The 576,716-nt window shown below is 37.5% G+C and overlaps 36 protein-coding genes and 4 long non-coding RNA genes across 108 annotated transcripts; 22 read left to right on the top strand and 18 right to left on the bottom strand.

Moving 5' to 3' along the window:
• Positions 1-2,869: 2,869 nt before the first annotated feature.
• Positions 2,870-57,205, bottom strand: LOC122572355 (formin-J-like). Its single transcript, XM_043737232.1, has 2 exons — positions 56,054-57,205; positions 2,870-2,970 (listed from the first exon to the last, which is right to left on the bottom strand). The coding sequence occupies exons 1-2, from the start codon at positions 56,244-56,246 to the stop codon at positions 2,870-2,872; spliced, it is 294 nt and encodes a 97-aa protein (XP_043593167.1). The 5' UTR covers positions 56,247-57,205.
• Positions 57,206-101,057: 43,852 nt separating this feature from the next.
• LOC122572377 (KH domain-containing protein akap-1) lies at positions 101,058-113,606 on the top strand. Of its 8 annotated transcripts, none has more exons than XM_043737269.1 (8): positions 101,058-101,244; positions 106,997-107,167; positions 107,595-107,661; positions 108,928-109,767; positions 109,844-110,356; positions 110,448-110,663; positions 110,732-110,862; positions 111,002-113,606. In XM_043737269.1, the coding sequence occupies exons 4-8, from the start codon at positions 108,972-108,974 to the stop codon at positions 111,095-111,097; spliced, it is 1,752 nt and encodes a 583-aa protein (XP_043593204.1). In that variant the 5' UTR covers positions 101,058-101,244; positions 106,997-107,167; positions 107,595-107,661; positions 108,928-108,971; the 3' UTR covers positions 111,098-113,606. The 8 variants fall into 8 exon arrangements, with proteins under 8 accessions (XP_043593204.1, XP_043593205.1, XP_043593206.1 ...); XM_043737265.1 differs by lacking the exon at positions 101,058-101,244 and adding an exon at positions 104,038-104,221; XM_043737270.1 differs by lacking the exon at positions 106,997-107,167.
• On the bottom strand, positions 102,767-104,851 carry LOC122572389. The gene is made up of 2 exons (XR_006318442.1): positions 104,191-104,851; positions 102,767-103,674 (listed from the first exon to the last, which is right to left on the bottom strand). It is a non-coding gene; the product is annotated as an uncharacterized LOC122572389 (long non-coding RNA).
• LOC122572388 lies at positions 111,973-114,473 on the bottom strand. Its single transcript, XR_006318441.1, has 2 exons — positions 113,777-114,473; positions 111,973-113,682 (listed from the first exon to the last, which is right to left on the bottom strand). It is a non-coding gene; the product is annotated as an uncharacterized LOC122572388 (long non-coding RNA).
• A 47-nt stretch (positions 114,474-114,520) lies between these two features.
• On the top strand, positions 114,521-117,805 carry LOC122572385 (transmembrane protein 19). 2 transcript variants are annotated; one of them, XM_043737306.1, is made up of 8 exons: positions 114,521-114,743; positions 115,281-115,861; positions 115,952-116,062; positions 116,348-116,537; positions 116,607-116,635; positions 116,742-116,846; positions 117,035-117,250; positions 117,332-117,805. In XM_043737306.1, the coding sequence occupies exons 2-8, from the start codon at positions 115,711-115,713 to the stop codon at positions 117,487-117,489; spliced, it is 960 nt and encodes a 319-aa protein (XP_043593241.1). In that variant the 5' UTR covers positions 114,521-114,743; positions 115,281-115,710; the 3' UTR covers positions 117,490-117,805. The 2 variants fall into 2 exon arrangements, with proteins under 2 accessions (XP_043593241.1, XP_043593240.1); XM_043737305.1 differs by having other exon boundaries at positions 114,527-114,743; positions 116,348-116,635.
• A 153-nt stretch (positions 117,806-117,958) lies between these two features.
• Positions 117,959-278,671, bottom strand: LOC122572382 (calcitonin gene-related peptide type 1 receptor-like). 22 transcript variants are annotated; one of them, XM_043737293.1, is made up of 15 exons: positions 277,011-278,666; positions 276,066-276,551; positions 248,053-248,124; positions 227,696-227,764; positions 225,060-225,177; positions 169,449-169,559; positions 135,694-135,800; positions 127,981-128,072; positions 126,291-126,417; positions 125,218-125,444; positions 123,529-123,699; positions 123,104-123,227; positions 120,856-120,897; positions 120,678-120,761; positions 117,959-119,090 (listed from the first exon to the last, which is right to left on the bottom strand). In XM_043737293.1, exons 5-15 carry the CDS (start codon positions 225,175-225,177, stop codon positions 118,893-118,895), a joined length of 1,401 nt encoding a protein of 466 aa, XP_043593228.1. In that variant the 5' UTR covers positions 227,696-227,764; positions 248,053-248,124; positions 276,066-276,551; positions 277,011-278,666; the 3' UTR covers positions 117,959-118,892. The 22 variants fall into 22 exon arrangements, with proteins under 22 accessions (XP_043593228.1, XP_043593220.1, XP_043593221.1 ...); XM_043737285.1 differs by lacking the exon at positions 227,696-227,764 and having other exon boundaries at positions 277,011-278,670; XM_043737286.1 differs by lacking the exon at positions 227,696-227,764 and having other exon boundaries at positions 278,386-278,670.
• LOC122572379 (juvenile hormone esterase-like) lies at positions 147,575-159,953 on the top strand. Its single transcript, XM_043737276.1, has 8 exons — positions 147,575-147,731; positions 150,578-150,866; positions 152,352-152,537; positions 153,483-153,685; positions 154,810-154,966; positions 156,703-157,029; positions 158,406-158,550; positions 159,633-159,953. Exons 1-8 carry the CDS (start codon positions 147,591-147,593, stop codon positions 159,793-159,795), a joined length of 1,611 nt encoding a protein of 536 aa, XP_043593211.1. The 5' UTR covers positions 147,575-147,590; the 3' UTR covers positions 159,796-159,953.
• LOC122572376 lies at positions 160,539-167,497 on the top strand. Its single transcript, XM_043737264.1, has 2 exons — positions 160,539-160,983; positions 163,208-167,497. Exon 2 carries the CDS (start codon positions 163,233-163,235, stop codon positions 166,824-166,826), a length of 3,594 nt encoding a protein of 1,197 aa, XP_043593199.1. The 5' UTR covers positions 160,539-160,983; positions 163,208-163,232; the 3' UTR covers positions 166,827-167,497.
• Positions 182,176-190,804, top strand: LOC122572378 (UDP-glucosyltransferase 2-like). 2 transcript variants are annotated; one of them, XM_043737275.1, is made up of 7 exons: positions 182,176-182,471; positions 182,679-182,958; positions 183,857-184,291; positions 184,765-185,187; positions 186,229-186,460; positions 187,375-187,600; positions 188,151-190,804. In XM_043737275.1, exons 3-7 carry the CDS (start codon positions 183,881-183,883, stop codon positions 188,425-188,427), a joined length of 1,569 nt encoding a protein of 522 aa, XP_043593210.1. In that variant the 5' UTR covers positions 182,176-182,471; positions 182,679-182,958; positions 183,857-183,880; the 3' UTR covers positions 188,428-190,804. The 2 variants fall into 2 exon arrangements, with proteins under 2 accessions (XP_043593210.1, XP_043593209.1); XM_043737274.1 differs by lacking the exon at positions 182,176-182,471 and having other exon boundaries at positions 182,822-182,958; positions 186,229-186,486; positions 187,344-187,600.
• On the top strand, positions 192,241-197,818 carry LOC122572386 (UDP-glycosyltransferase UGT5-like). Of its 2 annotated transcripts, none has more exons than XM_043737309.1 (2): positions 192,241-193,487; positions 195,798-197,816. In XM_043737309.1, exons 1-2 carry the CDS (start codon positions 193,317-193,319, stop codon positions 196,014-196,016), a joined length of 390 nt encoding a protein of 129 aa, XP_043593244.1. In that variant the 5' UTR covers positions 192,241-193,316; the 3' UTR covers positions 196,017-197,816. The 2 variants fall into 2 exon arrangements, with proteins under 2 accessions (XP_043593244.1, XP_043593243.1); XM_043737308.1 differs by lacking the exon at positions 192,241-193,487 and adding an exon at positions 193,553-194,375 and having other exon boundaries at positions 195,798-197,818.
• LOC122572381 (UDP-glucosyltransferase 2-like) lies at positions 199,838-209,572 on the top strand. The gene is made up of 5 exons (XM_043737281.1): positions 199,838-201,053; positions 204,291-204,710; positions 205,582-205,813; positions 206,737-206,962; positions 207,318-209,572. The coding sequence occupies exons 1-5, from the start codon at positions 200,652-200,654 to the stop codon at positions 207,598-207,600; spliced, it is 1,563 nt and encodes a 520-aa protein (XP_043593216.1). The 5' UTR covers positions 199,838-200,651; the 3' UTR covers positions 207,601-209,572.
• On the top strand, positions 211,200-224,359 carry LOC122572380 (UDP-glucosyltransferase 2-like). 3 transcript variants are annotated; one of them, XM_043737278.1, is made up of 6 exons: positions 216,060-216,214; positions 216,915-217,896; positions 219,653-220,069; positions 221,227-221,458; positions 222,019-222,247; positions 223,888-224,359. In XM_043737278.1, exons 2-6 carry the CDS (start codon positions 217,501-217,503, stop codon positions 224,177-224,179), a joined length of 1,566 nt encoding a protein of 521 aa, XP_043593213.1. In that variant the 5' UTR covers positions 216,060-216,214; positions 216,915-217,500; the 3' UTR covers positions 224,180-224,359. The 3 variants fall into 3 exon arrangements, with proteins under 3 accessions (XP_043593214.1, XP_043593213.1, XP_043593215.1); XM_043737279.1 differs by lacking the exons at positions 216,060-216,214; positions 216,915-217,896 and adding an exon at positions 211,200-212,559; XM_043737280.1 differs by lacking the exon at positions 216,060-216,214 and having other exon boundaries at positions 216,248-217,896.
• On the top strand, positions 233,472-234,144 carry LOC122572387. Its single transcript, XR_006318440.1, has 2 exons — positions 233,472-233,613; positions 233,735-234,144. It is a non-coding gene; the product is annotated as an uncharacterized LOC122572387 (long non-coding RNA).
• On the top strand, positions 244,751-254,057 carry LOC122572390. The gene is made up of 3 exons (XR_006318443.1): positions 244,751-245,125; positions 251,021-252,778; positions 252,876-254,057. It is a non-coding gene; the product is annotated as an uncharacterized LOC122572390 (long non-coding RNA).
• Positions 278,672-280,138: 1,467 nt separating the features above from the next.
• Positions 280,139-286,870, bottom strand: LOC122572372. The gene has a single exon (XM_043737256.1). The coding sequence runs from the start codon at positions 286,855-286,857 to the stop codon at positions 285,598-285,600; it is 1,260 nt and encodes a 419-aa protein (XP_043593191.1). The 5' UTR covers positions 286,858-286,870; the 3' UTR covers positions 280,139-285,597.
• Positions 286,871-287,058: 188 nt separating this feature from the next.
• On the bottom strand, positions 287,059-291,570 carry LOC122572373 (interferon-inducible double-stranded RNA-dependent protein kinase activator A homolog). Of its 5 annotated transcripts, none has more exons than XM_043737259.1 (7): positions 291,352-291,570; positions 290,253-290,577; positions 289,833-289,968; positions 289,453-289,747; positions 288,845-288,994; positions 288,609-288,720; positions 287,059-287,195 (listed from the first exon to the last, which is right to left on the bottom strand). In XM_043737259.1, exons 2-7 carry the CDS (start codon positions 290,566-290,568, stop codon positions 287,059-287,061), a joined length of 1,146 nt encoding a protein of 381 aa, XP_043593194.1. In that variant the 5' UTR covers positions 290,569-290,577; positions 291,352-291,570. The 5 variants fall into 5 exon arrangements, with proteins under 5 accessions (XP_043593194.1, XP_043593192.1, XP_043593193.1 ...); XM_043737257.1 differs by lacking the exon at positions 291,352-291,570 and adding an exon at positions 291,035-291,343; XM_043737258.1 differs by lacking the exon at positions 291,352-291,570 and adding an exon at positions 291,035-291,343 and having other exon boundaries at positions 289,833-289,953.
• Positions 287,233-288,549, top strand: LOC122572374 (5-formyltetrahydrofolate cyclo-ligase). 2 transcript variants are annotated; one of them, XM_043737263.1, is made up of 5 exons: positions 287,239-287,396; positions 287,534-287,682; positions 287,788-288,043; positions 288,172-288,219; positions 288,295-288,549. In XM_043737263.1, exons 1-5 carry the CDS (start codon positions 287,384-287,386, stop codon positions 288,465-288,467), a joined length of 639 nt encoding a protein of 212 aa, XP_043593198.1. In that variant the 5' UTR covers positions 287,239-287,383; the 3' UTR covers positions 288,468-288,549. The 2 variants fall into 2 exon arrangements, with proteins under 2 accessions (XP_043593197.1, XP_043593198.1); XM_043737262.1 differs by having other exon boundaries at positions 287,233-287,396; positions 288,172-288,549.
• A 668-nt stretch (positions 291,571-292,238) lies between the features above and the next one.
• On the top strand, positions 292,239-296,167 carry LOC122572297 (transformer-2 protein homolog beta). 2 transcript variants are annotated; one of them, XM_043737104.1, is made up of 5 exons: positions 292,239-292,382; positions 292,862-293,368; positions 293,685-293,899; positions 293,985-294,079; positions 295,582-296,167. In XM_043737104.1, the coding sequence occupies exons 1-5, from the start codon at positions 292,368-292,370 to the stop codon at positions 295,605-295,607; spliced, it is 858 nt and encodes a 285-aa protein (XP_043593039.1). In that variant the 5' UTR covers positions 292,239-292,367; the 3' UTR covers positions 295,608-296,167. The 2 variants fall into 2 exon arrangements, with proteins under 2 accessions (XP_043593039.1, XP_043593040.1); XM_043737105.1 differs by having other exon boundaries at positions 294,948-296,167.
• Positions 296,168-296,678: 511 nt separating this feature from the next.
• Positions 296,679-299,515, top strand: LOC122572296 (sulfhydryl oxidase 1). Of its 2 annotated transcripts, none has more exons than XM_043737102.1 (3): positions 296,679-297,019; positions 297,361-297,613; positions 297,698-299,515. In XM_043737102.1, exons 1-3 carry the CDS (start codon positions 296,740-296,742, stop codon positions 299,106-299,108), a joined length of 1,944 nt encoding a protein of 647 aa, XP_043593037.1. In that variant the 5' UTR covers positions 296,679-296,739; the 3' UTR covers positions 299,109-299,515. The 2 variants fall into 2 exon arrangements, with proteins under 2 accessions (XP_043593037.1, XP_043593038.1); XM_043737103.1 differs by having other exon boundaries at positions 296,876-297,032.
• Positions 299,516-299,568: 53 nt separating this feature from the next.
• LOC122572295 (probable palmitoyltransferase ZDHHC24) lies at positions 299,569-301,214 on the bottom strand. Of its 2 annotated transcripts, none has more exons than XM_043737100.1 (2): positions 301,077-301,214; positions 299,569-301,010 (listed from the first exon to the last, which is right to left on the bottom strand). In XM_043737100.1, exon 2 carries the CDS (start codon positions 300,885-300,887, stop codon positions 300,030-300,032), a length of 858 nt encoding a protein of 285 aa, XP_043593035.1. In that variant the 5' UTR covers positions 300,888-301,010; positions 301,077-301,214; the 3' UTR covers positions 299,569-300,029. The 2 variants fall into 2 exon arrangements, with proteins under 2 accessions (XP_043593035.1, XP_043593036.1); XM_043737101.1 differs by having other exon boundaries at positions 299,569-301,025; positions 301,077-301,202.
• A 246-nt stretch (positions 301,215-301,460) lies between these two features.
• LOC122572293 (ATP-dependent DNA helicase DDX11) lies at positions 301,461-304,847 on the top strand. 2 transcript variants are annotated; one of them, XM_043737096.1, is made up of 8 exons: positions 301,461-302,149; positions 302,226-302,467; positions 302,654-302,702; positions 302,833-303,374; positions 303,504-303,727; positions 303,832-304,011; positions 304,088-304,303; positions 304,400-304,847. In XM_043737096.1, exons 1-8 carry the CDS (start codon positions 301,467-301,469, stop codon positions 304,649-304,651), a joined length of 2,388 nt encoding a protein of 795 aa, XP_043593031.1. In that variant the 5' UTR covers positions 301,461-301,466; the 3' UTR covers positions 304,652-304,847. The 2 variants fall into 2 exon arrangements, with proteins under 2 accessions (XP_043593031.1, XP_043593030.1); XM_043737095.1 differs by having other exon boundaries at positions 302,226-302,702.
• A 323-nt stretch (positions 304,848-305,170) lies between these two features.
• On the bottom strand, positions 305,171-306,796 carry LOC122572294 (galactose mutarotase-like). 2 transcript variants are annotated; one of them, XM_043737099.1, is made up of 7 exons: positions 306,647-306,796; positions 306,362-306,519; positions 306,099-306,247; positions 305,796-306,023; positions 305,578-305,742; positions 305,420-305,520; positions 305,171-305,351 (listed from the first exon to the last, which is right to left on the bottom strand). In XM_043737099.1, exons 2-7 carry the CDS (start codon positions 306,483-306,485, stop codon positions 305,171-305,173), a joined length of 948 nt encoding a protein of 315 aa, XP_043593034.1. In that variant the 5' UTR covers positions 306,486-306,519; positions 306,647-306,796. The 2 variants fall into 2 exon arrangements, with proteins under 2 accessions (XP_043593034.1, XP_043593033.1); XM_043737098.1 differs by having other exon boundaries at positions 306,362-306,796.
• Positions 306,797-306,932: 136 nt separating this feature from the next.
• LOC122572839 (mitogen-activated protein kinase kinase kinase 11-like) lies at positions 306,933-320,674 on the bottom strand. Of its 5 annotated transcripts, none has more exons than XM_043738371.1 (16): positions 320,087-320,674; positions 319,714-320,010; positions 319,378-319,612; positions 319,080-319,297; positions 318,651-318,991; positions 318,334-318,514; positions 318,086-318,234; positions 317,829-318,001; positions 317,668-317,688; positions 317,252-317,498; positions 317,031-317,150; positions 316,292-316,489; positions 314,826-314,855; positions 312,116-312,527; positions 311,669-312,004; positions 306,933-311,606 (listed from the first exon to the last, which is right to left on the bottom strand). In XM_043738371.1, exons 2-16 carry the CDS (start codon positions 319,902-319,904, stop codon positions 310,880-310,882), a joined length of 3,579 nt encoding a protein of 1,192 aa, XP_043594306.1. In that variant the 5' UTR covers positions 319,905-320,010; positions 320,087-320,674; the 3' UTR covers positions 306,933-310,879. The 5 variants fall into 5 exon arrangements, with proteins under 5 accessions (XP_043594306.1, XP_043594307.1, XP_043594309.1 ...); XM_043738372.1 differs by having other exon boundaries at positions 319,714-319,965; XM_043738374.1 differs by lacking the exon at positions 314,826-314,855 and having other exon boundaries at positions 319,714-320,674.
• A 358-nt stretch (positions 320,675-321,032) lies between these two features.
• LOC122572838 (pecanex-like protein 1) lies at positions 321,033-330,278 on the top strand. Of its 2 annotated transcripts, none has more exons than XM_043738369.1 (15): positions 321,033-321,347; positions 321,630-321,876; positions 322,032-322,310; positions 322,412-322,764; positions 322,842-322,985; positions 323,066-323,310; positions 323,384-323,643; positions 323,741-327,051; positions 327,136-327,597; positions 327,668-327,812; positions 327,892-328,150; positions 328,223-328,576; positions 328,659-328,783; positions 328,853-329,130; positions 329,212-330,278. In XM_043738369.1, exons 1-15 carry the CDS (start codon positions 321,195-321,197, stop codon positions 329,491-329,493), a joined length of 6,897 nt encoding a protein of 2,298 aa, XP_043594304.1. In that variant the 5' UTR covers positions 321,033-321,194; the 3' UTR covers positions 329,494-330,278. The 2 variants fall into 2 exon arrangements, with proteins under 2 accessions (XP_043594304.1, XP_043594305.1); XM_043738370.1 differs by having other exon boundaries at positions 321,034-321,347; positions 328,671-328,783.
• A 1,039-nt stretch (positions 330,279-331,317) lies between these two features.
• Positions 331,318-332,586, bottom strand: LOC122572836 (thioredoxin, mitochondrial). Its single transcript, XM_043738366.1, has one exon. It carries the CDS (start codon positions 332,456-332,458, stop codon positions 332,033-332,035), a length of 426 nt encoding a protein of 141 aa, XP_043594301.1. The 5' UTR covers positions 332,459-332,586; the 3' UTR covers positions 331,318-332,032.
• LOC122572837 (transmembrane protein 218-like) lies at positions 332,516-333,559 on the bottom strand. Of its 2 annotated transcripts, none has more exons than XM_043738367.1 (3): positions 332,906-333,559; positions 332,692-332,859; positions 332,516-332,590 (listed from the first exon to the last, which is right to left on the bottom strand). In XM_043738367.1, the coding sequence occupies exons 1-2, from the start codon at positions 333,104-333,106 to the stop codon at positions 332,701-332,703; spliced, it is 360 nt and encodes a 119-aa protein (XP_043594302.1). In that variant the 5' UTR covers positions 333,107-333,559; the 3' UTR covers positions 332,516-332,590; positions 332,692-332,700. The 2 variants fall into 2 exon arrangements, with proteins under 2 accessions (XP_043594302.1, XP_043594303.1); XM_043738368.1 differs by having other exon boundaries at positions 332,692-332,841; positions 332,906-333,552.
• Positions 333,560-334,291: 732 nt separating this feature from the next.
• Positions 334,292-341,122, top strand: LOC122572829 (interaptin-like). Its single transcript, XM_043738353.1, has 11 exons — positions 334,292-334,517; positions 334,840-334,928; positions 335,070-335,131; positions 335,217-339,358; positions 339,427-339,725; positions 339,846-340,021; positions 340,100-340,254; positions 340,393-340,482; positions 340,597-340,659; positions 340,756-340,872; positions 340,999-341,122. Exons 1-11 carry the CDS (start codon positions 334,485-334,487, stop codon positions 341,071-341,073), a joined length of 5,301 nt encoding a protein of 1,766 aa, XP_043594288.1. The 5' UTR covers positions 334,292-334,484; the 3' UTR covers positions 341,074-341,122.
• A 115-nt stretch (positions 341,123-341,237) lies between these two features.
• LOC122572830 (cohesin subunit SA-1) lies at positions 341,238-349,556 on the bottom strand. Of its 4 annotated transcripts, XM_043738355.1 has the most exons (19): positions 349,397-349,556; positions 349,138-349,301; positions 348,901-349,079; positions 348,568-348,741; positions 348,295-348,499; positions 347,843-348,172; positions 347,155-347,760; positions 346,743-347,085; positions 346,439-346,672; positions 346,169-346,361; positions 345,911-346,097; positions 345,525-345,829; positions 345,223-345,434; positions 344,908-345,074; positions 344,730-344,781; positions 342,883-342,918; positions 342,504-342,677; positions 342,339-342,423; positions 341,238-341,663 (listed from the first exon to the last, which is right to left on the bottom strand). In XM_043738355.1, the coding sequence occupies exons 1-19, from the start codon at positions 349,417-349,419 to the stop codon at positions 341,646-341,648; spliced, it is 3,687 nt and encodes a 1,228-aa protein (XP_043594290.1). In that variant the 5' UTR covers positions 349,420-349,556; the 3' UTR covers positions 341,238-341,645. The 4 variants fall into 4 exon arrangements, with proteins under 4 accessions (XP_043594290.1, XP_043594289.1, XP_043594291.1 ...); XM_043738354.1 differs by lacking the exon at positions 341,238-341,663 and having other exon boundaries at positions 342,264-342,423; XM_043738356.1 differs by lacking the exons at positions 341,238-341,663; positions 342,339-342,423; positions 342,504-342,677; positions 342,883-342,918 and adding an exon at positions 343,415-343,907.
• A 799-nt stretch (positions 349,557-350,355) lies between these two features.
• LOC122572835 (NECAP-like protein CG9132) lies at positions 350,356-353,554 on the top strand. Of its 3 annotated transcripts, none has more exons than XM_043738364.1 (3): positions 350,356-350,505; positions 351,134-351,530; positions 351,622-353,554. In XM_043738364.1, the coding sequence occupies exons 2-3, from the start codon at positions 351,177-351,179 to the stop codon at positions 351,871-351,873; spliced, it is 606 nt and encodes a 201-aa protein (XP_043594299.1). In that variant the 5' UTR covers positions 350,356-350,505; positions 351,134-351,176; the 3' UTR covers positions 351,874-353,554. The 3 variants fall into 3 exon arrangements, with proteins under 3 accessions (XP_043594299.1, XP_043594298.1, XP_043594300.1); XM_043738363.1 differs by having other exon boundaries at positions 350,401-350,626; XM_043738365.1 differs by lacking the exon at positions 350,356-350,505 and adding an exon at positions 350,852-351,028.
• LOC122572833 lies at positions 353,500-356,207 on the bottom strand. Its single transcript, XM_043738359.1, has 5 exons — positions 355,790-356,207; positions 354,658-354,961; positions 354,257-354,517; positions 353,942-354,094; positions 353,500-353,822 (listed from the first exon to the last, which is right to left on the bottom strand). The coding sequence occupies exons 1-5, from the start codon at positions 356,080-356,082 to the stop codon at positions 353,664-353,666; spliced, it is 1,170 nt and encodes a 389-aa protein (XP_043594294.1). The 5' UTR covers positions 356,083-356,207; the 3' UTR covers positions 353,500-353,663.
• Positions 356,208-356,383: 176 nt separating this feature from the next.
• Positions 356,384-358,145, top strand: LOC122572834 (tRNA methyltransferase 10 homolog A). 2 transcript variants are annotated; one of them, XM_043738360.1, is made up of 5 exons: positions 356,384-356,854; positions 357,006-357,315; positions 357,482-357,628; positions 357,698-357,803; positions 357,878-358,145. In XM_043738360.1, exons 1-5 carry the CDS (start codon positions 356,673-356,675, stop codon positions 358,099-358,101), a joined length of 969 nt encoding a protein of 322 aa, XP_043594295.1. In that variant the 5' UTR covers positions 356,384-356,672; the 3' UTR covers positions 358,102-358,145. The 2 variants fall into 2 exon arrangements, with proteins under 2 accessions (XP_043594295.1, XP_043594296.1); XM_043738361.1 differs by having other exon boundaries at positions 356,385-356,854; positions 357,897-358,145.
• A 534-nt stretch (positions 358,146-358,679) lies between these two features.
• LOC122572828 lies at positions 358,680-363,195 on the bottom strand. Its single transcript, XM_043738352.1, has 7 exons — positions 363,039-363,195; positions 362,283-362,592; positions 361,195-361,320; positions 361,004-361,100; positions 360,715-360,865; positions 360,464-360,592; positions 358,680-360,342 (listed from the first exon to the last, which is right to left on the bottom strand). The coding sequence occupies exons 2-7, from the start codon at positions 362,513-362,515 to the stop codon at positions 360,065-360,067; spliced, it is 1,014 nt and encodes a 337-aa protein (XP_043594287.1). The 5' UTR covers positions 362,516-362,592; positions 363,039-363,195; the 3' UTR covers positions 358,680-360,064.
• Positions 363,196-365,998: 2,803 nt separating this feature from the next.
• On the bottom strand, positions 365,999-371,382 carry LOC122573199 (integrin beta-PS). Of its 2 annotated transcripts, XM_043739270.1 has the most exons (11): positions 371,179-371,382; positions 371,038-371,118; positions 370,068-370,233; positions 369,674-369,980; positions 369,360-369,588; positions 369,172-369,256; positions 368,454-369,101; positions 368,062-368,373; positions 367,784-367,984; positions 367,200-367,703; positions 365,999-367,122 (listed from the first exon to the last, which is right to left on the bottom strand). In XM_043739270.1, the coding sequence occupies exons 3-11, from the start codon at positions 370,230-370,232 to the stop codon at positions 367,057-367,059; spliced, it is 2,517 nt and encodes an 838-aa protein (XP_043595205.1). In that variant the 5' UTR covers position 370,233; positions 371,038-371,118; positions 371,179-371,382; the 3' UTR covers positions 365,999-367,056. The 2 variants fall into 2 exon arrangements, with proteins under 2 accessions (XP_043595205.1, XP_043595204.1); XM_043739269.1 differs by lacking the exon at positions 371,038-371,118.
• A 1,119-nt stretch (positions 371,383-372,501) lies between these two features.
• LOC122573200 (ATP-dependent RNA helicase p62-like) lies at positions 372,502-378,123 on the top strand. 3 transcript variants are annotated; one of them, XR_006318675.1, is made up of 7 exons: positions 372,502-372,600; positions 372,906-372,947; positions 373,237-374,226; positions 374,441-374,619; positions 374,704-374,763; positions 375,594-376,010; positions 376,786-376,825. XR_006318675.1 is itself a non-coding variant. In XM_043739272.1 (7 exons), coding segments are annotated over exons 1-7 (1,602 nt in total). In that variant the 5' UTR covers positions 372,502-372,598; the 3' UTR covers positions 377,204-378,123. The 3 variants fall into 3 exon arrangements, 2 of the variants coding, with proteins under 2 accessions (XP_043595207.1, XP_043595208.1); XM_043739272.1 differs by lacking the exon at positions 375,594-376,010 and adding an exon at positions 377,112-378,123 and having other exon boundaries at positions 376,786-377,022; XM_043739273.1 differs by lacking the exons at positions 372,906-372,947; positions 375,594-376,010 and adding an exon at positions 377,112-378,123 and having other exon boundaries at positions 376,786-377,022.
• A 623-nt stretch (positions 378,124-378,746) lies between these two features.
• Positions 378,747-379,730, top strand: LOC122573205. The gene is made up of 2 exons (XM_043739281.1): positions 378,747-379,413; positions 379,513-379,730. Exons 1-2 carry the CDS (start codon positions 378,979-378,981, stop codon positions 379,726-379,728), a joined length of 651 nt encoding a protein of 216 aa, XP_043595216.1. The 5' UTR covers positions 378,747-378,978; the 3' UTR covers positions 379,729-379,730.
• Positions 379,565-381,599, top strand: LOC122573203 (mitochondrial thiamine pyrophosphate carrier-like). 4 transcript variants are annotated; one of them, XM_043739279.1, is made up of 5 exons: positions 379,565-379,629; positions 380,110-380,256; positions 380,343-380,495; positions 380,855-381,057; positions 381,125-381,599. In XM_043739279.1, the coding sequence occupies exons 2-5, from the start codon at positions 380,137-380,139 to the stop codon at positions 381,588-381,590; spliced, it is 942 nt and encodes a 313-aa protein (XP_043595214.1). In that variant the 5' UTR covers positions 379,565-379,629; positions 380,110-380,136; the 3' UTR covers positions 381,591-381,599. The 4 variants fall into 4 exon arrangements, with proteins under 4 accessions (XP_043595214.1, XP_043595215.1, XP_043595213.1 ...); XM_043739280.1 differs by lacking the exon at positions 379,565-379,629 and adding an exon at positions 379,723-379,739; XM_043739278.1 differs by lacking the exon at positions 379,565-379,629 and adding an exon at positions 379,815-379,956.
• Positions 381,600-381,636: 37 nt separating this feature from the next.
• LOC122573201 (glyoxylate reductase/hydroxypyruvate reductase) lies at positions 381,637-383,570 on the bottom strand. 2 transcript variants are annotated; one of them, XM_043739274.1, is made up of 4 exons: positions 383,104-383,570; positions 382,533-382,853; positions 381,996-382,453; positions 381,637-381,929 (listed from the first exon to the last, which is right to left on the bottom strand). In XM_043739274.1, exons 1-4 carry the CDS (start codon positions 383,289-383,291, stop codon positions 381,802-381,804), a joined length of 1,095 nt encoding a protein of 364 aa, XP_043595209.1. In that variant the 5' UTR covers positions 383,292-383,570; the 3' UTR covers positions 381,637-381,801. The 2 variants fall into 2 exon arrangements, with proteins under 2 accessions (XP_043595209.1, XP_043595210.1); XM_043739275.1 differs by having other exon boundaries at positions 381,637-381,907.
• Positions 383,571-383,719: 149 nt separating this feature from the next.
• LOC122573202 (bifunctional methylenetetrahydrofolate dehydrogenase/cyclohydrolase, mitochondrial) lies at positions 383,720-385,776 on the bottom strand. The gene is made up of 4 exons (XM_043739276.1): positions 385,055-385,776; positions 384,764-384,948; positions 384,305-384,673; positions 383,720-384,186 (listed from the first exon to the last, which is right to left on the bottom strand). The coding sequence occupies exons 1-4, from the start codon at positions 385,126-385,128 to the stop codon at positions 383,810-383,812; spliced, it is 1,005 nt and encodes a 334-aa protein (XP_043595211.1). The 5' UTR covers positions 385,129-385,776; the 3' UTR covers positions 383,720-383,809.
• A 2,090-nt stretch (positions 385,777-387,866) lies between these two features.
• On the bottom strand, positions 387,867-570,076 carry LOC122572290. Of its 7 annotated transcripts, none has more exons than XM_043737086.1 (17): positions 569,541-570,075; positions 560,722-561,074; positions 554,993-555,194; positions 515,292-515,462; positions 447,014-447,178; positions 421,419-421,555; positions 419,049-419,337; positions 417,926-418,197; positions 414,814-414,966; positions 413,706-413,900; positions 412,646-413,034; positions 410,379-410,615; positions 404,699-404,878; positions 401,277-401,424; positions 399,409-399,678; positions 398,538-398,872; positions 387,867-396,330 (listed from the first exon to the last, which is right to left on the bottom strand). In XM_043737086.1, the coding sequence occupies exons 4-17, from the start codon at positions 515,296-515,298 to the stop codon at positions 395,991-395,993; spliced, it is 3,117 nt and encodes a 1,038-aa protein (XP_043593021.1). In that variant the 5' UTR covers positions 515,299-515,462; positions 554,993-555,194; positions 560,722-561,074; positions 569,541-570,075; the 3' UTR covers positions 387,867-395,990. The 7 variants fall into 7 exon arrangements, with proteins under 7 accessions (XP_043593021.1, XP_043593023.1, XP_043593022.1 ...); XM_043737088.1 differs by having other exon boundaries at positions 554,993-555,190; XM_043737087.1 differs by having other exon boundaries at positions 569,545-570,075.
• Positions 433,083-436,302, top strand: LOC122572292. Its single transcript, XM_043737094.1, is given in 9 exon segments — positions 433,083-433,332; positions 433,728-433,854; positions 433,928-434,072; positions 434,168-434,443; positions 434,542-434,707; positions 434,953-435,474; positions 435,671-435,856; positions 435,943-436,133; positions 436,135-436,302. Coding segments are annotated over 9 exon segments (1,752 nt in total). The 5' UTR covers positions 433,083-433,235; the 3' UTR covers positions 436,177-436,302.
• Positions 570,077-576,716: the final 6,640 nt, after the last annotated feature.

Raw genomic sequence — 576,716 nt, 5'->3', positions numbered from 1 at the left:
TATACGAAAATGCTGAAATCTTGATGAGCTATGACGATCCTTTCATATTTCGAAAGGTGCACGAGGCAATGACTCAGATTTCCGAGATTTGAAATATAATTTTGTAGAATTGACGATTAAAATTGGTGACTTAAATCGCATAAATCGTTGATCGAAGTCGCTTGGAATAAACTGACGATGATCGGGGATCTACGTATTTCTGTATCTTTAGAGGATCTTAGAATTCAAGTAGAGATATTTCTACGCGGTTGGGAAATATCAGATCCTTGCTAGAATTTTCCTCGTCCTTCAAGTACCATCTTTATGCTATCCATGCTGAAATCTTCTTCTAAATTAATATTTTATCCAAAAGTATTGTACTACGATATAACGTATCGACGTATCGAAACACTTAACGCACATTCTATGAAATTCCTCGTAATCGAGGATAATCGCGTATCCTCCGACTAAATTAATTGCGGCATACTTGTACTTCGACTGTAATGTTCGATTTCGAAGAAACAATCGACCAGATGATACACATATACCACGCGTTCAAACATCGCTATCGAACAAGACTTGCTCCTTACTACATACAATAACAGACAAAAAGAAATTTATAAAATGAGAAGTACATAAAGACAGAGTAATTTTTGTTGAGAATCGTGGATCTTAATAGCCGAAATATTGGTATAGGAACATTAAATTTACACTTGGAATTAATATTAGAATAATTATATATTTATTTGCTGAGCGATTTCTAAGATATTCACCGATACACATTTGCACGCGTAATGCAACTGGTAACCGACCGAACAGTTTACATTCATCTGTTTTCGACACGCATACTTCCACACACCGATATTCACATACAAGTATTTCTACTACGCGTCTAACCTAGTACACAAAGCAAACAAAATTCTACGTATCTCAATAATTTTATAAGATGGATATATATTTAACAAGAGCAACGAATACATGCGATATATGTCACAGAACAGACGATCGTTACCAATACGAAAAAGAACGTTAATCGAATAATACAAAAGGGAATAAAATTCACAGTGTATCAGTTATAAACTTTCTTTTATTCGTCATCGTATATCTCGGTAAATCGACTGTAATAAATAACTAGTTACCTAACGAAATCCATTTGATGCCTAACGTAAACCCTTCTCGAACATAATCGTACACCTAAGTATACGTGTAATACTTTCCCTTTCATGAGCAGCATCTTCCATCGAAACGGACAACAGGATGCGTCAAAGAGGGGCGTTCCAAGCGAAACATACTTATACACGTAACAGAGAGCGGCTATTATGTAATTCGCGAACTTAGTAATTGGGATCGATTAATCGAGGAGAATTCGAGCAGGGAGAGGAGAGTAATCAGAGAGAAAGAGAGAAGCATAGAGAGGAAAACGGAGAGAGGGCTCTCGTATGGTTGTTGTGTGTGCACGGCTCTGTGCGTGATCCGTGCCAGTAACGCCGAAAGTGTCCCACTAATGCGAGGGAACAACGACCTGGCGTGTCTCTCCCTTCTCTCCTCTCTCTGTCGCGCGCGCCGCGCTGGCCTCACTCTCTTTGCGTCATCAAACGCCTCTAATAACGCACTGTCGTCGTTGTCACTCGGCTCGATACGAGCCCGACCTGTTTCAACCGAGAACCGACAACAAGTTTCGCTATGTGATCGCATTCGTAGCAGGCATTCCACCAGACGCGAGCATTCCTGCCACCCCCGGCGGTTGGCCCCAACCGATTCTTTCAACCTACGAATTAGAAAACCGTTCTCCATCCTGTCGCGTTATAGACCTGAATTGCTCTCGTTCGCTTCTTAGCGCAATTCGTTTCACGTTGCAATTGAAAAACGAACCGCGGATTTTTGTAATCTTCTGACGGTAAACTGCAATAATTTCGGCGACCAGTCGTTGGAAATTCGAAGTGAATCATCCTTAAAATTGTACAATTGATTCTGCGATTGATTCAACTATCGATGACTAATGTTCATTGATGAGTGTAGCGTTTGTATCGAAGAAATCGAAACGTCATGTTTGCGGGAAAGAACAAACACTGCCAGGATAAAGAGGTATCTATTTCGTAAAAACAGAACAAAATCATTGAAACCGTTTGAAGGTGTATCTTTGTATATTTATAAAACCTCCTTGGAAGGTTATAGTAACTTTGACTACGCCGTTTCTAATTCTAATTTAGAAACCTATGGATTCTAAAAATTCCATTGAATCTGGAATCCGTAGGTATCTCTTACATAAAGTACGGGTTCGTTTCAAAGAGAAACGATAATACACTGAAAAACTAATAAAACGCGCGATCGCAGTAGTAAAAACAGTATCCGTAGAGTGAGAACGTATTTGCAAAATGGCATGTAGTCAACGAAGCAGCGAGAGTGGCAATTAGGTTGGCATTGCCTATCCTGGACAAGCCGTACCATGGAAATCAATGACGCCGCGTGGCTTGCACGCGCGTTAAAGAACCTTTAATCATCGCTAGAAAATCCGCGTTCGAGTGAAAAACTGCGCTTATCCTCGGGAATCGTTGCGTCGCGAATGCAATGCGCGCGCCTGCTATCGTTGCACGCGCCTCTATTCATATTTACATTCTCTTTCCCTCTGAAAATTGCAACCTTCTGCCATCTGCGAGACATTAGCAAATCGTTCTGATTATCGATCATTATATCTTGCCTCCATGTGGCTGCTTGGCTAAGTAGACACTCTCATTCTCACTCTCAAGGTTCTTGATTTCGTACTCGATCTGCGGTTTTCATTCTTCTGCGTCCTTCTCGATCTCTGCGGGATTCGACGTTAATCTGCCTTCGTAACATGTGGAAAGTTATTATTTAGGAGCATACGTCGTAATGCGTGATTACTTAGAATTTAGTGCGGAAATGGAAAACTCAAGTTACGAGCGAGGATGTAAAAGGTATCACGCATTGGAGCCATTATTTTCCCATCAGCGTCAGATATTCCTAGATTACCTGGAATATTGATTATTTAAATCAACACGCAAAGTAATATGAAGTTTGCAATTTATCTTTCATAAACGAGATTCAGGAAAGAAGATTCCTCTTCAAACCCAAGATATCCACAGATTCCCTAAATTACCCGTTCCATCCACACCTTTTATCCTAACTGCATCCTGCCAGGTAACCCCAGAAAGCTGTCCAAAACGCATAATAAGAAGTTCCTACCAAAATAGGAAGCAGTTACATATCGACAAAAATCGCTACATTTTCTTAAGCTTTTTCTTTGATCCTACAACGCAATTGTTGCGGTACATGCTCGTCTAAATCCGGTTAAAAACATTCTTTCGCCCACACTTTCCACGCCATCTCCATTCTATATCACGCGTCGTCCTTAGGAATCTTACCAAAATGTGTAACAACTTTCTGTCATATGGGAAGTACGTGTTAACGATAGTCTTTTTATATCCAATTAAATGCAAAATGTATATATAAAGCAACCATTCCTTAAATTTTGTAACCACCATCGTTTTAATGCACAACGAAAGGATTAAAAATATCCTTTTTACCTACATCATCCACCCTAGTTCCGCGCGTTGTTATATTCCACTTTTGAAAATCTTCCCAAAACGCATAACAAGAAGTTTCGCTTTCCATACGTTACGGGCCACATATACTCGAACTACATAACGTGTATTAACATGTGTGTGTGTGTGTGTGTGTGTGCCGGGTAGCGCGCGCGCGCCTTTCGTACACGCGGTGTGTCAGTGCGCCGGCCTAGATTCCCGCGGGTTCAACACTCGCTATCGAGGTGACTGCTGCTCGCTCTCGGCTTGCTCAACGCAACCCAACGACCGACTAAGCTCCCACCGAGGAGCGCAGCCACCGTTCGTGGAACGACGTGTCCCTAGGACCTCTTCCACCGCGCGAACTCGGCCGGGCAAACGCTTGCTTGGCACGTACTTACACGCGAGGGAGCATTTCAGACCTTCGATCCCGGCAAGGGACGGGATGCTGGCTAGACAAGCCGCGAGTCTCGATCGTTTTTCAAGCGACGAAAGGTACCTCGACGATGGCAGGACTGGGAGAGGAATGTTGGATCGCGCTCGATGATCTAGGGAATTTCGTCGGTCGGATGCTTTCGTCCCGATCGGTCGTCAGACAGATTTGTCGGGTTCAAAGTACTAAAGACAGTTGCTGATGTTTGGTACAGATTTAATGCTTCTCGCCGTTTCTATTTCTTCGTCTTTATATTAACATCGTGCAACATCGATGTCGATTATCCGACGTGACGTGGACGTGGTTAATCGGCTACTCGGATAATACGGAAATTATTAGTCTATTAGTGTTCGTATAATAAGATCATACAGCACATTTTGATAACGTAACGTTGTATCTTTAATACGTAGGTTTAATTTAGTGTTTGATCGGTTAAAAGTTTGATTAGCTGCTTTCGGAACGACCAGCTGTGTACAATCTTGTACTGTTGGTGTTAAAAATTCGAAAAAAGATGGTAAGGTTCGAAGCATCTCGGATTATACGGAACATCGGTTAAACAGGATTCGGATAATCGAGACTCGGCTGTATTTTTATCGAATCCTGCAATGCCGTTTAACGTGCTGTTTCTTTCATTATTCACGTATTTCGTTATGTCTCGCGTTACGCAAGATACCGAAACAAACAAAATTTCATGGAATAAAATTTCTAATAAATGTCACGGTTAAATATTTCTGACACACGTGGCTGATAGCGTTGATATAAGAAGGATTCTATTGCACGAGACAAATAAAAAAATAACAAAAAAGTTCTGCGAGTCCATAAATCAAGGAACGTTTATATTTTGAGCAGCGTATATGTACATAGAGAGATGGATGAATAGGATTTGCAGGATTAATCGATATTAAAATAGGATTAGAGACGAAGTTGATAAAAGAGCTGAAACACGTGGATGATCGAAGAAAGCAACGCTCGCGGATCCTTGATCTACGAAAGTGTCACGCAACCGGAGAAAGTGGTTGTACCACTCTTTGTCCTTTCGTTCTCGCGCGAGAACACGCTCTCAGAGACTTGCTTAACTCGACCAAACTCTATTCCCACGCAGATCCTTACGATCCTCGGCGATCGTCATCTTTCTGCTGACTTCATCCTTACCAGGTCCTCGATCCTGTCCAGCTCGACTTTAACGCCAAAAGTCAACGAAACCTTCCACGCTACAGATCATCGATCGCGTCTGCTGCTCTTCTTATCTAAAATATCGTATCCGGCATCTCTTCAAAAATATCTCAAGTTCATCGTGCTTTTTACCTTTCGTGTAAACTTGTACTGTATTATACAAGCTGTTACAAAATAACGGCCAGATATTCTAACTGTATGGCTCGGCATTACCTGCTACTATCACACTGATATTCCTCAGGTTCCACATAACAAATTTTCGCACGTTTCGAATATATACAACATTCTGAAAGCTTTCAAACACACAGTCTGGGACTATAATACCCGAATATCTGAAAAAAGAGAAAACTTAAATAATCTTCCTGGTTGTAATTATACCGTAACATGCAAAATTACTTACAAGATCGCGGATAACGCATCGTTGCAGAATTAAATTAAGCGAAAAACGTCACAAGGAAAATGATAGAACCGCCAAACGTTCTCGTGACGTTGCGGAGTAAAACGTTTCAACTAAAGAGGGCGGTATGGTCCATCAACCTCTGTAGCGATTATCCCGCGAAAGAGCGTGCGTAGAAAGCGAAATGATGGAAGATCCGGGGCAGCAGGTACCCGAGTGTGTAGCTCATCAATCGAGCGAGGCTAGAGGAGAGGGCCGATTCAGTGACAAAGCGGGATCGGCGTCGTGTGCACGAGAAACTTCTGGAAGGCAGCGAAACTGAACTACAGTTACCGGACCGGTTGCACAACACACGGAGGCCGGCTAACTCCTCGCGGTGCAGCGACCGTTCGAGGACGCGTTTCGACCAGTTCAGCGCGTACTGTCCGCCTACTTTTACTTTCGTGCGCGTGCAACGTGTTCTGCCACCGATATACGCAGATTACGGGACAACGCAGGGATGACGATTCGATCCCGGTCCAAACGCTGATTCTGGTTTCTAGTCGCGTAACGATCACGGGACGATCTTGTATAGCACGGGCCGTTTGCTTTGGATTTCCGTTACTTTGGTCATCCATCAGGGTCTAGGGTAGGAGGTATAACCACGTTTCGTGACGTTGAATTACAACGGGGCAGAGACGCGTGGGATCCGGCGAGCTTTCAGGCAACAATCGCGTCACGGAATCCTCTGACTTTGACGTCAACCGTGCCTCTATTCAGATGGACCATCGAGCGTTACGTCGTTGAATTTTCGTATTGTTTAGCGAGACAATGGCCTTTGAAACGCCTCGACCGATGCTCTTTTACACGGGGCTAATCCTCGCTGAAATTCATTAGCCTGATGGACATACGTATGTGGTCCAAGACGAGGATCTTTTCGACTGGTTAAAGTTTAGACGCGGTAACAAATGGGAACGATCGACAAGTTAGACGATTAGAACATTAGCAATTGTACGACTATTTTTATGAAAACAATTTTTGAGGGAAAGTTTCTATTACTTGTGTAACTATAATCCTCGTATGTTTATAAATATAGAAATATTTCTGTGAAAATATTCCTGATGTAGGCAAACGAGGAAATTATGAATGAATGATTGCGACTGTCGACCTCGGAATGGCTGAATTATGAACATAAAATTATACAGTAAAGATGGAAAATAGGAGTTTGTAATAAATATAATGCGATAACTATTTGCTTGGATGTAATCCAATGGATTACAGTTAAAAATCTCTGAACAGAATATCATTATTATAATAACGTAATCGCTTATATTATAGTAAATATAGTATAGTATATATAATATCTGTTACAGGAAGCGTTGACCGATTAAATGCAAATAATTTAGAACACAAACTAAAACAAGTCGTTTCACTTTTATTTTTTTTAAAAGGAAACGCGTCATCGATTAGAAGCTACTGAAATGTCTAAAAAGTAAAAAAGAAAAACGGGATCGGTTTCTGAAACATCGACGTCGTCCGAGTCGGATGGAAAGCCGCAAGTGGAGGGACACGGCTTGAAGAAACGAGAACGAAAGTAAAAATCCGTCTCCGTTGAGAGTCACTGGCTAGTGTGTAATAGTTTCGATCGAAAGGAGGTTACGGAGTGACTGAACTTTGGCTTCGTTTGTGTGCGGGACAACGTACGAGCACACACGCGCACGGCCACGCGTTTAGCAGTCACCAACACACGGATCGTAAGCTAACGCTAACGTATATACTTACACACGGGCGACATCATCTCAAAGAGCACTGCTTGTGCACGTTGGTGCATTGAAATCACTATAGTTTCACGGGGATCCGCGTCGAGTCGCCACTCGACACGATCAACCCACGCGGCTCTTGCCAATCTCCTGTATACTTTGCTATGCGTTTATTTGAAATTTTAGAATTAAACGTATCAACGACTAGCGTATGAAAACTGTACTACAGATGCGAAGATAATTTTTATCTGTACGTTTTGTAAAAATTCTGAAAGAATCGCTTCGAAAGGAACCGTTTTATCTATTTGTCTATAAAGTTACTGCGATAATTCTAGTTATTTTGGTATTTGTTAAACGAATGCTTTCTTTCTTTCTTATAATCGATTAATCATTCTGAATCAGAGTTACGTTTATCGTATTCTTATATCGAAACGTACGGTTGACAAAGTACAATTTTATTGCATCGCTTTGATTTTTATTATATTTTTGCGTTGCGGACCCGTTGATTAGTTTGTATAAACGATACAACAAAATTTCAAGTTTCCTATATTTCGACACCGAAGTTTAATATTCCTCGAAGTCTACTCATTTAAAAAAATACCATTTTTGAAACACTAGAATTTCTAGAGGATGAATCAACAACGCGTTCCAAATTCTAGAACGCCCCTCTCCTTAGCCATCGCTCCTCCAGAATTAACGAAGCCACAAAGTAGATTTAGCCACTCGTCTACGGTCGAATGGTTCGGAAATCGAAACTGATCCAGCTATCGCTTTTACATATTTCTGAATTTTTATACCACTTTCTAGTACTTTCAGTGCACGTGGTCAGTGGCTGACGCTTAAAACGTCCAACGACTTGTCATCGTCAGATCGATCCTCTTCCTACGTTCCTTTCAATTATATTTTACCATGTTCGTTCTGCACGAAATTCTAAAAGCCACTGACTATTTCTTTCTATTTAATCGTCGTTTGGAAAACGATATCCGTAAAAATCGATCGTCTTCTCAGCTTCACGCGGCGATATCTCATTCCGTTGGATGTAACGTCTCACGCTGTGACTGTCAAAATACATTAATCAGTAACATCATTAGGATGGAGCCGATCAGGTTGGCTTCTGCCTGGCTCGTCCCACTCTCGATTTCCTTCTCATCGAATCAACGTACGGAGATATCGGGTGGACAGAAAATGCGCGCGTCGACCGACGCAACATTGGACAGCTGTTCGCGAAGAAGTGAAAACTGCATTCGCCGACGACTTTCACGTCGTCGAGCCGGCGATATCGCGCGAGCCGAGTAGACAAGAATGTTAGCGTCGGACATTGAAGAAAGCGAAACCGCCCGTTCGCCGGCTGCTCGACTGTATAAAGCTGCTGCTGCTGCTGCAGTTGCCACACGATTCGTAGCAATGCAGTTGCGCAACCCACTTTTGCGGTAAGGATACTTAATCCGAACGCCTACCCTCTCACTTCGAGCAACAATACGGAAAGCTGGTGCTGCAAGAACATGCGTCGACCGCACGCGAGAGATTACTATATCGAACAACTACCCTCTTTGATTTTTATTCGCGTTTTGTTTTATCGAATTTCGATCGGACCTTTCTTTTATATCTTATCGTTCGTGTCATCGAAACCTTAAGGGATGTTTCAATGTTGAAATATTACTAGACCATCTAAATTGTATTTATGAGGAGATGCATTTAAAAAGCTTTTATAAATATACGTATTGCGTTATACGTAAAACATTTTGAGATTTCGTTGATATTTCAACGAGATTCGCATGATCGCGATTATATTGTAAAGTTTGTAAAGTTCGGAACGAAATTGATCGTATATTTACGAAATATTCGAACTTTCTATCGCATTCTATTCTTTATTCTAAAAACTAATTCAAAATTTGAAAGCCATCGAACTTTTTCCCATCTCTAGAAAGTGATATGAATGAAAATTTGTCCGTAAAAAATTTCATTCATAAATTTCCAAGGCAAAAACATTGTATTCTCCAACTGGAAAATTTATAAACAAACTCGTAAATAGTTACGTGTTGATCGTTAAAAACCGACGGGGTTGAGGAAGGTAACTTTCGTATCGAGTAAGCGAGGCTCGCGAGTCGTTCGCAAGTAGTAGGTGGCAGTACAAGTCAGACCGCGTTCGAACGAGCGGCCAAATGGAAGTTAACGACTTTGCCGACAGAAAGAGCTAGCATCGCGTCGCTGTCTGACATCTGCTGACCGCGGGACGAATCGCGAGACGCGGTTCACCTTTGCAACAGGTCGCACATGCGCCAATTTCGAGACACGTGCTCGACCTTTCTGCCCCGTGTCAGCGCAACATTAGCCATAAATTTGATTTCACGTTCATTGATTTATACGAAGCAGGGCGGAACTTGGGGCTTCGTTTAAGCAAAAACTTAACTTCCACCGCGTGATAATATCTTTACGTAGGTTCTATGATAAAGCTTAACGGTTTTGTAACGCTTTAATAGGAAAGAGAGCTGTTACTCACCAAGAGCAAAGATTTCGTAGAACGTTAAAATTCATGAATTTCGACTTACCTGAAACAAAAAGATAAAATTGATATATTGGCAACGAGATAAGATAAGTTCGACTTATTTTGGAGAAGAATTCAGCGTATTCTTACGATCTTTGTCTAACGTTCTAAGGGCTTTTCTTTTTCTTTTTTGAGGACATTTCTTTTTCCATTATTTGTGAACAATAGGAACGCAGTTTCCGAGTGATTTTCTAACAAAGCTTTCATTCGCAAAGAAATCCTTCGAAAGAGAAAACGAAGATCGAAAATTAATAAACGGTCATTAAATCGATAATCCCATTATCATATCGCTCGATTACGTTCGAAGAGGTTCCCCGAAAAAGAGATGAACGAATTCGAAGTCTAGATAGTCCGCAAACGAATAATTTTATACACATTCGGACCGGAATTCGCGGAAAGAGAGGAACAAAGTGACCACGAAGCCAATAATAATTTCACCGTCGTGTCGCTCGATTGCAAAGAAACCGTGCGAAAAGAAAAGCAAAATTACTCCGAAGCTTCGAATCCCGAACTTTCCAACATCGTCATCGATAATAAATTCTATCCGCCCTCGTTCGCATCTAACCCAAACGAAAAAACCAACCGCACAAAGAAAAAAGGCACTCGAATGAATCGTTAAGAAACGAAGAAAGAGAGACACTCGAACGAGTCGATTTTCCCGAAAACGACCGCGGCGACGAATTGATGTTCGCGAACGATCGCGCCAGGGGTGATTGACCGGGCGTCCACCCCGTACGTTTATATAGTTGCAAGCCGTGTGTCCGCACAGAAAGCGCACGAGCAACTTGACCAATGCGAGTCGAACGAACGAGTGCAGGCTACGTCTAGTCGGAGAAAGACGAAACGATGGAGCGATCACGCGCGACGCTATCATCTTGTGACGAGCGTTGGGTGCCGACGAAGTCAGCAACACCGTGACGCATCAAGGGAGAGGAACGAGAGGGAGAAGCGAACTTATCCATACATAGTAGAGCAGTGTGCACGATGCGTGCAGACGTCACTGTTGCGTCGCTTGGTCTAGGTTAGGGACGAGGACATAAATATGACAAACGTGGTCCACGCGTGGCAATCGTCGAAATTGAGAGAATGGATCCAAGGTCGAGCGAAAGATTCGCTCGGAGCGTCTTGGGGCATTCGACGGAGCGTAATGGAACGTAGTTCGCTTTAGAAGCTTCTTTAGATCGTTTGGTTTCTTTGCGCTCTGCACGAGACAATTCCGTGATTTGTAGCAGCGAGAGTAATTCGTTTGTGTAAACGATAAGCTTCGGAAGCTTCGGTCTAATTCGTTCGCCAGGGTTTGTTTGAATTACTTGGAAGATCGAGTCGGATGAGATTCCCTCGAGATCGATACAGAACAAGTGTAAGAGTTAACATTTTAACGTTAACATTTCATCGAATGTTCAGTGGCATCAAGCTATAATTGGCTATGTGATATATAGAGATGAAATATAACTTTGTCTGAATGTCTATTATTGGAGAGGCGGAGAGCTTAAGAAACACAGAATAAGTCCGACAGACATTAAACCGAGTTGATCTGATCAAATAACCTGGCCATCTCGAGCAAGAACCCTCTTGAATCGTTAATCAATGCCTTTCAAGGACTCGTGCAAGACGATTATAAGCCAATAATCCGGCAAAATCCGGACCCTATAAATGTGTACGTAAAAGGAAGTTTCCCTTAAACGTTCGTCGTCCGTTAAATTATATCTTATCGGAACTGTTTCCCTAAAATGAACTTCCTGATTGCTATTACATGGATCAAACAGAACTTAGTCAATTAGTTGGTTCGTAATAGTCGAATAACAAAATTCCAGACACGATTCTTCTTTAACGATCGTATTATACAAGTTAATTATAATCGCTGCCTCGATAAAAATTCTAATTAAACTCAATATACGAATTTAATGGAACATGATTAGCTCCACATCCGCTCGTGTCGGTGTTTCGCAAATTTCATTTGCACTTCTACCTTCGCATTTTCCTCCTCCACTGCGCTCCGTGTTTCAACGTTATTTCCCAAGCCCTAAAGTTGTTCGCCGCAAATAGTTCGTCGCCTACTTGTCATCCGTGCGTATACCGTTCACGTTTCTACCGAAATACTCCAATGTGAAATACTTTTGTAAATTTCGAGAATTGTTCCTGAGTTTGTCAGAAGCTGCGTTTGCAGCAGAACATCGCCTACAATGTTCACCACATGATCGCGAATATTTTGCGAGCACATTTTCTAATAAACGTGCGAACGCCTATATTTTGACCCAAAATCCACTTGCAACAGGATATCTCACAAAATCGTTGAAACGGTCGACATGACCTAACGTTACTAGGAGAAGAAGAAAAACGAAAATCGGAAGATCGGAAGTTTGGAAATAAAAGGCGGAATTAAACGCACGGTACTTTCGAGGTCAAGCTTCGAGCATAGCAAGTTCGATTCTCCCCTCTCTCTCTCTCTCTTTCTCTAAGCACCCCTAGAGACCCGCCAGGACTTCCAACCCCGGAGACCTTCACCCCATTTAGCCTTCACCGAGCTCGCTCGGTTCCGGGCTTTCCAGCGACTATATATCAGCGACCACGGGGTTCTTCGCCCATGAACTCGTACCTGAAACGTGCGTGCCGCGGCTGAAGCTCGGTCACCCAGCAAACCGGAAACGAGGGTTGCGATACGTTCCTGAGAAAATTGTTTTCGCTCAGAGATGATGGAATATCGAATGAGGTTGTGATTTCACTTCGCTTCGATTGAAATAGAATTTCCTTCTTTTATCGTGGAAGTAGAAAATATTTTAGTTTATCGATTAAATGAATCTATTACAGTCTTTTCGTATGTATAATCATACTAGTATAAAGAATAGTTGATATTAAACTAATTAGCTGTAAAAAATCGTCTTTTATAGATTTATTTTAGAATATTATATCGACTATATATTGTATAATTATATTGACTGATCTTATGGTTTGCATTGGTGGCATGTGGAATGATATAACGTTTAGTAATAACGCGTGTGCTAACATCGATAATAAAACGGCTAATTAACGACACGATATGACATTTGACTTTCTCAGAAATCGTGATACCTTAACAATCCATAAACGAGTCGCTGTGTTCTCAATTAGCGTCGCAAGTATAGCACGCATTTGTGACACGTGTAATCGAATCTCCACGTGGCAATACTCCCGCGTCAAGATTCAATTTTCGCCGTTTGATACGTTATTCATGCTAATTCCGTCGATGTTAAAACACAAACGAATTTTTAATATATGTATACGATTGGCGTATCCCTGAACGTTCAACGTACAAGCAATTACAATTAACCGAATATCAGATAATTTTAACAAAAATCTTCGTTGACTTTCCATTAAAATATCCTGCGAGCTGTTCGGTAATTGCATAAGAAGCTGAAACTCGTGATTTTGGCACAATTACTAGTTCCAATAGATAATACTAAACGACCTCGATAGACGTTGAGAACTACTCACCTAGCTGACCAAACTTGATTATCCAATTATTATCCAGGGGACATAAAGCAATCCCCGTGAAGGGAAATAAGGCAAAGTCAGCGGAGAGCAACGCGGAAACAATAAAGCTCTGTGATAAAAGCTCGCGATAAAAGGGCGAAACGAGCCAGTTTTCGGATGAGACGGGCGCGAGAACTCGCATTATCACCATATGGCCTTTCGAGATTGGCAAAGATACCGGAAGAGAGGGTACTCGGCATTCCGGGGTTGATTGCGCGGGACAAGGTCATCGTTGCCCTGACAACGGAAAGCGGCACGTGCTGCCTACGTTCCTCCTCATCCACTGACCCCAAACCTAACCCAAACCGATCGTCACTTTGCTGATCCTCCGGGAATTTGGGTTATCGTCGTCCTGTGCCCCAATCGAGACAATCGTATCGCGTGTACAGATTTCTATTAGTACGGTCATCTGACGGTTCTATGACGGTCGTTGCTCAGAAGGGGAGAAGAGATGCGAAGGTAGGAGAAAGAAATATTGACGTTCCGTTGCGAAGCTGGGGCAAATTTTTAGGAGGATTCTTCGACGTTGGCTGATCTTTGACAGGCCGCGTTATAATCAATTTTGTGAATTCATAAAGAAAGTTAGACAGATCTACACAAAATAGACAGTCGATTGATCGGTCGATAGGACACCTGAGAAGGACTCGCGCGAGCAAAAATGAGCAGAACAAAAACGAAGCTACGCTGGATTTCTAACAAGATCTTTATTTTCGTAGTATTTGACGAAGCATAGGCGAGTTTAGAGCGAAACGTGTTCCTTTGAGAAAGAATACTTTAAGGATCGCGGAATCTTCATTTTCTGCTGAATTCGCAATTTACATTAAGAGTTTCTAAAAATCTTTGACACAATTGATGAATATTAACTTTGCGTCTTATCCTTGACCAATGAGACATATGTTCTCTGAACATAGAACGAAATGAATTAACGTTGGAACAGCGAAGTAAAAGAATGAAAAATGCGTCGGAAAATCCAGTAGAAGGACCAATCGAGCGGTTGGATCACGATCGAATGGGAGCGATACCTCATTGTCACCGGCTGGCGTACGATTACTCACAATACCGGAAGCCAAGTTTTCCACGAGAGACCGGATTCCGGGAATGATTGCGCGGGACAAGGACGACGTTACCCTGACAACGGTCACGGCACGTGGAGTAAAATCCTGTCTTTCTCCTTACACGTACAAATGATGCACGAAACGATACGAATTCCAAGAAACGACGCTCTTCGTGTTCGATGTTCCACGACTTGGTAATCGATAAATCGTAGGTGAAATTTTATATTTCTCAAACGTAGAATTTAATCCTTAATTCGTATCGCGGCCAACCACTTACTCAAGTGAAATTTTAATGAAATAGCACGTTTCAAAGTTCAGATTTATCTTTCTGATATTTTATTAAATGAACTGAATCCTGTAATTCACGCGTTTCGAAGAAAGACGTAGCACCCGTTTCATTCCCTATCTTACAATTACAAGAATCATTGTAATTGTAATAATGTCGCATAATGTCGCTGAAGCAATGTTAAGGAACAGATAGTTAGAGAAATATCGTTCGAAGGTGTAGGAGGAAAAAGAGAGTGAAAGAGCGATGCAATTACTTGACCGTGACTGAGCTTCTCCACACGGAATTCTTCCAAACGAGATGGAAATTAGATTAGTTCAAGTATACAAATCTGGAGGCTCAACTTACAAATTGAATCTTCAAAGTTCGAACCAATATTCTACGTTTCTTTGCTTCGTATCAACGATGCTTACACTTCCAACGCGCTTTCGTACATTTCGTTATTTTACCTTGCCTTGTAGTTTCCTCAAAGCTCCGTATACTCCATTTACAATTGGAAAGTTTACATCTTCCAGTCACATCCTCGAAATCAAAGCGCAATATTCTCCTAAACATCGAAGTAAACGGCGGATTCCAGCAGGCACGGTCAGGGCACGTCGTTTTCCGACTTGGTCGCGCCCCAATTTCCAAACTTTTTGCACCCTCGGCGTTCCAAATCACCAGGAGGGTGGCGGTAAGAGGAGGACGGAGAGAGGAAGAGCGAGAGACACTACGCGAGATATATTCAACCGCCTGTTTCGTCCCGCCGCCCCTCCAGACGGACCAGCACAGACCCTCCAGTACAGATCGCAGTCCCTCGACCCTGAGCAAACCAAGGGTCGCTACATTCTCCCTCTCCGTCTCACTTTCTATCCCTTTTCCGCGACACCCTCAACGCCTTGCGTCTCCGTGAACAAAGACGCTTCCTAATTCGATCGCGACGCTTTGTTCACTCGGCCTAGAGACACGTGCGCCGTTATTCGTCTTTAATTTTCAGCACCCCTCGGCTGTGGTCCGCACTGACAGACTTTTGGGGTGCCTTGCAGTCCCCCTTTTCTTCGCTCGAGTTCCTTCCAGGTTTCTGCTTTGATAATATACGTCGCGTGTTACGTGTTTGTTTCCCCTCTTTTCGTTTTCGTTTAATGTTTGTTTTTGGCTGTATTTAGCAGGGGTTCTTTCGCGAAATCTGCTCTTTTTTCTGTTTAAGAGATCGGTGATTTTTATACGTGCAATTCGCTTGGAATTAAAAATCTTATTAGACAATTTGATAAGAACAATACTCGAGTGCAACAAGATCGCTATATACAGATGGTTAAAGCACTTTGGAATTATTTTCTCCCACTTACAAACGTTCTCGAGCAATTAAAGTAACCATACATTAAACAGGAAAATTCTTCTAAATTTAACAACAAATTATCAAACATCTCGATAAGATCCGATAGTAAGTTCCTACGAAAAACGTTAAATAGACGTCATCGATCAGATAATGTAGAACATTGCTGCCTATTTGGAAGGTGGTGAAACCAGCAAACATTCGCCAGCCGAACCTCCCTGAATCCTAATAATTACCAAACTTTTCGACAAGACTCGTTAACAATCCTGCACAAAGAACCTTAAATAAAAGCCATTAGACGCTTGAGAAACAGTTTCTCTCCTATCTGAAACAGCCTGAAGCAGCCCAAGTAACCATGCACGAGAGATTAACCGGGCGAATCCCTGCGTAGCTTGGAGATGGCCGAAATTTACAGTAACGATTCGGCAATCGTCGCGACGCGCTGGAAACGCGAGAACGCCCCCGGGAGGTAGTTTCGCGAAGCAACTTCGATTTCTCTTTCCACGCTTGCACACGTACATGTACACGCGTAGATGAAACGAGGGTAAAAGATGGCGGAAGAAGCCTCGAAAAGGCTCTCGTCTCCGCTCCTTCTTCCCCCCTTCTCTCCTGCTTCCTCCTTCGGCGAGAAGCTGCGCTTCCTGAAAATTACCCCTTCGAATTTATTACGATGATCGCAGTTTAATCGCGTTGCAGGGCGAAGGAGTGAAGGACGCGTCTATGGACCGAGGGCTGCACCCACTTTGGTTTTATGTCGCGCTTTGTGCGTGCATCGCGATTCGCAGGCAGAGGCAAACCTTTGCTGAGGATCGGGATCCTTCTGGACGAACGACAGCGTAGCCTTGAAGGGCTGATTGGGGGATGCATCGTAAACCACCCCATAAAAGCTGCATGCCCGTGAAAGGGCGAGCACGAGCCTAGAGGGCCGAAGGTGGATTTAGGGGTGTATAGGTGTAACCATAGCAACGCACCGTCTACCACGCAATCGATAAAGTGCAACATTCAAACTGCTCTCTATGACATCGTCTGTCTCTTCGACCGGCTTCCTGTATTGTTTCCAGCGAAGCAAGAGGAGCGCCGCGGATCGACCGGCAGGCCAAGAACACCGCGCTAAGGCTAAGGTCAGGATTCACGATCCAGACCACGACGCTAGGGGTTGGGACGTTGCAGTTGGTTTCATCCTTTTGGGACAAACTTCTTTTTTTTTTTTTTTTTTTTTAAGTAATACTGATTGGTAGGTAGACTGCGAATTTTTGCGTATTTATGGGAAATTTGAAAGTGGAAAACTGGACAGCATACAGTACGAAGAAGTATAAAATGCCCAAAGTGCTAGTGCCTTCTATTAATCTTTGGCGGGTAAAACGATTTTCCTCTGGATTTATATCTTTTTTGATTACGTTCGTAAGTACACGGATTTGAATAAGAAATCCGCAGTTTAATAATTCGTCGAATAAGAATGTAGTTATTTTACTATTGTCGTTGGTCATTCTGTAAATGGGATTGCAAATGAGCGAGTTTGTAACTTCAAATATATTAGAACCGAGTAGGCAAAGTTGTCCTGGAATTATACATATCGCCCTGCCAGTTTAGAAGCAGTTGAGACGATGGGCTTTGATCCGGAAGAAAAGCAGCTCGCAAGCTGTTTCATCGATAATGGTCGAGCTTTCGCCACGGTCAAACGGATTGTTCTGTCTATCGATTTACGAGAACATCGACTTTCTTAAATATTTCATTTGACCCAAAAGCTGCGAGGTTAAATCAATTCGCCTAAAACCCAACACACCTGCAAACCGGTGTAAAACGATGCAAAGGAAGATACGTAAAACTGAAAAGAAAATAGGAACGAAGATTAAAAAAACGAATCGAAGAATTAATGTGGAAATAATAAAATTCGATAGAATCCTAGCGGAGTCAGATTAGGATAACAAAGTCAATAAGCTTCTCCGAACGAATAGACGGAACGTCGATTTTATTGGAATCGAAGAAAATCGGAAATGCTATCGCAACCAACATCAAAATCGTCGGGAAAGATGACACGAGGAAGTTCAGCGCACCCTCATCCGCGACTTGCCCTTCGATTCTCATTCAAGGTCTGTAACGGGGGTGCAGTATACGGCGAGGCTTCGCCGTTTCCATGACGACCGCCACTAAACTACCCTTGCAACGCCCACCGAGGGTTGCGTTTCAACTTTCCACCCTCCGTGTCTCGACCGATCGACAACCGTTCCGGCTGCAACGCCACTGAAAAGAAATCGCACGAATAGCCTCCACCAGCCCTTAGATTGCTCCTAGGCCTGCCGCAATTTCTCGTCCGAAGGTCGCCCACGATCGAATTTGTCAGATACCCGCATCTTCGGCTTTTCTCCAGGGACGCACCTCCGGAAAATTTGACAGCCATCGAAACTTAAAATTTCCTGCCGTCTTTTCTGATGCGGAACTTTTCACGTTCTAATAAATAATAGCTCGTACTGCGACGATACGAATTTCGTTTTATTTCTGATCCTCGTAGGTAATTTTATTATTGGGTGGGAAATTTGAATCGATCTGATGCATTTGGTCGTTTTGAAAAGGAATTTTAAAAAGGAAAGGATTATCATAGAAATTCCTCGTAGTTTCTTTGGAAACGAATCTGTGGTAGATTCCGTTTTCGCTTTTATCTGGCTGAGAATTATTTTACAATTTTTTTTTTTCCTCGGTGGACATTGTATTTAGTGGTTGTTTTGCAACGCAAGGTGGAAAGTATTTAACGTGATGTTTGACGTGGTGAAAGATATTTAGTAGTTGTTTTATAGTTTTGGCTGAAATCGTTAACGATTTCTTTCGAGATTAACGAATGTAATTCTTGCTTTTATATAGAGATCTTTTGTAAGAGAAACGTTGAAGTAAACGAAGTGTTAAACTTTTTTACCGCTTTATGCAATTTTCCAGGCTTCTAGTATAAAGTGTAAACTTCCTTTTTTTGTATCGAAATAAAAGAGTTATAAGTAATAAAAAGAGAAACGAAACGTTTGGTGGTTTTGGATAGAAAATATGCATTTTTGAGATCGAAATGAAACTGAGAAATAAAAAAGTACATTGGAAAATATAGGAATAAAGAGAGGAAGAAGCTTTTTTCCACTTATATCGGCCGTGAAATAATCGTCAAAACGAGGAACTTTGTAACCATAAAAAATCTCGTTGCACAATCGTTACGACACCGATGAAACGATTATTTAGACCGTAGTCGAAACGCATCCTGTCTAAAATTCTGCCGAACTTCCAGAATCCTTCATAATAGCCCTGTTGGGAAATTACTTGCAGAGAGCCGGTCTCATTTCGACCAAATGGTACGGTTGCCCAAGTTTTTGACGCTACGTTACTTTTATCGATCTCCCCTCTTAATGCGCGCTCTTCTTCCTCAACATCCAGAGTACAAATCCGATGCCTACGATAACCTAACCCTAGCCAATTTCCTTTCAAATATCCATTTTAATTATCCAAATACGTGTGCATCTACGTGCAAGTGTACGTACGAATTTACACCTGAAAATAATAAGAAATTGGACACAAAACTTTGGAAAACTTTTATCGTGTCACTTAACGTGGCTTTGATTTCATTCGCTCGCGTGTTACTACATTTCTCCATAATTTAAAGTATGACCATAAGAGCCAACTATCGTAGTCTTTAAAAGAGAAGAAAATGTATCGCATTTAATTGCGGCGAGTATTACGACGCGTGATATTTAAAACCAAGTTCTTTCTCAATCACAGAATTTTCATGTTTAATATAAATATATATGTTTACATATTATATATATAGTTTAATACATAATAATAATAACGCGTTACAACATGCACATTCAGGCGTCGTTCGAGTATTCTTATTCCTTTTCTTACGTTTCTTTTCTCAAAGTTCCACGCGAAAGACACATTCTACCAGTTTCACCGTACAATGCATTCAGTTGAAACCTGAAAAAAAAAAGAAAACGTTCGAGAGATGCGATTGGTCTCTCCCCTGTTTTTACATTGTATCGTGCGAATACCCTGGTCCACTATTTCGCAATTCCGAGGATTTCACGGAGGTCCTTCGCCTTCTTCGAGGGATCGACGTCCCGGTCAGCGACGTAAGCGAGTGCACTAACCAAGGAGTAGGTTATCCGCGGACCTTCACCGCTCGCCACGAGGTCGAAGACCCTACGATACCTTCGACTGTCTCCTATCGATTCGAGTTGACATGCAAGGACATCATAAACCAATAACCCGCTATCAAATGGAAAGATTCTACGTTATCAGAATAATTTTGAAGTTTGGAATTTATCTCATCGGATTGGGTTTGGGGCCGAGGGTCCAATATTACATTCGAGCGAGCGATAGCAATTGGGAACTGCGTTTGTTGCAACGAAATTTTACCTAATGTCCAATTAACGGAACTTTTGCTGGCAAAATTCGCTTATCTGAACGTGAATTATTACGTGAACGAAAAATGACAGATTGTGAGGAAAATTGGTGAACTCTCATTACGTGAACTCCAATTATAAACTGTTATGAATTGTTTGTCCCCTCGAGAAGCTCAGATAAATGGAATTCTACCGTGCGTACATTGGCTTACAAATGTGCTGGAACATTTATCATAGAAACCGTTTATGTCCATATTGTATGTGTTACACGAAACGCTTTGAATGAGCAGCATTAGTACCGTAACGAGACACGATTGCCGTGATTGTATCGATCAAACTCGAAACGAATCAGATAGCAGCTACGAGATATTAAAAAATATCAGTAAATTGGTATACAGCGTAAGTAACCGTATCTTACGCATATGATAAGTGTTGACTGGTCTGTCACTCTATACGTATGATACTTCGATTATATGACAGCTGAAGCTGCTTTTATCACGAACGATAAATACCCTAAATAGTCTGAATCGAACGATCTAAATGTTCGAGAACCTTAAACATATGTTTCATTTTCAAACATACGTTTCATTAACAAACATTTATATATAAATAGATCTCGCATATAAATCTCTACTACCCTAAATTCTTAAATATATACTTCGCTAATAAAATTGCAAGACGTTTCGAAACTTGCTGCTTTCAAAACCGAATCGAGCCAAGAATAGAAGACCAATTTGATTCTATTAAATATTATTGAGACGCAGAAAAGGCATCGTTCTAATCAGCACTTATCCTTCCTCCTTGAATGACTCTTATATTCATGACCTACGTCACAGAACGAAGATTCTGACGCGAAAGGCGACCGAGCCGATGGAAAGTACACGCAAAAGCGTACGCTGAGGAAGAAGGCGAGGCAAAAGGGCGGCCTGTGCACCCTAGATGGGGTCCCTGCCCTTAACGTCGAAGGTCGAGGACCTTACAACGACTGAGCTGTCTCCTTCCTTTCTTCCTTTCCCTCCCTTCACTGACTGTCCGCGACGCCAGTCCCTTTTTGCGAGCACCTGCCCGATAGACCGGACCAGATGCCTAAGGATCGACCAGTTCAAGCTCGATCTCTCGCCGATAATTCGATAATATCGGACATATCCTCCGTACAAAGTGCGCGCCGTTTGCCCTGAGTCGCGCGAATGACCGCCATCCCTTTTATATAAAGCTGAGGAAATTTTTAGATAAAGGAATCGAGAACAATGAATTGGAAGATCGGAGCAACGTGGGATTTTTGTAGGCTTTGGTTTAGATTTTGTATAATTACGATAATAAATTGTATCGATTGGTTATACTTAGCGACGATTTAGACGAGTGAATTTTTAAGCAACGTTCTACGAAATGGGAAGAGTAACATGGATGATCGAAGGAATAAATAATTCGTGAATGATTGCTACCTTCTTCTTCTTTACACGAAACTTTGGAAGATTGTATGATGGTAAAGAAATCGGAAAATCTGGATTGAGAAATTCGTGAAATGAATCCTAATTGTAACTAACGTTAGATGCTTTCGATAAGCGGATTTTTGATTAAATTTTTTAACGTTTTAGAAAATGGAAGAAAGTACGCAAATAATTTTTAAAATAAATTCTTTTTATACAGTAAAAGTATTAGAACCTCTATCAAACGTATCTCAGACCGTATCGATACTGTCGTTCATCGTCGTGTGTCCTAGTAAGAAAATCAGGAATTTCGTGTTAATTTTCGCACAAAAAAGAAACATGCTCCATAAACAAATAATCAGTTACATTCTGTTGAGGTTGACTGATAGAAGAACGAATGGATGAATTTGTAATAGAAAAATATATCGAAATAAGTATAGGTATAAATATAGTGTATGCTGATCCAGATCCTCACTCTCACAACGTTACAATACAATACAATAGAAGAAGCTATGATAGCACGTCTATATATTTGTAGCAAAGGACATTACCAAAAGGTTAACCTTGTAGCTCTAGCTGAAGGCTACAAGAAACAGCAATAGAAATCTACTTATAGCTCTTCTGTTTCTAGACCTCGTAACCCAAAACATAATTTCTATTCAAGGGCACAATAATACGAACCTCTGCTTATTTCGAATTTTTTGTTTCGCTAAATTCTATTCTCTTCGTAACAGCGGTGCCCAGGTCACAGATATACAAAAGTAAAGATGTAGAGTTTTTCTTAAAGTAATTACTTCAACACACTGAGAACATGGTACCATGCAAACCAACGAAACAATCCACGCTTCTCAGACAGCAGATTTCGTCTTAGGATCATGACAATCGTCTTAGGAGAAGAAATCGAAGGTTTCCATTCGATTCGCGAGTTGCAACATCGATCGCGTCTGCCGCGGAAAGAATGAGAAAAAGCAACCAAGGAATAGCTGTTCCTTTTACCGTTAGAGTTCGATGGACTAGAGGGTGGTATACTGCACGGGTTGCATCAGGGGAAGAGAATAAAGTGAGAAAGATAGAGGCGTGTCTAGGTGGAAAAAGGAGGCTGTCGGCCACTTTGGTAGCGATCAAGCGTTACCGAAACCGCGACTGTATTATACTTGCATAAGGAGGCTTAGCAATTCAAATGCTGGCTATCGGCCGATGCAAATTGCGGCGTGCAGCCGAGCTTTATATGTATTAATGGGTCAGTGGCATCGCGCGGCGAGTGTACAGTGAACCTTGCCGGAGCGTTGCACTTTTGCCACGGCCGCGTCCCACCACTCTGCCAGAGAATCGCCTTAAGCCCGGTTCACATGCCGCCGCGAAATTGCCTTTGTAAGAAAACATTGATGTATTCCGTGGAGCTAATTCGACGGCACTCTGCTGCAAAGATTCTTTGCCTTCCTTAAGAAAAGAATAGGAGTAGTAAAGAAGAAATGTTACGTTGTTAACGCGTTGTCACGCGAATTTTCCTCTATGCTTTAGCCAGAGCGTCGCGAAAAATCAAAATATATCTATACACTACGTGGAAACATTTCATTTTTGCGAAACGTTATATCGTATTCGCGCGCGTTTCTCCGACAATGTACGATAGTTCGAGTAGTTCATATTGCTAAGCATTTCTCAATCGATTAATCTTATCGTAATCATTCCGGAAGATTTAGTAACGTGGATCATCGATGACCACCGGACAGTCAACGCGTCGTCGATTTTTTTTTTTGCAAGGAGATGTGGTTTGGAAGCTAAAAGTGTTTAAAAGTGTACTTCTTGCACTTTGAATCGAAGCATTCTAAACGTAGAACAGCTTCTAATTTTATTTGTTTGCCGTTAGACCGGGTATGCGTGCGTTTATTGTTTAATTTGAATTTCTTAATCAGATCGTTTACTTTCTCACAAAACAAATGAGAAGAAATAAAGAACTGGAGGTAACGCGAACTCTTGATTCATAAAGGAATTAAATCGTCGAACCACGTAGCCAGCGAGAAATATTTATTATACAACGGTCGTAAGATATTACAGAACGATTAAATCGGTTAAAAATTCCCAAGAAACCGTGTTGAATGGCGATTGCGAGAAGGGTTAGCGCTTGGAAGCTGGGACAAGGCCGAGGGTGCATCGTCCTGTGCACCGGAGGTCTTTGCACTGGAACCTCGGTCGTGCGGTGCGATGCGATGCGCCGCGCCGGTACAGCGCGAGAAATCGTGCTGTAAACACCCGGCTATGTGGGCCAGACGATCTTTGAATGAGCGAACCAGCTACGAACGATCTTAAACATTCTAGAAATAACGCGATCGTAATGTCGCGTTAACGTCGCTTGCGTAACGTGTGACTCTCCGGAATTCTATGAATTTAATCGCAATTTAATAAACTACAGAGAAATTAAAATTACTTGGTGATAGAACAGCATACTATGTGTTTACATCTTTCTTCGCTATTACGTTCTTATTCCTAATTATGTTTTCCTACTAGGCAATTCCTATATTATACATACAGAATCTAATAACATTAGTTTAATAGTATCACCTAAGCCTAATAGCAAGTTCTATCAATTTTATGAAATAATCATTTGATTAAAGACATGATACACAATAAACGAACGAATACCAAGTACGAGTAATGGAATTTATTTCCGTATTAAAGTTTAATAACGTTGTTTTAATGCTATCGCCTGATTCTAATAGCAAGTTCTACTAATCTTGTAAAATAATCGTCCCATTAAAATTAGATAATCTCAATTTGATGGTATGGTCTAATGGCGATTTCTACCAAGCTTGTCAAATAATCATTTGATCAAAGATTAAGCAGGCGATAAAAAAGGGCAATAAATACAAGTCATAGAGTAATTTTACGAGACGTCGATGGGATTGCGAATGCATCCAGCCGGGACAAACTTTTATTGCATAAGCCATAGAACGTTGACTCGCTTTCGTCGGGATCCTCTTTTTGGCTGCATCTGCAGTCACTATGTCAAGCACGCAGAGAATGAAGATACAAACAGCTGCACATGCGAACCAGAGATCCTCGAATGACCGAGCAAACTACACAGTTTTCTTCTACCAGACGTTTTCTTTTTCGACGTTCAACGTTCTATACGCGCGAACTATCTCGTGAAACGTATATGTAGTAAGGTGGGATTATTCGAGTTACTTAAGCTTCAACATCGTAAAATTCAATCTGCAACCCTGCACAGAATAATCAAACCTGCATATTACGAGGCACCAGTTTCTAATATAATAGAAAGAGAAAATATCGCTGCAAGGGAAAATATGAAAAACGAGGGAATTATTTGAATAACCATACGCCAGGCTACGTGAGTCAGCGAGCAAGTAATATAATATACGAACTAACACAATAGATAAGGGAATAACTTAAAAAAAAATTATGCTAATTACTATTTGGAATACTAACATTAACCGTAGAAGTTATAGAAAAATCGTAAAAAAGATATGGCCATGGGCTGTCGCGATGTAAAGTAAATAAACAGTTTTTAAATTCATCGCTTAAAAAGTCGCTTACAAATTAGAAAAATGTAGCAAATTACAACGCAGAAAATTACTTACTTAGCTTCGCTCGAATATCCCTCTGTCCCGAACAATCCAATTCTGCTTCCATAATTAATTATCGCAGTCAGTTCACGAGTCCGATATTGCGTTTCGAGTAAGTATAATGAGAAATTTAAAAAACAGAGGAAGAAAGAAAGAAAACAAAGCGTAGTAAATAAGAAACATCGAAAGTCAAATGACCGCCGATGAAACGAACTTACTTTCACGAGAACATTTTCTTTTAATTCTATAAATTTCACCGCGGCCTTTACGAGATTCGTATCGAGCAAAAGAGGCACCTATTACCATGCAAATTTAATTAGGCTATTTTTGAAGGAATATCCCGGGGACAAAGTAACTGGCCCTACTTAGAATGTAAATTCTGCCGGTGTTTCGCTATATATTCCTCTCAGCCCTCAGAATGACTTTGTCGGAATTTTTTTCGCGATTTATCAGCGAAATATTATTCAGTTGATTAACCTGAGTCCTATTTCCAAGAGGATTTCTTTCGGGAAGAATTATTGGAAAAATATTCATCCTCCATGATATGAAATATTCGAGAATTAAATTATATTTGAAAATACAAACACATTACTATTGTGATTTTCAACAGAAAGTCCACATGTAACTGTTCGATACACTGTTAAACTCTGTCAATCGCAACGACTAAAGTATAGAAATTGGATCACAGAGGAGACGGCATGAAAAGCACACTAGAAAGTACATAGAGCGAAAACAACTTTTAATAGAATTTTTTTTTCTTTTTTATTTGACAGACTATTTACAATCAGTTCTCATTGAAAATTATAAGCAAAATTTTAATAGAAATTTTACAGATTTCCAAAGATTAGAAATTGCTCGTTTTAACCACCGTAACAATCTTAATAGAAATTTCAAATGATCAAGCACATTATCATACGATGATCAAAAGTCCATTACGTTTGAGAAGTTACACAAAGGGAAGCGAAAGAACAACAAGCAAAAAGATAGGCAAGGAGAGACCTGGCACAAGAAGAATTCTCGAACGAGCTCCTTTGAACGACAAAACAGCAGTCGACTCACGAAACGTCTCGTCACTGTTCTCCCAATTACGAAACGATTCGGTTACGGCTAATTTGCCCCGGAACAGGTCTTTGCACCGTGAACAGAAGCTTTTTATTTCCTGGGTCCTGAAGCCGGGAACCCACCAGAAAGCTAAACTAAGTTATTATACCAAGTTTAAAAATATTTGTTTCGATATATACAGTCCGGAACAAATCCAGGTGAGCAGGTAGGAAAGTGGATATCACCAAAGTTTCGTTAAACAGGTTTCGTATAATATTTACCAAATAATCTACGAACCTTATCTCGACCACTATAGGATATATAATGAGTCAAACTTAAATATAAAACGTTAATTAGTTTCAGTCAGTTAATTAGCTAGAGTGGCGTGCAAAAGTATCCATACGGATTTCTCATCTTATATTTCAAAAACGTTATTTCAGGAAATATCGAGTAATATCATGAAACTACGTTTTGAGTACTATAATAGCGTTTGTGTATTACACAATCTTCTTTTATTTATCACACTCTGGTACCTGATATTATTTACAATTCTTTCGGATATCATCGTTCGAAGATGAAGAGAAAAATTTATGTAGCCGGGAATGTTTGCACGCCATCGTATTTTCCATCAATTGTCGGACTGTATATACGGAAGACCGTTTTCACCAAAAACTATACTGTTAGATCAGCTTGATCGTGAACACGGTGCAAGATAAAACGCTTAAGATTGCGCGAAGTATAAATAACCACGAGAAAACTTGTACATTTTCGCGCAACTATCCAGGCAATAAATAAGTGGCGGCCCATAAATCTAAGTGTAAGAAGATCGCATCATTCGAGGCATAAATAGTATTATTGGTTTACGATGCGAACTTGAAAGGCAGTACTGACCTCGCTTAGCAAGGAAACGTCGCAGGAAATTTACGGGCCACCGTGAAAGAATTCGTCCTTGCTGACCCAGATCTTCACGCTCCACGAGCATGAATCTTACGTAACGCGTCTGCTAACGACCGGAAGTGACTGATAGGAACAAGCCGTTACAGTAATACTGGGGTAAGCGTGGTTTTTCGGTGAAATTTAAAGTCTTCCTAACCGATTGACCATTTTTTTTTTTTTCTCTAATCTGCTAATGTGAAGATTTTTTGCAATTTCTCGAAAGGAAATGTTGATTTATAGTTCGTAGTTACATGTAAAGGTACGCGATGATTAGATGTAGAATTTTAGGGTAGTTATGCAGGTTAGTGACCTTTGCCAATTTTCACTTTTCGACTGTCTCTTCTCAGGAAATAAGTTTTCCTTTAAATAAAAATACGCGTCTTCGATAAATTTATCGAAACCCAATTCAAATCTAAGCTGACGTTTTTAAAGAATTTTAAACATCGAAGGAACTCTGAGCTGAATAATATTATGTTTGTATTGATTTCTTGCCGAATAAGGAGAAATTAACAAATTGGGAAACTTTCTTAATAAAATCATCAAAAGTATCGGTTCCCCGAACTCTTCTGATTTCTTATACTTTAGTGATAAAATAGAGCTTTAAAAAGTCGACTAGAATCGGATAATAAAAATTGGCGAAACTACTCAGAAACTCTCTTCCTCGGGAAAAGATCCATGTATAACTAGAATTACATTGTTCAAGAAGCAACTATAATTTCTAACGTTAACGTAACTTGATTCACGTACGTATATAATATACAACGAGCACGATTATGCACAATGGCCATCAACCTCTTTCGCTTCGCGATACTCGCTTGCTACCTATCTTATTTTCTTTTCTTTTTTTCTCCATATGGATGCCAATAATAATAATAGCCGAATATAGAGCATCCTGATCCCTAGCAAGGATGAAAAGCATTTTCTGTTCTCTAAGAAAGATTCTCGAATCGAAAATAAGCGAACGAAGGGAAACGAGTTTATCCGTGTCGATCGGCGCCACCGTGAAAAGGGTTTCCGAATTTTCAGAATCTCGCCAGGTATCGAGATTCATACCTGGAAGCCCACCAGCTGAATTCTGATATATCTCAACAAGCTTCTTCCACGCGTTTGTGCGTCTGCTTCGCTCGATCTCGACGGGATGAAATAACATATTCGTATTGTAAAGAAGTGCGCGAGATTTGTGCTTCCTCTTCCTTTTTTTTTTTTTTTTTTTTTTTTTTTTTTGGTGGAAAGGGGAAAATTCGAAAGGGGTGGGAAAAGGAACATAATGGCAGCCGATTCTGTCCCACGGACGGTTTTTCTGCCGATTAGCCGATCGAACATCATGGGAAATTCTGTGTGGCCTCGTTTCGTAGAATCCTCCGAATTGTGCCAGTCATTTGCCGAGAATACTGTGCTATTTGGTGTGAAGGTAGTTAGACCGAACCTTCCGGTTTTATTTTTAGCAGCGATGTATGATGGATCTATTTCTGTTGATTTTCCAATTGTCATGCTACTTGACGGCTAGAAGGGATTTAAAGGGATAGATTTAATACGCTTAGATAACGAAAGGAGCGAAGCTTGTTGAAAAGGAATCTTGTTAAACCCAAACATATAAACGTTTCGGAGGTAGCTGATAAATCTGACAAGTTGAATAGTGAATTATGAGAAACAATATTTTTGAAATACACAAACGTGAGAGAAATATACGTGTAACGTTAAAATTATATAAAAAGACGGACATTCGTAACGTGAAATTGATCGACGATATATTCAATTTCGAAATCGTACTTGCGTAAAACAAAAGATGCGACTTCTACGATCTTTCATCTCCATTTTCATTTTCTCGTATTACCTGAGAATTATGTAACTTTATTTATGTCGAGGTTGAGGTTGAAGAACGAGTGGATGAATTTGTGATAGAAAAGAATATTGAAATGATTAAAGCTATAAGCATAAGCATAATGTATGCTGATCCAGGCCCTCACTTTTACAATGTTACAATACAATACAATAGAATAAGCTATGATAGCACGTCCATATATTTATAGCAAAAGGATATCAACAAAAAAGTTAACCTTATAGCTTTGGCTAGAATATTTCTCCTAATTTAGAATATTTCTGCGTAATAGCAGTCTCCAGGTCACGGATATACATAAATAAAAATGTAAAGTTTTTTTTGAAGTAGTTACTTCAACGATTAAACTATAAGTTTACCGTAGTACCGCTCAGTATTGCAATTATTATTCGCACTACGATTATTAAATTACTAATTTACTACGATTACTAATTTAAACGATAGAAAGTTATTTATTCACCAGAGACAAATCTAATAATGAACGATATGTAGCATAAATGTAATACACCGGAAGAAACTGGTAATAGTATTTCGTTTAACCCAACTCAACCTAACTTAACTTAACAATTGCGAATATCTGCCGACTATCCTCTGTACCCTCGAAGCTAACCTACTGCGCATCGAATTTTTCCTCCATGCGGATATAATTTACAATGCTCCTCTTTTCCCTAAATCTGCTCTGGCCGTTTTAAATATTGAACTGGTTCGACGAAACCCTTTCGTAAGAGCCGTAAATTTGCCGACTATTTCGCAAGCAGCTTGCGACTTTCCACGAGTTGCGTGATTTACTGCGTCCGTGTGTTACTCCATATTATGTTCGTCTAACTAGAACAAATGCTGACGAATTGAGAAAATGACCACTGGCATCGAACGGTTCAACCCTTCTTTGTCAACTTAACTGTAAATTAGACAGTTGGACAATCTGTTTATTGCAGCCAGAATTGCATAAAAGGACAACCTTGCGACAAGTAAACGTAAATTTAGCATAGAAAAATTGCACCAGCATCCATTACACAGCAGTTTCTTTAACTCTTTCGTGACGTTTACAAGGAAGTTCGGCAGATCAGGTCTTGTTTGTACTGGTAAATGGGCAAAGTTCGGTGGGAAACAATCACCTGAAACGGGACAAGATGGGTAGTTGACTTTCTTGGTGGTTGGTTGGAGTGGTCAAGGTCGGTATTGTCAAACAGAATCGTTTCCTTTTTAATTCCCAGAAGGGCAAAGAACCTTTAAACATCGAAACTTTAAAACGTCCACCGTGACCAAACATTTTTACGAAAAGAAACAAATTTTGTCCGCGCTGAAGTACTCTAAGTTGATTTTCCACTCTCGAATTATAGGGTGACGAGATAAAAATAAATTACGGATCTGTATCTTATCCTCTACGTATTATCGAATTTTGGCGACAGTTGAGAGAAAAAAAGAAGAACGATACAATATCGGATAACTTCAACCTGCTTCTGTTTCTTTAATTATCTGTGAACTTGATTTTCCATGTTTTAATACTAAAATTACCTATGACTGAATTATGTAACTTACCAAAGGAAAAGAAAAATATGTAATTATAAAACTGAAACATAAAACCTACGAAAGGAAAGGAAGAAGCATACGATGTAAAAAAAATAAACGAACAATTGTCCATATTGAAAAACCATAGAAGTGCAACGTAGAATTTAAAGGATTCTAAAATCAGCGGGATTATTTCATATCAACTATTATCCAAAATTGTTCTTCGGATCTTTCTTCGTATGTCGAATAAACTGACATTGAGCAGAATACTGGTACAATTACCGACGTAACAGGTTTGTCGAAGTTAGAGTGAGTGAAACTCGTTCGCGGACTAAGTTATTTCGTAGCAAATACCACGTTGGATTGGCAGAAACGTGACTCGATGCTACAAATGTCATTTCAACCACTTTCTCTGAGCTTTCCATCTCGTCTCGATTGCATCTGATGGTTGGTTCGACCTCATTAAGCAGCGCAACTAGACTTTTTGCTGCTGTTTGATACATGATAACGCATAAATTAGCTTCGATCTATAACCGTGGAACTTTGTTAAATATCAGGTTCCTTAATCGACATGCAGCATTTCCTTAATTACACAAGTACAACTGATAATCAGTTGCGAAGTAGTTGCTAGTTTAGATTTCAAAAAAATTCTCAGGTTTTTACAGTGTATAATTTCCTCGTTTAATATCACGGCAACCGACGACTGTGATCACTTTTACTGTGAAAACTTTTACTACAGAAATTAGAACGTAAGCAAAATATAAAAGAAACAAGTGATATAGGAAAATTCTGTCGAATTCTACTCTACATAAATACATGTCATAAAATATAAATATATAAATTTGGGAATCTAGAAGATCTAGATCTAGAAAGTAACATATAGTATTAAATTAAATATTATAAGATATTTATCAAATGTTCAATCGAAATGTTTAAGCAAAATAAAAGCCAAAATAGAAAAATTGACTTTTATTACACGTAAATATATGAATATGATAAAATATAAATATAAACATTGTAAATATAAACAAATACAAACACAAAATATAAATATGAACATTGAAAAATCTACAGACGAAGCCTATCCATCGAATATTGTCGATCTGTACGTCGAAAAAGAAGAAATAGCCAACAGGATAAAATACAAGGTAAAAGGACGCTATATAAAATGTAAAAGAAAAAGAAGAAAGAACAAAGTCCAAACGTGATCGAAGATCGGGAGGAAAATTGATTTGCAAGTGTGCGCCTCTGGACCGAGCATTCCGCGAAGAAAGTGAAACGGAAATGCGGCACAGCCGACATTGGCGTGCGCAAACACGAGGGAGCAAAAGAGCGTAAGCTCGTGGCCGGAGTAAGAAGAGCGAAGCAATAGAAGAAGAAGAGTTCGTTTACCCGCGGTTATCGCAACAGGACTCTTTGCAGCCGTAATCGCTACTCTTGTCTCGCGGGCGATACTTTTTGCCCACCTCCAAGCCAACCGACGTACTCGCGAGCTTCGATAACGGGCGAACCATGACGTTCCAGCCGTGAACCGAAGACAATTCCAACTACCTAAAATGAATCATCCGATGGAATCCTTCGATTTACAGTCAGAACTTCGAATCGCTTCCAAAAACGCATCCCCCACGTTGGATCGTAAAGTCTCGAATCCTGGCGAGGATTCCTGGCGCTCTATGAGAGCTTGGCTAGGGTGGAAAAAGAGTAACGGCCGGTCTGCTAGCGGAGGATATAGTGGAATGGAGTAAAACGACCGAGAGAACAAAAGGATCGACGAAACAGGCGGGCAGAAAGAGATTCATAGAAAAAACGTGGAAGAAAGAGGGTGGCAGAAGAAAGAGTGGAGTAGGGAAGAAAGAGAGGAGGAAGGAAAAAGGAGGCCACGGGGGAAGGTGGGACGTCCGAGACCCAATAGAAGACCAAAGAGAAGAAAACGCGACGCGGGGAAGAGAGCGGCGATGGAGAAAAAGAAAGCGAAACGGCGCACGGAGCGAGAGGAGAAGGTTAGGAGGAGAGAAGTGCCGAGGAAAGAGAGGGTGGAACACGAAGAAATCGACGGAGAAGAGGCCAAGTAACGGAGAGGATACCAGCGGACGACAGAGAGAAGACTAGAGGGTCCGTGACCGAGCAGGATCAATGCACGCCATGGACCTTGAGAGTTCCTCCGCCTCTCAGCCTCCTCCTCCATGTTATCCATCGGGATATCCCCCTCCGTGGATCTTGCGCAGCCCTTGCAGCAAAAGTAAGTAAGTACGATGGAACGTCGTCGTCGTCTTCGTCGTCGTTGTCGTCGTTGTCGTCGTCGTCGTCGTCGTCGTCGTCGTTGTCGTTGTCGTTGTCGTCGTCGGTGGAACGCGAGGAAGAGAAGGAAGAGGAGGAAGAGGAGGAGGACCGTGACGAACGAGAAACATAGGGATGGCGATGGCGGGGGGAACGGGAGAAAGGTGCAGATTGCATCGCGCACCAGTATTGCCGGGAACACGGACGACACATAACCTCACTAACACACTTGTGGCCGACTGATATGCAGGCCGATGCACCGTGGTGGCCCCACTCGGGCCAATGCTCCTCTCTCTCGACGGATCGGTTAAACCCCCTCTTTCAGCTCGACCATCGGATACTCTTCATCCCTGAAACAACGGCTAACCCGAATCTGGAACGATCCTTAAGTGATCTTGATCGATCGATTTTCGCTCTAACGAATCATCGTTCAGATTCAGATCAATTTGTCGGATTTATTTATGGACTGGTGTTTTTAACAGAATTTAATGGAATTTGGCGAGAGAAGTTCGAACGAACGAAAGTAATAGAATTCTTCCGAGCTTCGAATAAAATTCCTCGAATCGTTGTTATCCACCGTGATACCGAAATAGAAACCGAAAATAGAGAAACTGAAACGTCGAACGAGGTTGTTTGCGAATCGATGATGCAAACTTCCGTCCACGGGAGCGTCGAAAGTTATGGGGCAGCTGCGATCGCAACAGGTCAACCCTTCCGAGCAGCTTTAGTCGAGTGCACCACCCCAGCCTTCTACAGCTGGTATTTACGTAAAATTCACCAAGAATGACCGAATACGCCTGATGATCGACAGCTGCGTTCAAGATCGGCCGAAATAATATGCACGTTTATGGCCAAAGAAATATTTGCATCTGGTTGACGCAGGAAACGTCGCATCAAGTTGACGATATACCCTTTAAATCCATTCCTTTCATAGCTCTAACCAACTCTATTCACGTATTTTCCAAAAACTTTCCAAAAACATCGATTGATCTATAGACGAAAACGATAATTGTGAACGTTGGTTCAGAATTTCTGCCATTTTACGCAACACGAGTGGACAGATGCGGATTACCGATCGCCCTTTGTCGAACTGCAAAGCTTTCAGAAAAACCCTTTTATGTAACTTTCGGCCCTGGAAAGGGGAAGCCTGCAAACGTTGCGCGATGCATCACCGTACGAATGAAAGGGCTTCGATTTTCAATCTTTTGGGGAAAAATGGTCAATGGCGATGTGTTACCGAATGGTTGTGCTTTTCATTAAAGATCTTTTGATTAATTCCAACCAACTAATCAATCGACTGGAATTGATTTTTATATTACGTGAAATCGACTTTGAGGCGTCAGCTCATTCCGGAATATTTATTATAAATGAAATACATACTAGAAGATATATTTTCAACGGTCATGATCTCGATCCTTGAAACGATTATGTGAAATCTTCGAAACAGCTGCTGTAAGAAACCAAAACTTTTGTTACAATCCCAACATCAATTCCTGCGTCACTTTTACTCTATTCCTTTGCTTCTACATCAGTTTCCAAATGATTCTAAAATCCATCCCTACAACAATCATTGCCCTCTTTTACGATAATAGGAAATCTTCAGACTCGCTAAAAGCAATCCATCGTCAATCTATCTTCTATCATTCCTTTTTATGCCAAAGCTACTAAATAATAATCATAAGCTCTGGATTCGAAACCTTAATTATACAAGAAAAAAAGAAATAAAAAGATTGCAGAAGAACATCTTATTTTACAAACTTTTACAGGATTCTACAAGAAAATCCGTACATACTTTTATTCATCGCTACGACCAATCATTCCACGATCCGTAACCATCTCGAATCTCGAAGAATTCGACGCACGCACGTGCGTGCCTGGTGGCAGGTGCAACTACGAGCCAGCACCAGTACCAGCACGCGTGTCGATCGAAAAAGACCGCGAGGAGGAGAGGGCGTGTTCGAATCAAAATTCGATCCTTCGCGTAACCTTCTGGCCGGTTGTTGCGCGGCTCGTTTTCCCTTTCCAACCGGTGGATCCCCCTTTCCGCTTCTTTTCCGGCCGCGCGTCACAATGAGAAGCGCGCGTGACGAGATGCGGCGAACAGCTGCGTTCAGACACGCGTACCACTTCGGTATTATGCAACTTGCAGAGAACACCCCTTATTATGCCACGAGCAAGGCTCACGGAAGCTACCAAGGTCTCGTGTTTCGCGGGGGTGCGACGCGTGCAACGTGTAACGCGATGCAGCAGGATTACGACTTCCGCGTGTCGATCATGATTTCGATAGATGCTCGTTTCAGCGTAGGGCAGAATATTGTCGAAATTGGTAACACTTATGGTTATGGGATTTTACGTAGAACCTAAAGACGAACGAACGCGCGGAACGGTTAGATCGCGATGATTTCTGTGTAAAACTTAAAGACGCAAAAATTAAGGTATTTTATTGGAGTATTACACTTTAGGTACTCTGTGCAGTTTTTATATAAAACTTTGCACAATATACAAACGTCTGCACGCAAGTCCTGTTCTTTTAATGGTGTTTGTAAAAATATAAATTTACTTAGGAATCGGCAAGCTACTTATGGTATTGTATGTCAAACGTAAAAACTTTTAAATGATTTCAAGAAGAAAGTCTTTGAACAATAGCAGGCCATAGTTCGAGGTTATTCAGAGAAGGTGGTCGGAAGAGATTAGTAAGGAAAAAGACAGGAAATTGTAGGATTGTTTCGTCTTAATATGCGGACGGAAGAAAAATTGTTTTCGAAGAAATCCAACATTGAAATTTGGTAAAACATTGTTAAGTAATGAAAACACGGGACTTGGCAAAATATCAGTGAACGAATATAAATTAGTAATTCTACTGTCTATATTTACACTATTTACAATATATATATATATATTGTACTGAGATATTTAGCGTGCTGTAATTTTGAATAGAATAATTATTCGATGTATTAATCTCTTGTTTAATTCTTGTTCAACAACGAAGTCAATTGTCCCACTCTATACAAAACCGGACACAGGTGATGCAGTTTCGTGAGATTCTCCATACATCATGGAAAAGGGGCAACTAAAGGTATAAATTTATATTTGTCTGTCCATTTCCCAAAATGCATCTGCATACCTCAATGCAAACAATCCTTTCGGGCCAGTTCTCACGGTGTTCGTTTCAAAAATCTTTCTATCCTTCAGAGGTTTAAGAGGGATCCTTTTCAAACGTGAATAGTCCTATTTCGCAAATTTCTACAACGTGTGACTATCTTGTGTACAAGTAACATTAAACTGTTCCATTTTCTTCCTTTGTTTTTTTAAATCAGAAGAAAAATTTAATCGAGTGAATGAAAAATAAAGAAAGGAAGACTATTGATGTAAGATGAAGAACAAAAATTAATTCGCGTGGCAAACATTCGCGAAAATAAATGAACAAGAAATAGCACACTCGTTGAATCCGCCGATAGATCTGGGAGATCAAAGGAAACGTAAAACGTGACACACGCCGTAATACGAAACCCCTTTACACAAGAGATGGTTTTGCGTAACGGATGTAACATCTCGACACGTGGCTGTTTTACTGTCCGGACAATGGCTACCGGAAGTTGGAAGAAATTCGTCAATATCAGGAAGATATTAAGACCTTTTAAACAACTTGCTATCTGTGAGGTCATTCCTGATATAAAACGAACTTTAATATCGTGATGAAAATTAAAAAAACAAAGAAGTTGAATAATAGGGAAGGTTACTGATGTAGAAGTTAGAAGAAAATGATGTAGAAGTTATTAACAGATTATTTGGAAATTGAATAGAGACGTAATATTCTAATGACACTAAACGATAGATCTACTTTTATAGAAAATCTAAAGGAAGATTTAAGGGGCGGATTTCTCTTTTCCAAAACTTCTGTCGACACCTAGCGGCGACGAAGGGCCACGAAGATTCAGGGCCTAGTTTGGGCCCGTCATGAAAGAGCCATCTGTGTTGTATCCTCGGAATCTCGAAAATTCAGAAAAATCGGCCGGCAAAATTTTGAAAATTTTCGACGTATCGATCGAGCAATGCTTTTTACTTATCGTATATAAGATATATCTATCGTAAGATGTTACAGAAAAAACTCGTAGAATATAAATTACTGAAAAGTAGAAAGGAGTTCTCGGACTTCTTGGACTGAAACTCTAAAAAATTTTTTTTAATTCCAGAAAAGGACAACTCGTATTATAATTACACGTGGAAAGAAAAATGTCGTTACGTGCCGTAGAATGAAGAGGTAATGGCGCGCTAATGGGAAGACTCTATTAGAATCGAACTGAATGACTCACCGTAAATTACAGGCATCCGTTTCTCATTCACGAGCTCGTACGCTATTCATGCAACCTTAGTCATCGGCATTTATCTCGAGGAGAGTATCAAACACCCACGATGTTCGCGCGCGTATCGTTGCTTAATGAGCCTCGGTTAAATTATCACCTCGTCCTGATTAATCTTTCTCGCTCGACTCGGCCATGAAACACGTCTAACAGGTGCCAATGTTCTACCCACGTTAATTCATCATATGGAATTATTTCATCAGGTTATAATTATATTTGCTCGCGTTTTAATAAACTATTTCATATAATTATCTTTTTCGAATTATTATTAATTACCATAATATATTATATTAATTACCATATTATGCTATATGAGAATATTAACGATTTATAACACTTCCAATGTACTGGAGTAGATTCTATTTTTTGAAGAGATTTCTATAATTCGCTTTCCGCGCTGGCATAAATGCAGATGATAATAGTGACTCATTATGTGTAGAAATTTTAATACTCGACGAGATATATTGGTTTCACATAGCGTTAAATCGATGTTTAGTTACCTGCTACTCTAGTTCCAGTTAAAGACATTCTGAGACACCTGTAGTTGATATTCATCGCAGACAGAACTAGTTACAGTTACGCGATTCTTCTAACAGCTTGGAGGTAAAAATTAAAAGAAATGTTATCACCTGCGATATGCAAGGTATCAACATCATGTCAATAATAGAAATACTCCGTATTCCAGATATTCTGTTTCGACAATTGTTAAAAATATGTACGCGCTTTCAACGAATTTAATAATTTAATTTCACGTTCAATCGCTATCATTATAAACCACAAACTCGTATCCCATCGAAGCCTTTCCCGACCCAAAGAAAAGTAAAATTTGCGCCTGAACTCACCTAGTCACCCAATCACCCCATAATCGCGTCGGATCGACCCTCGTTGTCGATCACACTAAATGACCCGGATCTCGTTCGCTTCACCCGGTACCGCTATCCTCTTTTATTAACACCCTCGCACCGCCCTTAAATAATTTCGTCCAATTTTCCCCCTTACTTGCTTTGATTGTGGAAACAACCACCTAAATCAATATCTAAAGAACCATTAAAACGTCCACGGAAACGAACACTTGACTCATTCGACCTACTAAATCTTTCCTCACGGGAACCTTATTTTACCGTTGAGGGTAAAAAAGATCTCTATTTAGACCCAATACTTCTTTGTTTACCTCCACGAGAATACACATTTATTATAAAAATCTACAATATACCGATAACATAAATCTCGGCAGATGAGCCAGACGCCTCTTCCACTATAGCAACCTATATCGCGTGACTCAATGTCTGGGTCACCGGACTGCAACATACTATCTGTCCCTTAACATCTTCGATAGTCGATAGTCGTGAAACGCATCCCGTTACCGAGCCTCGACTAAATGCAACATCGTCAAAAACATACAGCATGCACTTTGTCATAGGTCGTCATTGGGCACCTCTTGTCCAATTTCTCGGTTGAACTGATTATCATTGGATTGCGATCGGTTAAAATAAATCCATACCGAATCCATACCTTTTCCCTCTGTACGATCATCGTGGATGATCCATCCAAGGTAGAGATTGGCTCCACTTTGAACGAAACGCGGATGAAAACAATATTCTTCGATGGATCATGCGCGACGGTCATCCAAAGTGAAAGGGTGTAAATTCGGTTCAAGTATTCGCGGTTGCCCGCAAATGACGCTACGCGGCGGACGAGCGCTGCGCCGAAGAGGTTAAAAAATCTCAAGTTCACCGAACGAAAACAGAGTCAGTGGCTGAAAATCTCTCAACAAAGCAATGCCACGTTAACAGCCCCAAAAAAGTAACAGTATCTTGTGCCCTCTGTCGGTGCATGCACACAGCGCACAAGTATAATAAAAGTAGAGAATCGTACGGTGCATTGCACCCCGTGTCAGACACGGCAGACTGGTGGGGGTGGCAAGGGGAGTGCGGCAGAGGGTGTTGGATCGATTCCGGGCGTTGGCGCCGAGGTCACCGGCTCGCCTTGCTCGGAGTAATGACCCTCACCCAGTGCAGTGCAATGGCATCGTCGTCACCCCTTTCCCTCCCCCTCCTCCGCCCTCTTCCACCCCCCTTTCTCTTCGCTACTCTGACGGTCGTTTTCCCGCCGACGTCGAAGAAGGGGTGGAAAAGACTTTGTGTTCGAGGGGTCGCGGCTCAAGGGGTTAGAGGGTGTCTCGGCGTAGCATATCGGTCTCTCAGGAAGGCATAAACCACCTCGCTAGAGGGTGCAACGGGGGGAAGAAGAGAAACCGGGAAAGAGGGCTATCGTAAAATCCTTCTTTCTCCTCTTCCTCTGGTTTTCTTCCGATTCGCGCGATGAAAAGGGAGCCACACTCTCTCTCTCTCTCTCTCTCTCTCTCTCTCTCTCTCTCTCTCTCTCATCACCCCCTCCAATGATCGCGCGGCGACGTCGGTGCTGATGAACCCTGGCATCCATCCACTTGTCGGGACCTTAAACTTCGGGGCAGGTCAATGATCGATGTCGCGGCGACGACGTTCGACAACCGCTCCCACCTTGACTCCCGTCGGCCGATTGGCGGTGAATTATTCACAGCCGCGATATATACCGGCCCGTCGCACCTGCCGCGAGTGCTAATTCCGTGACGATCGCGTGATGGGGACAGTATTGTTTATCAGAGGGACCGCACGGTATATGAGGAAATCATAGCGCTGTGACTCAAGCTTCTGATAGTTCGAATGTAGTCAGCTGTTTCATTTATTAAACGTTGATCATTCGTTAAATTTGGTAATTAAGTTTTGACTGGATTGCAAATGTTTATGCATCCAGAGAAAATCTTTTGGATTGCACAGAAAATGCAAAAACATATAAAATATCGAAAATACAGTACTCCCTATGATATTTAGTAAATGAAACAGATGTCTACCTGCGTCTTAGTTTTTAAATTATATGCATAAATACAATATATAAATTTGCATAGATATCCGCAGTTTAGATAGAACGACCAGGTTGTAAATATAATTTGTTTGGTAAGCCCGCAACGCTGTTTTATGTAAACTGGAAGTGAGTTGACTTATACCATTACGATTTCCTACTCCCTCCTCCTACTCGCTATTCACAATTTTTCAACGCTTTTAAGGGCGCGCTGTTTGTGACGTGAAGCAGATTGCTTTAAATTATGCAACCGTAATGAGAAGTAGGGGCAAGGGGAATTTAGTGAAGATGTATTTATGGTGGGATTTTGCGGTGTGTAAAGTAATTAGGTTAAGGAAAGAAGGATAGGCGAAGAATGGACCAAGAATGGATCGAAGATAATGATAATATATGGGATATTTAAGCGAAAAATATATGTATGTATATAGTCGGTATAAGAAGAATAGAACAATTATCCTTAATATAAGGCGGAAGTAGGTTATATCGTGGACTAAAATTGTCAAATAAAAAAATTCTTATTCTTATTATACATGATCGATTATTGCTAATTATTCGAACGACTAGATAAGCATTTCCTGAGTAACTGATAAGGACTACGATAATTTCTAATCAATATAGCAACCAAAACAGTGTTCCTTGACCCAATAAAGAATCGTATATACTACCAATAGCAAGGGACCATTATTTAGCTTGTTAAAAAAATAATAGGCTGAAAATAACATAAAATTAGAAGAAAATAAAAAAAGAAAGGAACGAAGAATAATTATAAGCGGTCGCGTATGTACTAAGCCACGTTCAACCAGAACGATTCAATTTTTATATCATATTAACTCAACAAACCTCAATCTCATAAACTTCCACCTAACCGATGCCCGCTTCAACGACCACTAGCACGGCAATTCCATACCCTCTTTACCACCTTCCCAATCAAATCATTCTAAAACATCACACGTACCCCTAAACGTCTGTCGTTTATTTAATCCGTATAATTTATCAAGAGAACGAAAAGTGCACGGCCAGATGATCAATCGAAGGCAAGAGGCAAGGCCGATGGAAGGAGGAAGTTAAGAGGGTGGTGGCATGTAAGTTCCGAGAAAAGAGGAATCGTGCCTCCCTCTGGGGATGACGAACCGCAATGTCGACGTGACGCGAAGGTGAAGCGGGTTGCGGCGCGACAGGAGCGTACCAGCAGCGGTAGCAAGCGAGCAAGGGGACTAGGTCATTCCCCCTTGCCTTGCACTGCCGAGCGAACAGGGGTCATTGCGAGACACTGAACTCTTCGTATGGTCACCCTTTCCACTGGCGTCGGTTTGCAAGCGCGCGCGCCTCTATTCGAGCGGGTGGAGCTGGCGGAATCGCGGTACGCCGACCCGACGCGTTTTCCGTCAGCAACGCTCCGTTTCTGCGCTTGCACAACCCAGAATAATGTCTTTTACGTTTGGCGACGTTACAGCGTCCAAATTGATAGGTTCTTCCGCTGTAGAGTCTTGTCCATCTTCTTTTCTTAGTTTTTCTATTTTGTTATTATTTTTTTTTGTTATATAGGTTTTAACGTCGCATCAACTGCGCCTGTGTGATTCTTAGCGACAACAATGTGAGCAGAGAGAGATTTACTGGGTAGATTTTACTGAATAACGATATGTCTTTCAGAAAGGAGAAAACGCTTGGAACGCTTAGGTAATACTTTGCGGACCGCGGTACTTTCGAACTCTCGTTCCTGTCGGTCCACGCTGATTTTCTCAGTCATTGTCATCGAGTCGGTGTAGTTTTCCATTGGTTCGATATTTTACCAGCAAACTAATACAATAACACATTTGCATATATGCTATATTATCGTATACGAAATACGACATCGAGTGAGATTAGTGAGGTCTCTCTGCAATAGAGAGTAGAGCGAGGAAAGTTGCAGATAAATGGCAAGAAGTAGATATCGATACGTTCGAGGTCTCTTCAAGAGATTCTTTCTTCTAGTTTCCTCCTGATGGGATGATACGCTTCGATAAAAATAACTACAAGCAATTTGGTAATAGATAGATTCTGATTGATAATCTTGATCTAAGATCTAAGATTGAGAATTTTTGCAGTAGAGTATGGGGTGAAATATTGGCGTTGAGTGAGAATTGAGGATTTTTGTAACACAGTATGCAATAATTTACCCAATTTTCTTCGTGAAATTTCGTTTGTTTATTTCCTTCGATGCGATTTCACTTGAACAAGTACAAGGTATATGGTAGTAGATTAATTCTCGTTGAATAATTAAATGAAACATGGCATGGTAATTTTTGTAGGAGGCCATTGGTAAAATTGATAAGAAATCGATAGTTGCATCCATTCAATTTCTTTCAAGAAGCTCCCTTATTAATTAAATATCTACAGGCCGACCCATTAATTAGATATCATTGAAGTTTACACGAGTAGTGTTAAATATTTCGATGAGAAGCAAAATATTAAATTTCATGTTAATGATAGATCTGAAATTAAAAACTTAAATGACACAACGAACACACAAGTAGAAAAAAATGTCATACAAAATGTACATCCGTGTCACACTACTCGAAAAATTGGCAAGTATTGCGACTTTTCAAAATAAATCCGCAATATTGTAGGATACGTAAATTACGTCTACACCTATATTTGTATCTGCTCTTGAATAAAAGAAAAGAAAAAGGTACCCAGGAAAATGCACTTTCGGTTTCTTTTCGGAGAATTTCAAATTTGTCCAAATTTACGGCCGTCTATCCTCCGCCCGAGGACAGATTAAAATCAGCCTGTCTATTTCTATAATTCTTCGAATTCGAAATCGAAATAAAGTATTTTTAAATGTCACAAAATTTGAAAAAATTTCTTCGTGGAAAATACGAAGAGAGAAAAATTAAAACGATCGAGTCGTTCGATGAAATGAAACTAAATAAAAGCGAGGCTTCCTATCACTTGACCTTGACTGATAACAACTACTATACGCCTCGAATTCTTCTGTCTCGACCGTTGATTATCGTTCCTCAGATGCCTGTTCCCCTAAACTTTTTCTCGCTTCGTTATTTCATACACTAATCTTTTCTCTGTTTTAATGCAGCCACATTCGAAGCGAAGAAATAAGAGAAGAAACTGTCTGGAATTCTAAAATAAATGAAAAGAATTAGAAGCAATCTGCAGTTTATCTGTTCATCTTCGTTCTGCATAATTTTTTCATACGTTAATACAATCATACTATATATTTATTAAATTATATATTATATTACGTTATAATTAGTAAAGATCTGCGATCAGATACTTGTTGTTCGTTGTTTATGCATAATACGCGAGCGATAAACGGTTGATAAATTATAAATGATAACACGATTGCAAAATTTATTTTTGATAGAATATCTGGTATGAGAGCTTAATGATACTACGATTACGTCTTTTCGAGATCGTGCAGCATTACACAACCTGCTTTTTATGGTAAACAAGAATTTATTTTATTTAATTTTTTAAGAATTCTACAGAGATTATATCCATGAATTTCGTATAAAAAATTTAATTCCATGTGCTGTCAATTTTTTACACAAATTCACGGAAAGGAAAACATAGGGGGGGGGGGGAAAAAAGCTTAAAAAGTTTTTACAGCGCCTGCTGCAGTTCAAGCACCACGTGACTCAAGCACTAAAAACTTCACGTTTTTTAAAACCTTGTTTTCAACATGATCCCGCTTTGGAAAAGACATCGCCCCTTACCTTGAACTTTCGCCTATAAAACTTCAAAGAAATAGTTCCACTTAAAAAAATGTCATAAAAAAGAGGAATAAAATTTATAAGATACGCTCTGTGTCATATTTCGATACTACGAATCTTCGATTTTATATATTACCGTATAACAACTGTATCTTTAACCGTATATATATATATATATATATATATATATATATCCGTCTCAGTATATTTACAATTTTATACCACAAACAAACAGAAACGAAAGAAAGCTATACAGTCATCGTGACATAAAAGAATGTAAATTTGAACTTTTGTACAAAAGTATATAAGAAAAGTTTGGCGCATGTTAGGATGACAAAGGAAATAACGACTTTCTTAAATAAATAAATGTTTTACGATACAACGCTGTTTTATAGTATTGAAACTGTAATTCATTATATCTGGGAATGTTATTTATAATTATTATGATATACTGATTCCTCGTAAACGCTTACGAGAAAATTTATTTCGTTTAAAAGAGTAGCTCAAAGTTTTGAACGGGGATGTACATCTAAATAAAATCTTCTATAAACAAGGGTCGTTTTCTTCTTTCTCTTCTGATTAAGAGGGATAGATTAGAAGAACGAAAGAACGAGATGAGGTTGTTTTGAAAATGTAGTCTCGGATCCGCTTTAAATTGGGCCATGGAATCAAGAGCGGTGCAACAGAGGCAGGGTCAAGGCGGTGCACTTCGCCGATGCACTCTCTCGAGGAGCATTGCTCTCGCCACCATTCTATCGCTTTCATTGAACGAACAATGCCGTCACGATTGACGCATTCAGACGTTCCGACGAGACGGGCCGAAGTGGTCGGCCCGTTTCAAGAAACAATAATTATACGATGGATTTACGTCGCACTTGAAATATCCGGTGCTGACAAGCCCGGAATCAAGAGATCTCTGTCGCTACACAACCGTCACCTACCAAAGAAAGACTCGATGAAACTCGTTTATCAACTAATTGTACAGTATAATGCTTGATCTTTGATCTATCGTTCGCAATTAAATCAATTCTATATTTAGGGAATGTTACGAATTTAATTTTCCAACTCGTATTATCGTTTAACATGAAATTTGTTAACGAAATTTTTCTGCTGATTAAATTGCAGCGTATTCCGCATAGTATTTTTTTTTTTGTGATAGGAAGATGTGATTATTTTATTTCGAAAGACGAATTATATTTTTGTAAAAAAAAAGGAACATTATTTATTGGAGGAATTATGAATTTCAAATGTTTCTTTCTTCGCACGTATGACACGTGAATTTTTAAATATTCGTAATAAAACTTGTTAAATTTCACGATATTTTCGCATGTCTGTTACGGCGAATTGCAACGATGCCTGTTTCGAACGAATTACAATATAGGTAGGAGAATGTCAGATTCCGGCAGTTTGTTAAAAACGTGAAAAACAAGATTCAATAAATAAAAATACATAAAACAACGCATTTAAATTTACATTAAAATAGGCGTTATACTGACGTTTCGATTAAAAAGTCACAAATTTGTTTCGATTTTTCCTTCGAAACGAAATAATACCTGTATTATATATATATATATATATATAGCATTATTAAATTTTTTAAGATCGATACCCTACATAATTGCAGTAACGAAGTTTAATTTTGCCAGTACTTTCACCTTCAAGAATTTTCATCTAAATATTACTCGTATAATCGCAAATAAAAGCGCAATTAACCCTACGAAAAAATATTCAGAAAAATTCCTTGAAATTCCTGAATAACGTTAACCACAGACTGCGTCGTTTGTTCGATGCGAAGACGGACTTTTACTTCGTAAATTGTACGAAACCCTATTAAAAATACTAAAAGACACTCGATTCCTTGAAACTGCTCAATGACATTAACCACAGTCTGCATCGTCTGGTGAACGAGAAAAAAGCTTTTTTCTCGATTTCCGAAGTCCCGCAATCCCATTCACCGAGCGGCAATTAAGATCGAGTTAAGACTCAAAGAGACGGCCAAGCTGGCTGAAGGGGTGAAAAATCTTTCATTCCGACGAATGCGTTTCCACCACCGTACCGTGGAGGAGCGCCCTGTCGCTTCCCTTTCCCTTTCTCGTCGCTAAAAGAAGAGAAGAGAAGAGAGCCAGACAGACACGCGTCGGCACGAGAAAAGAAGAGATGTCGAGGGCGACGTATAAAGAATGGAAGAGGACAGAGAAAAAGGGCAGACAATAATGGTGGAGGATGAAAGGGAGGCCAAACGCTCGTACGTGAAGTCGCGTTCGCTTAAGCGTGTTCGTGCGTACAGGGTGTCTCGGCGCGGCGTGTCGCTTGAAACGGAGCAGAACTAGTCAGACAATGGGCTCGGGGGAAATGAAAGAAGGACATTTAAAGTCACTAATTACTTCGAGAAATACCGATTCACTGACGCACAATCGGAGGCCAGGAATTTCGAACGAGTTCTCTCGAATCGTGTAAAAATTTGGTTGGTTAGAAAATGATAAATTTTCAATTAAAATTAATTGACGAATTTAGCAATTTGAGGTTTTTTAATTTTTTGACTAGAAAATGGAAACTTATTATTTGTCTATTATACAACGAATGGATTGATCTCTGCGCGTTTATGCGAAATTTAAGAATACTGAAATATCCGGAATGCATGATTACAGATATTTACACAAATCCATACTTTTAAAAGGATAAATAAATAAATGCAACTTAAACAAGGATTTGTGTCATCTACTAAATATTATAACGAGCACTCTTTGGCTTGATACGTATTCTGAAGATATTGTCGCATTCATAAAAATATAGGAAATATCCAAATGCAAGCACTCATTGCGATACCTAGTAAATGAAACAAATCTCGTATTTAGATTCTTCATAGAGTTATGAATATACATAATTATCTGCGTTCTATTAACGACTCTGATAGGATTTATATGTGTGTGTAATGTGATACGTGCGTTCAAGCTATGAGAATATAAGTGCAAATAGATAATAAAATATTGAACTTTTCTTTGAAAAATGAATCAACATTTACGTACCTATCTATTTATAAACCATTTGCGGTAAAAAAGATAAAGATATTAGAAGAAGATTACAACCAAAGTTATGATTGAATAATTAATACTAATTAGAGCAGCAAAATATATGAGATATATTCATCTGCGTTCTGACATGGGACGAAGAAGGAAACAACGTATAAATTACAAGAGACGAATAACGATCCGACAAACTAGCTGTCTGGTCGAGAAAGATCGCCGAGATACACGCCACGCAACAAGTAATTAGCCCGATGCATTCTACCCTTGAACCTGAAGCCTTCAACATCGACGTGCTCCCATATTATCGCCTATCCGCCGCGACTTTGCTATATTTTTTTCTAGCTCGGATCATTCTGTAAATTACCGTGTGTGGGACAGCTATTCGACCAGTGAAAAAAAATGACCTAGAGGGGGTAGAAGGAAGGGAAAGGGAGGGGGGTGTCTGGACGGTTGGCACGCTTCTCCGTGACCCTGTCGATCCATGTTACACGATGCATTAATTAGTCGCGACCATCCCCCCTGCTCGTAATAAAAATTCGCGGTTTCTCTTTTTTTGAATCGGACTATCGGAGAAAAATTATCAACGTGTACAAAATTACCAACCTTTTTTTAATATCCTTTCGTGACAATAAAAAGCTCGCGATTTGCCTTTCTTCAAATGTGGCCACTGGTGAAAAACGATTAACATGTATGAAATTATCAAACATTCTGCGATATTTGTTAATGGGGTTTATCAAATAATTTCGATTTCCTGAAATGGTATAGATAGAGAGAAAAAAAAGAGATTAGAAAAATCTTCCAGAGGGAAGAACCGAAAATGGATCGGCTGAAACTTTTTTCGAGAACGAACAGGTTCCAACGATTCCGAGGGCAGAGATAAAGACACGGGGGTCCTAAAAATATTTGCTCTGCTTATCAGTTAACACGACGATGTAGCCACTTTTCGAGCCGTGACCCTTCTTCCGATCTACCAACTTTTTAGGGACTGACGTTTTCTTCCTAGAAAGATACGCCAGAAAATTTATGCGAGACTTTCCATTCCTTATTTTATTGCTTCTCGCGTTTACTCTCAAACGAATAACAACATCAAATATACAAGAACGTAAAAGTCAAGTGAAAAAATCCAAATGATAAAATATTATATAAATATATGAGTAGGAAAATATTCAGAAATCGAACGAGGATCACAATTCAATGCGTAAAGCGACTAGAGATTTCCACGTAATACGCTCAATGCAAATTGCAGATTTATAGGGGTGGAATTTCGAAACGGAAAGTTTGGAAACCACTGGCGTGCATGATGCATACGAGCGACAATGCTGCACGCACTTGACGCGCACGTGCTGCGTGCATGTAGTAGCAAATGCACGCACACGGACGCATCTTGAAACGAGGACTGAAGGGTGTCTGCGCCCATGGTACACGTTGCGAAGCGCAGCGGTTCGCACCCTCTGCGTGTCAGCCTGAATAGGCTGACATTGAACTCTACGGAACCGAGGAGCTTTAAACTATTTTTAAATCGACCCAGACAAATTCTTTCCGCCGAATTTTTTGTATGTTTGCAAGCAAAACGTTAGGAAGAAAGATGATAATTGTTCCACGAAACGTTTTTCCCAACTTTAATGCAATGTAATAACTGCGATATATTGGAACTCGCTTTGAGCAAGTGACAGATTTTTGGAAAATACCTGTCAATCAATTCTACACGTGGATTAGTCGAAGAAGTTGAAATATTTTGACGAAATTAATTGTACTATTGGTGTTTATACAACACGTCCCTAATTTGTATAATAGATTCTTCTTCTCACTTCAGCGACTAACAGAAAAATTACAAAATCAAGAAAAAGGGGCTTCAGCTTCCCCCGTAGTCCCGCGTAAAAGCAGAAAACTGTGCCTCATCGATCATCTTATAGAATCTTCGTACGAAATTAAAGTCGAAAAGTTGAATTTTGTTCACGAGATGTCGCTCTCCAGGTCACTGTACAACGGAACCTAGAATCGTCGCAAGATTCTCTCTCTCTCTCTCTCTCTCTCTCTCTTTCTCTCTCTCTTTCTCTGTTAGGTTAGTCGAATCGGGGAATACACGTCAGCAGGCCTTGGCCTCCAGTCAGCCGATAATACGGAGCCACGATAACACCGGAGACTATTTTAAAATACCGATTTAGCCCAGTCAAGATCAACATCGCGACTGCCGCCTCCGCCGCCCCCATCGTGTCTACCTGCATTCTTTGCAATACAAATAAAGCTGCCTGTGCTCCGACTACCGCGAAACGAAATCCACTGCGTTGTTTTCCCGTCTGCGGTTCGCGCAAACAAACCCACTAGTGCTCGTCCTCGCTTCGACTCGACTGATGACGATACGCGTATATAATTTGGTTTGCATAAAGCGCGCGTGCATAATTTATAGCCAAACGGTGTGCATATTGGCTGTTTCGTAAAGTGATCAGAAAAAAAAAATTGGCATTTGGAAAATGTGTGGTTTTAAACACAAGGAGCTTGGAATATAAGTATACAGTCTACATGTATGGGGATATTAATGATAAATGAATAGTTTTTCGAGTTATCGAAATAGAGATAGAAAGGGGACATATGTTTTAAGTAGTCATTGAAAATAATTTTGGTTATTTGTTTGTGAGATACGAATATCGAATTTGCGGATCCAACGTTTATATAGAAGATAATTAAAGCGAAAAATAACTCGAAGAACTTCCAACGCTTAATAATAAAGATAATGGCAAATTAAGAAAAAGTGGAAATATTTTTGGCCAAGATATAAAGAATTATATTAAAGTAATAGACTTTACAGAAATCATAGACACAAAATATTTCTATGATGTATTATGATGCTATAAATAGTTTTGTTTCTTCAAACTTGATAAATGTCTAGAATCTAGATGGATGAAAAGACAGAAATGAAGAAAATTCTAGAAATTCTTTTCCCCTACTATTTGAAGAAAGAAACAGAATCTTAAAGGAACAAACATTTGATAATATAAATAGACAGAAAAAAATTGCAATATCCCTGATAAAAACTTCCATTGTAATACCTTATCTTCCCATTTACTAACAATCCCATCAATCCAAAATTTTATATTTCTGATTTAAAATAAAATGACGTTTTATTTTGCTGATTGGAAAAGAGGAACTTGCTTGAAGAATTCGAGTAAAAAGGGTCATTGAATAGGTTGAAGCGTGGAAAGAAAAATAGTATTTTAAATGAGACGGAACATTCACTATTAATACAATATGCGGGCACCTCCGCGATGAAACGTATCAGCGGGTTTTCGGCGTGCTTTCCGGAATTTCTCATGGCCAAGGTCACGGCACTCGCGTCATCTCGTCGAATCTATATTTAAAGCAAGCACCGAGATTGACTCTTTTATCCTTCGTCTAGCGATTAACATAGATCGTGAAAAGCCGCTGACTATTATCATAAACAATTCTCATGAAGCCAAGGAAAACTGACACGCATGTTAAGTGAAATAAATGCCTCCAATTTTCCTTTTATCAGACAATACGTCGTTCGATCAAAACAACGATGACCTCTGAGACACAATACAATACAAATAATATTTTTGTAGACGATGATTAACCTGACAACGAATATGGGAAAGCTTGGAGATGAAAAGTTACTGTTCCATATAATTCCATAATTCCCTCTATTTGTCGATATACACTGTCAAAGTTCGAAAAATAACGCTTAACACACATAGTGATCTAAAAATTGAATGTATCTCGTCGTCTAATGCAAACATCATTAACACACATTTTTCAAAGGCGAGAGCGGATAACGAGGCCGCGGCACGTTTTGTATTCTTTATCTTTCGACACTGATAACGTTAAATCAAGCACCGAACGAATCGAAAGAATCGTAATTCGAATGACTCAAGTACGTTAATTAAGCGTTAATTAAACATGTAAACCATTCTGAACAGTCTTTTACGGAAATATAAAGTTTGCAAACTGGGAAATAAGAAAATAAGAAATAGCAAGGATCGTTTTAGTGAATACGTCACGGACCAATTAACATCGTTTTAAAATTTTACGAATTTTACAATTCTCAAAATCGTTCCTCGAGCAAGTAGATTTATAGAAAACGATTTTTGATTCGTAGAAAACGGTTTTTCACGTTCTCACCACTTTCTCAACAGTAGCAATTGGATTCGTTCGAACCCTAAACCCTCGTCGCTCGTGGAATCCACTACCTTTATCAGCTACGTCATCGTAGCTGTGATAACGTGCCACCCGTTCAATGTCATGGAAACGAATGCCGTATTTTCTCAACTGCCACAGACCGCCGTTTATCAGAACAAAAATCAAACCCGACAACCTGTCGTGCACATGGAGTATGGTGAAGTAGTGCGAACAGGAACTTTCAACCCCTGGCTTTCCCAAATGAATTTGTAAAATTCGAAATTAGCTCGGAATTTCTATAGAAACACGCAGAAATGTTGTTTTTGATCGAATAAAATTGCCTTACAATTTTTAACTAGCATTATGCTATACCGTATTTAATTACTTTTAAACTGTTTCTATATTTTTTATGTATTTCCCATGGTGTTTGCAAGCATTAGTTTCTTTAGGAATTAAAAATAAACAGATATTTAATTTATATATTTGTATAATTTGTATCATTACCATTGTAATTTTTAGAAATATTATAAAATGTATCTATGACCTATAAAACTTTATTGTCTTCAGGCACTTAAAATGAACAAAACTGAATTTATATTGCATTATATTTAACATTATCGACATCAGCATGAAAATGAATGACGTCTTAGCGAATTTCAGTTTCTTTGGTATTTCAAAATGGAAAAATTATATGCATATTAAACGAACTGTATCGGTATGTATCGTTGATTTTATTGGTCGATATATAACGAAAGAAACGAATTGATGTACATATGTAGATTAGAACGTGCAAATCGTGATTGATTTTTTGTCAATCCTACGATCAATAGATCAACGACCCTGACATTAAGCGCGACATGTCGATGGCTTAAATTGTATTTGCATATCGAGGTCGTCATCTTAACAAACCGGTTGATCTTCCATGCCGAAACTGTTTGTTATTTAAATTTCCAACGGGACCGAGATACTTGTGAGATTAATATTATACACAAGTTCAAACAGGTATCCAGCATACTCAAATAGTTTCACTCACTTTCGATTAACGATAAATCGATATGAATTCGAAACGAAACTTTATGGACTCGATGTACCAAAAATCGTAATTTCCACTGCTCTACATTTGTCACAGTTCATTTTCTATTTCTCATATTTTAAGGATTATATTGTTCAATATTATTCAATAACGATAAACCACTTGATCTTCTTCAATAAAAAAAAAAGATACAAAATTTGACTAAAACATATTATAGAAAATAATGAATTTCTCTTTAAAAATACCTTGAATGTTGAATGAAATAAATACAATTTCTAAAATCACAAATACTAAATAAAATCCTTAAAATACTAGACAGAACTTCAAAATAACCTACGATTAACTTTCCATATTAAGCAGTCAAAAATGTTTTACAAGGGAATTATTTCAAATTACTGATTCCATGGCAGTAAATTGTTATGATCACAAAATGATAATGCTTCATAATTACGTAGAAACGCGAATGGCGTATAATTAACGGATAGAATGCAATATCTGTGACTTTTTGTTGTTCGTAGGTAGTGCTGTCTGAATCAATAAAGCAGCCGCGAATCGAGCAGTTCGCCTTATGCAGATTGTTTCGTCAGCAAGGAGGCCTCTGTTCATCGACCACGGATCGATTATCGATTATCAAGCAGGTCAGATATTAGCTTTCAGGGGACGAAGCCCCCGTAACGCGGTTCGTCTCAAGTCCTCGCTCCAACAACGTGTCTATTGAACCACTCCATCGATTTACTTTCATTTTCCAATTCACCTTCGGTCGCAGTTTCTCCGGCGGTGCGTTTGCCTTTACCAGCTTGTTGCCAATTTATTTTGAATTAATAACGAACATAAGAGAGGTTGTAAAACGCGTTGCTGTCTCGCGAGGCTCGACTTTCGAGAATAACAGGATTTTATGTCGCTCAAGTGCACGTGCATTCGAGCGATTCGACTCTGTTTAACAAAGTTCGTTTGTATACAACGCGTAAAAACGAGTATCAATCATGCTGCTCGCCGAGAACACCGAGTACCTACCTCTTTTGCAAGAGAAAAATGCTCAAGCGATGGAGGAATTACAAATTTGTGATTTATGTCGGTCTTTATAATTTGTTTAGCAAAACGATGCTTCTCTGAATGGACGCAGGTGATGAATTGAATTATTAAAAAAACCAAAGTTACACACTATCATTTTATCAAACTATGATGCTACACACACTCTGTAATTATTACACGTATTTTATTACAATTATTATAATCAAATTTATTCCCTCTCCTTAGGCAAACCGGATTGTTCGTGCCCTAATTTTTCTGCTTTTATAAACCATCGAAAAATATAGGAAAATTCTGAGATACTTCCTAAATATAATGCCTATTATATTATACAATCTCTCATCGAGCCAAAGCTCTGCAACGTTCTCGAATAAAAACTAAAGATTCGCTTCAAAGAAATCCTAAAGTGAAATATCGTCTAACCCTTTCCACGAAGGGTTAATCATACGAAGTCATTTGTTCCAAAGAAACAACCATATTTCACCGACACCACACCCCTATCAATTACAAACCTAACCTAAACTCCAACGTCGTACCTCATCGTTCTCCCTATGAAATCTACCAAATCCCTACAGACAAACCTTCATCTGTTCTCCCTATACGCAGACATCACATTACACGTGAAAATCACGACGCTCGACAAAGAGGTTACATCGCCCTCCCCTCCCCCGTTGTGATTTAACCAAAACATAAAAAAAGAGAACAGAGAAAAAATACAAGAAGAAAAGAAGGAAATAGAAAAGCTCGTGCATCCGCAGGGTGAAACCACGAGTATCAGTGTTTGCTTACACGCCACGACCGCCGATATATTCGGAGTAAAAGCGTATACACACCGGATAGCGGTAAGAGGGAGGCTTTTACTCCGTCCAAGAGATGAAAAACTTATTTTTAGGCACGAAATGGCTCGATCGAGCTTTGCAGCGTCGCGCTGCTGTCAACTTTCTCTCCCCGGATCTCCTACGAGTTCGGCCTTCGCGTTACACAAACGTCCGGTCGTCACGAACAGTGCAGACGATAGCGCTTAGCGGTGCTTATCGTTAATGAAACGTACAGACGTAAACACTAAACATAGTACACTGGTCGGTACGCGAACAGTTTCTGCGAATACCAGGCGGGAGGGGGAAACATCCCTGTGTAGGATTATAATAAAATACGGAAATTAATTACGGGAAGAACTGATATAACAAATTAACTTTACGTAAGCAAATTGAATCGTTTCAATTTCACCCTACAATTATTTCCATAAGAGCTTTCATTTTTTATTGAAAGAGGTATTACAGACATAATTTATGTTTATATAATTATATTGCGTAATTATATAATTTAGTAGGAAGTTTGAGAAGTGTAAAACAGTAAAAAGGATTAGATTTGGCTATAAACGATCCAGATTGCCTGTGAAAAAATATTTTCGCCTATGGAAGATTAATAATGTGATTACTGATAATTAGCAAAATTCTCAATTAATTTGGAATACAGTAAATTCCGTACTCCATCGACAATGAAACTTCATGTAACATCTTTCTTATTCTCGCTTGTAAATTATGTTCCTGTAACTTGATCAAACGAGGGAAATCTTGTGTTTCTCATTCAAGCAGGCAATAGTGGTTTACTTCGAATTTGTCACAAGGTGAATGGACAGTGACTTGCTTCTTTTTGAAGGATGAAAAGACAAGTTTTTCCTAAGACGAATATTTGAAGGTCGGAGAGGTATATGTAACGAAAATAGAAAGAGATAATGTATATTTATTTTGATGTAATGTATATTTATTTTATGTGTTTGAAGCAGTGACTCGAGCTGGGAAGGGCAATGGAAATTTTTAGCTTTTCAAAACCTCATTGGGAAACACTCGTTTTAGTGAATGATTCTTTGTCATTATACACTGCGTGCTTATGGTATCTAGATGTACTATTCCATTCGAGTACACGATACTTCGATTGTTATCTTTCGATCGCTGGTTTTAATTTCCTTGTAAATTCGTTTAACATATCGAAATGAATTTGAGCAATTCAAAGATAGAGCAGATTAAATTAATCGTATCGTTACTTGGCTCATATCGTAATATTTATAAGAAATTAAATTAAAATATTTACTGTTCAAGAACTTCCAATCACTCCCATAATTTGTCATTTTTTGTTTATCAAGTCTTATAGTTTTGAAATAAAACGTTGAAAAGAAAGGAATTTCTGCTATTAACTGATACACGGATAGTCCACGTAAATTCAAGTTAAAGTTCAAGGTCCGATGCCGAGATTTAAGCATTATAATGAATCTAAAATCTGCACGCTCAGGGACCAATCGACTCGATCGTTAAGAGTAGATAATCGTGATAAAATTACCCCATTTTTTACGCACACGATATGATGTATTACGAATATTCGATAGCATAATAAGAAAACGATCGTAATCGTGACGATCTACCGTCTGAACCCTAAATATTATCGATATTTTTGCAATCGTCACTGTAAAAGACGCCATGATATCGTTAAAAAAGGCAGATTAATTATATCAAACGAAATTTCTGCAGATTTCGATAAATGGGAAAGGCTCAAAATCCAAACTTAATCACCATTTTTTATGCATTTTTATTAAGAGCGAAATAAACTCTCGAAAATGAAAAATCCGTGTTTAACATGGATTGCTGCAATGTTGTAACAAGTTGCAAGAAATACTCGCCATTAGCCTATTCAAAGATGAAATATGCAACATACTTTTTATATCTGTCGTTTAAAAAGTATCTCTAACCGAGAAACTATTTCACTTTCCCTATAGTAACAAAATAAAGAGACCATCCATGTTCGAAATTTCAATACTTTGCTCCATAGTCCAGAGACTTACATAATAACTTTCCTTAATCATCCAACAGAAAATATAGCCTTAAAATAGAAGGAAAAGAATGTATAGCTCACCGAGATCAGGAATGGAGCTGGTCGGTTCTTCGTGGTGGCCTTTGCCCTCGTTGGAGGCTCTAGCTCTGGGGGGCGGTGGCGGTGGCGGTGGTCTCATACTGGACGTTGAACTGACTACGACAGTGGCTGGCGGTGGTTGCTGAGTTGGTCCTCCGTTTCTATGATTTCCTCGCATTTGAGTCTGTGGTGACATCAGGACCGTGTCACCGCGGTGCCCCTGGGGAGGCCTAGGGCACCAGCCATGAAGAACCCTGATCGCGCTCCTTACTTCCGCCTGGAGTTCGGCGGCCCTGTCCCTCGCCGTGTGAGCCACGTTTAATATATTTCACCCGCAGCCGCGGGTCACGGGATTGCACTTAAAAATCTTTCGCGAACAACCGTTACGATCGGCTTCATTCACGAAACACGCAAGCACATGGATGACGATCAAAATCAAACTCGTGAACGAGTTAGCAAAATCGAGGTTTGGTATTTTCGTCGGTCACACAGTATATCGTAAAAGGAATAAAAGAAAAAACGCGTGCACTAGAATAATAATTCAGTCACTAACTGATTCACCTCGTTTGTGGCTACGTTTCACCGTATCTCCGCGCGGATGTCTCTCGAATGTCACGGTCAATGTCTTGCGACGGCGTGACACCTGCAGCGGAAGCCCTCGCGGCGACACTCCGAACTAATCACTCACTTTACGCGCGCCGCGCGTTCTATCTCCACGCTAATGACTAGCGATCACGTTTCACCGAAAAGACCGCGATCATCCAGGAAAATCGATCCATGGAAATACAAACGCGACGTATCCTAGTGCCACAGAAAAATTTCAGTCACTGTCCACTTTCAAATATCTCGGAGATCTGTCACGATTTCTGGTCCCTCGTAGCACGTGTCCTTCGAGCGAGTGCCCTTTGGAATATCCTTCAAGATACACAGTCCGTGTAAAATCACTGATGTAATATTTCAACACAATACGCCGTCTCTTGGATGCATGTATGTAAACATATTTACAATCCAGTTCTATTAGTCACTAAAAAAACAGTAGTGAATCACTTGTTCGAAAATTTGGTTAAAATATCTCCATTCATAACCTCCAACGTGTCGACAGATGTCATACGTTTAACGTTTCACAATATCGAATAACACGTGCGAGACACAATTCCGATCGCGTTCGACTTAACATTGAAGTATCACTGATAGATCTTGGTCTCACAACTAGTCGTTATCGTACGATGCGAGACTGCGTAAAGGGAGAATACACGTAAGACCGGTCCGCGTGGACGAGAGTGTTTCTTAGCAGTTCGTCGAAAACAACAGTCCTCGGAATACGAGTAGTCAGTCCCTCGCGAGCCACCGCCGACCTTTCCCTCTCTCCCACCACCCACGCAGCGTCCTCCTCCCTTCTGCTTTCTCGCTCCCGCTTTCGTGCCAGAGAGTTACTCTCCCCCTCTTTTCGAGCACTCTCGGTTTTCCTCTGTCACCCTTAATATATACGGCCGAGACGAAGACAGCGATCGAGATCCACCTCCACGGTTGACCGCGGTTTATCGTCGCGAAGGTCTCCAAGAGCGTCAACCCCTACTCGAGTTTCATCACGAGGTAAATCAAAAAGCAACGTGATTCCGTTCAGTCTCGCGACAAGTCGACCAGCTTCGATTACGAACTGTGTACGCGACTCGCGGCCGTGTCGTTTCTCTCACTTCGATCGATAATCGATACGATCGATCACGTGGACGAGACAAACGCGGGAGATCATTACGAGAGCGCGCCCTCTATGCTCCACACTTTATCTCTCTCTTTCTTTATCGAGACACTCTTCGTTGAAAAGCGCGTGGATTAGTGCGTTACGTGTCACACTCACGGTCAAACGAAAAAAAAAGTCGGTGGTTGGAGCACAGACGGCAGTGAGCCGACGACGACGAGAACCGTCATCGACGCCGGCGAAAGTGAGAGTGCGGCAGGCCGCGGTGGATTCAGCGGTGCATAAGCGCTCTTGTTTCTCTCTCTTCCTTCATCTAGATATCTCCCTCACACCCGATATCTCTCTCTCGGTATTATCTCCGTTTCATTCTCGCCCTCTGTCTATCTCCCTCCGTCTCCTTCTGTGCGTATGTTCGTCTTCGTTCTACATAGATTCCGTCTCCCTTAGTTTCTCGCCCCTTCTCGCTCTCTATTTCGCTCTTTATCGCGCCCCTATGGATAGCCTATAGCCTGTGGCAAGCGAGCATGGTTCGACCTATAGCGTTCGACGTTCCAGCGCGCTATCCGCGTGCACTGACAGCGCACGTATATAAAGCGGCTGCTTCGCGATACGACCCCACACTACGCCACGTAACACGATCTCCCGGTGCGCACACACTGCCGCGCCGCTCTCTGTCTTTATTTCACGCGCGCCAGCTCCCTATTCTTTCTCCTCTTCGGTTTCGTCTATTGCCCTTCCTTGTTCTGGTCGCTACTACTCTCCCTCTCTCGTGATAACGCTGTCTCGCTCGCTGCCTCTCTCTTTCACGATATCTTTATTTTCATTTGTTTCTGCCTTTTCTCTTGTGTTAACTTTTTCGGTCATTATTCCCTATCTTTGTCCATCCCTTCAGCTCTCTTTCGTTTCCTTGATCGGATTAGACAGAGACAAAGAGCACACGTATATGCACACTCTCTCAGCCGGAAGCAAATAGAGACCAGACCTTCCATCACACCTACCCTCTTGAATTTCTTTCGCGCGCGCGTGTACGCTAGGACGAGTCCCGCGGCGCGTGCGCGTTTATAGCGCGCGAACTACACGAAGGACTACAGAGCATTCGTACGAAAGACAGATAGCCGGCGGAACGCGACAAGTGCGTCGCAGCGAACAACACGTGAACGTATTGTTAAATATGCGATAGAGATGCCCGCAATTACGATAGGAGAGCAAATATGAAGACAATATTCGTATATATGCTACAAGAGAGTATTCGAACGTTTAGACCGCGCGTGTTGTCCACAAGTGCAAACGAACTTGCGCTAATGGGATAGTAGGGGTTGCAGAGAAGCAGACAGAGCTAATCGTGCCACCCACGGTTGACCTAGGCGCGTGTGCGTGGCTGATGCGTACTACACAACCGAGGGAGACGATTGCTCGTGCTGTTGAGACACGTTTTCTACTATACAACTGCGTATTTATTTATACCTCAAAATTGCATTTTGCATTAAAACACGTTACTCTATATAAATTTTTACAAGAAATTTCTAGAATAATTAAAACATTATGTTATAATAAAAGAAAAGCGATATTCTTGATTTTAAGAATTAATTTTACAATCATCTTTCATCTTTCCTTTATATTACAAGTATAATCACAGACGTACCGGTACAATTGAGAAACGAAAACGATTCGACGATTTCATATTTCCAAGTTACGTTCGCAAAAATATTTGCATAGCTAATAATAAATGCTAATTTGCAAAAATTTGTACAGCTACTCGCAATGTAAGAGTAGATCCTCTATTTACGAAATATACGTCGATTAATAACAGCAGCAAATGGGTGCTTATCCGTCCTATCTTAGAGGGAGATTTTACATAATCCGCAGCTAATTTCTCAAACGGAATATGAGCAGGGTTTTGCATAGTATAGCGACAAGCCTGACGTAAACGACCAGCCGATAGGCAGGGGTGGCTGACTGCGCGGCCGCGGTTGCGCGGCTGCTATCACATGGCCTTGTCCTTGAATGAGGCTCGTGAACCCGACTGCCGCTTTTATCGATCAGCCCCCGCATCCCGCTTCGACGCACTCGCTATAACCATCCATCTATCTCGGTGCAATGGCGTACCTAGCCATCAGTACTCCTGGATCAACGCGGTGCTTTCACAGTTGCTTTGAAACGAGCCCTCGTACAAGACACATGTCAAGATGCAACTCTTTTGATTCAAAGCCTCTCCGTTTATAGTTCCGTTAAACCGAGATGATTCTGCTTTGAAAATGCACTGTGAGCCTGTTTTCATAGTAAGCCTAATGTAAGGTCAGTCACAGGAGGATTGGTTTTAAAAAGTTCTTGGAAATTCGAGTTGCCTGGCGTGTTTTAATATTTCGTCCGATCCTATGCTATGTTAAAATTATTTTTATAGAACTATAAAAATATTTTTATTATGAAAGCATTTAACTATAAAATTATGAAAGTATTTTTGTTGGATTATTAAAAGATTAAATCGAGTTAATTTAAAATTATATAATACAACTCAGAAAAATATTTAATCGGGAGATTTAAAGCTGATACATTTAACATAGAAGTTGATATATTATACCATACAATATCTATGCTCTGTAAAGAACTCTATTCGAGGCTATTGCGAAGCACATTCATCTGGTTCGTCGAGAAGACCGATTGCTGAAACGAATCCCCCTTTCCTTGTCGAGACACGGAAGAATGGATTATAATAAGTATAATGGCGTAGACATTAAACCCTTCTGAATTTCGTCCAAGGATCCCCTTAAACGACAGAACGAAGCGGGCGTTGTAGGTCGTCTAGTGAAGGTCAAGGTCTCCCTTGTCGAGGATTTCAAGCTAACACTCTTTCCCGCACCATTGTTCCTGAATGTCTTGGAACACTGAATTTTCAGGCTTAATAACATAACATACGACGGAGGGATACGAGTTATAACCTTTGTTCTGGATATTGATATTGCTTATACGCTTGACGTTGAATTTTTCTCGTGGCCAAAAACGTCGGAAAGAATAGCTTCAACGACTAATTGTATTCGTTTGTCCGCTTTGTAGTCTCGATTCTTTTGTCTGTCACGGTGTACTTAAAGAGGAAAGGAATTTATACATTAGATTCTTTATTTTTTTGATGAATGGAATATCATGGCAAAAATCGTTGCTGTTTTAAGTTCGTTACATCTGTCAGTAGAATTTTAAATTATTCTTAAGGTTTCTAATAAAAATATATCTAATGTATGAATGAAATTAATTATTTCTCACATTCCTGCGATTTTGCTTTTCATTCTACATACCTTCAAAAAATGTGTCAGTAATTTATTTACCGATAACAGATTTATTATCGTGTTTAAACGTTCTCATTCGTTGATTTTGCAATAAACGCCAATGCTCTGTCACTGACTCGATAAGAAGAAGTTGGCAGTTCAAGATAAGTTTCTGAATATCGATCAATCCGATTACCGGTGAATGTTATCGATCTGCGATATATTAAAATATCAAATCATGCTACCTAAAATAAAATCGTGCTACCTAAATCTATTTATCTACGATATCGTGCAGCGTGTTGTATTTCTACGAGTCGATATTCCTCCAAAGAATCCTGTATCTACTTGCAGAGTGCGCATAATGCGCCCCGTTCGTTGCCCATTCTCACAGGGGGTAATCTACGTGTGGTGGCTGGCCGCGAGTCTCGCGACCAACGTATTACGTGGCCGAGGTCGTAGTTGTTTAGATCTAGATGAACCTGAATCATCAAACCGGTCTGAATGTAGTGCGCGGCTGCCTGTAGTCCGTGGTATGGCTCAGCACGACTCTCGTTGGATTAGGTTAGGGACGAGACGCGTTATAGCACGCATGAGTTAGAATAGAGAAGGAGCGACGAGTGGGGCGAGCTAGCAGCGAGAGGGAAAGAGCTCAACTTGATGAGATAGAGACGACGACGTGGAGATATTTCGAGAGATGGAGAACGTCTGGTTGAGGAGAGCAGCAGAGGAAATGATAGAGAATGATAAAGAAAAGAGGGGGAAGCTGATTTGACGAAAGTGAAATAAATGGAAAGGGAGAGTTGCCGAGAAAATTCAGAGATAAATACGTAGGGGAGTATACGATCTAGATGCGGAGTAGTGGAGTGTAAATAAGAAAAAGGGATGTCTTCTTTTCTACGGTGAATCATAGTGTTTTTAACGATAATCGATTAACCCATTACGGACCAAGCAGTGAAACGATACATTAGTAGACTCTTTTATGCAAATCTCTACTTTTATGAACACAATTAGAGAGAGAAAGAAAGAAAACCTAAGCGTAGATTTGTTTTACATACTAGATATCGTATCGAGTATTCTATCTTCAATATTTTGTATTTATGGATTCTATGGTACTTTCGTACCTTTAGATATTTTCTAAATGCGTAAGAATTAAAACCTAAACAAAGTAACTTACATACTGTTGGCAAGAAAAAATATTAAACGATTCTTTTTCACAATCGCAATAACAAAAACTGGCTCCGATAATATAAATTGATAAAAAAAGGTTACAAATAGAATGTAGCTCTAACGTGTGTCCTTAAAGGGTTAAGAACCGCGAAAAAGAGCGAACAGGAACGAAAATAGTCCTATAATTAAAACGGGATAAAATGTCTGGGACAAAGAGGAACAGTTGGGTGAGACAGCAAGGTCTTCGAAGGAGGTCCTCATGTTCGGTCTATTTAGAGAATACCTCTGCGTGCCTGTTCACTTTCAACCGATACACTTCGTCTCTTCGACGTCTAGCTATTTTAATAACCCTGTGTCGTCCGTAGCCTTCTGTAATTCAAAAAAAGATACACTAATCCCCTTCAAGAATGCTCCACAACATACTCAACGGAACTCTCAAAACTATACGTATCATAAAATTCAAATGTACGTCATAAATATTAGAACAGTTACTGATGTTTAATACTATTAATTATTATTTAATGTCGCTTTTAATTTCTATTTATTGTACTATTGTACTGTTCGAGTAAGTGTAATGAGTGATAGTAATGACCGGTAGTATAGACATTTAAAAAACGAATTAATTCACGCACCATCCGCTCTAACACGCTTTAAACATCAGAATTTCATTGAAGTCGTTCGTAACCGTAATCTAAACATCTTCCAATGAACGAGATCAGCTTGTGTAACTTGTTTGTCTGAAGTTAGACTTTCACCGCGCTTAAGCTACTTTCTATGTTATGCTGCGCCAATCGGTCGACGAGTCTACTGCCAGCTACTAACAAAATCACGTTTACGAAGCTTCTGTAAAAAGTCGACCTTGGCCGATGAATTCACACGAGCATAAATCCTGCCCATCCCAGGAAGACCGGGTCCAACATCCCTGAAATCGAGGTCGGATTACACAATCAACAGCCTCGATCGATCCCTCGTTGAAAAAGAGCGCGTTAATGTGCCCGGTTTTGTAATTGTCCCGAAAACATCGACTTTAAGAAAAGGAATTAACGATGGCCATCAGTGGACGTAAGGAAAGAACACGGGACTGGTTCAAGTTCATGTAGCTGCGGGGCTTTAGCTGGGTTCCAAGGTCAACGGAGAAAGCCTTCCTTGTTCGTGGTCTTGTTGCCGATATAGTGTTCGGCTACCCGATACCGCGCATACTAGATTCACTCGGTCAGAATGCCTTGAAGAGCTAACCCAGACTTCGACTATATAGGTCATCTTCTAGCTGAGTTCCCTTCTAGGAACCTAAATACACGTACGTCATTAGCTTCGCGTCTCAAATTTTTAGATTTGTTATACATGTATGTGTCATATATCTGTTACATACTTTCCATATAGTAGAATGGGGATTTTTGTGCATTTATGGGAAATTTAAAAGATGCAAAAATTCATAGAATGCATAGAGTACGTACAAATATATGAAATATTCAAAATATAGTCGTTATGATATTCAATAGATGAACAAATATCTGCCCAGGTTCTACTATTTTAGCTGTAATTACATGTATCAGCTTAATTTCTGAGTTTTTCAGTTTAATTCCTTTAGACTTCGATATAGTTAAATACGTCGCTACCTCCGCTTTTTCATTCTTTTCATTTGCTACATGTGCTAGCTTGATTTCTGAGCTTCCTAGTTTAATTACATACCAATGGCACTGTTGGTTGGAATGGATCAGATAATCTGATTAATCAAACTAACGAGCTGTATTTATTTATTACTTTCTTTCTTACGAGTCTAGCTTCACGGATCGCTGGCTTGGTAATTAAGGATCAGAATTGTTTTTGATTTTCCAGAGTAACCATCTTCTTAGAAACAGAATAACCGTTCTCCAGAGTAGCATACAAGAAGTTTGTATTTTTAGAAGGATTTTTAAGACAAAATCTTCCATAATGGATACGCGTCACCTGTACTCACAATTCAACATACCTTTACTACAAAACTATCTTTCTGAAATCTGCAATCTCATCTAAGAAATCCATATTCTTGTATCTCCGATAACAAGAAGACTCTCAGGAAAAATCTCTAACGAATACAAGTCTTCTCTATTTACATTTCGAAACCACATTTGCCACACAACGAACTACCTTCCTAAAAACCTTTTAGAATCACATTTAAGAAATTTAGATGCTTCTTTCTTCAAGTCCAAAAAATTGGAGATTCAGAACAATCCAAATATGTATTGTGTACCATTAAGAGCGCCGAGCACCTTTTCATGTTTATAGAAACACGATCGCTTGTGGTTGATCGTAAACACGCTGGATGCTTTCACCGGATCGACAAAGAAAGAGAAATTGAGTTCGAATTCAGCGCGCGATGGCGTCACGCGAGGGAATTCCGCTGGTTCGACGACCTGGTGCTGGCCTGACCTGGACCGTTCTCCACTTTCGTTCTCCGTGGGGAGACCCGCGGTATGGCGATCGCCCAACGAAAGCGAGACACCGTGGCGAGAGTTTTAGAAACCGGATCGCGATCAACGGGGGTCCTGAAAACTGGGCACGAGGCCGGGTACACCGTCGAGAGCGAGCGTGAGAGTCGTTTAAGAAAGCGAAACTGTTTCGCCGGGCCGCAACTTTCCTCCGCTATCACCTTCTGGCGCCGCCAAACCCGAGGTGAAATCGCGAAACTTCAACAACCGCGGGATCCTTGATACGACCGGTCTTCGTCCAACTTGCTCTTGCCTGCGAAAGCGTCGCGTACTTCTTTTTATATTAGAAATTGTTTTAATTTTAAATCCAAGATCAATCGGTAGTTGTTGGATTGACAAGTAGACTCCTCAAATTTATACTTCTATGAACAGAATATAGAATATATCTGGAATGTATATATGTAGAATATATCTCGCACACAAAAGCTAGACAATATCTAGTCACTTTTAAACTCTTTGTTCCGACCAATTAACCAACTATCAACTAACTAAATTAAAACTTCCACACAAATTCCCACCGTTATTGCAGAAACTAGCGATTTTCCTCTGTATAAAATCCAAAAATCCATTGTGACTCGAGTCAACCATCGAGGAACCAAATCCAAATTCTCACAGACGACTCTATTTCGCATACGCAAGCTTACTGTACACAATCAATCGTGAACTATTTGCTCTACTTAATCAACCGTCGAACAAGCAAATCGAAATTTACACAAATCAGCTTACCTCACAGACGATACTCAATCAATCTCAAACTGTTCGAACGAATTAATCCACGAACCACTATAGTCCATGATATCATAATGAAGCTTACGTTTCCTCGATATACATGTTGTCTCGAAACGACGAGCGAATTCTCAACGAGGCCGCCGTGGCTCTGGGCAAGTTGGCCTTGAACCTGGTGGTCGAAAGTGCAAGTGGATCGGCCGAGCGGCGGAGCGAATCGAGGCAACGCGACGCGTCGGAGAAAAGAGAAAGAGAAAGGGGCCAGCCGGTGTGCACGCGGCCCAAAGAAGAAACGGTTTTTGGTCGCGTTCGACGAAAGTGAAACGGCCTTCGAGAGAACGAACGCCCCGACGTGTATATGGGCGCCATTGAACCAGTGACCTTCATACGAGAACCGGTCTTTGTTCACGGTCTCTTCGCGAGCCACCGACCTGATCTACCCTCGCCTCGCTAGCCTCCTTTCTAGACGACGCCCCATTTGCATATATCGCAACTTCGATCGGGATTTTGCACGCTTCCTGGACCAATTTCGTTTTGGATCGATGTCGTTTTATTGTACGGGTGACAGAATTGATTAACACGTTCAATACGCAGTGGATACGCGTATCGAAGAGAAGGCAACTGTTCAGTGACGAGGACGATACGTGTATCGATATTTCTTTTTATATTTCTCAACAATTTAACTCGTGCTTTAATCATTTTAATCATTTAAGTAAAACCGTTTAAAGTAAAGAATCGTTTATAATCTTTTTCGTCAATGAAGGTAGGAATCGTAGAAATCCTTGCGTATCGAATGTGTTAATCGATCAACACGCCAGTTACTTTTTGGTTCTTAATTCTTGATCAGTTGCGGTAGTTTCTTCTCCATATCGTACATGTATTTCAAAAGTATTAAGACAGGTATCAGAAGAATATTAGAACTGTCAAAGAGAGATATCAAGCACTGAGAGTGGAAAATTAAACACAGTTCCAGGTTAGATTGTACGAGTAACGTTGTGAGTAATATCACGAGTAAGATAAGATTCTTTGAAGCAACATGCACGTTTTAGGATGAATGTTTTTATTCTTATTAAGCTTCATAATCCACCTCTCTTACGTGTTGCTGTTTGTTTCCTTTTATCGTTGCTCAAATAGATAAAGCTACTCGCTACAACTTCACGGTTAAACGCGTCAAATGTACTGAGAGAAATACGTATTAAGAAAATAATTTTGCGACTCGAATTATGTTAAATCCAATTGGATTTTTAAAGATTAAAATTTCTTAAAAATAAGATTTCTTCAAAATTAAATCAAATATTCTTGTTTGGTTATTTTAACGACTTTCGTGTACGAATATTTAATTTGATTCATTTATGATGTTAAAATAACGCGATCTTGTAATTGTCGTTTTAACAAAAGGATTTAAAAATACGGTTAGAACAAACGTTACCAGCTAAATTAGAAATACCTCTGATCGAAAAAGCTATGCAGTTTCAATAACCATATTTTAGCGGCGTTAAATAATCCTTCGGTAAATACCGAAACTTCGGTCCAATAATTAGAAACTGCTTTAAGATAAAAAATTTAAAAAAACGATGGAAAGCCAGACGCAGCACAAAAAGTTATCAGGTTAACGAAGAGTTCACATTTTTAAAGTTCAAATTCTTTTTTCCCTCCATATGTGTCAATATGCGAATCTTATCAACCGTAGAGTTTTTGTTAAAAGCCAGTATCGTTAAAAAAATGTGAAAAGAGGAAATAAAAAACAGAGAGGGGAGGAAAAAAGCAGAGAAATTGAAAGAAACCGCGTGCTTCTTATCGATAAGGCGGGAGAAATTCAAAGGCAGGGGAAGTTTAAGTGGCATGGCTAGCGGAAAAGCCATGACCTGTCTCAAAGTAAGCGTGATTTCTGCGTTTCGTGACTGTGCCAGGCGACTCGCGTGCCTCGGAAAGAATTAATCCGGCCGCTTTCACTCTTCGAGGCAAGAAAGTCGTGCGATCCATTCGTCTACTCGTAGAAAGAGCTTTAGCCTGCCGTGAAAATTAGTCATTTACATAACTTGTGAAACACTTTCGCGTGAATTTCGCGATCATCGACCACGATATGTAATCGCCTGCAAAACGTTTTTCACTTATTTCTTATCTTTACTTTTTTAACCGAGAAGCACTGCCGACCGTTGTTTTCATTTCTGCACGGTACACTTTCTAGTCTCCAGTGTCGGCAAACTTTGCGTTGTTGACTATAGAATGATTCAAACTACAAAGTCTATTAGAACGTGGAACTTTGAGTGTAACGAGTGTAGTTTTAGAACTCTTTCGTTCCTTTCTGTAGACTTTCCTACGGTTTGAAATATTTTTAATTCAGCTTTTTAAAATCTACTTTACATTCAAAGATCGTGGAATTTTAATTCTAATGGCAGATTATTGTATTTAATGCGAAACTTGGGAATTGCACTTTCAGTTCAATTGTTAATTTTCATCTGAATGATATTCAATTCGAAAATCGTGAATTTGAATTTCAATGACAAAAGATCGTGATATTTGTAATATTTTCAGTCTTGAAAATGCTTGTACTTACAACCAACTAATAACAAACTGATATCATTCCCTCTCTCTATACTTGTAGTAAACATTGAAACTGTTATTCCCCATACGTATTTCTTTTCTTCTTGTACGCGCAGATATATCTGCCAGTACCGGTTCACCGCATTCATGGCTCGGAATACGATTTAATCGGAAGATTAATTTATTCATACACGATCGTTGTTGTTAAATCTCTCGAAAACAGTTGCAAAAACTTTTTCAAGTAAACGTAAAAAAAGTATACCTAACCTTGCATAGCTGTTTCAAGGTTAAAAACCCATCCCTGTTACAACAAATTATAATTATTTAACATTCTAGAGAAGTGAAACACGTTAATCCTTTCCACAAATATTCGTTTAGATATACGATACAATTTAATGTCAGCTTATAATGTGTTCTGCAAATTTTAATCAAACGACAATAACATCCTCAACCGACGTTAATTTTTGACGAAATAAAATATTATATCAAATAAGATTTGATACTAGACCCATTAAACGACAAAATTTTGTATTAATAGAAATAAAATACAGCTACAATTCTCAGAATCTTGATGAAAATAAGATTAGGATAAAGTTAAGGTAAATAATATAGTGACGAGAAGATTTAGGGATATTTCCCGAGTTACAGGATAATTTGTACAAACTGTACGAGTAAAGGAGAGCAAATAATACCGTACACGGCAGTTACGAAATTATCACGACTTACAGACGACACTGTAAGCCGGTCCGTATCATCAGTGATAATTTGTGTTAGCATTGAGACAGAGCACGGTCGATTAGAGGACGATCCCCCTGATTCAGATATCATATCTACAGACGCGAATGCACCTCATGTATCAACGTTTTTGTTTCCTTAACCTCATAGCCTTCATCGAGAGTGATGAGAGAATATCTTTGTACAGAGTGTTTCAAAATTATGCATACGAACGTATTGCATATGATTGCATATGATAAATATGATTCAGAATGGAAATAATCTCAGATTAGAATAATCCGTGATTCGGTAGTTTTTTTCACACTTTCCTTTTATAGATAATCATAGAAGTTATAGAACATCTATCATTTGGTATTTACATTAGTATTTGTTAATATTTTGCATGAAGAGTTTTAGTACTTTTATGAACATGTTTATAAGAAAAATTATGACACTTATCAGAGTTACTTTACCTTTACTATTGTATTATATACATATATATAACGTGTAATATTATACGTATTATATCTTTTTGGAATTTCAGTATCTCGTATCGTATTCAGTATATTTTATTTCCATTTGTCTTTTATTATAATTAAATGAATTGCTGGCTGTAGAGAAAGAAGTAAATGATCAATCGAAGTATGTAATTACCAAGCGTATAGTTATACTTCCTTTAACCGAAATGTATATTTTTGGAACGAAGTATCGCGATCGATGATCGATAACGACCTACGGCAAAATCGAACATCAGTTGAAGTTCGTACCAGCGGATCATCGCATTACACGCCGATATCTCGATCAGCCTCGTTTGACATTGAACTTCTTATCGACCTGTCTGGCGTTGGAATTTAGTACTTGTTCAAATATATTTAATTTGTCACGTTCCCACTGACACGTTCTGCAATTTCCTTTAAATCTCTAAGCCCAATCAAAATATTACCTACATTTTTTTCACACATTCTACTTCCTACCATCTTAACTTCGCCGTTGCCAATATTCTATCATAGTTGTGAAATAAAATTATCGTCAATCAGTATGAAAAATTGCAATATCACATTTATTTAGATCTGATAACATGTTTATCGTAATTATATCATTGCTGGACCATTAGTGATAAAAATGGATTTTATTTTTATTTTTTCCCACAAAACTCGCATATTAGATTTCGAACAGTGACGAAGGAAGGTAATAGTAAAAAAATAATAAACAAAAGATTGAAGATCAGAATAATTCGATACGCTTTTAAAATATTACGCATCAATTTCCTCAATTGTTTTGGACTGACGTCATTTCTCCGATGACTGTTCAATCGTCACGTGCAATCGCTTGCCGGTGACATTGAATTTTGGCAGAATCCATTGTTACTGGGACGCAATCGATAGCGAAACATATTTGTATTCACGCGTCCAGTTACAATGAAAATATTGTAACAAATTTTCATGATAACATTCCATACAATTTCCATATAATCTTCTCCTCTTTTCTTTTCTTCTATATTACTAGATCATTATAGAACGTTTTTGGGTGAATCACTGATGTAATTCGATCAATAACAGAATCGACCGAGGTCAGTTATTTTCACGATTTCCGTCGTCTGTTTGCTCGTTTAAAAAAAGTATTTCATAAAAATCTTAGACAACGATTAGATATCGTTTCCGTTCTTGTTACTTGCATTTCTTTTTTATAGGAAATTATTGCAATTAGAGTATTATGAGTTTGATGCGAGTCAGTGATAAAAGTGGAAATTACGATGGATATTATCTCTGATTTGGAGTTTCTCCTATTCGAAAGTTAATTTTCGGTGAAATTCATGAAATACGCCTAGAAATTAATTACTCATCTTATCATATTCTGCAGCTTTAAAACACAGTCTAAATTATGCTCATGTAAATTAAAACATTTGACATTACATGTACAAATCCCTATAATAACGAAGGAGAAGTAAGATCATGGAACATATATACAAAATATTTCTAATTCTGAAGGTAAGCAAGGATAGCTATGAAGTTAACTCGATTTATCAATTTTTTCCAATAAACATCAACATAAAAAGTTAAGCTGACTTTGCACAGTTGATAAGAATGTCATTAAACGGAATCACCGGTTCATCGTTCTTGAAATGTCAGTATGTTGTAACGAGCGCGTACACTCGCGGCTAGAAACTACCTTTGAGGAAGACCGATTCGATAAGCGGTGGTCGATGAATCTAATTACAGAATTATCTCTGTTTATTTCTTAGAGAAGGTAAAAATAAAAAAATATCGAAACACGTGTGGTAGGTCAGGAATCCAAAAATAATATCCCATCTGGATAAATAGGCGGATGTAGCGTCATCCAACGAGACGACGACGCGACGTGACGCGACGTGACCTTGCATTTTGATTTCTATCGAAAACAAAATCGTTGCCCAAAATAAGCCTCGCGGCGCGCATGATTAATAATTTTATACCGCGTTCCACGGTTGCGTCGTTTGCAAGAATATATTTTACCATTGATATGTATTTCTGTCTAATGTAAGTACATATGCACATATAACGCTTCAACTTTTGTTATATTCCTTAGAAAGCATTAGAAATCGTTTTGTATACTGTTCCGTAAACCGTAACTGCGCTAACGAAGGTATTAACAAATCGTCTCCTCTATTACAAACCATCCCCTCTTAATGAAAATATCATACTGAGAAATAATTATTTAAAATAAGGGGAAATAATTATTCCCTACGCCGCAACGCTGGCGCATATAACCGCCATGAAATAACGCTCATGAAATTGCCGCCCTTGGTGGACGTGCACTTGAAACGCGCTATGATAAATTTACACATGCGTTCTTCGGAGGGTAGCGATGGACAGACGAGGGAGTAAAGATTCAACAATGGAAAAGATTTCACCCAGAAGCACACGTCGCAACAACGGTACAGTAGAAGTCAGGATACCCCTCGCAATTCATTCCCGGCCGCGTTCGACCGTAATACCATCCCTCCGCTTCCGTTCTGCCGGCTGCATTTTTAAAAGCTATCACGCTCGCAATGTATCGCACCATGCAATTTGTCGGGTATTATACACTTATCCGGCCGCGACCACGCTAAGCGTTACTTTGAATAAGTGGCTCGCCGAAAATCACGCGAGAACAAAGCACTTATCGTATGCATCAACGACGTTGAGTAAGAACGAATCGCGTGCTTAACCGTACCTAATCAATAACTTGCGATATTTTCCGATACGAAGTCTGTTTATTCGTGGTGTTTTATTTGTTTTCTAGGTAGAGATCAAATTGATTCAGCCAGGTTGTTGTTCAATTCAATGTGATAGGTAGAGTTCGGATGTTTATGCAAATGCATATCTTTACAGGCATTGATAAAGAAACATCTGCTTCCTTTGTTTTCTTGCCGAATAATATGCACTAATATGTGGAAGCTCAAGCTCGAAATACCTCTATCGACGTTGAAGGGTAGAATTCTATGAGAAATCCTAATGAAAGAAACAAAGACCGGTATCTTCTAACTTATTCATAAGCAGTAAGAATCAGTTTTCTCCCCAATCGAAGTCACACGTACGTGAAAATATTTTCTTATTTCCGACCCTGATTCTTAGTACTGTCATTTACGAAAAATAAAATTCGATTAATCGTTAATTTAAGACCGTACGACAAATACCATTAGCGAAATACGGTACACAAAAAGATAAATTAATCTTATCAAATACATGTGGTATCAAATTTTCTTTTACAAGAAAATTGTATTATATCCACGGAAGGGATTAACGCAGGTTGCTACCAATATCCGCGTCGATTTTCACCGTTCAAACATGCGTGAAAATCGCCACCCACTACGACTTCACGGAATCGGTACTTTTCCTCCCACCCTATACTCGGCTCCTGATCCCCTGTCTTCAACCCCCTCTCGGCATTCTATGCCCACGTCAGACGATAGTACGCATTGTACTGCGCCGCCACTGAAAACCTACAGTCTAGCCTTGACTGCGCGCAGGGGTTGCTATGGCGATCACTACCCCCACACATACGCCCACTCTGCCCCGCCGACAACCCCTGCGTCCCGACGGCGGCGGCGGTCTACGACCAAGAGTGTGACCCCGACCTTTCAGGTGGATGACCTCCACTGCATCGTAGATGCGCGCGCACGCGACGGCCCTCACCTAGACAGTGAGCTCACCCCTCTGCCATTTCCTCTGGCCGACGTCGACCGACCGACAGCCACCCCCGTACGCTCGCGGGGATGCAGCCGGCGGCGGCGGCGGCGACGACGCGACGTGGAGAGGGTCGAGAACGGACCCGACCGTGGCTTGTCATTACTTGAGACTGAAGATTGTCTGGCTGGTTACAGTGAACTTCTGGGGGGGGGGGGCGTTCGAGGGGTTGTATTTTGATTGCATTGTCGCGGTGTTTCTCCTTTCTTCCGCGTTCTCTTTTTTTCTGAGTTTGCTTCCTCTGGGTGAGGGATGAGGCAAATGCATCTTGTATTTCGAGTCGAAGAGCACGAAATTATGGATGAATTGATCGCGTTTTGTTGTAAACTTTAGGGGATAGATTGGAGCTATTCGGTTAGTCGAGTCGAATTAGGTTTTACATATCGTTGTAGGAGAGTTTTGTTTAGTACTTTACTTTTTATCTAGATTCCTTATTTAGTATTAATAATGTTTTTATACGATCTGATATGTCTATTCTGGCATAATAGTCTTCTTCCCTAATTATCCTTTCAGTCAAATAACGAATAATATGAATAATTAATATAACAAAATTTAATCCACTTTAGCAGTGGAAAATTTTAAATACATGGCGGACTGATAATCTTAGTGGAGCAAGTCAAGGTTTTAGGAATTCAGATTTAGTATAAGCATAAGTCTTTAAAATTGCCCTGAGTTTCACAATTGATTAAGTTGTATCGATATACGTTAAGTCGTTTCTCACGATTTGGAAAGATGTAACGAATCTTTCATAAATATTTCATCATGCGAAGTTCCATATACTTCAAAACTTGTCTTATTTTTATTCATTGCCAATCGTTTTTTTAATTTTTATAAAAAAAAAGCAGTGGATCGACTTGCGCTATAATAATTGACACAACGCGCCAAACATTGCTGGAAATTCGATCGATCGACGATAGCGGGGCTCGAGGTCCAAGTCCCGATTCGTTAGTATTCCATGGAGGAAGCAAGGAGAAACTCGGGGAATTTCCGGGCGCACCTGCAACGCACCAGCAGGGATCGACAGGTGTGGAAAAAGTTTATTCTCTCGTTGGGTTTCGCTGACCCGGTCACAGGCAGCACGAGCGCTGCATCTACGCCTATGCGCCAGACGCCGACAAGAGGGTTGCTCACCCCTTCCTGTCTGCACCATCACATGGAAATGCGGCTGAGGCTTTTGCACGAACGTGTTCACCGACTACTCGACCCTGCCTCTGTGTCTCTCCCTCTCGTTTCACTCTCTCTTTCTCTTTCCCCCCTTCTCTGTCACTGTTTCACCCCTTCTCTTACCCCCTCTACCCTTGCTCCCCTGTTCTCCTTCTGCGTCCGTCAGCCTGCTCGATTTCGCGCAGCCAAAGAATACCTAAAACGCTGCAGTCGGGCATCTTTTGAGCCTCCTAGTCCCCCTCCCCCAACCGCACACCCTCATCTCGGAGACATTATTCACTGCACTGCGAGTACCGTGCATTTAAGCGAGCCTGCTTTCCAATTTGCATCTCTGATATTTTTTGCCCCGTGCAACCATAACACGCGAAAGGTTGCTCGGATGTGTACGGCTTTGTATGGATCTTAAATGCCCGGGAACAATTATAGCTAGGTGATTCAGAAGTTGATGATATTGTAAGTAAGGGGTGAGCTGGAGTGAAACTGAAATACTTCTCTTGTTTCGAATTTCGAAGGCGAACGAATTTTGATTCCACGTAGAACGATTACGATTGAATATATTTGTTATGAAAATAGTAACAAATAGCAAAGATTTCCCACAATGGTGATACAGTAAAGTAATATTATTTCTATACTATTTTGTAACACACTTTGATTATAATTCACCATGTTCGTAATAAAAATAAAAAGAGATATAATTTCTATAGTAGATATTGTTTTACTTCTACGATAACATATTTCTATTGTAATTTCTGTGTCTATTGTAAAAGAATAATCATAAGATCATTATCCAATGCTTAAATTAATACAGATAGGAATTTAATTTAATCCGTCATAAATTTCCTATGAAAATAATGCAGCAGTGTCCGTGTCTGTAGTATTTTATCGATCAGTCGGTATTTGCGCTTTCATGGTACACCATGATAGCATGGTTTAACGCAATCCATCTCGTGATAATTACATAAATTTATTAATTCCTTGGTGCGCCAGTACGAGATCGGATTTCCAATATCGTTGGCCACGTCGCGTAACACGTTGAATATTTTATCTGGCTGGAAATAACGAAAAGCACGTATCATTAACGAGATCCTAATCGACTACCCTGTAGATCGTCGCTTATCAACGTCGTCGATCGACAATGACTGCGAATGTGGAAGTATCTCAATATTAAATCGCTCTAGCTCTGCCTGCATGCCATATTTCGACCCTTCCTTCGATGCACCACTCCTCTTCTAAAGTAGAACGTGATATTAATGCACTTTGATAACAATTTTCTATCCCTCCCTTTTCATTCGACTTGTTTTAGAAAAAGACGCATTAACGAAGTACATATACGGAGGTGAAATAACTGGTTTATGATATGAAATATGAAACTCTCATGTAAAATATTAATACATTTATTCGTTATTTTCGTTATCTCATTTTTTAAATATATCCGTTACTCGTTATTTAATTAATATTTTAATTATGAATTATGCATGCAAACAAATTCGTAAAACAAGAAGAACTTTTTTTATTTCCTACATTAACTTTCACGTTGCGATATTCGACATACTGGAGCGTTGTAAAATTTAATTTGGTTCACGAGTTAGTAAATTTATTATCCTCGATATATGAGAAACCAAAGTTCCCGTATCAATTCCACGGTGAATAATTTTCTGATTTTTGAAATGTTCGTACTCGTGACAATTCTCAGAAATAGAACTGATAAAATTTTACTTTCTTCCTAGATTATCTGCTACTTTAAAAAAATTGTTTCAAAACTTAATTACGCAACACAAATGGTAAAAATCCTTACGCTTCGAAATCCAGAAATTCTTTCCAAAGCGCACCAACATACAACTAACGTCTTCCAATCAAAACCCCTCAAATTTCAATATCAAACAAGTAAAAAATTACCGTAAAAGTATCCCCCCGAGCAACCACTCTACGAAACCTGCCCTACGAATCTAAGTATACGTCAAGAAAATGCTCGGGTCCGCACACTTGGAAAACCTTAATCGACCTCCAAGCAGGGGCTCTTGATGGGGGTGAGATTTGACAAAGAAACCCACCCTAAATATCATGAAATGGAGAAAGAAAAAACAGATCCGGAGTAGAATCGTTCCCTTGCGAAGCGAGTTTTGGACCCGTCCCGCGCCGCTTACCGGGTAACGAATCCAATTACTTGCTAATTAGAGAATCGAGGCAGCAGTACTTTTCGAGAGTTGCGTGGCAACCCGTGCGCGCGTACAGAAAAAAAGAGCGAAAGAGAGGCTTTCAGAGGGTGGCAAAGGACGCCATGGGGTTTTTCTCGGCGAGGATGAAGTGCGCAATTAATCCGTCTCGCGTAGCCACTTCTACTACTGAAACTGCATTGATATCCCCGCCATCCCTTACCCCAAACCGCCATCCGCCATTTTCTCCGCGGCTTCGTCGCTGTTTCTTTCTGTCACGGTGCTTCGTTCAACCTACGCAACCAGACGTCTCTCTAACGACGTCGTGTAATGCATGGTCGTCACGATCTTCGGGGAGAAAGCCTCGATTTTACCCTCTTGTTTCAAACGTGTCGCGACCGTCTGCTCGGGAGCTTGTCTGCTTTCGTAGGTGGTTCCTGGAAGAACTGCCAATAATTGATTTCTTGGGAACAATTGATTGAATGCTTCGGGTATACCGTATTTTGTACATAGTATGATGTAACTGGTGGTACATATTGAAAAGAGCAGAAAAGAGTATGAAGTACATGAAAAGATATAGGGGCAAATTTTTTTCGTACGAAGGTTTGCTCGACAGAATTTACTTTGAACGTTTGCATGGTATGTGTACATTTATCTCTTATCTAAGTACTATGATCTCAACGTAATGGATGTCCCTGTTGAGGTATCTGCTAGTTTACAGTGAAGTCCGTAAAATCGAGATAATTGGAAATCAGTTCTCTGTGAGACTGGGCCTCTTGTGAAAAAATTGTATTCTGTGTCTTTGAGTTTTTCGTATATTTTACGTAACGTAATATTTTATTATCATATTAGACAGAGAACAAGAATATAGAAAAATCGTAGAGAAAATAATGGAACATCGGAGATTTGACGTTCTATCCGAACGTAATAATTTCGCAGTTTTTCGTTATCGTGCCATCCTAGTCAACGCTACTGCAGTGTCATCCAACGTTTTCGCAATTCAATTTGCACTTCTTCTATCTGTCTGGCTGATCTAAATGGATCCGTGAAACGCACCCCAACGCAGAGTTCATTCGTGCCGCGATTAAATCGATCATTCCCCATCGCCAGGCTAATTTTTTTCGACAATATTGATACAGCGCTCGCGTCAAAGGAGATATAAATGCAGCAAAGGCACGGAATATACCGTGGCAGCGGATCGACAGTATTTATCTTGACAACGCGAGGGATCCGAGCGCAATTAGACACGTTCGGAAACATTTCAGTGTGGCCAATGCCCCTGAAGCTTAATGACCCCGTGACTGTGCACAAGCAGCTGGCCAAAGGCCCCGCGTATCGCGTGCACATACACTTTGCATGGTTATCGCTCGAATAATTATACTCTGCCTACCCCGCGAATTCGAATCGGTCTGATCGAACGTACGCGACACGAATGAAAAATTTCGATCAATTCGCCATTTTCGACATCGAGTTTCGGTGAATAAGTTGATTAATCCTCCTTCGTGGATGTCATAGTGAAAAAGAAATAATCTGTTGAAAGATTCAGAAAATAAAAAAATTATTTAGTCGATCGTTTTCAAACAGAAGAAAAATAAAAGCAAATAAGACATTTTGAAGAACAAAGGAACGTTCTTATCCGAGAAATAATTATTTTTCAATATGAACCTTGAATCTATGTTTATATGTAGTTATCGACCTTATCGGGTTGTTCAAAAAGTTTATACAATTCAAAGAAACTTGTAGCCTTATATTTATTTATACAAATATAAATTATAATTTTATAATAATATATCTTCGATATAATGTCTCCAAGCTGATAAAATATTTAATTTGTTTGATAAGATATAAGATATAAGATACAGTTTCCTTTTACTTGACATTTCCTTACACCAAATATTGGACAACGTTTTTCAGATATTGCTTTTACGATATAAAGCGAAATTTGTTACATGTCACTGTCAATACATTATCGAACAACTCGTATTCGATACAGATCAATCAAATATGTCATAAAAATAGCATCATCCAGGCGTAAAAGTTACCAGCCACATTTATCCAGAGGCAAATCGGCAGGGACCAGGAATCAGCGAGCGATCGAAGATTAAATTCGACTGCTTATACTCTCTCTCTCTCTCTCTCTCTCTCTCTAGGGGTGGGGTGGAACACAGCGTCCCGTTAATCTCGAGATCCCCGCATAATTGCGATTAATTAAAAATGGCTTTGGTATGCCGCGGCGTGGAGCCCTCGTAAAAGCGTGCATCGATCGCGCAATGGAGGGTCGTCGCCCGCTGTGTTGCAACGTATCCTATGCAGACAGGATGCACTCCTTTCATGTCCGCTCATGCAAAGGACACTCTCATCGCGTATGCAGCCTCGAAGGCTCCACTCGAATTGTCGGATCTCTCTCGTCGTGCCTTTGTTCCAGAACGAAACGAACCAGAGCTGTTTCCTCGCCCCGCGAACACCCGGTAGAAAATAGATTTTTATCGGCTGGACCACTTCCTGTTTCTACACTACGTTTGCATTTTAAATTTTCGGTTTAATTTCTTTTGCATCCGTGTCTTGCACGAGCAGCAATTAATACACGTTGTTACCAGTGACTTACTTGTACTAGATCTCGAGATCATGCGAAGTATACCTATATGATATCTATATGATATACCTATATAATATTTTCAGATCGTGAATTTAGATTCTTTACGCTTCTTACGATGTCAGCCTAAATGTAGAATAATTTTTCAATTATTATTTGTTACGTTAGAAGTGAAGGTAGACTAAACCACGTGTTTCTGAATTCGAGTTTATAATATTAATTCATTGCAATAAGTTGCGAAAGCGGAGAAATCGATTTCTTCCAAATCCGAATTAATTATTGGGCTGATTCCCCTTTTCAAGTATTTTGCGTCGAAATACCTCTTTTTAGCTACAAATTGACACGAAAGTAAAAAAATTAACAGAAATGGACTTTTCATGTTTTTTCCTCTTCGCGTCATATGCATCCTGTGTATTTTTGCAGCTTTTCTCCTATAAATGCATATTATATAAACATTTTTATCCGGCGGTCATATTTTATCGCGTGAAATATACGACGACACGATTAGAATCGGTGCACGTAGTATCGGCGAGGAACGATATCGCCGGTTTGTAGCGATTGATGCGCGAGTTATTCGAGACGTTGCAGGTAGTAGTAGTTTGTGAATACGTTGAAGTAGGCGCGCTACACTAGAGGATAAAAAGGAGGAGAAAGAAAAAGGTGGAAGGTTCGTCCATGAAGGGCTGTCTGTCTAGACGGATCGTTGTTCGGTGTGAAACTGTGACCGTGAATCGACGACGAACGTAGTCGTGGTGGAAAAGGGACGAAGCAATAACGAATAGTGCCTGGCAGACTGCGTGGGCGATGCATTGTTTTCAGATGCGCCCGAAAAGTGCAGCGAAGAATGCAACCTCCGCAAGAAACCAGCTCCTTCTCTTAGGTTCATTCTTGAACTCCCACCCCTTCGCGTCTTCTAGGTCTCGACGTTTCCTTGCCTTTCAACTTCTCAATTTTCGTTCATCATTCACTTCTCATTTCCCTTTCCCTTATAGTTAAGAAAGTTTCTAGCCTTCCCAACAGTAAAAGGAATATTTGTTGGTGCATTTAAGAAGATTGAAAGAAGAGATTGTTTACTGTTGTGTAAAACTCTGAATTCGAACAAATATTGCTCTCAGTTAGACGTTAACACTGTGTATATGCAACGTTATCCTTCAAATAATTCATTTATTTTGGTTAAAACTAATTCTAGTGTTAGTGTATCGCGCCTTCTTTACAAAAACATCAAAAAAGATTTGTTTGTGTTATTGTTGATAGACGAAGGGGAAATTTATTCCACAGCCCCAAAATAGTTTATTCCTGTAAGAGTGAAATGCAGCAAATAAAGATAAAAATTTTCTGTATTGGCAAATAGAGAAGAGATTTTTTGATGACGCAACACCTTGTGCATGGATAAAATATAGGTCAAAAAGTTTTGGATCAGAAAACAACATATTATTATGTCCGAGGAAACAATTTCGTTTAGGAAAGAAAAATCTACCATTTAATGATGTTTGGGTAATGAAAAATGTGTCAAAAGTACATCATTCGCCATTTGTTGTACGTAGTTGTTCTGATATCACTTTTGTCTGTTTATATATTAAATTGGGGCGAACTTTCGCTCTCTCGTGCCTGCAGTACCACTATGCCATTGCCACGCCCCGAGACGCGACTGCAACCAGGTGGAAGTTTGCGTCACACCGACATGACAACACGCTGTTCTCTTTTTAAATGGCTGACCACTTAATAATTGGGCATTTAATTCTACAAGGTCGCAACTGCCTGACTTTAATCCTTTCATCGGAATGATGGATTTTTGAATCTTGCACGAGAGTTAATCGAAAATAGAATTCTATTTATTATGGAATCTACCGCGCGTTATATCGAGCGAAAACGAATGATTCCTGTTAGCTAGTTCGGTCCCTGTGATGTTGCGAACAGCACCTAAGTGCAACAGGAGGTTAATTAACGGAACAATTTGAATACGGCGGATGAAATTCCGAGGTACGACGCCACTGGGACGAACTTCTGTGTCCCCGCCACCCTTGACGCCCTGTTACAGCCGCGTCTTGTAATAATTGAAATTTCATCGTTTAAACATTTTAAAGTTAACGAACTATCGATTCATTAACCTTCGAAGACTATGTTATCAATTACCAGTAAAAAAAATAACCAATCCCCTAACCATTGAGGAAAGTACATTTAACTTCGAAAAGCGGATCGATATCAACCTTGACAATCATCGTCGCTTCAAACCATGAAATCATTAACCTTCGAGAACTGTCCCATTAACGTTCACCAAAATCCTATCGATTCCTCAACCACCGAAGAAAGCAAATTTGGGATAAATTCAGCCCGAAAGACAGATCAATATCAACCTTGACGATCATCGACTCTCTAACCGAAGAAATCTCAAAATTTCTCCAGCAACAAGTTTCTACCCCAGATACGGTCGAAGGACGATGATGGAAAAGAAAGAAAATCTCAGGAACAAGACGGCACTTCCGTTAACCGTTTCTTCGTCCCCTTCGCCGATACTGTTGGCGCTAATAAGTAGGAGCCATCTTCCTCGAACTGGCTCCAGGTCCGTAGGATTTTTTAATAGGTCTTTCAGCTTGGCAACCGCCCTGTCTGCGAGCTCGTTCCTCTTTTTGCTCGTGCGAAAAGCAGAACGGACGAGCGTCAAACGCGAGCAAAAGAGGGAAAGAGATATCGGAGGCACGGGACCACGAGTGAGATGAAAGTTTGCCCCAGTACGTTGCACCCTCTCTTTTCCCCTGTGCAGCGCAGTCCCATACACGTAAACGCGTCTCTGTCCCACCAAGTATCCAGCCAGCCAGCCAGCCAGCCAGCCAGCCAGCCAACCCCCTACCCATAGGGGTGTCGTCCCTCCAGGCGTCACAGGCCACCAACCCTCTCCGACATCCCGGTACTCCCGTATTCCTGTTTCGCCGCCCCCGAGTCCGCTGCACCGCCGCCGAATCAATACCGGCAGACATCCTAACTCACTGGAGGTCAATGCCTCGTTCCCGCGAGCGGCGGCGACCTCAACCTCCTACCTTCCCTAGCCTACAACCTCCTTCCAGAGAACCCCGAAGCCAGACGATGTTTCTGTCTCGTTTTCTCTATTTCCCTCGTTCCCTTTCTTCCGGTGTACCCTTCTCTCTGTGTCTCTCCTTTTTTCTTTCTTTCTTTCACGTTTTCATCTTCATCGGTTGGATTATTCTTTTTTTTCTCTCTTTCGTTCCTTCTGTCCGCATTTCGCCACCCCTTTCACCCTTATTCTTCACCGAGACCCCTTCCCTGCTTCACCTTGTTTCTCCTAGATCTAGTTTTACCTTTATTTATTTCGAGGCTATTATCGTGAGCAGGACGAGGCTATTTTTGTTTCTGTATACGCAAGCATCTGAGCTTCCTTGGATCGGGTTTTCCTGGATTTTCAAGAGAGAAGGGTCAGCGTTTAATCTTCGGCCAGAGAGGTCGCATGCAGAATCAAGCTTCATGCATTTGTGGATGCGGATTCTTGTTTCGGGGTGGGTTCGGGAGACGAAGAGATCCGCTAGATTTTGTTCGACGTTGACACCCCCGAGATTCGACCGCGGGCTTCTGCGAACTTTCCGAAGAAGATGGCTCGATGCCGAGTCGTCCCTGTTGATCGTTTTGACGTTCAACTTCTTCTTCGTTTATGTTATTCAACGCTAATTTCAGAAATATATTATGGAAATGAAAGTGGCGTATTATCGTAACTTGAGATTCTGCAAATCCGTTTAAAACTGTATTCTGTCTTAGCGTTTCGCGCGATAAAGGGCGGCGACTTACCATTAAAGTTTAAATGTTCGTGTAAATTAATTTTTTTATGAACACAGCTAAAAAGACGGAATCCAGAAAGAGAGATTTGTTCCATCCATAAATATTATAATGAGCACACCACATTGAATATTTTATATATTTTTGCATATTATATGAATATTTTATATAGTTTGCATATTCCATACATGTTAGCACGTTTAAGAAAACGTGGAATTGAAATATAAATTTAAATTTCTATTTCGCTAACCTACACTACGCAATGTATAGAACGCCCCTAGTACAACGATAAAAATTCAAAATGTGACCCTGTTTGAGATTTCAGATCCTTACATATCCTCGCTTTTGTACCTCAAAGCGTAATGTAAAACACGAATACCTTGTTTAACGACCAATTTTATTATTAATTAATTTTCCTAACATACCCTCGCGAATTTTTCAATTACCTTTGATGACATTTCATTCAGTTACATTTATGCCACAAAGTCGTGACAATACAATTTGACAGTAAACAGCATGGCACCTCACAGTCTGCACGGTAATCTACTTGTCGAAACAGGAACAGTACGTGTTTGTTTCCTCGAGGCTTCAGAATTTCTCCTCTCTCCCTCTCTGCAATTGAATTTTGTGACTTCTGTTGCTGTTTCACTTCTATTCCCTTCCACTACCCCCTAGTTCGTAGTTTCGTGGCATCGCCTTCTCCTCTGCCAACCCCTCCCATCCAGGGGTTGAGAAGTTTGCTTGGCTTCTTGGCTCGGAGACCGATTTTCATGTGGCCAGAAATACGATTATGGGGTGGAACGAAGCGGAACGATACTTTCGCCCAGCTTTAATCGGCTGGTCTCCATTACCAGCCAGCCTTGCCTTTTTGCTAACGGTAAAAGGGTTATGGGAATTCTGTGTCGAATCATCTCACGAGCAACGATCGTAAGATGCAGCGTGCCAGGCCATTTTCATTGGAACATAGAGGGTGCCGTCCATATTCAACCACGATACCGGTTATTTAGGGATGGAAAATCAATGGCCATGGAATTGTTTCGCGATTTCATGTCAGCATATGGATATTGAATCTCTTTGGTCGTTGTTATCGTTGTACTGTTGTAAATTATTTAGTTGATAGTAATTATTGTAGATCGAAGAATATAAAAATGATTATGCGAGGATCCATATGTAATTATCTTTGACACTACATAGAATTATGTATAAAAATAGATAAAATAAATGGAAAAATAAAAAGATGAGAGAGTTCGTAGTTCCAAATCTCTAATTCTAGGTAGAGATTCTATATTTTCAGTTCTAGAGAATTGCTTTAAAAATAAAACATACGTGAGTAAATATAATTGTAAAGCAAACGAAAAAGTTTCTCAAGGGAATGAAGATTCGTAAGTGAATTTGTGGAAGGAATTCTGTCAGAAATATCAATCTGAAATTCTGTCGACGTACGTAACGAGATAGTTTTTTTTCTTTTTTTAATTCCATAAGAAATATATTCTTCGTACTCGGAAACTGGTCGGGAAATGTGGAAGGGAAACGAACCCTCTAGGTTACGTCAGTGGGAACCGTTTCGCGAGATGCAATAGCGTGGTTGAGAGACAAAGACATTGACATTCAAAAGAGAGAGCCTCCTTTCCCGTGTCTCTTCACATCAGACGAACACTAATCCCTCCTCCCTCGTCCCTGACCGATGCTTGTGTGTTACGTAGTCGTGGTACGAACCCGTGCAAGAACGAGTTCCGGTACGCGCGTGCGCCCTGTTCACCCTCTTCGACTTCACCCCTTTTGGCCTGGTCATTTGCATGTTTTTGCAATTCCTCGAAACGCGCGCTGACAATTCTCGATGAAGCTGCACTCGTAACTGGACGACGATTCCGTTTCTTCGTGATTTCAACACATGAATACGCTCTATTTCGGTAGACTGTTTGAAAGTAATTGAAGATAAAATACCTAAGAAAATATCTACAGTATTTTATGAAACGATCTAACCTTCTTGTAGAAATAAATTTAGGTAGTAGCTAATTTTAGCCACTAACTCCGCGTACACATACTGTCGAAATATTGAACATCTCAATAACCAAATGACCTATTCCCACAAATATATTTCTTATAAGAAAAGACGCCATAAATAATTCCAAAATGCAAAATAAATTTAAAAGGACTAGTATTTATAATCATCGAGTTTCCCTTTTCATTTCGATCTATGCACTCGGTCAGCATCGACTTCTCCATTCTCTCTGGTTCCATTCGAAACAAAGAATATACGTACTTACACGTATCCCTTTGGCAAGTTGCTAGCAATCGATACGCTCGTCGAGACAATATACATAAGCATGCTGATTGCGTGCTCTATTCTGCCCAGTTATTCGCGAACAGGCAGACTCGAATAAGAGAAGTTTCGAGACGCGCAAAAAAGTGTGCCGACACAGATCATCGTCGATGGGGTTGGCGAAAAGGACGAGGTATTTGCACTAGACCTAGAGAAAAACAGTGCTCACGAGGGTGTGCATAAAATTAGACGGTACGTTCAACTCTGTTGAGAGCGTGCCAAGAGCTCGGCCGGACGATCAACGGTATCTTCTTGTTCTTGCGAACGCTATGCGGCACGACGTTGCAGCAGCCAGGATGGCACCAATGCCCCCGTTCCAAACTTCGCTGAAACGCTCTCCACGTTGCCATGACAAATTGCCTTCTGACTTCGTGGAACGTGATACGCTTACCCCCTGCGAGTAATCGGACGGAAAAGACGCGATCGACCCTCTCACGAATTTCATTTTGTCTTAGCTCTGGTTAATCATGAATATTTCGATGCGCTCTGAACGAGATAAGACAATCGTAGAAGTACAATATTTTGCAGATTATGAACGTGTCGTTCGATTCTTTATATTTTAGTTTCTTAGAATAACGATATATTTTGTTTGTTGATGTTATATATGTACGAATGCAGCGAATATTTATACGAATTCATACTTTCGTCGATATATTATGTTGTTTCAAAAGTCTCTTTCGTCTTATAAAGAAATAATAGATGCAGAAATAATAGATTTTTTGTTTCATATTACTTTATTGAATTATCTATGATCCATTTTGTTCTATTAAGATAAAGATTACAACGTTTGACAGATTAGGTTTCATGTTTGCATAAGAATGCATTGGTGTAAAGGACACGTTTGTAAAAGAAAGACACATTTGAGGCAACCTAATAATTAAAAGAATGGAATTTGCTTCATACGTTAATTACTGTGTTGAGTACTATATATTTTAGATATTTTGCATATGCTGGACACATTGTATACATTTTCTGTATTTTCTCACTTTCAAATTTCCCACAAAGCGGCATGTACATTCTATTTGTTACGTAACGAATGGCTGTTTTAGTGGATCATTTACCGAGCAAGGATGGAAGGACAGAAAGGAAGAAAAGCAGGAAATGGAGAGGGAGGAAGAAAGGGCGAAAAAGACGAATGGAAAGGAAAGCACGGAAGAAAGGGAACGAGATGAAAGTGGAGAAGGAAAAGGAAGAAGAGAAGTAACAGAAGGAAAGAAACATTGAACGGAACAAAAGGAACGGAGCGAAAGGAAGGAGTTAAAAAGCTAAGGGAATCCATTAGGAATTTTATTCGCGTTTGACGATATAAAGCAAGAACGGCAAAATCATCTATACAACTCGATTTTGAAAAGAACCAGCTTGGCTTACGATTATCCTGTTTCTCAAGTGTAGAATTAACCTCTCTAATCATTAGTTACACGAATATTCGCGTGATTTAAGTTGCAACGATTTGAATGAACAGCCATTACATAATCTAAACTTCTAACTATTTGAACGATCCAATTATTCCGTGACTTGAAACTGCTAAACTATCATTTACCACGAACAATAAGCAGATAGTAACCCAAGTAAGTCAGAGTATACGTTTTCCGTAGAAGAAAGAAAGTAGAAACTTAAAAAAAGAAACAGAAGCTGTCATCGGTGCTCGTTTGGTCCCAAATTATTTTTAACCACGTCTAACGTTATACGAACATCCGGTGAACGCGTGGCCTGGATCGGAAGGATAAAACGGAAGTTGGAAAACGTTTAGCGGGTAGGTCCTTGTTAAATCGGTCGGTGGAAAGCGAATCCTAGCCGACGAGAGACGTAGACAAAGAGAGGGAGGGAGGACAAGAAAGTCAGCCTCTCCTTCCCTTCTTTTTCCAACTCAACCCTCGTTTCTGACACGCTCGAATACGCTAACGAGTGTTCTATTTTTCAAGAGCACTATGTTTACCACTGTCGGCGTCTGCTCTCGCTCATCCTCTCCATATACGTGTATATAGTCTGTCCCCCGACAGACAAGACTAGATGTGTGGCGACGACGTCCAAGGGAATGGGGCAGACAGACATTGCACTTTCCCTCACCCTGGCCTGGCTACCCTCGCTACTTTGCCCTCCGACTTTCATATGCTCTGTCGCGACCCTTCCGACGACTACGATAACGTCGGGGTCGATCGTCGACGCAGTGGTGGACAACCTCTGTCGCATTAAGAAAGTCAGGTTCGTCCTCCGTGCGGTCGATTTAGCGTATTTTGGAAAAACAATCGGGCTAAGGAGGAAAGATGGAAATCGACGATTTTGATGGAAATTGGTAATACTATTGTATAATGTAATATCGGTTGACTTTTATGCGTTTATGACAAACCGAAAGATGCAGAATACGTATGATGCACGAAAATCTGTAAGAGTTCTATCTCTCTAGTTGCGCTTATAACAATATAAATTTGCATAAAAATCCGCAATCTGACGATTACAAATATATAAGATTCTTTAGGAGAAATAGACCCGGTGGAAATTTATCGTTGATGCGATTGATTTGTCACTTTGCGAGAAGGTAATCAGGATGAGAAGGAAACACGTCGATTCGTGGATTTCTTCGGCAATGTGAAAAGACCCTGTTCGGTTGTTATAAGCGTACAAGCGAAGTTTCTTTTCATGAAATGTTTTGATAAGGAATTGATTTACTGGAAGTTCGCTCTCGTCGCCATTGGGAATTTAAATTGTAAGAAAGTGAGCAATTTTTGGACATATCTAAATTGAAACATTTCACTGGAGATTTATAGAAAGTTAGGATTAAAAGGAAACTTAATAGAATATAGGAGATAAGAAAAGTAATTTTCATGGTTCTTGTGATCGTTAAATGAAAGGGGGAGAAAGTATCCAATTGCCAGTAATATTCCTCAAGCTCCAGGCCTGTTAGGGTAATACATCGACTTTAAAATCAACACAAGCATCTCATATTTCCTTCAGCCGTCGCTCTTCTTGACGAAGTTCGAAGGGGTGATATTATCGCGGCAAGAAGACTAGGATTATGGATGGGGAAATGGAAATGTTTGGAAAGCATGCGTAAATTCAACGTTGAATTCGGTTTAGGTTTGAATTTCTTGATACCTTTCGCAAGAGAAGTCGTCGTGTTCGAGGCCGATATTACAGCCCCGATACATCTCGAACCAACCCTCATCTTTCTTTTTCATGCTTCAATAAAAAAATCTATCAACCACTCCGCGAACTCTCAAACTACAAACACAGTGACACTTTCACCCTCTTATTCTAACGTCCTTGTAATATAAAAAGTAAGAGTAACAGGGTGAAAATAAGATCATTAAGAATTCTATAGAAACCTTTTTCATATTTAAATGAAAAACACTATAAAACACTTTTGTCCTCTGTTCCTTCTGATATGCATACAATTAACAGCAACAAAATAAAATCAACTGGTCAAAATGTATTTCCTAATAAAAACGATAAAACGATTGAAGACTCTATAAAATGTCATTGCCAAGCTTCAAACAGCTCAGTAAATTTACCATCAACTATTATATATATATACAAAATACCTAAAATTTTGAAATTCCATAAAATGTCTGAGAACTCGGAAGAGATTTCATAAGATGTTAAAAATCTCGGAAGATTCCATAATATGCCAAAGATCACAGAGGATTGCATAAAATTCATTATCAAACCCGAAACAACTCGATAAACACCCCGTCAACCGTTACACATATTACGTAAAATATCAAAAATCTCAGACGTTTCCATAAAACGTCCAAAATCTCAGAGTTCCATATCATGGTTCCATAAAGTGTCAAAAATCACGAAAGCATCCTCATTGCGAAACCTCAAACACCTCGATAAACGTCATCATCCATTCTCTCAAGGGTCACGCAGTTTCATAACCCGAAAGTTACAGCGAGGAACGCGAGTTCCAGTGCTCTTAACTGCCTGGTGACTAGATCTAGGCGAAAGTAACGCGAGTTTGCCGCGTATCGGCGTGTCGTCCTCCAGGGTGACTGTCCAGGAATAGCTCAGGACATGGCAGTCGGGTGGTGGCTGCGTACGTTCATCAGTTCAAGGTTAGAGGAGCGCGGGCCGTCGCCACCGCGTGGTAGCGTCAGCGTCCGCGAGACCGAAATACATCCCTCCGCTGATGTATAAATACTTGGCCGTAGCTGTTGGCCGGGGACGACAGATCGTCGATGCATCCCGGTAACCTTGCCGTGCGAGCATCAGAGTCGACGCACCGATTTAAATAATTGCGCTCGAGCTCGACTCGCTTACGAAGAGAAAGTCCCTCTCAGTCATTCAGGGACACTTTGCTCTTCTAGGTGCTTCCAATCTTATTGCTCGGGATATAAACGTCCGGTTGATAGATCCAGGGAAAGCGAATATGTACGATGGTGGCTTGAAAAATAATTTGCATACCGTTGCAGTTATTGCGGTGTTTAGATATTAATTAATCGAGGTCAATTGCATTAAATTTCGTATTCAATAGTAATGTAATAGGACCATAAAAATTTGATACTCGGAAGGTGACATATAGAATTTGATAAAAAAAAAAAAAAAAGAAAAAGCGCTTCGTTAGAAGATACGTAAGATCGTATGGATACTTTTTGTAGCCACTGTTTCAAATTGGATGGAAAATTAGGGAAATGGGAAAGCTGAAGCGATTTTCGTGGAAATTGGTCGTTTATCCGGGAATTCGGTGATTTGGCGGCACGATTGAATCGTTTGACATTCGCTGATTAGTTTGACACTGGAAGAATCGCTTAGAAATAGTAGATTTTGAGATCGATTTTCGCGTAAAATGTATAAACCGTTTTCTTGGGATTCAGTGATTTATTCGAATCTATTTATACAACCGTTAGATTGCCTGCAATTCATCGATTAGTAGTTTTGATTGTAAAACAAAGAATTTGAGGAAAGGATACAGTTATCAAGTAAGAAATTTCAATATTTCAAACTTAGTCTGAGACGGTAGAGGACGTTCCCCTGCCGTTCCTTGATTTTATTCCAATCGCTGGAGATTAAACCGTCTACCGGTTGGAAAAGAGAGGCAGCGGGTCATTCGACTGTCACAATAACGCTCTGTTTAGTTGTTTCTTGATTTACTGGTGTCGAGATAGAGCAGCTGATAGACACCGTCCTTAGGAAAGTCAACGACGAGGAGCGATTGAATTTTTCCTTTTAATATGCAAACGAAAACATGGAACGCATCGTCAATCGTAAAGTACCAATGGTCGAGTGATGTTTCTTCAAGGCGAAAGCTTCGAGACTTTCATTCGATCGTGCATTTTCGCGCAATGCAATTAGATCGTTCCTCGTTCAAACGATATAGGATGGCTGCATGCCTCGCGATAAGTTTATGCACAATAGATTCGTTGACCTTTACAATGGATGCACCCTGTCGCATGTCGATGACACCGTGTTCTATAAAGATACCCCGAGGAGGTAGGGCCTTTTAGCCTTTGTCTCATTCTCGTCCGGCAGACGTTGAACCCGATACTCGAGGACACACATTGAACTATGCACATGGGTAAATTAATTGCATCGCTTAGGAAGATCCTTAAAAAGAGAACACTTTCCTTTTGGTTTCTCGGAACTCGACGTTCTTTCGTTTTCTTTTCTTTTCCTTTTTTTTTTCTTTCTTTCTTTTTTCTTCACTGACACAAGTTTGCCACTGTGTGATGCAATAATCGTCATTTCTAGGGAAACACCGGCTCGAAGGTTAACAAGGGGAATTATGTTACGAACAACCTTGGAAGAAATTCCTTCGAAGAAAGTGATAAACGCGTTATTGGAAAAATTAGCCGAAGTTGATTAAGAGTTGATCGAATGCTTTGAGAATGATAAAACATATCTGGTAGAAAATTATTAAACGAATATCTATGATAAAATATATCTATAAAATGTACGAAAAAATGTCCAATCTTCCAATGCTATCAATTTTATTTATTTCTATACTCTTTATGCCTTTCGATGTTCCCCGTTGTACTATCTTGTTTCGATAGTTCTTTCGGTTTATACTTCGTGGTCGTGGACGATCTTTAATCACTGCAGAGGGATAGAAAATGAGATTAAAAGTGAAAATGTAATTTTGATCTCGCGTGAAATCTACAAGAATAACAATCTTGTAAAATAGACTACTTTCACTCTGTTTAAACCACTAAACAATTAGAAATCGCTGGTATCGTTTTTACGTATTTCGAAAGTGGGACTGCTTTTCACAAGAAAACGTAGCGAACCACTTACAGATGAAATTAAAATAAACTATCCGAAGGCTTTGATTTAATTGCATCCATGACGATTATAGAGCAACAATGCATTCGTTTAAACTTTTCGCCATACATTTCTCGCCGGTCAATCGCCACGATATTTGCCATTGTTTTCGCGTTATCCGAGCCAGTGTGTGCGTCTATTTTCGATGTATCAGTTTCTTTCGTGATAGCGCGTACGAAAAAAATGATATCTCCGTGCAATGGCATTGGTTACAATGAACTCGAGACTGGAACAATAACCTCGAAGGAAACGGCAGACAGGCCTTGAGAATATAAAAAAGTAGTGCAACAAATAATGAGATTAGCAGGAACAACAAGATAATAACACCGCGAGAATCAACGCGCGAGACTCGAATACTTAATTTCGATACGTACCTTAACGAGTACGTGAAAGAGGAACGTTACGATCGCTACTTGAATATTCAATTCTAATTTCACTCGTAGCCAGCTGGAAGTTCTAATAATGTAGGAAAATATCTGAAGAATATTCGCGACAGCATTGCGATGGTTGTTCAGTTAAACGAATATGATCGACGATTATTAGAAAAATCCTAGCTGCAATTCTTATTACAGATACTGTCATGAATTCACGAATTTCTTCGCATTTAAATGCCTAATTATTGTTAAAAAACAAAATTTCCAGTATTGTGCTAAATTCGACAATTGCCAGCTACTCAAATACAATTACGGACGTATCTATCGCGTTGCTCAGAAAATTTTAACTCCGATCTTTCCTAACGCTAGAAAATTCTGGAACGCTGAAACACCATTTCAGACCCAACAAATCCAAATATCTCCAAAGGAGAATTGATCAGAGTCGCACAAATAAACTGCTGACGCAACTAAATCGAGTGAAAAGTCTGATTCCAGTCGTTAGTAAAAAAGTTGGCTAACCTGTGAACATAGAAATCCCATTCGACCAACAAATTCAAGGAAAAATGACAACAGAATCGATCGGATAAGAACGCTGATTCTTTCTCTATTCTAACTAAGAATTCGACCAACGTGAACATTGAAACACCACTTCGAATCTAAGAGATGCGAACATTCTGAACAAAAGGATGGAGCGGACCCAGCCTGGCGTTTCGAAAGCTCGTTACACAATGCTATCGCGCCATAACGTTTTACGACTTCCCCTCTTTGCCGAGTAATCATTCGAAGATCACAAAAAATAAAACCGGACAACATACGAAGGGGGGGGGGGCGAAATTTCGATTTCGCGACCTCGATTCCCCACTGGCGACTATTTTACGGCCAACGTTTCGGCCACGCGAGGCCCGCCAAGGTGCGATACACCTACGTGCAGCCAGGTCAAGGTCGTATCCGTGGTGCGCCCGCTTGGCTGAGTCATTCGTGCAGAATCGTGCATGCAGAAGCGCGCGCGCCAGTGCATCGAACCCGATGACCGTTGCAGCTGCGAGGCGCGCGCGGACAACTCCACGGCTCCACGAAGCGGCGCAGCCTCGTGCATCCTCGGCCGTATTCGGCTTGCATTCCGCGTGCATCAACCCGGGAGACCGCCCTCGAGAGAAGCGCCGAGTGCAATGCCCAATGCCGCGCGAACACGCGCCGCCACGACGCGAACAGCTGCGGCCAGGACCCTCTCCATCGACGTGATTATGCGAATTTTCGTCGGTTCTACTATTCCCTTTCGCTCTTAGATATTCTCTTTCCTCTTGGCTTTTTAAATTCTTCGAGCGCATTTAAAAAGATACGTTTTATTTAAATGGTACATTTAGTTTCTCTTGAACTCGAGCGTGATTTTAGAAGAAGATCGTTCGAGATCGTCGACGAACGAAGATCGCTCTGATAGACGTATGTTTTTCAAGCATATGGAAATTGTTATAGGATAAATAAATATGAACTTTTTTCGAATGATTTCAGAAGATGTAAGAGACGTTTCAGCTAAATCTCTTTGAAGATCCACGGGTGTAGCGTAACTGTGGAGTAAGAGTAAGCGACATGTCAATGACTGTGCTCAAAATACACCACGTGGTCCGAAGTTACGTGGTACTGTCCCGATGTTTCACACATCACTGTCTGTCCCCGACCCTTCGTTATTAAGCGAGCAAATTAATAGCCACGGGCTAATTGATTTTACAACTGACAAGCAATTATTAATGTATTTGCTAAGAGATATGTAAAATATTCATTTAAAAAATTAACAACAAGTTTTTAATAATTCATCTTAATCTTCATCTTAACGATTTTAATATAATTAATATCAATATCCATATGATTACAGTGTTATCTAAAAATGTTTCATATAACTACCTTAATAGGTTCGTAATCTGGAAATCAGAATTGATGCGGCTATCCGACGAATATATCGACGTAAAATCGATACTTTGCACATCAATTTCTTCCATATAGTTCTCCAGCTTGGAATATGAGACCAAGAATGCACGTTTTCTCATATGACGCGAGCATCAATACGTTCGAAAAGGATGCTCGCGCACGTTTTTGTTCCCGCTGATGTCCTTCGGCTTTCGAATTCTTGCGACTTCGATGAAATGGCAAAAAGACAACGACAAGACCACGCCAGGCCTCCGAGGGTGGCGTACGTGCACGATTCACCGTAAGCGTTTCGCCAAAATCATCGCTTGATCCAACGATTATTCATAATAACTTCAGAATCATACGCAATAACTATAATCGATCCGTTATTAAACGTTGAATTACGCCTATGATTTACGTGCAGTAGAATTCCACACATCCTGAAACCAACGGTTAGAAAATGTTTCGAAAGTAATCGTTAATAAAAATTAGTTAATAAAAAAAATGAATAGATTTGGAACAACAGGTGAAGGTGTTAATATATTAGCAGATTTAGAGGATAAAACGTGGTTGTTTCCAAACGTGATTTCATCGGATTCTTTTATCTGTATTTATGAAAAGATAAATTTGCATAAACATCCACGGTCTAGTTATGGAAAATTGAAACGATGCCATAACTGTCACGGTTGAAAGAAATTCTAGCGAATATCGACGCCAGTTACGGTCTCACAGCCTACTATCGTCTCGATTCTGAAAGAATTCTGAAATGGTTCTGTATCGGTTCTAAAACATTTTCACATCGATTTTATCTGACTCATCCTCATATTGCGTAGCAATTGACTGAAAATTTACAATTCTCGGTCTATTATTTTCAACACGATAATGCTTCCACTTTCGACATGTACGTCGTGGCATACGTCAGTACTCTCCATCGAAATCAACCCCAACTTCTGCTGCTTCCTGACACCCTTCGAGCGTTCTCCCTAAGGGCCAAGCTCATAAATGCAGGATATCGCTTAGGTTTGAGAAACGCTGTACGAAGGGCCGACGCACCGGCCAGGGTGAACGCTCTCCGCACGCCTAACACGCTAACTCGTCCTCTCGCTTCGTTTCTGCGTTGTCTCGCTCGTTCCCGCTAACGATGGGCGCCCAGCACGCTTCACTGCGCGAGCTTTCGACACGTTTCCAACGTACCAACAATACGAACGAAATTTTTTTGATAATCGTCCTAACAGTTTTCCTTTTCGAATGGTCCAAGATAAAATTGACCGGAACATTGAACTTAATAAACATAACGAAATTCAGGAAAAATTTGTCATTATCGAGTCTTCGCGGAACTAGCATATTATAGCTTCGAGATCGACTTTTTCATAAATTCCTCGTAGAAATATAAAGTTTCTCTTTTCGATCAGAATACCACCTTATCCTATCAACCAATCTGAAATTATTCCTTCTACCTGTTATATTTAATGTGCAATTAGAAGCGTCATTTTTGCAACAAAGTTCTCCCACATCTTATTAAACACATGCAAAATATAACGCAAAATAAAATATGATAAATCGATTGTCAAAAACACTACGAATTTTTTGAACGATCCGTTAATCGAAATCATAATCGATCACCGCTCTTATTCCAAATCCGTTCTCCGTCATTGACCAGTCGAATTTCCTCGGTTGTTTCCGTTTCCATCGATTCTTCTTCCTCCTTTCCAATCTGGAGTTCGGCCGAGACCCGGCGCCGCGTCCGATCTGCTACACGACGACGCGCACGCGCGCGCGCTAATGCACACGCAGCCAGGCGCGTCGCGCAGGCATCGTGCGTGGCCGGCTGCCGGCCTCGCGGGGCCTAGTTCCGAGTGAAACGACCGGCACTGGACGTTGCATATGTGCGAAACGGGTGCAGCGCGGTTCGAAGCGCATATAGGGGAGGAGAAATCGAGTGGCGCGAGGGTTGGAGGAGAAAGAGGAGCGAGAGAGAGGCGAGAGAAGTGCATGGGGCACCGCGTGCGTCGCGTTTCGCATGGTTACGGAGTTCAGTGTCCCGAGCCAAGGCCGCAGGGGCACCGCCCCACTGAACCAATTGTGCCACTTTTATGCTCCTCGGCTCATTTTCGCCGTGTTTTACCACTCGTCAGTCATCGATCTTTTTTCCTCGCCTTCGTTCGCTTCGTTTGCGAGACATTTCGCTTCGAATATCAACGTGGAAACAATGATTTTCGAATGGTCGTTCTTTGATGAGCTTTATGATCCTCTCCGAAGCGAAATTGATCAACTCCACCTTTCGTCGGTCTTTTGTTGCATCAATCAATTTTGTTACATAAATACACGATTAATGTTTAATTCTAAAAAGAAAAAAAGTACAGATTCTTCCATGACTGCAATTGTTATAAAACAGCGTTTGTACTTTACACCTTTCTGCACTTCTCTATCAATCAAGTCGACCCATGTCGTTTTAGACGGGTTCATATGTAGATATACATTTGCATCTATAAGTTATTCACTTCTAGTGGCGATCGTGTAATAGGGAAATGCTTATTTACAAATTCAATTGTATATTTAGCTGTATCTAACTTTGTTTATTTCACTTAACTTTATATAGTTATAATCTCTATTGTATGATAAATATATTTTGTAGAAATATTCGATAGGGTGTAGGTATACGTAACTAGGTTTACGTAACAGTCGCAAATCTTGAATTTCTAAAAATCTATAAAGTTATCGCTATATCTAAAATTCAGTTGCAAACTGAGTTTCGGCGAAGACTCATTGTTTCTATAAGTAAACGAATAGAAACAATTTTAAGAAAATTGAGGAACAATTTCAAAAGCTTTTGAAAAGTAATGTGCCAAATCGGGTATCTCGTCGCAACTGGTTACTAAATTATTCAATTTGGAGATCAGATTTTTCACATCTACAAATTTGAAACTGTCGGACAAAACGAGTGGGAAAAATAAACGAAAATTTTGAGAAATAACAACCGCTTTAATAAAGTCGAATCGAACGTGTAAGCCGCGTTGGAGTCATCCAGTTTAGGAAACGAACGGAGCTGGGTTGAAGGGCACTGAGCCACGGTGACTCACCGATAGCTATACGACGAATTCGCTGGATCAATGTCAACGAATTCCACGTATCGACCGCTATGCGCTCACCGGAACATCCGGACTTCTCTTGAACCTGGAATCCAGCCATCTCCTACGTCTACATATTCGCCACTTAAATAAATTGCATCATTGAACTTAACATTCATAAAGAATTCCTAATAAACGAAGTAATATTTATAATTTTTTTTTTTTATAAAATAAAAAATCTTATACATCAACGATCGCTAACGTATTTATCGAAAGAATCGTCCACTTTCAACTTTCGTTTAAATCTATTAGAAATCGACACGAACGAAGGTGTAACCATGTTCCTTTCTTTATCTGTATGCATCCTTCTCTCTGTATCAGCTTTTACTCGATAATTTTCGGAATCGTTAAAACGTATCCTCTAAATACAAAAATAATATAGAAAGCTGATGCAGAGATATCGCCACGTGATTATTAAATCTGTTGGGGCAATATTAAACGTCGTGAAACTTTATCATCATAGAGTGGCTATAAAAAGTCATAGTATCTTTAGTTTCCAACGAAGCGCTTTTTTCATCAGCTTTTTTATAATATCAACTTTTAACAGACATATGAAAGTATTACTAAATGATACGGGATTACAATATATTCAGACGTAATTAATTAATACGTAAATAAATGTACAGTAGATACTTTTTGTAGCCACTGTATATTTAAATAAATTTGTCGTCTTTTTTTCGTCGAAGGTGAGATGGAATATTTCGGAAATTCACCAGGGCTCGGTACGAGTCGAAGAGCAAGAGGAAGTTTTAGGCGAAACTGTGCCATGGTGGCGAAGTTTCAGCCAGGTTCGCGAGCAACCGAGAGATTTGCGAACCCCGGGAAATGCGTTTGGGTTTGGGAACCCCCAGACTGGAGGGGATTGCCCCAGACACCCCCTCCAGCGGACAGATCTCCCTCCACCATGGCTATAGCTGCTTCTGGAACCCTAGCCAACGTCAATGGTACGGGGTGCAAAACCCTGTCTGCTTGATAAACCGTTGCACCGCCTACGCACGATATGCATTCATCTATAATGAAAAAAGAGGGGTAAAAAATAAAAAGACCTTATAACAGAATTATATAAAAAAGGAAAAAAAGAGAAAACAGAAAAAAATGTAGAACTATCGTCTCTTTTGTTTTATTTTTAAACGGATTAACAATAAAAGGAATGAAGTGGCAAATATCGAAGAATCGTGCGAGCAAACAGAAGATCACCGATCCCATCGGTTGACACGCTTCAAGACAGCTCTCCCGCATAATGTTTCGCAATTAGGCCTTAAACTTTCTCCGTTAATTAAGATTAATGGGCGTTCGTGTTATTAGAGAGCAGGCGGGATGATTGTTTCAATTGCTTCGAAAGTGATAAGTTTTCTCCAAGGTTTTCCCTTTCGTTCGAAACCGTCACGGTGAAGCGGCGATCAACGTCGAAGAATCGTTCACGGTACCGTGATCGACGAACCCGCTCAATTTTCTCGTCTTATCGCAGCCAGAAAATAGCTCCATAGTTTAATCTTCCAACGCACAAGTCTTTCGTTGATTCATCGACGAAGATAATTCAATTTTTGTATAATAAAAGCATACTGGATGGACTCCATGGACAATCAGCTCGTATAATAAGAGTTTTCCAATTTCCTCTACTACTTATTACTTTTCGTTCGTACGATCGGAGTTCACGCTCAGATAACTGAATTCAATCGCTAGCAGTCCATTTAATCGGCCATTAATTACGATTTCGTTCCAATAAACGAAGTTCTAATGTACATTTTAATATAAAATATCGAAGCTTGTATCGCTGTTCGTGTATGTCACAGACACACGTATTAAACGATCGATACTTTTACGAGAATCATATTTTATTCGTCGTTCGTTATTTCTTCGCGCGAACTTACGTTTAAACTCGCTTCCTTTGCAGCATAATACGATGATAATTAACATCGATGCATAGGAAACGGTACAATAGCAATCAGAGCTTTGCGAAGGGTGCGGTACGAATCAATCCTTTGCCATGTTCGTAATTAGTCCGGTTCATTACAGTTGTTTAATCAATAGGCCGATTGATGCACGTGGACTAGATGTAAACAATCGATGTATTTCGGTGTCATAGGCTGTATAACGCCGGTACGAAAGCTGGGGTTGCGAACCCTAGCAAGGTATCCGGCCAGCCAACCAGCCAGACAGACTAACATGAAAGGGGGTGACCCAGACACCCCCTCCACTGCGTTGTTTGCAAGCAGCTCGACTACCGCATTGGATAACAATCGCAGGGTTAAATGCACTAGCGAGCCAACAATAATCAGATTGGATGCCTCTGATGGAAAATTAGAACGACACTCAAGGTCGAATGTAAATATCGTATCGTCTAAATGCATCTTCATAAATGAAGAAATATATAAAAGATAGGATTTTCTTTCCACCGTTTATTGGGAAATAATTTCAATGTTCAGATTTTGAATCTAAGCGAATACGTAAGTTCTGTAACGTTTGTTAATAAAAATCACTGGATGGATACACTGGAAGGGAGGTTCCTATCTATAGTTAATAATTGACAGTAATAATCGGCATGACAGGAAAATCTTTATTCGTGCTTGATATGATTATCGATAAGAATGTCGATAAATTGGCAAAAAGAAAAATACTTACTTCTGTAGGTAATAATTATTAATAAGAAGCGCGACGGATACAACGAAGATGGCGCAACATGACACGGACAACGCGAGGATAAATAAAGGAGAAAGACCGAGAGGAAGGGCTGGCTTGCTATATAGCTGGTTGCGAGGGGAGAGACGATAGGAAGGAAGGAAGGGCAGGAGAACGTAGGGAGGGAAGGATGATAAGGTGAGGAAGGGAACGGGGAGAAAGAGAGAGAGAGTGAGAGGAGGGCGACCGTGGTGTTGCTGACCCGACGACCGCTGTAACCTTGCGTTCCGACGCCACACATCCAGATCAAACCATCTCATAGATTATCCGAGGACCTTTAGATTCTGAGCAATCGCGTATACACGCTCAGAAACTATCGGTCGATTTTCGAATTTATCCCCCTGTTTTGTCACATCTTTTTCTTCGCCTATCTGTTCTTGAGTAGGCATTGATTAATGAACTGGACCCTCTTGCATAATAATTTAGTAACTGATGATGTCAGTGAATCGATTATGCAGTGAGAAATTACAGGCTCTGACTTCTATTGCATAACCAGATCTGATAATTTGATGAGTGTACATGGAATATGACAATCAGTCTTGTTAAACGTTGTTTGTAAATTTTCATTCGAAGGAGATTTGGCTTTTATTCCACAAATTTGTATGTCTTTTTACATTCAGTTGCTTTCTTTGATGTTCGTAGTTGTATAGAACTTTACCGAGAATTTCAAATATCGCCGACGTTCAATGTTGATTATTAAATTTGAACATTGAATAATAAATGTTCCGTATAACAATGTACGGATTTTCATACTGAAAATCATTCAATTCTACTAAAGCCACGAGCTGCGTCGTCTCATCGAAATAACCACTACATTTGCATTACACGTCATAGAATACCGTCGTCGATATTATGCAGAATAGAGAACACGCCGTTCTATTATCATTTACATTTTTATGAGTCGACCCACCCTTTGCCAGGATTTACGCTTGGTCTATGCATGTAAGTGTCACGAGGTACACTTCTTTCACACGAAGTCACATAATTCTTATGGTAAAATTGGTAATAAAATGTCTATGAAGTCTGCATACATTAGAAACATTGTAGAGTCATAGAGCGAGGCTCGTTAAAGATATGTTACCAATGCGTATACATTTTAACGTCGAGGTCATCCTATGTCTAGGTCAAACCCATGATCTACATGAAGTTTATAGAAAATCACTCCTAAAAATAAGGTATTTCTTTGAATAGATGTAGATACATAACAGTGTCTGAATTTATTTTTGCGCGCTTCTAATATTCATATAAAACAATATTAAAGATTATTCCTTTGTCGCAGAAACACATCATTATTATGTTCTTTCTACGTATTTGTTCCTTTTTTAATAAAATGCTGTCGTTAAAAATAAATATTTCTACGAATAATCTATCATACATTTACTTCTGTTTTGTAGATATTTTATTATGCGATGTTTGAACGTTCCCACATTTTCAAACCAGACAGTCTGCCATCTTAAAGAAAATAATTGTACTTTTACATAAATGTATCCTTTTATCTTATGAAGTACACTACATAAGCTGTAGAAAATTAAATTACCAACGACTACCTATACAGAAACTACGTGTACGTCTTTGTCGATTGATACATGACGCCACATGATTGCAATAATATCAATGTCCTGTCACAAGATGGCAGTGCGTGACAATATAACTGTTATCCATCTTTTTCTACAAACTAAATATTAACTATTTATCATCAAATTACTCTTTTATATAGTAAAGAATGTCTGTATCAACTTTTTAAACTGTTTGAATCTAGAATTTCTGAATTATTCGTCATCGCGAAAATTTGAAATTGTTAGTAATTTGGCGCCAATATCGAATCGTTTCCACTGTACGGCGCTGCGATCGTATCGTGCCGGACATGCTGCACCCGAATTTGTAGCGCCATATTGTCTCTCACAAGCGAGGAAAAACATAGTGGTTCTGTGATGTGATTTTATTCGAAATTCAAGAGAAGTTGATCATTCAGTGTTCTTGGCACTTGGTTATAATCGCTGGGTAGATACGTACAGAAACTCGAGAAGAAATTAGACGCCTATCGACAAGTAATTATACAGGTATGTCGGTCATTTTTGCAAACCTCGTGCTGCTGTGACTCGCCTAGCGGCTTTCCTTTGTTATCTTTTAGTTACCGTGATATAAAACTTATAAAGTTCCTAAATTGTTTCTAATCCATGTTTAACATAGGTGTTCATTTAAGACAATACGATTATCTGTCGGGCAATTAAATTCCGATACACGATTCGAACGTGGTGACTGAGGTTATTATTTTCACCGAATGTGACCTTACAGTGCGTAGCGAGAGTTCCGATGACCACAATATGGGCATAATATATCAATTCAATTGACTAATTTAAATGTATAACACGCGGTTTGTCTCATACCCGGCATGCTCTTCGTTTTCTCTATGGTACGAATCGCGTGTCTACTCTTTCACTCTTTACAGTGAAATATCGACACACGTTGTATGGCGATTGAGTTTTCTAGTCGTACACAACATTTGGAAATAACGTATTCCTGGAAGGTTATATATACGTAAATCCCTTAAACTTAAATCTTTCTGCGTACTAATTCCCATGTTATATATATATATGTTTGGTTGTCTCGTGTACCGTTGTATTTTATCTTAGCTTGTACAAATGTATTGTATGAGCTAAAGTACACAGATTTAATTATAATATCTGCGTACTTGATAGATTATATAGGACTGTCTGTAGTTACCGCCGAGAAACTATATGTTTGATACTTGTAGCAACATTTTTGTATCTTCATTATCTTGTTTAGTTATTAACAACAATCGATAAAGTATTTCGAAAACAGGCCATTTGGTAGGATACTGTACACTGTCTGCACTACCTATAGCGTGTTGTGTTCCTCCATGTGTGTACGGACATTTAAAGGGTCAACAGACTGTGGAGTCACATTTAGTTACGTGCTATTTCTAAGATACGTTTGTACACTTTCCGATCATGTTGCTTCCTAAGGCAGTTGTCCCTGAATATGGCATTGGTTGTTTCCGTATAACATTAGAATCATCAGGCGTAGTCATGTGACCACCTGGATGAAATAGAATTGAAATTTCATTTATTTTTACGACGCTATTCGAGCTTATCTCGATAATAAATTATTGAAACACGTACTCTGTGGCACAGATATAAATTCGAATATGTCGGTAAATAAAATATGTTAATCAAAATGTAATTTGCCATTTGTACGATATATCATTGATCGATAAACAAAAATAGTACGAAAGTGTATTTTATCTGTCAACTAGTTCTATCGTTAGAATGTAGTATTTTCTATATAATTTGTAATTAGTATCTAAAATTGAAAAATACTTTTTAATTTATTTTAATCAAAATTCTAAGTGAACATTTCTGCAAGGTCACTTTTATGTTGGACAACGTAGATTTGTACGTTTCCTTGAATTCACTGATAGATGAGTTTATTATCAGTACTATAGGATACAATGTAAACACAAAGTGTCTAATCTATAGCGATACGAAATGTTGTTAACAAGTCTTCGATTAAATCGGAGGTTAAGGGTAGCCACAAATTAATCAACACATATGCAACGAATTTAATTTTATGTATGACATTTTATCCGTATCTTGACATTTTATACATTTATAATATAAAATGATAAATAACGGAACGTAAATATTCCACAACATTTTAAATATCACATCTCGATGTAGCAGTTAACACTTACTTAATAGTACTTCAATTTTGGTCCGTTATCGACTACAATTCCTTTTACGTAAAATCGTAATGATACAATAATTTTTCAACAGAGTGCATGTACTGCTCAATCGATTCTCGATCTGTAACGTGGAGCTACCCAAAAGTGAAATTTTATCCGAAATATCTGAACGTTACTCTGTAACTGTTCAAGCGATTGATTCCGACATTTCCCACAGAGGGTGCTGGAAGGAGTTTCGTACGAAAACGTGTTTCACGCGAGCAGCAGGATCTCTTTTGTATCCCTTTTTGTTGCACGTTTCATCGTTCTTCTCGCGAGTTCCTCTTCCTCTTTTCGTTCTCCTTCCTCGCAATACTCGTTACTCGTTACCCATGCTCGGTTACTTCATCGTTCTCTCTGCGTGTGCAGGTTGGACATTCCAAGAGCACGTTGAACCGTCGCGGTCACCTCCGTCTCTCGCATTTCTATACTGTCCCCAGTGTGTAACGATCTTGCCGGATAAAATCTGTCCACTCGTAGACGGGTGTCTCCCTCTCTGTCCACTGATAAAACTAATGCGCGAAATTTTAAGTGGCGCTTACAAACAGCGCGTCCATCTCGATTCGTAATTACGACGCGCGCTCCTCTTTGGTCATCGATGTGATAGTCACGATTGCATGCATTATTTTGAGATGAAAGCACCTTACAAACACGGCTCGGTTGTATCGTGGAGAAATGGCAAAGGAGACCTAGATACAACATCCGCGATCCAGATATCTTCGCATCCGGGTGTTCGAGATAATATCTGTCTTCGAAATTAATGACTCGAATCAACCAGAACTGATTTTAAAGGCATTAAGCAAGCATGTCGAATAGATTAGAAACGTCTAGTGTGTATCATAAGCCGGATCTTCACCGAACCAACAAAGAGCAACTTTTTGTCGCTGTTCCATGTTTCTTGAAGAAGTCGCCGGTATGAAGAAAATGTTTCTAACTGTTTCTGCTTGAAATGTTTGGAATGTTTCGAAGCATGCAATTAGCAAAATGCACAGAAGGTTGCCTATTGTTGATACGTTGGAGACCTGGCTAATCCTGGGTTCAATGGTTTTGACCATCGGAGAGCCTCTAGAGAGAGAGAAGGGGGGGGGGACAAACGTTTATTAGTATAGGTCTGAAGGTTCGTTCGGCAGTTGTGTATTTGGTGAATTGTCGAAACGATCGATGCACGCCTTAGTGTGACTTGTGAGATTCTCTAAGAATTTTGTCTCGGAAGTTAAATCGTGGCGCGTAACTCGGTTCCTGACAGAGAGCGACTACTCACCGATCCGATCTCCGTCCGACAGCAGTTACCGGTTTGATTTTAATTTAACTGTTCTTTTTTTCCCCTTTCGGTTTGTCCAGCACGTATCTCTCCTCTCTCTATCGGGCAGCACGAATAACAGCTCGAGCCGTTTTCTTGCTTCACCTTGGCCATTCTCTCTTACTTCTTGCACGCTCTGTGTGTCGAAAGAGATTAAACAGCCTTTGAAGTTGTCTTCCTGATGAAAATACTCGATGATAATTCGCGGACCGTTTCTTTCGTTCGTTCGTGTTATTCGGCGTCCGTTATCGTTAAAGACCATGCAGTTGTACTCGCGACGGATAGATCGCAGGGAAACATTCTAAAACTTGTGGATATACGTGGATGAATCATAGTAACTAGTAACGTATCGCAGGGATTTTGACAGTGTTTAACGTTCGGTGAAAACTTGTGTATTTTTAATGGACGTTTAAAAATGCCAGTAGATAGGCAGACCTTTTGGTTTTCGCGGCCAATAATAAATTTGGAAATTTATTAAGAGATACTGCTAAATTTTCTTGGCGGCTACATACATATTTCTAGTAATATATCAGTCAGACGTTGCCAGGAAATTAGTAATAAATTCTATAATGAAGTGAATATATGTATATGTCGGTCTTGTTTTGCCCATTTTCTAGTTTGATGCTCAAAAAGGTTACTATCGATTATATTCTTCTAAAACAACTTTCGATTTCAAGATGAAAGATCGGTATCGTAAAAAAGTTCAAGATATCGCACGACCGATTTAGATGGTATCAGCTATGCCATTAAAAAATTGTGCCAAGGAGAAAATATATGTATATATATAACGGGTGAATAACAATAATAGAGTTTGACAGTTTGCTATACGTAATAGAAAAATTAAAAAATTGTGTTATTAATTTATTATGAACTATACTATACCATAGTTATAACGTAATTGTGAATTACAATATTTATACTCGTACTAACTCGATGTTGCGCTAGTGTTATGCCAGAGTTCAACGATACTACTATAATACATATAGTGATGGTATAGTGATAACACAATAAGATATTAAAATCTATTATCACGTTTTCTTAACTGGCTACCATATAATTACCATACTGTAACTATGCCACTATGATGATAACGTGCTATTATAAGCGCCTGGTGTATGCAAAAATAAAATTGCCATTACTGTGATATAAATACTACTATAGTTATACAATAATTACTATATGAATTATAGTTACGCACCGTGCTATTTATTACTATAGCTCATACCATAAATAATCATTTACGAAACGTTATAAAAACTAAACTATAGTTATATAGTAATGTTATATCATAGTTACAATTTATGGTTAATATCGCCATATGAATCATAGTGGCGAGCCGCGTTATTAATCACGCTATAATTACATTCATTTTCGACATTTTATAAATACTATAGTCTATAGTTACCATTAATAGGATTGTGGTATAGCTGTCAGTTTCCAAAAATGTCTTCGAACAATGGTGCAATATTCGAGCTTAGTCGAGGTCAAAAATCTAATACGCCGTCGAATATGCTACACTTGTAAATGCATTATGTTCAATTTTCTTTCGCGCCTTACGCTGGAATTTGAAACGCATGAATGAGCGTAGATCGTATTCGTTCAGCAGTATACATTTTCGATCGTTACACGAATCAATGCTGTCGGAATGTCTGTGTGACGTAAGAAGCGCATTATCTATCGTATATGTCGCGTAATCGTTTCTCCACATTTCTAATGTTCACTATTCCAAATTTCCTCGTTTCGAAAAATCTTAATTAAAAAAGTGAAAACGTTTAGTCATGTGTATTTTTATTAAGTAAAAGGAACACGAGTTTCTTTCATTTCACAAGTTTCAGTTTCGTTTATCGTATTTTTAAATCGAGAAACATTTTTCAATTGGGAAATAAGTCTCTTTTTTTTACGATCGGTAGTCTGAATATCTTAAAAGCCACCGGTTTGCAGTTGTGGGAACTACACTCGCCTGATACTGTATCTTATGCTAGCTCTTACGATAGAAACTTGTGATTTTACGCGACGTTGCGCAATTCCTTCGTTCCATCGTCAATTTTAATCCTTTTACTTTCGGTGAAGATTCCGCGGTAAACAGGATAGGATAACTCTCCGAATCATATTGTACAAAAGGGTGAACGCGCCGCTCTATAACTGCAACGCGCGCATTACGCTATTTCTACGGTGCAAAATTCGGGAAATTATAATTTTTCGTCGTGCCAAATTATTAGACGAGTCGTTACCATCGGAAGACACAAATTGTCCATAATAGCAGATAATATATTTCGAAAACTTTGACACGTGCTGTTCGATAAAGAGTTTAATAACAAGCAACTTTTCCATCTGCGAATAAATAGTATAAATTAGCGGTGCTATTCTTCGAAATAAGTTACTCCTGTAATTGAAACCGCTTCCGTAACTATTCACTCATGAACAAACCATTTTCCAAAATTAAATTCTGCTCCTCTATATTCGGTACTTCTAAGCCAACCTAAATACTAAAATCACGATTTCACTGCTACAATTTCACTCGATTTGACGTTATAAAAAATTAAAGAAAGGAAAAATAGAAAGGAAAAGAATTCGCAAACATTATCAGTACCATCATCGTGTGAACGCCCCTTAACGTAATCGCGTCTGCGCATTTGCTAGCGGTTCCAGTTGAACTGGCCTCTCCAGAGGTAACCACGTGCTGAAAGCCGTGATCGTTCCACGAACCGCAGTACGCGTTAGACGTGTTAACAATAGTGTCTTCGAACCGCTTGTTAATTAATTTCAGGTCACCTATCGGAACTCTTGATTTTCACTGGTTCGTTCGTTTTGCCGTTCTGTATACCTGTGCGTCCGTTTTGCCGGTCTATATACCTGTGCGTCCATTTTCCAAACGAGTAAACGGCTTTGTGAAAGTGTCGAACAATTACAGATGGAAATAAGAATGGACGTAACATCGGTGAGTCGTAAATCTGACCTTCGTCGTTAGAGGACTGCTCGCCTGGTGCCTTGGAGTTCCATGGAACTATACCGAATTCATGTTTCATGCATCGTGAAAAGTTGAACAAATTTGTTGAAATCAAATTCAACGCAAAATATTCACTTGTTAGATTATATCTGAAGTTATTTTATATCGTATGATTTTTTAAAAATATGAAGAAGCAACGTAGATTGTACCTTCTAATCGTTTCATATAAGAAAATTTCGTAAAAGTGGGAGAAACAAATTACCATCACATATGTCTACAATTTACGTTCCATCTAATCCATTCATCGTGTTGTTGTCTTTGATAAATTAAAAATTCTTTGTGTTAGACTCCCTATTTTAATTGCACTTGTATTTTATTAAATTGTGAAAATGACACTGATGCTTTCTCTGAACTTCAGGTATCACAGATGGGAACTACAAGCCTGCATCAAGCGAGGGTGAATGCACTATACAGAGTGTCTCAAAGTACGTGATACAGTTAGAGCAAAATTGAAGCTTCTTAAAGAAAAATATTAGGAATATAATATGTAATGAGAATATGTTACGGCATTCAACGTACATTTTCAATATGTACGGTGTTTTTCCTTTTTCTTTTTTTTTGAAACATTCTGTATAATTTTTATTTGTGTTATATATTTTGAAGTGTGCGGTACATAGCGAGTTTATAGTATGAAATTAGGATGTTCTATACATTCCATATATAAACGTGTCATATTTTGGAACATACTATACATTTTAAAGCCTGAGTCAACGCGACTTTTTATTTCATGAAAATTACACAAGGCTACGATGAAAATTTTGATTGATAAAATATTCAATGAATGAACTCACGTATCGGTTTTTTATTTACTAGCAGTCTCGGAATTTATCGTTCAAATTCACTTTACACTTACAATTCTATTCGAAACTTTCCTTTGAATAAAAAAGAATTAAACTTTTATTTGTATTTCATATCCTCATTGTAGTTACAATTCTGATTAAAAACTTGTCTTATTGTATATTACTTTTACAAGTATTTTGATTTTCAAAGAGATGTTAATAGATAAGCATGTAGCATATTTGTGCGTATATATGTTAGTTAATTTATTGAATGAAGTTTTTACATGTTTTTGCGTGTATTTAAATTGTAATTGATGTTGTACCTTACGTACAATTAAATGGTGATTTAACATTCGATATTAATCCTCGTATTATCTTGAAAGTGTACAGGAGCGAGTAGATTTTGAGAGTATCTAATCTTGGTCTTATTGGATATGACAATGAATTGTTTAACTATTTCTATATCTGTTTGTTGCTATTTTTCACATTTTTTATATTTGAAGAACAAGCTGTTTGTTTGTATACAGTGTCTGTACTTTTAATTAAGCTATTCGAACGAATACAGTTGTGACCGGAAGTTACGCTTGTGAAACGGTAATTAACAAAGGAAACCGAGTAAGACGAGAGTCTGAATAAGAATTAAATTTCATCGACTTTGCGCGCTCGCTGTAATATGGCGGTTTTATCGTAATTTAAAAATATAACGCGCTAAAATACGTGATTCTAACAACGTACTACCTACCACGTGTTAAAATAAAATTTATCAAACTGGTCACAATATTTTAGATGATTGTATAATTTGTTTCATAGTAATAACTCTAATCTATCGTTCATAATTATATTATGTTTAATTCACAATTTTTAGATTTTTTATTAGTACACGTTTTAATTATGCATTATATTTATTTTCAGTGTAAAAAGGTTCTTAACATCAACAGCTACGGTGGATTGGAAAAATGTTTGCTGCTCATACCCAAATGGTAAAGTGGACTTTCCCTGCTTTTGCCCTTGTAATTGGTCTATTGTGGTACAAACGGCGCCAAGCAGACAGAGCTGATCCAGGTGGAATAAATAAAAACTGTCATAGCGAGGAGAATATTACTGATCAGAAAAAGGAAATTGCTTCATCAGATTCTAATTCAAGCCTTTATGATTCTGGCGTACAAACTAATGAATCTTGCTCATTGACCCCTTCTAATCAACGGGTAGAAGAGATTGTTTCTATCCCTAGGAGAACAAGCGAAAATTTAGATATTCCGCAAAGGATGTCCGGCTCGCCGTGTATTTCTGCGCAGTCTAGAACTCCTCCTAATGACGACAGTGAAGCATGGTACAGTTTCGTAGATACCTCGTCGAAAATGGAAATACAATTAGGTAGTAACCCAATAATAAGCAATTTCGATATGGTTGCAAAGAGTAGAGGTGCTTCCACCTTGGAAGAAGCTGTTGATTCTGATGATAAAGTATTAAAGATATTTGAAAATATCGTTGAAGAAGAAGAACAAAAGTTAGCGCTTGAGAATAAATCAATAGAAGTTGTCAATCAGAATGAAGAGAATGATACAAACAATGAATGTAATTATCTACCAAGCGAAGAACCATCTGCTTCCACGCCGCTGAAAGATAATGTAAAAACACCGGCTCGAACATTATCTGAAAGAGATTCTGCTAACCATAGTCCAGTTTCTGGTGTCTTAGAAGGCAGTGTCACAGATGAAGCAAGAAGTGAGGGGAGTACAGATAGTGGAAAAGGTAAACATTGGATGAATATTAAATGATCTATATTTAAGGATGTTATATCGTTAATACAAAGTCATACTTATTGTAGGTGGAAGTATCAAGGGTCATACAAAGGACACTGTAATGCCAATGATATATGAATTTAGCATACCACAATCTTTAGTTGGACGATTAATTGGTCGGCATGGAAGTTTCTTGCAAAATATTCGACATAAAGCGGAAGTAAACATAATCCTTAAACGTCATCCTATATCGAGAGATCAAAAACTTTGTGCCATAGAAGGTTCTACAGAAGGAATAAACATCGCTCTAGAAATGATACGACAAAAGTTTCCAGAAAAGAAGTTTCCACAGTTGACACTTCATCAGATTTCACCATTAATAGTACCTGAAGATGTCCCTTGGGTTGCTGAATTAAGACAGTTATCATTAGTGGAGGGAGTGAATAATGATGTTGTTATATGCCACATAGTGAAACCAAACAGATTATTTGTACAGCTTCCTACTCATCCTACCTATCCATCCCTACGGATTTTAGACGAAAGGATGACACAATTATACAACACGACAGAGTCGCCATCAGCTCCAGATGAACTTACTAGTACGTTTATATCGTATTTCTATGATTGTTTTTTCTTTCCATTTAGCTATAATAAAAGTTCTCAAATATTCTTTCTTTATTCAATTTATAGGTGGTATGATCTTAGTTGCAAAATGGTATAATACATGGGTCAGAGTATACGTCGAACAGCCAGATCCTCATGGCGAACAGCATTTAGTACGACTCGTTGATCACGGGGGTTATTGGGTGTTTAGTAGTTCAGAGATGAGGAAAATTAGGTCAGATTATCTTACGTTACCGTTTCAAGCAATTGAAATATTCCTGGCCAATGTACAACCAAAAAATGGTACGCACATTGCTGCATTTCCATGTGCAATTTTTTATATACATATATAAATTGTTAATTATGTGCAGGAGAATGGATTCAAGAAGCTTACAATACAGTTGCTCACATGTGTACTGGAATTGTCGGTCAAGCTCAAATAGAAGGTTACATCAATGCAAACACATATATTAGTCTTTATCTTAATATTCAGAAACATGGGGTAAGCAAACGCTAGTTGTGTAAAAAAATTTTTTTAATTTTTTATTGATTAAAAATATAAATATTTATATCAGTTTGTTATAACATATCTAATTATTTTTTCGAATTAATGAGTTTGTTGAATTTGTTATATGTTGCAGGTGATATCCCTCGCCGATGAATTAATAGCTCGTGGATTCGCAGAATCCGTACCATTAGAAAATATAATTCCAGAAGAAGGTATATTAATCTCTTAAGGTATGAATTAGAAATTTAGCCTTTAACAACTATACTTGTAAAGAAACCGTGATAATATGTGATCACGTAATTTTTTTAGTCATTATATGCGTATATGATTCATTTTCATTCTCATATTTCATACATTAAGGAAAAATACCAAGGAAATAATACTTCCTAACATTAATTTGAATGTTTTTATTAACACTAGAAGTTTTCTATATCCTGTTTGATATGCCATCTATTAAATCTATTGAATCATATTTATTGAACCTAGATTGGATTACATGACATATAGCATACACATTCTCTTGTTAATACATTACGTATCAATGAACATATGTAAGGATAAACAATATTTAACGAGCATTTATAAATACTCCTCATGTATGATTTATAACAAGTACAAATGTAAATTATTGTGTTTAGAGTGTGGCATTTTTACGTGCATGGTTAATAGGATTTTTTAATAGTATTTATCATGTTACTGGACGGAAAAAAGGATTTAGATCAACTTTAACAGACAATAGATAATTAAGCAAAAGAAAACACTCCTCCCCGTACTTATATGCTGTCAAGAGGTACAATAGATTTATTAAATGCCAAATGTACGATATATAATACGTATTTAGAAAACGCCACATTCTAGCGGCTGAATTTGAGTAATAAGAAATTAGAAAGAAAGGAGACATTTATTGTACATTTAATACGATATTCAAATGATTTATAACATAGGAACAACTATTTTACGGTATGATAGTGTAATATACGTTTCTGTAAAGTACAGTGAATGAGAGTTACAGATTTTCATGAACTACAAAAGCCACATGGTATGGTCCATGATACTTTTACTTCTAAAAACTTGTGGAACTAAGTTGTCCTTATACTGGTTTTGTTTTTTTTTTTTTTTTTTTTTAATGAAAGTAATAATGCAAACCCAAATTGTTACATTAAATTCGGATTTCAAATAAACACAAAATGCAAGGGAAAATATTTCAGATTATTAAGTTCTCAATCTCTAAGCAGACTTCAATCATATGTTTGTAAATAATGTAACATTACTACTACGTTTATAAAATATTTATATAATACATCATATAATGGTTATATAATAGAAAATTAAAAAACAACGGTTACATGCTAGCTCTACGTGATGATAAATATGACAAGATATACAGAGGTAGCAGAAATTTATATATTTTATACTTATCAAACACTAATAGAGAAAAGTGATTGCATTATAACTACACTGGACGAATCGGGAAATTCGCGTCTCCGTGTGACTTGTATTACTACAGGTCAAATTTGTTTTTTCTAACGTAATTTTTAAATGTAAATTAAACTATATAGGAAACCTATTTTGTCTAAATCGTGTGAGATCGTTGTATGAATATTCTATTTCTTCTCTTTTTTTTTTCTTTTTCTCGTACTGTATTTAATAGAAAAGAAACGATTACGGTGATATCGTTAAATAATTTGGATTACTCTCATTAAATGAAAACTTCATTATCGATATTTTCTACATATTTAACGTTGTAACTTATCGTATAATCTATATTACGTTGAACAGATATTAACTAACGCTTAAACAAATATTTTTTTCACATAGGAAACATTTTCTACGAAGTTCTTTTCATAATACTAATTTCTTCCTATGTAATTTTTGCTTTCGGTTATCGCGGCAGGTGTATAAACTGTTATCTTCTTCTTAAAAATCCCGCCTAACATTTATTTACTTAAACGTTTATATCATTTTAATTATGTACTGCTATCGAGCAGATTACGAAGAGACTGGTAGTCTTTTCTGTAGATTGTACGGTGTATTGTTTATATTTAATCATAGAACATGGTCTGCGGTTTACTTTTGAGTGTTTTCGCCAACCGCAGCCATATTTGTTATGCATAGAAATAAAATACCATTAAGCGTGATAAAAATCGAGGAAAAGTAGCAAAAAAATATGATGTTTGCTGCAGAGAAACAGTTTTATACTGTTACATGTTAATATTTACAGTTTATTGATACGTAAACGCTATAGAGATATTTGTATAGGGATATACATAGGATACAGTTATTAAGCCGCTTATTAAACTCTATGTGCTTCAATGTATCACCATCGTGAAAGCAGAGAATTTTTTTAATTCGTTGAAATCTTCTTACGTCAGGGTTACAATTCTAATCGTATGTATGCAACGAAACAATTATACAAATATATTATTTTATTATTTGGTACGTCTTCCAACCAGAAGAAGTACAGATAATAAGATTTTGTTACATTAGCCTCTTAAATTCTAAGTAGGATATTTTTTATGTTGCGTACATGTATATAGCATACACGATCAACAATAGCACCCAATTATTCATGTTTCTTACGATTTCATTTATCATTATCGATTAAATTAAACTCATTTTGTATATATCGCAATGTAATCTTCGGCGTTCTCATTAAATTTGCATCATTTTAATTGTACTATCTTTATTCTTCCTGCGAAATTGCTATATTTTTTACAATAAATATTTACGCCAACAAATATGTTCAATTTTATAAGTGTTTAAGTTTCTATCCCCCTTGGAAAGTGAATGTCTGTTGATGTTATCCTGTCTATCCTATATAAAAATTCTACCTGCTTATGTGATCTCGATACTTTGATATCAAACTTCTTAAAAGATTTATGATTTATATTTGAGTCGGCAAGGTTACCATTAAGATTTCTTTGTTACAAACTCCTGTGTTATTAATTACCGATAGTTGGTCATCGGGTCTCCGAGTAATTAGTAACTATTCACGTGCGTTTATAGCAACTCAGGCCTCACAGTTAATGGTTTTTCCCATTATATACGTATATCTGGCCGTAACAGTCCTCGGTGACCATAAACTAACGCAATCGTGGAAATCTCCAAGGTTACCAAAACAATGTCCATTAAATACGACATTGCTTGCGCTCGGTTTTCACTCCTCCTTGAAATTGGCTGTGAAAGGGAGAAGTCGAAGCAATCAGAACGACTCGAACGGTTGAACTTTGTTAATTTAGAATCATCCATACATCGAATAGTTAGAACACTCGCGCAAGATAGTTTATACAGAATAGTTACGCGCAATATTAGATACGATTACTGAGCAGCTCTCAGTATTGCGTAAATAGTTCTATTAAATAGTTAACCACATACACTGTTTTCTTTTCCCTGAACGAAGGTGGTCCTTCGAACTAATTAGTTCTTCGTCGGCACACACATGCAAGCGCCAACAAAGCTGCAGCGATTTAGATCGCAAGCAGCAATCATAACAATGTTTTTATTTATATTCTTATTTATAATCTTATTTACATATATTATATCGTCACTCTGTTTTTTGTTAAACCTTTCATTCCCTATACAAAGTATGCATTTATTTTACTAAAATTCATTTATTTCCTTTTTTATAGAATCCTTTATAGAAGTAACTTATTCTACATCGAAACTGAAATTTTTGGCTTCTTGGAAAATTTATCGGCCGATTTTGCAATTTTGTATCAAGAAAACATGATAACATAGAAGATGGAACAATTTTGATAATTCTTGCAACTCGACGTCATACTTCAGGAATTTTTTTAAGTTGAAACTCGGATTTTCGAAGAAATTTTTCGTCAAAATCTTCGATTTTGTACTAGAAGAACATAATCTTGCAGAAGGTAGTATTATCTCAATAATTATTGGAATTTGATATCATTTCTGGAGATTTCCGAAAGCTATTTTGTATTCCCTTTTATACGATTCCTTTTTAAAATTCGCGAATTCTATTTCATTTCCCGATTTCATTTTTTTAATTTTTGTGAGTAATGCAAGATGCTGATAAACTATTCTGATTTACTGAAACTCTTTTTAAATGCATTTTGTATAATTATTTTACAATTCCATAATTTCCAAAAACGTTGTTGCTGATTGCTCTTTGTTGCTGTTGGTTAGCTGTTTGTGGTATCCTGATTATTGCTTCTGTCCCCAAAGTAGCTTTTCCGTAATCGATGTAAAAAAAGCAATTTATTTCTAATACTTAAATAAACCATTAAGCAATTTTTGTTCTTTCGTTAAGAATATTGTCAATACTAATGAGATTAAAAATTTAAAGGAATATGGTAACTAAAAAGTCTTATTTAGGAAAAACTTTCTCATTAATTGTTATGTTATTTTTATATCGTAATAATAGTATTATTTATTATATTTGGTTCTAGCTGAAGAGAATGATTTAAATAACGGATCATTTATTCAGTTGGCTGAATATGAAACGAAAAAATAGCTGATTGAAATATAGAAGAAAATAAAGATACGTAAGAAGCTTTACTTAAGATCAGCGTTGAATTGTACTCTTACTTCTCATCTTATCTTAAGAAGGTATTCTAATACATGAATCTTTTCCAAGAATATGCGCAAATGTTTCTCTAACTGTACCGATGGCTAGTGATAGCGGGGAGTATGCACAGTCCTACAGTTGGTACCAGCGCGATGGAGGAAATTGAGAAATTACGATTTTGCATATATTACGGTTGAGTTTCAGCTTTTGCATTGATCAGTAATTTGATATATCAACCCTAATTATTAAGTCAGTTGAAGAAAATCTAGTATTACTTGGTATTGCGTACTATTTATGCTGTGATCTCAATTATGGTTTCATTAACAACTGAGAAGAATCAACGATCACACGTATTAGTACCGGTACTTCTTAGTGCATGTGTAATTCCAATTTCTATGGTGTTTTGGGTTATAAATGTAGCATATTCGACTTTTTATTCGGATTCTGGAAATTACTTTAAACGTATGTTAAATAATTAGTCGCAGTATGACGACTTTTTGTTTTACATTGTACCGTTCCGATTGTTTTGGAAAATATAACCTTCTTTTTTAGAGAATCTAGTCATATCACCATGGAGATGGCTAACCGTAGTTGTGTTTCCAATTTTTATGGCCTTTTGGGGGTTGAGAAGAAAGAGTGTGGATATTAGTGGCGCTATTCTTGGTAATAAACTTTATCTCGAATTTTACAATTTGTAAGAAATGTACTTTATAGACAGAATAAAGTATTCTCTATTTAGGTTATTTGATATTGTTACTGTTTATATAATATGACTGGTTGAATATATTGTTCATTATTAAAATACAACAAAAATATTGAAAATATATAATGTAAAATGCAAACAATTGAAATAACTATGAATAAAGTATATGGTGGTTATATTATGTAACTTATATTTAATAAGTTTCTATTTGCATTGTAAACTATTTATGGAATATTGTATTGCAGGATTATTTATGGGTTTTGTTCTGACACTTACCAGTTTTTCTCATGTGGCTTGTCTCTTTGCATTCCTTTTTTCTTCAACTAAAGCAACTAAGTTTTGTGCTAAGGAAAAGAAAAAGTTTGAATTTGACTTTAAGGAAGGAGGTCAAAGAAATTGGATTCAAGTGCTATGTAATGGCGGTATGGCAACGCAGTTAGGTCTCTTATACTTATTGGATGTAGGAAGTGCAGAGCACCCAATTGATTTTGACAAATATTACAGAAGTTCCTGGTTGTCAGTAGGAATCTTAGGTACATTCATCAATAATGTATGTTATGTCCAAAGTAAATAATTTTAGAATTTAGAAACTTAATTTCAAAAATGTACTTGTTGCTGTTAATTATTATAATTTGTTAGGGGCTTTCGCTTGCTGTAACGGAGATACTTGGGCTTCAGAAATTGGGACAGTTGTGGGTACTAAAGATCCTTTTCTTATTACCACACTAAAAAGAGTTCCACGAGGTAAGAATATTGAAACCTAAATGTTCTGTATTTGTATAAGAAGAAAATATAACGGACAATTAGCCAAAGATAAGCAACTAAATATGGAAATACTAGTCTTTATTAATGATATCATTATCTAAAAATGTTTTTAAACGATTGTTATATCAAGTTTAAGATCTTACATTTCATTGGTAATCTATTTGTAGGGACAAATGGTGGTATTTCCTGGGTAGGTTTGCTCGTTTCTATACTAGGTGGTATAACTGTGGGTTTATCTTATTATTTAACAGTATTGATAACTGTAGACACAGTTATACTGCAATTAGCAGCGCCACAGTGGCCAATTATTATTATTGGAGGAATTGGAGGTCTCTTTGGTAGTGTAATAGACTCATTTTTAGGAGCTATGTTGCAATATTCTGGTAAGATATCTATTTTATATTATCATTTGGAATATAAATGTAACTTACAATCAAATTGATAATTTGTATTTTTAACCATAGGAATAAATGAGAAAGGGAAAATAGTAGAACGTCCTGGAAAGCATGTGAAACACATATGTGGTAGACAAATTTTGGATAATCACAGTGTAAATCTTTTATCTAGTGTTATCACTGCACTTACACTACCAGAAATTGCAAAATTAATTTTAAGTATTTAAGGAAATACATGTATAATTATAATGTCATTAAGTGTATATATATAGTTTTTTGCATGTTCAACCAATTATATATACATGAAAGAAATATATTTATGGCGAATATTTTCTACATCTCTATTTTGTATAAAAATTGCGTGATGAAATTTGATATGACTTATAATTTATATCTATAAAAAGCAAATATGTAAAAGTTGTATTCTTTGGAAGTAGGCTTGAAATCAAAAATGTATTTAAAAAATATTAAATTACATTATATAAAGTTATATTTTGATTGTAATTTGAATCTCAATAAAAACTTACTAAGCACAACTTAATAGCACAATTTTTTGTTAATAAAATATTTAATGTAAAAATTAAGAACTGTTTTGTTCGTTAACATGAAATGAAAACGTTCGCCTTTCAAATTTGAAAGTGATAAGCAATCTAATTGAAAAGAGTTTGAGAACTTGAATTATATCAATGTGTCTCAAATTCAATATACATTAATCTTTTACAAACTCATCTATCTCAAAATTTTGAATGTTTAATTAATTACGAAGTTTTAGTTAATACAATCATCGATTCTTGTACCAGATTATTTTACCAATCCTTTCAAGAAAATAAAAAGCTTCTTCAGTAAATCCTAATTCTACAATAAAATATATATATATATATATGTATATATATGTGCAAGTACAAGCATAATATTTTTTCCTTCTTTTTCTTTTTAACGCTTTCTCAAGGCGTGAATACGAAAAAATACTCCAAAGTATATCTCCTTGTAAATAAATGTCACGCTTACAATCTCTATGAATTAATAAAACAAAATATCCAAACAAGCGATATATTATATTCTCCTATCTTAAATTAATTCGAGATCAAAAAATAATGTATTCTCTTTTTAATAATATCACTCATTCATTAGAACTTATACAGAACTGGCCTTCACAACTCTAATTATCAAATTGCAGTGGCTACAAAAACTATTTTCATACCGTTGTATTTATTATAACATTTATATACTAATTAATTAGGTCCAAGTATATTAAATTTCGTACAATTTAATTTTTATACAACTAAAAAATTTGATACTGTGAAAGTGAAACGTATAGAATCTGACAAAAAGTTTCATTGGAAGATACAATACTTTTTGTAGCCATTGTATATATACCTTTTTCACTAATTCTCAACATTCTCATTTCAGAATAAAACGACGTTCATCACTTCCAACAGCTTTCATAAAAAAAAAAATGATCATTTAGTACATGCACTCTTAAAAGGACTCCTTCTTCATGTTCCCTATATTATTGACGCGATCTTTAAGCTCCTTAATCTTCTCGCCATAGAATAAAACTCTCTTTGATGTTCGCTCTATGACGTTCTTTCGCCAGCTTCAGTCTCTCATTGATCAGCCGTCAAAATTATCAACACTGCGTCTGATCGTAGTCGGACAACTCGTTGGACTTAATGAGCATCCTGGCGTGATTGTTGTGACTATTGGGGACGGGAGTAGCGGCGACCAGTTGAACGATCTGCTGACGGTCGTCCACGGCTCGTTTTTCGTCCGGAACTTCCAGCACAGACGACCGATAGTCACACCTTCTCCTCTCCCGGCATCGGACCTGCGGTCGAGCGGATAAACTGAAACAGTCAACGTCCCACAATGGTCTTGACACGGGCACGTCGTCACTGGCACGACACGGACAACTCTCTCCCTCGCTCTCCCTTTCGTTCACGCCACTCTCTGTTTTGTTAGTTAGCTGTTGCTCGTGCCATTCTAGGGCCTATGTACAGCGGCAGGCTGGACGATGTTAGTTTTAGGATTTCACCGTTTATTGCGGACTTGATCGCGGTCCGCATCGCACCATTGACTAGTCGTGCAATCCAATATTTTTCTGCTTTTTACTTTTGAGTTTCTTTTTGGTTTTTGACTTTTTTGCTTTGGCTATCGTGCTCGTTGAAGCGTGACCGTGACTCTTGGTGGGACAGCGGGGCGTATTTTAATAGATTGACAACGATTGCTCTAGTTCGTACGTGCTGAGAAAGTGATAAATGCAGAGCGATGAAGTTTAGATTTGAGATGAAATTAGTGGATCTACTGGTTTGTTATATGTGGTACATGTTATTTGATTTTGACGTTGACGAGGAATTAGGAGTTGGTTCTCGGTATGAAGGGGATGGGAGATGAAGCGTGAGTCTGACCTTATTAAATTATATGACAACAGCGAATTTCGGTTATTGCATTGCTGCAGAGATCAATACTTTCCTGCAGAGTCATGCGATCATTCTTAATAAATATCTTGCTTGCATCTTGACCTCCATTTCTCTCGAGCAAGAATGAATCTCGAAAATTTATGAAGGACATCCGCAACCTTACGACATTAGGAAGAACGTAGTTCAAACGATTGGCTATGTACAAAGCGGTTCTTACGATTTATTAAGCGATCAATTGTGGTTTCTTCATAGACTGTAACAGTTTCAGCAATATGGAAGATTCCCTACAGATTCCTTCGGAAGCCTTTCGTAGGTGCTGTAAGCTTTTGAAGGTCCAGGAAAACTTCTAAAGTTTTAAACAATTTTCACTGTCTTTCGTTAAAAAGTAAGCTTTCCGTTTTCTCTAGAAAGATTACTTTTTTCTTTCTGTATGCTACAGAATTTTCATGAATGTTGTACATAAGTACTATTTGGTTCTTCAAAGAATTTTTAAAAACCTTGGAAGAACTTTTCCAAATCTTTACAAGTGTTAAAAAGCTTAACAACTTTAACAAGATTCTAATAAAGTCTGGAAACATTTCAACGGCTCTTCAACTTTTAATAAACATTGTAGATATAATTGTTTATAATACCTCCAAGGATAAGAAGGAACAATTACAAAACTACACATACTTTCCTCTAGAACTAGGCATTATTTTCTTAACAAATATTACACAATCCGGATCCAGTCGAAACCTTAAATGAATTTCTCAATGATGAAAGAAAATCAATCAATAATTTGATTAAGAAAAGGGAAAAAGAAGAGAGAAGAAAATGGATAATCTTAGCAGTTTACATAGCGTGAACAATTGTGAATGAAAAGTATGATATAAACAAGAAAAGAATACAGACGTAAAATACAAGAGATATGGAAATACGAATGATGGTGTTCCATTTAAGGCGCTTTCATTTCTATGGCTGTTATGATTGTTCTACGTCTTGTGAATTTGCCGTACCGAGACGGTGGTAGCTGTGCAAGAATTGGCCCGATTCCGCAGAAGAGCTGTGCCCTCCCATCTTCTCTTAAATTGCGCTATTACCTACGCAAGAGCAACATTTATTAGCGAACAGGTTTTCTCCTTTCTTTGCATACTAGCTAACTAGAACTGGCGTAGGTAGAATTCTTCTACTTACCTCACCGTTGCAGAAACAGAATAAAACGGCCACGCAGAGACCCTGCGAAAGAATGGTCGGTAATTGAACAAATTTGATATTTATGTTCAATATATATGTCGGAGATGAAAGGACATCGGGACCTTTCTTTTGGAGTGATTGGGAAAACCCCGAATACCCTAGCCCGGACTTTTATTGTAGCTACCCTTGAGCAATAAAAAATGGGAAATAGTTGTAAGACGCTAATCCGATTATGTGTACTCAGGGTTTATGACGATGGGCTTCGGCTCGAGGTAACATAATGAGTCGCCGAACGTAGCCGCAGTCACGGGACGGACATTTAACAACAGAGGTATGGAATAATTATGCAGCTCTCCTTAAAAGCAAAGATTGACCCGAGAAGTGAGGAGGGGACTATGTAAGGGCAGTTCCATTTGTACTGGAAATTAGTTAGGTATCGAAAAAGTTATGGAGTTAGTTATTGAGAGAGTCATTACGACTCGTACGTTGAGTCACACCAGGATCGTGTATCATATCGGATTCGTCTTCCACATCGTGGCTGTGGATTCGTATCAAACCTAAATTCATTGTCAGCGACTTCTCGTTTGTCCGATTGCCGTTATTACCTGTAACCTCTTGTAATCATCACCTCGGTACACATAACGATCGGTTAGAATACCTAACCACGATGGTCAATTCGAGTGAAGGTTCATCAGACGCCCATACTTCCAATCCTTCTCCGACATATATTTATCTAAATCTAATATTCATAATATTTGCCTGTATAAGAAATTTTATATTCTACATTTTCGAACTCGGTGACTTGATAATTTTTATTTGTTCGATTTTTTTAATTAATTTGAAGATATTGAAAGTATAACGAAAGTTGAAGATCGAATGTATTTAATACTTGTCGGGTTAGCGTTAGGATTAGAGCTGGGGTAAGGGCGTGAAAGAAACCTTCGTTGTGATTAAACATTGTCGTTATGCAATAGAGAAGATATTGACTAGAGCAAGTATGATTGTTACAGATATCGACAAGTAACCGTGGTAATTAGATACTCGAGACGCTAATGACAATGATCCTAGGTTCGATAACGAATTCGCGGTCAACGGGATAGTAGACGTATGCTCTCACAAAATCTAAGTCCGACTCTTGGTTAACAGATCGCGAAGACGTTATTCCTTTCCGTTAATAAAGTCGCAAGCAGGAGTGAATTTTCGTCGCGATGATGCCACCGAGGAAAACTATGACTATAACTATAAAGTTTTTTTTTTTTTTTTATATTGTTTATTTTTAATTTTACAATTTGTCCAGTGGGACATTAGGTAAAATGTTATAACATATGATTGAATAGCATGTGGATGGTTACCCCCAGCGGGGTGCCATCTTCGCGTTTTTTAGTTTATATCCTTTATGAGATCAGCTGGGTGTTTCCTTTTTAGTCTTGTAACTATAAAGTGAGGGAAATTGACGTTGCTGTTAATTGGTCAATTTCCATGTCGGTGATTAGAAAAGGACGCTAGCCTTAGGTAGGTTTCCCCTATCCTCCCGTAGTTGGGACAAAGACTGTTTGTCCATTTGAAGGACTTTAGTTAACTAAATCTTAAGATTTATAACGGGTCCTCAGGCTAGCTGAACATTCACTGCAGAGACGCATCGACATCTGGAAACCATCTTACCCGGAGAACAGGGTCTGCGTGTGGCGAGCCATGGGACAGAGACCGTTGAAATGTCTATTGTCAAGTATCGCTGCAACTATTTCTTTTAAGGAGAGCTATATTGTTACTCTATACCTTTGTTAAACAAACGTTCATCCCTTGACCGCGGTTACGTTGGCGACTGGTTGTCGCCTCGAGCCCAAGCTCACTGTCACGAATCTCAAATAAGTACAATTGGGTTGAATGACAATTGTTTAATTACGGCTATGATAGAATCTAGATTACAATATTACGGGATTTTCCCAAAGTTCCAAAGGAAGGCTCCGGTGTTCTTTCATCTCCGACATACTTTTACCTATACGTATAAGAAATATCATACTATGTATCATTGAATTTATTGACGTGGTAGGTTTTATTCACTCAGTTCCTTTGATCAATTTAAAGTTATTGGAAATGTAAGAAGTTGACGAATATACCAGTGTTCAGCGTCTCGAGAAAATTAAATAATTACATTATGAACTGTAATGAAGTTCGAGTGTAAAGTAAAAGAAGATAGTATTGGTCGAATTTGATTTGTGTTGAAAAAGAAATATGAAGTCGTTCGCACCTGAAAAGAGGCCGTTATGGCGGAGAGAACTTCGTAAAATTGCTCCCAGGGGTGATTTTTCGGCGGTCTGAAGGGGATGACAAGATAATGTAGGCCCAAAAGAGGTACGAGGAGCAGTGTCGCTCTGACAAGAAGAAAAATATTAAGTTATAAATATTAAATTCTAATATTAGTATTTGTATTAATTTATAATTTAATTATATAAATATTAAATATTATTTTCTCCAATTTTTGTTATTTCATTTGTGTGATAATTTGTCGATTAAAAAGAACGAAGAAAGGGATTATACGTCGATCGACGTATTTCGAAGACATTCCAAAATTGATGAACAGGAAATTGAATAAATTTCTTTAGTTCTAATTATGAATAAAAGAATAATTCTCTTGACTAAACTAATACACGGAAAGAAATTATAATTAATTACCGAAATGCTTGACGCATAGACCTGGAAGGTTGCGTGCCAATCGTAGGACCAGCTCTCAGTTTCATCAATAGAACTCGAACGATGTTGAAGAGGAAAAGCACGTTCAACAGAGTGGAAACGCAGACTGGGTAGACCAGCACGTTCATATAGTTACCCTCGTTGATCCAACATCTAACATATCAAAGCAGTCTAATATAATTTATAGCGTTGTAAAGAAATTTTCGTTCAAACTACCCCTCACAAGATTAAACGCATCGATCAAGAAGAAATATTCATATAACAAGCAATCCGAATTTTACGACCGAATATTCGATGAAAAGAAAGCTTATGAAATCCTAATTGCTTCTTGAAAGCTACCTTCCAAAAGATTTCCAAATTTTCTGAAATTCAGCTAATTTCAAGCCCCCGTTCCCAATTTATTTCTCAAAAAATCTCACTCTATTGAGTTTCTTGGTTCTATTTGGTTCGACCCTTTCATCGTTGATTTTATAGTCCAGTGACAAGACGCTCGGTGCTGAAGACATTTTGCGATCGATTGATTTTACGCTATGCGGAATCCGCGGAATTTGTGGCCTCAGCGTGGCGAACACGAGTTTCATAGAACGTACTATTACGGTTTCATTGGTCAAAGGGTTAAAAGTTTGTCGTTGACAAGGATCGCGAGATGCGAAATTTGTCTGACACTTTCCTGACGATTAATAAATATTCTTCCACGTGGTGAAGCAATGTGAACATTATTCAACATATATATCGTGCTGATCATTAACTCCTATAACAGAATCCCTTTGTTCATTACGGAGTTCGTGGTCTCTGGTAAACGACGCTAATTCAATTGCCATGGTTTTGATCCTTCGATATACGTCTTTCATGGTGTGTCACGATGCCGCAGGTACGTTCCTACTTGCAGCTATCGTATATGTAGCCTATTTGAAATCAGATCTGAGCTTGTTTCTCCCTTTACAAACACAGTTGTTACGAGCCAGCTGTCTCTATTAAATTTTAGCATATTTATGTAGCTTGATAAATTTGATAAATTTGAATCCCATTGATAGCGTCTTTAATTGCTAAAGTTATTTCGAACGCGAACCAAGACTTACTCCTTTCTAAAGGAAAGTGTATTTTCGAAAGGTAATATGTTCCATAGATTTTGCTATTGGAAATTACTAGAGCAAAACGCACGCGTATATCGAGATAACAAAATTTGAAATTTTCGTAATAGGATTTATGTGACAAAATCAACCGTCGTTTATATTTTTCAATATCTCTATTACAAAATTTTCCACAAAATGTTCACGAAAAATTCTGTCGGCGATTCACTCTCTAACTTTTCTGTTTATATTTCTTATTTTCCTTTTTATACCTTCTACTGTTTAACGTGTATTACAAGAAATTTACTGCTTTTTTTTTTTTAATCTTTTTTGATATTTCCTTCGTCGCATTTTCGAAAAAGATATCCCGAAAAGATTCTACCAACAATTCGCTGTTCTTTTTACTCTATAAGTTGTATTTTTCTTGCATTATTATCCCATCTCACACTCTTCTTATCAACATCCATTTCCAAGAAACGGAAAACACCATTATCCGATAGTAAATATTTCTGTGCCAAGACGTTAATACGACTATAATTAAGATATTCGCGAGGTACATATGTCAAATAGTCATTGATTTGATAATTACTGTCGCACTTACTGTCCGGTGTCCGCAGGGTCATCACTGGTCGCCCTCAAAGAGGCATAAATCGTGACGATGACCGCAGGTACAGGCCAACCGAGACCCATCAGCCACTTTACTAATTTATGCTCGCTGGTGAAAGCGCTAACGAGCAGAGTGTGCAGATAAAAACCCTCGCACAGCATCCAGGCGTAATTAGTAAGTAGAAAGTAATGCAGGATAATGTGTAGCAGCCGACACGTTATCTGAAAATTGTACAATCTATTCATTTCTATATACATATCTCTCTCTCTCTCTCTCTCTATGTATGTATTGTACAATCGATTCATTTCTTTATTTCATTTTTTTAATTCCTTTGAAATTCCTTATTTTGTACACATCCAAATACTTTGTACGCTTCCAAGTATTAGCTAACTGTAGATAATAATAATACTGTACGAATGTAATAAATTAACGCCGATGTGCAAGAATTTCTTTTTCTCTCGTCGTTCTCGAAAATAATCTGATTTTCCATTCTATTTGAAATTTAAATTAAACGTATTGTTTTATTTTTATTATTATTTTATTATTGCTGTCCAACGTTAATTTAATATTCCAATTGCGCAAGGAAGAGAATAACACGAAGGACGAGTAACGCAGTAAAAAATTGTCAAAATATATGTGAGAATCGTTTCGCAATTATCATATCTTCTTTATAAATTCAATTTATAAATTCATCTTATGTAACGCATTATGTCCCAATTGTTACCGATAGTCGGTACATCAGTTTGACGGTCGCACATCGGCGTTTTTATCGTATACTTCGCTTTACTTTTCCACGTTCATCGTTCCGAAAGAGTAATTGGCACATCTAGGTTATGTAATAGCCTATATGTAATCCTATCTGAAATAGCCGACAGCCCAAGAAAAAATAAAAATAGAGGCGAAGATATCCATTTTCGTGGCCGATTAGCAAATTCAGAATTTATCGAAACGATAATTACGCTAATTACTGAAACGATACGCCGTGAGACGAAATTCTCGCGTGAGTTACTGGGTCGAGTGCTAAGCAAAGAAAGAACCAAGAGAGAACGAGGACGCCACATACGTACCTCATTGTTCAATAGTAAATCCGTGTTCGCGACGATGCATCTATACCACACCAGCCATAGTGCGTTATTTACAGCGAACGAGGCGAACAAGTTCATATGAAGGGTGGTCCTTGCACACCTCAGGGAGCTGTATTCAAAGGAAGGATAATAAAGAAGAAGAAACTTTGTCCCTTGGTAAGAAACATTTCTTTTAATTCTTCGCTTTCGTTTCTTTGTTTCCTTTTTCGCTCTCTTTATAATTGGAAATTGCTCTCACGTAAAGCGCTTTGGAAATAAAGAAACGAGTTCACATTCGTACAAGAATTTTCCAATTCATTTTTGTACCGCGAGCATAAATAGGGAATAATTAAAAAGAAAAAGATCAGGCTACTGACAAGCACATCTACTAATATTTCCACGAAATTATTAAACATTCTGTATGCGAAGCAGCGATGTCGTTGCAGGTTAGAAGAGGAAGACAGAAAATGTGTTTTATATAGTTTAGAGTTAAGCGTTTTGAAACACTTGTTACAAGACTGATGTACCTGTGAGATTATCTATTGGTTTTGTTAAAAAACATTATTTATGCAATTTTAGTTTCTATTATATATGTATCTGTCGTATTTTGCGAGAAATTGAGACGACCTTGAGTTTTTTTAAGTGGCACCGTATATTTTCTTTAACATTAGTCGACCTAGCTGGACATCCTATACAAGAAAATACACTGCGTTCGTAGACGTTGTCGAAGTTAACGTACAAAAGACAACGTAGATAGAAAATTAACGTTTCGCGCGCCTCTTTTTCCCTCGTTTTTCATACATTACATTTGACACAGATTGGAATTAAAATATCTTCTAAACTAATAGTTTTTCGATATAAATAGGTTAATATCTTTTTGTAGAGAATGTCCAGCTGGATCAGCTAACGGTATAAAAAATATTCAAATTAAAAAGATTCAAAGTTACCGTCGTACACCTCAGAGAAGTATAAGATATTTGAGAATAAAATTGCATCCATACGACATAACTGGTTTAAAACGTTCCTCGATAAAATCAATAGGTAACGAGTTACTTTAGACAACACTTCTCACTGACTCTGTACGCAGTATGTTTAATTTGCAATATTTGATGTAAGAGGCAATATATGTATTTGCAATGGGATGGATGCGTGTTGCGTTGGATGCTCGAAGAGTTGCATGGGAATGAGTGGCAATTAGAAATACATATGTAAGCCAGGTGTTTTTCCGGGCTGTGAAGCCGAAAGATGAATAGATATATTTTAAAAATTGTGTGGAATGGATCGTTGTATATCGTCATAATAAAACATGGTTAACCGAGTAATTAAATTGCATTAAGAAATAACGCAAATATTAATGTTCAATGTTTCCATCATAGCAATCTGAAGCATTTTCGTTTATATTTTACATGCAAACAAGTTGGCGTATAAATTCCAGAAAACAGAATTTCCCGTGTTTGTTTTACGCGCAAACAGCCGTGGGTGTAAAGCGTGTCACTTTTGCAAAATGTCTCTCGGAACAGGCGGACCATCGATTTCCATAATTTCCGCTCAAACACGTTTATTTTAATGTTTATTTTACTAAGAAGAAAAAAGAAAATATAATAGAAGGGAATAAGAGCTGGGTAGTAATAGACGTATAATAATAAGAGGAAGAGGAAAAGTAGAGAAAGAAGCAGGACTTTCGTCGACTCACCGGAAGTATGTGAGAATACCTAACGACAGTAGCAATGCTACCAACGATATTGCGTATCCAGCTTCGTAAAGTCCACTAATTCCTTGCTGCCACTGAAATCGAAATTTATATCTTTATTAGCGAAATCATTCTCGATAAATTGACTAATAAAACGGGGTAAAACATGCAGATTGATACGAGAAGACTGATTTCACTTTTTGTAGACTTTTCAATTTTCTGCAGACTCGTAATAAAAAATTGCTCGAATTGCTCGAGAAATAAATGAACTACTTTTAAGGATTTTATGTATTGTAAGGAGACAGCATAAATAATGAAAATAATAAAAACTCCAAGGTGAATTTTAATTTACGGAATTGATGAATGCTATTATTTATTATTATTTCTGAGTAATTCCTACTTGTTTGCCTAAAAAAATTGGTACAATTTAGAAAATTTATATTCCCGGTTTCCCATTAGGATTTTCAGAATCTTTCGAGCTGGCGTATGAAAATAGAAAAAGCGATATGGATACAAGTTTTGTTAACGTTCTTATCCGTAAACGTTACGGATAAAAAACGAGAACAAGTTTTAAATGTTTGTTTTTCGCATGGAAGATTATGATCAAGAGTCGAATCTTATAAAAGAGAATTGCAACGAGATCGTGGAATAAATATGAACTATAGCAGCAGGAACGCATGAAGCTGAAGAACAGTCGATGCTTGGTTGCAGAAATATAAATAATGCTAAGTTTCCTACGAGAACGTAAGCAAGATATGGATATAATACCTCGAAGAAAATTCCAAGATACCTACACATTCTGACATAAGGAAACCTTCTACAAAATTTAGTATCGCGAAATTTTATATTCAGCAGGTGAAATGCAATTTTTTTCTTCGCTTTCAGTTTCTCCCTCTATTTCACGCCGATTATTTTTCCACACCATCTATTTTCTTTTTCCGACAAAGAAATGATCAATTTTTAAGAACCAGAGAATAGCAATATCGTTCATATTCTATACACTGATACTATAATAACGAGAAGTTTAATCTAAAAATGTTTATCATACATGTTAAAAACCTAACGTTGTCATAGAACGCTCAGTTAGAAAGATAAATCGTGTCATGGATCATAATAAGATTAACATTGATCGTGTAAGCGTATTTAGATATAATCGTCTGATTATTTTCACGTGCACGTTTCGCTACTCCAATTCAAAAAACCAACAAATATTTCATCGTCCACTTCATCAAATGCAAACCATAGAAATTACCGAGTCATTTTTTTTTTTAATTCCCGAAATATTTTCAATAAAGGATTAAAATAGAAAGATGGGCAATTGTAGACGCATACTCCTCATCCGAGATACGTTGAACATGATGCAACGTATCGCGTAATTTGCGGCAAGGAATGATCTTGACGATTCAATGAACGCTATACGTATGGTATAGAGCAGAGAATGATCCGATTGCACGATCAATTACTTTTGAATGCGACATGTTCACTCTTTTTGTCTCTCTATTTCTATGTGGACAACGTGATCAATGTGGACCATAAGTTACACCGCAGTTGCTGCAGTTGAACAGTTGGTTGTGCGTTGAACGACAACTTTCGCGTCGTCTAATTACATTTATTAGCCTTTAGTCCCGCTGAAATTGAATTGATCTTGCTATTAAGTGCGACCGGTCATACTACTCTTCGTTCGGGCAGTTCGTCGCAAGTTTCGAAATTTCCCCATAGGCTTTTCCGCCTACCGTTTCTGTTGACTTTCCAATTTGCTTGTGGCATTTTTCAAACTTACAGCGAGTGTCAATGGAATCGTTCAAGGAAACAAAATCAATAAAACGGCGTTCTAATTATTTATTCTTAATGATTCTTTATAAATTAACGTAAACGTCCGTAATCCTTTCAGCGCTATAGCATAACATGACATCTTACGCGGTCAATTCTCAACTTTCTTATTACAATTCATTTCAAAGAACAATAGGATATTCTTATGTACATTTTCCAAAGGTAAAATGTGTTTCTATGTATTGTAAATTGACTGTGTAACAACAATCTTTCAAGATGTAGAATATTCTGATCATCGAGGTTGAAAGTTTAATAAAAATGTTACATGTTCGTCACACCTTCCAGTCTGGTCTTCCCGTATTCATCCATCCGATAAATAATAAATAGCGATTTTTTGAAAGCTTCAAAAGCCTCTCTAGAAAGCATCATCTTCACGCGTGTTTCGCGACAACAAAAATTAATGACAAGATCCACGAGCGGAAGACTCGATGTTTCCACGAATCTCACGAGAATCCCCGGATCGAATGAAAACCATTGAAACAGGATGAAACAGGATAACCGGTTAAAACGATCCTCGTGGACATTCGTTTATAAGGACGTCTCGTTTTATTGCTTCGGCACACGTTTCATTCGTCGTCGAGGGAACCACGAGACTCGTCTTTCGTGTTTCTCGCATAAAACGAGGATCATATCGTTGCTCTAACCAAGAAACAGAAGAAGATTCTCATTTACTCATATCTTAATTCGTCTTATCCGCTTCTTGGGCAGTTTCTTGCGCGGGGAAACGAGATTTTCCTCGTTATATCGCGTTTCCCTTCGCTTTCTTTGGTATCGAGATTCCTGTCTCTGGCAACAACGATAATCTTTATAAAGACACTTCACCTCGATCGTTTCATGCGGGTGTACTTGGCGGTATTACGGATTCCTCGGATATTTTGCTATTAAAATTGTGATTTTCAAAGGAATACTTCCTTCTTCTTCCTCTTCTTTCTTTTTGTTTTTGTTCATCCAGTTACCGACTGTCTTATACATTGCGTTTCTCTGCTTTGAGGTTTTAAAGTAGCCTTTGATGTTACTTAAGATGTTTCAAAGACTATTAGCTAGTACATCGTCTTGAAATTTGAAGATTCGAACATTTAGTTTGATCAAATTGATTCCTCGTTGAATCATCTTATCATTTAGTTATTAAAGAACCTTCTATTTTGTTTGGCATTTTGTATTTGAATAAATGCTTCCTGAAACGATTTCTCAAGCAGTTTCCCATTCTATTGTTTCGGCACTGTCAATTGCGTCTATTTTCGAAATAAAATACGAAGATAATTTATTATCTCGAATTGTTATTTCCCATCTTTTTCTTTTTTTTTTTTCAAATAAAAGTTATCCTAGCCTGTCTCAAAGGAGTTCTCGGAATGGTTTCAGTTTCTTTTTAATTCGTTCCTTTTAATATTGTAGACGAAGGTTTCTTTGCAAAGCGCGTAGTACGAGCTATGTACTCGGGATTTTCGAGCTTTATTGGTCGACGAATACAATGCTATAAGATCGAGATCTGTATGGTTTTTATCTTCCGTAAAGAAGAGAATATCGTCTGTCCACGATAAAATCTGTTGGTCTACGATATACGTGCACACTTTCTTGGAAATTTTGCAAATCTTATGAACTAAACAATGCTGTTGCGCGCCACAATATATAATAAAGCCTATAGGTAAAGTGTCGTCGTTAACTTTTAATGTCCTACGATGCTCGGTTATTAGCAACGATTATTTACCGTGTAGTTTGTAGAGAGAGAGAGGATTACGTAGCAATAAATTGTCAAGAAGAAAACAAGTAACAGTATCCAGATTTCAAGTTGCCATAAAAAAGAGTGCCTATTCGCATTAAAATATTTAAAGACCCAACATTTCTTCCCATCGAATGCCTGTCCATAGTCACACTGGATCACTCGCTACTATAGTGCATCATAACACAGTTGAGTTTTATTTGTTCGTATTTTATTTGTTACTGAAAATCGTCGTATCCTTTATAAATTCAACGATGAAGAGTAATAAAATTTGACGCGATTCTATTTTACATTGTTTGTATTGCTAAAATGTTGCTAAAATAATGGATTAAAGATCGAAGGATTTACAATCGGTGGAAAGACAGTACGAATGTACTCTTTCTTCCAAAAATGGAATATACATCTAGAACTTATCTCGAAGAATTTTCTTCTGAATTTTCCAGTCGTTACGAGTAACCACGGTGTTTCGATGATTGAAAACAGATTCCTCTATGGAAATTTTAACTTACTCGATCTTCTCAAAGTAAACGCTCCTCTTATGAGGTTCATTTCGACGAGCTTCTCGTTCAATTCGTTAATCACGGTCGTTCGTTGACCAGAAATTTCTACAATGACGAAATTCGCAATCGATCTGTAGAGGTTTATGTGTAGAGGATGGTTGGTCGGTGAGGTTTAATGGACGAGATCGCTCGTTGCTGAAACCGTCGAATATATTTAAAAGAATTAAATAAATTAATAAATATAAATATAAATATAAATACTGTCGAGAGACGCTCGTGCAAAAGTATTCGCTAAGACGGTGTATAAGTCGTAAAATAGGATCGCTAATTTTTTTTATTTATTATTTGTTTATATTTTACAATTTGTCCATTAGGACATTTGGTAAAATATTATAATTTAATATTTGATAAAATATAGCATGTGGATGGTTACCCCCAGCGGCACTCCATCTTCCAGGTTGTTTATTGTTCTATTATGAGGTCTACAGGATTCTTCTTCAGTCTTCTTTCTATTATTGTTTTATTCAAGGATCGCTAATGACTCGATAATTAGGTTGCTGATAATTCGTTGATAACTGATCGACAACTGACTGTAACTCATTTCCTTGCGACCTTTATTTGTTCTTACATTATGTGTATTCTAACGATCTTGATACTACGAGGTAAAACAACAACATGATTTGAATTGTCCTCTAACTCATGTGCCGCTACGGATCGATGCAAACCAACCTCCGATAGATCGATTTCAATTCTTCCAAATATATTAGATTGTCCGAAAAGTATCTTTCTTTGGCAAACGTGTCCTTCACAACAGCGCAGCTTCGTACAAACGTGAAAGCAAGTCTGTGAAATGTCGCGGTGTTTATCTCGACAGAACAAAATGGATCGTACGTAATTCGACAAAATAATATAAAAGAAAAAACGTTGTGCGTCTATTATTTTCTCATAAAACGAAAGGAACTTTTCGGACAATCTAATGGATATTGCTGCGAGCGTGTGACACTGACAGCGTGGAATTCGAACATTTGAGTGAAATATCAGAGCCAACGCGAACCACGGCGGCATAGGAAGAAGACGATAGGTCCTCGCCAATATCGATCAAATATTCGAGGACAGGAAGTCGCTTGCGAGATCCGATAGCAAACGACCGCGTTCTCCTCTTGCACTATAGAATAGTTGTACGAACGATAGTTGGTTGCATGGACGAGTTTATTAAGCGTTAAACGACTGTAAATAAACGGGATCATGCGAACACCGAGCAAAAATACGATAGGGCAAAAATGAACTTAAAAATTTCTTGAGCAAAAATGAAACAACGCGTTAAAAGGTAAAAAGGGATCCACAAACAGACAGATTATTATTAACATTCGAGGCACCGTACATTTCCTAACTGACATAGTAATATTTATGAAAAATACTATTACATTTTATTCTTTCGTGGCCTGGCAGGAGGAACATTTAAAGAAATACGTCTACCCATAAATACGTAGATATCCCAATATACGAACAAAGGATAGTTGATCATAAATATGGAAAATATGAGAACGTAAATTCGACGTTCGATGGAAGAAACAGTAACCCGGGGCAAAGTCAAAAGTTGTATTGCTCCATGAAAGAATCGAGAAGGTTGCAAATAACCGAGCAACAAAAGCAATGGGTTATTCAGCAGGTTCCTATTCAACGTAATATCTCGAACAAAACGCTACCGTTTGTTTTATTTTCGCTGCGGTCATAATTTCCACCGTCCGATACTACATCGTCACGTTCGATCGTAAATTCCGCGATTTGTATCGGATATTAAAATTCCTGCTGAAAGGAGTAGCTGAATGGAGAAAGATAAAAGCGTAGCGAAAGAAGGAAGAAGCAAGAGCGAGTCTTTTTTTTCAATCCACACCTGTTAAGTTCTTTATTGCCAACCTCGAGTGGGTTCAGGTTAAAGGTAGAAGAAAGTCCAGAACATGTTCGATTGAGACCAAGATCGTTTCTTGTATATGGTCACTTAATGGTCTTCGCGTATTTTACAAGGAAGACATTTTCATTGAAATAAAACGTTACACAATTTCATTGGAATAGCGTATTCTGTTCCATGAAATTAACAGTTGTTTTGTTATTGGTTTATACGTCGAAGGAATACGTTGTTGTTTACGATTAACAATTTCACGATTGACCAAACAAGCAATCCGCCGTTGCATCTTCGAATCTCAGCGTTTTGGAATTTTTCCATCGCAGCTGCCTTATGTCAATGTCTAAAATCCAAACTATGTTAATGTCGGATCAGTGTCTCGATGATTTTCTCCCAACACAAGACCAATTTGCGAAAGAATTTCTTTCTTTCTTCCCTTTCATTTCAACGAAAAATTAAAGTAGGAGAAAAAATGGTATCTTCTCTGGTCCACCGTGTTCTGTTAGTATCATTTTGCTATCTTCGTACACTTATTTCCCACTTTCGTCTTATAGTGGCAGCTTCTATTCGATATGAGTACCACGGTCGCTCGTCCTGTGATGCGTTTTTCCTTTATTACTGCGACTGTCAAGCTAGCACGTTTCCCTTTTCGCCGTTATCCCCTTTGATCCCCGATCTTATTCCCTCGTTTAAATCACACCGCTATCAGGAGAATAATCCTCTACCCTCGAGGCTGTCGTTCAACACGTGTCGCTTGAGAAACGACGAGCATTCCCATTCATGATTGCACCTTGATATTATTTATGACGGTATCGTCGTGTCATCTTATCAACACGTTCCGATATTTAATTTCCCTTTGCATGGGAAATTATTTATAAAATTGTTAAGGTCCCATTATATACTCTGATATTTCCTGATTTATGACTTTTCTTTTCCTACTTTTCTTTCTTTAACGTTAAAAGACTATATTTATTCTTTCAGTTGTTACTAGTATTAAGAAAATTATATTAATAAATCAACGAACAAATCTAATTTTAATAAATTTCAATTTTATATATGTTTCTTAGTATTATATATATTTAATTACTATAACTGCTTTTCCTACTTTTCTTTCTTTAACGTTAAAAGACTATATTTATTCTTTCGGCTCTTTTACTAGTATTAAGAAAATTATATTAATAAATCAACGAACAAATCTAATTTTAATAAATTTCAATTTTATATATGTTTCTTAGTATTATATATATTTAATTACTATAACTGCTTTTCCTACTTTTCTTTCTTTAACGTTAAAAGACTATATTTATTGTTTCGGCTCTTTTACTAATATTAAGAAAATTATATTAATAAATCAACGGACAGATCTAATTTTAATAAATTTCAATTTTATATATGTTTCTTAGTATTATATATATTTAATTACTATGACTGCTTTTCCTACTTTTCTTTCTTTAACGTTAAAAGACTATATTTATTGTTTCGGCTCTTTTACTAGTATTAAGAAAATTATATTAATAAATCAACGGACAAATCTAATTTTAATAAATTTCAATTTGATATATGTTTCTTAGTATTATATATATTTAATTAGCAATTTTGCGTATTTCTATCAATGTCCTTTAATCTTTCTCTTTAGTTCTCCCTTTCGTGCCATTCTCCATTGTTATTCTCTCTATACATTTTTATAATGATACATTCATAGCATTGTCAAATAACATTACGTAGAATGTAACGTGTAAGATAAACATTTTTGCCGCTTCACTTACACTCAGATCTTGCAGGTTGACGCACGTCGTGTAGTTGCTCCACACTTGATCAGATTCTGGATGTCGAAACCAGGTACCATTCGACTCACAATATTTATGCGCCTGCACTGAAACAAAAATATTCGTACGCCAGGTTTTAACATTTCTTCTTGAGTCGAATAATTCTTGAAATTCTTCGAATTCTTCAATTAAATAATCTATTCCGATTCCTTTGTCGATATTTCGACAGCTACGTCAAATTTTATTACATTTTCAATAAACGTCATGTACGTGGAAATGTATATTAGAAATATCGTAAGACATACAGATATGAAATATATTTCGCGAGAATCCAAGGAAAATAGAGAACGTTGAGAACTCGAATTTTCATCACGTTGAAATGACAATTTTTTCCTGAAAATATTGAAACATAATACCGAAATACTGCGAATATTAAAACGTTCTATTGTAGGAACATGGAAACATTAAAATATCAAAATACGAGAAAACAGAAATATATAATATTATAATTTCTTCTCTGATTCCTGCAAAACGAATTTCATTTGGATGAAAATATCGCTAATATTCGATGCTTCATATTCTACGCCTCAAAGAAACTCGTATGAAAAATTCTCGCGAAGAAAGCGACGACGACACATGGAGATTCTCTCGAAACGTTCTAGTCCGTTCCATTTTACGCGTCGGAAAGGCAAATCGAAAGCAGAAGGTAAAAATGGCTATAAATGGTATCGCGTATCACGTTTGCATTTGCGATAAATATTACACGCATATGCAAACGACAAACGAAAATTAAAAATCGAACACGCCGTTGAAAAGGAACACCGATGGTTAGTTCTTTCGATATTCACGAGACAATTTCGTTGGATCGATTTAATTAAGTCTGGCACGAATTTTATTTCCCTCGTGGAGCATTAAAACGAAAAGAAGAAAGTCGTTATAATATACAAAGGGAACTTTCTTATCCTCTCTAACTCTTTAGAAAATGAACGAAAAAATTTGCCTGCGGTGGATAAAGCGCAGGGGAAAATATATCTTTTTTAATATTTGCGCTTCTAAAGCCTCGCATTTGGATTTTTAACTCGACGATCGTTTCCGCAATCTAATCGGATAATCTGTTATATCGTAGATATTTCACAACGTGTATCAGCAGTTCTAATTAAATCTTATCAAAATTATATATACGATAAGAGGAAAGAATGAGAAAAAATACGATGGATTAATTAATATACTCGAATTATCAATGAAAAGTTACGCAACTTGTAGGAAAGGAATTAAATTGAAAGGCAAAAACGTGTGTAACTCGCAAAAGTATATAATTTGTATAAATATGCATATTTTATACGGACGTATGTATTTCATAAAACGTCATTAAAATCTCCAAAAAATGCACCGTTGTAACTCTATGTAACTCTTTTATAAAAGATAATGAATCGAGCTTTTTGCACAGAAGGTTTCATTCCGTCTAAAAAGATCCGTTTTTAGAAAGCTTCTCCATCGCGCGGCATGATAACTCTGGTAGCTGTAACGTCAAAAAATCTGCAAACGTTAAATCGTGAAAATAAATAGAATGTAAAGAACGTAAATAAATAGAATAGAATAGAATAAATAGAATATAAATTGGTGCGAAACTTGCACCGGTTGCGTTATAAAAACGTGTCTATATGCATTCTGTTTATTTCTTCGCGTTTCATCTCGAAATTCCCTCGAAAAAAATAACTTCAAAAGCGCTCCTCTACATGTACGATATATATTGTATAAAAGTCACGTTTTTAACCGCAAGGAACACGCCGACGTGCATCAGGTGCACAAAAGGCAGCAAAGGATGTGCGAAGAGAAAATCTTTGCAGGGAGCAAGGAACTCGCAAAGCTTTCGAAAAACTACTTTTGACATGAAAACGTATTACTGTCGGATGTATCAAGAATTCGCGTTTGCTTTAAAGTCTCTTCCTCAAACATTTAAATTAACATTTTTCATTAAAGCACGTCCGAAACGATGATATTTGCTTTACTTTGAGCTCTTCGCTCTGCAACCATGTAATTTCTGCTTCAGATATTTCGTGATATGCGGTTGAACGAAGAAGTAGAGAATAAAACTTCGTATTCTTAGTGACGTGAATTTGCGTAAAATTCGTCACGTATCCTTTCCATTTGTCGCTCATCTTAATACTTTACATTAATTATACGATGCTTTGTTAAGACGAAATTAAGAGTTTTGCGGAAAGAAGTTTGCAATATATCAAACACAGATATTACAGTTGCTATTTAATTGTCTATATTAATTAGAATAATTGCATAAGAATTGCTATTTAATTACGATATAACTTCTGTATTTGATTATCTTAATAATTTTATCTTCTACTTAGAAACGTTTCACAGAAGAAAAATTCATATCTTGAATATGTAAATCCGAGGTGATTTGAAATGCCTGGATATTAATAACGCACTCAAAATTTATTATTCATTCAACGTTGTTGATTGACTAAGTATTCCACTTACGGCGGTACATTTGTATACCTTATGGTATACATATGAATCTTTCAATTTAATGGCGTGTTCCATTAATGATACAGAGAGTAAATTAGTAAAATAGCGAAGAACATTATTTATGAACGTAAGGTAATTTACATATTCATTTGACCGGAATGAAATATGTAAATTACGGAATGTCAGAGAAGCTTTAAAAAATAAGGAATATCAAGCTTGAAAAAAAAACTTGTAAATATCGTGAGAGAAGATTGTCACAGCCACGAGAGAGATATTAATTAAAATTTTTTTCATTCATTTCCACAGAAACGTTACAAGTTTAATGAAACTCCAATTATATTTCTGAATATGCATTTCTATCTGAATTCTAATTATATTTTAATTATTTGTTATTAGTTTCACGGGAAAGATAAATCCCTTTAGCGAAAAGACACAATGTAGCGTTAGTGATAGTGCAGAGTTAGTGGTAGATTAATAGAAATAAAAAAATAATAAGTAACAATTAAGAAGAAGCAGCTGAGCTATGATATTAAGAAATAAAACAGAAAAGTTTGAAAATCTGTCTAAGATAGATCGACCAATTATGTATCAATCTTGTGATGGAGTTAATGAAATTCATCGTCCTATTAACTATGATAGCCATAAGCGGTGCGTCGTTGCTCAAGTGTTTAATTTAACAGCAAGGAATTTCGCATTCTTGTTGAGAGTACGTTTAATTATATGAAGTTAATTAAATGTAAAATTACAAATTAAACTCTACATTCCATAGAAGACATAAAAATTCTCATAATAGCAAAATTCATTATTATTATTCATGTACTGTTCATACTGTTAGATAAACAAGCTTTGCACCTACAACTTGTTTTCATCGACTTGCAAACTGCACACTTCAAACTACCTATCTATAATTGAAATCAAATCAATGCACAATGCTCGAAGGACGATTATTATAGGAGACAAAATAAGACTACGTTGCCGATGATTTTTGGTGACTGGCACTTAAATTAACAACAAAGTATTCGAGATCGACCGTCTATCGCGAAAACGGTTCTTTCTTTTTCTATAACGATTCTTCTCTTCTCGATTCCCATTGTTACATCGTAAAAACGTAATTTCTCGAAGAGAATGTATCGCGCAGCAGTTCGAAGAACATGCTTTTACTACGGTTGAGTTCGGTCGTTGCAACTGCGGAAGAGGTGATGGTATCGAGATATAAAAAAAGAAAATAGCGTACCGTAAAATAAATTCGAACGTTAGCTGTTGTTTAAAGGAATTAAGTGGCCGCGAAGTTTGAAAGGTTAATTTTGCCATTTTGTAACTTGATGCATTTTCGTGTAAATCGATTCGATAAAATTACACAAACCAATTTATACGAGATAACTATTCAGCGGTATTTTTACCGTAGCGTGAATGTAACAGAACATCCGTGAAAGCAGGTATACAATAGCACTGAATCTTTTAATTAACATAGAAATCTGATATAATAATACTTGAATTTAATCGCGTGACTAATTTATTCACCAGCAATTTCGTTATGTTATACCTGACAATTTTCGATTATTTTTTTTTCTTTTTCTTTTTTTTTTTTTTTGCCAATTACGAGAACGACGTAATTTGGAGGAAAATGAAGTGCAAGCAGATAACGGACGTATTATATCGGATAAGAGGACGGACGTGTAAAACTAAGCAGTGCAACGGATTTTTTATACGTGTGTATTTCACGGTAAAAACTTTCCACGGTAAAAAATGCATCGCGCAATGGATAGAATGCTAAAACAGTTAGATAACAATAAATCTGGCGCATACAGTTTGCTTTATTACGTATATTACACGTATATTTATGTGCAGTAGACGTGCGAAAGCGTAAATTGTGCGATAGCCTTAAACGTGGCGGACGGTTCACAGATAGCGACAGAATTTATATCTTGCGGAACCATCGTCAACGATTCCCAAGCATTCCCAGGATTAAAATCGTAGATAAATGTAAATAAAATTTTTCTTCGTTCTTTCTTTTTTCCTCGTTATCTCCTTCTCTTTCTTTGTTTATCTTATAAAATTTTCATCAACGACTTTCACACAGAATGGTAAACACGTTAATTTTCCGTGTTTTTCTATTCGTCAAGAAAAAATAAAAATGCAAAAGAGGAGGAAAGTTGAAAGAGGAAATTATCAGGAAGCTGTTGTATGCATATGTACAGGTAGATACAGGTGCGGCCATTCCTGTGTTTCTTGGCTAATTTGACGATCAATTACATTAACATAGTTACAAAACCATTTCCTGTCCTATTTTATACCGAAATCGAATAATTTTTTTGTAAAATGGCAAACAATGCAATTATCAAAATCAATTGAGATTAAACAATATGATGATTTTAAATAATTCTGAATCTATCAAATTATTTTATTATACTTCCTTTCTTTCAGTAAAAATAGAAAAATAGAAGTATTCTTTTCAGTATCGAAACTAATTAATTATATAAATGACACGAGGATAAAGAAATCATCTTCGCATCATGAATTTGCATGGTTACATAATTTCTATTTATCATTTTAAGTCACGAGTTGTTTCAAAGATTAATTTTCATCGATCATACATAATCAGCATCAGCGTGTGAATTGTCGCAATGTTTCCTCATATGTGAATTTTCAAAGTGGCCCCTCCGCGATAAAAATTTTTCATTCTGAAGCGAACGTGACGTAAACGCCGATCTATCGACCAGCTGGTGAAATAGCAATTGTTCAAGAAATTGAGAAATCAAATTAAATATCCGTGTCGCAACGCGGAACGTTTAATTGGTTTCTAATGAATTTCCAGGCGATCTTAAGACGTCAGATCGTGGATAGAGGAAAAGAGTAATTTCCGCTTCACTTCCGCCATTAATCAAAGAGGTAAACGGAAAACCTGCAAGTACCTCGATCACCGGTTTCTTGATCGTGTTGATTAATTATTGAGGGAATAATTCTTAGTCCGTAAGGGCGTCAAAGAATTTGGAAGAAAAGATCGCGGTTCATTGAAGATTTGTTAAACTTGGGAAGAACGAATTCGATATTGATTGGATTGCTAACAGCCGGCTCTTTTGAGATTCTTCCAATGAATTCTTATGGATTTTTTAAAAGGTACACACTACTACAAAGGTACACAAAGGTACTCTACAGAAGCCACGAGACGTCTCATTGGATTGTAATTCCGAAGAATCGTAATTCTAAAATTATCAGATGATCTGGTGGAACATGATTTTTTATGAGGAATTTAAATAAGTCAATGGAACTCTTGATTAGTATGATAGATATAAAAATCCATAAAAAATGAATTTAACGTCGAACGTTTCAAGCGAATGGAAAATTTCTTTCGTTTGCAAAACGAAGACAGGGAAAACGTCAAATATTCTCCTGCTTTGATTGTTTCTTGTGTAATAATTAGCAATGATATTTCAATTGTTTGAAATTTCCATTGTACTGTTTTAAAACACACTGAAACGAAAGATTTGATTGAAAAAGGATTCTTCCTATGCTCGAACGTATCAAAAGTAATGGAAATGCGTGATAGCCTTTTATTTCAAGCTTCTTCCCCTCCGGTGCATCGAAATTGAACCGAACTCGGTTCAAGAGAGGAGGCTCGTTGAAATTTAGCTCGTCGAATGCGATTTTCTACCCGGCGTTAGTCATTTACTTCAATCGCTTATTTCCTTAACGTGTTCAGACGTAATCCGTACGTCTGTGAAATGGAATCTTCATGGAGTGAAAATGCAAACGAAGGAACGCGATCGATAAAATTAGTATACATACCAGATAACCTCCGAGAACAAAAAGAAGAAACTTTCTCTTCTCCTCGGGAAAATTCCACTCCTTTTGAAAAATAAAGAGGCTCTCAGGCGAACAATATACAGGAATGAGTCAGTAAGAATGACCATCGGAAATAACTCGTTACTTACCGACTTTATAAAAAGAATCTTTGAAATGAAATTGATTGCACTAGAGCAACCTGACCAGATGAAGATATATTTTGATTTTTATAAAACAAAACACGTTTTTCTTCGTCTTTCATACGTTAAACTTGACAAATCTGAATTAAAATATCTCCTAAACTAATCATTTTTCCGTATAAATAGGTTAATACCTTTTTGTAGAGACTGTCCAATTGGATCGACTAATGTTATAAAGAGCGTATAAAAAGTTCAAGGTTACCTCAATATCTCAAAAAATCAAACTTCAGCTGATCAAGTATCTCGAGTACAACAAATGTTATTTCAAACATTTTTTGACAAAATCAATAGATAACGATTTGTTTCAGCTGGTCATTATTACTGATATTCCTACCCTGTATATTGCACAACAATATCACTGTGTTAGACTTGATATTTCAGAGTTCTCAATATCATTGCACACGCAAAGGGACTCTCAGACGATCAATATATATTGTCAACATAATATCGACAATATTCATTTGCAAACTGCATTTTCCTCATATATTCGATATTTATTGACAAGTATTTTTATATAGTATTTTGCAATATACAATTGATTCGTCTAGGAGCTCCCCAAATTTCTTGAAATCTTGGACTTTGTTGCCATTCTTTATCTCTTATTCTCGCTCTAAGAGTATTGTACGTACTATTTCTTTATATCACAGTGTTCCTCGAGTTCTTCAAATTTACCATCATTTTGATTAAACGGGCAACAAACACCGCTGTTTCGCTCTGTCTTCGACTTGGACACTTAGAGCTGCTCTTTTACCGATATTTATCGAATCCGTTGCGATCGTTCTCGCATGCAAATGCAATGCAAATGGGGACATACATATACGGACATAAATCAGGAAACGGTAATGGTCACGATTATGGTTAAAGTTCTCGTCCGTGATTTAACCAACTTTATAGATTTGGTATTCTACGGAAGTTTTGTCATTGTTTAAGAATACGCGCGAGTTTTATTGCCTCCGTTTAGTTAAGCAGAACCGAGACGGATCAAGAGTGGCGATTTGTCATGCACGACGCATCGTTATCGAGCGAAATTATGCATGGATAGCCTAGCAGATTGCTTGGTTTTGTTATTTAAAAGACAGCACCACCGAGGACGTGTAATTTGTGAGGAACGTTGATGATTTATAGATGGTGTTGGTGGTAGTTTTCTTAGAGCTAGTTGAGGGGTGAATCCAAAATGGTTCTTGGTATACGGTGGCGAGCATTTAAATAGGAACTTCCATAGCTTCCATAACTCGCGTGAAATATGACCATTCATTTCGAAATTAATATTATTACACTGTGTGAGATGAATTGTTTCTAGAACTGCTACTGTGTATTCGTTCAAAGAGCGCATTGTGTTCTACGTTGAACTTAGATTAAAATAGTTTCTTCTGTAATCCTCTTGCATATCCCGTTGAAAATTCCTCTGTCCCTTAAACGCGTTCTCCGCCGATGGTGTTACAGCGACATTGATAATACGAATAACATGTGATAACATTTACAGGACATGTCGAGATCGTTACTTTCCTATTATATTTCGTACGCTTAAATCAATCAACATCCTTTGCGAGGTACAGTACGATGTTGTTGATAAAAGATAGTGTTTTATGCACTGCATAAATCACGTTTAACGCAAAGTACAGCCATTAATATGAAAGAACATGTTTCATTGAAATGCAAAGCTTACCGGTTTATCAAGCTATTGACTGTAATTGGATGAAGACTCAATGCCATGATCACCGCCGGACGCATGTTGATTTCATTGAGAAAATTCAACTCAAGCTTTTACGTTCTCTTTCCTACAAAATTCATAACGATCACATGCCATAACTATGATCAGTTTTTAACGACCCTCGGACTTTCTACATAGACTCACAGCTGACGTTACATTTGACTATAAAATTTCGAACAGCTACATAGATTGACCAGAAATTCCTCAGATTTTTAAGCATAATATTCCATTCAGGAAGTTTCCATTATTTCGCTTATCTTTGTAGCGTAGAGCACTAATTATCGCTATACTCGCTATTATTATATTATACACTATACATCGCTATACTACTACTCCAAAGGTTATCTAAGTAGCTGTATCAATCGTATCTGCATACATGGCAATTCACTCGTTCATCTACTCTTTTTGCGATTCGCTCCTCGTGTTTAGGAAACATGTGAAACATATGAAACATATGCGATTTACTATTAATTGTTAACCATCTGACAATGAATTTTCTCCTATTCTTTATAATTGACTACATTTCCCTATTAAGTTTTTTATTTCAATTATTTAAAAGTTCGATGGTAAAAACTCCTACTGTTTTAAACTGAACTCTTAGGGAAACCATACTACTCATGGGATGATCCAATATAATTCATATTTAAGGTGCAAGTGTTTAAGGTACATATATACAGTACGTTAAACAGACGAATGTTACCAAAGTGATAAAAAACCTTTGGTATAAAACTTACTAATACTCTCACAGTATACACGCAGATAACGTGAAGTTTCAAGCTTTCCTTAATCCTGCGCTTTCTATTTACAATTTTCCACCTCTGTGGAAACTTGATTTTCTCCTTGTACTTTACGTTATCTACTAATATGAAGAACTCGTTTTCGAAATAACTTGGTTTTATCAGCTTTTCTAGCAATCAGGCTTACTTCGAGGACAGATTTTCCTCGTCACATGTTTCAAATAGAATAGCTGTTCTGCAGACTTCGTCGTCGTCGTAAAAGCTGGTCGACGATGAAACGTCACCTCGTAAAAAGTTAGCTGCATCTGCTTGTTGACCGTTTGCTATTTGCGAGGGGCAAAATTGAACGAGAGGAAAGAAACGATCGTACGATCGGCAAATATTTAGCCTTTGCAAGCTTCCTTGCAAATTGCTTGCCACAATTCATCGGTTGGAACACTGGCATCATACAGTCTCCCTTCTCATGATGCTATGGATCATCGTCGTTTATTGAGACGAAGATAGAACAGAGGAGATACCAGCCGTCTCGAGAACTGTTTTATTATTAAAAATCCTAATTTCGATGAAAAGATCGACTCACAATGGAGGTTTTATCTGGGCAAGAAATTTTGCTGATCTATAATTTCCTTCCTCCGACTATATCATAGAAAAATAGACTTTCCTTCGCTGGAAACAACTGCTTCAAGATATTGCCGTGATCTTCAATTAGGGAAATGAGGGCAAAAGTTCATTTCATTCATCTCCGGTTTTAGCCACGACGAGAAATCTTAATGACTGATTTGTTCGACGGTTGCCCGGCATAATAAACACGTTTGTTCGTTATCTAAGTAACGATAAGAGTATGATAAATAATGAGAAAAATAAAATAATAAATATGATAAAGGAACGTGAGAAAAATTGTACGTAACATAAAGTGCGTATGTTTTGATCAGAACGTTAGACGCGTTGTTAATGAATAATCAATTGATTAAGTAAAGTGTCGAAGTACCATTTATTACGAACCGACGATTGAAATTTGTTATCTTTTTTATTATTTTCTCTTGCCCGACTCTTCGTAACTTTCGGTTTCTCTTCCTTTCACTTGCTACTTCTGTTCTCTTGCTTCCTCTCTTCCAGGAAATGTAATAAACTTTCTCTTCACGTAGTCAATAGTATTTAATTATTGTACCTTTTTTATGTAACTGTTTAAGTAAAGTAATAACACTATGGCATGTATGTATAAATTAATTTATTTGTCACCTTAAACTTATCGCCTTTATTTATTGAATCGATCTAGCCTTTTTTAACAATAAATGTCCCGACAGACTATTTTGCATTTAATAATTTAATTTGATATAATGACAGTGCAGTCTCATTGTTGGTGGAATCTAATCACCAGCGTGTTAAAGAATTTACGTAAATTATTGTGTAAAAAACAAGCTCCATTATTTTCCAAATGCTACGCAATATCTATCAAATCAAGATTGATTGACTGATATTCATTATGATACACATGATAACATTAGTATATCAGTATAAAATTACAAAAACGCAAATCATTAACATAAACTGGTGTAAAAGATAAGCAGGAACGAATAATGTGCATATTTAATGTCACTAAAACATTTCCTATAAAGATAGAATTTAAATGGCTCTGCTCCGGTTTAAATGCCAAGTAATTTCCGGAACAACATTTTCCTACCATATTTTCTTGACGAATGTTTCTTCTTTCTCCTCTCGTGAAACGTAATCTGACCGGTCCATCACAAGTCGAGATGAATAAAGAAGACATTTGGGCGTAATTGAATTGTAATTGACCCAGAAAATTGTTCACATTACACCGTAGTTTTATTCTTTCGCAGGGCTACAAAATAAACAAGAAAACTCGTAACGAGTCTGATTTAAACAAAAGCCATTCCTTGCCGGAGATGAACAATTTTAACAAATCTAAAGAGGAAGGGAATATAACTTTTGCGTTACTATCTGCTATAACGTTACTTCCACTGTTTTCCTATCGTTAAAAACACTTTTTAATTTGAGATAAATGCGAAAAAACGGTTATTCCACGACAAGATGGTGGACGATAGATAAGATTATGCGATACAATTATAATCTCCAGAATAGATATATAATTTTTGTGAAAATTAAAAAACATAATTTCTACATATGAGAAAATTTGTATAAGTCACACGTTTGAAGTGAAGTATATGTACATTATATATGCAGTTCCCATGTTGTGATTCTTCAAACGTGTAATTTATACAAATTTTCTCATACGTAGAAATTATTTTTCTAAAATTTTCACAAAAATTACATATCTACGCACAATCTTATCTATCGTTCACCATTTTATCATGGAATAAGCGTCCCTTCGCATTTATCTCAAATTAAAAAGTGCTTTTAACGATAGGAAAACAATGGAAGTAACGTTATAGCAGATAGTATCGCAAAAGTTATATTCCCTTTTTCTTTAGATTTGTTAAAACTGTTCATCTTCAGTAAGGAACGGGTTTTGTTTAACTCAAACGCGTTACGAATTTTTTTTTTTTTATTTTGCAGTCTACGAAGGAATAATTAAGTCAGTAAATAATTAGGATCTTTCTATGGACATTCAAATTGCCTCCATAAAAACACAAAAGAATATCAGTCTCTTTGCATTTCAAATAACAGTTTCAAAAAATAACATATTGCAATTCTAATTGCAACTCGTTCGAAGCTGTACAACGTGCAATATACTGAAAAATAATCTCCTCATAGTGTTTCAAACTGTCTCGGTAGAAAAACAAAAAGAAATATTATTTTTTGCCGTATTTCTATTTTAAACCATCGGGCAATGTATATTGAGTAACGGCAGAGAGTCAGCGTACTGTAACCTTGGACAAGGTTTAAACAGATCGTCAGATTCCGTCCCCACCAATAGCACCGTGGTTAACCAACTGAGAAGACAGGTCCCTTATTTAATACAATGCTTCCAGCGTGCTACCAGCTTATTCGTTTCGCGGTATGGCGCACGACAACACCGTGGTACGCGTGAAGCAAGGCCAGTTACGTGGCGTTATCGAGGAAAGCCATTATGGTGACCGGTATCTCTCGTTTCGTGGTATCCCATACGCGAAGCCGCCGGTCGGGCCGCTTCGATTTAAGGTGAATTTCCAGTGAAACGATCGTTCCACACGACGGAACTCCGTTGCGTGTTTAAACTAGATATGATAGTGGAAAAATGATTCCTCGTTTTCTCTTATCTTTCCTCCGCTTGATCATGGGAAAAGGCAATAACAGGAAAAATCGTGTCGTTATTTGATCTAAAAATCTAGAGAACCGTGATATGCTGGAATAAAAAGTAATATTAAAAAACGAGTGGTACTTGGATGATGTGTCTTAATGCATGTAAATAATTCAAAGTTCATATAATAAGCACATAACGCGATATGCAGTGGGGAATTGTTTGATTTAGATCCAATTATCTATGTTTCGAAACGTTTTGTTTCTATCATTTTTGGATTAATGCGAGAATCAGCAGCAGATATAACAGGGATATAAGTATTAGTAATAGACAGGATTAATAAATTTCTTATACTTGGGAGCATTATAAATATAGAAAAGCTTTCAAATTTGTACATTTTATATTTCATTTTATCACTCGCGAAACAATTGCAAATTAAATTAAACTGATTTTCCTATAAGAGTTTCCTCGGTTTATACACGCGTATGTTTATCTTCTCGTTACTGTACTTATCGATTTTTAAACAAATTGCAAAAAATATTGATAAACTGCAATAACACCGTATCATCGTGTTTATGCCAATTTGCTATAACGAGATCCTATCTTTCTTCAATAATAATTGGACAGTGTCATACGTAAAATAAAATAGACTTTGATTAGAGACTACAACAACGAAGTTACATATGTATAGTTAAAGATATTATTGGAAATTTGATAGCGAGGGAATATTCAGAAGGAATTGTTAAGGTAAAAGGTAATTATGTAAATAATTAGGAGATATGTTAGCACATTGGTAGAGTGACAAAAGTTAAAGCTTTGTTTCCCGATCGCAATGACACTGTCATTTAAAGTTATCAAATATGATTACCGTATTGTGCAAGTAGATATAAATATAAGTTTCATATTAAAATGTTTTGTGCTTAATATCTGAAAATACGCTTTCGACTTTCCATTTGTGGATTCATAATTGTGGGATGAACAGAGGGATGGAGAAGAGAAACCATTTATTTATAATTTTTCGGACGGAGTGATAGATTGCAATATTTGCGCACGAACTATGCACATACTTTGAAACGTTCAATTTTATTCAAAAATTATTCATACATATGATTTTTAATATCTGAATAAAATACAACCGCTTCAAAGTATCATTTAAATATTCGTAGTGTGTAACTGGATGAATTTCAAATTATTATATAATAATACTTTGTTATTGCATATAAATGCTTATTTATGGCCTTATTAATAATGGAATATTTTTACTTGCCATTAAAACATTTGCAGCAACCTTGATACATCGTGTTAATATAATTTCCAATTTATATAATTTCCAGGGTAGAAAATTTACTTCGTTCGTCGTATGCGATCTTTAAGTCAATACATTCGCGGTTTCATTTATTATGCGGCATATATTCGCTATAATAGTGACACAACTGGAAAAGAGGTTTTTTAGGATTCTGTAGCTTTATAAATTGAAAATGGTCGTTATTAAAAATTATAAACACTATCCTCTTTTGCCGATGAATCTGATTAATAAAATAGTCTTCGACGACAGTTCTTTGTCTATGACAATATATCAGAAAATTGATGTTTCCAGATTGTGTGATATTGCAGATAAAAGTGCGATATTTCGTAACTATATTAAGTATAATAATTTCACTCCATTTGTTACTACCTGTACAATTTTAACATTAGTCTAACTTATGATAATTATCTCGTGTAAAGTACTTTCGATAATTACTGTATTATTATACTTCAGTTAATTTATTTTAACTTCTGATAATAATCTTTATATGTACTAATTTGTAATGTTTAACGATACAGAAACCAATCTCTTAAGAACGTGAAGTTAAACGTGAAATTAAACGTCGAATTAAAAACCGCGGAAACGAAAATTGTTTCCTCTACTCTACTCGCAATGCAGCGGTTACATCAGACAGATTAGTCTACCATTATCGGTAATTTTCACGACAATAAAACGTGCTCACGCAACTCGTCGAATAGACCGCTTCGAAGTGAAAAGCAAGATGAAGAATAAGGAGAAAAGTTCAAAAGTTTCGTGATATATACCTACTTACGCACGCGCACGCATACAGATACGTAATACCAAATGCAAGAGTTCTATATTCCAAGAGCCTTCGCAAAACTGTCACGTTTGTCGTTACAGGAAGGAATACCTAAGATTGAGATCGATGCAGGTTTTCTAGGCTAGCGTAGTTGTTTCAGTGAAGAGCCAATATCGAAGAATATTTTCTCAAGAGATTCCACATACTTTCAATAAAATATATAAAAATGTTCTCTGTCACTTGGGTACTTGCCTGCAAACGTTCCTCTTACGTTTAAATATACTACGCAAAAGAAAAAATTTCTACCGATATTCATCAAAGTATGTGATAATCCTTCTTAACGAGCGTGTTCTTCGTCTCTGTGGACGTTACGTTTAAAATATACTTTTCTTCTTCGCAAAGGAATAGCACGAATTTTATTTAGAAATATCCACAAATTTGGATATTCTACGAAATACGTAATAATTTATCCTAGCGCTTCGTTTCCCCGAATATTACGCTTAAAATGCATCTTCTTGGTAAAAAAATACTTGGTGAAAAAAGGGAAATTTATTTCCCCATAAATGTTTGTCGATATTCAGCAAAATAAATTCGTCTTTGGTTTGAATAAACGTGGCTGTCAACATTCATTTTATCGTTGTGTTACGATTAAAGGAACTTCCTCGTATCACTACGGGATCTTTCTTTCTGTCTTTGCTCAGGATCCAGAACCCATAGAGCCATGGACAGGTGTAAGGGACGCTTTAGAGTTCGGCAACTGTTGCAGTCAGAAGGACATGTTGTCGCACGATTTCGTGGGAGACGACGATTGCCTCTACTTGAACGTGTACAGACCGATGAAACCGACATCGACGAAAATGTCGGTGATGGTATGGATCCACGGTGGTGCGTTCATGATGGGGTCAGGCAACGACGAGTATTATGGGCCTGTGTACTTCATGCGGAAGGATGTTATTCTGGTCACGATTAATTACAGACTCGGTGTTTTGGGTGAGTACGCCTGTCATTGACGTGACCTGTGCTATAGTTGATTGTTATTAATATTTATATAATTATTAATAATATATATTGGTTTGATATATTGTATTGTAATATATATTATATATCTATTATTATTATTCTTTATTATTATGTATATAAAATTATTGATAATATAACTAGTAAAATAATATATAATATATTTACATTAATGTATATTAACGTAGCTTATAAATCATTTTATCTCGAAATGCGCTAAACGTTTTCTTAGAATAGTTTATCAGACTTCCTGTTTTTATTCAATTATCTTAGTTCTTATATAATGTTAATTGTCTCATATTGCTTTCTATCGATGTTTTTCACGCGATGTATCGTTGTTTTTCACGTAGAGATAGAAGAGTGGTGGATAAAATAATAGTGGAGCGAATGCAGCTGATATTATCTCGTTCATGGCAATGATTCAGGACATTTTTTTTTCACCAAGATATCGAATTAGTTTACATATAATAAATATAACAAATTAAGCGAACAGGAGAACCTTATTTCCTTTCAGAGAAGGAGGGCTAATCCTATTTTTGTGACAATTGATCTTTATAATCGTTTCAAAATGGAATTGGTAATAATTGACTTAAGAAATTGACTAATATTTATTGATAAAATATTGATACTTTCTCTACTGTTTTCCTCTCTTATTTGGATTAACATTTCTATTCTTTGAATCACCATGTATCTCGGTACATGAAAATGCAAAACGCAAGAAACACATTGACCAGAACAAGAGAGAATTTCTACTTTCAACGAAATGCAACGCCGTTCCCAATACAGCAAAGTGCCTTTATCGTTCGAGCAAATGACAAAAGCAATTCTCAAGAAAAATTCGATGCCCCTGCTGCACTCGGTTTTATCAGAAAGTCATTTGTCATTCGTATTTTCCACACTGGTATCCCACATGAAACGAAATCGTTGAAAAATGTAGGACGTTCAGAGCCAAAAACTTATCAGCCCGTAAAATGAATCCTCTTGGAGGATCATATAAATCATATTTCTCTACCTGACATTTTCACGACGTTGCATACAACCTAACTATACAAGACAGCTCAGACGATAAATCAATCAAATTTATTTCTACACTTTTAAATTAATCCGGTCTATATTTACATTTTAATAATATATAGTCTAATTGAAAGAATAATTTTAAAATCCATTACGCAATATGAACATTCTTCAACCAGATAACTTACAATTAAACTCGTAGAATTTCACACGAAACTTATTCGAACTTTTGATACCAGCGATTGAAACAAATATTTCTCGAAGCTTAAAAAAGATTCAAATCTAGAAGGATTAAGAATTTTAGCGAGAAAGCTGAGAGTATCATCGATCTTTCAAGAGCGATAATATCTAACAAAATGTTTACGATATTAAAAATAAATATCGCGGAAGCATGTACAGATTACAGAAATTTGATTTGCAATCCTCGTCTTCCTCTTGTTGCAGGTTTTCTGAATTTGGAACACGAAGTCGCGCCGGGTAATCAAGGTTTAAAGGACCAAGTGATGGCCCTGAAATGGGTACAGGAAAATATCTGCAACTTTGGTGGAGATCCCAACAACGTCACTATATTCGGAGAAAGCGCTGGTGCCTCGTCGGTCCATTACCTAACTTTATCTCCATTGGCTCACGGTAGCATTTCAAATATTTATTTTGACGCAGCTAAAAGGACGATTCAACGTTTCTATCTAGGCATTATTTACAGGCTTAAATACACGTTTACAGAGAGTAGCTCGAAAGCACATACTTACTATCAAATAAATTGAGAATTTCAAAGACAGACAGGAACGTGGTAATCCGATGTGCGTAGGTTACAAGTTTTGAAAAACGAAATTATATCCGATTTCCATGTTCTTGTTTCTCTCGTTAATAACGGCACTTAGAAGGGCAAAGTTTAAAGCGAATTTCTGGCTGCGAAAGTGACACGTCGAGAAAGAAATATTTTCAGTTTTTGTTTAACACTGTCCTTTTTTTAAATACTACTGTATACGAATGCGATTGGGAAATGATGAAACGAGCGGAGGAGACGACATTCAGAATTATATTCTAATTTTAAATCATAGAGATGTCATATAATCTATCATTTTCAAAATTATCATAATCAGAAGAATTCCAGCGAATAACATTTTTATTCCATCGAAATGAAAGTAACATGCAAGTAAATTCCTTTTTCTCTTCGTATATAATTCTTTTTTTTTTTTTTTAAGGGAACACCCACTATATATGAAACATTTTCGCTTCTGCACTTCCGCTCGTTTTTCCAGAGAACGTATCATCACACGTTACTTCTATCCCATTACCCTAAAATCGAAATAGAAAACTATGTTCTGCGCACAAATGAAGATAAGTAAAAAGAAAAAGATAGGAAAGAGTATAATCTTTGAAGAAAATCGAATATGAAAGTGTATCGAGCATAAAAGATCTATATTCCATCTTCTTGGATATATTTTTGTAACAACAAACTGCTGTACAAATATTCTGTATATCGTATTGTATCTTCGCTCACCAGAAAATTCATTGATTCGCTGAAAATCGAAAACATTGGAAAGATTGAGAGTTTTAATTTGGTTTGCACAGGATTGTTCCACAAAGCGATTATACAGAGCGGAGCGGCGCTTAATCCCTGGGCCATTATAAGCGAGAAACCGAGCAAGTACGGATTCGATTTGGCCGCAAAACTTGGCGAAACCTCGAAGGATCCTGAGACTGTGGTCGAGTTCCTGAGGACGATAGACGCAAAAAAGCTCGTGGATATCGAAACTAAGCTTCTCACGCCAAAGGTAAGTCTCGCAAAAGGCAGTCATCAAATACAAAATTCTCTGGCTTTATGAAATGAAACAACAATTATTTACATGTTTCGAGATGTAAAATCTCAATGAAAGATTAATAACAATTGTGAAAACAATGTACTAGAAATTTCCTTGCTGGTTATATTACGTTCGCAGAACGAAATTCACGGAATTCACGGGAAACATTTAAACGATAGATTGAGTAAATTCCAGAACTCGGAAAACACGAAACGAACATTATTTTAGTAAAGAAACAACGTTATAGAAGCGGTTGAGAGATACATGAAACAACCGCAGAAAGTTCCGACCGGTCCAGCGATACGCTTCCAATTCCTCCGGTGTTTCTAATTTCACAAACAAATTCACATGATTCCGTTTCCCAGTTGCGAGAAGTTTGATTAAAAAGTATCAATTGTAACAAAGATACAACTTTGAACAAGTATTGTGAAATCGGTTTTCCCACTGAAAACAAGCGATGTTACGAAGCCAATTCGTTCCACCACCTTGTCTGCACTAAACGACTTTCGTCTTTGTTCAAAATCGTTTCAGTTTCAGTCGTGTGACTTTTATCCTCTTAATTTTAAATATATTTCACTCAAATATATATACAATTACGACTTCTATATATTTCCCCTTGTCATATTCTAAACCAACCAACAAATATCGTTTTAAATTGTCTCGTTCTTTAAGATTATTTCTTTAGTATATTAACCGTGATGGTTTTTCGTAAAAATGCTTTAGTTAGAGTTCAATTGATTCTTCTTGCGATAATCATAATAAAATTATTTCATCGTTATTCGATATCGTCAGGTACCTTTTATTGCGCTACTAAAATATTCAATTAATTCTACAATTAATATAACGCCCTCCGATGGAAATAATTGATGATCGTCGACATTACATACGAGAGAAAAATGTATTTCACTGTAAATTTCATCGATGTTCGATTGATATTTTAATCGACGCGTTGTTTTACCTTCGGTAGAATGCTTCCATCAGAGAACTCATTTAAATTCGTCAGCTTCCGTTTCTTTTGTTACATCCGTTCCTCTACATTTTCCTTTCAGAAATTGAAATGCTACGCTTCTTTAGTTTCTCGCGATGAATTTTTACAGAAACGTTACACTACATTCGGAATGTTTGTACCAGGCGTCGATGACAAATCTGCAAATCCATTTATGCCTCAACATCCGGCGGTAAGGGCTAAAGCGGGTATTCAAGTACCTCTTCTTATAGGTTTCAATTCAAACGAGGGAAGCATGCTCTTGAATAGTAAGTTCATTTTCTTTCTCGCACAATTTTTTACATTCTTAATGTAACTTCTCGTTGTAATAATCCCTGTTATTCAAAGATTTCATTGGAAGATTGCAATTTAGATTGACGCCGAATGCGATTTTTTATTCATTTAATTCTTTTGTCATTCAAACGATGTTGTCCGGTATAATCTTTTCCCTCAAAAGAATTTACATTAGAATTTATATAAGGAATTATAGTAACTGTATCTTCGTTATTTATATATATTATTGTTTACTTTTTATATTTATCAGTATTATCCTTGTGTTAGGCTTTCGTCCATTGCAAGCTTAGGTAATATGCGGCTAATAATATTATAAAAATGTATGATATTAATCTGAGACGAGTGAGAAGTCGCTTTTTGTTCGAACTATTTGAAAATTAATTTTATTTCCGTAACAAATGGCGCTATTTTTAAGCCTGTTTCTTATTTTCGCGTTTTTTTACTGCTGTAAACGAAACGTATACAAAATATTCCAAAGTTAAATGGCCAGACTGCGAGGGCTTACTGTACAGGGGGAAAAAGCCGAAAAAATGTTACATAAAGTTAATCAATAAACGCTTTGTTGCAAAATTGTATAGAAATATCGTACGCGTGAAACAGATAACAACGCGGCTATTGAAACTCAAGAAAATTCTCTTTATAGAACTAACGTAACGTAAATAATTGCATTGTTCATTGATGCAAAACTTGTATCGCGGGGGAAACATTTTGCAACGAGGAATTAAAAGAATTATTTTTACTATATTATTATATTTTACAACAACTAACGACAGGGGATTGTTACCAGATGATAAAAGAAACACGTAACTACGCTGACACGATAATCCAGTCAATTACCGTGTGTTGTGATGGAAAATGCGTCGTTATCTACTTCACGCATAGAACATTTGTTTATAACTCTGTAACAAAGCGTTTATTAACCTTTTGCACCCCTATGTCGAATGTGTCTCGACATCAGTTTTTATCTCAGGAGCTCCTTTGGCGAGTCCCACTCGACATTCTTTCAGTTTCCGCCTTTGTTTGTGAAACTTGCGAAAGAAAAGCAGCATTTCATCCTGGAAATTGCTTCAAGATATATCATACACTTAAAAATTACAAAATACAACAATAGTGTGAATAAAACTGGTATTTAAGTAAATTTCTTTCTTCCTTTATTTATTTAAATTGCCTTGTTTTTTAGTTAAAGTAAGTTTCAAGCAAAACACTTAAAAGCGTTGGCAGCTACTGGCAACGAAATTGAAATAAAATTCGGAGTGCAAAGTGTTAACAAACTTTACGTAACATTCCTTTCTTCTGTTTCCCTGTAGAATCAGGTTCCCTCACAGTTTGACCGTTCAACTCTGGGACAACCTGTATTTCTCTAAGTCCAAAAATCCACAGAGAAGTTTCTTCAGGGATTAATTCGATCTAAAAGAAGCGATAGTCACAGTACAAATCGAAAGAGAATTCCCACACAAACGTTTCTATAAATCCGTAAACCTCGAAGAAGTAAGTTTTACTTCCACAAAACTTCCACAAATCTTCAGAAATTAAAGGGAAACGATAACAGCCGCTATCTTAACGGTTATTAACTTTCAGTAGAAATTTTCACAAAATTACCGTAATATTCGTCGGTTTAATATTCTCGAAATCTACTAAAACCGAGAGAAGATGGAAGATCTTTGGTTGAAAGTAAATTTATTGTTAAAGCTCGGTGTAAAAATATTTTCAGTATTTCGGGGAACTGATTCCGCGGAATCTATCCGAGAGGTGAACGAGAACTTTGAGCTGGTAATCCCCGAGGAGACGAAGATTTACTTAAGCAAGGAAGGAATCAGTTCGAACGAAGTGAAACACTTGTATCTGGGCGATGATGTACTTAGCGAGAAAACGGCGCATAAATATGCAAATTATTTGAGCGACGTGATGTTCCTTCAGGGTATTCACGAGGTCGTCAATGTCCAGATGGAAACGAACAACCACTCTACGTATTTTTACAAATTCACTTACGATCCAGAACAGTCGATAATGAAAGCGACCTTTAATATTACTCTGCCAGGTATTTCATATTTTAATTACGATTTCTAATGTGCTTTTAAATCCTCGAACTATTATCGATCGTGTAACCAAGAAGGTTGTGTCGTGTATTTTATAAGGAAGAAGAAAAGAAGAGTGAAGAAATGGGAGAAAGAAACATAATTTTCTTTACCCAAATAGCTTACTCTTATTTTGATGAATGATCGTTCTATGTTTTTTAAATGTTTCCTTCTGTTATAAAAATACGATGGAGCTTTGGTTTTTTTCTTCCAAAATCTCTTCTATTTAATGGAAAAAATTTGTATTTGTAACGAGTATCGAGTAATTTTACATTTTTCATGACGATATTATAGCGATGTTATAGATTGTGATAATGTGTGACGTATCACTGTAAGAAGCATAGATAAAGTGTTTCGATTCTGGTTGTTTATGATTTCTTACAGTGTCAAATATCTTGGTCGACATAAGGAGTAACGTTTCCTCAACGCGTTACTAACAAAGATTTTAGATAAAATATAAAAATAACACATATTTACCAACTTTCGAAATACACTTCGCTGTATTTCTCTACGTATTCACGAGCAAGAGATAACTCTAATACGAATATAAGATGAAAATAAGGTATTCCAAAGTTAAAGAATACAAGAAATGCAATCACACAAAATTTACGTAAAAATTTTCATAATCTACGCTTTCTTATCAAAAATTAGGCAATCCATTCCATAAGAATTTGAACAAATGGCAACTTAGAATTCTGTTACGTCGAAAAAGTCTCGAATCAAAAATTTACCAAAGTGACGAAAATTACTAATGAAATATTAATATTTAAGTTAACTAATAGTATTTGATAATTACTAAAAAATGAATAAAAAAATAGATTAAGATAAATAGAAATTTAATAATTTAATAGTTAATTAATAGTATAGTTAAATTACTATTAATATTTCATTAGTAATTTTCGTGTACTAATGAAATGTTAACAGTATCAATTTCGAACAGATAACGGAATTAGCAAGAGATTCGGTAAATGTAATTAGATACAACTGGGAAAGTCATTCGAAACTTTCGACCATTAACATACCCAAGTTCCTATGGTTGAGGTCGAGGTCTTCCAAGTGTAAGCTTGGAATCTTTGATCAAAGATTCGAGTATCCACCAAAGCTGAAGCGAATGAACGTCTGTTTACGTTGTTACACGCTTAACCGTGCGCTTCAGTCTTTAACGATGTTCAGCAGTTCAGACTAACAACGTTAACCGTAAAGAGTCGTCGAAATCAGACTTGGCCGTACCGACCAAGAGATCAATTTGAACTTTTTGCTTGTAGAAGTTTCAGAACATGATTCTGACTGTCGCTCAGAGCAATTGGAGAAATGTAACTTTCTTTTTGGTCATTTATAGGAGCGACACACGCGGAAGAGTTGCAGTACTTGTTCTATGCGAATTTAGGGAAAAAGATGGGCATAGAACCATTCAAAGTTGGAAGCGAGATGTACCGAATGATGGAGTGCTTCACTCAGATGTGGACAGACTTCGCAAAAACTGGGTACGTGTTTTCCTATCTTGCAAATTTATTGTCCAATATTTCTTTCGCATGGAGAAGCATATAGATGCCGAATACTCATGTATACTACAACGATAGGAGCATTGGCGATTCTTCCGAAATGTACAATTACCGCGATGACAATTTTGCGAACGAATAATTCGCGCGGAAACTACATGATGATAATAAACGTATAACATACTGTAATTTAAATTTTTCCATTGTCATACGGTAGGTAGAGATATAAAAGTACGAAATAAAAAAATTGAAAAATATAAATAAGAATATCGGAATTTTCTTCTTCCCTCTTGGGTTATTAATGAGACGAAGCCAATGTTTCCTTTTCGTTTTTTAGTAATACGTGAATGTAAAAATAAAAAAAGAAACGTCGAACTTGAATATCGTTGAGAAACGTGTGTTTCAAACAAAAGGATATCTTAATTAAAAAGGGAAATAATAGATGCACGGCTACGCAATTGAATGAATATTTCTCGCATGGATATGTTTCTACGTTTTAGTTCCGGACGGTTATCTCGTACTTGTATCGTGCTACACATATCGTCATTTTAGTGCAACTTAACTGCAAAGAAGTGATTTGTCAGGGGAAAAATAAAACCTAAAATTCATTAAAATTTATAATTAAATAATGAAGGAAACGTTTCGTAATGTCGCGATAAGCAACATTGTTTGCGTCTTTTAGTTACTTTTAAGGGTGTCTGCGACGCAACTAACGTTTACGTCGTTATTGCTGTGAGATACCTTAGCGAACACAAATATTTCAATAACGAGGTTACTGCCATCTAGTGGACAGAAATGTTCGGAAGATTATGAAACTTTTAACTGCTTTTACAGTGAGAAGATTTTAGATATATCTAGTAACGAATTTATTTCAAAATTTGCAAACTTGCGGTTACGTTGTCATTGCACTGGAACGGCGATATGTATGTCCGTGTATGTGAAATAGCTCTAAAGTTTGTTAAAAATGTGCTACATCGTGGAAGTAACGTTACCTCACGTACTTGTTACGACATTATCGAAAATCGATACAGAAGAGTAGAGAAAGGAAATTTTTGTTTTCATTGAAGGAATCCAACACCAAAGACCACAGAGTTGATTCCAACGACTTGGCAGCCAGTCATTCAAGGGGATAAGTATATTTATATGAATATTAACAAGACGCTCAAAATGGAAAGCTGCAGTAAAGAGGGACAGAGATTCGATTGGAAGAAAATAAAAAACAAATTGTAATATTCGATCGCATGATTTAACATTTATGATCAAACTAAGATAGCAGGCCTATCTCGTCGATAAACCAACATTTGAGATATTTTATATTCATTATTGTATTCATAAATATTCGCACGTGTATTATTTTTGAAGCAAAAATAAAATACTTTTTTTACGAACTATGCTAATACTTTCTTCCTTACTATCCGAATTATTATTCCTCAAATAACTTTAATTACTTAACGAAACGAAAATGCTTTAATCAATAAATAGTACTAACTACTGTATGAATTACTATATCTACTATCCTTTATTAGAACAATATTCGAATACTTTAAACCACGAAGAGAATTAGAATAGTTATACAGAGTGTCGCAAAATATATGGGGCATATTTACGGGATTGAAAACGGAATATCATTTTTGTAGTCCAACTTCTTTCATCGCTTTTTTAATGTCTAGAATTCATCCTACGAATATCCGCCACATATTATGTGATAACCTGTACAAAACTTATCTACTTTCCAAAATACTAATTCTATTCAACATCTATTTAATAATAAATCGTAATGTTTTCTCGTCGACAGCACAAAGTCGACTGTTGCTTCAACGCTCATCGCCGGCTTGCTGCCAAAAGTACTCGTAGCTTATAAGTCTATGGAAGCACGGCGCACGTTTGTATACATAGCTGCGCATGCGCAGAATCATCCATGCCGCAAAATTCTTCCAACTATGCCAATTGCGCGATTCTTCTAAATTTTATCGTAAAAATTGCACGAAAACTTAAACGAGACCTAACTGAATCACCAAATAAATACGTTCGAATAAAAATATGCACTTGAAGATCAGCCCTAATGCGACAAATCGGCGCTCTGTGCGAATTCGCTCGTTCTCGCAGTCCTAACCTAACCTAAGTTTGCCGGATAAACACGCGAGTGACGTTTGAGATTAGTCAACGCTGACCTGGCTTCGTTTCGTAGCGAGATTCCTTGTTTTGTTGCGAACTTCTCGTCGCGCCTTTACTACCGGAATTATGGACATTTAAAAATCCCTGTGTGAATAACCGAAATCGCATCTTTACTGGTAAATTCTCAGTGTTCCGCAGATCGTTGTACGGGAAAATTGCTCGACAAAATTTAAGCCGATTTCGATCTACGATTACCGCACTCTAGGCTTCCTTCATCGATCGTCATCACCGAGATAGATAAAGGTATACACAGACATCTTGTTGTTTAGTTATCAGCCATATAAACGACGATACGTAATGTCCTCGTGTATTGTTCAATTATTACCTCATCCACGGCTTTCAGGAGCGTTAAGAACAATTTCGCGAAATATTTCCTATATAGGGTGGAACGTAAACAGCGCAGTTGCGACTGTTTTTTTCCAGAATTAGTAACCGAAGGAAGAGAGAGAGAAAGAAAAGCATGTAGAAACCGTTTTTCTTGGAAATGCTTGATTACGAGAGATAAAATTATTTTCCTTCTTTTGGAGAACTCAAGGTTGTTCGGGATTTTTTACATGGTAAACATGTTAGTGTTAATATATTGTATAGTCCTTTCTTATAGCTGGATACGGGATTTCCGTAAATACTTGTCTTCTATAGAAATATGTGTGAAAAACATTTTAACGTTTGAAGGGCAGCATTAAATGTAAATATTTTATCTGATATGCGATAAATGGTTTCTTTTTCTTGTATTTTGTTTTTCCGCTTTTGTCAGTTTTCTTCTTTTGCTCCAGTACATTTTTAAATTTCTTGTTCAAGGATGGTATTGCGTCACCTTTTGTTCCTCACAGAATTTAAATCGCTTTACTAATAAATAGATGACAATACCGTTAAATCGTTACACACATAAATAAGAACGGATCAACTTATTTCAAGGTATTTCCGTTTAAGCAAAATATTTTTTCTTAGACGACACGAACATTTTCAATTTTCATCTTTTAATCTTTTAGAAGGAATAACAATATATAGTCGTATCGTATTTACCATTTAAAAAATTCTAAAAAGCTTTATTATCGTTTAAAGGACAAAAGATTTGTTCCTATCTACAATTTCATGCATCGAAAACAGCTCGAAAGTTTTACATTGCTCTCATTTATTCATACCCTGTCTCAATCGTAATACAAAGCTTCCTAAAACCTAACAATATAAATTAAAAAAGAAAATAAATTCTTCACTATCCAAAATCATTATTACATTATCGAAAACTTATCGCATATTAATCCACAACATTCGTACGCTAATCAACATCGATTACCTGGCGTAAAAGTAACAGATGAAACAATATGTAATAACTTTTTAAAGGTTAATAACTTTTATTAATAGAACAAACAAATCACAACACCTTGCATGAGTCATTTAACGTACATGTATTAGCGTGACGGAATTATTCTTATAGAGGAAGTATCTACTCTATGTATGTAGTAAACGAGATCTTAATCAGTTCTGAATAAAACACGTTATTCTTTATTGAACGTGAACGCACATCGAATAAACTTAAATCAATTTCCATTTAACTGTCGACTAAAAGCAGCAAAAGAAGAGACTTTTTCTATGCTAAAAATGAATATTCACATTTACCCTGAAATACAATTAAATCTTCTAGGAGCAGATGGAATGTTTTATAGATTTCTTTATAATCCTCCTTCTATCATATAGCTGTTACAGAAAGGAAGAAGAATAAGGACTATAAGGAGATGAAGAGTAGTGATTCTTTTATTTCCTTATCCTTGATCAGTTGCAAGAGAGTCCATTTACCTTATTAATGAGTAAAAATACAGAACGTTTGTTGTTTAATAATAGGAAAGGAAATAGGATAATTGTCGTAATACATTTGCAAAACATTGCTCTTAGCTATTTAAAAATCATAAATGTCGCTAATTGTTAACGAGAAAATATGTGATATCCAAAGTTAACAGGTTTATGTACGTAAAAATTTAGTTATTAATATTCTATTAATTTATGATAGAGATCTAAGTATTCACTTTTCACGAAAGAAGGCAAAACATGCGAAAGAGCACGTGAGATCTTCAATAGAAACAAAAAGTTTATAATCTGATTCTAAAGGAAGGCTATGTTTGAGTAAAAATTTCAGGAATAACACATCAATTTACCAATTTATAAAATTCTTTCACTTTTGGTTTAATTAATACAATAAAATACTGTATAGTAGCGATACCCTACCTTGATCAGATAATTTATATTGAATAGTCCTCACTTTAAAGTGTAAAGAATTGAAGTTGAAATTACAATTTAAATTTATCGTTATGGCGTTAGTTGTAATAGAATTTTTCGTGAACAAGCAGTCAATTTCCACAAGAAAATCCATTGGTTTCTCAAACGAAAAAGAAGGAATGTCTTGTTACCCATTATACCCATTTTTCATATAACTACTCGTTTTTATGATAATAATAAAAACTATTCTCAATAGCATCTAGGACTCAGCCCGGACCAAGATGGCTACGCCGACCCCTTATTTGCATGCTATTCAAGCAGTTCCCGGCGACACCCCTGGTGAGAAATTCAGATGGATAGCGAAATTCATACAGCAACGGCTATCCGTGTCCAACGATCTGGAAGATCTGGAGTCTGAGGAGATCCCAAAACCTCTTGTACCTCTGGTACAAGTTCAGGCAGCCATAATGTTAAACAAGGCAGATCCCAAGAATCAGAGCACTTACGAGGCTATAGCAGAAGCTCTAAAATCGGAAGACGAATTGGTCGTGAACGAAGCTTTGAAGGCCAAGAACTTCTTCAATGGCACCAACGAGGCTATCACTAATAATAAATATTTTTTCGAAAATTTATTTCCGTACGTTTCTTTGAACACTAGAGTGCGGATCATCAAAACTTTGGCCTTGCGCTTAGCACCCAGGAACTCTGAACTCGCTGAAGAATTCTTCTTATCAATAGACTCGTTTTACGGTCTAGAGCAAGCCTTACCGTTGCTATTAGCATGCAGTGAATCTTTTGTATATAACACTATCATAGAGAAGAGGATAGGACTAAGTCGAAGAATGGTTAAACTGTTCTTCCGCAAGAATCCAAACTTCGTCGTACGCTATCTTCGACTGAGCAAGCCGACAACCAGCTCCTGTGCGAGAAAACTTCCTTCAGTGAATATCCATGAATTTACTGACATTCTGGCGGCATTGGTCAAGATACAACTAAACTCGTTTGCAGAACTATACGAGATGCACGAGGAAAATCCACCAATATTGTTTCTGAGCAATAAGGGCGTCGAAGCGTTCCTGAAAAACGGCAGAGAATACCTGGAGCGAAAAACCAAGTTGTACATTGACATTCTTCCTCTGAAGAGTATCAGCAACTGCTACATGGAGGCTATATTTCCAAAACTATTCCCGGATAATATCAGAGACGTCGACACTGATGAAATGTTGAAGTATTTGAGGTACTATCGACAGGATAAAAAGGTGGATCTTTTCTTGAGATCTTATCAGAAAGTATATAATAAAAATATTTTGAATGATCCGGGGAAGATAACTGCTAATTTATTGGAAATTTTGCACCCCGAGGAACGAATCAAACAGGCGAAGATCAAATTGAATTCTAAAACTGCAGCGCTCACGAAAAGCGAAAATATAGTTACCTGGGAGTGTTTTTTAGGTATTAAAGAATCGTTACCACTGTTCGAAGAAGAAATGTGCAAAGCCACAGAAATGGAACATAGAGCGCGTATAGCTTGTAAAATGATCCATTCTTGCAAGATAAACAATGATATTTCGGCACTGTTAAAAGTCTTGATGTTTCTCAATAGCAAGCACTATAATGAGCGGTCTTGGTTCCTATACGAGGTGTTCAATACTTTGTTGAAACTCTATGATCTTGCTCAACTGGGCACGGATTATTGGAAGATATTAACAGACATGATGAAACGTGCTCATGTGACAAAGGACTTGTTTGCCTTGAATAACGTCAGCGTGAGGATGGTAGAAGCTGCCATTAACTATAAAATAAATCAGAATGAACCGTTTCCTGAGTTAATTGATATGCTGATAGACATAAAGACTACGAAATGCAAAGGCTACTGGAATATTCTTCAGAACAATTACAACTTCGAGAGAATGTGTCTGGAGAATTGCCTAAACATCGTTTCGCAAAAATATAATTCAGACCAGGCTCCCTGGAAGGAAGACAAAGTTGGAATCCTCTTCGATATCTGTTCTTCGATTTATTATTTTAACCAGGTCCACGTGAGCAAAAATTCTCATGTAGAACGCATGACGGTCAAAAACTATCCATGGTTGTTGCAAGCGATAGAGGAAATTTTATCTACGACCACACAGAATGACATTTATATAGTTTTAAGTCTTCAGAATATATTCATGAGATACGAAATGGAACTGTACGAGCGTTTTTGGCCAAGAACCGAAAAGATGGTTGAAATAAAAATAAGTAAGGCTGTAAGACTTCTAAAGAGAAACCCACAAGACATCCTGGATCATTGGAAGGAATATCTAAAGGTTTGCAAGGATAATTGGAAGAAAGGACACGGGAAACTCTTCATCAAGGCTATACGTTGGTACAAGGAGATTCCAATTAAATTCGCTGAACAGTGTCTTCAAGATCTGACTGAAAAAGAGGAAGAGATCTGTTTATGTATCTTAAGCACTCTTGTTTACGGTAAAACGTTCTCAAAGATCATAGAACCGTTGATCCCAACGAACAGGACGCTAGATATTCATCAAAGAGATGCGAAAACTAGTTACAATTTGATTCAACATCTTATATCTGGCATCAAGGTCGCAAATCCACCGGTGCCTCTGACAGTGTTGAACAAATTTTGCCAGGGAGACTACTTACCAGTGGTCTTAACTGCTTTGATAAACGTTTGTAGAAGAACGAATATAATGGATGTGATGTCTTTTGCTAAAATGTTATCCAGCCAGAGAGTAGCCGTTCGGAAACACGGGATAAGATTGATGCGTATCGTGGCGTCCCGTGATCAATTACTCAACTTCTTCCGTGAGCAATGGAAGACCGAAGAGAATCAGTCTATCCGTGAAGTCATGTTAATCATAATCATAAAATTGTTTCAGGAAGAACCAGAAGTCTCTACGCGGCTATTGTTATCTCATATGATCTCCACGCTTACACTGCAAAATGAAAGATGCTGCCACTTGGTACTTTCAGTGATCAATTCGGTTCCCGACCAATACGTGGTCGATTTTATTAAACAAACCTTAAACATGATCGACATGTTTGAGAGGCTTGGTCTTCATAAGGATAAGGTTGCGGTGTATACGAGTATCCTGTTGAGATACATAGACGAACCTATTTGCAATCTTCTACCCGAAAGTTTCATCAAAAGCCTCATTCAAAGATATCTCTTCCATCGACATCCGGATGTCGCCAAAAGTTTAAACGAGTTTGTGGTTACAGTTCTGTTGCTCCCAGCGGAGAGCGAATTCGACAATCGATTGAAGATCTTCTCCAGTTTGTTTAGGGAGACCGTCGTGCGTGGTTGGGACATCCCTACTTCCAAAAATCCCAGTTTTGTACCCACGAACAATGCTCTTCGTAAGTTCATAGATGTCATCACGCACACGGTCTCGTATTCGAGCAAGAAATTACGGTTAATCGATGAAATATTGTCGATGTTTATAACCAGTCTTCATCCTCTGCTGGACCCCACATCGTACTTGCTATTAACATTTTCGAAGATGCAAGTTATTTCGAGGACGCCAGCGGAATTCGGATTCAATGTGAGCCAAAGGTTGAATGATTTGATCAAAATATTCTCGCCGTATTTTATATTTTTCATGACTGATATTTTACGGAATATGCCGCTATCGAATACGTTCAAGCATTACGATAAAATCGACATCGATTTAGGGATAATCGAAGGATTGTTGGAGATCTACACCACCACATCTGCGCTAATGGCAGTGCAACTGCTGCACTCCATTACGTCAAACGAGCAGCAGGAGAGACGCAACCGGGTGTTAGTAACGTTAATGAAATGTAAATTTCCGGCGATCAAGGCCATGGCTTGTGAAATCATTAATGAAAAGTATTCCACAGTTTAGTCGAGCTTTAAGATGGATTTATCAAATTCGGTCTGAATAGGATGGTCAATGGTTGATCGTCGGTTGTCAGTTACTAATCGCGTATGTAATTGCTGTTAGTATTTTACATTTTATTCGATGGAATAGAACGAAGGACACACGATGGACGAACGATTCTGATTTTCGCGATAAATAGTTATTGGACAATTGATCGAACGATGGATTTTTATACTTGTCGATACGAGTTAGAGAACGATGCCGCGCAATTTCATTGATTCGATAGATCGTTAGACTGTGAAAGCTCGTGTGAAGCTTGCGAGATTTATTTATTTATCAGATGTATTTTTTATATTGTACATATAGAAATTTTAAATATGCGAAGACGCTCAAAGATACTATTTAAGAAAATACCATTGTGATACGACTCTCGCAGCGTTACGTGCTTTTAATTATGCACTCGATGTCTTAGCACGCATACGAGGCACATAATAAAGTATTACACAATTACGTGGCGTAGTCTTTCTTCTTTATTGGAATTCTACCGTATCGTAGGAATTTTATCGTGTTATATAGCCTGAAATTTACAGATTTACAAAATGTTATAAACAAAAAGAATTCGAGACTGTAATAAATTTATGTAATTAACGTAATAACAAATTTAAATACAGAATTTCCTCCAGTTAATGTGATAACGATTTAAGTTTTTCATTCCCCATTTCCGTTTTCCACCATTTCCACGTAGACCGTAAACAATTCTTCCAAAAAAAGGTATTACCCATATTACTCGCTGTGAGGCGACCGATGACGTTACTGCGAATACGTTAAGGTATTGAATAGCGAGACAGATACAATTCATATTAAGCTTTATGTTATAATAATATCGCCGTTCGAAATTGAAAACACTCGCGTCATAATATCAAAGAAAGCTTTTATTCGATTATTAAAATCATACGTGTCGTCGAATCAGAAACTTTCTCGAACACCGAAGCCGAGCGACGATAACATACATAGAGAAAAGTTGTTCGGTATGTTGTACCTGACAATATGTCTCAAAGGCATTGGAATCGGTGAGGTCGTCCGCTTTGTAAATAATTACGATATTTCATCGGCTGTTCAACCTCGCATGCGAATAAGAAATAAACCAGCCGTAAGCTGCTACAAATATTATGCTTTGAATAGTGATGGTTAGCATTTATATATAACTGATTTAGTATTTATATAAAAAGAATTTTGCAAAGCACCAAATCTACGTCGCACTTGGTCGTGTGAAAAGTTTAGACGACCTATCCGTATCTGATTTTACATCGAACAAAATTCTCGATAAACCGCAATTCTCAATCAACCGAGGCTCAAAGGAGCGCTTATAGAAATGCAGATTACGAGGACTTTGAGCGATAAACTGCCAACGAGGGGGCATAGCCTATACACTGAGAAAGGAATTATCTCGATATCGGTCCAACAGTTGCAGAACAATCACCGAACAGCCGTAAACGAAATTGCTGGACGACAAATTCCTTGCGATAACAATAGAACAAATGGAACAAATTTTGCAACTGGGACCAATCGGTGTATTACTCCTACAAGATGCGAAAGATTTCATCCCGATAAGACAATCCACTCGAGAGTAAGAGAAAATGGGGGAAATACGAAAGCTTGAAATACAATTTAAATGAAAACCAAACTACAGAAAGTAATCACGTGTTATTGTTTAGACATTTCCCTTTAGATTTTCTATTAAAAAAAAAAAAAAAAAATAACAAATAAAATAACGAATTATATAAATGATCATGGAAATATAAAAATTTCCTATGACTTTAACGAAGTACCACTTACCGTCCATAACTACCTGAAGCTTTTTAGATATGGAGCAATTATCGCAAAACGAGGTCCACTTAGTGTTAAAAATAGCACAGATAACATTGTTCAACACGAATTACAACTATCTAACTTTGTAATCTTCTGGATTTTAGTGGACTAAGCACAAATGCGCAAATAGTCTTTTTCTTTCTAGAGCCCAGTTTTCGAGAAAAATGAATTTCGAAAAGATCGCATATTTTCAATTTTGGAGATGTTTTCTGCCTTTACAGTGGCAGCTATCGACTTGCTATTGAGACGAAAACACTTATATGTTTAAATAATGATCGAACCGAGTAGGCTACCTGAAACACACCGCATCTTTTTCCCGAGATTTTTCAATTTACTTCAAAAACTAAAAATCTAAGAGAAAACCTAACCGTAGCACACGACGGAGGAAACATTTCTGTTGAGGAAAACATCGAGAGCGAAGAAGTTGGGCGAAACATGCGACCACGGCAATGATGATAACATTGCCGATTGATCCCGCGTTTCCAAGAGGAATATCATCTCGATTGATCGAGCAATTTTGGAAAGATCGACCAACATACATAAAAATATATATATAGATACGCATTTACTCATCAAACCGAGATTCCTTTCTTTTTTCTTCTTTTTCCCAAGTTGGCATAAAAATTGGGTATACGTGTTTTTGGAACATTTCGTCTTTTTTTTTTTTTTTTGTTTGTAAGTCTTTTTCGCGTCTCTAACTAAATTCCTTTGTACGCGGTATTTCGTGGAAAAAATGCGATTGTATAGTGAAACTGGTGATGTAAAAAAAGAACTTACGCGAGGCGTCGAAACCAGTGATGAAATTTGGACACGGGGCGTACACAGTCGTTCCTGCTGGAGTATTTGGCCAGCAGGACCATCCGTCAAATGTCATCCGGCAGTATGGCTCTGAAAGATATAGAAAGCATTTCTCTATGAAGTACACTATTTATCCTGTTTCGGTTAAATGAAACGATTTTTTCGCATTTTTATCTCCGCTATCCGTAGGTAGAGAATGTGTCAAACTCATCTTAATATTTAAACGGGGAAAGCATTTTGTTCTTTCGATCGTTTCGATTTATATCGATAACAATTTCAGACAACGTTTGATATAAAATACAACGATAAATGAGACTTAAAAGTAAATAAATAAAAAACGAATAAAAAATAAACAGATCAATGGCTTTTATTTAAATCTATATCAATATGCAATTATTTAATTACAACGTGTTCGTAACTTTGATGTATTGCTCCTCGTAATACTCTCTGTATTATTTAAAATCTAAAATAAACTGAGAGAATGGGAAAGCAACCCAATAGGTTTCTCGTAGCAACGCGTTATATCGCATCGAATCTCGTAACAACTCTGTTAAAATCATAAGCTTTGTTATTTGGCCAAAACAATTTAAACAGCATCCATCGTTAAATCGTAGCCGGCTACTTTTGTTTCAAGCTCTCTTCGTACAATGGCATACCGTAAACAGAGATGAAAAAAGAAGGAAAAACAAGAAGGGAAACGAAGTGAATCTCTATATTTAGAACTCTTCTTCTGGCATGTACAGTCTTCTTTCTCAATTTCGTTTCGAGCGAATGCAAATGTTGTGGATAACAGCTATTACGTATAGTATCTTCTCCTTTTTCATTGCCCGACGGAATACTATCCGCAGTTAATTGAAACAGTGATATCCAGACGCTTTGGAAATCACCTCAGATACTCTCGGATCACGTAACAGAAGTGAACCTAATTCTTGTCGTAATAAACGCCGTTTCATGAAATAAATTGAACGAATCTTTTTACGGGATTCCGGACGCGATGAAAAGTGGCTCGAATGGTACGTATTCAGCACGTGAAGAGACGTAGGTGAATTTCAAGAATCTCTGCTAGTTGTTGGAACATGTGCATTTCACGTTTGATAGCTTCTGCGTCATATCAGGAGATATCAGACGAAATTGATACGCGTATAATACGCGCATGTAGAATACGTGATGTGAAAATGGAATGGTATGTAGCGGCGAACAGAGTGCGAGATTCAGTTTACGTATATTTCGTTGCGAATTTTCCAACGATTTAAATTAATTTAAAGTAGCCTTAAAAAATTGTTGTCGAGTTTAATTTGTTATATGTTTGTGATCGATAATAATTTGTAGGATAATGTGTCCCTTTTAAAACGTTCCTTGTCTCTACTTTCTTCTACTTCCCCTGCCTTTTCTCTCTTACCCATCTTCTATTCTCTTCCCTTCTTTCTTTCGTTCGACGAAAATTTCCATATTCTAACGAGGAAATTCGGAAGACAAAACGTCGACCAGTAAAATACAATATTCAAACAAATCTAGATCTGTAATTGAGTTTCGAATTTTTACTTGTATCCCCCTGTTCCTGTTCTATTTGCGGTTTAAGTTAAGTCAAGTTCGAAACGCATTTTGTTAAAAGGACTATACTTAGAAATGTGACGAGTAAATAATCACGTGATTCGTGACAATTTCATTAATAATCATTAATAAATAAAATTCATTAATAAAACATTTATATATACTTACGTAGCTTTATTTGCAATTTTTCGGAGAATCGTGGAAACATAACCAACGTTTGAAATCCTATCGACTATCCATATCGGCCTCGATCACAGCAAATGTACAAAGAAATAGGAAATTTAATGAATTCAATAAAACGGCTAAACGTTCATTCTAGATAACGTATCGCGAAGAGAATTAAAAGCGCAATGGCTGTTTACATCTGCAAATGGAATTGGAAATTTATTCAATCACGATTTATATTTATTTCGCCCGCGATCATGGATAGTGCCATTTTATTTCAGAGGATTTCAATATTCCAGTAACAACAAATATCGCGCGCAAAATTTCAAATCTGACACCCTGCAAATCGATATTTCTTCAAATTGGTTTTAGCTTCAACGTCGATTCGCTCGTTCGTTTTGTATCTAAGTCGTCAACTAAAAACAATAGATAGTTTACAAACTTTTGATACAAATCGAACGTGAATAGAAATGACGCGAGATCGATCAAGTTTTCCTCTCAACTTATCAGGTTGTTCGTATTGTTCATATTGGACAATGACTCCAAAGTGCACCATTACGCCGGAAAACTTTGCTCTCGATTCCTGCTAAAATATCTCGTTGTTTAATTAAATCCAATATCGTAACGTACGGTCGAACGTGATATTAACGATCGAAGAACGTTAAACGATTAACGAGCTTGAACGTCGATCGACGTTAGCGCGTACGTAACTTACGATCGTCGGTGATCGTTTGTCTGACAAAATGTCTGGCCATTTGCGAGGATAATCATGATGACGGCGAAACGTAACAAAATGAATAATATGCGCTTTGGAGATTTCCGCTGTATAATACCGTGAAATTTAAACAAAATATTTGGATCGAAAACGATAAACGTTAATGTTTGACACTTTGACTGCCACGTTGCTCATTTGTGATCTGCCACGGTTTCTCCTGTGACGCCACGGTGGTCATTGATGATCGGGGCGCTTGAACTTCTTACGATCGTAAGAATTGAACGAAAATTGACAGTTAGGGCATTTTGAGTATAACCGATAAATAGAAGATACTTTGAAATAAAAAGTGCCGCATTGAACGATTAAACATTTTTATTAGAACATCGATAACAAAAAATAAGAACAAATCTTGCATCTAACGGTGCACTGTGTTTGCATTCATATCTTTCAGGGGTAATCAACGAATATTATTATAAACACAGCTTCGAAAATAATCGTAAATGCTGTTTTATAATCATATAATTCAAGTTGGAAGCGTGAACATAGCTTACTATTATATATAGAACGAGCAAATACCGTTTACCAATATCTTCTACACGTTTCAACAATATATTTTGGACGTTTTGCTTACAATGAAATAACGAATGCGAATGATTTGTTGAAATAAACGAAACCTTGTTATAATATGTCGCTATCAACTGTTAGCAAGGCGCCATGGTGGTCACCCGTGACCACCAATGAGATAAACGGTCCATTTGGGAAGAATGTCGTCTTACATCGTTAATTTATTATTATTTTGCCATTATATGATTTGAATAATAAAAAATACTCCCGTGGAGTCCTGAGCGAAACATGTGACTTCGGCGTGGCAGTCAAAGTGTTAAATTATATCCGGGCGAATGGAACGCTGAATATATATTGTTTACACGACGTATAGAATCTGGCGTGCAAACGAATGTTATCGGATAACTATGAAAAGGAAAGTGTCCATTACGATTTATCGATCAATTAAACATTTGAACGAATAGTTAGGATTTTCTGAAGGGAAGAATGGCACGAAAGGAACGCGAGTTGATCGCAAGAATCCGTTGAACGCACTGTTTAAATATTATTTGAACTTGCGTTGGAACGAAAAAAAAAAAAAAATGGAAAATTGGTTTCTACATTTTCCTACATATTCGGCATATGATAAAAGGTTGTAAAAGTAACTGTAAAACGCTATTTATCGACTATCCTACTTTAGCTTACATGTAACGAAATGGAAAACAGCCTAATCTATGAATAATGCAAATTTGTCGTAGGATAAGATTTTATTTTCTTCCTTCGTCATATCGTATCTCGAAAGTAACCTCGAACTACTTATACTTATAATAAGACAATTAAATTCGAAAGAAGAAAGGAAGCTTTTAATGGAAAGCTAGTGAAAACCTTGAAAAACGATTACATGTATATAATCAGAATCGATTGGAAATTAACGAGCCATCGCGTTTAATAGATCGAACAAGCTGAACGTGAGCTGAGATCTAACTTCGAAATAAACGGAAATAATAATTTCTTGTCTCTTTTTTTTTTTTTGTTGCTACACTCAATCAGATCCTCTGAACGATAGCTTCTTTCCTGTGTTCGGTGTATGAAAGAGAAACAGAGAAGAGCTGTTTTTCTTCGAGCTTGAACAACTTTAATCTCTTTCAGAGGGCATAATACTCTGTCATGAAACGACGATAGAAATAAATAAATCGAGAAATGGGTAATTCGTTAATCTCTTATAACGTATTTACCGTTTTCGTATCATATAGCCCAATTTAAAATAAGAAATAAATCAATATTGATTATTTTATGTATTATTATTAAATATAGTCTCTACAAAGGAACTACATGTACTATATATTCCGTCAAAACGAGTAGCAATCTTACGAAGTAGAATAGCATAAAATTAACTCATTATTATCTCCTCGAGGGAAAATGTCTATTATCGTTCGAGTCATAGAACGCTAAACAAAACGCATTATCTTGCACAACAATGAATATTTTCCTCTAGACGATAATTTAACGTAAAACTTGTTTACATAGGATAGAATAGTCTATCTCTTTATATAGAATGGACGAAGGTAAAAATGGATAATTAAGAATAGATAAAGATCGAGAACAAAAGTTATATTTTAGCTGCAAGAAATTGGCAAAGAAGGCAGAAAGTGTAAGAATTGATTTATTTGAAATATCCCATGTTATACAATATTTTGTAATCCTACGTGAATTTGGCAACAAACATTCTACAGTCATTCTACGTACTCTACACACAAGTAATTCAATTACTTAATACTAAAAAGTAAATTCAGTACGAAATACACCATACAGCACAGACTAAAGTATCAGGTTGTCGGAAAAGTTTCTTTCGTTTTATAAGGAAATAATAGACGCCCGATGTGTTTTGTTTTATACTATTTTATCGAATTATGCACAAACATAATAATAGAAATATAAATGAAATGGATCATACGTAATTCAATAAAATAATATAAAACAGAAATCGTTGTTTATCACCTTATGAAACGAAAGAAACTTTTCCGACAATCTAATACTTCTGAAAGTTAAGGATGGAAGATATATATTTTTTTTAAATATTCTGACAACTTGAGAATATATTACAAATGAGAAATTTATTTCAAATATTCCAGATCATATACGATAATCTATGATGTCGTCCAACTTTTTGACCATGAATAGCGAGAGAAAGAAAAGTATTGCCTCCCTCTCTAACCGTTCGAACCGTATCAAAGTAGAGCAATTATTGGTTTCCAACAAATATAGGAACTGCATTTACTCGAAATTCAAACAGTCGCAGCACGCAAGTATATTGTAGGTTGATAAGCTGCGTGAAATTCAAAGGAAAAGCAAAATGGCCTATTCATCTTTCGACTATGTAACAAGTCGTTAACTCCGAACGCTGGACATGCTTTCGAGCGAAGAACAACGTGACACGCTGGCCAGAACAATATAATGTACAGCGGCACGTATTCTTGATTAATGTGAACGTCACCTATTCCACTTGCAACTTACATCGTGCACATGGTTGCATTTTCCTCGAGAAATTGCCGGTCGAAACTCGTAATTAACGTGACTAGGAAGCCGATTACCTCTCGCCATGTGACGTAGTTTCCACGTTAAAGAAAATAAAAATAGAGAGCCAGTCTTTGGGGACCGTGTTTCCTTATGGCACGTGGATTTAAAGTGCCACGATTTTTCATCGACATGGGGTTGAAAAGGAAAGAATGGAAAGAGTGTCAAACGAATTTTTAACATGTTCGCGGATGCAAAAGAGGACTAAAGTGTTTGGAATTTAATGCAAGTGTAATTTTTCATGTTTTAATTAAATATTCCGATATTCCGATTTCTCGCAGAATTCGTAATTTTGTCGGTACATTTTTCATTTTCTGTTCGGACGCGCAGTGTGTTATAAAAATATATTTTCAAATGAATTTTAAGCCACGCTGATCGATGGAACTCGATTGATTTATAGTGCCGACCTTTCTCGTCGGTTCTTTCTCGTATAAAAAAAAAATTGTACAATAAATTCCGTCACTGACACGTACCGTGACGAATACTTGCTTCACCTTGAACAGAAATACGTACAACTCTTTGAATTATTAACAACATATAGTTGAAATCAAGTCCAATTCTCGTGCTTTCGTTAACTGTTCGTTATTAATGAATTAATAAAATATTGAAATTAATAAAAGTTATTGAAACGATTTGTCGCTGAAAAATTGTCATTTTAAGATAACATATCGTTTCGTTACAGATTCGAGTCGAAACGTTATACAAGTAAGTTTAAAGCGTTCGTTAAAGAGAGGGAAGCATGAAACGTCGTAACGCAGGTTTGTTAAGAAAATCAATATTTATCTAGTTCGTTTTACTTAATATTTTAGTACGCCGGTAACGAAACCGAGATTCGTTAAATTTAACCATATTATTCATCAAGATTATCTAATTAGGCGTCAGAACAAAGAAACGGCGAACGTTCTATATTTGTTCTCTTTATCTTTCATTTAAGGGCTCTCGATTCTGATTACAAAAGGTTCGCGAGTTTTTGTGCATTCTCAGGGACTTTAAATGTATACAAAAACGAATAAAACGCGCATAATATGGAAAAATATTCGAAGAGAGATAGTCGGTTACTAGATTTGGAGGAGGACATTTTTATCTACTCGTTTCTTTAATTATATTCGTAGAAATGTACAGCTAAGTAAGTATCCGGACTTTTATCATTTTCATTGAAACATAATTTCGTGATGTGGATGAGAAAGAAGGAAGTGTCAACGCGTTAACGATATTTCAATAGAGCGAGAAGACGGAAATCTCGGTGAATCTCGAACGATGGTCCCTCGTGTAAGTGGAAAGGTCCCATCGTTGCAACGATAAATCTCTTCGACGACATTGACTCTCAGGAGTCTGAAGAATTATTGCCCGAACAGAAGTTCGTAATTCGTCAATAGTTCCTTTTATTGCATTTTTTGTCTCGACGTTCAACGTGATCCGTAACAGAAGGGATTAGTTCGGAAGTAATTTCACGTACGATCAAATCACGCGATGATTTATTCGTTGGTTAAGAAGATTTAAGGCTTAAAACGACACGAAGTTTCAAGCTAACAAGAGTATCTTTCTATATCATATATCTATATAGATCGTATTCTATATGATCACGCCAGTCTTCGATTATTTCTATTTTAACGATCTTAAGTACTTTGTACTTTAAACTATGTTTAAATTAAATGAAAGATGTTATTAATATCGCATATTATTATTAATATATAATTGATTATTGAGCAGGTGTAACGATAGTATCGACATAATAAACGACAGATATCTAGTTTAATTAGCCAATTATTTTAGAAACAGTGATTAAATTTATTTTAAATGTTAACTAAATATACGCCAATTATATTTAATCACCGATCACTGATCGAGTTTATTATACAGAAGTAATTAAATTGCTCCGGTGAATTTGCGATTGAACCGAATCCTCTATTTGTTACATTTATACGAATAACAGGCAAGTAAATTTATGTTCGTCCTTGAAACAGTCATTCTGTGTTATAGAACGACGAAACACATGGTATTGTAATCAGAACAGTATATATGGAAACGAACAATAGTCCGACAGAGGAAAGAAGGGGGAAAAAGTGGAATTTTTATAATTGATATAAGACGACAATAAAAAATTGCAAAATACATATAAATAATGGGGAGCTAGAGATAGCAATGGAAATAGCGAAGGTTAGGAAAATATCTTGTAACAACGTAGAAAGTTAACAATATCATTAATTTTCGACCTACGAGATAACATTGTATTTCGATTGGTATTCGCGAAGCAATGTTCGATAAGCTTTAATTGATTCATGAAACAGCAGGAAACTGTATGTTGATAATTTTGAGTTATAGCGCATTATTATCGTCGACCTGTAAAATCTAGAATAGCCGACTATACAGGGTGATATCGAAAGTTATCTACAAGCGAAAAATGTAAAAAATGGATATAGAATAAAATTTGTTTGTACGAAGCTTAGTTTTCGGAGAATTCAAGTTTGAAAATTTATTAGTATACTTAAACTGGACTAATTATCCATTTGCAAACGTATTTATAAACAACTTCATTCTAGATAACAAAACGAAAATAAGTAAAAAACGTAGAATACAATATTTCCGCTTGAGGCTTTGTTTTCAAGAAAATAGTAATATAGTAACTAATAGTATTAATAGTACTAATCCTTTCAAACTAAATATATAACTATATTAATTAATCCTTAAAAAAAAAAAAATGTTATTCTATATCTTTTTCTCATCTTTCGTAAAGATCACCTCGTGCTCGCTTGCGCATAACTTTTGGTCGCACCCTGTACAATATTTACATGTAGCAATTTCAATCTTTCATTTCATCCGTAATTTATATTCATTGAATATAGTAGATTTATTATTTTTTATCATTTATCGTTCATATCTATGTTAGTGTTTATGTTCATGTTCGTGTTGTGTCGTGTCGTGTCCTATGTTGTTGTTGTTGTTTCGCTTCAAGATTAATTAATGATAATCAACAACAGCCAATGTACGTATGTATTATGTAATTATTACATGATTATGCAGTTATGCTTATCTTTAAGCAATACAGTAACGTATTGTATAATATACATACAAATAATATAGGCAATTTTATTCTTCTTACGATAATATTCGTATTGATAACAAAATTGTAAACTCAGCTTCCTATTTTTCGCTACTTATTCTGTTTCCATTGTTCTTTCCACATTATTCTTTCCGTTTTTATCGTGCTCCGTGTTTATTCTATAAAAACACACAACATCCCGTATCTCCCTGTGTATTAATGGCCACGTACTGGCATACTTTATTTCCTCTAAATTTTTGTATTGTTACAGCGTGAAATATATTCATCAATGCCTCTGGGCTTTTATTCAGTGCAACAAAATTTCGCCAGACATCAGTGAAGTTTAACATAAGTTTAACATAATTTACTATGTACACCATGTGTTTATTACGATGTAGCGGCTCAATATGTATCGTGGTTGCGATAAACTTTTTAAACGACAACACTTTATAGCAATTACACTAAACTATACATCCATCGTTTTAATATCATCCGTTCTACAAATTGATTAACAACGCGATACGTCAAATCTCGTCATCTCATATGGCACACAGTTTTCAATAACAGGTTAATAAAGGTTCCTTTTTCGTTTATTAACTAAAACATACCTTCATCACTGCCTGATAATTATCATAAAGGCCACCTGCGATATTCAGAAATATTTTTCTTTCAGCTCATAAAACACGCTGCGTTATTGCAGTTACGTAATTGTATCTATATATCACCCAGTTTGTATATTAACACTAATATACACATCGGGTGCTTCGTTTTCAAGGAAATCGACTTTCCACATTTGACGAGTATACTTTAGCTTGGTAAATCGAGACCGAGGAAGAGTAAATAATCGATCGGGCTTTAAACTACATTTGAATAGAAGTGAAGCACGTGGAATACAATTTTCCCATAAGATGCTTCATTCTTGAGAAAAGTACATTTTTAAATATATTGTGCCTAAAACGTGTTTATCGTTTATAAATCGTATATAATAAAATTATACAACGCATTTTGACGACGTAACGCGGTACATGTTTTTAAGTTTAATTAATTACTTGATCGGTTGAAAGGCGGATTAATTGTTTTCATGATAACCATCTTTTACACTTTCGTACTTGCCGCGTTAAAAATTCGAAAAAGAGAATCAAAGTTACGATACAGTTCACAGTATCTCGAATAATATTTCGCAACTTCGGTTAAACGGGACACGGATAACCGACACTTCACTGTACTCGCGAATCTCCAAACTCGATTTTCTCAGAAACGAAACGTCATACGACAAAATATTCCACGTCTTCGACATATTTTTTCACGTAGAATCAAATCCTGTTCGGTTCTACTACGATTACCGCCCCACTCCATTGCTATTGGCGTATTATAATTTGTACAGTTACCACGATACTATTGGACTGGCAACTAAATGATTGCGAATTTTGTCATTAGGTGGTATTGATAGAATCCGCAATTGCTTAGTTGCCAAGCCAATATTTTAAAACTTTCGCATTATTCAAAATAATAAATATTTCTTTGAGTTTACGCGATAGCTTGCCAGATAAAAACGACAATATATTTACATAGTATAATTCATAATACATATAGTTGACAGTAATTACAGTACAAGGTTACTGACTACGATATTTCATATTATGATTCAAAGTTTATTCTTACTTGCTAATACGAGCCCGCAAAAATTGGATAAATTATCCGATAATTATGACAAAACGCCTATATAATTTTCTGTAGTAAAGAAATAGTTGAAAACATTCTAGAAATTCTATCTGCGTATCCGGCAAAATTGTGTTGCGAGATATTCAAGGTTGAAACTAGTTTTTTTTCTTTTTTTTTATATAGAATCGAGAGATTTATGAAAAAAACCAGTAAATTCGATATTGCGCAAATTTCAGAAAATGACATTGAAAAAGAACGACTATTTTACCTTCAGTAAAAAGTGACAAAGCTTTGGAAAAGTGATTTTGGATGCCTTTCGATTCGACAGTCGCCTGAAGTTTAAACAAATTCAACAGCCAGCTTGTACGAGACATTACGATAGACAGTAAGTAGTCCATATAATTCTGTTTCGGTGAAAAATGAACGAGATAAAATTATTTCGCTGAAAGATACAGCGAATATTGCCCAGATAGAAACCAGAAGAGCATCGAAAAGAAAGGAACATTCGGACGTGTTAAATGGGTCGCCCATCAAACGAAAATTAAAAAGAGAGAAAGAAGAACGAGCGTTAAAGCAGGCTAAAAACAGAGAAAATCGACCAATAGAGACGAACCAAAGGCTAAGAGAAGAAGGAAAGTTGTGAAAGAGTTGAAAAATTTAGAGGAAAACGACGAAAAGAAGAAAAAGAGAAGAATATTTCTGCATACTTTGCAGTGAAAAATATGTTCCTTCTCCGAGGGAGCATTCGATGAATGTGTATCACATGTTTAAAGTGGGCACATGAAAGAACGCTCTGGTAGCAGCAGTTTTGCTGTTGTTTACTCTGTTCAACAAATTTTAATTTCTCTTCTTTTTTTTTTTCAATTTTACGATCTTTAATACATGACTCTTGTAAACTTTTGTAAACTGAACACGAAGCTGCAAACGTTTGTTCTCAGTTTGTTTCTATAGACCGTAGTTTTCGAGCAAATCAATCTTGAAAAAAATTGCAAATTTTCAACTTTGGAGATGTTTTGTGCTTTTATTGTACTATACTCGGCAACAATGGTATTCAATGTTGGCGAGTAACAGCCGCGCGGGTTTAGCGGTTTTGTTACACCGAGCGGCAGGCAACCTCCGACATTGAGTACCATTACCATCGCTGTTTGTGTTTGCCAAATTTGTTCCCTTTTATGTTTGATAGGAAACGTGATTTTCTAATTTTTCCCGATGCTTCTCGCAGTAGAAATATTTGTCCTGCCGCTTGCTATGGTCAGATTCTCTTCTAGACTGTTAGCATTCCAAGTAAATTGAAAAACGTAGGCAAAAATAGCGTGTCCTTGGATACTTGTTTTACTTTGAACATTATTTAAACATACTTAAATATTCGCCTCGAGAGCAGCTGCTACTGTAAGAGCACAAAACGTCTGCAAAGTTGAGAATCTGCAATTGTTTTCAAAACTTATTTTTTCGAAAACTCGGTTCTAGAAAGAACGGTTTATAGATTCGTACTTGGCCAAAAAAAGTCTAGAATTTTATTCCCCTGTTGAAATGTACCATTTACGATATTTTTACGAATTAACGAACCTCATTTGCAGTAAACATTTGTAATTACCTGAAATACTTTGGAGTCACTGACTCCAGCAAAGCTTCTTTTATTAAGATCATGTAAAATTTTTGTGTTTTTCTGACCGTCCTTGTAATTCGTTGTTTTATTCTGTTTATGGGAGAGAAATGCTTAACAAGTAAACATCGTTTGACGAGCATACACGTCAAACAAGAACTTTATTACGGTGCGTTTGACGTGTATACTCGTCGTCGCTTGTATTTATTTACGCACTCCACGACCTAACTACATGGGAGATTTCTTTGAACGTTGTTGCAGTTGTTGTTGATATAAAAATTCACTCTTTCTCGTTTCTTCTTTTCTTTAAACCCTCCGTCGGCAATATAGATTTTTACTAACGCGGTCGGTATTATGAGTTTTCCCGTCCTTGACCTGATTTCTTATTGTTTCGGGCTTTAAAAAAATCTAAAAGAATTCCAAGCTACTCGCTATAACTTGCTATATAGGTGATACCTTAGCCAAATGTCTAAATATTTTTCCAACAAAATGGGAATTTGCTCGAAGGTACGCAGTTTTGTATCAAACAAACATTACAAAAAGTTGTCGTAGGATTTCGCCCATAGCATTATGATCTTTCGAAGAAATACGAAGAAATTTTTGTCGGCGCTTAAGAAAGTGTAATTATTCTTTGACCTATATTTGTGAGATCTTCGAGTGGATTATTTATTATTGAAAATGATACGAAACTCCGAGAAAGAAAATCTCCATATTTCTTCCACTTACTAACCTATGTATATACTATGCTATTATTATTAAGTTATCATTATTATTATGTATATTAGGATTAAGAATATTATATTAAGAGATTGCCAGGTATACAAAAATAAAAATAATTAAGCATGTAAAAAATACTTAGCAGAAGAACAACGTGAATGGAAATATGGGTCGCTGAAGAACGCTGCTTATCTTACTCGTGGTATTCAGAACTGAATCGAGCGAAGTAAAGATTTTTAGGCGCGGGAGCCACGGGATCTGGCACCTTCCTTTCGGAGAAATTGAACGATGAAAATTTCGCCCGGACCTCGACACTCGACACCTCCATAATGCCGATGGAGGATTAATATCTAGACGACAACGAACTGAATAATAACTATTAATAACTGAAAATGTTTTTTCTCTACTGTTATTTATATCGTGTAGCGTAAGGTAACGTAATATATTTATGTTCATGCTCGTATATTTACTGAAATTATAGAGCTTAAAAATTTCCCCTATTATAGAGCTTAAAAAAAATCCCTATTTTCTCTTACTTATTTACCTTGTAAATATATATGATTATCCTATGTTAATTGACAGTAAAGACGTGCACGATATAAATACTTATCTGTAATACACTGATACATGTCAATTTAGTTGGAACACGTATAATACGAACATACGATATATACGTACAATACAGAGAAATGTGTTAACACATGCGACGATAAGGCAAACGATAGATGTAGCAAAGTACTTAACGTTAACAGTCGCAGATCAACGTCGACGAAAGACACAAGCTTTCGAAACCTTTGGTTTCTTGGTTACGTTGTAAATTTTAGCTCAAACACAAGCACTGATATATATGGTATTCGAGTGAAACATTACTATAAGAGCTATCTTTTAGTTGAAATTGGAAACTTTTTAATGAACTTTGGTGAGTTTCTGTGAATTTCTAACTTTTTTCTTTTTTTTTTTTTCTTTTATGATGTGAAACGATGTGACGAAGATATAACAAATTTGAAGTCTATTTTTAGTCATACATATGAATTTTAATGTGGCTGAAAGCGTTTAATTTCTATTAGCTCACTAGATAGATAGATATATATAATATTTTCATCGTTTCGCTTACGGATTACAAAGGATCTCGTTTCTATGATTTATTCTGCCACTATATCTACTTTATATCTGATAGTTACTATATTACGTATTCGCTTTCTAATGACCGACTGAAGTACAAATTCGATATCTTTTATGAACCGTGATACGAAGTTATACTAATCAACGAATACATATTTATACTGCTTCAAGCTAAACTTTTATTAACTTAATTTATTAAACTGACGATTATATAACTGCGATAAACTTTAATTTTACGATATTACTTTCTGGCAAATAAATTTCTTTTTAAACCTTCTACTAAACTTCTGTTAGTTCATTAATGATGCAAATACGAATACGACTGTAACCTTTCACTTACAATTTTAATAATTTGAAAATATTTCGAACGATAAACAGAGATAACACGAACTTCTGAATAATTGTAAGCGGCAAAATTATTACGAAATCTTCATGTATAAATAAAATAATATATCGCTGTTTTATGTAATTTCATCCGTTCGATTAGTGTCACTTCTATGAAAAAAAAAGGAATGTTATTTGTTCAACACTCAAATTTACGAAATTCCAAATCTCTCGAATTTTCAAGTTTCTGGGCTTTCGAATTGCCGAATTTTTGAACTTCCAAAAGTTCGTATTATCGATGTATAAAATATTTCGAAATTACAATGTCGCAAAGGTATAATTTCATTATTTCAAGGAGGATAATTTTACAGGTATCAAAAGAAAACGGCACGAACATGAAACACCAGAAGGCATTGTTCTGCGTGCTACTGGCTCTGTTCATACACGCGAACGATGCCTCCAGAATTTTGGGCATCTTCCCGTACAATGGCAAGAGCCATTTCAAGATGTTCGATGTTCTGTGCAAGGAATTAGCAAAAAGAGGACATCAAGTCGACGTAATTAGCCATTTTCCATTGAAAACTCCATTGGCTAATTACACGGACGTCGTTGATTTAAATGGAACCCTAAAAACCGTGGTGAACGGTATAACTACGGAATATGGAAAATATATACAGCGATCACTTACTTATTTCGTAGCTACAACATTTGGTAATGATCTGTGTGATCTAATGAAACAGGAAAAAATGCAGAAATTCATCAAAAATCCACCCAATGATCCACCTTATGATCTGATTATCGTAGAGGTGAATATATTTAAAGTGAAGAGTAATGATTCCGAATTTCGATCTATCCTGTCCCTCTCGGCGAAACAAAGTGTTTAAAACATAAATAGGGCAAACTTTCGTAGATTAAAAAACGTTTTATAAGACATAGACGATAAAAGGCTTGACGATAACAAAATGAAGATAATACACGTTGTAGCGAATATGAGTATTTTTCTATTAATTCGTCAAATATCTTTTCTTTCGATGAAACTAAATCTAACGCTTTCGTTGATGAACTTTACGGATTCGACACGGTAAAACGCGTATCTAACAGAACGTCGTATTAAATTCTCAGCAGCGAAAGCGTTAATGACACTTTACTTCAACCGTCTAATTAAATACTGCACGATATATCTCAATTCGGAAAAATTGTAAAACGAACAAATACATAAAGTCTGACAGATCAGGCGAGATAGAGTTTGCAACTCTAAGAAGATTAATGTTTCTTCCAGTATTTTGGCTCGCCGTGCTACATAGGATTCGGCCAACTTCTGAAAGCGCCAGTGGCCATCGTCATATCGTCCATGCAAATGTCATTCATCGACGATATTATGGGAAATCCTACGAGCTACGCCTTCCTCTCCGGTTTCTACAACGATAATGCCGTGGTGGACACGTTCTTCGATCGCCTGTGGAATTTCTTGATCAACTATAAGAATGCATTGATATTTCAACACTACACAGCCGAACAAACCGACATGATGAAGAAATACCTGGGTTTACCTGATGTACCCGACGTCAGAGAATTGGAGAAAATTGTGTCGTTGGCTATAGTGAACTCGCACTATAGCTATTACGGGATCAGACCAGTCACACCGGCGGTCATCGAAGTTGGTGGATTACACGTCGAAGCGGACAAGTCGAAATTAAGCCCGGTAATGTCTCGAAAAGTTTCCTGCAATTTTCATCCAGCATTCCTCGAAGGTTCCTTTAACGATATTTGAAACTTTCTGAGGATTTTTTTCAACTTTTCCTCGTAATATTCCGTGTAAACTTACTTTCGAGATCCTTCTGTGACCTTAGTTTTCTTCGAATTCTTTTTTGATAATCCCTTGAAATAATTCCTTAAAATCTTCCGCTGCAACTTTATGAAATTTCTTTTCTAAAAGGCTTATTAGCTTCCCGTCGATCTCTCTCGCTTCTGCGCTGCAATTCTTGGAAATTTGAATTTTCTCCATCCTGTACGTATTGCTATTCCGTATTCATTCCGAACCTTTGAAGCAAATTACTCGCGTTATTCTTGCGTTATGCCTCTCGCAAAATATTTTCCGATTTTGAACGCGAGCGGATCGATCTTTGCAAACGTGGAATCTTCTAATCGTGATTTATAGTTGAAGACATTGAAACCTTATTGAATCAATAATGAAATGGCCTTTATCGTCTTTCTATAATTCTGTGATTTATTTAAATGATTTATGTGATTGATTTAAGCGATTTATTTAAATCGTGTCAATATTTATGACAATTAGGCATCGATAATAAGAAATTTTGTACGTGATATATTGTATATATTGTAAATTTATATTGTAGATAACTTTCCCATTAACAAAATACTATAAATCATTCTGACAACTACATAGCGCATGAAGAACGTTTATCTTTCGTACAAAGTAACATGATATTCAGGATTCTTCCAATTTAATCGATAAAGTTGCAGAATATATTTTTAAGAAGCCACGCGTATTATCGTTTTGCATGTTATTGAGTTGGCAACTAAGTGATTGCGGATATTGTCATTACCACCTAATGACAAAATCCGCAATCACTTTGTTGCCACCCCAATAATATCTGCAGGAAAAAAAGTAGAAGCAACGTTCGACAGCCAACGTGTTAAACGTTTGCCAAATCAAATTTAATGAAACGATACGATAACAGAAAGGTCGAAATAATATTGAATTGGTGTCTTCTTGATCTAGAAACTCGAGAAATGGCTAGACATGGCAAGCCCCGGTGTGGTATATTTCTCATTGGGCTCGCTAATGAACATCGAAACGTTGCCAACGGAGACGATATTGCAAATTTACGCGTCGTTGGCGAAAATTTCACCGGTAAAGGTTTTGTTGAAGAGCGCCAACGCAACGAAGTTACCACCTGGTTTACCCAATAACGTGCTGACGTTGCCATGGATTCCTCAGGTTGCGGTGTTGAGTAAGCGAAACATATCCTTCCAAAAAGTATTCTCAAACTGCTATCTACGAGTTTGTACAGGCAGTCTCGTCTAAATCTATTCACGCAAATACCTTTTAAACTGTCCGTTGAAATTCTTCGTTCATCGATTGTTTTGTTTCAAAGGAAACGTCTTACGAGGATCGACAAATTTTTCTAAATGGAGGTGCTTTCGAGATTTCAACGTGTGATTTTAACGGAACTACGATTTGTTTTTTGTATGTCACTCGATGTAGTTTTCAATTCTTTATAAAAAAAAGCATCAAGGTACTTGTATCTGAAAGATAATTCAGTGTTCATTAAATTGAACGTATGGAGGACCAGGAAAACATGAACGTAAAAGCGCAGCGTTATCAATCTTCTTACCTTGATGCCTTTTTATGGAGAATTAAAAGGTGCATCGAACGACGCACAAAAGGGATTTATAGTTCCGTTAAAAAAGGAAAAAACAAAGGATACCTTGAAACCTCGAAGGCACGTCCGTCTAAGTAAAATTCGTGACCATCGCAAAACGTACCCCTCGAAACAAGGTAAGTTTTACTTCTTTTTTTTTATTATTATTTAATTTGTACTTTACAATTTGTCCAGCTGGACATTTGGTAAATTAGTTTTACTTGAAACATTTTTTCCTGTAATATATTTAGAATATATTTCGCGTAACATGTACAGCGTGAGAGATATTTGCGTGGATCGATTGTACGAAACCTGTTCGATTTTTCGTTAATGTCTATTGTTAATATATTGAAAATTGATTAAGAAATGCACGAATTTCAAGGGAACTTTGTTAAAGTTAGAGTCGTAAAACGAGGTTCTGAGATCATAACGATTCTCAGATGTGCTTGGTTCTCCAATCAAATCAGATCAGATTAAAGGATTATCGAACGTATTTCTCACAGAGCATCCAAATACGCGAGTATTCGTAACTCACGGCGGCCTTATGGGAACCCAAGAAGCTACGTATTATGGAGTTCCTATGATAGGAATGCCGGTGTTCGGTGACCAAATTAAAAACATCAACATTTTGGTTGACAAGAATGTGGCGGTTCTCGTAGACATCGATGACATTACCGAGCATTCCATGGACGTTGCGTTGAACGCAGTTTTGCACGATCCCCGATACAGGTAAAGTTTCTTATACGATCGTTCTAACAATTCTTCGAGTAATCTTCTCTACAATCAACGTGACAAATATTTCGAGAAGTCTAACGACATTGACAAAATATTTCCTAACTTCTAATCTGATCGTATCAAATCGCACTTCTGACATTGTTATTAACACGATATAAACAAGAATATTTGTGTCGAATCCTTCGTTTAATTTTTCAAGTCCCGTTTCGATCCGCAAGATTAGCCGTATTATCTCGATGATTTCAACACGATAAAAAAAGCGAAGTACTTTGAAATGAAAAATTTGCACAGTGTAATGAATAATAATCCATCGAGAAATTTCCATATTCGAATAATAATCTTATCTATCTAAGTAAATTTAATATAATTTTTTATGTTACTGTTATTTTAGTATATCTCGTTATTTGATATATTTTATATGTAAAATCAAATATACAGTCCTTTAAATTTGAAACATACAATATAAATTCTAAAAAAAAAAGAAAAAGAAAAAATGGTAAAGCTGGAAGCAATCACCGTCTGATACTGTCCATTATCGTTTCAGAGAATCTGCAAAGACAATGTCGAAGATGTTCAGAGATCGTCCGATGCGCCCGTTAGACACAGCTGTATATTGGATCGAATATGTGCTGAGAAATGGGCCAGATAGCCTAAGATCAGCTGCTGTGAAATTACCTTGGTGGAAGTTGCATCTACTCGATGTTTTCGTCTTCTTATTTGCGTGTTTCACATTCGCAATTTATTTATTAATAGTTTTATTAAATATTGTGTTAACAAGCTTCCATAAAAAGTCCGCTCGAACAGAGAAGAAGTTGAACTGAGAAACGGGACGAAGAATATCGGCAAAAGCCTTAACAGGGTAGAAGATTACGCGTTTTTTGCGAGATGTACTTTCAAAGAAATGTGTCGTTAGATCATTTTCTTAACAAATTCCCTTTGAGAGATGCAACGAGCTTTTTTTGCCTTTTCGATGTAATCGGCTATTATTTTTTATTTAGCAGAGGAAACGATAAAACTGAGAAGCACTAAAAATGAAATAGCGAAACGACGAAGAGCTTCTCGTGAAAAGAACGCGCGCTCCACTAGTCGATACGAAATCTTCGCGAAAAGACCGCGAATTCACGTAAATCGTACTCTGGTGTTACATCTAATTGCAACGGAATATTCTGGATTTAAATCGAGATCAAATAATTTATATTTTATTTATAAACGTCCACTAGAAATATACCTAGAAGTATACTTGAACATCGTTGATATAAATTCCTAGACAATTTTATTCAACTTGGTTCTGTTACACTGTGCCAATATCTCGCGTGGTATCTATTAGATTGTCCGAAAAGTTCCTTTCGTTTTATAAGGAAGTTGTATTGTAGATGAACAACGTTTTTTGTTTTATGTTATTTTATTGAATTATGTTTGATCCATTTTATTCTATTACTACAAAATGGAAAGAAGAAGAACTGAGACATGTAATAAAATAAACGATAGAAAATAACGGGAGGACCAAAGGACACGGAGAAAATACTAGACGAGACTGGAGAAGGACCAACAGAACTAAAAACAATAATGGAGAAGAGAAGGGCAATACAAGACGGGGAGGAACGACAATAAGGAAGCACAGCAAGGAGACAAAAGCCCAAAAGTTTCCATAGTATTAGAGATAGAACAATTGAGGGAGGTAGATATATAAGAAGCGAAATAGGTAAACGAGATATAAAACCGAAAGGCACGGACTAAGCAATAATAAATAAATAAATAAATAATACTACAAAATGGATCATACATAACTTCATAAAATAATATAAAATAAAAAACGTTGCGCATCTATTATGTCACTTATGAAACGAATGGAACTTCTCGAACCTAATATATAAATACCTTTGATGCAAATTTCATCGCGAGTTGACGATAAATGTAAATCGATACACTGTAAAATCAAGAATACAACATTTCTGACAAGTAAAGAAACATCGGAAAGGTATCTACGACGATAAAGAACGCGTTACGCGTGCAATTGAGAACAGCAACGAAGAGCCGAGCTAGAGGAACGTAACGATGAAGCCACTTATAACTCGATTAAACGAGCCGTTGGAAGTTTGATCAAGTATAATTAAACATGGACAGGGCCACGTATAATCGTATTAAAATTACGTAAACATTTGACAAGTTCTCAAGCAGTTTACCGAGTTCCCATGCCAGACACTAAATCTTATTCATCCGGTATCATTGTACGCTTTAGCCTGCGTAAAATGGAACTGCAACTTCCGACATTTTCCTAACCGACCAGCTAAAACTGCCGGTGGCACGGGGTAGTTCCTTTGAAAGTTACACGACATTAAGAAAATTACTTTCATCCGCAAACAATTTCACTCCTGTAAATAGTCGAAAAAGAAACAAAAATACCATGAAATTTCGGTAGTTCTGTGGAGTCACGATATTTTTCATCATTCGGCTCAACGAACCATTAATAACGACCGTCCACGGAGCACGCGATGTGGAAAATTAACACAGCAAACTTGCCGATAAATAATTCGGACGCAACGTTCCTTTGAGAAATATATTCGAGACAGAAAGCAGGGAAATGTCTATTCAAATGGCCAGTGTTTCTGTAATTAACGAATTTGTTTGCGAGAGACAACAGAGTTTTATAGCAAGATTAATGGGAATACTTATGATGGATTGCATCTTCGTTATGAATAATGGAACTGAGATAATGGAATTTTCTTTTTTTTTTTTTTTAAATGTCCGATGATCACGGAGTTTGAGAATTTGGAGGTTCAGAGGATACGAGAGTCAAAAATTTGCAGATTTTAGTATTGGAGAATTTGCACAGGCAGACGTTCGCGAATTTGAGAAATTAGATGGTCAGAAATTTGAAAATTTTGATATTGGAAAATTTGACAGATCGAACGAAAATTGAAGAGCTTGGAGTATTTAAAAACCTTGCTTTCGCTATGACTATGTTTATCAATGATAAATATAGAAACAGAGTAAACATAACGAAATGAAATGCCAGATAAGTTTTCTAAATATACTCCTATTATCCAAATTTTCATCGTTTCTATACGATTTATCCTCTATAGAATTTTCCTCCTTGTACTTTCTTCGTTTCCATCAGCAAAGTATGAAATTGTAAGCATGCCAGGCAAACTATGTAATTATAGATAAACATTAACAGAAACGTAAGAACGAACTCTACACGTTGTTTTCTTCAAGATAATATTTTAATTGCATGATCATGTGACTGCCTCTTCCTCTAGACTCTACAATAATTATAACGAGAGAGCTGCGCAAAAAGACACAATCAGCCTTTTACGAATTCTCTTAACAGACGTTTCATGGGACGATATTGGTTTATCCTGAAATTTTAATAGACGTAATATCGCGGACAAAAGGCCTAGCAGTTAGCGGGTGAACCACATGCAATGTCGCGAGAGCCGAAGCGTTCTTCAATCGTATAGTTTTGTAAAAAGGGCCTACGTAGCTTTGGCCACAAACGGTCGCGGAACACGTGCGTGGTGGGTCTACAGAAAGACGGAAGGTATGCGAGAGCAGTCAGTTTTAGTTTGGAAGTCGGAGAGAATCAATCGGAGAAAAGTCAGAGAGTGCGAGTTACGTTGTCGAGAGAGTGTGGTCCGCGTGAGAGAGAACGTTGGATCCGTTGTGGCGAGAATTGTCTAGATTGTAGATTCATATTAAACTACCATCGTTTTTCTGTCTATATCTGTACAATCCATTTATTATAAATAAGTCATAAATATCAGGATATAATCACAATATATTCCATAGACGATATTACATAGATGTGTCGTTCATTTAGAAGATAAATTGAAGATAAATCTGTATTGTAATGTGGAAACCTTGGAGTTCTTCGGTTCTATGAACCTTGTCGAGATTTATCTTCAGTGCTGGATGATTTTTTTATTCGAGACGTAGCGGAGTAGATTAGTTGGAAAGTTGACCTTTTGTGAGATACTTGAACAGCGAGTTGGTGCTGGGTTAAGATACCGTAGAAAATATTTCGAATGTTTCAAATTTCCAAACTTTCCAAGCTTCTGATTTGTAAATTTCTAATTTTCTACACTGCCAAGTTATCAGGTTTTCAAATTTCCAAACTTTCCGATTCCGAGTTTTCATATGTTCATTTTAAATAAATTGTTACATTTCCACAATATCTGTCGATATTTGATTAAAATTTAATACAGATAAATTTAATTTTATTAAAAGATTGGAAAACGCTTAAAAGGCAATTGAATATCCTTTACAAATATCTGGAAAAGAGAAAGAGAATGAAATGAAATGTCAGAAAATACTGTTCCTACTGTTGGTGGCTCTTTTTATTCGCGTAAACGACGCTTACGACGAATTCTCTGTCTCTTCCCGTTCAATGGAAAAAGTCACTTCAGAATATTCCATGCCCTGTGCAAAGGACTTGCAGAGAAAGGGCACAAGGTCGATACGATCAGCCACTTCCCAACGAAAGTCCCGATCGCTAATTACGCGGATATTATCGATTTAAATGGAACGAGGGAAGATGTAGCGAACAGCTTCAACGTACAACACGCTAGAACAAACAGCGATAACGTATTACACAGCAGCAAAATATGGTGGAGATTTCTGTGAATTATTATGCCACAAAGAGATGGAAAATTTCGTTAAAAATCCACCCAAAGACCCACCATATGATAATCTCATAATCAGTGAGGTAATTAAACGTAAACAAGATAAATGTTTAACGTTATGACTGAAGCATAAAACTCCTATTCGTATTATCCATATATTTTATCAAAAATTATTCAAATCCTCGATAAACGCATTGTTTTAAGTCTATAAAGTTTCTATGAAAAATTGTGATACGGTCATTCTGCTAGTTCCAGTGTTAAATACATAATTGTTGGATAGCATTCAAATATATTTTTATAATATCAGTATCTATATTATATTAATATAATGATAAAGTTAATTGTGAAATATGTATTATTTTTTTTGATATCACATTAATTAGAATTTTTTTTTTATTTATTTAACACTTATAATCGCGTCGACCATCAAAGTCATAAGCGACCTGACACAGTTACATTTATCTATGTCGCAGCATAAATAAAGACTGGACAATTTTTCTATCCGTATGCTTATCTATAGTTTTACATGATACATATAATTAGAAAACATATATCGTTATAAACTTATATACATGTATACATTTAGTATCTCCACTTCCATAGTTGGGCATACGTTTCAATCTTTTCGACGAATGCAATTACGTTGTTAATGTTTTCGCTCGAGTTCACGATTTCACGAGTATCGTTTTCGATTTTCAATATTTTTCTAATGTCCGTTGTGTAACCGCGATCGAACAGCATGCGTTAATTAGATCTGTTAATACACTTCGAGATCCACAGCTCGATCTCCGATTTGACAATCAAGAAGTTGAAATTTCATCGCTAAGAGTATCCATTCGTCCGCAGTACCTTGGGTCGCCGTGCTACTTAGGTCTCGGCCAACTTCTGGAAACACAGGTGGCCATCGTTATAAGCTTCCTGGAGGCGCCTTACGTGGACCATTTTACGAGCAGCCCATTCAATTTCGCCTTTTTTCTCGGAGCCGTAGTGGAGAACGCGGTTCTCGACACATTTTTCGTTCGAGTTCGCAACCTATTCGTAAACTTCAAAGAAACGCTGATATTTCGCCAGTATACGTCCGATCAACAATGCGAAAATATTTGGCTGCGGATTTGCAAGATGTCGGACAATTGGAAAGGAACGTGTCCCTGGCTTTGGTGAACTCGCACTATTCTTTTCACGGGATTAGGTCTCTTGATCCGGCGGTGATCGAAGTTGCAGGATTACATATTCAAGGCGACGAATGCACGTCGTCCCTGGTAGGTTCATACAGAGACTGATAACTCCTATTGTTGTATTTTTATCTCTTTCTGTTATTTCTTTCATTTTCTAGTTTGTCATTTAAACGTCCCATATATTGCGATTCGTCCTATGAAAATTCCAATTTCACCAGCTCGTATATCGTCGCCGTCGGAAGATTTCGTTAATTTTGTTCGCGAAAGGATATTTGAAATTAAAAAGTAATTGCCATAGACAAGAACGCATGGGCGAATATAAATTATTTATAAACAACTGGAATTTATTTCTCGAATTTATGACTTGGCCAGCTTGACGTACGATCGTGACAATAATATTCAGAATCTTACCCCCTTTCGTATCGTTGAAGGAACTTTTTCATTTCGCTCGTGTTACGTCGACTATCGTAGGAAAAATCTATGAACCGATATAAATCGGAAGTAAGCTTCGCGGGCTTACGTAACGTACAACAAATCGTATCTCCTTTAGTTCTTCGTGTTCCAATTTAGGAAATGAACGATTGGCTGGAAACGGCCAGCCACGGATTAATGTACTTCACGCTAGGTTCGTTGTTGAACATCGAAACCTTGCCATCGGACACGTTGCTGGGCTTGCACGCGTCGTTCGCGAAAATTTCACAGTTAAGAGTCTCAATGAGGGTTGAGCAAATCTCAACGGATTTAATGTCTGCTCTTTCATACGAAATATGACAAAGTATTATCGAATTTCTCGAAGTACTATCGAATCCACTATGGAGTTCCAATGATAGGAATACCGGTGTTCTCGGATCAGATGAGAAACATCAATATCACGGTTCATAAGAATATGGGAGTGTTATTACTTTTAGAGGATCTCGATGAACGTTCCATGGATATCGCGCTAAATGCACTTTTACACGACCCTAAATATAGGTAAATTAATAATATTTTCTACTATCTTTTTAATATCGTTACACATATTTGTTAACGATAATGTTATTAGAGGATTTTATTTACTCAGAAATATTTGAAATTAGGGTTTCCAATGATTTCTAGCCTATACGATAAGTTTATTGATATATGGATCTATTTATAATGAAAACGATGATTGTTTAACGTGAATTATTGGGTTGGCAACTAAGTGATTGCCGGTTTTGTCATTAGGTGGTAATTATAAAATCCGCACTTAGTTGCCAACCCAATAAATACAGTAATGTGCTACAGCTAAGACGACTAAATGGATAATTCACAACTCATAATTAATAGCTTACAACTCATAACAACTCGGCAATTCAACTCTCGACTGCTCGCATCTCGACTCACAACTCGACTCCCTCATCTGGACTCTCAACTTACGACTCCTCACAACTCGACTCTCAGTTCTCGACTGCCTGTTAATTCGTCAACACCCCTTCGCCCTTAAGCATCCCTTTGTCTTTTCTCATAGCCCCACCACGTACGTGTCCTGCAATCGAATTCGACTGAAGGACCGACGACACATTGATGGGCCGCTCGGCCCATTGAAATTTCTAGACCCTTTCGGCCCGACGGTACTTACGCGTTTTCGCAATATCGTTTATGGTTCATCCGATAATTCTTAAGCAATCTGTCCACGATAACACATTATTAACATTGTTATCAATGTCCTCTCATGGTTTACATAATCAAATTTCAACCCATTCATTTTTATAAGTTTTCTAAGTTTTCGTGATTGAACAAAGTTAGAAAAAGATCATCTTGTTATCTTTTAATCGTCAATTTCGAAACTAGACGGATCTTTCTAATTGTAGATAATGTTTCGTGTAATTTTTTCTGAAATTTTAGTATTAGAAATATATGAATCTTTGGTAAGTGATATTCTGGTAAGTGTTGAATTTCTGTCGGTATTTTCGTCCGTTTCGATTCATTTTCTAAAGATCCAGAGGAGCAAGTTCCATCAAAATTGTATTCCCATTCGTACGAGGTTGCTGAATATTCCGAATATAAAACTTTAGGAAACAATATCTGCATTACAAGATAGAAAGACGTATCTTTCTTCCTAAGATGAGATACGTTCGATTTAATGATTTCTTTGGTCACCTTAGAGTCTAAAATTTGATCAACGCTAAGCTTACCAGGGCCGGTCGAATGACCGGTTTCAAAATTTAATTTAAAATTGTACTTTCATTGTCGTTTCCTTTCCCCATCTAACTTTATGTAAATTCTTATATCAACAAAAGTTGAGAAATTGATTAATCAGCTCACGTAAGAATTTACATAAAGTTGTAATGGATACTTGTCAGAAACATTTATCAGATAACGAAGGCAAAAGTTCTCCAAAATTTTAACTATTCCTTCTCTTATTCCACGTTTCAGAGATTCTGCGAGAAGAATGTCGCGAAAGTTCAGAGATCGACCATTGAGCCCTTTGGATACCGCAATTTATTGGATCGAGTACGTGATCAGAAATGGGCCAAATTCTTTGAAATCTCCCCCAGTGGACATTCCCTGGTGGAAATTAAACTTAATCGACGTCATCGTTGTTCTAATCGCGTGCTTCATTCTCGCCCTCTATCTGTTATTCATTCTCGTTAAAATCGCAATTACAAATTTCTATAAATTAAAAACTGAAAGTACCGCCGAACGGGAAAACAAGTTAAATTGAGTCCTTTTCGGAAAATTAAATAGGCCAACGTGAATTACGATACGTGTCTCGTTTCTTTCTTCAATAATTTTAAATAGACTGTACCCTTTTAAAAAAATTATGTTATTCTTTTTCACCTTTTTTCGTATGAACGTGTCGGTATTAATGCAAACCAAATTGATAACAATAATTTGCTTCTGGTAAAACAACGATATATTTATTTGAACATTGTCTTACGTGTCCTTGTGTGTCTATCAACAGCAAATTACATCCTATTTTAGCATATAAATTGTAAAGGTGTAATTAACAAAAAAAAGAAAAATAAAGAACTTGTTAATGTATCGCTGCTTGGAGTTGACAGTGGCACAGATAAAAATAAATGTTGTTTATTTAACAGACGGTTCACGTTACGTTTTTAATTTTAGAACGATATAATCTATCCGATCTAAGGATTTCTATAAGGATCTATAAGAATTGCATAGTAATTACGATCTTTGGGTTAAAATGTTTTTGGTTTTGAAAATTCGCGTGAAACTGTGGTTATACGGAAGAATAACGGATAAGCGGCAAGCGATAGGCGGTTATGCGAGAATCGATGGAATTTACATTTAATTCTGTAGATTTATATTGTTTAACTATTTTAACTGACTAGTTTTTATAAACTGGTCTGTCAAAATATGAATTCTGTGAGGTGTCTTGTTGCAGAGATACAACTGAGAAGTTTTACTCCGCTTGTCGTTTATTCTTACGGCCGATGTATTCACAGCAGAACGATCCAAAATCGGACAGTAGCGATCAATTTGTAGAAAGTGATCGTTAACGAATTTTAAAGTGCCACGTAGAAGAAAATGTCTGATACGTTAGAAATGAAAATTACCGGACGAAAACAGAAAAAGGGGCTCGATGTTCGTAAGGATATGAACAATTTTATCGTAATTCGTTAATAATAATACGTTACACTTTATTTAAGCATGGTGCAATAAATATCATCCATTAAAAAAAATGTACGAGTTACACTTTTATCAATCAACAACAGTCAACGTTAACAAATTCGTCGCGCCTTATTTCCGTGAAGAACGAGTTTTCCGCTTCAACAACCTGAAAAATTCCTGAAACGTGTGTCGCTGTAGCCGAATACTTTGCAATTCGAATACTATGCCAGAGTCAAAATCGAATAAAGAAATAACGGAAGCGTTAACGCATGAGTGAAGCTTCATCCGATAAAATCGTTATTATTAAATTTAAGTATTAAAATAGAAATTATCGTGTATCATAGGTCAATGTGGCGTAACAAGTTATATCTGAAAATATGAAATATCTGTGAAACAGTTAAAACACGTAATTTCTGAGATGGCGTTATGTTGTCAAGTGTGAGTGAACGTTAGGCGTAGCTGCATGGGAAAAAGAAAGGGAAAATGTAAAAGACTTTTGTAGATAAAAAAGAAACGACAATAGCAGGATAATTCATTATTCTTATATATAATAGATTAAATCATAAAGCGAGAGGATCACGAGCTTCGATCAAAAGGAAAAATTGTTTAGTATTTAAAAGACGTTAGTCTTTCCTCTCGTTGTTTGTCTTTCGAGACTTATCGTTGTTTCATTTCCGAAACTGATTATCGTTCAAGACCATTTTCCGTCATTTAGTAAATACCATCTACTTAAAAATTTCTGAGCCTCCCTTTCTACCATTCTGTACAGTCTTTGCGTTTCTCATTGGCCGTAAAGTGAGACTTATAGCTGACATAATTGTAGTATCTTCAATAGAATATAATGTTATTATATCCTAATATTTGTAGTCTATTTACATATTTGTAGTATCTATAGACAGAAAAACGATGATAGTTTAATATGAACTAATCGCAATAACAGGCTACAATCTAGACAACTTTCGACTCAACGGATCCAACGTTCTCTCTCACGCGGGCCACACTCTCTCGACAACGCTAACAGCACTATATCCACAACGCAACTCGCACTCTCCGACTTCTCAACTAAAAACTGCCCTGCTCTCGCATGTCTTCTGTCTTCCCGTAGACCCACCACACACGTGTTCTGCGACCGCTCGTGGCCAAAGCCACATAGACCTTTTCTATGAAACTATTCATTTGAAGGACCGACGATACATTTACCGGCCCATCGACACCTCGGTTCTCGGGACATTGTTTATGGTTTAAAAACGCCTCGTGCTCTCGCGACATTGTATGTGGTTCACCCGCTAATTCCCAAGCCTTATGTCCGCGATACTACATAATTATTGGCAGTTGTGTGAGTATACAAAAGTAATAATAACACATATATATGTCGGAGATGTAGGGACATCGGGCCTTTCTTTTGGAATTTTGGGAAGAACCCCAATACTTGGGCTCGAGGTGACACATCCTGTCGCCGAACGTAGCCACGGTCACGGGATGAACGTTTTTACCTAACAGACGAAGTATCGATATCGAGGGACACGCTGTATTAACAGACAAGCTCCGGCCAGAAGCAATGTCGGCTCTACGCGGGTCTGCCTAGTAACGACGCCAGGAATTTTGTTGATGTCCCTGATCAATATGCAATTTACAAATGTGACCGTATCGGTCTTTTATTACGATCACCTTGCAGAGTTTACTGATATCGTCGGGTCAGTCAGTCGGAAAGTACCGAGCGTCACAGCTAACGTCATTTTGTGTTTCAAAATATAATCTATTGTACAAAGAGTTTTCCCTGTTGTCCGTGGATTCGTTTGAAGCCAAGAATATTGTTAATAGCGTTCGTTAAACTTATTATTCGTTAAATTTTATAAAAGTTATATTTATACGTGTAAATATAATTTCTGTTGTGCAGAACGAGGGCTAATTCAAATGAAAAATTGTTACGCGCCCAAAATTCTAATGTTAACCCGACATATATATGTAAATTTTATAAATTTCCTTTGGCCTAGGCAATTTTTCAAATTAATTATTAGCGTTAATTATCGATAATCATCGAGAAACTTATAATAACACTTGTACGTAGTTTCCTTGATTCAAAAGGAAAACTTAGAAAAAATCAAAATTTTCAGAAAGTAAAGTACATATCATACCTCTGCGTCTCTCAACGTGACGATCCTTCTATTTTCTAGCGCAAACTTTCCCAAACTCTAATTATATTCTTGCAAAGTTCCCAATCAAGATGCTAATCAGATTATTACGAATTTTCAAGAAACTGTAAATTTCTCCGCGAACAAAATGCAATTCTCCTACTCAGCAGAACCAAAAGATCGAAATAAATTTTATTCGTTTCATTTAAAAGTATCAAGGGAAACGAATAGCCATCGAGTTACGCGGATATCTATTAGCCTCCTGTTCTATAATAGCTCATTTAATATACAATGACAAACTCCAATGACAAACTTATCAACAGATTGTTGTAATTCTATCTCTCTATCTATGAGCAACACGATATATATATATATATATATATATAATTTTGATTCACGACGATTCAATACTTTAACCTAATAATCTATACAATTTTCTAAATTGATGCATCGAACTTCATCATGTGCAATATGCAATCAGTATCGTCACGAGTGACATAACTTATTGGCGACCGAGCAATAACTACTCTTTACAATGGCTCCGTTTCAAGTTTTGCCTACCTATACATACGCGTTTCCTTGACCCTGGAAGATTACAATACAAACGCAATAAGCCAGTATCGAAGCGGCGTTTATAAAGCTGCGTTTAATACTCGTCAGATGATTTGAAGAGGCCGAAAACACGAACGTTACTCGAGAAAATTTTGTAAGTGATCAGGTCGAAGCGACTGGGACAGTTTATCGTGATCATCCAACTCGAATACACGGTTAGCCGACGGTCCGCACAGAACGTGATCAACAGCGCGGAAGGAAGATGCGTGTTCACGGATAAGCGTAATCGATGAAATTCCACTCGGCAACTGTTTTTAACAAGAAATGATAGTATAAACAACGATTGGAAAATTTCTCTACTTGTTGACCGCGTATTGCATTTTAGATTGTGAGAGAAATCGACCATTGGAGGATCGAATTTATCTCTGATGCTTCAAATCATATAGATAATTGATTATACAATAATAAAGCTCAGTGATCGATAGTTCATCATCTATTAACGTTTTATATCGATCGACGTCGTTCACTGGACGTCGAGGAACTTCGCTAGAATCGAAGATAAAAAGTTGCTCTCTTTGGGAACCAGTGATTGCAGGATTGCAATCTTTCCCCGGTCAGCGAAATATTTTTCAAAACAGTGGCTATTTGTAGTGAAGTGTACGACGATGATGTCGATTCTGAATTAAACCGTGTGAACCACAAGATCAAGTCGACGCGCTATTGCGATACGTGAAAACTTGACTCGTCTCTCATCGTTTTCGTATTTCGAGGACTTGTAAAGGATAACTCGTAGAAGCTTCGTAAATTACCGTAGTTCCGATAAAATCTGTTAAAAATTCATACGTCCCTTATTATTTTCCGTATTTTGAAGCTTCGTAAAAATTCAATTGCGCGACTGATGGTAAACTTCTGTTATTAACTAATTGAACAATTTTCAAGTGAAACGAATCTCTTAGAAAGTGTTTGGAAAATGAAGCTGTTGCCAGTGGTGTTAATTTGCACGATATTATCGATATGTCACGGCTATCGAATATTAGGCGTGTTTCCCTTCAATGGAAAGAGTCACTTCATGATGTTCGAACAATTAATGAAGATTCTGGCTAAGAGAGGACATCAAGTCGATGTGATCAGTACGTTCCCTTTGACGAAGCCGTATCCGAATTACAACGATTTAATCGTGCTACCGACAACGAGACAATTTATGAACAATATGACTTACGACGAAATAAAGACGTTGTTTGCGAACTCGCCTACTGATGTCGTGGCTACTTTGGCAGGAAACAATATTTGTGAATTTTTCAGCCACCCACAGATGCAGCAACTTATACGAAACCCGCCTAACGATCCACCCTACGACGCGGTCATAATGGAGGTATGAATTATAATAAAATATCGCGTGAGAAAAGTCCTTGTTCAATGATATCATTTTATTTACGAGAATAATGAAATTCCTATCTTAGAAAGTGGATCGCTTTATCGGTAGGTATTTCAAAATTGTAGCAGATTAGCCGTGTAGTTAGTTCTAAGAGCGAAGAAGAATATTATGTTCGTAATAGTTCGGATCGATCGACAGCTTAGGAGATTTAAAAATTGTTCCGCTATGAGATACAAAAGATCTATAACTCAGCGTTTCTGTTCTCCTGTGATCTTCAATTTCATCCGATCACTGAATACAGTTAAATATATAAAATAAAATAGAATTTAATGGAATAATTTATTGAAATATCGAAATATCGTGAAATGTAATAAAAGATAAAAGGTAAAGCGTAATTCTGTTACTAGCATTATTAACAATACTAAAGGATACGCTTTTGCTATATTATGTACTTTTTTTTTGAAGAGATATACTTTTGAAATATGCACGTTTGAAATTGCAAATTTTCCTAATTTTCTCAGTGCTCGGTAATTTATTACGAATAGATAATTTAATAGTAAACTTGCGAAATAAAGGCGAAGGTTCTTTGACAAGAAACTTCGACTACAAGAAGAAAGTGAAAAAGATCGCTAGAGAGGAGCTTTAGAGGAGGAGAGATGAAATGAAATAAACCATCTAGGTTATTCTAGATTATAGCGTTTAGAAATATATTGAAATCAACTGTACGCCAAACACATATATAACGAACGTGGATAGAATATAAATGTTATTCTTAGTTCGCGCGTATTATGCAGCGCATAAAGTTTTACATTATTTGCCAGGGACTTTTCTTCGTTCGAAATTATAACTTTCAAAAGATATAGCTTTGATAAAAGAAAGGTCTCGAGATTACGATACGGAGAACATATCGCATTTATAATTAAAATATTATGTAGGATTAGAATCGGACATCAAATAAGTATGAAGATTTGTTGTTAGATAATTGTCATTTACGTCATATGTCGCATACATTTATACAGTAGATTTCGACAGTTCGAAACGTAACGATTTCAGTTGCAATATATATCGCAATTAATATTTACGAATCATTAAGCAATTATGGTTGTTTCTAAAATTTTTTAGAATATATACGGACGAGAAGAAGGTGTTAGATTATCTACGTATTAGAATTTCAATGGAAATTAAATTGATCATGAAATGCACATTTGACTGTCTGTGGCAGATAAATAAATTACTTGTTTATATTAAAACAAACATTTGTCAAACATGTGTAGGATTGTTACATTGTAACAGTAGATTGCTAAATCCGACGATAATTATAAAATGAAATAACGCGTAGAAAGAGGGGAAAAAGTAAGTAAGAAGATAAAGATAAAATCGCATAAATATTCTACTAATTACTAATTTCTATAAATAAAAATAGAGGATTCGTTACACATAGTTATAGGGCGAGTAAGAGATCTCGTGGTTATTTCGTATTCCAGTCTAAAGTGTCGTTCGTAAATTGGAAGCAGAATTAGTCGATGAAGACCTATTGCTCAAAGTAGACCTACAATTTAGCTCGTTATCTCGTTATAAGGAAACGCTATCAAAATCACCACTAACCGGTCTGTTCGTTCTTCGTTCAACTTACAATTATTCCCTGAAAGCAATATCCTTCGTCCGCACCTCTTTCCATCAGTTTATTGCTCGCCAATATACTTCAGACATTAAATCTTCCAGGCAACGGACTATTAATTAGGCCATCCTTGCGATATCTTGATAATTCGATATTTCAAAATACATTGTCGTCTTTGACGATATAATTACAAGATATTTTAGTACCTTAATTAAACCGTATCTTAGTTAAAGTACCTTAATTATATTGAATTAAAAACCGATAAATCATTTTATGACACGTATAAATATATTCTCAAGATATTTTAATTTATACGTCAGAATAGCATAATTACATCTGTTTAAAAAATTCTTTTTAAATTACCATTTCCTGTTAATAATTTCGATCAGACATAATCTATATTTATGTTCTTTAAATCACGAAACTTTATTCATTTGTACAGAAAATTTCGTTACAACTTAATTCTATGCTATAACAGCCACGCATACTCTTGTTTGACGAGTATACTCGCCATAGCTCACATTTTTCGACACGTTTTAGACACGTTTTTTAAAGTTTTCAAAGAAATTGTAATATTTCTAGCAAACGAACGATAACAGATAAATACGATTACATAACTTCTATTGCACGAAGACTTCAGTCCAGTGACTTTATGTAAAGTCATTTCCACTCATCTGCGTTTATCTAAAGCTGTCATCATTTAGTAGCAATAAATGCCACTTATCACAAATGCCGCTTGATGCTGAATCATTTCTTGATAAAATATCGTCAATGAAGTTCTCCGTTTTCTTCCGTTTTTCTATTGTCACGCAATCTGATTGTAATTTTTCAGACGTAAACTATATTTTGCTCTCCAGTTAAGGAGCAATTCTTTTCCCTTCCCGATAGTTGAGTAATCGTAAAGAATGTTGGAAAGATTAGAAGATGCAAAGTCACGGCCACGCTAAATTCATAATGTCATAGAAATGTTGTAAATAGTTATATAAGAAACGTTGCAATAAGATATCTATTGTTTTTAATAACTGTACGAATTATTCCATGCTTCGAATTCTCGTTACTTTTCAGATAGAAAAGCGAAATTATTGAAAAATGTAGAATAAAATAGTTGAATAGAATAAAATAGAATAAAACAGTTGAATAGAATAAAATAGAATAAAATAGTTGAATAGAATAAAATAGACAAAAACATTTGAATATAATAAAATAGAATAAAATAGTTGAATAGAATAAAATAGAATAAAATAGTTGAATAGAATAAAATAGAATGAAATATTGCTTCCAGAAGTGATATTACTTTTACGAGTAATATCCGATTTCTTTTTAAATTCTCCTTAAATTGAAAACTTAGATACGATATTAAACACCTTTATACGAAGCTAATAATCCCGCGATGATTTACTTAAACCCTTGTTTCAACGCTTTTATCAGAATAAAGATTCAATTGGATGAAGATTCGTTTAGAACATCTAAACTAGCACCCTGTGTAATTGCATCTTTCTTCGGTACTTTCTAACCATCAAACCCTTTCGAAAAGATCGAAAGAAAGGAAAATTGTAAATTTCAATTGTAAGAATTCCATGGAAATAAATCTCACCCGTTTGTTCAACCTGTTTCAGGTATTCGGCGCACAGTGTTTCGCGATATTTGGTGATATCTTAAAGGTGCCAGTGATAGGAGTGAGCTCCTCTGTCCTTTATCCATGGATCTACGATTGCATAGCGAATCCGGAAAATTTGGCGTTCGCGCCAAGCAATCTAATCGCCTACCCGCAGAATATGAACTTCTGGCAGAGAATGTACAATTTTGTGAACACCGTTTACACGAAATGGTATTTCAAAGCAAAAACCACAAAACAGACGGATATTCTAAGAAAATACGTTAGCCCTGACGCGCCCGATATCAGAGAAGTGGAGAAGAAGATATCTATAATCCTCGGTAACTCGCATATTTCGATAAATGGAATCAAGCACACTACTCCTGCGTACATCGAGGTCGGAGGATTGCACATACAAGACGAAGGAGTCGAATTACCACTAGTAATTTTATTTCTTTACTTTTGTCTTTCTCTTTACGTCCGGCTAATACGTATGATATCTAGATATATAGATAGATTCGATGTACGAATCTTCTTCTATTTACCTGTTGCATTACGAATTCTTTCACGGCTGATAGGAGAACTCGCTAGATCATAGAGAAAAATATTTAACAAATAGTATCTGCCCTTCTATCGGCATTCGTTCGTGTCGAAGGGATAAAGATAGTGATCGAAAGATCGTAACTATATTTCGTAGAATATCTTGAGAATCGGAAGATGTAGAAACAAATTTTCTTAAATTTAGTCACATAAAGAATTTTGAAAGAGACTCGCTTATCCGAATCAATTCAATTCAAGTACTATATAAATTAAAATTTATTGCATTTGAATTTTTATTGAATATTGGAAATTTAAGTGTAGTATATCTAATATGTAATCAATTCGTATACTGTATAATTTTATACTATTTGAATTAATGCATCATAAATTAAAATTTTTTGGTGTCTTTCTTTTTTCTTCTTTTTTATTTTTCTACTGGCTAGAATATTAGAATCAACTGTCACAGAGAATTTTTGGTGATTTGACTTCACAAATTCGTTTACCTTTTGCAGCGCGACTATATATTTAAAAACAATCGCAACAGTAAGCTAAAATGTTAGAATAGCAATGATAATAGTTATACGCTCTGTAAAATAAAACACTGAAACGTAGTTTTTAGCTATGTTTGCAAAGTTTGATAGCAATCAACGTAGATGTCGTGTGGCGGTAATTATCGATCGTGTTTCAGACGAATTAACATTTTCGTTTGAAACATCACGAGATATAACAACATTCGACATAACGAGATATTGTAATGGGAAAATAATTTTCAGAGTCTGGAGAAATGGATGAACGAGAGCACACATGGATTCGTTTATTTCTCGTTTGGCTCGATGGTAAAGATCGAATCCTTCCCAATAAAACTCCTTAACATCTTCTACAACTCTTTGAGTAAAATATCACCTGTCCGTGTTTTGATGAAAATCGCAAAATCGGACGAACTTCCGCCTGGTCTGCCGAAGAACGTTCATGTCTTACCATGGGTACCACAAGTCAAAGTTCTCAGTAAGTAATCATCGCTGAACGTGTTAGAAACCGAGAGAAGAAAAGTACTTAGACAGATAAGATTTGTAAGGTCCATTAAGGGTAAGACCCGTTAAGGATAAAAGTCTATTAAGGTAAAGTCCATTAAAGTTCTACAGGAATTTTAATTCGTTCATTTTTGATTTCGTCAAAAGATATTTGTAGGATTAAAAGATTACTTTACGTAGGAACAGAATTACGGATAAATATATTCGATATTAAAATTGATTGTCAAATGTCCAGCTCGATGCAACGTTGCGACTAGACAAAATATGGTTTCTATTTTCAATTCTATTCGTCGATTAATTCACGCACGCATCTTTCATGCAACACATTTATATTCTAGCGTTATTAGAATTTTATAGAATTAAAAGATTATTTTGTAGCGTATTTGATACGATGTAAATAAGATACACGCGTCAAAGATTTCTTCTTTTCCCTCTCGTTTCCTTCTGTTGAGGATATAACATCCTACCAGCTTATTCATTGATGATCATCAGAGAACTAGATTTTTTGATAAAAGTTTTAATCGATTAGAAAGCTAATAGCGTCCTTTAAAATTTAAAGATCAAGTGTCCATACAACGTTCCATCATCTGCAATTTGAATGCAGAAAATTCAATCTTCAATGACAGAAATATATCGACTCAAACGACGCTATCTTATTTTTAATAATTAAATAATATTCAATCTTCGATACTCCGTTTTTCCATGTATTTCTGCTACCGAACATTAAATAACGTAGTTAACCGACTATGTATTTTCGTTTATTTCACTTAAATTTCAATTATAATAATTCCGTAAGTAATAAACTTTCGAGAGATAAAGCAAAGATTACGAAGCTTCCCTTTAACCATCCTTTTAATCTTCGTTCTAACGAGACATTTGTTTTCTTCTTTTTTACAGAACACAAGAACGTGAAGGCATTCATCACCCATGGTGGTCTTATGGGTACCCAGGAGGCAATTCAATACGGTGTCCCTCTGATCGGTATACCGTTGTTTGCTGATCAATTTATCAATATCAACACCTACGTCCGGCTCAATATTGCAGTAGAATTAGAAACTGACACTCTGACCGAGGAGAAAATGGATCACGCCCTGAATAGCATTTTGAACGATCCAAAATATCGGTATTTTTCCTCTTTCTAATTTTTCCTCAAACGCGTATATAAGTCACCTAATCGCGTTCATTCGTTGCTCCTATTTTAATTCTTCTATATTCTAAGTTCGGCAAACAACTCGAGACAGACTTTATAATAGCACTTTTTCTAGAAAAAGTATTTTCTCTTTTTATCCTACTATTTTATCTTTCAACTATTTTATACCTATACCAAAGAAAATCTTTCGTCATTTAGTATCATATTTTTGGCACTAGTTTATCGTGTGTCACGAGCTAAGAGAATGTTGAGTAACTGCGAGCCATGATATCGTGACGAGTCTAATTGCACGTCTACAAGGTTCGTCAAGTGTCTGTACGCATTTCAGGGACACTGCGAAGAAGCTCTCGAGAAAATTCGTGGATCGTCCGTTAAGTGCGGCGGACACCGCGATTTATTGGGTCGAATACATCATCAGACACGGTGCAAACGCGCTCAGATCACCGGCCATGGACTTGACATGGTGGCAAGTGGAACTATTGGATGTTATAGCGTTTATTCTGATTGCGATTATCGTCGCTCTCTATACTATAATGATCGTGATTCAGTTCCTGTTTAATTTAACTGGTAACTCGGATTCCAAGGCGTTACGTAGGAAGAAAATTTCTTAAATACTTCTTTCCTTTCATTTTTTTTCTTTTGTTTTTATTACTTTGATGACGTGAAATCTTGTTTCGTTCAACGAAATCGTTGCTCCTTTTTCCATTGAAAGAGAAAAGGAAACGCGATAAAAATATTTTTCGTAATATATATATTATTTTTGACAAAAAAAAAAAGAAACGAAAGGAAAACTCGAATAGATATAGTACATAGAAGATTGGTTCGATGAAAAGATAACATCTCGTAGTGAACTGTTTACGCAACACGTCCTGTAATCGTGTTTTTTATAATTAGCCGTTGGCGGTTCGACGATTAGCTAAACTCGACGTTTTATCTCGTCTCGCTATTAAAAGACAAACCCTTTTTATCAAAACGGAAATTTAATTAATCGAATTGAATTTAACGATAATATACCAACGTACTCGTATCATCGCTTGCTTCCAGTTTTAATCATACTAGATATAGAATTCTTTTTAATTTTATAGAAGTGTATCAATGCAGGTATATTATTACTTAGGAAAATTTGTAAGTGCAATTAAATTGTGAATTAATCCATTCTATATTAACCAGCCAAGACAAAATATCGAATCGCAAACAGTCGACTCATATATATGTTTATATATATATATATATGAATATTGAAAAAAGACAGAAAATATGTATATTTACTGCTAGTTAAGTGAATAGATCTAAAGATGATTAGAACATTGGCGTGAAAAATAAGCAAGGTCTCTGTATCCGACGAATTAAGGTCGCAATAAGCGAAAGCCTATTATTAGTATTGATATTGTTATACTCTTACAGTAACGTAAATTAAGTAGAAGAAAGACCTGTGAGAAAAATTATAAAGAAGAGGAAGTACGTGCATGTTTGCGTATTGCAGTTTTTATCTTTCAAGACAATCAGATACTTTTAATAGTAAGAATAATAATTAAGAAGTAAATAGGGTTATGAAATTAATCATTTTAAAATTATGTTATTATGTTTCTTCTGTTGCTCAGCATCGGGCACTTAAAATTGTCGAGCATAAAACAAAGAACGAACGAACACATGTAAAACGATGTTTTCTTCTGCTCCAAAGTCATATAGGACGTGGTGTAACATTTTGGAAATCGAAAAATACTTCGTAACTCGCGGAGCGAAAGAATTTCGTGAAATATCGTTCATACTGATTTACTGAAACAAAATGTTCAATGACCGTTTCGTGTTTAATCGTTGCAAATGCGCTTGCCTCTAGATGCTGACAGTTCGTGTCAAATGCATTTTTACCTCTCAGAATTTTCAACGTTATGAAAGTGTACGCTCGGAAAAGCAACGTCAGCGTGAAAATTTCGAAAATGGATATTTTTATCGATGATACGTGTCCCTAGTCACTACGCTTTTATCCGCTGGAATTTTCCTGTTTACACACTGTCAACTAAATACCGAGACACGCTATATACAATTAAGCGTCAGTGAGGCATTTTATTTGCTACTAATCCTCGAGTTTTTCAGAAAAAATGCAAATGAAAAGAAGCAAATTGTCGTTCCTCGTTCTTTCGTAATTTTAATTAAGTGGCAAACATTTCAAATTTTTATTTCGACTCGATTGTTACAACGTTTATTTGACTGTCGATATAAATTATTGCGTGATATCGAAGAAACCGTAATAACGCCAACACACGTGAAGAAGTTTTTGATAACGAACTTTTCTTATCGATATTCTCGTTTATGGGAGTATGATTATACTGTCAGATATCACGAAATGTATACGACGAGATGTCATAATTCCTATAAAATATCAATCAACGATACCTTCGGAAAATGACAAAGTAAATTAACGCGTAACTGTTACTAACGAATTGTACGACGAAGATATGGAAGATCATAAGAATAGTATTACATCTTATCGATCATCTTCTCGTTTATTGGTATTATAAGATGATAACTTATTTGACTAAGATGAAAACTATTTTATAAAACAAATACATAGTATTAAACGAAGCTAAGCTCGTATTAACAAGTATTTCCCATTAGAACTATACCCAGTTCTTAACTGATATCGTTTGATCCTGGTTGATTTAAAAGGGATTACATCAGGTTATTTAATTCTAAGATTAAAAGTTATCAATGCAATTTGTTACGATGAAACTAAATACCTAATTGAAAAAACGAAAGACCGATACTGGTCGCTTCGATCGTTTTATTCTCTGGTATTATCAGATCCTCAGTTTCTCCATAATTGAGCATTATACGGCTGACTGAAAACCTTATAAATGCACCAGAATCAAGCGAAGCTCTCTCGTACAAAACAAAACGCGATTGAGATTGGAAGGTGAGCCGGGTAACTCGAAAACCGTCGAGTGACTATCCGCGGCAGTTAGTTATTGCCGTAAATCCCAGCGCGTGAAGCCACAAATCACATTTGAATTGAGGTTCTACCGCACGATGAAGTCGACGTGGAAGCTGTGAATCGCCTTCTCCAATGTGAATCCATCGATCGACAAACAGATGGTTCGGAAATGACGTTGGTCTTGGGAAACGTCGTTGCTCGCGTATCAACCGGAAAAAAGTCTCGAGAAGGCTGATCCGTGAAACGGGGTACGTTCGAACGACAGTGTGCTATTTTCAAGGGAAAGTCTTGGTCGATCGGGCAGGAATATCGAGGCTATATACATGAGACTGGAACACAATGGCGAATATGCCGAACAAAAAACTGAAAATGAAGAGAAAGGATGAATAAATTTTCGGTCCATGAATGGCTAAATGGATGAACGATTCTTGTGTACGGGTTTCGAAGATCGCTTTGTTCCTTTTGTTGATTAACAGTGGCACTATAGTGTACGCGAAAGTGGCAGGTCTCAGATTTGTTGGTTTTGTCGGAATCATTAGGAACATGCGATGTGAAACGCGAAACTGAGACATGAAAATTGTAAAGGGGAAACTTAGTGTTACGTCGAGCGACACTCTACCTAGACCAGACCACACACCGCGGGCGGGATGGCAATCAGATGTCCGCACGTCCTTATCTCGTCCCTCAATAGTCTTAAGAACCGACTATAAATCTTAGGACATTCTAGAAGGTCCGTCAGACTGAACAAATATCTCTAAAATAAATCGGTATCTAAAGGCTATTATTTACGGCAAGAAGATACTGAAAGTTCGTTTTGCTCACGTACGATACTTTACACTAGCAACTATCTATCGAGGGCAGCTAAGACCCTTCCTAGTCCATCAACCTTCTTGTATCCAATCAGAAACAAGTCTACTGCCCTCACTTTTCCTAACCAAAATCGTCATGAACAAATCAGCTTTCTCGCGTCTTTAGACACACCCATCACTAGCTTTCCTCCGACACAACATCGCTACTTTAACTTACTTATTTTTCATCGGTAGAATAGTCAACGTGTCATTACCGAGTTTCATACCTTAAATCAATCACTTATTTAACTTATACATACGCATCAGTGTAAGCATTTTTCTACATAAAGTTGTTGGAATAAACATTAATTTATACCTGTTAATTCAGTATAAATTCAGTTGAACCACCCCTATTGTCGTAACAGAAATCAAGGGATCGATCGTTTCGTGGCGTCGATTATCTAATCGTAACGGGAATTTACGACTCCCGTTGACGTGCGTTCTCGCGATCGCGTCTCCCCGCGAATGGTCGAAGGAACACTTAGACATGAAAATTGTAAACGCGTAACAGCTGATTTCAACATAATCGACCATCTGTTTGTCTATAGACGAGATAGAATCATAATAATTTTAGCTGTGTTAACGTATATTCACACGTAACGTACGTTCGATATTATATTTGGATATTGAAGTTCCATGTCGTTATCTAAACGATAATTTCAGCTTTTCACGTACAATAACACTTATCACTCGAAAACGTTTGATATAACACAAGGTAAGCACCAACCATTCGCATGCTTTTTAATAACTTCGCTAGAACAACGTGTGCTGTAATTACGCTTACACAAAATAATTAACCCGTGCTCGGTTCTGAACAGCACACGCGATAACTCGCAACACATATTTATGAAAATACATACACGAACGTGAGTAAGCAATTCGTGCAAGAATAATCAAATCCGCGAGTCATCCTCGATCTTTCGTCGCTTATCTCGTCCGAAGTGAAACTCGAAAACCTGTTAACACTCTGGTACAATTACATATTATCTTACTAACACTGAAAGTGTCATCGCTCCATTGTATGTACATGTATGAGATTAGAGGGCAACGTGCGAGCGATATACTATATGAGTGATACCAGTATACCAGCATAGAAATCGTACAATATCATTCATCATTGAGTCAGTCGCAGAGCAAGAAATGCTTCTGCCGCTCTCTCGAAAAAGTACTTCGTCGTCAAAGTTCGATATATATATATATATATACGTCTCAAATGAAAAACTTATAATAAAGTAAATAAATCTTCGATGTTAAATCAAACGTGCTCTGGAATTCCGGTATCATAATTTCGAAATAATTTCAAAATAATCCAAAGAAGATATCAGTGGTGGTGAACGAAGAAGAAAAATTAAAAATCTGAAAGGAAGAAACGTGTAAACTTTTTTGTCGTCACGATGAGGCTCTTGCTACCGATATTTTTGACGATATTAACGTGTGGTTGGTGCAACGGGCTACGAATTCTCGGCTTGTTTCCGCTCAATGGAAAAAGTCATTGGGTGATGGCGGAACGACTGATGACGAGCCTTGCGGAACGAGGCCATCAAGTGGATGTCGTTACTCATTCCCCTATGAAGAATCCACCGCCGAATTATAAGCAAATTTCTGTGCAAGGAACAATACCGTCACCGGTAAATAACCTGCACGCGGTCAACGTAACGCGCATAAGAAACATCGATCTGAAATTCCTTACGGACGTAGCAGGAAAAGATCTTTGCAAGTTATTTGAACATGAACAGCTGCAAAACGTTATAAAAAAACCTAAGGACCACTACGATGTTGTCATAACAGAGGTATGTTCTAACGATTATAACATTTTATATTGAGACACGACCTTTTGTCTTTCGGTATGTTTGTTGAATTGTATCGAATATCGAAAAGAATTGACAAGACAACGAATTTGATTCGAAATTGCAGGAATTGCAGATTTTATTTCTATTATTCTTTTCTATTTATTTATTCCCTTCGATTTATTTCATTTGCCTGTCCTTTTCTTTTTTTATGTTATTTTTATCGAACTGCTTTTCGTAAGAAAGTAGAGACTTTTTATTTTGTCTTTTTCAATACCCGAGATAGAAATAGCAGCATGAAAATTGGCAGTAAATTGGCGCCGAGTCGCAAAAAAGTGGTTCTCGATTATTATCTTATTCTGTGCAATTTAGTCTCATTCTAGTCCGTTCTAGCGCTCATGAATGGTCGGTCGTTTCATGATTAGCACAATAAACAACAGTGTCGAATGTAATATAACACGACTTAATTTCAACACTTTGAAAAATACATCTTGCAACTTCAATTATCTTCTAAAATAGTATACACTTATTTACAAAATAGTATTATCTTCTACAACAATATTCATTTATTGATAAAATTGATAAAACTAAACAGATCATGACACTATTAAAAATGTTGCTTATCATACGCTAATCTTATACTTCTTTATCTATAAACATTCAACGGCATGCTTTACGTCCCTTTTAATTAACAGGTTACGAAAAGATTCTCGTGAAATTATGAAATTCTTAATACACTTTAATTCGTTACATTATTCAAAGGAAGCAACTTCAAGGACGATCTAATTTATAATCACTCGAGAGTACAACAAGGAAGCTTTGCGTAAAGCAAATTACGATACACGTAATTACAAATCGTTTCAATTAGTTAATTCGATTCGTATTTCGCAGGAGAATTAAATAAATTAATAGTCGTAACTTTTTTCGAAATTTTTGTTCTCCCTTGTCTCTGCAATAAAATTCTTTCCCTATGCTCTTATCGGAACTTTATACACGAGCGTCAATATTATCGTACCGACCAGATTTCCGAACTGTCGTTATTTTTCCGAGAAACAAATATCCAGCCACTGAAATGAGAAATACGTAATAAATTATTAAAATAACGATTTATGGATATTTTTATATATCTTTGCAAATTCACCTTTCACGTATTGGTGTCATGTCCAATATATCAAAATTGAATTAATTTGCAACGTATAATGTTTAGTTAACATAATTGTCACGCGAACGTTTGAAAACGTGTTAATGCCGATGAAGTTTGATGATTGCAGGTACATACTCAATTCGATTATAATTCGGTCGTGAAATTGATTAGCTACGTTTTAGATCGCAAAACCAGCTGATCGTTATTCAGCATGCATTATCATTATCGGAACCACTATAATCGACAACACGAATATTTCATTCGTCGTTTCACGTTTACGTCGATACGATACGTCAAAGTCGATTTTACATCGAAACAATTGTTCTTAAGATCTATATCTATTACACCTTTTCTTTTTTTCTACTCTCCTTGGTCAATACGATAGGTACCTTGTTAACCATTAATTACCTTGTTTTTTAAAAGCAATGTATATTCTTCTAAATGAAACATTTTCTATAGAAATCGACCATCATTCGTGAGTGCACATTAAAATTGATCTATAATTATGATACTATGACGACTGGCAGCTGATTAATTATTGTAAATTTATGTAGTATCAAAATATGGTCTAGAGCAAGGACAAGAAAGGATGGTTTATTTGAAGTTAAGTTTAGTTTTATCCGTACAAGCAATACCCAATACAGAAACTGACTACAATATCTTCGTACGTCTTACTCTAACACTGGGCTTCCAACTTCTGTCTTCTCAGATCAAAAATTGCTGACCCTTAATCCTCGCGTCCTTCTCCCACTCCTTTACCCATTTAGCTTTGGCGTCACCAAGCATACACTCTTACTTACACACACACACACTCTCTCTCTCTCTCTTTCTCTCTTCCCCAGCACTCTTACGCTTCTTAGTTTATACCTTAAACTTACAACTTGTACTATCCCGAGAAACTCGAACTTAAATATACAATAGACCAAGCGTATACCCCCCTTCTCCGATACTACATTTATATCTTGAATCAATAATCGATCAGGTAAGCAGCACTGATAAGAAATTAACGAAGGTTCGATTACGACAAAGCGATAAAAAAGAATTATTTATCTTATAAGTACTTAAAAAAAAATCTGCAATTGACAGATCGCATCTTGGCAGATACTTCTTACAGAGATAACAATCTGTCGATAGTACAGTAGGATCTATCAATTACATCGATAACTCAGTAGCATTTGTATTACGCCGATGTTAAACAACATACACTGATAACGCGATACGAAGAACGTTAGAAGCGACAGGAAGATTTGACGAAGAGGAAAGATTCATCGCGATGAAACGTGAAAGTGGAACGATTTCACAACCAAATGAAACATGACAATTTAAACGAGAGACGACTGGAATCGTGTACGTAGCAATTATGTGAAAATAGATATATAGAGTCCATCGGATCAACGTGGTAGCATTGAAACGGCACACGATCTATGAAATATCTTATCAAACATGCCACGTTATCTGTGCAAAAAACTCTTTCAAGTATCTTTCGATATCGAGAACTACGAACCGTACTAAATAATAGAATGCCTAATATGCCTAATCTTGCCTAATATGAAAAGAATGTTCTTTCTATTGATTGATACTTCAAACTGTTCCAATTAGAGTACGCCTGTAAATTGTTATTTATCTGTGAAACTGTCTTTCAGAAAAATAATTGCAAAGCAATGATCAAGGAAATACTTTATTTATAATTCTACAAAGCTACTTCGTCCGATCGTTTCACAACTTTTTCGTTTGAAGTCTCTATCGTATATGTCGAACATCCTGTAGAGAATACTCGTAGAGAGCTAGTGTAGAGACCTAGAAACCGATTTCTCATAGATTATTGTTTCTACCGAATTCCGTATGTTCTAAAACGATCGTTCGATGATTACATAAATACGTATTTTCAACCGAATTCAAATATTATCTGCGCGGTACTGTACAATACCTTGCATTCCATTTTAAATTATCTTACACATGACACGGCAAAAAGTACAAGCTAAGCGTATTATTAAAATACTAATACAAATATTAGTGTGGGCAAAGATATTTTTAACGATTTTGGAAAATTCTTTTATTTTCTTTAAATTCTTTTTATTTTCAATCTAAAACAACTAACTATCGTAGCCATCTGGTTTGATCACCTCTGCCTCTTCTTCATAAATAGATTTCACGATCTCGCGTCGTTTGCGAAGCAAACTCTTACATCAGTTGGCCGCTGTCTTTCACGGATATAGCAGCGAGAGTGTTTCCTTCGCGACATTTTGTAATCTTTTACTTGAGCAACGATAAACGCGATCGAACAACGTTAAAAATCTCGTGTTTGTCAATGAGTAAATTCGCTTGATAAATGATTCTGAACCGCAGAAGGTTAGCCTGGTTATTTTATCAATTTATTTATTATTTTATCACGTATCATTTATTTGTAAGCGATTGTAAGATCGAAAACGAAAAGTGATTTTATTGTGATCATACGACTTCAAGTTTCAGTGACAATTCGAGTCGTTAATTTTACCTGGAAGAAACTCATTAAAGGTTGGAGAAGACACGTAATTATGTTTTGTTACTGTCAGAAGAATAATTTATATACATGCGGCTATTAAATTCCGAAAATCAACTCTATTCGCGTTAATAACGCAGCGATGCTCTTAGCGAATAATAAATCTTCTTGATGAATATTCTTGATAAATATTAATATACATCTACTCAGAATAATTCTTATCAAAACGTGCTGGTTGATCTAAACGCATACATATTCATCGTAGCTTTTCAAATCTTGTTTACGTTGAGGACAATTACACGTAGCATTGTACACATGCACGTATACGTGTCATTGTGTCTTTTAAAAACATTGATCATCAACGTGCGCCGATAGTTTAAGTAAATTGATTACTTTACAATTTCAATAGTCCTATTAATCCAACAGCAAATTCAATAAGGTGTTCAAACATCGCCAACGTTTTTATTCATAAATCGCAATTCGACGTACGTTCTACGACAAACACCTTCTAACTAAGTAATTTCTAAGTAAATCAATATCTGAGGGCAACATTTTTTTTTTTATTATTTAAAAATTTTTTTATTATGTTCATACAATAATATTTATCATTCGCAAACGTTCGATACTAATTGGCTACAGATACCAACTATTCCTATTCTTGATCATCGCGTGTAACCATCTTACGTGTACAGGTATAGTAAAATGATTAATTAACTTGTTCTCTGTTCTGACTAGCTGCACTCTTCTGACCGGAAACTTAAAATACATACATATAGAAGTAGATAAATACACGAACGTGAGTAAGCACATTATAACGAGTAACCAAATTCTCGGACCATTTCATCATCCGTCTGTTAAGACGCTATCTAATCGCAAAGCAACCTAAAGAAAATCTTCCTCTTGATAGTCATTATTCTGGTAAGGTCATGTGTTATCTCGTCGGCATTGAACAACCTTAATTCCACTATTCGTATACGAAATCTTTCACGATAGTATACGCGATTATTGCACTGCGTATTAGTGCGTAGCGACACTCGAGTTCTGTCATTCAACATCGAGTGAATCACGGAGCAAGAAATGCTTCTGCCGCTCTCTCGAAAAGGTGCTTCGTCGTTAAAGTTCGATATATATACGTCTCAAATGAAAACTTATAATAAAATAAATAAATCTTCGATGTTAAGTCAAACGTGCTCTGGAATTCCGGTATCATAATTTCGAAATAATATCAAAATAATCCAAAGAAGATATCAGTGGTAGTGAACGAAGAGGAAGAATTAAAAATCTGAAAGGAAGAAACGTGTAAACTTTTTTTGTCGTCACGATGAAGCTCTTACTACCGATATTTTTGATGATATTCGCGTGTGGTTGGTGCAACGGGCTACGAATTCTCGGCTTGTTTCCGCTCAATGGAAAAAGTCATTGGGTGATGGCGGAACGACTGATGACGAGCCTTGCGGAACGTGGTCATCAAGTGGATATTGTTACTCATTTCCCTATGAAGAATCCACCGCCGAATTATAAGCAAATTTCTTTAGATGGAACCTTACCGGCGGTGGTAAATAGCATACACATGAAAAATGTAACACGCTTTGGAAGCATGAATATAGAGCACCTAGTACAAGTGACAGGAACTTCGGTTTGCGAATTATTGGCGCAGAAGGAATTGCAAGACGTTATAAAGAGGTCTAAGGATCGGTACGACCTTGTTATAACAGAGGTGTGTTTTAGATAATAACGATGATATTTTATTTCTGAAGCACGATAGTTCATCTGATCGATAGTTTTATTTCTTAAATTATAACGGAAAGTTTGAGTGAAAACTGCGAGGGATTGAAATGTTATTTTTGTTAATTACTCTTGTATCTGCGTTTTTTTTCTTTTTTAATTATATTTTTCTCTTATTTCTATTCGCTTAACGCGTACGTGAGCCGGAAATATTATTACGCGACAAAGTAGTTCTCACTTATCATCTTGTTTAACGTAGGCAGTATTCCCATTTATAACAACATAGTATATAATCCAGATCAATTAAAATGTTTTGTAACAGAATATCAGAAATAAAAACGGTTGAAAGAACAAACACGCGACACCGACGTCTCATTCTAGTCTCGTAGTGTTTATAAATCGTCGTTTCGCCAACAACATGGTAATTAATATCACGCGTGATATAACGTCATTTAAGTTTAGCATCTTCAAACGTAAGCGTTACTTGCATCTCTAAACGTCTAACATATATAGCGTACCATTTACTCACAGAATCATATTATCTCTTACAGTGATATTCGTTTATCTATAAAATGACATATGCAATATTGGTGAAACAACGCTAAGAGAATTATCACACTGCTGTTTTTCTATCATAATCTTGCACTTCTTTTTAATAAAAGATTAACGATCGCTTCATCCTCGTTATGATAACAAATCTTCGTTACTGTTTACAGGTATACGACTGAATAAAATTGTTCCTTTTCGCCTAATATTCAGTAACCTTCTTACAGTAGCATCATCGTTTTTCTGAATTTTTCGCGTCAATTATCATCCTTTCAACCATAGTTATCGTTAAAGTTAGACGATAATTTGAAAATAAAATACACGAAGACAGGCTGACTTGTAAAAGACAGACAGACTATCGAGTGAAATAACTGGAAGATAATCTCGCGAAGCTTTCGCGAAATCTATTCGAATCATCGATTCCTTTCCGAACTATTCAATATGGCTAAGCAAATTTCCACAAAGTAACTTCGAACGACTTTCCACGCCATCAAGTTCGAAAAACAATCCAGCCGTTTTTCCATTAGCGGCTCATCTTCGGTCCTCGACGAAAACGCAGTAGCCGACCGATCGTTCGATCTCCGATGTAAATCGTTCGTGAGTCAGACGTTCATCGCACGGAATAATACATTTTGTCAAAGCCGAGCTACTGTCCAAACAGTTTTAAAACAACAGTGTATATGGTTTCTCGAAACGCTAAATGTTTAGAAAACGAACGACCTCGTCGATTTCAATGACGTTGAGATATATTGTCAAGGTCAACATTCAGAACAACTCTTTTTCACACATACAGAGCGTGGCCGAATAACACGTACAAGCGTGCACAAGGTGATTTCCTCATGAAAAGATGAAAACAAAATATGAGATAAAATTTTGTCATTTAAGGTTTAGTTTTCGAGTAAAATCGAGTTTGAAAATTTATCAAATATACTTGAACGTATGTTAGGATTGGGTAATACTGATTAATCGACAGCACGTTATTCTACGTACAAAGATAAGTCAAAATTGTAGAATAAAAAACCGATGATCAGACCGATGTTGATCAACGTATTTTAAAGAATTTCATTTCAACTATATCTTTATGTTTAAGTGTCGAAATACTTATGCGACTAATTATCCAAGAATCGGGAAACTGAAACGATTCTATATACTCGTTCATCCCAGAACTACAAGACTGAAACGATTCTGTATATTTTTTCCAGCTGTTCACCGCACCATGTTACTTGGCGTTCGGCCGTCACCTAAACACACCCGTGATTGGTATAATCACCTCGGCTTTTCACGAATGGCTCAGCACCTTGACAGGAAATCCGAGTAATCCCTCTTTCGTGCCTGGAGTATTCTCGTCGTTCGGCCAGCGAATGACTTTTTGGGAGAGGCTACAAAATACCTTCGTAACGAATCTAATATCATGGCAGATAAACTACTATCTGGACCAGCAGGCTGTTTATGTGAAAAAGTTCTTTAATATAGACGCTAGCATCCCGGAACTTTATCAAGATGTAGCGGCTATCTTGGTCAATTCGCATCATAGCATAAACGGAGTCAGGCCGATGACTACCGGGGTCATCGAGGTCGGTGGATTGCACATTAATGAAAATTCGGATCCGTTGTCACCGGTGAGTGAAACATGGCTTCTTCTTCTTCTCTTTATGTTTTCATTTTACTCTAACAATACATAGAAAAGATAGAAATCCCTTTAAAGAATATTTTAGAAAAATCGGATCATTGATGATGCAAACGAAATCCCATCCTGAAATTCCCACCTCACGAACATTTATTTCTCTTGAAAATATTTCGAATAGTTGATTTAACAGATATTCGTATAATGGGGTAAAGGTATTGAAAATATTGTAGAAAAAAATAGATTCTTGAGGATGCACAAAGTATTTTTACATTTACATTTACATACTGAATTTACTTTCCCCGATTTTTATCTTTTATATTGAAAAAAGGTGTACACCTAGATATGTCTGCCAGAGACATGGAATTTGGGAAAATAGAAAATCGTGTCAACTGCTCTCGATATTAAAATATTATTATCGAGCGAGTAGCGAAGATTACAATCCAAGAGATTAAAGATACGCCAAATTTAAAAACTTTGTAGCCGTAATCTCTCGTAAAATGTATTCGACCGAAGCTTTTCACCAGACACGGAAGAGAAAAACAGAGAAATTAAAGTACAACGACAAAGTACCTTGTCCAAAGTGTAATAATCTCGGGGTACTATTAAGATGATTGGCCAAGATTATGATGCAACGTGTAATTACCATAATGCATTCGAAGTTCTAAAAAAGACTTCGTGTCCGGTAGGCACGCAACTAGTAATCAATTCACTACACAAGAATTGTTATTTCTTCGTTCACGATGCTTAATTACTTTTTAATTCATCGCCAATTTCCTACTAATTTTTCTTTTGTTAATGAGATCAAATTATTTCGATATGACGACTCGTGTGTACACTGACGAACGATTACCATGGAAAAGTTTTATGTGCATATTCTACGATATGAAAGATGTCTTGAAATTTCATTGGCACTGTAACGAAACACGAGTGTCACGATTATATCGATCAAATTTGAGACCAATACGAAAATGTATATAGAAAGTGCAAGACATTTATTGCAAACATGTAATTAATAAAAAATTTGTATATTCATAAAAGACGTCTACGGATGTTCGAAGGTACTTTTATGAGCCAGTGAAAAAGTGAAAAATTCCTCGCAATCCGCGCCAAAAGAAGGTACATCTTTATACATTTATCTTGAACCAACAGGAGCTGAAGAAATGGCTAGACGAAAGTACACACGGTTGCATATTCTTCACGTTTGGATCGATGGTGAGGATCGAGACGTTCCCTAAACCTCTTCTTGAAATTTTCTACAAAGTTTTCGAGAGAATCGCACCTGTTCGAGTGCTCATGAAGGTGGCGCAAAAGAAGGACCTGTTACCTGGATTGCCAAAGAACGTGATGATACAATCCTGGTTCCCTCAAACGACTTTATTCAGTGAGTAATTTAATAAATTTAATTTTTTGTTCTTTTAGTATATTTTTAATTCGTTTAGTATAAACATCGCATATACGTATACGCTCACAAATATCGAATAATCATTTGTTAACGCACACACTTGCGCGTGAAATAGTAGGATATACGTATATATGTATGTCGTCTATAACGAAAACGCTCGATTATTATATCGTATGGAAATAAAAATTTTGATCAAATTCAGTGATATCCTAAATTTAATTAAAATACTTTGAGCGTAAAATTTCCTGCTACAGTTACGCGACTAATTTTATTTTGTCATATAAAAATAGATATTTGGATCGAACCTAATCACCTATCGATGGTATCATCGCGAAGGAGTCGATAATCGTCGATCTCGTGGACGATGTTTTCGAAAAAGCATCGAAAAGAAATCGCTATATTTTATTACTATCGAAACCATTACTTGCAGTCATTTTAAAGATCGCGCGTATATTTCTTGATTTTGGAAATTGGCGTAAGAACGCGATATACGATAATCAGACGAGAAGAGAAAAGCATCTTGTTTTCTTCAATTTCAGAGCACAAAAATGTAAAGGCGTTCATAACGCACGGAGGTCTAATGGGTACGCTAGAAGCGATCTACTTTGGCATCCCCATGATTGGAATTCCTCTGTTCGGTGATCAGATCACGAATTTGAGAAACGCAGCTAGTAAAAATATTGCCGTGAACATTGGCTCTGTGGAGAATATCACGGAGGAAAACCTTTACAATGCGATTGATACGATCTTGCACGATGAAACGTATAGGTAAGTACGCGTGTTTTCATTAGCAATTTCGAATGTTTACTATACTTGTAATGCAACTTATTACTTGCAACGTGATCAGAGAGCGACGTTAACAAGTTTAAACACAAAATGACCGTATACCGAAGAAAAGTTGTGAATTTATTTCCATATTCTTCTGCATATTTCTAATAACGTTTGATTATTTTTTACCGATTTTTTAAATAAGGATTTCTTTAATTTCAATCGTATAAAGAGCTAAGTATCTTAATAAATCTAACGTTGGACATTGTGGTGTAAAAAATGGGATCTATAGATCTGAAGGTAAAACGTGTACAAAAGAAAGGATTGAAACCTTCTTATTAATTTTCTGACGCTGTTTTTGAATTTATCCTACACCTCTAATAACATTCGATCGATCTTAATCGATTTTAACACGAGTTTCTTAAATCTCAATTAATCGAACAATTTTACTGTAATTTCGTTATATCGTCCTTTGGCATCTCAGCATTTTTGTATACGCATCTAATGCCTTTGTTCTTAGTTACTTGCACGACTGCAGAATTTATTTTTGAAGATTCCAGCAGTTACCGAACTTCACGCTGAACTTTCTCAATTTCGAAACTTTATATACGCAAACACCGATTTCAGAGACTTTGCCAAGTTAGAAGACGCAAGATTCACAAATTCACAGCCGCTCAAACTTTAAATTTACATAACCACACGCACATATCTTAATTTCTCAGCTTCTTATTTATTTCCATCCAACTTCCTATACGTTTCTCACTTTTTCCTTCCATCCTTTCCATTTCCATATTTTTCACTACGCGACACCACCTCTTTCTTCCATATTTTCCTACTTTGCGTACACAATTTTCGTCTACTTCCTCGTCGTTTGTAGCCTTTTATTATTATCTTCTCCTAACTCTTAAGAATTTTTCCCCCGTAACTGGGCCTCGCTATTGCAGTTCTATGTACCAGCTCGTCATTTGCTTCTACTTTTCTTCCTCTTGCCGTAACTATCCCCCTTTTACTGTCTATTTTGTAGTTCCTTCCTTTGCAATAATTACCTCTCATCGTTGCCAATTTATGGCTCGCCGTGCCATTTCGTTTTACCCATTGTTCCTCATCTTATTATCTTCAACTATAACAATTTTACAGTTTCTTTCCTTATCACAATTATCCCTTGTTAGCGTAATTTTATCGTTCGAGCCACTCGGAAATGAAATTGGAAAATATAGAGAAATATTAATTTTCATAGCACTACTTTGTAGATTTCGTCTGGAAGTTGACAGTTCCTACGATTAATCAGTTTACCGAGATATTGTCGCTTCGAGTAATGAAATTCTCAAAAATTATATCGACGCTAAACAATTAAATCTTCGAAATTGATGTGATAAAAACGAAGCCTCCAAAGTAATCTCCACGTTCCTCATCTTTGTCTTACTTCCAGCCATATACAGCGTAGAATCTTCTCACTTCTATTCGTACCACGAATTTAGAAATTTAGCGTCACAGGGTATATCTCCCTTCAATTTTTCCCAGCGAACTTCTCCAGCAACATCCACCTTGCGATTCTCTCTCTTTCGCTGCTGTTCTCCGCCAAGAATATCACGTTTCTCTACGTTATTTTCTCCTAATGCCTTCGATTCACGAATTTTCAGATCGAGCATCCAAACGATATCGAAGATATTCAAAGACAGACCCATGAGCGCCATAGACACCGCTATCTATTGGGTGGAGTACGTCGCTAGAAACGGATTCGTTCTGCAATCACCGGCTATCCACCTTAACTGGTGGCAACAGAATCTGATAGACATTTACGGTTTCATAATCGTCTGCCTGGCGGTTGTTCTCTATATCGCCGTTCTCCTGGTTCAAAAACTGAAGAACTGTATATTTGGATGTAAACCTTCTATAAAAAAGCAAACTTCTGAGTCGAAAAAGAAGAAATAGTGTAGGTGTGAATGTGAATCTTTATACGCGTCGTTTATATTGTAACTATTTTGTACATTCAACTTGGTTTGCCAATCTTAAAGAATATTCTATAACAGGTATCTCCGTTAGACATCTGTTTAACTTTTGTAAAATATTAAAATACTGTTCAAACATATATAAATATGTACATATATATATTTTACCGTAATAATTATATTATTTCTACTTCCACTATATTATTAATTGTTAATTACACGTGTTTACTTGGATTGTCTCTGATTTATATTTTGCCCCGCAAAATGATACGGATTTTTTTCATTGTAATTCTTTTTAAACAACGAGGAGAAAGAAAGGAAGGAAAATTCTTGGTTTCATAAAGTTTCACCGTAAAGTGTACTGGATTCGTTGATCAACTGTATCGTGAAAATTGGCCGAGTACGAGCGATTAAGAAAATATCCACAAATGTACTCCTTTACATTACTCGGGAGAATCTCGCGATCGTCTAAAAATATGCAATGTTTCAGAATTTTCACTTTCCTTTTACGTCGCATAGGCTCGCGGATGTCGCGGACTCGCAAACACGTCGGATAAAGTTAAAAATATATTCCGCGCTTAAACAAAGAAAACACGAAAATAACATTTCGAGTGTTGACCTGGGTTTATTACGTTGCCGCACGCGACTAATTTCAATAAACCTTGTCAACTTGAAATTCGCGTTCTCAGTGGGCGGCGCATGCGAGAATTTGCGTTTTTATATTGGAATTATTCTCGTGATTTTGAATTTATCGTCAGAAAATCCGATAGCACCGCAATTTGACTTAATGAGTTCTCCAAAGGCGAATGTTTCAAGGATGAAATGTCTATATCGCCAAGTAACCAAACACGAATGAATCCTACCTGGTGGTGGCGTGGAATTCATGGCCTGCAACTGCAAACATTCCAGCTCCCTTTCCTGCAAAATACGCCGAAGCTCCTCGTCCAAAAGGGTAGTGCCTACGGTCGTATTCACTGGCATCTACAACGAAGCAATTTCTTAATGATTCGTAGTGTACTTCTTCGTTGAATTTCATTCTTTCACGGTGCAACGAAGTCGCGAACAATTCGCAAGCTTCTTGTATTTCTGACGTCGGATACACGTACGTAAAAACACGTACATACTACACGTTTTTCGTGGGCAATAAATTTCAATAATTACGTAATATGCGTATAATATGTAAGATTTATAACATTATACTTTTCTTCTATGCTACACCGTGCAAGGGTTAAAGCGAATGAGATAAAAAATAAGCACGTGAAAGAACTACAACGCAATCGAGTTTTACGTGACTTCAAATTGGTAAATATAATTTGATCGAGATGCTTTAGGAATGATGCTTCAAATAAAGTAGCGTGTTATTCGATTTGTAATTATCTTGGAAGTTGTTTCGACAAACAAATACACTTTCCCGTAAATTATTTTATTGCCCGTCTATCAAACGAATATCTCCTTTGATTTCGTTTGTTCAAATAAACATTTGGCGAGATAATTTCTCAGATAATTTCTAACTCCGTTGTGTGAACTGCGTCAGAAGTACAAATTTCCTCACTCGCACAAGCGTAACATACACAGCTATCATTCGAGGATGATCGAAGTGAGAACAGTTCTGAGAATAAATCTTATTGCGTTGTAAAATAATCTACGTTTATCCTTGAAAGTATAACGTTGAAAGTTAGTTGAAAGTGTTAATTGAAGAGAAAAGACGCTATTTGAGAACGATTTTGATACGGAAGGCCCTTCGCATAAATTATTTTTTATTCACGATTAAAAGTGACACGTTGTTTCAACCTGTTACGTCTTATTTCTATCTCGAATAAAATTCATCTAGTTATTATTTATACCGGTTTAATAATTTCAACGCATTGGCGAATTGTTAAGACGTAACTTCTACACGAAACTAACAAAACCAAATTTATATAAACTTCCGTTCCATCAACTATCGTAACGAGCACTTTACTTCGCACCTTTTACACACACGTATTTCTACATCACGCACATTCTGTTGTGCATTGTTGCGCCTTGACATTTTTCACAAATGCATAAAAATTCATCGTTCGCGCGCTATAAATCAAAAAGAAAATTGTTACCGGAAGCCTGGAGAATCTCTTAATCAAGATGGAACAAGCAGATCGTGTCTTCTGCCCAAGATTAACGATGCACGTTTCCCGAGCAGTTCGATCAATGTCGACAATAAAAAAGGCGATGAAAATTCTCGGTGATAAAAAAGAAATTGCAAATTTCTTGGGAAATTGTCATATCCCAACCTGACGTAATTAAAATAATACGTATTTTGTGCGACTAATCACGACCTACTTGTCGTTCGATGATATTCAACAATGGCATCCCACGATTAAATATGCCGATAAACGTCTGGGCATATTTTACAATGTCGATGCGGCGGTGATAATTAAATTTCGTATAATTCAAACGTGAAATTGGAATAGAATATCAATCAACGTAGAAGCTTTCACGATTTCTGAATAGAGATCGTTTCAACCGATATACCGTGGCTGTAACAAGTTCATTGGCGAAGCGAGTTATTGCGTCCATTCTGACGACAAGACAGGAAACAATAAGTTACGTTTTGCAACGCAACCAGACTCGATTCCGCAGAGAAATCGCGTCTGCTTATCGTTTCTCTGATAGATCTGTCGCGAGCCAACCTACGTAGATGCGTATCCTGCTCGTTATTATTTAATTAACTATAGCCTAATATTATTTTAACAGAGACGGATATTTAATGTTTTAACATCGAAATTTCTGAAAGGCGTATTCGTTCGTTGATTAAAATGGCTTGCAATTATCGGAGAATAATATTTCTGAAGGAGAGAAAACGAAATCAATTGTCGAACGATGTAACGTTTATCGAATACAATTTTTGGTCGACATTGATCCTCTTATTAAAACGAGAAGTGAAGTAAAATCAATAATTTTATAGCCGAGCGCAGTGATTACGCATTCCTCGAGTCTATTGAAGAACTTTGAATATGAAACTCGTAATGAGCGATGATGTGTGGTAAAGAAAAGCAAAGAACGAATAAAGTGTTTATCGACGTTGATCGATCATGTTTAACGCGACTAAACATCAGAATTCTACGTTAAACATACAACTTCGTAATTCGTTATTTCCCACGTCGATTCACTCTATTACACGTTTCTTTTCCATTTTAATGATTCGGATATTTGCGAATAAGACTCTCTCAGTCTCGTCTCTATTCATCGTAACATAGACAGAAATAAATGTAACACGATTAGTAAAAGAAGGTTAATTTCTGCGTGAAACGTTAGAAAGCGTAATTAATAATAAATTAAAATTAGCCACGGTAAATTAGTAACAGTTAATCCGCATTGGTCGATAAAGGGAAGAAAATTAATCATAGTGTTAGTAATGAAAATAGAAGTTGCTTCTCATACTGTTTAGTGAAAAAGTACAGAGGAGAGTATTAACGAAGTTTACAGAAAGCGAAAGAAAACTAATATCGAAGAAATAAATTACCGTTTAATTCGTAACAGCGGCTCACTTAAATATCCCGTGAACGTAAGACACGCGTGCAAAGAATTGAAACTAGAAAAAGAAACAAAGCGAAGAAATTAAAAAAAGAACGCTGTCGAACTGAACAGCAGACACGAACCGGGTCTCTAGATCCACGTTCATAATCGATCTTTTCTTCGGCCTGATTCCTAAATCACAGTTTAAGAATTTCTGACGAGAATTCGATTTCCTTCCAAAGCAAACAGAAACGTTAGTACTTGATGTGCGCTTTGAACGAAATTCGATGGCTGTTACCATCTTTCATCGTTTCCACGCTTCGCTCTTTCTTTATAATCGCTCAACTAACTCGAAATATTAGTTTTAAGAATAAACCATCAATAACGGCGAATCGCTGGTTTCTGGATAGATTTAATGAATTTTTCTGACAACTATACAGAGCGATTCGCGTAAGCGTTCTAGTTGAAGTCAGACAAAAAATGACAAGGAAAAGAGATAAATGACTGAGAGAAATTCATTTTTCTACGCTTTGACATTTTTCGTAAATACAACGATGCACCAAAAAAAAAAAAAAAAAGAAAAGGAAAAACGCATGTACATCTTCTTTTTAAAGTTCTAATTTAAGTTACTATGGTACATCGTTTATTATAGGAATTTTCTGTTTCTCTATTTTTTCATCGGACAATGTCGTACGATTTCGCGTTTCTAACGCAGACGTGGATTCTGCCCATAACAGCGGTTTCATGTGAAACACATCGGGGAATGCCATCCTGTTAAAGCAGTTCCAAAGGACTTGCGGACTATGCATCGCTCTTCATTTACATGGCAAAATGGAGGGCGAAGCGCTCCGCGAAACTTGCTCGGCCACGAAAATTGAATAGCAAGTTCCGCAAGTTCTCGCCTCCTGTTTCGCCTCCATCCCAATCTCGATACACTCGATCGGGGACCACTTTTCCCCACGAAAGTTTCCGTACAGAGGAAAAAGAACGACGACTCGCGGGACCACTTTGTAAAAGGATAACGTTCCTCCTCGAATATTTCGCCTGCTGCGACAAACAGGCGGAATTTAACTGGTGAACATTTGGAATTTGTTGCTCCTCAAAAGTAGGTAGCTTAAGGTGTTTGTATGCTCGGCAAAGAGATGAATTTAGAATTTCGTATTCGATAGGAATCGATGAAATTGGCAATTTCGTTTGCAGATAAAGGAATTTCCCCATTTTACAACTTTGCCAATTTTAACGTTTAATTTTGGAAGTTCATTTAAATGACGAATACGTAGGTTCCATTTCTTCGTGTTAGAAAAATATTAATTTGCATAAATATTTACAGTCTACTAATTATTTATCGTAATGATTAACACGAGATAAGCGAGTACTTATAACAAAAAAATGAAAGAATATTCCTCAGTCGTTCCGTTTTAAAGAAATATATTTACATGTTCATCTAACTTCCACCGTAATTAATTTCATTGATTCCGACATAATCGTATAACCAGCCGCGAGTGGTAATTTAATGCAGCTTTATGCTCTAATGCAGCTTTCAATTCGAATAGAGAAATGCTATTTGCTTGACGAAACAAAAGGGACAAGGAGGAAGAAACCTTTAGTGTGTTTAACAAACAAAAGAACATTTCACTCGAAATGGAAGAAGATTCTTAACCAACGAAACTCGCTTTCCTCTGAAACTGCGTCTGAAAGGGAATTTCGAATCCCTTAAGTTCCCAGTTGAACACCTTGGTAATTAAAACGCAAAAGCATCGTTGAAACTCGCTTAACGCCTTTCCTATTTATCATTGTCACTTTCAAATAGTATTTATTTCATTCGATCTATGATAGAAACGATTGATGCAAAAGATCGATTGGATTTAACGAGATTGACAAATTTTCATTGCGCTTTGCCTCGGGACAACATTTTTATTAAATCGCGTGTAACAAAAACGGAGATGCATCGAGAACGACGATAACGTACGATACCAATTTCGAAGAAACGATCTTTAAGGATAGAACTATTTGCATCGCGAAAAAAGTAACAAGATAAATTGTTACAGCATACGAGTTACACAAAAGAGTTCCTGAATGTTCGCCTTGAACGTGCTATAGTTTTCGTTTTTGCACTTGCACGCCACATGCGTCCCAATTTTGTCATTATATCCACGGCAATACGCTAGTAAATAAGTCGCCGTAGGGCATATTGTAATTAACTACCTCGTCAACATTTTGCATAATGGAATTGAAAGTTGTTGAAATTTTCCCGAGAGATTAAAGATAAATGTTAATAAATGGTAATCACAGATTCGTCATTAATCAACTATTTCGAATCGTATTTTTCTTTACGAAAGAAACTCGTATCATCGAAGAAAATATATTTTAGCTGGAAAGAAATTTCGATGTTGTTCGTAAAACTATCCGTAAGAAAAAATGTAGATTGGACGTACGTGTTTGTAGATTCGTTGATTTTAAAAAGTAATTAATTTCGATCCACGTATGGCTGAGAATCGAATCACTATTCAATCGAAACGAAAGCGCATCCCGTACTACTTGTCAGACCAGTAACGGATTATTTTACTAAAATTCAGTATCGCTCTTGCAGCGTATAAATTTCTCAGCGGAAACTCGCGAATCATTAACTTGCAACGAATACACGTATACGCTATACACCGTATCAACCGTGAAAAACATACTACTACATCCGTTCAGCGGAACGACGACGACGAATAGTAAACATTTCTACGTTTCAGTTTCATCCGACAACCACGTCAGATAGACGCGCACCGTACTTAGTATAGCACGCTCGATAGATTCAAATCGTCGGGACGTACAAATTGACCGTACGATTGGATGTTGGCAAATCGTCGGATAAGTGATATCGTGGAATTTCCAACACCTAGAAACCGACTATCACGATACGCGTGTATTTCCGCAGTGAGAACTTCAAATTTCATCTACTCGATAGAATCGTGCTTGACAAATCGAATGAATCTCGTGAATTTTTCTGGTGGATAACCGAAACAGTTTTACCTTCTCTTCCCTTAAATGTTTACCTGTGTTAACGCTAGAAATAGAAAAACTTCCATATTCATAGACGCGCCGGAAGTAAATCCCGATTATAATCGATACGAGATCGCGAACTATTTTAAAATCTCTCTATTTTAATAAAAGACGACGTTGAACTTGTCACGAGCATCGGCATAATTCTAGCAACTACAAGAATATCGAAACTCTTTGTTTTAATTAGTTCGAGACAAGCCAGTCGATTATTCCATTCGCAAAGTTATAACAAACGAGTTAACAAACTCGTCAGTTTACTAATATCGTCAGCGTAACATCGTAGAATTACAAATTTATAAAAAAAGACGTCTTATAAATTTCGGCTTATTATTATGCAAAAAGATCCAAATATAGGAATATTTACGGACAATAACGTACGTGGGAAGATCGAATTTAGAAGGAGTGCGAGACGCGCGTAGCATAATCGCGGCGTCGAGGCTCGATACCGGTAGAAAATGAAATTACACGGAGTGTGATTTAACAAAACCTGCTTCGTAGTTTTGCGCGCGATCCACGTGATCGATTTTGCTCTCACGTCCAGCGGAATTACGTTATCGATTCCCGGCATTCGCGTGTCACGCAAACGTCATACACACGACCACCGTATGCATTTACGTCGAAGCCGATGCAGCCGTATCAGGAGTCCGGTTTCATCTGATTTCCCACTGTGACTACAAAAGCAGACGAACCACCCTGTTGACTGCATCCTGTTTTCCCCGGCGTCGATCGAATCGCCACGCTATCCCTTCCGCGCCATGCCCTATAATCACTGTAGCTCGCGCACGCATTTTCAGATCCAACGATAAAACAATTCGTACAGGATATTTCGCGATATTTTCGTACAATACGTACGAAGGAAGATTCGATAGGGACGTCACGAAGCTTGGCTATCGAGCTGCAAATCCAGACATTTCCATATCGTTTAGAGTTTTCTTGAAATGTCCCGGTGAATTTTAACGCTGCAACTAGCAAAATGACTCGGAATCTCGGATTTTCTTTCCTTACAATTACTAAAAATACTAGGTTGTCCGAAAGGTGTCTTTCTTTCGCAAACGTGTCTCTTACAACAGTGCGCATTTATACAAACGTGAAAGCAAGTCTGTGAAATGTCGCGGTGTTTATCTCGACAGAACAAAATGGATCGTACGTAATTCGACAAAATAATATAAAACGAAGAACGTTGTACGTTAATCATAAAACGAAAGAAATTTTTCGGACAACCCAATATATACAGGTATTTTCGCCAGAATTAATGTTGATTTTTATTTAGATAGAGACATAATTATATAGATCTGTCTACTTTAACTTTAATAATATCAGCAGAATTAATAATAATAATGTATGAACGCGCGTAGCATAATATATAAACTTACGGCTATCGCGCTGTGTTTTAGTCAACACAGGTGTAATATTCCGTTTACGAGAAACTTATTACCATATGCCCTATTTCTAAGCTTATGTTCTATTCATGTAGGCAAAACGCCCTTGTTTTTAATGCGATTCGAACGCGGCAGTAAATCGATTTGGCTTGCTGTTCGTCTAAATTTTGTAAAAATCATGGGTACGGTCCTCTGATATGGCGTCTGGAAGTTCGTTGCCGAGCGCAGCTGAACAGAAAACGTTACGCAGTTTCCAACTCCTGATCACGAGCATTGATCGGTTTTGTTGATCCTAAAAAACATGTTCTTTTTGTTGCTCGGAAACAGCACCTGGCAATCTGCTTTGCCAATCTGAGTCGAACTATCGTATTCTGATAACGTGTATTGATAACGTTCACTGTATATGTATAGTTCTGGCGTACAAAAGTTTCTAGGTTTTCGATGTTTTTGTAGAATATCGTTCGAATTATATCGATTTGTATAGGAAACATTTAAATACGTATTGCAGGCCGATAATCGCAGTATTAAAGGCAAAGTTTATTAAATATACTAAAATGTAACAACGTAATAATAAAAAAAGTATCGACGCGCCGTTTTATTTATTGTAACGTGTTGAAAAATCTTGATTAATTAGATCGAAAGATATTAAAAGTGAACGTTAAGGGATCGTAAATCGTCAAAGTACGCGACAGATAAAAACACGTCGATTATCTAAGTCGTACGTTATCTCTCGTAGCATTTTGTTTATCTTTCATGAGCTCTTAATCGTCTAGTTTTATCCTCGGTGGAACAACGTGAAGCTTCAACAAACTGTCGTTGTTGATGCACGCTAAGTACATCAATTACATCGTAAGACGTGAAATCCCTAACGCTATGTGTTTTTGCAATGTCTACATCGACTCCGGCGTTATCTCGGTAACCCAAAACGGACAGACCATTAATCTTCTCGTTTGTGAAGTTTTGTCGACGAGCTCTATCGATTTGCGTTCCATTTCCTTCATATTTCTACATTCTATTTACTAAATTGCATAAACTGTATCGAATAAAATACGACAGAATTTCGTTGGAAAATTAGCGCGTTACACGCCAACACGACTAAGATGTTCTCCGTTAATTCTATACGTTAAAAAATAAATACGTTGTTACATATGTCCTACATAATTCTATATTTTATTGCTAAATTGTATAAACTGTATCGAATAAAATACGACAGAATTTCGTTGGAAAATTAGCGCGTTACACGCCAACACGACTAAGATGTTCTCCGTTAATTTTATACGTTAAAAAATAAATATGTTGTTACATATATCACTTCATTTATATATAATCGTTTATACGAAAACATTTAATGCTTTAAAAGTGACCGTATATTTTGGAATAAAATACAGCAAAGATTATGGAGCATCTTGAGAATTTAATGTACAAGATTTAATGTTCATAATTTGCGTCACTAAATTTCACCGATGAAGTTGAAAATAATTATCAACGAAATGAAAATGTAAAAATTAAAATATAAATACTGTCCGATATTTTTATGCCGCTTTGGAAATCCTAGAAACTTGTTCTCCCTCTCGGAATTTACGTATCTATCAATAACGATGGTCGTTCCAATTTTTCAGAAGCGGCGGTAATCGAATCGAGAAGCAACAGATGCCACGTATAACCTGTTGCCATTTGCATGCTTGTCCAAACATTCGGTTTACCAATGATGCACTCTGACCCGAATGAAATTGATGTTGGTGTCCTCTAAAACCACGGGTTCTCCGTTGCTGCTTCCGCTTTGCAACGCCTATACATCGGCGTCTTGCGTGCAAATTTATCACTGCAACCGCAGCTTAACAAGATGAAAAATTAATTTCAATCGATACACGATGAAGCGACTCGATATATTATTTTGTATATTCTCAGGTATCTTAGGAAAAAGGTAACGCGTGCGGCGAAATCCAAAATCCAAAATTCCAATTTGTTTAAATGTATTTTAACGCTAAATGATAAATAAACAGTATCAGAATAACGATAAGTTACGTAATTTTATATTTCTATTATTACGTAATTGCTTTCTCTCGCGCATATACAGCCATTGTTCTGTTTTAACAAACTAATTAAAACAATTTTAATGCGCTGCCTCTAACTCGTAGCATCTTAATTTCATAGTTTCTGTAACAGCGCCGCAAACACTTTAATTAAAATTTTTCGAATTCCATGCATACTAAAATACGTAGGAAAATGTACGTAGCACGTGAAACAAATTTTGGCGGTAATCCAAATGTTTGACGGATTTTAACATAATACATGGATGCCAACAGATGCTCCTCTCACTACGACGAATACCAAAATTAATTCCCTCTAAGCTCTTTGAACTAGTCTGTCTGTTGTATTAAAGCTTTTATCCTCTAACTGATATTCCATTTAGAACCCCTTCTACTTATGCAATCTAAAGCTTCGCAACACTCATTGCCTCTTTAGGAAAATAATCACAGTTGATGAACCGTATTTCCTTTATAATACAGTTCCCGTTAACATCATTTCGTATCTAATACTTAATATCCAAAATAATCTCTAAACTAGTATATGTAGAGGTCTGAAATATTATATTTTAATGTAACAATCGTTTCGAAACAAGAGTTCATAACTCTTCATAGAAATTTTATAGATTCACAAGGGTGCGTTCTTGTCAATTTAAACGATTTCTATTTAATTATAAAAGACTGATTTTCTTTATTACCTATTTTCCATTTTCTTATAATTCTTCTACTTTCCTATAATTTTCATACATCGGTCTCAAGTTTGTTGTACAGAGTATTTTAATATTTAACGCATCTTCCAGAATATTCAGAGTATCTTTGTCGTACAAGCGATTAATCCGTCGAACCGATGATCAGATATACTTCACTCGAACGTAGTTCTAACGTTGCAACGAATTCCAGAACTAAAATTAGATCGGCAATGGAAAGTAGACAGGAGGTGTAGGTTTACTCACCAGTAACATAATACAACGTCAACATCGGATTACAAACAAAAGTATCTGGTTAGCAGAGAGACCATAAAGCACGGAGCTTTTTGACGAGAATGATCATTAGCGAAACACGACACCGCATTCAGAGCGAAGCTCATTTCCACCAGCGAAATTTCGCCATTGAATTGGTACGGTGAAAAACGAGCAAAGGGAAAACCTATGAAACATCCACGATTCTCCGGATGTCTATATCGATGACACGAAGTTAGAACGTCACTTCGTTGTTGCCTCATGACGAATTATCGCGGAAAGAGCCAAACATCTGTCAGGCGTCTCCCTTCGATACGAGTTTCCGTGATATTCGTTGGATCGGAAAATAACGAGGGGAAAAAATCGAGTGTCGAGAAAATGTGAGAAACCTTCGCTCTTGCTCGTAATCGTAATAAAAAATTACGCAAATATTCCTCGATCTGGCTCAGGGACGAACGAAAACGACTATCCATTAGAGAGATCCTCTTCAAACTCAATTATAATCGTGTTTTTATCCCGGCTCAATGTCTCTCGATCGCCCGCGATTTTCGAACAAGAACGTCATCCATAACCCACAATGAAATTCCATTACGCCGAGCAAAGTAAGCTTCGTCGTTTCACCCTTCCTTTTGTCCGCAGGATCTCGGACATCCAACACCCATATTCCTATAACCTTCGAGTTTCCTTATACCTAAATTCTCTCGATAGCTGTCATTCTTCAACGCGGTTGTTGATTCGACGCGTTGATTGCCATCGACGACCTACGTTACCAAACATTTTAGAACGGTTGCAATGAGATAGATTTCATGGACTAGAAAATTTTCGGCGTTTCGTGGATTAGAAAAAGTGCAATAACATATTTTGCAAAATTTAAATGTTCCGTAATGTAAATGTAACGAGATCGCAATGAGAAATTAACGTGTATGAAATTGTATTGGATGCGAATGGAAATCAGTGGACGTGCGAAGATGTGGTTGCCAATGAGCTGCAGGTTTATCGTACGATTCTAACACGTAATACATAGAATAGTGCATAGTACGTGGATTTCTATGCATTTATATGTCTACGATTTGCATATGTAAAACTGTATAAAATCTTCAAGATTCTTTTACCGTCTTAGTTACGTGATACGATCGTACAAGCATTTTAACGACACTCGTTACACGATAGCAACGTCGCTGTTGTTGTTTCAGTCGGGATTTTTATCGATTAATTATCACGAATTCGGTTGAGTTACACTGCCTTCGTTGTGGATTATGGACATCAAAGCAGAGGGTGCTATGATGGATTAATACTTCGATACTCGTGTCACCCATATTTGGTGACACGCGATATGCGAGTTTTTATGGATGTTCCATCATTTACGGTCGAAGGACGAATTTAATATACATCTCTTGCCTTTAATGGAAGGCGCATTTAATGGAAGGATTAATACGATCAGATGAGAATTAATCAATCGTTATACAATGTGTACTTACGAATGAATGGCAAACGTCGTAATGGCCGATAGAGAATAATTATTTTTAATCTTGGAATTGTAAAATGCAACGATCTTTCTCTTAAGAACAAGGAATAAGATTTCAACGTTTGTATTAAATTCGAAGAATAACATCTAGACTCTGTTAAACTTGATAAACAAAAAGAGAACTCGTCTCTTATTCGAGACGTACGCGATTTCCAGCAAAGGGACAGGAAAGTATAATTCGTCCGCGACAGTAGCGAAGAGACAGGAGAGACACGCGCACACACTTACAACTCATCACTCCGCTGACAGAATCAATTTTCTCCTTGCAAGATGTTTTTCCACAAAGAGAAACGCGAATCCTTTGCGCGCGCTTCTGCTCATTCACTTTGCCAGAGCGTTTAAAGAACGCGATACCGGTTAAGCTCGCATGTTTCCAAGGAATACTTGCGCGATATTATGGAAATAGTTATAATTCGAAGTATAAAAATACTTGTTCAGGGAAGCGAGTCACCTTGCTGATGAAAATATCAAGAAGAGAGAGAATCGATCCTGTCATAACTTCGTTAACTGATCATTTTTATTTCTTTGATCGAAGCATATGGTTTCATTCGAGAAAGGCGAAAATGTGTTCTACATTCTTATACGAGGATAAAACATTAATTAAATGACAAACAGCCCTTGATATTAATTAATATTTGCACTCCGAATTTTATTCCATTTTCGTTACCAGCAGCGTTTAAGTGCTTCACTTGAAATTTACTTTAACTAAAAAATAAGACGATTTAAATAAATAAAGGAAGAAAGAAATTCACTTAAATACCAGTTTTACTCACACTATTGTTGTAGTTTGTTCTTTTAAGTGTACGATGGATCTTGAAACAATTTCCAGGATGCAATCCTGCTTTTCCTTCGCACGTTTCACAAAAAAAGGTGGCACTGAAAGAATGTCGAGTGGAACTCGACAAAGGAGTTCCCGAGGTAAAAACTGATGTCGAGTCACACTCGACGTAGGAGTGCAAAGGGTTAAAGACGTAATTATCGAGACCTTCGCGCTAAACTCACGTGACAAAAGCTATCACATCGATTCAATAGGTTCATAAATTCGTACTATGTTATGCCCCCAAGTTCGGTCGTTTCACATTTATTTGCTTTATTGAAAATCGCGATGGAAATCGCGATACGGAACGGGCAGGATGACCGCTAATATTACAATATCTGTGAAACAAAGCTGAATCGACATTAAAGCTATCTTCGGGTCTCGATAAATCTTAAATTTCATCGCGCGTTTAATCGAAATTCAGGATGGAAGAATTTGCGCCATACAAAACGTTGGTGGTAAATAATAAATACTTGCATGATCCCACTTAATTATTCATTGATGCGTGAAATGATCTGGAATTAATGTCGATTGAACGAGTATCGAATTGATTGGCGGGCGAAAGAATGTGGAAAAATGACGTACGATTGCGTGGAACGAATAGAAAATCAAGCGAGTGTCAATGAAAGCAAATCTGCGTGAAATATTTCGCGGGAAGAAGCTTCGATTCCGTATTGCACGTGGCACGTTAGAAATCCTGGGATCAGATTACCTGGGAATATCGCGTCTGCGCGTCTAAAAGTGGCGATAATCGAACGAAAAGCGAAGAATTTCACTTGCCAATGTATTGCGAAATTGTTTTAAAAAGTGACAGAAAATTGTAGAATTATTATAGGAATATTCTTCGTACATTTATTTACTTTATTACAATTACGAAATACGCTAATAACGCAATGTTCGAGATAATTATTCTATCAAAACGGCTCTTCCATATTTTCCAGTTGTCGTATTAATCTTGTCATATAATGTTTGATAAGTCGATCAAGAATATTAGGAAAGTAAAAGAACTGATTAACAAGGCACAATTTCCATCTCTCTTTCAAATAATTTCTAGTTTATCGAACTCTGGTTTCTAACATCGTGGCTACGAGAAGCAATTCCTGGCGTCTGTCTAAATTCTACAATTTGAAAACTGAAGAAATTGAAATGTTTACGCAAATAACGACAAGAATAATGTTTCCCCCGTTGCAAAATCATCGACAGAGGCAACGAGATCGAACTAATATGATTCCAGGCTACATCGGTATCCAAGGTAACGAGGAGGTCGCCAACCAGGTCGCTAAACAGGCCGCCACGTCCTCAAATTCGAATGAATATTCTATGACCTCCTTCGTGGAATACTTCGTTATAGATCCTAAAAACTGATTAATCCAGCGGTGACAAAGAGATTCGAGACTACAACAGCACTCGCCCGCGTTAAAAACATCAGCGACTCGCTCTTCCAAAAATACGATTTAATCCTCTTGTTGCTCAGAGAAGACCAGGTCGCTGTTACTCGCATGCGAATAGGCCACGCAAAAATCTCCTACTTTTATTTATCAACAAAGGATCTATGCGAAGATTGCTACGTACCAGTCACAGGGGAACATCTTATTTTGTCCTACCAGAAGTATAACACGCGTCGCACGAAGCAGAAACTGAATCCGTGTACCAAAAACAATGTCAAGAAGAACAACATCCACAAAACTGCTAAAATTGATTAAGGAAATGAAAACAATCGACACGATACTTTAAGCACATCCGCCTGCATCGTCAACAACCTCACAGTTGACGTTAAATCTACTGATATAAAAAGAATTCTTTTATTTTTGCCTCGAATATTTTTCATAGCTTTGTAAAGTAATATGTACATACTGAATTGTTTTATTTATGTTCCTTAAAAATGTCGCGTTCACGCAATTTCTACTCATTAGCAGATAATTTTACTTGGCTTCGTGACACTTCTCAACCTTTAATCGTCGAACAAAATTTTAAAAAGATCCCTAAATGTTTGAAAACTCTGATTCTCCGTCTGTGTGATTCTGTTTCTCGTGAAACAGCGAAAATCGTTTTACGTAAAAATAATAGGGGAAGATACAGGCGTTAGAATGAGGTGGTAGAAAGGTGTGCAGTGGAAATTCAGTCGGTTAACAGGGTGCAAGGACGCTCTCCCGTCAGATTTCCCGTGGTAACGTGCTGGAACCAGGAAATGAAGAGGATTCGAAGAAGAGAGAATGGTTTACGAGGTGGCACGTAGTTACAAGTTCCGCGCTCGCTTAAACCGGGTGAGTTTCCTTTTACGAGACTTCACCGTGGAAATATCACTCCTTGTGTCCCAACGAAAGCTCAGCTCCACGATTTCGCCAACATCTTGCCGTTAGAAAAATATTTCTCTACTTTGAGAGAAGAACATTCAACGACGCTTTCTTTTGTAATATTCCAAACTAATTTTAATATCACAGAATTTTATCGTTGCCACTTTGGACGATACGTTCGACTGGATAATTACTCGCACTGGTTTCTTAATGTAATAGTTAAACTTTAAAAATAAGGAACAACGTTCTCGTAATTTCCTTGAAATGTTTCTTCCGATAAAATCGAATTTTCTCTCCGAGTTCACCAAGTCAGGGCCAATTTATTTCTTTTATTGGGCCGACATTATCAAGAGACTGTATCTTATTCCTTCAGCTGTTCAATTCGATTCGATTTGATAAATTGTACCTTTCGACGCGAGCTATCGTCAGGTATCGTGCGAAAGAGAAACGAAGAAAAATAAACCGGCGATGATGAAACTAATAAATAGAGAACGGATATTTATGCGAATACATATTTTTATCGACATAGCTAAACAGATTGAACCTAAGAAAAAATTTTTCGTTTATCAAATGTTATAATTAGACTGCGGACACTTATTCAAATTAATTTTCTTTTTTATTTTACTCATTTCCCTTTTTTCTCTTTTTATTTTTTTTTTTGAATATAATTAAAAAAAAGGAGGAATCTTGAAATTTGTTTCGTTCGCTAAATATTACGGAGAGTATTACATTTTGGATATTTTGTATATTTTTGCGCATCGAGTGCACTGTCCGTATTTTCAATTTCTCTGAACTTTACTGGTAAACGTATCCGCAACCTATTTATAGAGTAAAGTACATAAAACATGAAACGTACAAAGCGAGCATCGTCCAACGAAACTACGTAAAACCAATTTTTGAAGAAACTTTATTAAAATAGCGAAACGAGTGAAACAGCTGCTTGCAAGTGTGTATTCTCTCGAAATCGATTTTTATAGGCAAGAAGAAACGCAATTACCGGACAAATTCGTGTCGCAGATGCGTGTAACTCGTCGATCCAAGAAATTATTTCACGGAAATCGAATAACGATATTGAGCAGGATTCGTGCGTAAAAATTCTCAGACTGATGAAATATTCAGGATATAAAATAATAAAAGAAATAGTTAAAAAGATCGATGCGTACTTCGAATATAAAATATATCTATAAAATTAAATATATCTATAGATGATGGCTAAAACAATTCTCTTTAATATCAAATATTCTTATTATTTTTTTTTTTTTTAGAAAAATACCTAAACCGCAACTATCTTTTTGCAAACGAATCTCTTTGTACAATTTCCATGAAATAAGAGCTATGTACTACACGGTAATATCTAAATGTTCAAATTACGATTACGTTCTCGGAATCTTTACCGAGCTCGTTGCACTTCTGCTTTTCTTCAAGACAAAAACTAAAACATTACTTCCGGATACAACGTCCGATATGATGCACTTTATTAATAGATCGGCAAACTGTTTCCGTACGCCTAAAGTTCTCGACGTCAATACGATTTCCAAGCAAGAGGACAAATCACTGGAACAAATTTATACAATTCCTACTTTAATTACGAATCTTCATTTTGTAATAAAATAAGCAGCACTTATCTTGCGATCTAATATTTTAATTCGGTATCATCGCGATTAGCGTGATAATATAGAATTATCCACCAAAAGTTTCTTTCGTTTCATAAGGTGATAATAGATGAACAACAATTTTTGTTTTATATTATTTTATTGACAAGACGAGGAGAAAGGACAAGAAGGTAGCACAGCAAGGAAGCAAAAGATCAAAGTGACAATAATGTGTAGTCATAAGTTGCAATAGTTTATAGTCATAGTTTTTAGCGGCTAGAGATAAGAATATGCTAAGGAGTGCAATACAATAAATATAAGAAATGTAAATCGAAATCCAAAGCCAAGAGGCACTGACTAAAATAAATAATAATAATATTATTTTATTGAATTACGTATGATCCATTTCGTTCTATTTTTCTATTATTACGTTCGCGCATAATTCGATAAAATAATATAAAACAAAAAACATCGGGCATCTATTATTTCCTTATAAAACGAAAGAAACTTTTCGGACGACCTAATACTTTAATCTGTGTTGCATGACGTATTTCGTACTCAATTTACTTTTTAGTATTAAATAATTGAATTACTTGTGTGTAGAGTACGTAGAATGACTGTAGAATGTTTGTTGCCAAATTCACGTAGGATTACAAAATATTGTATAACATGGGATATTTCAAATAAATCAATTCTTACACTTTCTGCCTTCTTTGCCAATTTCTTGCAGCTAAAATATAACTTTTGTTCTCGATCTTTATCTATTCTTAATTATCCATTTTTACCTTCGTCCATTCTATATAAAGAGATAGACTATTCTATCCTATGTAAACAAGTTTTACATTAAATTATCGTTTAGAGGAAAATATTCATTGTTCTACAAGATAATGCGTTTTGCCTAGTGTTCCTAATGTATAATTTCGTAGCTGTTTTAATTTCATTTAATTCTCTTTGTTGCAAAAGTTTCTTCCTAGAAACTTCGTTGGATCTGAAATTGTTCGGTTACACTTGTTTCATTTGTATTCGTTCCGTAATCGAAGAGCATTCTACGATACGTACACATATCCCTTTTCAAATGCTGTTGTCGCGTAGCAAATGAATAATTTATAGAGCAACTCATCACGACCATAAATTCATCGGTGCTGTTACGTAATGCTGTCACAGGCTGCCTTGTTTGGGATCAAGTCATGGAACATATTGTGCATATAATTGCAATGACTACCACGCGAATCTTCCGACCTGGTACCTCATCTAACATATTATGTGCTTCGACACATTTGTAACAATTTATTGGAAAATTCGTAGTTGCTTTCGTTCGCAATGATTTCGCGCTAATTGTATCGGTTTACGCGTTTATTTATTACAATTCTTGTTCGCTGGACGAGCGACGCGCAACATCGTAGTCCAAAAATCATGGATTACGAAAATTGCACGGTTCCATTGAGCACGCGATGCAGAAACCGAAGGATACGAAAGATTCGAAATTGTGAAAGAACGAGAGAAGAAAGAGAAAAATAAGAATATATAAATTTTATGATTCCGCCGTCTCATTCGATGAATTTTATAATCCAAAAGTTATAAAGTAGGAGATTCCACAGTTCCAATCGAGTCTCTGCTTGTAGAAGAACTTATTATTGAAAAATCATGGCGCGTAGATTTCCGCGGCTCCATTGTCCTCTCTGTTCCTAATTTCGTACGTACTTTAGAATTCACTGAATGTACAATTCTATTATATTACTTTTCAGACATTGTAAAATCCGATATCGCTTCCTCGTGCGCAACGAATTGAACGTACGATCCAAGACGAATTCCAAGCCAATAATAACAACTAATAAACTCTGAAATAGCTGGAACTGTGTTTTACAAATTCCAAAACCATCATCCAGATCGTTCGTTGATAATATGACACGTGTCTCGTTTTATCCTTTCGATGCGACGCGAGACAGCCTTTACGTTTCCAGTTCATGAAATACAACCTTTCACAGGATTTCGTTATTTCGAAGAGCGTTTTATGGTTCTACGATGGTCGTAAACAGATTCTACGACTCGAAAATAACTTCCACTGAATTCCACAACCACGATGCTCCTGCGTCTTCTTTCGACTTCGATCTCCTCAAAGCTTCTACTTATTTCATCCGCAATATTTTTTATTAAACGTCAATATAAGCGAAGAATTGCCAAAGATCTAATTTTAATTCCATCTGTTGCGTGCTTCCTCCTGTTGTTTCCCTTCCATCTTTTCTTGCATTCGTCCTCGGTATAGCGATTCCGTGTGAAAATTCGCCAACCTTATCCGAGCGATTCCTCGTCGTCGGAGCTTCGACTATCGAAGGAGAAGACTTTAAGGACCGTATCTTGGCAACCATGAACGAGAATCAATTAAAGCTAAAACGCGAAGCACCGTTGCCAGAAATAGCGTGATAGCAGTTAATCATTGAGAGTCATCACAAGGCCATGTGCGGAATAAATGCTTATGAACACACCGGTAAAACTCTATCGGTATATTTTTATCGACGAGTCTATTTCTTTGGCCACTTTATAGCGGCCGAAATAAAATCTTTTATACGCTTCTCGCGATAATAAACGTATCTGGAAATCGATCAAGTCGTATGAAGTATACGTTACAGAGGAGAATTCTGGATAATTCGCGTCATTCGTCGTCCGGTAAATTATCGCATTCGTGATAAGGTAATTTCAGCTTGCAATCGTGCGAACGAGGGCCAGCAATGCGAGCTTTAATTAATAAGCTAGAGAAATGCTTTCGGTGCGACAGTAGGTGCAAATTGTAGCGCAGGTGAAGTGGCGTTAAACTGTAATGGAGATTTTTAGGGTGGTTCCATGTGCATGAAAATGAGAATTATATTTCAACAGATATCAAGCCATGGACGGTGGCTGAATATTTTCTTTAGACCTTTAGCTTTCTATTACGAAGTAATGGGAAGAGTGAATTTTTGAGATAAGATGTGAAACGTTAAAAATGCAATATCTACACAACCGGTACTATTTTCTCGTTTATTAAAGTAATATTAAACTAATACGAGACAACATTCGGAACTGCATTTTGGATTTTGTAACTGCAAAAACAGGTTGTATTTCGATGCAATCTTTTATGTACGAAATAATAGGAGTAGATTTTTGAAACATTTTCATGAATTTTTCAAGAGCACGACGATCACGTTTGCCTCGTAACACGGTGCGGTTGTGCACGTATCACTATCCATCAGAGTGTTCCTGGTTTAATGAGGAGTCACGTTCGAATATTCTCTCTGATAGCGACATTTCTGACAACGTTCGCAGACTGCTAAGTGAGCTGACCATACTTCGTCGATGTCGTAATTAATGGAACACACAGAGGATCGGTAAATCTCGTTAAATGCATCGACGTTCAGCAGTATCGTTCGTCGTTCGACTGAGACGGCATCGGATTTCTCGAACGAGAGAGATTCCACTTTTAGGGAAATTGTTTGCTAGAGAAGATCCGCGTTGCTAATTGAATCCGTCATTTCGTTGATTAAGCACGAATTCTGAATAACCGTGGCGACATTGCTTACAGCCTGTTAACGAGTTAAACGAAGAATTAAAGGATTAAACGAAGCAATTTATTTTTCAACTTTCATGCACGATATGTCCTCGATGAGATATTTAATTTTGTAAGAAAACACGGTAGTTAAACGTTCGTAAGATTATGTTAACGTGACCAAAGTGGACGTAACATCCTCAAGTGCCTTTTTATGGAACGTAAACGAAAAAAAAATAAAAAAAACGCATGAAAGATGCAAGTACGCCGGAACTGATAGTAAGCCAGAACTGGTATTCGTATTTACTTAAACTCGAGGCTAAGAATCGTGAACAAGGACGTGGTTATTCGTTAACGTTTTATTTCGCGATACTTCGTCATGTTGTTGACTCGAACACGAAAAGTTTCACTTTTTTCGATGCATTTAGATATATAGATATATCAAATTATAAAACTTGTATTTATTTTGATATTGGGAAGACTCATTGCCATTTGGAAAATTCTAATATCTTTTATTACTATAATGCATAGTTTATTATCAGATAATATAACAACTTTTCTAATTTATTTACTCAATGATAAGTTGTCGCAATGATTTTTCACCAAATAAAATAAATGTGCAAAGTTTTTAGAATTCCAGTGAAATATTTATTTGTGTCATTATTCTCAAACTTTTATAGTTTTGAGCGACTGAATTTCACACACGTTCAGTGACATCATAAATCAAAAAATATCACGACGTTCACGATCGCCAAACAGATTTATAGTAACCTATTTGAATTTCATGCGAATGCACACCGAATACAGTGTTCTTCTGAATACAGTATTTAATATATTTTGAAATTCAACTTTTTGAAAATTCTATTTATTATTTAATTATTTATTATATTATATTTTTATCATATTATGTCGCTCGGTGATCCTGTTAACCAAGAATATTATTATTTACAAATCGATTTCGCATTGTTTTATCGATTTCCGTCAGTATCTGAAAAGCGCCATTTTTCTTTTTTCCATTGCGAGCAAGTACATTTTCATTAAATCTCTCCGGTGATACGTTTTCACCGAAGAATCGCATCGAATTATGATGTTCAGGAGCATTTTGAAAATAAATGAAAAATGTTTATATCCGTCGGAACGTTCGTAATAAATCACTGTTGTACGAACGAATAGAAGGATTCTGAAGAAATGTGAAATATGTATAAATCGATCACCTAATATTAGAACGCGTTTTGTTAAATTTTCGTTTCTATTTCGAAAAAATATTATTCACTTTGAAATCTCAGTTTACCTTGAAATTTATAAGCGGAGAGAGACTGGAGTATATTAAAAGAATGACAAGTCTTAACAAAAGGCACCTCTGTTTTCTATTTCGAACAGATTCATTTTTCACACCGATTTTCTTCCACTTGTACACCTTACGTATTCCAAAAATAACCACGAAACGTTTCTGTGCTTCGCATAAAGAGAATTACGTCTTTTTACACTTACGTAAATCAATATTTCAACTTTCAAAAAGATTAACAAGGCTAGAATAATACAAACTCGAATAGTCAAAGTCACGTTACCATTAACAATGCAATTTCTACAATTTATTTTTCTAGTCAATCCTTCGTTCAGTTTCCGTTTCTTTATTTTCCTGTCGTTCTTCTTTATATGTTGATCGCTAATCTTGCAACAAACATTTCTCTCAAAAGAGACTTCTACTTCTACTCCAAATTCTGATACGATTGCATCCAAAGTTTACGTAAAATTATTCTTATAAACTCGATATTATTTCGACGGAAGAATTAAAAGTATACGTTACAGTGATATCAAAAATGTACATGGGTGTAATATTAAAAATGTACATAAAAAATGAAAAATATGTACGAAAATCAAAATTACTATCCTCCAACTCTTTTATCGCGCTGCATTAATGATTCACCTTAAATATCATCTACGCAATGACGCGATTATTCCTCTTTCAAATTGAAAAACAACCACGCTCAAATTCTTATAACGTGATTGATAGATTTTGTATTGATTTAACAGCCACTGGCATTTCACGGTCTAATTAGTTAATAATCTGCTCCTACGTTGTCTCTATACTATTATTATAATTAGTATTTTGAACTTCTTATAATACTTAACGATGCTTAACACTTTGACTGTCACGGTGGTCATTGATGACCGGAGCGCTTGAACTTCTTACGATCGCAAAAATTGTATGAAAATTGATAGTTAGGGCATTTTGAATATAACCGATAAATAGAAGATACTTTGGAATAGAAAGTGCCGCACTGAACAATTAAACATTTTTATTAGAACATCGATAACAAAAAATAAGAACAAATCTTGCATCTAACGGTGCACTGTGTTTGCATTCATATCTTTGAGGGGTAATCAACGAATATTATTATAAACACAGCTTCGAAAATAATCGTAAATGCTGTTTTATAATCATATAATTCAAGTTAGAAACGTGAACATACCGTACTATTATATATAGAACGAGCAAATACCGTTTACCAATATCTTCTACACGTTTCAACAATATATTTTGGACGTTTTGCTTACAATGAAATGACAAATGCAAATGGTTTGTTGAAATAAACGGAACCTTGTTATGATATGTCGCTATCAACTGTTAGCAAGGCGCCACGGTGGTCACCCGTGACCACCAATAAGATAAACGGTCCATTGGGGAAGAATATTGTCTTACATCGTTAATTTATTATTATTCTGCCATTATATGCTATGAATAATAAAAATACTCCCGTGGAGTCCTGAGCGAAACATGTGATTTCGGCGTGGCAGTCAAAGTGCTAACAACAATCGAGTAACTCAAATTTGATCGAATAGCAAATTATTGCGTTCTAATATATAATATAATAACATAGATTCGTCCTGTATCTATATTTACTATATAAATTGAAAAAACGAAACAAATATCATGTTACAACTTAATATTTTCTCATATACCATTCACTTTAATTTCTTTTAATAGACGCACGAATTTCGTACTATTCGGTCGTAAGGTAAATTTATCTTGTTCTCATATTTATTTTTGCTAATATATATGTGTGTATGTGTGTGTGTGTGTATGTATGTATTCATATGGCTATGTAATGCACGTATACAGAACGACTCTATGTTACAACGTAGTAACTTTCTGGGAGCAAGATAATAATAGATGTAAAGATTTCATCAAAAAGTCTACTCACCTCAGTTTGCATATCCATATTAACCATTTTTAATGAAGCAGAACACGTAACGTCTTCGAATTGTGGCGGTCTCTGTAACAAACAGAGATGAATAAATAAATATCGAAAGGAAAAATCGGAAATTATTTGTACGTTATATCGTCGAGAAGGTTCACAAACGAATTTCGGAAATATTTAAAGCTAACACGTGCATCATTTTTCTCAGGAATTTTTATTGCTTGTTACGTAGCTTCATGACCGCTTTTCCGAAAAACTTGTTCTTCTTCGGTATTTAATACGTTGAAAGAATTTCTGCAAGCTTTCGAAGTACTCACTTTCTCGTTATAAAAAGATTTCGTAAAAGCCAAGACAAATAATAGTCGGGCTATTCTGTAGCCGAACATTCTTTAACCGCTTTTCACCAAAATATAAGATATAACGTTCTTGTTGGAAACTGGCACCAATGCCAGTTCGTGCGTTTAACGTTCAACGATACTCAGCAGCTGCCAAAGAAAAAGGAGGTATTTTGCAAAAGTTTATGAAAGTTTACGAATCCTCTTCCAGTCTCATCAAACACGAGACACGACAAAGATGTTACGTATTTTTCGAACAATCCAATGTATTCAAAATTATTTCGTTCTATAGCAAGCAGCTGTGTTTACTATCATTGAAGAAACATATATAAATATATATCATAAATAAACGAATAAATAACACGTTATTAAAAAAAGGTGATTACTATACCGACCGTAAAAGCCAAAATGTCTATAGGTCGAAAGTAAAATTAAATAAATCAACCACCTTTTTTATTTTTACTATAGTTGCAAATTCCATACATATTTGTAGAACGCAGCTATATATTCAGTTATGCATAATCTGAATGAACCAAAAATTGCCACGAATACAAGCAACGATGAATCTACTGAAAGAGATTAAAAAAGGGGCAATCCCCAACGTCTCTCCCTCGACTTCCTCCATAAATTTAATGAATATGAAACGTCTACACGATCCTGTTTAACTTTAAACTGTTTACACTTCAATTATCAATATCGTCGTTACGTTCTATCAACGTGATTAAACTCGGATATCTCGCGCAAACGGATAGTAAATTACAGGGAATTTCCTCGATAAATCTGCTGATGCTTTTTACACTCCCGAGAGTTTGCTCGATAACAAATTGTTTACACTTCGGTTATTAATATCGTCATTACGTTCTATTAACATCGATAAGCTCGAAAATCTTACGCAAACGGAAGAGAAGTCAAATCCAAACTTTCGCTCGATATCGGCTGCGAAGGATCCAGAAGAGGTGGTGGTGGCGAGGGGTGGGGGGAAGGAATGAAAAAATCTCCTATTTAAAAAATTGCGAATAAAGCTAAACTTTAATAGAAATACAGATAATGGACAAATAGACGATCATTAAAGAAATTGCGCGTACGATATCATACGTACTTAAGCAAGGGGTTGGGAATTTTGCTTGGGAATTTAAAGAAACGTGGAAAATGACTTTGATGCGAGGCGTTACAAGAGACATTCCGATAAATCAACCCCTTAGCCTATAACGACGAGGGAGACTCGTAGCAAGGGATTGTGCGATAAACGAAAATCACGCGTCACATTCGTGGCAAAGAATCTGCGCCATAAACGGAATCTACGTGTCTGAATCGTGATAAAGAATTTGTGCCATAAACGGAACACACGTGTCTGACTCGTGGCAATTTACAAATTGCTAGTGATTCATTATCCACTTTGAAATAATAAATTGTTTTTGTTAACTGATCAATTGATCATGATTACGCCCTAGACGTCTTAAAAACACTATTTGTCCTCGAACGTTGTTTATTATTTCACAATTCCCTTTGGAGCCCCTGAATATACATGTCATAAGAAGTATACATTTTGCGCCAGTTCGGGCACACGGCTGAACAGATGAATGGCACGGCGCGCGACCCAACTTCTTGCCTACGCGCGATCGGCAGATCTCGTGTAGCTTAAGGGGTTAAGATGCGAATCCATGAAATACTCGAGGGGGGAAAATGTTCGCTAAGAAGATTTGTCGAAGGAATTTTTACAAAATGAATTACGTTACGCTACCTTCATCTGGCGATTTATCTTCAGATATTCGATATTTCTTTAAATCCCATCTCGAGCTATAAAAAGAAATCCAATCTCTGGCGCTCTTTGTATTATATTTTTCAGCTTTATTCTTTGTCACTATTTCCGCGAGTCCGAATTCCATCGATACATATCGAAGATTGAGTAGAAAAATTCGATAATCCAAAATCCAGTTTCTCTGCGATGTGTTTTGAACGATACAAGAAAGTAAACAGTAATAAGAGAAAGAAAAAAAGAAAAGAATCGACAGTCGATAGAACAGATAGGAATTACTATCGGGATAAGCTTTCGTTCTCTTTCACACTGTGAAAAGTGCTCGTACGCTGTTAACGCAATAGCTTACGACATCGGGGCAATTCGTTTGACGAACAGATAAAAATGCAAATCCATCGATTCGAAGGTTTATTTAAAATGAAGAAATGTGCCGTATTCTGTTTAATTAACTTATCAAAGATGAAACGGTGGAAAAATATACGACAACTGCGTAAACTGAAAATTATTAAGCAACATAAACAGAGTCATTAGGATAAAAAGTATGTTAGGGTAATAGAGAGTTTACAGAAACCAACTATACAAACGACGAAATATTTCTACGCTTTAAAAAAGAATAGTTTTCATCATAGTACTATAAATAAAATAGAAAATCGACGCGCTAGAAAAAATTGTGAGAAAAAAGATACCGAGAGAATCTCCGGAATCTCTTTACGATCGCCACCATCAAAGACAAAGTTCAACGACGTAAATTCATTGAAAAATATTCCAAATAAAATGTTAACGAGTGTCAACTACCTTGAGAATTGTCAGAAGCAATCGAAAGAATCGTACATATTTTTCTTTGCCCCTCGTAGTAATTCATTTTGTTTTCAACTTTTAGGAAATTACATGCTATATCGAAGTCAAATCGTCGCAGATTATTTTATGTGAAAAACAAACAAGTGTCTAGATCTCAGCTGTGTTATTCCTGGAAGGACCAGGGTAAGCAATTCTTTCCCAGCTTAACCGCTTCTTTCAAGGCAGCAGATCTATCGAAGACTATCACGAACACGGTTTAATCCCAAATATTCTCCACAAAGACTAGTAGTCACGTTTCAAGCAACATCGTTTCCACGAACACTGCGCGATCTTCGATTTAACCTAGGAACAGCATCAGTAGAAGCGGCTGGCTGTCTGCCAGCTTCCGACGAGTTAACCACCGACCGCAACTTTCTAGTGCCAGACCACGTCATTCGTCACTACGACACAACTAACACATTACCAACGATTAAATACTTTTTTTAACGTACATTCAAAACGACCATACGTTACGTAATTTTACCACGTTAAACTTTTCAACGATACGGGTACAGCGAAGTACGCTAAAACGATCTTGGTGAACTTCAAATGTCCTTATTTGTTACAACAGCAGCCTGCTCTATCATACACCTAGATACATAGATACACTTTCAGCCATAAGTACCGCAAGACAAGAGCCGAATTAAGAGACGAATTAAACGCATTTCACTGCTTGCATTTTCTAGTTATTTTTCACAAATTTGTTATTTCGTTCGCATCGCGTACGTCCTTTGTGATATAAAATATTAAATAAAGAAAAGCGTTCGAGCTTTGTCTAATAAATGTAACGAGTTGGAGAGTAGAAAACTTCGATGAAAAATAAAAGAACACAAGCGTACAAATGATATAAAATTACTTTATGTAATTTTCACACATTGTGGTCTCACATTTGTACTCTTTTACTCATCCAAGATCTCAGTCAATTAGCTTTTCTATTATATTTTACCGAATCGTGGCTAATGCTGTAAAGCAAAGTAATTGAAAAGAACACGTTTAACTGAGATTTCCGAGATTATTAAAAAATGAATAAGTACATGATTAGACTGAACGATCAACATTATGAAGGATAAAAAATGATAATCTAACGATAAAGTTCTGGCTACAAATGTTTTATCATCCGTTTTTCTCGTCTTTTCTGACTTTAGTCGTAAGAATTATTCGGCACAGCATTCGTTTGTTGTACACGCTAAATTCACGTTTCACGAATCTAATCCTTGACATCGTTTCTAGCAGACGAACTATCGACAAATTGGACAGAATGTAACACGATGTTTTCTCATCGCGTTTAAAAGCTGCGGACGTTCTTTTCGTTTAATTCGACGTGTATTTTCTCGAGTTAAGTTCGATGGGCGAAAGAACGTATCAGCAACATGTTGAATGATAAAGCAAGATTACAAGCGTTGTAAACAATATTGCGATAACGAGAAGCGATGAAGGGAGGTTCCGTGGAAAAAAAGCTCGCGGGTGTAGTTCATCAATAAACGTCCGGAGTATGTATGTTAAAATAGATTTATAGCAACAGCTGCGCCAAGAAGTTGAACCGATACGAAAACCTTCGAGTTTACGGAGTTTCTGGTCAGCGATTTATGGTTCTTTGCCGAAAATTAATTTACTTCGCCTGGATTTGATGGTCTAATTATACCCATGGATTTATTTATCGAGCGAATTATATTTTACAAGTATACTTTCACAGATACAATATTCGCATAGAATTTCGAAAATGAGGAGAATGATATTGATATACGCATGAGAATATACGTGTTTGTTCAATTGAAAAATAGTTATACGCATTTCCTTCGAAGTAAGTGTAAAAGTTAATTCTCTCAAAGTTTAAGAAAATTTAGTCGTAATAGGTTTCATTTAAATTTAATGATAATTTTATTCGTTCACCGATATAGGTCATTCTTGATTTAAAGATATATTATTATCTCCAAGTTTAAGGCAATTTAGTCATAATGACTTTCACAGAATCAGTTACATTGAAATAAAAGGCTGAAAGTGGGAAAATTATGATAACGATTTAATGTTTCATGGAACGATATTTCGAGCTTCCATTAATCTAAAAATCTAGGCGAAACACAGTTTGCAGCAGTCAAGGAAGTTTACGATAAATTATGCCATGTCTAGAAACTTGTGCGTAAATTCGCGATAAATCAGTCAATGGGGTTACTAAATGGGGTTAAATTTTCCCACTTTACTTGAAACCATGGAAAAGATTTGGATAACTGAATAACTAAGAAAAAAAGAGGTGGGAACAGTGAGAAATATGCGGTTGTCGAAGGTTTATAAGGCAAGAGCAAAACTGAATCTTTAGAACGGGCTATCTACCTAGCAAATGTACGGAGAAAAGATTATAAATTTGTTTGGAACGAAAGCATATGAAAGTTAAAAGTCCCATAAAAATAAATAAAGAAAAACGAAAGGAGACAAATTTGCAAACTGAATTAATCTACGTCCTACAAATTTTTCATCTCACGATAATATTTCAATTTATAGGATCGTAATTACAGCGAAAGCTGTTCCCTGCAGCTGCGTCTAAATGATTTTCGTCTGCGTGCAAATTCTATGAACGAAAATCGTTTGACACCGAACGAAGCTATCGTTTCGTTAAAAAGCAGTGAGATTTAGCAGACTTCGTGCTGGCGACTTTAATGTAGTTCTTTTTTTTCGACTCTAAATAAATCTCGTCAAGTCCAGAAACACCGAGAGAAATTGCGGTTCCAGAAGTAATTGCAAGGCCGTTTAAACGCGTCATTGTTTTTCTATACGATTTCTTTGGACTAAGACGACCTTACCTCGAGTCACAAATAAAAAACGTAAAAGAAGAATTTCCTCCGATACAACTAAACTTATACCGCGTGTCTTGCACTGCAATAAAATAAACGTTTCAATGTCACCATTGATTTTATTACAAACTCGATAATCGAAGCACGCGTCGGATACGTAAAACCAATTATAGAAAACTGTAATTTCTCATGTAATTCGAAAACGCTATAATTTCCTTGAGTAATATATCCCATAATTAATATCGCCAATTAAATATTCATCAATTCCATTTTATATGTATGATACTTGTATCGTAATCCTATCGATTAATATCCCTACAAAATTGCTAATTTCAAACAACCCTATTTAAATACCAATTAACCGGTCTGCTCATTAACGAGACAGAGTCACTCGAATCTATCGTTCATTCTAATTACGCGGCTACTCTACCAGCGACATTTTACCTTAAATGCAGACGAGCGGCACTTTTCTGCGCGATATCGCTGCCATCGTGTACCTGTCTTTTCTTTCTTCTTATTAGGAAAACAAAGAAACACTTATAGTCGCAGCGGGATCTGCTGATATGCATACAACCTTACACCTTTCAAGCTTATTTTTCTCGAAAACGAAGCTACGAACGAAGAAAGTTATTCTCTTTTTCCACTTATCTTTCCACGTGCAATTAACGCTCGACCGCTTGTATTGTTGTGTTTGGAGACACCCTATATATACAACAGCAGTATACCATCCTTGAACAAGTAGCGCAACTTTGCCACTCGTTTCGACTAATAAACTAAATGTTCGGTTCATGAGTAGTATTTAACACTAGTATTTACGTTCTAGTAACAGTTCCAATACGCGGCTAACGTGCCATGTTGACACTAACACGGCTTTGATTCGTTAACATCATCGACGATTAAGAATGACCGGAAGGTGAAACGTGAAATTGCGACAATTGCAATCAGCTTTTTTCATTGGACGTTGACCAAATGGTCTATTATTGAAAGTAAAATACTGAATAAAATGGAATCGAGTTAGAACGCAGGTAATCTTTTTTGGAAACAAATTGGTTTCGGCGAAGAGATTTTTTTTCTTTTTTTTTTTACTGCCGAAATCAGCTAGATTGACACTCTTCTTCTTTAAAATTTGATAGAGAATAAATTGGGATTTTTTTAGGTGTCAGTCGGGCCGACTGGAAACTCTTTTTCAGAAATCAGATTAACGTAAAACAGGGATCTTTTTAAAATTAGGTTTCAACTAAATTAAGGATGCTTTTTAGGAACTCTTTTTGATGAAAACGGGGATCTTTCGTTTAAACAGTTTAACTGACTTTTTTCCTCTTTTAGAAATCGGATTGGGCTGGCTAGAGAATATTTTTCTGAATCAAATTGCTATGAAACAGGATCTTTTTCAGGAATTGGATTAAACTAGATTAAACTAAACTGAAATTCTTTTCTCGAAACAGCTTAGGAACAAAAATGTTTTGTAATGATCCACTCTTTTTCAGAAAAACATGTTTCTTTTACCAGAAAAGGTGGCCATCTCTTTCGTATATTACGATTCATTACAAAACATTGTAATATTCACATGTCATACGACGGGTGTCTTTAATTACTTTAGTTCGCTTAATTGGATCCATATACGTCTCTTGAAATTACAGGATTTAGAAGTTACATCTAATCTCGCTACTTGACACGCTGCAGAGCAAATCTCCAGCTACACGCTAACGTTTAACGTGTTTACTTCAATGAAGTGACAAACAGGTGCTACAACCGTTTACAACTACGCGTTATATGCCATGTCTTGATGATTATCGAGGATGTCTGAAGCTTGTTCTGTCAAGCAACTAACTGTTTTTCCAGCCAACTAACGTCCGACTGAGAAGTTGATTGCTCCGTGAAATAAACCATTGAAACCTTGATTACTTCGATTGCCAGCGATTTCCGATTGTCAAGGCGATCGATACCTAACTGGTCATTAAGACGAAAAGTATTCTGCCCTCCCTTCGACTCGTTCAATGACGAACGAAACATTTTCTAAGAAATTGTGCAACTGGTTCGAAGAAATTGAGTATCCGTTCGATTAAAAAGTTAATCGTTCTGCAGCTCTTGTTAAAGACAAAGTGGATTATGAGATTTCATTTCGTATCAACTGTATTAAGACACGTACCGATCTCGTACAAAAGGCGATAATTGAATCAGGTTACTGATAAGACGATTAATCGGATAGAAATTTACACGTATGCAACAGTTACAGAAAATATAGTAAATTAAGAATTACATGCTGGTTCTTACAATCTTCCAGTGGATAACTTAGATACGAGAGAATATTGAAATTCGATTTAAGGAATTATTTAAAGAAAGAACGTTTTAGGATTTTGTTCGTAGGCAAGTTTAAGCTATTTAGCTAGTCACTGGCTGCATTGTGTCAGTTGCAAAGTACCAAAACATTATGCATAATTTATATTTAACGTTGCTCTGTCGGGAGAATTGAAACTAAGATCGAAGTTTGAATTAAACTTTGTTGCACGAGAACCATAAATCACGCAACGAGTCAGACTCTATATAAAAGATTTAAATAATCGATAATAATACAAAGGAAAGTAAATTCGTTCTATGAATTGATATCGTAAGAAATTATAATAAGAATGAATTTCCTAAAGATTCTTCAGGATTAGACTATCGTAAGCGTGCCAATACTTACGAACAATAGCCTCAACGATTCCTGATATCAATCATTTCTCTGTTGAAACTATTACAGTCGATGTCTTTCGAAGAATTTCAATGAAAGCCTTAATGGAAGTTTTAAGTATTTTGTTTAAGTTTGTATTTTCGTACGTTCGCGGGGAGACGCGATCAGAAAGAAGCGCGCCAACGGGAGTCGTAAATTCCCGTTACAATAGACTAATCGACGCCACGAATCGTACGATCCCTTATTTCTTGTGGGATAATAAGGGTGATTAATAGAAATAACGCTGCAGTTAACAGGTTATTATATCTTTAATTGATCCAGCAACTTCGGTGATACAATGGTGTATGTTTTACCGTACAACGACGAGTTAGTGCGACGTGAGACCCCTTGCGTGTCGCTTCGTATGATGATATCGGCCGAACACTGGATGATGACTTGACCGAGAGAGATGTGGTGATGTTGACTGATTGACCACTGGCTCGACAAGTGCTGAACTGTGACTCGGAATTGGAGTTGGAATAGGAAAGATTTGGAGAGAGTGAGAAACTGAACTCGACTGTATAACTGTTGATGACTGCTTGAGCGCCTGCTCGAGAGTAGAACAGTTGATGACTGCTTGAGCGCCTGCTCGAGAGTATAACGGTTGATGACTGCTTGAGCGCCTGCTCGAGAGTATAACGGTTGATGACTGCTTGAGCGCCTGCTCGAGAGTGTTGGACTGCCCTTAAGGTGTCTCGGAGGAAAGCTTGGTGTGGGTGTGCCCTTTGACTGATGAACGCGGATTCGTTGTTCACACTTTTCGTCCAGGAAGTGAGGGTAACGATCCGCGATGCTGATTGGTGATGGCCCACTCTAATGAACAGAATATGCAGAAGATTCCCACCAACGTAGAACGGCGGTGGACTTTGCTCCAGATGGGAAAAATAGCCTTTTATGATGGACATGTGTTGGGTTTTTCCCATCTGATGACTGTCCGCTTTCTCCGTGATTCTTAAGAGCGCCTAATAAACTCAAGGACCTTTCCAAGACCCAGCCATAAACTGCAAATACTTCTCGAATTAGAGAATTCTCCAGATATGCAATTAGACTGGCAAACATGTGTGGAGACAATGCAGCTAAAGCCTAATGTCTTTATGGTGGGTCATTGGGTCTATTGAGAATCGGGATGGCTGTAGGTTGACCGTTGGCGGCCAGGTAGCGAGGGCTGGCGTGCAGATGTCCTGCGCGACGTAACAAAGTTTATTTAAGTATTTAAGGAATTTTGAAGTATTTCGAAGAACTTCAACTTCACAAATAACACTCAAAACGTGGAAAACAGTATCCAGCTTACAGAATGAGTCGTTATCTCGTGGTACGGTAAATTCAAGAGAGAAGATCAGTTAGGATATTGTCTTGCGTAATCAAAACCGAACATGCATCTAGTTAGAACGAATAATGACGCAATGTGCTCAAAATACGTGAACAATTGTATCAGTTCCGATGCAGCTGCCCACACATTACATCCTTTATCCGCGTAAACCATGGACGTTCGCAATTGTTCGTTTATACAACGGGAATACTATGGCTTCCTTGAAAAAGCACCGAGCATGCACCAACTCCTCGACCCGATAAAACGCTCGGTTTTAATTCCTCCGTTTGCATCGTTATCGCGTAAATGATAAATGCGACGCGATGTTTCGTACATTTCAAGAAGGTGGAATTTCTAACGTCTGCCTTGCGATTTTCATAAAACTTTATATCAAATTGCCTTTCATGTACTTCGATGTAAGTTGCGTTTCGTATTGTTCGTGGAAACTGTCGTGAATTATCGAAATACGGAGGAAGCAGTTCCGAGAAGAATTTACAACGAAGAGTCAATTTCTAATGTTTAAATTATAGTCTTCTTAATAATAATTTTTCTTGAATCGATATTTTGATATCTCGTCGAATTTCCTAAGTTCAGCATCCTGTCTTAAAAGTAACTCCGTTAAATGCTGGAGTTCGCGGAGTTAAAAGTCTACGAAATTTCTCAAGTTTTGAATTATGAAGCTCGAAGTTGAGAGATCGACCCAGTCTCAGTGTTTGAAGTTCGAGGGAAGCGTTGGCTATATCGAGGCGGTCTGTCCTATCGTTAGCTTCATCATTCTCTTCGTTTATCTTTACATCTGTAATGAAACGCAATTTCATTCGAAAAGACACTTGAATCTTGATAAGCGTGAAAAATAGAATCTTGAGCAATAACATGGTAAAAATTTGCGTAAGAATGAACCAAGCACAGAACAAGAAACCAGAAACAAAATAGGGACTCGATATTCAAGATTCGATATATATATACAAATAATAATTATAGGTAATAATAATTAGATTTGTATGCCAGATAAATATTAACAGTTCTCGATAATATTCTCATCCAGTTTAATGGCAACGTTATTGTAATAAAAATGCGATGTTGCGAAATAATAAAAAATACTACGAGATCGTTGGGAACCTCATCTTGATAAAGAACATCGATCACCCAACTTTGTATTACTAAAGTTTAATAGAATTCGAATTTAAATATTCATTTTTTTTCCTTGCAGCCCTCAAGAGAAAGTTCGAAGTTCAATTAAGCATACGAGACACGTTTTACATTTCATGTTCCTAAATAATATATCAATTTATATTATACGATGACTGTATGAAAAGTTCGTTAGCAGATAATAGGGTCAGATATCAATCTACGTTAGGTCAGCAACTTTGTAAAACGCTATTGTAATAAACGATATTGCAACGTCACTAATGATCCGTCGCAAAATTAAGTTCAAAGCGAGTAAATTTCTTGCGCCATAAAAAAATCTAATTACAAAGTATTCGTATACGAGCAAATCGTTATAATTACAGAGACGTATCGGTGGAAGTGAATTGGCGAGAGAGCTCGATCGAAGGACAGGAATTAATTGATATCGTGGTTGGACAAAAATGATATTTAAGGGGCTGGACACGAAAGATTCCTAACGTAAATTGATTTGCGTCCACGGAACAATTTATGGTAGCGGATATCATCGATAACAAATATTTAATGACCCTCGCTGTTCGTACGACGCGTACATCATCCACACGATGAAATCCGAATAATCAACGGTATACAGAATTTTTTATCCATCGAGGGCTCGTTCGAACAATTTCCATAAATTTTATAATATCGAATTTTCTTCGTCTATTTTTTTTTTAATCCTTTACTCTGCATATATTACATTACAAATTTCGACCGAACGATTAACCGATCAAACGATCTTGAAATTGCGTTGAATATCCTTAGGGCAACGTTCACATGGTCTTCCAGTAACTTTGAATGCTCCTCGGTGACCTCAAATAACCTTGAGTGACCTCGCTTTCAAAGTAATAGTGCGCAACTTTCGAATGGCTTTGTATAACTTTATGCGACTTTAGAATAACTTTCGCATAATAATAATAATTATAACTTTATTATAATTTCTAATTTCTAATTTTTAATTAGAATAGCTTGAAACGTTTATCTTGATTAGCTATAAATAGCCTTCGAATTATATCGATGATCTATATTCCATGGTGCTTTTGTTATACGTATTAACAAAGGTGAATAGATTAGGTATAATAGCTTCCTAATTTAATTGATTTAAAATATTACATTTCGACGTAATTATAACGTTGAAAACGAACAGACAGAAATGTGGAAATTGTAACAATTAATGGGAAATCTATCAGCGAATTTTATGTGGGTCACAATAAATTGAAACTCGTCACTCATTTACTAATCCATAACGGGAAATTGATTACTCTATTATTCACCGAAAAACATCTCATTTTAGGCGCAAACAAATGGACATTAATCTTGCGAAAGGAGCGGATAGTATAATTTCATAATTATTGTGGAAATGGTGGTCGTTGCCTGACACGATAATGAGTAAATTAATTAACGAGTCCAGTAATTAGCCCTACTAAATTATGAAACTCCTATCAAATATCACACTCGCAGCTTAATTCATTCACCATATTCATCGCTTTAAACGACCGTACATCTTGAATATGCATTGTTCTAATTTCCATGGTTAGCCTCTTTATGGAAATATACATGCTGCTACAGTAACTTACTTTCAATGTGAACTATCGAAATTAATAATTTCCAAACTCCTTTAATTATTCAACCACGTTAAATTCAATGCTATCGATTCACCGAGAGAACTGAAATAATTCTTCCAATTCAGTTTTACGATTCTTACGATATAAATAGGAAGCTTACCATAGAAAATGTCACGCAAATGTATTTTTCACGAAAATTGAGCAATTTCAAAAGTCGATAAATAAGACTCGTACTTTTAGCAAGAAGATATCGTTATAAAATTCCAAGCTTCAAAATATATACGTATAGAAATGTATTTCAATGCTGCGAAGCGTACGGATTTTAGGATATCCTCGACGTATCGTCAATGTTTCGAAGCTTATTGATCCTTTTGAAGTTGATCCTTTCGAGAACCATGAAATATCGACGAACGGAGAAATAATTGACATTTTCGAGAAAATCTTCCTCGGACCAAACAAAACTCCTATATCGTAAAGAGACAAAAGGGAGGAATGGCGGATCGCGATAGAGCGAAACAAAGGAATTTAAATCGGCGGTCTCGAGAAATTGTACGCCGCGGAATTCTAAAAATTACAAATTGAAATCGAAGTTCCCTTGCAACGACGACAGACGAAATGAAATACGAAGGAAATATGAGAGGGGGAATTGCAGGTGTAAAATAAACATCACGCGCGATGAAATGTTCACCTCGAAATCCCAGCGAATCTAGTCGACCGGGCGAATAAAACGAAACGAAACGGCTGATGAAACAAAATTACCGAATCATATTGAACACGTCGAATCGAAAGGAGCATCGTCGACTCGTGGATCGCTGTTTTTCTATCAGCTGGATAAAACATACAGAGCCAGCGTGTATTATTATTTCAGCCGCGGTCGAACGACGTCAACGATGTAATTCACGGATTTATCGCATCGTGAACAACCTCGAGATGCAGTTTGGCTCGAGACCACTGAATTCAACCGATCGGCTCTCGATGTTCGTTCAATCTCTTTGATAGTGAAACGTTTCACCTGTAATTTAATAACTGCGTGTTTCCATAGTCGATTTAGTAAACTGTATAAAATGCGTACGAAACGAATGACTTCGACAGGCAACTATTCACGCAATATTTCATTGTTTAAATATTTCTTCGTGCTATAGGCATTTTAATCGTTAGCCAACGGTATAATGATTTTTACACGTGAACACAGATACGAATAAATATGCGATTTAATGGAACAACACAGTTCTTATTTTTACTTGCAACCTACTGTTACGCTACGAAGACTGCAATACGATAAGTCACGTTTATCTATGTTTTACCGGGAAGAAGGTTTAAGATTCGGTATGTTTCCATCAAAATTCTTGCTCGAAATTAAAGTGTATGTAATATCTTGAGAAATATGGGATTCATATTCGGGGAAATTCGCTGTAAGAGAAGCTCGTTTACACATGGTAAAACCGACAAGGAAATATTTTATTTCCAGCCATCTTACACGGTAGAACTCTCCTCGGGGATCGTTTAATACGACAAGTATTTTGAAATACTATAATACGATTCTACATTTTACTTTTATTTTCTCTACCTTTAAAAGGTAGTAGTTCTTTCTTATTTATATTCCACATTGCAATTATAATTAATCTAAACATAAGATGCAATTACATCAAATAGTATGTATAATATTAGATAAACAATATAGAAATAATTATCGTCTTTAGTGTATCCTGAAACTTTCACGTCGGTATCTTGATTAATTTAAAAGATATTCAAACGAACATATTTTCAGAACATACCTCGACAAAATTATTATTAATCGCGTTAAAAGCGTCGCAATTAACCGCCAGTGAAATTGCGTTATTGGACCATCTGAACCTTCTATTCTAATTATTTTCATTTCGTTTGAAATATTCCGTACTATAGTGCAGTGTCAACGAGATTCTGCATAGGGCGTAACATCGCAGGCTTAAAAAGAATAATATGTATCATTGTGTCAACGTGACAGCGTGCTACGCAGGCAAAGAGTATAGGAAAAGACTCATCGTGGCCATTGTCTGATACAAACTACGTTCTCGTCGAGCTTAAAATCTCCGAGACATATTTCATCGTCGCCCTCTGGTTGCGCGCAAGTACGTGCATTCATTTTCCAGACATTTTCAATCTCGGTATATATATATATTGCCGGCAAAACGAGACCCGCTGCCGTAAATCGAATCGAGGGAAAAGTAAGCAGCGTACAACCAATGAAAACATCAACGAAACAGCGTGCGTGCTTCCCACCGTTCGAATCAATTTATCGCGCGCTATTTTCTACGGTAAAAGTCGTGCCGGCCGATCGAGCCGCGTCCAATGAAATTTATGCTCTATTCGATAAAAGATACGGATCGATTTTCCCGTCGATAATACCGTCGACAAATCGATCACTTTCGCCGGATACGCGGTTTATGGAAAATAATTGTTATTTCTTTATTAAACTTTTATATAACGACAAACAAATAGCCATATTTGTACGTTAGTTCGTTAACATCAGGACACTTATAACAGGAAAACGAATAAATCTCGCATATGATTTTTATTTATATTCTGACAATTATTCAAATCTTTGACAATTATTATTTGATTTGAATGTTCGGTCAGGAGATCGTAGCCAACACGTGTGATCCTTAATTCGTCGTGGTTTCTCTTGTAACTCGTACAAATAGTTTTTCTAAATTTGTCCATCGTTTTTCCGTTTCGCGTAAATGCAGAATCATGATCGATCCGTAAGATATCATAGCTCGAAGGTATAAAATTCAATGACTGAAACGATCGGCTAAACTCATCCTGAGAGTTTGAGAAATAACGAATAGAATCCTAATCCAGGAGAAATTTTTCTTTAATTGATTTTAAAACTGTACGCTATGATATAACGCCTTTTGATGTTCAATTATAGCAACACCTCTATCGATTCGCTGCGTGACAAAATCGAATCGTCGACTTTTGCTCGAATAATTTTACGCGCCGCGTTTTGCATTTCATTTAATTCCCATCAATCAAACGCATTTGCATTTCGCTCGATTTCGAAATTAAATTTCACTTATCGTTAGTCGATGATTCCTCAGCTAACCGATATCTTCACAGTCGAATAAATTCTCAAAATAAATACAAAATATAAAATACACAAAAGCGTGGAAACGTTTCTAGCTGGAAACATTCGTGCTTGGAAACGCGTAAATACTCCAATTAAACGTCCGCCAAGGTAACTTCGTTTAATTAAACTTTCTACTTTTGAAATTACAGCGCTTCGCCACGGCACGCCGTTTCATTCGATTCAAAATCGCGCCTTATATCACGCAGACTATACCAAAGGGACTATTCGTCTCTTGCCTTTTGAAACGAAGTTTATCGAGAAACAACGATATTACAAAACGAATATCTTTTCATCCTCCTGTAATGTTTTCGTTCGATTAGATAGAAACTTTATGATTAACCTTTCGCAAAAAATTTACTAAAATATGAACGGAAATATTCTATAAAATCATCCAATATATCGCTCTTCCCGAGAAAGCAAATAAAAAATGTATGTTCTATCGTTTTTGGTTCGATCGTTTCAGGATCGGTGTTTTAATAAAATTTTTATTCCACTCGTTGTCATGCACAATGCACAGTAGCCCGGCAGAAAAAAGAGAGCCCATTTTGGAATAAAAGTTTATTAAGTTCGTCAACCCATCAGTGACTACCGTTCACCATTTTCCACTGGGAAAGATTAGTTTAGCGAAAGAATTGATATTAAGAGTTAATTAATATGATTCATATTTAAATCTACGCTGATGATTACGATCATTTCGTCCCTTTCGTTATAGAATTATAACACCCTTGACCAATTTCGGACAAATTTACTAAAAACCCATCCTGTTAATTGCTGCAAAACAGTTTCATATCCAAGTTAACCCGTGCAAAAAAATCAACGTCTGTGTACGGTATAGTATTTCGAAATAAACGATAGACTGTTTAGTTATTGGCGTTGATCGTCACCTCAAATTCTCTTCAAAGAGAGGAGAAATATTGATGTGTGTCAGTTTCGACACAATGATTTTGCATTTTACGAGACTTTGCCTTCTTATCGATCACCGGTGAATACGATATCGTGATACCCGAATAATACTTTACGAAGCGTTTCGTGTCAGCTAAAATAGCAGCTCGAAGAGCGTAACATATCCTGCCACAAGTATAATTGCTGGTCGTGTTCCCCGTCAAGACAAGTACAAGATTTTAAAGCGTAAACTTCACGCGAACTTTAACGAGTTTTAATGCAGCGATATGCCTATCTAAGTACATAGCGTCTAGATATGAATATGGCGATGAAGATTAGAAAATGGTAATGAAGATTAGGTATAATCATAGCCCCAGAAAGTTTCTAATTTCTCATTCGCCGCGATTTTAATTTAGGGCATTGGATTTCTTTATGTTTTAGATTCGAAGACTTTTATTTTAAATTTAAAAAGTCGAAAATTTCCTAATTATTTATACCTTAAACGCGAAGTTTTTGTTCTTACTTATGTTTGAGATTAAAAATATCTTACTTTTCTTTATTTTAAATTCTAAATCTTCCAAGCTTCCATATTTAAAATTTGGAAGCTTCATTTTCTCGCAGTCTTCAAATTTTCAAATTCGGAAGTTCTCAATTCGTGGAAAATTCGAAAATCTCCCTCGATGGAAAATTTGTAGATTCGTTACGACTGAAATTTAGAACGTTTCAATTTTCTGTACCTGAAATTTGTAATCTTTCAATCTGCCCTATTTGACATTCAAAATCTCTCCATCTTCTGCGTTTTTCCAATAGAAAATCTTTCCACTCGTTGCGATCGAAATTCAAACTTCTTCGAGTTTCTACAATTTAATATCGAAATCCTTCGGTCCGTTATCTTTTGAATGGAATTTCTGTTTAACATGGCGACGTTCGACATCCAGAAATGAAACGAATCGTAAAAGAACGTAACGACGTATCTTTCTTTAACGTCGAACTCACGGAAACGCGCCGCGATCCTAATTGTAAACGACTGCTTTGACGGGAATATGACATAATTTTATCAGGCGACAAGGAAACAAGCCAAGCGTCACAAATGAATTTCATAATTCGATACAGCGACGATCGATCGACGACTTTCAATTTAGATGCACCGATAGAACAACGTTCCATTAACCTTGATCATAAAATAAAGAGAATTTAATTAATAAAAAGACTCATTCTACAATTTCACGTAATCCTGCAAATCGTTTCAAATTTTCAACCACTTAATTTATTCATGTAAAAAGAATACTAAATTGCCAATACTTTTGCCAGAGAATAATATTAATATCGATAATACATGTTCGAAATTTCATAATATTTCATTACTAAATTTTTGAAATTCATTAAAGTTAGGATAAAACTGCTATTATACTTATCGTTCATAGCTTGAGATCTTTCAGTTGATTTCAAGTTCGAAGATTTCCTATTTCCATATATTAAATCCAAAATCTTTCGATGGATTACACAATAAAATCTCGATTATTCGAATTTTTCATACTAATCGAACGATACGCATCCAATTACATTCTACGTTATAAATTACAATTTTTTTTTACATATTGCAAGCATCAAATACACACGTTTTAATCGTCTTTCTTCTTCCAATCGTCCTGACATGCTAAATTGCACATCTCTTCTAAAGTTGACGCTTTCTCGGGGAATACTTTCTTGCCGTGTTTCACACCACCTGATGATTATCTCTGATGCTGCAAATGTTTGTAATTGCAAAAGTTACAGATTCAGCACTACTTGCGTCTACATCAAAATTTCACACTTTCGCCTTTCAATGTCGCAAACTGATTCGCAAACTGTCGCAAATCGATTCGCCAATGCCGCAAGATGCTGCTATTTAATATTAGTTACGGTTCGATCACTGCCTTAATCGAGTCAGTATTTCACGTTCCTCCTGAATTGATAAAACGGTACACTTACGTTTTGGCATATTGTTGCGCAACATAAAGATCAACTGACAACGACGTGTTGACAACACAGACGATATGTGTCTCACTTAGCCAAACGTATATCCACAGTGCATATTTACCGGGATAATCGAAGTTCTATTTGTGTATTTGAAATTCCAAAGTGTCCAATGTTTTACACTTTGTAATGGAAAGTCTTTCGATTGGTCGTGATCAAAACTCGAAACATTTTCATCCTCTATATTTGTTTGGATAGAGCGTACCGCAATTTATTAAGAACTAAATTTTAAATCGAAAGTCTCTGGTCTCGTTATTTTTCGAATTCTAAATGTTTGATAGTCCGCTGTATCTTAAATTCGTGTCGTACACCGTCAACGTAATTTCAAACCGCCTCTCATAAATTTCTGCCATAAAATTAGGACATGATACGTGGTATGCGCAAATTTGCATCGTATGTCCTGAAATACGTTATTACGAGCGTCTGGTTAATTTCACTGTCGATCCAGGTCTATTTAAATTTAAATACGACGTCTCGCCGAAAGCTCATTCATATAAACGTCAGCTATAGTTTTATAAATAATAGCAACGTTCTTTTATTTTGTATCACGTATATGCAACTACGCCAATAAATATACAATACAGATAGTCGTGTTAATAGAAACTTGTTGATAGAAGGATCGTAATTTTTATTCAGTTTCGCGACGTAAAACAGCTTCTTCTTTCGCGTCAAAGAAAATCCTCAAGCTCGACAAGGAGAATGAAGCGAGACGTAATTTAAGAGCTTCGAATAGAATTCCTGAAACGTTTTACGTTCTTCTATGCGGTATATTCCACCTCTCTCATGCATGCAAACATTCCAAATTTTGTTCCACTTAAAACGCGTTCTACGTGGCTGGCAAATGCGGAATTAACCTTCGCGTAGTCAAAGAACAAAAGCGCGATTCGTCATTACCAAATGTAATCGTTCGTTGATGGCTAAGTCAATGGATCTATTCTTCGTGAAGAAGCTCCGTTCGTGTGAATTTATTTGCTTCCCAATTTGCTTCCCTGTTTGCTTTTTCTTGTCCGTCTTAAAACATAGGCATTCGCAGTTATATATGTATTAACCATTACATCACATTTTCCATTACCACAGATATCTAACCAAATTATTTGATCGTTCAATTTGTTCGATCGATGTTATGGAACGTAAATTTGTTCAAGTAATGTTATAAAAATTAATCTAACAGAATTATTTGATTTAATGGTATATATACATACACCGTTGAAAATAATTGAAGAATTTTTTCCGCAACACTTTGATCGTTATATCCGCCTCTTATTTCCATTGCAGGGTTTTTCTCGCCTTTATTTGTTTGAATGGTGCGATAAAATCATCCTTAGCGATCCTTTAATCCTAGTAACTGGGTAATTGCTTCGTAACATTTTTTTACAATCGAAGGTACTCAAATGTAAAAGCTGCTGAAACTCCCCGTTAGTTTGTGATAACGAAATAAAAATTCAGACCCAAGCTATTAATATTTTCCTTCCGAAGTTAAAAGGAAAACGAAATAGGTTAATAGTTCTTTAATTACATACTATTCTATTTTTATTACATCGCTGCATCGATTGCAGTAAACGAGTTCCATTGTGGATCGGTCGAACTGTATGCACGAACTTTAATTGCGAACTTTCAAACGGTAGAATAATATAATATAAAATTGATTACGTGGAATTCTACCGATAGCAAAGCGAAACGAGATGCAAACATTGGCTCGGCTGAGCAGGTCTTACGTACATCGCTTTTGTACCAACCGATTAATTCGTAATCTACCTGTCGTCAAATATCAAAGAATGGCTTGATACGGTTGCGGTTCAAAGCAACGAGGCAAGAGCTGTTTCTGAACGTCAGAAGGAAAATTATGCTTCGAGTTACCCCTCTAAACATCCGACGTTATTCATGGAAGTCGATTCGAGTAACATTTAAATTCCATCGCCATCTATTTACTATCTATTTGTTATTTATCCTACATCTACTTATGCTTCGAAGTATAAGTCATAAGATATTTAATGAATTTCTTTCATTTCTTTTGCCTCTACGGAATGGTATGCGAGTGAGAGTTTCATAGAAAGTGGTAAAAAGGTAACTCAATATGTCTGTATACATGTGCTTTTTCTCAAGCTTTCTATGAATTTCCACGTCATTCCCTAAAATGGTTCATACTTTGCTTTTAAGCTACGTTACATTCATCGCGTCGAGATTATTCTACGAACAAAATGCGAGAATTAAACAAATGTGTTTTGCTTTACCGAAACCTGAACTTTGTACATTCGTTGCTATTATATATAAAGAATTAAAATAAATAATCTTCTAATAGTCGCTCCGTTTCTCTCAGCTTCCAAGTATTATTATAAATACGCTAACTGCCCTAAAACTTTCGAATCGTATTATACGTATCACACAGCCCACGAAATATTTATCCAACCGCTACTACGACTTTCGCCAAAGATGAAGAACCGCACGGTAATAAAGCTTTTCCGTATTTAATCCAATAAAAAGCTACGATGTAGAAAATCATCGGAATTATTTGTGTTCCTTTGCCCAGCTAGCTATCGATACAATACTCGACAGTAACCGATTTACTTTGGAAAACAAACAAAACCGCACAGTATAACGCGAATTAAGCGATTTCTCGCCTCGTTTTCGCCCTACTTTTTTCATTACATACGAGCCAGACATTCGAGGTTGCTATCATTTCCCGCTGGGCTTGCAGTTCAGCTCCCAAAACCGTCCGAAAAGTCAAATAAACAATTCCAAACGGAATTGGGAAAAATATTGGCAAACAGAGAAGTCCATACGAGCCTGTCTCGAAACTCGGTTTATTTCCATTTCTCGCCCCTCAAAGACGCTCGGATCACCCAGCAAAATTTCTCAAAGGCAAATAAAGGAAGCTTTTACGATCTCTTGACGTGTTATCGCAGTTTCCCGCTCTTTCTTTCCCTGTTTCTTCTCCTCGTCTGTCGGACATTCTTTCCACGTATACACGGGACAAACGCTCCTTTTTTTGCACGGACGAGGGTCTCTCGAAGGAGAAAGCGGCTGAAAGTAAAGGATTTTCAGTCGGCTTCGTTCTGACTCGATAGCACGCGACCGCATGTGCAACAATCGTATCGAAACCAGGCTATCGATTAACCGTGTATCGTAGCGCGGGCAAAATCACGAGCTTTCGGTAACCAAATTCGGCTGGCATCGAGTTTTATACGAGATTCGTGTATCTAGCGAATACGTGCAACGAAATGTTCTCCGATTTCGTTTCGGTGAAATCAGTACTAGTACGATGCAGCAGTAAATCAATGTTCAAACATCGCAACTCCGCAAACCTTATCTATACGTCGAATCTATAATGCGCTGACTTATCTCGTAACAATTATATCTCGTGCTCGATATAGATTCGACACGGAGATAAGGTTCGTGAGTTTGAGACGTTTGAACTAGCGAATTGACAGTAATTTGAGACACTGTTATTCGAAGCATAACCTAACCCGTGATTCGATATTCCCAGCGTAATGCTTCCGTGCTATTTACCTTTTGGTCATTGCAATTCCTCTTTGGTATCGCAAACTACGTAGATAGGTAAAATCATCTCTCTCGTTGTCCTTGCTTTGTGCTTCTTTTTATTAGTCAGTGTACTAGCGTCGTGTTCTTTCTTTTCGAAAATTCTTTTTGATATATTTCAGTAATTTTTTATTACTGAAATTCCTTTCGCGCTACCCCCGGTTCTTTTCGCTGCTGCAACTTATTTTTAAATATCCTTGTAAACTACCCTTCTTTTATTACTAGGAATAAAATTTCCGATGAATTTGAATCATTCTCTATATTACTGAAATTCCTTTTTTAGGTATTCGTTTTCTTTCTCCTTTTTCTTTTTTTTTTTTACCGCAACCTGCTTTTGAACATTCTTTAACTGCTTTCTCGTTATTGGATTTCAATGCATCTGCATCGTCATTCTTTAATCTATGAAATTCTTTCGCCGGTGTTGCCCTTGAAACGTTCAATTCTTTTTCATCGCTGTAATTCCTCATTAATTCCTTCTCGTGGCAGTCCTCAGCGTGTGGAAGTTTTCCTAAACCCTAATTGCATCGCGGTAGGAATCCATCGTCGAAAGGAAGCTCGTGGGGCGATAGATAATTATATCATTTCTCGCTATTGATTCGCTATGGGTATCGTCCGTGACAGTAGTTGAAGACGAATGAAATTATTCCTAGCAAGATCCACAGAAACTAGAAAATAGACATTTATGGAATATCAGACAACGTATGGTTACATCCGACATGTGAAATTCACAATACTATATCTGACGGCTTGTTCTAGTCTCTCTCGTGATATTCCGTGAAAACGGCCGAATACTCGTTATAAATTGATTACCTTAATTTATGATGGAGAGATAACAAAATTGCGCTAGCATTTTCTGATGCAAAGTGCGCCACATATCGTTGATCCTACTTGTTCGAGAAATTCAACATATTCCCTCTACGTATGTGTATTTTTAATAATTTGCTTCGGTAATTTTATCGCGCCAAAGAACATTAACACAGTATAGATACTATTATCGATTCACCTATAATGGTAGTTCCTAATTCGTGAGATTCAAGGATTGGGAAATTGAATGGAAAATAAGTCTGATTAAATGTAACACGGGTATTGAGGATAAGAGAATAATTTAGCGTTCTACATCACCCTGAATCCGATTTATCCAGATATATTTCAGAATTTAAATTGCAGACTCTATCCACGTATTTTCACGCAGAATGTATTATTCAAATCCGGTTGTTTCTAGAGTTTGACCTTCCTTAAATTACTTTAACTTCTTCTCTACCTACAAATTACTAATATTTCCACCTACAACTCATTGGATTAATCTATCAACTAGGTGGTCCAGGAACTTCTGCAACTCTAAAGTTACAATAAATGAAATAAATTAAATTATGCGTAAGAAATTAACATTCCGAGTGACCAATTAACTCATCTTTCACGGCTAACGACATGCAAATATCTTTATTCGTTTCTAATTCAATATTTGCTGTAGCTTTATTATCGGTCACACGCTAATTAACACGCTAATTACGAAAAGAAACAAATTTCTACTGCTCCGATAAACCTAGTATTCCCTAGCCTAACTGATTTTTTCAACAAATATATTCATCGACGTTGGCTATTTATTATTTATCGGCTCGACGTTATGCCCGAGGAGAAACACTGAAATATTGCACGCGAATTATTATCGATATAGATATAATCTTTTGCATAACACACAATACGGAACTAAAGTTACAGTTAAGGTTGGAATTTAATGCAAATGCAGCTCGCCTCTGTTGCTCTTGATTCGTAATCTACGCCGCGAGTATCGCGAGATATTATAAAGCGAAGGCTTAAGCAAGAAAGAGCTACGAAAGCTTAGAAGTAGCTAAAAGAAAAATAAGTGAAAAATGCAATATCCTGCTATAATATTCCCGAGAATGAAAGACATACTACTATAATATTCCAGTCACAAATTCTTCGCAAATGGTCTTCTCATCTTTTCCAGACCCGCTGGACGATCTTAAATCTTGCTACGCCTTTAATCACCGATAGCTTCGGAATAATTTATTCAATCGCTACATATCGATACTTGACTAGCCTAATTTGATATTCGAAATTATCGATGATTAATCGAAGATATATTAGCTAGCCGTGTTAAACTTTAAATTGTAGACGGACTTCCTTCCTAATTTCCTTCGTAAATTATTCGTATCGGAACACTCTGGGGCTCGAAACTTTCCGATCGATCGACGCGTTTATTTCGATCACAGAAATACACGTCGCACGAACGAAGACGATGCTGCTACAGGTCAAGGAAAGCTACCGAATAATACTCTTAACGTGATCATTAACCATGAAGGAGTAACTCTCTCGGTATCATAACATACGACGTACATAGGTGGTTGCAACTATGGTACATGTGTGTCACCAGAATATCTCTATGGCACGCTAAAACCACGAAACTATAAGGCACAGCGCCGCGCCCACGCCGGTGCACTTTTTATCAGACAAATGTATTTGCTTTCGTGGTTATCCCGAGATAAAATGCGACGCAGCACTGAACATAGCAATTTTCACAAGTTGCTCGTCTTTTGAAAGTACGGAACTTTAATTAAGATTATCGTTTACCGTTATCGAAACGAAGTTATTTCCGAAGCAATGGGAATATTTTCATCGTATTGCGTCGGCAACTAAGTGATACCACCTAAGTCAATACCACCTAATGACAAAATCCGCCATCATTTAGTTGCCCATCCAAAAGATCGAAAAGTATTAATCGCCTACGCTACATATAAAATATTTAGGCTTGCGATTTGTAGGAATTTCTTTTTTTGTTTCTTTTTTATGGTCCTCGAATAGGAACCATGGTGAAGGAAAATAATTGTTAAAATTTTATTTTCAATAGTATACCAAACAAGCTTCGACGAATAGTAGGAAATTCGGGGAAATGTTATCTGGTTGTGAGTTCTACGAATTTTGGAAATTCCGATTAAAACAATGTAGCTAATCCGGGTTTTAGGATGCAACGATGTAACTTCGTATAGGGGCCGAGATTCAACTGGTATCTAATTAGGACCTAACGAAGACTGAGCCAGAGGTTAACCATGATTCGACCAAACGCTATAGTTGAGAGGCAATCGAAATTTAATTGAAGCCTAACCGAGAGGCAATCAACGACGAACAAACTGCTTCAGTCCTCCGATTAAAAATTAAGTCTTACGCAGTTCTGCTAATGTTGGCAAGTTAAAAAGTTTTTTGACAAAGCAAAGGCCAACCTACGAGGTATATTTTGCAACTGAAGACGTTGCATTTATATAATATTAATTATACCGTTTAAATGATAGTAAAAAGTAATTATAATAAGACAAGAGGAAGAATTGAGAAAACCGTTTAATAAAAGGATTTGTCGAAATTCCACGCGAATTCGTTCGTCTTATTACCAGACAGATTCTTTCAAGAAATTTGCTGAATGGCTTTCTTGAGTATTTTACGTATAACCGTCTCGTCAAGTTACTCTCAAGGTAATATTAACTACCTACTGTATTATGTAATATTCTATTCTGAGAGATGCTAAAATAGAAGAAAAGAAGGCAAAAGCGAAAGCCGAAGCTTAATGATAAGAAGCCACATGCGACAGACTTTCGATCTGGGAATTAACTCTTGTCTATGATCCGAATAACCCATTTTCGATTCAATGAACTGCCACGAGCAGGAAATAGAGAAATCTAAACCCTCCGTACCTCGCACCTGAATAATACAAATTAAATAAATCGTTTCATTAAAAATAAACACTACGGTCTATCGCGTCCGACGACCGAACAAAATGAAATTCTACTTTCCATCGACGATTCTCTACTGAAAATAAAATAAAAATCTATTACATATTTTGCGACAAATAAAACGAATAAATAGAAATTAACCGGTACTTTTTGTTTCAGAAATATCTCTTCTAAAATAAAGAGATCTCGAAAAACAGCTGTATATTCTCGTTTCACCTGTGGAAATAAATTTTATTTTCGATTTCGATATTCATACCTCCGGGCTTGAAGCCTGTTCTTCGGGCACTTCGATACTTTGAACAACATCTTCGTGCCTTTACGCGTAAATAACCGTGATGGATCGCCATGAAAACGGAGCATCCACCATAAAATCCAGCATAATATTACATGGTCGATTTACAAACAACAACGAGAATTTCAATTTCGATGATGCGGTTGCTATAACGTCGACATATTTACAAGCTTCGTTTGCTCCTTGCAAGCCTTACTACGCAATCCTCGAAATTTTATTTTCCAATCTCGAGCTTCTTCCAACAGATAAAAAGGCTTCTAATATTTGAAGCATCGATCAGATAGAAATTCGTTACCCAAAGAAACGTTCGTTTAGAGTTGTCCTAATCGGAGAAGTTCTGATAATTAAGATTCAATCTCGATCGAAGAAACCTTAACAAGGAACAACAAGTTAACAAGTATAAATTCGCACGAAAATTTATCAAATAAGAAACATCAATTTCACTCTATAAATTAGCAACGAGATAAGAAAATGCTCGACGAAACGTATTATTCATGGCAGAAGGAAAGATCATGCGAGTAATCGTTTTCGTCCAGAGAGAAAAGAGAAATAGAAAAATATCCCAAGGACATTTCAATAAGAGTTTTCAATAAGTATTTAATAGCAAATATTCTTTGGATTTTACATGTGAGACTGAATACAGAACCAAGAGAATATGAAACAAGCGAGTAGCGACCTCATGAAACTTTCCTGGTTTTCTTTCGTTGCTCGCGTTTCAATGTCCACTGTCCACGAGAGATTCAAAGGCAGTACATACATATATTTCACGCAACGATAGCGTTCTCATTTCTGTGTGTAACAAGTATCGTTCTTCTCTTTTTTTTTCCTCTTCTGTTTGAACGTTGAACGTTCAAACGCACACCGGAAATGGGTTTTCGAAACGCCGATTTCTCATACTAATGAAACGCGGCTCCTGTGACCGAACACCAGCGGAATCTTCCTAAAATTTCTTTAGTCGCTTTACAACATTTCGTTTTCTACGCAACGACGAATTTTCTATTCTCAATGCAGGAATTTATGATAACTGCGTAACGCGGGATTAAAATTAGCAACAAGCAAGTTGAATATAAACGCTGTAAGGATTAAACCCTGAAACATTTGATCGCTGGCTTTGTGAAAACCGCAAAATTATTGAAATTTTCCAGATTTTTTCATATTGTATGAGATTGCTCGCTCAGATTAAAACGACCTTTCCCATTGAATATTTTATAGGATTCGTCACTGGCAAACGCGCAAAAGGCTTTATGAAAATCCACCGCTGCGGATTTTCCTGCATCGATGTTCTTCCAATCGAATAACATACGAACGGAATACGATTTCCTCTTTTCACTGTTGCCTTTATAAAAGAAGATCGGCGAATCTTCTCTTTTAAAATGATCTACGGCGCCCGATAAACGGAACTTGGTAGTTTACGATTTACAAATGACGATTCATAACTTGAACTAATTTCTTAGTCGATACATTCATTCCAAAGTGAATTAGAGTAATGAAAGAAGAAAACGAATTTCAGTAATTCAATCGATGTGTCATGAAATCGAACGTTTCAAGGTTTCTCTTCGCGATATTTTCTTCTTCGCGATACTTTCGCCGTTAAATACTCCCAATTAATTATTCCTTTTTCTATCTCTAGACCGAAATAACGAACTTTCTACTCTTTACTTTATTTTTAACAAGCAGAAATTCTGTTGCTAAACTCGAATCGCTAAATTTCGATTCCGGTTCAACGTGCGACCCTCTCAAATTTCACTTACACTTCGAATTAAAAAGACCTCCTCGGTCGCGGATATTTTCTAAATTGGAAATTATCGTTTCACCGTGAAAAGCTAACGTAAATCAGTCGGCGCGGATCAACACAATGAGAGGTGCAGACGGGAAATAATTGACCGAACCTGCGGGAATAATTGCTGTCGGAGTGTCAGGGCTGCACGGTTCGCAGAGATTCAATATCATTGGAATAATAAAACAAGGTACTTACCAAGGACACGATGATCAACTGGTGCACAGATAACAGAAATGTGCGCGGAAGCTGCGATTCATAATCATTCACTGCATTTTAATCGCGACTAGATTTAATTGATCTGCAGCCGCGATCAACCGATTCTCGTTTAGATCAAAGCATTTTCAGTTCGACGAAAGAAACGAGCATCTTACATTCACGCAGTATCCACGTGGTTTCATTAAGAGTAGTCCGTTCATTTAATTTCATTGGTAATTGTAATAATTGTAGTTAATTGAATTCATATTATCAGTCATATTCGATTGTCTGGCAAACCATCGAATTTCTTTCTATTTTATTTTTCCGATTGCCTTTCTTAGTTATTCATTTCTCCAGCGATTTTATCTCGACAAAATGCGCAATGACTATCGAATTTACTATGATATTATATCGAGAAAGTGGAGAATCTTGTTGCCCGTCGCAAAGTAGATACACATCAATTATTGAAACACGTTTCTCTCTATTCTGAAGAACGAGGCAAGTGAATTTATAGTTGCGCGCATCACGATTCAATATATTCATGATATTTTATCTTTTTACAGAAGAAACTTTTATAAATAATTGTCGAGTAATTTATGTATGATAGAATCGCGAGTATAATCTACGAATGATAAAATCCTACAAATAATTTACATGTAATACAATCTCAGGAATAATCCATGGATATGTTTGAAATGTACGATATGTTCCAAATAATAGACAAATATTGGAATCTTGGAAATAATTTACAAACGATCTATGACAATCTGTGCATAATAAAATCGTATGATTATTCTACGAATAATCTGTAAATAATCTACGAATCTAATCCTATTAATCCTATTGATAATCTATCGTTTAAAGGTTTCTGCAAGATAATCAAATTTCTGTATAAACTTTCTTATTTTTGTTTTTGCGTAAAAAAACGTGAAATTTCGAACTTACGTCGGAACCTCGTTGAAGAAAAAGATTTGATGCGTGAAACAATCGTACCTTGTTACGACGGAGATTTTAATCGGATTCGTTCAATTTAACTTTCTGCATTACGATACGAATCGTCTAATTTATTTTTTACGAAAGCATTCTCAGTAAATATATGTTAAACGTTTAATAGCAGTTGAACGTTCGACAATGGAAAAAGTGAGCACAACAAACGGCAATCAACCGTGGAATAGATCCCGTTGTTCTCAAGCATTTCCGGTTTATTGTTAGCAGTTCGAAAGCTACATTGATGCAAAGAAGTTCGGAATACTTGGCAAATAAGGTACAGTTAACCCGTATGAAATCTCACGGACGCGACGGTATGGTAGTTCAGTTATTTTGATTAAAGTTTTACACTACGTGAAATTTGTTTTCTTATAGAAAGTAAAAACCTAAAGTAACGAGCAAATTCTGTGAACATTCGGTAGGGAAATATACTGCGATCCTTACAATCATTAATCGAGACAAAATGAAAATAAGAGCAAGAAATTTACGATAACTAAAATATTTCAATTACAAATTACAAATTCCGATTTGCAGCTTTAAAAAATAAGCTTTTAAACAAGCGATCTTGCAAAGATTTACATCTTTATATATAACATTAATTTGCCAAATGTAATTTACGATATATTAACTTAATGCATCTTGCATAAAACTATCTAGAAACTATACTAAAAATAATTTCATAGTAAACATTTCATAGCAAAAATATTACCAAATGAAATATCCTCGCAAAAGTGTAACTGTTAGGGATATCCCATAGAAGCAACCGTTACTTCTTTAAACACAATCACTTTATTTTATCAATCTACATTTGATCCTAACCTAAGAAAACCAATAAAGATCGAGCAAAATCTGTTCCTATTCTATAATGATGTTTTGTTACAATGTCCTATGCAAACATCGATATGTTACGTTTACCTTCGTCCTGTTCGAATATTTCAGTTTACGTAAGGAGAAAAACTTACTTCGCGAAGAATTATAAACGAGACACCTTAAATTAGAAGCTGTAGAAAATAAACAAACAATCGGTAGAAAAGAAGCAGTATTTGAAAATATGTCACAACGGTCTAATAGTACATTCATAGAGGTCGTTAAAAGTGCATTCGTAATTAAATGGCGTCTAAATCAAAGTTTATATGCCTAACAATATTCACATGCCGATGCAAATCTTCAATTACTTCGTACCAATATGCTTTTTACGAATCATTTACCATGACACGACGTAGTACAGTAACACGTTACGAAAAGTTTAATTAACGAAAGTTATAATACTTGAAATGAAAACTAAGATATCTTTACAGTGGTTATTTTACCGCGAATTATTTAGCGTCGTTACCAGATTTATATGAGATGTGTCAGATTTAAAGAGGCTGGGATTTGACGAGTCACCGTTCTGTCACACGAAGCTTCTGTCACTATTTCGTAGCCGAACCGAAGCACGAGCACACAAACACCAAAAGTGAGAAACTTTTTCGAACAAGAACTTTAAAAACTGCGAATCACGCGGCCGCGCATCGGCGACTGAACACTTCTAGTGATAGAAAACGTGACTCGAAGTGCGCGCGCAACCACTACCGGCATGATGGCGCTACTGATGCTTCAACCCTTATCGCGCACACTCTGCGATTCTATTGGATTCAAATTGCCGTCATAAATATACGCATTACCAAAATCAAAAATTCTTAATTTTATACGCAATCTGTTAGGAAACTAGGATATTTATCAATATCGTACTAACACGTTGATTGCCATAAGACTGGTAATGCTGGAATTAATTAAAATATTTAAATTAAAGATATGGTCATATTTTCGTAAAATTTGTAATATTTCTATTACAAATTTTAAGATTTTTAATATTATAGTAACAATTTAACTTAGTAAATGCATCATAAAATGCTTAAATAATTTTATTCTGTCAATAAGATATATATTATACATTATATATACGCATAACAATATGTCGTATTGAAATATGTATGTGGTAACTAACAGCATTTTGGCGCTGCAAACAAATATACGAAATTCAAACATATTAACCCGCCAAACATATTAGCAAACAACAACCAAATTGTATTTAATTGTCTCGATTATTTAAATGATATTTATCGAGCACTTAGAAACGTACATGAAATAAAAGTTTTCGAAAAATAACGTAAATAATAATTTAACAAACAGGCAATGTTTAAATTTATAGAACGTGTAGCTTGCTAGTAACATTCACGCTTAATAACAGATCGTGTGTCAAGTCTTTAACGTCTTTAAGCTGCAGTTAAGTAGTATTATCGAGTCGCAAGAATCTTTTTAACTGGCGCTGTTCGTACAAGGGCATGTGCTCGAGGGTGACAATTTAACTGCATAAATTTATATGTCGAGTCATTGTCGTTACTGTCAAATCTGGGCCGTTTGTCATTACAAGAACACGTGAGGCGTGCTACTAATAGTCACTTGAATAACGGCAATCTTTTTTCACAGCTGTATAAGCAGATACACGTTTCAGCCTGTTCTTTATTAGATACACGGTTCGATTGTTCGCGTGACGCAATTGTGACCCTATATATAGTTTGGGATTGAGTTCATATACATAAATATTATACTATATATGCTATATATACTATACATAAGTATACAAATACCTACTTGTTACATATATTTGAAAATCTAACAAAATTTACTGTATTTAATATATTACATTATAAGACATATACAATGCGAACGAAATTACAAATTTATAATAAAATAATTAGCAAAGTAGAAGCAGTAAGAAGCGTTCAATTTATACTAAGCATCAATAGCTATTCTAATACCTATAACCGACAATGTACGTACTATGAAAATTGGATCAGTTTCCGGAACGCGATAGAAACAACTACGGTAAGAACTGAGAGCACGCTTGTGATTCGTTATTTAGCAATGTTTCACGGTCGAAATTTTATATTGCATGAAAATTGATCCCCGTATTTTTATTTTTAGTTTAGTTAGTTTTTATTGTATATGTATATATATAGAAGGCAAAACATAGAAACATAGAAACATAGAAAGAAATGAAGGAATCATAAATGAACAAGTGGAGATACAGAGCGTGAAGGAACTTTCATAAGCATCGTTAGTTTATTAACAATGTTACACGCACAATCATACATAAAACAACCTTGATTATAGATATTATATGCCTCTCGTTTACAGAAACGAGTCTCGCTATATTATTTTAAGTCGTTATCTGTATGTCATGTCCGTGTTGTGTGCCGGTAAATCGTGTCGATTATACAAAACCGACGATATTACTTTACAAAACACAGAATAATTTAACTTACAAAAAAAAAAAGAAAGAAAGAAAGAAGAGGGAGATATGAAAGACTGGAAGAAAGGCAGCGGAAGAAGTAGAAGGTAGTGGAAAGATAGAATAGAGAACATAAAAAAATCACTAACGCGTCCCCCTCCACATATAAAAATTACAAATTACATCCAGACATACTGGATCTTTGATATTATACATCTTATAAAAGTGTTTTTTTCCTCTTCTTTTCCTTTTTCTCCTTACAGTAAGGAACAAATTAATATCTACATATCCTTCGTATCGTTGAAATTTACATGGTATTCTTCACTATCCGGTAGACGATTCTGCAATAAGAATTCCAAGTTCACAGAAAGGGAATGGAAATTATCGACAAATATCGTCTACACATCGATACTAAAATTTTAATACTTCTTCCTCCTTTTTTTGTCATAGACTAATATTACCTTCTTTCTTCTAAGGCTCTTTTGTCTCTTTCTCTCTCATTTGCTCTCGCTTATTTAAAAAATCGATCGTACTGGAAAGATTAAGGAAATTGGTAGTTGATGATTTTTTTCTTTTCTACAATTGTATTTCGATATCGCGCGCACGCGTGTGTATATAGGTATTCGTATATAGGTAGATAGGTAAATAAGTATGTCTATGAGGGTGGGGTAAAAGGATAGAGACAATGAAGATAGATGCAATGGAAGTTCATTCGTTCGCAAAATATTTTCGAAAATGTACCTTTCAATCTACAGAAATTTCTTCGTTTCATTTTAATTTCCTTTGTATGCAAAATCGTTACAAAACGCAGCAACGCTTAAACAGTAAAATCATAAGTAAAATATATAGTCGTTTCGTGTTGGCTTAATTTCAATTTATTCTTTACTTAATACACGAGACTCGACGGATCCCGTTGAAAGATGCTAATAAACCTTTCTTTTCCTCTTTCATTTTTTTTTATTCGTCCATTGACTTCAAAAGTCGTTGGAAATCAAGTTCTTCTTTTGCGCAGCTTAGAAGGCCGCTTCCGTGGTAAAGGATACGAACGAGAAAAGAGAAACGAAGTATATATATGTATATGTATATAATATAATATCGTGATAGATGTGATGGGCAAAAAGAAAGTATTATATTGGCTATATTCTCGTGGATCGAACCGAAAGCATCTCGTCCCCTTTTCTCGTTCCTAGGTTGGTCCACGAAGAAGTGCTTCCCCGTAGTCGAAGAAGATGGGAAGTCTATTTTTCTCTCTCTATTATAATATTTTGTCTCATTATGCATCACAATATTTCCTTCATTATGCTTTTAATTCGCTATTCGATAGCCAGATCGCACGCTAATCTTTTTTTTCGCTCGAAATTATCGTCCCCTCCCTTTAAACAACAGAATATCAAGTGATGTCAAGGTACGATAAATCGACGCTTTGTTTTTCTTCTTTTTCGTTTATTTTTTGAAGTAGTTAATCGAATCGACTAATTTTTTTCAAGCAAACTAATCGCATCGATTAACAATTTTTGATCGATGGATCGACTCGATCTTTAAACGCTCTCGGGGATTCTCCTGGTATTCGCAGTACAGAAAGCTAAAGCGAAATCGAGAAAGATCGACGAGGCGTTTCGATTACGATCAACGGTTTAGAAAAATTTTTCCAATTTTATTTCAAGGGTGCATATATCATTGTAAAATGCGAAGAATTTTACTGTATCGCCTTTTTTTGTATACGTAAAAAATACATATAGCATTGATTTTTATCATAAACAAAAAAAAATAAAGAACAAGTTACGACTTTGCATAGTTTAAAACAAAAATAAAAAATTCTTCTTCGAAAATAGGACGTACATCAAAAAATTTGTACCGCCATCAATTCGAAATTTCTCTGATAAACAAAAATATACAAAACTTTTCGTTTAATAGAAAGAGCGATTCTTCTGACAAGTATACAATATATCATTTTCTTCCAATTTCACACTATGTGTTGATATGTTCTCTTACGAACTGGCAAGTTTCAACAACTTTTCTATAACGCCTTTCGGCGATGAGGCGCTGTTTGGTATTGTATCCGTTTTACCATCTGAAGTCAGATCTCGCAACGAATTAATCTCGATTGGCACAGAAAACTGCTTACAAGTGGAGGATACGCATGAAACTGTAGTCAAACTTTCAATACGCGAAGCAGCGCTTCATAGTTTGAAACAAAAAAAGGAAAGAAATTATTAAAAAATTAAAAAATATCTCATGCTAAATGGAATCGAACGTCAAAACAGAAGACATGACGAATTTTCTAATTCCATGTATACATCCTAAAAAAATAAATATAATAATTACAGAAAATTATCATCACCCGTAGTAGCAATTAAGCGTTTCAGAAGAAATTTCGTTAGTTTCAACGATTACGATCCGCAAATCGAATCGCTGTGTTCTATAATGCTTCTGTTCTTTCTACAATGAGTTTCTAGTTTTCTCTCATTTCTTTTTTATCACTTTTTTGTATCCTTAAAGAAATAACTGATTGCGGTATCAATCTAGCAGTGTACTTTCGTTTACACGCATACACATTCTATACTTTGCATGTAAGTAATGCCTATTTTCCAAATGTATGAAATATGCCCGACCAGAAAATTATGTCGCAATTCTTGAGACATCACCTTAGGCTTAGGGTTTCATTAATTTTCCTTTATCTCCTCCGGATACTCGTGTCGTCGAGGCACATTATCGTTTCGCTCACTCACTCGCTTCTACTATTTATCTCGCTCTCACTCTTTCTCTCTCTCTCTCTCTCTCTCTTTCTCGTGCGCGCTTGCGCTCGCTCGCTCTCTCTCTCTCTCTCTCTGTCTCTCTCTTTCTCATGCGCGCTTGCGCTCGCTCTCTCTCGCTCTCTCTCTCTCTCTCTCTCCCTTCCACGCAATTCTACGCATTTCCGTGATACCCTGACCCGCAATGCGATTTATCCTTACAGGAAATGAACTTTTTGTACTATCAATAACGTCGAATGCGCGGGCAAGGTATCGCAGTTACGCGCGGCTATCCATGGGCTTGTTATTGCACCACTATATCGAATCGATGATTAATGCAGTATGCATACACTATTTCATACATGACATTTTTTACACGGAAAATTTCACATTTTATTTGCATTTCACTTTCGATCCTATTGTTATATTCGATACTTTATAAATTAACAATAATTATAATACGCGTTAATCTTTCCAATGAGAAATACGGGAAAGTAAGACAGTATGTGAATAAATTCGTTTTCATCCCCGAATTTTCGAGACATAAATATAATTTATCTCTATCTAATATCTAATAACAGCACTAGACCATTGGTAATCAACGAGATTCGTTTCTTGCAAATGAACGGGGATAAAAATCATCGCTGAACGAAATTGCGTATGCACACACAGATTCCTGTTACACAGGAATAATAATCGAACGCAAGATAAAAATTCGCACTGTCCGTCTGTCGATGTTACAACGAACGTTTTCTGGCTTATTCTCTTGATTCATTGGAAAAGCAATAATTCTTTTTCGCATTCCACATTATTCACAAACAGGATGATGATCCACAGTTAAAAATTGCATTGTTACGCAATATGTCTACCTTTTCCTTTTATTTCGTTTTCATCTTTTTCCCCGTCTTACCTTCACTTTTCTTCTTTTCCCTTCTTTTTTCTTTTTGATTCCTGATCGTATCCTCTTTACGGTATATATGTCCATACGCGATATTGTTATTCTCTTTTCCGTTTAATATAAATGTCTTATCCGGTGACGTCGACGCACGTAGACAATTTAAAAAATTCAATACATACGAATATATAGTTTCGTTTAATACGAAATGCGTACTTAATGAGGATTTCCCTTAACGATTAATTTTACGCGTATTAATATGTGATGCTTATGAGTTTATGAGCTACCATACTAAAGGAAAAACATACACCACTGAAAGATTATATCGTTACTTTATCGCGATCGCCTTCATTATATTCGGATCGCCGAAAGCTACGTTTGCATTGTGCATACGTTCAATGGAGACACGATGTTCAAATTAAGCGAGTTACTTGACATATGTTGAATGTTACTCTTTTCACTTTCTTCTTCCTATTAGAAATGAATCATCCTTGCATGCGGTCGCATTGCAATGAACATCGTTACACCGCCATTCCATATATAAATAGTGAAGCACATTAAAAACATAGCAGTAAGCTAAGTAATATGCAAATATTGGAAAACCTCCACTAATTCTATGCAAAGTATAGCTTGTAAGATACCATTCATTAAAACTAGAACTTATCGTTATTATAATTATAATTCAGTTGCTTTTCTCTTTTCTTTTTATTTCACAAATCTTTCTTCGTTTCTATCGATTTTTATGTGCAACATGGCTATGGGTTCTGCTCCATTTACTAACAAATTTGCTTTCTTCGATTGACCGAAAACAAATTTGTCCAGAACCATATTTCCGCGAATACTATATATTTATAGAAATGAAACTATTCTTATCAATAGTTATAATTTATGTACAATTTAACAATCTGGTTGTAATAACTTTTCTCTTTCTCTCTCTCTTTCTCCATCTTTTTCCCCTTCTCTTCTTTCTCTCTGTCTCGAATTTCAATGATATTAGATAAATTACGTCACAAAATTATATCGAGCTCAACTTATTATGCCCTGCCGTGTCACATTTAATGATGGAAACAAGTCAAAATGATTTTTTCTTCTCTCTTCACTGCGTAATACGTTTCTGCTTTGTACATGTATTTACGTATCAAACCATTTCAGACAGAATTTCTTCGAACGACTACTAATAACGCTAACCGTGTATCTCGTGCAATTTTGCCAAAATACTAGTTATCACTTCCACACGCGCATTAATTCGCATAGACTGGTTAAAATTTATTTCAAAATGGATCAGAAATTGAAATAACTTTTACCAAATCTCCTCCACTTAACATATCGATAGTTCAACCAAGTAGATTGGCAAATTTCCCGATTATTTCTGCACGCAAGATACACGTGGACGTTCATTCATTTCTATTGAAAGGTATAATACGATTCCATGAATTCGTGCCGTTATCATTCGATTTATGTTCCTCGTTTTTATCCTTTCTTCATTTACGGCTACGAATTTTTATTCAAGAATATATTGTGTATGTATAATATATATTGCGTGTGCGTGTGAATGCATGTATGTGTGTGTGCGTGCGCGCGCGCCTGTGTGTGTGTGTGTGTGCACGCGCGCGCGTGTGTGTGTATGAATGTAAAAAATCATTTTTATTTGTTAAATCTTGGTGGCCTCCTCAATCGTGGTATCAATTCTGCCCTAACCGTTCTAGCATAATTTGGAGCAGCATACTGATCCGTTACGGCGATAGGACTTTGCAGGCTTTGTATGAACATTGGTGACTCTTGTAGTTGTCCTACACCCGCTTGATACTGATACTGACTATTCGCTATATCCGCAGTCGGATAATGATTAGGTTGCACGAATTGAGGAGGATTGTCGTATTGCGGATACGGAATAGAACTCTCTGCAGAGAATTGAGGGATTACTGGGTTCACATTCACTGGTGTAGTTGCAAAACTGCCAGGATCATATGTTTGATATTGATTCAGCTGTCCAATTTGCGTTGTACTGAATGGAGGTGATTGAGGAAACTGAGATGTGTCAGGAAATAGCACACTTGCAACGGTTGGCTGAGGGAAGCTTTCCGGTCTGGCATAAGGTGACATATTCGCCGTGACATTGCTTAAATTTTGAACATTTGGAATACCAGCGATCTGTGATGTACCATAGCTATGGAAGGTTTGCCTACTATGATCAAGATCCTTCACACCACTTTGCAGAGAACTCGCTACATTCAGTTTCGATTTGGAGTTTGGACCACCAATATCATTATGCTTGGTTCTTGCTTCTGTGACAAAAGGATGACGAACATTTACGATGCTCTGTGGAGCACGCAGTGGTGGAAAATTGATCGGTGTCATCTTCGATGCAGGATTCTGTTGCTCCAATGCTTTCCTAGCTACGGCAAATGCGGTGTTATCGTTCCGTGACGCTGGCCGAGATTGATGTGTACTGGAAGCAGTTCCATGGTTCTCCCTGTGCAACGTTTGAACCGACGACTGGTTTACGAATCTCGATGATAAGTTATTCATAGTTGTGCTATTCCTTGTTTTGTAATCCTGATTGTTTACAGATGATTCTTTGTATTCGGATTGTATTTGATAATTCTTCATTTTCGAATCAATTTCACTGGAAAACTTTTTAGTGGAGTAATCTTTGGACTTGGATGTACTCTCGTGAGAAACATTACCACCAACACATGTTGCAGTAACACCTCTTACACTACTGAAAGTAGAACTAGATTGATTTGCAGTTACGATTGATGTATTCTTTGTTAGTTGTTCGTTAGATTTTAAATTCTCGTTGTTTCCACTATTCTTTTTTATAGATGAATTCATCCTATTTGAAGAAACTGTAACAGTTGATGTTGTGGTGATTGTACTCAATGTAGCATCTTTATTCCCCATTGCAGTGTTTACTGCTCTGACGGATGGCTTTGATAATCTACTTTTGTTCCCCACGTGATCGAGCTTTTGACTTTTACCCTTATCCGCTACTTGATTGTTTGATAAAATTTTGGAATCTGCAGTGCTATTTTGATTTTTGGACAGTAAATTATTATGTGATTTACAATTGATAGTGACAGCTGGCAGGAGCAAAGCGCTGGCTCACTTTTTGGTCATGATTTTAAGATATTCCAGAGCGTTTTGAGCAGCACTAGCTTGAGCATCTTTACTAGTAACACCACAACCATAGCAAACTGCTACTGGCAAGGTAGACAACTGCACAAGGCACTGGCATTTACCTGTAATAAGGAGGGAAACATTCATCTAATCCAATCCATATATATTTACATATAATGGAAATAATAATCAAAACATTACTTTTTATTTATAATTCTTCAACTAATGCTCCAATTATAATCAACAATATGAAAGAAAGCAACACAAGTATTAGAACATTCAAATAAATCAAATATGATATAGCTGATATATGAAGATAATTGGTAAACTTAAAAATTTTGAACATTTAGATAAGATAAAGGACTATTTTAAGAAAGATATATGAATAATACCTAAATATAGATTACAGATAATTGTGATGTATAATAATTATATCATAGGTTATACACATGTTTTATAGAGTTCTTTTTTTGTAAGAGGTGCATATTGATAAAAATTATGGCTGGAATAAAATCTGCTAAAAGTGCTTTACGTAAAAAAATGAAAGATATTATTACACAACTTAATACTGAAGAGAAACAAAGACAATCAATGAAGGTATTTGACAAAGTAAGTATATTAAAGAAATAATCAAGGTATTCATAATATAAAGAAGAGGTTATGTTATATCTTTATCTAAAACTCTTTATAACAAACATATTTCTGCATGCACAGCTATGTTCTCTACCACAGTTTCAAGAAAGCACGAGAATTTCCCTATATCTAAGCACAAAAGATGAAATTGACACAATTGAAATATTAAAATATATATTTGAAAGAAAAAAAGTCGTATTTGTTCCTAGGTATAAAGGAAAAGAAATGGAAATGGTTAAACTACTTTCGATGCAAGATTATGAAACACTACCATTAACCAAATGGAATATTAAACAACCAAATGTTAATGAACTTAGAGAAAACGCATTACAAACTGGTAAAACCTGAAATAATTAATGCATACAATCATGCTCCATTTTAGATTATAATATTATTGATATCTTCTAAATTCATTAAAACTAACAAGATACAAAATTTAATATTTTATAAAATTATATATTTTAGGTGGATTAGATTTAATACTTATACCAGGTGTTGCATTTACTGCTAATGGCAAGTTTAGTTTGTATAGATTATTTGGAAAAGCTTTAATTTTTAAAAATTACAGTAATATGTATTATCAATTAGGAAAACGTTTGGGACATGGAATGGGTTATTATGATAAATTTTTGGACTTATGTTTAAAGAAACAACAAAAAATACCGCACTTAATTGCACTGGCATTTAATGAACAATTGTGTGAAGATATTCCTACATCTGAAAATGATATACTTTTGGATCTTGTACTTACAGAGAAATAATTTATTATGAGAAAATTTAAGTTTTGTATTCATGTTCTTAATTTAACTGTATTTTATAATAAATAAGTTAAATATAAAAATACATTAACTAATATAAATTGATGAAATTTGATTTAACAAAAAGAAAAATGAATAACTTACCACTGATAGACTTTTCCTCAATATCAACATAAGTTACTTCAAATTGCTGCTCTGAAGCAATTTCTTGCAAGAACTGTACCAAATTTACATCACCATCATTCAAACATGTATTCTATAACAAAAAGAAATAATGAAGCAAATTTAATGAAATTAAAGAATCTAATCAAATTGCTTTTTTATTTTTATATTTTGAAACAGAGTAAAACCAATGTGTTTGAATTAATTGTATTACAAACCTGTAATTCAAAAAGTTTAACACCAGTGGATGACTTCAGACTTTTATGAAATTGTGAAACCTTAAGGCTATGAATAGTAGTTAATGTTGAAATTTTGCTACCTTTCAAATCAGCATAACGGGCACTCACATTTGCATTTCTTTGTAAAACCTATAACGGACAATTAATATATGTAAGAATTTATTTAAATGCGTATCATTGAAGAAAGTTCTCCAATGACTGCACATATATTAAGAGTAAAATGAAGTGGAAATGATCCAAGCATGTTATTGTTAAAAACATATGCTGTTGTGTAAATGACTTACGATAGGAATACACATATAAAATGTGTAATTGAAATATTAATAATTATCCGTTATAGATTCAGGGCGATCAGAAAGGTAGCTTATATTTCATAATACTGTTTCCAGTGCCAAATCACTTCCACTTCACTAAACATACACACACATACACAACAAAAACAATACACATACAAATACACAACTTATATAAATAATATTTTAATATTATTGCATCATACCAAATGTATAAAAAATATATAAAATTATAATTTATAATTTTATAATAAATTTATTTTATATATACATAAGCAAACAAAATAGTCTTACCTCATCTTCATCTATATTAGAGCTTTCTGTATTCATATAATGTAAGGCTTGCCACATTTTGTGAGCTGCATGCCTTTTTGCAACTTTCTTACTTTTTCCTTGGCCAACTTCCCGATATTTTAAAACAGAACAGACAATTGTGAATTGCCTCTCATGTGGCAAGCCTTCTTCATTTTCTATTGTATATTTTGGTGGAGGCCAGTGACGTGACATGCACATTTCTTGTAATGCTCCAATTGGATTTGTAATTATTTTTTCTTCTCCATATCCAGATAATTCTTGTAAGTTTTCAGAACTGTATAAAATAAACTAAATTAAACACATAAATATATAAACAATTATATACAAAAGATATATATTTGTTAATATATATTTGTTACTCTGATAGATTATTTGGAAGTGGAGAATCTGGTGATTCACTATTTAGTCTACACAGTTTATCCAATACAGCCCTTGCAGCAGCATGCTTTGCCTCCTTTTTTGATTTTCCAGTCCCCATTGCTGAAACAATTGGATCTACTTCAATCATCAGATACTTATCATTTTACACTTTTGCTCAATGTAAATGTGTAATTAATTTCTATATAAAAGTAAATAAAACAAACATTAACTTAACCTCTATTGAAACTACATGTTCAACTCAAAGTTATAGTTTACTTATATTTAATGATTATGACTTATAATTAAGTAAAAATATATATTATAATGCTAGTTTCAATTGCTATCTTAGAATGGATGTATCCTGATTTAAATCAATGAGTTGAAAAATAAATATTGCATTATCAAAATTAGATACAAACCAACAACATCAGCAACAGTAACACGGTAACGAAAAATAGGCTCATGGATAGCACCTTCTACTTGTATTAACTCATACTTTGGTGTCGTGCCCCTACGAGAAAGCAATTCCTGAAGAATAGAAACTGGTGTTTTGTTGGACAATGATTTCATCTCCAATTGAGCGGCCTCACTTATTGGACGTTTTCCTATCATCAAACTGTGTAATGATGATCGAACTCGATTACGCCGACTAACATTATTTGAGTGGTTAGGAATCCCACCTACACTGGCCATCATATTAGGCCCAACCTGTTGCGGTTGATGTATTTCCTCCATTTCTGCAATCTATAAATTACAACATATTTTTATATATATATTATTTAATAAAAGTTCGATTTAAAAAATGTAATAAGTGATAAAATCATATCTTTTATTTATAACATATTACAATTATCAAACATGAAATTGTGTATTCATTCAATTATACAGTTTCCTTTTAAATATTACTTATTATCATTCCATTAAGTTCTATATCATAAACTTCATATTATTAAATAAACAATCAAAGGATTTTAGATTAATGAAAGATGTCAAGCATTGGAAATCATCCAAATTATTTTTATTTACTAAATGTTCAAATCAATAATCCTTATTGTAAAGTCATAACATAAGGAGATTTTCTTTGTGAAAAAGCAAACTTTCTCATAATATGTCATATATTATTAATATATATTTTGTTCATCTATCCTTTATATAATAACCTTACAATCAACGAAAAATAAAATAATAAGTTATTACTAACGTGTGAATCCATATTGATATTTTAGTAAAGTACTTAACGACGAGCACAATATCTATGCAGTATAAAACGGTAGGAAAACCGGCTGGCGGCCATGATTGTTATAAAATTCATTGATTAATTCTAGTATGTAAAGCATAGAAAATTCAATAACGAAATACGAAGGTTAAGCTTTATTGTGATTTCACTGAGAACGGAGCCAATGACGACTTTCATCACTGACAGGGTTCTATTTAAAACGATGATAAAGAAGAGCATAGAGCAATCGGTCACAGTATCGTCCGCTACACAAAATCTAAAAAGTCACTACCTTTACTCACAATTTTCAAACGTTCTATATATATTAACTGGCTCCTTAACAGGCCAATTCCTATACGAAAAGCGAATCCCGCTTTTTGTGACCGATCCAAGTCTCACAAAAAGCTTGATCCGTTTGACGACAGAAAAATGGTTTACTGACTACCGGAGAATCTTCCTCGTTTCTGATTCTGCCGCAGTATGCAATCTGAACAGTTTTTATAGACGCAGGAAGCACGCGCATCTTTCTGCGCAGGTGCATTACTGGTGTGGTTTTATAGAAACAAATGCACGTTTTGCCGTATTTAAAATACAATAAATTTTTTTTATCTAGAATGTAAAAATACTAGAATATCTCTCTTTCAATTGTATAATATAATATAATACATAACTTATATAAGAGGAGATACAATAAACATACAAAACATACTATTCCAATGAAAAATATATTGAATCTTTCTTTATCCGAAATTCCCATTAATGACTTTTTAATTCGATATTTATTGTAATTTCAACTTATATATGATTTAAATATAATAGTTTTATATATTTTAGTGCGTTTAGTGTGTTTATATTTTATGATTTAAACATAATAGTTTCATATATTTTAGTGCGTTTTATTAATACAATGCGAATTTTAACGAAATTCCTTGAAGTTTGAGTCAAATGTCCTTATAAATAATAATTCATACGTTTGGTAAATTTCATTTAATATACTATGGAGTAAAAACAAAAATTTGAACATTATACAACAATCTGTAGGGACACTGAATCTACAATATTACTTATGTTTGAATTGGCGCTATTATGAGAAATACACCGCCATTTTCAATTTTCACTGTCGTTTCTTGGCAACACCGGATGTTGGTATGTTTCGCATTTGTATACCACCTGATATCATCACTTCCGGCTATTACCCGCTGAAACGGCCTAAAGATTGTACGCCATTATTGCACACGGACGCTACGGTGCGCTATTCCAAACATTTTGACCGGTTTTTGCTACATTTATCCTATTCATTCATAGTTGAAGATCTATAATGAGTGATATCGAGGTAAGTATTACATTTGCCTTTTTTAAATATTACTTTTACGTGTAATTTTATACATATTGTGGCCGTAACGACATGCGGCTGATCACAGCCATTATCGATCCATCAACGTTCAACTATGTTTCACATTTATATTACCATTTTAATGCTCTTATTTTACTCTTAAACCATTAAAAATTTGCAAATTTATTGATAGTGGTGTTATTAACCTTTTTATTTTTATAAAATATATTTATTGACCCAACCAATTTATTGTAATTCTGTTTTAACTATAATTTAGAAGGTTAAGCGTTTGAATCTCCATGATTATTAAAATTAACAATATTTGGAAAATTCAAAATATAGTTCAATTAATTTACAATATAAATTATTTTTTTATTTCATTTCTATATAACGGTCTTGAATTTATAATTTAAAAAGTAAAAGAAATATAAATAAATTGAAATACTTGCAGAGAACTAAAATTATATTCTTTATTCCAGCGGAGTGGTAGTCGTAGTGCAAGTCCTAGAAGACCAAGAACAGCAGATGGAGGTTTAAGAGACTCACGTTCACATTCAAGATCACGTAAATCACGGGAACGTAAAGAATCTCACCGACCAGTGAAGGAATATTCACGATCACGAAGCCGTTCAGTTTCAAGAGGAAGAAAATCATATCGCAGTAGCAAATATGCTAGTGCAGGTCACCGTGGTAGTAGTCGCAGTCGTAGTCGTTCTCCTTATAGAGGTGGTCGATATTCTCGAAGCAGGTCTCGATCATACTCTCGTTCCCGTTACTCTCGCGAACATGATAGGAACATTTATCGTTCACACTCTCGGAGTCCAATGTCATCTAGACGACGTCATGTTGGAAACAGAGATAATCCATGTCCTTCCAGATGCTTGGGTGTATTTGGGCTTTCCATTTTTACAACTGAACAACAAATACATCACATTTTTTCCAAATATGGGCCTGTTGAACGTGTACAAGTTGTAATTGATGCAAAGGTACTTAAATACTAACGTTTTATAAACTACAATATAATATTTACATATTAACATATGTTAATTGTGGAAAGATCTAACATTAATGTTCACATATACATATACAACCCCATAACTATTAAAAAAAGAAAAGGGGAATAGTAAATTATACCAGAGATTTAGAACGTTCATGCATTAAGTTTGTGTAAAACGTTAAAGGCCTCTGGTCACATTTTATTTTATCTAAAAACCAAACAGAACAAAATTTTGTATATATTTATTTTCCATATTTTTATTAAAAATCGTATAACATATTGATGCATAAATATTTATATTTTAGACTGGACGATCCAGAGGATTCTGTTTTGTATATTTTGAATCATCTGAAGATGCTAAAGTAGCAAAAGAACAGTGCACAGGGATGGATATTGATGGTCGAAGAATAAGGGTAGATTTTTCGATTACACAAAGAGCTCACACACCAACTCCAGGAATTTACATGGGAAAACCTACACATTTACATGATAGAGGATGGGATGGACCCAGAAGACGAGAGTGAGTTTGTATTTTTTAAGATATAATTTCTAAATGAAAGTTTCAAAAAGACAGAAAAAACTATTATTTTTCTTTCATTAAACAGTAGTTACAGAGGAAGTTATCGACGTTCACCTAGCCCATACTACAATCGCCGTCGCTCACGCTATGATAGATCTCGATCACGTTCTTATTCACCACGTAAGTTTACTTTTTGTTCTATCACACGACCTAATATAAGCAGTCTACATGGATATGTGTCTCCTTTAAAAATATTTACATAGCATTTAATCAATTAAGATAACTAGATCTAACAAAATACAAAAACTCATTGATTTGATATTGTATAATTCGCCAGGATTTGCATTTATGAACCTAAAAATATATTAAATTATAAAAATACTTTAAACCTATTCATAAAAGATTAATGATATTAATTAAATGTCAGTCACATATGCTGATATATACATATACAGTGTATAATATTGAATTTATTGTGGAATTTTAAATAATATTAAAATATTTATCAACTATGAAATCTAACGTTTTACTTGAGTTTTCTATTTTAGTTTAAATTATTTTCAGAATTTTCAGAATTATTAATATACAAAACATTAACATATTTTAAAGAGTTGCATGCAATAAAATTTCACTGTTTGAAGTGCTTTCTCACAAAGATTAGCTTTCTTTGACTAAACTGAAGATACTAAACAGTCTGTTAATATACTTCTCCTATTCAGTGTTATATATATATATATACCTACATTTTAATGAATGAAAAACTGTATATTTACATATACAGAATACACATATGAACACAATTGTAAGTGATTTCGAAATTTATATAATCATTCACTTATAACTGAAGTTCTTAATTTAGATTCATATTTTCGTAGACCGCTTATATTTACTTCAAGAAAAATGTTTAAGTACAAATAAGTAGTTAAATTAGCAAGAATGGAAGACAGGAGCATCAAGGAATGCATCCGATAAATCGTACGGTAGTAACTAAGTGTAACCCGTAACATGGGTCAAACAATCATAGTTTTTGTTGCTTAATGAATTTCAGGTCGATATTAAGTGACACGAGTGTGATGCGAGAGGCCAGGTGTTTGGGAGACCATTTGTGTGACTTGACCCTTTGACCTCAAATTTCTTCTAACAATACTGTACCGGGTCAAAAAATGCAAACGCTACATTCTTACTACTATTCTTACCTTACCTAGTTCTGCATTGTATGCAATTAATATACGGCATTTAAATTATGATCATACAATATCAGTTAATCAGATAATCTAATATGCAAAGAAGTGTAGTATATTCTTTGCATGAAAGAGTAAGGTTAGAATGGACGCAAACAAAACCTTATTTTCACAATGTTTCATTTCCTAAGAAATTGTTATGAAGATAAGGTTTACGTATTGTAATATGATGCTAATATGTGAAGGTTGGAATATAATTATTTCTATCTTTCTTTGATTTCAATTTTGCTTAAAAATTATATTCCAGCCATTCTGTTTTTTAATATAACTGCTAAAACGTGTTACAAATCAGGAAAAAATGTGGTATTCGTAAATGTTTATATAAAAAAGAAAAATATAAAAAAACGGAAAGACCGAAATACATACAGAAAAGAATGAAACAAAACAAAAATAAACTTAAAAATAGAAGTAAGTTCTCTAACCTGTTTGTTTGTTTATAAGGTTTTGAATCAAGAGGTATTGGATGATAGAGGGAAGTTTGAAGTTTCACTCTGAAAAAATGAAAGTTTTGAAAAGTTGAAGACAAGATATCTGAAGATGTTTGTCTTGCTCGAATTTCGAAGATCCGAAGGTTTTTCGCGCTTGTGACAAAGAATATGATCCGAATCGCATTCCTTACCGGCTGAGAAGTCTCAAGCCTAGAAGAACTGCAAGCCTCAAGACAGTAAGAAATCGTTGATCGTCAGGCCCCCGACCTGGACAAGCCAGTGGTTGGGGGTGAAACTGGTCGAACGTTTCAGAAAATGTTCAAGAAGCATCGAAATCTTTTATGAGTAGGAAAGAGCGTAAGCTGCTCCAAGGTTTATACCGATCATATTCTTTATCAGTTGATTTGGTTAAATAATATATCCGTAAATAGGTGTTATATAATAAATAAACATATATACCTTCGCCCTTATTCCCTCCACCATCCTAAAACCTCCTATTTATCCTTAAGGGTAACATCCTATTGTTTTCACTTTGTATAGGAATAAGCAGCGGCAATTCGAATTAAAACAATTAATAAACAGTGTTTTTTTAATATAAATTATTTACCTGTCATTTATTACCTCCAAAACCATAAATAGTTATGGTAATTAGTAATCCACAAAAATTTTTTTGAACTTTTATCTGAATCTTATGAAAACTAACAATTATAAATGTATAACAAATTCATGACTTAAAATAATAATAAAAATTGAATATAAAGTTTTGTAAATTAGAGAATATAAGAAAATCTTAGAATTATCATTTCATTTTGGTATGAATTATAACTGCAAAGGTATCTATAATATAATATGCATAATCTTTAAAAAGTTTGTCAATAATATAAAAGAAGCCCTCCAATATGCTAATATTATTGCACCTACAAATTCAGTTTTTATAGAAACATAAACATTTAACATATTAGTACTTGCTAATAGTTATGTATCTATTTATGTATTTACAGACACTTATCAATATTTTGTTAGTGATATTTTTCATGAGAACGTACCTTATGTAGAAATCATATATACATATATTGAACCTTGATAAAAATATTACTAGCACTTGGTAGCACATTAGTATCACGTCGTATACGACGGTGAGTAGTAGAAGTTCGATTTGACAAAAGAAAACATGGATCGTTTTGACGTTAGTTTGTTATGGAAATTATGGTTAATCTGTGTAATAATAGTGAATTGTAATGCTGCCGTAGCAAAGGAACCATATCAAAGTCAAATACCTACACAAGGATTGTATAATACTAGTGATAATGTCGTTATTTTAAACGTTACTAATTTTAAGTCATCCGTTTACGAAGATACAAAGGGTTGGTTAGTTGAATTTTACAACAGTTGGTGTGGTTACTGTCTTCGATTTGCACCGATGTGGAAAGATTTTGCTAATGATATTTACGGTAAGTAAATACGGTAAGTAAAGTCAATTTTAACGATTATAAAATAATTAATAATTCACATAAAAATGTATCACTATCGCTTAACTTATTTATTCGTATGAACTTATTTTACTTAATATAATTCTTAAAACATATCGCTTTTTATATTTGCTGTATATCATAATAATCTATGAAAGCACTTTAAATAAATATATACAATCATGAATTTATTATTATTAAGCAAGTATGTTTTTAAAAACCCTTTGGCAAATCTAAATATGTATTACCTAAGATCTTTAAGTGTGTATTATAGATGAGATTAATCATATCTTGCAAATAATTTATTTCAATAATATTTTTAGCATGGAAAGATATTGTAGTAATTGCTGCAATAGATTGTGCCGATGATGATAATAACCCAATTTGTCGAGAGTATGAAATTATGCATTATCCCATGCTTAAATACTTTTCTGTAAATGCACATCCACCGTCATTAGGATTATTGATGGAGAAGTATGATGATATTAATGAACTTAGACATAGTTTAATAGATTTGTTAGGAAGAGAACAACAAGAAGGAAGAGGTATTTCATGGCCTAATATAGCACCATACAGGTATATCAATTTATACTTCTTTATTTTTTATATTTACTCTTTTAAATAATAGGAGCTAATTATTGTTATGTTTTGATATTATAGAAATTATGAAACTACAAATATTTGGAAGGCTATACCAAATGCTATAAAATATGTCTTCTTACTATTTGAAAGGACAGATTCACATTTGGGTGCTGAAGTTATATTAGATATGCACAAAATTACAACATTACAAATAAGAAGGGTATTATCTGACAATGAATTATTATGTGAGACAAACAAAGTCACAAATTTTCCAAGTTTGATAGTTTTAGCTCGCAATGAGACACAAAAGGTTCTTAAAATCAGAATACCTACAAGAGAAGGTGTTTTCAATGCAATTAAAGAATTTATGATTTCAAAAGCAGAAACTATTCATGAGCTAAATCCCATTAAGAATCATTCAATAAAGAATGAAAATCATAAATTAAATACTAGCACACCAAAACAATTACAAGCAACACCACAGTTAGAAAGTACAGACATAAGTGGAGATTATTTATACCAACTTGATTTGGAAAATGCCTTAAGATATTCAATCTCTCATGAAATTCCATTACATAAAATAATAAAAGATAAAAAAATGGATGCATTAAAAAGATATTTAAATGTATTGGCTGACTATTTTCCTCTGAGATATGGTAACATTTTTCTAGAAATCACTAGAGATATTATTAAAAAAAGAAATAATATATCTGGGGAGGAATTTAGTCAAATAGTAAAATCTATAGAAGAAGAAATGTCACCTGTGTACTCTGGACCTTCAAAGTGGGTTGGATGTAAAGGCAGTAAAGAAGGATATCGTGGGTATCCCTGTGGTCTGTGGACAATGTTTCATATGTTGACAGTTAATTTTGCTATCCTAAATAAGGATGTTGAACGTGAACCAAGAAAAATATTAGAAGCAATGCATGGATATATACAAAACTTTTTTGGATGTGCTGATTGTGCCGAGCATTTTGTCCAAATGGCTTCAAAAAACAAAATGTTTGATGTATCTAATGCTAATGACAGTATCTTATGGTTGTGGTCAGCTCATAATGAAGTAAATGCAAGACTGTCAGGTGATGATACAGAAGACCCAAAACATAAAAAAATTCAATATCCAGCAGCTGAACATTGTCCAAATTGTAGATATGAAAATGGTACTTGGAATGAAGAACATGTTTTATATTATCTTAAAACAAAGTATAGTTATAAAGGAATAAATTATTATGATTCAGTCAACACACATAAGAATGGTAATGGCAATAAGTTAAAAATAAGACAAGAAAGACTAGTATTGAGTAAATATACAAATAATAAGAAAATTGGATGGGATTTTACAATTTTTGATATAAGTATTTGTGTTGTGTTATATGTTGCATCTGCTATCATACTTATATTAGTCTGTATAAAATTTGCAGTCAAAAGAACTTATAGAAAACGACATTATGTTAGCTTACTTGCAAAATGTGATTTCTATTTTTGTTAATTGAAATATACAAAATTTAAAAAGGAATACATCTTTAAAAAATTAATAACAAAGTTATGAAAATATAGTTATGCTTATAAATATATTGTACATATATCATTTCCGATCATACAATTTTTTTACAAGAATGTAATATTGCTAGATATATAATCTTAATTACTTCTTCAAATGATGTTAATTAACATCATTATTCATGAAGCATATTATGTATTTATTCTTATTTGTTATAAATGTATTGTATTTGAGATTATAGTGGAGAAGACATAGTGATAATTATGTAAGTTTAATGTATAAAATTTTATAACGAGATTATTCTTTTTTGCCATAGGAAATTTTTTTACAATTTAACGTTCATTGACAAATACGATATATTTGTACATTTAACATTATTGTATTAAATTGAAAAATATGTAGTAAAAGATATTTAAGTTCACTATATAACATCATATAATAACAATAATTATAAAACTAGTCCTACCAATGTACAATTATATTATGTTTAATATAAATTATTACAATTATTAAATCTTTATGTATGTAAAATCGACAATCCTTAGACAAATATATTATAAACTGAATCAAACTTTTATGTGTAGATATTAAAATCAAATTCTTCCACTATTTTGTTAAAAGGCATTTATTGTAATATTTTCTTGAATTTGTATAATTTATATATAATAAGAATAAAAATTAAGTACTGATTTACTATGTATAATTAAGTTCATATATTTATAATAAATTGTTAAAGTACAATTATAAACAATAATTTGACTTTTAATCTATTCCAATAGTACGCTTTTAAATGTATTACATCAATGTAATAAAACATACATGCTTTGTGATATATACAGTATATAATACAAATTAATCAGTTTAACAAATTTGCTTTTATAAGCTTTACAAAATTTTTACAATTTATATTTATTTGTTTTTAAAGTCTGTATATTTCCATGAATTCGATGTATCCCATATTACACCATTATGGGGTAATTGAGATTTTATATAAGGAAGTGTCCATGTAAGGTACCATCGGTTGCCTAATACTTCCTTTACATTTTGTTTCCAACCTAAGTTATATATGTGTATTTTCTTATTACTCTCATTAGCTATATTACCATTAAGCACTAGACAAAAATGATAAATGCACAGAACTCCTGTGTACAACATTCCTACTGCAGATACAATATACAGAATGAGATAAAACTGATTTGTAGAACCATCGAATCCAAAAATGAATATTGCTAAGGGAAAAATGATTTTAATAAGTGACATAGGAAATTCAAAATGCATTCTACTCCAAATAAAGAGATTATTGTAACAAAAACTATATGTTGTCGCTACAAATAAATATAAAAGAAACATTATAAAGTATCTGTGATTATAATGACCAATACAACATCCAGTAAAAATACAATGATGATCCCTCTTTAAAATACATATATTACATGTAGGACAATGCCATGAACGTGGAGGTGCAAGAGTTTCACATGAAGCACACAATCTCCAACCATCTTTAGTATTTGCAGCACTTATTGGCATAATATCTCTTCTAGTGCTGGTATCGCAAAATATTATATATGTAAAATTCCCGACTATGTTTAACATGATAAAATTTCCAAAAAGGAAATGCAAAATATACGGTAATGATCCATGTTCGTGTATTGCCGGTAAAACCACCCATAGTTGGAACCAATATATTATTGGTATTATTGTTAATATAAAAGTCATTGAAAAAAAGTCGCTTAAAGTGCGAGGCCAAATTCTTTTTCGAATTATCATTTTTAACAATTTTATACTTTTATTAAACACGTGATTCTACTCAGTAGATAATATCTACTTAATATGTATATACACTTCTCACCAATACTGGTTCATTCTACAGCGATACTATTTCGTTATAACCTACAAATTTGAAATCTTTTTAAATATTTTTTTTTAATTAACTAATTTCATATATCGTATATTTACCGGATCACATTGTACATTCTGTTAAATTCGTCATTTTAAGCGTGCATGGAAATCTGTTTCTGTTATCACTATTCGTAAATTTTGTATACGCGCGAAGTTTGATTCTTCAGTCAATGTACATATTAACTCACTTCATAGCATTCTTCTGTGATTTGATTTGAAAGTGCCATTCATATACGCATATTCAAGTACGCTATATGTAACTTTTCGCAAATACACTTCCCGTAACAATACTTTATTAAACAATTTTATTTTTTATTATTTTATTGTGTATTTTAGTTACTTCAAAATATTTAAAAAAGTAACAAAAATAGCATAAGTAGCATAAATAGTTTGTAGTAGAAAATCTTATCATATTAATTTGCAACTTATTAGTTTTATATTACAAATATGGAAACTACAGAAGAATTTCCTTTTCCTTTCCCTCCGTATCCAATACAAACTCAGTTTATGAAAGAGTTATATAAATGTTTGGAAAATTCTAAGTTAGGAATCTTTGAAAGTCCAACTGGTACTGGTAAATCCATGTCAATTATTTGTGGTGCTTTAAAATGGTTACTTGATTATGAAGAACTGCAAAAAAATGAACTGGCAAGTGAAATTTCTGAACTTGATGAACAAATTAAACAATATATTAACTCCACTGATAATTGGTTTTCTGTACAAACTCAACAAATAGAATTAAACCGCAAAAGGCAAGCGTTACAAACAAAATTAAACGACATTATTCAGTATGAGCAAAAAAAGAATAGTCTGAAAGAAAAAACAAAAAGTATAAGTAGTAAGAAAAAGGATTCATCTACTAAATTTGCAACAAATTTTGCAAAGGACAGAAGTGAAATAGACAAAAATTCAGTTGATACAAATAACGAAAAGGGAAGTATTGAGGAAGAATTACTTTTAGAAGATGTTGAACATTCAGAAAGTACTGAAGATGAAGACAAAGAAGAAATTTATGAAAATATAAAAATTTTCTTTTGCTCTAGGACCCATTCTCAACTATCTCAATTTATAGGAGAACTCAGGAAGAGTCCTTATTCAAAAAATGTATCTGTAATAACATTAGCATCTAGGTGGTTTTTAAGTTATGTTATGAAAATGAAATAAAATATAAATTAATTCTTTTTTTAATTTTGTTAATAATTTTAGGCAAAATTATTGCATTAATAAAAATGTAAAAAAATTGAAACATTTAAATTTAATAAATGAATGCTGTTTGCAATTACAAAGGAAAAAGACAACTGCTAAGGATGAAAAAGATCTTAAAAGGAAGAAAATGACAAGTAGTTGCCCTTTTGTGCCAGGAAACCAAGATTTACTAATAAAAGAAAGCTTAATGCAGATTCAGGATATTGAAGAAATTGTGCAAAAAGGAGAAAATCTTAAAACTTGTACGTATTATGCATCAAGAAAAGCTGTTTCATATGGTCAATTAATACTGGTGCCATACAATACCATATTGCATAAGAACACTAGAATTAGTTCAGGAATAAATTTAAAAGGAAATATATTAATAATTGATGAAGCACATAATTTACTTGAAGCCATTGAAAATATGCATAGTGTTATAATTACAGGCAGAAATTTATTGCATTGTTATAGTCAACTTTCCCAGTATCAAAAAAGGTAATATATTTCATTTTGAGAATTATTATTATTATTATTATTATTATTATTATTATTATTATTATTATTATTATTATTGTATTATACATTTTATTAATATATCTGAGAATATAAATAATATTAATTTTAGATTTCAAACTTCATTCTCAGCAAAAAATATTCTAAGCTTAACTCAGTTGAGCTTTTGTTTGAGAAAACTTATAACAGTTTTGGGGGCTACTATAAAATCAAATCCTAATGATGTTATAAATATAGAAGCATCTCCAAAATTATATAAAATAGAAGAATTTGCAATTATGACAAACATTGATACAGTAAATATGTTTGAATTGTTGAAATTCATTAAAAATTCTCGACTGAGTCATAAATTACAAGGTTTCATAGAACAGTATGACACAAATTTAAAAATTCATAATTATAATACAAAGACATGTGGTGTAAAACAGTTTTTAAATTCAATTAAGACAAAAAGCACAGAGTCTGATACAATCACAGACATTCAATTAGATGAAGATCGCTCAAATAATCCAATAATGACAATTATAAGTTTCTTAGAATGTTTACGAAGCAACTGTAGTGATGGACGCATATTTATTATTCCAGGTCCAACTGTTGGACAAAGTATCATAAAATTCCTTTTATTAAATCCAGCAGCGCACTTCCATGATATTAGTATGCAGATTAATTTAATTTAATTTAATTTATTTTATTTTAATATTTCATATTAATTTAGTATTTCATATTACATTGTTCTTATCATTATTTTATATAATTTTTGTTTACATGTATAATTATTAACAGTTCGAGATGCTAGAGCTGTAATATTAGCTGGTGGAACAATGGCACCAATGAATGAATTTATAGATCAGTTATTCATAGCAGCAGGTGCTTCATCTGAAAGAATTGTCACATATTCATGTGACCACGTAATTCCTGAAGAAAACATAGTATGTAGCATAACAACTCATGGCCCAACTGGTATTGAATTTGAATTTAATTTTCAAAATCGAGAAAACACAAAATTGGTAAATATGATATTTTAATAATAATTAAATCATAATATAAATAATTCCAATGATTAAAATAAATGATAGAAAATATGATAAATATCACAATAAAAATATTTCAGTTAGATGAATTAGGGAGGGCATTATTAAATTTATGTAATATTATACCAGCTGGTATTATAGTATTTTTACCCTCCTATAATTTTGAAGAATTAATATATAAACATTTAGAAAATTCTGGTATTATTAGGAAACTGTCTTTAAAGAAACATATTCTTCGAGAACCTAAATCAGCTTCTCAGGTACTAATAACATAATTTTTTTACAAATTTTGTTGTAAAATTTTTATACAAATGTAAAATAAATTATACATTATAGGTACATGAAATTTTAAAAGAATATTCACTTCACGTAAAAAATCCAAGAAGTTCACAGAATGGATCACTATTGTTTAGTGTGGTGGGAGGAAAATTAAGCGAAGGATTAAATTTTTCTGATGATTTGGGAAGATGTGTTATAGTTGTGGGAATGCCTTATCCTAATATCCAATCATTGGAATTACAAGAGAAGATGAAATATTTAAACGAAAATATTGTATGTATTTATTTTGTCTCGTTATTATGGCAAGAAAAACCACTTAGTGTCGTATAATTTATATGCATGTACATCAATTTATTTTTTGTTTATTAGAAATCAGATGCTGGTCAAAATTTCTATGAAAATTCATGCATGAAAGCAGTAAACCAATGTATTGGACGAGCTATTCGACACATTAATGATTATTCAACAGTAATATTATTAGATAAACGCTATAGTTATAAAATAAAAGCACTCCCACAGTGGATTCAACGTACATTAATCATTCATAAAAGTTTTGGTAGCACAATTGGTGCTATATCTAAATTTTTCAATAAAAAAAAAATTAAATCCAGTAAAAAATAACATAAACAGAAGAAAAGATATATAAACATTATTATATGTATTATTAATTATTTACTGTTACTATTACATTTATTAAAAGTAAGTTTTGTTAACATAGGTATAAAATCTTGCATATAGTTCCTACATATAATTTGCAAGATGCACTTCAAACTTATATGTCAGATCATGATAATAAACTTGACCAGGATATAATATAGAACATGGGAAATGTGACTGAAAACAATTCATCTATTATGTCAATCTTTATAACTTTACTAAAAAAGCCAAAGTGCTATTATCATTTATATGTACATAAGAAATACTTACATAATATATTGCATTAGGATAATTTTGTGGTTGAATACTAAAAGCACAATACTTTTTGTAATGGGCTCCATGTTTTCCTAAGATAAATTCTATCTTTTTAGGTACAGTCGTTACCTTTTTATAATGTTTTTCAACTTTTATTTCTTCTTCCTCATCTTCATGATCATTTTTATAAACTTCACCAATTTCTTCGGCTTCTTCAATGTCCTATAGTCAAATTAAATTTATGATATACAAGTTATTACTTACATAAATAACATGTTGTTGATAATTAAAATATTGATTTACTTCTAATAAATCATAACTAGATAAAAATTCTGGAATAGTATAAGGTGGTAAACGGCCTCCAGTGTAGAACTGTACCCCGCATTGGTCTGAATAAATTTCTAAAGCACTAAACACCAATATATTTAAAACAATTGTATTACTCAATAAACAACTAATATATTTGTTTATATATACCGTCCACTTTTTACATGCCATACTTTGGCAACAAATGAACTACCAGATTGTCCACCTTTTGTAACGCATAAATTATGATCGTAACCTTCTCCAGGTGGAACCTAGCAATAATTAAAGGAAAGAGTTGAATATCTTTAAAATATACAGTTATTTTATACCTTTTCCATGTATTCTCCTAAAATTCGAGGTATTCGAAAGTCCATCACTGTTCCACCTACACCACGTATAGCACCTGTTGGAACTGGATCTGTGTAATCCGCAAATGTCCAACGATCACAATTGAATAGTACTTTATGCTTTCGCAACTCAGATTCTCCAGAATCCTATTACATTTTACACATTTAACTAAATGTATATTTAAAAATATATTACTTACATGTCCAGCTAAATTAAACATAGAACCATGTGATAAATTCACTATTGTTGGTTTTGAAGTTGTTGCTCTCATACATATATCAAGCTTATTTTCTGGAGTTAACTTAAACTTTATTGTAGTTAACACTGCACCTGGATACCCTTCTTCACCATCTTGACTTAAGTAACTCATAATAACTGAACATCCAGTAATATATGAATCCCAAACTTTACGCCCAAATCCATTAGTCTAGTGAGAGCATTGATTATTATTTATATAATATAATATCGTTTATTATTTATATGATGTAACTAATCAATTTACTCCTCCATGTAAATGATGTTTCCCATTAAAATCATTTTTTGTTAATTCATAATCTCTACCTCTAATAGTAATATGTCCATTTTTAATACGGTTTGCACATCTGCCTAATATACAACCAATAAATGGGTTTGTTATAGGATTTGAATATCCTGTAATAGTTGCATTTTAATAATGACTTCTAATGACTTGTAATAGTTGCATTTTAATAATGACTATTAGCTTCATTATTATAATGTTAAGAGATTAATACTCTAAAATTATACCTTTTACATCGTCAAAACCAAGGACAACATCAGCAGAATGTCCATATTTATCTGGACATTTTAGAGATATAATTGTAGCACCCCAAGTAATGACAACAACTTCCATTCGATTAGTATTTACCATAGTGTATGATTTTATAGTCTTTGGTATGGGATCACTGAAAATTTGATCTTGATTATCTGATTACAAAAATCTATTGTTACTTTAAATATTACAAGTAAATTGCATTAATTTTATATAATAAACTAAAGAGAGAGAGAAAGATCATATCAACCACAGCTTACCAACCCAGACTTCTCCAAATATTCCTTCTGTAATTGTTATATTTTTACAATTACATCCATGAAAATCCATATTTAATAGCATAATTATGATTTTGACAATACCTCATTCAATAATTATTGAATATAACAAAATGATATTAAAATTTACAATAAAACAATAATTTTCACCTTTTAAATATAAAAAATAAAAAATATTTTACTATATTCTTTTTTTGTTTAGACAATAGAAAATCATTTTCTAGTTTTCAAATATACAAAAGAAGTTTTTACTATAAAAATACAGTAATACAAGGAATTTTATTTTATTTTAAATGATTTATTATTAATAATAATAAGGCATCACCTACAATTTGTGATGCTTTAATGTTACAATAATTATAGTACTTAATGTAATATATATACTCCGGTTACTATTTATAATTTATATAATTAATATTTATAGAATAATGTACAATGCTTGGAAAAATACATGAATTTTTAGTGCAAATCAGACACCGCATCAATACATTTCCCATTCAATTTTCGTATGCTTTATTACATTTAAATTTGTTGAGTAAAAAATTGAAGACAATATATCTTATTGCATTTCTTCAACGAAATCACATTTTTTTTGTTTTGTAATTTTGTATAATAAATCGGATAAATGTTTCTTTTTCTCATATATCATTCTGATTTTTAGAGTTTCTCATAAATATTAGTGATCATGCAGTGCCCAATATCTTTGTTTGGCAAACTATTTTCATCGCAGAAAATTCTTTAAAATTCCTACCATCTTCGTACAATTGTTATTAGAGTTATATTACATAAAAGATTCGTTTCTCAAGCTTTGGGTTCTGCATTACATTACTTTTTAAGGCGCACACCAAAGCAGTCACTTGTTACTTAAATACACGTGGAACACATTGCACTTAGCTTATTAGTATATTCTTACAACTACAGAGTAATTTAAAATTTAAATAAATCATCAGTAATTACGGATTTACGAGTTGCAGTACATTCTACGTCCTCTAAGTCTATATATTACAAAAAAAATACTGACAAAAAATTAATTTCACAAATGAATATCGAATAATTAAAAATTGTGATAAAATTGCGATAAACTCCACAATATTAGTTATCTTCAAATATAATTGAGGATAATAAAATTGCTTAATATATTTTGCAACAAATAAACATACAAATAATGGAGAAAATACCACAGCAAACACTTCGTGTACATTAAAAGCACACTCATCTCATAATTATTATCTTGGTCATAGGTGTTATTGTACAAATTACTATTTATAAGTAGCATGCAGTTTTAGTGTAACTTCAACAAGAAAATATTTACAATTTAAGTTCATATTAAAAGAAACATGTTTAGAATAACAATATTTGGTCATACTAAATTGTTTAAGTAAAGAAATGATTCGATTTATTAAAAATCATCATCTTATCTGTATAAATTAAATTTTTTAACATATCAATTAGGGGATACATTTACTGGCAATATATATATGAAGTTATATTTTTTTTATAGTTATTCTGAATGTTTCTTCATACATGTTGTCTAATTAACAAAACATATAATATATAAATGATCTTTAATGAAATATAAAACTGGATTTGTTTTATTTTAAGCTAAAGAAGTTATGATATATAAAAAATAAATATAGCTTAGACTAGCACTGTTGGCAATCATATGCCATTACACAATTGATAATTAATAGCTGCCTAATATTACATTCGGTATAAGTAAGTTACGGTTACTATAAACAAGTATTGATATTAGCATTCTAAGATTTCATTAAATATTTTTCAATTACCTTGGAAGCATTTTCAACTTTTCTGTCTCTCTTAACATATTAAGTACATGATACTAGCACCGCAGAATATCTTTGTACAACATAGAAAGGCATATCCATGAAATATTTATTCTATAGGTCTCTAATAACATCATAAATATTTCAGTCAACCAATTAATTACTTTTAATTATATGCAAGATTTCACAAATTGAACTTTGAAAAAGTATAAGTGTGATTCAGATGAAATATTTAATACTATATGCATTTAATAAATTTGTATATGTATAAATGCCAATTTAATGCATCCAATATTTCTATTTCAAAAACATTTAAATACTCGGTTGGTTTTATCTTGAAAATAATTTTTTAGTGAAGCAATACAAAAACTTTTAAGTGGATAAAAGAAATTATTTATACAAAGAAATGAATTAGAAGATAAAAATGACCAGGAAATACTTCTTCAAAGTTTATCCTTTTCTCTTTCATTAATTCTATATTTTATATATATTGAGATATATCCTACAATACTGATTATTACTCAGGAAATCATTATAAAAACATATAAGTTTTGAAATAAAGATTTGTTTTTTTCTCATATTTAATATTTCATAGGAGGTCAAAGAAAAAAAAAGAATTATTTTGATTCACCATAAAATAGCGTAGAACATACGCAACATGTAAATAAGTTTTGATTAGCTTTTGTAAGTTTAATCTAACTCATATGTTAGTTGTTATTTAGTATAGAATCAATAAATTAAACACATACACACATAAAAATCAAGATTAGTTCTGTTTGTTTTAGCAATTATAAAAATGAAAAATATAAACCATCATAAAGAGTTTCATAAATTAATTTCCTTTCTATTTTCTATCCAAGTGATTGAAAAAAGATAGGAAATAAATTTGCATAACTCTCAGTATTCTGATTATGTATTAGCATTTTAAGTAAATACAAAATAATTTCTAGGGCACTCATACACATACTTTATACAATGAAACCAATATAAAGGAATGTATTGATCATTATTACATTGTTAAACAAACAATAACTGTCCAATATATGTATACTTGTATATACAATAGTGATTATGTATATGGAGTGTCCTTGTTCTAAACTTTTTGAAAGTATATCACATAGTAGATGGCTATATAAATGAACTAAGTATGTCAAACATTTTGCTACATGTATGCCAATTGTTTCAATGCATACTGTTTTCATATATAAAAGAAGTATTGTTTTAACTGCACATGGCATACTAAATTAAACCTATTATTCTAGTAGCTTACAAATGCATTAAAATTGCTACTGTACAAACTTTTCACACGTGTATCTAGTGCCATGGTACTTGTATAAAGATTAAACATTAATAAAATAATATAAGAGACCTGATAATTTAATATCAAAAGAAAACGTATATCTATTATAATTCTTATGAATTTCTTATGTTTCATACCTAAGCATATGCAGGAAAACACTGTGACTTTAGGAAAGGTTACTATTATCTATTGCTCACAATATAAAATTACTCTACAAATATACATACATATATTGTCATAAAGTAATGTTAAAAAAATCATAAACAATCCTATTAAGTAATCATCAATGTTTTCCTGATTATATGTTTCATTTTGTTATGTAATAATTAGTTTCAACATTTAACTATCTTTTTCAGTCACAAAATTTTGATGGAATGTAAATTATGATTAGCATTAATATTTGTAATAAATATGAGCAGACAGTTGTAGAACTAAAGGAACAACAAAGTCTCATTTCTCTAAGGTGGTATTAGACAAACAAATAAATGTATAGAATTCAATCTTTAATATTCTGAAAAAGGAGCTAATATTTTAAACTGTATAATATAACAAGTATGTATATATGATTTTATATACGTTCTTTCAGAGTATTTGAATTAAAATATTTATCCTTTTCCAAAGTTTTTCAAGTACTCATGCAAATAATAGAAATATATATGATATTTGTATGCTAGATGCTAACAGCAGATGCAGGATGTGCGGAATGTATGAATAAAACATTTATAATACATAAAATATGATTTAAAAACATTGTGTAGTACAGAATGATCAATGCAAAAATTGTCATCTTGGTAATTATACTATTTCTACAAAACATATATGAGACATATCAGTTTTTTATCAAATTAAAAATAGTCTAAGTGAATACAAGAGTCTTTTATAAGAATGTCTCAGTATATGGAATGTTACATTCTTACTGTATTTGATGACCAATACATGATAAAATGTTTTGCAGGAGGCAGTGCTTTGACAACGTGCATCGCTGTATTTTCTAGTTATGATTCGATAAATTTCTGCCGCATCATAAACTGTTTGATTCGTGTGATTGCAATTAAGTGTTACTTTCAAGATTGACAAAACTTTTCGAATCCCTAATTTTTATCATTTTTTTTCATTTTAAATAAGCCAATGCTATGACAAAAATTCTCTTTCTAATTCAGAAATACTTGGTTTTCTACTTCTATTCATTCGTCGATTAGCTTGTAAGGGTATGGTAGCATCTTGATTTTGTCCATGTACAGGAATATCAAGTAATGTTTCTCTATGTTCACGCGAAACTCCATCTCGATCAAATGTTACTGGAGAAAATCGAACCCTACTTATGGAGATCTGACTATCCTTAGCTGAAACATAACTTGAATCCTCAGATGTTAAAGAATCTGGTGGAGTAGGATTTGTTGGAGTACCCGAACCGGAATTATTTTTACTTACGCTTTTATTTGGAGAATTATACGAGTAATTGGATCGTTTTAAACTTGACCGTAATCGACTAACTACCTCTAAATTACTGGGTCTTTCTCCAGAATTTGAATTTGAATCGTGCGAGTTCTGACGCGTCAGTAATTGAGAACCATATTCATGATTAAGCATACTAGGACTATACGTTCCAACATTTGAGACAATATTTGAAGATCGTTGGTAATAATGTCCAGGTGAATATAAAGAATAATCATCCTCATCTTCTAAACGAAATGTTGGATTAATGTTACTTTGACTCGATGTACTCGCGTTTGAGACATTTGATGAAGTACGATGATGAGTATACGAAGGAAGTCTTGAAACTGGTCGAGCTGGACTATTTATGCTGCTTGGATTATCATAAGCATGTGGAAATTCGGGACACTCAAGCATTCTATCACTGAAGGAGAAAAAGGTTTAAGTGTAATATTTAAAAATCCATATCTGAAAATAATTACTTACTGATAATCTGTAGGTACAAAATATGTTGGTTCTGGTGATCTGTAATATTCTGGTGGAACAACTGTATATACTGGAGGTCCATAGTCTGGAAAAGGAGCAACATTGCCCATGTATATTGTTGGTACTCTTTCCATCCGATCAACTCTTCCTGCATCATGTATGTACACATCTTCATTACTAGTGCTGCTACTTTTTCTTCTAGGACTTGGTGTTGGAGCATTAGAACTTGTATTGCTTGCATAATGTTGTGGTGAATCAGTGAATCTTAGAGGTTTGTCAGGCATCACACTGGGTGGAAGACCAGGTGCTATAGCACCCATATTACTTAAGAATGGCCTGCATAATAATTGTCTTATTTATAACATGAATATATAAAGAACATGTTGATATATGTATATATATAAAAAAAGAAAATATTATTACAAATTTAATGTTCTAATTTCATACCTGTAATGTCTAGCTGGTCCATGATAAGTATTATGAGGATAACCACTACTTGAACTAAATTCATAATCAGGTCCAAGATAACCAGAGTTACGATTTGATCCAGTGTCTGCTTGAAACCACCACCGCGGAGGTTCATCTTCACATTCACCAAGCCGTGGATATAATCTTGGATGAATTGGAGATATGTTTGACATTCTTACATCATATCCAGTAGCTACTCCAGCTAACATAGCTGCGATATTGTATAAAACCAGTTCTATTATGCTTAACTTTGGCTTCTTCATTTCCCCATTGTAAAGAGTTGGCATTGGTACAGGCATTGGCATAATGTAAGGTCCAGTTAACCCAGGCTTCAAAGGATAATCTGATGTTATCCAGTCAGTTGAGAGATCAGGTGGTAAGGTTGTATAATCTACAAAAACAATCAGATTTCTACAATAATAATGGTGATATTGCTATATATCTATAAAAATATGTGTACGTAGAATTACAAAATATGATTTTACTTTCCTTTTCATAATATTAAATTGATTAAGATACTATGTTACTATTATTATTTTTTATTCCTTACCTTTATGTGCAAATTTTACAAGCCTTTTAATATTATACATGTTTATTATATTAAATTTAACATAAACAGTTTAGTATCAAAGTTATAACATGCTTACTTGTTATTGCATTACTTACAATTATTTATATGTATAAGCACAATGTACTACGTGCATTATATTAAAATATTACATGCCACGAACTTTGAACCATTTCTTGTTATCAATAATTTTCAAAAAGCTTGTACTTTGTTATCTAAAATACATTCATGTTAAATGCATAAAACCCATATTTTAAAAGTAAACCAAAAATGTTGAAAAATGTTGAAACTTTGAAAGTAAAGCAGAGTGTAAAGAAAGAAGAAGGTAAAAACTATTTTTAAGACAATATGTATAAGCACTAATTTTAACTAATCTTAAATAAAATTTTCTTTACCCTATATAATTTTCATTTCCTCATTTCAGAATGTTCTTTTCTCTCTTAATATTTATCTATTATAAATTTTGCCTGTTCACTAATAAATAAATAAATAGTCGTACAATACTGCTATAAAAATGTTTTATACATATATTGTACTCAAATCAATATATGATAAGAATATACAAAATCAATGGTGTGCTTATCACAAATAAAATTGGAATTTTAACATAAGAAAAAGACCAAACCCAAATGGCCTTAACTGTTAGGATCCTACTGGAAGCATGCAAAAGGATTCTTTTACGCTCGATTATAGGTAGTTATATAAAAAATTAACTTATATAGAAAAAAATAATATAAAATATTTATTGTTTATTTCATTCTTAGTTAGTAAATTATTTAAAACAAATATGTTAAAAATTGTTGATCTATATAGATAATATTTAAAATATATTGTTTCAATATATAGGCGTAGTAATCAAAATATATATACATATTTGTTTAATATTATAAATATAACCACAAACCGAGCGTAAAAATTCAGAAAACGAAAAAACAAAATTCAATGTGTCCAACTGAAAAGGTTTTATTGAAAAAATTTCTATTTCTAAATACAAGTGTGCGTGTTGCTTCATGTGTTGTATGTAACGTGTGCAAAATTTCAGAATCTAAAAATATCGAAAATCTATGATAATACAAAAATGAAATCGCTGTTAAATTAGGTTGAATAATTAACAAAATCTGAAATTGATCTAGATGCATATAAAGCAATGAAGAAAAGATACAACTCTACTCTCGCAACTAATATATGATACTTTGCATAATAATTTTTTAATTTTGATTTAATTTCTTTCTAATTTGGGGTTTGTATAATTATATAAAAACACTCTTTTCCATAAACGCCTCAAATTGAAGGCATCAATTTTAATGTAGAACTTTTTGTTGTAGTGGCAGAAGCACATGATTTCTTTTGACATAGTAAGAGGCTGTTAGCTCTGCTTTGTTAGAATGTTATATACTCCAGATAACATCAGAAAAGAACCAACACCAGAAAGACTGCATTTACACTTTATATACTCATTAAATTACAGTTCAAAATATGAAGTTTTTATCAGTTTAAATTAGGATAAATAGTTTTTAGATTATTGCAGGGTACTGACTACCCTTTATTAAAATATCGTAAAATGATATATCTATTATGTAATTTGATAGACATCAATTAAAATTAATTAACAAGGCTATCAATTTATGCAGATAAAACGAATTTCAATTCTTCGTCTGATTCCTGGTAAAATTAAAAATTATTTCTTATAAGATACATAGCAATAATATGTACCATTCCAAAAATTCAACAGAATAAAATAATCTTAAACATATTATCAACATAAAAAAGGAAAACAGAGTTTATCATTAAATGTATGCAACTGTACATGTATTACTAAAAATATATCTATATATTAAAGATATCCTTTTTAGATAATCAGCAAATAAAAAATTTAACTGAACTGCATATTCATGCATTCTAATAAAAATAGTTCTAAGCACAATCTACTTAAATACAATTTAGCAAAAGAAAAATAAAGAAGGAAAATATAAACATATAAAGGCACTATCCATCTGAGATCTTTACTTTCGTAATAATGTAAAAGGAAAAAAAAATATCATTGACCAATGATATAGAAGAAAAACAATCAGGTCTCTTATAAAATGTGAAACAATTGCACAGCAATATAAAGAGACTTACGAGTGGGATAGATGTTTTCCTCAGAAAGGCCTGCAGTAAAGAAAATATAGGACTGTTACTAAAACATATAAAACAAAAAGAAGACATTTTCGTGAAACGCGTCTACGAGTGATATGCACATCTTTATCTTTGTGAAATGCAATGTTACTTATCATTCTTCTTTAAAAATTTCTCTGCAATCGAAGTCTTAGGTGAGTTGTAAATAATTGTATTCACATCTTCTGAACTTCTATGGGAAGGAGCATTTCTTAAGGATTCGTTTAAATTCTTTTTCCCTTCATAATTGATTTGGGAATGCTGACATTCACAATCCTGTATATAACCAGATGCATGTATAACTGAATTTATAGTATCAACATGATCTTCACAACTACGCAAGTATTCATTACTCTTTGATTTTTTACTTAAAGAGGAATTCAATTTGAAACTTTGATCTACTTGCGGAGCGCGTTGTTTGAAACACGCATCTGATATACCACTAACATAGTCAAAAGAGGTAGGGGATTTTTTGCATTTATTATCTGAGAATAAACCTAAAGAATTTTTCGAAATGGAACTATCATTTGAATGTTCCGAATCAAAATTACAAAGTTCTGATTCGAGACTCTCGAAATCTATTCCTTCGCGTGAATTAGCAGTCAAGAATTTAGGTATTGCACTACTTTGATCGGAATCACGTCGATTAAATTGTGGTATAGATATCGTATTGTCTAGAGCACTATATTCTACTTTAACAACAGCAGTTTTATCATCTAAAGCATCCCGACTTCCCCAAGCCTTCATCTTATTGAAGACTCTTAATGGACTCTTAGAAATTCTGGATTTATGGTGAAACTTTTTACCTATTGAATTTTCAGGGCTTGACTCTAACCCATCTGTATCATTAATTTTAATGGTAACAGAATTTTTTCGTTCCGTACTATGCGGAGAATTTAAAGAGCTTTTCCTTGATCCAGAGGGGGAACGAAAGAAATCAGCAAAAGCGGCTAATCGTGATTCTGAGCTATCTCTGCGCTTTGATTCTTTCGATTTACTTCTCTCGCGTTTCTTCTTTTTTACACGTTTCGCAGTACCAACCAAACTAGACGCTACGCTTTGTACAAAATTTGAAGAATATGACTGTTCCCAGTCACCAATCACATGTTTTTGACTCCTAGGAGGTGAAGCTTTTAAATTATTTCCAACTGTAGATTTTGTGTAATTGTCCATGACTGAATGATCATCCGAGAAATGAGTTTTAAGATTATCTGCCGATTTGTTATGTAAGACCACAGACTCATAAATATCGTTGTCCACAATAACTGAGTCTTCGCCTATATTGCAAGGTGAACAGCTCGAGCTTTGCACAATGTTGTTAGAATTTTCTGGAATGTTGTTATAGCTAATCCTAGTGTGACAGTTAAATCCTGGTTGACTGTCTATCAAATTATTTGCTGAGGAGTACAACTTTCTGGAGGAGGGGTTACCTATTTCTTGAAGAAGCGGGGAACGATGTGCCAACAGGGCGGTACGCAGGGGTGTCTTTTCAAGATCTGGAGCAGAGCGAGACCACCGTTTGCCACCTGGAGATGCAGGATTTGGTGGTTGCGTGATAATAGCCCCACGTTCGCGTTGGTGGAGTGTTGATGGTCCCCAAGTCTTACCCTTTACTCCATCTGCTGGTACTAAAGGAGGAAGACAAAAAACAAAACGCTACTCACTACAGTACTAAGTTTCCCTCCTACCCTAGACTCTGTTAAACTTTATGCGCGCTTCAAAAAGATAAAGGTGTTTCATGAGGACTATTAGTAATATTCATTATTAAGAAATTCTTTTATCTAAAAGTTATAAAAAATATTTCGATATTATAAAATGTTTTGCATTTGGTTTTCTACATTAAATGATTACAATCATATAATTCTTCTAATCTTCAAATTATCATTCTTTTCTACATTCTTACAAAAGAGTAAAAAAAGAAAAAGGAAACGAAAAACACAACATAGATTATATGCATATATATGTAATTTTTCAAAAATATATCAAAATATATCCAATTATTCACACCATGCTAATAAAAATCGATGTTAAATTAATACAATGTGACTACAAAGCACAAACAGTGTAATTTAAATTTCTTGAAAATACTAAAAAAATATCTTAGAGCAAAATCATTCATTATTCATTGAAATTGTGAACTACTAAAAATCTTGGAAACAAAGTACTCACATGCAATTGCACGAAGTCGTGGAATACTAGGTGAGCCTGGTGGACTATTAGGTCTCGATGGATTTCGTACTTTTCCTCGATCTAACGCTGTATGTTGAACAGTTATTGTATGACGAAAATCTATAGGGATAAAAACAGATGGTGGTTATTTAACTTTATAATTAGAGCATTTTAAATTTTATGCAAAATTGTTAAGATAAATTATAACACAGTATACTTGCCAGAAGGAGCGCTTATATTGCTTCCTGGCTCCTTTTTATTCAGTTTTAACCTCGATTTCTTAAATTTCCCGCGTCTTTTGTTTGGTGTAGGAGTATTTTGTTGCTGAATTATCATTACAGTAAGTTCACGTTCTAATAAATCTATTTCTCGGGCAGCTAATTCTTGTTCCCGTTGCCTTAAGTTTTCTTCATGTTGTCGTTGTTGCACTTGTGCTTTTGTTAATTCTTCTTCCCTGCAGCGCAGTTCCTAATAAACAAACATATAAAAAAAGGTTATAATAATGTGTTTGATAAACAAATGCGTTTTCGCAAATAAAAAATTTGTGTAGTGATAATATAGTATAGATAGGTACATATATTTGTTATAAACCAAAATAATTATTAATGTCAATAACTGTAGTTACACATTATCTTACCTCCTCTAATGAACGGCATGCCTTTGCATAAGCATATAAAAGAAGGATTATAAACATTATTTATACTGATATAAATTATGTGTATGCTAATTACAGTAACGAAAAGATTTTATTTTTGTAGAAGTTCTTTTTTGCAAGGCAAAGAAATTTCGAATTTATACCTTTTCCTTCATGCGCAATCCATGAAGAACTTGTTCAATCTCAAGCCTCCAGTCTTCTTGCATTGTGTGAAATGACTCATGTGGTGTAGCTGCAAATGCACTACGCACTTCATCTAATGCTACTAAAATTTCAGCAAATCCTGGTCTCGAATGACTGTCAGATGCCCAACAAGCTAAATGGTAAAGCATTTTTTATTTTAAAGGTTATAAAAATTAAAACAGTTCATGATTATATAAATGATTATATAATTATATACCTTCCATTAAAAACCTCCAAGGTTGAGGACAAGTTGATGGAATAGGCAATGTGAGTTTATTTACTGCAACGCCATATGCTACTGCCAAAGCATCTATTCCTTTATAAGGTGTTTCACCAGTTAGAAGTTCCCATAGAAGCACGCCATAACTGTAGATGTATTCATGTGTTAAAAAGAAAAAATTCTTTACTATTTATATAGATATATTTATTACAATTAAAGTGATATAGGAGGTACATAAAACTGACCTCCAAACATCACTGGCTTTACTGAAAGTACTCTTTTTAATAACCTCTGGTGCCATCCAAGCATATGTGCCGGCTGCTGACATGCGAGTTGTTTTATAAACTTCCCTTGCTAATCCAAAGTCAGTTATTTTTAAAGTTTTATATTGTAGATCATCATTTTCTATAGGCTCGCTCAATAATACTGTTATAAAAAAGATAATATGTATTACTCTAACACATCTCATGTAAAAATACATATATTCAAATAATGATATATATATTCAACTAATGATGAAGTAATGATATTTTATTTACGATTAATATGTTAATTGCCTTACCATTAGAACTTTTTAGGTCCCTATGAATAAGACTTATAGGTGCTTTATTATGAAGGTAATCCATGCCACGAGCAATTTGTATTGCCCAATCAACAAGTACGTCAGGCCTGATTTTTCTACCACTAAGAACCCTGTTCAGACTACCACCTCGTGCATATTCCATTACGAGACACATATTTGGCATTTTTAAACAAACTCCTTCTAATTGCACAATATTTTCATGTTTCAATAACCAAAATAATTTAGCTTCTTGTCGAACATTTTCTAATGTAACACTTGGTTCTTCATCTGGATCTTGGCGGGCTGCTTTAACAGCCACTTCATGTTTCTGCCAAAATCCTCTAAAATGTTATAAATTATAAATAATAAATATTGTTCTAAAGAACTATTAACAGATTTAACTATAATATTTTATAGTATTTTATATACCTATAAACCTTTCCGAATCCACCAACACCTATCACTTCTTCTAATTGTAATTCTTCAAAGTCAATTTCAACCGGTTGAACTTTATCAATCACCGATGAAACTCGATCAATACTTTCTGCTTCTGCAACAAAATTGGCTGGAAAAATACCAACCTTTCCATGGATTTTTCCAGTCCACCATCCTTCATCACCTGAGATTTTTGAGTCCTTAGATAAGACCTAGCATATAAAATAAAATGTATATATGCATCCTAATCAAAGATATTTAATTTTACAGATATTTATAATAAACAATTTACCTCAACTGTTTCACCTCTTTGTAAAGATAATTCATCTTCGCCTTGGGCAACATAATCAAATAATGCTGTGAAAATTGTTGAACTATTGTCTTGCCTCGACTGGGAAGAGGAATGTGTACCATGAGATGGACTAGTCTGTTGAGAAACAGTTCTTGCTGTACCACCACTATGTGTATCAGAAACACTGCTATCAGACATATTGTTGCTAGATGTACGCCCATATAAATATCCGTAACTAAAATGCACAAAATTTAAGTGAGATACATTTTATTTCACTATCATAAGTGTATAAAACATTACACATTTATGGGCCTATAATAATAACACACTTTATACCTTGTGGAATGATTATTTGTTCTACTATTATGTTGATATCGTGGAGATGAGTTGGCTGTGTTAGGACTATGAGAATTAGAGGATCCATTCTCTGGATGAAGTAGAAATCGCTCGCTCCGATGACGAGCATCTGGTTGTCCGTGGTCCATCAAGGTAGACAAGCCTCTTGCCGATAGCCCGGCTGGCGGCATATGGCCTCACACTCTTCTTAGTCTTCCACTTTTTGGAAATTACACCCTCTTGTTTTGTAACCTTAGCGTAATATTCTATTAATAGAATCACAAATAACATAGAACACTTTAAATGTATTGTTAGTTTGTCTCAAATAAACTAAACAAACATATATAAGAAGTGGTGAAAGTTTAATATACACCTTGCATTATTTTTTCAACACTGTACACATCCTTACACAATTCATGTTCATTTAACACACGTTTCTTCTTCAAACATAATCAATACACGAGTGTAAACCAATTATGAAATATTTTGACAATAATTTAATTTTACGCACAAATTTTACAAGAAAAACAAGATGAGAAGAGGTGATCACTAACACCCCTTGCATAAAAACACTTTAACGGTGACCGGCATTTTGATTCGTGAGTCCGGCAATAAAGCGACGAAGATCTTGTAAATTTTCGTCGACCATACTCTTATGTAGAGTAGTGGAGAAAAAATTTTAGGAGAGTAGAAAAAAGCTCGATATGCCATAAAACCACTTTGGAGTCTCGCGTCGGGGTGTGTATACCCACAAGCCACTATTGGTAAGGCCGATTCTTTTCATTGAATCGGCACTAGGAATAATGTACGAGAGACATGCAGGGTTGAAAGCGACGTGTTTGCCTCTCCGAGGACACGACGCTTTGCGTCAGCCCGCAAAACGCACGATGATTCCACATTTAATGATAGAAAACGAACCAGCACTCATAGTAATAACCTAACGGACGCCATGTTTCGTTTTGACGGCCCCACCGTTGACGTGATATATTGGACCACGATTCATAGAAAGGATGTTCGAAAGGTTGCTTATGATATTTGAATTGTATAAGGTTTATCCGCAACATGACGATCGTGAATTAGTCCAACAAGAAACTATATTTACCACAGGCAATTAATCAATTAAAGTATATATTTTAACGAATATTGGAAATATTTGAACAGTACTAGATGAGTTTCACTTGTATTATTGCCAATTATAATAAATGTCGATAAACGACTCGTGAAGAGTAATTTTACAAAACATCATAGAAGCTTGATCATATATGAAATCATATTGTTCATGTTCAAAATCATCTGAGATGTGAAGATGGCTGCAAAGTCAGTAAGTCGTGTGCGCGAAATCCATTGATTAAGAAGCTAAGATAAAATGTATCGCCTTATTGTTCGCCACGCAATTTTTCAAATAGAAAAGACAGACTACGAATAAAGCTGTAAAACAGCAAGTGATGGGAAGATGGTGAGGGAGCACTTTTGCAATTGGTATGGGTTCTCAAATGCTGGAAATTTTAAGACAAGGCGTCTGGGCGAGCCTGACAGGAGGCTGGTTTTACGATCCCCGTCTCGACGTTTTTTCAAATACATTTCACTTGTACATTTGGCTTTTCTTACTTTGCTTACCGTTTATTATATATCTTGTAAGTATATTTATATGTGTGTATTAATTTTAGTTGCAAGTCATTCATTTTAAATAAATAACATAAACTGTATGTGTTTACATTAACCGCGGGTAGATTTACATAACATGTGTTGAGTTTTGTTATTTGGACTTTATGAATTTTAATTTGTGTACACATACATGCATACATCATATGTATACAAATGCATATGTACGTATATAAGTTTTTCATATTTGTACGCTTAAAGATACCATATAATTGTTATATAAACTTTGAAGATGACAATTCTTTATTTTATAGTATTTTCCACCAACGTTATATGTTTGGATAGCATATTGTTCTTCAATTGGAGCACTTTTTGGTACCATAAAGTATGTTAACCATACACTTCATTGCATGTATGATACAACTGAGTGTTTAGAAGAATCAGGTCAAGCTATTAGCCAACAAAGATCAGAAAGTGAAAAAAGACGCACAGTGCATAATAAATGCAGGGAACAATCACAAGAACAAGTAGATCATGGAATAGAACTGCAAGTCTTAAGTGGTATTATAGACTATATCTTTTGTTTTTTAAATCTATCTATTAACTTTACCATTTACATGTTAAAATTAATCTTTAAATTTGATACAATTAACTTTTAAAACAATATCAATTATATTTTAAAAATTTTGCTATCAATTTATTATTTTTACACATAGGAAAAACAGATACACCACCTGTAGAATGCTCATCACGTAACTCTTTTATTGAGTCAAATGTGCAAAATGCAGATGCAGATAGTATAACATCTGAATATAATCGAGATAAGCCTAGTTCAACTATAGATTTGAAAGTAGAAATTCACAGAAAAAATAGCTCAGAAAGTTCAGAAGAAGCACAACAGTTAACTAAACCAATGGTATCTAGTATAAATATACATGAAACAGAATTAGGTTCTGCACAATATCATGAACCATGTTTTCGAAATATAATAAATGGTATTAATTTTGTAATTTTTATGATATAACCTCTATAATGCAGTATTACCCTATTTTTATACATATTAATATTTCTTTTGGGAAATTTCAAATACATATAGAAAGAAGATTGAAAAGACAGAAATGTGTTGTAATTACTGAAGAGGATCGACAAGGTTCAAGAAAATTATGCAGACATGCATCTGAAGATTCACGAAATCGTCATTCCAAACAGGGTAGTCTTGGTAAAACAGGTTCTGAAAGTCAAATAAAACAAACAAGTTCGTTAGAATTGGAACACCATGGAGATGATTATCCTTACTGGAAATCAAACCAAAGTGTTCGGCGTCTCAATTCTAACTCAATTCCAATGGAAACACATTTAATGAATGATCATCCACAGAGTTTAGAAATTATATCCAAAAAAGAAGATACGGAAAAAAATAAAATTTCCTCACATCCACAATCTTTAGAGGTAAAAATGAAGGAATTTTCTATTTGGAAAAACGAATAATTAAGTAATGTATTTAAAATACTTTCTTTGTTTACAAGGTTATTACAAAAAAGCCACATCAACAACTTATTCATCCACAAAGTCTTGAAACAATTGGTGCTACTAATAAAAATATAAACACTACAGATGACAATAATTTACCTCTCCATCCGCAAAGTCTTGAAACAATTAATACTAAAAAGGTATCAATATGATAATATGGTTGTAGTAATATATGTGTTTATATGAAAAATTATATTAAAAAGCTGTATATATTTTAAAGGTATTACCTCAAAATACATTAAAAAAAAACCAATTACAATTATTACCATATCTTAGTTATGGATCAGAAATAGTACATCCTATAGAAGAACAAAGTGATGAACAGTTTGCTAATGAAAGTTCTGGAGGATTTAGCCTTCAGGATTCTTATAGTCCATTACTTACTCGGAAGACTTGTGAAACTAATACTACCTCTAATCGGGACAGAAGTCTTAGTACTAGCCGATTTGAAGATAGATTTTCAAGGTAAATTAAACATAATAAAAGTAAATATTAAACGATTAATCCATAAATTTCTTAAATTTGACCTTATATTTAGACGCAATGAAGATGGTGGCGTAGATAATGATTCTGCAAATTCTCGTGATGCATTAATTGAAGAACCAAAGTCCGGTGTAAAAAGAAGATACAGTAATGCAAGCCAAAGCAGCCGTGAATTCTCGGATTTAGAAAACTTGTTTAAAGATAAACAAGATAAATCGAAAAATATAGATGATCCTTTAAACGTTGGAAGTATAGTTGGAATAGATCAATTATTTGAAGGTGGTGATTGCACAATAGAATCGCGAACAAATAAAGGTAAATTCTAACTTTTAAGTTTTTATATCAAATGGGTATTTATTTTTAAAAGAATTACGAGAAAAAGTAATAATATTCGTAAATTTTTGTTCCACAGGATTACATAGTAAAGAACCAGATTCTGGTTCATCTAATATGATGCCTTTTGAGTATACAACATACTCATCGAATATGGAAAATGAGGCAAAAAGAATGTTACTTCCACAAGTAGAAACAGATAACAAACGTCATCAAGGTGCAATACCTAAACAAAGCCGTCCAAAACCTGCAATAGAAGCTATAGATGATAATATTACAACTACTGAACAAACCCGACAGAAATTAAAACGAACATTAGAAGTCAAAAGAGAAAAAGATAGAAGAAGAGATGGAAGATTTGATAGATTCGAGCAAACTAGCGGTTCAAACAACGAGTTAAGTACACTTAGTCTTGCATCTTCCTTGTTAGCTACATTATTGACATCTGGCCGAGAATTACCAGGTCAATCTAGCACCGTCTCAGATTTAAGATTAAGTCGCAATTCAGAGACTCGAACGGCACGAAAAAGACGTGTTCCTTTGAAATGTTCGATTCGATCGACTCGTGTACCACGAGATCGGAATCGAGATGATAACGTCGTTCCACTTACTGCTTTATTTGGATTGATATCAAACGAAGAATGTCATTTAGTTGCTAATCATAACGATGCTGTAGAAGCAACTGTACCTTATTTTCGAGATGAAAACGGCCGCTGGCTAGCTTACACCTTCGATGAGAAAGGATCTGGTGTTGCTGCAGCTGCGCAAGTTCCTTCTAACAATAACGATAAATTATTAAATACATTATTACGTCAGCAACTTAATCAAAATTTACATTATGATGCGAATTGGGAATTAATAGACTCTTTGAGTAATAGTTATAGTAGTTTATCTTTGAATTCTCCTGACTTGAGTGTTATAATAGATACACCACCTGTTCTGTCCAGCCCAGAAAGCAATCAAACCAAAGCACAAAATTCATTATCGTCAAATCCAGTGGAAACTTCGGAACGTGATCAAATTCATCAAAATAATGGAAATTCTATTCAATATGAACTCGAAACCTTAGAACGAGATCAGTTCCATCAAGACATATTATCACGTATAGAATCAATGACAGAGAGAAATCAAAGATTACGAAATTTATTGGGATATTTCAATTTGAATATTTACCCAACAGATTCAAATCGCCGAGATAGGCCTGCCTTAACATTACAGACGTGCGCAGTGGGTGACATAAATACAAGTTTATCTTGGAATCGATTTATTGGTGGCTTAGATGGATCTGAATCCAAACCTAAACAATCAAGACAAGACAAGCAATATTATTATAAATGGAAAATTGGCAAATTACCGCATATCAAAGTGCGATTCGATCGTTTATTTTTGTTGGCCTTATTAGATCGAAATTTGACAATATTTGAGATTATTATTTCGACGTTTTTAGCAGTTGCTGTTGCGGGATTGGGTCTCGTATTGCTCCAGCAAGGATTTTACCGAGATATATTTGCTTTCATGCTTTGTTTTGTAACTGCTGGCTGTCAATATTCATTATTAAAATCCGTTCAGCCTGATGCAGCTTCCCCAATACATGGCTTCAATCGTATTATAGTATTTTCTCGGCCTGTTTATTATATATTGTGTTCAGGATTCATATTAATCTTTAATGAATCCTTGAGAAATTTTAAAGCATCTGAATTTCGAATATATGGTTTACGGATTACTGATTATGATGTTCTATTACAGATTCGTAATATTTTATTAATTTTTCTTTTATGCTTTCCTATTATATTTTCCTTTGGGTTACTTCCACAAATTAATACTTTTCTAATGTATCTCTGTGAACATATAGATATCCATTTATTTGGTGGAAATGCAACCACAAGTTTAATTTCTTCAATATATTGTCTCTCTCGCAGCATAGTCACTGTTGTTATATTGTATGGATTTGCTTACGGAGCACTTACAGAGCCTAAATCTTCACAGCATATTTTATTCTCTATTTTTGCGGGTTTATTAGTCGCTATATCTTACCATTTAAGTAGATCATCTTCAGATCCTACAGTAATATGGGACATTGTTAAAACAAATTTGTGGCCTCCAGAAATTTATACAGAAGAAAAGGAAGCTAAAATCATTGAGAATACATCTCATAGAGATACTGTACCTACAACATACAAAGAAGTAAAACTTAGAATTTATGAAAGAAAAAAACATGTAAAAATTAAATTTACTGAACAAATGTCAGATACAGAATTGGTAGATCCATTACCTGAAAAATTAAAAGCAACAGTGAATGCAAGATTAAAAAATGATTTAATAGTTTGTGCAGTGATAGGTACTCTATCTTTTGGAATCCATTGTTCAACTGTGTTTACAGTCTTACAACCAGAACTGAATCCAGTTTTATGGGGTATTGCAAGTTGCCTTGGACTTTTGCTACATTACATTGTACCACAACTTCGAAAACAATTGCCATGGTTGTGCTTATCAAGACCAGTATTACGTAGCCATGAATATGCACAATTTGAAGTTCGTGAACCTGTGAAGATTATGTGGTTTGAAAAGGCATATGTTTGTCTGTGCTTTTTAGAAAGGAACGTTCTCTATCCAGTTGTATTTTTGGGAGCACTTACAGAATGTTCATCAAAAATTGTAGCTAAGTTTGGAGAAAGTGTGGGAGCATTGATTATAGTTGTGTGTGGATTAAAATCTTTAAGATCTGCATACTCTGATCCATCAACGCGTTATTTGGTTTTGATTTTTGCTGTTCTGTTCTTCAAATTAGATTTTCGAAATCTCAGTGAAACATTTTTGGTGGACTATTTTATCACAGGAATAGTTTTCGCAAAAGTTTATGAACTACTGTTGAAAATACGATTTGTAGTCACATATATTGCACCTTGGCAAATTACTTGGGGTAGTGCGTTTCATGCATTTGCCCAACCTTTCTCCGTTCCGCATTCTGCTATGCTATTCCTACAAGCAGGGATTTCTGCACTTTTAAGTACTCCCTTAAATCCTCTTTTGGGCAGTGCAATATTTATATCATCATATGTACGTCCAGTGAAATTTTGGGAACGAGATTATAAGACAAGAAGAGTAGATCACTCGAATACCCGAATGTCTTCGCATTTAGATCGAAACATAGGAGCAGATGATAATAATTTGAATTCAATTTTCTATGAGCAATTAACAAGATCCCTGCAACATAGCCTGTATGGAGACCTTGCCCTTGGTCGGTGGGGAAATGTGGAACAAGGCGATTGTTTTCTACTAGCATCTGATTACTTGAATTGCTTGGTACATATTGTTCAATTAGGAAACGGTCTGGTAACCTTTCAATTAAGAGGTCTTGAATTCAGGGGAACATATTGTCAGCAAAGAGAAGTATATATATATATTATTTTAGATATTGAAAATTCCAAAAAAAATAACAAACACACTCAAATTTGAAAATGCTTTGATTTTTAGGTAGAAGCAATCACTGAAGGAATTGAAGATAATGACAATTGTTGTTGTTGTGAAATGGGTCATTTTTCAAACGTATTAAGTGTAAACGCAGCTTTTAGTCAACGCTGGTTAGCTTGGGAAGTTGCAAGTGCTAAATATGTTTTAGAAGGATACTCGATCTCAGATAATTCAGCAGTTTCTATGCTCCAAGTGTTTGAATTTCGTAAAGTACTAGTTACTTACTATGTCAAAAGTATTGTTTTCTATGCTGTTAAATCACCAAAACTGAAATATTGGTTGGAGAATTCTGATATTTCGGACGCGCTAAAAATAACGCTTGACAAAAATTTCGTTGATTTGGATCCAGTTTTTAACTTGAGCATTCATGAAGATTACGATATCCGAACATGCGGCATCACAAGAAGTAGTTTCTGTAATGTTTATTTGGATTGGATACAGTATTGTGTTACTAAACAAGACAAGGTAGTTTTTCAAACATATATATATATTATATTAACGTTTGTATAGCATTATTTATTTATAACTGTTTTAGACATTAGACAAATCAAGAAATTCGTCATTGGTATCTTTATGTCTTGCTTTAAGCCTTTTGGGAAGACGTGTTTTAGGAGCATTATCTCATAATACGGTTTCCAGTGTTGAATTTTTTTTATATGGATTACATGCTCTTTTTAAAGGTACGTTATTTTATAATAAATAATGAAAAAATTGATTACATTTAAGAATAATGTTTAAAAAGTACATTTATATATTCAGGAGATTTCCGTATAACATCTGTTCGAGATGAATGGGTTTTATATGACGTAGATTTATTACGAAATGTCGTGGCAAAAGGTGTAAGAATGGCATTAAAGCTACATCAAGATCATTTCATGAGTCCAGAGCAGTATGGTGAACCGTCTGCTCTTTATGAAGCTATAGATAGCCATGATAAAAATCTCGTGATTAGTCACGAAGCGGATCCACTGTGGAGAAATGCTGTCTTAAATGGTGCACCCAGTCTTTTAGCTCTCAGGTACTTTAACAATGCGATATTTATAAAATGTTAATTTATTACATCATTAATATTCATTATTTCTATTTATAGACATGTACTTGATGATGGTATCGATGAATATAAGGTGATAATGCTTAACAAACGCTTTTTAAGTTTTCGGGTGATTAAAATGAATCGTGAATGTGTTCGTGGCTTATGGGCTGGGCAGCAACAAGAGTTAGTTTACTTGAGAAATAGGAATCCTGAGCGAGGCTCTATACAAAATGCTAAACAAGCTCTTAGGAACATCATAAATAGTTCCTGTGATCAACCAATTGGGTACCCGATTTACGTTTCACCATTAATAACTAGTTATGCAGAGACTAATGAACAATTATGTTCCATAATCGGTGGACCTTTGAGTCTCGATATAATTAAAAGCAATATCTTAAAACTATGGCAAAGGTATGTCTTATTATTACGTCATATAATTATATAAACCATAATTTATTAATGAAAAGTTCATAAAGTTTATTATTATTACAAGTATTATTTATAGAATCAGAAGAAGGTGTGGTCAGGGTTGTTCATCAGGAGGGACAGGATCTCAAGATGATGGAGGCTTTGGAAATGATGGAGTGTATGCAATGACTACATATAATATTCATTTAGGTATTTCCAATCATCATACTTCATCTACACTGATGACTTTACAATATAAAAATAAAATTTTTTATGTAGGTTATGGACAATCAACAGGTCATAATACATCCGGTTCACAATCCATAGACTCTGGGTGTCAAATTGGTGGATCGACTGGACGTGGTTCTTTAGGAAGAGCAAACACTGGATCTTTAGGTGGAAACAGAGGATCTTTGGCTTCGGTTGGAAAACCTACAACTTCGACGCTTGCTAGTTTAGCCGGTCTTCTTAGCAATAGTGATATTAAAACTGAAACGAAATGTGAAACGAGTTTCATAAATAAACCCGAAAAGGATGAAATCTTACAACGAGTACGTGTAAGTAGAAAACAAAATTTATTTTGAGACACATCGCTCTCTTTAGTTCATCAAAAATTATGTATATTTATCTGTTATCAGATCATAGATCCTAACCAAGTGTATGATGCTATTAATTTGGGTCGCCGCATAGACGTAATTTGGCCAGATGAGAGAATGAGACAACAGGGTGGTAGATCTGGATGGCAGCATTGGGTACCTGAAAGAGGTATGGAAGGATGCGTTGTTCATTGTTGGTCTCCGAATCATCGTGATCCTAATCGGCGATCTCACGTAGATAAAGTTATCTTACTTGTTAAAATTGATGATAAATATGTTCCAATAGCGGAACAAGGTGTAAAAGATTTGGGGGCAGAAGTATGATGAAGTATTTTTAATTTTCTGCAGTAATATACATTAAGGCGATTTTCATACAGTCACTTTTTGAATCTACGTCATGCATCGTAAATACCGATAAGAACGCATTAAAAATGAAGAATTCATTCCAGTTACAAAATAATAAATACAAAGGTTTTTGATGAAAGATTGTTCTTGAAATTGTAAATACTGAAAAGCGACGAATTTTAACACTAGTTTCTTAATTCTAATATATAAGAGAGAAAGGGAGAATGCGTTCGTGCGCCAGCGCATGTATGTCACAACACATATACATATACATATACATATAGCTACAGAATACTCTTCATTACACGATTTTTCTAAAATTTCCATTTTCTCGTTATCTCTTTTCTAACCATTCGTATCTGTGTTGTTTTCATTGCAATGATTTCCCAATAGATACAGTTCTTTTAAAATATTCTCGGAAAAGATGAATTTACAAAACTTATACAAAAAGCAGTTAATATTTACTATAGTAATTAAAGAATTATTACTTCTTACACATTTACTAAGAAGACTAATGTCAATCGCCAAGTTATTCAATGCAAAGTAAATTGTATCATGTTGTATTATATTCTGTATTATATAATGATTAGATGATTTACTAGCGATGAAAACTAGATATTACTTGTTGTTAACTAGCTAAACTATTATTTTTGTTAGTATAAAATGTAATAATATTGAATATATTCAAATATTAATTTTGCTATATTTGCGTTCTATTTTATATCATTGTTAATAATTTTATAAAATGAAATCATAAACCTTCAATTTGCAAAGTTATTATTTTAATTACCAATAATCTAAGGTAAAATTAAAAAAGATAAACCCAATAATTGCAATTGTTAGAACTTTTAACAATATTATTTAATGAACAGTATCTTTATTTTGAAGTTATAATAATACGATTTATAACGAATCTCTAAGAGTAAATTAGAATGTAAGAATAAAAGTTATTACAAATTATATTATTTATTAAAAAATGAAAAACGTATTTCTATATTACTAGTATCGAATATGCTCAATAACAACAAGTAACATCAGAAGAAATTTGTATATATCATTCGTGTTTTTCTACATTTTGTTACATTTTTTTTAAACTATTTGATATATAAGTTGTAAATATATATATGCGTAACATTTCTGCAAGATTAAAGCGTCCAAATGTATTTACTGAATGTGTAATTTTGTGGGGCCATGAGATTGCCTCTACAAAACATATCGGTGCATTAATAGTAGTGTTAAATGTAACTCCACAATCTTTCACTTGTATATCTTTATTGTATAATAATCTGGATAACTATGATGGTGTATTTATATTTGATATATGCCTCTTATAATTTTCATTGGGAATAATAATTAATAATAATAAAGCCAAACAAAACCAAATATCATAATAAATATTATTACGGACAAATACACCACAATATTTATCCGGAGAAGAAAAATAAATTTATTATCATTTCTTCTCTTACGAAAGTGATTCATTGAAAGTTTTCACCTAATTTTGTACATATTAAAATATATACTGATTACTAAACTAATAAGAATGATAGGGTTGCTTGCAAAAGTACAAAGTATTCTTTTGCTTAAAAAAAAAAAAAAAAAAAAAAAAAATAGGAAAAGGTTTAAGTATGTTTAACACAAAAGATAAAAAGTTTTGCAAGTAACCAAGGAATCACAGCATTGCCTTATTATGGTGTTTTTTGAAAGCATCTGACTGATACAAAAATTTTAGCTAGTCTTTTAATTGTTGGTACACATTTATGTATCGCTTGCTGCCAAGGGACAAAAAAATCTACCAGGGAATACATGGATTAAGTGTTTTTTATTAAATCTTTGGCCTACTATCTGTAATTAACAGTAATTTCATACATAGATTGTACAGAATTGTTTCAAAATTAAAAATAAATATAAAATTAGAAGTAAAACTAAATAACAGTTTGTTTTAAATCCTTGCATTACTTATGCTTTATCATCTTAGATTTGCATTCATTATTTAATACCATTGTTAACTTTATTGTATAACGTGCTTTAAACGAATTTTATTGAAATAAATCACGTTAACTGTATTCCATTAAGAGATATACAAATAGCGATAGCGATTATACAAAGAAAGTAAGTTCCTTGAAATATACTTCAGTTTTAAACTACGATTAGATCAATAAGTACAGTTAATGTCACAAAATGGTAGACTAAAAAAGGCCATTAATATTAATTAATATAGCATATTGTATGTAATACACAATCAGGTCAAAAATCATTTTATAACCATGTTATAATATTATTGATATATATATAACAAATTACTAAGTGTTTGTAAAATAATTAACACAAGATATTATAAAAATTATAAATAAAAAAATAAAAATGTTATCTTTTTTTAAATTACTATTTCATATTTTTACCCCAACGTCACATAATATTATTGTCCAATGAAACAAAATTACATAGTTCAATTCAAACTAAAAAAATGTATTAAATTATTTATTTTAATAATTTTATATAATACATTAGATGCATATTACATTTTTCCCTCATCATTTTCAGAATTTATTGGTGTATTCGTAAGTTTTTGTATTAAATCTTCTATGACATCTAAGTCAGATAAACCTACAAATTTATCAACTACTAATCCGTTTGAAATTGCTATAATAGCTGGCACAGCCTTTACTTCAAAAATATGTACTAATTGTGGATTTGATTCCAAATTTACAATAGCAAGATTCACTTTATCCATTGGTCCTATGAGTTCTATTAATTTAGGGGTAAGTATTTTACAAGGATGACACCAGTCAGCATGAAAATTTACAATGACTGGTACTGAACTGTTCATTACCTTGCTAACAAATTCATTATTATTATTTATTTCAAATTGCTTATTCTTCTGGCATGACGAAGAAACAGGTCTCACTAGAGCTGATGAAAGCTTAGTAATGTTACGCAACATTTTATAATTTTTTAAATGTTACTATATTACAAACTAAGCAAAGATATTAAATATAAAAAGATCAGGCTAAACTAGTCTTTTCCAATTATCTTATATAGTTAGTAAGAACCACTTCTGTTTTATTAGTAAATTCTGAAAATTCATAGAAATGGAAACAATTAATAATGTACTTTTAAACTTACTTTAACTGAATATCATTACTATAATAATTATAACAAAGGAATAATACTTACTACAGGTTTTTAAAAGATCCAATTAGTTATTCGAACTGGTCTGATAGATTTTGTTATCTCAAATTTTACATATCCCACTAAACTAATAATAGATGATATTACTAATAATATTAGTAATAAGATACGCCAGATGAACAGATGATCATATATCTGTAACAAATTATGTATCTAATATAAATAAATATTAAAACTTCATATTAAAATAATTATTTACCTTTTTGTCACTGGTATTAGATTTCTCTGATGCCCTTGGCAATATAAGTAAAACGATTGTGCATATACTAACTATAAGTATAGCAAGAGTACCAATTTTCTTTTCAATTTTTAAAGAAATAATAAATACTAATAGAGCCAAAGCCCAAAGAATTAAAATAAGAAACAATCCTATACCAACTCCAAATATCAAATTAGTCATGCCACTAAAAGCAAGAAATTCATAAATTTATATATATATATAGCGGCACATAAGTCAGAAGACAATGTAAATCATGTTGTTGTTTTGCCTCGGAGTATCAAAATCGTTAGGATACACATAATACAATAATAAATAAACTCCGGGCAAAACAACATCGTTACAACGACGTTACAAAACAACAACGCCGTTACAAAACAACAACGCCGTTACAAAACAACAACGCCGTTACGTGCAACTGTCAAGCAAATTCGAATTCAAATTTTTCGGCTCTCCCCCGACCGGTATAAGTAAACGGACACGATCGCGAACATGAGAGTACATACCGAGTATCTAACAGTATCTACGAGTATCAACGAACGATCTACCGAGTTACATAACGATCATTTATCGAGTATTCATCCGCAATTTTAACTTGCGATTTATACTTTGTATTAACGACTCAGCGATTATAGGCTGTACCTTAATTTATTATTTTAAATATATTCGATGGTTTCAACAACGAACAATCTCGTCCTTTAAACCTTACGTCCTCTACACATAAACCTCTACATATATAAATACATGGTTTAATATAATTTAATGAATTAATAATATGAGAATTATAGAACATACAGATGTTAAATAATGATTTTGATAAGATAAGAAAGCTAAGAGAAAGTTAATAAAGATATATAAATATAAAAACTTAAATTCTTATTGTAATAATGAATGTTTATCATTATTTTTCGTTATTTAAACAATATATGCATAAAATCTATAATAAATATGAATATTTTCTTGTATACATATTATCTTTATCTATTCATATCTTACAATTTTTTGAAAATAGCACAATTATATTATATATCAATAATTTATTTATAAAAAATATTAAAAAATCATTTATTACTTACTGACAGAAAAAGATAATTAAACATCAACAAACAATTACATTATAATCTGTACCTTTCAGCTATAAATTACTGCAAACAAGTTTATAACATAAATTGACTACTTATATTTTAATAAGATAATGTGTATATACAAGTCTACATTCATATTTACACATATTTACAAGAGCGAAAAATTAAAATTAGAAATGATTAACTTATTTTATAGACATTTTACATTGTTAACTTTTATAAACTTTGTATTGTTCATTAAAAAATAGCAAAAATTTAACACGTTTAGGGACTTTAAGTAAATATATATGCAGTATGTAGGGATATTTTTATAATAACATAAATAGGCAGCCTAACCTGCAAAGTGAAGCAAGCAGTAAATATTTGAAATTAAACGTACCTTCAATGGAACGTTAAAAGTATACGTCGAAGGAGCGTATAAGTTCTAACTATTATTATTTTTACAAGCGTAAATAAGTAATTGCCTTTTTTATATCATGAAACTATGGATCGGAGTTTTATTGGAATGGGTTAGTATTAATGCCATATAAAAAGAAATTTATAAACAACCAATAACTAATATTTCAATGAATTATTACAAATTATATTGTAATACAATTATTTAATTAAGACGAACAAATTAAATTTTAGTTTTTGTTACACTATTACAGATATTCATTAATAAATATTAATATACATATATATAATTAAAATATAATAAAATACTTATTAAATAATAAATATTTTGGTTATATTTATAAAATATTTGGAAGTGTTTACTTATAAACAATGTGAGTGCAATGTAAATATTTACATTATAATTTATTCTAACAAAAATTCATATTTTTTTAGCTAAATTGTTTGGGTATATCAGAAACAAATGTTAAAGACTTGAAAGAATTAGATAATGGGAAGGTTTACAAGAAATTAATAAAATCATTGTAAGTAATTTTTTATATATTTACATTTAAATCTTTAATGAAATATTTAATGAATTTCTTTTTTAATGTAAATAATATGCATTCATAATATTCATTCTATTAGAATATATTTATTCTTGTCAAACATATTTTGCTTTATAGTTCATGGGCTGGTACTAAAGATTGTACAGACACAGAGAATATTATAGTAAAATACTTACAAGGTATGTAAATATGTGATAAGTATTTCCTGTATTATATAATTATTTTATAGGAGTATATTATATGCTTTTTATATCGTTTTTACAGATGAATATCCAAAATATAAATTTGATGATAAAAATTTGGGGGAAATGGAACACATTTATATTGCATCTTTATTTTTATTGCTTGTACCTCAAGAACCATCATTTCATCATCAAATGTGCCTTAATTTGCAACATGAAACTCAACTTAAGATTAAATCATTTCTTGAAATGACTATCCCATATAAGAAAGACATAAACAAAGAAACATTAAAAGAAATAATTGCTAGAATAGAGAATGATGCATCAAAAATACCTGTCACGCCTAAAGGAAAAGCTCTTAAGAACTTTTTTGATTCTCCTGTAACATGGTCTGCTCAAAGTCATAAGTTATTGAATGACAGAAATAGGGAATTAAGAATGTTGAAAAGTGAATTAGAAGTAGAGAGGTTTGAGAAAATTGATTTACAGGAAGATATACGAATTCAACAAAACAAAATACAAAGTCTACAGAAGAAATTACAGGAAAAGACTGCAGAAATAAAAGTTTTAAGAGAAGAAAAAGTGAAACCAACTACTCCACAATCTTGCAAAAAGAATAAGGACACAATAGATTATGAGCAATATTACAGGAAGGAAATAGATCATTTAGAAGATCAGCTATTGCAGAAGCAATGTAACATAGATAAACTTGAAGCAGATGCTGACACATTGACAAAAAAATTAACATCTATACAGATGCAATATATATATTTTAGAGACAAAGTAGAAAATTGTGAAAAGTCTTTAGAAAACCTGCAGATTCAGGGAGAAATTAAGGATAGGGAACTATTAAATTTAAAAAAGACCAATGAAGAGTTGCGTACTCATTTAAAAGAACTTAGAAAAACTACAATTGAAGAACAAAGTTTTGAAGTTGATGATATAGTACCCTTAAATTCATCTGCAGCATCTTTAAATACCAGTGAAGTTTTAAGTTCTGTAATTGATATTCAATTACAAGAAGCGAAAGAAGAATCTGCTTTACTAAAGACACAACTTGATGTTGTAAATGAAAAATTGAAATCTGCAAATCAAGAGTATGAAAGTACAACACAACTTTTAAAGAAAGAGAGGCAAATATTACAAAGTACAGAAACTAAATTAAATGTAATTATAAATGAATCGACTAAACAAATTGAAATCTTACAACAAGAGAAAGAATCTCTAATAAAACAAAATAAAAATTTAGAAATGTTATATTCTACTCAAAAAGAATCTTTGTCAGTCGTTGAAAAATCCAAAGGTGTATTAATTACTGAAAAGAATTCTCTGTTAGGAAAAATTAAAGATTTGGAAGAATCTTTAAACAAAGAAAATATAAATAATGTTAAATTAAACACTGAGCTTACTGAAGTTAAAGCACAAATATCTGAAAATCTTAAATGTATTCAAGATTTCAAAGATCAAAATAATTCATATAAAACTTCTCTTGATCTATATAATACAAATTTGAAAGAGATTATATTACATAATTTAGAAACTGATCGTGTAGAAGATAAATTGGACAACAAAACAACTACGGAACTAATAGAATATTTACGAATAATATTATATAATTTTAATCAGAAGTATATTTTGAAGCAACTAGAATTGGAATCACTAAGTAATAACATGAATGAAGCTAAATTAGAACTTGAAAATTTTCAATTACAAATATCTAAATTAGAACAAAAGGATGAACAGAATACTACAGAGATATCAAAATTAAGAAAAACTGTCGCAGAAAGTACAACCAAAATTAACGAGCTTACTAATGTTACAGGAAAATATTCTGAAGAAATTTCGTATTTAAAACAAATTGAACTCCAAAAACAAACTTTAGAAAAAGTCATATATGTATATGAAGAAAAAATAAATAAAAAGGATGCACTCTTACAAGCTTCTTCTATGTATATAGAAACATTAAAGAAAAATATTCGAACTTTTGAATCAGAATTTTATTTAATGAAAAAAGATATATTAAATCAGATAAATGGGTATAAAAAATATAATGAAGAAACTACTAAAAGTATTTTAAATGCTTATAAAATATTATGTACTAATTACATGAAAGAACAGCTTTCCAAGTACCAACTGAAAGATGAACTTACAGATAATAAAAAGAAGTTAGAAGATAGTATAAGTTTTAATGTTATGTTAGAAAATGATTTAATAAAAAATAAGGAAATAACAAATCATTTGGAGACAGAATTAATTTGTACTAAACAAAAATTAACAGAGTTTACACAAAAATTGGAAAAATTTGAAGAGGTACAAGAAGTATTTCAGAAACAACATAAAGATCTTAAATCTGAGAATAACAAAATTCTACTGGATTTAAATAATGTAAATGATAAATTTGAAAAATCTCAGCAAGAAGTATGTAATATGTTAGATGAATCCAAATTTAAAGACAAAAAAATAGGAAATCTAATTGATGAAATTACTTCCTTAAAGTTAGAAAAAGATCATATAATGCATTTACAAACAGAAGGAGAAATTAAGATGAAAAATTTTATAAAAGAACTGGAAACAAAACTATTGGAAAAACAGTGTCACTTAGATAAACTAAATATAGAAGTAAAATTAAAACAGGAAACATTGGAACTTGTGGAAAATAAATTTGAAAAATTATCAAAAGAAACAATTGCTTCTGAAGTTAAACTGAAAGAAGTAATTATAAATTTACAGGAAGTAAGAACGAATCAAGATGCAGTTTTAAAAACTCAAGAGAAAGCTTTAAAGGAAAAATGTTTACAATTAGAAGAATTACAAGAAGAATTTAATGAATCCAAAAGAGTACTTTGTAAACAACTTGAAGACCAAAAATTATTATGTCAGAATTTGCAAAATACAAATTTTAAATTACAAACAGAGTCTTATAAACAAAACAAAATTATAGAAGAATTACAACAAATACTAAAGAAAGAAAAGGACGAACTTAATAAAAATAGGGAATATTGTAAAATTGAAGATACAAAAAGATTAGAAGTTATACAAATTTGTGAAGAATTACAACATTCAGCAAATGGCTTAAAATTTACAATTGCAGAAGTTACTAAGAATGAAAATTTTTATATTAATACTACGGATAATGTACAAGACATAAATAATGATGATACAAATAAAAATATTTTAAGAACTTTAAAGGAGTCCATTAATGAAATACAGGCATCACGTGAATTAATTTTACAACTTTCAAATGAAAATACAAACTTAAATAAAACTATAAAAAATCAAACAATAATGGTAGATAACTATATTACAAAATGTGAAGAAATAAAATTGTTGGAAATTAAGATACAAGAACTAAATAATTTACAAGAAGACCGTATAAAACGAATAAATACTCTTATCAAATATAAGGAATCATTAAAAGATTATTTAAATAATATTATAAAGTCAAGAGAAAATTTAGATACATCTTTAAATACATTAAAACAAAAATGGGACAATTTATTAACAAGTTCCTATAGCGTTCTCATGATAGATAAATCTGTGTGTGATGAATTAAAGCATATACAAAGCAAACAAACATATTTAGAAAATACATTACTTAAGTATCATATTCATCATTTTCAAAATATAAAACCCTTACAGAATATCTTATGGGACCAATTTTTATGGTTTGAACAAAAGATAAAAGATATTTCCTTAAAAGAAGAAAGTGAACAGATATTAGATATTTCTTCAGATATCTTTTTTGACCAGAAAACAATTATTGAAGCAGAATTAGATAAAAATAAAATATTACAAGAAAACATTACTCAATTGCAGAATGAAATAGATGATTTTTCAAAATTGATTATTTCTTTTGAAAATGATTTTAAATGTGATGAAACAAAATTCCAATCTGAGTCAGAGAAAAAGTTACGATTCCAAATTAATGAACTGACAGAAGCTAAGAATAACTTAGAAAGTAAATTAAATTGTGCACACACAAACAATGTAAGATTAAAAGACGATATTGGTGAACTTAGTATTAAGATGCAAGAAATGAAAACATCATTAAAAGAGACAGAAAACTTAAAGAAAGAAGTAACACAATTAAAAGAGCAGAATTTAAAACTGCAAGAAGAAAGGAATGAGTTAAGCAAGCAATCAAAGAAAGAAGATATTGATATTCAACTAAAAGATATTCATGATAAATATAAAGTTAAAATAGATGAAATTAAACAAAACATGGTAGGTATATTGATATTTGTACATATTGCCTTCTCGTAGCTTACTTATTTTTGTAACAAATATTACAGAAAATGCTATATAATGAACAAATAACGAAGCTAAATAGAGAACAAGAACAATGTGTACAAGAAAAATTAGAGTCATTACAAAGAAAAATGGAACTACAATGTCGTAAACAGGCAGATGAATTAAGTAAATATAAGTCACATGTTGCTAACTTAAGTTCACAGCTTTGGAATGTTGGAGAGAGACTGTTAAGTGAAAAACAAGAAAAGGAAAAATTACAGAAGGAATTAATTGAATTAAAAACTAAATATCAAAATTTAGATCAAAATATAGTTTCTTTAGTGGAACATAAAAATCCTAAGTAAGACTGGTTTTATAATAATAAATAATGATTAAAAATTACTTCATCCTTTTAGATATTTGCAGATCTATCTATTTTTAGATATCCTAGCAGATATTGTTCAAATCTTTTCTTTTTCAGATGTGAGAAAAAATACTTATTAGGAGAAACTAAAGAAGATGTTTTACATAAAATTTCAGTAGTACAAGAAAGAACAACATACGAAAAAAGATGTAGTATTAAGAGTATACAAACAATGGGCAATGCATTTAATGCAGAGGATGAAGAAGGAGAAGTACTTGATAATATTTATTTAGGTAAATTAAAAATAATTTATTAAGTAAAACTAATTTGAAATAATTAAAACCATTAATTATATAAATTCAAATTATTAGCTGACATGAAAGATGGTAATTCTTCGTATATCATTGATGCAGATAGATTATCTATTTTGAAAAAAAGAAATGCTCTTTGCAAACCTCATTTAAAGTCATCTTATCCTGCTGAAATGCAATTTCATCCTCTACCATTTACAGAAGAAGAGATTAAAGTAAGTAATTTATATATAATACATTTATCATTACATTTATATTTATATAATTGCAATTCCGGATTCATTGCTATATTAATTTTACTTGTATACATATATAAAGATGTATATATTTTATTGTTTTTAATTCAATCATAGGCAGGTTCAGTTCCAGATGATATATTTAATGATAGTTTGAGTCAAAGTTTGCTTCCTGAACAAAAAGCTAAGAAAAAGGATAGAACTCAGGTATGTACCTAAGATAATTTTACAAACAAATAATGAATTTTTAGGGCATAACATTATTTTTAAAACTCCCGTTATTCGCGTCACATTATACACATTTTAATATTTATTTTGCAGACATCATATAAAAAGCCTGGGCCTCCAACTCCTAGTAAAAACGGAGGAAGATTATCAATACAGGTAAGTGTAATGAATGATACTAGTATATTTGTATATAAATATATTTGTATCATTTGACCTGAAGATTTATTTCTAACATATACTTCAAAATCGAAGGGTAATGAACTAAGAAGCCCAAATTCAAGAATATTAAGAGAGAGAAACGGCAAAGAGAGGGCAACGACTACACCACGAACACTGAGAAGTTTATTCCTCCCACGAGGTCAAGACGAGGTAAGTTATTCATATCGTTTAAAAATAATTTATTACTTTCATACTTCTTGTTTCTTACATTTAATAATATAATAAATAAAAATTTTTTACATAGATTATGTAAATATTAAATTACATTTTTTATAGAAAGTTATTGTTACACCAAGAGGTCGTAGAAGAAGTAGCATATTCCGAAAATATCGTAACGCAAATGATAGATGAGAGTACGTACATACGTAATATAAAATGTTTAATAATTATTATTATAATTGTAAAAAAGAAATGTATTTTCATTAAGGCTCTCACATCTAATTATATAATAGTTGTATAATATATATATGTAACAAATAGAATACAATATAATAATACAAAGTAGAATAGAATACAACGGCAGACAATTCGAAAAAGCAAATGGTATACAAAAAAATATTTATATTCATATGTTATTTGGACAGTCATTAAATAATTTTTTAATAACAATAATGTTCAAAAGTTTTATGCATAGAAGAATACCACCATTATGAAATGTATTACTGTTATGTCTAGTAAATTCTAAAGAAAATATATGGCTTCAAATAACGAAAATAATATCTTAAGAAAATGATATTAAAAATGCAGTAGTCTCAAAACGTAAAATGGAACGTAATAATTGAATGTGAATTAACGTCGATTGAACAAGTTTTTATTTTTAACATTTAAAACTTATTCAGTACGACATGTATATCATAAAGTATCACAAATCATTTCCTCTTAGTTTTATCTTGAATGAATATATTCTTTTTTATTGTACTTCATTATTCGGAATCGGATTCCTATAACAGAAAAGCATTTTATTACTTTGTACTGATATAAACTATATTTATTTCGATACTATATTCAACTGTTCGCCTGTGAATGTTTTATCATTGAATAAGGACGAAATTGTGACACAATATCTGCATGCAATGTATGCGCACAATCTTTTTATTAATGTAAATATTGTAGAAATATTTATATTTTATTTCATGTAAATACATTTATACACATATCAAGGGTTTTAAATGTTTCAGAGAAATGTTATAGAGCTACATCTTTAGCATTACATCGCGCTTCTTTATATTATTGTATTATATATATAAAATTTAATCTTCTTATTCTAGATAGATGAGTCAAATAATCATTGCAATATTAAGCTAACAACCATCACAGTTTTAGAATGCAGACAAGGAATGGAATTAAAACTTTAAGTTAATGTAGTTTTTAAATTATGATATTCTTTGACTTTGTATTATGTAATTATACGTTATTAAAAAAAATAATTTATATTAATTAATTATTTTATAATTAATTTATAATTAAATTATAAAATTAATTTATTAATTTTATTAAAAGTTTTGAAGTTAATAAGCTTTAGATTTTAATGATGGTTATGTAGGTGAAGATTATGATTAAATAATGTTTAAATATTTAACGTATAACATTATGAATGAAAGATTATTATAACTTACCATATATTGTCCTTCTACATAGCGACCAGAATTTCTAGAAGTTCTTCTTAATTCTCTTGGTTCTATATTATCTTGACTTCTTCGTCTAAGAAAATATTTTCATTACAAATAGTTCTAACTTGAAAAAATGTTTGGATTTATCAAACTTAAGAATTCATTACTTACGACCTCGATTGAATTTGTAATGTCTTAAGTTTACTATCTATGTCTTGAGAAGGACTGGTTGATGCATCTTCAATAATTGCTGATGGAGATGTCTGCATCTGTGTAGCTTCATTGGTTTCATAAATTCCAGTTGCCCTAGATCCACGAGTTATTGATACTTTATTAACGGCTAATCTGCAATAAAGGTTCAAGCTAATAATACTACAAAGAAAGCAGATATTCAAATTTATTTTATAAAATTAATTTTCTTAATTAAACAAAATTTATATTTTTATTTGAATGTATATATTCTGCAAACCTATTTCTTTCAACAAATACGTAAATCTAAATTTGATCTACTTTTGTAACTATGGACAAAAAAATATGTGAATTTACTCACTGATGTTTCCTTGCACCACGTTTCTTCTTGTGCTTACTGAAAGAAAAAGCTTTTATTGATGGAAATATATTAGAATTAATATTATAAATAAAGGGACAAAAATTTATGTTAAATAACTCTGAAGTTTCACATACATTTCTCATATAATACGAACATATGCATATATTATAAAATTTCGCATCACGTACATACATATTAATGTATTTGGTCATTACATTCGAAAAACGATAAATTATTCGAATAAAGTACACAGAATTAACCCAAGTATTAACAAACCAAATACCTAAAAACATTTCTATAATATTGCGGTGATAATAGAGAACGGCGTGTTAAAAAATGTAAAATATAGAAATCCGATATTAAGCAGGAAATGTGAAACGATGGGTTAATTCTGTCACATTTCCTGCAAATTTTAATGAGGAAAAAGCTTCACAAAGTATAATATTACTTATTCGCTATGGATCTAAAATTTTGATAGTAGGATTTGGGAACTCATAGGAGAAGAGGGTTTTATTTTAATTAATATCACATGTTCATTATATCTATCACCAATTTGTATATTATCAATATATAAACAGAATACAAGATATTTTAAACTTACTTGGTTTTAAGTTCTTAGGTTCAATAGAACACACATCGTTCTCTATGTACTTTTTTGTCAGGTGTTCCAAAAATATTATCATTTCATAATATCATTGTTCATTTTTTATCTTATTTTCCTTACACTAGTTTATAGAAGATGAGTTCTTTAGTAGCCAAATTAGGCACTAAGAATAACAGATTTCATCAATTCCTCACATAACATTTGCTCTTTACATTATTTAGGTATGTGTTTGATACTTAATTTGATATTTCGACAATATTACATATAATTCCTTACACTAGTTTGAAAGTTGATTTTAAAACAGGCACCAAGAATAATAGACCTCATTAATTCCTTATACAATTTTTGCCCCTTATATGATTATAATATATTATAGATTTTGCTAAAAACTAAGTCTTAGCTTGAATAACGATCAGGTAGCCTGCAACAAGCGATTCATAAAAGATTACTACTCATGCAAACACAACAGATTTATAATTTACATAAAGACGCCAATGGCAATAAGTATTTATTAGCACAAGCATGCAATTAAATGATAAATATATAAAAGATAGTGTATTAAAAAATGTTTTATTCCTAAAAATTTTGGGCTATAAAAAAATATTTGTTTAATAATACACATAGAATAAAACTTAAAATATCAATAAACATACAATATATTTATTGCATTCCAAATTATATCACATATATTTTTGCATAAAACACTTTTAAATTAATAAAATTATTTTACAATTTTTTATACTTTACGTTTTTAGAATATCTTTTGCACTTTTAATTCTTAATAGTAATAACTTATTGTACATTTCAATAAAGCATATTATAAAGCAAAATAAATATTAAGTATAATGAGAGAAGAGTATTTATATTAGTAATTAAACTACGCACAAATTTACGCATAGTACGATTTTGGCATTCATTAACACGAGAATGCAACACTAATAATACTGAAAAGAAATGTGCACATTATACACATGTGCATTAATATCTACATAAGCGTGTAAATCTAATAGCTAATTTTGCAATATTTTCTAGAACTATACTAAATACTTGTCATTCATAGCATAACTTGTACTTTAAAAGCAATAAAGCGTGTGTTGCGTATAAGTATACATAGATTTAAATATAGATTGATTTTATTATGAATTTTTATCGAAAAAAATATTCTACTTCTATAATTATTTTAGTAAATAAAATATAAAAAATATGTTATTCTTTACTAGCTTCATATAAACACCTAACTTACCCAGAAAACTCATGATCAGAACCTTCTTCAGGCTCATCTGCTTCTTCTTCTTCTGCAAACATTTTATATAAATTATTAAATATATAAAAAGTATCGTTAAAAGCTAGAATATTTATTAATATTTCTAATATAGATTATTAAAAATTTCAATTAAGAGATAATATATTTATTAACATACCAGCTAAATGATCCTTCTTACGTCTTGTATATGCGCGCTTACTTGTTACTGGAACTTGATCTGTTTCGCCATGTAATAAGCTGTTCCTGTACAAAAGTAAAGGTTGCCAATCCTCTCCCCGTGAGGATGGCATTCCAGCTTGTAATCTTCTGTCAAGGAAATTTAATCTGTGACACAAATGCATATAAAATTAACTAATTAAATAAATATATAATATATACATATGTTATATTATAATTAAATATTAATTAAGATAACAAATTCGTTAAGAAAGAAATATATAAATAAAAAGTTTTGAATAAAGATTATACCTACACGACTCGTTTATCTTGTTTAAGAAGCTTATTCGTAAATTCAGATAAGATTTCAAGAAAGGATAAATTAGGTGGTGGCCCTGTAGGATCTTGTTCGATACCATCTGGTGGTGTAATTGCAAAAAGAACACCTGCTCGATGCAAAGCAGTAATTGCTTCACGATTTTTTACTGCATCTAAGCCAAATGACAAAGCAAATCGTTTTGCGAGTTCCTGAAGATATTAATACATATCTTTATTTCAAAACAGATTTTCTATATATTTTTTGAATTGTAAAATATTGATATATATATGTAAACAAACCTTAATTGCAGTAAATTCCTCACTGTTTCTATTAACTTTGCCTTTCTCTGCTACTATTTCATTATACAAAATATTTAAACTATGTTGCATAGTTAAAGCACAATTTGTTTTATTAATGTCCCTAGCTTTCCCTAATGTAGTTTTGATAATATCACCATAATCATTATAATATTTTACATAATGTTTAAAGACATCGGCCGCTGCTTTTGTAGGTATCATATTATATACAATTAATTTGCAATAACCAGCCAAAAAATTTCTTCTTTTATGTAATTCTTCAATCTTTGAATGTTCATCATGTTCATCTATAATTGCAATATTTTATATCAGAAATTAATCTTTGTAAAACAAAAGATGTGTATATTCAGTAAATTAATATAGCATACCATCTTCCTCTTCAAAAAATACGTATTCTTGAATAAATCGATTAAGCATGTTTTGCATTGCTTGATCAGGTTCATATACTAATTGATGCATTAAAGGATTAGAATGTGTTGTTAATTGATTACAAAACACTACTAATAAATCGCATATTGTATTATATGCTTCTTCTCTTAAAATAGGTGGAGTAGGCTGAAACAACATTGACAAATACATATAATCGACATATTAAAAATAGTAAAAAATATGAATAAAGTAATTACCGTAGCGTTTACATCACCACTAACAAAATAACGCATAGAACCCATAAAAGAATGCAAACGCTCTTTTAATTGCCGACATTCATCTTCACCTTGATTTCCAGAATCTGCAGCTTCCATAAGATGATTTTGTCCCCATAAAATAGCAAAAAAGCATGCACTTATGCAATACTTAACTGCCTCATGTGGTAAACATCTGTAATAAGATATTTATATACTTATATGAATAAAATTTCCAGCAAATATATAATACAAAATATGTAATGGTACTACTTAGATGGATCTTTGGCATCTTCAATGTCTTTATATAAAGAATCCCATATTCCCCACGGATTCATATTGTGACAAGAGTAAAATATGGAAACTTTTTTTAAAGATTGTACAACATTGAAAATTTCATCTTCATCTGGATCTTCATTCCCTTCTATTAAATTTCTATATTCATCAATAGCTTCTTTATATTTATTTACAATGGAATCGATTAATGTTGAGCGTGCTACATCACACCTGAATTGAAACATCAAGTAATAAATATTCTCTCATAAAAACTTCAATATATACCATCATAAAATTTTACCTGGTAAAAATAGCATGTCCTTCTATACACATATGTTCCAATGTTTTTGCAGCCGTATCTAAAACCTCGGTGTCATGCATTTTTTCTACAATTGTATGAATTTTATTCAACAACGAATCCAAATTTTGCTCTTGTCGAGATTTTGTATAGATATCCAAATCAAAATATTGAGGAATAGCAAGTAAATTTGCGAGTTTTTCCGGATCTGCCCTGTATTTATCAAGTAAAAGTGGTAGTGTTTGTATAAAATGTTCCGTTAACCGTTGTTTATCATCATGAACTTGTTTCATTTCTTTTGCTGATAAAATTTTTCTAGTTGGTCCCCGGCCAACTGGAGCTTCACCTATTTTGAAAATTACAGGTTTATATTTGTCATACAAATCCATAAAAACACAAGAACACAAAAAGTTACCTGTAGCAGCTTGTTTTATACAACAAACCATTAATTCAATCAAAGATGTCTCTTTCTGGTTATCTAAAGCTTCTTCTTCAGGTCCAGCCTCTTCTAATAATAAATCTGTCATACATTCCCAATCTTTCATCATTTGATTCGTTTCAATTAAAGAATCTACTAAATATGCTCCATGTTCGTGAAGTTCGGATTCAATAAAAAATAATACGAGATCTCGAATAAGTGGAGTATTCGGTAAACGCTTCTTTCCACGTTTAGTTTTAACGCCAGCTACTGCTTCATCATCAGGGCGAAATAGACGTTCGTTTAAGAATTCACCGGCTGCTTGTGCAACAGCACGATGGGAGGAATAGACAAGTTCATATACATGTTCACAATCTTTATCAGTAAGAATTTCTCTATGATGTTTTAAAATTGAAATGACAAGTTTAACAGCTTGTACTGCTACATCATACTCTTTATCTAATGTCATTGCAACAATTCTATCTTTAAATTTACTTGTAAAAAGTTCAAGTTTAGTTTTTAATTCTTCTGATGCATATAACGGTTGCAATGCTTGGAGACATTTTAATCGAACTTCACCAACTTTATCATGCAACGTCCAACCTAGAAAATTATAATAAATTTACTTATATTATAAAATGAATATAAGTCCATCATATTAACGTTATACGTTAATATATATTACCTATATATTTTAAATAAGAATCATCTAAAAAATTTTGATGAAACTTTTTCATCCATACTCCTATTTCTGCCATACAAATGGCGCGAATTTCTGGCAAAGTATCTCTATAGCGATGTACAAATACAGATTTGAACATATATGTAAGCATATTTTTTATCTCATCCATATTTTCTTCGAGTTCTTTTCGTTTGGCCATTAATGATTCTAATCTATCTGCAGCCCTCTTTTCTCTAGCTTTCTGCCTTTCAGCTTCATACTGTCGTTGTGTATTATCCAAATTTATTGATACAGTTAGAGCTACATCTACTAATGCTGTCATGAGTTTCATAGCTATGGAGAATAGCACAACATATTATTAATTTAATTAATTGATTAATATAAATATTATTTCTTTTATATTTAAATATAAATGTAGCTATATAAGTATGAACATGTATAAAAATATATCTTACCAGCAAGAGTAGCAGTATGCCTAAAAGCTCTTACTTGTGAATCAGAAAGTCCAGTTAATAATGAAATTACATTATCCATTAAAAACTGATCATAAATGATTGAATACTGACATTGCCTAACTAAAATTTGGACAAATTCACAGAAATTTGCACGAAATTTTTTCCATTGTTGACCAGTCATTATCAATGGATATTCTCCACTTTCCTATTTTGCAAATTATTATGTATTATACGAGAAAAGTGTTTATTCATAAAAAATAGATATTAACATACCTCATCAAATTCTTCAGTCATTTTACGGATTATTGCCACATGCTCCATTGTTGCTTGCATCTCAGAAGTAATACGTCCTTTACATCCACTTGCATTAATAAAAAATTGCATTAACATAAGAAGAGCATTTTCTCTATTACTTTTGTATTTTTCTATCCAATCATCAACAATAGTCTACAAAAAAGGTATGTATGTATATATGTATATATGAATGTGTATGTATATATATATAAACATATATATATACATAAAAATATCTATCCACGAATTTATTATTTATTATAATTCAAATACTTTTAACAAACTTTTCTTTGAACATGATAGTCAACATACAGTTAATGAAGACCGATTGTTTCTAATGACATAATAGAGACTAGCTTCATCTTCCAAACTATGTGAATGATGTGTTCGCTTCCCTCTTCCACGTCCACTACCTCCTCTTCCTCTACCACTAGTAGTTGGAATGTAATCCGTATCTATCTCTTTATACTTTGGTTGTTGTATAGGTCCTCCTGCAAAAGAAACACTATTTAGAAATAGATAACAAAGAAATATCATTTTGAGTCATACCACGTAATCTTGCACGTGTATTCCTTGTAATTCTCATATTAGTTGGGGTTGCTGGTGTCATAGGTTGTTCAAATTGAGATTGGTTCTCAAAATTTGTCTGTTCCTGATATTGTGGTTGTGATGTACTTGGAGAACTATAGCTTTCGGATGGATAATGTTCAGGGCTAAACAAACAATACATTATAATATACTGCAAATATCTTACATATATTTTTTTACTAGAAGCATATATATTTAATATTTAAATAATATAACTTACAATTTTTGAATTGAAGTAAACATATTATATAAATTATAGTATGATATATAAATTAACGAAGATATTTATATAAAAATGTATTTAAACGTATTTACGTTGGATTATGCATGGATCATGTATTTAAGTTGATTTGCTATTTTCACGTTCCAGGATATATGTGTCTCACTGATTGTTTGGCACTCTCACCGCTAGGTGTCTATCATTTTCCCGCAAATTCATTTTTATAAAATATAAATTCTAAACTTACGTCCGTATCCATTAACCAGTTTGATTCATCTAAAACCTAAAAAGAGCTCCCATCAAACGTGGGACCATGAATTCTTATATTCCTATAGTTTTTCGATGCATTTGATTAAAATGTTGGTTGTATCAAATAAAATTAAGAACATATTAATAGAATTTATCAAATAATCCCGCGCATTTTATGAATATCAATAGTTGGTCTTATTATAATAAACGTAAATATGTACCAGTGAACATAGTTATTTATCAAATGATATGAACAATAAAAACAGGCCTTTTTAAATTAATTTTTCAGTATATTTATACTCATAAATCTAAATTTTAAATTGAATCCTTATAAAAAACATCCTTATAAAGAACAAATTTAAAAAAATAGATAAACTATCTAATTTTTATTAGTTTCTATCTAATTGTCTATCAAGTAAACTATCTAATATTATTAGCAGGAAGATATTTAAAATACCTTTGATATTTCTATTAATAATTTGTATTTGAAATAATATAATCATAATGTTTTCTATACATATTATGAGAAATTCTATTTTTTGTAATAAATATTGGCATTAGCACGTGCAACATGTTATCTTAGAGTAACATTTCAATAAGTAAAGAGTGAATATATAAAAATTGACCGCCTTTTTTTTTAATTCACATTACAAATATGTTCTACGCAAAAACTGACATTGGGCCAGTGCCACTGGCAGAAGAGAATCTATTATCACTAGTGAAATAATCCATGGTTAACGGTCTTTGTGTGGGGGATAGGAGGCGTGACTGGAGATAAAGTTATCAAATCACGGCAGAGATCCGTCACAAAATATAAACGAATTTTGAAATAGCACTTCGTTAAGTTGCAACTCTTGAACGTAAGCACTTTCTCTGTGATTTGTCAAAAAATATAATGGATACGTATGAAAGTGTATTACTTGTGAAATCTGAAGTCTTTGTATTTAAAATACCGCCAAGGTCAACGAATAGGGGTTATCGGTACGATTGATTCTTTTTGACAGTATTTTCCTCAAAAATATTTCATTTTATAGGACGACAATGTATGCAAAGATATATTTAAATATGATATTTTGTTTACTGCCATTTAAAAGATCTCATATTTTCTTGCCATTTTAAATACGTTTTTTCTATTAATTTTAGCTGTGACGTTTAATACGTCAGCAAAAGTTATACCGGAAATCGTTAAAAGTATAATATTAGTATTACATCTGGAATACAATATCATAAAGTTTTATAAGATTTAGACTTGTAAAACTTTTAAAATTATGGAAATGTGATTCCAAATTTTTATGTAACAAAATGTCTGTGTTAAAGACCTCTTCTTTAAATACTAAATATTTATAACATAAAAAATATGCACCTTTTTTAATTTAATTAAATGTAAATTTATTTATATTAAAATAATATAAAAAATGTTAATTTTGATGTTGACAAATTAATGAGAGTGAATAAATATTTTATTTTTAAATACATATTATATTTTAGAGCAGCTGACTGGAATCTCCAAGAACCTACATGGACTGGACGTATGCGTCTTGTCTCTCAGGGAGACTCAATTACTATTAAATTGGAAGATAAAGTTACTGGAGAATTATTTGCAAAATGTCCAATTGAACAATATCCAGGAATTGCAGTTGAACCAGTTACAGATTCTTCTCGTTATTTTGTTCTAAGAATCCAAGATGATAATGGAAGATCAGCTTTCATTGGTGTTGGATTTTTGGATAGATCTGATAGTTTTGATTTAAATGTTGCCCTTCAAGACCATTTTAAATGGCTCAGAAATCAAGAACAAATTGAAAAGGAAAAAGATACACCAAAACAAGAATTAGACCTCAGATTTAAAGAAGGAGAAACAATAAAAATAAACATGAAAATTACTGTAAGGATTTTTTTATAATATTGGATGTTATAAAAATTTAGATATTAAATTATGTAATGAATTTCAAAGCTCTTATATTTATAATATATAGAAAAAGGATGGTAGTGAAGTTACTGCTAAAACAAAACAGCGAGCCAATACAAACTTGGGTTTACCACCTCCACCAGGTGGTGTAAAAATTGCACCACCACCCGCAAAAACTCCAACGTCATCTCCTGCACATAAACCTGCTCAGAATCAAAGTCAACCAAGTTCTGAATGGGGAGAATTTGCAAGTGCATCACAGCAATCTCAAACTCAACAACCACCAACAGTAGGAAATGCCAGTTGGGTTCAATTTTAACTTGCAAGGTGTATTAAAATTTAATATAGCAGTGCTGTAGAATCATAGACTATATATGCATATTGTAATTTGTATATTCACTGTGTGCACATGTATATTAATATGCATGCATGTTGCATATAGATATCTTTTAAGGGTAATTATTGACAAAGATGTTTCTATGTACATAGTGAATAGTAAATCAACTACATATATTTTACTATATTATGATATAGTATTTACATATTTTTTAAATTTATATTTTGATTCAATTACAAAATGAATTATATCAAAAGGAGTTTCTCTCGAATTAATGAAATTAACTCTGTTTAAGAATTAATTAAAATTCCTTAATGGAACTTATTTACTGAAATTAGTATGTTTTTATAAAACATTAAGATAAACTAAAAAGTTCACACTGGTATTTAATTTCTCTTCTTCTTTTCTTCTTTACAAATGTTAGAAAATGTACATATTATATCTCTTATTTAAACAAATTATATAAAATGTGTGAAATACTCATATTTTTTATATAAATAGTTAACAGATAAGTTTATTGTGCTGTACAAATCGAAAAGGGAGGTGGTTTGAACTATAAGGAATGTATTAAGTGATTAAAGAATAATAAGAATAAGTTTATGATATCAAATATAAAATTTTGCTAATAACAAAAACATTTATCATTAGTACAGTATTAAATACAAAATACACTGAAACTATTTCTGGTATTGTCTATTGCATGGATACATTCTTTGTGAAAACCCTTAAAGGAATATGAATTAAATTATAGTATATACAGTCTTAATTAATATTAATTTACGGTATTTGTACATAAAGCAGGAATTGTGCAAATGTACGGCCTAATTTTCTAGATTATATTTCGATTTTTTTTCATTAATAATCTACAAAATGATATTTCACATTATTGTGCTATCACGCAGTTGTATTATGAAATATGTAAGATCTTTATATTACATACTTTTATTTTTAAAAGTGACACTAAATTTTATCTTATATTGATGCTATTGATATAAATTTTGTTTGAACATTTTTGTTGGCCAAATATAAATTTAGAAACAATCTGAAAAAATTATATACTAAACTGAATTATTTTAGAATAAAAGAGAAAATTATTGTTTTGCATCTAAAAATATTGTTGTATAAAACTCAGAAAATATTATACTAAATGAACGAGAAGTTAATATATATTCGGAATAATAAAAAGTAAATTTATTAGATATTTTTATTTGCAGAAGTAAAAGAACTTCATTGTTTCATGTATATATTAAAAATTATTATTTAAAGATAATATTAAATTATGTTTGTAAATTATTCACAGATAAAAAAAAAAGTTCGTTAGACCTTGTGAGAAGGTACATACTTATATATTACTTATATATTCTAATATTACTGTATATTGTAAATGATGCTAAGTAATATTGTTAGTAATACCTATGTTAATATTTAACGTAACAACAAAAATATTTTATAATTCCGTAAATGACATTCCATTCTTAGTCATGAAAATACTTTAATATTAAATCACGTGCGCATATGTGTGTATATAGTTACACACCTTAAAAAGTTTGCACTCAAATATGTAGTCATTAACGCTATTTTTCTTTTTGTAGTAAATGAAAAATGGTGTTGCTTTTTATTGTATATTTTCATTTATAATTATAATAAATTGCATAATTATTAATATATTAAATAATTATTAAAAATCATATTACAAATAATACTTCGTAGTTAGATAAATGATAATAGTAGCTGAAATTTTCTTCTATCACATTCATTTTTTTTTTAAATAATCAACAACGTTTATTACGAGAAACATTAAGTCGTAAACTGCGCATAGCCATAGCGCGACTAAAGTGACGTTGAACTGGACGTTGAAATTGTCCATTAACTAGACTAGAATCTTCATCACACTCTACACTGCTTAAAACTACTAACAGTACTCCAAGTACCTGCAACATAAATGTATTGAAAGTTCTTTCAATATATTATAAATAACAATTATTTATATTTTTTTAACGTAAAATGCACTAATGAAGCAATATAATGATATATTTTTTATCTTACATACCAGACATATTATTATCAGTAATGTATAGATATGTATGCTTGCAGCCGGAATTGACTCTACCTCTCTTAAAGCCTCTGCTGCTTCAGAGAGGTCTGGTTTTAATTCTAAAGCATGTCGTAGATGTACAGCTGCTTCTTGATAATGACCATATGCCTACAAACAAAATAATAAACATTGTAGTGATAAATTATGTCTTGATAATATTTCAAAACAAATTTAAATAATATTGTATTATAAATAATAATCAAATAGAATATATATTTAAATGCACTGTGATTATATGAAACAGATTATATTTCTACAACTTTCAATTACCTTAAATATTTGACCAAGTGTAAGATATTGTTCCCAAGCATTACGATCTGGAGGTTGTAATTCCAAAGAACGTCTTGCTAAATATGTTGCATCATCCAAATATTGTTGAACTAATAATACTCGAGCTAAATTTAACAAAACTTCTGCATTATGTGGTGACACAGCAAGTGCTCTTCGAAAGCATTCAATTGATCTTTGTGCATCACCTTTTATACGCCAAAAATTTCCTATTTGATTGTAAAGTTGGACAGATTTTGGTTTCTACAACAAATTGAATAAAGTATATATATATATATATAAGTATATATATAAAGTATATATATATATATATATACACACAGCTTTACACTAGGTTTCCCTATTTGTTTATTTATAAACAAAGTATTCTTTAATAATCGTACCTCTCTTTTTGCTTTCATTAAGCGTTTCTCTAACAGATCAATGTCAACATCCATAGTTTTGCCACCATTCTTCTTAAACATGAGTGCTACATTAGGTTCTGGAACCAATGGATGCTTATCTCTATTCGCAACACCAAGCAAGTTGTCATAATAAGTGAAATTGACAGGCTTTCCACAGTCTAGAATTATATCCTCACATTGTTGACCGGAAGTGCACATGACTTGCTCGTTTGACACTTGAGATGATAGAGGGAAAGATTCAGTGGCATTTGGTGTATCCTTCAACACGTATGACGAGAATCGTCTGCCAAGGGGACCAAAGTTAGGGCTTTTTTAACGCTGAAAGAACAGTAAGCCACACACAAATACTAACTACAGGAAGAAACAGAAAATTGCATCGGGTTATTTATAATAATTATTAGGAACAAAATCTAAAATATAAGAATTGATAATAATTAAAATATACAAGTATATAAAAAAGATTTATATAAATAATGGTATGTTTATATAATTTTTTTTTTAAATTAACTAACTACAAATTCTTATATATTTTATGTATTCATATTTGTTCATACAGCTTAAATATTTAATTTTGTACTTTTTTGAAAATATAACAAGTGAAACATACACTATAATAATAAATTGGATACTGATAATTATATAAAACATGCAAATCATGCAATGTAATATAGAAAACAATGTCAAATACCAACTACAATGTTTTGATTAAAATCTCATTGATATTGTTACACGTGTGCTAAATATTGATATAAGTTACATTAAATAAATACAAAAATGAAACAAAAGCTTTTATCTCTGAGGAATATATCCTTTCAGACCTTTAAATATTATTCAACTAAATAGAATGTTATTATAAAAGTGTGCATCATTCTATTGTGAGAATACTATAGGTATTATGTATACAAAAAAATTATAAAACATCAAATCTTAATATAATTTATTCCGGGTATTTATAAATTCTTGAATTATATATTTGAAAAATACAAGTCTCAATATATACATATAATCCAGTTTGTTTCAAAAAGTACTAAAAGTATCAATTTGACATTCTGAAACAAGATATACGACATAGCTCTTACCCAAGATGAACCAAACTCCTGTGATTTCTTACCGTTCATGGTTTCCAGAAGCAACACTTTTACAATCTTGGCAATAGGGTTGTATCTTTTCGTATTTTTCAGAAATAGCTGTTCTACTCCAACTGTGCCCATTTCCGATACTAATGCTGCTCGCCAGGATATCGAGAATAGGATCATCCTCAACTGTGCTCACGAAGTCTGTTGTTTTGACGACTTTGTCAGCACTGAGCCTCCAAGAGGTTCTTGAGTTCGTTAGTTTCGCTTGCAGTATCAGAAAACAAAAAAGATAGCCGACGACACGACCGTCAACCCCAATAACTTGCATTCTCTCACTTCACAAAAACCGATCAAACACGTTTCGGATCTATATAAAAATCGTCTGCTTTCACTACGGAAAGATGATTTAGATTTTCATCCAGATGACTCTATTCTTTAGGGATTATTGAACTAATTGCCAACATTTATTTTCACTACTATAATTTCCCCAAAAATTTTAGATTAGTTTATTTAATTTTCCAAATAGAATTGAATGTCGAAAAGTTTCCTTCAAAAAAATACATTTGTCGATATTTACATCCGCTAAACAAATAATAAACTATCTAAAAATTTATATATAATTATAATTGATAGAATAATAAATATATTAAATATAAATTTATGTGAATAAAATAATAGTTATTTTTGAATTAAGGAATAATTAGATGTAAATAAACAGAAATAATTGATGACGTTGAACGATTTTGTTATGAAGTATATAGTATCAGTTTAGAGTTATTGTAATTTCTCAAGTGTGTTTTAAGTACAGTTTGTGCCTGAATGAAACGAGATTTTTTTTAGACAACTATACTACAACTCTTAGTGGATCCTTCCACAAAAACAGAACGCGAGTTTCATTTCCATATTTTTTGTGAAAATATGGAGAATGAGAAGGGTATAAATAACATTGGAAATGATACACAATATGCAAAAATTTGTGAACAGAAAACATGTTTCAATACAGATAAAAAGTTATCAGAATTACATCCAAATTTGAGTAAACATCAGCTGAAGAAAGTAAAAAAAAGGGAAAAATGGTTGACACGAAAGGTTGAACGAAGGTTTTTATTTCTCTTTAATAAATTAAAGAATTATATGATTTTACAATGTATTCGATAATTTCGCTATATAAGAGGATACAAAATTTATCAAATTATATCAAATTACATTTGACAATAATGTTATTAGGTAAAAGTTATTTTAATTTCATAGATTACGTGAGCGAGAAAAAACAAGACAGAAACGAGCATTTGCTCGTGCAAATAATATAGATCTTGGACCATCCAGGAAAGCTTTAAAGAAAAGTACAATGGCAGATAGCAGTTGTAAAATTGGGATAACAGTCGATTTGTCTTTTGATGATTTAATGATTGATAAGGATATTGCAAAGTTAACTAAACAAATACTAAGGTGTTATACTTTGAATAGACGAGCTATTGCACCAATGCAATTTTCCCTTACTAGTTTTAATGGGAAGTCAAAAGCTGATATGCAAAAGCATAATGGATACGAACATTGGGATGTACGTTATTTTAATGATATTATAATAAGTTTAGAAACATAAAAATTGTTAAGTATGATTAAGATAATTTATATCTTAACTTTTATGGAATCTAATCTAATATGGAAATAATTTAAATGTTTGATTTAAAGTTAACAACCTGTATATAATATATAATAATGTATAGGTAAAATTTCATGCAGAACCTTATTTGGATGTTTATCCAAAGGAAAAAATTATATATCTTACTAGTGAATCAGAAAATATTATTACTCAGTTAGAATGTGATTATGTGTACGTTATAGGTGGTCTTGTTGATCATAACAGTCATAAGGTAAGCTAAGGTTTATAAAAAAAATGAGATGAGTTCATATAAATTTCTTATACAATATTTATGTTTTAGGGTCTCTGTCATAAATTAGCTATACAAGCTGGTATAACACATGGCAGATTACCTCTAGATAAATTCTTAAGTATGAAAGCAAGGAAAGTTTTAACTGTTGATCATGGTATGTCTGATATATGGTTAAATTCATTAATTAGCATATAAACTTTATGTATATATATACACAAACCTTTTTAGTGTTTGAAATTTTACTTAGAGTCAGTGAAGGAAAAACATGGCAGGAAGCATTTCTACAAGTTTTACCAGAAAGGAAGAATGCACAATTAATTGTACCATTAGAAAACAATAAAGATACATTACGTATTTATAATGACAAGGAAGATATTTTTCAGGCAAATAATAAAATAGAATCAAGTGTTAAAATTAATGAATTTGAAAACATGAATAATGTGTGTACATAACAAAAATATGTTGTAAATAAAAAAGTAAATGTAATATTGTAGTATATGTACTGTTTTATTTTTTTATCAATTATTTTATTATTGTAGTATATTTTATAAAAGATACATATATATACAGAAGTTGATGTACACATATGTAAATTATTATAAATAAAAAATACATAAATTCAAATGTACTAATAAAAAGAGACAAATTTTGTTTCTAAGAAATTAAACATTAAGTACATTAAGTGTAGATGTGAGATACAATCTAGAAATAGAGTAACACAAATTACAAAGCATTAATTCACATGATCTAAGTAAATTAAAAATGTTTGCTTTTATTTAAGGTAATTTAATAGATTCACTTTAAATATGATATCTCTAATGCAAAATAAAAATGTGGAGGTAAAACAAAAAATTGTTACGCTTTAAAAAAGATGAATTAATTTTTCTCAAATTTTGCAAGAAAATTTCAAAAATATTCTATATTTATGTAAAATTTACACATACATATATCATTTACACTAATTATTTTTGATTGACCCGGAGTTATAAGAATAAATTAGATTTATATAAAATTAAATTTTATATTATTCTAGCTTCATTATTGTATTATTACTTCAAATATTGTAATTTTATACTTTGTATGACATAATAGAGTTATCATGACTGGAAAATAACTTTCAATATTTAGAAATTTTTTTTTTTAAATCATATATTCCTCAAAACATGGAACTTTTTAATAATGATTTATCATTTAATAATTTCTAATGTTCTCTGTTTGTACATATTGAAGTTCATTGTTATACTTTATGAATAAAATATTACTTATGAAATACAGTTAAATGCTTTTTGCAAAATTTGGGCAAAATTAACAATAAATTTTAAAATTTGATATTAATTCTTCATCTATCAATTCTATCAATAAAATTGTCTACATAAGTGGTATCATTTTTAATAACAATCTTATACCAAAATATGTGTAACTAATTTGAAGATAGAGAATATATACTATTTTGTAATTTAATTTAGACTTTATTATACAGAAATTCTCTTTGTTTGATAAAAAATTATTTTAAAAATTCTTTTTAATCAATTTATGACCAATTCATTAAGTTTATAGAGTTTTAATCTGAGATTTTTGTAATCAATAAAATATATTATTGATGCATACATATTATTTACATTCTATTTAATACTTAAAGCTGTTTTGCAAAAATTAAATTATGTAATTGATTTGAAACAAAACAATATTTCAATATTTATGCAGTAGAAAAAATTGATTCATGATAGATAAAATCATTTTTACATGTCATTTTTGTAATATCAAAAACGGAGTAAATATTTACTATGACAATATTTATCTATTTTCTACCTGCTGCATAATGGACATTGTAGTTTCTAATTTCTTAATTATAATTCGCAGGTAACTATTTTCCGTGTGTGATACATATATACAAAACCATTTTTGGCCATGAAGGTCAAAGCGACATTGAAATTGACAATCGTTATTTGCTCATCTCTATCTTTTTCCCTCAAAGTTTTTTGATAGTTGATCTCTTATATATATATACATCAAAAATCGTATATCTTCAAAAATAAAAATTGAGATAATTCTCTCTATTGCACATAATATGTACAATTTCACGAATATACTTTAGTATAAGTATACATCAATGTAACTACTGAGAAGCTATCATTTGCACGACATAAGAAGAATATCTAAATTTTACTGATAAATTTTTTAAAGTTTTTATAAATTTAGAGAAGTAATTTGTATCATTTCTGTAATAAAAAAAATAATATCCTTTTAGCTTATCCAAATCTGTGTTATGTTAGATTTGCACAAATATTTGTAAATAAGCAAATAGCTAAAATTATAATAAAATAATTATTTTACTTAATCGTTATTCAAACAAAGTCATCTCTCGACTTAATCCTATTCTGCATAATAACTTCACAGTTCATATATCAGTTATTTTCATGCAACGTCTAAATTATCAATATCTTGACCATCAATTATTTCAAATTCGCTACCACTTTCATCACTATGAATAACTAGTTTACTTGATATTGGTTCAAGTTCTGCTTCTTCTTCAGAAGATGATCCTTTCTCAAAATGGCCACTTTGAAATTTAATACCATCCACATCAGTTTCTTCAGCACTAAGGTCTAATTCAGAAACTTCTACACCATCAGTACTTCCATCTTCATGTGATGGCATCTTAAGACCCAGAAGATCTTCATCAATAAGAAACTCTATAATCAAAAAAATTTTTTTAAATAAGATTTGATAAAACAGATATTTATTAAATAAGTATGAAATAGCTCTTTAAATAAATAATATTTAACAATACTAGTATTGAATAATTGGTTATACCATTTTGAGCATCAGACAATACACTTGTCGGTGTTGGAGATTGATCCCCTGATTCTCCAGCTCTTGTAAGAACTTGAAGATTGTCTTCAGTTACTGCTGGTAAAAATTCTTCAATTTCACTATCCCACTCTATAATAAAATGAAAATAATATCATTTAGAATTATCATGTACAGAATTAACATTATACTCATTAATAGTTCTTGCTATTAATAAAAATAAAATTTTTTATATTTGCCATTATATTAATCACCTTTTTGTACTACCATTTTGCTAGGTAACTTCAACAGCAACGGAGCTCCAAGTAAAATGCTCATGCATATTGTATATGTAAGAAGTATACCATTTATAGTACGACCAATAATCCATAGGCCCAAAGAAAGAGAGCATACTGCAGTACAAAACTGAAATCATTTTTAATATTTGGAGTTAATGTCATAGTTATAGTATAGTCAAAATAAATAAATAAATATATATATATATTAGTTAAATATATTTTACTATTTCTATATTATAAAATATATTTATAAATAAATCATTACCACTCCTGGTTGCTCTTTCCTTAACTGTTTCAACCAATGAACGGCAGATTTTATTATTTTTCCTATTTTTTCAATTTGTTCTGCTTTTGCATAGGAACTATAAATGCATTATACATTTTAATTGAATTAATTGTATATATAAGATAATTATAAGTATATAAGCATAATGTTTTGGAAACTTTAACACATACGCAGCTGTGTCCAATGCTTTATTTTCCTTCTGAACTTGAGCTTCCAAGGTACTATAACAAAGTACAGTGACTAGTGCAGCACTACTGGCTGCAGCAAATCCCCGAATTTCTAATACAATAATACCCCTGAAAAATATATAAAAATTTAATACTTTTTAAAACTTTTTTGTATAGATATATAATTAAATAATTTGTAATTTCCAAAAATATATAACTATGAAATAATTATTTCTAATTTTTTCTATTCACAGTTTCATTATAAAGTGTATAAATAATTAAATATATAATCAATCATAATAACGAAATAAATATTGAATTTACTGAACTGGTCGATTTTCAATCGTACGTTACTTTTTTAATTGTCAACACCTACTGCCATCTAGAATAGTGCTGTAGATCCGGTGGGAAAATACGCAGAAAACATGCAATTCATTCGACAAAGCAAATATGAATGTCACGAAAAAACATAATCGTGGAGAAAGAGATTTTAGAATGTATTACTCGGAACTGCGGAAACCCATCAATGATCGCTTATCTCAACTTGTTTTTGTATCATGTATAAAAAAACATCATATAGTTGATGTTACTTGTAAGCTTATTACGAAAAAACACGTACAAAAAATGATATAAAGTATCAGAATGCTTAAACAGTAACACTGTTATTTACTACTGACAAATCAAATGCCGAAACGCGCACACTTTTACAAACCTTGACCTAGAAGACAAATTACATTGAAGGCGAATTACATCGAAGACGTTTAGAAACAGCTGAATGCCTCGCAATAACTTCTACTAATGCGCATAAAATTTTTATTAAGTGTCACTATAGTAAGCTTGTTTACTAGAAAAAGAAAAACATTACAGAGCTTTCCGTATAACGGGAAAAAACACGCGTTATATATACTGATTCTTCGGCATTGTGTTAAATGTTACAAGGTTCTTTATTTTGTAATCTAAATGAAATGAAAATTAAACTCTACAATGAAAAAGCGTGTATCGGTACAATAGTAATCAAATTTCGCGAAATCACGCATAACAGCATATCTTAGTAGTGACGCATATGATATTATAATGCTATACGGACTTACCAAAACAGTATATTGAATACGATGAGGACGGAGATACTGTTCACAGAGTTCTCCCAAAGAAGGATACTCTCCAAAATGCCACAAAATCGCCTAGAGGCTTCGAAATTGCACCCGACATTCCGATACCGTTCATCCTCGACAGTTTTATGTTCGTCCTCCGCTTCACTTGCATCATGAGGTGTTGCGTTCCTCATCCATCGAAAATAAAATGCCACTCTCGAAAGCCGTTCCATGACAGTTCCAGGTCGACGTTGACTGCTTTTGTCGTCCTAATTTTCGTACTCCTTTGGCATGGTACACCCTCGGAAGACTGTGCGGGAGTATTTTTAGCGCGTGACAACGAGAGTAAGACTTTTGAGAACGAACGAGCAACCGCGGGGGTTTCTTCTGCTTTGCATCGAAGAACAGAGTGAGAAAGAAAGAAAGACTGAGAAAGAAGGAGATGACCTGATAAGACAGAGAAGAAAGAACGGAAAGCGAGAAAGATAGAAATGAATATAAACGAAAGGATGGATTAAGACTATGACTATGACCACGGCTGATACAGTACAAACGAGTGCAACGTGAATGAGTCAGAAAGAGAGAGAGAAAGGGAGGAGAGAAAGAGAGAGGTAGAGAGAGAGGGGAAGAGAAAGAGAGAAAGAACAAAGTAAGGGAAAGAAACACAAATGAAAAAGAGACGAAATATATATAAGAACTGAGTGTATACCCTCGCGGTACTTTACAATCGTTCTTGTTAATTTTATGAATATGTACCTTTTTCTTAACCACACGTTCTGTCTTTTTTCGTATCTCTCTAGAAGCACTAGTTCGTGGCTAGTTAATGTAACGTGCTACTAACACGACGTACGTACGCCCTCAAGCGTTATTTCACGTACCCTGCCTTCACCTACTAGCTCCAACACGTGACTGTTGAGACACGAGACGTGGTTGCACCGAGTACAAACAGCAGGAAACGTGAAATGAAGCTGTGCAAATTCCAAAATTTTAGTCATTGCGCTAATATTTGATACAACACTGTATGTCATATAATATTAAAAATTTGATTCTTAATTTATGCTAGAATAATTAATATCTAATTTGTGAAATAAAAAATGATGCATTTTATAATTAAGAAGAATAGAAAGAATTACATCGGAAGCTTAAAAAGTCATTTAATCACGAAACTTGTATTATTATATATACTATAAGATTCATACTATTTTATATGCTAACTACAAAATTCATTCAATTCTAATTTATATTTACTGTATTCAACAGTCAGACTACTTTAAAGTTTTTATCCTATCATTTCTATAAAAATTATACAAAATTTCTATAAACTTACATATTTTTTTAAAGTAAATTTAATTTCATTGTTGTTTTATATAAATTTATATTTTATAATATTATTCATAATTACATATTCATTATATCTTATATAAAAAATGTCACTTACGGAATCTTCTTACAGAATTTAACAAAATGTTTTTATAGATAAATGAATAATTTTATGAAATTCACGTTATACTTATCTAGCAATTTTAACACTTAATATATTTACAATGTAAAATTACGTTTAATATTTAAACGATATATCTGTATATATATGTATGATATTGTATGCACTAATATTCTTCTAAAATGGCAATTTAACCCTTTTTCTTTCTTTTTCTTTTTTGTAAAATTATTCAACGAATTTACAAATAAAAAATAAATTAATTAATAGACTGGTTAGTTAAGTGAAAATGTTTTACTTTATATACTAGAATTCTGTCTGGTGAATAAAATCTTTGCTCTACTATCATTTCCTAATAATTTCATTCCACTTTAAATTATGCTAGGTCAAACTCTTTCATGTTTTCACTTTTACTATATCATAGTAACGTAATAAATGATCTGATACCCTATCTTCTGAAATTTGATGACATATAAATTAGATTTTGTTAAACAAAATTTTTAGTCTAGTTGTTCAATGTCATTATCGTATAACTAGATTTTATTAACGATTTTTCGTAAATGAGGGTAAATAAAAGTATATAGATAATTATTCTTTTATTATTAGCAATTGTTTATACGTGATTTACTTGTGATAGTAACAAATAATCTGTAATTATTAAGTGTGCATCGTCCTTCAATAAATTTTTTCAAAACTAGTCATAACAGAAACTTCCCTAAAATTTTCCGCTATCGTAGTTAAATATATTTAAAATTCTGATATTAACAGGTTAAGGACATTCTAAGCATAATTCTCTTTTTTTCATTCGACAACTATTCGATTCCGTTACAAAATCACGGATAATTTTCATTATATAGTTCGTTGATATTAGAAAGTCTATTATATTATTGCTATCAAAAATTAATGAAAGATTATAATTAAATGAAATAAAGAGTACATTCTTTTAGTCATGCGCTAAAATTTTTATGCGATAAATTGAACTAATATAATAATTACTCCAATATACAATGTTAATTATATTGTAAATAATTAAAATAATATAGAATATAATTTCCCTATTTCAAAATAAGTAATTGTAATTTATAGTAAATAATAATTACAAATTACGTAATTAAAGATACATTTTATTTCCGTCGTGACCTCTATTCTGCACTTATCTTTGTATTATTTTTATATATTTATATAATCACACAAGATAATTTGATTATGTATTACCAGGTATTACATTATAGATATTTTAGCAACGATAATTTGTACATATTTGAATACAATTTATGTTATAATATAACGTATCCTATAAAATCATGTAGTTTATCATAAAATTGCAACTACAACATAATATTGTACTACGTTCTTGTCGCGACGCCAACTTTACGCGCAAATTGCTCTCTGTATATTATAAGCAAATTTCTAACAAATTGTTACTGTGCACGAGTATCATATTTCGATTAAAAATGTAACTGTTTTTTAATTTTTGCAAATTTAGTAATTTGAAAGAAATAAAAAAATTAAAATAGAATTTAATGAAAACTGTATATTACATAAGCAATTATTTATAAACAAAACTTGTATTTGTAATATCATTATTATTACTATATATAATTAAATGCTATTTCTTTTTCTATAATACTTTCTTCTTAGGAACAATACATTACCCTAATGTTGGAGCAGATCATATACGTACACGCAGCTTATTTGCGAAAACCAGGCTGTAAACGTACAAATGAACACATGAAAATATATTATCAACACATAAAAACACAATATTCTACAGTTGAGCCTCGATTATCCGAACAGGTTGGAGGATAAGGACAAGACAGTCCGGATAACCGACCAATTCCGATAATAGAAATTCAGTAGATAGCTATCCTTTCGAACTCTTCTTATTAGTTCAAATATTAGGATTTAAGTGTTACGATTTCAATTTTTCCTTCTTTGACGCAGAATTTATTTCGAATAAAAACAAATAATTGTATGTATTAATATACATACTCATTATAAGAGTATTTATACGTATTACAAAATTACGATTAATCCTAGTTCAGATAAAAGATGCTCAGCATTAACTTGTTTGCATAAACTAGGTTCTATTATATATTTATTATATTTATCTCTATATTTATTTATCTTACAACGAAAATGTAAAATAAGCTGATCTTTTTATCATTACCAATGGCAGTAAAACTTTCATTTCAACTGCATGATTTATCACGAAATAATTATTTCGTAATAATACTATTTACATACATTTGAAATATTTATTGTTTAGAAAATTTAGTTATTGTTATACTAAGTTTATTTCTTTGTTCCGAACGCGAACATATAAATAACAATAAAGTGGTGTAAAAGTTATTAATACAATGTATTATAAAAGCATTAATTTTTCGGTACACTTAAAATGTCGATTTACGTTGCTTTAACGAGCGTTTCGTTAACTGCATTTCTATCTATAGACATAATAAAGGATAAAAATTCATAAACGTTTAGAATGAAAAATCTCGAGACTCGCATTTGTTATAAATTGCAAAATGATTTATACTTATTACTATGCATTTTGCTATTCTTTACATTTATACAATTTTCTACATATATTTTTAGATTTTTTTTATAAAAAAATAAAACATATATGAGACTCAGGAAGACTTAGGTGGAAAACAACTGAACATTTTGTCAATAAAACCATTTTAGGTCTTACAATATCACATATTAAAATGTACCTTATTTATATTTTCTATTTGAAATATTGTGGGTGTATGAAAAATGTCAATAAATACATTTAAAAGAAAAATTCATCACACTCTACTTTAATTTGATAAGAGTGAATGAAGTCTTCTAAAAGAGTTACATCTCATAAATTTTATATTAAAGTCGACAATTAGAAATTATATAAATATATTTTTGTCATAAAAGACAAAAAGGCACTTCTATATAAGTGTTACAATAAGATTAACATTTTAAATCTTTAAACCGTTTCATATTTTCATGCAGATACCGATTTCTACGTTATAATTTTTCATTGTATACATTGTGTACATAATTTACACTTACATACATACGCACGCATTCATACATAGCAGTCTACGTTATATGGCAGTATTATAATATCATACTTAATGAATAATTTGATAGCTTCATATTACATTAGATTCCGTTAAATACTTATCAATTATAATGTTAATAATTATTCTAATTAGTGCTAAAGCTCCATTCGCTGCATAATAAAATTTGTTTATCATTTAAATATTAATCAATCAAAAATTTATATTTATGTATAAAAACACAATTTTCTGCAATGAAATAATTTCTTCCATTAAATAGGGATTATTTTCATGATTTTCATTTTCCAGCATATGTTGGATTTTTAAATGTTGAAGTTGCTTGTTTATAAATTGGATTTTCACCCTGTTTAAAGATAATTGAAATGAAAGATTTTGCAGCATACAAAATATACAAAATTAAAGATAAATTAATATTTTTACCGTGTCCCATTTAGCCATCATTCTTTCCTTTTCAAATCTTGCAAATTCTCTTCTGTCATGTATAGTTGTTAATAGTTTCCACAAAAGTAATAATGCAAGACCGATTAAAACAATAGCTGCAATTACACCTAATACTATACCGAGCATATAAACTTGGGGTGGACATTCCCTTTCCTTCTGAGCTCTGACTTTTAAGCAATTCGTTTCATTGTAATAATAAACAAAATTATATTTGCAGTCGTCTTCATCTATACCGAAGCATGGAACTTCATCCTTATCCACATCTGGTATAACTGTATCAACTGGTTCAGGGACGAATTCTTTGCAATTTTTTGCACATTCCTCTTTATCAGTGAAATTACCAGTACCATACATTTGACATAATACACAATTTTTTAATTCTTCACAACGGCTTGGACAGGTTGGACACTTATTACAGTGTTTACCAGAATATCTAGTATTTCCTTCTTCATGACAAATACATTCACCACAAACACAATCTCCCTAAAAGATAAAAGATTAATCGAAGTTAAACTTGTAAAACAAGATAAAGCTTTTTCTTCTCAAAGCAATAAAAAACTTACATGTCCTGAACATAACACTCCATTGGTAGTTCCTGGTGCAATACAAGTCTCATTTGAAGATCTACAATTGCAAGATGGACCAGTCCATCCTGCATTACAGACACATTGACCACACTCGCATGTTCCATGATTTGAGCACAAATGACCTTGATCTCGATCACATGAGAAATTGTCACATTCGCAAAAATGACCTGATATTATCTGTAAAAAACAAAACATCATACACTCAATCAAAAAAGATGCAAATTTTTATATTAAAATCATATATCTATATTTACTTCTTCAGGATTTTCTCTTTCTTCACATTCACATTGACCACAAGCACAAGTTCCTCTCCCTGAACAATCTACAAGAGAAGTATTATCAGGTCTACAAGATTGGAAATGTTTATCTAATCCTGTCATTTCTTGATGAGGACTGCATTCGCAGCGTTTTCCAAAAAATCCATCATAACATTCACAAATGCCACATTTTAAAGTTCCTACACCATTACATTCTGGTGATTTCGGTTCATACATAGCACCTTCGCGTTCGCATTCACAGTCACATAACATTTCCAAATTTACAGTAAGCGTTTCATTAATTCCAACCTAAAAAAAGATAAGAAAATTTGTTTCTTTAACTTTAAATATTAAATTATGTAGACAAGTGCGAATGCTTTTATTCTTACTGGATAAATATCGAATTTTTGTTTCCATTCAGACCTATTTTCTGGGCAACTCGTGACTTCGATTTCTGCAGTAAATTCCACTTTTGTTCCAACTTTTAATCCATCACATTTTGAAGTTTCAATAAGCGGTCCCGTACCCAAACACTTTGAAAAGTATTTTACCTTCACAGCACTGCTAGCTGTATCTTTCATTTCAACTGAACTTGAAATTGCATCATACTGTTCACGAATTAATTCTACAACGTTACTCGAGTCATCTGACAATTTACCAGCAAAAGATCCTTCTACATGTTTAGTCAGTCTTTTATATACGTTTATTTGTTCTTCCGTAACAGCCCATATAACATTAATAGCATTTTGCTTAACTTTTAAATTAATTTGAGAAATACTTGGATAGTCTTGTAATGATGAGTGCGTGTAAAGTCCTGTACTATCTAAGTGACATTCACCATCATTTGGTTTGACAATTCCACCCAATTTACCATCGCCTGCATAATGAAAACCAGCATCTGTAGAAAATACTAAAAGTCTACGAGCCTTTTCACGCCAGCCAATCTGCTGTCTACAAACTATAGCTTGCATTATTGCATCAAATCCTCCTTCTGGCGCATCTAAGTTTCCAGATACTGAAGCATTTCGCACTAAACTCTATACAGATGAGAAAAGTTAACAATTTTTATGGAATATTCATTGCAAAATTATATTATTATATACTTACTGCAAAATGACTTGTATCTTGAGATAATGTCATAATATTTTTGTAGCCATATGGTGCTGCACATCCATCACATGGTTCTATTAATCTAAAATACAAAACTGACTGTAAATTTATCATTAAATGAAATGTAAAATAGTAATTTCAAATTATGCATGCAGAAAAATTATAATTTTTTATGGGAAACTTACGACTTAGGCATTGTACTAACATAAGGCATTACAACTTTATCAACAAAACTGCCAAAACCTAGTCGAAAGTTACTTGTAATTTTACTCATACTTTCTACTAAGAGTTGACCTAAATCTGATAATTTTTTCTTGTCATCTTCCATAGATTTACTCAAATCCATAAGATAGTACAAATCAACAGGATAATCTTCAGCTTGTGAATAAGCAAAAATCATTCTATGTGCCTCATCTAAAAGATTTATACCGTATCTCTAATATTGTAAATATTGTTTTCTGCCAAAATAGTTTAATATATAATAACTATAGTAACTTACTTATTCGAAGTTTCAAATTAACTTCTTGTGGCCAAATTTGTACAGCTTCTTGTCTTCTGCTACCACTGCTACTGCTGCTGCTACTACTACCACTACTAGTGGACTGTGAACTAAAGCCATGTATGCTAGAATTCATATATGAATATTCATAACTGTTGGCACCACCATATGCATAACCACCTTTTGTTAAATTTCTATGTCTTATCATACTAAAAACGTTATCTGGATTCCATGTATATTCGCCAGGACATGTTGCAAATATTTTAGTATTAATGTTTGGTAGAAAACACCGTTTTTCTGAAAATTTCTGTAAAGATTGATATATTTTAATTATTTACATAAAATATACTATATATGAATATTATTATTATTATATTTTAACATAAAAACTCACTGGTGCTGCACACCAGGCACAATGTGGTGTTTGTATGCATTCATGACATGTTTGTTTGCTTATACAAGGATTCATTCCAGTCAATCTCTCTGGAGGTGAGTAATTTGCCTTTACTAATGATATAACAATTGCTATTGCTATTATCCATCTGAAGCTGCCAAACATTCTGCATATAAAATACAAATCTTTTTAGATTAATGCAGTTAATAGATTACATATAAATATACTTTTTAATGTAGTTTATAAATCATAGATAAGATACATTTCTGGAATAAAATAACAATTCTATTACTCTTGTATTAAATTTTAATGAAATTATGACTTTGTACAATCATTTCCACCAAGAATAAGGTAGGTATGAGGTAATATTCTTGTAATTGTTGACTCATCATATTCTTAAAATATACATTCTTAGTTCCCATTTTTATTCTCTAAGAATAAGTATGAAATATGGATTCACTTTCTATGGATAAAAATATATTAAAAATTTTTAATGGTATTAGTTACTTATTTAAAAGTGGGACAAACTGTGCTTCATTTATAAATACAACATAAAATTTATTTGGCAAGTTACCCATAAATAACTCATGTTACCTTATCATTTTATTTTAACGTTATGGCTATAAGTTTGAACCAAATAATAATTAAAATAATTAATTTTGATATCAAAACATTAAAAAATTTGTTCTATAAAGTTTGTTTATAAATGTTTCCTTATGAAATGCATATAAGTTATGTTAAATATATATACCTACAGGAAAGCAAATTTAAAGAAAAAATAAAATATTTACAAAATATAATTAATTATTTAATAGAAAATTGAGATTTGATTATAAAAGTTCTCCCATGCTTTTATTCTTAACTTCAGTAACATTTTGTACATAATCCAAATATAGGAAATGTTCACTTATAAAATTTCGAAGAATTCTTTTTATTAATATTTTAAAAGTATTCGGTATCTTTAAAATACCATTATTCACGGCTTAAAACAGACGGCTTATTCATTCACGACGATGCCGTCATCTTTATATTTACAAAATGATATCTCTTCCTAAACGAAACCATAAATATTAAAACGAATAAAGCTGGATAAGAAATTCTGAGGACTTACTTTTCCATCAGAAATATCTCTTTCAATTTGTTATTAGAACATCACAAGGTCGACCAATGTTTTCTTTTACTCGAATCGCCATAAAAGGTAACCCATCAAATGCACGAACCCCACAACCAACTGCCTATACCAGATCGTGATAGACTCACACCAGTTACACCACACTACACGTTTTCTGATTGTCTGACTGATCCTGATTCTGATTGTACGTATCGCACAAAGTATTTAATTATACCTAGAGAATACATCTCTTTCGAATAAAGTGAACAAATAGAATACTAGCGCTACATGTGTTCAATCTTAGAACTATCTTTCCTTTTGTGTACGATACACACAAAGCGGAATATTTGAAATCTTATTTAAATCTTGATGTAAATATAATGTTATACATTCTTATTGCTGTACATTAATCCTGTAAATAATATTATTATATTAAGAGATATAAAAATTTAATTTTACTAATAACATAAAAAAGCTAGCAACGTTAAATAATATTACCAAACTAGCATCATATATGTATATTCTGCTAAACGAATTAAGTCCAGAGAACTAAATAAAACCAGACGATTAAAATTTTGGGGAAATAAAGATGAATTAACAATTTTGAAATATTATAGAATAGAAAATTTTGTGAATATTGATCCCATAAGCAGATTAATATATGATTTAGCACCACAGTTCCAAATATTACACAATTTCAAATATTTTCTGTAATAAAACAGGTTGTTCTCAAAGATCATAATTTACTAGCAACTATCAACCAATAGTTGGAGATCACGTGACCAATTGTGGTTATATTTCCTGACTCGTTGTTGAACAGAGTATAGCATCTTATATAGAATAATTTTAATGAAAAACTATAATTATTACATAATGTTATGTAATCGAGAGTAAATTTTTTGATATTATAATATTAAATACATTAATATTAAAAACATATACGTATATATAGTTGCAATTTAGAAAATTACGTAAGTGCAGCAAATAATATACTGAGTTGAATAACGTTGTCTGTTGCCTTCAAGTCAATCAAAATCGACTCTGTATTACATGCGCAGAGGACGAAAAGAGGTGTTTTCGGAGCTTTTGCGCATCCCCACTTTCGAATACGTTTGTCCCTGACGTATGTCACATCCGGGTACATATTAAATTGTTCTTTCTGTTCCTGGATGTGGTGTAAGTAGGACGTTTGACCGTTGTTCGTAATTCACTTCTTTTTTTTTTAAACTTGTAAATGTTGCATCGTAATCGATAATTTATTTACCCGTGTAATATTTTTGCGTGTTTTAAATGTAAACCGACAATAATAAAAATTGATTATCATTTTAGGATTTGTTATCTTGATCAATCAATTAAACACAAGTTATCATCTTCAACTGTAATTTAATTAGGAACTGAAGAGTTCATTACTATATCAAATATGTGAGTAACAACATTACTTTTAATTACAGTTGTAAATTTATGTTGTATAATTTATTCCTCAATGTTCTGTCTATCTCTCTCTTCAAAGTCATTCATGTTCAGCCATTATATGATATCCGCAATGCGTCGTTGCATTTCGCTATAATATCCCCCGAAAATTTATCGGCATGTAATGTTACGTAATAACGGACTCTTTTTATGTACGAACAAATGTTTTTACATGTATCTGCAAAAGTACCTTGTCAGAAATACTTTTGATAAATTTGTAATTACATATGCATAAAAACCGTCATTGTTTATTAAAGGTTACGGAATGTAATGGGAGCTATTGGATCCCTGAGAATTAGGTTTGTATATAAATATGCATATTAACAGTTACGGGGGAGCATAGAGTTAAATACAAAATTTATTTCCAATGAAAATATAACTATTTTAATTGTACCTCTCATTTTGGCATGCCTCCATTTTGTATATATCAATGGAGCATGAATGCTTGTGGGAGGAATAGTAATTTGGGAACATGCCTTCGGAATCCACATATTTTTTTATCTGGAGCTGATTCTCTTTGTTCTCTACACCCATATAAAATACATAATAAGGTGCTTTAATTATAATACATGCCTAAATTTTTTATAGGACATACGGAGCTAGTTATCATAGTGGAAACTATAGAACAAAAGACAGGGGATCTGTATATGGGAATAATGCTAATAATAGGAATGGACGATTTGAAAATCGCAACAAAAATAATATGCATGGTACTATTGGAGCCTTAAAAAAACCAAACTGGAATTTTGAAAATTTAAAGCCTTTTAAAAAAGATTTTTATATACCACATCCTAATGTTCAATCACGTCATCCACAAGAAATAGATATATTTAGACAAGAGAATCAGATTACTCTTAAGGGAGAGAAAATTCCTAATCCTATACAACATTTTGAAGAAGGAAATTTTCCTGATCATGTAATGCAATGTATTAGAAAGCAGGGATTTAGTGAACCAACTGCTATTCAAGCTCAAGGATGGCCAATTGCAATGTCTGGACAAAATATGGTTGGAATAGCACAAACTGGATCTGGGAAAACTTTAGGATATATCCTACCTGCAATTGTACATATTAGCAGTCAGCAACCATTAAATCATGGTGATGGGCCAATTGCTCTAGTTCTAGCACCAACAAGAGAATTGGCACAGCAAATTCAAAAAGTTACTTATAATTTTGGCTATGTAAGAAGCACTTGTATTTTTGGTGGTGCACCAAAAGGAAGCCAAGCTCGTGATTTAGAACAAGGAGTTGAGATTTGCATTGCCACACCAGGACGATTAATTGACTTTTTGGAACGAGGTATAACTAATTTACGTAGATGTACGTACTTGGTATTAGATGAAGCTGATAGAATGCTAGACATGGGTTTTGAACCTCAAATTCGAAAAATTATTGAACAAATTAGGCCAGATAGACAGGTATTGATGTGGTCTGCAACTTGGCCAAAAGAAGTTAGAAACCTTGCAGAGGAATACCTTGTGGACTATACACAATTGAACATTGGATCATTAACATTATCAGCTAATCACAATATTCTTCAGATTGTTGATGTCTGTGAAGAACATGAAAAACAAGCGAAGTATGTATTTTAAATATCTCGATTTACATAATAGTATAAATTATGTCAAAATGAAAATTTTTTATTTTATAGTTTATGATGAAAGTAATATATGATAGTTTGTGATTTTTCATAATATTTTATCTCTAAGAAGAACTGACTTTTTTATTCAATATATTAATATTTTACTTTTTAAATGTTGCTTACAATTTAATATTTTATTCTTCTATTTTAGATTACAAGATCTTCTTCAGGAGATTAGTAATGTTAGTCCAGAAGGTGGGAAGACAATAATTTTTGTAGAGACAAAGAAAAAGGTGGAGAGTATTACTAAAACTATTCGTCGATATGGGTGGCCAGCAGTATGTATACATGGCGACAAATCGCAATTAGAAAGAGATTTTGTTCTTACAGGTTTGTTGAGATATATATATTTTCTGATAACATTTTCATTACATTATTCATATAATTAATACATTATGCTATATTAAATTTTAGAATTTAGAAGAAATAAGGATTCAATTCTTGTAGCAACAGATGTTGCTGCTCGTGGATTGGGTAAGTAATAGAGTTACTTGTTTAACATTTCTTATTTTTGTTAAAACATAGTAGATTTTGAAGAATTTATTGAAGTTTAGACAGTTGTATTTGAGAAAATTTGTACTTAATTAAAAAGGGGTAGGGTAGGGTAAAGTGGCGATGTAGCACAGACTGGTTATATGAAGGTGATGCCCCACTGTTTTTGGAATAAAAATGATTAACATTAAATAACTTACCATGTTAATTAAAAAATAAGATAAATTGATAAATGAGGACTTTTCAACAATATGTTATTCTTTGTAGAATTCTATAGTTAATTATTGAAATTGTAGAATGATACAATAATATTAATGCAGTATAAAAAATAGTTTTAGTGTACATTCTCAAACTTTACATAAGCTTAATGTACTATAAATAGATGGCATTAGGTAGCTTCAACTTTCATTACTTATTCCTTTAAGATTTATATATATATATTTATTATATTTGTATTAATATGAAAAGCGTTAAATTTTTGTAAGTTTTTATTTTTACTATTTAAGAAGAGGTGCTGCATTTTTTTTTTATTTTATATCGTATAATTGTGTTATATACTTCAGGTACTGTACACAGTTTTTTGTTCATTCTAATTTTTCTATTAGCTTTATTGACGTGTAATGCTATCTATTTTATTAAAAAAAATATCGGAGAAAATGAGAAAAAAAGAAGGAGAAGAAAAGAGGAATTAAATAATGTGCTTGTGTTAAAGAATTGAGAGTATAAAGATTGGAATATAAGAGAAGTGCTTTAGTAATATATGTGGGCATCCTGTAATTTATGTTAATCAGTCTGGTTGTCCTTTGTTTCAGAGGCACATGGTGCACAAATTGTATTGAGTGTGCGATGAAAAACGATCGTTCAATAAAGAAAACATGGCTCACTCATTGTACATACGCAATTCTGTTTTGCACATAATATTGTACTTAATGTGCCTCTGTGTTCAGCCTGTGTACCACGCAAGTAGTAGAGTGGTGCGCGGGTGGTGCCGTTATCGGCGCTGGTTGGTTGTGAGGTAAGACCGTTGGTTACGTTTTGGTACAACCATCACACTTCATAGCCAATGCTCAGCCCGTATGAGAGACAACAATCTATTGATTTTGCTACTATCGCTACTCGGTGGTGATGCTTAGGACACGACGTTGCGATGTGAAGTTGCATTTAAGAATAGCACACATCGTGAGGCGCTCTGTATGCAGTCATACGGAACGTGCATCAACGATAACAGGGTTTGTATTTAATTACTATGCAGCTAACTTACATTCATATACATTTATATATACTGTAATTGATACAATTCTTAATTTATCTTCAATGTTTTAATAGTTAGGAATGAAAGCGCCTTAATGTGAAATATTAGGCAATATAAAACTGTAACAGTGTTTGAAAAAGAAGTTACTGTAAATCTTACTTAAAATAATCATTTTCATTATATTTGTTAAAGAAAAGGAATTTATAGGGAATACGATATACACTCCTTCTACTGTGACGGATTTCTTATTTAAATATCTACAATATTGATTCTTTTTATAAGTTCTTTAATTTTTTGTTCTATGTTATGAATACTTGTGTACAGAATATGCATAGAGAAAGGTAATACAAATATTCTATTGTTTATGTTACTAAGTAAGGTTTTAGAAGTTACTTATTAACTGTTATGAAGTTTTAATATTTAATATTGAAATTTGTGTATTTCATATGTGATGTGTAGTGTAGGCTTAGCTGCATATTCTCATAGAAAGATATGGAGATAAAAATAATTAGTTTTTCGCATTTAATTTCTATTATGACATTCAGCTTCGACTTTAACAAATAAATATAAAAATTTTAAAGAAGAAAAGGTCATAAGAATATAATCTATATGGATTTCATGTTATAGTTGGCATATTAAGTATATATTGCCAAAAAATTAATATTTTTATTAAATATAGCATATCTTACATCATATTTAATACGCTCAATATTTTTATGTTAGTACATATTTTAATGAAACAACTTCTTTAGATGTCGACGACGTAAAGTACGTGATCAACTTCGATTATCCGACTTCATCTGAAGACTACATTCACAGAATTGGTAGGACGGGCCGATCAAATAATTCAGGCACGAGTTATGCCTTCTTTACACCACAAAATAGCCGACAGGCTAAAGGTTTAATTAATGTACTTAAGGAAGCTAAACAAGTTATCAATCCAAAACTTATGGAACTTGCAGACAGAACTGGAAATGATCTTGCACGAAGTAAGTATTTGTGAAAACTATGATGCTAAATTCATATCGTATAATGACTTTGTTTAATTTGCTTAAATGTTCTATATGTAATTTTTCAGATCGTTGGGGCTATGGAAATTATCGCAGAAGAGAAACTGCTTTCCCTAAAACACATAAACGATTCGATAATCTAAGTTACTTTGATGCGTAGTTGGTTTAATTCAATTTCCGATCATAAACTTTCTGAACAAGTAACCTGCTGGAGATCTGAAACTTATTACAATTTGTTCCTCTGTGATTAGTAGAAGTTCTCCGTTAAGGCCCTATTGCTTTACGTTAGTTTCGTGCTCGGTTAATTTTTTAAATTTTTATTTATAATCTTATTGTTGTAGTTAGCGATAGTGTAAAACTTAGTAATAATGAGTACCTTTGTTAAATTTGCATCATAATAATATTTTGCATTACATTTCTACTTTTTCATTCATTGAGGCACACAAATTGAAAAATACGCAGTAAGAAGTACGAAAAGAAATAGTTAATAGGAAATGATTAACAATTTAAAAAATTTGAGTTTGATGTAAAAAGCTTTCCTCCCTTTATTGACAATTGGTTACTAGTATTCATAATTGTTGTTAAATTTTTTTTAGTAAGGAAAAACTTAATTTATAATTATTTACGCGTCTTAGAAGTTGGAGCTCAGTAAGATATAAGTATGTAGTAAATGTAATCAGTATTCATTCCACTTCTTCAATGTGGCCAATGTGATATTTGGTCATATAGTGAAAACCATTTATTTGCGATGTCTGTGAAATTATGTGGGAGAACGTCCTGAATATTAACTGTAAAACTACACTTTGTTTACTTGCATATATATATACTATGTGTCAATATCGTAGTATTAATTCACCAAAAGAAATCTGCTCGATAAATCGATTTTGTAGTAAAATTATGCATTATGAAAACATTTTCCATTGATTCAACAACTGTTATAAAAATACTATAGCACTTGAATGACCATTTCGGCAATTTTTTTATTCTGTACATTTAACCTGTTCAAAAGACAAAAATGTCTTACATTAATGTATCATATTTGCAACTACAAAAATAAATTCAGTGTAAAAGAAGATAAAATGTTTATAATAATACATGTGGTTTAAATATAACATTCTCTCCTTTAATACGTTCGTCGCACAGCGTGATTCGGCTAAGTTTCCTGCGGGGCTCAAATCCGACCGGCGGTACGCAGAACGTAAATAGAGCGACAAGCGGGAATTCATTGTTTATCGCCTTCGATTCATTGTAAAGAAAAGATTATTTAGTTCTGAAATGGAGAAATCGATAAGCTTTCCAGGTAGAATATTCCGAGGGATCTCACGGCAGATATCTCAGATCTTTAATTTAGTCGAGAAGCATACTTGTGAGACGTACATCAGTGATTTTTTCATCCTCAAAATGTTCAGTAAACAGCGTGAAAATATATTTGAAAGTAAGGAGAGTAGTGATGACGAAGTCTACAATTATTGTTCGAATTGTTCGAAATCGAACTATTGTTGTTTGGGATGTTTTAACGAATACCATGCATAATGTAATATTTTATCCAGAATATAAATTAATAAAAAGTATGATATAATGTGTTTTTAATATTTTTATGTTGTATATTCTATATATAATATCCTATATTTAATTAACTCGAACAAGAAGAGCGTCACTTTGGTGACGGGGTCCCCACGGAAAAATACTTCGTCTACGATTGCATGTTTGCAAAATTTCCTATATTTATAGTAGTTGTAATTCATAACATAACGAAATGTTCATTTCTATACTTGAAAACAATTAGGAAATCAAATAGATTTTACATTTAATACTTAGAAAAATTTAAATTTAAATTTAAATTTAAAATTTAAAAAATCACGCTTTAGCGTGATACATGTTGCTTATTGATCAAACAACTTATCCAAAGTAAGTGTACTTTATTATATTTCAAGAATGCATACGATTGTGTATAGACTTATTTTTTGCGCAAAAATTACAGATTGTGAGAATATAGTACAAGTATTTGATAATTCAATAAAGAAAAATATTACACAACATATTACAGGATTACTGCTTGTTTATTCTGATTTTGTGATTCATTTAATCGAATCTTCAGAAGATGATGGATTTCGACTGTGTCACGAAGTACTTATTAACAATTCTGGCGTAATGACGGATATTAAATGTTTGTACATACAAAATGATGCAAACAAAAGATTTTTTAAGAAATGGTATTTCCAGAGAATGAATGATGATGCATTAAAAAATGACGAATTAGAAAAACTTGAGGATAGCTTTGAAAATATTTGCTCTATATATGAAGTAATAATTTTAAATCTGTTTAAATTGTATATTGAATTATGGAATAAATGGAAATTAGAGAATTATGTGAGTATAGATCGTTGAATTGATTTTTAACGTATTTAAGGACTTAAATAAAGATGTAATAAATTAAACAAAAATATTGTGGAATATATTTTTTTACAGGAAAATTTTAATGAATATTTGGATTTAATAGCTGTAAACGGTCATTTGAACATTCCATCTAGGAAAAATATAAAATTTGTACTTCAAAGTGTCTGGGGATATAACTTAACATCACTGGTAAAGGATTATTATAGTTTAAACTATGCCTCCAATTTTGACGATTATTCGTCAGTCTCCGAAATAATACAAGAAATTGATTATACTTATAACAAATAAGTATGGGAAATGTTAGTTATGTAATAAAATATACGTCGAAAGAAACTTGTGAACTATATATCTCAATAAATTCTTAGTTAAATAATTTATTATATTTATAATTATATCAAAAGTATTCATCTAATCATTTATGTATTATCCATATACTCAAGGTTATATTTATTTTATGGGCATAATAATTATTGTGAACAGATGTGGATTCTGATTTTTCTACTAAGAATAATTTAGGTTATGTATAGTAAGAAAAATGATTTTATCCTTCCAAATAAATATTACATACATGTATTTTTTAAATACTGACTTGCCATTTATAAAAGTATTTTATTATTTGTATAAAAAATCCTATTTTCAATTTTTCAATTGTTATTATGCTATTTACAGTCTATTAAGTACCAAGTTTAGAAAATAATGGACACTTCGTCAAAAGCTAATAGTAACAATTTGGAACATGCTATAGCAGGAGGTGTTAGTAGTTTTGTAACACGGTTTGCTTGTCAACCTTTCGATGTTGTGAAAATTAGATTTCAGGTAAAAGAACATATATCACAAGTAATACAACAATAATGTTTATAATGTTATACATAGACATTAAAAAGAATTCTTTATCACTGTAGTTACAAGTTGAACCTATTGCTAACCATCATGTTAGTAAATATCACTCTTTACTACAAGCATTTTACTTAATATTTAAGGAAGAAGGTATTTCAGCTTTTTGGAAAGGACATGTACCTGCTCAATTACTTTCAGTTATATACGGGACTAGCCAGGTAAATGTATATTTTATGAAACTTTCATGTAGTTTTTTAGTTTTATTATATAATTCTCCCAGTTGAAATAAATATTATATAAAATAATCTAAAAAATTATTAATTTGTATTAGAGACACCATGACTTTAAGTCTTACATCTGATACTGTGTATTGCATATTCTTGAAGTTTATAATTTATAAATTAAAACTTATAACAAAATTTAAGAAATATGAAAATATTTTTCCCTGAATAGGACAATATCTACAAATTTTAAACATTTGTAACACTGTTCATTTGAACCTTGATTACCTTATCTAAATATGAAAATATTTTAAAGTCATTGTCAAAATATATAATTAAACATTAAAATGTTACAGTTTTATTCATATAATGTGCTTATACATAAGCTTCATAATTTTTCATTACTAAATGAATGGAAATATTCAACAAAGTTTGTAGCTGGTGCAGGTGCTGGTTTTATAGCTACAACTATATCATTTCCTTTCGATACATTAAGAACCAGATTAGTAGCACAATCAAATAATCATGTAATCTATAAAGGAATTTGTCATTCTTGCAGGCAAGTTAAATACTGTAAATACACCTTGTCGTCAAATCAAACATTGTTTAATAAAATATATTTACAGTTGTATAATACGACATGAATCTCCAAAGGCTCTTTTTTATGGATTATTACCGACTTTATTGCAAATTGTGCCACATGCAGGTTTTCAATTTGCATTTTATACATTTTTCAGTGATATGTATAAGAAATATTACGATGAAACTGATACTAGTTTTTTCAATTCTGTAATATCTGGTAGTACAGCTGGTCTATTAGCTAAAACTGCAGTATATCCATTTGATCTTAGTAGGAAAAGGTTACAAATACAAGGATTCAAAAATGGTAGAAAAGGTTTTGGTACTTTTTTTGAATGTAAAGGACTTATAGATTGTTTAAAATTAACTATAAGAAAGGAAGGAGTGAAAGGACTATTTAAAGGTTTAGTACCATCTCAATTGAAAGCTAGTATGACAACAGCATTGCATTTTACGATATATGAGCAAAGCTTAATAGTGTTAAGAGCCTTGAGATTATATATTTCGGAATAGTGAAGTTATTATAATGCTAGTCTTAATATTAAAAGAGTACAGTATATAATATTCTCTCCATACTGCTATATGTACAAAATAATTTATACATATATGTTAAGTGTATAATATATATATAAATATATAATCATACTTGTATAAAGAATCAAGTTATAATGGTAAATAACAATCTAAGCTTAAAGCTGGTTTAGTCTCTTCTCACAAGTTATATTTATAATTGAAGTGGAGCAGGCATTTCAGCTGGAGTTCCTTTCAAGACAGCCATAATATTTTTAGCAGTAATTATTGACATTTCTTCTCGCGTTTCTGTAGCAGCGCTACCAATATGAGGTAGTACAACTGAAACATAAGTACATCACTATTTTTATTATATATTTTACTACAGATAGATCTTAGTTAACTTACCACAGTTATCTAATTTCAAAAGTTCACTATCTAATGGAATAGGTTCAGGAGTCGTAACATCTAAACCAGCAGCTTTGATTATTCCACTTTTTAAAGCTTCTATCAGAGCAGATTGATCAACAACCTCACCTCTACTGACATTTATAAATATAGCAGATCTTTTCATTTTTCTGAATGTATTTTTGTTAAACATTTGTCTTGTATCTGGAGTTAAAGCTGTTGTTACAATTACAAAATCACTTTTTTCCAATAACATATCAAGTTCTACTTTTTCTCCTCCAAATTCAGATGCTTCCTGTTTAATACTCCTACTTGTATACAATATTCTAGCAGTGTTAAAGCTGTTAAGACATCTTGCTACTTGAATACCGATACGACCTAATCCTACTATTCCAACAGTTGATCCAGATAATCCTGGTCCACACATCCAAGTTGGTGACCATGTTTTCCATTCACCCCTATATAAATTATATTTGAAATAAGATGTATGTTTAATTACGCGATTTAATACATAAAAAAATATGTTCTGTTTTATACTTGTAAATGGCTCTGTTTGCTTCTATTAATCTTCTAGACGTAGCTAGTAATAATGCTACAGCCAATTCAGCTGTTGCATCTGTTAGAATACCAGGAGTATAACCAACTTTAATATTTCTCCTCTTCAAAGCTTGCAAATCTAAGTGGTCAACACCAACTGACATTGAAGCCACAACTTTTAATTGTGGTCCGGCGGCATTTAAAACTTCTTCATCTATTTTGTCTGTCAATAAACAATAAACTCCATCCATATTTTGTATTTTTGATAATAATACAGATTTAGGAATTGGCTCAGGTTTTTCCCATAGAACAACATCGCACCTAAAATATAAAATAAAAAAAAATAGAAAAATTAATAAATAGTTTTTTCATTGCAAGTACGTACAAATCAAAGACAAAAATATAGTATTGGCACGAAATGTTTGAGATGTTAAAGTATAACATTATACATATGTATGTTTACGATAACGCAACTTCATAGAATAGGATATAAAAAATTGGGTAATGTGTTTTACATGATTTAAGAGAATGAAATGTATTTTAAGTGTTTAGATATTGAAAAAATACTCACTGTTCTTTAAGTAAATTTAACCCAGCAGCTGGAATGTCCGGGCGGGTGATCAAAACTTTTGGTCGACTCATCTTAACTGGACTAGATGTGACAAATTTTTGATCGTTATGTCTTAAAAGTTTGAGAGCAATTAAAAGTAGCGACCTTTGATTTGATTTCGTGTAGAAAGTGAAGTTAGATAAGGACATTTTTTTATTATACAGACGTATGATTTTTATTACCTCATATATTTGTTCAGTCTCGACTGAACAGAAACATCAAATACGGGAAAATATAACCTTTACTTATTATCAATTAAATATTTTAATTTTTTTTTGGTTTTAAAGTTCAAACAGATTACTATATAAATCCATATGTATGTTAATTGTAATTTCAATACCCTTTAGTAGTTCGGAAATGTTAGAAAATTGTTTTTTTTATTAAAAATAATACTTTTATTATTTTATTATTATATATAATTCCCAATTTATTTTGTATACCTTTTTGCTTTTATTTTGTATATCAAAAGTAATAACATATATTGGGAATTGTTTGATGACATGATTTCAAGTTTTTATATGTGAGTAATAAAAGACATTTTCTGATGTATCGAGTAAACATAATAAAAAATAGAAAGTTTTATTATTTCCATTCTATTTCCATAGGAAAACATAATATTTTATATATTTATAAATACTGTGCTGTGAATTGTGTATGGTCCATATTCTTAAACATTAATATTTTTAAGTACAGATGATTTTGAGTTGTTATAATTTCTTTTAGCTGCCAAAATAGTATTTTTCATTAACATTACTACAGTCATAGGACCTACACCTCCTGGTACTGGAGTTATATGTCCAGCAATTGCCTGCACATTTTCAAAATCTACATCTCCTACTAATTTGTATTTATTGCCCATCTTTATTCTTGTAATCCCTACATCAATTATACATGCTCCTGGTTTTATCATTTCTTTAGTAATTAAACCAGGAATACCAGCTGCAACGACTACCAAATCTGCCAATTTTGTAAATTTTTCTAATTCAGTATGAGGAGTATGGCGATGACATATTGTTGTAGTCATATCTAATGCACCTATTTCATCTGTGAATTAATTTGCTATTATGATTTCACTCACCTTTTTGCAATGTTGTATTCTATATATATAAAATTTCATTGAATTTATTATTTTACATTTTATTATTATATATATGTTTTATACCTTTGCTGTCAGCATGTAAAAGTAATGCAATTGGTAACCCAACATGTTTAGACCTTCCTACTACCACTGCATTTTTTCCAAAAGTTTCAATATTGCTCCTAATTATTAATTCTTTTACAGCCAAAGCAGTTGCCGGAATAAACCTACTGTTATTTAATGCTAAATTACCCAAATTCTCTAAATGGAACCCATCAACATCTTTATTTGGTATAATTGCTTGACATATTTCATGCTCATTCATATGTTTTGGTAACGGCAATTGCACGATAATCCCATCCACACTTTCATCTTTATTTAAATGATCAATTTCTTTAGTAAGATCTTGCTGCGAATTATTTTCTTTTAAATGAATAACATAATTTTCAATTCCTGAGTTATCAATAAAATAAATATGTTAGACACGTATTCAATGTATCAATTATATCTATTAAAGTAGTTTAAACATTAGCGTTATTTTACCAATGAAGTTTGCAGCTTTCATCTTTCTTTCAACATATACTTTACTAGCTGGATCATTTCCAACTTTTATGGCTACGAGTTTAGGTCTCTTTCTATTATCATTTATCCAATCCTGAACAGTTGCTTTTAATTCATTTTGAATCTCATCAGCTATTTCTTTACCATTTATTATAACAGCTTTTTGTCTAAAAAAAATATATGTTATGTGCCTCATATTGAGTCAATTAGAAAATTATATTATATTATATTATAACTTTTTAAGTCTTTAAAAATTGAATATGTATTACTTACAAAATTTTTGAAGTATGTAACTGTCTCAAAGATCCATGTAAATTAATTCCCAAGACTTTCTTCCAGTGAAACATGTTTCAAGTATAAAATCGTTTATATATTTAATTATTTTATAGTAAAATATATTTGATCATTTATATACATAACAATATATAAATTGTTATTTGTAGTACTTAACATAACATAATGTAATATAACATATATACATACTGTATTTTATGTAATTATAATTCGAAATTATGATATCTATCAGTTTTTATAAATAATGTGATAATGAAAAAACACAGTGAACTTGTTGTTGGTGAAAGTATACTAAATAGTTTGCAGCGATTACTGGTGAAAATCTTGCAATGTTTTGTAGTGAAAGGGAATGTTCATTTTTTACTTTCGAAACTAGTTTTGCTGGTACTGTTTTATTTGTAAAAGGAATTAACATTTAATCTATATTTTACATATTTATTTCGGGAAAATGACATTGTAATTTCATTTATATTATTTAAGAAAGTGATATATAATATCATAAACGAGATATAGAAATATTGCATATAAACTTTCTATGGGACTACTTTTCTTCAGGTAACGATACCGATAATATACGTATGTATACTATAGCAGACTAACTATAGCGATATTATAACAACAATAACATTAATTTTACTTTCATCATTGACTAAGGATAAGATAGATCTGGCACTATATGAGTTTTCTTGTCTCACGTTCTAAAATACCGATCTGGGAAAAGCTTCTTACCAGTTTCGTGTCACATGTGACGATATCGATTCAGTATAGTACTGGATTGAATAAAAACTAAAGTTTTGTATGAAATTAAATAAAATATAGAACAGGATATCCTATAATCAGAACATAGTATAGAGTATTATGTTTCCACAATACTTCAGAAAGCATTACACACTATTTAATTTAATTTAATAATGAAATGGAAAGAACATGTTACACATTATATGTTATTAAAATAATAAATTACTGCACAATAATAGTTAAATAATTCGGTTAATTAGTTTCAAATAAAATTGTAATATCATATATATGAAGCATAAAAATGTGAATTTTAGAAACTTTTCTATTTTCATCTTTGTATTTTCAAATCGACTATTAATTATACATGTACGTATGTATATTATGAAGTACAGCTAGTTTGAATCGGAAACTCGTAACACAATTTATTGATAACACAAATAGTCAAATTATGTCCAATGAACACAATAAAAGAATAACAAAAGAAATAAAAAGACCAATGGGAAGAGCAAAAGAATCACCAAAATCTTGCTTCTATGGATAAAGATACCACTCAAGTATATCGATTTTCATAAATATACTGAAGCTTAAAGCTAACTTCACAATTTAAAATTAAAACTCAAAAATCAGGTTTAAGAATAATATTTAAAACTAAAACTTAAAACAAAGAATAAGTTTCTTCGTGTTCCTCATCGAATAACAATGAAGTTTAAGATTAACTTAATCTAGATGTTGGAAGTAAAACCCATTTGAAAGTAAAGCTAAACTAGAGTTCTACCTCTATAGATATAGACCTTGGAGGTCTAATATCTAGATTAGATAGACACTAATCTAAGGTACATTAATTATTACGTTAACTATTTTAACTTTACGCTATTAACGGTGTTAATTCTTTTCGCTGTTTGTTAATAAACTTTAAAAATGATATGATCGATCGCAGTATCAAGATTGTTTTGATTTGCTACGTGAATTAATTGCAATGCGATGATAATTTCTTAATAGAAAAATCCATTATTTAGATATACTGTAATTAAAAGAAAAATAATATTTTTCAAATAAATTAGAAATGTTATTCATGTATAATTCATTCATATTATATTATTCAGAAATGTACTATTCATCACGTATACATTCCTTTACATATTTAAAACGAACAAAGCCAAGTCAAAAGTCATTTTTATTGGAACTACCGGTTTCACCTGCAATACGCATTTTAAGGCCCTGTGACCGGATTGAAAAAACTGGCCCAAACCAAAACTCAATACGTTGTTGATATTCATTTTTAATAAACCGTAACAGATATTTGTTCGCATATACAGTTGTGCACGAGGCTTTAAACTCGCCCAACTCTTGTATCGTCTTCGTCGCTCTCAAGTTGAACATTAATATTTACTTATGTTTGCTGCAACATATCGCGGAGGGCGTAAGAAACACTCTGATTTTTCTCCAGGTCGGTATTTCAGAACCTAAAACGTAATGTACCATCTAATGTCACGTCTGTCCTATTACTCAATGGTTACATTTTGTTTATTTGAGATTAGGTAACTATAGATGAGGTACAGAATAGACTTGCAATATTTTTCCGTGTTTCCTTACTTACCATTAAGTCATATGGTACCTTATCGATTCAGTATAGTACTGGCACGTACAACGCCAGTAAGACGATAGAATGTGTAATTAAATATCGCGATATTCGATTATTATCGATATAATCTTTGGCGGTCGATTTACGCGGGAATTCCACGAGCGATATTTTATCGTACGATATCGTTGTGATCGAGTACAATCATATGTCCATTTCGTTGTATAGGAAAACAGTGAAAGACATGGTCGTATCGGGATCGCACGGTAAAATATCGCTCATGTGCATTCAGTCCTTATAGTATCGAAAGCAACAGTTTTAAGAAGCTGGAAATGCAGCAAAAAGATCCGTTATCCAGAAGTTATTGAATCAAAGTTAAAATCAATCGTGTTCAAGATTTATATTCGCATCATTGAATATCTCTACAGGATTTGAAGTAACAAGATGGGATAAGGTAAGGATAAACAAGTCAAGCAATCTTCAAAATAATTTATTAAAAATGTCGCATACTCGATATTCGAATCGGTAATCAATAATGGTATAATTAGTAACTATATGCATGTCGTGTGAGCATGTTTCCGGAGGTTCTGTTGAAATTTTTTACGTCTGACGGTGATCGATCCTCTTTCATTCTCATTAACCATTCCATAGAAGTGTCTTTCAGACCAAACGATGCGATCTTATTAATGTTAATCAATCAATTATCACGTTTACGTTATGAATAGTAATAGCTGTTAAAGTTTCTCACTTTAAACGTCACAGTAATGTTTCACAATTTGGTGTAAAGTTCATTAATGCATTGAATTCATTTGTACGTCGAAAGTATCTTGTTAAGTGGGTAATGTAAGTACTCTTTCGTTTTACTTCACGTTCGATACATGTGATCGGCCTGATAGACGCATCTATAAACATTTTTAGGTAGTACATCTTCGTAAACATGTTTGGTGCACGAGCGCATGTGCACATATGTTATTGTCGGGCCTGTTCTTGATTCCACGCTCACCGTAAATTGGATAATTTATTCTTACATCGTAATGCATTTTTCCGTTTGTGTTTATGATTATTTTCTTGCAGTAATAGTGTCAGAAATCGAGAGTTTCGCTGTCTCGAGGTATTGAGTGTATATTCCTTGTTGCATAATTTTGTATATTCGTGCCGTGGGCGATGTGTTAAAAAAAATTAGCGAATCGTTTAACTTCTATGTTAAGCTTTCGAACAATTTGGGTGCAAACTGTCGAGCGAATAGAAAGAAAAGAATCATCGTGCATAGAAAAAAAGAACGTTGAATGTAAGTATATAAATACATACATATTTATCGCGATGCGAACGAATCATTCGAAGGGAATTTTAAACTCAAATATCGATATACCGACAGTCGGTAACATTCTGTCTCATATCAGATTCGCTCAACGTAGAATTATCGTACATTAGAAAGTTTGTTACCTATAACGTAGGAAAAAGTAAGACGAGGAAAGGAGGATATCGAATATCTTAAAAAAGAGAGTTACGCGAACGATTTACCAACTGCTATAAATGATCGTGTATGACTCTGCGTGAAAACGACAGAGAAAGCGATACTTAACTTGCTTACTCGTTAATTTTCATCGCTCGAAGCGATGATTATTGCGGGGCGCCGAAGCGTTTCAAACAATAAGCGTTTTCGGCAGTCTTCGGGAAGAGTTTGGGAACTCATACAACTTCTGTGCTACTAGATAAACCAGGCCTGTTCACAGGATACACTATAGCGTCCAAATCATTTCCCGCACTCTGTATCCATATAATTATCGTAGCATGTGAAAGTGCTGGATAATTCGATCGGTTAATTATATGTCGATTCTTCGACGAACAAAGTTAGAGCACAAAATGAGAAAACGATACCATTTCTAATTAAGGAACTAAGTTTCAGATACTAAGCAGAAACGTAGATGCGGAACTAGGATCTTGAATCTTGCTAGAGCTGTAGCTTCCAATTCTTTTTTCTCTTATTTTGTACTGTAAATTTATCCTCTAAAGTATCGACACTACACGATATGATTACTTTTACGCTATACTATTTTTTCGAGAAGATCACGAGACTATGACGAAGAATAAACGATTTGGGAATCCTATACGTGGACAGGCCTGAGATAAACGCTGTACAAGTCAGTTCGCGGAGTTTTACAAACTTCCTATTTACGTTACGCTTTCTCACTTTCCGGTTTTTCTTCCTTCTGTTTTACGGTCGTTCGTTCATTTATATCACGCCCTCTTTTCTTTTTACGTGCAACAGTTTATCGAGAAATCATTATTAAACTTAATCGTCTTGTGCAGTTTCTCGTTTCTTGCCATTATCGCTTCGGCAGCACTTACGCTTACTTATGTACATAGAACCGCGCAAATTTTTGTCGATTCGATGCGCGCCTACCGGAAGTCGCTTATACTCGTTACATCGTCGATTCGTTTGTTCTCGTTCGTGGTGTCTCAACGGAGACTGGTGTTAATCGAGGGGATAACAAGCGTTCTTTCGTTTCGTTTCTAATTAATTATTCCCTGACGATACTTACAATGATATATTGCAGACGGAATCAACGAAATACAAGCACACATCCGCCAGAATACGATCAAACGAATATATAGCTTTCTCTGTTAATCACTCGTAACATTTTAATATTTTTCATCAACGTAATCGTCAATTTCATATCGCAGGGATTCAAGTTGAAATATAAGACAAGTATCGTCAAAGCGCGAGGATAACACTTGCTCTTAAACGTCGACCTTCCGTTCCTTAATACCAGCGCGCTCATGGATATGATTTTATATCGTAATTAATAACGTCTAATCCTCTACATAGTTACTCGTTTAACTTAGATCATGATCTAGAATTAGTTAAAACTCGTACGTGTATTTTACCATTATTTACAATCGAGTCGTTCGTAGTCTATTTACACGCACACCCGTACGCGGCTATCGGCCTGTAATCGCTACGAATTCTCAAATTCAGAAGGTTACGTTTCAAAATTCAACGATTCGAACGATCCGAGAATCAAAGGGAAGAATATTCGAAGAAATTGACAACCCAGAATATTTCTTTTTACAAACATAACGTAATCTAAATACTTGAGCGTTTGAAAATATGGAAATTTAGACGAAAAGTTTCGTTCCCTAACATATTTATCATAGTTTCACTTCTCATTTTAACACGTTCGCTGCGTACGAAACACGTTCGAGTCGGTCTATACCTTCATTGTTATGTATCGTAACGATTTGAAGTGGCACGTGAATTGAAAATCCCGAAATTATGAAAAGGTATTTCATGCTAATTCCTGTTAAACGCGTATAATAAATAATGACAATTTTTATTAGCATACCTCACCGTACGAAAGGAAAAGTGGATGCAAAAAGCAGCGAACGTGTCAAGGCGAGAGTCGAACCGAATATCGGGAAATTCGCGGAATACCCTTTGGTCGAATCTATAGCCAAGTGGTAAACGCAGAGCCAGCATGGTGTTCAGAGGATATGAGTTACTAGAACCGGGTTGGTTTAACGTCGATGCGATTCCGCGGCCGATGCCCTGTCGCCGTGCGGGTGTTTCTAAACACGCGGGCCGCGTTTTCATGCGCGACGTCAATAAAGGTTCGCCGATAAATTGCACCGTGCGGCTGGTTCGTTTGCGTATGGGTTTGATCCGGTCGTGGCAATAAACCTTTACTGTCCTCGTGCACGTGAACAACGCGGCCCCATTAGGGAAAACGTACTTTTTTTCCCCCGCGCGTAATCTCGTTCATCGGCTGTCCGTATTCGATTCTCGTCTGGGAAGCTCGTGGTGGAATTTGAAATATTACGAATTCTGGCCGATTTATACTTTTGTGCGATTTTCCAGTTAACGGTTTATCGATATATACGACGAAGACGTTGTTTCCGTACGATAACGAGGAATCGTTGGACTCGCGTTATCCGTCGTTATTCGTCGAATAATTTGAAGAGAAGAGCGAAAAGAAGGAATCGATTTGGAAAATTAATAGCTCGACATCGGATTTGGACAAAAGTCGAAAACGAGTTATCTGCTCGAAGGTCGCGGAACAAATGATTTAACGGCGATATTTGTACGAGTATGCGTTTCGAAACGGTAAAGCGGAATGGTAAGGAACAAGTAGAAACAACGATCGATATCGAGAAGATTCTTAGAAAATTAGCTTCTATACCGCGTACAATCGAGCACGATGAACATAGTTACGCGCCGGAAACGGTGATTGGCGACGAAGCCGCGAGGTACAGCGATCGCGGAGGCTTCAGGCCTCTTACAGCGATCGTTTCGTCGCGATATTTTATCTCGTGAAAGTCACACTCGAGGGAAAAAGAGAACCGCACCGTTGATTAATCAGGCGGATTGTTTTTCTTCTTTTTTAATTTTTTCAAACCTATTGTCCGCGAGCACGCGACTCCTTTGTTTCCTTTTATCCGACCGATTCTCCGGAAGCTTAAGGTTCTTCGACCGGGGCGTAGGTGGCAACCAAAACGAGAACTCGGCCGTGAGCGATCGTCTGTTAATAAATCAAACAAGCTTCGCCATTCCGTGCGGAATCCTCTTGCGCACGGTTCACAGGACTTTTCGACGTTGTCCTTTTTTTCCTTTTCTCAGCTGCAGGATCTTCTCGGTTTCGTTCTATGTATTTTGTATACCGACTTCGTTTTATCGCGAATCTCTCTCTCTCTCTCTTCTTGTTTCTTTCTCGTTCGTTTTCTCGGACAGATTATTGCTATTTCGTGAAACGTTCGATACGAGCAACCGATTCGTCGTAAATGATCGAAATATCGGTGAAATTTGAAAGGTGATTATCTCTTCTTTGGCAGCCTTTTCGCGCGAAAGATTAGCGTCTGTTTTCTAAACGTGCGAAACGTTCCTTTTTCTTTCGTTCGATAATTTTTACTCTTCTAATGTCTGCGATCGGTGTCCGTTCTTCGCTGGTCGACCGAATCTCTCGAAAAATGCTTGAATCGCGTACAGATAAATGAAACGAAATGGCAGTGAACAGATATCACGTAACACTTTCGTCGTAAGAGCAACGATAGAACACGAAACTAAAGCGTCAGTCTTCGATTCTCTGGGGGTGTATCGCGGCGAACCGGAATCACGCGAGCAAACTGAACAATCGAGACTAAAGAAACCGTGGAAACTCTTCCTTCCCCATTTTGGCACGGCCAACTCCGGCGGTCGTACGAATTTATTGGTCCCCGCAACGCAAGAAACGCGAATGATACATCGATAAATCGAGGGTGGGAGGGGCGAGAAAATAATTGCAGAATGACAAGAATGGTTCGTTGCACGAGTTCGTTCTCGAGCGAGATCGACGGTTGTTCTCGCGTACAAGCGCCGCTTCATCGATTCGTATCGAGTGGAACGTGAGATAACGCGGCGAATGAACTATAATCAACTTCGGCATGAAATAAAGCACGCGTGCGTTTTCCTATATACTTTTTTTATCGTCCCAGTGGACAAGTCTTCTCGTAAGGACGAAATCCGGTGACAACTCGACGAGAAATTTCCTCCGTTCCCTCTTTTCTTTGCATCGTCGCGTCGATGTGGACGCGTCGGCCGACGTTGCCGCCCCGTACGCGGAGGAATTCTTCAAAATTACTATAAAATCTTTCGAACCACTTAGACCTAAAGAACTGTACGGCCGAAATATCGAACGAATCGCGCGATTTCGTCGAACTTTACTTTGATTTTGTTCGTTTGCCGAGAATTATTCGCGCGGAGGGAGTGTCCGATGAGCCGATGAACGCCGCCGATGTGGCTCGTCGGCGGCTCGTTCAAAGCATATAGAATTGATAAATCGAGTGAAAAAGATGCGATTCCACGCGGAATACGTTAACGATTGTCTTTTCATGAACGTATAATGGAGGGCCGGTTACCGAACGGTCGTCGATTGTGGCTTTCGTAGCGCAGACGTCCCGTCCATTTTCCTTCACCGAGCGATGTGGTTGACGTGCACGCTGAACACAGCGGGAAACGATGGCGGTGCTTTCAGTTAGCTGACCGGTCGTTAGTCTTTTTCTTGGGTCGTTTTCGGTTTGCCTCTGGTTCCCTTCGCTTCGCCTCGTATCTTCCGTCGGCTTTGTTCGTTCGTTTTTGCTTCTGCGCTTCGCGAGCTCTACGCTTATCGGCTAGTAGTAAAGCGGTTTCGAACGGGTCTCCGTTCGCAGCGATCCATTACGAAAGAACAGAAGAGCGGAAGAAAATTATCGCGTTGCTCGATTCTTAAATTGCATTCGATGCAATTGAAAAGTTGAAAGTTGAGTACAACTTTCGAACTCGAAACGATCGTTGAAGTCCCTTCATCTATCGTTCTACCATTAGATTTATAGCAATTAAAATTGCGAATAAGTGGGCAAAATTTCCAAGGTCAAGTATACTTTCGATCAAAGTCGCGTCTTCCTTGACGCGCAGCCGGTGATATAATTCGATATTTGACATGCGAAAAGCGCGAAAGCTGCGAACGGACACGCGTGCACGAACGTGTCGTGTTACCCGATACAAATAGATAAATAATCAGTTATGTACAAGTATGAACATGGTGTACAAGTTATGGCGTCGGGTGCCGTCGCGGCGCCAATTCTACGAGCCGAAAAAGAATTCATCGCTTCCTTCCTGGCGCTTACGTCGATTCTCGTCGCCGACGACCCCTTTGGCCAGGGTGTAACAATCATTATTAAACGGAGCACAGCTCCGTGAAAAACAGCATTATATATATCACATAATTTCAGGCTACCATACTTCTACGTCATTTTATTCGTACTCGTTCTTCCCGAAGTCGTCTTATCGCTAGTGTGACAGTATCATTAAGTCGTCTAAACGGTAATCACTCGAAACATTTGGTCAGTATCTATAGTTCCCGGATAGGCTTACTATCCACACTGTTCCATCGTGATCAACGTCGATCATCCTAAGTCGAATCATCTTCGTAGATCTTTCTGGCGTAAACGCTTCTTTTTCCCGGTAACAAAATTTCAAAGACGATAGTTTCTGCCCACTTCTCTACGAATTGCTCGAATAGACGTGCCAAACTCGCGTATAGAATTCGAAAAACTCTTTTCCTTTCGCTCGCGAAAGGACAAAGGGAGAGCGAGATCATTTGATTTTTCTGCTCTCATTGTCCCCTGTTGACGTTGACATAGTCGATAGAGATGACAAAGTTTCGCTCTCTTCTCAAAGACAGAGTCTCTATCGATTCGACGAAAAAAGAAGAAGAAGAAAAGAAAAAAAAAAAAGAAAAAAAGAACCAGAGACGAAAATTTCATGGTTACCATCGATTTACGCGAATCACGATGAAAGCAGCGGTAGTTCATCCGAACACGCGCGACTTCGACCGAGCGTTTTACAGAGGATCTCGCGCGCTTACCAAAAGGGAGCATGAGAGCGGAGGAGAGAGAGGAGCCATTGGCTCGTGCTTAAAACCGCGTCTTCCGTCCTCATCGAGACATCACCTCGACGGACGATCGAACGACCATAGTGCGAGTATTTCTTGTTGGTTCCCTGCTCGATGCCACGGACCGACATCTTCTTCTTCTCTTCGTTGGGTCGGCGTTTAATCGAGCGCAAAGTCCAACAGAATTTCAGGCTCCTCTACCATGCCAATACGTACGATCCAGGTATCGATCGATCGGCCATCGTTCGATCTACCGATGGGTCGATATCATCTGGTCGTGGGAGACAAAAAGTTAGCTACGCTACCAGCGAAACGATATCACTAGGATCTCATTACTTATTGTCCTTGTTCAAGCAACTCGATTCCTCGAGTTTCGATGACTTTCTAACCGAGAAATCCTCGGAAATGCGTCGCCCTGTGCTCTCGGCGCAAATAATAACCAACTCGGAGGAATGGACCGGGGCTGTTCAAGTTCTCGATCAACGTACGCGATACTTTTTGAACCAATCGACGAAAGATAGCGAACGAAGGCGATCGAAGAAAGCACGCGAGAAGGAACCAAGGCACGCGAGGTGCTCGGCAACTTATTCCGTTTAATCTGGATTACGAAAAAGACAAAGACTCCATTCTCGCGGTCTCATGATTCTCGCGTTCTCGATACAGAAAAATCCAAGAACGCTCTAAAATATCAGAAGTCAAAGCCAAAGGAAGCCTTAAAGAGTCAGAAAATACAGAAACGGATATGGCAAATATCAACAGCTCTGGTCCATCCTCCTAAAACATCTACAAGCATCTATCCCGGAGTCCGCGCGTCTGTCGTCGAAGCTGCCTTTGAAATGCCCAGGATCCGAGCCGATTCTCACTCAACCAAAGACGCCAAAAGAAGCGCGCAAACACCGTGGACCTATCCGTGTAGGAGAAAGAAAGCGCAAGCCGGTGCAGGTCATCGAGCAGCGAACCGTCCTTTTGGAGCAGAGTCTAGGTCTCCTGCGAAGTATACCGGTAGCAGAGCAGTTCTGCGCGTTACGCGGAGGCGGGCGTCGTCGTGGCGCCGGAACGGGCGTCCCCTTCAAGAGGACGCGAAATGGGACGCGACGACGCCACGACGAGCGACGAATGGGACGACCGTGGGCGATCGTCACACGGTGGTCACCCGGTCGACCTCGACGTATCGCACAGAACTGTCGCTGTGTCAGCAAATCACTTCCTTCCCGTCGATGATCGCCGTCTCCGAGGAGATGCTCTTCAGCCGGTGTTGCGATATTGATCGGTTCGCCCGTTGCCTGCAGATCCGCCAGATCACGAAGCAGATCACGCCGATGATCGTGACGATCGCGAGGATGCCGATGGCCAGGTGCAGAGGCGGCAGCTGCAGGAGGACCGAGCAGTGGGTCAGAGCCTCGTCGTAGCCCGATGGACAATGGGAGATCCCGTCGCACCACAGCGACGCGTTTATGCACGCGTCCAGCTCGGGGCACCGCTGCTCGCAGTCGCGTGGCATCTGCAGCCCTGCGCTTGACGTCACCGATGGTCTGCGCCGAAAAGTTGAGAATAGAGTTAGGAATCTCGGTGGATATCTTTCTGAAGACGCTTAAGCGTCGAATAGCTGTGAACATTTCTTACGTTGTGTATTACCGTGCAGAGGCGAGGAAGGATGACTAGGTAAATGAGCGGTCTACTTATTTTTGACGAACCGAACGGTACGGTTATAAAGATAAGCACGCGTATTAGCCGAAAGTGTCACGTACAATGGCGGACAAAAGAAAGTTTATAAAATGAGAGGTAAAAGAAGATATCAGAACTTTACCGAATGGATTTATATTTAATAGGTAATTAAATAATTAATTAAATATTTATATTTAAGACGTAATACTACTTCCAATATTGTATATGATACGTATATGGAAGCGGTACATTGTAATCCTGTTAAGGAAAGCGGTAAAGATATCTTCGCCGCTTTAGAATGTATACACTAAAATTCATAGTGTACACAAGTAAAATCTATAGCCTGACGGCGAGCGATAGAGAGCTGTGCTTCCTGTGTGCCGGCCAACTTCTCATCTTTCTACAGTACATCGTGTGCTATTCGAAAGTAAAGTCATCGTTTCATTAGGAAGTTACGTTCCAGACGCGTAAAATAAAGAAAAGATCCTTCAACTTTAATCAAGAAGATTCTCGATTAAATTCCGAGGATAGTACCTTAGCAGTTGTTAAGAAGATTAAAGACTTTCTAAATGAGTTTTTGGTTTTAAGCGAAGGGAAGATACTTTCCTTTAATGCTTTTGCAGTGAAATCTTTTTGAATTGTTCTAGTAGAAGACGAGGGAACCAAAAAGACATTTGGCACTTTCCTAAGCGGATTCGGTGAAGTACAGTTACAGCGGATAAGCAATGGGAGAAGTAGCGAAATTTTGGAAACAACGTGCTAAAAGGAGGAAAGATCGTCGAGATTGGTTGTTAAGAGAGCTAACGATTTATTAGCACTTTCCAGAATGGGATTTTAGTATCAGAAGCAGAGGGCGAAGGGAAGATGTTTGGCATTTTTCCCAGTGAAATTTTGGGAACGTTGTTTTAAGGAAACCAGAGATTCCGTGCCACTTGACCAAACGAGTTTCTAAGAGCTTTAACAGAAAGACGAACGAAGAATTGTTCGAGGTTTTTCCGAGTGTGTGGAATGTGAAATGGTGGCTACTTCTTCTCTGTCGCGTTTTCGAACAAGATCTTAGAACTAGCGTTTTGTCAGGTGAAACGGGGGATCAGTGACGACTTTCTGAATGAGATACTGTCGGTGCTTTTTGTAGATACTCCGGCGAATCGAGGGCAAGGCTCTTGGCGAGGTTCAAAGGTAACGTGAAAGGACAGATTACTGCTTAGGTTCCTCGTTCAGGATCGTTCATGCGAAAGAACGAAGATAACCAAGAGGTATCTATCGCTAAATACGCGGAGGGAGTAGCTGTGTAAATGTTGTTTCATCAAGGATCTACATGATCAACCCATTCGAGGTTGATGTCTAATTAAAATATGAATTTCTTCGTACGACACAAACAGCGTATTATCAGTAAGAGTCAATTGGATATGTACTGCACGACGCTCTTAGTTTGATCGCATCGTTGGGTATGCACCGTGATACACGTAGGTACAAGAAGCAATATGGTTTCAAATGGGTTATTGGTTAATTTAGAACGTTGACTGCCACGATGATCATCGGTGACTCGGGGTATATTAGATTTTTTAGAACGATTAAAATAAGATAAATTCCATGAACCGGCAAACTTTCAACGATGCGAATAACTTGGATAAGATGGTCGGAGAAGAGCGTTCAAACACGATATAATATTTTGGAAAAATCAAATTGTATAGTATCGTATATCTCAATCCAAAATAACTATACATCGACAAAATGTACATATATACGACTTGTACGAGGTAAGCTGCCGCCCGTATGTCGTTCAGACTGAGGACTGTGCGCCCCGCTGCTTAGGCTGACCTCCTTTCGTTCGTGTAAGGAGGTTTGCACGCGTGCAAGGATATTCCGGCCGATTTTTAATTGTTAATAACTAAAAAACAAGATCGAAAACGCAATTTTTTCATTCTTGATTTTTGTCTTATTTCAGCGTCAAGAATCACCTTCTAAATTGTGGAAAATCTGTAGCCGAACATCCTGTATATAAAATTCGTATGGCAGTCAACGTGTTAGAGGATTTGTAAAGAAAATAAGAAAGATATTTCGAATTACCAACCTTCTAGTGAGCTCGAGCCAGGTGACCGTGTAGGTTTCCGGTTCCTTGACGATAAATTCGACGGCTATAGTCCTGATGGGGTCTTGGCCCGGTGCTAGGATCATCGCGTTGCTGCTGACGGCCCAGCCGTCACTGAAAACCTCGACCACGTGGTGACTCGATTCCGCAGGTGGTTTCGGGCACACCGACACGTGGATAGCGCCACCGGTGTGCACTACGATCCGGTTCTTCGTCGCACATTTGCTCGTGTTCGACATTATCGTGCCGTGCATTTTCACGTAGAGATATTGGTTCGGCCCTGGGTCGATCAGCCATGGGTGCTTCTCGCAGTTTTTCTGAAAATAATCCACCGGGAACTCTTCGATTTCAAGTACGGCATGCCCGAGTTATTTCGGCGAATATTTATTTCGTAAAACGAAAGTTCCTCTCCCTTCGTAGAAGAGTGGACAATTTTGAGAAAGTTCGAGTTCCACGATTCGAGCGATTGGAACTTTCGTTGCCATAGTCGTAGCCAGCCATTCAATTTGTCCTCTGTTACAGTAAATTAATTTTATGTCACGGAGCTCTTAGAAGGTAATCCTCAATTTGAGACCACACGAAAGCAAATCTAAGCGATCTGCCACAGGCTTCCGATATACTTCGTGTCTAAAACTCTCCTTGAACCTCTCGTAACAATGTTCAATGTGGAAAGTACGATTTCTATTTTTCGCGACGAAAAGAATGGAAAAACGGATTTGTTCGTTTGATTTTCTTAAAGAATGGCTAAGACACGAGAAGTAATTAAAGTCGATACGTATAGACTTCGCATGGAACGCGTCGATCCAAGCTTCTTCGTCTGTTTCAAATTTCTCTAAAGCCATAAAAGTCTCACCTCATCCTCGTCTATAACCGGCACCTTATACTTGATCTCTCCGGATGGTCCCCTCACTCTTCGCTTCTGCATGCAAGGGCTGGTCTTGATGAAGTCCCAGGTTCCCTCGAAGAACAAATTATTATAGTCATCCAACGCGTCCATAGACCTGACGGTGAAGTGTACCTCGACTATATTCGAGGTGGACTTGACGTTCATCGGTAGGGATCGATTGGAGCAGAGGCAATCCCGTTGGACAGGCGGAGCGTTCGGCCATGGAAGATCGAGCACCTGTAGATATCGAGCATGATTCGGTCTCCGGGGTCGCTTACGAATTAATTAGTCGACAGATTATTATAATTGCCACGGTGACGAACAAACGCGATCGGAGAACATTAGCGTTTGTAATTGCGCTTTAAATTCACGGACACGAGCCCGTGCCCCTCATAAATCCTGCGATCGATAACAAAATGGAACGAATGGCGGAGCGGGAAAATGGCCGATGACGGTGACACGGTTTCGCCGCTCGATCGGAATTTCAGATTTATTTTGGTCACGCGAACGTTCGTTCGCCTCGGTTCGATTGTCGTGCATCCCTTCGCGATCACACCGCCGTTTACACGCCGAATTTCTGATAAAGTTTTAATGAAAACGCGGTCTCGTTAATTACAGCCTTTGCCCTCGCGCGATCGCCAACGGCGCAACTATCGACGGAGATTCTTTCGATCGTGGCTGGCAAACTTTAAATTAAAATCGTTGCTCGCTTGCCGCCGTGCTCCGGTCTTTCGACCGAATTAGTAGCGTCTTGGGAATTTATTATCCAATTAGTAAATCGCCCGATTATTATTCGCCTTTGATTCAATTTTACGGATTAACCGCGTTACAGATATCTCTGGGACCTTAAGGAATTTTGTAAATTTAACTCGAATGGGAATACGAATGTTCGATCTTCGAATATCGTTTACTCCGATTCTGTGATTAATCTTTAAACAAAACTGTATGACGTTATGATCGCTTGCGTTTATACGAACAACGGCAGGCTTACAGCTTTGTCGGAACCGTGCAGTTGTTCGTCGGGTTAACAACTGTATTCAGGAAAGATGAATGGCCCTTCTAGTGCTCTCGTGTCGCGCAAATATAAAATGGAGCAATGCCTGTTCGAAGTTGGTTCGAAGATTAATTGGAACATGCGACTCTGGCTCGTTATTACACGCGGGAAAAAGGGTGTGAAACGAAGAATCTGAAGCGCTTCAATGCGCTTTTAATGACCGTACAAAGGAAAAGGATATCGAACTAGCGAATAAACCACGACCTGTAAGTACAATACGTACGTCGAAAGATATTACGAGCGATAAACCCTTCCCTTCAAAATTATGCAACTCGTATTGAAAACGCGCTGAATACAAAATGACAAGGAAAATTGAGAAACTGAATACAATTTCGCAATTCACGCGTCTTTGTCCAGAGATTCCCTCCAAGGTGCGATCCAACGTATTCACGTCCGACGTCCTCTTATCTCCAAAAACTATCTTACGCCAGAGGTAGCGGAAGTCTTGAAGGAACGGATAGAAATCTCGAATCGTTTAAAGCGAAAGTTTCTTATTCTCTCTGCGTAATTCTGTTACGTTCTCCTCTAAATTAATTTATTTTCTAAACGTTCTAACACTCCTCTATATTTTCTCAATGACTTGCAAACGCCTGTTTTATTTCACAATAATTTTTCTACGACTCGTGCGTTATCGCAATCGTTGGTAGTCAAAGTCACGCGTATACACACGTGACACTCGTGGTGAAAGCGTCGTGAAAATCGTCTTTTCCCCGGAAAGTACGCATAAGACTCTTATTCGAGATTTTCATTGAAATTTTAGAAACGTCGTCGTACGACTCACCTTCACGGAGAAGCTGTCCGATCCGACGCAGAGCAGCCGATTAAAGTCCGGGCTGGAGACGCTGCGGCACGTCCGGTTTCCATTCAACAGCTTGTTGAACCGCAGCTTCACGATCTCGTCGTGCTCGCCCTCGAATCTGTACACGCAGCTGGAAAATCCGTTGTAGCCTGCACTCGTGTCACTTAATCGAATTTACATGGCCGGTCGGCCACGCAAAGGAATCGCTTTCCCGATCGATACCACGTCGAGGAAATTACGAGGAGGAAAGTGACCGGTCAACGACGTTTCTCCTTCGTTAATTGACCAGCGGTCAAAGCAATCATCGGTTTCTATTCCTTTGCAAACTTCGCGCACTCATATCGAGCATTATCTCGACCAAGTTTTGCCTATTTTGCTTTGTTTGTTAATGTCGTTAATGGTATTGCGCGGTTTTGAAGTTCTAATAGATAAATAGAAAGCGGTAACATAAGGAAGTATAGCGGCGTGCAAAAGTATCCGGCCAGATAGATTTTTCGCTCTATCGCCCTAAAAAAGCGGTATTTTAAAAAAGTTTCGGCAATATTATACGATTAACGTAACAGCGTGTGTGTTAGTTTAGTTAGTTTTTTTTTTTAGTTAGCTTTTCCTTCTACTTGTCATACTCCGACATCCTCGATGTTATTTAAAATTCTTTCCGCCCTGTCACCTTTTGAAAAAATTATCTGGCTGTGAATTTTTCCACGCCACCGTATATCTGGCGAGTGTTCGGGACAATTTTTCCAATTTTTCCCAGCGATGGGTAGTAACGATCCAGATTGCAGGAGAAAATAAAACGATCTAGGGCAATTCCTCTGCATTCTATAAACGTAAAAGATATCGATAGAAAATTCAAAATTTTGCAACTTTGAAGGAGATATCGCGTCGAGAGAAGTTCTAGAGAAAAACCCAATTCACCCTCGAAATATTACAACTCTCTCTCTCTCTCTCTCTTTCTTTCTAGAAAAAAAAAGAACAAATTGTACAAGTGTCTCGTGCAGTGCTTCCGAGATAGTTTTACAACATTCTACTGGCCGCTATGTTTTGTCCCTCTCTCCAGACAACGAGTGTCGCGTAATCATAATTACGAACAAAGTAAACGAGCAAGCGATACAGCCTGTCCACGCGTGGAGCAGCAGTGGAATTCTATTTGAACAGCAAATAACGACGCGAGCGACGATCGATGGGAAAAACCGGGTTGCATTTATATACGATAACGACCGGGCCACCCCTTATGAACGAAGACTTTCCAAAGTAGGTGTAGTCACGGTCGTGCGAAAAGAGAAAGGACCAGCCGCGAAGACGTAAAGTCCATTTTATGGCCCTATAAAACAGGACGTCCGGCTTTAATGGCCGGCCAAGGGAACTTTCGGCGGGATACGATCGATGAACGGTAGCGGAATTGGAGAGTTGTTCTCGCGAGGTCGAAAGCAAACGGCGAAATTCAGTGTTAGTAGGACTTTCGACGATGTTTGTGCTTCCTTTTGGGAGTTTTGTTGATTGAGGTGGAGTTTAGAGGAAGCGGAGGAGGTTCGAAGGGTAAATAGAGGGAAATCTGTAATAGGGGAGGTTGGCAAGGTTCTTGTACGACTGTTTCGAGGGCTGAGAGAAATCTAGAAGAATGGAAGAGAGAGGAAGATCGTAGCGGAAGAACAGGTGTTGTCGATTTGCTCAAGTTTACCAGGTGATTTGGAGAAATTTTAAAGAGGAGACGTCTTTATTTTACTTCGTCTGTATTACTTCGAGGAAGTTTGTTAAGATTGTTAAGCTCGTGAAGTTGCAGCAGATAGGAAGAAGCTGTAGACGCTATTTGTAGCACATGGAAGTCTCAGCCGCGTACACTTTGATACCCGTCTTTTCCCTCGTTAAACATCTTTCGACCTCGCGATTCCCGAAACGTTGGTCGGTTATATCTCCAGACGAGTCTAGATATATTGTAGGAGGAATGAAATGATGCAGCAGCAGTCAGAAAATAATCGCGTTTGACGAAGAGCGATCTACTGTGACGACACTGTCGAAGGTATTCTAAGAAAAGAAGACTCTTCCTCTTTCTCTTTTCCTCCCTCGATACCGAACAGGGTCGAGGAACTTCACGAGAGGTGACGAGACGCGGAGCGAAACTCTAAAAAAAAAAGGAAAAGAAAAGAAGGGAGAGGGGCGAAGAAAAGAAGAAAAAGACGCGCACACTTTCGTCGCGATGCACAAAGGGTCTATTTACGGCTGGCTATCGCTTCTGCAGGTGAAACAAAGAGGCGAGCTACTGACGTGCGTCTCATTCGAAATCGCGGAATCGTTTGCGCGTAAAAGGAGCACCGTTCAAGCCGGATGCGGCCGACGGAAAGAGAAAGAGTTTGTCCTCGTTAGATCGTCCCGTCATTTTCTCCGGGTAGCCCTTTAAATGGACAGATCGTCGATTGAAACATCGCGCGTCTTGCTTCTCTCCTTAACACTTTACCCACCGATAGTCTATTAATCGGTCTTTTGTCGCCAACGCTTACCAACCGATGGTCTATCAATCGGTTTTTCGTCGCCGACAATCTTTTTTATTATTTGAGCAGTAATTTGTTATTTAGTACAAAGGTACCTTGCTCAGTTGCGTCAGTTGCGTTGCTTTGTAAGCTGCCACAGTTTTATACCAATTTAAAAAACTTACCGTTCGCGATGAACGAAACAAAAGAATGGTATTGGAGAGTCTAAACCGAAACGGAGCCGGCGCCAGGGAGAATCTGCGCCTGAGATTCTGCACGGTCGAACGTGCGTATGCTGTTGAATCGCTAGCGGTCGGTAAAGTGTTAACTTTTACATATTCCCATGGGACGAACCTGACTTCGTTGCCCCTACCATCGTTAAACACACGATTATCGTTGCTATAACGCTTTACTGTACCCTTTTACGTTCGTCTATCTATTTGGAATTAATAGTTACGCAAGACTCAAGATGCGGTAGAAAGCTACAGGTATAAAGATGACGAGTATTTTTAACAAAGCGACAGTCGTTTGGATCTTCTGAATTCTTCAGAGTACTCCCGGAGTAAATTCTCTATTCGATATCCAATACTTTTTAGATAACATCGAGAGGCGGAAGCGACAGAATTATTGTTCTATTTCTCGTCAGAGGAAAAAGGCATCCAAGATTTTATCTACTCGTGATCATTTCCTCATCCACGAATTTATTTTCCCAATTTTCCTGCCTAGTTCTTTGTTTATAATTTAAAATTTTTCTCTTTCATATAGGAACAACGATGAGAAGACAAAGAGCAGGAATTGCCCCGAGCGACGTAAATCCTCGTCGAGGCTATAGCTGACGTTCAGTGGCCCCGATCTTCGTCTTTCACCATGGCCTTAAGGACATTACGGTATCGAGAAAGCGTCTGGAACAATAGTTAAGTGGCGGTAAGGTGGACTCACCTCATATTTTTCGTGCCGCCACGGCCATAAAGGAAAATGTCGCGTGGCGCCTGGAATCTACGATCGGGATAATGATCTCGATTGCGGCTGTAGAAGATCCTCGAACACGGCCCGCTCCCGTAAGGATCGCCGTCCTGGTGTAGATCCACGAATTCGTAGAGCGCGCGAAAATTTACTGGCCTGTGGAATGGAGAAAAATTTCGTCATCGGTATGCGTCTGAAGCTTGTTAAAGGTACGTGGAACGTCGAGTCTCGACAATTTGAAAATTTTCACTGATCTTTTTATATATACATAGAGTAGATTGGGTCGAGTAACAAATTCATCGGCGTATTTCACCGGCGCGTGGATTTTCGAAAATGTTATGAGTATTATTCGAAGAATGTAAAAATACCTGTCGGAATTTTCCGATAGGAGATTTCTAGAAAACTGAAATACATCGCTTCTCGATCAGATAGATTTTATCGCATTCGTTTAACCAAATATGAACGAACTTATGACTCGACCTAATAAAATATACGCTTCCATGTAAAAACATTGTGCAATTCGTTCCTTTCGAAAATTTCTTATTATTGTACGATAACTATAATTATCGGAAAGGTGAATGCAACTCGTGCCGGGTACAAAGACCGCACTACACGTCTCTAGTATATAGAGAACATCCTCATCATCGTGATCGCGATCGTAATAGTATGGACGCGCTAAAAATACGGGATTATTCATCGAAACGCGTAACAGGTCATCAACGTTCGATACTATAGAGAGGAATTATCCCTCGCAGGTTGTCGACGTCTGTCGCTTATCGAAGCACGTCGCAAAAGGGGTTATTTACATTTTATTTTTCACTGCAAGCTCGACACGAAGACCGCGTATTCGAGCGTGATAGCCGCACGGAACGCGGATGCGTCGCACGGTCTAGTTAATCCTTTCCGCATGAAACGACCCTCCCTTTCCCCTAGCTTTATTAACTCGTTAAACGAGGCGATTCCTCGATCATCACCGCCCCCTTGTGCGGCCAATTAAAAAATGACTCGTGCTCGCAAACGCGAGTCCCGATGCTTTTCTTTTTATCCAGATTCGCTCGATTTAATTGAACTCCCTCGGTCGAGCTTGTATAATGGCATATCGGAAAGGCGTTTCCAACGATGCGATCGCAAAGGGCGAAGGGATGAACAAGGCTCTTCGCAATGGGGATGAAAGTTACTCGGGTTAGGTTGCTCTTTTCCTTCTTTCTTCCCGAGAGAGTTTAGAAATTTGTTTGTCTTGTAGGGTAATCGCAATTTTCAGTTTATCGAATCATAAATATCACGACACTGGTCGCATCTCTGTTAAAAAGATCCAACGATCTTTGCTTTACTTCGTATTTTATATTATAATTTCTTTTCTTATATTTAACATTATTAAGAACGGTATTTAACATTTAAAAGAATAAAATATGGAATACAATCTTTTCATTGAAGGTTTAGTGTTCGAGAAGATCGCGTTTGGACATTTATCAAGTATGCTTGAACGTGGCTAATTATTCGACTGTATATGAGTAAACGATCAATAGGATGTTATTGTAGAAACGAAAGTAAGCGATAAATATAAAATACAATTTTTCCGTTCGAGGTTTTATTTTGTTCAGTTAAGAATCGATCTGGTACTTACATGTGTATGATAAATTGACAAATTTATTTTTTCGGAAACCAAGTGTCTTGAGAAAAAATTGTAGTCTGCATTTTCGACTTATTTTCACACGCAGAACGACCTCCTGTCGATCATTTAATCCTGTCCAGTCCGGAATTGGCCATGTTCAAATATACTTGATCAATTTTCAAACTCGATTTTCTCGTAAACCAAGTCTTAAATGAAACAATTTTATTCCACATTTTCGTCTTATTTTTTCATATAGAGTCACTTCGTGCTCGCTTCTACGTGTTATTCGATCACGTCGCGTATGTATATATATGACGAATGAAATGACAGATTTATAATAGCAATAGCTGCCGGCCTGCGGCAGTATTTGAGTTAACGATCGCTAACTCTCCGTTTGAACACCCTTTAGGAATTGAATTTCAAAAAACTTGCTTTGCTTCGATATGTGTTTGTTTATTTTTAATGAACAGTTCATACGCCGATTTTCGCGTTTCTGATTTTAGCGAATAGAGAGGCGCGTTTATCCTTTGAGAAAAAAGCATGACCCTTCTGCGTCCTCCACCAAGGGGTGAGTTTCGAACAACGCTCCAACGCGTGTTTATTTTTAATAGAGAGTTCGCATGTCGAATTTTACGTCCCCAACTTTAGCAACTCGTGGGAGATGGATATCCCATAATAAAAAATTGTATCTCCATTTTACCCTTCTTGGTTCTGTACGAAAACCTCTTCGTATCCCATGGCTACCTCCCAAGAGAAGTATACTGTCCAAATTTCACGTTTGTGAGTATAATAGCTTGAGCTGGGTGTGTCGATGAGTGTATCAGTTATTTTTGCATTTATATGTATGTATATGTCGGAGATGAAAGGACATCGGGACCTTGCGTTTGAAACGTTTGGGAAGGTCCCCGATACTTCAGTCCAGACTTTTTATTATAGCTGCACCCAAATAATAAAACTGAGGAATAGTTGTTTATGTTCTAATCCGAGTATGGGTGCTCGAGGTTTATGACAGTGGGCTTGGGCTCGAAGTGACATAACGTGTCACTGAACGTAGCCACGGTCACGGGAAGGACGTGTAGCTAACAGAGGTATGGAATAATTATATAGCTCTCCTTAAAAACAAAGATTGGGTTCCACTTGGACTACGGGTCAGTTCATTCGGATAAGTTTTACTTGTACGTTGAGTCACACCAGCATCGTGTATCACATCGCATTCGTCATCCCGTTGACCGTGGATTCGTTATCGAACCTAAATTCATTGTCACCGACATCTCGATCGTCCAATGGCCGTTATTACTTGACACACTCTGTAATAATCACATTTGTATCAGTAAATATCATCCCTAGTACGGCACAACGATGGCCAATTCACGTGAAGGTTCACTATACGCCCTAAATTCCAATGATAACCCGACATATATATATATGTCGGAGAAAGCTTTGAAGTATGGGCGTCCGATGAACCTTCACTCGAATTGACCATCGTGGTTATGTATTCTCGCTGATCGTTATTAGTTCCGACGTGATGATTACAAGAGGTTACAGGTAATGACGGCAATCGGAAAAACGAGAAATCGATGATAATGAACTTAGGTTCGATACGAATCCACGGCCACGGGAAGACGAATCCGATATGATACACGATCCTGGTGTGACTCCACGTACTAATTGTAATGACTCTCTCAATAACTAACTCCATAACTTTTTCGATACCTAACTAACTTCCAGTACAAATGTAACTGCCCTTACATAGTCCCCTCCCCACTTCTCGGGTCAATCTTTGTTTTTAAGGAGAGCTGCATAATTATTCCATACCTCTGTTGTTACATGTCCGTCCCGTGACCGCGGCTACGTTCGGCGACTCATTATGTCACCTCGAGCCCAAGCCCATCGTCATAAACCCTGAGTACACATAATCGGATTAGCGTCTTACAACTATTTCCTATTTTTATTGCTTAAGGGTAGCTACAATAAAAGTCCGGGCTAGAGTATTGGAGATTTTCCTAATCACTCCAAAAGAAAGGCCCCGATGTCCTTTCATCTCCGACATATATAAAATAAAAACAACAAAGAGCATGCAGTTTGTACTAAATATCAGCTGGTATCTTAATACTTGTAGCCGACACTGTATACACGTGACGCGCTCTGGTAAAATGAGGTTAACACGCGAAAAGGACTCTCCGAGATAAACGCGTTTAAAGTTACGCACTCCGCGGTAAGTTCGTCTGCTTCGTTTTCAGCTATTTTAGGCCTTCGAGAAGGAAAGGGTAGAGGAAGGTAGCCTTTCTACCTCTTAAAAGAAGATAGTTGATTTCTTCACTTTTTAAAGATGTTTTGTAATTTTTCTTAACGCAATGAATACTTGTCTACTATTGTTATCAATATACGACGTTAATTGTTAACTTGCGAAGTCGATAATTATTCTAGAAAATTGGCTTGGTGCTTTTCCTCAGGAAATAACACGAGAAAGTCGAAACGATCTTAATTGACTTTTCAACGCTTTAAACCCTTTCCTTGCCAGACCACGTCACATATTTCTTCGTTCACGTGCCATTTCGATTTCTTTGGTGAAATTCTTCTACTTCGGTTGCCGGTGTTTCTACAGTTATTAACTGATATCGGCGTTGTTATAAATCAAATTCGATATATCGGCACGAAGGGAAACGAAATAATTAGAAAACGTAATTGCGAAGGAAACACTGCGACAGCTGTTTGTTCCAGGATTGACTTTCAATTCACAGAGAAATTTCTAAAGACCCGGGCTCCATGGAATCTGAGCGTTTCAGTGACTTGCAACGGAGCGGTCGACGCGCAGGAAAAATCGCTTCTTATAAATAACTGATATTGGGAGAACCGTGGCGGAGAAACGGAAGAAAAGAGGTTGACGACGGGAGGTCGGTAGCGAAAACGTGCAAGTGCGGCAGATATTGCGCTGCGTCGCCATAAAACCTCCGCATTCCTCGCGTGTAACGTTCTGTATCGATTCCACGAGCTCCATGTCACGAGCAAATTTCGTCTGAATTTATATTCAAAGCTTTCCACCCCTTGAGCGCGCAGAAAGGGAGGAAAAAAAAACGAGGAAAAGGAAAGAGTAGCACGACATCTCGAAATACCGGAACTTCGACCTCTGATTTCTCGAGGAAGCCGGTTCTACGCGAAATATACGTCTCTGTTCAAAATCTTCGTTTCAAGTTCCGATCTTAATTTGCCTCGAGAAGTTTCGTTCCCTTTGACTTAAACATCGGTCGATCGAAAGAAACGATTACTCGACGTTTCATCGAGCGAAGGATTAAAGGTTCTCTTCTTTCTCGTCATGGATTATCAGTCCGCGATAATCTTTGCTTCCCATTATCGAAGATTAAAGATATCGAATAAAACGCGTGAAAAATTCACCTCGCACGAAAATATCCAATAGCTTCGATTTGTAGGTATTAATCTTCTACGATACTATGTGACTAATCTCTAATCTGGCCATGTTTCCTGTGTTATTTTCTTTCATCCCTACGTTATCTTATCGCTGCAAATAATTCGTTCGTAATAGTTATTTATTAAACCGCGGATATTAATGTAATTTAAATACAAACTGTTTTTCTACTTATCTTTACGCGTTATGCCGTACCGTGTAAACTTTCGCGCTCTGAAATATGCTACAGATGTACAAACAGTTGCTCTCGCGTATCGCAACCAAAAGGAAGTTCACAATTGTGGAAGATTAAACAAGATATCTAAAGGATTCGTTCTCTAATCACCGATCGTTGTCGATAATTTTCGAGAAGCTCGGGAAAAGTCGGGGCCAATAAAAGCTCGTTTCCCGCGGATATTCCTGGCGAAATCTCATTACATCGCCGCTCGAGAGAAAACATAATACGCGGCCGTGTCGATCGATAACGCTCACGTGAAACAACGTCGAACAAAACGGCACGCGGCCTGTGTAATTGAAACGGAAACCGCTTTTCTGCCCCCGTCCCTCTCCCCTTCTCTTCGTTCATCCCCATTTCGTTTTCCCTCTTACCCCCCCGTATCGCGCAATCGAGTTACACTCGCCTGAGAGCCGTTGACTCGACCATCCGCATCTCGATGGTCAAACTGCTTCCGCTGGATACGAAGCTCTCGCCAAGGGAACAGGGGCGACTGGTGTTCTGTAGGATGGCGTGGTCGCAGGTTCGCGGCACCTTGTCCTTGCAATAACGCGCCAACAGGGTGGTGTTTCCAGCGGGGCGGGCTGCCTGAGGGTGCGATGGCTCGGCCGATCTGTCTCCGTGACGTTGGTGTTCTTTCTCGCTGTTCGAGATGGATTATGTTTGAGAGATCGAAACAGATTAAAGTAGCTCGGGGCGTGGATAAAACGGGTGGCGTCTGTGCGATGAAATTTGGAAGAGAGAAGGGCGACGATAGAATCTTCGCGAATAACGCGTCACGTGAGCTTTACGAGAGACTCGTCTAATTGGAAATCCTTTTTATTGATGCGAACCATGCTGCGTTCTTTCGGTCATTCCCGATGTAATTGTATTTCTTTGAAAAATATCTCAGGTTTGAACGAAATACGAGAAAGCCATCGTCGATGCGTACGATTTCTCGTTTCAATATTGTCTTAAATTGATCTTGTTGAACGATTATAAATCGTAGTGAAAGGAAAGTTAAAGGATGTTCGAGATGCGTCTAAAGATTGGAGAATCGTTGCAGCGTCAATTTTCTCGTTAATCTCGTCATTTTCCTCGTATCCACTTTGACATATCGTAACGAAATGAAGATCGTTATCTAAGACGAGATTAAGATAAGAAACGCGGGACACCGATCTACGGTTCATGGGCGAATCTACTTTCCACTAATTTCCGAGCTTCAAACACCGACGGTCTACCTATAAATCATCCGATTCGCTGTATAGAAATTTCTGAACCGAGGGACAAGTTACCCGAAACCTCTTTACATAACCCAAACCCCCTTCCAAACTCTCGGACAAGAAAAACCAAACTACATCCAGGCAAGAAGATCTGTTAACAGCATGGCGTAACAAGAAAGCAAACTCAACTAAACAGAAGCAAACACGAGGATCCCGCGGTTTAGCCATTGGTTGTGCAGTATATAAAAGCAGCGCAGACTCTGCTACAGTAGAGTTCACGAATTTTGGACAGACAGGAAGAACTCGACGATCTTTTTCTCGCGTGCGGTTCGCGTGGAAGAAATAGAACGTGGTTATAGACTCGACAAACGTTCGAGCATTTTGACGAGGGAATTTCGACAGATCCAAGGAAACGGCAGCTGTGAGAAATACAGTTTGACGTTTCAAGAAAAACTGAGACCACGTAAGCGGTTCCCCGAGTCGTTACGTTGATTGATATTTGAAGCTTTACGAGTTGATCATATCGCAAAAGCTATTAATATCTTAACTTTGGTTCAATTATTATTGGAAAACGTAGAATGCTACCTGTAAGCCATATGTCACTGCATCAATCGATGTTCCGCAAGGAGAACCGACGGATTAAAGGTCTCTGTTTTGTGTTTGTCAGAGGTCGATTCCTATTTTCACGAGTCCTCTGGGAAATGGCGTCTCCACGGATCCGATGCCATCGATGATACCGGTGAGAAAAGTTGCGCGGACATCAACTGGCAATAACCGTGATGTTCTTGATTTAGGACTCGACTTTGTACGCTAACATATATCCAATCAAGCAAAATATCTTAAAAATCATTTTAGTCCGAATCGTACATGGCTGCATCCCTGAATGTTACTGCACAGACGGATTCGTGGCTGCCTTGTATTTCAATTTAACATCTCGCTATATTTCTTCCAGCGAACGTTTCGCATGAAGTTCTATGGTTACAGTGGATGTGTGCTCCAATAAACTGTCGTTCCGACGAACGAAACATCCAACCACCGAAGTGCATATACATAGTCATAAGTAGGTCGCGGATTTTTACGCGTTTCCAGGAAATTTAAAGTTGAAAAAATGCACAAAATGTGCACGATGTTCAAACATATACGAAATATTCGAAATACATGGTGTCCCAGTATTGATGATACAGTCGCGAAGCGGCTGATTGTAAATAAGAAAATAAGTCGAATATAAAATCAGGAATTTTCACGAAAGCGCGTAGTTTAGTCATAAGATTGTTCTGGCGTATCCATGGGAACACGTATCCACTATAATCGTAGTCTTGCTCGAAGAACATTCGAGTCACTGAGTCCCTCGTCAGGAACTCGAACGAAACACGAAGACGAGGATCGGTTTTCCGGAAAAACCAGCGTAACAAGCGGAAGCTCGTCGGCTCTAACGAGACATTCGCGATTAATCAAAGGGGATTAAACCGACCAGGCAAGATCGTAGCACTCGGAGAGTGGCATCATCTCGCCGTCCCACACCATAAGGGTGGTGGAGCAGTCCTCGTCGCTGCTCGACAAGCTGGTGCCTACGTGGAACTTGAGGATGGACAGCCAGACGCGGAACTGTGGCTGCGGTGGTCGCGGTGCCGGTCTCCTCCACACGGTTCCCGGCCTCTGCTCTGGAAACTTGGGCAAAGGACGCGGTGGCGTTGGACTTGGAAGCGCCGGCCCAGCGCCGCGAAGATGATACAGGCACGTGCTGTTCCGTGGCAAGGAATGCCGTGGAGATGCGAGCACACCACCCCCGCTGCCCTGCAGCCAGAACTCGCAATGCTTGTTCTTCGCGTACGTCGGCGAGTCGGCGTCCACGAACTTCACCTGCAAGCACAGTTCGTTGGGAAAAAACGAGATAGGAACCAGAGGAAAAACGGAAGAATTGTTACGGTCTTGTAGACGTTCCAAGGTTTATACTTTAATTTCTCGAATTATTACGGATAAAAGAGGGAATTAACGTTGGAAACTCAAGGATAACCTACGTTGTACCAGGCACATCAGAACTTCGACGGTTTATCGTTTGAGTATATCGCTCGAGTTTGTTCTACTTCAGCAGCGATAGTTGTTGCCGTTCCAACAGGAATTCAAGTTTTTAGACGATTAGCTACTACGTGGGAAACAAAGGAACTTATTAATCCTTATAAATGTTTATAGAAAAGAAAGTAAACAGATAAAAAAGGATGATAGAAGAAAGGGTACAATACGAGTTTTAAAATTCGTTACTCAGTTCTAAAGGAATTCATCAACATTAACGTCTCTTAACTCGTTAGAAAAAAGGAAGAAATGAGAGGAAAAAAGGGAGGAAAGAAGAATCCCCGTCCTAAAATTCATTATCTCGTTGGCTCGTCGTTCCCGAAGAAAATTGTGGTAACGGTGGCTGCTCCGACCAACCATTTAAATGCGATCCGTGAACCAAGGGGGCGGTAGTTCGCCACCGTCAGGTGTAAAGCACGCTGTTCCGGCCCCATGAATGTTTGAACAGAATTACCACGTACTTGCACTTCTAATTGAAAGCCGTGGAGCGAATGCGGCGGCGTTGGATGCAGGAACGTGCCGTAAGGAGACGTGGTGAACTCGACCAGGATCTCGGTTCCGCTACTAGTGGCTTCCGGCACCGGCTCACCACCTCCGCAGAACTTGAGGATAACCGGGTCCCGGGTCGTGTAGCCATCATACACGGTCACGTAGTCCTGTGGGCCAAAACGACGTTCCTTTTCTTACAATTAATACCATTCGGTGGGAAAAATGGCACGATGAAAAAAGGGACTGGAACTTTTTAGTTAGAATCGATGGAATATTTTTCGAACAGCCACGGTTAATCGAGAACTCTCTGGCATATTTTATATCGCACAGATGAAGTTTGCAGAACGATGCGGAAACAACAAAGTTCTACAGAGAAATCCAAACATAAATATAAATATAAACATAAATATAAAGTAAAATACTAAATTACAAATATCAAATATGTGCATAAAAATATAAATAATATTGTAACACTGGCTGTATTTACACACCATTGTACTTATCATAGCATTTACGTATCAATTACATAAATTTTGTACCGTTTATTAATACTTTCATGCGACTACGAAAAATTTCATACCGTGTAAATAAAACGGAAAACCCGTTAAGAAAACGTATCGGAACATAAGGCTACGAGCAAACACTTTTCCTAGCCACCGTAAATCTCGAGAAGATCGCGTTTCAATTTCTCAGAAAACAATTAATCGAATCGCTCGATCGGATCCGTCGTCGAGCAGTTTGACGTACGTCCGCAAACTTTCGTCGGCTATTTTGAAGCCACTCGCCAGGATTCTCGTGTTATCTTCCTTATCTGGTCTGGCCCTATAGTCCGTCAATAAATTTCGCTTATCAACTTAGAACACACGGCGATAGTTTCTCTTCTCTGCGGATCGATAAATTCGGCAGAGTGTTCGTGATTTAAGAAGCACACCCGCCGGAATTACCGTGCGAGCGTAACGACCGTTCGGCTTCGCCGATACCACGCCATCGGTCACGTGCATGGCGTTCCGCCCTGGCTAGCCATCGTTCGACGTCTCGGATTTATCTCGATCCATGCAATTTTCGGGTTTTACTACGTACCTGAACCACATCGCAGTCCTTCCACAGGCGAAGTTCGCGAGGCGATGATTCCGCTTGGGTGGCTGGCCTCGCTCTTATGGCCACCAATTGACCCCGGGGCTGTTTCACGGAGATTAAGGCGTGTTTCCCTGCTGGTACGTCGTGCTGCCTCACCTGTGTCGTAAGATTAATACGGAAGATACTTAGGAGGTGTTGTACCGAGCGGTCGGATAAGTATACAACCTTTTCTGAATTATAAACTCTGATAAGGATGACGATTACGAAGAAGACTAATCTGGATCATAAAGTCCGATGAGAAATAAAAGTTGAATTATAAACTTTATTCCAACACTTTTCTATGATATGAATTAAACCAAATGTACATCATCCTGTTCGGTGATCTTCTAACATCTAACGGGCAATGCCATTTTTCCATCCGTATAAAATTTCTCTTATCTGTGAGCAGAAACCCGACCTCAAAAAGGTTTAAGACTCGTCCGATAACCCGATATGATAAAAGAAAAGGACGATCGTAAATAGAAACGGCGGACTGATTTCAGGCGTCAGACTAAAAATGGATTATACATGGGCCATATTCTGCATTCTATCGCTAATATCGAATTAATAATGATCTTTATTTCTGGACTAAAAACAGGGACTTTGGTTCGCAGCTTTCTCGCTTTTATCTTAGCCGTACGTTCTTCTCACGTTCTCGTTTCATTCATTCCTTTCGTAATCCTGTTCTTTTAGCCTGTTTATTAACGTTATCTCTACTGTTACGCTTGTATCTATCTATCCATCTTCACGCATGTTCGTGTCGCTTATATATTATCCGAAAAACAATTTATCGAACTTCGAATCAGAGAGGTGTATCGGTTAATCGAATGAACCACGTTCAGAGGAGGGTGGTAAATTAAATTACTTCTCGATCAAAGCACCGCCGCGATCGCGTATTTCCTATCGCGTACGTCCCTCGCAAAAGCATAAACGTTTACACACCATTGTGCGCGTGTCCTTCATTTTTTACGATATAGTCGTATCGATCGCTCTCCTGTCTCGATCCTATCGTCTTAATCAACGTTCCTTATCTAACGATTACACTTCGAGCGTCACTCGTGTCATTTAACGTCCTCGTTTTATTTTCTCCTATTTCTAGTCTAACCAACCTCTCTACTTCCCTGTTTACTACGAATTCCATACGATCCAATCTCCATTCCTCGTGTAACGAAAGTACCTCGTTGCGACTGTCGTGGAAACGACATTGAAATTGGCGTAACTTTCGTGAGCAGCGGGTGCAGAAAATTTCAGTGGTCGTATCGAAGTGTATTTAGCGAGTCGTATCGGCTTTAGCGGGCAAAAGGAGAATAATGGTGCGCGGGTTGTACACTCGTGGCGGTGCCTCGTAAATTTTCGTCGGAATGCCAACGTTGGTTGCGTTCGTTCCTCTTCGTTTCGAAACCGAGCCCGTGCATCGACCCGTTCAATTTGCTCGGACCGTCGTGCGATTTCGACCTGAAATACCGTTCCTCGGATTAGCCCGCAACGTTTCGCGTGTCACGCAGAACATTCCAACGTCACACCCCTTTCCTTTCACGCTCCACAGAACAGCTTTGTTAATATTCATTAGAGCGTCGTCGAGATTTCGATTGGCCAACACCCTCTCATCGACATCCTCGCGGATCATCGTGCATTTCTTCGTCCGCAGGCTGTCCCAGGGTTTTACAATTGCGTTCGTAAACAATTAGTAACTTGCGATTTCAAATAATTTCGTACAACCAGATCCTTCTCGCGCGATGATATTTTCTCTACGTGCACGATTTTGCTTCGTGGTATTTCTTACGAGAGTACCTGAACGCTTATCGTAGGAAACTTCCATGTTTATATGGCGCGTGTTACGTTTTAGAGATTTGGAAATTTTATTAAGGTCTATGACGAGAAAGAACGACCATGATCACAGTGATAAGGGTTGAAAGCAATCTGAGAATGCATATAAAATTTGAGAGATATTATATAAGATATAATATAGTAGATGTAGTCGTGATAGTCGAGTCTGTTGTTTCGTATAACGCGCACGACTGATATATTCGTAAATGTTGTCTATAGATGTTTGAACATTTTCTAAAAATGTGTACATCAAAGCCGCTATTTCGAATGAGAATACCGCAAAGGTAAAAAAAATCACGTTGGTGATAGGCAAACACGTTAATCGTTTCTCCACCAGAATCTACTATTTTTATATAAATTTCCTTGCTTACTATAACTACTCGGATATCCACTAACAGCGGGGAAGTTGGACAAATTCACGAAGCCTCCAAGGATTACGTAAACACCAGAAATCGAGCCATTTCCAACGAAGGAGCTTCATCGTACCGCGCGACTTGCTCGTCCCAACTTCATTCTTCCTTCGGACAGCTACATAAATTTTCAAATAACTCGCTAAGAAAGGCGGTCTCCGGAATCGTCGCCACGGACTGCGCGCTACAGATTTATGATCCCGTATTCGAGTTCTGCGGTACAAAATAAACAGCGAAGGCTTCTACAATTCGTACGAGCGATTTTCTAACTATACTATTAAGTATCGTGAGAGTTTACAGCTTGACATCCTAGGTCATTTGCTAAAAGGATTTTCCACGAATCCCATATAACCGCATGAAGCTAGGAAATCGTCGAGTCCCGAACTTTATTCCTTCGTCTATTAATTTTCGAAAGAAACAGTCTTCCAACCCGACGCGAGATGTTACGTAACATAAACTAAGAAGATAGTAACGTAGCAGGAGTACTCGTAAGTCTTCCATATTGGAAGAGAAGGATCTTGCAAGAAACAATTTTTCAAGAGAAGCTACCTCAGCGAGCGAACAATTTCTAATCGTCTCCTTGCGTGAAATATTATTTATATATGTGCTTATATATAAAAAAAGGGTAAATTATCGAACGAGAGAAACTTTTATCAAGTTCTATCAATCAAAGAAGGAAGGAACTTTTCAGAAAGCTATTTCTCCTTGAGAAGAACCCTATCCGGCAAACAGAAGAAGTTGCGAAAATTTTCTGCGCTATTCTTCGGCGTTTCGTGTTTACAGGGCGGCAGGTGGTTATTCGAAAGTTTCCAGGGGTGGAAAATTTCGAACGGGCTTACCGCGTAGTAGCAGGTGAGATTGCGCGGGTACAATCCGGGAAAGTTGGGAGACTGCAGTCTGCACTTCTTCCGGTCGCAGTCGCTGAATATGCGGGAACAGTAGGTTCCGGATATCAGATCTCCGAGGTACTGCTCGCTGCTTGGTTTCGTCGTGGTCGATGGCTGTTCGACCATCTGCACCGGCATCGCCATCGAGCTGTTCGCGTAGTCGCTCGAGGACGTCGACAAAGTCAATTCCGTCGAAGATGGTGTTCCTGTCGGCTGCGTTATACCTGGAATCGTCATTTTTATTTCTTCTTTCTTCTATGTTCTTCGTTTATTCTGTAACCGTGCGTCTTTCTATGTATTTTACAAGATCGATGTTTGTATATATCCATTTTAAATCGATGATTTTTTCCTGCAATCTCGTATATCTTTATATATATTTTATAAAATGCATGTTTTTGTACGTTCTTTTTAACCAATGACTTTTCTCTTTACGTATAATCTGTTTTGTAAAGTAGTTATTTTCATCTGGGCGAAAATTAACGACGATTATTGACAATTAAACGAATCACGTGGCATTGAAATATAATCTACTTGGAAAATAGAATTCTGATCTCCGTGGAACGTCGTTGAATCAAAAGAGTACCTGAAAATTCAATCGAGCTAGGCTGGAACTTCTTTTATATGAACGCAATGGGCAAACTATTTAAGGGATAAACTATTTGTTCATATAAACGAAGCTTCACCGTATCGTAAGAATGGATTCTACGGTTCTTTAAAACATTTTACGATCTAGTTACGTAATTAATTTAATAATCACTGTCGTTGACTATCAACGTTACTACAAGACGTCAGCCTCAACACAAGGATGCAGCAAGAAGAAAAAAAGGACAGAAAAAAAGAAAGAACGACTAAATCCATCTCGACTTGAGATAAAGAAAATCTTTACAAGAAACTTCGATTTCCGCCCGCGACAAACTCGACGATCTCGACACCGAAGAATTCGAACCGCGTTGTTTTCAAAAGTATCCAGCTTATGTAAATTCCGTCTCATCCGAGCGGCGAAGTTATCAACGTAAGAGCATTGGCATGGAAACAAATCATGATAGAGAGCGAAAGAAGACGGAGACGTACGTACCGACGAATGGATTCCCGTAGCGTGCCACGGCGTCCGACTTTCTGATCATCTTGTACACCATTCTGAAGTCGAAATTGAATCCCGTCTGATCCTTACTGAGCCTGAGCAGCTTCAGCGTGATGGAGACGGTCTGGGTTTCGCTGTAGTAAATCGCGGGACCCCAGGACGTTCCGCACCAGAGGCCACCAACGTCCGGCCGTTGGGCCTCCGAAATCTGCAGCGATCCGTCCGGGCAGCCTTCCGCCGTGAACGACACGAATTTCCCCAGGGTGAAGCTGTCGAACGTCAACTGAAATCGCCAGCACCGTAACGTCGATTAAACTTCCCACGACACTACGCTCTTTCTGTAATCTCTCAGTTTTTCGAGAAGTAAGAACATCGTGGAATTTATCGTGTTTCCTTTAACGCGTTCGCGGCTGTAGAAATTATATCATTACGCGAAAGTGTTCAGAGCTTTGCGTTCACACACATACACACACAAATATGATCTATTTGCCAGATCGATTAATTCCATGAAACAAAAAGCAGAGAAAATTGATGAAATTACTGTAGAACTCCAGTCGTTTGAACTTGTCAGGGGATTCATAGTTTATATAATCGGAGTTCAATAGAAGAGGAGCTCGCCGATTTTCCTCATTATTTTTCGCCCACGTAATAGGAACTCGTATTCGGATAAGCGAATTCAGCCAGCTGAAGTTCAGTTAGTTGCACGTTAATTGAAATTTCCTTTCGATCGGTGGAGTTCCATACGAGATAAGCATCGATCAGAAGTACTTGGCTCGTTTAAAAAATTTCGAGAAGCGCAGTTAGCCACCATGGCCTGTGAATGACTGGTACTGCGTCTCTGTATCATTCAACTTTTGTATTGTCACACGCTCAAGAAGACCATCCGCTCAGAAACAGTAATAGGGTAGGCTAGACATCCTGCATACCACAGCCATCGAAACAATAAACAAATAGTAACGGAATAGGCGCCTCTGAGATACCTCAAACAACAACCCCTCCAGAGGGACTAAAACAATAGTATAAAAACCCTCCAAAATAAGCGCTCGAATCAGTCTGTTAAAACATCTTGACCCAGTCTCTTGTAATACTTTGAATCATTCTGTAACACTTTGAACCGTAACTCGGTTGGATTTGCATAATAAATTCTATTATCATATACAAAGTTCAACTTCTTCACCTTATTCGTGAAACGCTCGAAATGCGACGCGAGGAGATCACCACATCACATCTATCGGTTCCGTGATTTATTGTGTCTCCGTCGTGACAGTATCACAGTGAGTATTCAGTGGTAAAAGATTACTTTCGTCAGATGTTCGTTTCTGTTTTTGCAATTGTTCGATCTAATATTCCATCGAGTAACGATAGAAATCCTCCGAATTGTTGGATGCTCGAGAGATACCTATTAGATATATCTGTTTGCTCGAAGCTCTCGGTAACATTTTCCTTTCGAAACTTTCCATCGTGCGCCATTAAACGCTAATATCCGCAAAGTATTACCGCGCCGAATATTCTAACGGTAAGCACACGCGCGAACATCTCACAGAACAGCTCTTCGATCTCTTTCACCCCTCTAGCTTTCGGTTCTGCGCGAGTAATCGAGTTATCAAGTATCAATCCCGTGTGGAATGATCCGACGACGATTAAAATATCGACGTTCCCCGAGGAGCGGACATAGAACATCGGAGAGAAAGAAAGAGCCGCGCGAGCAGTCGAGGGAGAGAGAGAGTGGCTTTGATAAAAACGGCAAGCACGCGGAAAAGAGCCGCAAAAGGTTGGCAAACAGGCCGCGTATAAATAAATTTGGCAGCGCGCGGAAGTAACTTTCGGACCGCTCTTTCGTTCCGTTTACGAAAGTATTCGAGGCCACGAAACGACGTTCGGTTATGCTTCCCCCTGGCTAACTGGTGCAATCCAAGCAATTTGCGTTATTAAAAATTCCACCGTTAATTTCTGCTCGTCTGGCAGACCACGATTCTGCCTTGTTTCCCGCAATTCTCTCTCTTTCCGTCTTTCTTGTCGTTTCCTTTTTATTCCTTCTCCTTCTTCTACCTATCCTTCTTTTTTGCATTTCTTTTTTTTTTAAATACCTGGCACGCCTTTTCAACGGAGAAAGCAGCAACGTTTCTCGGCTGTCTTTTTCGCCCTCGAAACTATACCGAGATTTAGCGAAAAGTTTCAGTCAGACGGATGTAAATTTCTTTGGTAGCTTCGATTATGCGATGGTGCATTTACGAGGTACCTCGTTATTTGTCTAATTACTTCACGCAGCCATTCAGGCTGTATGTTAATTAGGAATACAGGTTCGGGTCTAGGTTAGGGTCTTTGTTACGGAGGATAATCAAAGAGGCTTTCGGGTAAACTTGCCTGTATGATGTCTCCCAGATCGCCGCCCGGTGCACTGAAGGTGAGCTTGCAAATGTAAGGCACCTTGTCCTCCTTCGGTCGATGGAGCTCCAGGTCGTAAGTTTTACCCACGTCCCCGTAGTATGTTTTATTGCAGGCTGAAACACGAAGGACAAAGATCTCTCTGAAGCAAACATTATCGATCGTCTTGTCGGCTAACTTACTTGGCTCCAGGTCGCTTGAACGCGAGAAAATCGAGCTTCGATCCTAATGGCGCGGTCGAACGATCAACAAGTTGAGAAGCGCGTTCTTACGAATCTAAAGTTAGAGAAATATTCGTCGAATTACCGATATCCACGATTTTACGATTTATCACTGAAATTAATTATCTAGATAGCGGGATTTAGCTTTGCCATGTCTCCATACGCGCACGTTCTACTTTGGAACTTTTAACCGAGCCAAGTGATTGTACTTTCCTTTCGTTCGCTACGTCAAATCAAGGAATCGCGCTCGATCGAACGTCCTTGGCAGAAACCTTCGGCCAAATTTCCGTGTAATCGGTATCGGCGACTCGATCAAAGGGTATATAGAGGTGAATTTCGAGGTCGACCGGGCAAAGAATCGGCTGGGGCGTTCGATGAATTATCGATGGCTCCGGGCTAGTTTCCTTTGTTGGATCGTTTTCCGCAGAAAAATTCGATTCGTCGAGATCTCCTCTATCTCGAGTTAAAAGAAGAACACCGGCTCTCGATCAAAGTCCGTCGTGAAAGGAAACGTATGTACTTCCTTCGGGGCAACGCGACGTATCCAACGTGTATCGATCAGGCGCTAATCAGCGAACTATCATGGAAAAGCCGGATTCCTATAGCTTTTCATTCGTATAACTTTTATTCGTAAACACTGGCATTGTTTTTGAAATGCGTGCAACGATACGTCGAATGAATCGACGTATCGATGCCTCGAGGTCATGGACGTTTCGAGGTAACACAAACCGTCACTGAATTTGCGATAAATTGGACGCGCTGAATGGATACGAAGCTTTCACAGAAGTATCTTTAAAATCGCGGATCAAAGCGACTTTTGTAACTGGTTTCATTCGATTGTAATTACGGAATAACGCGAATGTGTTTATTTTTAAATTACCGATCAATGGATCTGAATTTTAATGGCCACTCGCGAATGTAGGAGAATGCCGAGTCGATGAATGGCGTATACAAACTGCGATACCTTTTCATAAATTTTGTGGAAACGCGCGCTGGGCCGATTAATGGGGAAGAGCGATCAAATTCTCGCCAAAACTTATAATACGCTACGATACACCGCGATAATAATTTGTAGACGAGTAACGGGGATAAATAATTATGGTAACGAATTTCACCGGTATAGTGGAAAAATAGGTATTCTTCTAAAAATCCAGTAATTAAAGTATATTCGTGGCGTACGCGTAGCGGCTCGCGAAAGTATTCGAACACCTACCAGTGGAAAATTTGCATGAATATATTATGTGCGTTGTATGAAACTTTTTGAAACTTTGTTAGCGGCGTAATGAGACACGACTATCGTGATTATACTAGTAAAATTGGAAACCAGTCTGAAAATCTACGTGAAAGTTGCAACACGTTTATTGCAACATATATACCATGCGAAAAATTATAAACCATACAGAATGAACAGCGGTCTTAAACGTATAATAATTCGTGCTAAATATGGTCTCGTCATATTGTAATTTACATTATAGCGAATAATTAACCTCGTCATATTATTGCGATTAATTCAAATATCTTGGCGATCTCTACGAAGCGTGTACTTCCAACAAATATCTTGCAAATTTCATACATTTACAGTATACATTTTCAAATCACACAGTTTCTATACTATATATGTAGTATCTTCTTTGGAATATAATGTTATTATATCCTAGTATTTGTAATTTATTTACAATGAATGGATTGTACAAATATAGACAGAAAAACGATGGTAGTTTAATATGAACTAATCGCAATAACAGGCTACAATCTAGACAACTCTCGACACAACGGATCCAACGTTCTCTTTCACACTCTCTCGACAACGCTAACAGCACTATATCGACAACGCAACTCGCACTCTCTGACTTCTCGATTCACCGTCTTCGACTTCTCAACTCAAACTCTGCCTTGCTCTCGCATGTCTTTCGTCTTCCCGTAGACCCACCACACACGTGTTCTGCGACCGCTCGTGGCCAAAGCCACGTAGTCCTTTTCTATGCACCTATTCATTCGAAGGACCGACGACACATTGATGGGCCCATCGGCGCCTCGGCTCTCAGGACATTGTTTACGGTTTAAAAACGCCTCGGCTCTCACGACATTGTATGTTTTTTTTTTTTTTATTATATCGTTTATTTTTAATNTTTACAATTTGTCCAGTGGGACATTAGGTAAAATGTTATAACATATGATTGAATAGCATGTGGATGGTTACCCCCAGCGGGGTGCCATCTTCGCGTTTTTTAGTTTATATCCTTTATGAGATCAGCTGGGTGTTTCCTTTTTAGTCTTCTTTCTATTCTTGCGTTGATCGTTTCCGTAGCCAGCCTGTTTGGGTGTGTTATTATTCTTTCTCTGTACCTTTCCGCGTATCTGGTAATCTCCTCCTTGACCGTTGGTATAATTGTATGTGGTTTACCCGCTAACTCCTAGGCCTTATGTCCGCGATACTACATATGTATGTAGTATCCTGGACGAAAGGCCTAAGAGATATCGGCCGAACTATAAACAATGTCGCGAGAAAGGCAAAGTGTCGACAGGCCCAACAACGTATCGTCGGTCGTTCGATCGAATAGTTTCGCGGAAAAGGCCTGCGTGACCCTGGCCACGAGCGGTTGCGGAACACGCGCGTGGTGGGGCTGTGACAAAAGACAAAGGGATGCTAAGGGAAAGAGACGAGTTAACAGTCAGTGTCAGTTGAGAAGTCAGAGAGCGCGAACTGCGGTGTCGAGATTGTGTAGCTAGCGTCGTCGAGAGAGTGTGGTCCGCATGAGAGAGAGAGAGAGAGAGCGTTGGATCCGCGGTGACGAGAGTTGCAAATTAACTATCTAGTTGTCTTAATTATAATACGTTATAGCGATTAGTTCGCGTTAAACAACCATCGTTTCCTGTTTAACCAACATCTGTTTAGTCCATTTATTGTAAATAAACTAATTGTAGTAAAGATCCTACATATACGTAGAAAGTTTCTAAGACTGTTCGAATACATTCGCGAGTGTTGCGCGTATTTATTTTTTCTTCTCCGACGAACGATCCTCGAGTTCATCGCCGAGGACGGATTTTCCAGAGCGGTAGCATAATCGTTGAAAAATTTGTATCGTGTATGTTAAAGAAACCGAAACTCGCTCGCTGATTAAGTTACTTTGGCTTCCTCTATCGCATGCTCCGTGCAGAATTACATTGTGCAGGACGGCTACGTTACAATACTAGGTCATTGTGGGGCTTCAAGGGCTCATCATGCGCGTATATATAGGATGGAAATCGAGGCTAACGTCGGTGGTGGGCCAATACGAACGTATACACATATATACAGATGCGCGCGCGCTCGCACAAAAACACACACGGACACACTATCGACGGGGTGAATGGGCCGAGAACACAATGCACGCCATTTCCAGGCATCGGGGTCTCATTCCTAATCAGAATGCTAGTTTGCCTGGCTAATAGCCCGCCTGAAATCTGGCCACCTTGTCTTCCCCGCGTCGTAACTTATCGCTATAAACAGATTACCCCGCCAATTTTCATCGTCCGTCGAATCTACACGAAACGTTTCACCTGTTAGTTTCGCTTCTCGCCATTGGAAATGCCATTACGCCTTTCAACGTATTCCATTTTATACGAGACACTCGGTAGAAAGACGATCGTCCGTCGAAATTTAAAATTCCGTGGTAATTTGAAAATTGGATGGATCTCTATTGAAATTATTCTCTGTGATTTTAGGAACCAGATTGTAATTTTCGATAATGAATCCTAGACGTCTAGGGCCGCTGTACGCAACATTGTGCAACGTAGAATTAGCTGGAAATTTCATTTCAACGTTCGCAAATCGCGAGATGTCTCTTCTTCGCGGCCATTCGGTCGGAGAATTTCCGTTGTCGACCACGTTCCTCGTGTGTTATCCAGAAATGATAACCGGAAAATATTCGTTTTATTTTCCACCGATGTTTCGCTTTCATTAAGCTCTAATTTTGACGGATGCGGCTATTCACGCTTAATTATTTGGCCCAGTCGGTGGATTGAAACTCGAGTTTTAATTTAGCGAGATGATTAAACTCCTCTAGTATCCAGGATGCGCATTGCGGTGGATGCTGTGAATTCTCGTATCGCGAGAGATATAGAAGAAGTATCGAATATTTTGCAGAAAGTCTCGGCGACTGGCTGAATATCGGTGCTATTGGGGTTTAGCTGCAACTTGGAACTTCCATTTTTTATTGGATTTCCTGAAACGAGTAGAAGGAAAAGGATTGCGCGTTTCTGTGGGGATAGTGGAACTTGAGAAAAACTTGAGAATGTCCTGCCCTCCCCATAAAAAGGGTGTTAAGTAATTAGCAATTCGGATATGGGAAATTTGCGAAAATTGGAAAATTATCGAGAAGATTGCGAGTAATGAAAATTCGGAAAAAGAGAAGGTTCCTCGGTACTTGAGCGTCGATGCAAACGATTGATAAGCTGCACCAATCGGAACAATCGGGCCAGGTGTAATTGAATATTCGTTAGGTTTAATGACAGGATTCGGTATCGGAAACCGATAGTCGTCCGGCCGCCGCCTCTGTCGAAGTATTACGAATTCAGTTGGTGCATCTGTTACGTCAAATTACGAAAGTTCCCGGAGGGAAGCTGCTTGCCAGCTTCTCGGCTGCGTCTCCTCCGGCTGACTAATGACTGGCATCAACTACTTGGCTGCGTTTCGCTATGTCGGATACGCGTTCCTCTCCTCTCCGAGATGTGTCTGGTAATGGTGTTTGACGAATTATGGGCTTTTGTCACTGTTCAAAAGCAGTCGACCATCTGTACGCTGACGCGTCGTTTCTCTCGAAGCATTACGGCAACATCAAAACGAGAAGAAGATGGAGGAAAAAGGGGGAAAGACTTTCTGCAGCGTCGCGATTAATAATTCCTCTTGCATATCTTTCCCCTTATCTTTCCTAAACTACTGTCCTATTTCCATCGTTACTCTCCTCTTTATCTCGATTCTGCTTCTTTCTGTTTAGCCGGTTCGTCTTCATATTCGCCGATTTTGCCGCCGTTCTTGCCAGAAACCGGCGCGGATTCGTCCCTCTTTCCGATTCGGACAATACGCGGGCAACGCGACTGTACCCGGAGCTGACCCGGTTTTCACGAAGCTTCGTGCCGTAGCATCGTAATAAATCCTCGACGCGTGACCCGTCGTCCTCCTTGTGCCACTCCTCGTCGCGGGATTATATTTTATTACGCGGTAAAATATGAACTTCTCGCGCCGAGTGCTTTCCCATTTATCGCGCTGACGATCGCAACAGCCTGCGCGACGCCCGATGCTAAATCACGCGGCTACGTTAACTCGACTTTCGGATTTCGCCGATTTTGCCCTTCCCTCGCGTTCTATCGTTCGGCACTTTGGCGAGATAGTAACCGGCCGAAGATTTACGTAGAAAGTACTCGCGGATTCGTTTCGAATCTTTCAGTACAAGATCGTAACAAGGATGTAACTATTCTTTCTACAACCGAATGTTTCTAAACAGCGTCTGGGCGGATAAATCACGGGCGAAGCGAGAAGAAACGACGGAAATCGAATAGAAACGGCGTAATGCTTCTCGTCAGGAATAAATGCCGTCCGTTCAACCGGGAAACTCGCGCGTATTTCGTGACTTCTACCAGCGAGAGGGGCACGAGAAGGATGAGCGGAGATAAGAAAGAACGTGTCGCGACTGAGAAAATTCCACCGTAGGAGATTGCTCTTCCAAAAATGCCAGACAAACCTTGGGAAATCTCGGAAACGGTAGAAACGGTGGAAAGTCGAAATTGAGAAAATTGGAATCGGGGCTGGCTTGCGAACGAGCTAATTTTCTTATTTCCTTGACTTCTTTCGTGCGTACCGGCGTTGAAGGCCGCGCAGCCTCGATTTATCTTCCGTTTCGAAAGCAACGGTCCGCTTTGAGGTTACGTTAGACCGAGTAACGCGTTCTTCGACGCCGTAAAAAGCCCGGGACGCCGAGGAAAAGAGTTGCGCGCCGCGATACGGGATACTTTTACGAGCGGTGCAGGATTTTCTGCGGGATATGCTCGCTGCGGAAACCGCTGCGCGAATGTCGGTCGGGTTTTATGCGTTTCCGGGCCTCGTGCGATTGGTACGAGGTCGGTAAAGGGATCCGGGATTACGTGCCCGATGATGATGATTCGCTTTCATCGCTTTCGTAACGCGTTTCCACGCAGCAACTCGCTCGATTAGAATGACATGGGAGATCTTGAATTTTGAATTCAGATAGGTTTTTTCGGGCGCGTTTCGGGATAATTGTGGACGTTTAAAGTGGATTTCGCACGATAAATGTGATCGCGGTTCGATCGTTTTTCGTTTCCTGCCACATTTTCCACAAACGTTATAATCAGACGTAAGATTAGAACGAAACTTACGCCTTATCCGGCGATTCAATCGTTTGCTCACGATGCTGCAACTTTAAAGACGTACACGTTGCTACGATTCCTACTCGTTAGTTCGAGATTCGTGGGTTTCGTAAAAATACTCTTGCGGATGTAAGTTTCGCCAGACGTTTAACGATCGACGCATCGATTCTCGTCGCGTTTAAGTTATTCTGTAACCGGATAGATCCTAATATCTCGCTTCTTACTTTTCGACGAAGAGAATGCGAGATAGTGGAGCTTCTTAAAAAATTCCGGCGGACAATAATCGACCGGGAGGGTTATCGAATTCTAAGCACGATTCGAGTCGATTGAATCGGCTGGAAGCCTGTTGAGCCCATCATCTGAGCCAGCCGTACATCCAATTTAGCGTCTCCTTTCTTGTCATTCCGGCTCCGGTGAATCTAGTTTCCGTGAAGATCCATTTGCAAGAGAGATGTACGCCAGGGCGCCACCGGGGGAAGCCAATACGGGGATACCGTGCGATCAGTGGCCTATCAACCGGAGTGCTTCTGCGGCTTCCCCCGTTGAATAGAAAAAGAAAATCATTCGTGGGACGTTTGATCGCGAGCCGAGCGAGACCGACAGATTTCTCCTTCGCGGAATGTCTGCGATCATTTGGCTTCCATTCTTCCACCGGCAATTACGTCCCTTTCTCTCGATATTTCGATCTCCTAGCTTTCAACGGTGATGAATCTCTCCGTTATACCGCCGCAAGGTCGGTCAATTCGTTAGACCTTAAAGTTTGCATAGAGTTTTCATAGAGCAACGAGTAATTTAAAAGGTACGCGGCTTTATATTAGAAAAAGACGATCGAATAGGAAAGCATATTATAGAAAAAGGATAAAATACGTTTCGTTGGAATCGAAATTCGCGTGTTTTCGCTCGGCAAAGAGCAGAGTTTCGCTTCCAACCTTACGGGAATCTGGAACAACAGAGAAATTAGGGAAATGCAGTTGGGATGGGGGAATTTCGAGGCGATGTTACGCGTGGCTGGCGTATCGCCAATTGCAAGCCGGGCCCTACTTGGCAACGGGGATTTAACTGCAGCGTATAAACAAGTTGCACGCTCGCCGACTGCTCGCGATTACCCGTTTAGAACAACGGCGAAATACTGCCCCGCGAGGCAATCAATTCCCAAAAGTTTCCAACTGTGGTTCCCTCCTTCCGTTGCTCATTTTCCAAATGAACGTATTTAAATTTACCCCATATTTCACCGCGCTATGATCTATCGGTAATTCATAAATCGTTCGACTCTCGTTTTCTTTCCAAGTTTGTCTCGCTGCGGCAGAGAAACACTTCTCCCTTTTTAATTATCCGGTGTCAGGATCACGTGGAAACGGAGAAAAGCGTCGCCTTGACGCGTCGCGAGAATTCCATCCGGAAGGGTGGAGGAGGGAAAGAAATTCGTCTAGCCGTTTATCGGGGCTAGACCAAGAAGGGTAGAGCTCGTAGCCGACGGCTAAGGCAGAATTCAGGGATCGTTTCCTCGTCGTTCGTTCTTGCTCCTTTTTTCTTCTTTTCTCCTCCTCCTCGTTCGAAACATCGCAGCCGGAGGCGACGGATGCACATGAACGTTCTTGAACGAACGCGCAAGGATCGACGTGGCGCGGCGAAATATGGAAATAAAGTACGCGCACGGATAAACGACCGAGACGATAGCTGCGGGGTGGATGCAGCCTCACGTGGGTGCTCGTTTTCAAAAGGATACCAACTGCTTTCATGCCTCGACGTCGCTCGTGAATCGAGCGCACCTGGAATTTTTAATCGCAGTCGTCGCGTCTCGAGGACTTCCACTTTTTCACGTCTTTCTAGTTCCGTGTGGCTTATCGTTCGACCTGGATTGAGTTACCGAGAAACAAAAGAAGAGAGTACTAGAAAAGTAGATATAAGAATTCTATACCATACAAGCACTTGCAGGAAGGCTGGGAAAAAGGGAAGGATTTTACAAAACGTATTTCGATAAACGACGATATTTCTTAGTTACGAGATTAATACATTTTTATCCGAGAATTCATGGTGACTAGCAGTTATTTCTTTGACTCTCAAGCACGCAATTGTCAAAATAGAAAAGCAGAAAACTATAAAAAGACTCTGGTCCTTTGCGAAAGTTCAATGTAAGTTGTCGATTTTTCTGATCGCGATTCGAAGACACAGAGACGTCAGAATTTTGCGATATTTGTTTTCTTGTCAGTCGGAGGGTTAGCGGTTGATAAATGGCGAAAAACAAGGGGGATAGAAGGTTGGGAGCGAGTTCTCATTGAAAACATTACGTTCGCCATGATCTGTGTCGGTTGAAAGGCGTCGAGCACCCGTTGACGATGTCGACGTCTCGTTGCGCCTCGTAAATTGCGAAAGCTCACAGAGATGCGCGCTGTGCACTATCTGCCATCCTCTTTCATTTGCCACAAGTCTGTTCTACCCTATGGTGTCCTTCTGTTTCGCGTTTCACCGATACATTCGTACGGTTCATTCAACGAAAAGTTTCATAAAACCGAATTTGTTGGTTCCTAGCTATTTTTTCTTTCTCGTTTCGGTTGTTCCCCCTTTTTGTAACAGAGATAGTTTCGCGCAGATGAATGTGCCGATTTAACGGGAAAGTTAAACTCGTTGCTGAATTGGTTGCTACGGGGTAAACTAGCATGTATGAATTTCAATGCATCTCCATAGGAATGCTCTGAATTTCCCTTTTTTTTTTTTTATCACAGCATTGTTTCGATTGTAAAAGTGCTTCTTTTTTTAACGTTGTTACACGGGGAACGATCGAGAAAAATTTAAAACTGACAAGGGACGAAACTGATAGACTAATTAGACTCATTAACCGTCGAATTTTTTCATTCACCACCTCTTTATCTTTCTGAAAACGTTCGCGAAAAAGGTTTCTGCTGAGAAAAATTCCCTGGAGATTTCCTTTTATTTTCCAGAAGCGGGAGAAATAATCTCTATGACGGAAGAAAAAGGGAAAAGAACGAACGAAACGTGATATTAATTACAGACAGGTCACTGAACCGCGAGATGGAACAGGATCCAGCATTCTTCGGGCCGTGTGATCGTTTTCAGTTGGGAGCTTTGTTGGCAGTCGGTGGAAAGGACGGATTACACCAAGATCCCAATACTTCGCCGCGGGTCGCTGTTTTGTTGCCTGACGAAACAACGCTGTCCGCGCGAAAAAGGATACCACGGTTGCCTATACAACGCGGAGTTCGCGATTCCTATTAAATAAACTGCAGACACGCGCGCAGCTGCATTTAAGCGAACCAACACGTCTCTGGCTGGCTGTTTTGTCCCGTAATGGCACAACACCGCTTTTGTACGCACGCAAGAACAGCCACCGTCTTCAATTCCTCTTCTTTCTTGCCTTTCGCCTCTTTCCCGCTTTTCCGTCGGGCCCTTGCTATTTATGGATTTTGTCGGTTCGAACAGGAAAGCCGACGAAAGTACGCGGAATAAATATCACGAAACAAGTGGCTTCGTTGAACGAGTCTCCATTTCCGCGTGCCCTTTAACTTTTTTACCATCAGATTTCTATCTCGCTAATTGGCGCTGATTTTGGTCCCTTAGTTCGGTAGAAACTTCTTAGAAACAGTAGCTAACAAATGCTGTAAACGGTGGAACGGTGGAATAGAACGTTACGACGACAATTAGACAAGATGAGCGTGATAAAACGTGGCTGCGAGAACAAATGCAATTTCCAAGTTACTCGGCGTTATAGAGGGTTAATTACCTTCTGTATGTGTTTTTTCACGCGGTGAAAGGCCGAATGTGTGTGAAAGGTATTTCGTAAAATTTGCAAGCTTACTCCGGAATTTATTTTAGGGCGTGCGTCGGACAAACGAGAACGGGAAGGTTTTGAAGTGGCTCACAGGGAGCAGCGTTTCGTGCTTTGAAATCGCTTCCTGGCCCAGAGGAATGCGTTTAAAAGTTTGGAAACAGAGTTTATCGAAGCGTCCGAGGCGTCTGGTGTCTCATAATTATACACGAACCCAATAAAGCTTCTAAGAAAAGAATTCGAATACGAGACCAAGTTAAAAATTCTAAAATTCTACGTCGACTTAACGGCTAACCCTTTGCGTCTTCGTACTTACGGTCGTAAGTCACTGGTGACGCTTGAAAAAATTCGCGTACGACCACACGTCCGCTATATGAGAGATCCTTTTTCAGAAAATTACCACCTCCTCGTATCCCGATGTTATAACATTCCGTCGTACTAAACGTGTGCAAACTCTTTAATTAACCTTTAGCATTAACACGACAGCTACGAAAAGAGAGAAAATAGTAAAAAAGGCATCGGCAATTCGCAGAGTGGCCGCTAGCAGAACGGAAGCGACGGGCGACGGAAGAGGGAGGTTTTCTCTTTGACCTAAATGGCCGTCCGGTTGGCCGGTGGCCAGTTCCCTGTGTCCGTGCACTCGGCATCCAACCCTTTACTTATATTTTTCGATATCAATTTCCCCAGGACCGATAAATTAATCGGTTGCCAGTGGCGACCGCTCGTTGCTTCCTGCTCGTAAAATGTTTACGCGCGTCGCCAATGCTACAGGAGAATTAAATTTCCCTTTATGCTTGTACGGAGGAGGTTGTGCAACCTGCGAGAAACGAGGTAAACGAATGGGCCGCTGTAAACATAGAAACGCGACGCGACGGTGCAGCAGCAGTTACATGTACCGTGCTCATGAATTTTCTGTTTCTTCTGTTTGAAATTTCTGTCTCGGTTGTCTGTGCGTTAACATTTTCATAAAGTTTGTTATTTCGGAGTTTTGATGAATTGCTCGACTCGCTAAGAGGAGAGAATTTAGTTTATTAAGGGCTTATTTAATCGTATTTTATCTTTCATTAATTTTCTTATCGCGTTCGTTATTAGTTTCAGTTGCATTGTTTTCCTGAGAAACTGAGATTACGTAAAAAAGGATTTAGCGTTATTATCTTCTTATTAAAGCCACTGATCTGCCTTGTATATTAATGATAACTATTAATACGGTTTGAAAAGGCGCGTTAAATTTCGCGCGAAATTATTGCGAAACAGCGTCAGCCAATCAGAGCGCGTTCTTAAGTTCGACGGGGCCCGTGACGTCACTTTCACATAACGCTCGGCAAGTGGTACTGCGTAACACGAAATTTCGTATTCTTTTGTGGTTCTGTTCAAATTTTTCTATCGAATTCGAGTGATTTGTCGCGCAAATAGTGTTGCGTAGTGAAAATGGAATCCGGAATCAGCTGTGACGACCCGCAGTTCATGAATATGTTGGAAACCTGTCTGCGTGTAGAAATTGAAGCAGCCAACAGCACGTCCTCTGGTAAGTAACCTCTTTATTTCACTGTTACTTGCCATTTTCCTTAAAATAATGTCATATGCATCGATGTTCGTGTTAAATTATAGTTAGTTTATGATATCTGATATCCCATATCGTTTGATATTTGAAACGATACTCGACAGCTTTTGAAGTGATTAACATCGATTGATATTTGAAATAACATTGACACTATTAAATAAATGTGGCCAAAATCGTCCTTCTAGCTATTTGAAATAAGAATTTTGTCGAATTTGATATTATGTATAATATAGGTTATGTATGTTTTTCTTTAATTCTTTAATAACACGTACATAGAATCAAATTTGTGATTTATGATTTATTTGTGACATCTGCAAGTACGATACTACGAAAATCGTGTTTTTATGAATTTTTCTAAGAAGTTGCAAGTGAAATAAAAGAATTGAAGACTAAGGTGCAGACACAATTGCAAACGAGGAAGGAGTTGAAAGAGAAGGCAAAGAATACAGAGGATAATATTGTGATTTTAACTAACATTTTAAACAAGTACGTAAGACAATCGGATCAACGTTACTTTGATCTATTCATTAGGTGTATCATTTTGAAAACTCGTTCATAGGCACAATAAATACATTAACGAAATTTCTAATAAAATCGAGCTGATGAAACTTAATTTGGATAATGACTACAAAGTCATGGAATTAGACTGTGGACAATATGAGAGTATTTACAACGAATACGAAAGAGTATGGGAATCATACCACGTACGTAATTTTCTTTGCATCGCAATGTTAAATTTCAGATGAAAATCGGAAGATCGTCTCGTTGAATTTCATCCTACGATTGCAACGTTATTTAGGCAAAATACGAAGAATTTCCTCTAGCCAAGGTGAGGAAAGAAAACAAGGTAAAATTGGAGAAGCTTCGAATTGATAAAATGGTGGTGGAATATAAGATCAACGAGTTCGAGAAAATTTTGAAGCAGAGAGAGCGGATTACGTGGCTGAGAATGCGCGCGAAAATCGTCGAGCTTGCGCGCGCAATTTTAGACCATATGAGATTCGACAAAGAATGGGAAGATCTTAATCGAAGTATCGAAGCACGCGAGAAGGAGTTGAATACGATCAAGACGGAGGTTTTTTCACAACTTTTTACGAATTCTCGAGATTCTCAATTTTCTTTTTATAACGCGATACTTATAGCATGCCATTTTCGGTTTCTTTCGGTTCTTAGCTAGCTGTACAGTTGAAGAGGCAGGAGGAAGAGAAGAGGGATCGAACGTTGAAGTTGCTGGAAATGCCACCGCCAAAGATTAATTTCTCTCACATGCGCAAGATTTACCATGGGTCGAGGATCGGCTCGCACAGTGGCTGGGAAAAAAATTATGAGAATTCCATAGGTGCTCCTTCACGTTTTATCACGGGATATCCTTCAGAGAAGGGCTTTGAAAATATTTTCCTTTTTCATACTCGACCATCTTTAGTTTAATTAAATTATTGTAGATTTGATCTCTCGATTTCGCATCCAACACCTTATATAAATTTTATTCATCTGAATAATAATTATGATAACAACAATAATAATAATAACAATAATAAACTAATTTATCTGAAATTAAATTAAGAACTGACTCGTTGAATTCAGACTCCCTATCAGTGGATACCTTGATGTTGGAAGAAATGTGTCTAGCAGAAGGTAACACCGTACAATCGCCGTCAGAAATTTCAATCCATATCGGGGAAGATCAGAGTATTCCTCATGACCGTCCGATCGATTCAAAGAGTCCTTTCCTGGACCAGGGACAGCAGGAAATAGAGCACGAGGATGTAGCAAGCGAGGTGGACGGAATCTCGGTTTCAGAACCGATCGATGCAGTCGAGGAGGAAGTGGAACAAGGAATGGGCCAGGAACTGGAGCACATGGACCAGCCATCCGATCTTTCGAAAGATAAGCATACAGGCCAACGTTGCGAGGATCTTGAGGAGGAAATGGATGATCCCGTAGCGAAGAAAATGAGATTGATCTTGGATGAAGGGAAGTTTGTGGCGACACCAATGAAGATTATTCCATTGGAGAAAACGAAGGTTGATCCATCCCCTCGTGCAAGAATCGCAAGGATTGAGACAGTCCGCTACAATATGTCTCCAATGACCAAAATAGAGAAAAGTAACTCGGATCGAGCTGTATTCTAGGCCAAAAGAATTGGTTGATCCACATATTTTATGAATTTTTTAAGCAACTAAAAATTATGTATATTACTAAAATTTTTAACGCGATTCTCCTCAACTAAATCTTTTGGCTTCTAACATTGTATATTTCCTGATATGAATAGAAACTAGCGTGTTTTCAAATAATGATTTAGTCGAGCCAAGGAAAAGTAAGTTGACAGATCAATTTGTCGAATCAGTGATGACGAATACGCCTTCGACAAAGAAGCCTGATCAAGACAAACCCAACCCGTCCAGTATGTTTACTCCTCGACACTACGATTTTTCTGATACCAGTGACATGAGTTTCTGTATGGATAACAATATGAACACTCTGAAAGGTATTACCTTTAGCTTCTCTACTTTGCAATCTTGGATTTATCTTATACTTTTCTATTTCGTCTTTTATTGGCTGTATCGCGTTCAGCTGATCAAATATCGTTGTACGGAGGGTCTGTTCGAGATTTCTGCGAGTGTTCCAACATATCCAGGGCCATCGAGGACGCAATCCCAGAGAGCAGCGCAAACGATCCATCCACCAGCAAGACTTACAATTTGCCACGTACTTACGATACTTCTGATCGAAGGCTTCCATCGTTTCGCTTTCCCACTCTCATACTTACTTTTTTTGTTGCAGAATTCGATTTCAGTAACATTCTGAAACGTAACTCCAGCGGAAAGAATCTCTTCTAAATCCGAGCCGTCTCGAAGAAAGTCGATGTTCATTTAAAAGTTCTGTATTTGTTGTAAAATCTCGTTTGGACGAAATAAAATCGCGCGAAGCAAAGCTGAATGGGGTAATTTTTCTGGAACGGTAATAAGGCTGGTTCTCGTTCGTTTTTCGCCCGAGCTGAATAATATTCGAGCGAAATTACGCGTGGTCGTAATTTTCACCCTCGACAGTCGGTAGAAAGCGTCCGGTGGCTCGGTTCCGTTCTAAGAATCCGGGAAAAGGAAACATGAAAGATGCGGACGGGGGAGGAAAGAGGCACACGCCAGGCTGGAGAGGGAGAAAGAAAGAGCACTCGGCTCGACGACTGGAAAGTAGGTCCTTTAAAGCGCCCCTTTGTGTGCCACTCTTTAAAGACCATTGCCACCGACATTTAATCTTCTGTCTGGATGTTTGTGAATTATTTAAAGGACCAACATGCGACGTCGTGTAGCCAGACGTTAGATCGTTACGTTTTCTGATAAATGACAAGACTTTTCTATGCTCCTACTTTATATGGATATCAATTTTTTCGTCGCGACTTATAAAATTTGTTGTGGAAAAGTGAATGTTGGTTGTATTTGTGTATATGTACATAAGTTTTTGAAAGGTTCTTTATACGAACGTTAAAGTAAATGGAGTTACTGTCTGGAGTTGCTTTCACTGCCGGAAAATTCTAAATTGCTATTAGTAACTGAGTCACTTGTGGTTCTTTTAGAGGAACCTTCTGCGAAGTAATGACGCGAGCAAAACCCATTCGAGTATAGGGTTTTTTTTTTAAAGAAAAGAAACTTAGATTCTAGTTGAAATTTTCCAACTTGTAAGGACTCGGTATTGACTATTAATTGAAATTACGAATAATTCTAAAAAAGAACAACGTGCAGAAGATTAAACGATACCTCTAAGAAAAGAAGGTAGAAGTAAGGTACTTTCCTGGGGAATTTGTTATCGAGAAAGACGTGCGAGGAATAACGAGGCCGGTGAACGGTAACTTCTTAATAAAACCCGACCAGTACCGCTTCGTCAAGCCTCGTTCTTGCGTATAATTGCTTTAACCGGTATAATTGATATAAATTAACCGGGCTCGCGTGGAGAATTCATAGGAGTCGCGGGAAGAATACCAAAGTTTGTTATTACCTATCGTAACTTTCACCAATGGACAGGCGACTTCCGTTATGAATGCAGTTTATAAAAGTAGTCGTATCCATTGGTGATACATCGTCGGCTTATTTTCAAACCTCCGACGTCGACGGAAATAGATGAGAAAATTTAATAAAAAAAAAGAGAGAAAAAAGAAGAAGAAAGAGAAGACAGGAAGGATGAGAGGAAACGGAAGGAGCGAGCTTAAGGAAATTCATAATTGTGCCAGCCAGCGTCTTTGTTTAATGAAAAATGGAAGCGAGCCTTCGGGAGATCTCTTTAAAGAAGATGTCTTACCGTATTCCTGTAATCCTCGAGATACTGTATCTTCCCTTTAGACGGACGGATTATCATAGAAAAGAGAAGAACTACAGACTTGGCATTGGAATATAAATCGTCTGTTTTTTAATAAAGTCGAAGAAAGTATGATTACTTGCGACTGGACATTGTATAAAACATTCAAGGTGGATCTCAAATTAAAGCAGGTATATTTTGGGAATTTTTTCAAATTCCATCATCACGTTTCCTCTGAATAAAAATTGTATGCACATTTGTATCGTTTCTATTCTCATTGTGATAATAAATAACGAATCCCTTTTACGTATCATTGAGTTAGCTCTAACTTATTACATCAATTCTATCATTATACCGTATCATTTAGTTAACTCTAACTTATTACTTCAATTCTATCATTATATCGCATCATTTCACGATCCACTGTATCGTTATCGACATCCAACACGTTTCCACATCAGCCGGAACACCATTTCCTTGACTAGTTTCGCTGACCACTCATTTTTTATCTGTTTCACAGAGAGCAGGCTGTTTTTCTTTCCGGATGGAAGATCCGGTTCCGTGGCTACGTGACTGGAATCCGCCCCCGCCATTGGCACGCCACTCTTCCTCAGTTGCTGGAACCAGCTCCGGTACTCCAGCTTGGATCATCTACGACCCGGTGCACCTTCATCGAATTCGGTGAGTGTACCATCGGCTTGACTGTTTTATCAACGGGACTCGTGCTCCTTTCTCTCTCTCTCTCTCTCTCTCTCTCTCTCTCTCCATTATCGGCGAGCATAAAAAGAGAACGGAACAACGTCTGAATCAGGTAGCCACAACGTTTTACGATCCCGTCTCTTGAATTACGATCGTGGTGGAAAAATGGGGATCGAAGACGATCTGAGCCACTGAGTCAGCTGGAACTTGCTTTACTTCGCATCGGGGAACGGTCCTCTGACGGTCTCAGCGGAGAATCAATTTTGAACTGTACATTATCGAACTGTATAACTTGCCCCATAGTTATAGCCCGATTCAGGAAGCGAGTAACTATCGCAAGGCATATACGATCGAAGTGAAACTTGCTAGGAATAGATTGGTTATGGGTATCGGAAAGCTGAGGCGATGATTGGATTCGATGTTTATGAGATCGTTACAAGGACGTTCAATGTGCCTTCGCCTGGTAAAGCGTAAAAGTTTGATTGTTAGCCTAGCTTTACAGATACACTGAGTATTTTTCCGAACATTTGGTTAAATAACGTTTAAAACGCGAAATATTCGTTCGTTAATGCTTATCGCTATTCATTTTGAAGTACTGAGTCGAGTAATAAGTTCATCTTTCTAAAGTTTATCATTTTATACGAAATATATCTATATAATAGACGATATATCTTTTATTAAGAGTCAAATACATGTATGTTTACATTCTTTACACAATTTTTGTAACGTTCTTCAAAAGTATATACATCAGTAAAAGGCGGACGAATTTATTACTCAATCTCATATATTCTTCAAGGATTAGAAAAGCTAATTTTTAAACAGTTAGTTAAAATCAGTTTATAGAAAATGAAATGCAACCACGATATTATAAAACAGAGCATATTTACAGCGGCTACAAAAAATATTTGCATGTTGTTCATTATATCATTCGCATGCTACGATAAATAAACGCAATGAAAATATATTAAATTCCCCGTGAAATATAGAACCTGATAAAGAAAGGCTTTGTCAGTCGCCAGTATATAAGAAATAATATTATATATTCAGTCACTTAAATTTCAAAATCAATAAGTCATTTCCTCTCGCTGTAATACTTTTTTCCACTCGTTTTTCGATCTCCATCTATCAGTAATCCGCAATATCCGCAGGCTTAAGCAACCGAGCCATAATTAACCAAAAATTACGACTCAGGCTTAGGATTGGTTAAACGCTACGTGGATTTATATCTTGGGTCGTGTTCCCTCTGCAAATTCCTTGTTGATAACGATGATTTACCGCGTCTGGACTCCCGCCGCGATCTTATTAGCCTCATTATAATGATCGCTCCGCGAGACAATGTGCCGACGATGTATCTACACGGGACGGGGACGGGGACGTTGATCAATTGGCGAGTTTATTGCGAAATAATTGCGTAGCCACGCTGCTCCGTGCGTTTTCGCGACTCTGATATATTATTCTCGTTCGTCGAGCAGCTTATCGGCGCAGCAGGGAGGAAAGCTCGCAAGCTTGAAACTCGCGCCGCGATTTATATTTCGCGTTACGTGCGGCTGGGTTAATTGTTATCAGGCTGGTTGAGCTTGTGCTCCGTGAAGGTAGCTAGATAGGCTGGTGTTTCGTGTGCTTTCCGCTGTGGGGCAAATTACGAGACGTATTCAAGGCAGGTTTTTATAATCCACCTCCCCCCTCCGCCCCACCGACTGAAATTCGTGACTACGAATTTCATGCAATTTTCCTAACTTACGAGATAACGAGGTTGCAATAACATCGTAGAATTTGGCGAAAATCCTATTATTGTGAGATTAGAATTAGCGTATATCTAAAATCACAGGTTGTATTTTTAAAAGATAGAGGCTGCGCAAGTAAAATTAGGTTGAGTACAGAATCTCAACAAAATACGAATGACGGACGAATGTAAGAGCTCTCTCCTTTAATAGTTGGCACTTTGTCAACTAATCGAAATCAATATACGGAAATACGAGGTAACACGGGCCAAGAGCAAACAAGAAGCCACTGCCAGCAACTTGGAACGAGGATCGACACCCCATAAGATCTGCAGACGCACAAATTGCCTTCCATCAACGTATCTGTCTATCCCGTGTCTCTCCATTCCTCGAACACCATAGACTTGTCGTTAAAAACTACTTCTCCACGGCAAATTGCCAGCATTTAGCAACCACGACTCAATGGCTTTATTCTTCGTAGCTAGTTGAACCTCGAAGACGTATAAGAACGAAGGGTTTCTCCAAATCCGTTCGTAACGCGTTTCGCGCAGGTATTCCAGAATACCCGGTTTTCTTAGGCCGTCGCCGCAGCAATTGTGAATTCCACCTCTGTTTCGTTTAATCTCACCGCGAATATCAAGGTAACCAGGCTCGCATTTATAATCGCGTAGCGTTTTCCGTGGAGTTTGGTGTTAAACGGCCGCGTGGAGACAATAAGAGGAAACGCGGTGGCTTTATGTTGCTGGCGGTTTTGTGTTAAGGGAAGCTAGGGAGATCGATAGCGTTTAATACGTCGTGTGCTGGAATAAGGGGAACCGCCCAAGTGTGAGACGCGAAACGAATGCGAATGTATTTAATTTCTCGTTTGGTTTCGTTGGCGGGTAGCTGACGTTAATCGAGGATTAATTATTTCTGGCTTTTAACAGAGCAAAGAGTATTCTAGACTAACTACGGTAGCGGTATATAAAGTCAGTCGCGAAAGTCACACGCTTATCTAATTCTCTGTACCTGACTTACCCGAGAAATTGAAAACGCACTTTGTCACGCAATTATTTATATCGCGTTGCGTATCGATACAATTATTCTTAATGTGTTTCTGCAAAATTGAAGCAAACTGAAATATAAGGGAAATATATGCAACCCTGGAGACCTAGAAAGATAAGGTACATTTCTTTTCGCCTACAAGTATTTGCTAAAGGATCAAGACTTTTATGGGCAGTCTTAACTCTGTGTTTATCGATTTTTTCTTAAATAGAATTTAAAAACGTCGGAGTAGTAGAACGTTATCTGGTTGAATATCCGGCGGAACTTTGTGTGCTTACGCCCGGTGGCAAATGTGCTTGGATTGTAAAAAGGTACAAATTCTTGTGCGAACTAATATGAAAGTAGAGTATCTTCGATTCAGCGTACGATTTTTCCATAATTTTGAAAAATAAGAACGCGACAGCTTGTTACGAACGTAATTGTATTTTTCGCTGAAAAAAAGATTAAATCTAGACATTTGTAAAAATTCAAGCGATTAAGATAACAAAAGAATTGTGCGCCACATTGTAGATATAGATGCAATAAAGATTTCGAGTTAATCGGATGAAGAGTTTAAAGATCAAAAAACATTGTTTCGAGAAAAGCGCGTTTAAGGTTTTAGGTTAATCTTTCTCTACAATAAAAGAATGTATTCGGTGTTATAACTAAGCCATTTTTCAGAATTTCAAGATACCATTTTAACACGGTATTCTGTACGTTCGGAGCTTTAAAAAAACGCAGAAGAAAGTTTCGATTTTTTGAAGTCCACGTGGTTGCACATTGAAAAAATGAAACATTCGACTCATGAAAATTTTCTAAGTAAAATTACGTTAGAAATTGCAAAACCTTTGATTTTATCCGTAGCTTAAAATATCTTATATTTGATGGGACGTATACGGACTTTCGTAAGTGACTGTAGGTCGTAGAAAAATCGTGTCAGTCATCGACTAACGAGTTTGTAACGTAGCGTGAAATAAGCGTGAAATAATATTTTCAAGTAATGCGCGTTCAATTTTGAGTAGCGTTTTCGTTTCTGAATCGATTCCAAACAACGATCCACGACGAAGAATCGAGAAAGTCCAATTTTGCCGTAAATTTTTGAATACCTTACGCGTCTGAAATATCGAATTCTCTTTAACGGGGAAATATTTCTTCCCACTTTATAATCTTGGTAAAATACCTCGGAGAAAATATTCGAGAACATTTCCAGTCCCTTACGTAAGATGCTCCGTTGCATGAAACTTTAAAGTAGGTTATCAGGTAATCTCGTTGCTTTCCATTCATATTCCATTGTTTCTTCGATATCTGGTGAAAAGGGCGACGAAAGTTTCCACGTAACTTGCTCCCTGATCGCTTTCCATCCCAGTTCTTTCCCGTTCCACCGCCTGTTTCGAAACTTTCTTTTACAGAAGGATCGATGAAACGGTGGGAAAGTCGTGTCATTAATTTTTCCGTCTGTTTTCTCGGAGCGGCAGGGTCGAACAAACAGGCAAATATTTTTCCTAACGCGTCGCCTCTATCCCCTTTCCTCGTCGTTGCTTCGGCGAACGAGACTTCCGCTTAGTTCTCTTTGAAGCGGCGAATAAAAGTTGCAGCTGCAATTTGCAGGGGCCGATATCGTTCGTCGAACGCGATTCGCTTTGTTAAACGAATCGTTCCAGTTCGTTCGAGTTCATCGCAATAATCAAGCAAGTTCTTTCCATTTCAAACGAGATATCTTTAATTATTTTGTCGGTTTCTCGTTAACCGTTTGGTTAACATCGAGTCTCTTTTCAATGATCGAGACGCGCGAGATACGGACTTTCCTTGAGGGATAAATCATGAGAATTAAAGGGTCGTACGGGAGTTTAGGTCGTTTTTGCTCTCGCGGATTTCCCGGGCAAACTACCCCCATTTTGTCACGGTCTGTCGATAGCAGCTCGTCTGAGTAAGGGAAACATCCCCTGTCTTTCGTGGACCGAACGATTTCATCATGGATCTCGTAAAACGGCGACGCTCGTTACTGTCCTCCATATTTTCGAAAATTTATTTCCCACGTTTTTACGTAGTCGTTCGTTTTAAATCGAACGATTCTTCGAATTCCCTTTTCCTTCCGACCATTCTTTATCCTTTTGTATCTCTCTCTCTCTCTTTTTTATCGTACTTCTATTTCTCTACCAATTCGAATTGCAATCGCGTCAAAACGATTTACGAATCCTATCTTCCGATAGTTAGGTAGTTTCGTAATTTCTTTCGAAATCTTTTTCGAAACCCGAATGCCATCGAATGGTGTAAGAAATGAGATTTTTAGCGTCGTGTTTGTAAAACGATTCGTATAAAATATTTCGCGTCCGATCAAGTAGATTTCGTTTGTTCCGCGAACGAACACATTGTGTTTCGACGATTCCATTAACATTGGCGTCGCACGATCAGAGGCTCGTACGGTCTACTCTGCCAAGGGTTAAATCGCGTGGAACCCGTGCCACCAGCTCGGAATTATTTACAGCAAATGGCGGAACGATGTCGCGTGGTCATCGCGCCGGCGGCTTGTCGCCTCGATTAATCTATGACATTTCCGATTTTGGTGCCATTATCGAAGGAGTTGGAAATTGAACGATATAGGGTACCAGCTGTTATATGGCGAATTATTGCCGTTTATAACTGAAATGGAAGACGAAAAGGCAATTACTCGACAAGACACTATTTATACAATCGTCACTAGAGAAAAGTGGTTTCAAAATTTCGAAATGGAATTATCAATGACCAGCATTGACCTCTTTACGATCAGGAAAATCCAGCTATAGAAAGTGTCGTTGAGATTAAAAAAGAATAAAATCCGCGTGGATGTTCAAAACGGAGCTTTAAACAAGTTAGTAGATAGCGTACTTAATAAATTAGCAGGAGTAATCAATGGTAAAAGGAAATTTAATTTCTTCCAGACTCGAAAGAAAGAAAATTTGTGTTTGTTGTATCTTTAGTTTTGCTTTATAGTATAATACGAAACTATACAAACGGTTCTGTCAATTCTCGTTTTAATATTACGTAAAATCTAAAAATAGAGTTGAATTTATAATTATTCACGACACTGTATGTATATACAAAATAGAATACATAAAATAGGAAAAAAGAGAAAAGTAGACGTAGAAGTTTAAATTGACAATAAATAATTACAGCATAGATCCAAAAGTGTGTCTAAAGGATACTAACGATTGACCAAACATGTCAATATCCTGATAGGCAGAGTCAATCGTTAGTCTCTTAGATATTTAATGGATGGACAATCGATTTATATAGTTAAAATATCCGTATGTAACAAAGAATAATTCTTAAGCGTCTTGGTACATTCAGAGACAATAACTGAATGGTTGCAACAAAAGTTATGACCGCTGACTATTTTACTTGAAATATATTGTAGTATGGGGGAAAAACTCTGGGTAATTCAGAAGGTCTGCTTGATCATGGGACATGGGCGTGCCAGATATACCGCAGTCAGGATATAAAAGGTAGTCGGTTAGTGAGTTGAGCGGTTCTTTGGTGTTGTCAGTGTCACACGCTCGAGAAGACCATCCGCTCAGAAACAGTAATAGGGTAGGCTAGACAACCTGCATACCACAGCCATCGAAACAATAAACAAATAGTAACGGAATAGGCGCCTCTGAGATACCTCAAACAACAACCCCTCCAAAGGGACTAAAACAATAGTATAAAAACCCTCCAAAATAAGCGCTCGAATCAGTCTGTTAAAACATCTTGACCCAGTCTCTTGTAATACTTTGAATCATTCTGTAGCACTTTGAACCGTAACTCTGTTGGATTTGCATAATAAATTCTATTATCATATACAAAGTTCAATTTCTTCACCTTATTCGTGAAACGCTCGAAATGCGACGCGAGGAGATCACCGGCGATCTATCAGTTTCGTGATTTATTGTGTCTCCGACGTGTTGCCAGCGTTGTCAAGAAGTGTGGTCGAAAGAGAGCCGTTGTGACGAGACGAGTTAGCGACGAATGATTTTTTTTTATTTGGAAGAATTTTAGAATCAATTCTCATTGAGAAGTAAATTATTGTGGCGTGGTACTATAACGTGAATAATAAGTGTTTATCGTATGTTTGGTTCTGGCTGAATCCAATGTTTAATTCTACAGGCTAATGTCTTTTTAGCCTGCGGATCTGATTCGTCGTGTCAAGTAATCGAGTAACTAGTGGGTTTTGGTGGTTGTTAATTTTTATGTTACATCTATTACTGAATTTGCATATTTCTTCTTTAGCTGTAGGTATCTTAAGGTCGCGATGTAACTGACTGAGTATCGTACTTGATTTTGCGTTGGCGTGAACGATATTGAAATAAATCCTACCGTTAGCAAACCTACTATTATTCTTCTATCGCTCATTGTCCGAAGATTTCAATTGCAATTCAAAGATAAGAATTTCATCGTACGTAGTCGTGAGAGTGGAGAAGGACGTGCGAAATGGACATTACGTTTCGCAGCAAGTTTGGGAAATATACGTTTTCTTGCCGCGAAAGGGTAACGTTTGCGCGACGCGAAACTCGATTATAGTCGAACGTAACGAAACGAGTGGGCCGCGAGGGTCGGGATAAACAAATACAGAGGAAAAATAACGGAGATTGGAGAAAAGGGGTCTAACGAAGCAGAAACTCTTTGGAGTCTGCTGCAATCACGATAGAGAAAGGGAGGACGGTCGCGTTTTGAGTTGCTGGCTTTTGAAACGAGGTTCGATCGCGGCCTCCGCAGGAACAATGAGAGAGGATCGGTTACTGCATTCAGCCGTCGTGACAATGAGTCGACCGAAATGTTCGTGGCATGGAAAAGGTCGAAAGAGGTGCGATTGTATCTGCCCCGGGGACCGTTCTCCTCCGTGAAAATCGACGAATCTCCGACTAATTATTGTTTCGATTCAGTGAAAAAGGTAGAAGGTCGCGAGTCTTTTCCTCATTCAGTCTCTACGTGGCGAGAATCAATTGGAATCTCGGGGATCTGGACGATTGTCTGGTTCGTTTCAAACGAATCCGATTCGATCGTTAAAATTCTGAATGCGCGTATACGACGACAATGTTCTTGGTATCCATCCGTAGTTTTAGTAGTTCTCGTTTATACGAGTGGCGATATTTCATTCTCGCGAGCTAACTCGATTCTATTGGAAGACCGAAGAGCGCTTTAAAGTAGAAGCAACTGCAAGTGCAACGTTAATCTTGAACGTTAAACTGGTTCTGCTACTTAGTTCCCGACGAGGCTTTTTAAAGGGATTTAATGCCTCGGATTCTCGAGAATTTTTCATTCTTGCAAGTTAATTCGATTCGGTGCAAGAGCCGGAAATTTCTTTATAACGATCTTAATCCTAACTCCGCTGTCATTTAACCTTGCTACTTGATCATTGAATTTTTACGCTCCAATCTTATTCCGGTAAACGCTTTTAACGTTTTAAGAGAACGTTAGAAAAAATTACGATGCAGAATCACCGTACAACGGTAACATTGTCTTTTATGTTCTTTCGTATTTTGCTGAAACTTGGTATATCTTTTGACGCGATAGAAAAGTACGACTGGCTCGCGATAACGTGACAAAAGAACGCAGCAAAGTCAAAGGTAAATCGTCCATGCCGTCCCTGTTCGTACGAAATAACTTTTCCTTAATTTTTTACCGTATTTTATTACGACGTAATTGTATCGTGCGACGAGACACGCAACAGTTACCGAAAGTTTCGTCGATGAAACTTGAGGAGCCGCAGGCGTCGCGAGAGAAAGCTCGATCACGGTCTAACTCGATTTTCAGTCGGGTCTGATCGCTTCCGGCGGCGTTTAACTCGATCCACTGTGGCGGACACGCGACTTGGTGGAAGTCAGCGAACAAAAGTAAGGACACGGCTAGAGGTTAGCTTCGTGTATTCGATCGAAAGCTTGATTGTTACTCACGAGAACATTGTCGTGGTTCGTCGCTGCCGTCGCCGCAGTCGTCGACGACGTTGCACACCTTGTTGAGGGCGACGCAGCGCCCGTTGTTGCATTGGAACTCGCTTTGCCGACAGGAAAGCACCGTCGTCGCCATTAGAACGCAGACGAACACCGGCCAGTGCGTGTCTGAAACATGGGAAATTAGTACTTTAAAAATAATGCACGTTGATCAGAGCGAGTATTTTTTTCTATTTGCAAGAATTTTACAATCAGTTCTCATTGAGAATTATAATTGAATTATTCTGGCGTGGTACTGTGTCGTGTTTAATAAATGTTTATCGTATGTTTGATTCTAGTTGAATCTAATATTTAAATCTACAGGATAATGTGTTTTTAGCCTGCGGATCTGATCCGTCGTGTCAAGTAATCGAGTAATTAGTGGGTTTTGGTGGTTGTTAATTCTTACGTTATATCTATTACTGAATTTGCATATTTCTTCTTCAATTGTAGGTATCTTAAGGTCGCGATGTTTCGTCTCGTTGGTAATATACCAAGGTGCATCTATTAAGGATCTTAGAGTTTTCGATTGGAATCGTTGAAGAATTTCTATGTTGAAATTATTCGCTGTTCCCCATCCCTTAGGTCCACACAGGTTTTAATGTGACCTTATATAGCATTATTTTACTCTGCGCGCTTAAGTTGGAACGTCTGCCAACAAAGCAAATATCGCAATGAGAAATCAGAAGAGCCACAGAATTGCGAATTCCGTGGAGATTCTCGTTCTTCTTCAATTTTCCTACTTTTTGAACTCGAAACTTTGGAATAAACTTTTACGGCGATCTCTTTGGCTTTATTTTACCGCTTTGGAATGCTGGCATTTTGTTGGATCAGAAAATTAACTTTCTCTTTCTCTCTCGCGAGAGAATTTTCTGTCGAATTACACTTTTTAGGGAAAATTCACCAATTTTTGCGTGAAACTTATATGGCACCGTTATCGACCTGTTCGAGTAAAGTCCTCGGTGATGAACGTTTGAAGGAACTTAGTTCTGAGAAGAAAAGGCAAAGAATGGAATATTTAGGTTAGCATTTTTAGGTGAACTTAACGTTGCTTGCGTAGCACGCGGTGTTTCAAACGGTGAGAATCGAAACGGTTGTTTACGTGACAGAGGAAATGCCGGCTGGCAAGCAAACAAACGCATTCGTCTTGGCAGTTGCGGTGGAAAACGCGTGAAATTTATCATTCGTCCGTGACACGTGTTCACCTCCCTCTGTCAAACATCTCTCGGTCGAATCTCGAATTGATTTAACCGGTTTGTAACGTTGGTACTTGAAGATGTCGAAGGAGAGAATAAGACGAACGATTTGTCCGTTTGATCGACAGCGAAATGGATGCCGAATGATTTATTCTTCAGGGAATTCCACGTCTGCGCGATTCCATTGAGTCGACGGTCGTCCGAAAATAGACGGGCGTCTTAGGTTTCAAGAAAATGTCTGGAAAAATTGGAGAATTGAAGGCGTATCGGATTTCACCTCGGATAGAAGTAAAGTAAAAGTTCTTTCGAAAGTTTTTTCTTTTAAACGGTTAATATATCGGCTTGTCCGCGTTCTTATTACATAAATCTTTATGAAACGTTCTAACGATTATATTGCTCTTAGTTGAATACGAGAGAGAATTTAGAAGAGAAAACAGGTTATATTTTTTTAACGAGATAACGTTGAATGGCTCAAATATCCAAGAAATTTCGTATCGTAGCTGGAACGTTCATCTCGCGTATAGTCTCGTTATTGTTTCTTCCGATCCGTACAAAATTCATTCGAAAGACGCACACGCGAAACGAGATACTCTAGAAACTCGTAGAGTTTATTTAAAGGAATTCAATTCAGCGGATGAAACGATAGACGGCGCAAAGTCTATTTATCGTCAAATCTTTCTTAACCTTCGCTACGGCTATCCCAAGTAACCTGATACTAGATACGTACGAAGTAAGAGATTATAGAAGAAAGTTTTCGTGGATCAACGACTACAGTCGTCGTTTCCCGACGAAACGATCCTGGCTCGAATTCTGTCTAGCACACGGTTTTCCATTTTACTCGGAATTCAATCTTCGCAGTGTCCCTTTCTTTTATTTGCCATAGGATTTTTGCTTTCTATTTTGCCAACGTGGGAAAGAGCAAGTATAGCGGAAGGAGGTCAAGCTTTTGGAAGGTGTGTTTCGTGGAATTAGAGGAGCAAGCGCAAGTGGAGGGAAGGAGGAGAATCGATAAGGAACGGATATCGAGGCACGTCCTCTCGATTTCCGGCATTGGCTGAACGCGACGACGTCGTCGATCCAACCAGGTCCACATACCCTCGGACCTTATCCAGCAGACGCTCGTTTTCTCCCCAACTTCTGACTACCTGGTCACGTATCCGGTATCCACGCTTCTTCACGTACGGAGAACTCGTCGAATTAATTCCCAGTAGCTTGTTACCAAGCCTCCCCTCTCCCCCCCTTCCCATCGAAAAAATCTGGGTTGCTCCATCTTTTTGGAAAGCTCGTAACGTCGTTCGACGTTCTTTCTTTTCGCTCGTTCGTTAACGAAGGTTCGTCAGTTGTATGAAAGAAAATCCTCGAAATTGTAAATCGTTTATTAAGCTTCGAACCGAGGTTTCTCTTTTTATTACAGTAGCTCGCGAAAGTATTCGAACGTTTATTGGCCTATTACGTACATACCGCGTACGTACATTTTATATGCTGTACGAAACATTTTTCGATATTTCACTAGTGCTGTTATGAGATTCGGTTAGCACGATTATATCGGTGAAGTTGAAAGGTTGTCTGAAAATTTCTGTAGAAATTAAACAGTCAATTACCGATGAATCTCGATATTCAGTAGCGCCATGTTTAACACTTGTTACTCGTTTAATAATTGTTCATGCTGTGTGATGGTTTCTTGTTAAACGTATGTTTGCAGTAAATATTTTGTAATTTGTCCGATTGGTTTGAAATTTATCAATACAATTGTAGCGGCACTCGACAACAAGGACTTTCCAACAGTTTCGTCGCTACAAAGTACATCACAGAAGAGGTCTAATGAGCCATCGATATCCCTCCGGGATGTCCTTCCGCCGAATACTTGGAGGAAGAAGTACGTGGCAACGATCGCGGACGCCTAACGAACGCGTTAAAAATTTATAAAAAAGAAACGAATCGGATTGAGAAAACGGTTGAGTTGTGACCGAGCAGTCGAAATCGAGAGTTGTACGTAAAGAGTCGAAAACGAGAATTGTTAATGAATGTACTGTTGAACAAAAAGCCCAGTATTTCTTTGGCATCCTAAACGCCCTACAGAAACCAGCCGAGTCTCGCCACGATGCCGATGAAATTTAAAAATGCACAGCACATACCTTCCTTCCGATACTTTTGGGTCAGTCATATCGCCTTGCTGAGAACGATTGCCTTGAATTTTGTAAAAGACAAACAAGAAAGATATTGTCTCGGTGGGATCTCGGATCGAAATTAAAATTAACGGACAGCGACAAGGAGAAAGTCTGGAGAAGTTTCGCCAAGAGTAATTTGCATGAAAGTTGGCGCGAAGAATCCCATCCTCGGAATCCTTGGTAGTTTCTGCAAAAAAAGTAGAATACACCGGCGGAAGAGTCTGTCTCGCGGAGTTTTTCGAATATCTCCTGTGAATTTTCCACTCGCCCGAGCGGCGCAACGTTGGGAAAACACATAAAGAAGTTGGCGGAACGCTAGGTTCATCGATAAACTTCAAGGTGGTCGACGCAAGAAACACGAAAATCTGATAAAATTTATCGACCTCTATACTGGATCGTCCGATTTCCTCGTAAAGTTCATTTTTATAGTCGCATCGCTGGGCGTTAAACGTTGTCTCGTGCCACCGTAAAACGACACTTTATTAGTTCGTCGATGTCGATTTACAATCTTTTTGTTCGAGTATAAGCGTTTGGCGTCTATCGTCTCTTGCCTTCGATAGTACTCGATGAACTTTGACTGTTGGTAGACAGTTCGTTTTCATCGTCGTTTCCTTCCTTAGACTCGGTAACTGTGTTCGTTACATGGTAGAATTTTTATAGCGCAGTTACGGAATCTGAGCGAAGCTGTCCGTAATTTCGAAGGAGCATTTTCGATCCTTTCTATTTAGAATCCTCGAGCTATCGATGACAATCCTGCAATTCGTTCTTAGTGCCTTATAATTTGCATCTACCAAATCGCACGAAATTTTTAAAGATAATGTTTATGTTCTATATATACGAAGACGAACGCGAGAAATGTAACCGTTCCATTATCTGAAAATTGCTCTATTCGAATATGCTAATGTCCCTCGAGCAGTTGGAATAATCGATGTTCTACTGTATTTGGAAAGTACTCGTATTTCGTATTATCGTACGAATGAAATAATCATGAACGAGGAAGCCGAATTACGCGTATAGTCGCGTACATCCGAGAACAGCTTTTATTAAATAGACAGTGTTCGACTTGGCGCGCGGCTTTCGAAGTGTTCTCCCATCGATAAAGCGGTTTTTCTACCATCGATATTCGAATCGAGTGTAGAAGCGGTAAAGGCGGATTTCAGTTTTCAACGTTCTAGAAGCAACGGAACGTGCAATTTCTTTCCGAGTAGCTGGCAGCCGGCAGCCACTCGGAGGGAAACACGAAGAGGAAAAAAAAAGGAGAAAAAGCGAGAGCATGGGCGAGGGACGAAAATCGAGAATTCAGAGGCCAATTATTCGGTCCGCTCGAACAGCACGCGGAAAATTAAACGGTTCGAGGGCACTGGAAATAAATACTTCGGCTCTTTCGCGCCACCTACTCTTTTCGAGGGTGCTGGGAAAATCACGAGTATCGAGGAGACTTTTGAAAAAGAAAAAAAAAAAAGAAGGAAAAGGACGAGAGAAAAACATTTTCACCTCCGATGCGCCCTTTACGATCGCGAAGATTAACTAGGTCGAGATACGGGGCTACATTTCTTTTTTTTTTTTTTTTTTTTAGAAAAATTCGAAGCTTTTACCGAGTGGTTATTTTTAATATAAATATTAAAAATTATAAAAATAATAAGTAGTAGTTTTTTGTAACAAGGGATTGGTGAATCATTCCATCATGAATGCGTTCCATTAGCAGGCTCTGAGCTGAGCTGTTTCTCGCAATCCTCTTATGGGAGGAATATTTTTGTTTTTCTCATCGCACGAATCTTCGATACGATTTTGTTGGTTTTCATGGCAACAAAATACGTTGATCACTTTGTTATCTGTGAAATATTTCTTTCGAGTCTTATGTTTTCAATAATCAAACCCATCGACGATCGAAGTTCCATGATTCGATGAATAAGAACGTTATCAGAAGCGCGAAGTGAAGCAGAGATCAGGAACGCAGAATAACAAAATACGAGAAGAAATATTCAACGGAGAACGGTGAGTTTCGACTTTAAATTTTTGTAAATCGCATCTTTAAATTTAAAGAAGCTAAATGAAGCAGCTTGGTAAGTTCTTTACGAGCAATTTTCCTAAAACAGCTCCTCGACGGAAGCCCACGACAAACTTGATTATTAATTTATTCGCTGACTTGCCAGGAAATCATTAAGAGGCATCGTGCTCGCCTTTATCCTGTTTGCTGATCCTTTATTCATCAGCGAGCTAGCTGTTGTCTGGGTGCTCGAAAACCGCGAGGGGAAGGGGATACGGACGAGAGATCGCGAAGAAGCGGGGAACGTACCAAATCAGAAGCAGCTGCGTGATTTTTCAAACTGGATCTATCGACCGATAATCCGCGTTTTCCATTTATCTGTACGAGAGGCATCGAGACAATAGAACCGTGATATTTTTCGTAACAAACGGTAACAAAGTGTGATCGGCCCTGTAAACAATCGATCGGTCAGAGATTCAATTTTTATACGTTTGTCGCTTTCAGTTGCAAATCCTTTCGGCGAAAGAGCTGTCAAAAATATTGTAACAGTAGGTTTCGAGAGTGTTTCCACTCATTCGTCACTTTTTTGCTTTTCAACTCGAAGAGAGAGTTACATTCGTGGTTTGCCTTTCGAAACATCCACGGGAAGTCGGCTAATTTTTAACCGAAACATTGGCGAAATGTAAAACCTGACGGAGATTCGAACGTATACAGTCGGCCAAGAAAGTCTACAAAACATCTTTTCTCTAGCTGTCTCGTCAAAGAAACCCGCTTTGGTACGGAATTATTTTTAATGCGTTATATGAAAGCATTTATTCCGTAAATAAATAAATAAATAAACGAACAAATAAATAGATGAACGAAGCTTATTGTTTTAATGACTTCGTGTATTAGGTTGTTGTATTAAGTTGTTTCTTTCGTTTTATGAGGAAATAATAGACGCACAATGTTTTTTCTTTTATATTATTTTGTCGAATTACGTACGATCCATTTTGTTCTGTCGAGATAAGCACCGCGACATTTCACAGACTTGCTTTCGCGTTTGTACGAAGGTGCATTGTTGTAAAAAACACGTTTGCGAAAGAAAGACTAACAGATGGAACAGGCGTATGTGATTTTTGTAGCACATTTCCTTTTATTTCTTTTCACCTTTTTCTTCTTAGTAAAAGTGGAAGCGAGTAGATCATCATTTCGACGTTTTAACACCGTGTTTTTGAGACGTCAAACAGCTGCGTAGAGCTAACGTTTTTCCCATCATGTTCTACATATGTAAGAGGTGTTCGTAGACTTTTACGATCTACCGTACGCGCTTCCTCTTTACAAAGCTTACACGAGTCTGTTACGATACGAATAAATACGATCTTCTCAATTTTATATACAAATCGTCTGCCTCGCGCCACATATTTAATAAAAATCTCTGTCACCAATTGTTTTGGTAGACATATTCTAATTCCCTGCACGTTCGCATCGAACCGTTTTGCATTTCGTTTTCAGCGAGGAAGAAGTTGGAAACTCGAGATGGATCGATCGAAAACGGACGAGATGGTGGAACACGCGTCATAAATAGAACACGAGCGTCGCGTGGCTCGTAGCCGACGGTGAAGTAAACCGATTAAGCGGAACCGTGATCCCGTCAGCTGTTCAGGGCGTCGATCTTCGTCCGTTGAAAAATTCATCGACGGTCGCGCGAACTATCCCGGACACAACGAGCAGAAGCTCTGGGAACGTGAAAGCGGTCGCTGAAATTTTAAGTTCCCCTTTCGTGAGATTCAATTACAGGCTGGCTTGCGAGGAATAAACGTCGCGTGCAGCCGGCCTAAAAGGCACGCATTTGCCACGAGAATCCCACGGGAATGTCTTTGCGAGCACGCCTCGCTTTACCGTTTGTCCCTTGCCTTACGGAAACCTTGTGTTCTCGTCGAGCGTGTTTCGTCTGAAACGTTTCGCTTAATTCTTCGTACCTTGCTACGGCTAGTTAGAATCGATTACGCTGTGACTCGTTTTCCGCTTTGCTCGCCACGCGAAACCTTTGCAAATTGAAGATTCGCGGCGATCGAGGAAAAATATTCCTGGAAATATATGCACGTTTATTTATTCTTGGTCGAATACTAATTAGTTGGAAAATTAGAAATAGAGAGCTACTGGGGACGATTTTATCCTTTGTCAGAGCTGTAGCAGAATATATTCGTTCTTCAAAGTTAATATAGATACGATAAAAAGATTGATATCTACAAGCGTGAAGCAGTTGCATTATGCAGCAGCTTCTTTGTTTGACGAGTTCGTTGCGCTCCACTCGTCCGCTCGTCGAGTTATATAACGTAGGAAATAATCTTCCAAATTGATGGAGAGACTACCATGATTGATTGCAACAATGATATTTAAAATCGTACTTGATACTTTGACAAATCTGTTAGAAACAATTTTAACATACCATCGATCAGGTTGTAAGATAAACGATCGAAATTTTATATGACACACAGTTCGCAATTCCGTAAGAAGATCGTTAACAGTTGTGGATCTTAATCGCTGAAATGAATGTATAGCAACACTCACATTACACGTAGAAATGATATTAAAATAGCTTCAGATTTATTTAATATGCGATTCACAAGATATTCGTAGATGCACATTGTACGCGTCTCAGCTCTCTTTTCGTCTCACCATCTTCTTTACCACCATGCGTACGGAACAGTTGCATTCTTCTGTTCTACGAGACGCTACGTACGCACATACTCCTGTAGCGGAACATGACCTAAAGGACAATTCGAATCATGTTGTCGTTTTGCCTCGGAGTATCAGTATCGTTAGGATACACGTAATGTAATAATAAAAAACTCCGGACAAAACAATGTCACCGCTACGTGCAACGTACTGTCTTTAGCGAATCCGTTAGTACGAGCGTCTTAGGGAACACAATCTGTATTTATTTATTATTTTCAAATATAATCGACGGTTTCAACTTCGAGTTATCTCGTCATTTAAATAACAAACCAACCATCTTCTACACTCCCACACACACTCATACTCATATATGTGTGTCAGTACTACACGGCTAATCTACTGTAGCACACAAAATTACACATAATCTCAACAAAGATAATTAGTGTTGCTTCTGATCACCAATAATGTTAATCGCGTTTTTAGTAACGATCAGTTAACATGTATTTGTCACGACAGTCACACTTCAGGACGCGGCAGCAGGAGGTCCAGGGCCCAGACCCAACACCCGGGGGTCCTCCCTACTTCACAAGATAACCACTTGTGTAGGGATGCGACCGATTTCTAAGAGCTTCAGTCTTGGAAAGTCACGGCTGGAGTTCGGAACTAAATTGTCATTAGTGTAATCAAGGTGTTAGCAAATACATTCTCTCGTTTTTATTTTCATGTTCGATTTCTTTTTTTTATTTTACGTGACATATCGACGAGCGACAGTACACGCGTAGAAAAGGTACGAGAAATACACGTGAGCTAGATAGAATGCTGTTACTCTAAATATTTTGTTGGTTGGTGTTTTCACGTACCAACATCTTCACGGTTCCTCGGCTTTGTTAAACAATATTCCAAAAAGGAAACGACGCAACATGTTAATCGAGCGAGTTACACTAACTATGGCGTTGTAGAGCTTACACGCAAGTTTCGTTCGAACTAAGCGTCTTACTCTAGTTGGTAGAAGTTTGTAACAAATAGTCCGTTGCAACTTCCTCACATGCATCACGCAACTTCCTGCAAATGCTTCTCGAAGACTCTACCCTTCGAACAAACCGATGTTCTTATCAATTTTCTCGTAGTCCTCGTAAATGATACAGTTACATGCTCTTTTCCGTATAATTCATAGTTAGTTGAAATAAACGATTAGATTCATTCAGCGTAAAATAAAAATGTATTTTGTCGAGCGTTATTTGAATATTAAACTCGAGTATTAACCCAGTCTACCATGTTCTTTCGGTCACTTTCGACCCAATTATATTTTTTCCAACGTTGAAGTATAGCTTGGTGCAGTTAGAACGAAATACGAGGCAATTCTTGCTCGTTTCGATGTCACGTTAAAGATCTCCTGTTCGCTAAAGTGGATTGCAAGGATTGAAATATAAAAATTCGAGGGTCGTAGTTGGTTAAACGCCGAAAAGTTACACCAAAAATGTTTCAATGATCTCACTCGAACTCTATAGGTCGATCGTTGGAGAAACCATTATCGAGTATCCATAAAGCATCGATCAGACCCAACAAAATTAACTGTAATATTAAACGGCACTTCAGCTCGCCAAAAAGCAGCAGAGCAGCTTTTCGAAACAGATTGTCCAATTTAAATCGACATGTCCTCGACGCCCGTATGGAAAATGTTGGCGGAAAATGGTCGCTTGTTAAACGCAAACAGCTTTCCCTCCCCATCCATTGGTGGTGAAATTTCGCGACGTAATTGCTACGAGTATCAAACTGGCTGCGACAATGGCACGCTAACTCGAACGTCCTTCGAATCTGAATTCCTGTCGTCATAATGGCACAGAGTCTGGGAACTGGGTCTGCCCTGCAAGATTCCTCGTGGTACTTTCCTCCACGAGACGATAGAACGTGACTCGCTCGCTCTGTCCCGTTTTAGGGACGTTTTAGGGTGAAGAAGGCAACTCCCGATCGAGTTGGAGATCGACGTTACGTTGGAAGTTAGTCGGCGAGTAGGTTAGCAATCTCGACCCGATGACAGGAATTGGATTTATCGCGACGAAGATTCTGCCCGCGTTTCTCGCCTTATGCGACAACCACCTTAAATCGTATCGATGGATTAGACAACGGCCGTGTCTCTGTCAATTTTCTAATTCGACGAAGAAAAATGGAAGACTCGCGACATCGTTCGGTAGTGGAAAGACTCTGAAGGTGATTATTTTTGTTTATTTGGAATATACACTGGCTAAGTATTTGCGTACACCTTTGGCTTTTCTTATTTCTTCTTTTTTTTTTAGAGCGTTTCATTAGATTTTACATTTCATTTTTCGTAATATCAAATTTGTATCCTCGTATGAAAGTACTGCCGGATACGAACTTGTTCCTAATCAAATAATATGTATAAACAAAATAATAAATAGAGGAATTTTATAGCCGGTGTAAATTGAAAAGCACCTTTGCACGAAATTTTAGATGTTTATCCGCTCGTATTTTTGCCAATTCGCCTGGCGCATTTTGTCCTCGACTGATTTTACGACCTCGCTATATCATAGCCTATACTATGCCGGCGTCCATAATTTTTAATCTTTCGCGTGCACGAAATTCAATTTTCCAAAGACTTGTTCCAGCGATTTCTCGCGATTAAATACAGCTTGCTGGGAGAAAAAAGATGGCGAGTTGCACGCGATTCGTTCCATTTCTTCCTACGTTTCTTTCTTTTGTTTCAAAGAACGAACAAGCGGTAGAAAGCAAGGACAGACAAACAAAAGAATCAGGGAGGGGAAAGTTAGGCGAAAGTCGTTGGCTGCGCGCGATATATTCGAGATCGGGACGGTTTCACGACCACGATGAGGTGAATAAAGCGAGAGGGAGGCTTTTCTCTGCGTGTACGTTTTTCACATCGACTTTTTTCCACGAGGTTCCAGCCTCTGGCCGGCTTTTGTCAACGTTTCGACGATAAAGAACGGCGAGCGCGGGCTTTGGAAGAGATACACCGACGGCATCGTGGCCCTTTTTGTCCCGTGGCCCGTGACGAAAAGCGTCCTGACGCTTTTATCGCGAGCATCGTCTTGCAGAGCGGCCGGAAACGTCCGAAAAAGGGACAAGATCTGGCATAAATTTGCGCCATGCCTGCCAGCCGACTGACATTCCGCCAAATTACTCGGCAAGAGGGATCCCTTTCTCTCTGCAGAGAGAAACGGGGCAAAAGATTGGTGGAATCGCGACCGGAATCGCGACCGGAATCGCACAGATTTCTTTTCGTTCTTGTCCATAAAATTCGTGTTATCGACGGTCCGATAGTTGGAACAATAAAAAAGTCCCTTGGGACGCGTGATTTACGAGCACCGTTGTAACTCGATGGGGAAATTTTCGATCCATCGTTGGTTTCACGATGCTGCTGGCCATTCCATAGGAAACTGAATTTTTATTCGAATTTTTATTCCGACTGCCGTAGCTGCGTTCTTATTGGCCGGGATAGGAGGCACGTTGATTTCCGGTGAAAAGGGGCTTGATTATTCGTTGATACGCGTCGGATGAAATTTCGACGCGGCTCTTCCCTGCCAGTTTCGAGAACCCGAGCGAAGGATCGATACGTCGAGAAAAGGATTTCCCTTTGATGGAAATTTCATTTTACTCTGGCTTTTACCTTTTCTCTTTTGTGAAAACGTAGCTTTCGTTGGGAAAATCTGACGGCTGGCAGGTTAATTTACGGCGTTGGGAAAAAGAAAGATTTTTATGGATTATGGTGAAATGATTCTAATACATGTAGGGAAAATATCGTATAAGAGTACCGTAATACAGGGATCGTCGAAGTACAATGGGCGTTTGAAAGGCGTCTAGAAGTTCGTTTATGGGCGTATAAAGAGCGAAATCAAGGCTTCCCGCCAGCGTAGACTGGCGGTCTGAACTTTAAATGGAATCACCGGGGACCGGAAATAAGAGCGACCTATTTCTTTCCGCGGATATTGATCAAGCCGCGGCGGAGTGTCTGAGAATCGGCGACGCCGCGCTAAGTACTCTCGTGTCCGCGGAAATATCTCGATTTTTCGTCTCCGTTCGAAACTCCGCGAAATATTCGAACGAACGAAGAAAGCTCAACCGCACTAATACAAATTTTCATCGGGCAGGCGAGAATTTTCTACCGAAAATAAGCGAAAAAGAGATCCTTAAATTCCTACGAAGAATTTGCTGTCGAGTATCCGAGTAACTCGATTTTTCCCGTCAAAAGATTGTTAATAAACTGAAATTTCTCGGCCGCTGTTTCTACGACAAGAGCGAAACAACAAGAAAGAAAGAACGTTAAACTAGAACAGGAGCGAAGCATTTATCTGGAGCGTGCGAGACTTCGAATTTCTATTCCGTTGGTCGAGTTTGAGATAACCGGTTGGCAAATTTCTACCAAATGCGGGAATAAACGAGAAAATACGCGCGACGTTTACGTTTAAACAAAAGCCCAGCCCTCTATCTGCAGCGCCCAAAGCTTCGCGTTCCCAGGCGAGTTCCGCGAGATCGCGATTGTAAGTTTGCAAATTTCTGCTATCAACCGGCTACGATTCTAAACGACAAAGGCGCAGGGATATTACGTCGGCGAAAATCGTCCGTAAAGGGAGGGGAGCTGGCTCGCGATGAAAATATCGCGTAATAACGAGGGAAACGCTGGCTCGTCGCTTGCGAGATCGCCGGCACAGGTGACAACGTTTATTACCGTTTTGCCTGCTGACTTATTATCAAGCGCCGGTAATAACGAGCCGCTGGATTTATCGCGGCCGGCTGTTAACCCGATATGAATCGATATATGCAGCCGCGTATCCCGTTACGTGGAAACGTGCCAATTTTCATATAGGAAAATAACGCTTCGCCCTTGCCGGATCGTGGTTCCAGCTGACCACGATACGTAGTGCCAGCCATGCCGCCAAAGAATTACTATGGAGAATTGCTCGTTGGGATCAATGGTAAAAGAATCTGAAATTCTCGATGAAAGAATTCTTTTGGGGAATGTTTTTTCCCCGTTGTAGAGCGTCGACGCAGGCCTTGGAGTAATCAAAGAGTCGCGGAATTGGACTAGGTCGATTTGTTCAAGCGTAAATTTCTACTCGTAGAAAGGCTGCTGCGATGCCACGTTTCTACATTTACGGGAATAAGAAACAAGGAGAGAAAATTTAATAAATGCACGCAGGCTTGTCGTACGTACGGCGGTGAACGAAAGAAGATTTAAGGTGTGAACGATGTAGAAACATCAAAATGTTTGAAAAAAAAAAAGAGTTGTTAATTGAGAGTTGTAACATAGATGACTTTTTATCAACATGGCGAAAAATGTTTCTGTCCACGTGGTTATTAGGCACAAGCGCTAATTGTAAACTTTCTTTCGTCCGTCACTGTAGATTATAGGCATAGAAACTTTCCGTAGCAAGCGTCCAAATATTTTCGCGACCCAGCGCAGATGAAAGGTGTCGGTGATGGAGAATATTCCCAAATGTTTTCGCAAGTGACATTTTTCTACGGTGCCGATTTTATCTGAACAGAAATATCGTTTATACGAACTTCGAATAGGATAAGCTTTTCTCGGTAAGCTGCAACCATATGTTAGTAGCATGTATTTCAGATGTATTTACATCTGAATACAATTTAACGTAACCATCTTCCTTTGCAAAACGACGCACGTAAAACGTTTCCCGATAGGAAATTGCGCGATATTCCTCGCAACAAAGCTGCAGCTTATCTAACTGGTATTCTTTCACCGATTCCCTATCCTTCGCGATCGGAAAGACCATTAGTCGGAAAATCACGCGATTAACTTGGACGACGTAGAAACATTCTATCGCGACAGATTCGTCAGGACGACAGCGTTTCGCGAACAATGCCGTAATTAAGATCTTTCTCGTCTGTTCTGTGCGCACGGAAAATTGCACGCGGATTTCATAATGGTAGCCGGGTGGTCGGGAGTCCGTTAAGGGCTGTCGAATCACATTATTGCATTAATCGCTGCCGTTTCCTAATTAACCACCAGAACTTGGCGAATCTTCCTCGAGAATTTTCCCAGCCCATTTCCTTTCTTCCATCTGCCGTCTGTTCTATGTAAACCGCGACGAATAAATGTTTAGAGAATTTCTTTCGTACAAACAGAATTATGGTCGAGGGAAAGTGACTTCCCCGATGAGAATTTCAGAGAATTTGGTATAATTTCAACTTGAGAGAGCGAACGTGTCGAATGCGCGTTTAACACTTCGCGGACTGGAGACGCGAATTTACATATTTCACGCGGCATTTTATAAAAATGTTAACCATCGCTAAATAAAACAGCAAAAAAGCAATGAACGCCATAAAAGAAATGTTACGAGAGTGTTTTTACATCACACGCTTGAATAATACGAAACCGTCATCAGTATGTTAGATATAATATCGATTGCTCGGAAAGCTCGTCCCGATTTTTAAGGAATTTAATAAAATAATAAATTTTGTTTGGTACCTCTCCATCGGGTAGATAGTTTTCATGCGTATCGCGCTAAAAAACGTTAGCAGAAGTATCTCTAAATACGTCGATTGATTTTTAATAAAATATTACGCTCGTTAAATGCTGCTGGGAAATATCGTTCTTATATCGACGTTTAACTCTTTGGTCGACGTAAAAAGTCATATTGAAAAGTTTTTCGCCGATAAACCTGTGACGTTCTGCAAGGATGGAATATTCAAGGCGTTTGGAAGATGGAGAAAATAATTCAATAAATGTATATGGAATCGAAATGTAAATCGGAACGAACTTTCCTCATGGTGTTCTTCAAAGTGTTGGAATAGTTTTATAATCTATTCTTAGCTGCGGCTTAGAAAGTGGCTTAGGTTAAGAATCTAAAAAGAAAAACGAGTTTACCGCGCGTTTCAGGTGGCGTCTATTCACGTTGCAATAATCTGAAACAATCCTCGCAGAGTGCAGTGAGAACTTGTTGCGTTAAACAGAATTCAGTTCATGCTTTAAAGTATTGAAAAATATCACGCATACATGTACGTTCAGTACTTTCAATTTCCATGCTATGCATTACGCTGAATATCATCGATAGAATTATACCTCGTAAAATACTTTAAAGTGAAATAAATAAATAATCGAAAGCGTCGTGGATTATCCGCAATGAAACGATACCAAGCGAGGATCAGAATCTTCACGGATTCTCGGAAGTTTTGACAATTATCTCTTCGCTAATCGCCGTCATTAATCGCTTCTATCGTTAACTAGAAGGAAAACGGCGCAAGAGCTCTCGAGGCATCTTCCCATCGCTCTTGTTTATCGGCATACTCGTCCTCGTTTCAAGAACATTTTCAGGAACTTTACCCCTTGCAAATCTTCTCAAATATACCCTACGAATTCTCTTAATTCCACCTATAGTTAGGCGATGAAACGCGAACGGAACAGCGAGGCGAGCACCTGTGGCGATAAAAGGATAGCGTTCGGCGAACATTACGCCCGGCTCTAGCACAAAGAAAGGATGTTTCGTGGAAAGAGTCGTAGCAAGGAATAGCTGCAAGTAATAGAGAGAACGTAAAAATAGAAGAGGCAAAGGTGTGGCCCGTGGGCGATTTCGATATAAGGAAGCCCATTGTGCAGTCGTAGAGACGATGCGAAGCGCAAGAGAGAGCATCTTCGCCACTTCAGCCTCCGGCTTCCCGTTAACGTCCTTTCGAAACTTCCCACTTTGCCCTCTTTCGAGCAACGGCGTCGTTCGAACAATGCGAAAATTTTCTTGCCTGACGAGGTTCGCATACGGCGTACCCTCTCGCAAGATTTTATTTTATCCCGTGAAAGATAAAACCGTCTCGAGCCTCGAGAGTCTCGATGCTTTCACAGCCTGGGTTATCACGCGTAATGCCGATATACTTTGCATCGTTGCACTTAACGCTGTTGCGTCTAACACCGTTAGAGGCCTCTGGGCGTAAGCCGTGTTCGACAGCAAGGGATTTTCGATGTTTCGCTAACGTAGCTTTATCAGCGTTTGACGAATACACGACGCACCTACTGCATCCTTGTCACGCTGTTAGACGTAGCAATGTTAACACGTTGAGGACAGGAGACGCTAATTCGCGTCTTATGTACTTCCTACGGTGTCCTATAAAGCACGTTAGCTGCTGTTCGATGAAACAGTAAAAAAGAAAGCAACTGGTGCTATAAACAAAACGTTGCGAACGCGTTTTTGTTACAGTACACGTTTGAGTAATACGAAGCTGTCGTCAATGTGTTGGATGTGGCGTCGATCGGTTGAAAGTTCGTTCCGAAGTTTAAGAAATTTCGTCGACGTAAAAAATCATATCGAAAAGTTTGCTAGACGCTCAAGGTTCTGGCACAAGCGCCGCGTCTCTCACGATCCTCTTACCAGAAGATTGCCCGGGAATACGCGGCAGCATATTTCAGAGCAAATTGTTGTTGCCACTGAAAAACAAAAGTATCCAAGGAGAAAAATCCGCGTGTGTACTGCAAGAAACGTTGCTAGAATTCTAATGATCCGTAGAGGACTTGTGTAGAGGATGTTTGATCGCGAGATTTATTAGACGAGATTGGTCGTTGTTGAAACTGTCGAATATATTTAAAATAATTAAATAATTTAATATACAGACAATATTCGCTGAGACGCTCGTACAGTGTGTTTCGTCGACCATTCGCGGAGAGACGCGATCGCGAGAAGGCACGTCAACGGGAGTCGTAAATTCCCGTTACGATTAGATAATCGACGCCACGAAATGATCGATCCCCTGATTTTCGTTACGACAATAGGGGTGGTTCAACTGAATTTATACTGAATTAACAGGTATAAATTAATGTTTATTCCAACAACTTTATGTAGAAAAATGCTTACACTGATGCGTATGTATAAGTTAAATAAGTGATTGATTTAAGGTATGAAACTCGGTAATGACACGTTGACTATTCTACCGATGAAAAATAAGTAAGTTAAAGTGGCGATGTTGTGTCGGAGGAAAGCTAGTGATGGGTGTGTCTAAAGACGCGAGAAAGCTGATTTGTTCATGACGATTTTGGTTAGGAAAAGTGAGGGCAGTAGACTTGTTTCTGATTGGATACAAGAAGGTTGATGGACTAGGAAGGGTCTTAGCCGCCCTCGATAGATAGTTGCTAGTGTAAAGTATCGTACGTGAGCAAAACGAACTTTCAGTATCTTCTTGCCATAAACAATAGCTTTTAGATATCGATTGAGTTTAGAGATATTTGTTCGGTCTGACGGATCTTCTAGAATGTCCTAAGATTTATGGTCGGTTCTTAAGACTATTGAGGGACGAGATAAGGACGTGCGGACATCTGGCCCACCATCCCGCCCGCGGTGTGTGGCCTGGTCTAGGTAGAGTGTCGCTCGACGTAACACAGTGTATAAGTCGCAAAATAAGATCGCTGATGAATACTCGATAAATGCTCGATAGATACTCGTAAATGCTCGTAGATACTGATTAATAACTGATAGATAACTGATAGCTGGTGGATAACTGCTTCCTTACGATCGCGTCCGTTTATTTATACCGGTCGGGGAAGAGTGGGAAAATTCAAATTCGTCTTTGTTCGACGGTCGCACGTAGCGGTGACATTGTTTTGTCCGGAGTTTTTTATTATTACATTACGTGTTTCCTAACGATATTGATACTCCGAGGCAAAACAACAACATGATTTGAATTGTCTTCTAGCTCATGTGCCGCTACAGGTCGTTAAAATTGCTCATTGATTTTTAAGAAAATATTACGCTTGTCAAATGCAATACACTCTTTTGAATCTTTTCAATCGCTCCAAAAATACACGTGGATTCAGGCTATATGCTCGTCAGAGCCTCTGTCCTCGATGCGTTAAGTATAACAAAGTGCAATCAAAGCACAACGCTCACGGTGAATGTCACGTGAGTTGTCGCCTCTGCTGCCAGCGAACAAACAGCGTACAACAAACAGCAAAAGCGATTGCAACGTGAAATAGATGACTGCGTTGAGGAGAATATTGAGAAGAGATAGAGTCAAAATGTTTGAAAAATAGAAATTTGAAGGAAAACGGTAGATAGTCGGAAAGTTTCGAGCGTAATGGAACTGTGGTTTGAAAAGAATAAGGTGTCTGGCCAGAGAGGGTTGCAAGGGGTGTTTGATTGCCAGATAGATTGATTTCTGGTGATTCGTAGGTGGATCGTGAGAAGGAAGAATAGGTAGCACGAATTGGAAAAGGTTGTTGACGATGAGAGAAGTAAGAACATAGGAATGGTAGGTGAGCAGACGAATCGCTGAAGTTTCGCTCAGCTTCGAATCCCACAGCTTTTACCAGTTCCAGTGTTTCGTCCGATTCTCATCCTTCGAGAATATCGCCTATTATTATTTGCCAATTAGTTAACAATTAACGAGTGCAAATAATGATTAGAATACGTACAAGGATACATGGGTAAGAGGATAATACGAAATAAACGTAAACCGTGTACTACCGAGGATCTACGATTCGAGTTAATACGTGCGAAGCAAATTGCGCTGGGGTTTTGAACGATAGTGATGAGTCGGAGAAGAAGTCGAGTTGGTGAACGAAGCAGTTACCCTGTTTACAGAGTTTACAGATAGCAAAGTTCGTTAAATGCCGAGATGAGTGGAACGGCGGATAGGGCCTGCAAGTTCTAGGCGAAATATCAAGTTGTACGAGACTGAGGATGTCAGGGCGATTCGCGTAATTGTTGACGATTTCGTAGATAAACGTTAGATCCGCCGTAGCATTGGTAATACCCGATCGGTAGGTTTCCCGTATAAAAGACCCGCGAAATGAAAATCGGGGAATGGAATCGAACCTTTACGAAATTTAGTCACGTGGATTTAGGTTTAATATCGATGGACGAACGAGTTTCACGGAATAAGATGGTAAAGCGAAGAGAAAAATTGAGAAGTAGAACTTTGAAAAACTGACCGAGGTTAATCGAGGACTTCCTCGTAGCGCGGATCGGCGAGGAAAAGAATAGCGCGATAAAAATAAGCGAATCAAGCGAAGGGGCGTAGAAAAAGCACTAGATACGTGTAAAATTCAAGGTGATGGGGTTTTTAACGAACAATGCTGGAAATTGATTGAGACGTTGAGCAAAAAAGAAAGGGATGAATTCTCGAGACGGAAGAGGTTAGCCGGTAAGTCTTGTACGCCACGCGAAGGAGAAGGAATTTCCTTGGCTGCGATAAAGACAGATCGACGAGGTGGAAAAGACGCGAAAGAACGAAGAAAGAAGACGATAGAATCGCTCCACCCCATCGTATCTAAAGCAGATACTTCTGACGGACATATTCGAGGGGAAGATTCCTTCTGAACGACACGGGGAAGATTGATTCAAGCAAGAAACACGACATCATCCCTGAAATATTCTTCCAGAATACAAAAACACCCGCCTCTAGGAGAGTGACAAATTAAAAAAACGCTATCATGGAAGGAAAAACGAATGTCAGGACCAAAGCTTGGCGAAGAAAAACGGCAAGTTAATTTCCAAAGATTCGTATTCAATCTCTAGCTAAGAATCTTTGCGCGATACGATTCACCCGGTTAGGATACGCGCTCAGAAGTATATTGTACAGTCGAACCTTGATAACTCGAATACCTCTAGAAGACTACAATTTTGTTTGTTTCACGTAGAAATAAAAGACAAATTTCGATAAGTGGAAATCTCTGTAGCTCGAAAATTTCACCTCTTCCCTCCGCGTTCGAATTACCGTGGTTCGACCGTAGAACGAAACAACGATATTAAAAAGCCTTCTTACTATGCTGTTCGCTTGTATCGGAAGCCGGTTGCGGTGTGGCACGAGCTTCTCGAGGTCGAGGCCGGAAAACGGATTTGCCTAATCCGATTTACGATAGCACGGTTTCTGGCGAGACCGCGGCGTATTCGTTTGCGACAAAAGGAGACCCGTGATTTTACGCGGGTCGTTTGAACGCCGCTAGCCTGCGTATTAAAGCGGATAAACTGGCTCGTTGCGGCAATATGTCCAGGATCTGAGAATCTTCTGTGGTGTGCCATTTTTGGAACAGCCTGCGCTTAACGGCCAATCTTCTTCTTTCACGCGGAAAAAGAGAACATTCGTACAACGCGGAGCGAAAAACACCGCGCGTTAAGTCGATGGTTTGGAAAAATCGCTATCATTACTTATCCTTTCGATGGATTTATTATCTAATGGATTTAAATTACCCGTTCGATCGTAAAGGCGTAAGGCCGGATTAAAGAATTTGCGTGGCACGAAACCATCGATCCAGCGGAAGTTCCCTTTCATAGAAAAATGCCGGCGGCAGGTTAAAAACGAAACACGTAAATAGGAAATAAAATTCATTTCGTAAATTATATCAAACGATTAGTTATTCGTACGTAAATTTCTATTTATACTTGAAATATTTTTGATTTGGAGATGAATAGCGCGATCCGAGACTATAGTTAACCATTGCTGTAACACGCGGCCTGTAAAAGAGTCACGGAAATTGAGAATTGGAATGCAATTTGCAACAATTTTTCAATCGTCTCGTTAAAGGCCACTTTTTGCAATTACGATTCGATTCTTATCGAGCAAACGAGCTTGATTTTGCGACCGCGGCGTTTCCACGGCTGATCCGAATTCACCTCGTTCGATGCAAATAAGGGGTGGTCGCGGTGGTTGCCGGAAGCGCAATAAAATAATTCACAGGGACAGGCGCGGCGCGTAATATCGGGAAACACGTTGCGATTAGCTTAACTGCGTGTATTCGGCCCGTGAATTCGAAGACTCGTTATCGATCGTGGTCCGATACCAAGGTAACAAGAGGCGCGTCGATCGTTTCCATCATCGACACGACCGGGCAAATGCAGATCGATGCGGCCGTATCGCGCTTTCCCACGGTAATCGACGTCGATCCATTTGCCGTTCGATCTGTCGATAGCGTAGCCCTCTAATTCGATGATCGTGGCCTTCGTTATCCGTTCGCCGATACTCCGCCTGTAATTTACAAGTATTTTCGTCGCGGTGTCCAACGTCGAGTATCGTTTTCTTCCGATTGTTAAAGCGACCCAGTCGCGGAGCAAATGTATCGTTGCTTTGTTTTACGCGCACATAACGTTTTCGTGATATTTATGGATATTTCCAAGGCAGAACAACGAACGGTAAAATGGAGAAGCAAGGAACGATATTAGGGGAGAAAAGAAATGTTCATTTACGAGTCAATGTCTTTCTCGTATCTAGTCAAGCGTTTCGTTTCAACTTTATGCATTTTTAACGCTCGATTAATCGATCAATTACCTTAAAGGAAAATATATAATATATGAAGGAACAAGAAGCAACGAATATAGGAAGAAGCGAGGGGAGAAGAGTCTGGGCTTCCAATTTGAATGACATTGTCTGCCTTCCACTACCATGAATATTAATTAACCCTGCTACAAATTCTTCGAATGCCATTTCAAAGGAGCGTTTCCGTAGCGACTGATCGAATTAACAGGCAGACACCTGTTTCTCACAGGTAAACCCTACGAACTCAATGAAAATGGGCGAACAATTTATCCGAGCTTGGATTAATCCACGAAACGTTTCAGTTGCACGAAGAATCGAACTGGACACAATACCGAAAGAAGCTTATTCTCCCTTCCTAGCGTAGCGATCCACTTGATTCCCGTCACGTTCGATCGACGACGGGAACGAACTTCCGGCATCATCGGCCTTGTCGCGCTCTTGCACGAATTTCTTCTTTCTCGGATCGATCGTCCTCTATTTTATTTCGGGGCCGGCTCGTCATAATTTGCCGAGAAAGCGATCGAACGCACCGAGGCTCTCGTTATTTTCTTTGCCACGTTGCTTCATTATCCGTCTGAATGGCGTCGCTTTGAACGAGACTACGGGCCGCCTGTCGGGTTTCTCGGACGATTTTTCCTGCCAAAATCCTATCGGAACGATCGCGTTATCTTGTTTCGTTGCCTCGTTACCCCGAGTCGCGCCGGTTCAACTTCATCGACCTATTTCGGGGGTGAGATCCGTCACTCTACGAAGAATATTTCTTGAATAATTTCGGTTGTTCTGCAGGTAGACGTTCGAGTCTCGGGTATCGTCAAAGTTCCTTGGAATTTTAAGTTTCTCCGGCGCAGACCCCGATGGGTAATACAAATAAAAGGAGAAACAAGTGGAATTGAATTAAATATAATAGAAACCGAGTACGATACCCCTGCGTTCTTACAACTGCATTAAATTAAAGCTTAAACTACGCTTTACCTTAGCTGGAATTCCATCGAAACTGTACGGGGCACGTTAAAATTGTACGATTCACGTAACAAGGATATCCTCGACCAAGTCGCAATTGCGGAACTTATTTGCTATCCAGGAAAGGTTTGCGCGATAAATTCCCCTTTCGATTCGAAACAATGGCCATCGTGTTCCTTTTTGTTTCTAATTTTCATGCCGGCCGAAAACTTTCCGTTTCTAACTTGCCGTTCGTTACCGAGGTGCGCGATTTTCTTCGATTGCCCGATACTTCGGACCGGAAGGTGGCTAAGCCCTCTTACGCCGAACAGTTACGCCGACAAGGCAAACTTCCTCGAGCAGAAGAACAACAAGCAACCTACTCGATATAACTCGCTATCGTTGGAATATTTATTTTATATCGAACATAGATTAAAACAATAACAACTGTACCTAACGACAAGATAACAACGACAACTCTTCCTAACGACAAGATAACAACGACAACTCTTCCTAACGACAAGATAACAACGACAACTTTTCCTCTCTTAATTTTTCTAATCTCATAGGACATTCTCGTTCGTTGATCGCGCCGACGCACTTTTAACGCTTCGCGTTCGCCATATTCTACTGGCGGGACTCGTAGTGGTAGCTGGAGTTAATAAAATATTTATCCTGCTATCCGACCTGGTAGAAAAATTGTAAATATCGCGTACGGAAAGTGTTAAGAATCTCATATTTTTCACGATATGTACGAATGCTTGCCACGTGCAGTTAAATTCTCGAATTTACTCGCTAGCTATCGGTGCTTTGGTATAAACATTTGCTCGGCACTCGATCTCTTCTCGTCCAAGCGAATTCTCACTCATACGCTATACACCGGGTTTCCATAAATTGCCACAGCTGTGACGCAGCTTGGCGAGGCCGTTCGTCATACCTGAACGACTATTTCGATGATCAACCACGAAGCAATATGGTTTCGGTTCTTCGTTTATCGTCGGACGAGCGAGAAAATTTGCTAGAGAAAAAAGAAGAATGAAAGAAACGGACAGCGCCAAAGGACTAACTGGCTCGAAATTGGGTTAATGCGTTGAAACTAGGTTCACGCGATGATAAAATCAATGCACACAACGGTAGAGAGCGAAGAGGTAATAAAGCCGGCCGCGTAGGATAGTCGCATAATCTATCCGGCTCGCGGCAATTACGCGTCTCCGAATCGCGTTTAACCGGCGCCACACCGCGCCATTCTGAATTTCGAGCGTTGATACCGACCAGCAGTGATTAATTCAGCTGGGAAATTGCTGGAAAATCCGGCGGACGGTTAATTGTCGGGCAAGACCGCTAACTCGCCTCTGAAACGAGTTGCCGCTTCTGAAAATTCCTCATTGATCGATTTATTCGACTTTCGCGGGCTGCAAGTCCACTCGCGTTTTAGATGTGTTAAGCTTCGGCCATAGTTTGGCCCGGATTACTCGTAAAATATCCAATAAAATGATAAAGCTTGTGCTACACGCGCGAAAAGCTAAAATGCATAATATCTGTCGGATGTTAATTGATAGCATACAGGGAGCGAGAGAGAGAGAGAGAAAGAGAGAGAGAAGGAACAAAGGAATAAATGGTTAAACGCGAAGAGCAAGTAGATACGTGGAAACAAAGTTTGGAGGGGGTGTAGAATAAATGGAGAAACGTGGGGCAAATCCAGAGATGACGAAGCAGCGATGAAAACAGGCTGAGCATCCGATCGATTCATTACGAGAATTGAAAATTTCCAATTTTGGCCAATTTATTGGCTTTCGATTTATCTTAATCGAGTAGTCAAATAGACACGTACAGTCGAATTTTCACGTTAGCCAGGTTCTCGATAGCCTGATGGTGGGATTCGATCATTCTCACGGTACGAAAACGTCCGTGTATTGATCAAATAATCGGAGAGAATTGTTCTGGATATGCTGTTTGTTAACCAAGAATACAGGAGGAAATGACAGGGGATCGTTTTCGTGGATTTATTCCACAGAAGTTTCTTCCAAATGGATTTCCATTTGGTACGGTCGATTCATAAATTAACGTTGGACACGAGAACCCGGCTATTAACTGAATTCGTCGGCCGTGCTTGCTCGTTTGTTTCCGATTCAGACGTACAAATGTTAATTAACGTCGATCAGCTTTAGGAAAATGCCGCCGGGTTTACAGGCTGCCTGAAATTTGGAAAATTGTTGGCGCATTTGTTGGCGTTCGATGCTATTTGATCGCGTCACGGTACACGTTCGCCAACCACCTCTTTCTGTTCCAGGCTCGACACTCGAAAATAACACGGTAGCGTCGCAGCAGGTATTCTCTTGCGATACCTTTCGGACGTTAATTAATTTCGGAATTGCGTATTCATCGCGTACCGGGCAATCTTGTTTGTTTTGGAAATACTTGATTTCCCTGCGTGTGTCCACGCGCTATTGCTGAAACTCCGGTGAAATCGACACGATCTTCGCTGACAATTGTCGCAATTCGTCGCATAACGTTGGAGAACTAACGTTTAATCCGCGCGTTTTTCAACTCGATACGTTAAAAATTCACGAAGATTGCGTAGCATCTGCGAGCCTCAAAGTCTACAAACCTGCTGAACCAAGAAATTTACAAAGGTTCAAATTTTGCAAGTGAAATGAAATTTATGAATCTTCAAAGTTTCGCGAATGAAACCGCTGCTGGCAAACTCAAACACGGAATATTTAAAAAATTGCAAAGCATCGGCAAACCCAAGGTACCGCAGGTTCCCAAATGCTGCAGAGATAATCACCTGGAAATTTCGCAGTCGCCGATTAATTCAGTCCCTTGATTAACAATCTCTCCAAGAAGCTCGTAAACTCTGTAAAACTGAAACAACCTTCAGCCATCGGATCTGCGCGAAATCCCCATTGATAACGCGCCTATACACGCGTACGCGTTTGGCCATCTTCGTGCATCTTGAACGTGAAAGCACCCTCCATAAACATCCATCCGACGGCCTGAATATTACAGGACGTGCAACAAATTTCCTGTCGGACGGATCGACTCTCGAGCCAGGTTCCACGACGTATCTCAGACGTTCATCATCAGTCTCGATCTATCTTGATGACGTCGAGCTAACCGTACCAGAAGGGGAGGGGGAAGATGAGCACGAAGAGGAGGAGGAGGAGGAGGTGGAGGAGGTAAATTAGTCCGAGAAGTCAGTCAAATCAGGCCCGTCTAATCGAATTAATTCACTCGGCAGGCAGTCGTGCACATACTCCAGCTTGATTTACTCCTCGAGGACGTCTGAACGCCCGCCGGAAGTTCTCCACGAAGGCTGATTCCGCGCGTTACAATCGCGAGACAGACAGTCTCCGTTAGATTTAATTGGCCGGCGAACAATGTCGCCTGATAAGGCAAGGCCGCGGCCATTAACGTAACCGTTCGATTGTCTCCGACGGAGCAACCGACCCCCAGGAAATTGGGAAATTTCGAAGCCGTTTCGACGAGATTAGTCGCTTTTCGAGCAGTTCGAGAAACCGTCTCGGTTCGCAGAGGGGCTAACGGCGTGGTTCGTGATTCGCGCATGGCAGCGCATTAAAAAGTCCATTTATACGTAACAGCTGTTCGTAATTCTAAATGTAACAGTTTAATACATCAGTCGTGTCGCGTTCGCTCGTTATTCGTGTCCCGGGCGCATCTCGTAGACTCTGGTATTTTTTCTGTTTGCCGGACAGAACACGCAGTGTCACGGTCGTAGTACGGATTTCTAAGTACGAACGTATCTGAACGTGTCCCATTCGCGCGTGACGTTATTCTTTATAGCGAAGAAAATTTGGTGCGAAGACCGCGCACCGTCTAATTACGCGGTTATAAGAATACCGTGTTATTGCGAGGTATTTATAAAATTTTAGTCCATGATCTATCAATTGCTTGTAAAGATTCCTCTTTTCCTTTACGGTTTCGTTGTAACGAATATACACTTGATCGTCCTTTCCTGCTTTGTTGCCTCGCTTCTTCTTCCTCTTTTTCGTTCAAAACTATCGCTGCTGTAGCTAAGTCTGCCTAGTTAAGAAATATCGGCGCATAAACGCCCGGAACGGATACAAAACGAACACGGTACAGTGATGTGTAAGTGGTCTCTGAAGAATTTCATTTGGTACCACTTCGCGATCCAACGTGATGAGCGGGTATACCATTCTTCTTTCCGATCGTTTGCAATAAGCTGAAATACCGAATTGTTATTGCGTCGACCATCGTATTTATTAAGGAATTTACATGCTTTACCAAGGAAGGAGTAATCTTTTGTTCTATCCTTGTCGTTTATCGTTTAAATTGTCCGATAATTATTTTCTTTTTTATTTGAAAGAATTTTACGATCAATGCTCATTGAGAATTATAAGTAAATTATTCTGGCGTGGTACTATAACGTGGATAATAAGTGATTATATTATAAGTTTGATTCTAGTTGAATCTAATGTTTAAATCTACAGGGTAATGTCTTTTTAGCCCGCGGATCTGATCCGTCGTGTCAAGTAAGCGAGTGACTAGTGGGTTTTGGTGGTTGTTACGTTATGTCTATTACTGAATTTGCATATTTCTTCTTCAACTGTAGGTATTTTAAGGTCGCGATGTGTCGTTTCGTTGGTAACATACCAAGGTGCATTTATTAAGAATTTTAGAGTTTTCTATTGGAATCGTTGAAGAATTTCTATGTTGGAATTACTCGCTGTTCCTTGTAGTTGGATCCCATAGGTCCAAACAGGTTTTAATATCGCTTCATATAGCATTATTTTACTCTGCACGATTAAGTTGGAACGTCTGCCAATGAGCCAGTAGAATTATCCGATAATTATTATTTAATCTCTTTCAGTTTCCATTTTTCTTTCTACTTGTGATCTTTAGTCTGATTATATACAGCGACTACTAATTTTACTTTAACCTTATTTATTGTTTATCGTACCGTCTGCCGTACCATTTTATTTGATTTAGTTATTATTTATTATCGTAGCTAGGTGGCTCGTTCTCGGCCGGTGGATCGATAAATCAGGCGAAATTAAGTTCCTCCCCTACGAAGTTCTCCGCTTACGAAGAGACGTTTAGTGCGAAACGTTAAACGAATGTAAATCTCCAGATATCCGACTTCGTATAATAATTTTCCCCTTCTTGGAATTTCAATTGTCCCACGATTCGAAAATTCCGAGGCAACTTCCCACGACTTTTAAGACTCTTCAATAGCAATTGCCGAGTCTACTGCTATTCCCGAGGGACTTGGCGCGTCACCCTTCGACCGATTCGATTTCTCATCGAGGAGGTCGCGCGAGAAAAATCCCAGTTACGAAATTACTGCGGAGTCCGGTGATTTACTTGCAGCCGGTTGTTCAGCGTTCGCCCGGCCGGATCTTTAATCCCGTTCGTTAATAATGCAAGTGTCGTCCGCGATTCTAGCCGGAGTCGAACTCGGAATTTCATTATTCTGCCGAGTACTTTGTTACGCGCGATGGTGCGCGAAAACGAGGGGTAAAACTCGTAGAATCGGCCAGCCGGCTGAAGAAAAATAAGAGGAGCCCGATTTAATCGAGCTGCGAGATTACGCGCGGCCGTGAACGTCGATTCCTCGACGTTGTTCAACGTGCGATCGCGATTTCAATGATTTAGAATCGCTGCTTCCTCCTTGGGTTATCCATCAACCGAAGACGGTTGCCCTTTACGCTAATCTCAAACGCCTGGAGTTCATTTTCGAAGACAAACGCGAAGAATTCTTCTAATACTCGTTTGAAATTCGTTTCACGGCGAATTTCAATCGATTAAGTTAGAAAACAGTTTCAAATCGTAGATTCACAGCGAAGTCAGATCGTGGGATTAATCAGGGCAGACCGAACTGGTAGGAAATTTCTTTCGAATTCACTTCGCGATAAACCTGAAATTTCTCGAGGGAAAATTACGATGGAGCCGAGCAAATGGTGTAAATTTAATTAACGATAAATTTAGAATCTCTAAATTTGGCGAATTGTGATAGAAGCAGATCGAAGTTTGTACGAGTCGAAGCTGTTGAGAACTTAAGCCGTTTCAAATCCATGGCTATGACGAGCTTAAGCTTTCCCTCGCCGTTGTGAACGTAGACTGTCGCGAACCCAAGATGGACTGTTCCACGTCCGGGCTATAACCTTACTAAGCTATTGCAAGCTTGAACCAGTGATGGACCGGGTCCATTCTTGCTCGGAGTTACGACAGGCGTAAACTATTCGACGACTTAGTCGTTATAGGAGTCGGAATATTCCAAGTCTAACGTTCAGCGAAGCCGGCTTGTTCTAAATTCATGCGGACGATATTCTCGGACCATAACCCGGCATGTTTAAGTTGCGATAAGACCGCATTATACCGAAGTTACCCTAAGCACCGTTCGCCTGGAATTTAGATTATACGATGGCAACTTAGAAAATGAACCGAGTTAAACATACATAGTGGCTACGGAAGATATCTCTACGTATCTTTGTCTACTAACGAACCGTTTTCTTACCAGCTCCCACTTTTATAATATTTTTATAACACGAAACAATTTTCGTAGCAGGAAATGTAGTTTCAATTAAGTAGCAGTAATTTTATGTATTTAAATATTTGTAGAAAGTATCATGGAAGTTTACTCGGGATTAATTCATTTATTATATAATTAGAACGTAATAAATATAATTCAGTTGTGTACAGATGTGTTTTTTCAGCCACTGTAACCTCTTGCGCGGTCCAAGTTTCAGAGAATTTCAGTAATAAAAATTCACTCGCTTTGAAAGTCTCATAATTAATTTCATATTTTTCAAGCGGAAGCTTCCAATGGTCTTTATGATAAAATGGCACTTCGTTCTCCCTTCACTCTCGCTGTCTAACAGGGGTTGTTTCATCGAGCAACCTTTCAGTCGGCGAAAGTTATTCATTATCTAAATGATCGTCCGCCTGTCCGTTGCTGAAACTTCTTGGTAACTCGCGAACTCGAATTATCGATGTCTCTTCCGGTCGTGACCCTTTCTCCTTTACTTTTATCGAGAGGGAGTAATAAAATTCCTGCAGTTTTCTCGCGAACCAAGGGACAATTTAGCCGCTTCCATCGGCAACGTGCCCCTGCCCTCTAATGGCTGTAATTAAAATCGAGCTTGTTTTAAGAGCTAGTCGCTAGTCGCTCGCTCTCGTAATCGAAACTCTCATAATGCCGGGATATTTCGACAAACACGGGACAGCCGTGGAAGGATTCTTCTCTCTACGAGAACTAAGCGTCTGCTAAGAAAATATCTTTTGATCGTGGAGAAAGGACGAGGAACTTAATTTATTTTCGGTGGCGAATATTTCTCGAGAAGCGTCGTTCATAGACAAATTTCTTAGAGAACCTTGTCCATGGATAGTTAGAATTAATAAACGGTAAACAAACGAGTGAAAAATGTAATTTCATCCACAATATTGTAAATTACCGACCTAACGTTGAAAAGAGTTAAGAAATTCGAAGACAAAGCCGCTTCTACAGTGAAGCGAATAAAAGAAAGTTTAAATATAATTAGAAAAATACCATAATTTCACAAGGCAGAATTGTATTTGACGAAATACCGACATGCTGAAAAATATCTAATAGGAAAATATGTGCAAAACACAGCGATACGCGCGTATAATTTAATCAAGTTTAGTTGAATTTACTCACTTAGATCGACGGGATCGACCCTTTCGTACGAACATTACAAGTAGCAGTCACGCAAGTGAAACGACATAGAGCGAGCAATATTAAAACGAGGAGAAAGATAAACACGCAGAGTAACGCGATAATAGAAACAAAGTACAAGAATAAAATACATAATAATAATAATAGAAATTAGTAGAAAGTAAAATTAATAATTAGAATAAAATAATAATGAAGATAAGAAATTAATGAATATAATAATAGCATAATTTATACTGCAGTGTAAAATAAAGTGGAATAGGGTAAAAAGGAAAGGAGAGAGAGGGAAAAGTTAAATGGAACCACGAACAGCGATCAGAGCAGAGTGCTTAAAAGAGTTAAAAGAAGTAATAAAAAAGTCAAGAGAGTCGCAATAACGATTGGAATTAATAAAAAGTCGATTTAGACTGCCATACTAGACGTAGAGACCTTGCGTGAGCATGTACATCGATAAATTAATTACTTGGTAGCTTTAAGCTTTCTTTCGTTCCTCGCTGTATACGCGCAATTTCCAAAACGTCGGATTACGAATTTATAGAAAAAGAAAAAATATATTCTATCTCACACACACGCACAAACACACACGTTTCTTGTTCCACGTTTGAAACGATCCTTGCCGGAAGTAATCACGCCTCCAGCACGAATGCCCTGGGTGTAGTGCGATTCGATGTCGGTGTATCCGAGTAGATGGGATAGAACGACAATAGTCCGAGTCTGGAGATGAACTTCGACTAAAACAACCCGGTCTTTACGACGCGCCTCGACTAAAATTTCTCTGCCAGATGGCACACGCTACCCCATGATAATCCCCCGAAATTCGACAATGGACTCCGCTCATATTCGGTCACCCTATCGAGCCCATCCCCGTCGAGATGAAACCCGCGTCGCCTGGAGTTGGAGAAACACCTAAGCGGAGAGCGATGAAAATCGAATCCCAAGCGACCCGGAGCTTTTGCAATCGGAGGAGGGGTTAACAAAATCGAGGCCAGCTGAATTTTCTTCGATCGCTAGCCGCTCTTATTCGATTCTTTCGGTAGGGATGGCACGCGTTGGCCGCGGGCCCAGCTGGAAAACGCGATAACAGCCTGACCCTCGTCCACGCTCCACTTCGTTGCCCCCTCTCGCCGAAATTTCGTTGCTTAAAACGAGAGCTTCTTACCGTTCCACCGAACCTGGACGCGACAGGGTGAAAAGGGTCGATGGATTTTGGCCGCTACCGCCGGGCACGTCGACCTCGTGCAGTCAGAAGCGGTTGTACGCGAATTCGAAGGGAAAGGGGATGGGTTTTCGCAAGGCTGGTTCCGTTCGACGGAGGTTGGGATTATTTTGCGGAATGATTGATTCGCTCCGAGGTTTTTGGCAGGAGCTGCGACGTATACATCGAGCTAGGTTATTGGAAATTTTGGATAAATTTAAGCAGTGGCTGCGTTCTCTCGGTTGTTTTCGATCGTTAACGAATATTCCTCAGTTTGGAATTTTATTTCAAATATAAAAACGTTTATCTTTGTTACGCTTATTGGTAAGCGTGGTCTCTCGTTCCCGTCTTATGCTGCGTATCTTCTTAATCGTTAGGAATTCTCTTTGTTCCCCGAGAGACCAAGGTTAAGATAGAAAGATTCGAGAATCGTAGCAGAGACGAGGAAGGTGGTGCTTCTTTAAATTCCGGTCAATCGGGAGGTCGGTTCGTGCTTCTCGCGGTGTAACGATTTTATCCCAGCGGTGCTTTCGAGTTCCTCCACGGTAGAAGGGAATAGACCCAGCAAGAACAGAGGAGAAAACATGTAATAACTTTGGTCCATCGCCTCTGTTCCTAAGTTTTCGTTACACTACGTCCGAGTCACCCAGTAGAGGAGAGTAGGTCATTTGAATTTGGAAGAACACTTCTGTCGGGTTTAAGCGGACGCCACCGTAATAAGTTTCTATTCTATCAAACTTCCGGATCATGTGCCATTGGCGACTGTTCGCGAACGCGCAACGGGGTGTTCTGTCTACAAAACACGCGTTCGCTGGTCGTTTAATAGACACTGCGTGACACGATGTCCATCAAGATTTAATCTTCCCTGCCATTGTTCATCTCGATGGCCTTTCGAACGAGCAATCTAAAAAGGAGGAAAATGCGGAAAGAGATATCAGGAGAACACAGAGTGGCGAGACTGGCCACGAATTAATTTCCCGCAACTGCAATCCCGTGATAATACCACGTTCTTCTTTCTTTCTTTTTTTCTTCCCCCTCTACCGACGATGAAGGAACTCTCGAGTACGAATGGAGAATCCGGAGATTAAATTTCCAAGTTTACGCGCGGCCAGCGCCGAACCAGAGAAATTAGAGTCGGGAACCTTCACCTTCGACGAGCTGGCTGGCTTTGCTCTTCGTGGAAGGCGGGAAATTCGACGGGACAAGGACGACCCATTATCGAGATGGAATTTTCGAGTCGTTCGAAAGGATCGTTTAATGAATGTCGAACAATGGGCACCGCCGGGGTAAATTATCCGCGCCTGGATGTTTATCTCGAAAAACGCGATAAACGACAGACGTGTTGCTCCGGGGAACCAACTTCCTGAAAGAACGCGCGGCAACTATAATTGGGCGGAACGACGCTATAACGTCGAAATTACAGATCTTTCGATTATTTTGGAGATTACCATGTTGCCTGAGAATCCTACTATTCGGGGAATATATCGGCGACGATGCGCGTTAACATTAGCACGACCAAACTCGTGGAAGCGAGGGATTTCAGATTTTCTTCTTTTCAAAGTTACCAAAAATGTACATCTTTGCCAGAAACGATATCGACTTTTATTCACACGGAGACGTAATCGTACGAATCTACTTGCTTTATTTGATATCACTCGGATTACACCGATTTACACATAGAACATTTATGTACACATTACGGGCCGCTGATCCTAGCGTTGAACCTCCGGGCCACTTCGCTAACTCCACGGAAATGGAAAACTGCCAACCGAAAGGTTTCCCCTTCCGTTGAAAAATTCAGTTCGCAATTTCTCAAGACCTCTCCCTTACGCATTCGGAGAGGTACCTCGTCGATGTTCGTCTCAAAATTTCATCCTGCCGAGATCGAGGATGCGACAGCAAGGGGGGCCCACCGATGGAATCGCGAAGCAAGTCCAAGCAAAAAATCATCATCGGAGTCAACAGGAAGCTGCGAGAAGTCCTGGAAAAATGTCGGTGCAAGAAGCAGCGCAGATAGTGGAGCGAAGGGATGAAAATTCGCAAGAAAAGGGACGAAGATAAAGGATAGGGGGTAGTCTGAAGGTACGGCTGGTGGCTGCTGACAGAACAATTTCATCGTTCCATCAGCAGAAGAGGGGAGACCTGTCGCAGAGGGTTGAAAGGACAGGGTGGCGTGCAATCGATAGGTAACGCTGCCGCTTCGTTCTCGATCCCATCGCTTCTGCCTCCACCGCCGCCTCCGGCCGTTTTCACCGGCAGCCGATCGAGCTGCGAGGTTTCCCGCGTGCCGGAAGCAGCCAGGCTTCCGAGCAATTAGAGGAATTTTGCTGACTGGCAAAGTTATTATAGAGCCCGCGGGGACAATAACGGCTTGCGGACATCGTGACTTCCACGTCGTTCCTCTTCCACTTCGTCCCGCGCGCTCTCCTCCTAAGAACACCGTCGCCAGATTTTCCGCGGATCGAGGAACGGGGCTGATTGTTTACGCTTTTAATCTTGAAAGCCGATCGGGATATCGCCGCTTCCGTCGTTGTCAGCGATGTGGCGTGATTTCTGCGCGCAGTCGGAACAGCGTGAAGTAGATTTTCTAGAAAATCGACGCGGCTTTCGATGAAATTTTGCACGCCTCGTAGGATATTGGAAGCAGGACACAGAATATTTCTCAAATTGGAGGGCGTCCAAAAGCTTTAGAATTCTAGGAATGTCGTTGTATACGAGTTTAATCTTGAAAGTCGATCGGGATATCGCCGCTTTCGTCATTGCCATCGTTGTGGGTGTACGTTCTACGTGCAATTGGAAGAATTTAAAGTAGATTTTATAGAACATCGATGCGATTTTTGATGAAATTTTGCACACTTCGTAGAATCTTGGAAGGAGGACACAGAGTATTTCTCGAATTGGAGAGCGTCCAAGCTTCGGGATTCTAGGAATGTCGTCGTTTACGCGTTTGTTAATTTTCGAAATTGTCCGGTATATCTGCGCTCGCGTCGTTATCAGCGCAGTGGTGTGCTTTCTGCGCGCGGTTGCAACGGTCTAGAAGAGATTCTCTGGAAAATCAAAGCGATTTTTGACAAAATTTGCCAAACTTGGTGGAATCTTCAAAAGGGAATATAGAATATTCCTAACAACGTTTTTAAGATTGGAAAACATCCAAGTTTTAGAATTCTACGGACGTCGTTGTTTACGCTTGCGATGTTGAAAGTTGACCCAGACATCGCCGACGCCAATCAGTGTAGTGTGTTTTGAAGGCGCGCTTGGAAAGAATCAAGGTAGATTTCCCAGGGAATTGAAGCGACTTTGAGTGAAAGTTCGGGGAATTTGTAGGATCTCTAAAGAAAAACGTTAGAAGGGTACAAAATCGAAAAGTGTCCAAACTGTGGAATTCTCTACAAAGCTGTTATCGGTGTCCAAAGAATCGTGTCTCGTTTCTAGATCCTCGAATCGAGTTTCCCAAGTTTCAAAGAAACCTAATCCGATCTAAAAAGAGGAATTCACGACTTGACTATTTGAGGAAACACGAAAGCGGCAGGGTTTATGCAGCGAATTCTAGCGTAGCATGGTCAGACAGGAAACAGAAGTTGGACAGGGTTTGCCGCGACTTTTCATCAGGAATCGAACGCACCAGCGTCGGAGGAGAAAAGTTTGCTGACTCGAGCGAGACTCGAGCCAGCCATCGCCGTGGCGTAGACTTTGAACAATGGTAGTTTGTACCGCGGCGGATTTAATTGAATAGAAATTAGACCATCGATCAACCGGCCTGTAGAGGCGTCATTGAACTGCTCCCGTGCGTTTACCTGGAAAAACGCTTGCCTCTGCCGGCGAACCCGATTTTTCATCTGCGTCCAACGATTAATTAACTCTCCGATCGATCCAGACGGCTCGGAAACTGCTTGCGTTCGAAGAAGTTAAAAACATTCCGTCGGAGCTCGATAAACATCGATTTACGAACCTTTTCCACTTATAATTACGATCTTACGTATCGTATCTTTTTATTACCAATATCTCTATAGCAATGTCTGCGCGCTCGTTCGTTCGAAACGATCTTCGCCCTGTCGTTCGTATTAAACCGTAGATTATCCGGCGAGGTTCGCTCGAAACCTCTTAAATAGCATTCTGCATAGAGTTCGAAATTCCCTAGAAGGAAGACTATAGTCTGCAGCGAAGATTACGTCGTTCAAGGTCGCATCTCCATCTCTATCACAAATATTCTCTACTCCGTGGTTTCTGCCTCAGTAATCAGTTCCAATCTCTCTCTAATAATCTCTCTCTATTTTGCAGTACGTCGTTACTCAACAGACTTGGCGAACGAAGATCTTCTCTAGTCGTTGAAACTTTCTCCCTCCGCCGGATATTCAAAACGCGACGAAACAAAATTATTTCATCGAAACCGAAGATGAGAACACGCGTTTTTCCCGGCTATCTCGTTGATTCCATTTGCGGCCGACTTCCATCACTCTTCCTAAAGATGGACCGTTATGGACGAAAAAACTGTTCTGTATAGCCAATGAATGGCGATAGGGAACGTAGCCGGATACGAGAAACGTGCGTGGGTAGCTGGTGAAAGCGAGCAATAACCGAGAGAAACGCACGGACTTGGTATCTCGTAAGGATAGATCTTTGTTCGGTGTGGAAAGACCGCGATCTATGGCTGATGCCGTAGATCACGATCACGATCACCAGCCGCATTCAGGCTGACTTATTCCGCGGCTGAATACGGCGGAACCGGGCGGCAAAAAAAAAAAAAAAAGAAGGAAGAAAAGAAAAGAAAGAAAAAGGAAAAGTACTCGCGGACTGGGCGCAACGCGTTGGAAAATTGTGCCATTTCGGTCTTTTTTTTTTTGCTATCTGGTCAATGTCGACGGTGCACGCTCGAAGGCCTGGCAATACGCGACTGGAATAATTTATTTCTCGATTTCATCAGCCGCTACTTTCGCAAAGGCGAAATATTTGTCTCGAAGGAATGTTTGCGTCGGAGCGAGGAAATTTGGTTGGACCTAAACGGCGAACTCGGACATTGAAAATTTATCGTGGAACAAGCAAATGAGTGTATGAAATCTCTTAATCGGCGGTAATTTTTATCCTACGTGAATGTAGATTTAATTTCAGACGTTTGAAGATTGAATGAAAACGCGTTTATTAAATAACGAGAAGAAAAGAGCTGTACGTCATAAATCTCACTTTTGAAACCGAATGAAACGCACCGCAACAGATAACGTAAATCATTCACAATCACCGTTTTTCATCTCTTAAACAATATATTCAACATTACGATAAAAATACTACGATTATTAAACAACGTAACGTTCCTCTGTTGCAGCTTTATGTACCGTGTTATTTCATTTTAATCCGGTAAATGCATATCGCGAATAGAAGCTCGCGGGTGTGCAAATACTCGAAAATGGTATGCTCTTTTTTCCCCTTTCCGGTTCGTCGTGCAACGTTAATGCGAAACGATATTCGAGGAACGTCTGCGGATCGTGTTTCAGTGCGAGCCGCGAGTGTCCGATAAAATTCACCCCGCCCTAAATATGTAATTGTTCGACAATGAAACAAGCGAAATATCCGTCACATTTCGAAACTCGAAACCATCCGAGTGTTCGAGGAATTTTCGATTTCCCCGAGCCAATTCCGCGAAACTATTTGCCCCGTGGCCGGTTGCGTTCGATTCGGGGTTCATTTCGGCGTGGATTTTGCCACTGCATTGCCTCGATTGTCCTTCAAACGATAATAGCGAACTTTCCAGGTGAGAAGTTTATCCAGTTTGTTATACGAAACATTTTCAAACTTGATCAACAATGACACTCTACGAGCGTCGTTTCTTTATCCTCCAAAAGACGATCCTTGAAAATATAACAATAGATAATTACTTCATTAGTAAATTACTTCGTTAGTTAATTACTCGAATAGTTCCACCCTCTCTCGTTCAATCACGCGATTGGAATCAAGTTGCCGCGTAACGAGCGTCGTTCCCCGATCCTTTAAAGGATCCTCGATGGTGTAACATCTGGAGCGCCGAAATCGCTAAAGGATCATTTTTACTACAAAAATAAAAGCTCTCGAAAGAATGGTTTCTTGAGACGTCGAATCGCATTATCATTGGCCAGCATCGTTGCTCGATCCTCCGAAAGACCATTCTCAAAGATATAACGCTAGGAGCATCGAAATTGGAAAAAGACGATCTTTACTGCGAAATCAGAAACTCTGGAAAGAATAGTTTCGTCTTCTTCGTCCAATCGCGCCACATTGAAATCAAGTTTTCTGGCGACCAGCGTCGTTGCTCGATGCTTGAGAAGATTTTGAAAAACGTAACACCAGAAGTATCGAGCTGAAACAAATATCATGCGTATCGTAAAACCAAAAACTCTCAAAAGACCAAAAACTCTTTCTTTGTTCAACGTCGAAATCGAATTATCGGTTGACGGGCGTCGTTCCTTGATCCTCTGAAAGATTCTTGAAAATATAACATCAGCAGCGTCGAGATTTCCTGTCGTCGGGATAATCCCCGACTACACCACCCCCGGGGCACGCCTAGCCCCGGGTAACGAGCTATGTGCAAGGATAATAAAATGCCAAGATGTCGTCGAGCCGTCCAGACACGAGCGACGCCCGCTCGAGAGGGCAGCCAGCCGACGAAATAAAAAAAACATCGATGTTGAAAGAGCTGCGGGGTTTACGTGGCGCGTTGAAACATGACGATGGGAATAAAGAGGCTGCGAACGGTTTCGTTAACTTCGCCAGGAACGCGTTTTCGCCGCCCTTCGAGTCGGATAAATTATTTTTCCAACGAACGTTTCAGGTGGTCGTTTCCGCTGATTAAGCGCAGACACGACGCGGTAGTCGTTGTTGCTTCGTTCGATCGATGGTGCAACGAGATCCTTGAATTTGCACGGGTAGGTAGTGGAAAGAGGACGCCGGCTGCGTTTCCTTTGAAACAGGCTTTTTCCATTGTAAAGTTTGGAAATTGAAGAAGAATAGGTAATGGGTAGAGAAGCGGAAGCGGATACGTAGGTTTTAGAGGAAAATGGATCATAGGAAGCGGATACGCGATATTATATGTATCGAGAAATTGGAATATCGCGTATCAAGTACGGTTCGACGAGAACTTCCCACGGCAGACATTTTCTGAATATTGGAATTGGTGGGAATGTTTCTGAGGAAATATCACAATTACTTGGTGTAATTTCTATCTGTACTTTGATCAAAATTCTCGCCGATATCTCGTAGCTGATGAACAAAAAATATCGATATAGAGGAGGAAATGGGAAACGCGGGAATAACTTGGTTCGGCTCTGTTATACCAATTTTCGCCACTAACTTTCAATTTCGAGTTGCAAAATCGAACTCCCACCATGGAAACGATTCTGCCGAAAATTTCTGCCTGCGATGCTCGTGTTACCAAGCCAGGTCTCGCAGGATCCAGGGCGATGGAAAGAGAGAGGAGTGTCAGAAAAGCAGGCAGATCCGGGAATACAGAGTTAGCCAGTGTGTTGATGGCAGTCGTTATGGATCGCCGCCGGTAACAAGCAATTTATTCCACGAGCCGCTACCTCGAGCCATCGCGAATTGCTGTCTGCCCCTCTCCACACCACTCGCCCGCCTATACATCGTATTATTGTCATAATACATCAGCCGGGATGTTTCGTTTCCCCTCGTCCCGGTTGAATTCGAAATGTTGGCCACGTTCCATGCGATCAAAATGGACGCCTCGAAGGAGTCGCCTGGTGTGAAACTAGTCTCGCGTTGTTGACAAAGTTGCAAGCTTACGCGATTGTTCTCGCGTCGCGATCTCTTTTTCAAGCTTTTTCTTGTCAGAGTAATCACGCGATTAATGGAAAGGAGGGAAACGACCAGCCATTAACGAGGATAATTTGTTATGGTTTAATCGAGTCGTTCACAGGCCAAAGCAGAGTTTTAAATTTGCATGCAAAGCTCTTGCTCGTCTCATATAATTTCATCGGTGTTTCGTTTCGTGGAATTATCCGCGAATAAGCGGCTCCATTGATCTTTTACGAACTTTCTGCAATTGTGAAATTCAAAGCGCTCTTATTCTTTTCCCAAACAAACGTGGACAGAACTATGGAGATAACGTTACTCGAATGTTTCCACGTGGGAAGAGAAATATAAATATCCCGAATAAAAGTCGTTGAAACGACCCTCTCACGTCTCCCTGGCTGATTCTTAAACCTTTGTGAAAGTTTGCTTGGCCATACATCACCGGCGGACGATATTCTACTTGGGAATTTCATCAGGTCCCCCTGATCAAATCCAAAAACCCAAGGAAGCAATAACGTTTCATTCCGTGGTCATTCTTCCCGGCGTTTCAATTACAAATAAATCGAAACGAGACATCGAGGAAGAGAAGAGGAGGCTCTCTTCCGCGATACGCTGGAGATAGTCGTGAACGAAGCAACGAGCAAACAAAGACGCGAAAGCCGCAGGAAATTGCTTTCGGGCGTGCGCTGAAAGCGAGCAGGGAATGTAGGTGAAAGTCTGGCCGCGTGCACACGGTGCACGTGCAAACAGAGTCGGGGAAATTTTCGCGTGCCACCCCGCGAAACTACTCGTTGCCCTGCGCTAACTTCCGGCTTCGACCAACCGCGTTTGAGTTGCTGCTCGTTCTAGGTGCCTGGTATTCACAGAATTTTCATCCTATCTTTCCAGACGTCGATCACCTATTCGCTCTGGAACAAAGCTGCGATCGTTTTAGCATTTTTCCCTCGACGTATCTTGACGAAGAAGAACGATATTTGTAGGGAAGAATTTACGCACGCAGTGGGCGATGGAAGAAAGTTTATAATGTACATATTATAAAAGGACGCGATAATTTCGCAAAATGGATCTATATGTAACAAGAGCAACGAATAAGCAAAAATTGTTAGCGCAGAAGTTGCCAAAACTCGTAGTATCGAACTTTCTTTTGTCGGCTACTTTGCATATTTGCCAGCGTTTTTCTCGTAAACGAAGAGTACGATGGAGGAGGGTACGAGGGAAACATGAAACGAAAATGTATTTTAACTTTCATTTTGTAGAATTTATCGTGAAATATATGTACGCGAGTATCGCGTTACGTCTTTCCTACGTTCTTCGTATGATACGCTGCGAAATTAAAGTTAAAATACCTTTTAAACCAATCGGTTTTCGATCATCCGGTTACCCTGATACTCTTTCTCGTAGAATGGCGAGAGAATTAGACGTATGCAAAAAGAGGAAGATTTCTAATTAAGTGCAAATTTCTTTAAGGTTTTATTAAGCTTTCTAATTGAGTCTCTAGTGCAACTGCAAAATGCACATGCATTTTTGCGTTTGCGAAGAAGATATTATCGCGAATATGTAGTTCCATTTGAACCATTCATCTTTTTCCTCGTACTTATCGCTTGTGAGAAAAACGCTGAAAAGCACTGGAAACTAATAGTGTGAACTAGTATCGTGGACGAGGGGCCTGGGGGGTGTCGGGCGAATTATAAACAAGCGGTTGCGGAACATGTGCGTGGTGGGGCTAAGACAAAAGACGCGAGACTAAAACAAAAGACAAAGGGCTGCCAAGGGACAAAAACGAATTAACAGTCATTGTGAGTTGAGAAGCCAGAGAGTGCGAATTGCGTTATCGAGATAGTGTTGCCAGCGTTGTTGAGAGAGAGAGTTGGGCCCGTGGTGACGAGAGTTGCAAATTAATTATCTAGTTGTCTTAATTATAACACGTTATTGTGATTAGTTCGCGTTAAACGACCGTCGTTTCCTGTTTAATTAACATCTGTTTAATCCATGTATTGTAAATAAACTAATTGTAGTAAGTATCCTACAATTTATGTATATATTATATATTAATAGTGATTAGGTTTTTTCTTCGAAGATAATTAAAATGTAGTTTGGCGTAGGTTTAAAGACAAGGAATAATTCTAGTTTAGCGGAATTATTTTGAAACGGCGACGAGGCGAGCCGAATAATCTTGTGGGAGAAATCAACTTTGGTTATGTTATACGTAAATCTTCGCCGTGTAAATTACGGTCAGAACGTCACTCTAATTACCGAGCTGTCAGGTTCAGTCACCGTCAACACGGCAATGCCATTATCCACCTGAAATGATCTCCAATCTACTAACTGGAACAAACGAATTAATTCGTCGTTTGGCTTGCCGGTATCTTTGACTTGGCGATTATTTGTCGAATATATTTAATATAAACGCAGTTACGTTTTATTACGCGCACTCATCGGATATTTGAATATTTCATTTGACAAATTACGGAAATTCAAGATCGAGTACAAGATACAATCGAATAACAAGGTGCTGAACCTACTCGAAGACTACGAGAGGAAACTATGATAAGAGTTCATTTTTGTTACCCAACTTTGTTGGTCTGCGTAACCATCGAACGAATATATCCAAAATACGCGTTTAATCGGAAAATTAAAGGAGAAGATAATTCCCGTATAGAATTGGTTGACAGAGATAAATTGAAAAATTGCTCCTTTACAAAGAACGAACGAAACGTGACTTATCATTGCGCTGCTGACGCTCATGCAAATTTATATCTCTACGGAGGCAAATAAAAACGCGATATCCAGATAAAAAAAATGTACTACCCACTAAATATGTATTATGATGCTATACTTTGGATATTTTATACGTTTTTGCATATTAGATGCATCTTATGCATCTTCGCATCTTCAAATTTCGCATAGATGCATAAAAATGCGCGCTCTGCTTCGCTTACTCAAAAGTCAAAAAGGAAAAAAGAAAAATGAGGATACGCATGTTGATGATGCTATAGCATACTTGAATAATAATAGAACTTAGTGAAATTATTCGGCAAAACGACGAGTCGAATCGTAGAGATTTTCTTCAGACCACCAAACGCACTTCGACGAGGTTGAAAAACGTCGCTCCCATAATCTCTTGTTCTCGTTTCGCGCAAGAAGGATTCTCGTTAGCTGGAGTCTGGCGGAGTCGTCGTTCGATGGAAACTCTGGCTCGTTCGCGCAAACACGTGTCCAGCCAGGAAATTGTGCGAGCTGTATTAAGCGGTCGTAGGAGTCGCGGCGACTTGCCTGAAACTCTGTCTAGTTTATTTCACACCCTTCGTGTCATCGCGCATTTCGTAACGTGCTTGCTCCGAAATTGGTGCTTTCCGCGGAACAATTTTGTTAATTGCGTTGCACGCAGACAGAAATTAAAGGGAAGAATGGCCCTTCTTGTTCGGCGAATACCGTTGGGACTCGGTACGATTATAAGCATAATTCGTCTTCTTTTAAAATGATCGTTACACTCTCAGAGATTTTGAATCGCTCAGTGGCCTTACTTTTACGCTTTTGTGATTTATGTCGCTGGCTTTACTTCTTACAAGTCGAAACAGCACACGGTTTATTCTTTCTGTTGAGGTTATTAGATGTATAAAGAGAGAGACGCGTGCATAAATTATAAGGTAGAAAAATATATTTTAAGTACAGAAGTGAAAAGTACAAGAATGAAATAATAATTTGAGCTGGTCCAGATCCGCACGCTAGCAGTGTTACCCTGTAACTGAAAAACCCGAAGGCAATGTCGCCTGTCGACTGTTTTTGGTCTGCCTTCGTCCCAGTCTTTTGTCTATACGCTGTCGATGGCTTCAGTGCTTTAGAAAGCTAAAAAGACCAGATGCAGAGTTTTCTTAAAAGTGGTGACCTTCAACACTTTCTATTAATTTTTGTCTTCCTCTCTCTTTTTTACATTTTCTTATCGTTGTCGTTATCGTTACGGAAGGAATGATTTTCGTTGTTCGTTGGAAACCATCGAAACGCAGTATGATTACAAGTACAGTTGGTTTTCCTTTGCGAGCATTGTCACAAAGAGTTCCAACTTTCAGCGGAAAATTACTCTCCTTCTTCCTCGCTTTACTTCCTTCTTTTACTTTCTTCTTCACTGCTTCTCCTATTTTTATAATCTCCATCGACGTTTTTATCTTCCGCGAGTTAAAAAACCAGGCAGCCTTTTCTTTCTGTAAATCCGCTTCTACGACATTTCTCATCGGACCGATCTCGTATGTATCTCGACCGATTCACACATCCTCGCAAGTCGAAGATTTATTCGTCCTCGCAACTTCAAGATTTATTCGTCCCTCCTCGAGGAAGCAGCAGCCTCACAACACGACCCTCTTATCCAATTAAAGTTCCCGTCGATTGTACACCAGAGGATCACCGTCTCGGCATCCTATTCCCATCTCCAGGCACGCGACGACTTTCCAAACTTCCCCCTAGACTAACGGAATCGGACAAGAATCGGTTCCGACCAACTTTCGGTCAGGGAAATATACTTTTGTCCACGAGGCAGTCGACGAAACGTTAACTGTCACCTTCCGAATGTGTAAACGCGATTTCATCGAAGAAACAAAGAGTCGTTGGGCCGCCGAATAGGACGAGACAAAAGTTTCGAAAGTCTGTTGGTCTGGTGGAGAAATATTCGCTGTTGCAGCATGGTAAACAAAGTCGAAGTCCGCGCGGATGACTCGAATCGAATCGAAGCGATATTTTACACGATTTCCACTGTCGTTGGAAAAGCGATAGCTCTGCATCGTTTCGAGTGGCTTTTCAGCGGAGAACTCGGCTACAGTTTCGTTTCAATTAACGTCGGTGTACTCGTCTGGAGAGGAACGACTGTCGAACGTATTCGGGGAAAACGATGGACAGGGACGGAGGGCCGAGGCCCGATCGATTTGCTGCAGCTCGTGATCGCCGCTCCACATTCACCGCGATGGAGGAATAATAAAAAATTACGGTTTGCCAATTAAATTAATTGGTCGGTCGATAGGATAGATTGGCTCGCGGTGAAATAATGCTTGGGTAAGAGGGGTGACCAGAAGGCTGGCCTTCCGACCGCAAATATAAATCCCAGCTCGATTCGCAGAGTCACGCCTCGCTGCCTGTCTGATACGCCTGATTTCCGGAAACGCTCTCCCTGCTTTTGATTCGATAAACGAGGCTTTGATTTTTCAAGGAAACATCGTTCGACGAAATATCTTTTACCACGTGCCTTTTCCACGGCGTTGCTTTTCGTACCTTTTATTCTCCTTTTGCACGCGGCAGTAAACTTTCACGCGATTAGACGAGCATTCTAATTCTTCGTGCGCGGTTCTTCGATTTCTCGCGGCAGCTGGGCCACAAGTAATTACGGTAAACGACCGTCGGTCTAGTACAGGCGAGCTAAGCTGTCTAAACGTGTGGTTTAAATCCTGATTAGGTTTGCGCCTAGTCCAGATTAGAGCGAGACTATGTCTGGTCTAGATTCGAGTCAGATCCTGATCAGATTACAGCTACGTCTAATTGTAAAGTTCGAGCAACTGGAACAACCTTAAGTATCTGCGGCTGTTGGTACTAGGTTGAAACGAGATCTGGTCTAAATCAAATCTAAATCGGAACGCGAAACGAACGTTTAAACGATTCAAGTAGAACGTCTGTGAAAGGGGTTCGTTCGAGTTCGGCTCGATTCGGTACGCGCAAGCCTCTCTGTGTTACTTCGAGCTCGAATTTGACCGAATATTTTCCAAAGGTGATTTTCAAAATGGGTAAAAAATCGCGCGTAATTTAACGAACATCAGGTTTCAGCGCATCTTGGACGCGATTTAAAAACCGAGTTTATTCTAGGCGGACGATAAAAAGACGGAATAAATTCGGCGGGAAAGCCGAGGAGGGAAAAATGCCCGGCAATTTATACACGCGGGACACCAGAGTGATTCGCTGGCGATCAAAAGTTTCGCCAACTTACGCATGAATATGCGATTATTCAAACGACGGTGGGCCGCATATTTTGCCCGATAAAGCATTTGCATGCGTTCCCTCGGATACGGAAACGTTTGTCCCGTATTTACCCGCCTCGGTTTCAATTCTCCGCCGCGATAATGGCGCCTGATAAGCTTCCGGATAAAAAGCGTCGATCCCGCCTCTCGTACTTGCCCGTTAATTACCAGGGACCTAATAAACCGGGATCGATCCGGATAAAGCAGAGAGATAAAGGGCGATTGAGAAGGAAAAATCGAGACTAACGACGATCGTCTCTGGACAGATATTCTTCGAGGGATAATTAGTCTCGTTTCAGAGGGGATATCAGCCGAAGGAAACGGGTTTTCTCTGTTTTCATCGGTCGTTTAAGAGGGGGAACCAGGTCGAGGGATTTTTTAATTAAAAACTTTTAATTCGGAGGTTACAGTCGGGCCGGTCTCGTTACGATTTCATTTCGGTGCGTACGAGCACCGTGAAGAGTTTCGTCCGAACGGTGGAGCGCGGCCACGAATGAAATTAATTAACCGACTTCGACGACAATGTCGCGAAAGTCGCCTCGAGTTCTGACATTTCGATCGTAAGCTCGGTAATCGAGCGGAATGAATTGGCCGAAATAACGCGCCCACTGCCATTGCTCCGCCATTTACGCGAATTACGGCCATAACAAGGTCGGATATGAAAACTAGGAAATTCGAGAGAGTAGAATATCCCGCGATTTCATGCGCGATTAAATTTCGCCCAGTATGTTGACTATGCGCACGTGGAAAATTCCAAATCCACGCATATTAAACTTGTGAATCTAAGAATGTCAAAAATTTCAAATCTGCGGCCCACGATATTAAAACCACTCCAATATAGACGAACCGGAAGAATTCGAAAAATCCGCGCACGACCATATTAAGTTCGCTCCGACATCATGAATGCTGAATCAAAGCGTGGCAAATTTGCATCTGCTCTATCTCCTAGTCACGCTGCCCGCCCGCCTCTATAAGGAAGAAATCGAATCAAGGTCGTGGACGAAGGGCCGCGCGTCAGCACGTGATGATCGGTCATCTTGATGGCTGAAGCGTCGGGACGCTGCGACGGACCGTCGTCTCTTCGCGTGTCGATGAAAAATTCATCCCCTCGTTGTGAATACAAATCGAGCCATTAAGATTCAAAGTGCGCGCGCGAGACCGCCAGTGTCGCGCTACAATCGTCGAACGAATCGCTTCTGCTAACCGTGAGAATCTCGAAACGCGTCTATTCTTCGGTTTGTCCTACGCGGATTCTCAGCGGGCAGCTTTTCCGAGCTTAATCGCACAAACAGGGAAGTGAATGCGTCGACACGTTGACCGGCCAATTTTACGTTTATACTTTACTTGCATTAGATTCAACTGGAATCAAACACACTATAAACTCTTATAATCCAAGTTACAGTACCACGCCAAAATAATTTATTTATAATTGACTGTCTAAAAAATCTACCAAATAAAATAAAAAAAAGTACTTTACTTACGTTTATAATTCTTCGCTTGCAACTCCAAACACCGGTTCTTCGTCGAATCTTCTACGATTTCTCGGAATTTTTGGCAAATTCTACGCGACACGCGATGGAAAAGTGAACTCGAAAGGGGACAAAGCTCGATAGTTTTTTCAAAGCGTTCAGCCTCAAAGTATCACCGATTACCAACTAGATTGAATTAGATTCGAGTTTTCATTCTCTCCCGATCGCCCGAGAAAGTCGCCTCTGCCGAGCGAAAGGAACTTCTCCTAAATTAGTTTTAAAACATCTTCCACGATGCCGGAGGAAATTCATCGTCCATAATTAAAACAGAGTTGAGAGCTTCAAATCGCAAGAATAAAAATCGCCCTGTGCCTTTGGGCCTGGCGAACCAGGTGAAATTATCATCGATCAGTTTCAATAGCGTTTGAGTTAAGAGTAGAGAACCGCGGATGGTTGTATCACGGACGACGATCTTGGTAAACCCAATAAAGTGGCGGTGCGCAATTGCATAAATCACATGTGTACAGAGGTGTGTAGCTGGCTCTCGCGCGTGTGTGCTCGCGCTGGTTGCAACCATCGGAAGCAGCCAAACAGCATGCACTAATTCTGAGACACACATCGCTTCTAATTTATACCGTATATGTATATGCGACAAACGGGAGGCGGGGGAGGGAGAGCCCTGTCGACTAATCCCTTAATTATCTAGCTCGATATCACGGCAATTAACAGCGACGACTCCGGGACGTCGGGGAATTGGAGGAAAATCGAGTTTCTTACTTGGACCCAGTCGGCAATGGAGATTTTCGGGCGTCGACGGAGAAGGGAGAGAGTCGCGAGTTAGTCGGGAAACCGGTGGAAATAACGTTGCAAATGACACGAGCGTGGAAATTCGGACTGCCGGAGGGGAACGATGCCGGAAACGACTCAATTTGCGAAGTTGCGCGCAGCAGAGAACAATGTTACGACGAGCGTAAATTCATACGTCCGTGGGGAGAAGAATGTTGCAACCGACAGGAATTGGAATTAGATATCTTAGTATAACGAGCGTCCTGACGACAACGCCACCGACAGTCGAAGAATTTGATCGTCTGAAAGCATCCAGGCATTCTCTTATCTCTAGTGCGTAGGATATAACGCAGCCGTAAGATTACAGGCGCAAGGATTTGCCACGATTTGATCCTCTATGATCGTCACAGCTACGTACCGTAAAATATCACCACGATAAAACGAAGTTGGAAAAGCTAATACGCAACAACGGTATCGTGCGTGGCTGTCGAATATCGTGAAATTATTTTCCTCTTCCATTTTGCCTTTATTTTATCAGGCTGTCGCAAAGGTTCCTTTCGTTTTATGAGGAAATGATAAATTCGCAACGTTTTTTCTTTTATATTATTTCATTCAATTACGAACGATTCATCTTTTGTTCTATTACCGCAAAATGGATATTTTAAACAAGCTCTTCCCTCATCTCGAGATCGAGCCCGGTTCGACGTTGAGATTCAGCCGTGAGTTTATGCTTCTCCTTTCAAACGGTGATATTTAAAATCATTGGGCAAACAAACGTTTTACTGGATAATTTAAATCTACACTTTGCTAATTCCCTAAGAAGGTAGCAAATACTGCTGCTGTGTGTTAATCTACAATGGATTTATAATTTGATACGATTTATACGCGAGTCCATCCAAGTGTGTCGGACTATCGGAGAGTAGCGTACACATTGAAAATGGTTTCTATCGCTGCTTTCATCGTCAAATTTTCTTCTCGTTCTGTGTGACCTATTTTCAAGAACGTAGAATTATCTTTTTGCTTTGCATCGCTTTTTCTCGCGCGGGCAAGCGTTGATAACGTGGACGAAGCGATTTCCAAGTCGTCGAAACGATTATTTAATACAACAGAGTCAACGTGCGACTGCTCGGTGCTCATCCAGCGAGAAGAGAGAGGAGCGCGGAAGACGCGACGAGGCTAAATAGAATTTGTCTTGGCTGCATAATCCTTTTGAAACGCGGTCGGCGCGACGAGGATCGCGTTTGTCCGGAATGGTGTTACTCTAAGTTCTGAGGTGATACGGATCAGGTTACGGGGACGCCTTTCGGACTCCTCCAGAATTGGCGACCTAACGACAAAGGTCACGTAACCGTGCACGTAATTCCGGCTCGAAACGCGCGAATTAATTACAGTCATCTGTGTTAACTGTCATTACCGTGTTCGTTCCCCGAAATGGATTTCGTCCAGGCCAGTTAAAATCCGAGGTAAAACGCGAGGGTTTTCATTTTCGGCGAAAAGAGGCACGCGTGCCCAGTGGAGTGGAAAAACGATTATTCCACATATTTCCTGTCAGGAACTTGATAAGCTCGGGAGAAGACGTAAAAATTTTATAGGTTTTATCGTAACGGTAGCGAGCAATAGACGAAGAACCGTGGCAGAAAATTTCGCAAGAAAGGCGCGAAGAAAAGCCCATATTTTTCTACGAAATATCGAAACGTTGAAAATATTCCAGCGTCTTTTTTCGAACTGCAATTTCGCAAAAACCACTCGTCGAACTTTCCTTCTTTCCACAGGATATAAAGTTGCACGTTCCCCCGAGAACGCGCTACAGGGCGTCGAGAAACTTCCATACCAGGTATGTATCTTTCTTCGTCCCAATTTGCCAACGCTTTTCCTCGCTCCGTTACGTGTTAATCGCCGTATATTCATCGGCCTAACATCCCTCGCGACACCCTCGAACATGGAAGCGTCGCGACGCGGTCGGGTTAAGTCCCGGCTGGGGCGTAACGCGATTGTAATTTAAGCGGGCTGGCTTATTATGCGCTTGCATCGGTAATTAATACCGACGATGATGCGACAACCGGGCTAATTAATGACTCTGCGAGCGGGCAACCGGCGCAAGAACAAAGAATCCACCCTGACGCAGCCGGAATTATTCGCCTAAGCGATTATCGCGCGACTGTTTTCAACCGGCTGCTGTTCCCCTCTCACTCGCGACAGCCAGGAAACGTTTTTGACGGTGCCGATCGTCGATACCGGCTCGCGGGATGGCCGAGGTTTCCCGTGGAAACGCGATTTGTTTGATCCCGTTCCGGATGGTTGGAGAATGTCGCGAACATTCTCCGTGTCATAGCGGAGAACGAACAATCGGGGAAAAACGAGGAAAAGGAAGAATCGTTTTTTTGGTTTGGTAGTTGTAGATTAGACGTAGGTATAGATTTGCTCATTTATGGTTTGCAGAGGTTTACGAGTGTTCGGTTCCGTCGAATAAAGTTTCTTATCGTGCTACTTAATTTAGGAAATTATAATGACGCAAAGGTGCTTCTTAAGGAAAAATCGTAACTCAAATGTTGTCGAATCTCATCGATGATAATTGGAACCTAATATACGAGTGTCAAATACACGGCGGAATTTTTATTCGAGAATTCTAAAAGAATTTCTAATTTTTTCTCTTTAACGAGAGGCGATGAACTAATTTTTGATGTCGTGAAATAGAGAAGATTTGTTGAAACTAATTGGGAAGAACTTTCTTCGTTTATTACGATACTCCAGTATTTTCTATTTCGTGCAGTGGTGGTAGCGTACTCGTAGGATAGTAAACTCGTAGTCGTTAAGGAAACGTAAAGAGAATCTCGTACGCGTAGCTACCGAGAAGTTAGGAAGATGGTGAGGAAAGAATATGAAAATACTCGATAAACGGGCAACTCAGCCGACTAAACGGTATTTCACACTTTACTGCAGACAGCGTTGAACCCAGTCGGACGAAGCGTTTGCAGCTCGCGATTCAAGGAACAGTTGGCCGGATGAAAGAGCAGCAGTCGGGCCAGCAGAGGCTAAAACGCGGCCGTTGTTGATGTTTATCACGGCTGACCGTCTCCCAGTCGCTTTTATCGACCAGTCAGAAATTTCTACCGGGTTAATTGGAATTAGTCCGGCAGCTTTGTGAACTTTCAGCCACGAGTCCGTCTTTCGAGCCGTCCGCGAGTAGATGCGAATAATTAATTAAATATCATTTTTATTCTGGCCCCATGGGGCAGAAGGAAAAGCAAAAAGAATCATAGAAGCTATATTCCTTTATTCGTTCGCAGAAAATGCATCGTCGTGAATTTAGGCAGCCACTGTCACCGCTTTGATGATCATTTTTTAACGCTAGAACCATCGAGCTTTTTAATACGCGCCTAAACGACATCGATCAAAGTAAATAGATCTATATAATTATTTCTCTGCCCGATTAAAAATGAAAAATTAACTTTGGCAAAGATATCTGTATATTTTCGGTAAACGTAAAAGGAGAAAATCATTTCGAAGAAGTCATTTCGTCGAGTTCGCGTTAGTTTTAGCATTAGTACTCGATTCTTCGACGAGCTTTCGATATTTAGAAGCGGCTAACGAAGTTCCTATGTAATTCTTCTAATTGATATAAAAGCAGGGGAACGAAGGTCGGACAGCCTAGGGATTCCTTAATCACATCGTAGACGCGGGGAAACGAATCGAAGTTCGCGAACCAGGAATTGCCAGGCTCCGTTTAATTTCTCCTAAGTGGAATAACCGTAGAACGAGGCGGACAAGCGCGATTTATAGCCAGGAAGCTCGTTTCAATATTCCTCGTTCCCGTTCCAACGTGCGTCAGCCTTTGCAGCTTTTTTGACCCGCGGCCCGACCGCCGAACTTTTCCCAATAAATATCACTGGGCCGCGAAAGTGGCGCGTGTTATGTGTCTTGCCCCCTGCCCACCTCCATCGTGAAACTTTAACCGTTAATTAAGTCAATTACTGCTCACCCACGCGCGCAATTCGTTTAAAAATTGATTCTCTTTCTTTGTGGGATGCAGCCGCAATCTTGATATTTTTACTCCGCTAAATTTTTGTATTGGACATCGCAGGATCAGACGCGGTAAGGAACGTTCAACACCCGCATGATTAAATATAGTTATTGTTTACTCGACCAGTCGCGGAGAGACGCAATCGCGAGGAAGCGCGTCAACGGGAGTCGTAGATTCCCGTTAAGATTAGAATAATCGACGCCACGAACAAGTCGATCCTTTTATTTCTGTTAGGCTAATAGGGGTGGTTGAGTTAGTATAACACTGAGTTTAACAGGTTATAATATATATTTCCAACAACTTTGTACAGAAGATATTTACGCTGGTGCGTATGTATAAGTTGTTGAGGTTATTGGATGTATAAACAAAGAAACGCGTGGATAAATTGTAAAGTAGAAAATACATTTTAATACAGAAGTGTGAGTACAAGTAGGAATATAATTTGAGCTGGTCCAGATCCGCACGCTAGCAGCGTTACCCTATAACAAAAACCCCGAAGCCATCGTCGCATGTCAACTGTCTATGGTCTGCCTTCGTCCCAGTCTTTTGTCTATACGCTGTCGATGGCTCCAGTGCTTGAGAAAACTGTGGCGGCACTCCACGCTAACTAACAACGGACGATGGCAGCGCAGTGGTTAGCGCCTTAGGTTACGAACGTTCGGAACCCGGGATCGAATCCCGGCGACTAAAGTCCGATTTTTCTTCCACGATTCTTAAATAGGAAGAACCCCAGCAGCGACATACAGCCAGCAGCTACTATTATCACGGACGTATCCACCTCAAAACTAAAAAGACCAGATGTAGAGTTTTCTTAGAAGTGGGTGACCACTTCATCATAAGTTAAGTAGGTGACCGATCTAAGGGTTGAAAACCCGGTAAAGAGATGTTTGACTGTTCGAAAGATGGAAAATCAGCAAAGTTCAGTGACGATGCTGTGTGGCGGAGGAAAGCTAGTGATGGGTGTGTCTAGCGCACGGGACCATCGGATTTGTTTATGACAATTTGGGCTTGTTGTTGAGGGCAATAGACATTGCTTCTGATTAGATAATGAGAAGGTTGGTGGACTAGGAAGAGTCTTAGCCGCCCCCGAGAGAAAGTTGCTAACGGAAGATACCGAATAGACAATAAACGCAAGGAACACTTGAAATCAAAGATGCTTGTTTGGTCTGAAGGACCTTAATTATGAAAATGCCAAGATTTATGGTGGGTCCTTAAACCTATTGAGGGTACGCAGTAAGGATGTGTAGACATCCAGATGCCATCTTGCCCGGGGTGTGTAATCCGGTTTAGGTAAAGAGTCAGCCGACGTAACAGTTATGCTGTTTATGATTTCGTTGGTGCTCCACACGAAATGAGTATATAAAATAGATACATTTAATAAACATAAAATTAGCCCACAATATGTCTATATGCACGGTCGTCCAAAGTATAGTTAATCAACGGGTTAAGACGATCTTCGAAACGATACCAAACGCCTCTGGTTAATTAATCGATCGAAAAATCGTTAGCGTGCAACGTAGTCGAACGATCGTATCAGTATGTCTGGCCACAAACATCCGAAACTACTTCGTCGACCGAGCGTCTGCCGCGTGGTCTGACCAAAGCCATTAGATTCCACTGATTCGCCGTTTGCCTCCTCTCGATCGTGAACGTTAGAATGCACTGCAGATCGTCGTGTGACCGCGATTATTCGGACCTGCATCTACCAATCTCGCCACTTTGCGAATCCTCCACGAGCAATCTCTTCCGTGAATTATCGTTCCTGTGACTTGACATTTTGGCCTCCGAACAAACACGTACAAAACTGCTATGTACGAATACAGTAAGAATTTTCCTCATACGACGCGCATAATCTACAGTAACATGTTTCAAATGATTATTGCTACGCCAACTATTATTTTCTATGTTTTATCAAATAGGGCAGTGTTCTGGAAATAAATAGCATATATACGAAATTAATTAAAAAGAAGCATATAATTAATGTATGTAAAAAATGGAAATATCTTTTATTTTTCCCCCAGGATTCAGCCGATCTATCATCGCGACTTTTTCTTCGATAGAAATCCAGTTCCTTTTCGATGTTCTTTCTTTTTAACTTCATCCATCCCGTCCTTACAAGTAACTTTTTTTTATAAATTTGCAAAATATCTTTGCATCGTGTATACTTACCTGTTGCAAGTGTGAGCTTTCTCGAATCACCAATATGAGACACTGGTTATAGTAAAAGTGAATGCGTCGAGGAACAAAACAGCTATGAGACACAAGAAGCCGGTAACGATGGAGAAAACGATCTAACGCTCGACTAAAGTAGATTTAATTCTCAAATCAGGTAATTCCCGTGTTTTATTATTTGGCGCGTTGTAGGAGCACGCGTTATACGGGAGCCTACTGCGTTAATTTCCGCTTACGCGTAGAACGTTCGAACGCGTAACAGTTTATACGTAACAAAGCTTCGAAATAGGCTCTTTGTGAGATTCCAAACGATCCTAATCTAAGAAATTTAATACGAACGTTTCGGAAGCGAACTGAAACCGACAGGTGTAGCTATATCCGATTCGGCGATTCTATCGCAAGTTTGATGGTGAGTTAGGCCTAGAATAGGGAAAGTTTGAGCAGGGCTCGATATTCGCGATTCTAATCCGCTATTCCAATTACCGGTGGGACCCAGATACCTGACGCTGGTTCGGGTCGGTGCGCGGCGGCCAACTTTTCCACGTCGAAATAACCATCGAGCGGGACGCGGAGCCCAGTTGGAAATTGATCCATCGTCACCGGGGCGTATTGTTGCCATTAATGGCTGGGTAATGCGAACAATACGACCTGCTGAAAGTTACAATTAATTTATGGAACACGCAAGGCGGTACAAGGCAAACCACCAATCTGGTTTCGCGGTTATGCGGATCAAGCGGAAAATTCAGCGAAAAAGGACGCATCCGTCGCGACGTATTTTTGCTCCTCGTGTTAGCCTACTCTTTTTATTGAAATTTCTCGATCATTTGTTTTCTCGTCGTCGACGAGATTATTTTACATCTTCGTTTGCCACAGAAAGCAAAATAGTTGAAAGGGAAGATTCTAACGGATCTCCGAAATTTCCGTATTTGCGATATCTTTGCTCCGCAGAATTTTCAAAAATGCACATCCTACGCGTGACTAAGACGATCTTCCGTGAAAGTTACTCCCGAAATTTTTACTCGTCGGCAGTCGGGACCCAGAAAAGTACGAAAACGAAATTGTCCCGGGAAGCAACTGTGGAAATTTTTATTCGCCATTGGTAGTCAAGGTCCGAGAAAATTACAGGGATGGAATTACCGCGAGAAGTAACTACTGCTCGACGGCGTTGAATTTTGTTTCCTAGACGATCGACCCCAGAGAGCTGCATGCGTCGAGATATATTCCACCGGCTGTCAGCTGCACACGTGGCGCAGCTTGCGTCACATTATTGCCAACGAGCAGACATAATGCGGCAGGCATGAATATTCCACCAGCTCTATCTTCCCTGACACCCTGACGATGGCCATCGACACGTACATCGCGCAATTTCCTCGGCAAAGAGAGGAAGTCCGATCGGCTGCCGTTGCGGAACAGCTTCTCAAGAGATTGGACAACGAAACAGTGGTAATTAAACACAAAAATCACCGACCAAGTCGGCGATTACTTTTACGACAACACGGCACGAGGTCGTAAACGTCGAGGCTCGTCGGACAGCTGCGACGGCTCTAATCCTTTATTTGTCGAGACCCAGAGGCTGGGTAATTCCTATGGGATAGAATCGCTGTCTTACTTCGTCCGCCAACTCGATGAATTCTATATCCCGCGTATTACGAGACTGCAGTATCCCCATTGGAATGTAGATGCAAGCGTAATTCCAATTCTTTCATCAGAACGAGACAGGTGGAGAGTCGACGAAAGCCACGGAAAGTTTGTTCATCTTCGGGAGAAACGCCGTACCGAGAAAAAGTGGTAGGGAGGGGCGAGGGGACAAAGAGTCGGGAAAAGGTGGAACAAAGGCGGAGAAAAACGGTGATAAACAGATACGTCGGCGAAAGACAATGAAATGGGACGGGGAAGATTCGAGACGGAAAAATCGCGGGGAGACACGAGCGAGGATGCCGTGGAGCACGAAGGAAACAGGGGCGAACGAGGGATCCGTGAAAGAAACTGTGGTCGAGCCAAAAACAGAAAGGAGAAAGAAGCGCGAAAGGAAGAGCCGAAAGGAGCGGGAAAGAAGGCGCGAAAAGAGAGGCGAAGAAGGCGAGACGCAGGGAGGAGAAAACGCCGACACAAATGCGCGAGAACACGCAGACGAGAGAGCAAAAGCCCCGGTCGCGCTCTCTGGGGGTGGATCAATACCACACCACCACGAAATCGTGACGGTGCAGCGGGGATTCACCGCACACCGGCCCCCGGAGTTGTGTGTCTTTCGGCTAGCTGCACTTTGACAACGACATCTACCTTAACCAACCCCTTTTTCTTCGCCTCTCTTCCTTCCCTCGAAGCGTTGCGCGCTTCCGTAACCACCGTTCCGCACATCAGCCCCCTGCACACCCTCGTCGTCGTGACTTGGAGCACGCCACGAATTAAATTACACGCGATCCGAACCCGGTCTCTTTGTCACTACGGCCATGTTCGGCTCGGTTACTTGCCCGACGTACGGTCGTACGACCTACGATAGCGACTGTACGAGGCGAAAACACCCCCGGCTCGTTCTCCAGGCTCTTCCACTTTGGTTCGCCCGGAGTTTTGGCTCCGAGACAAACAGCCAGTTAGACACGATTCCTGCGAAAACGACTCGAGGTTTTCGCCTTTCCATGTGTTCGTTTTTCGGTTCCCCTCCCACCGGTCTATGTGGTTTTTGCACTATTTTCGAATTGTTCTCGGTGGCTCGGGCGTCCCAGGAAAATTGAGAGGAGAACCAAGATGCTTCTAGCTTCTGTGGTAATCGACGTATAGCACGTTCGTAGAGAGCGAAGAAATTTATTCATCGAAAGTCGCGGAGCTGAGTTTTTCGATCAGGAAATCCATCCATCGAGTCGCGATACCATTCGATGCTTCATCGTATCGACGTTCCTTTTACGCAACAATTTCGTTCCGCCATAAATCTACGTTGGCGAATTGCACAGAAGAGCGAACAAACCCTTTTTCCATGATATACAGGGTATTACAAATTTTCCCCCTATTTCGTCATATTTTCCTGCAAATTCGAAATAAACCGAGTATTTTCCAGCCGGCCCGACATTCGTGTCGCGAAATATCGCCGGGTCGAGGTTCCGATCGTTTCTTCGTCGATCGAAAGAAATGACAGATGACGCGCAGAGAGGCGGTGAGTCGGCTGGAAAAAGCGGCGGCGCACGCGGTGTTTACCCAAATCTGCAACGGCATTTGCATATTTAAGAGCAGTCGACAACGTTGGGCCAATAAATTTCGCGTATTTCATCGAAGAGAGATTTATTCGCGCGTTGTAAATAACTATCACGTGCCAGAGGAGCCGGCACGCGTAATATATGATTCGGGGCGGGGAAAACGTTTCAGGAACGCCTCGAAATCGCTCGTTAATTAAACCGAAAAGTGTCGTAACAGGCTTTGTGAAACGATTTCCCGGTAAATTGGCCCGCGGCAGGACTCTCAATTAACGCAGTCCCTTTTCCACTGATTCACCTGTCGGCTTGGCCCTGTGTCTTTCGCCTATGATTGTCAGACTTTCGAAAACGCCCGAGAAATTGTGTTTTCCAAGCCGCGATGTTATTTGCTTATCCATTGAAACATTTTGCGACTCCGTTGTTGACATGGTAATTACATTTTTCAGATCGGCCGTTCCTTTATTTCCGTTTCAAACAGAAAATATTACAAAATCAATGTAGCACTGGTGGTTTCCTCCTTCCTAATTATTATTTATTTACAATAATCATAATTTATGCGTGCGTGCGACATACGGTATAACGAGGTGCGATTCAAAACGTGTAACACGTGCAACATGTTTAATATAAAAGTTATAATAATATGTAATCGATATCTCGGATATCGTTGAGGGTCGTCTTCTTCGTTTCACATAGGCTTTAACCAGCTTGGGTTCGTCAAATACTCGCAACGGTGTCTACAATGGAATGTCTACTATGAAACTGCGGATTTTTATGGATTTGTGGAGAATTTGTAGGCGCAAACATTCATACAACGTACGTAATACACGAAGAAACGTAAAATATCCGAAATACAATACTCGTTATGATATTTAACATGCCCCTGTCTATGTTCTGCCTTGTAAATTGTTTTCACGAAAATACGAATTTGTATAGAAATACGCAGTTTCGTAATTAAATACTATAGAAAGCAACAATGAATATCAATTTAATAGAAAGCACGTCGCGGACGGCAACGAATATCATTGTTAAACGCGATTCTATCTGTATACTGGCCGATTCTCGTCGAGTGGCAAACGAGCAAATAATGCAGAAAGAAGGGAGTACCGTGATGAAATCTCTTGGGAACGTTTCGAACGATCCAAAGGATTCAAATTTGAGAAAACTCGGACAACCTTCAGCCAAGTTTGGAAAATAAAATTACCCCAAGAACACGGAAGAGTTTTTCGAGTTAAAGTTTGAAGCTGTGTACTCGAAGAAGGAACAATTGGTTGTTTCTCACGATAGTTGGTATTATATCCAGCCATATTATATTCAACGTGGGATTTTTAGGTTTCCATTATGCGAACTATGTTGCAGTTCGCTTGTTATAGGAATTTAATTAAGCGATTATTGATTGACACCAGGCTTCCGTTGTAGGAAAATTGCGGAATTTCGCGATCCACCCTCTCGCACGATACACGTACAATGCAAACTACCCCTGTTTCACATGATGTTAATCAAACACGAAACTTTCATCAGCTTTTCAAAGAAGATCAAAGTAACCTGTAAGTTCATAGCCATTCTTTTTGCTCTTAAATTGACCACCTTTTTATTTTCTCAATCTCTATCGACGATCTGGATCTTCTCGCGACGTGGAACCTGTTAAGGAAGGAATTCCGCCATTTCGTTAAACACGGTTGATAGTCGGAAAAATTCACTGCACCGACCGATCAAGTTTTCCAACGCTAAATCAAGAGATACCATCAACGGTTCGCTATCCATCGATCAATCAGTTCTCGAACGAGCAACCCTCGATTTTCGTGTAATCGCGAACGAATAGATTCGTCTCGTTAAACAGCGAATGACAGACGAGCAGCTGATGAAAGGAGAGGCAGGGGGTGTGTTGGAGGAATTGGTACGAAGTTGCGTGAAAGACGATCGAACGTAGAGCCGAGGAAGGGTCAGGGAATGGAATAAATCTCGGCGTGGTTTTAATGGCTTAATGCAGCCTGGTGAAAGCCTGTCTTCGGCGGCGATCACGCCATCTTATTACGATGAGCGATCGTCGCTCGGACTCTTTATTATTGCCACTCGGAGGTTGGACTTGTGCTGGAAGAACTTCCGGTTCTCGGGAATTTCGTGACTCGCCGAGTTTCTCCGGGCGATCGTTGAACCCTCCCGCGAGAAACTCCGTTCTCGCGTGATGGAAAGTTCGTCTGGTAGTTTGACAAATTATCGGAGAGCCTGAATTGACGATAATTGTACGGAACTTTGTGATATCCGAGCGTTTCCTTCTTAAATTAGGAAGTACGCGGTACGTGCTACTGTCGTTTCCCGATGAACGTATTTAAGATACGATACGCATTTATTCATAGTCGTCTCAGCTTTTCACACAATCAAAGATCTTCACGGTTATTGAAGACTAGTCTTAGCAGGGCTTGTCGAACGACCGGTTTCAAAATTTCATTTAAAATTTGTTCAGGTTATTAGATGTATGAACAGAGGAACGCTATACCCTATAACTGAAAGCCCCGAAGCCATCGTCGCCTGTCAACTGTCTATGGTGTGCCTTCGTCCCGGTCTATTGTCTATACGCTGTCGATGGCTTCGGTGCTCGGGAAAACTAAAAAGATCGGATGTAGAGTTTGCTTAGAAGTGGTGACCACTTCAACAAAATTGTATCAGGTTGTCCTAAAAGTTTCTTTCGTTTCATAAGAAAATGATGGATGCACAAGATTTTTTGTTGTATATTATTTCATCGAATTGTGTGCGATCCATTTTGTTCTCTTTACACTTGTCGGATTAGGTTTCGTATAAACATTGCCAGATAAAGCAGACAGCGAAAGACACTTTCGGAGCAACCTAATACATTCGTCGTTATTTCTTTCGTTCACCTAGCTTTATGTGAATTCTTATATTAGCAAAAAATTGAGAAATTGATCAATCGGATAATATAAGAATTTACATAAAGTTAAATGAACAAAAGCAATAACAATGAATGTACAATTATTAAATTACATTTTGAAGCTGGTCATTTGCCCGGGACTGCTACGGTCAGTGTTAACTGAAAATGAAAAGCAGCTCGCGTACGGATAATCAAGAATAGTCGATTAAGCTATGAAATATTCTTTTACGAAGTTGGAGAAGGAATTTGGAAAGAAGTAACTCGAGTCATGCTTCCAATGGACGAAAGTAGCGTTAAATCGTACTCGGATCGTCTTCCGTCGACGATCCTTCACCAACTACGTTCAAAACTACATTGCTTTGCTCCGCACAAAATCTTTGCTCGTGTAACGAGCAATTTTCTTCTTCCTCGTAAACGTTCCACGTTCTCCGCTTTGCAGAAACGGTCAGTATCGTTCGGAGTAGGAGAAAACAGCGACTTACGCGACTCAAAGGGATTCCAGAGCGCTTTTAGGAGAACGTCTCGCGGCTGTTCGTTATCCAGAAGCGTAACAACCATTGAACCAGGAGGATAGGACTGGCTCGATGCGCTTTGCATCTGCCGGAATGCCTGGCAGTCCTTTGAGCCACGACTGACCGTGAATCGGCTCTCTTTTCACTCCATTTGTTCGTTTATTTATCCGTTTCGCCCCGTTGCACGACGAATCTCGATTGGGAATATCCAGGATTTCGAGGGAGATCCCGCCACGCCGGGAAAAAATTGTTTCATTTAGCTGGAATCCGATAGAGAACGTCCCGATCCCTCCTTCGTCGTCGTAGATATTTTTAATGAAAGTCTTTCCGGACGCGTTTCGGCTTCGTTGGAAGGATTGGCGAGTTGTATTGGAAATGCGGCGCTGGTAATTGCAAGGTAGTACCAAGGGTAGCGCGTAAATGGAGAGATACAGGGATGATCGATTAACTCTGAGAGCGGTTATGCGATACTTTCGACGAAGTATATCGTTGGATCAGATTTTAAAGAATTCTTTGTCCGACGTTCGTTCGCGCTTCTTCTTTCGTGTTTTTGGTAGCACGTTGCGCTCTGTCTCGACGGTTCTTCGATCCGAGAAACCTTAATTTTTGAAATCTAAAATACTAACACGTTTCTTCTTGGAAGGCAAATAACGGAAGAGTCAGTTACTCGAAGGAAAGAAGGAGCGACAGAAAGAAGAAAAGAATAAGCAGCGAAGGTGCAACAGCTTCTTCCTAAACAGTCCATCCGCTCCTCCCGCGCACGCGAGCAGCAACGCGAAAACTCGAGGAGGAAAGGTACAAGAGGTATCGAAACGAAAAACGTATGTACTCCAGCACCCGTGTCGTTCAACGTCGTTCAACAGCAGCTGGTGCCCCCGACGAGGAAGAACGCGAAAGGAACACGGAGAATTCGCGAAGAAGAAGGGAAGAGAAGGGTCGCGGTGTGGCTAAGCACTCTGAGCGATCGGACGAAGCAAGAAGCGGAAGAGGCTGGCCGCTGGAGGATCTCGTAAATAAGAAAGCTGTTGCAGCAGCGTGGGTGGGTGCAGTCCAGTGGAATCGACGAAGAAACACGAAGGAAGGGTGCGCGCTCGCTGTAAGAACGGAGGAAGGGGGAAGACAGAGCGTTTCATTGAAAGTACAACTAGAACGCCGTGGAAACAGTGGGTTCTGGGAAGAGAAAGTCGATGGGAACACAAGTTTCCAGCTTTCTGCGTTAAAGCGTGTCGAGACTCGGTGAAAAGGACACAAGGATGGGGGTTGGGGTGTGATAGACGAGGGAGGAGGAAGAAGGTAGAAGAGTGGAACGGATGAAACAAAGATGGGGAGGGGGAGGTGAGTTCGTGGAAGAAAAAGGAGACAGCGCAGCGGAGAATTGCAAAGGGGCCGACGAAAGAATGGGAAAAGTTAAGGGACGGAACGATTCGTCCGGGAAAAAGAGAGTTTCGCTCTCTTTAAATCGTTCCCGCGAATTCGAGCATTCGTCCACCTCCAGCTCTTCGAAATGAATGGGCCTTTCTGTTTACCCAGCCGCGACGATGCCTGTAAATACCGAAAACCCGTATCCAAAGTCCTAGGAATTTTCCACGGAAACATTTGCTTAGTCGCTACGTTGATAAATTAAGAAACGTTTGAAGACAAACAGTCTCGTCGATCTGTTCCTCCGTTTCGTCGAACATGGTCACAGCCTTGAAATAAATTTTGATAAATTCGACGAAGACGATAGAATTTGAAAATTGGAAAATTAGATTCGAGAATCGGAGCGAGATAAGGATTTGAAAGTTATTAAATTTTCCATAAAATTTCGTTTCTTCTGCCCTCTACTTGGACGCAATTTCGTAATCACGCGGTCGGTACCTGCCGTCGAATGAAAATGGAGATTTGAACAATGAGAAGTTGTAGTGGTAGGGCGCCGTAAAAGCTTCAGCTCCGTCGAGGTTGCCGGATGGTTTTTCGTTGCAACGAGTTCACGCCATAAGCTTCAGCTCGCATAATCCGTGCACCACCGCTTCCGGACCTGTATTTCGTATAAGTAGAATATAGAGTAGACGACTCGAAGCAACCTTCGATCGAGCTGCTGCTGCTCTACCTTCCTTCTCAGCAAGTTCACTGTTCTTCGCTGTTCTTCCACGTACTTTCTCCATATTGGCTAGATTTTATCAAATTTCTTGATGTACTCCGTAGCCTGGTCGGGAACCGAGTAGAACGAGATCAAAGATTTTGCTACTTCGGAAACGAACATTGTTTCCTTCGGTCTTATTACGTATAAAACTTCGTTCGGTAATATTTTACAATCGAAGCACGATTGCCTAGAGATAGAATCTGCGAGTTGGAATCCGCGAAGGATCCTTTTTATCCAGAAGAGATCGGAAAGCTCGTTAAATATCAAGAGAAAGTCAATTAGCAAAATTTTCCTGCTTTTCTACGCGTAAAATGAATCGCAAGCTCTTAATAAATTTTATCGTTTTCAATTAAGAAAATTAAGGATCGAACTAAATAAACGTACGCGCTGCCTTTACGTCCTGTTTAGAGCCAACTCATATTTAGCTCAAAAGACGGGACTCTCTCGAGTTAAGCAAATTCCTGCAGCCAGCCTAGAGTCTGTAACTTTTGAAATCGTAACTTGCCGGGCACCGTGTATTTAGGCAGCGGTCCAGAAACGGGCAGAGCAAGCACGCTAACGATCTGGCTAAAAGCGTTGCAGTCGTTTAACCGTCGAAAACTGGACGTTCCACTGAACGAAAAGCATTCACCGACCCAAACCATCCTCACGCTCGACATACCGCGTTCCTCCGTGACCACGGCCATTAGTGAACTTGAAATCGAGCCGATTTACGTCGATGCCAGTGCGTTAACATCTGCTAAAATCCTGGCTCTCCTCTCGCGATAAGACGAACCGGCTTGCAACCAACTTTCTCCATTTTCGAATTAAGCCATTCGCCGATTTGTAGCAGCTTTCGGATCGAATTGGGACCACCGTGAATTTGCGTAACTTTAGGAACGGATGAAGTAAGCTTGCAATTTTCGATTTTACCTCTGCTTCGTCTAAGTTTCGGCATTTCAACGTTTCCATGTTTTTACGAAAGCAAGAACACGAACGTTGGTATATTTTATCTTTGGACGTCGTGTTTTTCGTTCTTCGAGAGGCAATCGTGTCGCGAGTTACTCTTTCGCGCTGACATCGGAGTTCGCTTCCTCCAAGGATGAACGTGGAACTGCGAATTGTCGCGAACAATTCAGTTACAAATTGTAAACAATTCGCAGGATCACGCCCGCTCCGAACAAACAAAGTGGAACGTTCGCGAAACGTCGTGGCGAAAGTGTAACTCGTAACGCGATTGTCTAGCGCAAGACCAAAAGAACAACATCCGAGGACGAGGAGTATTAAGCTTGGAATTTTTCCTCTTCTTCCTCAGGACAGACCAGAAGCTGTGAACTGTCACGGTCACGAGACCCTAGTGCAAAGGTGGAACTCGTAACGCGGTCGTTTGTCGAGGAAGCAAAAGCACGACGTGCATCGATCCTCGTGAAAGCTTAACGTCTGATATTTCTCATCCTCACCGGCCTCGTTAGTTCGCCAGAAGAGATACCTTCCGAACCAAAAAATTCCCCCGCTACTACCATCGAGTTCATTCCATCGCCAGTATCGAAAGTTCCACACGATTTTTGTACTGCCTGAAAATGCAACGACAGGAAACCGTGGCCAAAGAGGCTAAGACCTGGTTGATAAGAAGAAGAAAAAAACGAGCCTGGCCAAGTAGGTCAAGAATTGACCGAAAGAGAAAAAGACAGGCAGACGGGTAGGATAGAAGGAGGGTGTTGGGCAGGCCGGGGGTGGTTAGTGGCTGAAAAACGGCAGCCACGACTGCGTCAGTGGAAAACGATCGAGTTCGAGCAGCCTCGGCCGGAATCCGGAGCCGACGTTGCGGCTGTGCCGAGCTATGACGCAATCCGAGTATACAGTATACGGTGCACAATGGCCCGTATCTGGGTCGTGGTGTCAGTGCTACCCCCTTGCTCGGCCGCCAGGGGGCTACAGCCCCAATTCCGCGCAACCCGGCGCGCCTCGAAAATCGCTGCGATATCCGCCGGACCGGACGACCCTCGCTGACCTATTCTTTCAACGGACTAACTTGTTCCCTTCGTCTTCTATTCTCTTTCCCTTGTTTCCTTCGTCCTCTATTCTCTTCCATTGTTCTGCTCTGTCGTTTTATACAGACACAAGGCTATGATTACGGCGCATACATATTCGGACAAACTAGCGTGCTGACGAACGAAGACTGCGATCTATGCAGTCATAAAAATCTATGTACATATTTGATTCTATCGACATATCGAGTTCGTTAAGCCGGTTTCACACGGAGGTACGTGTACCGTGATAGGCGTACCGTGATAGACGTATCGCGAGTTGCGTACCGTGTAAATGTCGCCATTTGTTTTAACGTCTCGTCTGTCTCCGTACGAGAAGTATCGTTGCCGAGATACACGAAACGAGTGTCGCGATACTGCGTCTCGTGAGAATCGTCGTGCGAACGCTTGCATTCGTATGCATGTATAATAATGCATATATTGGTATCTATCATACGCGTACCGCCGTGTGAAACCCATCGCACAAATAAATAACTTTGCAAAACTGTGATTAGCTACCGATAGAACGTCGCGTTATTCGTTTTACAAACGGAAACAAAGAACCGGTAGGAAGAATGGTGTCGCGATTCAAAGATTGGAAAAACTATGTATATCGTTTTCTTTTCGTAACGTGAAATAGTTAGTGAAATATGTTTATCGAAGCAATCGATAATTTATCAAAATTACTATGCTCTTAATATCATACTGTTAGGAAGGTGATACATTTACACTGTACATGTGAATGTGTGTGTAAGCGTCAGAGGGCGTCCAGGCCTTAGTTGGCACAAAAGACGGTGATAGGCAGTCGTTAAAAGCATTTGGAAGAGTCGGTTGACAACGTGCGAGTAGGTTTTCGAGATCTTCAGTGTGTAATATACATGTATAGCTGTCGTGTGCAAATAAAGTAAACTATTTGTATTTCCGAATCTCTCCTATATCTTTACACATACAATGTAACATGAAAATATACGCATCGTCTATAAGGAGAAACATAACATCGATTATTGTCGCTTCTGTTTAAACAATTTGCAATTCTTGGTACACCTATCGCATTCAGCCATGTAGGCGTCACAGTACGAGCGTAAAATTTGATAAACACTGGTTTGTTAACGCGTACATTTGCAAAGATTTCAGCAAAATTATCGACTATTCGTTCGACGGCCGATTAGTATGCGCATACATTCACTAGAAAGTGTGTACATTCGCCGATTTAACATTCGCTGTTACGTCGATATGAGGTAAATTAGATTGAAATTAACTGGCAAGGTACATGCTGCAAAGTATCCACGACAACGATTGACGATTACTCGCTTTTGAACCGTAGAATGCTATGTTTAGGAGAATAGGATTAGATTTGGGGTTAGTTCTATCTGACAATGAGCAGTGCAGTGGAATAAGGGTGAATTTTGGATCGAAGTTTCGATTAGATTCTGACGATTAAAATTCATTTCGTTCAAGCGTATTAATGGCGCACACCGTAGCTTCGACAATCGTTTCGGTATAGAACCGAGTTTGGAGCTTAAGGACGAAATATTTTCGTAAGCGTAAGAAGTAGAATTCTTCATGAAGATTCTAGAGCAAGAAGAGTCATCTGGGTGGTTCTGAATCTTCTGGCTCGAACAGTGACGTTCTCGTAGGTGTTTTGGACTGGGTTAAGCAGCGGCTAGGCGTCCACGATTCCTGAGCAATTTAGGAGGATGTTTTGCACGATTTACGATATAAATGGCTGTCGTTGATAAAAGAGCTCATTGTCCGCGGCAGGTTGAAGGTTCTCTGGCTCTGAGATAGCCTTGAATTCCTTTCGATCCGATTAACCATACTCTGGCGCATTTTACCCTCGTTTATTATTCTAAAGTTTACTTTAAACGTCGGATATCATTTTAAACTTTGGACGGCCAGATAATAAACTAAACAGAAATAGTTTCAATTTGAACTTCAAACTTTTTAATTTCGAAACGTTTTATTCGGTCATCGTTCATCCGATAACGATAATAAAACTGATAAAAGAGGAGAACAATTTTCTACGGAACGAACGGGCGTGAGGCAACGTATTCGGGTCGTGGAAAGCCCCTTAAATCGAAACAGCGATCGCGTAGGGAAAGCGGGTCACCAAAGGCGGCGAAGAAAAGGGCGTCGAACGCGTATCCTGAAATTACGTTTCCAGCGATTTCCGTGACCCAGATCAAGCCTACCACGCAGATTGCTCGCACGCAACCGTCAACCCGGCTGTTCTACATTTTCAGTGACATCCTTTCTCCCATTGCGTTTTGTTTCAAAAGAAAGCCGCTCCCTTTCGTCGAAACAAGATCAGGCAAAAATGAAAAGGCAGAAGAAAGGAGCGAAACCATCGCGAATGCCGACTTTGAGGAAGAACGGCGCGCTAACAAAATTAAACGAAACTACGAGAAGCATTTCAGCGAAAATTTGAACAATTTTAAAAATTTCGTTTCAACGTCTTTGCTGTTTCGTAGCTAGAGACGTCTTCTATTCGTCGTTACGATGTTTCCGTGCTTCTGAAAAAAGGATTCCAACCTGCGAGGTTTTTCGTTCGACGAGCAAAACTTCGACTCAGTGACAACGAGAGGCGAACAATCGTGGGAATAAAAGCTGCAAACGAACATCACGAAGGTGCCGCTGCGTCCTGAGCCGCTGCCCTGAAATATCGAGTGGACACGAGATAATTTAATCGAATTAACTTCGTATAAAACAATTTCGTCGATAGGATATTCGATTACGATATTTTAATTCGCGGCGAATTATTTCGTGAGAGCTTTATTATTTGATTACGCGTGAAAAGGCAGAAACAACTGGGGAAAACGTTGCGCGAAACGTAACGAAAAACGAGCGGCAGCGTCGAATAACGCGAACCTACTGTCAAGCTCGACGGATTATTGCTGTTAATTTTCCTCGCTGGCGGCTCTTTGACGTTTCGAAACAATTCGATCGGGTCGCTCGAAATCGGAGAAAAAAGAAACCTGTCGGGGCTGGTGCGTGCAACAGAACTCGAGAAGGCAACGAACGATCGGCCGGCTGGTTGAATTTACGCGAATCGCATGCATTATGCGTTTCGTACGTGCGCCGTCTAGCGCGTGAGCGGCTTTCCCGACGATAAACGCGAGTTACAGCCGTAATCGTAGCTCCAGGAGATAACCGAACGTTGCCGTCGTGCCTTTGAAATTCGGTTTACGCCGCGTTTCCAGCGATATATCTCGCAGCGACGGAATCGACCCGTGCACCGTACCTCGCAGCTTTTTCTTCCGCACTCTGATGTAGGTTAAACGATTAAAAGATAACGCGGAGGCTACGCTCGGCCGAGATAAAAGGTCGATGAAGTTCTTAATAGAGCCAGATTAGCGAACGAGAGATCGCTGCCTGCAGATATATTCTCTCGCGGAGAACAATTCCGCAGCCTGCTGCGCTTCTTTATCGAGTTCTCGATGGTCTGGTTCGCCGCACCGCGGGTTAAAGGGGTAGATTTTTCTTGCGTCTGTCGTGGACGATCGAGTTGAACGGTTGAACAAGCTTCTTGGCCAAGTTGGACTAACAATTACCGTTTCTATCGCGCGTTTTCTCAGCCGATTAATTATAGATCTTCCTCTTGAGAGAATTAGTGGAATGCTCGATGAGGTCGTCGATGCGAGACAATATACGAGCACGAGGTGATTCCTTAATATAAAAAAATACTCCGATAATCGAATTAAGGAAAAGTAAGAAAAAATAGAGAATGAAAGGTGGAATAAAATTTTCGTTAAAATTCGAGAAAATCGGGGTGGAAGATCTGTCAGTTGTGTTTGAACTTGAATTTCACTTTAAGCGTCATATAAGAAAATTGTGTTTCTTCTCGTATCATTTAACTCAGCCTCGTAATCGTGTCTCGATGAAATCGGTAGATTTAATAGTACACGTGTCCATGAAACGTTGTAACTCGAATGAATTTATCATCGAGTCCATTAACTAGTAACCGGAAATATACCGAGCTCGTGAAATAAATTACGAAATCGGATCATTCGTGAAACAGTAACGTTCTACCTTCGGTGGAGTAATTGCTGACGCGAATAACGAAGAAATCATTTTGAAAATTCTCGGTTCGATAAGAACCGCGCACGCAACAAGATTGGACAATCTGTTGGCGGTCGGTCAGTGGTTAATTTCTAACGACGCAAACAACGTAGACGAGAGCATTGTGTCGACGAACAAGAGGTCAGAATTATCGACGGTGTTCGATCGACCATAGGTCGAGCATCGAACGAGGCAACTTTTAAAGGACTCACCCTTCATGCCGAGTACTTGCACTCTCCTCTGGTCGAGAGGACACTTTCCTGTGCTTGTTTGCTGGCCGCGAGGCGACGATATCGATACGCTTCGAGACGCAGCTCGAAAGTCCGGGTTTACTCGTAGGTTCTACTTTGATCAGGAAAATACGCAGGAACATAGAACACTCCCTGCAACAGACACCATGGAATATCGCTTGAGAAGAGCGTAGAAATTGCCTCGTTGCACTGTGAATGTTGCCGCTTTTGATCGTGCCGCGGGATACAGTTCTTAATGTATTTAAATTGTACATTAACGTGGGGGAAATTGACCTCAGTCGGAACTAAATCGAGCTATGTAGATGTTTATGCAAATTCCTATTTTCATCAACGTAACTGAAGAAATTTGCACCGTCCATTAACCTTTAACGCTCGAATCCTTGCGAGGTAGTCGACCAATCGATTCTTCTATTAATAAAAGTACAATTGTTTGTTCGTAATTATAAAAGCACTTGTTTCACTTTATTTCCTATCTCGCGTATTGCATCTTATCGTGTCGAGAACACAGATATATCACATAGCAGGATACAGTATCATAATTGCAGAAAATAACAGTAAAGTATATTACCATGCAATCAAGAAACAATTGCGTCGAGAACAAAATTGTGCGTTTCTGACCAGCTAAATTCGGAAAAATGGCACCTGAAGGGGTTAAATTCTATAATAATTGACATATTTTACTTATTTGTCTCATCTCCTTTAGCGTCGTATTTAGCACATTTTATAGATATTTACGCTTTTAACCCTTTGAGCGCTGCGTTGTCCGACATTAAGGGTGCGCCATGGATTGATCGCTCTTTACGAAGAAACACACCGTGGGCTGCGTATTTTTTACGAAAGGCATTGTAGTCTGCTACACATTTTGCTTTTCGCTTTGGTTTGCCAGTTTGATAATTAATTTCTTTTGTTCCATCGAAATCATCAGAATGTGAGATGTATAATATCCATACGTCCTTTTTATCACGCCACTTTAACGCCACTTTTAGACCAAATTGAATGGTTATGCGAGAACGCATATATGCGTTCATAGCCCAAAATTGAATGGTTGTGTGAGAACGCATATATGCGTTCATAGCGCTCAAAGGGTTAAACAAACGTAAAAGCGTCGGCAGCTTAGCTCCAGTTATATTCAACACTGGAACTACCACACCAGTGAAATTGACTTGTTTTACAATTTCATTGTAAAATTCCTACTTCATCTTATATTTTGTTCCACAATAATGTAACGATTTTCTCATGAGAGAATAATATAATGAATTTTATTTTGTTTTTTATGTATTCAAACTGAAAATAATGTTGTATCAAGGATACTTATACCAATACCGGTGATAATGAGTGTTATTTGTCAAAGTGTAAAAGGGTGCTGCAATCTGCTTATCGAACCCAATTAACAAGTTTCCTCGTTTTAAATTTTTAAAATTTGTACCGCGTATCATTCGATATGATGATATCAGTTATCAGGAAAATTGCGGATCGATCGCTAGATCGCTAGATGCTAACGCTAGAAATACCACAGCAGTGAAAATGACTGGTTCTACAATTTTATAAATATGTCAACCCTCGTTTAGGGATCATTTCAGGGATCATCGTTAATAACACGAAAAATGTACTACGTAACATGGAATTGCTTCTGTAAGAAATATAATATACAATAGAATATACAAATAGAATATACAAATATTCTATTATTACGTATTTTTTACAAAGACCAGTCATTTTCACTGGTTTTGATAGAAATAGCTTCGTGTTAACTATGGGTAGTTCTAGTGTTAAACAGTGTTACAAAAATCGTCCGCCTTGTGAATATAATCCACCACCATTATTTTTAAAAATTTCTTAAATTATAATCACCGAAGCGCTTTCGCTCGTCTCATCCGTAACCCGGTCGATTTTCTCTATTTTCTGTTCCTCGGAACTAACCGACTTAACAAATAATCAGCTCGTACCAAAACGCGTGTCGAACGTAGCGGTCTCGTTTCGAATTTACATCGCGCGATTTACCATCCGTTAAAATCCACTGCAATTAACATTCGCAGCGTCACTACGCAAAACCCATTCTTACAATTCACTATTAAACCCCACGGTTTAATCCTCCTCCAGGGAGACGGCAGCGAACTCCACGACTGAATCAGTATTCTCCAGACAGCTGGAGCAATTTGCAACAGCTCGAAAGCGTTTAGAACAGGCTGGAAGTAAGGAAAGGGACGGAGGGAAAGGGCGGGGCTGAAGAAGGAGCGAACTGGAGGCTATAAATTTGCGTTTGCTATCGCGATACGTGGAAGGGTACGAGCCGAGGCTCGATTTCTGCGGTCCTGAAGGAATCCTTGGGCGCCGCGGTCCGATCGACTACGTTACACCCGATCGTTTACGGCGCAGGATCGGAAGCTTCTCGTTGCCGTTGCTCGCATTCGTGAACGTGCGTGTTTCACGGCCGATTTCTGGTCGATGAAACTGTTGGCGAGAATATCGTTGACCCGAGGCCAATCGGGAATATTGCTCTTTTCGTCTTCGTGGATCTACGAGTCGCCGAGAAGCCGGGCTGATTAAATCCATAAATTAGAAGAGTAGGGAAATAAGGACGTTACCAAAGCGTTGAAATTTACGATCACCGATACCTCGCGCGTTCCTGATAAGTAGAATGCAGACGCAGATTTTCGTGCATTTACGGGACATTTGCAAAAGTGCATCGAATATACACAACGTGTGAAGGTACGTAAAATATCGAAAGTGAGGTACTCGTTAAAATATTTGGCGGGTGAAACAAAGTTATACCTAACGATAAATGCTCCTGTTTCGGTCGTTTTCGTAAAAATGTACATTTCCATAAATATCCATATATAGAGCAGCGGATAGGCAACGGTTATGAACGTATGTAGAACGTAAGAGAAATTGAACACTGATATATGCGTACAGTGAAATCAGAAATTGACGACGGCTGAAGTTGATCGCTTTAGTTGCTGAGAGGCTCGGATCGAGCCGAATGGCTTTGGGAATTACCAAGGAATGAAACTTGGAATTAGCATGTTGCTCGAGGGGTATTTTGAGTTGGTCCGATCCGGTGCGATCGAAGCGCACCGGTTGTCTGCAGTTATAGCGTGCTACTTAGAAGGTGGGTATATATTTCCAAACGGGATATCGGACGAAGTAGATCAAAAGAGAATATCGGATACCCGTGTCTGTTATATTATTTATTTCAACGCATATTTGAAACCGAGATATCGAAAATCGTTTGGCGTGGTACTTGAAAAATATTTACCAGAAAAATATCGAATACGTGTTATTGAGCTACGATACTTGAGAAATATTTAACGTGAAATATCGAATTTCCACTATCTTGTCGCGATATTCGAAAAGCAGGCAAAACCGACCAAGTGTGTTTATATGAAACCAGATTTTCTTCGCGCGTTATCAGAAATTACGTTTCGTCGCTTCTTGAAAACGTCACCGCGTTCGACCAATTTCGCTTTATTCTACTCAACGCGTGAATTCTATGCTATATTTTGCCCTGGCACCCGCGGCATTAACATTTTTACTGTTGAGGTTATTAGATGTATAAACAGAGAAACGCGTGAATAAATTGCAAAGTAGAAAATATATTTTAATACAGAAGTGTGAGTACAAGTAGGAATATAATTCGAGCTGGTCCAGATCCGCACGTTGGCAGTGTTACCCTATAACCGAAAACCCCGAAGTCATCGTCGCCTGTCTACCGTCTATGGTCTGCCTTTGTCCCAGTCTATTGTCTATACGCTGTCGATGGCTTCGGTGCTTGAGAAAATTAAAAAAGACCAGATGCAGAGTTTTCTTAGAAGTGGTGACCATTTCAACATTTACAAAATGTCGTTTCGTTGGAAAGTCCACGTTTCTTAGTCCACGCAAGTTTTAAAAATTGCAACAAATCTAGTAACACGTGTCATCGATGACCACCGTAGCAGTTCGCGTATTAAAAAGCAAGAAACCTCAGCAATTTAAATCGCGCTCTTTCATTCGAACGTGACTAAACCTTTCTCCATACAAACGCTCTCTCTAAATGACAGTCATCCGTTGTGTATAAATGTACTACATCGAAGATGCACAAGGAAAATGACTAGGAGGATTGGAATCGAGAGACAGGCGGAGACGGTCGTTAGACAACTGTTTCACGAGTCGATCGACGGTAATCCTGAATCATTAGAGAGGGCTTCTGGATGGCAACAATGCCCCTGGTGGGTGGGCGCTTTTGTGTCGAGGAATCGCTCGCGCCAAACAAATCGACGGAAATTGGGATCTCTTTGATGGGAACCGAGACTAAGAATCGATGCCTACGGATGATCGTTACCAGGAAACGATTCCGACGAAGGCGCCTGATGGTCTGTCGCTTAATGCGTTCTCTGTAAAACGTATTCGAGGATGTAGGTGAAAGAGTCGGATTGTTCGGTTGCGATAGAGTCACGATAAAAAGGAATTTTCGCGTTATTGAATTACGAGGATACGGAAAAAGAAGGAACGCTGTTCGTTTAACGTTGGAAGATTTTGATGCTCGTGTCAAAGAAAGTATATTACACAAAGGAAAATAAGACGCTAATTCGAAAGAATATCCTTCTCTTTCGAGCTCGAGCCTTTCTTCGGACGGACTCTTTGTAACTTTTACTGCACCTGTGTTCTTCAGATCATTTTCCGCCCGATCGTATTTCTCTCGCGTCAAGAATATACCTCAGGCTTGAGTAAAATATGGAAAAAATATTATTGGTATTTACGATTTTTATTCTTTTTTAGGACATAGAGATCTGTCCTGTTTGCTAAAATGAGCAATAACCTGAGATATAAAAATTCGAAAGCCGCGGTACGGTTTTATTCGATCGTCGATCGAGTTTAACGAGTGCTTAAAAGCTGCTTGGTTCCGGCTGAGGCCAACACGAGAAGAAACGTTAGTTAAGAAATTCGCGGAATGTATGGACACCAACAAATTCGGTATTCGGTTGAAGCAGTTAAACAGTGTTATGCTAAGAGTCAACAAAAAAGCATTCTACCGTTTTTTCGCACACCACAAGATACTTGGTATCGTTTTCAACGAAGGATCGTAGTCTCTTTCCGTTCGGTGAAGGATAAACAGAAGATACGTTCGGGTGGAATCACCTGGAAAGATGGTGAAGCGGCGCGCATCGAAGCGTCGTTGAAAATCCATGGAAAGGAGCTTAGCGTCGATCTGCATGTAGGCGATTATCGGCGTAACGGTCGCGACAACAGCAACAAGCACGGCAAGCAGCGCGACAGCTAACGAATCCTGACCGCGGGATTTAATCCGAGCACAAACGCGGACACATTCAATTAGCCGGTGTGTATCCGGTTACAAGGCTGTCGGAGATACGAACCTGCTGCAGCCCGATCTATCCTCTGGTTAGGTTCGCGTCGCGTCGATGCGGCTGCTCGAAAAGCGCAAAGACCGAGCGGAAAAGCGAGTCGACGTTCCCCTGGAAATGTGCCGGTGTTATCGTTTCCGTCCTCATAACGTGCCGCGGCACCGCTTATCGCGCTTTATCAGCAACGATCCGTTGGAAAGCCAGAGCTGCGCGAGCACTTTCCACCCTATCGTTTTCCAACCGTTCACCCATCGTTTTCCCCTTTTGTTTTATTTTTATTTTCTCCTTCCTTCCTCCTTCTTCCATCGTCGTTTCTCTTTCCTCCTCTATCTGTTGCTTTTAGCATCGTTTTCGAATCGGAGACCGGTCGGACTTCCGGCTGGTTCAATCCTCACTTGATAAATATTTAAAGACTTGGATTTTTCTATCTCTGTTTTTTATTTCAATTCTTTTTCATTCTCGGTTAATCGCAAACGCGATAGCCATCGCTTGCCAATTCTTTTTCAAACTTCCTCCTGGCCATTTAGGATTTTTCACGTTGTTCCTCGCGATAATCCTACGTTCCAACGAATTCCATGTTTTCTTCTCTTTACTTTTAAAAGGGATTCTGATCGACGACTGTTGTTCAAATCGTCAATGAAATATTAATTTTACAAGAATTCGATGTTTAACGAATACGCAATATAGTAGATCGAGCACGAGGTTCCGTTTTTCCCCCGGTCATATCGCCAACCCGATATCAAATTGTTTCGCTTTGAAACAATTTGCGAACCGCGTTCCGCGATCTGCCACGTTTCGACCCTTAATCAGCCGGGCTCGTCTACATTTTTTTCCCTGCAAATCGCGTGCAAACGGGGCGCTGGCAATTTTCCCTGTCGTTCCGACCTCTTTTCTCGTTCGTCTCGTTGTTTCGCCCCACCGGGGAAACAATGGTCGAGCACAGGAGGTTGGCGTTGGTGGATTTAAAGGCGAGCGGAGGAAGCACCGAGGGGCAGGCGAAAGAAATATGGCGGCCGAGAATTTCATGGGTGTTCTCTGAAGACAGAAAGGGGAAGAGAGAGAGAGAGAGAGAGAGAGAGAGAGGAGAGCCGAAGCCTCGCCTTTCGTTGTAAAACTTTCCGAATCATCCTTTTACACCGCTCGTTTCGCTCGTTTCTTCCCTCGAACCGCCCTTTCGTTTCTTTTTTATTCCCTTTCATCCCGTTATATTATTTTCCCCCTTTCGTTTCCTCAACACGCGTCTCCCATATGGAGAAAAAAAAAATGGAACTTTTGGGCCGTTTGATGAGCTTCGAGGATGCTCGCAGGTCGTTGCTTCCTTTGAAATATATTTTAGGCAATTTATCGGTGCATTCATGGTCCACTACGACTGATATAGGGTCGGATGAGATTAATTTATTTATGCGACAATTTAGGCTTAGAGCAGTAACCTTCCGTTTCTTGGATCTCTGGCAAGCTTAAACCACGTGTAACACGTTTGTAATAATTTGGGCAAACAGCTTAGCCTTCGTATCAAAGTTTAGCCACTTGTGTCGCGAAAGGATTCATTGAGGTTAATTAAAGGAGAATCCAAAGGAAAGAATCTGAGGGAAATTTCAAAGACGAAGGAAGAAGCAAGTTGAAACTCCGCAAAGCGAAACAACGTCGTATGGAAGCTCTTGATGCTCGTAAAATCGAAAGTTTCATCAGAAAAAAGCGGCCGGCTCCGTCAATTATGCGAGAGAACTGGCGAATGAGAGGGGAACGTCCTTGCGGCCGGGTTTATGCCCGATAATCGAGTCCATTAAATTGCGGAAACTACCCGGTCTCGTCGATACGCCAGCGACAGTAAGAAGCTGCCGAGGATTCGATTAAAATTCAAACAAAGAAGCGAGTGCGTCGCCGATTCAATTACAACTTTCCGCGAAGAAGTCGGCGAACACGAAGGATACCGAGAAAAAACACTTCTCCGAGTTTTCTGCAAAAGTTTCTCGTCATAGAGTTCGATTAATATTCAACTGATGCCGTAAACAGGCTGATTTGCAAGGAGAAAGCCAGCCAGCCGAGAAGACTCGATGATTTTACTGGCAAAAGGAAATGAAATTACTTTCTGTTGCCTGCTCAGGATGAAAATTTTAAGATGTAGCGAAGAAGATTGCGAAATTGTAAAAAGAAGAAACAAGGAATTTTTCTCTTCCTTCTCGCACTCGTGTCAATGATTTACGATTATTAAACTGCGGAGGTGTACGCAGTTACGTATCTATGTATCACGCGTATTCCATGCATCTGTACGCTCTTCAACGTGGATCAAAAAAAGCAGCACGAACGTTCGAATCGAGCCACTTTTGCTTCGCATATTGAACTTTTATACGCTTATATCGTACAAATATTCTATAAACGTACTACTTTTTACTCAGTTGCAATTCGTACAGGAAATAATATTTTGTTTTATCGCGTGCAGATTACACGTATTGCAGCATGTTACAAAAATGATCCTATTCGGCGCGGCGAAGGTCAAAGTTGCCAGAGTTTTCAGCGATATAGTATTATATAGCATTAATCGTGACACGCTTACGGTCATCCCCGCGTTCTAACCAGAAACTGGAACAATCTACACAGCTACAAAGTTGGAAAGATCTGCTTCGAATCTCGCGTCTTACGATCACGCACCGAACTGCAACCGATTCTCGATGGAACTACACCGTGGCCCAATTACAAGTTTCCACGAATCTAGGCTTTCGGTTTGTAAACGAAACTCTCGATTGCCCGGTTGCTTGCAGCATCGCCTTCGAACTTGCACGCAAGCGGTCTATGATACAACTTGGCGCAACACCGCGCCACAACCCGCTACGCCCGTAGCTTTCGGCCCTTTCGATTCGCCCGTAATTTTCGATCCTCCTTGCCTAAACCAATTGTAACTTCGGCCCGATATTCCAATGGAACAATAGATCGGTTTCAAGGGGAAGTTGATTGGGACTGGCGCAGCGCGATGATCTCGTAATCGCGATACGAACGTAATGGAACAGAGAAAAGCAAGATTCGAGGATGGGATCGAGCCTCGACACTCGATAAACGCGGCCCAGTTTTCCACGGCGATTATTCGGCCTGGCTAATATCGTTTCTGGCCGGCCTCGAAACTAGTTTAATTTCCGCCGATGATAAACTGGATACACCGTATCAGCCACCGTATTGTCGGTTTTCAGGATAGTCCTCTCCATCTACAGCTGGAAAATATTTCGTCGCTAATTTCTCGCAGAGTATAAATTAGTTAGAAAATTGTAGACAGAGAGACAGACTGCCGGCGAATTCGATTTATTCATTTGTTAACTAAACGAGGGAAGATTTCTTTTCACGAGAAGCTGATATGAAGTTGCAGGAAGATATTTAAGTATCGGGATGATACAGACAAACAACTGGACGACAAACAAATTGCTAAGACAAACAGGCGTATAAATAAGCTAAAATAAAACTAGCTAAGGCTGCGTGAACCTTTCCTTTAAGATTCCTGGAAATTGTTGCTACTGAGGCGGAGAAGAAGGTGGTGCTGTTGCGTAAAGTATTGCCTGACTCGTATACACGAGATATGGCGTTCGCGTAGCCAAATCTGGAGAAGTACGGAGGATAGAACAAAGAGGTGGACTGGAAAAGTAAAATAATGGAAATTAATAAGAAGTAGTTGTGGACAGTCGACAAATCCATTTGGAAGTAAGAATAGAAAAATAGCTTCGTCGGCTAATTACTCGTTAGCGAAATGTTGGACAAAATTTATACCTTAGCCGGATTTAGAAGCGACGAACCTTGGAAAAGGTGCTGGATCCTCTATAGCTGGTTCCTTTGTCTGATCATATGGGATTGTCGGATGACCGAGGCATAGTGGACGCGAGGGAGTACAAGGAAGGCGTTAAGCTTGATTAAGATGTAGGGATTGCGTTGAAACGACAATAGCGCTAAGCTTAATGAAATCCTAGAAGAAATAGCGGCGATGCGTGGCTAAATGGCCTAAATGGTCAGCAAACGTGAGATTGGAATCGATGACTATACCGAAGGCTCTCAGCCTGGTAATCGCCGCAACAATGGAACCAAAGAGTTTACTGCGAGTGAACCTGCTCCAGTAGAACTTGATTAAGTCGAGATCCGTGAGATTTTCACTGGAGCAACGTTCGAACTGGATGACGTCTTCCTAAAGATCAATAACATCGAAGATTAGTATTTATTGCCTGAAAGATTTTCGTGTCTTTTATGTCATCATTATGTGCATTCTGTATGATGAATATTGAGAAAAGAAGAGGTCCAACATTTTATCCTTTACTACAGCTGTCGTAGAATACCGTGACGCGACAAAATTTGCCTTTGCAAGTTAATATACGATGAAGAGATTGGCATTTATAAGCGTTGCAGTAAGTGTAAATGAAACCTATGTACACGCTTGTATAGGTTCATACGTATGTATGCTACGTACGTATAGAAAAACTGAGCATTTTACATATTAGCAGGTCACAGTATAGGAGTGGGGAGAGGACTCTGTTGCTAGGTGGTAAGGTCCGCTTCAAAGCAGAGAATATATCGACGGTTAGAGCTTGTACGATTAGGCGTTGGCTTACGGACTTGCTTGTGATCAAATTCGAGAATATCTCTCGCGCAACTGTTTATGTTATACCGTTTCTAGTGAAATAAATTCACTCGCGTCGGCTATTTCTCTGGGTCTTTCGTCGACGGAGCAGCAATTTTTGTATTTAAGGAGTTTGTTATACTTAGCTCGTCAAGCTTATTAGTCGCCAAGCTACGGATAGAAATAACGATGAAAAAGGACCTTCCAAATCGATCGAGAGATTGCTGCGATCGATTCCAATAATAATATTATTTAAAACCGTTTGTTACTTGCACGAGTTATGCATTTAATTTTAATATACCACTGATAAGATTTGTAATAAACAGTTTAAATTTCCTGTGATGTACACACGTTTCTAATTCCGATAATAAAGGAAGATACCAGAGCAGGGGAATTACTTTTGATTAATTCATGTATTCTTGGTAATAACCAGGTTAATAAATATCGATCAGAATGTCCACGTACTTACGAGCCACTCTGTGTACACTGGTAACGTGCTGAATCACGAACGAGTGCCATCAAGAGCGCCACCACAGCCATCACGAATTTATTACATTTAACGTGTGGATCTCTTTAGTTTGCTTTAGATGCTAGGGCATGATTGCCAGATAGTTCTCCACGCGTTTCCTGTTATCGATTAGCGATACTTGGTATCTTATTTGGCACAATTTGTGTACTGGGAACAGGAAGACCCAGAATTGGACTTGGAGTCAGAGTGATACGGTTATATATTGGGTTGGCAACTAAGTGATTGCGGCTTTTGTCATTAGCTGGTATTGACAAAATCCGCAATCACTTGATTGCCAACCCAATATACATATATATATATATGTCGGAGATGAAAGGACACCGGAACCTTTCCTTTGAAATTTTGGGAAAATCCTCTAATACTTTAGCCTAGATTCTATCATAGCCGTAATTAAGCAATTGTTGCTATTCAATCCGATTGTATTCGTTCGAGATTCGTGATAGTGGCATTGAGCTCGGAGTGACACGACTGGTCGCCGAACGTAGCCACGGTCACGGGATGGACGTTTTGCCTGGCGGAGGCGTGCAGTGGTTGTATGGTTCTCCCTAGAAACGTGGTTGTGGCGGTATATGGCCTCGAGAACGGGCCTAGCCTCGTGTGATTTTGCCTCGCAGGTGTCGATATAATGGAACACACGTTGTATTAATAATCAAACTCCAGGCAGAAACTGCCTAGCAACGGCGATTGGAACTTTCTCGATGCTTCTAACCAGGATATAACAAACGAACGCAATCGTAAAGAGAGGAAAACTTTCATCGGTCTGTTATTCGTGCGCTCGCCTTGGAAAGTCACATATCGAGCAGTATATACCGAGCGTCCTAGCAAACGTATTTTGTGCTTCAAAGTATTCTACGTTTACTAAAGAGTTATTGAACCCAAGAACATTGTCAATAGCATCTCGCGTGTCTAAACACCACGGTTATTCGTCAAACTTTGTAAAAAGTCATATTTATACGCGTAAATGTAATCTCTGTTGTACAAAACGATGGCTAATTCAAACGAAGAATTGTTACGCGCCCTCAATTCCAACGATAACCCGACATATTTATTAGACTATTCGCTCATAAAAGAGTAGCTGTTTGGAGGTGAACACGTTCATCCGAAAAACAAGAAACAGATTTGTAAAACAGAGGATACAAAGGAAATTTTAATCAGGTACCATTTTCACGTCGAATGTACGTACGGTGTTTCGAAAGTTAGAATTTATACGAAATAAATAAACTAGCGAGTTAACACCGTGGTCCTTCTGTTTCGTTACTCAAATTGGAGTTAGAAGCTCGGGAGTCCTTTGTGCGAGGCTGAAGAACTTGAGAGTGGACAATTGGAATGGAACGCTCTGTGCGACGAGAGAGCAAAGTATCTAATATAAGACAAAGCGAAATTGTTTTTTGACAGTCTGGCGTCGACTGTGCGCGAGAAAAAGGAAACGAAGAACTAGAAATACGTTTTATAAAACGTCGTGCGCCAGGCAAAAGGGACGGGGAGAAGAAAACAGGTAGAAAACAGAAAGAAGGGCACTCGTGCGACCGCGAAAAACGAGGAACCACTTGTCAGCCTGGAAAACATGAACCTTGCCGGTCTCGACCAACGAAGAGAGCCGTGGAAAAAAGAATCCAGTGGAAAATACGGGAAACGCGTGTTGAAGAATGGTACGCTTGTCCTCGGGGATACGAAGAGGGACCAAGAACGTCTTCGCGAGGAATACAACTCGGAGAGAGGGTGACATGTTTTACCAGGGATAGCTGGAAGAACAAAAAAGCGCGGGGAGGAAAGGGGAGCAACGAGGGAAAAAATGAGAGAAAAGAGAGAGAGAGAGAGAGAGAGAGGAAGGAGAAAAAGACGCGAAAGAAACGAGCGGAAAAAGAGGTAAGGTTGGTCGAGTTGAATGGAGAAACGAGGGTTGCAAGAGCGAAGACGAGGGCAGTTCCAACTTCGACGTAGGCAACGTCGGTGCCCTTTTTATCAAAGAATAACTTTTTTTCTCTCGTTATAATTTTCCAGATCCGATCGATGCTTTGAAAAGGAGAACAACTGGCAGCGTAGACCCGTATCGGCAGAGAAACCGAATCGATTCGAGACGAGTGACGCCTAAGCTTCCGGCTTACCGGTAAACAAAGACATATTTTAGAATGTCGCGGTCAGACCGTGGCTGTGACTGGAGAACGGCAAGAGGGATTATTTGGGATTATACGGAGCGGAGAAATAGCGTCGTACGACAAGTTAGGGGAGACTCAATTTATTTATTTATTTATTTATTTATTTATAGGATGAATCCTTTGGTACTAAAGGCTATAGCGCAAGGGAAAATAATATATATGCGCATATTATATAAAGAAAAGAGAAGAAGGAGGAAGATACAAGTTTAAGCGTAAACTAAGAACAAATAATTATAGTATACGCCGTGAGGAGCGTGTCAAGGTTGCTAGAGATTGGCCGAATATATCGATATTCTTAACAGACGGAGATAACGCGAAGAGACGTTCGATTTATGCGACTGAAATAATCATATGTTGCGAGATGCTGTATGTAACAAAGAGTATGCTCCCAAGCATCTTGGAGGACGAAGTATAAAACCTTTGGCTATTTTACTTATAAACGTAATATGAAACTGGTTATTACTCTATCGCTCAATGTCTGAAGATTTCAATTGTCGGGGATTATATCAAAGTCGTGAAAATGAAATGCCACGGGGCGACCGCTGTCTGGCAACACGTCAAATTCATGCCGTACATTCTCAATATCGTTGCTGCAAGATCTACAGTACGGTGACTGGATTATACATCCGTGCTCCAAAATGGGTCTCGTCAGTCGACGATATAGTAGTCTGAGAGCGTTAGCGTTGATAATTTGAACCTTGAGATCCTACGAAGAAATCGCAAATAGTTAGAAGAACGAAAAATAGTATTCCTGCGATACACCGGAAATAATAAGATGGACGAGAAAGTAATATCCGGATCCGTGGAATTGAAGAATCGCATTCTAGTTTGAAGTTTCGGGACAGTCTTTAGATCTTATGAAGCGGAAGATCTTTCGGAGATAAAATTGCGAGGCTTGGGGCGACACTGCCGTAGGGCACCCAAGAAGAGGTAAACGAACGTAGGTCTAGGTCAGCGTAGATTTAGGTTTCCCGAGATCCGGAGTAAAGCAGCCTTAGGCTTCTTAAGTTCTCGGTTAACGTAGATCCAGATCGCTCGCCTGGATTAGCACTTTGGAAGTTAGATTAGATTAAATTATAGATCGAATGTAGGTCAACGTAAATCCGAAAATTTTCGCACCTACATTCGCCCCCGGATCTAGAGTTTCTACATGCCTCGGTTAAATTAAAGCTAGGTTTCTCCTGTCGTCGGCCGAGTCTAGATTTCAGTTTGCTTAGACCGAGTTGCGACTAAATTTCACTTTGCCCGGGTTAAATTAAACCTAGCTTCTACTTTCCCTGCAACCTGACACGATTCAACCTGAATTCGCGATCTTCTAATTGCATCATCGTCTGTGCCGTCCCTACGTATTAAATCGAACATAACGAAGCTCTTTGCATCGAGTTTCGCCTATACGTACACTCCTGCTCGAAAGTATTAGAACACTTGGGGAAAGCGAGATTAACTTGAGAAATAATTTAGAAGTTATCAAAGTCTTTATCGATTATCGTCCGATCTCGAAATTCAGGCGAAATCAGATCGAGTCTATGGAATGTTGAAACAAGCGAAGAATCTATACATTCAGCGTTACGATAGAAATCTGATCGCGTGTAACAGCGTTAAATTCCTTCTCGTTTATATCAGCTACGTCTCACGATCGTTGCTTCAACCATTCCTGACGCTCCTGTTTTTCCATCTTTTCTGTTCAAGAATTCTCCGTAACATTCGAAGTAAACGTCTGTGAGTTTTGCATTTAATTCGTACTTCACCCACGAAATTGGGGCCGTGTAAGGTGCATATACAGTATGTGTGTGTAATTAATTCATATTCATCGGGTTTTTCTTTGCCATTCTTGCGAACAGTTTTTGCAAATTTATGGCGCGGTTGCCTTGCACGAACGTGGAATCGATCGGCTAATCGTTCGCTGGATGACATAAATATTTTCAACAGGTGCTGCAAGACTTTTTTAAACATGCAATACGTGACTACGTTAATCAAGGGAACTGACCTGCTTCTCCTTAGGCTGTCAAATAAAACCAACAATAGCCGTCCGGTGTGAATGCCCTCTCTTGAACCAAGTATCATATATTTTTAGTATACCGCAGCATTTTAATAAGCGCGAATTTTTATGCAGTTTCGTGTTTTCACGAGAAGAACTAAAGAAATGAAACCTACACGGTAATTTGTTCAGCTTGCTAAAAATTGTGGCGAGTAATTCCCCGTCATTTTATGTACTTTTGTACATTATATTCATTCCGCGGATGTTAACTTTAAATTTATCATAATTGCACAAGAATCCACAGTCCGGCAATTGCTCTGTTCGCGTCAGGAGATGCAATAGGTCAAAGAACATTGACTCGAACGGATTATCTCGGATTATTAGACGAGACCGAAAGGCGTCCCGATGCTCACGAACGTGAGTGTATCTCCAGTTCGTTTTGAACGCGATATCTCGCAACACCGTGATCCCACGTACGGTTTACATTTATTCCCGTCGTAATATCGTCCTTGGAACAAGAAGAATATCCCGGAAGGGGAAGAACGAGACGCGTGCCGCCAGCAGAAAACGAAGCAGTGGCGCGTTTTAATATTTAAAGGGCATGGGGCGATCTACGAGAGCTTCAGCTACGTCCCAACGACGCGTTGATCGATAACTCCGCCGGAACAATGTTCGTCCGAAGCTGGAAATGTCTATCAAAAAGTTAGACAACGCGCGCACCAGAGAATCCGAAGAAAATTACGCCCTACTTTCTCCAGCGGCGCTTCTTCGTATCGATCATCGGCCGCTACCATAGAAACACATTTATCATCCTCGCGAGAGTCGAATGCCCGTTTTCACGCGAAAATCTCGAATCTGGCTCTCCGCTCCGAGTTTCAGGCTCGTTCCGCGCACCATCCTGTTAATTATAATTTCCAACGATCGATAACGATCTTCTTATTGCCCCTTTACAGACTCGAAGAGAATATCCTGCCCCTTCGAGTATCGACAAATTAGAAAGAATTACCCAGCAAGAGGCTTAACTTCCTCCGAGCTTGCTTCCTCCCGTCCAACTTAGACCACGATTATAGAAAATTCTTCCTCTTCGTGGAATATCGGAAGATCGGCAGATATTACCGGGATTTCGTGTGGCTGCTCGTAAACGTACGTTTAGACCTAGTTCGAACGAATGCTTTGCCCCAGTTTAAAGAAATTTCGAAACGTCTCTTTAACCAGTTAGCTGTTTCCCACGAGTATACTCGTCACGAAGAATTGGCAATATTTTACGTTACGGCGAGCCCTGTCTGTAACAGAATCAGCAAATGAAACAGTCGTTTCGTTACGACTCAATTCTATATTATTAGGTTGTCCGAAAAGTTTCCTTCGTTTCATAAGGTGATAATAGATGGACGACAATTTCTGCTTTATGTTATTTTATTGAATTAGGTATGATCCTTTTCGTTCTATTTCTATTATTACGTTCGTGCATAATTCAATATACAACATATGTGCCTAATACAACAGCCACACGTACAGTTCACCAGCTTGATTTCATTTTTCTTGAACAAACGAATGAAGAATAAGATATTCTCCTCTCTGGAATGTTACTTCTACATCAGCGATAAACTCAATAAATTAATATAAAACAAAAAACATTGTGGGTATATACAACATGTGTGCCTAATACAACAGCCACACGTACAGTTCACCAGTTCAATTTCATTTTTCTTGAACAAACGAATGAAGAATAAGATATTCTCCTCTCTGGAATGTTACTTCTACATCAGCGATAAACTCAATAAATTAATATAAAACAAAAAACGTTGTGCGTATGTACAACATATGTGCCTAATACAACAGCCACACGTACAGTTCACCAGCTTGATTTCATTTTTCTTGAACAAACGAATGAAGAATAAGATATTCTCCTCTCTGATTTGTTACTTCTACATCAGCGTTAAACTTACATCGTTTCAAACGTTCAATGCAGCAGTTACTTTTGACTACCATGTGTTAACCAGTTTCCACAGTTAATACGTAACCAGTGAAGATAAGACGAATTAATCATTTCCACGTACGTACATTCAATATAGATCCTGATCGTACGATCGCGCTATGAGAGATAAGATTCGCGGATTCGATCGAGCCGCCTTCTGTTCCACTTTGAACCGTCCAATTTACACGATCCGACACGTGTAACGTCGGAAGAGGGACGACGAATGTCTCGATGGTTCTTGGATAAAAAGGCAAAAGGAGAGCAATTATTTCCAGAGGGTTTCCATTACAGATGACGATCCGAACGACGAATAGAACGTTCCTATCATCTTTCCACGGTAGCAATCATCCACCTTTGTCTCCGCGATATGTTTCATTCGCCGAAAAGCGACGATCCGATCCGACGAGGAATGGCCTTTAATCCTCGCTGATGAGCGGATTATTGGAACGCGGTCGCTCGATCATCGTTGATGCAACCTCGTTTCTCCGGTCGATGCAATTTCGTTCGCTTGACAGCGTGACGGATGCAACGAAGAATGGAAAAATGGATGGAAACGCGGCGATTAGCGTGTTTGGATATTGCGACACGAGTTCCGAGAAATTGCCTGATTGCGTCGTTACTTTGGATTTGGCGTTTACGGAAGGTTTCCGAACTCGGACACGTGCGATCGTTTCGCGTCGGTTCTGCTTTTCACGAGTAAAGATGGGTGAAATAAAATCATAGACAGGGGAAAGCTTGAGACAAGCTGGCAAAGTTGGTTAAATTGGAAACGCGATTCAACGTACGACTGGCGTGTTCGTCGTTGGTAATGGAAGTCTGACACGGAGTCGGAAAAATTGCTTGACCGTGTTGTTACTTTGGATTTTAGGTTTAAGGCGGGTGGATTTGAACGTGCGCGATCGATAGATAAAATAAGGCTGTAGAAAGTCTAGAACGACTTGGCAAGTCACTAGATTGGAAGTCACCAGGAATATCCAAGAATATCGAAATTAGGAAAGTGAAACTCAAGACAGCAAGAACTTCGTGTAGACACTGTACTGAACGCCGTACAGGACGTTACAAAAGTCAAATCGCATCGAAATGCTGCGATCTCTATCCATGTCGTTCTCAATTCGAGGATCGCGTGTTTCCAGTGGACGCTTATCCGCCCTGTTTTCGGTTCGCCCAGCCTCTGTCGGTTACGGCGGACATAGAGAGCGAAGAGAAGAGCGGTATCCGGATCGCAGAGTCTCGTGGCTCGACGTGATCCAGCCTCGCGGAAAATGTACACACGCGGGCTTTACACGAACACCGCGTACGTTGGAGTGCTCGGTCCGATACCGATATCGATCACTCCCGTACGGTCGAGGGGATGAGTCGAGTGGACCGCCGCCGTTCGACAGGATATCGGGACACGTCGTTTCGAGCCGATCGTCGATGTTTACGCGCGCAATAAATACCGGAGTGTCCTGTTCGGAGGCTTCTTCGTTAACCTAACGGGGCGCGCGTGATGAAAATGGCACGATGGCAGACCGGGCTCGATCGATTTCCCTTGCGCAGCCGAGATGAAGCTCTTTCATTCTTTGACCAGTTAGGTATAACGATCTTGGCGATCGTGACATCGCGAGGATCGACCGGAGATCGGTGATACCGATCGATAATCGAGGATGACGTGTACCACCGACTCGACCAGTGAAATGTTAAAAATTTGAGAAAAAGGATTCTGAGTTTATTTTAACTCGGTCGCGCGTTACTTCCTCTCCATCCTGTTCTTGCTTCTGCATGTTCGTAGCTATTGTATGCCTTTATGTAGCTGCAGAAAGTGTTTGCGCTTACGTTTATTCTTTTGCCACGAAGCGTTTCTCTTATTAAGCGGTGTACGCTTCGTTTTCACCAAATTTCTACAGTCACGCGAAAGCACCGCTGAACGTTTCGGGATTCGACGTACTAATTAATTAGTATTTCGACGTGTAGTAGGTACACAACGGCGTGCAAATAATTTTCGGAGCCACTGTAGGGACTGGCTAATGGTACAAGTTTGAATTTTATTCGCGAACCATACGAATTTTCGCTTCACGTTGCAGCGAAAATTGTAACGCGCAATGGCGATGAGAGAAACTGCGAGCCTAGACGCTCGAATTATCTGGTCGCGGATGCTATCAGTGCAGGATCTGGATTCCGATCTAAGCTTTATCAGAGACCAGAAATCGAATCTTGTAGACTAGACTACAAGACAATACTAAAAGACAAAGGGTTTTCGAAATCGAACAAGAAGAGCCATAAATACGTTTACCAGAAAGACGCAAGTTGCTCGTGGTGTTCCCTTCAGCTCGCTCATTACCATTTACACCCTAATTCTCCGTGAGACAGGCACAATTTCCCAAGCAGCAGCTCCCTAACGAGTTAATGCCGGCGAAACGGTGTACAGTTTCATTAATTATCGTCGTCGTAATGTCCTGGCCGTTTAGAAAGACCTTTTCATATCTGGCTCCGGAAGCCTGGCTACCGCTAATGGTCCGTCACTTTGTTGCTTTATTTGCGCCGTTTTAAAATACCATCTTCGTCGAGCTGGCCATTGCGAATCGAAAGCACCAGACTAAAGAAGATCCAGACAGATTCCGCGACGCGAGCATCTTAATTCTGATGAAACTCGAAATTAGGTTGTCTGTCAGACTTTTGGAGTATCTCTGGGTTCGTCTAGTCGGCTACCTTCTTATCAGATTTTACGTTAACTTCGACCTTGCTTTGCCTGGCTTAAATAGAATTTAGGTTGCTCGCCGCGACTGTATCGTTGAGATAAGTAGAAATCGAGAAACGTGGGATTAACATCTTGCCAGCCGTGAGAAGCATAACTCGACGCTCCGACAATCTATTGGGCTGGCAACTAAGTGATTGCGGATTCTGCCATTGGGTGGTATTGACAAAATCCGCAATCATTTAGTTGCCAACTCAATATTACAACAGTTCAACGATCGATTCTCAAACGTTGCGGATTTTACACCTGTTTTCGTACGAAGCGACGTATTGGTCTGGCAACTAAGTGATTGCGGATTCTGTCATTAGATGGTATTGACAAAATCCGCAATCACTTAGTTGCCAACCCAATATGATTCACGCGGCCGTCAGTGAAAATTGCAACTACGTGAGCCACGTGAATCGTGCGAGCCGCGCTTACTTTCCAGATCGATTGACGACACAGGGCAAAACGTGGAGAAAATTAACGAAACTATACAAGATAAGTATCAAAGAAGCCCTTTGACATTAAAATTTTTAAAATTCCAAAAAGCGACGTCAATCACTTTGGCTTGTGAGTAGCTGATATGTTATTTCTCGTAAAAAGAAAAGAGAAAAACAATGAGAAACATACGTTTTTTGGGAAATGATATATTCGTCGAGGCTTAAACAACCTTATCGCCATTCCATTCGAGAATAAAACATTCGGAAGAAATCGGATGATTATGTCTATTGCCGCAGTCAACGCGTTTCAGATTATTTGCGAGGATTTCTTACGAATTCGTAAACAGCGAAACCGATCAAGAGGAGAGTCGAGGGGTCGTTTCGTTTTCTTCGTTTGTAAAGTAACCCGCGGTTGTTGATCTCTGACGCTGTAATTTTGTAAAAAATGTGTGAAATTTTGGTCCGTCATGGATCGATGTATTTCGAGAAATACGATAAATCCTTGGCGCGTCACGCATCATTTTTAAAGCAGTCTGTAACACGCGGTGTTGCGTCCGGGCAATGTGTTTGTTTTTGCGAACGACGGTATAATTGCGACAATTAATTTCGGAGTCAACGCGGCATAATCGCGTGCCGTGTTAAATTGATTTATCAGCGAGTCCGTAATTGTTAATTCATAGAAAACGTGGACGACCGAGACGCGGCAATTAATGAAGCACCCTATAAAGCGGGAGGAGGGGGGCGGAGGGCCGAGGCCCGTTTGTTTTGCATGGAATAATGTAACGAAGTCGATTAATTTTGTAGGCGAAACAGACTAATTATTTCCACGTCCAATTAATTTATCAGCGGATTCTGTGGAACAGAATGGGCTAAAACGTTGGTATATACAAGTCGTTTCAAACCATATTACTACAAAGTTGCGGACGGAAGGAAATTTAAATACAACTGGTACAGAAAATATCGTGATTTTACAAAACAGATCTGTGCTTGACAAGAGCAGCGAGTGACCAGAGAGTGGGATGGTAATCGTAGCACAACCGGGCAATGCGGCGGTTCTACGTGGAGAAATGAGAAAACAACCTGATACGATACAACTTGATACTCGATAGTTTTTCGTTTCAGGCTTCGTTTGCGAGAAAATCGACTTTGAAGATTCGCAAAGTATATTTTAACTTGGTTAACTATCGATCAGGTAGGAGCTAAACGACCTACAAGAGGTTATTATACATGCGAAAGAACGTAAAATAAAGCTTCTCCGTTTAAAGTTTCGTTTTCGAGGAAATAAAGTTACTTAATTACGAATTGGTCTTGTACACACGCATGATACATTTTCAAGTTTACTTTTTTAAAACTGAAGCGTCTTATGAACAAAGTTTATTCTACAATTTAGGATTATTCTTAAAGGTAGTTCAAGCTCCTATCGATTACTTGCTTCTCTTATTCGCTTCGGAATTAGCCAAATTTAAGTACACTTTATAAATATTCAAAGTCGATTTTCCCGAGAACGAAAGCCTCGGATGAACGGACGCTGTACCAAACTTTTTTCTTATCTCTTCACGTAGATCACCTTCTGCCCGGTTCTACTACGGTCAACCATCCTGTCAAGCAACGTGGTGAAGAGTACGCGATACAAAATTGATACGCCAGCTAAGCCACTGTGCTAGCAGCCAGCTTGTAAATCTATGTGTATCTCGCGATTGTACGTGAAAAATTGATTTTCGCGATAACAAAACGCGAAACGAAGCCGCCAAGGCAGCAATCGAATGACTAATTAAACCACTGGACGTCTTCCACCTGGCCGTGACGGTAAGAAGGTTCATTTTTCAGCGGGCAACGGTCGCAACGAAGTAAGAAGAAAAGAGGCGTCATCGGCGAACTTGATTACGCCCTTAATAACTCGAGTCTCCATGGCGGCGCCGCGACGCGGTCTAAAGAGAGGAACAAAGGAACGGCAGGAAAACAGGCGGGACGCGACATTATTCCTGCGTTGCTTCCACGGGAAACACGTTGTCGCGGCTGTGACGTTACATAATTTCCAATTAGCTGGCTGGAAGCAGGCGCCGCGGCATACTAAATACGTCGCGGTAGAACAGAACGGAATATTTCTTTCGTGAATCAAATTAAGGCAACCTGTTTCGCTGTCTCTGGATTCGAGCCATGATTTATCGCGAGGGGAGGAACACGCAGAAACGAAGGCTGGTGGAAAGCGGTAAAAGGATGGAGATAATGACGTCTACGTTAGGGTAAATGGTGGGCGGTGTTGAATTTTCGATGCTTAAAATCTGGGTCATACCGGGTGTTGGTCGCAGTGAAAGAAGTTCGCTTGGATGCTGATTACGTTCGTAATTTTAATTACCTGAATCTAAGTCCCTTTGAATCTAGACTTTTAGGATTTTAGTCCTGGACAGGTCTACCAAATGCAGATTTCCCCAAGTTTGGAAGACAGCGAGGAGCAGCAAAGCAGCGAAGACCAAGTAAAGACAAGGTAAAGCTAATTTATCTAATTTTAATATTGCTATTGGGAAAACTCGATTGCAGAGAATAGTAACGCGTGTAAGAGTAAATACTAAATAAGTCTTTATTGTTATACTTGAAAAGATACTTAATGTTATCGTTATGTGTCGTAGTACACAGAGTTCGACCGAGTAACACGTAAAAGGGGACACGACGTAATTCCTTGCGCAAAAGTAAGGAAAAGATATAGAATAACATTTTCTGTTCGTTCTCGGCTTAGCTGCCGAGAAAATCGTATTGGAAAATTTATCAACTATACCCGAACACGACTAATTTCAAACTGGACAGAATTATGAGAGCGCACGAGGTCGTATAACTGTCCGATATTTTTCACACTCTTTTCGCTTACATCTTACGTCGTTGCCACTGTACTCGAACAAAATCTATATTACGGGAATCTAGAATTTTTCGATCAAAAACAACGAAATCCCATCGCAGTTCGCTTATCCATTCTTTTGAAGTTTCTTCCCTATTTCAATTCACGATCTTATTTTGCAAGACGCGTCGCGATATTTTTCGAATATTAACTGAAATCGTATAGTTCGCTGTAATGTCCTGCTAATGTAATTAAACGTTCGTCCTCTATGTTCCTTTTCGGCTGTTGATCGCGGTCTTGATCGCCAGCAAACCGACGCCACGGTCGACAGATTTTCATTTGATTTGACCGGACCACCTACGGTGAATGCTCTTATTGGATTACGTGCAAGCGATTTTGATCGGTGCTTTGAACTTGACGCGATCTAATTGCAGCGCGATCGCTATCGCGAGTCAAGCACGGTAAATTTGCCTCAATTTTCTTCGATCTCGCTATTTAAACGAGATACGGGATACGAAACGTGGGAATAAATGGTACAATATCTATGATACCGAAATAAATCCGAAAATCAATCCCAAAATAAAGCTAAACGACGCTTAAATGTAAATAATATCACGGTACGGCTACGTTTCCTCGGACTGGATTTCAGTTTCTATTTTCTACATGCGGAAGTGGCTACGTCCATTGTCAAGCAAAATTAGAGTAGGTAACCGAGGTAAATAGCGTCGAGACAAGTTCGTTCCGCCTCCTACGTCGGTCGACGGACAAAATAACCGCGTCTCGAGGGCGAATGCAAGCGGAAACAGCATGGTTGCCGCGAGTTGATCGGTGAAGTGTAACACGTATCCATAAGTCATGAAGTTGGGGCACGTTCAAACGACCCTCGACAAACTGAACGAGCGTTGACACGATGTAAAAGACGCGGGAACACGAGTATTTGCTTCGGCCAGTCCGGCCTTTGCTCTTTCCCCGATTTTTCCTCCGCTTTTTTCTTCCTTTTGGAATCCTCAAACTCTAGTCTCGCAGTTTTCATCGTGCGCATTCTCAGTTTTCTATTTTTCTTTCGACTTCCGTTAATTATCGCGAGAAAATTCTCTCTTGGATTTCCGTTTGATTTTTTAGTCGATTCGCCGTGCTCCGAAAAGACGAAAATGTGAAATTACCGCGCGCGCAACTCTACGGTTTAATAATTGCTCCGTCGGGATTTTTCCTCCCTAGTTAGAACGGTTTATTTATTTCTGTTGCTTTTTCAAATTTTATTAGGGAATTTGTTATTTTCTTCGAGCGTAATCAAATCGCCGGGAACGAGGCCGCCGTACAGCGCGCATTTTATCCCGGGTCGCGCGGCTGCGTCACGGAATTGAAAAAAAAAAAATATTCCGGGCTGCTTGGATACAAATTATAAAATACGCGGATGAAACGACAAATGGTACAGAGGAGAAACGAAATTTATTTCATATCTATTCTTTCCCATTTATCCCTGGAAATATCGAGCGTCGTGCGTTACACGAATAGAAAAATCGAAAGCCGTGGATACGCTTTATCGTACATCCTCGCTCAAAAGTCATAAGACAATTGCTTCGTTGACTTCTTAATTCAAGAAAACAACATACGTAACAAAGAAATGGAATCTTATTTAAATTACACGATGCCAATACACTTAAGATACGGTTGAGACACGCGTACAGTTAAAAATACATCTTTCACCCGAGATATCAAAATCCTATTAAAAACAGATATCCTCAGACTTTCGAACGAGAATATATATCGCGAAGAAAAATGATATTCCATTCACCCATTCGCTATTCTTTTCTTCGATTTAAACGACGAAGGAATCTAAGAGCGTTTCCTAGGACACGATGGAAATGTTTGCCGCCAATTTCACCGAGCATTCGAGAGCCGGGCTCTCGCATTACTTGCAAATGTCCATCGAATGAATTCAAGAGGGTCGAAAGAGCCACCCTCTCGAGCCTTCGTTCCTCTATTTTTGTTTTTATCTGCAAATCAAATTAACCGACGAGCCCCCCCTCGCATAATGTTCGCGCTGAGCAGACCGTCGTTCCATTCTTTATCCGTCTTATTTCCTCGCTGCACGCGCAGTTCACCATCCTACGGAGAAGAAACCGTATCCGAGTGATGTACGATCGTCGTCAGATTCCGTCTGAACGTCTAACGATTCGGAACGAGCGCATTGAACTTTGTAATCAGCTGCCCTCCACTTCGTTAGAACGGAATGCCTCGGATGGCATTCGCGTTGATATTATAATCGGGTGATTCTTCTCAAAGTTTAATTCTGCGAATGGAGCTGCATACCACGTATAAAAGTGCACGATAGCCTGGATTAATATTGTCGTCGGAATTACGGTAATTTAAATCGTCGTTAGCGTAGGAATATAGAGCAGTTCGAGACAATGACGGTAGATTTAAAGTAACGTCTGCGTTGATAAAGGTTTGTAATAGAGTGGATTAACGTTAAAGTATGTGTCTCTGGGGCACGGCAAAAACATCTGACGGTTTTTTTAATACTAAAATTATCGCAGTGGTTATAGCGACCCGTTTTCTTAATCTTTTACCCTTTATAGATGTTGAGAATTTTGGATCTTAATTGCCGAAATAAAAGTGAAGCGACGCTAAGGTTACACTTAGAATTCGTATTAAAATAGTTTTAGATTTATTTAACAAACGATTTCCAGGATCTTCGTCGATATACATCTCAGCACTCTCTTTGTCTCACCATCTTCCATACCACACTGCCAATGGAACAGTCGCATTCATCTGTCTTTCGAGACGCCGCGCACACACATACTTGCACACACTCATATTCACTACTACGCGGCCAATCTAGTCTAGCGCACAAAATTATACGTATCTCAATAATAGAAATTTTATAAATCAGATAGCGGCGAATTTTGCAGGACTCGAACGATCGTTTTTATCAAATACGTGGCTTTAACAGCCTGTTGCGAATTATCGACTAAAGAGCGGTCGGCCAGGTCAAACCGATCGGTCGATATCGCGTACCTCGAATAAATTAACGCTCAAGATGGAGGAGGTTTAATATATCGAGTGTTGGAGTAATCCAGCACTGTGTCGAACTTGTTGTATAAACGTAACGTGTGATGTGATGTCTGTTGATGAACCCTGTCCTTCTACGTTGCCGATTCTCCCTACCAGCCGTTGGGTTTTGTCTGTCCATCGTGCCCTTCCGGCTGGTCCTTTCCAGGGGCTTTTTACCCGACCTCGGAGTCGTTAGATTTACAGCTCGGGGAGGACATGCAATTCGGAATTTCCTAAAGAAGGAACACGGAAGTTGCCATACACGGACGGCCACTCAAAATTCCGAATACAGCCTCTCCTTCTTGTATCAGATACTTTTTCATTTATCTTGCACTTTGGTTTCTTTGATCGGTAAATTTCACGTCTTAGTGGTTGTAACGTTAAAAAGACGCATCGTAGAGGGAAACGTAAAGATCTGTTGTCTCATAGCGACGGAATCTGTGTGGGAAATTAATGGATAACGCTACTCCTTGAGGATGAAATTAGTTAAATGTCCACCGTTCCGTTGAATACGCTCGTTCAACCTGTCCGGGATAGATAACGTAACGCGTCTCTCGGGTCTTCCCGAACAATTGTGAATTCGATCTTTTACCCCATTCAGACTTGCCTTGCTGTTCGTACACCTTACGTTCCGACCAAAGTGAGAGATTACCGGCGCTGGAAACATGTTATCGAGAATTCCATCTCGACTAAGCTCCTAAGGAACAGGGAACGCGATAGCGGCTAGTACTACAGCGACGCTAATCGAGCTGATTAGGGATTCAATTTTGAAAACCGTTGTGTGTTTCTAGCGCATCCTGTGGTAGTCTACGTCATTTATTTCTAAGGTCTACGTTGGTATAGGCTCACGTTCGTTCAGTCGCACGTTGATGTAAATTTACAGTAGTGTAAGTCAACGCTGGGGTAGGTTTTCGTTAACGGAGGTTTACGGTAGATCGACTGAGAGTTGGCGACCAGCCACAGTGGCACGAGTCAACGTCCGCGTAAATTCTCATTAGCGTGTGTCAACGCTGCCGTGGGCCTATGTTAGCAATATTTCATAGTACCATAGAAGAGTTACGTAGCAGTTGAGTTCGATGTTAACCAAGGTCTAAGTTAGCGTAGATTTACGATTGAAATTAACGTTAACCTAGATTCTCAGTAGTTTAGGTCAACGGTGTCGCAAACCTACTGTAATCTATATCGGCGTTAGCAAAGATTTACGTTTGCATATATTTACCATAAATTAGGCGATCTATCGGTCTAGAAATATAGTATCTCGGATGAACGGAGATTTACGTTAACGCGAATTTACTTTCATAATGCATGGGATAAAAATTCCTTTCTAACATCGGCAAGATCACCGACCGATTTAAATAACGCGTTATCAGAGGATAACAAGGGAGAAGCGAACGAAGAACGAGTAATAAAGTTGAAATCGCTCGGGCAGCTTGGCATACGCGCACAAATAGCGGGATTAAAGCGGTAGCGAATCGTCGCGCGATATTTTACCGCGTTAACCACGAGCCTCTGACGAATCGCGAGCATTATCGGTAATTGCAAACGCGATCAACTTAGTCACTGCACGGCAGTTCAACGATAGCTTTTCATATGTAGCTTTTGTCATTTCTGCCACCATTCCTCGCGATCAAGTGGACGGTATTTTATATTTATATCGTACAAAGGACAATCGAGAGATTTTGGACGCGTTTGCGAGTTGTGAAACGAAAGAATATTACGAAACATTGGCTTTACGAATTCTATCCAATCGAATTATGTTATAAATTATGTTTTAGTTAGGAATTGGAATCGATATTGTATGCGATACGCTTAATGTACTTGATTGAAATTTGATGCGAGGGGATTATATCTGAGGCATGGTCGATTAATTTGCAGATATATTCCAAATTCTAGACCGTATATTCCAGAAGTAACCTACATGCCGTCAATGCGTATAATTCACATATTCTCTCTGTGTGTAGCCTGAATGATCTAAATTTCGCTCTTAGAACGACCATACATATCGCTCTGAAGAATCTTTTCCTCGGTATCTTCTATCTTCACCGATGAATTTCAGGAAATGAAAATCTGTTCGCAAAATATGAAAATACCGCTTCGCTTTATTTCGTTGCTAACATAAAAAAAAAAGAAAAAGGAAAATAAAAACGAAAAATACATATGCACCGTTTTGCTACGAGAGCAAGTCAATTGGATTTCGCGTATTCCCAGCCGACATGAATATTTAATTCGTATTCCTCGAATCGATTATTCGCCATATCCGTGGGATTTCGTCGATTACAATGACAACGTTGTATGTACTGCGACAAAATACACGATCGAATTCATACGTTAATACGATCACGGTATATAACTTTCATTAATGCCAGCCCGACCGAGTGACCGCGAGGAAATACGCGACAGGAAAAATATTCGACGCGATTCTCTTCTTTCCTTTCTCGCTCTCCACCCGCCCCTCCTCTTTCTCTCTTTTTCTCTCTCCGCCACTGTCCGACGCACAATAGGCTAAAACGTCGTTCCGGTGATTAACCGTACGCTATTTCGACGACGAATTTGCGAATCGAATTTATCGAATTCGAGGCTGGCCAACGGCGAACAATGAATCGTATTTTGCCCGCAAACTAATTCGAACGATTGCTACGTCCCGCGAATGTTTGTCGATCTTCGATCAAGGTTCCGACACAGTGCATCCAGATTATATTATTACGCGTGAAACGTGTGTTCAGCGCCGATGTTCGGTTTCATAGCTGTGAATTTAGTTTATCGTAGGGTGGAAGTGGCGCGTACACGATGCTGTTGTAGACTTCCATTGCCTCTTGGTTGAGGTAAGTACGGATTTAAGGGTAAGCCAGGTGTAGATTAGACTAAGCTTGGGTTGCTTCTAGTTCCGAAGATGGTGGGTAGGGATTAACCTAGACCTGAGTTACCTCCGAGATGGGTTAAGCAGGGGTTTGAGTTTGCGTAACATTGGAGCAATCGTGGTTGAGTTGCATTTCGATCAGTGTAGACTCGTGATAACGTTGACTTAGTCTACCGCAAATCTGGGTTATCATATGGTTTCCCGAATTTAGGTCTGCTTCGTCGTTGGTCTGCGCCACTGCGAATCAACGATCTCTGCTCGCGTTAACGCGTTAACGAGTACCGTGAATCTACGTTGATGTAGACTCACTAACTATCATTAGTTTGCAGTATTACTAAATTAATCCAGGGTTCGCCTACGTTACTCTTATCTATACCGAATTTTTCTAAACGTAACCTGCGTCAATGTCGACCTTATACTACTGCGAACATTTGTATCCCTGATGCAAGTTATCAGGGCACAGTGAATTTTCCTGAACGTAGTTCTACGCCATAATTCGCCTATACTAGCGCGGATATTCATTGTCGCATCCCTAATCAAACCTACTAAGCCTTTGCGAATTTTCCTAAAGATAGCTCTACGTCGTAATTGACCTTTACTACTGCGGATATTCAGTAACGTATCCCTAATCCGGCTTACCAACTGTGAATTTTCCTAAACATAGCCGTACGCCATAATTGACCTGTGCTACCGCGGTTATTCATTAACCTACCCCTGGTCGAATTCGCTAAGCCTTTGTGAATTTTCTCAAAGGTAATTCTACCTGATGATTGACTCGTACTACTGCGAATATTCATTAACGGGTAGCTAATCCGGCTTAGTAAGCTGCTGTGAATTTTCCTACACGTGGTCCTACGTCATTATTGACCTATACCACTATGGATACGCGTTAACGTGTTCCTAATCCAACGCACGTTATCCAAAATCTAAACTGTCGCGAATTAACCCACGTTAACTCGGACCTATGGCAACGTAGTTTAACGCCTAAACGACGATCTGTTTCTCATTTGCGTCGTTCGAGAAGCAGGTACGACGTGTTACGAAAACCCACGCACGCGTGTTCGGACAGCGTGAAAAATTGGAAAATAGAATCGCTACGCGAGCTGAATGCGCCGATTTCGAACGGATGACACTTTTCACGGGCAAAGTTTTAATCGCGAACTCCGCCGACCGATTCCCGCTACTCTGTCCACGTTATCGACTCTTTATCGTTCGTTCTATCGTCACTCATCCGGGAACAAATAACCAAGGAAAAAAGCTTCGTCTCATAATACGTTGCTAACGAAATTATTTCCCGATAAATCCATTGAGCTTCCACACCGTTGGGATCGATAAACGAGTGAAATATGAATATCCATGAGCGATAAGACCGGAACGAAGAGGAAAATTCACTGTGGAGGACTCGCGGTGGTCCTCGAGCTCTGTTCGATTTTCCTCTGGGATTGCCAGAGGTGAGGATGAATTTTTCAAGTGGCCTCCGCGTCTCGAGGAACACTCCGGCACCGCTCGACGATTAAACGCGTCTGTCAGGCGCCACGGTTGCTCGCTTGTCTTTTTCACGCACCTCCGTTTCTCGTCTCTAGGTACGTTCTTTCGACGTAATTTTGATTCTTTTTTATTCAATTTCGGATGGATTTGCATAATCGCGAAGAAGGATACTTTAATTTCCATAATGAAAATTACGCTACGGTAGCTTGTTTAATTTTACTTTCTGAGGAGGAACGCGCTATGAAAAATATCGAGCCAAGCACTTGGTGCGAACACGTTGCAATTAGAGAGTCGCCGCCGGTTGGACGCGCACAGGCTTCGGATAATCGTTCTTTCTAAAATCGTTGTTTTACGTTAAAAATGGAAAGCAAAGAAGGAAACGGGCGGAAAATACTGGTTTCGGATCGGAGCAGGTTTGATTCCTCGGTTTCCATTATTCCGCCGCGATTTTTCCCGTGACTCGAAAACGCTCCACGGTTTCCAATGGATCAAAGACGCGCGACGAAAAAGCGGTCGGATTGAAAAGCAGCTCGGACAACGGAGGCTTAATAAAGGGGCTGCCGATGAGGGAAACACAGGAACCGGGGAAAACATGGGGGCAAGGGAGGCTGAGCGAGAGAAAAGAAACGCCTAGCATCGATCCGTCCACTAATTAATGTTCCATGGACGAAGATTCGAGCGCGGATTGGTCGCCGAAGAGAATCGTTGTGGAGTTCGCGTTACGGGAAATTCCGCGGTTTCCCGTCGGAATGCCGTGCAGGAAGTTCGTTTACTCGGAATTTTTAGTGGTCCGCGTGGAATCGAACCTGTGCAACGGTCGTAACGTACGGTCGATTGTTTTCACAACTCTTTGGATTATCTCACAGACCGTCTGCATAAACTTTGATAACGTACGGCGAGTATTTTTATAGTAAAACTCCATTTATGCGAACTTCGTTTACCCGAACTAACGTCGCCGCGGTACTCCGTTTACATTTGGAATGCGTCACTGAACTCTTATTATCCAACTTCGGTTCGCTCGATGTATCGCTTATATGAATTGATATCTCTGCCTCGCTACTACTTACAAATTTCAGTCCAATTTAATTTCACTTTCGTCTTCGAACGAGTAATAAAATTCAGTTATTCCGTTTATCCGAGCTCCGCTTATACCGACCACTTTCCGTTTACCGTCTGTTATACGAGCTGAGCTTCTTTATTCGAACTACGCTCGTACGTACTTTCAGTTAGACGATCGCGTATTCCGAAATCGTACACGTCCGCGTGTTTTGTCTAAGCTGACATATAATTTCACACAATTTGCGTCGAGATTGTCACAGGGGTCTCGGAATACAGCGCTAGGATAATCACATTTTGCACACCATAGCCGTGAAAACAGTAACCAAGCAGTAGCAGCATACCTATGCGACCGGCATCCAGCGATAACCCCTCCACAGGAACTAAACACCTGATATAAAAAACCCTCCCGAGTCGGCACTTGACATTCTGTTCTGTTCTGTTACGACATTCTGTATCGTTACTCTGTCAGTTTATATAATAAATGCAGTATCGCGGACAAGAGGCCTAGGAGTTAGCGGGTGAACCACGTACAATGTCGCGAGAGCCGAGGCGTCTCTTCAACCGTATAGTTTTGTAAAAAGGGCCTACGTGGCCTTGGCCACGAGCGGTCGCGGAACACGTGCGCGGTGGGTCTACGGAAAGACAAAAGATATGCGAGAGCAGTCAGTTTTAGTTTGGAAGTCGGAGAGTTTTAATCGAGGAGTCAGAGAGTGCGAGTTGCGTTGCAGAGTATAGTGTTGCTAGTGTCACGTCGGGCACACGAGAAATCACTAAACTGATAGATCGCCGGTGATCTCGCGTCGCAGTTCGAACGTTTCACGAATAAGGTGAAGGAATTGAACTCCGTATAAGATGATGGAAATTTTATTGTATAAATCCAACAGAGTGACGGTTCAAAGAATTATAACAGAATGATGTCGAGCGCTAAATTTGGAGGGTTTTTATAGTGAGGTTTTAGTCCCTTTGGAGCGGTTACTGTTATTGTTTCGATAGCTATGGCATGCAGGATGTTTTCGTCTACTTGATTACTATTTCGGAGCGGGTGGTCCTCTCGAGCGTGTGACACTAGCGTTGTCGAGAGAGTGTGGTCCGCGTGAGAGAGAACGTTGGATCCGTTGTGTCGAGAGTTGTCTAGATTGTAGCGCGTTAATGCGATTAGTTCATGTTAATCCACCATCGTTCTTCTGTCTATATCTGTACAATCCATTCGTTGTAAATAAATTACAAATATCAGGATATAATAACAATATATTCCGTAGACGATACTACATACATTTTGCAATAACTATCATAATTGAAGTACCAATCTCTCACCTTACGTGCGGCACGTGAAATAATCTCGAATCGACGCGACAAAATCGTTGTTCGAACTCAGTTATCCGAACTGATATGGATCTCCATTATCGAGACTCATAGCGGTTGATAGGGGTTAGCAAGGGAATCCGTATTATCCGAAATATTTCGTTCGTTTCGGATAAAAGAAATTCTATCATACATGAAAATTAGCTCCGATTATGCGAACCTATAAACAGCGGAGAAAAGAGGAGCCAATGGACACGTATTATCCGACTGATCCAGTTACTCGTGACTGTGTCGTATAAATAGAACTGTATCGGATTCGTATTAGATGCTTCGAGGTTTCTATCGGTACTTTAAAACCGACCGAAGCAAAAAATATTCCTCAATTTTCATGTTTGTTGGCCAGAAACTATCTTCAGAGAAAATTCTCCGATCCTTTCGTCGCTTCTAACTTCTGTCCAATTCTCTTAAACTTCCGATTCCTACGTAAAATTCCACTGCTCCAGTTAACGCGAGAATTCTAACCAGTCGAAAACGAAAAGAACCAAATAGAAAGTTTCTATCGGTAATTTAAGATAGATCAGATCGGAAAATATTTCTCAATTTGAGATTCGTTGCCTCTGAACGATATCCAGAGAAAATTCCCGAATCTTCCCATCAACGTCTAATTTCTACGCAAAATCTCGATAACCTATTAGCAGAAGAATTCCGATCAATGGAAACCCTTTTAGTCGATGATCAAACACGATCCAACGATTCCTCGCAAGGATTCGGAAATTTTAGCAACGGCTCGCTGGACTTCCGGTTTCGAAGGTACGCGGCGAGCCATTCGAGGCATTTCGCGCTGCGTTCCAAGCGGTTCACGGCGTTTCGAGGTCACCGATGGCCAGAGGTGTTGCGTAACTCTCTGCCAATAGGCAGAGTCGGTCCGTGGCCATCGTCAACTTTGTTGCGCGCTGCCACGACGCCGATCGATCGATTATTTATCCGGTCGGCGCTCGTCTCGGCTCACCGAGAACCGCGACGCATTACGCGAAACGTTCCACGGTTTGCCGGCGTGGTCCGAACCCGGAATTTTCATCGGGCTTATCGATCCGCCCTGGAAAATGGAACACGCGAAAGTCAGCCAGCTTCGAAGCGATCGCAACCTGGGAAAACGTTCCTTCCGCGGTGATGGGGTACCGTTTCCTGTGATTCGACCAATTCAACGAGCAACCGGAAGCTGAGGGACTCGTCACCGAGATATTTCCTATGTTCCGAGAGATTTGCGTACAGCGGGTTTTCCTTCGGGAGAAATAATTTGGTCAGGATGTTTCTCAAAATACGACGATATATCTGATAAGATCGTATGCTCGCTTGCGTAGTCGTAACTTTAGTCTTTAGTCCTACTTACGAATGTCCCTGAAACAAATAATTTTGTTTAAGGCCGGTATAGGGTGAGTGTGATCAGGCACGACGTTTTGTCAGGAAACATTTCTTAAAACACTGGTATAGAACGACAGAGCGACCGCTGAATCGCCGTAGCGAGGGAGATGAAGATAAGGACGAAGATGATGTTGAAGATAGTCTAGCAAGATGGAGATCTTTAGCTCATGCTGAGCGCGAAGGATATTTTCGTGAGGATCGTAAGGGGTCAGACGAAGGGTGTATGGATTTGTAGATTGGATTAAAGTATCGAGATGATTGCCGACGTTGAAGGGATGCGCGCCGTCTGGTCCTTATCCGATCCTATCTGAGACCGTCCTAAAGTCCATACAAACTGTTACACGTAGGCGTGCAGCTAAATTTAGTCTACGAGAAGATCGCATGGAAATTATCGCAATTATTAAATTTTGATCACCATCGGATATTATTGAAATTGGCGCTAGCGTCGAGTGTTATTGTGATTCTGCGATATTGGAAAATTGAGAATTTATTGCCAGTGTAACGAATCGGAAATTTGTTAATCGAATTAACGTTAAACGAAACTCGTTATTTGAAAATTAAAATTCGAGCTGGCTGGATGAATTTTCGAGGATATTAATCAATCGGGGAATAGGCGGTACCGGAAGCGAATTTCTCAAACGTCGGCCAGACTCTTCCCACTATCGAGTCGGCTATACTTCATCGGAACGGATTAACGAGGGCCCGAGTAGCTTGCTGTGTTTTAACGCGATTATCCGCAAGTTCTCAACCTAGCTATCTACCGTGGCCATAAGCTCCATCCGTCTAATAACGCGGACAGGAATTTGAAATCGCGAAACTCGCTTAGAAAATCTCACTTCCATCGACTTGGCAAGGAAAGTTACCTCCTGGTGGAAATCATAACGAATGATTCATGGTGTATGAATATTTTGTTCATATTGGGTCGTCGATTAAATTCATTTAATATTCAAAGAATATTTTTCGATATTGAAGGAACGTCGACTCGTCAAATGTCCTATTAGAACCTTAAAGTTCACGTAACATAAGGAAACACACTTGCGAACAATTATATGCGAATAACGGACTAATCTTAATTACAAATCTTTAATGCCCTTCGATGATCAGCTCAAGATTTATTCCAAAATTATTCCCTTCGATATTTCTCTTAACGCGTTTGTTAAGATAACATCGAATTAAGATCAATTTTTAATGGAGAGGTTTAATAATTAAGTCCGCTCGACGCGAATTAAATTGGTTTCTATCTGTAAAATAAATACAATTGTTTGTACGAACGGAATATAATTTGTAATATTGTTATTTATTTAGTACACAAGTAATTATTGTATTAACATATTATACTGTATATACTGTGAAATAATTCGTACCACAGTCGCCTCATATTTTTAGAAAATACGTTAAATCGAACAATATGACAAACGTCGAGCCGCGTCTCCTCTCCGCGATGTTTAAGGAATTAAAAACGTCTGTTCTAAGTGTTCCATCAATAACGCGTTAATCTGTCCTGGTGGATTTCCACTAGACGCTACTCCTTGCGACGGCTTGAGAAATTTACAAAAATTTCCCATTGACCATTAAGCGAGTACTAAAAAGTGATGAAAGCGTGGTGGATCTTTGAGGTAACGCAGGAGAGTCCCTGTGGGACTTTCGAAGATTCACGAGGACCGTGAACGAAGTTTGCCCGCGAGTTTCCCGAGCTTTCTAATGCGATTTACCTTCCCCTTTGCTCTGGCAGAAGTTTTCAAATTCATTAGATGGCGTAAAATTATGCATCGTTTAATAAGCGCCTGTACACGTGTTACACCGAAGTTCTTCTCGAGCTTGGGAAAGCTCGAACGTTCGAAAGGTCTTTCAGACGCCTCGCGTTGAACACCGAGGATCGTTAGAGTTTCAATATTTACGATGTAGCTGGTCTCGGAAAAACGAAGAAGAGGGCGACTCGCTTGAGTTATTAAACCGGCTGACGACGAACAGCTGACAATCCGGCGGGAAAAATAATAATCGGCTCGGTGTGTAAAAATGGAAGAAAAATGGAGCCAAAGGAGGCGAGACCAAGATAAGCGAGAAAAATTGAGAAAGACAGAGGAAGGGCAGAACCGCGAGAAATACAGACTATTAAATTAAGAGGAACGAAACGGAAGGAAAAAGAGGCGAAAGAAGCGAGAAAGTTGCGGATGGATGAGAAACAAACACGGTGGAGGTGCCACCGCTAAATATTTGAGGTTTTCGTTTGTCAACGTTTGAGCTCGCCGAGACCAACGGCGGCGAAAGAAGTTGTTTGACTATATACGAAGAATCGTGAAAAACGGAAAACGCAAAACGGTGAAGAGTCAGCGTGTAAAAGAGAAAAGCGTGGAAAAAAAATCAGAAAAGGTTCAAAGCGAGCCGGGACAGCGTGTAATGCAAAATGTTACGAGCTCCCGCGACTTCCCACGTGGGAAATAGAAAAATGCTCGCGCGAAAGCGCACCAGGGAAAAAGAAGTTATGCAAACGGCTAGGCGAAAGAGGAGGGAATGGCCGATGACGGGCACCGGAAACCGAAGCGTGAAGACCAGGTTTACGCTTCCTCGAGCGCTCAATATCGGATACTCGTCTCGAGAGAGGCTTTCGTTGTTAACAAAGAGACTCTGTCGAAGTTATGCAATAATTACTGCGCAGTTTCTGGGGCTAGAAAGCGAAAGAGAGAGAGAGAGAGAGAGGAACTTTTGAGCCGATTCTGTGTGTTGGAGCTGCAGCTTACTCCCCGTAGCCCTTCATCGCGAATTCGCGCTTTAACCGAACGGCTGGCGCGTATCCAAACGCAAAACGCGAAATTTCGCGGTAATTTGCCGAGGATTTTCTATCAGTCGTCTTCAACGACCTCTCTTGACGCCTGGATCTCGTCTGTTGCGCCGCGATTCAATTAATTGCGACGGTGCTACCTACGTAACACCCTTGAAACCTTTGGAAATCAGCGTGTCGTGTTTACGAAAGAGTCGAACCACAGAGAAGCGCGAAATTAAATAATTACGCCATGTTTCGATACGGGATAATTAATTGTTCCACGTTCGAGTCGAGTATTATATTTTTCGCGTGCCGTGCGGTTCGACGTTGCGGAGTTTTCTGAAGACTCTTGACGCCCGTGGTTCGCCTGTTGCGCGTCGATTTAACTAATTGGCAAAATATTTGCTACAGAGCGCCGCTTCCAACTTTTGCAAATTGGCATTGCACGCGTCTGAAAGGAAACGCGCGGCGAATCGTAATATTTGTCGATTAACACGTCCGGCAGAATCTCTAGGATTCCCATCTGCTGTGACGACAGAGATTTAAAAGAAATTCTTTTACTTGGTTTTACTTGAACATAGCTAGGACACGCGTTACATCGTTGAGAGATACCAAACAATAGTTACATCGATACATGTAACTGATAATCGAACGTATCAATGGAACAAGATATTTTCCACCTTATGCACCGTATCTTTTCGCAAGTTCCATGATTTTATGGAATTTCATCGAATCTAAGAGATTCCGTGGGGTATTTAAAATTTTTCCTTTCCACTCGTGCCACTAATTGCGCGTTCTCGCGCCCCGTGTCCGTAGAGACCGGTTGGAAAAAGAGGAACAGTAGAAGCGGCGAATTTTCCAGACTCGAAGTTCCCACGACCTTTCCTTCCCTTGAGGCGGAATTTTAATTTCGCCGCTGCGTCGGGCAAATATAAAAAAAAAAAAAGAGGCGCGGTTTAGACAGCCACTTTCGCCAGTTTCAAAGAGCAAGTCCGAGATAAATATTTGCTGTACTCGACATTGCCGAGTGGAACTCGCGAGAAATAAATTACCGACCAGCCGCGATTAACTCGCCGTTAATAAGTACCAACTCGCTTGTGTTGATAGTCCTGGCGGCGATAGCCGCGCCGCTAATTATTCGGCCGCTGCCACCGTTGATTAACAATTAATCGGTTACCGTGGTTGGGTCCATCGCCATATTCTTCCGATCGATAGGAAAAGGATATTCCTGGGACATCTAGAACGCGTGCTTAAATTTTCCTCTTACGGTAACCATTAATAATTACCAATATACAAGGTTTGTCGTAGTTGATGGCACGTTGATTACGATTGTACATAATTGGAATAATAGGGCAACTCTGCACCGTGGCCATTATACGAACGTTATCGTATCTCGAGATAGCTCGTCCTGTGTGGGGAAGCGAGTTAAATCAACACGCCGGCTGCTACGGTGGTCATCGGTGAGACCCACGTGTAACTAAATTTTATAGTACGATCAAAATAAGGTGAATCTCACGGGCTAAAGAATTTTCAACGATACAAATAATCCAAGTAATATCGTATAAAAGACAACTATATATAATAACATTTTACAATCGACGTAAAATATATAAAAATCGCGTGTTAAAATATACAAAATTCGCGTATGCCACTATTCGTGTCGCGATCGACTCGATACTACGAGAAAAAGAAGAGATCGAGTCGTAGAAGCTGGCATTTTGGTTGCGAGGAAAGGAACTCGAGTGGCTGCCAAACGATAACGATCGGCACTTTGGAAACGTTTCCTACGTAAAAATGAGCAGCGCGAGCTTAAAAATTATTTACCAGCGAATCGCTTAATCGTCGCTTTCAGCCGCGTTAATTGGAGAGACGTTCACCGGAGAAAGTCGCGGCCAGGTGATTCATCGTGGCCGTCGTGACAGCGGGCGATACATTATGCCCGCGAGCAGATAATCCATTATCAGGCCACTACGATCGCGATGTTCGTTTTCGACCGGACGACCGGCTCTGTTAATCGCGAGATTAATCTCTGTCCTGCCGATTTCATCCAGCCGTGGTCCACCAATTTCCTTCCTTCTGCCGCGCGATCCTTTTCATTCGCGAAAATCCTTCTTCGCGTACATCGCTTCGACCACGTCGTTTGAAATGTTTCATAAAGAGAATTCGGGTGATAGCAATCAAATTCGTCGGCGAACAGCCCTCCGGAGGATTCTATTCGCGCTAGCCGTCGGATTTACGTTACTCCAGAGGTCGAAGGTCGTTCGACCGAGTCGGCTCGCGATTTTACGTTTCACTAACGCTCGAATATCCTTGCAAAGTACGACTTTCCGAGAGAAATATCGTTACCATTGGTGGAAACCTTCGGTGCGTTCCCATGTCCAACCTAGTTGCTATGCCACCGTATAACGTCTTGGGGTATTTCCCCGTAGAACCGCTTCGAAAGGTAGGCAAATGGTCCGACGCCAGATGGCGACGTAACAAATTCTATTCTCGAGAGTTCTCGCAGCCAGTCTACCGGAAAAGGTCGAAGGGAACGATGCTGCGAGAGGCGGTGCGACCCGGTCGAGCTCCAATTTTAATTCCGGCCAGCGTGTGCGACTCGCTGACTAATTAGGTTATGCAAAACAGCTGTTACGCGCTGTCCTAACCACCAGCCATCGTTCGCCAACGTTGATTTCGCAAATTTTTTGCGCTTCCGTCATTAACGCTCCCGTTGAATATCATAAAAATACGAGCACTTTCGAAAGACACCGGTAACCGATCGGAACGACATTCGTCGTTGATATCGTGGGACGAGATGCAGTAGACGTGAAATTGCTAGAAATTGCGTGAATTTTACGCTACTATTCTGCTATCTCGTCCAATGGTAGCCATCGAATTTCCTCCCGATTGGCCACTATTCGTGTCACGCGTAATAGTATCCAAAGGCAGTCCTAGCTCAATTTAGATATTTTTTTTTTTTTTTTATCTACTCCTGCATTCGATCTCTGCATTCGCATCAGGTTGCTTCTTCTCACCGTCGACGGTCGGAGATAAGCTTCTGCTTGCTCGAAATTCGAGAGACAAGCTCGCGAGCGAGGAAGGCGACGATAGAGATATTTCACGTTTGGGAAAAAGAGGAGGAATAGCGTTTCTATCGTGTGAATAGGATTTCAAAGGACTTACCCTTCATGCCGAGGATCAGCACCGTTGTTCCGGTGAAAGGGACACCCTCGTTCGAACGAACCTTGGTCGATCGGGCTTCTCGCCCTGCCAGCCACACGCTCGGCCAGCAACTTTCAAACTTCACGATCACTGGCGATCCCGATTCGATCGCAACACCGCGCACCAACGATCTATCGACGATTTCAGGAACATGAAACACTGTCTGCAAAGAAGAGAAAACGATCGATTATCGTAAACGCTTCTAACTCTTTCGTTATGCGCTGACTTGGCTCGAATGGCTGTTATAGAATACGACTATACACGTCGCCCGGTATTATACATCCGAACAATAGAATTACAATGGTGATACAATGGCACGCAGTGGTGGTGTTCCATTTAAATTGTTCACGGCGAATATCTTCAAAATTGTTGAATACATCGGCGAATGTCTCGAATGAAAATGGAACGTCGCTAACACTGTGAGAATATTAGGATTTTATTCGTTGGATATCAAATGGAATTACTACGGAAGACATAGAATGGATTTCGAAAATGTTAATTCCGATTCTTTGCCCGGTCTTCGACGATTCGCTCAAGACTCGCACGCTGTTCAATCGTGCTGTTCATGTTACATGACATCCTACAACTTTAATGACATCACGTATGCAACACTCGTCACGCTCGGCTCGATCTGCACGCGATACCGCGTATACATCGATTTTCGCATTATGTTTGAAGAATCACTGCTCTCTCGTTATCGATAGTAATAGAGTCCAGATAAAAAGTTCGATCTGCCACTCCTCGATCGCCACTCCATATCCATGAATTCTAATTTCCGCGCCACGATCGATACTGTGAAACAACAATAAAATTTCAATTTTATCAGAGTTGAGAATTCCGACATCAAAGTCATCATTAACACGTTGTTGACGGTATACTTTGAAACAAAGCGAATCTGACGCGCGTTTTCCGGAAACGTATCGAATCAAATAAAATGGGAAACGTCGACTCGCGTCTCGCCGTACTCAACGTTCGCAAAATGAAAAACGTCGATTCGCGTATCCGTCAACGACGTTACGGCAACGGTGTTTCGAAAACGAAAGAAACGCGGAGAAAAATAGACGAATATTTGATAAAGTGTCGTTAATCGCTGTCAGGGATCTCGATTTTATTCAAATTACCCTACTTTCGTTCTTTTCGTGTCGTTGGCCAATTTTTATCCGCGATAAACGTTGGGCGCCACCCAGTTTCGTGTTCCTCCGATTAAAATGGTCGTTGGAAGCTTTTAAGCTAAATACATTGTTTCGTGGAATAGCCTGGACGTAAGTTAATGGCGGACGTAACGACGGTAGCGTTACGCAATAGCTCACTGCTCGTTCGCGCGAATCGCGTTTCCGGAGAACGAGCCCCGTTAACGCGGTCCCGATCCCGCCAACACGCAACCGCACGACTGATTTGGAATTCAAACGAAGATTAAACCTTTATGGAATTCACGCGTGACTAGTAAACGACGGTGTAACGGAGATTCCAGGGAATTAGAATCGATCCGCGTGTTTAAATTGGAGCGTTTAAGCGTTATTGTTGCTTGCGTCGCGAAAAACGACGCGATTCGTTTGTATTACAAAGACTGGCGGACTTTGTAACGGCGAGAGCCAGCGGTTTCCGAGTTTGCGCTTGAAAAGTAGCATGTTTTCGTTTATAGCGACGAGCAGTAGCACGTTGCGCTTTTTCGCTGCGAAAACTAGCACGTTTCGGTAATCCGTCGCGAAAAGTAGCACGTTTCACTGTTAGAAACCGAAGAAAAAGGACAACGGCATTAAATTTGTTGCCAAGCTATCTCTATCGCAAAAACAAAAAGTTGAGCGTTTCTTTGAATCGGAACGAACGTTTCCAACGAAAGAAGCGGAGCTTAATTAAATCTAAATATAAACGTCGATCGATTTATTTAATCAACGATGTTGCTATGGAAAAGGATGTTGAAATATCATCGATGATGAGTCTTCCATTTCTTTCTCAATGTTAGTCGAATTTTAGCATCGTAGGAATTTTATAATCCGTTTACCGTACTGTATCCAGCGTTGAAACGTGCTGCTTTTTTGTAGCACACAGTCGATAGTGGAGAACTTTAAATTTTAAATTAACAGAATCTAGGTAGATTAAGCGTGTCTGGTTCGTGTCGGAATGTAGAGCTGGAAAGAAAGTTCAATTTTCATAGAGTCACGCGAGCAGTAAAATCTATAAAACTACAACGAAAGAAATTTTAGTCGAGCTCCAAGCTAGCTAGAATTGTTTATCTACCATTGATTACGCTTATTTCTAATATTATAGAAATATATCCAGTTATTATTATAGCTCCGACGTTACAGTTAGCGAAGGTGATTTGGCGTGTTAAAAGTGGATTAGCTTCGAGCTACGTGAAATTAAAATTAGAACGGTTAAGTTGTTAGTCTCGGATTAAAGGGAGTTGAAACGTTTAGGCAATTACACGTAGTAGCTTGTGTCGAAACAGAATGATTACGTTTCGGTGTTAGACGAGATTAGCGCATCTGGGGCGCCGGCTTTCAACTGGAGATCCCATTAGATCAATTAATACATTCGACTGAAAGTAAACAAATCACAGTAGTCCATGTTACAGAATATTATGCTTCTCGGTAAACTTACATCGTCAGGAGCCCGAACCATGGCCGTAATTTATCGAAAAGTAGATCGTCGGAAATAATCACGGAAAATTCCGATGGTGAAAAATACGGTGATTCGCGAAAATGTTAGAACGTTTGCCTTGCCGCAGACTGTTTTGTTAACCCTTTCGCTTCGAGCGTCGCTTATGGGCGGCATCCACGGGATGACCTGTGGGTACGAACGTCGCATATAGGCGGCGACCACACGACGACTTCTGGGTCCGGCACCCAATATATCCGACATCCAAACGATGCATATACGATACAATACCTCGATGATCTTTGCGAGGTGTGTGCTTGCGATAAATATTTTGCAACTTGCATGTACATTTACAGATCCGTTTCAAATTTCATCAATACAGGATTACCAAAATATCAGGATAATCGTACCTCGTTGCGGTATTTGTGAAATTTTCAAACGTTTTGTATATATACATACAGGTAGAAAGTTTCTGTGCGCCACTGTAGGTATAAAAAATGTAGATTTAAAATAACAAATTGAAAGCGTCCGATATATCCAGCAATTTGCAGTTATTATATTAAAATATCGGGAAGAGGATCGCGCACAGAAACTTAACTTCATAAAATCGTTTTCAAATAAAAACGCTATTCGACCAGACTCGAGATAAAAATCAGCCAAGCGTTCTCAAATATATGCAAACGTAGCTGCCACGATAAGAAGGCAAAGTTTTCGTAGAAAAGTGTCGAGGAAATCGGCGCAGCGTTGTTTCGGTCAGCAGGAATGAGCGGCACGGTGTAATGAAATTCCTTCGGGTGTCACGAGAAAGAAAGGAAACTCGACAAGGCGACCGTGGGCCGAATGATCGTCCCATTCCTACGTCCGCGGTTATTTCACGAGATAAATTCAAGGTCTTACTCTCGGGGGTGCGCCAATTTACGGCCAGTGGTTACGCTCCGGCTCTGAGAATCGTCGCAACCTCCATCGTGTCCGGAAAAAAAAAAAAAAAGGAAAATACGGCAGACGGAACGCTCGATGTACTTCTATTCTTCTGCTCTGCTTACCAGCATCGGAAAATACAGATTTGTTTTTTCTCCTCTTCTTTTCTTTCGAGAGCAAACAGCGACCGGGGATTAGTCGTAATTTTTGCGTTTCAAGTATAAAGTCGATTCGTTTGCTATTTTCGTTAAAAGCGTACAGTTAATGCGTTACAGATTTTACGTTAGAAATACAAAGCTTACTCGTTGCAATTTTCATTGGAAACATCCAGTTGATTCGATGGAATTTTTGTTAAAAATATGAAAAGGCATAAAGTTCGTTCCTTGGACGTTTTGGCAGGTCGTCGGAAAGGAACTTTGACGAAAATCGCGGGCCAATGTTTTTATGATATCGTAGGGCTAAAACGTAATTAAAATCAATTTGTTGGGAATTAGCGAGATCGTAATACGCGGCAGTAAAATTGAGTTTCTTTATGAAGGCAAACTTGGAGTAATTGTGTCTAGACAATCAACGGGGTTAATTAAGATCTAATTCGAGTACTTCGTAAGCGCCTCCGTTAATCCAGACTACGTTGTATTAAATCGAAAGAAATTCTAACGTAAAAGATGTCGGCCAACCCGAAACATTTTCAACGAAGCATCTCGACCTTTCACTCCGACTGTTCTTCCAAACGGGTATCACGAGTCTTCCTTAGAAAATGGGAAAGCTTCGATTCGAGTGCTCGGAATGATCTCGATCGGTCGCGTATCGAGAGAACCGATAGAGAAGCGACTCGATCTCGGCGAGCCAACTCCGGCTCCTTTGCCCTCTCTTTGAAGGTAAATTAATTTTCCATCCGGATTGCCGCTCGTCTAGCGTGCAAATAACCTTAGACGGGGCGCGGGGGTGTCGAGCGAACTTTAAAAATCCGGGGAAACAGAGCGGACGTGGCCTCGCCTCGCAACCAAACGATCCAGATTACACCGACTTCTCCATCGATTCTCCTTTTCTCTAAGAACACTGCCAACGACGCGTTCCATCGACTAGATCCGAGGGAATCCGCGGAAAATCTGATATTGCAAGCGTTTCTTGCTTTACGAGCACGTGAATCTACGAGATTAGTCCGCTATCCGTGATTTAACGCGGACAAAAGTGATAAGAACGCTGCTAAGAATGCGCTACTATCTCGATCGATTTCTACGAGTCCTTGGCCAACTTTGAAATTCGAGAAAGTCGAAGTTTAACCCTCGCCCGTGCCTCGTGTCAACGTTTTCCACGTAGAAGATCACCTTTTATGGAAAGATCGATCCGAGACTTTGTGACTTTTATTTTTCTAACATGGAATTTAATGCTGCGAATGGTGAAACATGCGATAAAAACGTGTGACGATATTTGTTACGGGAGATTACAAAGTTTGTTCGATCCGACGTACATTATTCTTATCAGTTCCACCGATGGCTAACTCATCGCTTTGTAATCGTTGCGCGACGATTATGCGTTCATTGTACAATCCTCTCAGAATGCAGCTAGACGCGTATAGCTTTGAATATCAGAGTTTGAAGAAGAGAAGAAGAGACGCCTTTTCTTCGTTATTCTCTTTGTCTTCTCTTCAGAGCTAAGAACGGTAAGATAAAAGCATCGGGAAGTGGAATACGCGCGATTGAAATTCGCTATCCCCGAAGGAGACTTATCGCGAATGCACATAAACGACAAAGCGGAAAATCAATTATTTATCTTTTCGTTTCATCGATGTTTCGCCATTGTCCCAATTTGACTCACCAGGGACAGATGAATTAGCGAGAGTGAGACACGGATGAAGGTTAATTGCGATGATTTTTATTTGAAAATTCTCTGCGAGTTCCAACTTCGACCGTAGAATTAGTTCGCAACTAAAATTTCACGTAACCAGAGTTCTTAGGTAATCGGCATTATTTCAAGTAATTTACCACTTTGAGAACTTGGCGCTGATTAGATTGTTCTCGGATGAGTTTTCTCCAATTTCTCACCGAGCATCGTGTACAGTTGGAATAAAGTTTTTTAATCGCAAAGTCGCGATACTACTTCGTTCCTACTATGCACGAGTCGAACGTTCGAAATTTCATTCAAAATATTACGTACTTGTTGTACAAGCTCACCTGCGTAGATCCCGGCGACGTGGTTGCAGAATTCCTCGAAAATCCAAAACACGTCACAAATGCACACGACACAACGTCATAGCTCGCGATCGATTAATCCGAAAAGCCGTGGCCCAGCTTTTTAGGTGTTCAAATTTCTCATCTTTCGGTTTTAATCACCAACCTCGGCGACTTTATCCGGCCACAAGATTCGCCCAGTTATTAACAGGAAAAAGTAGAACCGGCGATTACGAGTCGTCGCGATAATCCCTGTACTCGTGGGCCATGTCGCCTCGCTGGAAATTCGCGTGCTCGCAGATCCCTTGCAAATCGATCGATTCTCCCTTTAATTCCTCTCTCGCGGCCCCTTTCCTCTGGAACGCGACCGTGTTCTAATTAATTTCCTTTTTTTAGGCTGACTCCGATTCGGGGATCGTTAAACACGCGAGTGGGTCAAGGACGCGGGCTGAACTTGCCGCTTCAGCGTGCGCCAGCCGAGGATAGTCGTTAGCGGGAGGAAAGTGGAAATGCTCGCTTTCCTATCGACTGTTTTCGAAGAGTTTCCAAGAACCAGGGACAAGATTCGCGGCGAGCAAAAACCTTCCACAATTTTTCTACCTTTCTTTCCCTTTTCTTCCTTCCTTTTCCACCAGCAACGAGGGAAGAATTTTCATCTCGAAAGCGGTTTATTTCCACCGTGTTAACGGACTTCTTGGCGCGGCAGAATTAAAACAGTGAGCGAGAACCACTTACGCCGGAATATTTAATTTCCGGAGAAATAGCGACGTTATTTTATACGTATTTTCTTTTTAATTTAGTCAGAAAAATCTCTGGCCGCCCGATGAAAGTTCTTATCCTCGATTCCTATTAACGGTAGTTGACGAAACTCGGGAAAAAACAGGGATCGGTGTTCCGGCACGCGGAACCTTGAATTTTATTATTCGGTTAAACGAGGATTCCCCCGTTTTTAACGCGCCGCTACGTTTTTCGACCCTAACCGTGTTATAATATTTGCACGAGCATTAAAATCGCTCTGACAGAAATTAATTTGCCTGGCATTTTTCTCTAACCGTAAGAAACGAGCCAATTAACACCGCCAATTAACAGCTATGAAAGCTTAAAAATCGCGGAGGAGAAAGTTTGCAGACTCGATGGAGAATTTGAAACCATCGACAATGTGTTTGGTTCGTTTCTACCAAAAAACAGCGAACACTGCGATTTATGTTACGCAGTAAGGTGGAACAACAAAGTGTACATTGCTGGAATCTTAGAATTCGTCCGAATTTCGTGGCCAAACCGCAAGATGACTTTAGACGGAGAAGAATTGGAGAGACAAAAGGGGTCAGTGAGGGGTTGGTCCGAGAAGGGTCGTCGTTCGTCCTCGACCGCGTCAACCTCGGTCGTGGAAACAAGGACACGCGAACAAGGACACCGACTAATCGAGTTTGCCTGCGAATAATTCGTCCTTGACGCTCGACCTTTGCAAAAGATCTTAATACGAATCTGTCTTCCAAAAATATTTTCTCAAACATATCTTTTATACAGTCGTTCGTTTAAAACTGCCTTTAAACTTCCAGAGTCTCATCTTTTGTACGCTCGTTGAATACGATACAGTAGTTTTTGTATAAGTTATCGCACAATATCGTCGGTTTACTTATCCAGATTGTAGAACACCTTCTTCATGTTACCGCCATTTCTCTATAAACCGCTGCTCGTTTTTTATACAGACACAACTTCCCCGCAGGATTTTTCTTCGAATCGCTATTATTTCGTCGCAGTTGTTGCATCCTTTATACCACTATCATTTTATCCACCGTACTCTCCCCTATTCCTATTGCTGCGCAGAAATATTTTTCATGCAACACTCGCATTATCCCCGCCTCCCGTTACTTTTATTTCGCTTTATACATGCCACGCTCTATGAATTAACCATCAGGAATGATTTTACGGCCGTTCCGTCTATCATTCCTCTCCACTTTTCTCTTGCTTCATGGAAACATTTTTCGTTTATCTTTCGCCGTCATCTTTCTTCGTTTCTACGTCCCATTCTCTACGACCTAATTACGATACAACGCGTTATCGAATGCAACTTCATTTTCTAACACGGATTAACGTCGCGGCACTCTTGTCTTCGCAAGTTCGTAAAGATTGGAAAAAAAATTTGACGAATCTCTCGCCGCGTCGAAGAAACGAAAGGAATTTTCTTAGTAGCCGTGAAAAGACGCGAGAGGAAAAAGAAGGGGAGAGGAAAAGAGAGCATCGACTGTGAGAGAACGTTCGTTTCGACGAGGGAGTATCGCGCTTGAAAAACAGGACAGTCGAGTGCTGGAAACCGGTGATTATTGTCAAAGACAAACGGCCGAGCGATCTCGAAGGAATTCCAGCTTCAAAGAACAACCCTCCTTGAGAAATTCTCGAGCGTTCGCTTTTGATCAACGACCGTCAAGTGGCCGGAGCGCGAAACGAACGCGACCGTTTCCGTTCGACTCGTCCTCCCACCGTCGCTCGGACCACTTTCGTTTCCTTCGTCGCTGGACCGACGAAACGATCTTTCAAATGCTTCCAATGGAGTTTCTTCGTCCCTTGGGAGATACTCCATGGAAAATTCCCACGTGCGATCCTCTCGAGTTTATAAACTTCTTCCCTTTCCTCCTTCTGCTTCTTATTTTGCTTTTGGTCGAGAAATACGTGATATATTATAGAAACTAGTCCTTTATTTCGTTGCTGTTTCTGATGAGAATCTCAAAGAAATCAAGAAAAGCTGAGATTTGGAGTTTCTTCGACGCCTGGAAGGAAAACGTTCGATGGAAAATTTCCACCAGCTTCTGATTTTTCTCAGAAGCTTCTTTCTTCTTCTTTTTCTGCTTGTCATTTCTTTTCTCTTTCTCAAGAAATACATAGATCGAGAGAATTTCCTAGTCTTCTATTTCTGGCTGGAATTTCAAAAGAATCGGAGAAGGGACAGATTTGGATTTCCTGCGTCCCTCGGAGAACGCTCGATGGAAAATTCCCACGAGCTTATGATTTTTCTTACTTAGAAACTTTTTCCTTCTTCTTTCTTCACTCGTTATCTTCCTTTCAAGAAATGCGCCGATTGTAGAAAGTAATTCTTTGTTTCATTCGTATGTCCCGTTTATTTTTGGATAGAAGTCCGAAAGAATCGAAGAACGATTTCGAGTTTCCTTGCGCTTTGTAATAAAACATCCGAATGTTCCCACGTGCAACTCCTTCGAGCTTCCGATTTCGATCCCTCGGGAACTTCCTTCTTCGCGTTCTTCTGTTTGTTATATTTTTGTAAAACGAAAACAAAAAAAAAACGCGAATCTCGGAGACTATAGTTTGTTATTTCATCGCCCACTATATCTGGAATTCCACGAAAAAGACAAAGAACGGTTCTTCCTCGATCGTATTCTTTCTACCAACTCATTGTCAGAGCCTGTTCTACATTTCGACCTATCGTCACCTGAGAAAGTACACTCCACTGACCTCCATTCTCCGTTAAAATTCCCCAAAGGTCAGCGCTCCCGAATGCCAAAAAATGTCCTAACGCAACCCAAAACGAAGAGCGAACCAGTCTACCAAAAGACGAATACCCGCGTGAAAGAGGCGCGGAAAGAAAAAATTAGGTCGGATGGAAGAGCAACGAGGCCAATGTGGAACCGGGACGGAAAAGTTGCTCCGGAGTCCAGGAAGTTGCCAGTCGATAGTTGTACCGCTCCACCCCGAACGAGACCAATGTAGACTTAGGAGGAGAAGACGAGGGGAAGAAAGGAGGGAAGAGAAGATTCCGCGGGTGAAAGGTCAAGAGAAACGCGGCTTCCCGTGGTTGTCTAGCACGTTTGCAAAGAGGAAGAACGTTCTCAAGAGCGAGCAAGAGGGAACGAGGGTGCGCAGTGCGGAAAGAATTCTGCATCCTGCACCCGTGAAGGTCATCTCCGGGACGAGCACACTTGACCTGCTTGCCATAGTCGAAGGACAACTTCCCTTCGTCAGACCCGCCAGCGATTTTTTCTCTCGTTTCACACGCTTCCCTTTACATTCTATTCTTTTTTTCTTTTTTTTTTTTTACACACAATTTTTACACTCTATACGATTTTACGTTTCACCGCCGAAAAGTGTTCGCGCATAGCCCTGTTTCCCGTCGAATCGTTTTTTATCAGCTTCCACGTTTCATTTCCATTAAATTTTTGTTGCGATATTTAAATAAGACTACCAAACGATACGAAACTTGATATATCTGCACTTAATCGATTCGTACATCGATGGTACGTAATAAATACAACGGCGTCCAAATACTTTTCGCAGCTACTTCGAGGATTGCAGGCGTTGCGAAGAGTCGCAGGCGTTGGACGAGAAGATCTCGCTTGAATTTTTAAATCGGGCATGACAATTTTGTATATCACGTTAGAACTACACAGGCGTTTTATACGCCGCGTATTACACGTCGCGTTTCCTCCTCCGAAGTAACATCTTGGCTGAATGAGCAGTTTACGCGCGTGTCACACACCGATACTAAACAGTGCGTCGTATTGCCAACGCGCTTCGTTTTCCGCGTACAACACGCGACAGGCAGCGTTCCTTGCGTCTGTGTAGACAGCCGCGTTAAAGCACACAGTTTCTACTTGGGCGGAGAAGACACGACGTGCAACACGCGTGTCTTGTAACACGTAACGCGTATAAAACGCTGCCGCAGTCCTATAGCCTTACGAAAGTGCGCGCGCGGATTAATGGAATAATTTAATTTCGAAGATTAAAGTCAAAGTTTCTGTGTTGGAACAGGAAGAAGATTCCGAGGCCTACGCCCTTCTCCAGACGATGCTGGGAAAAGTTGCGGCATTATGCGATCTTTTTTAAATTTATCGACGATACATCTGAAAAATGTACACGGCTCGGTGGGATAATTCAATCTGGAAGATTAAGTTATCGATTTAGTCGAAGATAAACCTCTCTTTCTCTGGAAATTCAGAAGATTTAAGAAGGATCGTATAACTTTCTCGGGATACTCGTCTGCGTCGCAGGATTACGCCATTGTTAAATTTATTGGCGACAAATTGGAAAGTGTAAAAAGATTGATGGAATAATTTAATCCCGAAGATTAAATTATCGATCGAGTCTGAGACAAAACGAGCCCCTTCTTTGGCCAACGCAACGCCTTCGAACAAACCTACGATTATCTTACAACGATATTTCAAATTTTTCCACGCCACTCGTAAGGACACCGCGTAAATGAAGGACGTTCGATCGATCTCGACCTTGCTCCGTTCTGTCGGCCGTTTTTCACTCAATTACACCTTTCTAACCTTACGAAGTAACTTCGATCTGCACAAAATATAAACAATGAAAAAGTCATATCTTAATTAATACGTCAAACTTGCGTTATACGTTTTCTTTTCGTTTCTTTTTTTTCTCAAATATTAAAAATTCCTTTTACCGAAATAACAGCAAGATTGAAACATCAAAATTAGAGAATCGTAGCAGCATTAAACGACGACCCGGCATAAACAGAGTGACAAAAATATCGAAAATGGAACGCGGAATAAAATGAAATCGGAGATAAAGAACCGTCGGAAAAATTGTGATAGCGAACCGTGCGTAAAGAATGAGTCTCAACGAGAGCTCCCTTTTCATTAGGAACTCCCATTACAATTTGCAGATAGAAACACTTTCAACAATACCGTGCAAGTTGTATTCGTTCGTCTGAATGGAACGCTATACTACCGCCTTGCAGCGTGATGGAAGCTGTTTACACGAGTACACTGACCCAGGAGTACCTCGGCTCTTTGTGCTCGTCGCCATTCACGGACGTTGGCGACGATTAAACAACACGGTACCTGCGACACCCAATAAATACGAGCAACCATCCCCGAGCGTAACAACTGCACCAAGCATAAACCATTTTGCGGAGTTCTTGAAAATAACCGATCGCTTCAGAGATATCCAGCGAAAAGACCGGCGATTTAACACGATTATGATCCTACCTTTATGAAACGTTTCCACTTACAGTTACAGAGAAACGTACCTTTGTAACGATCATGGTCTTTCGCAATTTTATCCCGTCTATGTGCATTTGTCGCTAATGATTCCACGACTATGATCAAATAACGTAGAACGCTTAGTCGCTTTCAGCGGATAAAAAGAAAATGTTAAAGCACCTTCCGTCGAGATATTCTGCTTCAAACAGTCGACGACTTTATATTTCCTGCTAGATATTTTATTCGCTCGATCCGCTTCTACGAACGTATTACGTAACCCAGGGGGGAAAAAATTCGCGAACGGTTGGCATTCGCGATGCTTCAAATTCGAGATACCCATTATTTCGAAGAGCCGTCATTTGTTAGAAAATAATTCAAAGAGCTACTCGTTTATCATTAAAGCACGTGGAATAAAACGTTGAAACGTAGGACGTGTATCGTCGGTCATAAATACGAGAACACTCGTTCGTTACGTTCATTGGAAAATTTTAACGAATTTCACTTTATTTATCAACGACTACTCCGTTCGTTGTTTAAACACGCGAGAAGCAAAGTCGAGAGACTGAGAAACTAAAATTCTGTTCCGGCAATTATTCGAAAAAATATCGAGCGACTCGATATCGAAGGAACGGAAAGCGATACACACGGGAATAATTGGATCGTTTCGAAAGCCAAGCACTTGTGCTACTTAAAATTCGAGATACTCTCGTTATAAATATGATAAATACGAAAATCTAAGAGATACAATATTGTTTCAAGCTGCTCCCATTTCTTATTTGTTAAATGATGAAACAAGCGATACCTTAGAATCGAAAATCTTGCGGCAATTATTCGAAAAAGTATCGAAAGATTGGCTCGAAGGCGAAGAAAGCGAGACACGCGGCAATAAATTGGACCCTCTGGAAAGCCAAGCGAAAAGGTGCAACGATAACTCAAACCTAACTCTCCCTCGGTCGATTCAAAAGCCAAGATGCTCGTCTACCGACCTTCTCCAGGTACATTAATCACGAGATCCCCGAGAACAGCGGACGAAAGAGCCGAAAGTCACGGATGACCTGCTGACATTCCGCTCTGGACACGCGAGATACCGATTTCTCGGACAGCGAGCGTGGGCGACGATTCTCGCTGAGCGAAACGACAAACACGTCGAGATAAAAGGGCAAAGAGGAGAAAGCAGAGGACGAAGATGAAACGAAAATAGACGAAAGGAGAGGAGAAGAAGCTCGCGTTCGTTGTAAAAAGACGCGGGGCGCGGAAGAAACGGGCAATCTGAAAATGTACCGCGGCATATTCTGACGTTGATTGAAAGTAGTTTGTCAACGGCGGCCTTCCATCAGACAGATTGCTCGAATTTCCGCGGCGGTATCGTTTTTAATGCCGTGAAATCTCGGCGTCCCGACGGCACGGCGACCTATTAGACGAAACTACGCGATGACGGTTACAAGGGTAAAAGAAACAGGGACTTTTGACCGATGAACGAGTGGCACGCTCGAGGACGAACGTTGGAAGTAACGCGGTTGACGAGTGCAGAGAGGCTTTTTCGGTGGAAAACGTGACAAGTGTTAATCGGCGAGGCTCGTGCGGTAAAAGTTTGAAAAAGATAAAAGGAATTGTACGAACGATTTTCGAGTAAAGATTCGAACGATGATCCCTGTGACAGTTGTAAAGGGATAGTAGAGAACGTAGTTTCCTTCTTTCCAAGGGTAGAGACTCGTTTCTGGAAGAGTTGGTACGACACTTTGAGAGAAACTCGTAAAACATAATTCACAAAGATGAAAAACGTGTGCGTAAATGAGTCGCTTCTGGAAGAATTGGCACGACACTTGGGAAAAATTCATAAAACGTAAGAGGTGAAAAGCGCGAGGTTTCGAGAACGTTATTCCAGATAATTATCACAGCACTGGCGGAAAGGCGGCGAAGAAAACGTTAAAGAAAGAAAGGAAAAAAGCGCGCGCTATTTTTCTGCGCGTGAAAAATCGCGTGAAGTTTAAGTGGATGTACGAGACCCCCTTTGAAGAATCGGAACTGTTCGTTTCGGTGGCGTTACGAGCGTGGAAAACGGCTCGTACGATCGTCGAGCTCTTGCTCGTGCTTTTCAACTCGATCAAAGAACACGCGTTTCCCGAACGAACTCACAAAGAATGCATCGATCCACCCGGCACGACGTTTCCTTTGACTCGCCTTGACTTCTCGATTCTGTTGCCGTCTCGAACGTGTCAGCGATTCCAATCTCTCGATCGACTTCCCAACTTCAAACTCTCCGAGAAATCGCCGACTAAACGTTCTCGACCAAACGCTCGAAACCCGTGTTAGGGTCGTGCTCCAATTTCGCAGAACTCTGGACACGTCTCGAAATTTCTAACGGACTATTTCCGTCCGATGTGGAACGAATTTACGTCACTTTAGGAATAGCGTCGAGAAACACGCGTTTAAAGTCGAACACGAAGGCCACCGGAGACTTCTCCGAACTTGCGTCACCGAGAGACCATCTACGCGCCAGACGTCCTTGACCAGTCTCGCAACTAAAAGCCCTCGCTCACCCCAAGAATCAGTCAACCCGATTCACCCCGTTTCCAGAACGTCAAGGATGTTTCGAAATGCCAAGGATGAGCCGTACAACTTCCACGGACTCTCCCACGGCCAGTCTCTAACTGCGTAAAACTCTAGCCAAGTTCCACGAACGTCCTTGACCACGCTCACCATTCGATCCTCCGTTCACCCCACTGCCAAACCACCCGTATCGCCATATACACGACGTACGTTCAACGATAATGCTAATTCCTCGCAAGCTGTCCATGTATTAGTCCGAAGCACGGACTAATACTACAAACACTTAACGAATAACCCGGTTGTCCGCGTAAAACCTACCAACCCCAATTCCTCCGCAAGCTGGTCTCATCCAAAGCCGAGTCTCCTCTCCATCGACTTCTCCCAACCACCCCGATGATCCTCGTTACGATCCAAACGATCTTGAGATCGCCGTTGCAGATCCTCTCTAGGACGCCACGTCCTCCGGTATACGTGTACGCGCATACATACACGCGTGTATCCTTGCGTGATATGTACGTCCTAGATATCCAACGAGTACGTACGGTCACGAAACTCCGTAGAAGCGTGTACGACGCGTCGAAAAGAATAAGAGAAAGAGACAGAGAGACAGGGAGACAGAGAGAGAGAGAGAGAGAGAGTGTGTGTGTGTGTGTGTGAGTGAGTGAGAGAAACAGATGGGGTAAAGTCAATTAGAGAGAACGGAGTCGCGTGAAGTCGGCGTGTTCTGTGGCGCGCAACTGGCTCCGGTGTGCTCCGGTCGGAGCGAACAGGTTCGCCGCCTCGTCCGAGGGCTTGTGACCCAGTTCGAGTCAGGGCCGGAGAGTGCGCGCTACGGCCGGCAGCGCGTCGCGATACCTACTGAGCGGATCGCGCTCTCCGGCCCCAGCTGCGCGCACTTCCACCCCTTCCGTGTTCCTTCCATCTCTCCGTCAACCCTGTACGCACGAACCGCGAGCGTGCGAGGTCTGCTTCCCGCAGAGAGCACCTTCCGCCTTGTCCCTTCGCGCGTTGCTTTCCCGAAAACGAAATTTTTCTTACCTCTGCCTCCGTATGTCGGTCGTGTTTGCATAATCGACGATGATATTTTTCGAGTATAGGCGAACGGTTGCGAATGGTTAGGAGGAAGAATCGAAGCGACACGGCCGGGAAAGTGGTGCGCGGTAGGGCGAAAGCAACCCCTACCAGTTTCGAACGCGCTCCCCTCCATATTGATTAGTGCGCGCACGGGCCACCACAGCATCCAGCGACGAGCTCCGCTCCGCTACACGCTGTCAACATGCCTGCCGAACCGAAATTCAACGATGGTCAACCCCACTCCGATGGGAGAACCATAGAAGGGTGGTCGGGCCGCCGGGGGTTAAGGGTTCTTTGCGAAGTCGCGGACGAGGAGCACGAGGGTGGTTAGGGTGTCGCGATAGAAATTGATTAATCGAGACATCGGTGTTTCCGAGGGATTTCCAGGAAATTTCGCAGGTTCGGCGGTAACAGACATGGTAATGCATTCTTCATCTTATTTGCTTATTTATGTACCGGGCGAGTTACGATACACTACGTTACGATACATTACGTTACGATACATGCATTTACAAGGACTGGTGGTTTTAGATACAGTCAGTTGGGAAAATAGTAGAGCAAAATATAGGCGAAAGGGCATAGTTATAACAGTAAATTTGAGATGAAGATAACGCAAGAAAGGCAGACGAAACACCGGTGGAGAGAAGATCTACGCGGTCAGAAAAATTATCAGTTGGCCAGCAAATACCGTTTAAACAAAATAACTAGATGGAAACGCTTGAATTTATAGGCAACGACCGTTGAAACAACGTTTCCCTTGTAGATCCAACGAAAATGGTGAATTCAAATCAATCGATGCAAGAATATGCCAACTGTTTGGCATGGTTTGGTTGAACAAACGTGGTGCGTTTTGTTCGTTGAGCAGCGCAAACCACTGCGTGCGAAGCGAAGAAATCTACGTCGAGTTATTTTGAGAAGCGGCATGTGTTTCATAGGGCGAAGAGACAAGACGGGGGAGATGCATCGATTTTGTTCACGGTAAACAGAGATGTTCGAAGGATGTCCAATTACCGCTATGAAATAGCGGTTGTTCGAACTCCGCAAACTGCCGAAATTTTCTCGAACTTACCCAACTTCTTGTCGTCGTAGGAATCGATTAATCGAGACACCGATGTTTACAGGGCATTTCGACGAAATTTCGGGCGAGATATTTAAATGGAGTCGAGATTTTGTAATGCCCGACTGTAAAATGGTTATCGTTTAAATTTTGCGAATACTATTAGCGTATATTGTATCGTGAATGGAACAAATAAAGACGAATAATATTTATTTCGAAATAATTCATGGATTGGCTCTTATCAAGAAGCTGGAACAAATTTTCGTAGCCCTTTTGGAGAGGAATTCGAAATTGTTCAAATTAATTGTTTAAATACGATCCAGCCAACGACGTATGTATGCGTCGCGTGGCGTATATTATTTTCAATTAGCGTTACAAACTTTCCTACGAACTTGGTACGGTGAACTTTTATCGGAAATGCCATAGCGAATTTTCAATAGGTTACAGAAGTTGTATATACAGTTGGAGGATATAGAACGAAGATACAGCGATAGCGAATAAGTTTGCGAATAATTTTCGATTCGAAACGAAACGTCTTTGCTTTCAATTAAGCACGAAATAGCCGCTTTGAAATAACAACGTTAATCGGATTTGGATCCGCGGCGCTCGGTGTTTGAAACTCGCAAAGAAAACTTACTTGCTACTTCGTTTAGCCAGGGCTGGTCGGTTCGCGTCAATGTTCCTCTTCCGGCGCGAAACTATTAGATCGGCTCTCCAGGAAAACGGTCTGAAACGCGCGATACTTCGCTTTAAAAGCGAAGCCCTGATCGCATCGAATCTTCCAACGTGTAAGAACAGATTTGTTCGCGTATCATGCGAATCATCCTGTCATCCGTCAAACCATCCGCCCGTCGTGCTCGCTCGCACATTACAGTCGCGCGTCTACGTTTCACGCGTAATCGATCGTTTCCAGCCTGCCCCGTTTTTTAAACATTTACTCGAGTATTTTTTATTTAATAGGTTCAACGATTAATTCGTTTTTCCCTGCTATCGCTTCCGCCGCAGATTTCACCGATAATCGCTCGTTTCAATTTTAAACTACCGCACCGAAAAATACAATAATATGCTGCTGAACCCCTGTTACGGTATTCATAAGCTAAAAATATAATAATGACAATGGAAAACCAAACTTGCTTTTTCATAGGGCGCGCTATTTTCCTATGAATTTCGATCACGCCTCTTTGTTTAGACTGTGAACGGTCCCGCGGAAAGCTCGCGAGATAATGCACGGAAGTTATTAAAGAATCGGTCGGCCGAGAGCAGATCTGGGGAAAAACGGAAAGTAAAAACGAGCCGGACGAAGTCTGAAATCGATCGCAGACGCAATTCTACAGCAATCCGATGGGAAGTAACGGCAGCAAAAATCGCGATCGCGTTTCCCCGGCGATATAACTAAAGAAAAAAGATCTGCCGGCTCTAAATCACGGCCAGCCGTTCTGCCATTAATTAACGGTATCGACAGCCGGCTAATAGACTGTCCGTATTAATATGAATATTACACTTTCCACCGTGCCAGGATAAACAGCCGGCCCCTGAATTCGCGAGGGCGAGTCGCGTGCGGGCGCTTGCAACCGCCGCGAGTCGCAGGTGTGAACCGAACGGGTTTATTAATTGATTTTAGCCACGTGTGCGTAGCGATATTATATTCGCAGGTTGCTGCACGGTTTTGTTCCAGATTTCGCCGCTATTTTCTGCGATTTTTAAACAGATACACGCGCGCGCGCGCGCGCACACACACACATACATACATACATACAAATAAATACAGGGAAATATTATTTCGCGAATGTTCAGACGGGAACGTATCATCTCGTTGAAAATTTCACCGCTAGAAAAACCGAAAATCGAGATGGACGTATATTTCTTCGAATAATATGTGATTTAAAGTTACTCGATTTATTATAACAAATAATCGTATTAAATTAAATCGTACAGAGATAATAGAGAACGGCGAGCAGGAAATGTGAGAACATTTCGCCGCACATTTACCGGAGAAAATTTCTACGCGCACATTGTGCGTGTAATAAACATAAAACGATTGGATATTTCATCGACGCTATGACACGCGACTGCCAACATTATATTGGTAAAATATGAATCTAATCTGAAGATATTTACTGGAAATTTATATTTGGTAAAAAAAAATTAATCTACGAACTAGTGGCTTTAAGTGTGATAATAAGTATTAAAAATAGTTGCATCGAATACAGAAACTCCTTAATATCATGGATGATTACATACTCGTACGATCTCTACGAAATATATACTCGTAGTTAAATACTTACTTACCTACAACATAACATCCGCATACATTCTCGGAATAAATTCAATTAGGTGGCACAACAGTACTAACAAAATCTCAAACTGTTTCGTATAACGCACCCATATATATTCATAAAAGACGTCGACAAGTGTACTGTATATCCACTGTATATCGAATCGAGCATCAAACGTTCTTCTAAAACGAGCGGAATATCTCCCCGTCGTCTCTTTAAGGAGACGGTTCGTGAAACGACCACTGGGCGCTCAATAAAATCTCGAAAAATTCGGCATCCCCTATTCACGGTAAGTTCGCTGGCAAATAAAGAAGTCCACCTAATTCGAAAGTTGTCCGCCACGAACGAATAAGAAACTCCCGAGGCCGTCGACCTCTTGTTCGTTAAGACCACCTTCCCCTTCCGCTGGATGGCCAAGAGAGCTGGCTGATGAAAGAAAATCAAGTGCATTCCCCAAAGGAGATTGCACGGTCTCGAGGCATCCGTCGACCTTCTTCGAAATGCATGTCCCCGCTGCGATCGCGGCGCGAGTCGGTGAAAGGACAGAGGAGGCAGAGGCAGAGGAGAGAGAGGCGGAGGAGAGCTTTCACTTTCGTTGCTCGAAAGCTCGAGCCTCCGTCGGAACTTAAAGTCGCGCGTTCCCACGGTTCCAGCTCGTTTCACCGCTCTCCCCCCGCTTCTTCTGGCCACTTCGCCCCTGGCCCCGTGCCGAAGCCGAGATTTTCCGCCGTTACGACCGTGAATGGACCTTCCTTCCGCTCTTTAACCCTGTACCCCGTCCGTCCAAGAGCGGGGCAGAGTGAAAAGCGGCCGAGGAATGCGATGAAAAAAGACGATTTCGAGATGATTACCGGCCTAACGAGAGGATCTTTTTTGAATCGACGAGCTATTCGCACGTGTGTGCATACTCGTGCGACTTTCGACTAGATGGAACAGGGATAATGCGCGTTTTAAATACCCTTGGGAGACGAGAAATTGGCTCGCGGGCAAAGGGACGAGAAAATAGCCTCTTCTATCGCTGATCGTCGCGCGTTGCTTGGTTTCGAATTTTATCGATATCGTCGTGACTGTCCCGTCGCGGAATTAATTCAATTTTGCTAATTAATGTTTCATACGGCACATACGATACGGACGTAAAGTACGGCAAACGTTCAAATACTTTCATGTTTCGATGTGTATACGGTAGAGTCTTATTTATCCGAATTTGCCGCGGGATAAATAAGTTATATTCGTACGTCGTAATCGGAGTTTATAGCGACCAATTATCTTCGTTCGTATAATAGGAGCTCGCGTTCAGGTAAACGAATTCAACCAGCGAAAGTTCAACTAATCGAGCATTAATTAAAATTTCGTTCGAACAGATGGAGCTCGGATAAATGGAATTATAAAGACGATACTTTACGATAGTATTGGATTTATCAGAAATAACCGATCAGACCCATATACTTTTGCCTAGTTATCTTCTCATCTTCACGTAGTAAGAAGTAAGTAAGTAGTACAGGTCGATGATAAATTCCACCTAGTTCTCGTTTGATTTTAACTGTTGCTAAGTTTCTTTGTGCAGATGATAATACGAGATGAGAATAGTTGCCGGAAGTCTACAGGGAGTCTAGCAGAGTAGCCCTATAATATCCGCCAGTTCATTCGCGATGAAGTACGGTAAGAAGTTTATCGTGGGATGAAAGTAGAAGGTTTATTGGGTTGGTTTATTGGGTCACCGATTGTTGGCACCCTCAGGCACGTCTACGAGCAGCTACCAAGTATTATGTCCATTCTGTCCGAGATAAATGGGAGGTATCAACAGATTGACTCTCGAATGCCAATACTATAGCTCTGCAACTTATCTGTCGATAGGAAAGATCTGGTCGATGGCTGCTATAGGCTCTTTAATTCCCTGATCCAAATGCTTCGAGTAGTACAACCCCGTGATATCTGAGACAAGAAGGACATTTTTAATTGATACAGCGAACGGTACTTTGATACTTTAACGCGAGCGATATTATCGATGTGTAATGTAAAAAAATGGAAACATTTTTCGACCAACGATTAAGACTTTTTGCTGCATCTGTGATATAGATTCCTGGTCGAAATTCTTAAGTAAAATTAGTACAGCGGTAGTATTAGTTTAAGCAGCATGTCTCGATGACATGTCGTACGAGAGGGAAATTTCTAATTAACGCGACGATCGATGCTGACGGTACTTTACTGCAAGTAATATTATCGACGTGTAATACACGTGAGTGGAGAAATTTTCTAACCAACGATTAAGACTACTCGCTACTACGAGTAAATAGTACTACACCGTGATATGCCCGACATACGCGAACAATTATTACGACTCAAATTCCCAATCGTAGCGGAAATTTGCCGAAAGAAAATTCTATAATTAAAAGTTAAAGCCACCACTATTCGAACGTCGAACCCAATTTTTCCCTATCGAATCTCTGTTCCTGCTTTAAAAATTCCCCTAGTTGGAATTCCTCTGCTCGGCATATCGACCGGCAATTAATTGAATACGTTGGCGGTTGATTAATCTCAACTCGATCGATAGTCTCGATCGACTAATAAATGAAATTCGAACGCAGAGCGGCCGGTCCGACTGACCTAATTTATACTCGCCGCTTCGATGGATTCGTCGTGCGAAACAACTGTCGGTTAAGTGGCCCGTGAACCGAGCGCCTTTGTCTTCTCTCCGCGACTTTCCTCTTTAATTTCGACATGGTCCTCGCTGTATCGGAATATTCACACGGAAGGTGTCGTTTCGCGTGCGTCTTTGTTTTCTCAAATAATCAAGAGACAAGTGCGAGAAAAACTTCGGGACGAACGTTGAAGCCGAGCTGTCGCGTATTACGTGCGCGAAAGAAAAATTAACATATAACTTGCCTCTTCTTCTAACAGCCGCTTTCTCGCCACTTTGGATTCTTTCTCTCAATAAGAAATACACGAATTTACGTTGTTGCGTGACGCCGTATCCGTTTCCTTTATTCCACTAACGCTTCGTCTTCGTTTATTCCCTCGTCGACGCAAAATTCCACGCATCTACGCATACACATACGCATCGCGTTTATCCTTGTTGAAGCGGTCGCC

The sequence above is a fragment of the Bombus pyrosoma genome, linkage group LG11 (assembly GCF_014825855.1).
Source record: "Bombus pyrosoma isolate SC7728 linkage group LG11, ASM1482585v1, whole genome shotgun sequence".
Classification (NCBI taxonomy): Eukaryota; Metazoa; Arthropoda; class Insecta; order Hymenoptera; family Apidae; genus Bombus; species Bombus pyrosoma.
Note: the sequence above shows the minus strand (reverse complement) of the source record. Positions and strands in the feature narration are given on the sequence as shown.

What these genes read in the sequence shown, in the direction of transcription:
- LOC122572355 (XM_043737232.1), bottom strand. Translation starts at nt 56,246, where the DNA reads ATGTCACCACAGACTCAAATGCGAGGAAATCATAGAAACGGAGGACCA. An exon ending in CAGCTCCATTCCTGATCTCG is followed by an intron (nt 2,971 to 56,053) that starts GTGAGCTATACA and finishes TCAATATTCCAG; the next exon opens with GTAATCTAGGAATATCTGAC.
- LOC122572377 (XM_043737271.1), top strand. Translation starts at nt 108,972, where the DNA reads ATGTTTGCTGCTCATACCCAAATGGTAAAGTGGACTTTCCCTGCTTTT. An exon ending in AGCTCCAGATGAACTTACTA is followed by an intron (nt 110,357 to 110,447) that starts GTACGTTTATAT and finishes TTCAATTTATAG; the next exon opens with GTGGTATGATCTTAGTTGCA. An exon ending in CAATGTACAACCAAAAAATG is followed by an intron (nt 110,664 to 110,731) that starts GTACGCACATTG and finishes AATTATGTGCAG; the next exon opens with GAGAATGGATTCAAGAAGCT.
- LOC122572385 (XM_043737305.1), top strand. Translation starts at nt 115,711, where the DNA reads ATGGTTTCATTAACAACTGAGAAGAATCAACGATCACACGTATTAGTA. An exon ending in GTTGTCAGTAGGAATCTTAG is followed by an intron (nt 116,636 to 116,741) that starts GTACATTCATCA and finishes ATAATTTGTTAG; the next exon opens with GGGCTTTCGCTTGCTGTAAC. An exon ending in ACTAAAAAGAGTTCCACGAG is followed by an intron (nt 116,847 to 117,034) that starts GTAAGAATATTG and finishes ATCTATTTGTAG; the next exon opens with GGACAAATGGTGGTATTTCC.
- LOC122572379 (XM_043737276.1), top strand. Translation starts at nt 147,591, where the DNA reads ATGGCGCACGACAACACCGTGGTACGCGTGAAGCAAGGCCAGTTACGT. An exon ending in TTACAGACTCGGTGTTTTGG is followed by an intron (nt 150,867 to 152,351) that starts GTGAGTACGCCT and finishes CTCTTGTTGCAG; the next exon opens with GTTTTCTGAATTTGGAACAC. An exon ending in TTTATCTCCATTGGCTCACG is followed by an intron (nt 152,538 to 153,482) that starts GTAGCATTTCAA and finishes TGGTTTGCACAG; the next exon opens with GATTGTTCCACAAAGCGATT.
- LOC122572376 (XM_043737264.1), top strand. Translation starts at nt 163,233, where the DNA reads ATGGCTACGCCGACCCCTTATTTGCATGCTATTCAAGCAGTTCCCGGC.
- LOC122572378 (XM_043737274.1), top strand. Translation starts at nt 183,881, where the DNA reads ATGAAACACCAGAAGGCATTGTTCTGCGTGCTACTGGCTCTGTTCATA. An exon ending in GAAACATATCCTTCCAAAAA is followed by an intron (nt 186,487 to 187,343) that starts GTATTCTCAAAC and finishes AAATCAGATCAG; the next exon opens with ATTAAAGGATTATCGAACGT. An exon ending in TTGCACGATCCCCGATACAG is followed by an intron (nt 187,601 to 188,150) that starts GTAAAGTTTCTT and finishes TTATCGTTTCAG; the next exon opens with AGAATCTGCAAAGACAATGT.
- LOC122572386 (XM_043737308.1), top strand. Translation starts at nt 194,227, where the DNA reads ATGATAGGAATACCGGTGTTCTCGGATCAGATGAGAAACATCAATATC. An exon ending in TTACACGACCCTAAATATAG is followed by an intron (nt 194,376 to 195,797) that starts GTAAATTAATAA and finishes TCCACGTTTCAG; the next exon opens with AGATTCTGCGAGAAGAATGT.
- LOC122572381 (XM_043737281.1), top strand. Translation starts at nt 200,652, where the DNA reads ATGAAGCTGTTGCCAGTGGTGTTAATTTGCACGATATTATCGATATGT. An exon ending in ACGACGCGGTCATAATGGAG is followed by an intron (nt 201,054 to 204,290) that starts GTATGAATTATA and finishes AACCTGTTTCAG; the next exon opens with GTATTCGGCGCACAGTGTTT. An exon ending in TTGAACGATCCAAAATATCG is followed by an intron (nt 206,963 to 207,317) that starts GTATTTTTCCTC and finishes TACGCATTTCAG; the next exon opens with GGACACTGCGAAGAAGCTCT.
- LOC122572380 (XM_043737279.1), top strand. Translation starts at nt 212,164, where the DNA reads ATGAGGCTCTTGCTACCGATATTTTTGACGATATTAACGTGTGGTTGG. An exon ending in ACGATGTTGTCATAACAGAG is followed by an intron (nt 212,560 to 219,652) that starts GTATGTTCTAAC and finishes TATTTTTTCCAG; the next exon opens with CTGTTCACCGCACCATGTTA. An exon ending in TTGCACGATGAAACGTATAG is followed by an intron (nt 222,248 to 223,887) that starts GTAAGTACGCGT and finishes ACGAATTTTCAG; the next exon opens with ATCGAGCATCCAAACGATAT.
- LOC122572382 (XM_043737282.1), bottom strand. Translation starts at nt 248,435, where the DNA reads ATGTTCGGCTACAGAATAGCCCGACTATTATTTGTCTTGGCTTTTACG. An exon ending in TCTATGCGTCAAGCATTTCG is followed by an intron (nt 123,228 to 123,528) that starts GTAATTAATTAT and finishes TCTTCTTGTCAG; the next exon opens with AGCGACACTGCTCCTCGTAC. An exon ending in CCATAACGGCCTCTTTTCAG is followed by an intron (nt 120,898 to 123,103) that starts GTGCGAACGACT and finishes ATTCTTTCGCAG; the next exon opens with GGTCTCTGCGTGGCCGTTTT.
- LOC122572372 (XM_043737256.1), bottom strand. Translation starts at nt 286,857, where the DNA reads ATGGGGAATAAAGATGCTACATTGAGTACAATCACCACAACATCAACT.
- LOC122572374 (XM_043737262.1), top strand. An exon ending in CAATGAAGGTATTTGACAAA is followed by an intron (nt 287,683 to 287,787) that starts GTAAGTATATTA and finishes CTGCATGCACAG; the next exon opens with CTATGTTCTCTACCACAGTT. An exon ending in AGAAAACGCATTACAAACTG is followed by an intron (nt 288,044 to 288,171) that starts GTAAAACCTGAA and finishes TATATATTTTAG; the next exon opens with GTGGATTAGATTTAATACTT.
- LOC122572373 (XM_043737257.1), bottom strand. An exon ending in CTTCCAAATAATCTATCAGA is followed by an intron (nt 289,748 to 289,832) that starts GTAACAAATATA and finishes TATTTTATACAG; the next exon opens with TTCTGAAAACTTACAAGAAT. An exon ending in CTAATATAGATGAAGATGAG is followed by an intron (nt 288,995 to 289,452) that starts GTAAGACTATTT and finishes TGTCCGTTATAG; the next exon opens with GTTTTACAAAGAAATGCAAA.
- LOC122572297 (XM_043737104.1), top strand. An exon ending in AAGTTGTAATTGATGCAAAG is followed by an intron (nt 293,369 to 293,684) that starts GTACTTAAATAC and finishes TTTATATTTTAG; the next exon opens with ACTGGACGATCCAGAGGATT. An exon ending in ATCACGTTCTTATTCACCAC is followed by an intron (nt 294,080 to 295,581) that starts GTAAGTTTACTT and finishes TTTGTTTATAAG; the next exon opens with GTTTTGAATCAAGAGGTATT.
- LOC122572296 (XM_043737102.1), top strand. Translation starts at nt 296,740, where the DNA reads ATGGATCGTTTTGACGTTAGTTTGTTATGGAAATTATGGTTAATCTGT. An exon ending in TTTTGCTAATGATATTTACG is followed by an intron (nt 297,020 to 297,360) that starts GTAAGTAAATAC and finishes TAATATTTTTAG; the next exon opens with CATGGAAAGATATTGTAGTA. An exon ending in CCTAATATAGCACCATACAG is followed by an intron (nt 297,614 to 297,697) that starts GTATATCAATTT and finishes TTGATATTATAG; the next exon opens with AAATTATGAAACTACAAATA.
- LOC122572295 (XM_043737100.1), bottom strand. Translation starts at nt 300,887, where the DNA reads ATGATAATTCGAAAAAGAATTTGGCCTCGCACTTTAAGCGACTTTTTT.
- LOC122572293 (XM_043737095.1), top strand. Translation starts at nt 301,467, where the DNA reads ATGGAAACTACAGAAGAATTTCCTTTTCCTTTCCCTCCGTATCCAATA. An exon ending in CTTTCCCAGTATCAAAAAAG is followed by an intron (nt 302,703 to 302,832) that starts GTAATATATTTC and finishes TATTAATTTTAG; the next exon opens with ATTTCAAACTTCATTCTCAG. An exon ending in AATATTTAAACGAAAATATT is followed by an intron (nt 304,304 to 304,399) that starts GTATGTATTTAT and finishes TTTGTTTATTAG; the next exon opens with AAATCAGATGCTGGTCAAAA.
- LOC122572294 (XM_043737098.1), bottom strand. Translation starts at nt 306,485, where the DNA reads ATGGTAAATACTAATCGAATGGAAGTTGTTGTCATTACTTGGGGTGCT. An exon ending in TGGTTTTGACGATGTAAAAG is followed by an intron (nt 306,248 to 306,361) that starts GTATAATTTTAG and finishes CAACTATTACAG; the next exon opens with GATATTCAAATCCTATAACA. An exon ending in TGTTTAATTTAGCTGGACAT is followed by an intron (nt 305,743 to 305,795) that starts GTAAGTAATATA and finishes AAAATGTAATAG; the next exon opens with GATTCTGGAGAATCTGAGTT.
- LOC122572839 (XM_043738371.1), bottom strand. Translation starts at nt 319,904, where the DNA reads ATGCCGCCAGCCGGGCTATCGGCAAGAGGCTTGTCTACCTTGATGGAC. An exon ending in ACAAATAATCATTCCACAAG is followed by an intron (nt 319,613 to 319,713) that starts GTATAAAGTGTG and finishes TGTGCATTTTAG; the next exon opens with TTACGGATATTTATATGGGC. An exon ending in GGATTCGGAAAGGTTTATAG is followed by an intron (nt 318,992 to 319,079) that starts GTATATAAAATA and finishes ATAACATTTTAG; the next exon opens with AGGATTTTGGCAGAAACATG.
- LOC122572838 (XM_043738369.1), top strand. Translation starts at nt 321,195, where the DNA reads ATGGGTTCTCAAATGCTGGAAATTTTAAGACAAGGCGTCTGGGCGAGC. An exon ending in CACATCCACAATCTTTAGAG is followed by an intron (nt 322,765 to 322,841) that starts GTAAAAATGAAG and finishes TTTGTTTACAAG; the next exon opens with GTTATTACAAAAAAGCCACA. An exon ending in ATTACATGCTCTTTTTAAAG is followed by an intron (nt 327,813 to 327,891) that starts GTACGTTATTTT and finishes TTATATATTCAG; the next exon opens with GAGATTTCCGTATAACATCT.
- LOC122572836 (XM_043738366.1), bottom strand. Translation starts at nt 332,458, where the DNA reads ATGTTGCGTAACATTACTAAGCTTTCATCAGCTCTAGTGAGACCTGTT.
- LOC122572837 (XM_043738367.1), bottom strand. Translation starts at nt 333,106, where the DNA reads ATGACTAATTTGATATTTGGAGTTGGTATAGGATTGTTTCTTATTTTA. An exon ending in CTAATACCAGTGACAAAAAG is followed by an intron (nt 332,860 to 332,905) that starts GTAAATAATTAT and finishes TATTTATATTAG; the next exon opens with ATACATAATTTGTTACAGAT.
- LOC122572829 (XM_043738353.1), top strand. Translation starts at nt 334,485, where the DNA reads ATGAAACTATGGATCGGAGTTTTATTGGAATGG. An exon ending in TCGGAGTTTTATTGGAATGG is followed by an intron (nt 334,518 to 334,839) that starts GTTAGTATTAAT and finishes ATATTTTTTTAG; the next exon opens with CTAAATTGTTTGGGTATATC. An exon ending in AGAAAAAGGATAGAACTCAG is followed by an intron (nt 340,483 to 340,596) that starts GTATGTACCTAA and finishes TTTATTTTGCAG; the next exon opens with ACATCATATAAAAAGCCTGG.
- LOC122572830 (XM_043738354.1), bottom strand. Translation starts at nt 349,419, where the DNA reads ATGTTTACTTCAATTCAAAAATT. An exon ending in TATAAAACAAGCTGCTACAG is followed by an intron (nt 347,086 to 347,154) that starts GTAACTTTTTGT and finishes TTTTCAAAATAG; the next exon opens with GTGAAGCTCCAGTTGGCCGG. An exon ending in ATTTTTTGAAGAGGAAGATG is followed by an intron (nt 345,830 to 345,910) that starts GTATGCTATATT and finishes TTGCAATTATAG; the next exon opens with ATGAACATGATGAACATTCA.
- LOC122572835 (XM_043738363.1), top strand. Translation starts at nt 350,541, where the DNA reads ATGGATACGTATGAAAGTGTATTACTTGTGAAATCTGAAGTCTTTGTA. An exon ending in TCAACGAATAGGGGTTATCG is followed by an intron (nt 350,627 to 351,133) that starts GTACGATTGATT and finishes ATTATATTTTAG; the next exon opens with AGCAGCTGACTGGAATCTCC. An exon ending in AAATAAACATGAAAATTACT is followed by an intron (nt 351,531 to 351,621) that starts GTAAGGATTTTT and finishes TATAATATATAG; the next exon opens with AAAAAGGATGGTAGTGAAGT.
- LOC122572833 (XM_043738359.1), bottom strand. Translation starts at nt 356,082, where the DNA reads ATGCAAGTTATTGGGGTTGACGGTCGTGTCGTCGGCTATCTTTTTTGT. An exon ending in GCTTCTGGAAACCATGAACG is followed by an intron (nt 354,962 to 355,789) that starts GTAAGAAATCAC and finishes TCCCCTTGGCAG; the next exon opens with ACGATTCTCGTCATACGTGT. An exon ending in TAATGAAAGCAAAAAGAGAG is followed by an intron (nt 354,518 to 354,657) that starts GTACGATTATTA and finishes AATTTGTTGTAG; the next exon opens with AAACCAAAATCTGTCCAACT.
- LOC122572834 (XM_043738360.1), top strand. Translation starts at nt 356,673, where the DNA reads ATGGAGAATGAGAAGGGTATAAATAACATTGGAAATGATACACAATAT. An exon ending in TTGATCATAACAGTCATAAG is followed by an intron (nt 357,629 to 357,697) that starts GTAAGCTAAGGT and finishes TTTATGTTTTAG; the next exon opens with GGTCTCTGTCATAAATTAGC. An exon ending in AGTTTTAACTGTTGATCATG is followed by an intron (nt 357,804 to 357,877) that starts GTATGTCTGATA and finishes AAACCTTTTTAG; the next exon opens with TGTTTGAAATTTTACTTAGA.
- LOC122572828 (XM_043738352.1), bottom strand. Translation starts at nt 362,515, where the DNA reads ATGGAACGGCTTTCGAGAGTGGCATTTTATTTTCGATGGATGAGGAAC. An exon ending in AAAGCATTGGACACAGCTGC is followed by an intron (nt 361,101 to 361,194) that starts GTATGTGTTAAA and finishes ATGCATTTATAG; the next exon opens with TTCCTATGCAAAAGCAGAAC. An exon ending in CAAAATGGTAGTACAAAAAG is followed by an intron (nt 360,593 to 360,714) that starts GTGATTAATATA and finishes ATTTTATTATAG; the next exon opens with AGTGGGATAGTGAAATTGAA.
- LOC122573199 (XM_043739269.1), bottom strand. An exon ending in GTGCCTGGTGTGCAGCACCA is followed by an intron (nt 369,981 to 370,067) that starts GTGAGTTTTTAT and finishes CAATCTTTACAG; the next exon opens with AAATTTTCAGAAAAACGGTG. An exon ending in AAGATACAAGTCATTTTGCA is followed by an intron (nt 369,102 to 369,171) that starts GTAAGTATATAA and finishes TCATCTGTATAG; the next exon opens with AGTTTAGTGCGAAATGCTTC.
- LOC122573200 (XM_043739272.1), top strand. An exon ending in ATTGGATCCCTGAGAATTAG is followed by an intron (nt 372,948 to 373,236) that starts GTTTGTATATAA and finishes AATTTTTTATAG; the next exon opens with GACATACGGAGCTAGTTATC. An exon ending in TGTTGCTGCTCGTGGATTGG is followed by an intron (nt 374,764 to 376,785) that starts GTAAGTAATAGA and finishes CAACTTCTTTAG; the next exon opens with ATGTCGACGACGTAAAGTAC.
- LOC122573205 (XM_043739281.1), top strand. Translation starts at nt 378,979, where the DNA reads ATGCATACGATTGTGTATAGACTTATTTTTTGCGCAAAAATTACAGAT. An exon ending in AATGGAAATTAGAGAATTAT is followed by an intron (nt 379,414 to 379,512) that starts GTGAGTATAGAT and finishes ATTTTTTTACAG; the next exon opens with GAAAATTTTAATGAATATTT.
- LOC122573203 (XM_043739279.1), top strand. Translation starts at nt 380,137, where the DNA reads ATGGACACTTCGTCAAAAGCTAATAGTAACAATTTGGAACATGCTATA. An exon ending in TTGTGAAAATTAGATTTCAG is followed by an intron (nt 380,257 to 380,342) that starts GTAAAAGAACAT and finishes TTATCACTGTAG; the next exon opens with TTACAAGTTGAACCTATTGC. An exon ending in TTATATACGGGACTAGCCAG is followed by an intron (nt 380,496 to 380,854) that starts GTAAATGTATAT and finishes AAAATGTTACAG; the next exon opens with TTTTATTCATATAATGTGCT.
- LOC122573201 (XM_043739274.1), bottom strand. Translation starts at nt 383,291, where the DNA reads ATGTCCTTATCTAACTTCACTTTCTACACGAAATCAAATCAAAGGTCG. An exon ending in TTAAATTTACTTAAAGAACA is followed by an intron (nt 382,854 to 383,103) that starts GTGAGTATTTTT and finishes TTTATATTTTAG; the next exon opens with GTGCGATGTTGTTCTATGGG. An exon ending in GCAAACAGAGCCATTTACAA is followed by an intron (nt 382,454 to 382,532) that starts GTATAAAACAGA and finishes TAATTTATATAG; the next exon opens with GGGTGAATGGAAAACATGGT.
- LOC122573202 (XM_043739276.1), bottom strand. Translation starts at nt 385,128, where the DNA reads ATGTTTCACTGGAAGAAAGTCTTGGGAATTAATTTACATGGATCTTTG. An exon ending in GAAAGCTGCAAACTTCATTG is followed by an intron (nt 384,674 to 384,763) that starts GTAAAATAACGC and finishes TTGATAACTCAG; the next exon opens with GAATTGAAAATTATGTTATT. An exon ending in TTTACATGCTGACAGCAAAG is followed by an intron (nt 384,187 to 384,304) that starts GTATAAAACATA and finishes ATTAATTCACAG; the next exon opens with ATGAAATAGGTGCATTAGAT.
- LOC122572290 (XM_043737090.1), bottom strand. An exon ending in ATCTCACCTGCTACTACGCG is followed by an intron (nt 414,967 to 417,925) that starts GTAAGCCCGTTC and finishes CTTACGACACAG; the next exon opens with GTGAGGCAGCACGACGTACC. An exon ending in GAGTGCTACGATCTTGCCTG is followed by an intron (nt 410,616 to 412,645) that starts GTCGGTTTAATC and finishes CATCTCGAACAG; the next exon opens with CGAGAAAGAACACCAACGTC.